We start from the raw sequence: 576716 nt of genomic DNA on the forward strand, positions 1-576716 counted from the left end.
CCCATTCACCTAGGGAAAAAAGTGTCAATAAAAAAAACACACTACACAGGTTTTTAAAGTAATTTATTCCTCTGGGGGGTCTTCTTTCAACTTCGGGGGTCTCTCTGGCCCCTTCTCCCGATGTCCAGTTCTTCTCCGCTCTCTCCGGCCTCTTCTCCCGGTGTCCGGTTATTCTCCCGGTATCCGGTTCTTCTGCCGGGCTCCTCCGCTATCTTCTGCTCTTTTGCCGCTCTCTTGCTAGCGGTGGCCCGGTCTTCTTTGTCGTCTTCTTCCCTCTTCTCTTCTTCCAATGTTGACACAACGCTCTCTCCCGCTGTAATGCTGTGTGAGCGCCTTGCGATGACTTATATAGGCATGGGGCGTGGTCACCGGGTGATGTCATCCGGTGACCACACCCCCTTATGACCTCACAGTCCTGGGGCATGCTGGGGCCTGGTATGCTCCCAGAGGGGAATTCCCTCTCGCGCTGGCTGCAATAGGAAAATGTGTTTTTCCTATTGCAGCCAGCGCGAGATGTACAGTACCCTGTCGCCGAGAACCAGCGCGATGGGATTCTCGCAGCTGCGTACTGTAGTTTGTACAAAAGTCCGATGGTTTTGTGTACACACGATCGGACTTTGCTCCATCGGACTTTTGTTGCCGGAAAGTTTGTGCGTTCGCACAGCCAACAAAAGTCAGATGGAAACAGAAAAAGTTTGTCCGATGGAGCATACACACGGTCGAATGTTGCTCCAAAACAGCTAATTTGCATGTTTGTTGTCAAAAAATCAGATCGTGTGTACGGGCCTTTAGAATGGCCCAGTCAAAGTCCACACCTAAATCCAATTGAGAATCTGTGGCAAGACTTGAAAATTGCTGTTCACAGATGCTCTCCATCCAATCTGACAGAGCTTGAGCTATTTTGCAAAGAAAAATGGGCAAAAATGACACTCTCTAGATGTGCAAAACTGGTAGAGACATACCCAAAATGACTTGCAGCTGTAAATGCAGTGAAAGGTGGTTCTACAAAATATTGACTTAGGAGGGCTGAATACAAATGCACGCCACACTTTTCACTTATTTATTTGTAAAAAAAATGTTGAAAACCATTTATCATTTTCCTTCCACTTCACAATTATGTGCCACTTTGTGTTGGTCTATCACATAAAAACCCAATAAAATACATTTACATTTTTGTTTGTAACATGACAAAATGTGGAAAATTTCAAGGGGTGTGAATACTTTTTCAAGGCACTGTAGATCCCCTGTTGCCAGCAACAATAGACCCCCCCTTTCAACAATACAACGATACCTCGGTTTGCGAGTAACGCAGTATATGAGCGTTTCACAAGATGAGCTATATATTTTTTTAAACCCTGATTTGATTTGCGAGCGCTGTCTCCCAAGACGAGCAGGACTCAAGCCGCTGGTGTATGTATTACCGTAAGTGGCCAGATGTCCGGGGATGCTGGAGAACTCAGAGACGCTCGGAGACACTCTGAGACACTCTCAGCTGGGCGGGGTGGGCGTAACCCGAAAGTGTCAACAGTTCCCAAGTATCTCCGAGCATCTCTGAGCGTCACCAGTGCCCCGCACCTCTGGCCACATACAGTACTGCATACACCAGCAGTAGTTGTGGAACGAATCATCTGAGTTTCCATTATTTCTTATGGGGAAACTCGCTTTGATATACGAGTGCTCTGGATTAGAAGCATGCTTCTGGAACGAATTATGCTCGTATTTCAAGGTATTACTGTAGTTCCCCTCAGCACACCAATAGCCCCCCCCCCCACATCAAAGTACCCCCAAGCAACAATAGATCCACCCCAGCATTGGTAGACCCCCACTGGCAACAATAGATCCCCTAGCAGCCAGCATCAATACACCCTCCAGCAGCCAAAAACAGTAGACCATTCCCTTAACAGTAGATTCCTGGAATGGAACCCCCCTACCCCAGCAACAATAGATCCCCCAGCAGTCAGCATCAATAGACCCTCGAGTAGCCAATAACAATAGACCACTGCCTCAACAGTAGATATCTCCTAGCAGCAATTGGACCCCCCATGCAACAATACATCCTCAAGCAGCCAGCATCAATAGACTCTCCAGCTGGTGCTGGAGGTGCCGGAACTGCGCCCCCCCCCCCCCACATTCCCGCTGAAAAAAAGCCCTGGTGATTAGAGCTGCACGATTAATTGTTAAGAATTGAAATTGCGATTCTTTTCCCTTCCCGGTCTTCAAAACAGCATGTCATGATTTTTTCTAACAAGTGCAGACAGTTCTTACAGCTGCAAAAAAAAAAAATAAAAATCCAGGCAACCTGCCAAGTTTTATCACAACATGGTGGATAAGTAAACAAAGTAACTTTTCTTCTTAGATCAAATTAACCCAAAAATGGAACTTCCGCTTTTCCGGTTCCTCCCCCCCTCCGGTGTCACATTTGGCACCTTTCAGGGGGGAGGGGGGAGCAGATACCTGACTAATACAAATATTTTGCTCCCACTTTCGGGCATAGATACCCAAGCCACCTGTGGGTATCTACACCACTTCCGGCGCCTTCTCCGTCCCCCCCGCTGTCTTCTAGGAGACACACAGGTCCCAGAAGACAGCAGGGACCAGTGGGATAGCGCAGCGTGAGTCACACGTGCACAGTAGGGAACCAGGAAGTGAAGCCGCAAAGCTTCACTTCCTGATTCCCTAACCGAAGATGGCGGAAGCAGCACCCGACAGCCGAGGGATAGTTCAGCTTCGGGTGCCGACATCGCGGGCGCCTGGACAGGTAAGTGTCCTTATTTTAAAAATCAGCAGCTGCAGTATTTGTATCTGCTGACTTTAAAAAAAAATAAAAAATCGGCGGACCTCCGCTTTAAACACTAAACCTTTTTTCTGGCACTTGCTGCTTACAAGTAAAATTACTCAGAATCCCCAAACATTATATATATTTTTAGCAGAGACCCTAGAGAATAAAATGGTGGTTGTTGCAATATTTTATGTCACACTGTATTTGCTCAGCGGTCTTTCATACGCAGTTTAAAAAAAAAAAAAAAAATACACTTTAATGAATTGAAAAAAACTAAACAGTAAAGTTATGCTGCGTACACACGACCGGTTTTCCCGTCGGAATAAACTCTGAAGGTTTTTCCGACGGAGTTCCAATGGAATTCCGCTGAAACTGTCTTGCATACACACGATCACACCAAAGTCAAACCGTCCAGAACGAGGTGATGTACAGCACGTACGACGGGACTAGAAAAAGGAAGTTTAATAGCCAGTAGCCAATAGCTTCTGTCTCGTACTTGCTTCAGAACATGCATCGTTTTTGGTCCGTCGGAACAGCGTACAGATGAGCACTTTTCCGGATAGGAATTGGTTCCGTTGGAAATATTTAGAACATGTTCTCTTTCTAGGTCCATCAGAATTTTCGAAAAAAAAAGTTCGATGAGGCATACACACGATCGAAATATGCGATGAAAAGCTTCCGTCTGACTTTTTTTGTCAGACATTCTGCTCGTGTGTACGCGGCATTAGTCCAGTTTTTTTGTATAATGTGAAAGATGATGTTATGCCGTGAGAATCGTGAGAGAATCGTAATCTTCATTCTAAGAAAAAAAATTGTGATTCCCATTTTAGCCAGAATCGTGCAGCTCTAGGTGATATCTATGTTCAATCTTAAAGGCAGTGTTCTCAGTACCAGCCCTAACTACCCCCAAAGCAATTGCCAGCTGCCCTTTCTTCACTCCTAGATTATTAATAAGGTTGCACAGTAGCTTAGTGATTAGCAGTTCTGCCTTGCAGCACTGCGGTCAGCCCCTATTAACATTGAAACAACTTGCCATGCGATTTGACAGGTAAAATTGCAGGACAAGTTGCAGCCTATTGCCGGAAATCGCAATGTTCAAATTGGTGCAACACCGACTTTGCGGCGCCGCACCTGTGTTTGTGTGGGTGTCCTCCCACACGCCAAAGACACACTGGTATGTTAACCAGTTGCCGAAACGCCGCACGCCGATGTACGTCGGCACAATGGCACGGGCAGGCATAAGGGCTTACCTGTACGTCCCTGCCTGCCTGCGGACAGGGGGGTCTAATCGGACCCCCCCCCCGGTGCCTGTGGCGGTCGGATTAGCGCCAGGACTGATCCGAGCTGAGGGGGAAGCCACTGATTCATGGCCACCCCCTCGCAATCGCTCCAGGCGAATGACAGGCTCCCCCGGCTTCTGTAATGTAAATAGAAGTGGAGGAAGTGATGTCATCGCTCCTCGTGAAGCCGTTTCGCTCCGGCTTCCGAGGAGAGAAGACATCAAGTAAGTTTGCTCCAACACTACACTTCCAGTAGAACACGCAGGCACAATTTTCACCCCCCAATCACCCCCCGATCACCCCCCTGTACCCCCTGTCACAGTGATGCCAATAGCAGTTTTTTTTTATCTGATTATTGCATTGGTGTCATTTGTGACAGTTATAAGTGGTAGGGCAGTTAGTGATAGGCCCCTTTAGGTCTAGGGTACCCCCCTAACCCCCCCTAATAAAGTTTTAACCGCTTGATCACCCCCCGTCACCAGTGTGAGAGAGTACAAACAGTACTACATACACCAGCACCCCCACACCTCTGGCCACATACAGTACTGCATACACTAGCGCCCCTGTCCCTCTGGCCACATACAATACTGCATACACCAGCGCCCTGTCCCTCTGGCCACATACAGTACTGCATACACCAATGCCCCCGCACCTCTGGTCACATACAGTACTGCATACACCAATGCCCCCGCACCTCTGGTCACATACAGTACTGCATACACCAATGCCCCCGCACCTCTGGTCACATACAGTACTGCATACACCAATGCCCCCGCACCTCTGGTCACATACAGTACTGCATACACCAGCGCCCCTGCACCTTTGGCCACATACAGTACTGCATACATCAACGCCCCCGCACCTTTGGCCACATACAGTACTGCATACACCAACGCCCCCGCACCTTTGGCCACATACAGTACTGCATACACCAACGCCCCCGCACCTTTGGCCACATACAGTACTGCATACACCAACGCCCCCGCACCTTTGGCCACATACAGTACTGCATACACCAACGCCCCCGCACCTTTGGCCACATACAGTACTGCATACACCAACGCCCCCGCACCTCTGGTCACATACAGTACTGCATATACCAACGCCCCCCGCACCTCTGGCCACATACAGTACTGCATACACCAATGCCCCCGCACCTCTGGTCACAAACAGTACTACATACACCAGCGCCCCCCCCACCTCTGGCCACATACAGTACTGCATACACTAGTACCCCTGTCCCTCTGGCCACATACAATACTGCATACACCAGCGCCCTGTCCCTCTGGCCACATACAGTACTGCATACACCAATGCCCCCGCACCTCTGGTCACATACAGTACTGCATACACCAATGCCCCCGCACCTCTGGTCACATACAGTACTGCATACACCAGCGCCCCTGCACCTTTGGCCACATACAGTACTGCATACACCAACGCCCCCGCACCTTTGGCCACATACAGTACTGCATACACCAACGCCCCCGCACCTTTGGCCACATACAGTACTGCATACACCAACGCCCCCGCACCTTTGGCCACATACAGTACTGCATACACCAACGCCCCCGCACCTTTGGCCACATACAGTACTGCATACACCAACGCCCCCGCACCTCTGGTCACATACAGTACTGCATATACCAACGCCCCCCGCACCTCTGGCCACATACAGTACTGCATACACCAATGCCCCCGCACCTCTGGTCACAAACAGTACTACATACACCAGCGCCCCCCCCACCTCTGGCCACATACAGTACTGCATACACTAGCGCCCCTGTCCCTCTGGCCACATACAATACTGCATACACCAGCGCCCTGTCCCTCTGGCCACATACAGTACTGCATACACCAATGCCCCCGCACCTCTGGTCACATACAGTACTGCATACACCAGCGCCCCGCACCTCTGGTCACATACAGTACTGCATACACCAGCGCCCTTGCACCTTTGGCCACATACAGTACTGCATACACCAACGCCCCCGCACCTTTGGCCACATACAGTACTGCATACACCAACGCCCCCGCACCTTTGGCCACATACAGTACTGCATACACCAACGCCCCCGCACCTTTGGCCACATACAGTACTGCATACACCAACGCCCCCGCACCTTTGGCCACATACAGTACTGCATACACCAACGCCCCCGCACCTTTGGCCACATACAGTACTGCATACACCAACGCCCCCGCACCTTTGGCCACATACAGTACTGCATACACCAACGCCCCCGCACCTCTGGTCACATACAGTACTGCATACACCAACGCCCCCGCACCTTTGGCCACATACAGTACTGCATACACCAACGCCCCCGCACCTTTGGCCACATACAGTACTGCATACACCAACGCCCCCGCACCTTTGGCCACATACAGTACTGCATACACCAACGCCCCCGCACCTCTGGTCACATACAGTACTGCATATACCAACGCCCCCCGCACCTCTGGCCACATACAGTACTGCATACACCAATGCCCCCGCACCTCTGGTCACAAACAGTACTACATACACCAGCGCCCCCCCCACCTCTGGCCACATACAGTACTGCATACACTAGTACCCCTGTCCCTCTGGCCACATACAATACTGCATACACCAGCGCCCTGTCCCTCTGGCCACATACAGTACTGCATACACCAATGCCCCCGCACCTCTGGTCACATACAGTACTGCATACACCAATGCCCCCGCACCTCTGGTCACATACAGTACTGCATACACCAGCGCCCCTGCACCTTTGGCCACATACAGTACTGCATACACCAACGCCCCCGCACCTTTGGCCACATACAGTACTGCATACACCAACGCCCCCGCACCTTTGGCCACATACAGTACTGCATACACCAACGCCCCCGCACCTTTGGCCACATACAGTACTGCATACACCAACGCCCCCGCACCTTTGGCCACATACAGTACTGCATACACCAACGCCCCCGCACCTCTGGTCACATACAGTACTGCATATACCAACGCCCCCCGCACCTCTGGCCACATACAGTACTGCATACACCAATGCCCCCGCACCTCTGGTCACAAACAGTACTACATACACCAGCGCCCCCCCCACCTCTGGCCACATACAGTACTGCATACACTAGCGCCCCTGTCCCTCTGGCCACATACAATACTGCATACACCAGCGCCCTGTCCCTCTGGCCACATACAGTACTGCATACACCAATGCCCCCGCACCTCTGGTCACATACAGTACTGCATACACCAGCGCCCCGCACCTCTGGTCACATACAGTACTGCATACACCAGCGCCCTTGCACCTTTGGCCACATACAGTACTGCATACACCAACGCCCCCGCACCTTTGGCCACATACAGTACTGCATACACCAACGCCCCCGCACCTTTGGCCACATACAGTACTGCATACACCAACGCCCCCGCACCTTTGGCCACATACAGTACTGCATACACCAACGCCCCCGCACCTTTGGCCACATACAGTACTGCATACACCAACGCCCCCGCACCTTTGGCCACATACAGTACTGCATACACCAACGCCCCCGCACCTTTGGCCACATACAGTACTGCATACACCAACGCCCCCGCACCTTTGGCCACATACAGTACTGCATACACCAACGCCCCCGCACCTCTGGTCACATACAGTACTGCATACACCAGCGCCCCCGCACCTCTGGTCACATACAGTACTGCATACACCAGTGCCTCCGCACCTCTGGTCACATACAGTACTGAATACACCAGCGGCCCTGCACCTCTAGCTACAAACAGTACTGCATACACCAGCGCCCCCGCACCTCTGGTTACATACAGTACTGCATATACCAACGCCCCCCGCACCACTGGTCACATACAGTACTGCATACACCAACGCCCCCGCACCTCTGGTCACATACAGTACTGCATATACCAACGCCCCCGCACCTCTGGTCACATACAGTACTGCAATAGTACCAGCAGTGGTTGTGGAACGAATCATATGAGTTTCCATTATTTCTTATGGGGAAACTTGTTTTGATATATGAGTGCTTTGGATTACAAGCATGTTTCTGGATAGAATTATGCTCATAATCCAAGGTATTACTGTACCTGCAATATGGTCAATTCTTTTTGTTGGCTCAACTATCAGAAAAATATTTCTGACAGCTGTATTTTTTAATGTTGGCTTCCACAAAACAGTGAAATGATGAGGTGCAGCTGGCCAGCCCTTGCCAAGCTAACAGTCATATTTTCTCCCTGTAGTTTATCTCTAATTTGCACGTGTTCTTCTGCAGCCAGCAGATTACATCTCCCTTGATTACTAGTCTATAGCCATCATGTGTGTTACAGCTCCATCCCCAAATATGAACTACACCCAGCACAGCAACTCCAGCCGCTTCTGTATACACACACTCCTCCATATGATGCCCAATACTTGGCAACACGTCACGTGACAGCTGCCTGCCCCTCACGTCACGAACACCCCCTCCTCGTCTCCCGTCCCCTTTGCAGCTTTAGAAGGATGTCCCTCCCCTCCCTGTCTTTGATTGGCTGTGCCGTTTTCACTGGGCATTGCGATTGGTTTCGGTGATGCAGGCTGTTTCTTCTTCTTCCTGTGTTGCTGGTAGCGGCTACTTGATCCTTTCGGGTGAGCTGGGTCCCTGAGCTCGCAGAGCGCGGATGTGACTCTTTGGGGGGTGATTTTCCCCGGTACCGGGCACCTAGGAGGTGAGTGGTGATATATGGGAGGGCACAGTGTTGTATAGGTGTCCCGATCACCCCCATCACCTCTGTACTTGTAGTGTTCTGCCTCATCTATGTGTGCCATTTCTGGTTGGGAAGGTCGCTGCTGATCACCACCTATGAGGGTTAGTACGATCCATATGCCCAGGATGTATTGCATTGCATGGAGCATACTGCTGTCCTTGTGATCGAACAGCAGGTGGACAGTATTCTTCCACTCCATGGCTGGAGCTCTGACATTTCCATTGCAGGCCATGGATTCAGAGGAGGCTCACTGCTAGGGTGGGCCCTTCATCTAATACAGGTGATCAGATGTGATCATGGAGGGGTAGGCCTGATCTGTCAATATGCCTGATCTGTCAATATGTCTGCTCCATCTTTACTGAATGCATGTGCCCACCCCCCCCCCCCCCCACATCTGTCATGTGCATTTAATCATATGCCATCCATCTGTATAGCGTATTCAATATGATGCTTTTATTTATGGCATCTTCTGTCTCTGTAGGAGAGCTTGACGATCTGTTATAGAATCCCTGTTATTGCCTTCCACTGGTTTGGGCAGATTTTACTAAACCCGCAACAGTAAAATCAGTGTGTATATGCAGTAAAACACGCTTGTTATACTCACTGTGGAACCTAAGGGGTTAATCCCCTGCATTATGTAAAAGGGCTGCTTGATCTTGTATGCATAGATCCTCCTCTTCTTGCATTGTCTCCATAACCTATTCAGACAAGTTACTGGAGTCAGGCTGCACATGCTCAGTTTGGTGTGTATTGCTAGAGAATTTTTTATTTTTTCTTGGGAGAGTGCATGTGATTAGCACAGGGCCAATCAGCACTGTCCAGACAGAGGGTCAGGGGTCCCGCATCCTGATAGGACAGCTCAGTGCAGTATGAAAACTCCTCCTACAAGCTTTAACCAGGCACTGATAGAAGTCACAAGACTGCTATATACTGCTGATAAGAATGTATTTAGTAGTTTATATTTACTAAAATGATTGCATTTCTGTGTACTGTAAGAGACCAAAATGCAGGGTCCTGGGTTTAGTAACACTTTAATTGTCTGCTTGTGACCTCAAAAATTGGCATTGCTCTCAGGTATTGCTTAGGCAGCCCATACATGCTTCACCCTTTTTTTTTTTTTTTTTTTTTTTTTTAACAACCAGCGGGTTGGAAACAAAAGACCAGATCCCCCCCCCATCTACACACTCAATGTGGATGGGGGAATCCTCCCGCTATTGTATTCTGGCAGTGGGGCGCTCCACAAAAAAAAAAAAAAGCGTACACGTCCAAAAGCTACTTCCTCTTAACCGCTTGCCGACCAGCCACCGTCATTTTACTGCGGCAGGTCCCGCGAACTGTCGTAGCTATACGTTGGCTCGCGAGATCGGGATAGCAGGCACACACACGCCCGCTGCACAGCAGGGGTGCTGATGCTCGTGGTCGACGGTCGCCATGACTGCTGGCCAGGAATGATCGTGAGCACAAGGGACAGAACACAGAAGTGTGTGTGTGAACACACAAATCCCTGTTCTGAGTGGAGTGACAGATTGTGAGTTCCTATTGGCTAGGAACCACGATCCGTCACTTCCTCTAGTCAGTCCCCTCCCCCTTCAGTTATCACCTCCCAGGGAACACAGTTAACCCCTTGATCGCCCCTAGTGTTAACCCCTTCACTGCCAGTGACCTTTTTATAGTAATCCATGCATTTTTATAGCACTGATCGCTGTATAAATGCCAGTGGTCCCAAAAAATGTGTCAAAATTGTCTGATGTTTCTGCCATAATGTAACGGTCATGATAAAAAATCATAAATCGCCGCCATTGCTAGTAAAAAAAAAAACAAAACAAAAAAAACCTATAAAACTATCCCCTATTTTGTAGACGCTATAACTTTTGCGCAAACCAATCAATATATGCTTATTGCGATTTTGTCTTTTTTTTTTTTTTTTTTTTTTTTTACAAAAATATGGAAAAAAATTGTTTTTTTATATATTTTTGGGGGATATTTATTATAGCAAAAAGTAAAAAACATTACGTATTTTCTCCCTTCGCCTTTCAGGACAGCACCTTGGAGAGAGCGCAGCTCCACCTCTTAGACAGGAAACACTGCATGACAACGTCCCTTTTAAAAAGCAGCTGCTTCCACCATGCCGTCAGTTTTAGTGTTTCCTCCGCCATGGTGGAAGCACTGCTTGGGGAACCAGAGGGGCTGCGCTCTCTCTCCAAGGAGAGGGTTTTGGCAGGACCTCCACGTTTGGGTACTCAGACCAGCCCAGCTCCCTCCCGCACGTGAGGGGGGTGCTCAAGTGTCCCTTCCTTCTCCGGCTCGCAGGAGTAATGGTCTGCCGGAAGTTCAAAATTGTCGCTCTTTTTTTTTTTTTGTTTATAGCGCAAAAAATAAAAATGGCAGAGGTGATCAAATACCGCCAAAAGAAAGCTCTATTTGTGGGGAAAGAAAGGACATCAATTTTGTTTTGGTACAGCGTCGCACGACCGCGCAATTGTCCGTTAAAGTGATGCAGTGCCGAATCGCAAAAAGTGCTCTGGTCAGGAAGGGGGTAAAATCCTCCGGGGCTGAATTGGTTAAAGTGGTTTTGAAGTCTCAAGGCATTCTATGCATTAAGGTGAAAAACCTTCTGTGCTGCAGCTCCCCCAGACCCCCCCCCCTTTTCTTGCCTGAGCCCAATCTGATCCAGCGATGTGCATGAGTGCAGTGGCTCCAGCTGCTGTCTCTCACCTCATTGCACAGATTGATAGCAGGAGGAGCCATTGGCTCCCGCTGGTGTGAATCAAATCCTGTGACACAGGAGCGGAGGGCGGCGCCAAGTCATGCTGTCTGTGTCAATGGATGCAGCAGTGGGACTCAGGAGTGAGCCTGCATGGGTGCCCCCATGGAAAGCAGCTTTCCGTAGGGGCACTCGATGAAGAGGAGGGGCCTGGAGCGCCAGCAGTGACCCCAGAAGAAGAGGATCAGGGCTGCTCTGTGCAAAACCCTTGAACAGAGCAGGTAAGTATAACATATGTTGGTTTTTATAAAAAAAAAAAAAAAATTAAGCTTTAGGCCCCTTTCACACGGGGAAGGTCTGTTTTGATGGGATCGATCCACTGAGCAGGCGGATGACAGGTCTGTCTCCGCTCACTGTGCAGAGACGGACCCGTCAGAGCCCCGCTCTCCTCTATGGGGAGATCAGATGAAAACGGACAGGTGGACCTGATCGGACAGCATGTGTGAAAGGGGCCTTACAAATATTTTAACGTGATATTCTAGAGAGCAGGACCGTATCTCGTACTGCAAGGCATAGCTGCTATGTAACTACAGAGTGGTGTGAATAGCCTACAGTCCATGAGATGGTACATACAACTAAGACCCGGTTCACACTGGTGCGACATACCCCCGACTTTGGGAGCACATGACGTATGACGTGTATAAATTAATGGTTCCCTATGAGAGCCGTCTTAACTGGTCTGACTTTGAAAAAGGTTCCTGCACTACTTTGGTCCGACTTGGGCACGATTTCAACCCATTGATTTGAATGTAAGTTGGATCATCATCTTAACTGATCCGACTTGTTCAATGAGGATCTTGAAGGGGAACCCCCATGGCAAAATGAGGAAAAAAACCCCACATGGGGCCCCCTCCAAAATCCATACTGGACCCTTATCCGAGCATGCAGCCCAGTAAAGGGGGGGGGGAAACAAGCAAGCGCCCCCCCCCTCTCCTGGACTATACCAGGCCACATGCCCTCAACATGGGGGGGTGCTTTGGGGCAGGGGGGGGCTCTGTTGTTCCAGGGTAACTGAACTCTTGTGCATGCGCTGTAGTTATGCCTTCCTACGCAGGACAATCAAGACACCCAAAGACAGGCACTCGGGAGAAGATAGTGGTGCCATGTGCACAGCTTAGTTCATATTTCCGCCATGGTGTTTGTGTGCAGGGATGACTGAACTCCTTTGCATGCATGAGGCTTTGTTATTGCTTGCCAGTCAACCAAGACTCATGCACACCTTAGTTTACATTTCCGGCACGGTCCTTGTGTGCTGGGTTGACTGAACTCCTGTGCGTACATGGGTGTTACGTAAGCCGGTGAAAAGATGGTGGTGCCATATGCACAGCTCAGTTTCCATTTCTGGCATGGTGCCTGTGTGCTGGGATGACTGAACTCCTGCCCTTGTCAGTCAAGATGGCCAAAGACTGGCAGCCCTAAGAAGCTGGGGAGAACATGGCGCCAGAGGCGAGTGGCTTCATGGACATTGGACCGTTGCTGGGGAGGTAAGTATTTGCAGACATTAGTTTTGCTTTAAATGCTTGTTAACTTTAGGGGATGATGGATTATGTACTAAGGTAATGCATACACTACATACAGAAGGCCTGGCTCGTAGTCTTCATTCTAATTCCTCCCAAAGGTTTTCTATCGGGTTGAGGTCAGGACTCTATGCAGGCCAGTCAAGTTCCTCCATCCCAAACTTGCTCATCTATGGACCTTGCTTTGTGCACTGGTCCAAATCATTTGGTAGAGGGGGGGATTATGGTGTGGGGTTGTTTTTCAGGGGTTTGGCTTGGCCCCTTAGTTCCAGTGAAGGGAACTCTTAAGATGTCAGCATACCAAGACATTTTGGACAATTTCATACTCCCAACTCTGTAGGAACAGTTTGGGGATGGTCCCTTCCTGTTCCAATATGACTGCACACCAGTGCACAAAGCAAGGTCCATAAAGACATGGATAAGCGAGTTTGGGGTGGAGGAACTTGACTGGCCTGCACAGAGTCCTGACTGACAACCCCATAGAACACCTTTGGGATGAATTAGAGTGGGGACTGTGAGCCAGGCCTTCTCGTCCAACATCAGTGCCTGACCTCACAAATGTGCTTCTGGAAGAATGGTCAAACATTCCCATAGACACTCCTAAACCTTGTGGACAGCCTTCCCAGAAGAGTTGAAGCTGTTAGAACTGCAAAGGGTGGGCCAACTCAATATTGAACCGTACAGACTAAGACTGGGATGCCATTAAAGTTCATGTAATAGCAAGCGTCCCAATACTTTTGAGAATACAATGTACTTTACTCCATACTTTGACAGACTCCAGAGCTTTCCTCTGCTCTGAATTTTGAGCAGCTCCTCACCCAAACTGCTGCAAGGGTATTATTATTATTATTATTATTATTATTATTATTTTTTTGTGATACCTGGAGTTGGGCTTGAATGTAGCTCCAATATCATATGTTTGTTTTAAATAAAATATTTGCCAATTGTTTAAAGGCAGAGCTTGCATGAAAATACAAAAATGCAAGTCTTCTTGTGTTGCAGCACCACAACACCTCCCCCCCACCCCTTGCTCGTGAATCAAGACAAAACAGTGGGGTGTATTTGTAATCAATTTTGCTTATTGCATGCAAGTTGGGGTAAAATCAACTGTACAGTAATACATTATAGCCACTGGAAGGTGCTGAAAAGAATACTTATTTCCTTTAATACTTGGTGCCATCTAGGGTCCATAATGTGGTATTTTCCCCACTCATGCAGCCTGAGAACATTGTTTTTCCCCATTTGCACAGAACAAATTTATATGCAGTTTTGATAGTTGAGCAGCTATGTACTTTTTTTTGTTTTTTTTTGTTTGTTTTTTTAATAAATAAATCCTTCAGTGAAAGCTAAAAAATTAAAACGGTGGAAGAAAAATGTAAAAAATGAGTGGCCTTACTCTATTGTTTCCACTCTAGGATAGATTGACATCACTTGGCTTTCTAGCAGAATCATCCCAGGATTTGGGATTCTCAGCTTTCCTGTGAACAGCAATGATGGAGTCTTAAAAGATTTGGGATCCTCAGCTTTCCCGTGATGCCACAGGGGTCCCTCCTGTCAGAATTCAGTATCTCAGTGGGAGAGATCCCTGCATCCACATCGATTGTGTTAATGCCGGGATCTGTCAATTTTTTTTTTTTTTCTCGTTCAGCCTTCTGGTTAAACAAAAAAAAAACAAAGTTTTGTACCAAGCTTTAGATATAGGGCTTATTAGCTGGTGTTTTCAAGGGTATGTAATGAGATTGAGGAAGCTTATCTAAAATATATTGCAATGCTTGCTTACAAAAAGTGAAGTGCTTGTTCAATTTCTTCATGGTCTGACTGGTGTCATCAAATGGGTCGCATCCCTTGCTTTTATATTCATCCAGACTTCTTCCAATTGAGAAGAAGAGATGCAGATGGGCTTAGTGCAGACAGTTTGGCTTACTTAACTGGTGCTCAACTTACTGGATATAGGGATCTCCATTGTATCTAAGATCCCCAAAGGGCCATGAATTATGGTCAGTATCTCTTATGCTACAGGTGATGGTGGTCCATGATGCACAGGGCAATCAAAGAAAAGTTGAAGCTATTGTATTTGTATTAAAGGAAAAGTTCCTGCTTTGAAATCTGAATCTTTTAGAATTTTGTCATAAGAATGGTATTATTGATTCGGCTTATTGTTTTTTTAGCAGTAACTCAATTTATAATGTAAGTCATTTTAGGAAGTGCCTCCCCCTTGGAGCTCCTCCACAAAGGCAGGCAGAGAAAGGTGGGGGGTAAAATCAGGTGGTTGAGCCACCAGGGCATGCAGCTGCTCAGGGCTATACACAGACCAAAAATGAAATGGCATGTTACATTTGGGTGGTTCTGCTGCTGGACATGGCTCATTTAAGTTGCGATTCAGTGGGCCAGCATTTTCATAGTTCCAACGGATAAGGAGAAGATGACATATCGACTCAACGCCTTTCAAATGCTGCTTGAAAAATGATCAAAATGCTTTTCGGAGGGGTGAGAAGGGCTGCCATACGTATAAATAAGCCTCTAAAACATCTCCTTCTTTCTTCAGTCTCTACTGACACTAAAATTACTAATGTCAGTCAGTAAGGGAACAGTGTCATCACCATTTCAGATATGTGACATCACATGGGCCTAGCAGTTGGGTGCTAGGCCTGAGCACTGTCTTGCTGCAAAAGAGAGGAAGGGATGGCTGTAGGAGTGCTGGGAAGGTGCATAAAAGGGGCTCTTTACATGCTGGGCTCCATTCACAGAACCAGATTGCATGCGGTTTGTAGGTGTGTGGACACATTTTCCCTAAATCTTGCATGCGATCCTGCAACTGTCAATTCACTGCACCATTTTGCGGTATACACAAAATGCTCAAAACTGCATGAAAAGGGGTTAAATTTAATTCACAGAAGTAAATAATTAATGCATGCAGCAATTTAAGTAGTGGTCCAGGCATGTGGTATTTAAGGAATGCAAAAATATAATGGGCAATTTTTTCAGAAGCCAGCCAAATGGCTTACACATGGGTAGAATGTCGGATGGTTTTTTTTTTTTTTTTTTTTTTTTTTTAACTGTCAAATTTCTCCTGACATTCTGCCCGTGTATACAGGGCTTAAAGTGGTTGTTGAGCCACTCTAACCTGTATACACCATTGGTGTAGCAGACATGTCACCCATACGTTGAAGATCAAAGCTTTATGCTTTTCTATTAGCTACTGGAAAACAAGATTTTATGGTATGTCTAAAAAATCCTGTTAAGATAATGCTGACCAGAAACAGTCACAAATCGTAACCTGCATGGTTATTACAGGTCTAGAAAGAATTTAAAAGGTTTGGGATTTGAAGGATTTGTGTTGTGGTTTTCTTTTTTTTTTTTTTTTTTTTTTTTTTTTTTTTATTAAGGTCAGGATAAAAAAAAAAAAAAAAAGTATACGTTTTTTGGTTCCATTTTCAGTGATTTCTGGGTTCTCTTTTAGGGCTCACACAAGCGCTCCGCCTGAAGGACTCTGCTTTGCTCAGCGGGGGATCGATCCGCTGAGCAGATGGATGATGGGTCCGTCCCTGCTAACTGTGCTGAGACGGACCTGTCGGAGCCCTGCTCTCCTCTGAGGAGATTGGATGAAAACAGACCACTTGTCCGTTTTCACCCAATCCCATCCGATTTGCTCCTCCAGACGGATGGAAAATAGGGTCACAATCCGTTTGGATTTCACAGACAGGAAAAAAAAATTGGATATCAACAGATGTCACCGCTGACATCTGCTGCTCCATAGAGGTGAATGGAGCGTCCGATCAGGTCCACCTGAAAAACTGATAGGCGCTCCTGATCGGAAAGCCTGTGTGAAATGGGCCTTTGTTGAATAAAGCCTGTTAGTAAATTCCAGCTTGAACTACTGAGCTCTGCTAACAGGTGTTGTTTTTCCCTTTCTGTTTAGATGGCTGTTTAAATATGAGACACAATATCTGGGAACCTTTTTGTCCTATGTGCACTCTGTATTCAATGTTTATTTGTAGAACAGTTAAAGTTGCGTCATAGCTTAGAGATCACTGCTTCACTAGCCTGTCTGAGTGCCTGAAACAAAGCAGAGAGTTTTATTGAATCAAGAGGCCCTGAGTTTGTGCCCACTATACACCTCTGCTTGTTGAGTAGATGGCTGTCTCACTTTGTCTCTCAAACTTTGCAAAAAGGTCTGAACAAATTAATGGGGTGGGCAACTACATGGCAAATGAGTATGAGTAATGTAGAAAAATGTAAAATAATGCATTTGTGTGGCAAAAAATATGAATGCAATCTATACACTGGGGGGAGAACCTCTGGGGGAATCAAGGATGGAAAAGAACCTGGGGGTCCTAGTAGATGATAGGCTCAGCAATGGCATGCAATGCCAAGCTGCTGCTAACAAAGCAAACAGAATATTGGCATGCATTAAAAAGGGGATCAACTCCAGAGATAAAACGATAATTCTCCCACTCTAAAAGACTCTGGTTCGGCCGCACCTAGAGTATGCTGTCCAGTTCTGGGCACCAGTCCTCAGGAAGGATGTACTGGAAATGGAGCAAGTACAAAGAAGGGCAACAAAGCTAATAAAGGGTCTGGAGGATATTAGTTATGAGGAAAGATTACAAGCACTGAACTTATTCTCTCTGGAGAAGTGACGCTTGAGAGGGGATATGATTTCAATTTACAAATACCATACTGGTGACCCCACAATAGCGATAATACTTTTTCGTGGAAGGGAGTTTAACAAGACTCGTGGCCACTCATTAAAATTAGAAGAAAAGAGGTTTAACCTTAAAGTACGTAGAGGGTTCTTTACTGTAAGAGCGGCAAGGATGTGGAATTCCCTTCCACAGCCAGTGGTCTCAGCAGGGGGGCATCAATAGTTTAAAAAAACTATTAGATAGGCACCTGAACGACCGCAACATACAGGGATATACAATGTAATAATGACCTATAATCACACATATGGGTTGGACTTGTGTCTTTTTTCAACCTCCCCTACTATGTAACGCCAGAGTGGAAGGTAGACATCCCCATAGAAGTTTATAGGGGTGTAATGCACAGACGCAGCCAGGACAGTGAAGTTTGTAGTGTTGGATGTATACGAACCCGGGAGGCTGCAGCCATTTGCTCAAAGTATGCAACTTTGGGGGGGGGGGGAAGGATAAATACATTTTTGGTCAGGGAATGGGGACAAAAGTGAGGCACTTTTTTAAAATTGCACTTATACTTCCAATTTGCAATTTAATCAAATGATTGCTTAACAACATTCTCTTTGTTCCTCTCAAGACCTTCTGCTCTCTAGCTCCCTCATCACCTCCCATGCTCTCCTCCAGGACTTTTCCAAAGCCTCTCCAATCCTATGGAACTCCTTACCCCAATCTGTCCGCTTATCTCCTACTTTATTAGCTTTTAGACGATCCCTGAAAACCCTTCTCTTCAGAGAAGCCCACCTTACCCACACCTAACAACTGTTTTTTCATTTTCTCCATCAGCTCATCCCCCACAGTTATTACCATTTTTACCACTTGACCCTCCCTTCTAGATTGTAAGCTCTAATGAGCAGGGCCCTCTGATCCCTCCTGTATTGATTTGTATTGTAATTGTACTGTCTTCCCCATGTTGTAAAGCGCTGCGCAAACTGTTGGCGCTATATAAATCCTGTATAATAATAATAATAACATGCAACAATCAGCCTCCTATGGAGTAAGCTACACAACTAATATGTAGTAGTAATCGCCCATGAATTGGGCATTGTATGGTCGTGTTAGTTTGCTGCTACATGCTACTTGTGTAGCTTACTTCATGAGGAGCTGTTTATTTTGCAAGAGCTTGCTACACCTAGTGATTAAAGCGGTTGTAAAGGTTTTTTTTAAAATTCTTATTAAAATAATAAACATAGTTGCCTGCATTGTAAAATGATAATACTCTTCTGGGGTCCCCTGCTGATGCTCTTGGCTCCTCCTGTTCTGTGTGCCACCATAAAAAGCTGCTTCCAGTGGTGGCACACCCGAGGGCTCACTCCTGCATCAGGCTGCGCAGATCCATCTACACACGCAGTGTGGCTCAGCCCCGCCCCCTCCTCCCTCCTCAGGATTTGATTGGAAGCTCCTACTGCTGTCTCTGGGTCCGTGAGGAGAGAGACCAGTGCTGCTTCAGGTGGGCACATCGCTGGATTGAATTATGACTTGGGTAAGTATAAAGGAAAGTGAGGGGGTGATACAACTAGTGGTACATTTTTATTTATTTTTGTCTCAGAGAAACCTGACATTTTAGCAGGGGTGTGTATACTTTTTATATCCTGTGTGTGTGTGTGTGTGTGTGTGTGTGTATGTATGTGTGTATGTATATATATATATATATATATATATATATATATATATATATATATATATATATATATATATATATATATATATATATATATATATATATATATATATATATATATATATATTTCTCCTATTTATCAGCCTATGTGCCCATCTGCAGCTTCAGTGCAGCCTAATTAGTGCCCATCTGCAGAATTGCTTCTCACTGCAGCTTGATCAGTGTCCATCTGCAGCCTTGCCGAAATATAGGCTGCCACTGAGGGGAAGGAAGGGACGAGTACTGCCGAAACAGAGCCGGATCTCCTGTGTACTCGGCTCTGTGTTACGCCCAATCCTGACCCTTGGCCCGGATCCTGTGATGGACATAACACCAGTCCAAAGCCGAGACGTCAATGCTAGGAGATGTCCGGGGGCAGGACTAAGCGTGAATGCGAGCCGAGCCGAGTACACAGGAGATCCGGCTCTATTTCTGCAGCGATCGTGCCCTCCTTCCCTTTGGTGGCAGCCTATGTCGGCGTATAACACGCACGCACGATTTTCCCCCTATTTTCAGAGGGGGAAAAAGTGCGTGTTATACGCCGATAAAGACGGTATTTATATTGTGTGTATCTATCTCACAAAAGTAAGTACACCCCTCACATTTTTGTGAATATTTTATTATATCTTTTCATGTGAGAACACTGAAGAAATTACACTTTGCTACAATGTAAAGTAGTGATTGTACAGCTTGTATAACAGTGTAAATTTGCTGTCCCCTCAAAATAACTCAACACACAGCCATTAATGTCTAAACCGCTGGCAACAAAAAAAGTGAGTACACCCCTAAGTGAAAATGTCTACATTGGGCCCAGTTAGCTAGCTATTTTTCCCTCCCCGGTGTCATGTGACTTGTTAGTGTTACAAGGTCTTGGGTGTGAATGGGGAGCAGGTGTGTTAAATTTGGTGTTATCGCTCTCACTCTCTCATACTGGTCACTTGAAGTTTAACATGGCACCTCATAGCAAAGAACTCTCTGAATGTCTGGAAAAAAAAATTGTCGCTCTACATAAAGATGGGCTAGGCTATAAGATTGCCAAGACCCTGAGACTGAGCTGCAGCATGGTGGCCAAGACCATACAGCGGTTTAACAGGACAGGTTCCATTCAGAACAGGCCTCGCCATGGTCAACCAAAGAACTTGTGCCTGTGCTCAGCGTTATATCCAGAGGTTGTCTTTGGGAAATAGACGTATGAGTGCTGCCAGCATTGCTGCAGAGTTTGAAGGGGTGGTGGTCAGCCTGTCAGTGCTCAGACCTTACGCTGCACACTGCATCAAATTGGTTTGCATGGGTATCATCCCAGAAGGAAGCCTCTTCTAAAGATGATGCACAAGAAAGACTGCAAACTGTTTGTTGAAGACAAGCAGACTAAGGACATGGATTACTGGAACCATGTCCTGTGGTCTGTTTGGGATCAAGATAAACTTATTTGGTTCAGATGGTGTCAAGCCTGTTTGGCGGCAACCAGGTGTGGTGTACAAAGACAAGTGTGTCCTGCCTACAGTCAAGCATGGTGGTGGGAGTGCCCTGGTCTGGGGCTGCATGAGTTCTGCTAACACTGGGGAGCTACAGTTCATTGAGGGAACCATGAATGCCAACATGTGCTGTGACATACTGAAGCAGAGCATGATCCCTTCCCTTCGTAGCCTGGACCGCTGGGCAGTATTCCAACATAATGACCCTAAACACACCTCCAAGATGACCACTGCCTTGCTAAAGAAGCTGAGGTAAAGGTGATGGACTGGCCAAGCATGTCTCCAGACCTAAACCCTATTGAGCATCCTCAAACGGAAGGTGGAGGAGCTCCGTGATGTCATCATGGAGGAGTGGAAGAGGACTCCAGTAGCAACCTGTGAAGCTCTGGTGAACTCCATGCCCAAGAGGGTTAAGGCAGTGATGGAAAATAATGGTGGCCACACAATTTTGACACTTTGGGCCCAATTTGGACCCTTTTCACTTAGGGGTGTACTCACTTTTGCTGCCATCAGTTTAGACATTAATGGCTGTGTGTTGAGGTATTGAGAGGACAGCAAATTTACACTGTTATACAAGCTGTACACTCACTACTTTACATTATAGCAAAGTGTAATTTCTTCAGTGTTGTCACATGAAAAGATATAATAAAATATTTACAAAAATGTGAGGGGTGTAATCACTTTTGTGAGATTGTGTGTGTATATATGTATGTATGTATATATATATATATATATGTATATATGTATGTATGTGTATATATATATATATATATATATATATATATATATATATATATATATATATATATATATATATATATATATATATATATATAATATTTTTTTTTTTTTTTTTTCAGAGGGTGAGGTGCACTTTGGTTGTGGTAACATAAACAATCAAGCCATCCCAAGCGCTTAGATCATAGAAAAAGAAAATCAAGAGGGATTGCTGCACAAAATTTTTTTAATGAAAAAAATAAAAAAATCCAAAATATATAGGCAGTCATAGTTGAATGATCTTGGGCTAGTACAGGGCATGCCTATTGAAGAAGGGCGTGATCTGTACTAGCCCAAAACCATTCTACTATGACTGTGTGTGTATATGGCCCAGGACCACCAGGGAAGCCATCCACACTGGACCACCAGGTATGCCCCCTAGACCTCCAGGGAAATACTAATCAGTGCCCAGGCAGCTGCCAATCAGTGCCCACTCACAATGCCTACCAGTGCCACCAGGGATGCCCATCAGTGCCGCGTATGAGTGCCCATCAGTGCCCGCTCATTGGTGCCGCCTTATCAGTGCCCATCAGTGAAAGAGAGAACTTACTTATTTACAAAATTTTTTAACAGAAACGAAAGCAAAACTTTTCTTTTTTTCTAAATTTTCCGTCCTTTATTTGTTTAGCAAAAAATAAAAACCGCAGAGGTGATCAAATACCACCAAAAGAAAGCTCTGTTTGTGGGAACAAAATGATAAAAATTTAGTTTGGGTACAGTGTTGTATGTCCGTGCAATTGTCATTCAAACTGCGACAGCGCTGAAAGCTGAAAATTGGTCTGGGCAGAAAGGTGTATAAGTGCCCTGTGTTGAAGTGGTTAAACTAATACTTTGATGCACCTTTTGATTGTATTACAGCACTGTCTTTTTGGGTATGAGTCTATCAGCATGGCACATCTTGATTTGGCAATATTTGCCCACTCTTCTTTGCAAAAACACTCCAAATCTGTCAGATTTCGAGGGCGTCTCCTGTTTTGTTAGTCTTTCTCTTCAGTACATATTAGTGAACACCCTGGGCTGTCACAGCTGGTGTGCGAGACCTTATGTGTCTACAATTATATCTGTGTTAATTCACTGCTCATGGCACGGGGTCATGTGCTGGAAAGGCTAATTATGCACATCATTAAAAAGATACTTGTGCTCGTGGACATATCCATTACACTGCTGTGCTCAAAATATTTGTTATTAAAAGTTCTGCCCCTTTTTTTTTTTTTTTTTTAATTTTTTATCTGTAATAAATCATACATGGAAGTGGTTGTTTATGCCCTTTTCTTCTGCACCTTGCTACTGCTCATTGTCTGTGACAAAGGCCGACTTTCTAGGTGAAGTCAGTATTTGCATAATGAAACCAGTACATATTCCCACAGGTTTTATTTTTTCAAAAACAATAAATGTATGGAAAAATACCCTGTGAACCTGCTGGAAATCCAGTGAGCTCGTAACTTCCTTTTATTGAACTGTCAACGCAGTGCTTCTACTGCACTTAAATCTCAATTGGCCTTGTTAGCTCTGCGGGAGTCCTTCCCTGCTGGACTACAGAAAACCTCCCTCATGTTATGGAGAGTGATCGCCGCTGGGGCTGCCCTGCTGCAAAGTAAGCACACGGGGTCACTGCTCGGTATGGATACTAGTCACAAAACGCCTTGCATTTCTCTCAATTAATGCAAGGTTCTCTCTGATTGGATGGGGATTGTGACGTTATTGCCCCGCCTCTCCACCTTGATCAATTAGAAAACGCCTTGGATTCACTGAGAAAAATGCAAGGCGTCCTGTGAATGGTGCCATTGCTGAGTGCCCCCCCTGTGATCACTATGCAGCAAAACAGCCGCTTGGCACAGGAGCAGTAAGTACTACAGTGATTCTCCACTTCCACAGGTATGGCATATACATACTTAAATGAGTCCAAGATAGACTAATGTAACTATGTAAAAAGAATCCATTCCTGGAATTCAGATTTTAACCACTAGCTGACCAGCCGCCGCAGTTATACTGTGGCAGGTTGGCACAGCTGCGCAAATCGCCATAGCTGTACATCGCTCCTTTAAGACATTACAGCAGGCGCGCCGGGTACCCGCGATCACTCGTGACAGAGCGAGAACCGGGATGTGTGTGTGTGTGTGTATATATAAACACACAAATCCCGGTTCTCTCAGAGGAGAAGAGACAGATCGTGTTTTCATACTAAGTATCTCTCTCCTAGATGCTATAATTTTTTTAATTTTCTTTTTTTTTTAAATTTGGATATTTTATTATAGCAAAAATTACAAATTAAAAAAACATTTTGTAGTTTTTGCTATAATAAATATCCCAATTTAAAAATAACAATAAATTGTCGCTCCTTTTTTGTTTATAGTGCAAAAAATAAAAACCGCAGAGGTGATCAATTCCCACCAAAAGAAGGGTACAGCGTGGCACGATCACGCAATTGTCAGTTAAAGCGGCGCAGTACCGAATTGCAAAAAATGGCCTGGTCAGGAATGGGGCAAATCCTTCCGGGGCTGAAGTGGTTAACTATCACAGGGCAACCAATTACATTTCCTAAACTACTCCTTAAATTTTAGGCTGCCAAGGCAGGGGAAGAAGCTGAGCATTATGATGGGAGAGCCCCTAAAGCGGTAGTAAACTCTCCATTGCAACTTTCCTCTATTTAAAGTGGAACTTTAGTCATATTTTCTTTTTTCATCTTTCCAGCTTTTAAATCTTCTGACCTTGTTTCAACTTTGGATAGTAAAACTTTTTTTTTTTTTTTTTTTTTTTCTGCCAGTAAATACCTTATACAGCCCACTTCATTTCTTTTTTGGTAAAAAGCCTAGGCTTATGACATCATACATCTCTCTTTAGCTCACACTCTCGCTGCCCTTCTCTCACTCTGAGTTTGCCAGGGAGGGAGGGGGGGTGAGTCCTAAGAGGGCCAATGAAAGCTGCAGAGCTGGAGGTGTGTCTGTGTAAATCCAGAAAGTGAATAGGCAGCAGCTTCAGCCTCCCACAGTTAGAATGATTGCAGCCAGACTCATTAGAGGGAGATTTCTGCAACATATATGGCAAGTACAGAATCACAGTAAATATAAAAAATGCAAAGTGGTTGGAGGGAAGCTTCAGAATGGCAAAGATATTTTTATTACAAATTATGTGAGCAGACTGCAGTTCCTCTTTAAATTGCTCTGTGACAATATGCATGCTTCTGTTTTTTGTTTTATATTCTGCCTCATCTTTGCCCTTCTCCAGTTATTGAGCAATGTTCTTTCTGATGTCACTTGCGCATGCGCATACCAGTGGCTATTCATGGCTTGATCTGTGTGCCGTCTGTCATTTTCCAGACTGTGCCTCCGATGCCATGGCTTCATTTTCCAGTGTCATTGCATTCCTGCAATCCAGCAAGACTACATCCCCCTTCAATAATAATATTCAGTGTTCATGCATGAGAGCTTGTGCTTTTGTGTACTGGCTACATGGATTTTAAAAATGTGTATGGCTGAGTTTACTACTGCATTAAAAGAATAAATGAAGGCAGTGTGTTAATAAACTTGCCAGCTTATTCTAAAAAGTTGAAAAGTCCGCTCTGGATGAATTGATTGTAAAGATGAGAAACGTTAAAGAAGTAGGATGGATAATAATGAATGGAAGTGAGGGGGCGCTAGTAATCTAGTGATGTGAACACAAGAGCTTCAACAATAACATATAATAGACAAACGCATAAACAATAATAAAGTGTCACATGTTTGGTATTATTATGATTGATTAATAAAGCAGTCCTTTGTGAAGTCCATTAATTATTCAGTGATAGTTTCATAAACATGATGACACCTTCACCATATGGCAGTAAATCTGCAGAATACACCCGATGTGCATGATAAAGATTTCCTACTCGTCAGATGAATATGACCTCTTTTTTTTTTAAAGTGGAGTTCCACCCACTTTTGAGAGGTGGTCTTAAATGAAAGACTACCTCTCCACCCCTCGTTTTTGGCTAGTTAAACAATTTTTCTTTCTTCTAAATGACCTTTTTATGAAGTACAGCCTGTACTTCCTATCCATCCAGTCATATCCACAGGACGTCATATCCTCTTCTTCGGTGAGCCCCCCCCCCCCAATGTCTTCTGGGACCTGTATATCCCAGGAGACAGCCGGCCATTCATAAAGTGCCGCGCGACTCGCGCATGTGCAGTGAAGCCGCAAGGCTCCACTGCCGGTCTCCCTAATTAGAACGGCGGCGCCTGCACCCGAGCGGATGGCCTGGGGGGGGGGGGGGTTGGGGCACCATTGCAGGCTCCCTGGACAGGTAAGTGTCCTCCTTATTAAAAGTCCGCAGCTACAGTGTTTGTAGCTGCTGACTTTAAAAAATATCTGTGTGTGGAACACCGTTTTAATTAAAAAGAAGGTCAAACAGCGCTTTTAGTGGGTATGGTCTTAAGACTTGCTTGAACATCAATGGAGATAACAGGAGATTGTTTATATTCACCTCTCCTCCATGATACCCATCAAAAATAAGAGAAGGAAGGGTCCATAGTATGAAATTGTTTTAATAATTAATAAAAACAAGTAACAGAATGCCTACTTACATTGATATGTGCCTTCCCGGTGTCTTGCCGAATAAGTTCCTTCGGCGGATAGGTTCCCCCCTGTACTGCGCAGGCGCAGCGCCTGCGCAGTACGTACTACTGTCGGCCGCCGGAGATAGCCGAAGCTCAAAAGCTTCAATCAGCTGTACACGGCGCCTGCGCTCTGGGTCCAGGTTCCTTCCCCTCTATCCAAGTGGACCTAGAGGGGGAATCTAAAAGTGCCGAGCGCAGCGAGGCCGTGCCCGAAGCGTGGCGAGCGAAGCGAGCCCGCGAGGGGCCCTCTTACAGGCGCCGTGTACAGCTGATTTTCAGCTGTTCCGCTTCGGCTATTTCCGCCGGCTTCTACTGCGCATGCGCAGTAGAGGGGGGAACTAATCCGCCGAGCGGAACTTTCTCGGCAGAACACCGGCACTGAGGATAGCCCGCATGTATCACCAAGCAGGAACCATCACTGCCTGGCTCGCGCTCATGGGTCGGCATGCGTTCCACTGTTGTGGTTGGGATAAAACCCGAAGTTCGGGACCCGGAAGTAACGTGACCGGTATGCGCCTCAACGTACGTTTTTTGTTTTCACAGTGTCATCAGGAAGCGTTGTTGGATCATGTTTCTTGAGTGTGAATGTGGTTTTCATTTGGGAAAATCGTGCATATTATGATGAACCTTGTTTTAATATGTCTGTCAAACAGCAGGTATGGATGACCTTTTACGGGCTTACAAATTCTAGATGACTCAAGCATGACAAATTATTTTTCATAATTTCTATACAAATGTTAAAATGAGAATTTAACTGTGTGCAGCCAGCTTTAGTTCAGAGCAGGGTGGATTTGATTTAAATCAACTCGATATTAAATCCATAATTTTTAAAGAGCAACTGTTGTCTCTGTCCCGCAGTGGCTCCTCCTCTGACCCGCTGTTGACTCTCCGACAGTCCCATTCACTTTACTGGGACAGCTGGTGATGCAGCGGTGACAAGGTGAGGGACGTGGCGGCAGCAGGTGAGTGGATGCCCACTAACTGGCACTGTCATGATGGATCTGAAATAACAGGTGCTCTTTAAATGCAAGGACTTAGTCTTGCTGGTAGTTACAATCTTTAATATTTGCAAACAAAATGAAGGTTTCCTATTTAAAATAAGCTGTCAGGTTAGTAAATATTCTCTTCTCTTTTATGGCCTGCTGCCATTTCACTCCTCAAGGGAGGAATAAAGCACTTCAAGCTATGTGCAGAAAGATCACAAGATGTATAAGCTGTTTAGAAGGTTTCACTATGATTTTTACTGCTTGTCCTTCCTCCTCCACTTAGAGCGTGGTACAGATGTATTTCTGTTCAAAACAATCATACAGTTTGTAGTGTGCATAGATTTGCAAAACAATTGGATCAAGGAATAGTTCTGAACTTTGTTTTATCTCATGGTTACTGTGAAATTGTGTGAATGCATCAATGCAGTGCATGTTATCTCAGCTTGCAGAGCTTGGATTCATTAAATGAGATTACCAAAAATGTAAAGATTTCATGCTGAATAAACTAAATTTATTAATGTATCTTAAATAGAAAACTATCTTTTAGATAGATTTTTACTCCAAAAGCATTTTATTAAAATTTGATAAATATAAAAAAGCTTTTATTTATTTTTTATATCAACCCTTGTTCAAAGCCTGATTCACTTTTGTTTCCTTTTTTAGGCAGGAACACGTGCAAGCAATATGTCTTCAGAAGCATTCACTCTGGTTGCGCAATCAAGATTTGATTCAAAATGGTTGAAAACAGACCTGCAGGTAGTGTTGTGTTTTTTAATTCTTTTATACTTTATGTTGTTATGTCTTAATAAAAAAAAAAAAAAAAAAAAAAAAAAAAAAAAACCAAAACAAATATATATAATTTTAAATATAAATTTGTGTCATCCTCCGACTGCTGCTCCCCATCTACACATTTGCCAGCAAATTACTGTGTGAATACTATAGCAGCAAAGCATTGACCTTCTGACACAGAAGGTTGATTTACTAAGGCTACTTTCACACTGCGGTGGTGGGGGCGTTGGCTGTAAAGTGCTGTTATAGCGGCACTAATCTCCGCTAGTGGCCGAATAAAGGGTTAAAAGCCCCCCGCTAATCTCTGCTGCTGAATTGCTTTACAGGCGATTCGGTAGCGGTGCCCATTGATTTCAATGGCAGGGGTGGTGGAGGAGCGCTCCTCCACCGCCCCAAAGATGCTGCTTGCAGGACTTTTTCGATCGTCCAAGCGCACTGCCCCAGTGTGAAAACACTCTGGCTTTCACACCGGGACTGCAGGGGAGGCGTTTTACAGGCACTATTTTTAGCCCTTTAGCGCCTCAAAAACGCCTCCAGTGTGAAAGGGGTCTAAAGGTTAATACTGTAGGTGTCTCACTTTGCAAAGTGAAGTTGTACTTTTGCAAAGCTTAAAGAGGAAGTAAACAGCTTTTTTTTTTTTTTTTTTTTTTTTTTTTTTTTTTTTCAATATTTACAGAGAACAAAGGGTCTTCTTTCCTAGCACATAGTAATGTTAGTAACTAACGTTTCGCAAGTACCTTTTCGTTTAATAAACGTAATTCTCTTCCTGGAATCGGCTGCTCCATCATTTGATATCTGACTCCCCTGTGACATCATTTCTGCCCTTCCTCGTCCCCCTCTGCCAGAGTCTCGCACAATCGCGCGCTATTCAAGCCTCTTTTTCAATTACCATTGCTACGGCAACCAAGCTCCTCCATTCCTTGCTATGGACGTCTGTGAGATGCCCTGGTACACGCCCCCTGTGTGACCTCTGCAAGTCACAAGTAGAGAACCAGGAAGCTAGGAAGGGAAATTATCGCAAGCCTTTCTCGCTGTGCCATTCTCGAAGGAAATTACAGACCCGACACTGCTGGTAAGGAAACATCAGACACCGTGTGCCTTGAATCAGACGACTAAATGCGCATGCGCAGGTAACGTAAAAAAAAATTACAGGATGGATTACAAGACTGTAAAAGTAAATCATGTTTCACAGGCAGAGATGAATAGTGCTAGTTAAGTAGATTAGAATGAGCAAAAGTTGTAATGGAGAGTTTACAACCACTTTAATCTGGAATTCTATGGTTTTCTATGGTCCAGCTACAAGATCAGCCCCCTCTGTCAGCTAGCAATGGCTTCAGGGGAGAGGAGGGAGCGCAGACAATGGATGGCCCAGAGTGAGCCTTTGGGTGATGTCACCACTCAATCATTTCAGGTGTTGTCGGAGTGCTCTCTCCTCTCCCCTGTAGCCAAAGCTAGCTGACACAGGGGAGTTCACCTAACCAGATTAGAGCAGGCTGAAAATGGGTAAGTATATGCATCCTTTTTCCTTTCAGGATAGTATAGGTGTTAGAAGGGGTTGGGAGCAGTTTTAGGATTTAGTTTGTGTGTTATCCGGGAATGCTACTTTAAAGTGATTATAAAGTCTTGTTTATTTTTATTGAATAAAAACAAAAACATGTTATACTTACCTGCTCTATGCAGTGGATTTGCACAGGGCAGCCCGGATCCTCTTCTTCTCGGGTCCCTCTTCTGTGCTCCTGGCCCCTCCCTCCTGTAGCGTGGCCCCCACAGCAAGCAGCTTGCTATGGGGGCACCTGAGCCGAGTCACAGCTCCCTGTGTCCATTCAGTCTCTCTCTCACTCACACTCACACTCACACGCACGCACGCACACACACACGGCTCAGGTAAGTATTAGGGGAGCTGAGGGCGACTGCTGCACACAGAAGGCTTTTGACTTTACAACTCCTTTTTAAAGTGGATGTAAACCCACTGCCATAGTGGGTATCTCTAAGGATATACATGCCTCCTGCATTTATCCTTACCTGTCAAATGTCTCCCCTCTGTTATGAGACCCGGAAAACTGCGGGTGGGTCTGTTGTCCGTAGCTTGGTGGGTGGAGTCGTGATGTCAGTAGACTCCCCGCCCACCTCTACACTCCCCTTGTCAACATGCATTTTCTCCTGTGTATTTCTTACACTGAACTTCTGCTATGATCTCTAACATCCAGTCAACACCAAGAAAAGTCACCACATGACTTCAGCATGCCCAATCATGCTGAGGTGTGGAACAGCCAATCCTGGGAGAGCTGGAGAAGAAAGGAGGAGGGGATCTGCAGTACACAGAATGTGTCTCTCTCAGGCTAGTGCATGAGATATGTAAATCACCTCTCACTCACAGCAAGGGGGAGAAAGGGGCTCCTATTTCTCTGTCTGTCCATTTTTATCTCACTGAAAGATAATCGGATTGCTCAGAGCTGTAATAATTCTTTGTAGCAAGACTGGGCACATATGACATGAAATCCTATACTGTACAAGGTGCAAGCCTTAACATTTTTTTTTGCAATTTCACTTTTCAAATAACCAATCATGTGCACGAAAGAAAAGTGCATTCTTGCTTGCACATGATTGGATGATCGACATCACCACATTTCACCTCATTCAATGTGCGATTCGATCAGAGTGATCAGATCCGCAAAACCAATAAATAGCCATAACTTTCCTTCTGCTCAATTTACACCAGATTTGATCTAATCAAACCGAGCTGATTGTCCAGGGAAAAAATATCAATCATTTTGCATTTATCGGAAGCACTTGCATACTGTGTTCATGAATAAGATCAAATTTCAATTGATCCGAGTACATGGATAGGATACAAAGATATGATTGATAACAATCATAAGTTACTATTGTATCTTATCTATGGATCGAAAATCCAATTCCCTGTGTGTATCACATCGATGGAATGGGTTGTCGACTACAGCTTGATTTACTTTCTATCAGAGATTGATTCACAAAGAAATTCATAGTTTACTGAAGAGTATATAGCCACCATTAAGAGCTATGGCTTTTAAAAAATAAAATAAACAATAATACTCTCCTAGATGGCTGCAGCACCAATCCCAGCTGCAGCTGACCCTGCCACCTCTAAGACTGAGAACAGAGCGATCAGACACCACTGATCGCTCAGCTCTCGGTTTTCAGCCTGCAGAGAGCTGGTGACTCGGTCACCAGCTTCTATCTCTGCCCCTCCAGCACTCACTGAGAGCGATGGGCTGTGGAGGGGGTGGGAGTGGGTGGCTCAGGCTCTAATCGGCTCACCGGGAGGCTGAACCAGCTGCTGGGCCAGGCATCTGAAAGTTGATCTTTCCTGAGCCTGGACCGGCTGAGTGACGTCAGCGAACATCGGGGTTTAGCCCACTGTAAGTTGAAAATGGGTCACAGGGGAGCAGTACAAACTGAAATCCTGTGATCCATAGGAGTACAGGCAAAATGGCTTTGGCTATTCTTCTCCTTTTAAAGGTACACTTTTTTAAAGTGGTCTCATAATCCTTGCATAAACACATTTCCTTAAATTAGATTTTTGTTTAGCGGCTTTAATTGGATACATGATTTTTTAGATTTATATCCCCCCCCCCCTTTTTTTTTTCCCTTCAGAACTGGGAACAAAGTCAGCATACACTTCAGTGGTCATGCTGAAGTATGTCACTTCACACTTATTTAAAGTGTGAGTATTTGGTGTGCTTAAATCTTGGCTTTTTTTTTTTTTTTTTTTTTGCTCTGGTCCGAATCACATCCTGACAAATATCCTGTTCTTAGCCAGTGGAAAACCTCCCTGTCACTGTACACATTGCTTCTGAGAAGCCTTTTGTTTCGTTGTAGCTTAGGAACGTCCCATGTTTCCATCCAGTACACTGTCATTAGCAGGGTCCACCCTATGAGTGAACTGGTCTGTCCTTCTTTTGGCCTAGGGGGCCTACAAATGGACTCCTACTTTGTTGTTTTTGTAGCTAGTCACATCCAAAATCGGGATAAGTTTTTGAGAACTGGTGGTGGTAGTGGTAGTAGTAGCTGTTTCCCTTTCTTTCTTTTTCTTTCTTCTTTCTCTTTAAAAGTATGTAAACCCTAACAATGGACTTAATTCCTTTTATACCACTGAAAGTTTCTTATATCTGTTCCATAAGTGCAAAGAAGTGCCCGTGGATCTTCTCCAGAAGTTCAAAGCTGACTTGTGTCCTCTGCATTACATTGTTATCTCGAAAGACCCTTTTTAAAAGTTTTTTTACCTTTTGGACAACAGAATGATTTAGCCTTTTAAGTTAAGTAAAGATCTGAGTGTGGGAGTGGTTTACTACTTTAACAAAAGACATTTGACAGGGCTGACACCACTCAGTCCACCAGAAAAGATTTGAACTGTATTTCAGGCACAATACCAGCTATTTTAATTGGAATAAAACCTAGTGAAATGTATTGCAGAGATATACTGCATATTTTTTTTTAATTGTATGTATTTTTCCTTGACATACACATTTAACACTCCTCTTTCATTGTTTCCAAAGGTATATACATAATCCTAGTGTATATGAGCTAGGGTTCATCTGGCAACCATAAGGGCTCGTTCATACCAGCAGCTGTGTAAGAATGCATACACTTGTGCAGTAGAATCACTGTGGTACCGATACCAGGTTTAACACCCCCCCTCCCCCTTTTTACCTCAAGTGAACTTTATGGACAAAGTAGGTAAAATTAATAGCTGGATAGGCGCACTCCAAAAAAATTATCCATTTATTGTATCCAAATGGATATCAAAGCATCACAAATGGGTACAGACTAACTGTACAGCTGCTGACGTGTTTCACACCAGGCACGGTGCTTTAGTCATAGCAATGACTATGCACCGTGCCTGGTGTGAAACGCGTCAGCGGCTGTACAGTTAGTCTGTACCCATTTTGTGATGTGTTGATATCCATTCTTATACAATAAAGGTGAATTTTTTGGAGTGCGGCTAACTAGCTATTCATTTTTCCTATCAACCCTGTTGCAAACAGAGCCTGCACCGTACTTGATTGTGGAGACAGCTGAATCTAGGAGAGGTAATTACCTGTGAGCGGTGAACTTCCTCATTTTATTGACATAGTAGTGCTATTGGCGGCAGTGTTGCACAGCGCTGCACTAAAAAAAGTAGCATGCCATGCCAGTAGTTGTAGAATGTCTAAATGTATGCTTTACCCATGTTGTATATTTACATCCATGGTAGCAGTCGTATCGCTAACTTTTTTGTGTTAGGTTACACTTTTCCTTCATGGTAGCAGTAATAATAGTAACAGTTTTGCTGTTATGTATTTACACATATGTTTATAGCAATGGTGGTAGTAGTAAACAACTCAGTTGTTAAAAATATATCTGGTGACTTGACATGCTGTTTTCTTTCAAGCTTCCAGATACAGTTTGTCCCAGTAGTTCTGTGATATGTTGAAATGAATTTGTAGACATATACAGTTTCAGGAGCTGAATAGAAATCTACTTGTTTCCCCTGCAACCATCCGGTTTATATCTGGGGAAGCGGGTCTTCTCTAGGGTGCGTTTAACAACAAGCACTTCCTTATACCAGAGATATGTATTTTTATACAAGGTGATTTTTTTTTTTTTTTGACCTAGTGGCAAGTCTTTAAAAATCACTAAACTCTGTTTTTTTTTTTTTTTTTTTTTTAAATATATAATTTTCTTTAAAATACGCTTAAATTTGAAAAAAAATGACCACCTATTGTTCTTGGCCTCCTCCATATTTTTTTTGCTGCAGTGATCAGACTTCCTTATAGAGGGTGGCTACTTGCATTCTCCATGGTCCCACTGTATGTAGGAATGTAGCCACCCTCTTACTCGCTCCCAAGATAAGACTATGGGATTTGAGTTTTAGCTAGACTAAAAAGGCTATTGATGCTCTGTAAAATATTTTGTGCCTGCGGAGGCTGTGTGTAAACAGATTTTGTTTAAAAGAAAAATTTTGGGAGTGAAAAGTGTGTATTGTGCTTAAAGCGGTTGTAAACCTCCAAAAAAAAAAAAAAAACCTGCAAGACAAAGGCATAATGAGCTAGTATGCATCGCATAGATCGCAAGATCCACAGTGGTTCCCAACCTGGGTGTTGGGACCCCCTCAGGTCAAATGAAGATTTGCCAGGGGTCTCCGAATCCTGGGCTGTTCCTGAAGCCCGTGCTGCTCTCCCAGCCTTTTCACGGTTTTCCCTGGAGCCCGTGGCCGCCCACTCAGCCTCTTTGCAGCCGCCCATTCAGTTCACGGCCTGGCGGGGTGGTAGAGACTAGAGGTCAGCTGACTGGTGAGGAATGTGAAGTGGTAGGGGCTGGAGGAGAACCTATCTCCTGATTTCGGCATAGGTGTCACTGCTACAAGACACCACAAAGTCGGAGACACAGTGAGTAACACTACCTTTGATTATAGTTGCCATTAAAAGTCCCCACTACAGTTCTCAGATCAGCAGATGACCTTGATCAAGAGAACCCAAGTTAGCTGATAGAACTCCCCCCAGCATTGCCACTCATCCCATTCCCCCCACCAAGGAGTAAGAGAAGGAATAAAAATAGAGAATACATGGAAGGGAGAGGAAAAGAGGGGGAGGAACAAAAAAAAAGGGAGAACAAGAAAGATGGCTAGAGAGGGATGGGGAATAAAAACAAGAAATTAGGATAGAGAGAGATAAAAGGAAAACAAAGCGAGTGGTACATCCTAAAATGTACCATAAGGGGTTTTAATATTGTACGATTGGAGGGGACTCCAGGAGTGCTAAATTTCCGTGGGTTAGGGGCGCAAATTACTGGTCTTGCCTTGGGTGCTGACAACCCATGCGGGCCGTGGCTTCAGTGCCCATGAAGCGAGGATGTCGGCAGCAGCGTATATAGTAAATATCATCTCCTAAACTGTGCAAGTCTAGGAGATATTTACAGTACCTACAGGTAAGCCTTACTATAGGTTTACCTGTGGGTGCAATTGAAGAGGAAGACTTTACTTCCTCTTTCATGATTATGCTATAGATTTATCCAATTCAAAGGGGTAAAATGAAAGGTGGCACATTTCTTAAGTCATTTTTTTGTTGTCGCTCCAGATGTTTTACCACTTTTTGAGACATCATTACAAATGTGTCCTTATCGTCCCCTTATATACACTATATTGTCAAAAGTATTAGGACGCCTGCTTTACACACACATGAACTTTAATGGCATCCCAGTCTTAGTCCGTAGGGTTCAATATTGAGTTGGCCCACCCTTTGCAGCTATAACCACTTAAACTGTTCTGGGAAGGCTGTCCACAAGATTTAGGAGTGTGGCTATGGGAATGTTTTTTTTACCATTCTTCCAGAAACGCATTTGTGAGGTCAGGCACTGATTTTGAATGAGGGGGCCTGGCTCAGTCTCCGCTCAAATTCATACCAAAGGTGTTCTATTTGCTTGAGGTCTGGACTCTGTGCAGGCCAGTCAAGTTCCTCCACCCCAGACTTGCTCATTCATGTCTTTATAGACCTTGTTTGTGCACTGGTGTGCAGTCATGTTGGAACAGGAAGGGGCCATCCCCAAACTGTTCCCACAAAGTTTGGAGCATGAAATTGTCCAAAATGTCTTGGTATGCTGACGCCTTAAGAGAGTTCCCTTCACTGGAACTCGGGGGGCCAAGCCCAACCCCTAAAAGACAACCCCACATCATAATCCCCCCTCCACCAAATGATTTGGACCAGTGCACAGAGCATGGTCAATAAAGACCTGGATGAGCGAGTTTGGGGTAGAGGAACTTGACTGGTATGCAGAGTCTTGACCTCAACCCGATAGAATGCCTTTGGCATTAATTAGAGCGGAGACTGCGAGCCAGGCCTTCTCGTCCAAAATCAGTGCCTGAACTCACAAATGCTCTTCTGAAAGAATTGTCAAAGATTCCCATAGACACACTCCTAAACCTTCTGGACAGCCTTCCCAGAAGAGTTGAAGCTCTCATAGCTGCAAAAGGTGGGCCAACTCAATACTGAACCCTACGAACTGAGACTGGGATGCCATTAAAGTTTATGTGCGTGTAAAGGCAGGCGTCCAAATACCTTTGACAATATTGTGTATATTGTTGCCTAAAGTGTGTCCCGTGTAGGCTGCCCATTGAGTCATTGGCATGTGATTTATTTTTTTTATATATAATTAGGATGTGATTTCTATATTCAGTTACCTGCCCATCTTGAACACTGATCAATCTTAAGTATATTTGATTAGTATTTCTTAATGGTTGGGATTTCTAGGAGCCACCTGTGGGGCCTTTTAACATGCATTATCGCATTGAGGTAGCACGTTACACAAATATGCAATGCTGTTCACTTTGACCTACAATGCCACTTCAATTTATCTTAGCAAGTGTTCCTACTCTTGGGTACTGACCCTGTGCTGAGGGGGTGCAACAACCACAGCAAAGATAGCTAAAAGTGGTAAACTCTTTTTCACCTATTTCTACTAGCTTATAATAACTTACCTGTAGGTAAAATGAATAGCTCCTAAACATACACCATTTAGGAGATATACCAGTGAGCAGTGACGTCACCAGCACATACGCTCTGAAGAAACGGCATACCATGTCGTTTCATCAGAAGTCTGTGCTGTTAACTTTGACGCATGTGCGGGAGTGACGTCATCGCAGCTGGCCATTCAAGTGGCCACAGCCTGTAAACCCGGAATGAAGACTAGTTGAAGGTGGAAGCCTCTGCAGAGATGACAGCGCAGAAATTATTCTGAAACGTTACTACCACTTGAAATCTCCCTCAGCCATTGGTTGGGGACCACTAATTTTTGTAGCTGTTAACAAGTGTTAATTATTTTTCAGCTTGCATTTACTCGGGATGGTTTCTGCAGTTTGTGGAACGAGATGGTGAAAGATGGGGAAATCGTTTACACGGGAATTGAAAGCGCACAGAGTGGAGACCTGCCATCTAGGAAAGGTAAGTGAATTGACAACTTGATCAGAATTGAGAACTACAGCTGTGGAGGTTGCAAAACATATCTGGTTGCTATGGTTCTCAATCCATTTTTTTATTATTTATTTTATTTTTTTTTACATTTGTGTTTAATAACTAAACTAGAACTATTTTGAAGAACACTATTACCAGACCACAACCCAGTTTAGCACTGTTGCGCTGATTCAGTGTTCTCACAGGGGTTGAGAACTTGAAATCCCACAAGTGCACTCCTGCACTGTACTAGAACACATCCTAATGTGATTTTTGTGTACTCAGCTGTCTCAGGCATTGATCTTCTTCTAGGACAGTGTTTCTCATCTCCAATCCTCAAGGCACCCCAACAGGTCATGTTTTCAGGCTTCCCATTATTTTGCACAGGTGATCTGATCAGTTTCACTGCCTTAGTAATTCCCACAGCGGTTTCAACTGAGGGAAATCCTGAAAACATGACCTGTTGGGGCACCTTGAGGACTGGAGTTGAGAAACACTGTTCTAGGGTAAGACTGTGTGGTGTGTGTGGGGGTTTTTTTTTCCTTTTTTTTTTAAAATGTATTTCTTTGGGGTAGCAGGCTGCGAAATAAACGTACCTTGTATTTTAGTGCAGGATTCACATACTGTATAGTCACAAACTTTTAATAACCCATTCCTGGTTCAGTCCCAGGAAATAGTGACCCACATTCACTGGGTGTTGGGATTCAGTCTCCTTCATGGAATTTTGGAGCGTGTACTAAATTACCTTTGAAAGTAAGAAGGTGGCATTTAGTGGGCCACAACAGAAGCACACAGTGTTAATTGGGGCCCTTTCACACCAGTTGCACTATGCCAACTTGCCCCTTACCGCAGTGCATGGTAATACTTCATTGAAGCTCTGAGGTGCCATTAATTCTGAATGGCACTTAATTCCTCCCGTTTTACCTGCATTACAGCGCAATGCGTGACAATCCACTGCTGTGCATTGTGGTGTCCTGAAAATACAGCACACATGTTTTTTGGTCTGTTGACCAGCAAGTTTAAATGAATGGGCTGCGCTTAAGGAACAAGTGTTAATGCACCACCTCCAATCTGGCTGGTGCGAATAGGCCCAAAGACCTTTTAGGTAAACCAGTAAAGAAATAAAGAACAAAAGATGGAGAAGAGTGTCAGGAAGGTCTTAAAGTGACATTCTCCTTCCTAGTTTTGTTGAAATATGGTATATAAATATACAGATGGGTTTTTTGAGCTGTTTCTTTGTAGTATTTTATGATGCCAAATAATAAAACGTGCTTACAATGATCTCTTCTAGATGAAGTAAATGAAATCCAGGCCAGCTCAAAGAAGGATGATCAGAATGATAAAGAAAAGAAGGAGGAAGAGGACATACCAATACCAAACTATAAGGCCAAAACCATAATGGACAGCTGGGTGTGGGGCAGACAGCCAGGTAATAGGGGGTTATAAAGTGTATGTATATGTGTGTGTATATGTATGTATGTATGTATATATATATATATATATATATATATATATATATATATATATATATATATATATATATATATATATATATATATATATATATATATATATATATATATATATATATGTGTATATGTGACTGATATTGAGAGATATATATATATATATATATATATATATATATATATATATATATATATATATACACCTCTCCCTTTTAGGATGTTACACTCACATGCTACACATGTCTAGCAACCTTGTAGAGCACAAACAAAATGATTGGCTAGCTTGGCCAAAGACAAAGTCGTAACAAAGTCACAATGGAAATCACACTTTTTTTTTTTTTTTTTAAGTTGCACACGTGTGAATAGACACTAAAGCTGATTTGTTGTAAAAGCAAACATTAAATACATGACCAGGGTTTCCCACAGTGCTTTGGGTTAGTTTAAAGCCGAACTTCAGGTTCACTTTCCCCTTAAATAATTTGTTTTGGCCAAGAATTCTATTCTTTTTACTTTTACTAAGTGATTCGGCTGCTGCCAGCGCTGTATAAATTGTATCCAACATCCATCACATACAATATACAGCATTGTGTTCTGGCAGTGGTATAGGGAGCTCCTGTCTGCTGCCAGAACAAAATCGAGCGGGGGCTGTGGAGTGCTTCTCAACTATTCACAAAAAGCCTTGAATTTTTTCAGTAAATACAAGGCTTCCTCCGATTGGCCAAGGTGCAGACAGGCAGATGATGTCACAATCTCTACCCCAGCCAATTGGAGATGGCCTTCTATTTACTGAGACAGGAAGCAAAGAAAAATCTCCGCATACTCTATCCAAAATACAAAAAAAGACTTTGGTTCTTTAATGACTACATACTATGTTAAAAACCTTTTTCTGCTAGAGTTCAGCTCTAGTATCTAAAATCATGCAAACCATAACAAACAGAGAAATAAATACATTTGTTTGGCCCACTCTGTTGAACATGTATTTTTAATATTCTGGTATCGGTCAGCATAAGCTCAACAGGAATTCACACCTCCTTTAGCTGAAGGGTGTTTAGAAAGATGATATTCACGAAGAATAGAAACCCTGCAACTAATCCTGTAATCTCCAAGAACTGGTTTAGTAATCATTTAGTGGGACACGATCAAGACCTAGGAAATGCAATGCCAATCTTTTTGAAGTAGACCTGTATCTTTCATATCAGTCTTTACAATCCCTTTTTTTTTTTTTAACAGTTTTTACATAAGCAGTGGACTGAGAGCTAGTGTATTTTCTTTTCTTTCAGCGAATTGCTTTTCTGGAAGTGTATGAATTTTGTAGTTTATATAGTAAGAAACTTTACAATTAAAGATTTGTCTTTAGGCTTTCTTATTTATTTCTGATTCCTTTCTTTTATATTAAGAAAAACGTAATCCAGTATCTTTTTTAAAAGAAGTGGTTAGTAATGTGGCCATAACCATACAAGAGTATTCTAATGATTGCTTAGTAACATGACAACTATACTATTTATTATAGGCACTTGTATAGTGCCATCAATTTACACAGGACTTTACTTATATTATACATTCACATCAGTCCCTGCCCCTCAAGGAGCTGACAATCTAAGGTCCCTAACTCGCGTTTATTCATACACATACTAGGGCTAATTTAGACAGAAGCCAATTAACCTACCAGCATGTTTTTGGAGTATGGGAGGAAACCGGAGTACCCGGAGGAAACCCACACAGGCACAGGGAGAAAATGCAATCTCCAGGCAGGTAGTGCTGTGGTTGGGATTTGAACCAGTGACCCCAATGCTGCTAGGCATAAGTGCTAACCGCTTAGCCACTGTGCTGATATTCTACTTTATACAGGAATACAGGGGTATTCGAATAATCAGTGCTTAGTAATATAATTATTACATTATTATTATTATTATAAATAATATTATTATTTATTTTATTTTTCTAAACCAACGCTGCATAAAAACGAATGGATGCATTATCCTTAGCACTTTATTATAGGGTAACAGTCAATCTAATATACTCACAAACCAAGTAGACTGATATATATAAACCACAGAATCCAGAAGTCCGCTCTCTGATCGCATGAACACGTTGATCACAATTGCAGCTTAAGCGCTTCGGTGAGCTGGAGCCGCAAAACGCATGGAATTGTAATCTGCATGTTCATGCAATCAGAGAGTGGATGTCTAGATTCTGTGTTTTTATATGCTATCGGTCTACTTGGTTTGTGAGTATAGTATGTTTACTGTTACCCTATAATAAAGTGCTAAGGATAATATGCACCCTCATTCTTGTTTTTGTGCAGCGTTGGATTTTCCCGATCTGAGGAGGGCTGCATCGCTCATCTCTTCCAGTCTACATTGCTCAGTGGTTCTGTTACAGATGGTCTTTATGGCAGGCGTATCTTTTATTTCTGAGCGTTGAAGTGTCAAATTCTCCTTTCTCTTTGTTGGTACAGTAGCAGTGGTGCTGAAAATGATACGCTTTTATATATGTAAAATCTTTATCCCACTAGGAAAAGACTGTTTGCTGTAACTGATTTATACAGTGTTATCTGGAGTTCAGCCTCAGTTTGTTAGTACATTTACATCTGCTAGTACTTTGAACCCCCCCCCCCCCCCTCCTCCCAGATTGACAATGCTGATGTCAAAGGTGCCCCTTTTCTCATTCATCCAGAGTGGTATCTGTATAATACAGGAGATGTGGTACTGGCCTGATTACATGTTGAAAGCAGAGGGAAAAGCCTAAAAAAAACAAAAAAAAAACTTTTGCACCTACCACATCTAATGATTGGCAAGCAGCAATATATTACATTTTTGGTCTTGAGTTTAAGCCAGGGTTTACAATGATGCGATTTGGCATGCCAAATCGGGGGTAATTGCCGGCAATGGCACCGCCCGAATTGGTGCGATGCTGCATCAATTCCCAAAAGTAGTTTCTGTACTACTTTTGGCGAAAACCCGCACAGATGTGTCTGACATCACCCCCGAAGTCGTGACTGACATGCGGGAATGAAATCAGCTGAACTCTCACAATTTAATTTCCGCAGTCAGTGTGAACCAGGACTAATACCGCTTTTAAAGATATGTCCAGCTTGATTATGAAAGCCTAGTTTATATGGAATAACACCTGACCCACTGTCTCATTTATTGGCCTTTTTTTTTTTTTTTTTTTTTTTTTTTTTTTTTTTGAGGAATGTCCCATAAATAAGAGATGAACTTGGGTATGATTTCCTTTTTTCTAAAAGAGGAACCGAATGCCAGTACTAGGTATAAGCTGCTGCTGGTATAGTTTTGACATTTCTATGAAATACTGATAAGCTCTCTAGCAGACATAAGAGAACAGTCATAAGATGTTTATGTAATGGTGTTCAGGGCTAAGGATTTTTTGGCTAAGAATCTACAGCCTTGTTTGACTTCAGATTAATATTTAACATCCTAACTTCCACTTTTGTGCTTCTATCTAGAACTAGGAGTAAACAATCTGGGAGGATGTTTTTTTGTAAAACCTGTGTATATAGAAAATCCTATATACGGTATTTAGAATTCTTTTGTATGTAATCTATTTTTCCTCCCCTTTCCTTTTATTTTTATTTTTTTGTTGCCTTTTTGAGAAATGTTCTGCTTGGGATGCTTTCACATAAATGTATTCATGCTTTAGGTGTAATGCTGTTGTGCTACATGCGCACTGGCTGTTTGGCCAAGCAACATCAAGTTCTGGCATTTTTGAGTGCTCGGGAGGCACAGGTGCAGCACCCAGTCCTCGCTGACAGCAGCCTTTCAAAATCTACAACAGGCTGAAATACATGGCTGCTGTATCTGGGTAGACGCTGTACCTAGGCCATATGCCTTTAACCACTTGCCTACCAGGCCAATTCTGACATTTCTCTCCTACATGTAAAAATCATAATTTTTTTTGCTAGAAAATTACATAGAACCCCAAAACATTATATGTTTTTTTAGCAGAGACCCTAGAGAGTACAATGGCGGTCATTTCAACTTTTTACCTAGCACAGTATTTGCACAGCAATTTTTCGGATGCGTTTGTTTTGGATAAAAAACAGTTTTGGGCTTTAAAAAAAAACAAAACAACAAAGTTAGCCCAATGTTTTTGCATAATGTGAAAGATGAAGTTACGCCGAGTAAATGGATACCCAACATGTCGTGCTTCAAAATTGCACACGCTCATGGAATGGCACCAAACGTCGCTATTTAAAAATCCCCTTAGGCGATGCTCTAAAAATTTTTACTGGTTACATGTTTTGAGTTACAGAGGAGGTCTAAGGCTAGAATTATTGCTCTCACTCTGACGTTCACGGCGACACCTAACATGTGTGATTTGAACCCCGTTTTCATATGTGGGCGGGACTTATGTATGCGTTCGCTTCTGCGTGCGAGCTCACGGGGACAGGGGCACTTTAAAAATTTTTTTTTTTTTATGGTTAATTTTACTTTTTTTTTTTTTTTAGCTTGACACTTTCCCCCCCCCCCCCAAATTTTTTTGATCACTTTTGTTTCTATTACAAGGAATGTAAACATCCCTTGTAAAAGTAATAAGCGTGACAGGTGAGATGTGGGGTCAATAAGACCCCACATCTCACCTCAAGGCTTAGAAGCCTGAAATAAAAAAAACAAAACAAAAAAATGATCACTGCTTCCCAGCTGAAGCGGCGCCGTTTTTTTGAATACAGAGGCCTCCGAACGATCATAGAGACTCCGGCAACCATCTGGTCCGCCGTAAATCTCTATGCTAAACATCCGGGACTGGCGGATCCTGTGACCGACTCACCGATTGTAGTGGTGAGTCGGTACAAGCACCGGAGGGAGGGGGGGGGGTCCCCTCTCGCCTCCCGTAAGAACGATCAAGTGGTGGAACAGCCGCTATGATTGTTCTTATGCTGTGCAGATTCGCCGGCTCTAAAAAAACAATATCTGGATGATGTCTGTAGCTACAGGCATCACTCAGATATCTCTGCTCAAAGCCAAGGATGTCATTTGGGGTACGGCGGGCGGGAAGTGATTAAGGATGTATGCCCTGAGTGTAGGCATAAAATGTCCTGAATGCATGTAACCCTAATTGTGAGTATCGCTCAGCAGTGTCCAGCCACTGTGTATTTCCTTTTGTTAACCTGCTGGTAGCGGGACTAGACATTGCACCTTTTGCATGTACATGGCCTGACAGGATTACATTTTAGCATAAATTACATAACTGTTTGTGGTTTGGTGTTCTTTTAAAAAAAAAAAAAAAAAGTGTGTGTGGTTTTGTTTTATTCTTTTATTTATTTTTTTCCCTAATCATACTTGGCTAGGTGGATGTAGCATCGGTCCGCTGCTGCATCTGTCCCCCGCTGTCTCTACACTGAGAACCGAGTGATCGAACAACGCCGATTGCTCGGGTCTCACGGCTCCCCGAGCAGAGAGCTGCTGCCTTTTAATCAGCAGCTCTCTGCTCTTGCCCCCCCCCCCCCCCCACGTTCCCTGGAGTTCTGAGCTGTGGAGGGGCTGAGCGGCCGTTTCACACTCTCAGCGGCTTGCTCAGAGGCTGAAACGGGTATCGGTCCTGGCGGATCCGGACTTTATTGTTGTGCGATGCGGTGCCTGGACAGATTCCAGTGACGTGCACCAGTTTAGGAGATATTTAGTTGCAGAACTAACTGTGACCTCACGGGTGCATGCACTCTGAAGGAATAGCATACTTGAGCCAGTTCCTTCATGCTGGGTTCACACTGTGCGCGGCTCGCAGCAGGGGGTCTGGTGTGTCCCCATTCATCGTTTCAGGTCCGAATTTGTGGCTGAATTCAGACCTGAAACGAAGTCAAAGACGCACAGGACCCTTTCTGCAGTGCGCTCCACGGCCACCCCGGAGATTTGTGAACGGACTCAATTGAGAGCTGGCCACACTCTCCTTTAATGCGAATTGGCAGCAGAGAAACCTGCATCCAGTTCGCGATAGTGTGAACCCAGCCTACGAGTCCTGTGCCGTGAACAGAAGCTCTCGCGCGCATGCTCGGGAGTGATGTCATTGCGGCTCGTCCAGTCAAAGGACTGGAGTCCACCAATCTGGAAGGAACGCTGGATTAAGAGCCCTGTGAGCGGTTACCCTGTGAGTGATTACAGTGTATGCAGTGCATGCTAGCACTGGTTTAAAAAAAAAAAAAAAAAGAAGAAGCCGGCTGTTTACTACCGCTTTAAGAACGTCAAGTGTGCATGAGGACTTAAATCTGTCTTTTTTCTTTCTGTCCTAGATGTGAGTGAACTGAAGGAATGCCTCCATGTTTTAGTAAAGGAACAGCAAGCGCTTGCAGCACAGACTGCCACCACCACACTCTCTGCCATGAGATTAAAGCAGAGACTGGTTATACTGGAGCGTTACTTTATTGCACTAAACAGAACTGTGTTTCAGGAAAATGTCAAAGTGAAGTGGAAATGTAGCATTATCCCTCCCCCTGCTGCTGAAAAGAAAAGGTACTCTGTCTTTAAGTATATGCATTTAAACTGTGTGTGTGTGTGTGTGTGTTGTGTTTTTTTTAAATGAATACAAAAACGCAAGGTTTGAGATTTATTGCATTTGTATTATGAGACGCATCAAATAATCTTTTGTTCACCTGAACACATGTTGAATCCTTTAGGGCACGAGTAGGCAACCTGGGGCCCTCCAGCTGTTTTTCGAACTACATTTCCCATGAGGCATTGCAAGACTGGCAGTTAAAATTACTCCCAGAGGCATGATGGGACTTGTAGTTCTGCAACAGCTGGCGGGCCCCAGGTTGCCTACCCTTGCTTTAGGGCACACAGGTGTTTTTTGCCCCTACAGTTTAAAAAAACGTGGCTTCTATGGTGCAGAAGGACGGCACAGCCCCATTGTACAGCTTCCTGCCAGCAGCCTGTCAAATTCAGTGACAGACTGGAATATGCAGCGGTTGGACCCTGTTCTGATCAGTACTCGCCCTTAGAGTTCAGGGATGCCAAAATTCCTGTGTTCCAGACATACGTCCCTGAACTCATGCAACTCTAAACGAGAGTACCACTAGGAGCTGCATCCTGCTTTTGCGCATTTTTAATTATTTGTCATTGCTTTTAACGGCTTGCAGACCAGCCACCGTCATTATACTGTGGCAGGTCGGCATAATCCTGTGAGCCATCGTAGCTGTAAGTCGGCTCCTTTTAAGCGGGATAGCAGGCGCGCACCTGCTGCACTGTGGGGTTGCCGATGCTTGTGGCTGACGGTCGCGGGCACGAGAGGCAGAACAGGGATGTGTGTGTGTGTGTGTACACACACACACATCCCTGTTCTGTTCTGTGAGGAATGACAGATCGTGAGTTCCTAATAGCTAGGAACCACGATCTGTCATCCCCTCTAGTCAGTCCCCTCCCCCTACAGTTAGAAACACACACAGGGAACACAGTTAACCCCTTGATTGCCCTCTAGTGTTAACCCCTTCCCTGCTAGTGACATTTTTACAGTAATCAGTGAATTTTTATAGCACTGATCGCTGTATAAATGCCAATGGTCCCAAAAATGTGTCCGCCATAATGTCGCATTCCCGATAATAATAAAAATACTATAAATCTATCCCCTATTTTGTAGACGCTATAACGTTTGCGCAGACCAATCAATATACGCTTATTGCGATTTTTGTACCAAAAAATATGTAGAAGAATACATATCAGCCTAAAGTGAGGAAAAAAATTGCTTTTTTTTTTTTCAAAAAAAAAAAAGGGAATATTTATTATAGCAAAAGGTACAAAATATTGTGTTTTTTTTTTTTTTTTTTTTTTTTTTCAAAATTGTTGCTCTTTTTTGGTTTATAGCGCAAAAAATAAAAACCGCAGAGATGATCAAATACCATCAAAAGAAAGCTCTATTTGTGGGGGAAAAAAAGGACGTTAATTTTGTTTGGGTGCAGCGTCGCACGACCACGCAATTGTCAGTTAAAGCGATGCAGTGCCGTATCGCAAAAAATGGCCCGGTCATTCAGCAATCAAATCTTCCGGGGCTGAAGTGGTTAAAAAGGCTGCTGTCAGCAGGCTGTACACTGTACCTCCCTGCCCATATGCATATGCTCTTAGCCTATACAGCCAAATATTCACATTGCCAATGGCACATCATAAATACTAATGCCACAGACTTAATTAAATAGCCTATGCTCAATTGCAGTAATGATTACAATATAATAGTTGCTGCATTTTAAAATGTGTGTGTATATGTATATGTATATGTGTGTGTGTGTGTGTGTATATATATATATATATATATATATATATATATATATGTGTGTGTATATATTTTACAATTAATGCAACCTAATCGGGCCAGAAAACTATTCTGAGCTTGTAAAATGTTATTAACATTACAGAGCTACAAGAAAGCGGTAAGGGGATTTTATGTGTCCCAAAAACAATTTGTATGTGCTTGCTGTAGAGGATGCTGTTGGCCCTGATCTCTAGTGGCTACATTTCACATAATTCAAATCCTGGCAGAGGATGATGCAAGATCTTTTAACTTGTAGCAGTACACAAAAAGCTATTTTGTTTGTTCACCTAAAATAGAACAAGTTGCAACTGTAGTAATAGGAATGGTGTCACTGTCATTACATACTATAAGTCCTGTACAGTATTTGCTCATGTAACCCCATGAAATCAATTTGGCTGCAATATATGCTAATATATAGGTTGGTTATGGAATAGATAGAAATTATTGAAGTAGTGTGAAGACGAATTGTATTGGGAGATATGCAGTAACCAATCAAATCTCTTGTTTCACTGGTACTGCACGTTGCATGTTAAGACTGCTTTTTATAATTGGACATTGGTAAGCTTTTCTAAATCAAGATATGGGAAGAAATGTTTTGCTATAAACATCCATTTTATAGCTATTTTCTAGTATAAAGACATACATTTTACACAAGATTTACATCTTCTTCTGTTCTAGGTGGCTTCCTGAGTACCGCCAAAAGTTTGTAGTAGGATTGATAGTATTGCATGTGTAATATGTTGTAGCCTGAAATGAAGACACACTGTTGTTTTTTGTTTTATCCAGCTGTATTTACTCAGTGCAACTTAAAACATCCAAGTGAAAGATATAACACCAACATATTAGAAAAAGAAATTCAAAAACACAATTACTGAGTTGGAAAAAGACCCCCCCCCCCCCCCCAAAAAAAAAAGACTTGTAAACTCAATTGGGTGTAGCTAATCACCTTCTCAAAGGCACACAAAGCCATTTGACTTTCAACTGTGATCAGCTGTGGTCATGTTAATTAGCTCAGCATGGAAAGTGTTTTTCCTGGAGCATTTCAGTCCCAGGTAGTGCAACTGAAGCAAACAATCAACTGTGGGTGACAAGGCACTGTTGAAAGATCTTGGGGATAGAGTTGTTGACAGGCACAAGTCAGGAGATGGATACAAAAATATTTCAAGGCTTTATCAATGCCAGAAGCACAGGGAAGTCTATTATTAAGAAGTGGAAGGTATTTGGTATAACACAGGCCCTCCCTGGATCAGGATCTTGTTCCAAACTGGATGAAAGAGCCAGGAGGAAACTGGTCAGAAGCTACCAAGTGGCCTACAAATTCTCCACAAATGTGACTTGTTTGGGAGAGTTGCAAGAAAAAAGCCACTAAAAGGCCACATGCAGTCACGACTGAGCTTTGCAAAAATGCACCTTGAAGATTCTAAGGCCACATGGGGAAAAGGGGTTCTGGTCAGATTAGACTAGAATTTAATTATTTGGCCTCAACACCAAACAATGTCTGGCAGAAATCCAATACAGCTCACCATCCAAATATCACCTTTCCTACAGTAAAGCATGGAGGTGGTAATATCCTGTTATGGGGGTGTTTCTCTGCAGCAGGGACTGGAGCACTTGTCAGGATAGAAGGAAAAAATGGATAGGGCAAAATGCCATCAAATTCTTGAGGAAAATCTGCTGCCCTCTGGGTCATTGGCATGTCGGAAGGTAAACCTTCTTCCCACTGACAACTTTCTGGCAAAGCACACAGGAAAATTACCACACAGTGGTTGAAAGAGAAAAAAGGTGAATGGCGTAGTCAGAGCCCAGACTTAAACCCCACCGAAAATCTGTGAAATGACTTGAAGACTGCAGTCCCCAAAGGTGACCATCAAATTTAACTAAACTTGAGCAGTTCTGCAAAGAAAAGTGAACAAATATTGGAAAGTCTAGATGTGCAAAGTTAGTATAGACATATCCCAGCAGACTAAAGGCTGGAATTAAAGCAAAATGTGGTTCAACAAAATACGGACACAAAGGGGTGATCCCTTTTCCAACTCGGTGATTCTATTTTTGAATTTGTTTTTATTTTTTTCTGACATATTGGTGTTATATCTTTTACTTGCATGGTATAAGTTACATTGAGTAAATATGGCTGGATAAAACAAAAACTGTGTTTTTTTTTCATTTCAGGCTTCAAAGCAACAACATTTAATTAGTTTTAAAGGGGGGTGGTGTGATTCTTTTCTATACCCACTGTACATGAACCAAATATATTGGCTAATTATTTTGCACACGTTTGAGTCGCTGGACTGGAAACTCCTGTTGTTGCTAATTTGTACTTTTAGGATTGAAAATCCTGACCTCCTGTTTGGTTTCCCATCTGTAATCTGCTTTTGTCTCATTATAGATAGAATGTGCATACCCTAAATTCTTTATTCTTTACTTCTAATTTTCTGTTGTCCAGAAGTTTTTATTTGTGTATCATTTTTTGTTATTTTTTTTTTACATTTTATAGTATGGTGATATTTTGCTTTTAGTTGTGTTTTCATGTTAGTCTGGCTGTTTCTGAAATCAGTGGCTTCATCCCTTGCAGTGAGGACAATTCTGAGAATAACTTTCATGTACACAGCTCCCGTCCAGTTGGTCAAGGGGTGGAAGGACTTGCCAGGGTGGGCTCCCGAGCAGCGCTCTCTTTTGCATTTGCGTTCCTTCGCAGAGCCTGGAGATCTGGTAAGGAAATCGCTTTAATGAATGCTATTTTCACATCGAATACCGAATGCATTGTGTTAGAGGGAATATAGGGTGCCTTTTTTTTTTTTTTTTTAATTCCTTTTTGCCTACCCATAATAAAAAATGTATCCAATGATGTTATTTCTCTCTTTACATAAGTAAATAAAAACCTTTTACACATAAATATTAATCTATTGCCTTTTTAGGGATCTGTTATTACAGTGTGCTGGAAAAAAAAAAAACTTAACACTGTGCTCTTCCTCCTTCCTTCCTTTTTTTTTTTTTTTTTTTTTTTAAATATGTTTGATTCTGGGTTCACACTACTGCAAATTGGATACAGGCTTCCCCTCATCCAATTCGCTTGTCAGGAGATTGTGACCGGCTGTCTATGGAGCTGGTTTACACATCTCTCCGGAGCGGCTCCGGTGCGAATTGCACAGGAGTCCTGTGCGTCTTCTGGTCCGAATTCAGCCAAAAATTCGGGCTGATTTCGGACCTGAAACTGTGAACGGGGACGCACCAGACCCCTTGCTGTGAGCCACTCTTTGGAGCATTGTGAACCCAGGCTGAATAAAGCTTTCAGACTAAATAGACTTAATTAATCTGTATGGAGTGACACCGTGTTACCAGCAGCAAGTGTGTAGAGTGCAGCCAAATTCACATGAAATAAAACCTGTCATAAAGTGCACCGCACTTTCATCCAACGATTTTGTGCCAAGTTTTGACTATTTTCCAGAAGCAGTCGCTTTGATACTAGAGTATCATAAGCGCTGCATCAACAATCATTTGCTGTATTAAGTTATCTTATTGTAGCAACTGGGCGAGACAAAGTATAGACTGAAGCAATATAGAATATGCTTACAGATAGAGATGGGCTCAGGCGTGTTTGGGTTCCTAGTCCCAATCCATATCCCCAGTCCACCAGGAAGCCGACACTGTGTACCACTAATCACAGGCAGTGAGACGTTTCCCCATCTGTACAGCTACGGATCAGGCAATGTCTCACTGCCTTTGATTAACGGTGTGCAGTGTCTGATTCCTGGTAGGATTGGGCAGGTGGGTTGGGACTAGGAACCCGAACACGCTTGAGCCCATTCCTACTTACAGACCTCTCTCAGCAGAGAATCCCCCTATGCAAGTAAAGATGTATTTTACTCCTAATAAAATAGGGGTTGATTTACTAAAATGGGCAGAGTGCAAAATCTGGTGCAGCTGTGAATAGTAGCCAATTGACTTCCAATCGAATTGTATAAGCTGAAGGTAAAAGCTGATTGGCTACCATGCACAGCTGCATCAGATTTTGCTTTCTGGTTTTAGTAAATCAACGCTTAAGCCTCATACACATGATTGGATTTTCCAAGGGGAAATGTGTGATGACAGGCTGTTGGCGGAAAATCTGACCGTGTGTATGCTCCATCGGACAATTGTTTGCCAACTTTTCGTGGACAAATGTTGGATGGCAGGTTTATAAATTTTCCGTGGACAAATGTCTGTTGTCGGATTTTCCGAGCGTGTGTACACAAGTCCGTCGGACAAAAGTCCAAAGTACAAACACGCATGCTCGGAAGCTAGGAAGAGCCAGAAGCGGTCGGTCTTGTAAACTAATTTGTAAACTCCATTACTTGTAAACTCCATTACAAACTGTGTTTGTAATGGAGAATTAACATTCGTGACGTGGCAAATTATGAAATCTCGAAATGCAGCGCACAATTCTCTTCTTCTTTAATGGGATAATAATGAAGCTGCTTTGCTGGTGATACTGATGGAGTTATTGCAAACACATTTTCAAAAGGCTTTTTTTTTTTTTTTTTTTCTAGTGATCTGAAGAATATTTTTTATTACGGGTGTTTTTTTTTTTTTTTAATTTTATTTGGGCAAGTTACCACAACACCATTATCCTGTAGTTTTTAACCACTTCAGCCCCGGAAGGATTTACCCCCTTCCTGACCAGAGCACTTTTTACAATTTGGCACTGCGTCGCTTTAACTGCTAATTGCGCGGTCATGCAATGCTGTAACCAAACGAAATTTGCGTCCTTTTCTTCCCACAAATAGAGCTTTCTTTTGATGGTATTTGATCACCTCTGCCGTTTTTATTTTTTGCGCTATACACGGAAAAAGACCGAAAATTTTGAAAAAAAATGATATTTTCTACTTTTTGTTCTAAAAAAAATCCAATAAACTCAATTTTAGTCATACATTTAGGCCAAAATGTATTTGGCCACATGTCTTTGGTAAAAAAAATGTCAATAAGTGTATATTTATTGGTTTGCGCAAAAGTTATAGCGCCTACAAACTAGGGTACATTTTCTGGAATTTACACAGTCTTTAATTTATGACTGCCTATGTCATTTCTTGAGGTGCTAAAATGACAGGGCAGTACAAAACCCCCACAAATGACCCCATTTTGGAAAGTAGACACCCCAAGGAAATTGCTGAGAGGCATGTTGAGCCCATTGAATATTCATTTTTTTTGTCCCAAGTGATTGAATAATGAAAAAAAAAAAACAAAAAAAACAAAATTACAAAAAGTTGTCACTAAATGATATATTGCTCACACAGGCCATGGGCCTATGTGGAATTGCACCCCAAAATACATTTAGCTGCTTCTCCTGAGTATGGGGATACCACATGTGTGGGACTTTTTGGGAGCCTAGCCGCATACGGGGCCCCGAAAACCAATCACTGCCTTCAGGATTTCTAAGGGCGTACATTTTTGATTTTACTCCTCACTACCTATCACAGTTTTGAAGGCCATAAAATGCCCAGATGGCACAAACCCCCCCCAAATGACCCCATTTTGGAAAGTAGACACCCCAAGCTATTTGCTGAGAGGCATGTTGAGTCCATGGAATATTTTATATTTTGACACAAGTTGCGGGAAAGTGACAATTTATTTTATTTTTTTTTTTTTTTTTTGCACAAAGTTGTCACTAAATGATATATTGCTCACACAGGTCATGGGCATATGTGGAATTGGACCCCAAAATACATTTAGCTGCTTCTCCTGAGTATGGGGATACCACATGTGTGGGACTTTTTGGGAGCCTAGCCGCGTACGGGACCCCGAAAACCAATCACCGCCTTCAGGATTTCTAAGGGTGTACATTTTTGATTTCACTCTTCACTGCCTATCACAGTTTCGGAGGCCATGGAATGCCCAGGTGGCACAAAACCCCCCCCAAATGACCCCATTTTGGAAAGTAGACACCCCAAGCTATTTGCTGAGAGGCATGGTGAGTATTTTGCAGCTCTCATTTGTTTTTGAAAATGAAGAAAGACAAAAAAAAAAATTTTTTTTTTCTTTTTTTAATTTTCAAAACTTTGTGACAAAAAGTGAGGTCTGCAAAATACTCACTATACCTCTCAGCAAATAGCTTGGGGTGTCTACTTTCCAAAATGGGGTCATTTGGGGGGGGTTTGTGCCACCTGGGCATTCCATGGCCTCCGAGACTGTGATAGGCAGTGAAGAGTGAAATCAAAAATTTACGCCCTTAGAAAGCCTGAAGGCGGTGCTTGGTTTTCGGGGTCCCATACGTGGCTAGGCTCCCAAAAAGTCTCACACATGTGGTATCCCCGTACTCAGGAGAAGCAACAGAATGTATTTTGGGGTGTAATTTCACATATTCCCATGGCATGTTTGAGCAATATATCATTTAGTGACAACTTTGTGCAAAAAAAAAAAAAAAAAATAATAATTTGTCTCTTTCCCGCAACTTGTGTCACAATATAAAATATTCCATGGACTCGACATGCCTCTCAGCAAATAGCTTGGGGTGTCTACTTTCCAAAATGGGGTCATTTGGGGGGGTTTGAACTGTCCTGGCATTTTATGCACAACATTTAGAAGCTTATGTCACACATCACCCACTCTTCTAACCACTTGAAGACAAAGCCCTTTCTGACACTTTTTGATTACATGAAAAAATTATTTTTTTTTGCAAGAAAATTACTTTGAACCCCCACACATTATATATTTTTTTAAAGCAAATGCCCTACAGATTAAAATGGTGGGTGTTTAATTTTTTTTTTTCACACAGTATTTGCGCAGCGATTTTTCAAACGCATTTTTTGGGGAAAAAACACACTTTTTTACATTTTAATGCACTAAAACACACTATATTGCCCAAATGTTTGATGAAATAAAAAAGATGATCTTAGGCCGAGTACATGGATACCAAACATGACATGCTTTACAACTGTGCACAAACGTGCAGTGACAACAAAATAAATACATTTTTAAAAGCCTTTAAAAGCCTTTACAGGTTACCACTTTAGATTTACAGAGGAGGTCTACTGCTAAAATTACTGCCCTCGATCTGACCGTCGCGGTGATACCTCACATGCATGGTGCAATTGCTGTTTACATTTGACGCCAGACCGACGCTTGCGTTCGCCTTAGCGCGAGAGCAGGGGGGACAGGGGTGCTTTTTTTTTTTTTTTTTTTTTTTTTTTTTTTTTTTTTTCTTTATTATTTTTTTGCTTTTTTATCTTATTTTAAAACTGTTCCTTTCATTTTTTTTTTTTTTAATCATTTTTATTGTTATCTCAGGGAATGTAAATATCCCCTATGATAGCAATAGGTAGTGACAGGTACTCTTTTTTGAAAAAATTGGGGTCTATTAGACCCTAGATTTCTCCTCTGCCCTCAAAGCATCTGACCACACCAAGATCGGTGTGATAAAATGCTTCCCCAATTTCCCAATGGCGCTATTTACATCCGGCGAAATCTAAGTCATAAAATGCTCGTAGCTTCCGGTTTCTTAGGCCATAGAGATGTTTGGAGCCACTCTGGTCTCTGATCAGGTCTATGGTCAGCTGGCTGAATCACCGGCTGCATTCTCAGGTTCCCTGTTGAGACAGGAGAGCCAGAGAAAAACACGGAAGACGGTGGGGGGGGGGGGGGGGGGCATTCTCTCCCACTGCTTGTAAAAGCAGTCTAGAGGCTAATTAGCCGCTAGGATTGCTTCTACATGAAAGCCGACCGCTGGCTGAAAAGAATGATACCAAGATGATACCTAAACCTGCAAGCATCATTCTGGTATAACCACTCAAAGTCGTGAATGCTGTACTCAGACAAAAATATGGTTAACAATAAAGCACAGTAAACGGTAAAGTATAAAAAATTGCAGACCTGAAAAGCAAACATGATAAAACATAATAACAATAAAACATTGCAGAATAGAATACAGTAAAAAAGAGCAGAACAATAGAGAGAATAGAGAGAGAGAGAATAGAGAGAGAACAATAAAACGACAACTATTATTTTTTATTTTATATTTTTGTTTGTGTTTTTTTTTTTTTTCACTTTTTTTGTAACTGTAACTTTTATAACTGTAACCGGTTCCAGGTTCGGGTCTCTCAAAATGCGATGGCATCTTGGGAGACCCTGTGAAAGTGTGTCCTAGTCTGTGCAATGCTGTACCCTACGCTAATACTCAGCTAGTGAATGGTAGCGTTCAAAACATTCACCAATGCAAAGACCAGGATTGTCAGGACAGGAGGGACAATAATAGCGGGTGTCATGCCTATATCCGCGCTTGCTGCAGACACAACATCTTTTTTGGGGGGGTTCGCTGGGTAGGGGTACTCGGGAGGACATAAAAATGCCTCTCATGCAGCCGACTGCATTTGGTTGGGGATGTGAATGGGGGAAGTACGGGCGCTGCAGAAGCGGTAGGTTCCCAATTAGGATTGGCGAATGCAGCAGGAAGGGCATTATGGGCACGACGGGCCTGTGTTTGTCTTTTTGGTGGCAGCCGGACACTACTTGTGCTTGCCACCTCACCAGCTTGAACTTCACTTATGGGACTCGCCACGTCACCAAGTGTTACTGCAGTGCTGGTTTGACTACGACCGGGGTGTACTAGGCCGCTGGCGCTTGCCAGTTCACCAAAACGCTACCAAAAAAACTGTTAACGATCGCAGGGATCAGGCCTGACTCTGCGAACGCTGCAGTTATGCATTTAGTGTTTTGTAAGTGACAGTGATCGATCGATACTGCACTTGGGTGGGCTGGGCTGGGCCGGGCGGAGGGGCAAAACGCAGGTGCTAGCAGGTATCTGGGCTGATCCCGCTAACACTGCGTTTTTGGGAACCCTAAACTGCTGGGGACGCCAGTATAGATCTGATCGGATCAGATATTGATCAGTTCAGATACTATACCACTAAGGGAGGTGTACAGTGCGTGCGTGGGTGTTAGCGCTACTGGCACTAACCTGACGCTGCCTGGGGCTGGTGCTTGCCAGTTCACCAAAACGCTACAAAAAAAACTGTTAGCGATCGCAGGGATCAGGCCTGACTCTGCGAACGCTGCAGTTATGCGTTTAGTGTTTTGTAAGTGACAGTGATCGATCGATACTGCACTTGGGTGGGCTGGGCTGGGCCGGGCGGAGGGGTAAAACGCAGTTGCTAGCAGGTATCTGGGCTGATCCCGCTAACACTGCGTTTGTGGGAACCCTAAACTGCTGGGGACGCTAGTATAGATCTGATCGGATCAGATATTGATGCGTTCAGATACTATACCACTAAGGGAGGTGTACGGTGCGTGGGTGTTAGCGGTACTGGCACTAACCTGACGCTGCCTGGGGCTGGTGCTTGCCATTTCACCAAAATGCTACCAAAAAAACTGTTAGCGATCGCAGGGATCAGGCCTGACTCAGCGAACGCTGCAGTTATGCGTTTAGTGTTTTGTAAGTGACAGTGATCGATCGATACTGCACTTGGGTGGGCTGGGCCGAGCTGGGCGGAGGGGCAAAACGCAGGTGCTAGCAGGTATCTGGGCTGATCCCGCTAACACTGTGTTTTTGGGAACCCTAAACTGCTGGGGACGCCAGTATAGATCTGATCGGATCAGATATTGATGCGATCAGATACTATACCACTAAGGGAGGCGTATGCTGCGTGCGTGGGTGTTAGCGGTACTGGCGCTAATCTGACCCTGCCTGGGGCGACGCATATCACCGCCGGGCGATCAGGGGGCTAAATCTTTATTCGGTAATAAACGGCGGGTTCCCTGACACTATAAAAAATAAACAAACTAACCAGCGTCACCCGTAACGGTTATACAGTGATCAGTGGTGAAAGGGTTAACTAGGGGGCAATCAAGGGGTTAAAACATTTATTAGATAGTATATGGGGGTCCCTGTCGCTATAAAACTCTGACGGCGAACCTAAATATTTACGTCCCTAACTAGCATCACCAGCGACACTAATACAGCGATCAGAAAAATGATCGCTTAGCGACACTGGTGACAGGGGGTGATCAAGGGGTTAAAACTTTATTAGGGGGGGTTAGGGGGGTACCCTAGACCTACAGGGGGCCTAACACTCACTGCCCTGACACTGTAACTGTCACAAACTGACACCAATACAGTAATCAGAAAAAAAAAAAAAAAAAAAAAAAAACTGCTGGTGTCAGTTTGTGACAGGGGGGGGGGGGGGGTGATTGGGGGGGGATCGGGGGGCGATCGGGGGGGGGATCGGGGTGTTTAGTGTGCCTGGCATGTTCTACTGTGTGTGTAGTGTTGGTGCACTTACATTACAGTCTTCTCTCCTCGGCCCGGAACGGAAAATACCGAGCCGAGGAGAGATGACATCATTTCCTCTGCCTCTGTGTACAATACAGAGGCAGGGAAATGATCCCATTGGCTGAGAGCGATCGCGAGGGGGGGGCCACGAATGGATGGCCTCCCCCTCACCTCCGATCGCCGGGGGAGATTTGCCGACCGCCGCAGGCACCGGGGGGGGGTCCGATCGGACCCCCCACCCGCGGGCAGGCAAGGACGTACATATACGTCCTTTTGCCTGCCCGTGCCGCTCTGTCGACGTATATAGTCGTGCGGCGGTCGGCAAGTGGTTAAGATCAAAGATTCAACTATGTTGGTGTCCCTTGTTAATTTTACATTGTGTTTTTTAAAATGTAACTGCCTACACCCAAACTGTCATTTGAAGTAAAACGATTAGCCAAGTATTAGGCCCCGTACACACGGTCGGATTTTCCGACGGAAAATGTGTGATAGGACCTTGTTGTCGGAAATTCCGACCGTGTGTGGGCTCCATCACACATTTTCCATCGGATTTTCCGACACACAAAGTTTGAGAGCAGGATATAAAATTTTCCGACAACAAAATCCGTGGTCGGAAATTCCGATCGTGTGTACACAAATCCGACGGACAAAGTGCCACGCATGCTCAGAATAAAGAGGTGAAAGCTATTGGCCACTGCCGCGTTTATCGTCCCGATACACGTGTTTTACGTCACCGCGTTTAGAACGATCGGATTTTCCGACAACTTTGTGTGACCGTGTGTATGCAAGACAAGTTTGAGCCAACATCCGTCGGAAAAAATCCTAGGATTTTGTTGTCGGAATGTCCAATCAATGTCCGATCGTGTGTACGGGGCATTATTCTCCACATTTTTTTTTATTGTGCATTAAAAAAAGAAAACAAATAAAATTAGACATTCTATCTGCCAATAGAACTTAACCAAAAAGTGCATTCTATGCATCCAAAAATATAGAAAATATACAAAATAAAATCATTATTCAACCAAAAATAATGTCAAAGCAATAACTCCAAGGCCAATAATAAATAACACGTTATCTCCTCCGATTTCGCAACATGTCTGGTTGACGAACGGCCGTTCAGCAATGAACTGAAAAGTGCAAATCAACACTCGCCAAACTTCTACTAACACGAAATTAGCAGAAGGAGCCCAAAGGGTGGCGCTAAAGAGCTGAAAAACAACGTAGTACGTCACTATGTTCGTAATTGTTGGCCAACAATTGTGTGGCCGTGTGTATGCAAGACAAGTTTGGGCCAACGCCCTTCGGACAAAATTCCACGGTTTTGTTGGCCAACAATCCGATCGTGTGTACGAGGCTTAAGTGTGACATCTCCAAAGATGTTTTTTTATTTCGAAAAACAAAATGAAACGGTGAGATGCGTGGATGTTAGCCCATCATCACTGTACTGATCTCAGCCGGACCGCACTGCTCACCATGTGTAATAGTGCATTTATTATTTTTAAAAGGTGAACTTTTCCTTTTTAAAGTGACTGTAGAAATGTTTTGATACTTGGCTTAAAAAGTTAGATCTGAGGTGGAGAGTAGGGTTGCACCGTTTTATTTTGTGCTCAAGTACTCACCGATTATCGATGCCTTTTTGTGGTGCAATTTGAGCCCATACAAAATGAATGGGCTCAAATCGCACTGCAAAGAATTGCATGGAGCCATGCGGGAAACTGCCTGTGATTCGGACAGGAATTTCACCGCATTGTTTAAATCGCATGCGATTCTTTGCAGTGCAGTTTGAGCCCATTCATTTTGTATGGGCTCAAATCACACTGCAAAGATATGGGTTTCAGGTATCGGAGCATTTGGCCGAGTATGACTACTCGTCCAAATGCTTAGTATCGGTATCGGTGCAACCCTAGTGGAGAGCATGGTATGCTGTGAAAGGTTGAGGAGCTTTGCCCATCTTACTATTTTTTTATTTTTCCCCTGCTGGACCTTCTGCCCCCACTTGACCGCACTGAATTTCTGAGGGAGGGAGAGCGAGCTCCATTCTAACTATATCTAGTACAGTAGTACTAGATGTTTCTCTCTTCTTCTTTTTTTTTTTTCTACTAGCTGAGTTGAGCAAAGTGAAAGAGTATATACAGCTGGGGAGGGTGAAAAGTAAAGCATATCGCTAGCCAAAACGTAGTATTTTAACCTCCATTAATTTTTTTTTACTACTGTTGTGCTTTCATTTGGGGTATTTCCTGTTCTAGTGACAACATTGTCGCTAAGATGGGATATGAGGGGAATAATGCAAAAGAGGACAGAGGCAGCTGTAAAAATATATTCTTTTCAGCAAATTTCAGTAAGCCTAGGTTCACGCTGAATGCGGGATTTCAAACCGGCATTTCAGTCCGACTTGGGTGGCGATTTGAGAGACATCTGTGTGGGTTCATGCACAGATGTTCATTGAAAAATGCGCCCCCCCCCCCCCCCCAAGTCACCAAAAGTGGTGCAAGATCTACTTTTGGGGATCGGTGCGGCGCCGCAAAGCCTGCGTTGCGCCGGTTTGGCCGTTGCCTTCAATAGGCTTCGATTTGGCATGTGATTTGACGTGTCAAATCGGCCCGATGTTAACAAGGGCTAAGGCTTGAACTAAAATATTGCCACCAGAACGGAAAGTAAGAGAAAATCATCTCAGGGAGCCCTTAGACCGCAATAATGATCTGTCTAATGTTCTAACCTATATCCCGTATGCCCAGGTTTTTTTCACTTAAACAATGCTTACTCTGTTTGGTTGTAGAGCTTGGTCTCAGCTCTTAGGAGCAATCTTGCATGAAAAAGGATTTTTAGTTCTGTCTACCAAGATATTATGTGTGTGTGTGTGTGTGTGTGTATGTTTATGTGTAAAAACAGTTTATTTAGTCAGCTTTATAATGAGCACAGTGGTGGTTTTTATTTCCAGTGCTCTGGAGTAACATGCCCTGTGATATAATGTTTGATTTATCTACCTATGTTTTCTTGTTTCCGACTTTTTTTTTTTTTTTTCCCCATGTTACCTTTTTGGATGCATGTGGTCATCTCTGCCTGTTATATATATTTTATGGCAGGGATATGCAATTAGTGGACTTCCAGCTGTTGCAGAACTACAAGGCCCATGAGGCATAGCAAGTTTGACAGCCACAAGCATGACACCCAGAGGCATGATGGGACTTGTAGTTTTGCAACAGCTTGCGGTCTGCTAATTGCATATCCCTGTTATATGGTTAGAACCCAAGAATCTCTCATGGCCCTTTCTCCCAGCTGTTTGTATGATACAGTCCAGATTTTATGACCGCTAAAGGGGTGGTTTTCATTATTGCTATAGAGGCAAGACTGAAAGATCAGCTAGCCCAAAGACAATATTTAGTTTTTTGTATGTGCTAGAAGAATAAACAACACAACTGTTTTTTTTTTATTTATTTATTTTTTTATTCACATTTTGGGATTCCAATAGTGATCTCTCTGAACTTCAAATAACAGTTCTGCACACATTCTGTGGCCGTTTTTTATGAAGGATTTCCACTCTCCATCTTTTACTTTTTTATGTCCTTCATGTAGAAAGCAGTAGGAGTAGTGGAAACACCCTTTGGTGGGCATTACCAGTCAAGACTGCAAGGCGAGCAAAATTGGAGCCAGGCACTATGGCAAGGCAATCCCACTCCTGGAGTCTCCAAGAAACACCTTACGTGAAATGGCACGTTGGGTGGGGATTTAAAGAATTTGTGTAAAGCTATTTCCAGAATTTCTTTTAGTGATGTGGTTGTTTGTGTGCAGGTGAGGATGCCGACCTCTGCAGTGAACTGCTACAAGAGTCTTTGGATGCACTGCGAGCGCTGCCTGAAGCAACACTATTTGATGAGAGCACAGTGTCTTCTGTCTGGCTCGAAGTAGTCGAGAGAGCAACCAAATTTTTAAGGTCTGTTACAGGGTGAGTTTGCTGTGAATCTTTTATCTGTAGATCTTGATCTAGCAGGATTTCTGTATTTTCTACTAAGCTATTGCTATAATCCTGACAATTGGCTGCTATATAAATGCATGTAGCACAAAAGCATGGACTAAAATCACAAAACATTTACTCAACAAAGTTTGTGTGTGTGTATATACAGTGTATAAATATGTATGTGTGTGTGTGTGTGTGTGTGTGTGTGTGTGTGTGTGTGTGTGTGTGTGTATATATATATATATATATATATATATATATATATGTATGTGTAATATATATATATATATATATATATATATATATATATATATATATATATATATATATATATATACATACATACATACATACATACATACATACATACATACATACATACATACATACATACATACATACATACAGTGGGGACGGAAAGTATTCAGCCCCTCTTAAATTTTTTCACTCTGTTATATTGCAGCCATTTGCTGAAATCATTTAAGTTCATTTTTTCCCTCATTAATGTACACACAGCACCCAATATTGACAGAAAAACACAGAATTGTTGACATTTTTGCAGATTTATTAAAAAAGAAAAACTGAAATATCACATGGTCCTAAGTATTCAGACCCTTTGCTCTGACACTCCTATATTTAACTCAGGGGCTGTCCATTTCTTCTGATCATCCTTGATATGGTTCTACACCTTCATTTGAGTCCAGCTGTGTTTGATTATACTGATTGGACTTGATTAGGAAAGCCACACACTATATAAGACCTTACAGCTCACAGTGCATGTCAGAGCAAATGAAAATCATGAAGTCAAAGGAACTGCCTGAAGAGCTCAGACAGAATTGTGGCAAGGCACAGATCTGGCCAAGGTTACAAAAAAATTCCTGCTGCACTTAAGGTTCCTAAGAGCACAGTGGCCTCCATAATCCTTAAGAACCCTTCCTAGAGCTGGCCGTCCGTCCAAACTGAGCTATCGGGGGAGAAGAGCCTTGGTGACAGAGGTAAAGAAGAACCCAAAGATCACTGTGGCTGAGCTCCAGAGATGCAGTCGGGGGATGGGAGAAAGTTGTAGAAAGTCAATCATCACTGCAGCCCTCCACCAGTCGGGGCTTTATGGCAGAGTTGCCCGACAGAAGCCTCTCCTATAATATAATAATAATAATATAATATCGTGTGTGTGTGTGTGTGTGTGTGTATGTATATGTGTGTATATATGTGTGTGTATATGTGTGTATATATGTGTGTGTGTATGTATGTATATATGTATATATATATATATATATATATATATATATATATATATATATATATATATATATATATATATATATATATATATATATATATGATAGAGAGAGAGATATCTCTATCATTATTATTTCTGCAAGTACTTGAAGAGTGCGAGATACTGAAATTGTTATCTTTTGTATACAGTGCTCCCAAACCGCCCCAAAGATGCTGATTGCAGGAGTTTTTCTAACTTCTGGCAAGCTCGCCGCCCCAGTGTGAAAGCATTCAGGCTTTCACACTGGGGAGACATGGGAGACGTTTTTCAGGTGCTTTAGAGGCGCTGTTTCTAGCACTAAAACGCCTGAAAAACTCAGTGTAAAAGTAGCCTTTCACTACTTGGGCAGTGACCTTGAGCAAGTATATCTGGCATAGGATGCCTATTATGCTCATGCTGGCTTCAGGCCATTGTCTCATAAAATATTGAAACAAGGATGATGGCTCAGGAGCCGGTGGCATTTCAGAAAGTCAGCAGTGGCAAGTCCATATTCCTATCCTAAGAGCTCGTTCACACGGGTGTTTATGAAAAACGAAGCAATGTTTCTTTCATACTCCTTTTGGCGTTTCTATGGTGTGTTTTCATTGTGTTCTATAAAGCATTGAAAATGCTTTTAAGAATGCTTAATAAATGCCCATGGAAGCGTTGTTTTTCTAGTGTGAAGTGCTTAAAGATCAATGTCATATACTTCTCTTTGACACTTGGCTTGGTCCAACTCGGCTTTGCAGACACAAAAATCTTTGCCACTGACATTGTTCAGTGCCTCTGCTTCTTTCTGGCACTGTCAGTATTGCTGGCTGGCTTGATACTTTTCCTGCACGTAAAAGCAAATGGTGTTACCACACGGCTGCACTGTACAAACGGGAAATGGCTGGAACTACTCTGTCCTAATTCTCTATTTCCCAGTGCATTTGGGGATACAGGAACCTCCACTGCCTCTCCTCCAATGCCCAGTTAACACATTTTAAAATCCTACACTAAGGCTCCATTCACACTAGCGCGTTTTTTGATGTATTTTGCATTTTGCAGAAATGCATGGGAATTTTTTAACATGGGTTCCTATGGAACATGTTCACATCAATGCCTTTTTGTACCTCTGCATTTTTGGAAAGGGTCAGGGACTTTTTTTCATGCAAAATGCAGCGTTTTGCATGTAATACAATTCAATGGACCAGCATCAAAAACGCATGTGCACCGTTTTTGCAGTGTTTTTGATGCGTTTTTTTTTTTTTTTTTTAATTTTTTTTTTTTTTTTTTTTAAACTGTAAAAAAAAAAAAAAAAACGCAAAACGCTACAAAAACGTGGCAAGCATGACAAAAAAAACCTCCAAAAAAGCGTCGATACCTGATTAAAGTGACCTGCTGCTTCATTTTTAACATGACACCACACAACGCTACCACTCCTGTGTGAACAGAACTGCGTGGTGCCGATTTTAATATTCATGGCAGTTGTTGCCGTTATGAGGCTTTTAAAAAATGCTGAATAAATGCCACATAAAAACAGGATATTGGTGCACGTGTGAATTAGCCCTAAGAAATTCTGTTGAAAGTGTTGAAGACTTCTTTTTTTTTTTTTTTTTTTTATTATGATGGAATGGGGAATGCTTAGAATCTGTAAGAAGAATTGATGTTTGTCTTCCCTTACTCATTTTTTGGTACCCAGGACACTAAGTAAGGGAACGTTTCAAGAGCCAGCTCTGAACTTAAACATGGTTTCTGTAGGTGAACTGCAAGTCTGGGAAGAGATTGCAAGCCATCGGGAAGCCCTGTAATTGACTCAGGTTAATTTTCCTCTGACACAACTGTTGAGTTAAACCAGGCCATAGCTGATACAATTTTCTTTCCTTCTACCAGGGGTGGGAGGCAAGAAAATCTCTCAATTCCCCCCACCAACACAGTCAATGTTAGTTACATATAGTACATATAGTAGGTGAGGTCGAAAAAAGACACAAGTCCATCAAGTCCAACCTATGTGTGTGATTATATCTCAGTATTATATTGTATATCCCTGTATGTTGTGGTCGTTCAGGTGCTTATCTAATAGTTTCTTGAAACTATCAATACCCCCCCGCTGAGACCACTGCCTGTGGAAGGGAAGTCCACATCCTTGCCGCTCTTACAGTAAAGAACCCTCTATGTAGTTTAAGGTTAAACCTCTTTTCTTCTAATTTTAATTAGATGGTTTATTAGATGATTAGTGGCCACAAGTCTTGTTAAACTCCCTTCCACTTTTTATCCCTATTTATCCCTATTGTGGGGTCACCAGTACGGCATTTGTAAATTGAAATCATATCCCCTCTCAAGCGTCTCTTCTCCAGAGAGAATAAATTCAGTGCTCGCAACCTTTCCTCATAACTAATATCCTCCAGGCCCTTTATTAGCTTTGTTGCCCTTCTTTGTACTCAATCCATTTCCAGTACATCCTTCCTGAGGACTGGTGCCCAGAACTGGAAGGCATACTCTAGGTGCGGCCGGACCAGAGTCTTATAGAGCGGGAGAATTATTGTTTTATCTCTGGAATTAATCTCCTTTTTTAATGCATTCCCCCAGAATTTTTCTACATTGAACCTCATTTGCCATGTAGTTGCCCACCCCATTAATTTGTTCAGATCTTTTTGCAAGGTTTCCACATCCTGCGGAGAGGTTATTGCCCTGCTTAGCTTAGTATCGTCCACAAATACAGAGATTGAACTGTTTACCCCATCCTCCAGGTTGTTTATGAACAAATTAAACAGTGTTGGTCCCAGCACAGAACCCCACTGCCCACCTCTGACCTTTCTGAGTACTCCCCATTTATCACCACCCTCTGAACTGGCCTTTGAAGCCAGTTTTCAATCCATGTATTCGCCCTATGGTCCATGCCAACTGACCTTATTTTGTACAGTAAATGTTTATGGGGAACTGTGTCAGATGCTTTTGCAAAATCCAGATACACCACGTCTACGGGCCTTCCTTTATCTAGATGGCATCTCTCCTCCTCATAGAAGGTTAATAGGTTGGTTTGGCAAGAACGATTCTTCATGAATCCATGCTGATTACTGCTAATGAGAACAATATCATTACTAAAATCTTGTATATATTCCCTTACCATCCCCTCCAAGAGTTTACATACTATTGATGTTAGGCTAACTGGTCTTTAATTCCCAAGGATGTATTTGGCGCCCTTTTTAAATACTGGTGCTACAATGGCTTTTCTCCAATCAGCTGGTACCATTCCAGTCAGTAGACTGTCAGTAAAAATTAGGAACAATGATCTGGCAATTACTCGACTGAGTTCCCCAAGTACTCTCGGGTGCAAGCCATCTGGTCCCGGTGATTTATTAATGTTAAGTTTCCAGGGTCTAATTTTAATTCTGTCCTCTGTTAACCATGGAGGTGCCTCCTGTGATGTGTCATGAGGATAAACACTGCAGTTTTGGTTACTGAAGCCCCCTGATTCCCTCATAAAGACTGAGGAGAAGAATAAATTCAATACCTTCGCGATCTCCCCATCCTTTGTAACCAAATGTCCTTCCTCATTCTTTATGGGGCCAATATGGTCTGTCATCCCTTTTTTACTGTTTACATACTTAAAGAATTTCTTGGGATTTTTTTTGCTCTCCTCCACTATGTGTCTTTCATGTTCTATCTTAGCCGTCCTTATTGCACCCTTACATTTCTTGGTGCATGCTTTATAAATGTAAAATATGGGGGTTCAGTCAGCGCAAAACAGTATATGTAAATTAATTGAAAAAATGGAAGAAGCTATACACTAAAGGTCAATATATGGAAATCCTTTGAACATATGATAAGCAAATAACAGTGCAGCGCTAATGATACATCAACAAAACAAACAATTTACTCATAAAATTAAAATTTTCAAAAGTCTCCTTTGCTAAAAGAAAAATAGATGAAAAGAGTTGACAGGCAAGTTCTCCTCGGCGGTGATAAGGGTGCTCGTAGACATTCAAATGGTGTATCTTCATCGGTGATTCCTCCACCATCTAGCTAAACTGCTCACCTCAATCACTGGACCCCCTGAGCTAACAGATGGATCAGACAGGCATTCACCACTAGAGTGCTCACAGATGGAAGCTTGACTAGCCAGATGAATAGGATTCAAAATCAAACCACTTTAAACAACCGCACATTGTCACTCCTAAATTCCAACCGTGGTACCATAAAAAAAAAACAATAAAAAGTATATAGTGCACACTGTGGCTAAAAATACTTGTGTTTTTTTTTTTTTTTTTTTTAAACGATGGATACTCACAAATATAGCACTGTAGCCCCAGTGCTGGGATGAATGCAGTGACGTCACTGCAGCCACCTTATCCATTTTATGACGATAATATCCATGTCTGTTGAAACGATTATATGCCATTCATCCCAGCACTGGGGCTACAGTGCTATATTTGTGATTACCCATCTTTTATTTAAAAAAAAAAAAAAAAAAAAAAAAGTAGTTTTAGCCACACAGTGTGCACTTTATACTTTTTTATTAGTGGTACCACGGTTGGAATTTAAGAGTGACAACGTACGGTTGTTTAAAGTGGTTTGATTTTGAATCCTATTCATCTGGCTATTCAAGCTTCCATCTGTGACCACTCTAGTGGTGAATGCCTGTCTGACCCATCTGTTAACTCAGGGGTCCAGTGATTGAGGTGAGAAGTTTGGCTAGATGGTGGAGGAATCACTGATAGACAAACCATTTGAATGTCTATGAGCACCCTTTATCACCGCCGAGGAGAACTTTCCTGTCAACTCTTCATCTATTTTTCTTTTACCAAAGGGGACTTTTGAAAATGTAAATTTGTTTGTTTATTGATGAATCATTAACCCTGCACTGTTATTTGCTTAGCATTCTTTATAAAGTCTGAATGCTGAGGATGATCCCTCAACCTTGTATTTTTTGAAGGCCTTCTCCTTTTGCTTTTATATGCATTTTTACATTGGAGTTAAGCCATCCTGGACTTTTGTTCGCTCTTTTAAATGTATTACCCAATGGGATGCATTGGCTAATGCCCTTATTTAATATGCTCTTAAAGCAAACCCATCTCTCCTCCGTGTTCTTTGTTCCTAAGATTTTATCCCAATTTATGCCTTCTAGCAAGGTTTGTAGTTTAGAGAAGTTGGCTCTTTTGATATTCAGTGTCTTTGTATTTCCCTTATGTTTCCTATTTGTGTGATTTATACTGAAGCCGATTGACCTGTGATCGATGTTACCTAAATTGCCCCGTATATCCATATCTGTGATCAGGTCTGTGTTATTGGTAATCGGTAGATGCAGTAATGCTTTATTTCCAGTTGGTGCATCTACCATCTGACCCATAAAATCGTCCTGCAAGACATTTAGGAACTGGCGAGCCTTAGACGAGTGTGTGGTGCCCTCTGCCCAGTCTGTCTGGATAATTAAAATCCCCCCATTATAACACTTCCCATCCTTGCTGCTAATCAAATTTGTGATGGGAGGTCGGTCTCCCCCCTCCTCCCTCAGGTTAGGGGGCCTATAGCATATTCCCCAGTATTATTTTCCCCATAGCTTCATCCCTTTGGAGCTCCACCCATAAGGATTCCACCTCCTCCCTAGCTCCCTTTTAATGATGTCATCTCTCACATTCACTTGTTGATGGGGGAATGCCCCCCGCTGTGCTTTTGTATTCTACCAGCGAGGGGAGAAGGGGCAAGATGGGGCAGCGCAGGAGGCATTCCCGGCCAGCAGAATACTATGGTTGTGGCTAAAGCTGCTGGCAGTAATCGTATGTAGAAAAATCCGACAGTCTGATTGTACTCAAGTTGATCAATGGATTGACTTTGGTACAATCAACCTGCCCATACATGGGCTGAACCAGCCAAATTTTGATCCATGTATGGCTTGGGATATCAGCCACATAGTGAGTGCATGGGCCAGATGGCCTACACTTGGGTTGTGAGAGATAGCATTAAAAGGTCATTTGTAACCGTATAAAACGAGCAAATATCACACAGTGTGGAAAAATGCGTGAAAAAACTGCGCTAAACCCAATAAACCAAAAATTGAACAGCTGCTGACACACAAACAAACCAAGTCAAATTAAAGTACAAACAAAAAGTGTAGCGCTAGGTAAAAAATATAAGTGATAAATACAAAAACACATGTGCATCAAAGCCGTCTAAATCACATAGACAGAATGGGTGTGATAATGTAAATGTAAATGATGTGTAAATGAACCCCCAAAAAATATAAAGCATAAAGGGGGAAAAAATGTCCCCAAATAAAGTGTCCAATAATGAGGGGACTTTCTCCTCAGTCTTCAACCAAAATGGAAGATATACCAATGAACAGGAAAAGACATTCAGGTAGAAGAATGGATACTCTTACCAGATCTGTTGCACGCACCTACCGTACGGTAGTGTGTCTATAAGGCTTTGGGATACTAAATCCCCAGTGGTGATGCCAAACTGGATAGTCTCCTGTAGCCCACAAACTCCGATCTGTGCGAGGTTGGATGATGGTTGGAACAAAGGTTCCCAAAGCTGTAACAGCCGCTGAACAGGTCCAATAATGAAGGTGGTCCAAGGGTGGTTATCAACACTCCATCATGGGGAAACAAGAAAAAAAGGAGCTTCACATGGCGCAGATCAACCAAGATAGGTTTATTGAAAGGTATAATACCATATAAAAAGTGATCACAAAAATGCATAAAATGGCAATGTGGGAAGCAGGAGGTGCTGGCCCGACGCGTTTTGACTAAAAAGTCTTCCACAGGGGCATAAAATATCACACAGTGATGACATTACCTACATCAAGGTGATGGTGTTTTCTTATACAAATTAAGGATGCATTCCTTTTACAGGGGCATTTCCAATTTTTATTGGTAACCTAGTCTTGATGATATGAACCTGTGCATTATAAAAGTGGTCTTTCGCCAATATATCTTTGAATTGCTATTTTTATTGCAGTGATGTACATGGTGCTCAGAGTCCCAGAGGTGCCGGAAACATTCCACTACAAGACCAGCACTTAGCACTTGCCATTTTACTAGAGCTTGCTGTGCAGAGAGGCACCCTAAGGTCAGTGTTGGATTTTTTGCGTTTCTGTGTGTTTATAACTGTAGTATAACATATTTTGACTTCTACATACTCCACCGTAAGGCCTCATGCACACTGGACATTAAAATAAAGTTATAAAAACGCCAGTAGCTTTGCAGTGAGTTTTTAATCCTTCTTCTTTTTTTTTTTTTTTTTTTTTTTTTTAAACGTTTTTACAATAGCGTTTTTTTAGTGTGGTGGATCAAAAACATTAAACGCTGGTGAGTGACATTTTGAGCGTTTATCGATGTTTATCAGCGTTAGAGCATCTTTACAGCTGAAAAGCGTCTCTCCGAACCCACTAGTGTTGTTTTTTTTTTTTTTTTTTACTGCTCAAAAACGCCACTGCCCAAAACTGCTGATAACAGCCTATGTGTGCATGGACACATAGGAAAACATAATGGAGAGTTTAATGACTGTAGAAAAATGTCTACTGCCAAAAACAGCTGCTGTAAAAATGTCCAGTGTGCATGAGGCCTAAATCTCACGTACGCAGCCCAACACCTACAAGTAATGCTTAAGAAATAAAGCAAGCCTAAAGTTTGATATACTTGCCTAATCCCAGCTTTGTTACTGCATACCGGTACCTCTGGTGGACCTATTGCTCTGATGGTAAGCCAATAGGGAAGGGTTAAGAGATGGATAGAGTCCTCAGCAGAAACCAAGGGAGGGAACACTTGGGCATTCCGAACCCCCTACTGAGAGGTGCTGATGTGTAGACACTTGGAGGTGTCTGTTATGTGCTGATGGTTCTGTATTTAGCAAGTATACATTTTTAGCAATGTAGGATTATGCATAGGTTTTACTTTTTGCAACAGATTATGCATAGGTTTTACTTTTTTACATAAATGCAGCTGAATAAACATTTGCAAAAAGGACCAGCCTTTTTTTTGTGTAGTAAGTGATTTCAAAAGATCAATATTTGTTTAGTAGCTTTTTTTTTTTATTTACCCAACCACATTGTGGCAGTATTCTGGCTTGCTGATAGGCAATTCAGGCTCTGGCCGGAGCATTATAGTATGGCAGTGTGCACGTTGCCTGCTATCTACAATTAGAGATATTCCTGGAGGGAATTCTCTAGCTGACTTAGGACAAGCTGACTTTTTTATACTCTGCTACCAGCTGCATTTATAAATTTTTCCAGCAAATATTACCCCAGGTTTATGTTAATGGATGAGCAAGAACAAGCGGTCTCAATCATTGCAGTGGTTTCCCAGTACATTTAAATATTATTGTAATAATAAGTTAAACTGGCCATACATCTTTTTTCATCCACGGTACACTGCATGGATGAACAAATGTCCTGGATGAATTTCCGTGAAAATACCGATTCGTGCCTGCATCTCATTGGATACAGGTGCACCACTGAGTGCCTGCATCCAACAGCCACTTTTCGAATGGCTTTTTTTCTTCTTCTTTTTTCAAATCGAGGGATGTCTGGCAAGCAGTGCCACACACTTGAGTGAATTTTGTCTGGTTCCTTAGGAACCAGCTAAAATTTGCTGTCTGTATGGCCAGCTTTAGGCATAAAAGTCAAGGTTGGTCTGTTTTTATCAAATATGTCTCTTTCTTTATTGTGTCTCTTGTCTATTTTGTGTTTTGTAGCCAAATGTTATCTGCTGTTATGCTGCTACTTCAGCTCTGGGACAATGGAACAAGGGAGACTGACAATGAGAGGTCAGCCCAGGGAACCAGTGCACCTCTTCTTCCTTTATTACACAGGTTGCAGAGCATTGTGTGCAATAAAGATCTTCATAATATGGAAAAAGAGAATCAGGTCAGTTTTAGTTATTGTTAACCTGACCCCTATCAACAAGAGCACAATATATGAATAGGGGCTGTGTTAATTACAGTATATATATATATATATTGTATAAAATATTTACTCATATAGAGAATGATTTTCTGATCTTCTGAGAACCTCTGTATATTGCATATATATTCCAACAAATACCAATAGCTAATTCTTGCTTGTGTAAAGTTTTGTTTAAGGACTCATGCACACTAGGCTCTTTTGAACACCTTTCTCCTAAAAAGGAGAAAGGCAACGTTAAAAAAAACACCTAAAGCCATGTTTATCAAACACATTTAGGCTGGTTTAACATAGGCAGTCTCCATAATTGGCAGCTGCCTGCTCAGCAGGGGATCTCTCTAAACAATGCTATCGTTGTGCAGTATTTATTTAATAAATAAAAGTGCCCATAAAATTTTAAAAACATGCACTCACATTTGGTGGTGGGCAGTCTCTCGTCACCAATACATACAGCCTTTGCACTCACCACCACTCCCCCTCGCTGTGTTCCAAAAGCTGGAACTGGAAGTGACATCAGGACATGTACTGGATATAACGAACATGTCTACATGTTTCGTCTTCAGGAACCTCTGGATGCCCTTCTATGCTCCGATAGCTAAGATGAAGCTTTCGTCACAATTGACAGTGAGATTTACTTCAGACAGCTCATCTGACTCTGCAAGGTCCAGTACAAGAAGGCAGTAAGGGGAAGCATGGGGCATTGTTACATCAGTTACATCAGTGTTGGCGTTGCTGTAAAAAAATTTAAATTTGGTGCCCCTTTCAAACAGTTGGGAAAAAATTGGGCTTTGGGTGTACTGCAGGGCAAAACACTGCTCAACCTGTAGCTACCCTTCAGTGGATACGAGTGATATGACTAATCTTAATCCAGTTGATTATATATATATATATATATATATATATATATATATATATATATATATATATATATATATATATATATATATATATATATATAATATATATATAATATATATATATATATAAATTTCCCTACAGGTAAACCCCAATAAGGCTTACCTGTAGGTAAAATGAATATCTCCTAAACGTGCGCCTCAACAGGTCAGGTTTTCAGGATTTCCCTCAGATGAAACAGCTGTGGTAATTACTTAAAGCAGTGAAAACTGATCAAATCACCTGTGCAAAATAATGGAGATCCTGAAAACATGACCTGTTGAGGCGCCTTGAGGACTGGAGTTGAGAAACACAGGTTTAGGAGATATTCACCTTGCATGCAGCCGCTGACATCGGCGGTGCATGAGTTCTGAAGGTCCGGTGTATCAAGCCAGAACTTCAGAGCTTCTTGTAAGAAACAAGGGCTCTTGCGTGCATTCGAGGGGGATGATGTCATCGCAGCCCTGGCCACTCACACCACCGGAGCACGCAAACTAGGAAGAAACGCCAGGGGAACATGTTGGCCCCCTTAGCGGTGACCGGGCGCTGCTGCGGGGGCTTTGTTCTAAGGTAAGTATTTCATAATTTGCTAGTATGCGATGCATACTAGCACCATTGCCTTGCAATTTTTTTTTTTTCATTGGTTTACTACCGCTTTAATACATCCACTGTGTCCTATGACAATCTTTAGCAGTGTGCTCATAAAGGAATCAGAAAACTGACATAGTGCAGAATTGTTTAAAAAAAAAAACCTTTTAATAAAAAAAGTAACACCTCACATTTTATAGTGCACTGGCTCTGGTGTACTCAGAATGCATACATAGCACATTCAGGGTGTGCAGCCCACTTAAGGATCACTTGGATGTTCGAGATCATGCAAGATCATGTCAAAAATATCAATCTATTTGACCTGGTCTTACAGTGCTACCGGGTCTAGAGAAAAATGAGGACCTGGTCTAAAAGGATACAATATACCTGATTTTCATATGGCCCTCCAACTTTTTTGTGCTGTGTAAAAATGTTAATCTGCGGGTACTGACAGATTTTTGCACTACCAGGAATTTTTTTTACTGTATAACATGCTATGATCAGCAAGTTCCTAGACTTTCTGCAGAGTCAGAGGATGTCAAATGACTCTCTGGCATTTTTGTGCCCAATTCCCTCCACATCATAATAATAAAAACGCTGATCTGCATTATTGGAAACCAGTGTGTTGTCTAAAGGCAGTCATTTTATGGTATTTTCAACAGTCGCACTGCAAAGTGTCTCTAATTTGTATATGATGCCTGGTAACTAGTTTTGGGTTAGTTGCCCTTTTCTGAAGTAAAATGTGCACTTTTTCTAGTTCCTTTTATGAGTACAAACAATGCACACATATGTGGTATCACCATGCACATCAGGTGTAGGAGTAGCATGAATTTTGGGGTGTTTTTTGGTGGTGGGTCATGGTAATGGCAAGACGTATACAGCTAAATTTTAGGATTAAATGTTTTTTGTTTTTACTTTTGCTTTGATAAAAAAGATTAAAATCAAGAGAAAACTGATAACCTTTATATGTCCTGATAGGGGGGGGGGTCAGAATGACAGCCAGGCAGCTAGCATTTTTTAGAAAGTGGTCAGCAGTTGAAGCCTTCAAATTAATCTAACATCAGATTTCCCACAAGAGTGAGTTTGTCACTTTTTATGCAGATTTTTTTTCTTTTTTGGTATGGTATATGGTGTTGCATGACCGATCCTCATGAGAAAGTATATTTGCTCGTTTTTAAGTTCAGAGTTTTTTGTGACATAAATATAATTTTTTTTTTTCTCTTTTTAGATGCTACCTTGTACACTGAGTCCAAATGAAAACTTTTTGAGGTATCTGATCTTGCCTCAGGACAATGACTTAGCCATAGACTTACGACAAACAGCTGTTGTTATTATGGCACATTTAGACCGATTAGCTACTCCTTGTATGCCTCCACAGTGCAGTTCTCCAACATCTCATAAGGTAAGTTGCCCAAAGTATATCTCTTAATTTTCCTATATTCTTATGGCATTGTTGAAGCAACAGATAGAGGCTGGTGGTCCAGCCTTCACTTTGAGTAGCCTCAGGCACAACCTCAGGAACAAAAGCAGAATGTAAAGTGTGTAACCCACAGCAACTAATCATACTACAAAACTTGTTTCTGTACACATTGCATACTCTACATAAGTAAACATTTCATAAGACCAGTATATTTTTTTAATTCTAGGGTTCTTTACAGGAGGTGATCAGCTGGGGTCTGTTAGGTTGGAAATATTATGCGAATGTGAGTGGCCCTATACAATGTGAAGCTCTCGCTAACCTCGGTGTTACACAGATTGCTTGTGCAGAGAAGTGCTTTCTCATACTCTCCAGAAATGGCAAAGTTTACACTCAAGCTTACAACAATAATACACTGGTATGTTGAAATATTGATATTAAAGATATTTTATTACATTGCATCAGTTGAAGCTTGAATAAGTGCTGGTTCACACTTGTGCGATTTTCCAATGCAACTGGAGTTGCACAGAATTGCATGACAAGGGATATCAAATTAATTTTCATGGTGCTCGTTCACATCATTGTGACTGTACGGTGTAGTTTTGGAAAAGGTTCCTGTGCCCTTTTATTTTTTTTGTATGTATTTATAGTTTTATAGAATATGACAGTGTATAATGCAAGATGTTAGTTTTGAGTTCACAGAATAGCTTGAAATAACTTTCCTTATAGTACTTAAAAATATAAGGTTTTCTTTCTCAGAATCGGGGTATTAGTATAATTTCGTTATAATTTGTGACAATATTATTTATTAATCTCTTTTGTGTAATGATTTCATTGTGTGTTTTTTTTTTTTTGGTTCTAATTTAGTTTCACTTTATTTCTAACTGTGTGATGGTCTTGAACATGAACTGGAATATTATACAGCCCTGTGGATGCTGAGCATACAGCACACCTACCAGAATATCCACCTCTACCTGCTTCCAATAGGACAATTGCCTATTTATTCTCTACTTCAAGGCTACTTTCACACTGGGGCCTCGCCACGTTGGCGGTAAAGCAATGCTCATTTTAGCTGCACTTTTTGCCTGCTAGCAGGGCGCTTTTAACCTCTGCTAGCGACCGAAGAAAGGGTTAAAACCGTTGTGTTGCGAAGCTTCCAAAAAGCTTTTCATCCAATTTGGAAGTGCTGCCCATTCATTTCAATGGGCAGGGGCAGTTTCGGAGTGCTGTATACAGCACTCTGAAACTGCCCCAAGATGCTGCTTGCAGGACTTTTATTCCCGTCCCGCAAGCGTACCGCCCCAGTGTGTAAGCACTCACGCTTTCACACTGGGGTGGCATGGGAGGCAGCTTTCAGGAGCTTTACAGGTGCTATTTTTAGCGCTAAAACGCCTAAAAAACGACTTCAGTGTGAAAATAGCCTAATGAGCACTTCCAGAGTGGTCCTGCAACCTTCTGGGATGTGACCAGTCGAAGGAGGTTGACGGGCCAGGCTTACGTAATTCTTGACTAGGTACCTGTCAGAAAAAGGTACCTGCTCCCAGAGGAAAAAAAAAAAAAAGCACCAATTTTTTTTTTTTACAAAAGGAGGATGAGCAGAACTTCACTTTTAAGTGAAGGCCTGCTTTAACTGTTAGTTTAAAAAGGCTGTTGTATTACATTGATAGCATTTCTCTTTGTAAAACCTGTATCTGAATTTTCCTCTGTTCTTCCCTGTCTGTCTTGCAGGGACCACAGCTTGTGCAGGGTCTTGCTTCCCGGAATATTGTGAAGATTGCTGCTCACTCTGATGGGCAGCATCATTTGGCCTTATCTGCCACTGGTGAACTCTTTTCATGGGGATGTGGTGATGGTGGTAGACTGGGCCATGGAGACACTGTGTAAGAAATACTTGTATTGTACTTGCCAAGTGCTGTATGATGCATGGTTTGTATATTACTACATATCTCAAACCATGTGGTGTTTTTCTAAATTTAATGCATTTAGAAAACTGAATCTTGTATGAAAACATATAAACAGTCAACTTTTAAAAATGTATGTGTGTATGTATATGTGTGTGTATATATGTATGTATATATATATATATATATATATATATATATATATATATATATATATATATTATATAATATAATTTTAGTAATTTTTTTTTTTTGTTTCAGTTCATTAGATGAACCAAAGCTAATCTCTACCCTGTGTGGGAAGCAGACTGGAAAGCAAATAGTTCACATTGCGTGTGGAAGCACTTACAGTGGAGCAATCACTGCTGATGGGGAACTATATACATGGGGACGTGGGAACTACGGAAGGCTGGGGCATGGTATGTATAAAGTGTTGCTGTCAGGTCAGTGATTGTAAACCCTCACCTCATAAAACAATCCATTTTCTTTAAAATAGAAATAAAAGGCAAACCATTAGTGTATATACATATTTAAAAAAATATAATATTATTATATTTTATGTTATTATTTATTTATTTTTTTATACAAGTGATCACATAGCCTCCTGTTCTCAGCTGCTTAATAGCTGGGGGAGGAGAAGCTGGAGTACACTGATCTTCCCAAGGGAGGGAACCTTCCCATGTCAGGACAAGTCTGATCATTGCAGGAGAGCTCAAGTAGAGAACTGGCCATAGTGTGTTCTCCTGCCCAGTGTGGCTAGTTTTTAATAAGAAAGCAGGGGGACTGGCAGGAACCCAGGAATTTCACATAAAAGAAGCAATACAAAGAGAATAGAATACTTTCTCATACAAGTACAGGAGGCACATATCAGGAATATGAAATGTTTGGTTTACAAACACTTTAATTACAGGCTCGTGTAAATTGCACTCACTATGCCATTCAAAATCTTTTCTGTTTTGGTTTGATGTACTGCACAGTTTAGATGTGATCTAATTCTGTAATGGTTTCTGTTTAATTTCCAAAGGGTCTAGTGAAGACCAGACAATACCTATGTTGGTGACAGGACTCAAGGGATTAAAGGTTGTTGATGTGTCCTGTGGAAGTGGAGATGCGCAGACTCTGGCCGTGACAGAAAATGGCAAGTTATATATGTTTTTCAGTTTTTGATTAGCGAAAGAAAAGTCATGATATTTTCAGTATACATCATTATTTAAGGTAACAAATACTTATTAGGATGTTATGTTGCCAGTGATTACTAAGAAGATTGTGTGATGATTGAACTGAGTGGAGATCCAGGAATCCCAAACTTGATAGAACCTTTCTAAAAAGCATGATTGGTATTTTTTTTTACATATAGCAAATATGCAGAAGACCCTATAATTAGTACTAAACATTTACATGAACTGAAGTTTTTTATTTTGGATAGCACAAGGGAGGGTTATAACCTCTGTTAGATTTTTTTTCTTCTTTCTGTGTCCCATTGCAGATATTTCCCTTCACTCCCTGTCCTATAACCAAACAGGAAGTGAGAGGAAATCCCTGCAAATTAAGAGAATTCCTTGGGGACCTCCAGATCACCAGAACTAGTGTCCCCATTGGAAAATTTCCCCTCTCTTACTTTTCTGGGTACAACCCAAACTTTGGCATTTTCTTTTACTTTCAATGATAATGGTAAAAAATTGAGAGGGTGAATCTCCTAAACGGGGGTACAGACCGCGATAAATTAAAAAAAAAAAAAAAAGTTCTACTTTAACTGGAGGATAATTTGAAAGATGGAACTGATGTATAGGGCTTATGCACACTGGGCCAAAAAAACTTTCTACAGGGGTTTGACGTTTTATAAAAAAAAAAAAAAAAAAAAAAAAAAAGAAATATGCACGTATTGGTGTTTACAGGAGTATTGGACTGTATTACAGGCTAAAAACACAACATAACCAGCACGTTCTCGAGAGGAGTTTTTGAGCAGGAAAAAGCTATTTAGGCATGTTTGAGTGTTAATGCATTCCAATGGCCAGAATAAATTAATATTCTGGACAGTGGAATCCATTAAAGCTCAATTGCCTGACCTGTCTAAACGTGTGTGCAATACACGGCTTTTGGTGCGTGCATTTTAAGCTGCTTTTTCCTGCCAGGAGTAAAAGGTGTTCAGAAGAGAAAATCAAACTTCCTGTATGCATGAGGCTTCAAGTGGTTGTAAACCCTACAAACAGCGCTAATGTTGAGCAAGAAATATAAAATCATGTGGCCAACTTCACACGAAAGTCCTTTGAGAGTAGTGCGGAGTTTGGAAAGTGGTTCAGAGTGTTCATAGGTGATACTAAAGCAGAATCTCAGTGTGCACCTTCCACCGGTCAGTTCAATTCCATCATGTGAGAACACACTTCCCCCAGGGGGTTACACTCACCAGAGCTGAAAGATAAGTAAGCCTCCAAGAGAAGAAAATCTCTTAATCAAAAACCGCTACCAGCACCACTCCGGGGGATTCACAGGGGATCAGGGCATCAGACTTGCATCCTTTCTCTGTCTTCTCCCAGCAGATCTCACCAACTTCCATTTGAAGTGTCAGGGTTAGGTGTTAGCATTGTGACAAGCCATCTAAAAAGACATCAACTTCTAAAATAGGATCAGTGGGAGTTAGATGTATCATGTCATTACTTCTTGGTTTAGAGCTTCGGATGTATTTCCTGATTTTATCCACTTTGAGCTTTTGGGACCCCTGAATTGGCATGGAGGTGCATTGGAAGTTTCAGCCATATGAAAATGAATTCATTGCATTTACATCCACTGAGACTTGTCCAGCCCCTCTGTCCTTATAGGCTTTGCTGGAAGTGACAGTTGCAGTAGAGCTATAAAATCTGGTTTCCGAATTTGTTTCTATGTGTTGCATGTAATATATATCTTTTTTTTTTTTTTTTTTCTTAGGTCAAGTCTGGTCTTGGGGTGATGGAGATTATGGAAAATTAGGCAGAGGAGGAAGCGATGGCTGTAAAACACCTAAATTAATAGAGAAACTTCAGGATTTGGACATGGTAAAAGTGCGCTGTGGCAGCCAGTTTTCAGTTGCTATCACCAAAGATGGCCAGGTCTATTCCTGGGGCAAAGGGGACAATCAGAGGCTTGGCCACGGAACAGAAGAACATGTCCGATACCCAAAGATACTTGGTGGCCTACAAGGTAAATGGGAACAGAAAAGTACAAAAATAAAAAACTCTAATTGACTTACTGCGGTCATTCTGCATTATGATAGATTTTGCCTAGTGACCTGCTTCTTGAAGATTCATATTCGCTTTGAAATTACTTTTTAACATTGCTTTTGTGAGCGGTGTCCAAAAAAAGAACTTTCACTACAGTAGTGCCTCAGATTCCTCCTTTCACTCTGTGTAGTTCAAATAAAGCAAGAGGGGAAGAATCTGGTGTAATGTATTCTTTCAGTGATTGTGGGAGTCGTTTTATCTTCCACCAAGATAGTACCACAATAGAAATGCAAACGACAATAGTATGTTAGATTTTCTGCATCTGTTTCTTCTACTTTTTAGTGTTCTGTTCTAATAAACTAGCAAAAACCCGGCATAGCTTTTTCATTATTTTCATTTTCAATATGTGATCTTCAAAGCACTTGTAAACCAAATCCACAGCATCTTCTCCTCTCAAGGCAGGCCATACATGATGCGGTTTTTCTTTATCACAACCTTCAGTTGCCGGTAAGAACACTTGATTTCCACATCAACACATTCAGTCAGTGTTGATGGGGGAGTCCTTCCTGTGGACCTATTGTGTTCTTCCAGAACATGGTGATTATTGCCAGCAGCTGTAGCTGTTGCCAATAATTGCCTGTAAAAATCCCGACATGCTGCTTGTACCCAAGTCGATTGACAGATCAACATGGGTATAATCAGCCTGACCATAGATGGTCTGATTCTTGGCTGGTCCCTGCTGAACCGGCCGAGATTCGAACCACTTATGGCCAGCTTAACTTTTATTTATTTATGTTTTTACAAAAAGAGGTAAAAGGGTGTAAGGAAGAAGTCATAAACTGTCAATTTTTTCATCATGCTAGAAAATCTCTCTTGCTGAAACCGCTGACTTTTTTGCATTTGAGTGCTTGTTGCTGTGATTTTTTAAAAATTTGTAGGATGAATAATTTCTTCTGATACACTTTTTTGGTAAACTGTTTTTCTATCTTTCTTTAGGCAAGAAGGTGGTTGATGTAGCTGTGGGCTCTACACACTGTCTGGCATTAACTGAATCTGGGGAGGTATACAGCTGGGGTAGCAATGATCAGTGTCAGCACTTTGATACATTACGCATCGCAAAACCTGAGCCGTCTGCTCTCCCAGGACTGGATTCCAAACATATAGTTGGAATCGCTTGTGGACCTGCCCAGGTATTAAGCATATTTTACATGTACAAATCTTATTAAGCTGGAAATATATTGGTGTCATGCTTTGGGATGTGAAGAGCAGGCTTCTAGGGGTGGGTGCACAATACTGCATGAGCCATTTGTAACCCTGATACTCTAACCTTTATTTTTTTTTTTCCTTTATTAGTGACAGTTTCAGGTGACTTTTTGTATGCATTCTTTGTTTTATGATTTCTGTATTGTACAGATGTTACTTTTTAATGGGGCTCATGATACTCCTAAGCATGAGTATTTTTTACAGTTATTTTTTGTTTCCATTTATCCATGTTCCTAATAGTTCATTGTTAATACCTAAACATGCAGACAAATGTGAGTCCACTCCACAAATAAAACAAATGTAAAATTTGCATGGTCATGATGAACACTACTCCTATTTCTGATTTTTTTTTTTTTTTTTCAACTTGCTTATTTTTTTAGTATTTATTTTGTTTTAAAACATATATAGCAACTTTATTAGGGGTTATACAACTGAGCTGTCCCGATTTTAAAATGAAAACTACTATGTTTTTGTGTGCAGAGTTTTGCGTGGTCTTCCTGTTCGGAATGGTCCATTGGTCTGCGCGTGCCCTTTGTTGTCGATGTGTGCCCCATGACCTTTGAACAGCTGGATTTACTGTTACGCCAAGTTAGTGAAGGGATGGATGGCAGCTCAGACTGGCCACCTCCACAAGAGAAGGAATGTATGGCTGTAGCAACACTTAATCTGCTTCGATTACAGGTAATGATATACTAGATTAAAAATTGCGAATTGCGTAAAATATTTTTAATAATATTTTGAAAGTTTGCATTCTTTTTCATTTCTCACATTTTTCTAACAATAAATATCTTAATATCCAATATTCATAGCTGGTGATAAGAGGATTAATTAAACCTGTTAGGAATCTAGGAAACAAAGCATTTGATGAAAAGATGTGTGGGGAAGCCACTTTGTGAAAACTGGTATGACTGAATAGTCAGTAGATCCAGAGATACAGGTAGATGAAGCCCTATGCAAATCTGTTAAAGTTGAGCTTGATCCTGACCTCTCAACTCTCCCGTGTTGCTTTCCTCATGGGACGGACAGTTTCACTTTGCTGTAGGGAGGCTGAGGAGGAGCTGAGTCAAATTTGACTTTAACAGGAAAAGTTGAAATTTTCTTACGAATTCAAAGGAACTTTACTCCCGTGTGTCTACCTGTGTTTGCTCCACTGCCACAAGGCTGGGTCCCACAATGCCATCTTTCTCTTTGGCATCATTGGGAGCCTGTTCTCCCTTTAGGTTTCTTGTAGCCAACCCTTGATGTTGTGGCACAAAGATCGCATGTCAGTACTCTGTGTCCCCGCGGCCTACCAGCACATGTGATGGCGATATCTTAGGAAGCCCTTTGGAGCAGAACATGTCATTCTCACCTGGGCTACAATAGAAGCTGTAGGTGAAAAAAGGCAAAATAAAGTAAATTGTGGGAAAAAATAAAAATAAAGGCTGCTGTTTAGATCTGGAAGGGCGGAGGGGGCATTGGGACAAAATTATTCTGTGGAGTGAAGTTCTGCTTTTAAGCTGCTAATAGTTTTCACACTGGGTTTTCACTAAGCATTGTGGTTATGTATTTTTTTTTTTTCCATCATAGTTTTTGTATTGCCAAGGTTTATGAGAGATATACTTTCAATGTTTTGATGTGTGTAGTTGAAAGGTATAAATGCCCACCATGCCTTACCATTACAAGAAAATTGGAGCATGTAAGCAGTTGCCAACATTTTAAACGAACTTCAAAGCAGTTGCACTTTGTTTCATTGCGCAGCACATTTACATATTTGTTCCTGTCCTCTGTTTCTTCCAGTTACATGCTGCCATAAGCCACCAAGTAGATCCAGAATGCCTGGGCCTGGGTCTTGGCAGTATGCTATTGAACAGTCTGAAGCAGACAGTTGTTACATTGGCCAGCAATGCAGGAGTGCTTAACACAGTGCAGTCAGCTGCACAAGCAGTATTGCAGAGCGGATGGTCTGTGCTTCTGCCGACAGCTGAGGAAAGAGCCAGGGCCTTGTCAGCCCTTTTGCCAAATGCAGGTATTTTACATTGTGCTCTTGGGTTTTACATTTCTGTGTACAATTTAACAATTTTCTTTTACATGTCTAAAAATGCTTTTCTATCATTCTGTGCCATACATTTGCATTCCTTATTCACGAACCGTAACATGTAGGACAACCTCAAGGTGTTCTTGTCCTCCTTCCTTCCTTTTTTTTTTTTTTTTTTTTCCTTTTCTTTTCCCCATCTGTTTACAAGAGCTGCATTATTGATCGCTAAAGAATTAAAATGGCGATTACCCCCCCCCCCCCCCCCCATCTTAAAACAGCATTTCCCCTATTCTATGTAACAAGTGCAGAGTTCTCTGCTCGCTTCTGACAGCTAACAAAAAAAAAAAAATCCAGGCAGCCTGCCAAGTTTATCTCAACATCAGAGATAACTATAAACCAAGTAGCATTTGGTTCTTAGATCAAAGGAATAAACTTCAGTCTGTAAATGAGGGCAGTTTAACCACTTAAAGACTAAACCTTTTTCTGACACTGGTTGCTTACAAGTTAAAAATCTGTTATTTTTGCTAGAAAATTACTTGGAACCCCCAAACATTATATATATATATATATATATATATATATATATATATATATATATATATATATATATTGTTAGCAGAGACACTATTGAATAAAATGGCGAATGTTGCAACATTTTATGTCACACTGTATTTGCACAGCGGTCTTTCAAATGCATTTTTTTTTTTAAAAATACACTTTTTAATGAATTAAAAAAAAAACCAAACGAATATAAATGTGGATTGCGCTAACTTCTGTGTATGATACCACTGCTGAAATATACTAAAATAGGATATCTATCCTATGTAGCGTGCTTTTCTGTATCAATTAATACTGTGTCAAAAATATACTGTCCACTTAATGTTTACTAGTGACAAAATAATATTCCAAAAAAACTGTTTAAAGTGCTAGTGCTAAAAAATATAATATGACAAATATTAAAAAATGTGCAATGTGCCAATATTACTTAGTGACCATCAAATATCACATATCAACATGCATATAAACTACTTGCTGCAAAAAATGTCCTCAACATGTGCATAAACACTACAGCCCACTAGATGTCCTCAGTGGGTAATTACTTCTGTGCAATGATGTAGGTGCTACCAAAAGCTATTTAAAAAAATTATTAATCCTAAACAATATGCCAATATTACAAAATATTACATATCAACATGCATATGTACTGCATAGTGCAAAAAAATATATGTCCTTGACATTTGCAGAAACACCACAGTACACTGGATGTCTTCAGTGAGTGATCACTTCTGTGCAATGACGTTCCTTTTCAGTATATTGTGCTCCTAATTCACCACTTATCGTGACTTCACCACCACCTCATGCAATGGCCACTCACCAGATGTAATAAGAATAAACGCCTTTGGTTCATTAAGGGTTACCAACCCGTTTGTGATGGTCCAATAGCAGCCTTTCCAAGCAATGTATTAGTATCTCTTGCTCTGTTCAGTGCTCATAAAGACATATGGATAGCCATCATGGTATAGTATGTCATTTCATTTTACTAAAATAGTTAAAAACATGGTTAAACTCACACGTTATGGTGCCCTTAAGCTGGCACCAAGCAAATCCAGCAGTGTATATGGAGAGCGGTGTCTCAGTTTGTTTCCCCTCTGTTACTGTGTCTTCTCACAGTGGCATGCGATGAGAAAGTGCCCAGCAGCCTCTACGCGTTTCGCAATGTAATTTGCATCGACAGGAAGCTCAGGGAAGCCCATTAGGCTGTTTCTGTCCCCCATGCAGCCTGGCCCATATGTTGCATTGCTGAAATTCTTGCGTCCTGAATTAATTTTAGGACACCGCAGCCGCTGGTGCTTGCTTCTAGAATCACAGGCGCAATTGTGCTTCATGCAGATTGCTGTATTGAAACTCGCCAAAATGAGTGTGGGAAAATATATATATATATTTTTTTTTTAATTCTGTTCCCTAATTAAAGTGTAAATTTTCGTGGTGTGTGTGTGTGTGTGTTTTTTTTTTTTTTTTTTTTAAATAACAAACATGTTATACTTAACTCCTCCATGCAGCTTGTTTTGCACAGGGCAGCCCAGATCTTCCTCTTCTCGGGTCCCTCTTCTCTGCTCTTGGCCCCTCCCTCCTGCTGAGTGCCTTGCTATGGGGGCACCCGAGCCAAGATGCAGCTCCATGTATCCATTCAGACCCAAAGTTGCCATTCGGCCCGCTCCCCCCTCTCTCTCTCCTGATTGGCTAACCAACTTGGAATTTCACAGCGGTTCTGTGCGTCTTTTGCTTCGTTTCGGCTCCCAATTCAGGCCTGATTCGTCCCTGAAATGGAGAACAGGGATGCACCGGACTCCTGATGTCATTTGCATCGCATTTTATAACCAAGTCTTATTAAAAGAGAAGTTCAGGGGGTTTGTTTTTTTTCCCCCAAAATCATACTTGCCTAGGTGAATGCTGCATCTGTCCCCTGCCAACTCCAAGACTGAGGACCGAGCACCGAGCAATCAAAGACCACTGATTGCTCGGTTCTCAGAGCTCCGTGAGCAGAGAGCTGGTGACTGACAGTCACTGCTGTCTGCTCTGCCTGAATTCCAGGAATTCAGCTTCTTTGTAAAGACTGAAAGCATACCATAAGTTTAGTCTGAGGTGCCTGCTGCCTTGTAGACTTATCTCTATTATTCGCTTCTGACAGGTTTATTGTGCTCCAGGAAGATAACTTCCGGAGCTCCGACACTGCTCACTGTAGTCTCAGTTCCTTCAAGAGCAGAGTCGCCGGAACTGGTATGGCCACCCCTCCTCTCGTTTTGCCCTTTCACAGAAGCCTTTGCATTAGGTTAACTCATTCACAAAATACAAAGGCTTCTGCGAATGGGCGCCGGGGGGGTAGGCATAGCTGCTGTGTGTGCTTCTCTCCTCTCACAGCCAGAGTGTGTCCTCCCCGGGAATGCAATAAACCTGTCACATATACTGTAAGAATTATAGATGTGTCCCAGAAGTGACATGCACCTAATTGGAGTTGCCTCATGGTGTGCCTGCACTTTTTGTAAAGTTGCTGAATTCCTGGAATTCATGTGTCCATCTACATGAAAGCTTTTAAGATACATTTCAACTTCTTCCTTTTTTTTTTTTATAAAGTGTAATATTTTAGCTCCAATATTTGAGCATATCTTAAAATAGCAGGCTCTTATGTCCACACAAACAATAAAAAAAGTTTGTCCTCCCCAGTGCAATTTAATTTTCAGCTCTTTCAGACAAAGTTGCAAACTGGCCTGTAAAGAAAGGGGTAAACTTGGTTTCGTTATCTAGTCCAGGTTTTTCTTGTATTTCGTGAATTTTATTAGCACAAAGGTAGCTAAACAGTTCTATTCTGTGAAACATAACTATTAAACCTTCTGTTTTTAGCTTCTGGAAATGAAATGACCATAAGCCCTGGGCGCCGTTTCATGATTGACCTGTTGGTAAGCAGCTTGATGGCCGATGGAGGATTAGAATGCGCACTTAACACGGCAATAACCTCAGAGATTCAGGTGAGACCGAAAACTGCTGGCTTTTAATAGATTTAGTCTGCTGGGTAATTTATTTAGTAGCTCTTCTATAAGGTTTACCCTTAAGTAAACCTAAATACATCATATTATATTTTCAGCACATGGAGAACACCACACTTGGTACGAGAGTTTTTATGCCAAAAAATGAATATCGATAAAAGTGCCATACTGAGCTGTGCCAGGCTATGTAAAATACATCACTGTAAAAGTGTAACTACTTTGGTCCCATTTTCTTTTTTTTTTTTTTTTTCTTCACATTAAACTGCACATTTCAAGGCTTTTAAAATTGGTTAAAACCCTTTAAACCGTGTATGTATTCAGAAAGCGTAGACCCTGGAAAATAAAATTATGGTAGTTGCAATTTCTTACGTAACATGACATTGGTGCAACTTTTTATCAAACCTATATTTTTGGTAAAAAAATTACATTTAAAGTGACTTCAGTAATTTTTTCACCTTTCCATCTATTAAATCTTCTGCCCTTTTTGTTTTAACTTTGGATAGTAAAACATTTTTTTTTTTGTTTGCCAGTAAATGCCTTATGCAGCCCACTTCCTGTTTCTTGTCTGGAAAAAAGCCTAGGCTTATGACATCATGCACAGCTTTCTAACTCTCGTGAGAGTTTGCCAGGAAGGGAGGGGGATGAGAACTACAGAGCTGGTGGTGTGTGTCTGTGTAAATCCAGGAAGTGAATGGGCAGCAGCTTCAGCTGCCCTTAGTTAGAATGTCTGCCGCCAGACTCAGTGGAGGGAGATTTCTGCAGCATATTTGGCAAGTACAGAATCACAGTATATATAAAATAATATGCAAAGTGGTTGGAGGGAAGCTTCAGAATGGCAAAGATGTTTTTATTACAAATTATGTGAGCAGACTGCAGTTCCTCTTTAAGTTCATTTTAGTGTACATAAATGCAATGTATTATCTAATTTTTAGATAACATAAAAAAGATGAGGTTGTGCCAAGTAAATACCCAAAATGTCAAGCCTTAAATTTGTGTGCGCCAGTTAAACAGTGACAAGTTTCTGTACCCAAAATTATACAAAGGTGACACTATAAGCCTCTACTGGTCATCCGTTTACAGTTGACCATAAATAATGGGCCTAGAATTACTGCTCTCACTCCAGCGTCCGCAGCTATATATAACTTGTTTTCTTAAGCAAAGACCTGAATGCGTTGTATGTGGGAGATGGAGGGGCTTTATAGGCGATGACCTATAGATTGTGTCCCATTAGCTGCTTCACCCAAGCAGAGTTGTTGCCAGAGAACGACCATGCTGATCCAGGAAGTGACATTAATGCAGTGGTTGTGGAAGTCACAGTTGGCTTAACACGTGTACAAACACTAAAGGCAACTGTTTCTCTACCGTTTTCCAGTCAGGGCACCCTTTTAAAAGTATTTTCAGTCTTGAGTCACCCCAGTCTATGGCTTGGTTCACATTACTGTGTGTTGGGGAACGCGCGCAAAATCACGCTCATTCCCTACATGCATACGCGTTGCTCTTTGGCAGACGTGTAGGGGTGTCATTAATTCTTAATGGTACCCCCACACACTGCCAAATGCAACGTTTTCTCAGTGTGACGTAATTTTATAAAAATCATTGGGTACTTCTTTCCTTGTTTTTCTGCAGGTAGGGAAGCCTATAGAATAGAAAAGACAGCCCAGCACGCAGCTGCACAGATGTGAGCCAAGGGCTCATTCACATTTGAAGTTGGAAGATGGTAAAACCATGCAGTTGAGCCATGTTTTACCACCTCAACTGCAACAGCCAGGGATGTACATATGCTGTGGCTGCAGCTGGAAGTATACCGCCGGGTGAATGGGGCCACACTGCAACCTTGTGCATTGCAGGCAGTTGCAGCACAGTGATGCTGCATTAAAACAGGAGGTGATATATTGCCTCTTCACTGCCTGTCAAATACCTCTGAAACACGATCTGAGCATAAATTTCTTTTTAGAGGCGTATCAGTCCTAGCTGCTATGAATGAGCCCTAAATAGGCATACATACATTTTACATTTAGTGTTTGTGTGTGTGTGTGTGTGTGTGTGTGTGTGTGTTCATAAGTTTACATACCCTAGCAGAATTTATGATTTCTTGGCCATTTTTCAGAGAATATGAATGACAACACAAAAACTTTTCTTTCACTCATGGTTAGTGTTTGGCTGAAGCCGTTTTATTATCAATCAACTGTGTTTACTCTTTTTAAATCATAATGACAACAGAAACTACCCAAATGATACTGATCAGAAGTTTACGTACCCTGGTGATTTTGGCCTGATAACATGCACACAAGTTGAAACAATCAAAAACTTTGACACAAACTTTGGGTTTGGATGGCTATTAAAGGTAACCATCCTCACCTGTGATCTGTTCGCTTGTTATTAGTGTGTGTATATAAAATGTCAATGAGTTTCTGGACTCCTGACAGACTCTTTCATCCAGTGCTGTACTGACATTTCTGGATTCTGAGTCATGGGGAAAGCAAAAGAATTGCCAAAGGATCTGCGGGAAAAGGAAAAAGTAGTTGAACTGTACAAAACCAGAAAGGGATATAAAAAGATATCCAAGGAATTGAGAATGCCAATCAGCATTACTACGCAAATGCCACAAAATATATCCGCTTACAATATGCCAAACGGCAGAGAGACAAGTCTCAAACCTTCTGGCACAAAGTCATTTGGAGTGATGAGACCAAAATTGAGCCTTTTGGCTTTTTTGGCCACAACCATAAATGCTTCATTTGGAGAGGAGTCAATAAGGCCTATCATGAAAGGTACGGAGGTGAATCTCTGATGTTTTGGGGATGTGTGAGCTACAAAGACACAGGAAATTTGCTCAAAATTGTTGGCAAAATGAATGCAGTATGTTATCAAAAGTTACTGGAGGAACATTTGCATTCATCAGCCAGGAAACTGCGCAAGGGACATAAAGTAAAACCTTGGATTGCGAGCATAATTTGTTCAAGAAACATGCTTGTAATCCAAAGCACTTGTATATCAAAGCGAGTTTCCCCATAAGAAATAATGGAAACTCAGATGTTTCATTCCACAAGCATTTATTCATAAGTCCTTTCATTTTATAGTCCATATAAAAAGATTATAGCAATGTGATAGGTTGTGTAACCATAACATGTCCATCCACAAATGGAAACCTCCACAAGGGGATTAGAAGCAAAATCCAGCAGGAGCTACAGAGTATAAAAGAGAAGAGAGGCGCCTCTAAGTCTAACAATATGGATACATTTAATGAAGGTACAACATTTGGCAACTCATATGGTTGATGATTAAAAGAGGCACAGCTAAGTATGTAGGCTTCCAGGGTAAAGCTGTCTGCAATCGTGACCGGGAAGACTACCCTACAGTAGAGCGATCTGAAAGCGAGGCTTGAACCACTCGTGAAACACAGCATAAAAGGAATGACTTCAGTGGCGGTGAGGAGGACGGTCTATGTGGACATCTTTACCCTGGATGCCTGCATACTTTGATGTGCCTGTTTTATGCATCAATATGTGAGTTTCTAAATGTTTTAACTTCATTAAATGTAACCATATTGTCACATTTAGAGGCACATCGCTTCTCTTTAATTCTCAGTTGTGACATGACACTACTTGTATATCAAGACGTCGCTTGTATATCAAGTCAAAATTTACTGAAAAATTTTGCTTGTCTTGCAAAACTCTCTCAAACCAAGTTACTCTCAAACCATGGTTTTACTGTACTTGAACATTCCAACATGACAATGATCCAAAACACAAGGCCAAGTCGACCTGTCATTGGCTACAGCAAAATAAAGTGAAGGTTCTGGAGTGGCCATCTGTCTCCTGACCTCAATATCATTGAGCCGTTATGGGGAGATCTCAAATGTGCCGTTCATGCAAGACAGCCCAAGAATTTAAAGGAACTGAAGGCTCTTTTTTCCAAGAGGAATGGGCAGCTTTACCATCTGAGAAGATAAAGAGCCTCATCCACAAATACCACAAAATACTTCAAGCTGTCATTGATTTTAAAGGGGGCAATACACGGTATTAAGAACTGGGGTATGTAAACTTCTGACCAGGGTCATTTGAATAGTTTCTGTATGTAAAGACAGTTGATTGATAATAAATGTCTTCAGCCAAACCCTAACCATGAGTGAAAGAAAAGTTTGTGTTATTATTCATATTCTCTGAAAAATGGCCAAGAAATCATAAATTCTGCCAATGTATGTAAACTTATGAGCACAACTGTATAGTGCAACAATTTCAAGTGCGAACGTTTAAATGAAAATGACTTCTTCACATGCTGTGCAAACTTGCATTTATGTAAAGAAGTCCTCTCAAATAAACTGTAAAGTTGCTGTAAAGACAGGTACCTGCCTGTGCAACTAAAGTTGCATCTAAAATCACACTAGTATGAATGGTGCCTAAATGTATATAAAGGCAACACAGGGACTCTTTCACTTGGAAGCATAACGTTTAGTCATACTTCCCAGATATTCTGTTTAAACGCAGGAGTGAGCGTAGCCTTAACCTTCCACTGAATCTTAGTTTTGAAGCATATCTAAACCCGGGAAGAAACACTAATTCTTTTGCAGCTTACTAGTCCTTAGTTGTGGCGATTTACCTAGTTTTTTGTTTTGTTTTGTTTTCAGGCTAAGAACGTTTTTAGCAAATACAGAAAATACCTGTTGATATTATCAGAAATGCAGTTTTGTTAGTTGCTGACACTGTTTTTATTTCCACTGAAGCAAAAGAATTTTCTGTTTTTATACTACTAATCCCCTTACCATGATCTGTAATGGAAATTCACCAAGGCAAGCATGTTTGAAGAGCAGCCTTGGTGGCTTCCATGTATACAGTGGGAGAGTGAGCATAGTCACCTGGGGACGGGAAGTGTGTAATCCGTGGGGTTATTGGGTGAAAATAAAGGGAATTCCAGCATTTCACTAACTACCACCCCTACCTCAGCTGGAATAAAATATCCAGGGCTTCCATGTGAACACATCACATGGAAGGGGTGGGGGGGTAGACATTACTGGTCTCTCTAGGTTTTGATGTTGGCTGACATGGAGTATCATGCTGCAGAGAAAGGAATGCTGGAGGGGTCAACATCCACTGGAGACAGGGGAGTCATGGACTGAGGGGGGGGGATATGTTGCCCATTCACTGGTCCAATCACTTTCTTTGACCATAGTGGCCAACCTTAATGTTACCCCGAAACCCAGCCTCAATTTATTGGGGCCACATTGTAGGTGTCTTTGGGCCACTTCCATGTGTCACTGCCAAAATTTACTCTTCTTATCTTTTTTTATAGGATATTGAAGCAAAGAAAGAAGCCCAGAAAGAAAAGGAAATAGACGAACAAGAAGCTAATGTGTCTTCACTGCACAGGAGCAGTACACCACTAGATAAAGACTTGATAAATACAGGCATCTATGAATCTGCTGGTAAACAGACCTTGCCCTTGGTGCAGCTTATTCAACAGTTATTGAGGTAATGACCATCACAGTTTTTGCCCTAACAGAAATTTCTGAGCCAACCTAATAGAATTTGACTTGATTGGATTCTTTTGTAAGGGGCTATCATGAGTTTGGGTATAGAGGAGATGTCATTGTGTTATATGAAAGCAAAAAAGTAAAAGTGAGACTGGCAACTTGAAGTGTATTTGTGTCACAAAGCCAGTTACCACTGCTTCAGCAAGCCATGTCTTCTAGGAAGCGACCTGGTGGGGACCGCTGCAGCAAAGGGCGCATGTGTTCCATCAGTGGCCCCTATGGAGGCTAAACGGATCTCTGCTGCAATAGCCTCACCTGAAAGACCGGATGACATCGGGCAATCTGAGCCGCTGCGTCTATCGAGCGTTGTGGCTGCTACCAATGCTTCTACCTCAGTTTATTACTAAAGAGGACCTGGCATCAGCTTTGGCTGGTTTAGGAGGCAAGATTGCCGGAATGATTGTTTCTGTCACACAAAGTGGCAGGAAGCGTGACAGGTCCACTTCCCCTATTCCTCCTATATTGGAGCAAGACTGGGTTGACGAGGTAGAAGAGGTAATGGCCGGTCAGGCAGTTTTATATCCAGACAAAGGAATCTCCTTCAAATGATTCAGAGCCTGAAGAGCTCAGATTATATCAGCCTCTCAATCACAAAAGCTTCTCGTCCATTCTCTTGTATAGATGGTTCATACAGCTTTTAAGTTACCTTCAGTGGAGATCCCTGAAACACCTTGTTCCTCCCTGGGTTCATTGGAACCACAGCAGTGTACACAGGTATTTCCTTTCCACCCCCTCTTGAAGCAGGTGGTATATCCAGACTGGGAGCACCCAGACAGGATGATAGGATTTTCTTTCTCGAACATCACGGGACACAGAGCCACAGTAATTACTGATGGGTTATATAGGGTATCACTGGTGATTGGACACTGGTACACCCTATCAGAAAGTTCAACCCCCTATATAATCCCTCCCCTTGCAGGGATACCTCAGTTTTTTAGGCCAGTGTCTTAGGTGATGGACGTGTAAAGATGTCTTGTGCTGAGCTCCAAAGGGAATATCCCATATCCTATACTGGGGCAAGCCAGACGAACTGGATCCATTCAAAGTGTCCTTTCATGGCCGAATTGGATGGTACCCGGGCCTCGTGTCCAAAGAAACAAGGTTTTACCTGTAACGCTTCTCTTTTTAGAGAGCTGGACCCCGCATATTAGAAAATGGTTTTTCTAGCCTAAATTCTAGCCGGGTGCTTTACAGGCCCAGAACTGTGGATCCCCCTATTCGTAGGGGGCCCCAGTCTCTGACGGTTTTTCCAAACGGAGCCCACCGTGAGAGGTGAAGATTGGGTCTGTACAACAGAACCCTGCGGCTGGATAAGGTAAGAGGAGATTCCACAGAATTTTTTAATTCTAGTAGGTTTTCTCCTTTAAGGTAAATGCATGCTATGCCTATTGTGACCACCGGGGGCTGCCAAGAGCACATACCTTCTCATGCTGATGTCGGTCTCAGTGTTCTCACGCTGCACAGCGTCTCAGGCCGGCTCCAGGTAGGATGGGATGGGGGGATTTCTCCTGCACGAATGTTCCCCCCAGGCTAGGGGGGAGGCCACAGGTGTCTGAAAAGCGGTTGTACACCGCTCGAGCGCCGCTGCTGCTATTGCCGCCATTACAGGTCAGGCCCCACCACTACCGGCCTCTCTCCTTCCTCCCCCTCCCCCAGCCTTCCTCCATATTATTTGCGGAGGGTCGGCCAGCGTGGGAAGCGCTCGTTTTTTTGAAATTCGGGGGGGGTAGAGGGGGCCGGGCGTCAGCACAGGTGCTTAGACGCCCACTCAGGCCAGCTGCAGGCTATTTAAAGCACTCTGTACAGGTGCACACAGCCTTTGGAGGGACACAGAGCTGACGGTTGCATGTAAGGTGGGACACAGGCATTCTCCTAGGCAGCATTTACTAAGGTAACACCAGACTGGGCATTTGGTAGCAGGGCTTTTAGCCGGACTACATCGCTCAGCAATCGGTGTTCATTTTGTGATACCTCCACCTTCTTGCTTTGCAATATGGGTAGAAGAGGTTCAAACACCCCAAGAACCAGAGACTCTAGGGGATCTCGGTTGGGTTCTGAGGACCCCCTTTCTGCAGCATCCCCCCCCCCCCCAAGGGGTCAGGGACGGCTAGCCAGAGGGAGCCATTGGGGTCAGGGGCTATACCTGCCTCCGGCACTTCAGCCCCTGCATACATTACACAGGAGGTTTTTTTCTCAACCATTAGTGGTTTAGAGGAGAGATTAATGGCCGTGATTACATCTTCACTCAGTGGAAGAAAACGCACTGAGCCTTCCTCTGTTTCCCAAGACCCTCAGGAAGAGGAGCCCTGGGATAAGGGAGACGAATCCCTTTCAGAGGATCGGGATGGGACGGATGATTCCTCTTCGGAGGAATCAGGTGGAGAGGGACCCTCTGCGACTTCTCAGGAGAAGTTCTTAGTGCAGATCCTTACTGGATTGGTCCGCTCCACATTCAAGTTGCCCGTATCTGAATCAGTTAAAGAACCCTCTTCTTCTTTGGGGTCACTGAAGCCTTCTCAAACAGCACATGCTTTTCCTGTTCATAGTTTACTTGAAAAGCTCATTTATTCTGAGTGGGATCACACAGACAAACGTTTTTTTCAGCGGAAAAAGTTTTCAACACTTTATCCGAAGGAAGAAAAGTTTATTAAAATGTGGGGAATACCGGCCATTGGTGCCACCATTTCTTCCGTAAATAATAGTCTGACTTGTCCTGTAGACAATACTCAGATGCTCAGGGATCCTGTAGATAAAAAGATGGAATCCCTATTGAAAGATGTTTTCTCCTTGGCAGGTTCAGTGGCTCAACCTGCAGTTGCAGCAATTGGAGTCTGTCAATACTTAAGAGACCTTGTTAAGCAGGTTATCAAAGTATTACCTGAACAGCAGGCCCAGGGGCTGGCTAACCTTCCTGCGGCCTTATGTTACGTTGTTGACGCCATCAGATTCTATCGTGCAAACCTCTCGTCTTTCACTGGGGTTGGTGCATATACGTGGAATCCTATGGTTGAAAAATTGGTCAGCCGAAGCACCATGTAAGAAGCTGCTGGCTGGGTTTCCGTTTCGTGGTGCAAGGTTGTTTGGAGAAGACTTGTATGACTATATCAAGAAAATCTCTTGTGGGAAAAGTACTCTTACCTGTCAAGAAGAAGAGTAAGCATCCCTCTTTCAAACGGACTCTTTCCCCAGCGCCAGGGGCTTCAGCCTCCAGGCAGTCTCGATGGCCTCCTCCGTCTAGGTTCAGAAACAAGAGTCAACCCCAGGAACAAAAGAAGTCCTGGGGGAAGAAGCCTACTAGGCAAAACACTAAGACCTCTTCATGAAGGGGTGCCCCCGCTCGCTCTGGCAGGAGGACTCCCAGGACAGATGGGTAATCTCCACAGTAACCTTAGGGTACAAGCTGGAGTTTCAGGAATTTCCCTCTCCTCCGTTCCTCAGATCAAGTGTTCCCAGAGAAGAAGCGGTCGCTCCTTCTAGCGTTAGAGCGACTTTTGTCGCAGGAGGTCATTATGGTTCCCGCAAAGGACCAGGGATTGGGCTTCTATTCCAACCTCTTTACGGTCCAAAAACCAAATGGGGATGTCAGACCCATTCTGGAATTAAGGGATCTGAACCGATTCCTAAGGATTCAGTCCTTCCACATGGAATCAATTCGGACAGTAGTCTCCACCCTGCAGGAAGGAGAATTTCTGGCATCGATAGACATCAGAGATGCATATCTGCATGTGCCCATTTTTCCTGCTCATCAGAAGTTTCTGCACTTCGAGATAGGAGGGCGCCATTTCCAGTTTGTGGCTCTGCCTTTTGGGATAGCCACTGCACCTCGGGTGTTCACAAAGGTATTGGCCCGTCCTCTGGCCAGATTAAGGGCTCAGGGTATAGCTGTCATAGCATACCTAGACGACCTGCTACTGATAGACCGGTCGGTAGCCTCCTTGAACGGAAACTTGAGGACCACAGTCAGGTATCTGGAACACCTAGGTTGGATCCTCAACCTAGAAAAGTCTTTCCTAAAACCAGTAAGAAGACTGGAGTATTTAGGTCTGATCATAGATACAAGCCAGGAGAAAGTATTTCTACCTCAGGCAAAGATCACTGCTTTAAGGGAGCTGATTCTGGCAGTCAGGACCAAGAAGGGTCCTTCTGTTCGCCTTTGTATGAGGCTGCTAGGGAAGATGGTGTCTTCATTCGAAGCAGTTCCTTATGCTCAGTTCCATTCAAGACTACTGCAACACAGTATTCTGTTGGCCTGGAACAAGAAGGTTCAGGCGCTAGACTTTCTGATGCACCTGTCGCATGCGGTGCGTCAGAGCCTCAATTGGTGGCTCATACCCGAAAACCTGCAGAAGGGGAGATCCTTTCTACCGGTTACCTGGACGGTGGTAACAACAGATGCCAGTCTGTCAGGATGGGGAGCAGTTCTGGAACAGTCTGCGGTTCAGGGGGTATGGTCCAAGACAGAGAGGACCTTACCCATCAACATTCTGGAAATCTGTGTGGTTTGTCTAGCCCTAAAGGCCTGGACTATCAGGCTACAGGGTTGCCCGGTCAGGATCCAGTCCGACAATGCCACAGCAGTGGTCTATGTCAATCATCAGGGAGGCACCAGGAGTCGAGCTGCTCAAAAAGAGGTGAACCAGATCTTAGTCTGGGCAGAGAGACATGTGACATGCATATCGGCATTTTTCATTCCAGGGATAGAGAACTGGCAGGCGGACTATTTAAGTCACCAGAATTTACTTCCAGGGGAATGGTCTCTACATCCCAATGTCTTTTGGAACATATGCCAAAGATGGGGGGTCCCAGATGTAGATCTCTTTGCATCCCGATTCAACAATAAGATAGACAGATTTGTGGCAAGAGATCCTCTTGCATGCAGGACGGATGCGTTGGTGATTCCGTGGCATCGGTTCTCACTGATTTATGCATTCCCGCCTATTCTGCTACTGCCGCGACTTCTTCGCAGGATCAGGCAGGAAAGGAAGTCAGTACTTCTGGTGGCCCCCGCTTGGCCCAGAAGGACGTGGTATGCGGAAATTGTAAGGATGACGGTGGGTTCCTTGTGGACACTACCGGTACGCCCAGACCTGTTATCTCAAGGTCCAGTGTTCCATCCAGCCTTACAAACGCTAAATTTGACGGTTTGGCTCTTGAGACCCACGTTCTGAAGAGTCGCGGGATTTCAGGTTCTGTGATATCTACCTTGATCAATGCATGAAAGCCAGCTTCCAGAATGATTTATCATAGAGTCTGGAAAGCTTATGTAGCCTGGTGTGAATCCAGGGGTTGGCATTAGGGGTGCTGAAATTAATCGTTGCATCGATGCATCGCGATTCGGGTGTCCCCGATGCGGCATCGATGCATAAAACCCCGAAAATCGATGTTTGGTGACGTCATTAGTAGCCCCGCCCCTCCCGGGAAAGCGCTCGAGAAAATTTTTAAACCGTCTTTATTTTAATAAATATATTACAAAGGATGGTGTGCCCCCGCTGTATGTGCTTTTTTAAAAAACAATGTCACTTCATACCGAACTTCGCCGGTATACGATCATGTGACGCCCGCCCCGCCCCTCTCCGCTCTTTTCTTCGCTCTCCGCTTCCGCCTCCTGAGTCCTGACGTCAGCGGGGATTTCTCAGTCCCGCCCGCCTCTCTTCTGATACGATAACTATAGTCAGCGGGCGGGACTGAGAATTCCCCGCTGACGTCAGGACTCAGGAGACACGAGAGGGAAGAGGAGAGCGGAGAGGGGCGGGACGGCCGGGAGTCACATGATCGTATACCGGCAAAATTTGGTATGAAGTGACATCGTTTTTTAAAAGCACATACAGCGGGGGCACACCATCCTTTGTAATATATTTATTAAAAGAAAGTAATTGGGGGGGGGGGGGTCAGTGATGGCTGCGTTTGGCGGGCACAGGTGGCTACGTTTGGGCACAGGTGGCTACGTTTGGGCACAGGTGGCTGCATTTGGGCACAGGTGGCTGCGTTTGGCGGGCACAGGTGGCTGCGTTTTGGCACAGGTGGCTGCGTTTTGGCACAGGTGGCTAAGTTTGGTGGGCACAAGTGGCTGCGTTTGGGCACAAGTGGCTGCGTTTGGGCACAAGTGGCTGCGTTTTGGCACAAGTGGCTGCGTTTTGGCACAGGTGGCTGAGTTTGGCGGGCACAAGTGGCTGCGTTTGGGCACAGTGGCTGCGTTTGGGCACAGTGGCTGCGTTTGGGCACAGGTGGCTAAGTTTGGTGGGCACAAGTGGCTGCGTTTGGGCACAAGTGGCTGCGTTTGGGCACAAGTGGCTGCGTTTGGGCACAAGTGGCTGCGTTTGGGCACAAGTGGCTGCGTTTGGGCACAGGTGGCTGCGTTTGGCGGGCACAAGTGGCTGCGTTTGGGCACAGTGGCTGCGTTTGGGCACAGTGGCTGCGTTTGGGCACAGTGGCTGCGTTTGACGGGCACAAGTGGCTGCGTTTGACGGGCACAAGTGGCTGCGTTTGACGGGCACAAGTGGCTGCGTTTGACGGGCACAAGTGGCTGCGTTTGACGGGCACAAGTGGCTGCGTTTGACGGGCACAGATGGCTGCGTTTGACGGGGGAGGTTCAGTATTTTTCAGTTTGTTTGCGCCCCCCAAAAAAATTTTGAGCACCAGCCGCTGCTGGTCAGCACAGAGACAGTACAGGGAACTTCACAGGGCTGTTTGTCATCTGTGGATTCTATCCCTTCTGACCTCCAAGCAGCAGTGTGTGTGAATCTCTGTACCCTGTAGTGCACCGGATTACTGCACTTTTTTAGGGAGTGAGGTTATTTTTAATTCAAAGCGGAGTTCCAGTCAATTTTTTGTTTATTAGAAGTCAGCAGCTACAAAAAAAGTGCATGTTCTGACTTTTAATAAAAAGACACTCACCTGTCCCACAATCCAGCGACGTGGCCACCCAAACCCTCCCTTCTCTCCCCCACCTGTCCACAGCGCTGGCAATACTACTGTGGGCATCCGGCTGTGACAGCTTGCAGCTTCACAGCTTGCAGCTTCACAGCCGGGTGCGCATGTCTCACTGCGCTGTCCTGCATAGCCGGGCAATCTTTTGGGAACTGTGATGTGTCCTAGAAGATTGCAGGGTGGAAGGGCCACCTAGGCGGCCCAAGCGGAAGTGGGAGCTCGTCGGTAATCGTGATGCATCGCGGAATCGAATCGAATCGTTGACCAGATAATCGTAATCGAATCGTGAGACCAGTGAAGATGCGCAGCCCTAGTTGGCATCCCAGAAAATATGTGATAGGTAGAATTCTTGATTTTCTACAATTGGGTTTAGAGATGAAGCTGGCCTTGAGTACCATCAAGGGCCAGGTCTCGGCCTTATCAGTATTATTTCAAGGGCCACTTGCTTCGCATTCTTTGGTCCAAAACTTTATACAGGGGGTGACGCGTCTTAATCCTCCGGTTAGGGCGCCCCTAAACCCCTGGGACTTGAATTTGGTCCTGGCTGTGTTACAGAAACAGCCTTTTGAACCAATAAGTCAGATTCCTTTGGTCTTGTTGACAAGGAAGTTAATTTTTCTGGTAGCTATCTCTTCTGCTAGAAGAGTATCAGAATTAGCAGTCCTTTCCTGTAAGGAGCCTTATTTGATTGTACACAAGGATAGAGTAGTACTGCGCCCTCATCCTAGTTTTTTACCAAAGGTGGTTTCTGATTTTCATTTAAACCAAGACATTGTTCTGCCTTCCTTTTTTCCAGATCCCTGTTCTCTGGAAGAGAGATCACTACATTCGTTGGAGGTAGTAAGAGCAGTCAAGGCCTATCTCGAGGCAACTGCTCAGATTCGCAAAACGGATGTTTTGTTCGTGCTGCCGGAGGGTCCCAATAGAGGACAGGCAGCGTCAAAAGCTACCATTTCTAAATGGATTCGACAGTTGATTATTCAGGCTTACGGTTTGAAACAGAAGATTCCTCCGTTTCAGATCAGGGCACATTCCACAAGGGCTATTGGTGCTTCTTGGGCAGTGCATCACCAGGCCTCTATGGCTCAAATCTGTAAGGCCGCAACCTGGTCTTCAGTCCATACATTCACCAGATTCTATCAGGTGGATGTGAGAAGGCATGAGGATATCGCCTTTGGGCGTAGTGTGCTGCAGGCAGCGGTACAGGGTCCTCAGGTCTGATTGCACCCTACTTGGTCGTGGTTCCCCCCCCCTCAGATAGCATTGCTCTGGGACATCCCATCAATAATTACTGTGGCTTTGTGTCCCGTGATGATCGAGAAAGAAAATAGGATTTTTTAAGACGGCTTACCTGTAAAATCCTTTTCTTTCGATGGACATCACGGGACACAGAGGTCCCGCCCCTCTTTTAATACACTATATTGCTTGGCTACAAAACTGAGGTATCCCTGCAAGGGGAGGGATTATATAGGGGGTTGAACTTTCTGATAGGGTGTACCAGTGTCCAATCACCAGTGATACCCTATATAACCCATCAGTAATTACTGTGGCTCTGTGTCCCATGATGTCCATCGAAAGAAAAGGATTTTACAGGTAAGCTGTCTTAAAAAATCCTATTTTTTATAACGGCTTACCTGCAAAATCCTTTTCTTGGAGTACATCATGGGAAACAGAGCCTTAAGTAATTAATTACTTAATGGGTTATAGCCCACCGTCAGGTGTTAGCACTGGTAAACCCTAATTAAGCAAGTTTACTCCCCTATATAACCCCTCCTCCTTCCAGGAGCACATCAGTTTTTGTAGCAAAGCAATATACTTGTATCCAAAAAAAGAGGGGAGGGACCTCTGTGTCCCATGATGTACTCCAAGAAAAGGATTTTACAGGTAAGCTGTTATAAAAATCCTATTTTCTTTATCGCACATCATGGGACACAGAGCCTTAAGTAATTACCTAATGAGACGTCCCATAGCAATGCCACATGAGGGGTGGGAGAAAACAACCCACAGGGTACACCCAGACTTGAGGATTTATACTGCTGCTTGCAGCACACTGCGCCTGAAGGCGATATCCTCATACCTCCTTACATCCACCTGATAACATTTTGTGAATGTATGCACTGAAGACCAAGTTGCGGCCTTACAGATCTGAGCCATGGAGGCCTGATGACACATTTCCCAAGAAGCACTAACCAACCTGGTAGATTGCGCCTTAACTTAAAACAGGGGAATCTTACCCCTTAAATCATAAGTTTGAATTATCACTTAGCAACAGTGGATTTTGATGCTGCCTGTCCCTTCTTAGGACCCTCCGGCAGAATAAATAAGACATCAGTCTTACGAATCTGAGCAGTTTTCTTTAAATAGATTTTCTCTGCTCTCACCACATCAAGACAGTGTAGTGACTTTTCTTCCCTGGAACATGGTTTTGGAAAAAACAATGGCAGGACAATATCCTGGTTCAGGTGAAAACCTGAAATGACTTTTGGCAAAAAGCCTGGACGAGGGTGTAACACCACTCTGTCCTCATGAAAATTCAAATATGGCTCTTTACAAGAAAGAGCAGCCAATTCTGAAACCCTCCTTGCTGAGGATAAGGCAACCAGAAATATAAACTTCCCTGTCAGAAGGACTAGGGGAATCTGTTGTATTGTTTCAAATGGCTGTTTTTGTAACACAGACAAAACTAAGTTTAAGTCCCAAGGGTTCAAGGGAGGTTTGACGGGTGGATTGAGCCAAGTCACCCCTTGTATAAAGCCCCGGACTAAAGAATGAGTAGTAAGTGCTCTTTGAAATAAGACCGATAAAGCTGAGACTTGGCATTTAATAGTACTTAAGGCCAATTTCATTTCTACCCCTAATTGTAGAAAGGCAAGAATTCTGCCTATGATACATCTCCGAGGGTGCCAACCCTTGGATTCACACCAGGAAACATAAGCCTTTCAGACTCTAGAATATATAGTCGGGAACAGCTGCATTGGCAAGTCTAAATATATAGTTCTGGAAGCTGGCTTCCTAGCATTAATCAGGGTAGAGATAACTGACCTGGAAAGCCCACGTTCCTTTATAATGTGGGTTTCAATAGCCAAGCCATTACATTTAGAGATCGTAAGGAAGGATGGAATATCAGTCCCTGAGAGAGCAGACCTGGCCGTAGTGGGAGGGACCACGGGCCCTCCACTGCCATCTTTACAATTTCTGCGTACCATGACCTTCTGGGCCATGCTGGTGCTACCAGAATTGTTGGCTTTCTTTCCAGCTTGATCCTGCAAAGAAGTCGAGGCAGCAGCTGAATAGGGGGGAATGCATAGATCAGTGAAAACTGATCCCATGGGGTCAATAACGCATCTGTTCCGCATACGAATGGAACCCTTGTTCTGGCCACAAAGTTGACCAACTTCGTGTTGAACCTGGATGCTAGAAGATCCATGTCCGGAGTCCCCCATTTTTGACAAACAGCCCAAAATATGTCGGGGTGAAGAGATCATTCCCCTGGGAATAACTGCTGGGGACTTGAGTAGTTCGTCTGCCAGTTCTCTACTCCCGGAATGAAGATTGCAGAAAGGCATGGAACATACCTTTCTGCCCAAGTTAGAATATGGTTCACCTCTCTCTGCGCTGAGAGACTTTTGGTGCCCCCTTGGTGATTAATATAGGCCACAGCTGTGGCATTGTCGGATTGAATTCTGACAGGACAATCCCGTAACTTGAAAGTCCAGGCCTTTAGAGCCAGGCGTACTGCCCGAATCTCTAGGATATTGATGGCCAAGATTCTTTCTGTTCTTGAACACTGTCCCTGGACAGTTGTCTTTTCTAATACTGCTCCCCAGCCTGAGAGGCTGGTATCTGTGGTTATCACTTTCCAGATGACTGGTCTGAAGGATTTTCCTTTCAGCAGATTCTGGGTTAATAACCACCAAGTGAGGCTTTGGGCCACTCTTGGAGACAGCCGCATTGGCAAGTCTAAAGCTTGAATTGTTTTGTTCCAAGCAGACAGGATACTGTTTTGCAACAGTCTTAAATGGAACTGGACATGCTTCAAATGAAGCTACCCCATGGTTCCTAGCAACCTCATGCAGAGGCGAATGGAGCGATTGCAATTTGACCTGACCCTCTGCCCCAGTTCTCCTATGGAGTTGATTTTTGCCTGAGGCAAGAACACCCTTTCCTGGGCTGTATCTATGATCAGACCCAAGTACTCCAGCCGCCTTAGCGGTATTAAGGAAGATTTCTCTAGGTTGAGAATCCAACCCAAATTTCAGATAGTTGGTTGTAATGCGTACGCTTTACTCCAGACGAGTCGCTGATTGATCTATAAGTAAGAGATCGTCTAGGTACGCTACGATTGTTATGCCCTTTGCCCTTAACCTGGCTAGAGGTGGGGTCAGCACTTTGGGGAACACCCGAGGTGCTGTGGTTAGCCCGAAGGGCAATGCTACAAATTGAAAATGCTGCTGTTCAATCTCGAACCGCAGAAACTTTTGATGAGCAGGAAATATAGGGACATGCAGATATGCATCCCTGATGATTGATGCCAGAAGTTCTACTCCTAAGAGGATAGAAACTACCGACCTGATTGTCTCCATGTGAAAGGAGCGGATCTTCAGGAATTGCTTTTAGCTTTCTTGGATCTAGAATGGGTCTGACATTTCCACTTGACTTTGTTACCATAAAAAGGTTTGAATAAAATCTCAGGCCTTGCTCTTTTGTGGGTATCTGTATGATCACCCGTTGAGATATTAATTGGTCTATTGCCTGAAACAGAGACTGTTTGTTTGTTTTTTCCCTGGATCTTTGGGAATGCTTGACCTCAGGAAGCGAGACGGTGGAAAGTTCCGGAATTCCAGCTTGTACTCCAGCATTACCGTGGAAATGACCCATCTGTCCTGAATTTTCTTTTTCCAGACTTCTGAAAATTGCAGAGGTCTCTCCCCCCCCCCCCCCCACCTTGGTAAGGGGTTTACCTTTTCATGATGAGGCTATAGGATTCTGCTTTGCAGATTTCCTACCCCAGGGCTTCTTTTGAGCCTGGGTCTGACCCTGAGTCCTTCCTCCAGAGTCTGCCGGCGGAGGCCGTCGCCACTGCCTAGAGGCGGAAGCCCCTGGCGCAGGGGAAAGAGTCCGTTTAAATGCAGGGCGTTTTATTTTTTCTTTTGACTGTTAAACAGGTACTTTTCCCAGCAGAAATTGTCTTGATATATTTATCCAAGTCTTCTCCAAATAGTCGCTCCCCATAAAACTGAAACCCAGTTAGGTTTTTACATGGTGTTTCAGCTGACCAATTTTTCAACCACAGGATTCTGCGCATATGTACAAGCATAAGCACGAGGCGGGATGCCTGGTGAATAGAGTCTTTGATAGCATCTATGGCAAAACATAATGCCTTAGGTAGTTCATCCAAATCTTGAGCTAGTTGTGTAGGAAGCTCTCTAAGGGAAGAAGCTACGTTTTCATGAGACTCTGTTAGAGGCAGCATGAAATCTCTGTAAGAGTTTGTATCAGCAATTTTTCAGATTGAGACGCTGAAAATGGTTCATCTACCGTTGTTACCTCAGTAGAAGAATCATCGGTAAGCTCTTCTTGATTGATTGAGGGTAGAACCTCATCGTGTGCCCACTGTTCCCCTTGTAAAGCTGAAGTGGGGGAGACGGACCTAGTATGTTTCCTATCCATTTGAATGGAGGATGCGATTAAAGCCGCTAGTCTTTCTTCCAGACCCTGGAGTGAGGAGATAAGGGTTCCTTCAGTCACGTATGCAGGTGCTGAGATGTGAGAGGCAGCTGCACCGACAATTTGCTGTAATGGCTCACCCTTGCCATGATTGGTAACTCAGGCGAGGAAGACAGCGTGGAACTACAGCTTGAAATCCCAATGCCTGGGGATGAAACCTTTACTCTTTTGGCTTTTGTGGTGTCTTTTTTGGCAGGCATAGTCTTAAGTACAAAAACAGAGGCGCTATACACATTGCACTAAATCGCTAAAAATAGTCAATACTTTTAAAATTGCTATACAGTTAAGCTTAGTGCTGGAAAAGAGTGTCCTTCCTGAATCAGAAATACCAGTTTTGCAACCCATACGTGTCCCACAGTTCGTGTGTCTCTGTGTGCAGGCAGCTTTTTTCCTCCTCATCAACAGAGGAGAGACTGACACAGCTGTATTTATCTGCTATTAGCCTGCCGTTCCTCAGTGGACATTTCACGGCACCTGCGTTAGGCCCCGCCCCCTCCCCAGACCCAATATAAGGGGGGGGGGGGGTTTTCGGCAGAGCCTCCTGCAGTGAGGCACAGACCTGTGTAAAAAAAAAAAAAAATACAGCCGCAGTAACAAACTTTCAGCGGTATAATAGCGGGACCCTCTGTCTCCCCCATGGCGGGGGGGAGGGGGGGTAATGTAAGGGGGGTACAGCGCTGCTCACCCCGTAACTCTCTGGTCTCATAAGGGGAAGAAAAAAAGAATTTTTTTGCAGCTTTTCCTACCATGCAAAAAATCTGCTTCCACACGCTGTACAGCCAGGCACGGAACTGAGCAAACAGTGAAAGACAACCGAGTAAGGTATGTGCATAGACTCTATCTTAGTGGAGATTTTAAGGCATGACAACATTTTTTCCTTCAATGAAAGAAATGTATAGATGTTTTTAAAATCCAAGTCTCTCTTTCCTTACCTTGTCCTCGCCGCAAGATTTTGCTGATTTAACAGAAAATCCAGCTTTCACCCATCACGGCGTGTTACGTTTAACAAACCTTAAAGGACTGGGTCCGTTAAAATGGGGTCCAACTGCCTTGGGCCTTGTATAGCACCCCACATCAGGAAGCTTGAGGTAATGTAACAAGACCTAAGCCCTGGGTTCCTGGGGTCCAGCCCTACTAAGGGAGGCATTACAGGCAAAATCTCGTGCTTCGGATATGAGGTCCCAGGTATCATCCATTTTAGGCCTCAGACACTGGCGAAAAAAACTGATGTGCTTCTGGAAGGAGGAAGGGGTTATATAGGGGAGTAAACTTCCTTAATTAGCGTTTACCAGTGTCAACACCTGACGTTAGGCTATAACCCATTTAGTAATTACTTAAGGCTCTATGTCCCATGATGTACGATAAAGAGATTTGTGCCTCCTACGAGGTTTTCTCTATTATATCCCATGGAAGAAAGCTTTACTAAGAAGTGGTGCCTACCAGTTGTGGATGCAGTGGTTTCCTCCATGAGCAAGACCTTAACTTGTCCAGTGGATGATGCACAGTTCTTTAAGGATCCTGCGGATAAGAAGCTGGCAGCCTTGTTAAAGGCATCCTTCGCCCTGGCAGGTTCCGCCATTCAACCCACAGTAGCAGCAATTGGGGTCTGTCAAGCCTTGAAGGATCAGGCTAGACGACCCAGTAGACCAGAGGATTCTGTTCAGGATGGAGCAGATCTGCCTCAGACTCTTTGCTTTGCTAGAGATGCCCTTAAAAACTCCATGCAGCAGATCTCCTGCATGGCTCTTTTGTCTGTGCACGTAGAATTTTATGGCTAAAAAGCTGGTCAGCAGAGCTTCCTTGTAAGAGGATGCTAGCTGGTTTTCCTTTTTATGGATAATGTTTATTTGGGGATGATCTTGATAAGTACATCCAAAAGATATCTGGATGAAAGAGTTCCCTCCTACCTGTAAAAAGGTAGCTACATGGCCCTCTTTTAAGGTGCCACATGCTAATTCCTCTGGTTTTTCAGGCTCTAGGCAGTTCTGACGGCACCAGGGATCTGCTGCCAAAGGTAAACATTAGGGCCAGGGCCAAAAGAGGGCGTGGGTTCAAAAATACGCTAATACTGGCACCAAACCTTCCTTGTGAAGGGACACCCCCACTCCTGCGGGTGGGGGGAAGGTTGCTGCAGTTTGCAGGATTGTGGGAAATGCTAATTCAGGACAGGTGGGTCATCTCCACCGTGTCTCAGGGGTACAGGCTTGAATTGCACTGTTACCCTCCTCAAAGATTTGTGAAGTCCAGCGTTCCCATGGACCTTTCAAGAAAGGGCTTATTACTCCAAGCACTAGACCGTATTCGGTTCCGAAAGGGGAACAGGGTTTTATTCAAATCTGTTCACGGTTCCAAAGCCAAATGCCGACATAAGACCAATTCTGGATTTAAGAGCACTGAACCATTATCTCTCAGTGCGGCCCTTCCAAATGGAATCCGTCTGCTCTGTCGTAACCTCTCTCCAAGAAGGAGATTTTCTGGCATCCATAGACATCAGGGATGCATACCTGCGCGTGCCAATTTTTCAACCTCATCAAAGGCTTTTGTGCTTTGTCACAGAGGAACAACATTTTCAGTTTGTGGCTCTGCCCGGGTGGGCTCGCAACCGCATCCCGGGTCTTCAGAGATCCTGTTACCATACTGGGTCTTCTAAGATCTCCAGGGATCTTGATTGCAGGCTACTTGGATGATCTCCTACTCAGGGATCAATCACTGCAAGTTTTGATAAGAAACGTGACCTTTGCGGTCCAATTCCTGGAGCATCTTGGATGGATCATAAATTCTGAGAAATCGGGCCTAAAACCGGTTCAAAGTCTGGAATACTTAGGCCTTCTCATGGACACAGTCCAGGCAAGAGTGTTCTTGCCTCCAAGAAGGGTCGAGGCCCTAGAGGATCAGGTTCGGCAGGTAAGCCGAAAGATGCCCATCTGTCCGACTCTGTATGAGTCTTCTGGGAAGGATGACTCGTACAGAGTATGCCCAGCTCCATTCCAGGGGATTGCAGCAGAACATTCTGTCTGCATGGAGCAGGAAGATGGAGGCTTTGGATTCCTTCATGATCATAACCCCAAGGCTCGATTAAGTCTCGTCTGATGGTTAGTAGACCAGCATCTGGTACAGGGAAGGTGTTTTTCTTCCACTGTCATGGAAGGTAGTGAAAACAGATGCCAGTCTTTCCGGCTGTGGTTCAGTCATGGAAAGTTCCACAGTGTAGGGGAAATGGACTCTGAAGGAACAGGGATTGGCCATCAATGTACTAGGGCTGCGGGCAATACACCTTGTGCTGAATTTTTGGACATTAAAGTTACAGGGTCACCCGGTAAGGATGCAAACCAACAATGCCATGGCTGTGGCCTATGTCAACCATCAGGTTGGCACCAAGAGTCGTCTGGCCCACATGGAGGTCAGTCATGTGTTATAGGCAGAAAGGCACGTGTCAGTGCTATCTGCCGTTCACAATCTGGGGGTAGAGAACTGGAAAGCGGACTATCTCAGCCGCCAAAAGATGCATCCAGGAGAATGGTCTCTGCACCCACAGGTGTTTATGCAGATTTGCCAGTGGTGGGGTACACCAGATGTAGACCTGCTGGCATCCAGGTTCAACTGCAAGATTCAGCAGTTTGTATCCAGAGCAAGAGATCCACTTGCGATTGGGATAGATGCTCTGGTAGTTCCCTGGACTCAGTTCTCTTTAATTTATGCATTCCCCCTGATTCCTCTTCTGCTACATCTTTTGCGCAGGATCCGAGAAGAGATGACATCAGTCATTCTGGTAGCTCCGGCCTGGACCAGATTCAGCGGTAACTGGAGGTAGTGAGATTAGCAATAGGCAAGCCTTGGACGCTTCTGCTCTGGCTCGATCTACTGTCACAGGGGCCTATATTGCACCCGAATTTATGCTTGCTGAATTTGACAGCGTGGCTATTGAAGCCAGGGTGCTAGGAGATCGTGGTGTCTTAGGACCAGTGGTAAGTACATTGGTGAATGCCAGGAAGGTTTATCACAGGGTTTGGAAGGCTTACATTGCATGGTGTGAGGACAGAAGTTGGCATCCTCGAAGATATTTGGTAGAGAGAATTTTCTTTTTTCTTCGGTCAGGCTTAGATAAAATATTAGCCTTGACAACAATTAAAGGACAGGTTTCAGCCTTATTGGTTTACTTCCAGAAGCCTTTGGCTTCACATTCCCTGGTCCGGACTTTTCTTCAAGGAGTGACTCACTTATTGCCTTCCATTAAATCACCTCTTGGGATTTAAATTTGGTTTTGTCGGTGCTACAGGAGCAGCCATTTGAACCGATTAACAAAATTCCATTAGTTCTTTTGACGTGGAAGTTGGCTTTTCTTTTTGCAATTACTTCGGCTAGAAGGGTCTCCGTATTGGCAGCCCTTTCCTGTAAGGAGCCGTATTTGATTTTGCACCATGGTGAAGTGGTGCTACGTCCTGTTCCGTCCTATTTGCCTAAGGTAGTTTCTGAATTTCATTTAAATCAGGACATTGTTCTACCTTTTTTTTTTTTTTTTTTTTTTTTTTTTTTTTTTTTTCTTTTTTTTTCTTTCAGCCTGGCTCGCCAGAAGAGAAGCCGTTGCACCTTTTGGATGTGGTGCAGGTGGTCAGAGTCTACCTGGAAAGGTCTGCAAGCATCAGAAGTTCTGATGCGTTTTTTTGTTTTGCCAGAAGGCCCCAAGAGGGGTCAGGTGGCTCTTCTAAGGCATCCATTTCACTTTAGATTCAACAATTAATCACTCAGGCCTATGGCCTCAAAGGTAAAGCTCCTCCCTTTGGGGTTAGAGCTCATTCTACCAGGGGTGTTGGAACCTCTTGGGCTTTTCGCCATCAGGTGTCAGTGGTGCAGATTTGCACGGCTGCCACTTGGTCTTCGGTACATACGTTCACAAGATTTTATCAGGTGGATGTTAAGGGCAGCAGAGGACTCTGCTTTTGGTCATAGTGTCTTGCCGGATGCTGTATAAATCTGATGCTATTTTCATACAGTGTGTCTCCCTCCTCTCAAGGCTATTGCTCTGGCATGTCCCAGGTAGTAATGTATATGGCTGCTCTATGTCCCGTGATTTACGAGAAAGAAAATTGGATTTTTTCTTCATACTTGCCTGTAAATTCCATTTCTTTGAGTACATCACAGGACACTGAGGCCCCTCTCTTATGGGGAGTTCATTGCTTGCTACAAAACTGGAATACTTCCTGTATGTGAGGGGTTATATAGGGGATCACTTCCTGTTTTTGGTTATTCTACCAGTGTCCATTCACCTATAGGTGGTGCATAACCCAGATAATAATGTATATGGCTGCTCTGTGTCCCGTGATGTACAGAAATGGATTTTACAGGTAAGTATGAAGAAAAAGTCCAATTATCAGCATTTTTATCCAGCATATTTTTTTATTTTTTTTTATTTTTTGAGGTTATAAAAACAGCTAGTGCACATTAAGCCTAAATCTAGACGTTTCCCATTTAGTTACCAAACATCTTCAGTCCGTTTTTATTAAACCTCTTCAAACTTTGTTTCCCAGAGAATATACCTTTTTTGGAGTTGTGATTCCTTGTAACATCAAATAGTGCAGATAACAGTACTGTTCAGTTTAACATCAAGCTAAAAATTCTACGCTTTATGATTTTGTCCCTGATTCTATAAAAAAAAAATAATAATAATTCTCAATGCAGAGTTGCAAGTGATTAGTTATTTTTCTTAAAAGAACTCCAGGGAAATTCTACAAAGGGAGTATGATCTATATTGTGTTTTTTTTTTTTTTTTTTTTTTTTTTTTTTAAATCCTGGTCCGTTGAGCGGTAATTTTTTTTCAACAGTAATTCAAACATTTTTGCCTTACCCACTTTAAATTACAAATGTGAGATTCTTAACAAATAATAAGTGTTAGGTTTTTAAATTCTTCACTTGTTTTTTTCCTTCTTGTAACGGTATTACTGGTTTCATGTCCGTAGGAACATTGCTTCTCAAACTATTGCTAAACTCAAAGACATGGCTCGAAGGATCTCATCCAGCTTAGAACAAGAACATTTCAGTAAGGAGAGGTCAGCATCCATGGATCTTCTGCTGCGCTTCCAACGACTGCTTGTTAGCAAACTCTATCCAGGCAGCTCTGTGGACCAAACTACAAACACTCATGGTATATATAACTTTCCTTCTGTTTTCATGATGTGTAGAGTTGAACTTTTATGTGGTATTGATACGGTCTTGTATTCTATCAAATAGCTCCTGAACTGTTAGGTGTCGGCTCATTACTGAAGAAATATATTGCACTCTTGTGCACACACATTGGAGACATCCTTCCTGTCGCAACAAATATTGCTTCCACATCTCACAGACATTTTGCAGAAGTGTCCTGTATTGTGGCAGGAGATCTTACAGGTAACCAGCTGCTTTTTTCCTTTAAAGAAAAAACTATATTGGTTTTGAGACTGTTGTATTTTAATTCTTACATTTTAAACAGTTTTTACAGTCTTTTGTTTTGCAATATTTATTACACATAAGTGGATTCCCAGAGCACTGTGAGTTATCCAAGCGAGCACAAATGCAGCAGCCTTCCCTTTTGGCTGGCTTACACTAAAGCCTAGTACACACGATGAGAAAATCGGAAGAAAAAATACCGCTTTCGAATCGATTGTACGATAATCTTATTGTTAGTACACAGCTTTCGAGAGCCGATCATTATAGTTCATCCTAAATTATCCGAAGGGACAAACCTGAAAATGTTTCTCGTACGATACCAGATCATGCTATTTGCATTTAATCGGTACAGTATCTGTCTGAAAAAATCGGAAGAGCTAGACTACGCATGTTTAGAAACGAAAGAATATATCACAATACAATACAACCCATTACACTACTTACGAAATTGTATTGTCATACGAGAATTTTCGCAAGCTAAGTAACCCCTTCATTTTTGAAATGAGGCTAGCATGCAAAAAAAAGATGATCATTCGTCCGATATTTCACTGAAATTTTGTACTGAGTGGTCTGATAAGGCATACGGCACTGTAATTAGTCATTTTGCTCTGTGTGCTTTTTTTTTTTTTTTTCTTTCATCTTTTAGGCCTCATTCACACGAGGCGGACTCCGTTTCCACGGAGCCCGCCTCGGTCCGCCGGCTCAGCGGGAATCCCTCTGTTGATCTCCGCTGAGCCGGCGGATGACAGGTCCCTCTCTGCTCACTGAGCGAGGAGGGGCTTGTCAGGCGCCGCTGCTGCCTATGGAGGGATCGGATGAAAACGGACAGCATGTCCGTTTTCGTCAGATCTCACCCGATCCGCCAGCGACGGATCCGGACGTAGGGCCATCTGTCTGCTTTTAGTGGATCGGACGGTGTCGAATGTCAGCGGACATGTCTCCGCTGACATCCGTCGCTCCATAGGCTAACATGGAGAGCCTGTTCAGGTCCGCCGTCAAAACTGACAGGCGGACCTGAACGGTCCGATCGTGTAAAAGGGGCCTTAGGCCTCATTCACACCATGGTGCAGAGACGTCAGTTTTTCTGCATGCATTTTGCAAGGGCTCAAAGAAAACAACAGTTCTCTATGTGCCCTGAATTTTTTTTCTGCGCAGGAATCTGCAACATGTATGCACTTTTCTGCATCATGGGGAAATCAACATTGGTTTGAATAGTGTACATAACTGACGCACATGAAAACTTATGTCAGGGTGCACAAAAAACTCACTGAAATGCGCATTAAAACTGATGTCTCCAAGTAAAATCTGCAAGGTTTTCCCATCAGTTTTCATACATGTATGGTGTGACTGAGCCCTACTGATCTACAGTGCATCCGGAAAGTATTCACAGAACTTCACTTTTTCCACAGCCTTATTCTAAAATGGATTCAATTCATTATTTTCCTCAAAATACTACAAACAATACCCCATACTGACAATGTGAAAGAAGTTTGTTTGAAATCTTTGCAACTTTATTAAAAAAAAAAAATCACACATACATAAGTATGCACAGCCTTTGTCATGACACTCAAAATTGAGCTCAGGTGCATCCTGTTTCCACTGATCATCCTTGAGATGTTTCTACAACTTGATTGGAGCCCACCTGTGGTAAATTCAGTTGATATGACATGATTTGGAAAGGCACACACCTGTCTATATAAGGTCCCACAGTTAACAGTGCATGTCAGAGCACAAACCAAGCCATGAAGTCCAAGGAATTGTCTGTAGACCTCAGACAGGATTGTATCAGAGTACAGAAAAATGTCTGCAGCATTGAAGGTCCAAATGAGCACAGTGGCCTCCATCATCCATAAATGAAAGAAGTTTGGAACCACCAGGGCTCTTCCTAGAGCGGGCTGCCTGGCCAAACTGAGCTCAGACTGGGGCGAAGGTTCATCTTCTAACAGGACAACGACCCTAAGCACACAGCCAAGATAACAAAGGAGTGGCTATGGGACAACTCTGTGAATGTTCTTGGGTGGCCCAGCCAGAGCCCAGACTTGAACCAAATTTGAACATCTTAGGAGAGATCTGACAATGGCTGTGGACCAATGCTCCACATCTAACCCGATGGTGCTTGAGAGGTCCTGCAAAGAAGAATGGGAGAAACTGCCCCAAAATAGGTGTGCCGGGTTTGTAGCATCATACTCAAAAAGACTTGGTGCCAAAGGTGCTTCAGCAAAGTATCGAGGAAAGGCTGTGAATGCTTACCGTATTTATTGGCGTATAACACGCACCGGCGTATAACACGCACCGAAATTTAGGAGGGAATTTTAAGGAAAAAAAAAAAACTTTTAGGAGGGAAGTTGAAGGGAAAAAAACTTACATATAAATGCCCATCATTGCAACCTTCTCAGTGCAGCCTTGCCCCAGTGCAGCCTTGTCAGTGCAGCCTTGTCAGTGCAGCCTTGTCAGTGCAGCCTTGCCCCAGTGCAGCCTTCGATCCTCTATCCCTGCCATCCTGGGCTTCAAAATCGCCGACCGCGATTTGAAAATGGCGCCGCCGGCGCCGAAATACACAGAGCCGGTCCTCGGCTCTTCCCAGCGGCTCTCGTTCACTTTCGGCTCCACTCGTAGTCCCGAGCGGAGCTATCCGAACCTAGCCGAGTAGGCGCCATTTTCAAATCGCGGTCGGCGATTTTGAAGATGTGACAGCTCGGGATCGCAGGGGATCGGCGTATAACACGCACCTGCGATTTTCCCCTGATTTTAAGGGGGAAAAAAAGTGCGTGTTATACGCCGATAAATGCGGTATGTATTGTTCCCCCCCCCCCCCCCCTTTTTCTTTTTTTACAAAATTTGCAAAGATTTCAAACCAACTTCTTTCACTTTGTCATTATGCGGTATTGTTTATAGAATGTTCAGGAAAATAATGAATTGAATCCATTTTGGAATGGATAACAAAATGGGGAAAAAGCAAAGCGCTGTGAATACTTTCCTGATGCACTATATGTAAACAGAAGGCCTTTTTTTTTTTTGACAGATAGGTAAATGGAGAATTTTTTGCACGCACGTTGTTGTCATGGAGGAGAAACCAGCAAATGCAGCTGAAATGAATCAAAAACACAAGCGCTGCATTTTTTATGCTTTTCCATTGAAGTCTACGAAAAATGTCCGTGACCCTTTCTCAAAAAATGCACTGGTTAAAATCGCACAGATGTGAACGTGGCCCATAAAAAAAATCATGTTTAAACAGACTGTGGTACGTTTCTGCAAAACTGAGAACGCACTTCAAATGGCATAGGTGTGAACCTACCCTAAAGGAGCCAAAAGATCAATCTGCTGAAAAGAGGGCCAAATATTTATACACCATATTTGCAATATTAAAAAAAAAATATATATAACCTTTTCTATTTTTAATCCTTATTGTTTATAAAAAAGAAATTATGTTTAAATGGCTATAGATTACCTTTAACGAGTGCTGTGTTAAGATAAAATGTAATAATTTTTGTACCAAACTATTAAATATTATTCAGGATTTTTATAGCACCATCAGCTAAAGCAGTGCTTTACAATATCAAGGGATACAGTACAGTCACAATACAAGATGAGAAGGCTTGAAGGGCCCTGCTTGTGAGAACTTACAACCTAAAAGGGAGGGTCAGGCGATCGAAAAAGTAATAAATGAGTGTAGATAAGTTGATAGAAAAAAAAAGTAAAATTTGAATTATTAGCTAGAGGTGGGATACGATTCTCAGAAGACGAGTTTTCAGGTATTGACTTAGTCCGAGTTCACACCTATGCGAATTAGATGTGCGTTTCCCTGCATCTAATTCGCATAGCAGGAGAATGTGACTGGCTCCTTATGGAGACGGTTCACATATCTCCGGGGCGGCTGCGGAGCTCACTGCACAAAAACACTGTGCTTTTTTGGCTCCGTTTCAGGGCCGAATTCAGGCATAGAATCGGCCCTGATTTGTCCCTGAAACGGGGAACAGGGACGCACAGTGCTCTTGTGCGATCCGCAGCCCGTTATAGTGTGAACCCGGGCTTAAAGTGGACAGAGTAGGAGATACCCAGACAGACTGAATTAGGGAGTTCCAGAGGATGGGGCAGGTTATGGAGAAGTCTCGGATGTAACGAGGGAGCTAGATAGCAGGAGGTCTTGGGGAAGATCAAAGAATATGTATATTAAAATAAGCTTGGGGCAGAGTTGTGAGTGGCTTCAGTTGTGGTTGTTGCTATTGTTCGTATTTTGAATTTTATTGGGCATAGGTTACAATTATTACAATTTTTATTGCAAAGTATTGCAGGATGAATTTCACAGTCAAGGCATTAAGGTGGTGGTTGAAAATGGTCCGAAATACACCAGTCCACCAGTTTTCCTGTTTGACTGAGATGTGAAATTTTAGATATTGTCTCCAACATTAACTGAAGATAAAAGTGATCATGTTGGGAGTCATTTGGTTGCTCTGTGACTTTTGGGGCTTGAGCTGATGGGCAAGCTCCTCATGCTTTCATGTGCACTCCGTTTGTATTTTGAGCTGCTACAAGCTATTTTGAAGTTACTTTTGCTTTCCCATAGATGAATTTAAATCGTGTCTGAATACAGCGGGGACAGAAAGTATTCAGACCCCCTTAAGTTTTTCACTCTTTGTTATATTGCAGCCATTTGCTAAAATCATTTAAGTTCATTGTTTTCCTCATTAATGTACACACAGCACCCCATATTGACAGAAAAACACAGAATTGTTGACATTTTTGCAGATTTATTAAAAAAGAAAAACTGAAATATCACATGGTCCTAAGTATTCAGACCCTTTGCTGTGACACTCACATATTTAACTCCAGGTGCTGTCCATTTCTTCTGATCATCCTTGAGATTGTTCTACGCCTTCATTTGAGTCCAGCTGTGTTTGATTATACTGATTGGACTTGATTAGGAAAGCCACACACCTGTCTATATAAGACCTTACAGCTCACAGTGCATGTCAGAGCAAATGAGAATCATGAGGTCAAAGGAACTGCCTGGGGCGCTCAGAGACAGAAATGTGGCAAGGCACAGATCTGGGCAAGGTTACAAAAAAATTTCTGCTGCACTTAAGGTTCCTAAGAGCACAGTGGCCTCCATAATTCTTAAATAGAAGACGTTTGGGACAACAAGAACCCTTCCTAGATAGAGCTAGCCGTCCGGCCAAATTGAGCTATCGGGGGAGAAGATCCTTGGTGAGAGAGGTAAAGAAGAACCCAAAGATCGCTGTGGCTGAGCTTCAGAGATGCAGTAGGGAGATGGGAGAAAGTTGTAGAAAGTCAATCATCACTGCAGCCCTCCACCAGTCAGCGCTTTATGGCAGAGTGGCCCGACGGAAGCCTCTCCTCAGTGCAAGACACATGAAAGCCTGCATGGAGTTTGCTAAAAAAAACACCTGAAAGACTCCAAGATGGTGAGAAATAAGATTCTCTGGTCTGATGAGACCAAGATAGAACTTTTTGGCCTTAATTCTAAGCGGTATGTGTGGAGAAAACCAGGCATTGCTTATCACCTGTCCAATACAGTCCCAACAGTGAAGCATGGTGGTGGCAGCATCATGCCGCTGTGGGGGTGTTTTTCAGCTGCAGGGACAGGACGAATGGTTGCAATCGAGGGAAAGATGAATGCGGCCAAGTACAGGGATATCCTGGACGAAAACCTTCTCCAGAGTGCTCAGGACCTCAGACTGGGCCGAAGGTTTACCTTCCAACAAGACAATGACCCTAAGCACACAGCTAAAATTACGAAGGAGTGGCTTCACAACAACTCCGTGACTGTTCTTGAATGGCCCAGCCAGAGCCCTGACTTAAACCCAATTGAGCATCTCTGGAGAGACCTAAAAATGGCTGTCCACCAACGTTTACCATCCAACCTGACAGAACTGGAGAGGATCTGCAAGGAGGAATGGCAGAGGATTCCCAAATCCATGTGTGAAAAACTTGTTGCATCTTTCCCAAAAAGACTCATGGCTGTATTAGATCAAAAGGGTGCTTCTACTAAATACTGAGCAAAGGGTCTGAATACTTAGGACCATGTGATATTTCAGTTTTTCTTTTTTAATAAAAATGCAAAAATGTCAACAATTCTGTGTTTTTCTGTCTGTATGGGGTGGTGTGTGTACATTAATGAGGAAAAAATGAACTTAAATGATTTTAGCAAATGGCTGCAATATAACAAAGCGTGAAAAAGTTAAGGGGGGTCTGAATACTTTCCGTCCCCACTGTAAATGGCTTTAGGTTGCTTTTATGTGTGAAATTCAGTGGGGATTGATACACAAAATGCTTTGAAAATTGCATACTAATTTTAATTTCATCCTGTAATTCATCCTGTAAAAATTGTTTCTCATTTAACACTTGTCTAGGTGTTCTACTTCCTGAGCTTGTTGTATCTACAATATTGCTGCTGTGTAAGAATGCCTGGCTCATGCAGGAAACCGGTGCTATTCCTCTTCTTGCCAGTCTTCTGGAACCTCTGGATCGATTCAACCATCTTGCCCCAGGCAGAGAAAGAGATGACAATGAGGATTTGTCCTGGCCTGGCATAATGGGTGGGTAACGCTTCATTGACTGATTGTCATAGAAAATGTTAATGTATGCTGAACAGTGGTTACCAAATGTAAATCCAGTTGGTGGAGATTTTTTTCAACTACTATCGGCTGCAGTTACTAAAAGTCAAATGGTCTAAAGAATGTACGAAGTGTAATCACACTATTGGGTTGATTTACTAAAACAGGAGCATGCAAAATCTGATGCAGCTCTGCATAGAAACCAGTCGGCTTCCAGGAGTTTTTTTTTTTTTGTCAACACGTAATTTACTGACGTTAGAAGCTGATTGGCCAACATGCACAGCTGCACCAGATTTTGTCATCTAAATTCTAAAATCCCATAATCAAGGTGTTGTGAACTCAAAAATTCATCAAAGTGCACCAATAAGCGTGTGAATAAATAAAAAAGATATATAAATTAACATACACGTGCAAAAATCAGGGACAAATGTACAGTATATGCACATGTACTGATTCAGTTATCAAATTCATAAAGTCCAAACAAAACTTGGATACATAAAGTCCAAAAATGAAAAGTCCATATCGGGTGTATATGTGCAGTTCATTAATGCTGTGTTTAGACCAACACCTGCTGTGGTACACAAAAATTATTCTAGAGTACTGTCCGCACTCATCTATGTTCACACAGCCCCACGTGACTGCTCCCTGAGCACACAACGTAATCGCCATATAAAAAAAACCAAAATACGATCATTTGAACGCAGTACTAATGTCACATTGTTTAAACGTTCTCCAGCATGATAAAAAATCCTCTCCAGCATATTAAGGGTTAATCCTCATCATCCGGCCCCACCATTATCGCTCACATTTTATAAAGGGCGAAAGACGCGCCAATAGTGTAAGAATGCTTCAAATATATTAATTATCCAAAAGTATTAGGCTGGCAATGCATTTATGCAATTTTCTTTTACAGTTTTTCTTTAGATTTACCAAAGCTTTCAATCAGGCAGGCCCTTGCTTGCACTACATAGTTGAAGGTAATTCTAAAGGAAATTCAAGAAAACAACATTTTTATAATGTATGGCCAGCCTTCGCTTGACACATATTTATTCAGTTGTATAACATTTGGGATCTTTACGGAGATTTATTAGCTCACACATAGCACGGTTACACTTTGTACATTCTCTAGTATATGCTGAACAGAGTTTTACTATTGTATGTGCATTTTGTGTGGTATGATTTCAAATTTAATTTTTTTTTTTTTTTTTTTTACATAAAGGCTCATTTTTTGCTGGCCAGAGCTCAAGGAATAATGAAGAAGTAACCCTGATACGTAAAGCAGATTTGGAAAATCACAATAAGGATGGAGGTTTCTGGACTGTAATAGATGGGAAAGTCTATGACATCGAGGACTTTCAGGCACAGTCACTTCATGCTAATACTATACTAGGTATGAATTACTTTTTAAAGTATGCGTAACTTTGTTTTAGTCATTCATTTGGCAAGTAGCCAGATTTTAGGAGATCTCCATAATCTAAAAACAAATGTGTAAAATTTCACATTTACATGGTGCAGAACTTCTTTATGGTATGAGGACGACCTTTTTAATAAATTATACTAGCCTCTACATGGTATGTTTATCATATAAGCCTATGCAGGTTTCAGTAATGTCTTTTATTGTCTCCGATTTTCCTTTTCACTTAAAGGCTAACCTTAAAAAAAAAAAAAAAAAAAAAAAAAAAAACAAAAACCTATTTTTTGCAAGTAAAAAATATGCATTTATTATTATTATTATTTTTTTTTTTTTATTAGGCGCCTGTAAAGCATTGCACCCCGAATCAGCAGTTCGTGGATACAGTGTCAGGCTCCTGCAGACTGTCAGTGTAGCTTTCCCCTGATGCCTCATATGGCTGGCAGTTACTGAATTACAGAGAGAATCAATGAACTACTAGAGCACCCACCAGCGCCAGTTGTCCTTAATTGAGACGTACCATCAGCTGCAATTGTTGATGGTAGTTGTAGTTCATTCACAGAACTCTGTGAATGAATGATGCAGTCGGGTGGGCAGAGCCCTGCATGGCTGTGCTGTTTTTCGATTGTGATAGCGGGTGTGGGGAGAGGATCCCCATCTGCTGTCACAATGCAGGCTGCAGATATAGTAGCATGTTACACCTTAAATACAAGTGTAAGAACATGTTATGAAAGGTGAACTTATCCTTTTAAGATATTCCTAGACAAAATCTCATCTTGGGCAACATCAGACCACATTGTCTACTTGAATTTATTTGCTTACATCTGCTAGTTTAATTAAGACATTGGAAGCATTAGCCAAGTATGTAAATATTTTATCAGTAAGTGAATTTACAGCTCTCCATTGCTGTAGCACAAGCTGCCATATGGACTGTACCAGAAGGAACATGTAAATGTGATAAAATTGTCTTTAATGCATTCAAATTTGCTAATTCACATTGCATGGGGATAGATACCAAATCTAACCAGACTCTCTGGAGATCTTTTATCTGAGTTTATCTCTGTGGAACAGGCAATTAGTCTCCATTTTTGAAGGGAGATTGTTATTGCTTTTCTTGAGAAAAAACAGTTATGGGTATGTTTTTACAGTCTTCCTTCCTCCATAGCCATAAAATGAGTGAAGTGACCCAAGTGTACTTGTTTACAAAAAGATTGTAAGTGGTCAGATCATGATGGTTCATCAGTGGTTACTTAGAACATGAAAGTTTGTACATTACATCACACGGATATGTATGACTAATTCAGTACTCATAGAACATTTTTTTCATATTCATATTTCATTATTACTATATATTACTGCTGATTTTAGTTTCTATTTTCTTTGTTGTCTGCTAGCTCACTTTGCTTGTGCGGATCCTTTGGTTGCTCTTGAGGCTGCCTTGCAGTTTGATGACACCAGAGAGTCCATGAATGCTTACTGTGTGGGTCACTACATGGAGGTAAGCAAGCCCAACTAATTGCAAATATTGAATTAGTTTTTGACTCCACAGAGACAGATCATATGTTTTGACACTTAAGAGAAGTAAAGGATTTATTTATTTTTCTGTTTCATACTTACAATCGGTCCGATGCTGCATTGGTCCCCCGGTGCCTCTACATGGTTTTCACAGCTCCGTGAGCAGATAGTCAGTCAGTTCTCTGCTCTTCTCCCTCCTCGCTCACTGGAGTGCTGAGCTGTGAAGGGCCAGAGTGGCCATCTCGGGCTCTCATCGGCTTGCCGAGAGGCTGAGCCGGGTGTCAGTCCAGGCACCTGGTGGATCCCGACTCCCATTGTCGAGATGATGCTGTGCCTGGACTGATCTTGGTGATGTCAGCAGAGAGTGGACTTCAGCCCGCTGTCTACTGAAAACTGGTCACAGGAGTGCAAAACGAATTGTACTATGATCCAAAGGGGAAGTACAGCCAAACTAGCTCAGGCTGGACTTCTCCTTTTTTTAAGCTTGCTTTTTTCATCAATGATGTCTTGTGAATTACAACATACAGATGCTTACTGACATGGTAACATGGTATATCTCTGGTGTATGTGATATGATTGAGATGCACTATGTTTCTAGTATACTTTGCACTTTTCTGCTGTTCATAGAATAAATGTGTATTTATATAGTGTGTGTGTGTGTGTGTGTGTGTGTGTATATATTTATAAGATAGATGGAGATATACAGTATATACTGTAGATAGCTGTATACCTGTGTTTGTTGACTTTTCCTTCTGCTAGATATGCTAGATTTTTAGTTGCTTGTTAATAATGTTTCTTTTCAATAATCATTTTTTTTTGTTCTCACAGCCTGATCAGGAAGTAATTACAGCCCCAGATATCAGCAGCCTGTCTTCTCCGCTCATTGACACTGAAAGAACCCTGGGTTTGCTGCTTGGTCTCCATGCATCTTATCTCTCATTAAGTACACCATTATCTCCTGTGGAGGTTGAGTGTGCCAGTAAGCAAGATTTACTGTGTTATATAATACTGTATATGGCTGTGGTGTATAACATGGGACTTAAAGCAGTATTAAACCCAAAAGCAAACATTTTATTATATTGCAGCTTATAATTCTTAGATGTGATGGCTGCATTAGTTTTTTTAAGGGTTTCTTTCATTTAAGTTCATCTGGTGATCTGGCCAGTAAGTTTGTTCTTTTACAACAGAACAAGCTCTCCTGCAAATGTAGCAGTTACAGGGTAGAGACAAACCATTTACCACTGACACTTACAACGATCCGCTTTTATTTATTCATGTAAAATCTTTATTCTAAAAGAACATTTGTTGCTGTAACTGCAGTGTTAGCTGGAGTTTGGCTTCAATTTGTTGGTGTATTTAAATCTAACAATCCCCACCCCCTAGACTGGATGAAGGGGCACAGAGGGAACATTGTCAGAGTGGAAACACTCCGATACCAAAGGTGTAGCTAGATCACCAGGTAAAAATGAGGAGGGGAAAAAAGCCTAAAAAAACAAAAAAAAAAAAAACTAATGGGACCACCACCTCTACTGATTGGTAAGCTTCTATATATGACATTTTTGATTTTGGTTAATACTGCTTTAAGAGTCCATTCCTTTACTCAACCAGTTGTCCTCCAGAGTAATTTTCTCATCTGGTGGGGGCGCAGGGTTGGTATTGAGTTTCTGCAAACAAGGTTCCTTTCTGGCAGTATTTTCTTGAAATCACAAAAAAAACACCAATTATAGTGTGTCTTTATATTCTGTAACGTGTTGCTCCATCAGTTAATCATGGCCATTTGCATGTAATCGCTCATGCAGCAGTCACGTAAGAGTGATCGGCCCTGGACACAAATTGCCTGCGTCCAAGGCCCATTACTTGCATATGATCACTGTATGAGTGAGTGGCTACAATTTAGCTGCGGGAATCGGCAACCCCCCATTGCTTTAATGAGGCTGCCTCCTGTCCGTCATCACCAGGGAACCAGGCATGAATGCATCCTCAGTGTTTTTGTAATTGGTAGTAGTTAATATGACTTTTTTGTATATAATTTACAGCCAGCTTCGAGTCCAGACTTCAAATAAACTTACTAGTAAGAACAAAAGTATCACATTAAGCCATTACGGTTATCGTACCAAAGATGGAGAACAAGTTTTTTAAAAGCTGCTATCAGACATGAACAATTTTAGCGTAACAGCAGGATATGTAATTGGTGTCCAGTGCATTTGCAGGTGTGAATGCACCCTTAAAATCGGTTGATTCTTTGGTGAACTATGATGACATAAAGGGGCACTCCTAATAAATGAGGTGACTTACAGCAAGTAGTATTTAGTAAACTTTACAAAAGGATACTTGCTTTTTAAAGGTGAACACTTTGTAAGGCTCCATAAAGTCACAGTGACTTTGAAAAGGTTCCTCCACTACTTTGATGTGGCTTTCTTGTGACTTGAGTGCCAGAGTGTGTAAATTCGCTTAACTTTTGGAATCACACTAGTGTGAACCGAGCCTAAAAAATGCTAATTGTTTTTTTTTTTTTTCTCATCTAGGGTGGCTTAAATCTTCTATATTTTCTGGGGGCCTTCAAACCAGTCAGATTCATTACAGTTACAATGAGGAAAAAGATGAGGACCATTGCAGCTCCCCAGGAAATACTACACCCAACAAGTCAAAGCTGTATGCCCATCGCCTCTCAATGAGTGCTCATTCCCAGCCTTTTCTGCAGGCCATAGCTGACAATAATACCCAGGACCACAATGTCAAGGTGTGAGCTCTTTGGAGATGTAATTATGGTATATGTTATACTGTTACCTGTGGTCATTTTTCATTGATCCAGGCTATAATTTTTTTTCATTGTTGGGTAGACTTGCATTTAACCACTTCCGGATCGGCTCACACCGATATACGTCAGCACTTTGAAGAGGGATATCGTTGTTATGGCAGCAGCTAGCTACCATAACCCTGGTATCCTCTTCAGTGAGCGGTCAGGTCTCAGATAAAAGTGGTCTCTGTGGCGGATTCGCCGCAAGATCACTTTTATCGGCGACAGGAGAGGGGCCCCTCCACCTCCGGAGCAGTCGGTAGCGGCGGAGGTGATCGGGTCCTCTCCCTGGCTTGGTATGGAGAAGAGTGAGGGGAAGATGGCCCTCACCCGTCTCCATACCATGGCAGAGCGTAAACTACGTCAAAACATCACTTTCGCCCATAGTTCTTAAAGCAACATTTTTTTATTTTATTTTTTTTAAATGACATTTAATTTATTTATTTATTTATTTATTTTTAGTGTAAATATGAAATTTGAGGTCTTTTTGACCCCAGATGTCATATTTAAGAGGTCCTGTCATGCTTTTTTCTATTACAAGGGATGTTTACATTCCTTGTAATAGGAATAAAAGTGACACAATTTTTTTTTTTTAAAGAACAGTGTAAAAATAAAAAAAAAAGGTAAAATATATTTTTTATTTTTTTAAACGCACCCTGTCCAGCTGAGCTTGCGTGCAGAAATGAACGCATACGTGAGCAGCGCCCGCATATGAAAATGGTGTTTAAACCACACATGTGAGGTATTGCCACGATCAGTGGAGCGAGAGCAATAATTCTAGCCCTAGACCTCCTCTTTAACTCAAAACATGGAACCTATGGAATTTTGTAAATGTCGCCTATGGCGATTTTTAAGGGTAAAAGTTTGTCTCCATTCCACGAGCAGGTGCAATTTTGAAGCATGACATGTTGGGTATCAATTTACTCGGTGTAACATTATCTTTCGCAAATCTTACCCCAAAAAAATTGGGCTAACTTTACTGTTGTCTTATTTTTTTTTTAATTCAAAAAATGCGCAAATACGGTGTGACAAAGTATTGCAACGACTGCCATTTTATTCTCTAGAAAAAAAATATATAATATTTATTTTTTTATATAAAAAAATATATAATGTTTGGGAGTTCCAAGTAATTTTATAGCAAAAAAAACCCCGTTTTTAACTTGTAAACACCAAATCTTAGAAAGAAGCTTGGTCCTTAAGTGATTAAATATAATTTGTAATTGGTAGAGCTGATCTTTTATAATATATTTTACAGCTCTGTGTGAAACACTAAAGGTCATATTTATCCACTTCAGCTCCGGAATATTTTGCCACCTTCATGACCAGGCCATTTTTTGCTACTGCTAACTGGTGATTGCACGGTCACGCAATGCTGTACGCAAACAAAATTTATATCATCATTTTATTTTTTTTGGTGGTATTTGATCACCACTGGGTTTTTTTTTTTTTTTTGGGGGGGGGGGGGTATAAACAAAAAAATGCCATACATTTTGAAAAAAAAAAGAACATTTACTTTGTTTAAAACTTATTCAATAAAAAAAGTAAAAATATTCCTCATACATTTAGGCCAAAATGTATTCTGCTACATGTCTTTGGTAAAAAAAAAAATAAAATAAAACAATCCTAAAAAGTGTGTATTGATTGGTTTGCGTGAAAGTTTTATAGTGTCTACAAACTGAGAGTGAACTGACTAACTGCCACTGACATCACCTGTGACCCTAAATAAAAAGTGATCAGTGCTAATAATTTACACTGTACTAATGACACTGGCTGGGAAGGAGTTAACATCTGGGACAATCAAAGAGTTAAATGTGTGCCCAACAATGTTTACGATCTGTAATGTGTGTTGATTTTACTACGCAACGTGCCGGTTTTTATTCCCTGCTCTGCAGGGAAATAAAAACCAGCACATCATCACAATCAGAAGTGAACTTTGTGTTTACATACACAAAGCTCTCCTGTCACTCGCTCTGATGATCGCAGCGTCCCAGCCATAAATTATTGGCCAGGAACTGCTGATCGGCATGTGCTGGAGCCAGTGAGGGCACAGCTGGGCGAGTGCAAGCGCCCCCTACCCAGAAATGCAGAATCGCATGTATACGTGATTCTGCGCAGCCGGGCCCACACTGTAGCAGTAAATCTACAGTGCGCGGGCAGCAAGTGGTTATAGCAGAAAGCACACAGCTTCCTCTGCTGGACACTGAAGTGTTTATTTACACAGTCTATATTTTATAAGCCATTCATGTAGAGTGCAGTTTAGGGTCTATGGTGTCCTTTTAGTACCTGCTTTGCATAAAGAAGATTGGAGGCCAGGGCAAGCCACTGCTTTATAAAGGCAAACATAGTTGTATTGTAATGAGATTCTAAGGTTGGCTATCTGTAGACTAATATAAATGTTGAGCATTAAGAATGGACCTTTTTTTTGAAACTGTACAACAAAAACAGTCTTTTTTTTTTTTTTTTTTTTTTTTTTTTTAACTATATACATACGGCTTACACTGACAAAATAATCAACTGTTATTCTGTTGAGCAATCTTTGTACGCAGTTTACAATTTGTGTCTCAAACTCTAATTGGTGCAAAAGTCCTTCTACAGTATTGCTCACATCATTTTTTTTTTTTTCCCAAATCCCCATCTTGGGTGTTGCAACTCCTGCTGAATCAGAGTTTAGTCATGATTCCCCATATTGTCCTTCAGTATCCTTTTAGGTATCCACATTATAGCTCCAGGGACTCTCCAAGTGATGCCCCCTGCTCCCTCTTCACAGGATATGTTTGACAGCAGCAGGAGCCAATGGCTGAATCTCTTCACTAGAATAATGTTATGAGCAGGTTGTGCTAGAAAGGAAGAATTGCATTATGATTGGAAATTATACTGGTCCACTTTAGTAGCAATGCACTGTCAGCAAGGTTTTACAGCAAATATTTTTTTTTTTTTTTTTTAAGCATGGGAAGCTTGTTTGTATTGCACCTTTTGATATATACAAGTCATAATAGCTGTGCTGTGGTTTTGTGTTTTCAGGATTTTCTGTGTCAGATTGAGCGGTATTGTAAGCAATGCCATCTGACCACTCCAATTACCTTTCCCCCTGAGCATCCAGTGGAAGAAGTCGGCCGTTTGCTACTCTGTTGTCTACTGAAACACGAAGATTTAGGTGTGTAGGAGGAGTATGTTATGATGTAAACAATCGTTTCCAGCCATATTTCAGAGTTTACGTTTAAGCAGATCTGCTGGAAACAATATTCTGTTTTACCTTGTAGGTAATATTGCTCTGTCAATGGTTCATCATGGTGCTTTGAATGTGGATCAGGTCAAACACAAGTCATTGCCAAAATCTGTGGTTGATGTCTGTCGTGTGGTTTACCAAGCCAAGTGTTCGCTCATAAAGGTTAGTGCTACATGTCCAACATCTAGAGTAAAGTACAGTGAGGGGAAAAAGTATTTGATCCCCTGCTGATTTTGTATGTTTGCCCTCTGACAAAGAAATGATCAGTCTTTAATTTTAAAGGTAGATTTATTTTGACAGAGACCGAATAACAAAAATATCCAGAAAAAGGAATTTGAAAAAAGTTTTAAATTAATTTGCATTTTAATGAGTGAAATAAGTATTTATTCCCTATCAATCAGCAAGATTTCTGGCTCCCAGGTGTCATCTATACAGTTAACAAGATGAGATTAGACGCACTCCTTTTAAGAGTGCGCCTAATCTCAGCTCGTTAACCATATGAAAGACATCTGTTCACAGAAGCAATTATTTAGATTCCAATCTCTCCACCATGGCCAAGACAAAAGAGCTGTCCAATGATGTCAGGGACAAGATTGTAGACCTACACAAGGCTGGAATGGGCTACAAGACCATTGGCAAGCAGCTTGGTGGGAGGGTGACAACAGTTGGTGCGATTATTCGCAAGTTGAAGAAACAAAAAATCACTGTCAATCTCCCTCGGTCTGGGGCTCCATGCAAGATCTCACCTCGTGGAGTTTCAGTGATCATGAGAACGGTGAGGAATCGGCCAAGAACTACTTGGGAGAATCTTGTCAATGATCTCAAGGCAGCTGGGACCATAGTCACCAAGAAAACAATTGGTAACACTACAGGACTGAAATCCTGAAGCGCCTGCAAGGTCCCCCTGCTCAAGAAAGCACATGTACAGGCCCGTTTGAAGTTTGCTAATGAACATCTGAATGATTCAGAGGAGAACTGGGTGAAAATGTTGTGGTCAGATGAGACCAAAATCGAGCTCTTTGTTATCAATTGAACTTGCCTTGTTTGGAGGAGGAATGCTGCCTATGACCCCAAGAACACCATCCCCACTGTCAAACATGGAGGTAGAAACATTATGCTTTGGGGATGCATTTCTGCTTAGAAAACAGGACAACTTCACATCAATGGGACGATGGATGGGGCCATGTACTGTCAAATCTTGGGTGAGAACCTTCCCTCAGCCAGGGCATTGAAAATGTGTCGTGGATGTGTATTTCAGGATGACAATGACCCAAAACACACGGCCAAGGCAACAAAGGAGTGGCTCAAGAAGAAGCAGTAATTTTTTCAACTTTTCATCTATTAAATCTTCTGCCCTTGTTTTAACTTTGAATAGTAAAACATTTATTTTCTGCCAGTAAATACCTTATACGGCCCACTTCCTGTTTCTCGTCTGGTAAAAAGCCTAGGCTTATGACATCATGCACAGAGCCCTCTCTCTGTGTCTCTCTCGCTCTATCTATCTATTAATCTATAGATATAGCTATATATATATATATATATATATATATATATATATATATATATATATATATATATATATATATATATATAATCTAAGTGGTTGGAGGGAAGCTTCAGAATGGCAAAGATGTTTTTATTACAAAATATGTGAGCAGACTGCAGTTCCTTTTTAAGGTCCTAGAGTGGCCTAGCCAGTCTCCAGACCTTAATCCCATAGAAAATATGTGGAGGGAGCTGAATGTTCGAGTTACGAATCGTCAGCCTCGAAAACCTTAATGACTTAGAGAGGATCTGCAAAGAGGAGTGCGATAAAATCCCTCATGAGATGTGTGCAAACCTGGTGGCCAACTACAAGAAACGTCTGACTTCTGTAATTGCCAACAAGGGTTTTGCCACCAAGTACAAAGTCATGTTTTGCGAAGGGGTCAAATACTTACTTCACTCATTTCAAATGTGTTTTTTTCTGTATTTTTTTTTTTTTCTTTCTGTCTCACTGTTCAAATAAACGTACCATTAAACTTTATAGACGCCAGTAATTAAGATATGATAGGCCTTGCCTACTCGTTTTTGTGCACTGTGAGTCGAGGAATGCCCAGAGGCTCTGTTATGTAACTTTTCCTTTCCTTTTTGGAAATAAATAAAAAGAATCTTTAAAAAAAAAAATAAATAAATAAAACTTTATAGACCATTTCTTTGTCAGTGGGCAAACGTACAAAATTAGCAGGGGATCAAATACTTTTTTCCCTCACTGTAGGCGTTGAACATTTATATGATGAGGTACATTTTAATGTTTACTCTTAGACACATCAGGAACAAGGACGTTCCTATAAGGAAGTGTGCGCCCCTGTCATAGAACGCCTCAGATTTCTCTTCAACGAACTGCGGCCTGCTGTCTGTAATGACTTGTCTATTGTATCAAAGCTAAAGCTTCTCAGCTCTGTACCTCGCTGGAGGAGAATAGTGCAAAGGATCATTAGAGAAAAGCGAAAAAAGAAAGGTAAATATATAACCAAAAACTTTAGTACTGTATTGTCCTTTTTTAACTTTTTTTTTTTGGCTGGCACTCTTGTTTGTGTTTTGTATATGAATGTACATTTTATTTTTGCTTGCTAGTGCATAAAAAATCTGAATCGGCAGATGTGGATGACACCAAAATTGGTATTGACGAAGGTGAACAAGAAGAGCCTTTTGTAGTACCTTCTAGTCCTGTGGATAAAAAGCCCATAGCAGTTAAGTCGCAGAAAGTAAGTAAATAGATTGTGCTTTTTTCATGTCCCGTTTTATTTTATTTTTCTGTGTACAGGCATACAGTATTTGGCAAACTTCCATATTTTTGAAAAGTGGTTACCAGGTAGTGGCTTATGGCTGTTTTTGAGGTTGTCCTTAAGCTTGGGGCTCATTCACACCACACCACATCTGTTAAGCTGCATTGATCTGCATAGGTCAACACAGACTCAATGCAAGTGCACCTGGAAAACAATTGTTGTTTAGATCCTTTAGATGCCTCCTCACCTATTAGTTGCAAGGTGACCCTTCTCATGCTTATCACTTGTATGAAGGTTCTGAATTTGCGACCTTATCCTTGCGTTTTCATAAAAGGTTTTCCTGAGGCCTAATGCCTCACTCACACCCCCCCCCCCCCCCTCTTCCTTCGACCTTCACCCACACACCAGGACGTTTTACTGTAGCTGCTGACTTTTAATATATAATATGTGTTTCACAGCCTGTTTCCTACTGCACATTTTAGTAATTACCACAGCCGTTTCATCTGAGGGAAATCCTGAAAACATGATCTTTTGGGGCGCCTTGAGGACTGGAGTTGAGAAACTGCTCTAGATAAATAAAAGTAGTATGGTGTATTAGAATTGCTGATCATGGTTTTTCTACAGTGATAATAGAAAACATAGAAAAGATTTCATTTTTTGTTTCTAAACCTACTGCTAGGGTTTTTCTTTTTATGCCACACTAAAACAAAACAAATTCCTTGCCTCATGTTGCTACATGCATAAGAGAGGGCAAACTAGTAAGGTAAGTTAAGTGTTGACCAGATTGCATATTGGTCTCCTCCTCAGTGGACCGGTTCTATAGACTACACAATCTGTCGTGTTTAGCTGTTTATTCTGCTTACTGTAGTCTTGCTCTTTAGCAAACCGTATTGTTTTAAGGTTTACATTTCCTGTGTAGTCACTGATTTGGGGGCTGACAGCCCAAAATAGTCTTCTGTAAATCCTCATTGGTGTTAAGTCCCTTACGTAATCGCTAAGTCGCTCTTTTGAATCCAAACAATGCTGGTTATGCTGTCCCTTCCTTGCTTGGGGACCATTCTTTTCTGTATTTGGAGAAATAGGTGCAGTAGGGATGTTTGCATATTCTGTTGCTTTTTTTTTTTTTTTTTTGTTCATTGAACGGAACAGGAAACTGATGGCTTATGTGCCCTACAAATTTCAAGTTTGAACACAACACAAGTTAGAAAAACTTGTACCACCCCTATGAAATACACCCCTTTTCCAGGCGATGGATCCCTCACCAGTCTTAGATTAGTGCATGTAGCAAGTAGTTGCTATGCACCCAGTGCTCCGCTTTTGTATCTGGTAACCTGGAAAACTATAAAGACAGAAATATGAGAGATGCCTTTGGCTTATTAAATATACAGGTTTCATATCAAGTACACAAAAGGTAGTGAAATCTGGACTCTTAAAATGTTATAGTAAGAAAACATCAAGGGCTGCTATTGCGGACCATCTGTTAAAGCTTAATTGCAGCCAACAGAAAAATCAGTGCAAAGGACATAAATTACAGACAGTAGGATGTCCCTTGTGCCGATTCCTCATCTTTTAGTAATAGTCTTCCTCTGTCCTGCTAAGGAGCCCCTAAGGGTCTGTCACAGCCTCTCGCCAGGAGAGCCTGGCTATGCCTACCCTTTCCTCCCAGCTGTTCCATTCCTAGGAGTTGTACTACAGCATCTATAAACACTATCTGTGGATAGGTTGGTGCCATTTTTCTTTTATTCAAAGAAGCTGTTGTACGGTTATTAATGAATGGAGCAGTTGGTAAGAAAGAACGGGCATAGTTGGGCTTTCTTGATGAGAGCCTGTGACTGGACGGGACATGCAGGACGGGGGACGATTGCTACTAAAAGGAGAAACATCGGCACAATGAACACATCCTACTGAATGTAAGTTATGTCCGTTGTGCTGATTCTTCTGCTCTTTTATTTTGGCTGCACTAAAGCAGCCCATAAATTCGTGTTTTTTTTTCCCAACCAGTGGTTCGATTTCCCCCATCCACACACTCAATCCTACCTGCTGAGCTATTGTATTCTCACAGTGGGAAGACTTCCCCGCTGTCAGAATACACTAAATGCGGGGAAAACCTGACAGGCTGGTTCAGAAGCTGATCGTTAGATTGACTTATGTACAACCAGCCTGCCCAATACATGGATCGATATTTGGCTGGTTCCTGCTGAACTGACAAAGTTTTGATCCATGTATGGCTGGCTTTAGGATTTAACAATAATAATTATCTGACGTTATTTGGCTAAATATTATGATGGTAATATATCAAAACTAGAGCAGCTGTGCATGGCAACCAGTCAGCTTCTTTATTTCATTTTCAAAGCTTAATCGAACAAGCTGAAGTTAGAAGCTGATGGGTTGCCATGCACTGCTGCTCCAAATTGTGGCTGCTATGATTTTGATCAATTTTCCCCTATGTATCACTCATCCAGAACAAGCATATAGATTTCAAGTCAGAAGAAAGTCAGATTTCCTGATGGGAACACATTTTTTTATACATAAACCTAGTAAAGAAAAATAAAAGATGGGATGATGCATTTATGTTCTTGTGGAAAAATGTTCTGAATATACTTTTACTTTTTTTTTCTCCAACAGGATAAATGGCAGCCCATGCTCAGCTCTGTAACAGGTGTCCATAAATACAAATGGCTGAAACATAACGTGCAGGGTACATACCCCCAGTCTGCATTGCTAAGCATTATAGTGGAGTTTGCTCTGAAGGAGGAGCCAGTGGATGTAGAGAAAATGAGGAAGTGTTTACTGAAGCAGGTATAACTCCATACTGCCACCCTCAGTACATTTGTTTTTATATTTGTCTAGATTTTACCTGTATTGGATTTTTTCCTTTCTACATTTCGTGTGATATCTTACGATTTAGCCTACTAACCCTGTATGTGTTACTATAGTAGTGAATAAAAGCTTTCTCTTTGTACAAGTATAAAAGAGGCATTTACTAAGAGCCGCGTGCAGAAGGCAAATGATTCGTCACTGATCTCGCCCCCCCGCCGCCTGACTCTCCTTAGACAGTTGTACTCAAAAGTTTGCTTACCCTGTACTCTTCGCTAGTTCTCTTCCTACTTAGTCAACCACACCTTTAGCATTACTTACAATTCTACTTCCTCCTCTTCTCTTCCTTTCTCTGTTGGGGTCTCTCAAGGTTCTGTTCTTGGACCTCTCCTATTTTCAATCTACACCTCCTCCCTGGGTCAACTGATGGCCTTCCATGGCTTCCAATACCATCTCTATGCTGATGACACAAATCTATTTCTCTACCCCTCAGCTCACTCATTCAGTCTCCTCACGTATCACTAATTTATTATCTGCTTTATCAGTCTGGATGTCACACCACTTCCTCAAACTTAATCTATCCAAAACCGAACGTTTTTCCTTCCCCTGATCTTTGTCAAAATCGATGGCTTAACTATAAGCCCATCCCTGCATGCCAAGTTCCTAGGTGTAATCCTGGACACTGAACCCTCCTTTAAGCCCCACGTCCAATCACTGTCCAAATCTTGTCGCCTCAACCTCCGCAACATCTCCAAAATACGCTCCTTTCTAACTGATGACACAACAAAGCTCTTAATTCACTCCCTGGTTATCTCTCTCCTCGACTACTGCAACTCCCTCCTCATTGGCGTACCTCTACACAGTCTATCCCCTCTTCAATCCATCATGAATGTTGCTGCCAGACTCATCCACCTTACCAATCGCTCTGTCTGCTACTCTTCTCTGTCAATCCCTCCACTGGCTTCCGCTCACCCAACTAATTCAATTCAAATTCAATTCAAAACACTAACAACTACTTACAAAGCCATCCACATCTCTGCCCCCATCTACATCACTGACCTAGTCCCAAAATACCAACCTAATCATTCTCTTTGTTCTTCTCAAGACCTCCTGCTCTCTAGCTCCCTTATCACCTCCTCCCATGCTGGCCTCCAGGACTTTTCCAGAGCCTCTCCAATCCTATGGAACTCCTTACCCCAATCTGTCCGATTTATCTCCTATTACTTTTAGACGATCCCTGAAAACTCTCCTCTTCAGAGAAGCCTACCCTACTCACACCGAAGAGCTTTATTTTAATTTTCTCCATCTGATCATCCCCCACAGCTGCTACCTTTTTGTTCCACTTGACCCTCCCTTTTAGACTGTAAGCTCTAATGAGCAGGGCCCTCTGATCCCTCCTGTATTGATTTGTGTTGTAACTGTACTGTTTGCCCTCATGTTTTAAAGCGCTGCGCAAAATGTTGGCGCTATATATATCTTGTATAATAATAATAATAATTCAAGTTGGATGGAAGTAGGACTGATGTCGCAGGGCAAAGTAGGATGACAGTCGTGTCGTACCAGTGTGAATCCAGCCTAAATCGTAATGATAACCAAAATCTTCTAAATTGCCCTGATCACAAGTTTACATCCTCTAGAATGTTTGGCCTTGATACAGACATCACAAGGTGATGCACAAAGGTTAAAATAGCAAATAAAGGTTAATTTCCCACATCTGTGGCTTTTTAAATTGCAATTCATGTCTGTGTATAAATAGTCAGCGAGTTTGGTAGCTCTCATGTGGATGCACTGAGCAGGCTAGATGCTGAGCCATGGGGAGCAGAAAAGAACTGTCAAAAGACCTGCATAACAAGGTAATGGAACTTTTATAAAGATGAAAAAATATATTCAAAGCCTTGAATATGCCAGTCAGTAATGTTCGATCACTTATTAAGAAGTAGAAAATTTCAGATCTCTTCATACCATGCCAGGGTCCGGGAGACCAAGAAAGATTGAAGCCACAACTGCCAGAAACCTTGTTCGGGATACAGAGAAAAACCCAGGAGAAATACAGTTTGCTCTTGGAAAAAGAGAGTGTGGTTGTTTCAAGGAGCACAATCTAATGATACTTAAACAAAAATGAGCTTCGTGGTTGAGTTGCTAGAAAGAAGCCTTTTACTGCACCAATGCCACAAAAACGCCTGGTTACAGTATGCTTGACAATACCATGACACGCCTCACACTGTGATCTGGTATGACGAGACCAAAATAGAGCTTTATAGTCACAAGCGCTATGTTTGGAGAGGGGTCAACAAGGCCTATAGCGACAAGAATACCATTACCACTGGGAAGCATGGTGATGGCTCACTGATGTTTTGTGATGTGTGGGCGCTAAAGCTACAGGGAATCTTGTGAAAATTGATGGCACGAGGAATGCAGCATGTTATCAGAAAATACTGGCAGACAATTTGCGTTCTACTGCACGAAGGTTGCTCATGAGATGCTCTTAGACTTTCCATCACGACAATGACCCTAAGCACAAGGCCAAGTAGACCCTCTAGTGGTTACAGCAGAAAAAGGTGAGGGTTCTGGAGTGGTCATCAGTCTCCTGACCTTAATATTATCAAACCACTCTGGGGATATCTCAAACTTGCAGTTCATGCAAGACGACCTGAAGGCATTTTACCAAGACGAATGGGCAGCTATACCACCTGCAAGAATTCTGGGCCTCATAGACAACTATTACAAAAGACTGCACGCTGTCATTGATGCTAAAGGGGCAATACACAGTATTAAGAACTAAGGGGATGCAGATTTTCAACAGGGGTCATTTCATTTCTTTACTTGTTGCCATGTTTTGTTTTATGATTGTGCCATTCTGTTATGACCTACAGTTACAGAATAGGAATCCCATGAGAAATAAAAGAAATGTGTTTTGACTGCTCACGCATGTTTTCTTTAAAAATGGTACATCCGGTATATTACCAATTCTCCAAGGGGATACAAACTTTTGAGCACAACTGTATTCCCTGTGAGATGCAAATTTTCACTTTTTGAGTATAAATCCACCAAAAAACGTACATCATTACTTTTTTCTTCTTTTGCCATTCTATTAACAATTGTGTAAAATTTAATTTTAAATGATTTGTTTTATTTGCTCACAGCTGGAGAGAGCAGAGGTTCGTCTAGAAGGAATAGACACCATGTTAAAACTGGCTGCAAAAACCTTTCTTCTTCCATCTGTACAGTATGCAATGTTTTGTGGCTGGCAGAGACTAGTTCCAGAGGGAACCAATCTGAGGTACATTGTCGTTTTCAGACAGTGTTATGTACTGCAGATATTTTGTGTCTTCTAGATTCTAATTGCTTCATATGTTGTAGTGAGCCTCTGACAGACTGCCTGAAGGATGTTGACCTCATTCCACCTTTTAATCGAATGTTACTGGAGGTGACGTATGGCAAACTATATGCTTGGGCCATTCAGAATATCAGAAATATATTGCTTGATGCCTCCAGTAGATTTAAAGAAATTGGTATGTACCTTGGAGGGAGTATGGCTTTTGTTGTAAGGTAATTTTTAGGAAAAAAAAAAAGTTAAACTCCTGTTTTGTCACCTTAGGAGTTCAGCCTGTCCCCCTGCAGGCAATCACCAATGAAAATCCTTCAGGACCAAGTCTAGGGACCATACCACAAGCCAGGTTTATGCTGGTAATGTTAAACATGCTGACTCGGCAACATGGAGCCAATAGCCTTAATCTGCTTCTCAACTCTGGCATGCTGGCCTTGACTCAAACCATCATGCGACTTATTGGTAGGCAATAGTATATCAGATGTTTATGTATAAAAACCTATGTGTTAAACAGCAAAATGCTCTTTATAGCCAGTTAAGTCTTCCATGTGTTAATATTAAATTATTCCAGCCTTTTTCATGGAGGTTTATTTGGCCAGGAGGAATGTTGTGAAAGTATATTGAGTGTTGGGTTCTTTGTGTTAAATGTATAACAAAGTTTTAATGTAAATTAAAATGACATGTATATACGAAATTACTATAAAATGTCATGATGGCATTCTATAAACGAATTACTCAGGTCCGAGTTCTGACAACATTGAAGAAGAATCAAATACATGTATACTGGGAGCATCTGCCACTGTGTTGGAAGAGTCTAGAAAGGAAACTACACCAGTGCAGCTGCCTGCCTCCGGACCTGAGCTAGCTGCCATGATGAAAATTGGAACCAGGGTGATGAGAGGAGTTGACTGGAAGTGGGGAGACCAAGTATGTTTTTCTTTTCATAAACTAGTAGCATTGCTCAAGCTATGGGCTCTTTTATTTGGGTTCATTTAAATTTAGAGTAAACATTTAGGCCCCTTTCTCGCGTGGCGGACTCCGTTTTTGATCAGCAAAGGTTTAGCAGACAGATTTGCTTATCTGAGTAGAGCGGGTGGATGACAGGAAGCTCAGTCACAGCAGGAATCAGTGGGGAAGAGGGCGAGGGAGCACACGCATGCATTTCTGTCTGATGTCTCCCTCCTTTTGCTATATGCATAGCTGACAGGATGTCCTGACTCCAAGCGGTTACTGGTAACAGTGGAGCTCCAGCACACAGCCTGTGCTTGACAGTCTCGGGTGTGCATGTTTCCCTGTGAGACTGTATAGAAGGGAGTGTGTCCATTCCCTACACTCAGGCCTCAGAATACAGTCAGCTCTCTGCTCTGTGCTATGCAGTGTGACATCAGATCCCCACCCGCTGCCTTTGGAAGCTTAGAAATACTGCGTAAATGTAGCACTTTTGAACTGATGTAGCGGAGAGGAGGCTGCAGATAAAAAGATACAATTTATGTAGAAGGAGTTAGTAGTTTCATCTCTGTATGTTACCAGAGGCTGGTCATTTCACTGGGTATATGTAGGGTTTTAAAACCACTTTAATCCTATTGATGGCTGGCCAGGCTGCCTCTGCTACACTGAAATCCCAAGCAGAAGCATTGTTGGCTCTTTTTTGCTGGACTTCAGAACTTCACCTATCCCCACCCCTCTCTGTCTCTGGTAGCATTCATGGTGAATAATTCTGGAGTACTTGAGAGTTTTGAAATACAGTCATGGCCATTTATTTCCCCAACTTTTTTTTCTACATTTAGTAAATGGAACTAACTTGTAAGTGTTTGCTTGCTTTTTAGTCAGTTGTGTTCATAATCTATTAGAGTTCTGTGTTTACTATCCAGCTTTATCGTCTTGATTTTACTTTATTTTTCTCCAAGGATGGCCCACCGCCTGGGCTAGGTCGTGTCATTGGAGAACTTGGAGAAGATGGCTGGATTAGAGTTCAGTGGGATACAGGAAGCACTAATTCATACAGAATGGGCAAAGAAGGAAAGTATGATCTGAAACTGACAGAACCTCCACCTGCTACCCAGCCCATGGCAGATGACTCTGACACTGAAGATGATTCAGGTTAGCCTTTGGTTTATCTGCATGAGCTTTTATTTTGCCTGATCCAGTGTGAGTAGTTTGTTTCATTCATGTTTTCATTGTGCCTTTCAGAAGGAGAGCAGGCAGACAAAAATCTCCATCCTACCTCTATGATGTTGATGAGTACTGTAAACCTTCTACAGAACTTGTGTCTCTCAGCTGGGATCAATGCGGAGGTTATGCAATGTGAAGCAACTAAAACGTTGTGTGGATTACTGCGCATGTTGGTCCAAAGTGGCACCATGGATAAAACCGGTGAGGGAAGATATTTGCAGGGACATAACTAGAAGTGGTTCTAAAGCAGTTTTTTTTACCATAACCATTTGCTTACTGGGCACTTATACCTCCTTCCTGACCAGGCCAATTTTCAGCTTTCAGCACTGTCGCACTTTGACAATTTTGCAGTCATGCAACACTGTACCCATATGAAATGTTTATCATTTTTTTGAGACAGATGGCCCCTTTTTTTTTTTTTTTGGTGATATTTAGTCAGCTCTAGGTTTTTTTATTTTTTGCCAAATGGGAAAAAAAAACCCAAAAATCTTTCTTAGTGTCTCTTAAATTATTTTGCAAATAAGTAATTTTTCTCCTGGACTGATGGCCCTGATTATCTGTGTGCATGTCCCCTCTCAGGATTACCAGTTACCGACAACAGCACTTGAGAGGGAATGCCCATAACCGGCAATTCTGTTTAAACTGTGATAAGCTGTGATTGGACACAGCTGATCATGTGGTAAAGGGCCGCTGTGATTGGCTCTTTACCATGATCTGTGATCAGCTACACAGCGATCACAGCGCGCGAGGGGCATGGTGCCGGGAAGGTGTCCATGGATGCCCTCCTGGAACAACAGAGGTGCGCTGTAGCCGTCTTTCGGCTATGGCGCAGTTAGGAAGTGGTTAAAGTGGTTCTAAGGCCATAAGGTTTTAACTTAATTTATTCTCTGCATTAAGGTAAAAAAAAATGACTGCAGTACTTACTACTTACGTGAGCCTGATCTTGATCCAGCGATGTGCACAAGAGCAGGGAATCTCCAAGCTCTGTCCTTTCTCACTGGGCAGATTGATAGTAGCAGGAGCCATAGGCTCCCACACCTGTCAATCAAATCTTATGAGGGGCCGAGCCCCGCTGTCTGTGTCAATACTCGGGCATGAGCCTGTTTTCTATAGGGGGGCACTCGCTCGGGGGGTTTGTGGCAGAGCCAGGAGCACCGGCAGCAGACCCGAGAAGAGGAGGATCGGGGCTGCTCTGTGCAAAACCACTGCACAGAGCAGATAAATATGACATATTTGTTATCTTACATATAAAAAAAAGAAACCTTTTACAAGCACTTTTAAAGGGTATCCAAATTTTCCTTTACAAAATCGGTCTGGTGTGCAATGAACAATGCACCCAATTGGAGTTCAGCTGCTATCAGTTTATAACAGAAAAAGCTATACAGAATATTTTTTAATGGTGGTTTTATTGTAATTGCATAGTATTTTTTAGTTTGTCAAATGCAATTCCCATTTCATTAGGAACAAATCTAACATTATCCTTTGTCAGAGTCCACCCCCCCCCTCTCCAAATACTATATTATTCCTACTATATAGTAACTATACCTTCCTACCTATAATGTTTTTTGTTTTTTTTTTAAATGACATTATCTTTTTTCAGTGGCCTGTTCAAATAAACTTGTTTATAAAGAGCAAAATAGGAGCTGGTGCACACTGGGATTCATCCGCAGCATTGCTCTCATGCCACAAATGTGCAGTACATTAAGTATGTCACAATGGATATCCTTGTTGATGAAGATTGTGGAGGGACCAGAATCCTTCACTGCTGCCACATTACAAAGACAGGTATTTAGTTTGCTTTATCGTCAGCTAATCTTTTTAGTTTGTTTGTTCTATGTATGTTATATATCTATCTATCCATCTGTCTTTGATCAGTATTTATTTATTTTGCTGTCAAGACTCCTTGGCTCCAAGAGATTGATAGCTTTTAGCTACAATGCTTCAGGTGCCGAAAAAGAATGTCTGTCTTTTTTTTTTTTTTTTTTTTTTACCCCTTCTAATGGTTTTGTTTTTCTTCACTAGGCAAACAGGCATGTTTGCTGCACCACTATTGAGTTTTGGTTTTCTTGCCGGGACATGGATACCATCAGGGGTGCAGGCCCGGCATACATGCTTGGGCTTCTCTCCCCCTGCAGATAAATTGCTCCATAACTGTGCAGAGACAGTTGTCTGAAGAGCAGTTCTGATAGTACAACAGTCACTATATGCAGTTATAAAGAACAAAAAATTTACATCCTTGCCAATGTCATGCTTTTAACCACCAGTAGGTGGCATGCACTTCTGCTGAAACACTTGTTCTGACTTCAGTGGTTTTAGAAGCAGGTTTTAAATTTCACACTTGTGTTATGGAGCTTATCTTCAGCTGGACACCTTTTTATTTAGCCCTGGTTCACACTGAATGTGACTACAAAGTGGTCCGATTTAAACGTGACTTCAGTTCGCCTTACATTGCGATTTCTGACGATTTCAGTGTACTGACTTGGCTGTGTCCAAAAAGTACAGTGTGTGGCATAATTTCAAAAATGAGAAAAATGGTAGCGCCCCCCCCCCCCCCCCTTATCCGAGCATACAGGCCAGGAAAGGAAAGAGACATGAGGGGACCAGACCCTTATCTGAGCATGCAGGCCAGGAAAAGAAGGGACATGAGGGGACCAGACCCTTATCTGAGCATGCAGGCCAGGAAAAGAAAGAGACATGAGGGGACCAGACCCTTATCTGAGCATGCAGGCCAGGAAAGGAAAGGGACATGAGGGGACCAGACCCTTATCTGAGCATGCAGGCCAGGAAAGGAAAGGGGCATGAGGGGATCAGACCCTTATCTGAGCATGCAAGCCAGGAAAGGAAAGGGACATGAGGGGACCAGACCCTTATCCAAGCATGCAGGGCAGGAAAGGAAAGGGGCATGAGGGGACCAGGCCCTTATCTGAGCATGCAGGCCAGGAAAGGAAAGGGACATGAGGGGACCAGACCCTTAACTGAGCATGCAGGCTAGGAACGGGAGGACCCCCTTGTTAAAGGCAGGCCAGGAAAGGGAGGGGACAAGCAAGGGCCCCCCTCATTAACCACACCAGGCCAATTCTCAACATGGGGGGTACTTATATTTATTTTTACACTTTTTTTTGTACCCCATCCTCATTTACATGGGGGGGGGGGGGGTATCTGAGGGCACACTTGTTAAATGCAAGCCAGGGACAGGAGGGCTCCCTTGTTAAATGAAAGCCAGGAAAGGGAGGGGACAAGCGAGGGCTCCCCTCATGAACCACACCAGGCCACATGCCCTCAACTGGGGGGGGGGGGGGTACTTTGGGGTAGGGGAGGATCTTAATCTGGGCGATGACATCACAAGGGGGCGGGGGTCACATTGACGTCATTGGGTGGCCCCTCACCTTAGTTATTTAAGAACTGTCATTTGGCAGGAACCTTCTGCGGGTGCAGAGATTTTTTTTTCGGGCTGGCGGTAGTGGCGTGCTTTGTGATCGATGATGGATCTACACCGGGGGGGACAGTTTTTTTTAAAATGAGTATCAAAAACTGTTTTTTTTTTAATTTAATTTATTTTTACCCTTTTTTACCCCATACTTTACATGGGAGGGGGGAGGGATTTGAGGGGACTTCCATATTCCGATAAGTGGCCTCCCCCCTTAACCATCATAACGTGTGTGTTTCTCATTGGTCATTGCACTTGCATTGCCAGAGGGGGCTGAGGTTATTAGGGTTGAGAGGCAAGCTCCTACGGGGGTATCGCTACACTCCTTTACTTGAAGTCCTTTGGCACTCCCTTCCCTCTGTGGTATTTTCATACTCTAATGCCGTGCACACGGGCGGACTTTCCGACCGGACTGGTCCGACGGACCGAATCCGGCGGACAATCCGACCGTGTGTGGGCTGCATCGGACTTCGGACGGACCATTTCGGTCGGAAATCCAACGGACTTAAATTTGAAACTTGCTTCAAATCTTTACGTCGTAGATCTGCCGGACTCAGTTACTGACGGAAAGCCCGTTCGTCAGTATGCTGGTCCAACGGACCAGATACGACGCGAGGGCAGGGTACTGCATCTCGCTCTCGCTGCAATAGGAAAAACAAATTTTCCTATTGCGGCGAGCGCGGGGCATACCAGGCCCTTAGATCTGGTATGGATTTTTAAGGGGAACCCCCTACACCGAAAAAACGGCGTGGGGTCCCCCCCAAAATCCATACCAGACATCACCCGGTGATGTTGACCATGCCCCCTTAAAACGTCATAGTCCCAGCATGCCCAGGGACTGTGACGTCTTAAAGGGGTGGGGTCACCGCCTATATAAGTCATAGCGGAGCGCTCAGAGAGCATTACAGCAGGAGAGAGCGTCGTGTCAACATTGGAAGAAGAGGGGAGGGAAGAAGGCAGAAGTCCGGGCCACCGCTAGCAAAAGAGCGGCAGAAGATAGCGGAGGAGCCGGCAGAAGAACCGGACGCCGGGAGAAGAGGCCGGAGAGACCCCCCGAAGTCGGAAGAAGACCCCTGGAGCTGTCTAATTACTTTAAAAACCTGTCTAGTGTGTTTTTTTATTGACACTTTTTCCCTAGGTGAATGGGTAGGGATACGATGTACCCCATACTCATTCACCTAGGGTGGTGGGCCGGGATCTGGGGGCCCCCTTATTAAAGCATAGGGGGTTCCCCTTAAAATCCATACCAGACCTAAGGACCTGGTATGCCCCGTGACGGGGCTTGCAAGGTGTCAATCTCGCCGAGATTGACTTCCTTTTCTAGTCCCGTCGTACCCGAGTCACGTTCAAAATGAACGGACTTGTCCGTGTGTGGGCAAGTCCGTTCATTCGGAAAGTCCGCCGTAACTCCGTCGGGAAGGCCGGCGGACCTAGTCTGCCAGAAAGTCCAGTCATGTGTAGGCAAGTGCGTCCGTTCAGAAAGTCCGTCGGAAGTCCGTCGGGAAGACCGTCGGACCTAGTTTCCCAGAAAGTCTGGTCGTGTGTACGCTGCATCAGCTCTACTTTGCTACAAAAATCATGAATGGTGGTTGTGGCCAGGGTAATTCTGTGTTGGTCATTCACTTTAATTGCATTTTTTTTTTTCCCCCAAGTTTTTTTTAGTTATTTATTTATTTTTTTAAAGAAGGCCTTCTATTTTAAAGCTTTCAGTGTCATGCCACAGTATGTGCTCCTGAGCACAATTTCTTTGGTCTCTCTCTAGGCTCTTTTTGCATCATAAAGTGGGAGGAGACCAAGGCTTCCATTGTTTACAATGATCTAAAGAGGATTTTCAAACCCTTTTTTGTTTTTTTTAGTGCTGCTTAAAAAATGAAATGCTATAGTAGTATTACACTTGAGTTAGGAAAAAATGCCATTTGAATCATTTTGAAGAAGATGCATATGTGGAATTCATTATAGTATCTGTTGTAAAATAAAAAAAAAATGAAATACAATACAAGAGCAACAGCCTTTTCATTTTGCCACCTCACTCGTTGACATTGCCATTTACAATGCATGTCCAGCGGTTCCGGGTTTTTTTTTTTTTTTTTTTTTTTTTTTTGTAGATTATAGGAAGTTCTACATAAAATGATAGAATGCTGTATTTTTAATTTGGTAGTGGTCTGCAAACCATGTCATAAGAAATCAAAACGGTTTGAGCCGTCCTTACAAAAAGCTAGGTTTTATTATACTGTATATTGTCTATTTGCATTTCAGGAAATATAAGCGATTGGGAGTTTTTAAACCATCCCCTACTTCCAAAATGAAAAGTTATTGCTTTAGAAATACTTTAAAGATCTATACAACCAAAAAGCAAATCTTTATTATATTGTAGCTTACGAATTATTGGATGTGATGACTGCATTAGTTTTTTCTTTTTTTGTATTTTTTTTTTCCCCCTATATTTTCATCTTGTGATCCAGCCAGTAAGTCTGTTATTTTTGAATAGAAGAAGCTCCCCTGCAAAACGTAGCAGTTAGACGGTTGAGACAAATCATTTACCACTGACATGGGTTCTTACAATTATTCGCTTTTATTCATGTAAACCTTTATCCCAAAAAAGTGATTTGCTGCAACTGCAGTGTTAGCGGGAGTTGGGCTTCAATTTGTTATTGTATTTAAATTGGTTGTAAAGGCTCAAGTTATTATTATTTTTTTTTTTTTTTACCCTCATGAAAAGAAAACTGTGTGCATTGTGTGTATTTTGCTCCAGCATTGCACTGTTTCATTTGGTTGAATACGAAAAAAGTCTATTTTTACTTAAATATTGACTTTTATTATTTATTATCCTTGGTTTCTCTTTGCCACTATTTTAACTTGTTTCTTGTTTTCTAGATACTGGCAGTTCGACTGTTGCAAGCCGTCCTCCCCTCCTGGGACAAAAATGAGAGGTCTGCAGATATGAAACTGCTAGTGGAAAAACTCTTTGGGTTTTTGGGTAGCCTGCTGAGCACATGTTCCTCTGACATCCCTCTTCTGAGAGGTGAGTAGGTAACTTCATTGCAAATTTAATTGTACTGTATGGGCCTTTCACAGTGCCAATAATGCTGTATGATTTTTCTAGAATCCACATTGAGGAGGAGGAAAGCAAGGCCACAAGCCTCCCTTACTGCAACTCACAGCAGTACCCTAGCAGAGGAGATTGTAGCTCTTCTCCGCACTCTTCATTCATTAAATCAGTGGAATGGCCTCATCAACAAATACATTAATGCCCAGCTCACCTCCGTTACCCGTGTTTTTGAGGGCAAGCGTAGTGACATGGTAAGATATGTCTATCTAATGCAGAGAGAGGCTTGTTTGCATGCTTCTAGGAAGCAGGACTGATGCAAATAGTTCTTTTAAAATGTCAGAAATAAAATCTATAGTATCGCATAGATAAAAATATACACATATGGCAGTTTTGGAAATATATTATTGCACTATCCAAGTCATACTTGCTTTTGGAATGCTTCATACTACACAGCATATATTGCAAAAGTTGAAAGCTTTGTGTAACCAAACAATGATTTCAATACTAAAATGAGATCCAGCATTTATATAATTTTCTTCTATTCCATGCTTTCTCATTAATTAAAATAAAGTATGGCAACTTTTATTTTAATTTTATTTTTTATTAGTTTTGGGTAGAGTGGAGATGGATTAGAACCACTGTCAGTTTGTATTACTGTCTGTGTCCCCTTTAGGGAGATTCACCCGCTCTATTATCCTGTTTACCATTATCAATGAAAGTAAAAGAAAATCCCAAATTTTGGGTTGTCCCCAGAAAAGTAATAGAGGGGAAATCTTCCAATGAGGAGACTAGTTCTGGGGACCTGGGGGTTACCTTAATTTTCAGGGATTTCCCCTCACTTACTGTTAGGCTAAATCTCCCCAATGGGACACAGATGGCGAAAAAAAAAAAAAAAAATCTGATGTGGGTTATAAGCCTACCTTGCGCTGTCCAAAATGTCTAGATCCAGCGATGTTGCAGGAGTGTCTCGGCTGCCGAGGACTCCCCTCCTCATTATTGGCTAAGACAGCATCATGGTGCTATGGGTTTTTGCTGCTGTCAATCAAAGTCAGTGAGCGAAAGGGGGCGGGGCAGGGTTGCGAATCTGTGTCTGAATGGACACAGGGAGCTGCGGCTCAGCTCGGTTGCCCCCATAGCAAGCTGAAAAAGGAGGGTAGCCCCTGGAAGTCGCACATCTATAGTATCCTAGAGAGGTGAATGGAGTGGCAACCTCAGCTTGGACACCAACCGGGCCACGCCCCAACGCGTTTCACTCCGCCCCCTGAAGCTTAGTTGCGGGGATAGGGAACTCATTTGTGTGAGGAGTATTTAAGCATCATTGGTAGTCGCTCATTAGGTGTATAGAGGTAGCAGGTGTGTGTGATTCATTGTGATTGGTATTTGTAGATCTGTCAGTGCAATTTAACCTAAAGGGCTACTATCTATGGGATGAACAAAATTTTGAGTGCAAGAAAAGAATATATAAACACTAATACTCCCAAAAGGGCTAATAAGCTAGAAAACAAAAAACTTTATTAATATGTGTATAGGTAAAAATTAAAAGTTTTTTTTTTTTTCTTCATGGTTAAAGCTATGTTTGCTAGAAATGTTTTTCTTGCAAGCATAGCTTTAACCATGAATGATCAAAAAAATAAAAAACACGTTTTCTAGCTTATTAGCTTTTTTGGGAGTATTTAGCGTTTTATATATTCTTTTCTTGCAACCACAATTTTATGCATCGCATAGAGTAGCACTTTAGGTTAAATTGCACAGGTCTACAAATATCAATCACAATGAAACACACACAGGGCCGGTGCTACCACTAGGCAGCCGCCTAGGGCGCACTGCCACCTAGGGCGCAGCCATGGCCAGTGCCACATTCCTCTCCTCTCACCTCCTCATCCCCGGTGGATGTCATACGAACTCTGCTGCCAGGTGGAACCGTGGAAGTAGTAACCTAGTTGGCAGGACTGCGTGGGGACGGTCAGACCAGATACTCCAGCCATGTGCTGCTCGCTGTTTCCAGCAAGGCAGCTCAGGTCAGCTCAATGAGGGGGCAACACGCATCACGGGGGGGGTATAGTCTATACAGGGCAGTTTGTGTGGGAATGGGATGTAGGGTTAAAGGGGGGCAGTGTATACAGGAAGGGGAGTATATGGTTAAAGGGGTGGCATTATGTGCAGGAAGGGGGGCAATGTGTTCAGTTTTTTTTGGTTTTTTTTTTGGTGTGGGGGTGCAAGTAACTGGTCTTGCCTACGGTGCAAAATAGTCTAGCACCGACCCTGATCACACTCACATGCTACCTCAAGGGGGGGGGGTGTCAGAGTGAAACATGTTGGGGAGGTGACTTGTCGGGGCCCAAGCTGAGTTTGCCACTCCATTCACCTCTATAGGATACTTTTAGATGTGCGACTTCCAGGGGCTGCCATCCTTTTTCCTTTGAATTTTCGCAGGAGCCAGGACGGGCTCCATCCCCTGTCAGCACTAGCAGCAGTTGCACTGTCTACATACCCCCTTTCTACAGAGCCTGAGCGGCACCCATACATTTCCCAGCCCATAGCCAGCTGCTTGCTGTGGGGGCACTCAACAGGAGGGAGGGGCCAGAAGCACAGAAGTGGGACCCGAGCAGAGGAGGATCTTGGCTGCTCTGCAAAATTACTGCACAGAGCAGGAAAGTATAACATGTCTCTTTTGTTATTTTTTAACTAAAAAAAAAAAAAAAAAAAGTTACAATCACTTTAAGGTTAAAAAATGTTCCAGTACCTGTATTGCCCCCTCACCTGCCCCTACACTTATAGTCCTCATGCCATCCAGTGCTTTGCCCGTCTGTAGCGACCCTCTCACAGGGGGTCATACTACACTATGAGGTAGACTTGTTCTCTTTAATTTAATGCTGATTTGGGAGAAATTTTGGCTGCCTTATTGCTGGATCCAGGAGTAAACTACTGTAAATTGTTTGATCACTTTTCTGGCGGCACTATAACTGTGCTATTTGACCACTCAGTGAGGTAGTCAAATCCTTATGGTAAGAGGTTGTGTTTTTGGAGTGTTGGTGACAGCGGAGGATTCTCCCTACGTCTCACCTCTTAGTATCGTCCTTATGGATTCAACTATATGGACTTATTTATATGTATTTTGTTTGTTTTATATAAGCACTTTTCCACACTTTTGAGGTGTAGTTTGTGCTATTTTTTTTTCATTAACATTTTATTCATTTATAAAGTGATAGTGCTGCATTTTGTTATTTTATCTTTGAAAATGGCCAGAATTTAGTATCCGGGTTCTGCAATAGAGCTCAATGGGGTTTGCTACTTGAAAAATGAACACCTGCAGATTCACTAAAGTCTGGTACACATCTGCCCGAATTCAACAGAAACTTCCCATGTGCACAGCAGTCTGTCTGACAAAAGCCGGTCTGCGGGGGTTGTTTGTAGCTGGGGTTGAGATCGTGGGTTAGTACAAAGATCTGTCTGTTTATTTTCGTTCACCCCGCTGGGGTTGATTGGATTGAGATTGGGCTCAAGTAGTGAGAGGGACAACAGAAGATTTTTTTTTTTTCAGAAAGCATGAAGGTCAAAAAAAACCTCAAGGCTTTAGAACCCCTTTAACTGATCCAAACAAAGAACTTTATTGTTAGAGTTCATAGTTTCAGATTTGCTGAATTCATAAACCAGACACTGTATATTGTAGCCTAGGTCTACCCTATTTATTGGGAGTCTGTTAAAGGAGGGCTGTATCTTTGCTGTTTATTAGCTGTGCTATGTTGAAAAGGAGTTACATTTTTCCATATGTGCATGACTGTTTGAAAATGGGGACCGCATTAACAGTCTTCTATAGCAGGGGTTATTTACTGAAAATGCACTGTTTGTTATATGATCAATAAAAAAATAATGATAAAAAAATAAAATATTCAGTTACATTACTGCTGATGATTTCTTTTTTTTTTGCCACGGTTATTACTCAGCAGGCTGCATTGGAAGATTACTTTCCTGACTCTGAAAATCCAGAAGTGGGCAGTTTAATGGCAGTGCTGGCTGTTATCGGTGGAATAGACAGCCGATTACGTCTTGGGGGCCAGGTGGTACATGATGAGTTTGGAGAGGGCACAGTAACCAGAATAACACCAAAAGGAAAGATCACCGTCCAGTTTCATGACATGTGCACTAGCCGCGTTTGTCCCTTAAATCAACTTACTCCGGTAGGTTCACTTGCTTAAACATTAAATTTGCATCGTTTTCTCGCCTCCACAAAGTGTTCCAGAAACGTATTTTGTGTTTTTTAGATGCAGGTGTGAAGGACTTTAATATATACTATTTATGTACTACTTTTATACTGCATGCAATTTGCAATGTTCCCTTAATTTTCTTCTTTAATGTTTTTAGCTGCCCGTAGTGCCATTTTGTGTGAACAACTTGCCTTTCACTGATTCGATGCTGTCTGTGTGGGCACAGCTGGTTAACCTGGCAGGATGCAAGCTTGAAAAGTACAGGCTGAAGAAGTCTCTCAGTCAGGGGCTTGCAGGTATAGTCCACTTGACTTCCAGAAATGTATAGGCTTGAATAGCTTGATTGTATAAATCGCAGCATGAGTGAAATCATTACTGAAAATTGTTGCATATTTACCCCCGTTTTACTGGTAGGGGAAAGCCAACTACCTACACTGTCACTTGGTATAAATGTAAAGTGTCTTGATAGACTCTAAGAATAGCAGTGATTATTGCGGTTTGAAAATGATTATCCAGTCAATAAAGGAAGCTCCAGCACATCAGGAAAAGGATTACATTGATTGCTGCCTTCACATGGGAGATATTATCTTTACCTAGCACTGCTGTGTTTTCTGCTGGAAGCAAAAATAGCCAGTGTTTACAGCACTGAAAATGTCTTCAGTCTTAAAGGGCATCTGGCCCAATCCATCCTATTCAAAATTGTTATCCGGTCCAAAAAAAAAGAAAAATATAGAAATCTTTTTCTAAAGCGTTTCTTACTTATTTTTCCTGAATCTGCCTTTAGAAGTTCTGTATGTATCATTGTATTATTAGGTGTAAGATCTTTTAAGTACCCCCTGAGAGATCTCCCATTTTTATTCCAGAACTGTGGTCATAAAATGCAGTAGCTTTGTGTGAGCTTTTAAAAAAAGCTTTGTGTGAGCTGGTCATTGCATCATTGTGCAAGTGTGTGGTTTAGAAAGTTGAGGTCCATAATTGTGGTCAAAAGGAGATAAGAGCACAATCTCCTGCTGTGAAACTATAAAGGATGCAAAATAGTATCCAGTATGCATGTATTTCCATATATGCAAAAGGAAAAAAAATCCTGCGCCAAGTGACAAAAAATTAGTGCTCGCATATACAGTCATGGCCGAAATTGTTGGCACCCCAGAAATTTTTCCAGAAAGTCAAGTATTTCTCACAGTAAAGTATTGCAGTAACACATGTTTTGCTATACACATGTTTATTCCCTTTGTGTGTATTGGAACAAAACAAAAAAAGGTAGGAAAAAAAGCAAATTGGACATAATGTCACACAAAATTCCAAAAATGGGCTAATCAAAATTCTTGGCACCCTTTCAAAATTGTGGATAAATAAGATTGTTTCAAGCATGTCATGCTCCTTTAAACTCACCTGGGGCAAGTAACAGGTGTGGGCAATATAAAAATCACACCTGAAAGCAGATTAAAAGGAGAGAAGTTCACTTATGCTGGCCATACACTATACAGAAAATCGGCCGAACCCATTTTCGAAAAACGAACGTTCGACCGTGACCGCAAACGATCGTGCCATCATATAATGTCCGATAATCTGTTCAGTGGACATGAATAAATAATTTTGTGTTCGTTTTTTTACATATACCTAGTGCAGGCAGTTCGGACGGGAAACACATTAACCTTGCAATTTATCGTACGTTCGGCAGAAATTTTCCAAACATGCCGTTCGTTTTTTTTCCACAAAAACGTCACAAACGATTATCGATTTGTACCCACTAACTTGCCGAAAAACGAACGAAGTGTCCATACGAACGATTTTTCGGCCGATTTTTCGTATAGTGTATGGCCAGCATTAGTCTTTGCATTGTGTGTCTGTGTGTGCCACACCTTAAGCATGGACAACAGAAAGAGGAGAAGAGAACTGTCTGAGGACTTGAGAACCAAAATTGTGGGAAAATTTCAACAATCTCAAGGTTACAAGTCCATCTCCAGAGATCTAGATTTGCCTTTGTCCACAGTGCGCAACATTATCAAGAAGTTTGCAACCCATGGCACTGTAGCTAATCTCTCTGGGCGTGGACGGAAGAGAAAAATTGATGAAGGGTTGCAATGCAGGATAGTCCGGATGATGGATAAGCAGCCCCAAACAAGTTCCAAAGAAATTCAAGCTGTCCTGCAGACTTGGGGAGCATCAGTGTCAGCAGGAACTATTGTCGACATTTAAATGAAATGAAACGCTATGACAGGAGACCCAGGGGGACCCCACTGCTGACACAGAGACATAAAAAAGCAAGACTACAGTTTGCCAAAATGTACTTGAGTAAGCCAAAATCCTTCTGGGAAAACGTCTTGTGGACAGATGAGACCATGATGGAGCTTTTTGGTAAAGCACATCACTCTACTGTTTACCCAAAACGGAATGAGGCCTACAAAGAAAAGAACACAGTACCTACAGTGAAATAATGGTGGAGGTTCATTGATGTTTTGGGCTTGTTTTGCTGTCTCTGGCACTGAGTACCTTGAATGTGTGCAAGGCATCATGAAATCTGAGGATTACCAAAGGATTTTGGGTCGCACTGTAGAGCCCAGTGTCAGAAAGCTTGGTTTGCTTCCGAGATCTTGGCTCTTCCAGCAGGACAATGACCCCAAACATACATCGAAAAGCACCCAGAAATGGATGGCAACAAATCACTGGAGAGTTCTAAAGTGGCCAGCAATGAGTCCAGATCTAAATCCTATTGAACACCTGTGGAGAGATCTTAAAATTGCTGTTGGGAAAAGGCGCCCTTCCAATAAGAGAGACCCAGAGCAATTTGCAAAGAAAGAGTGGTCCAAAATTCCAGGTGAGAGGTGTAAGAAGCTTATTGATGGTTATAGGAAGCGACTGATTTCAGTTATTTTTTTCCAAAGGGCGTGCAACCAAATATTAAGTTAAGGGTGCCAAGAATTTTGACCAGACCATTTTTGGAGTTTTGTGTGACATTATGTCCAATTTGCTTTTTTCCTCCCTTTTTTTGTTTTGTTCCAATACACACAGAGAATAAACATGTGTATAGCAAAACATGTGTTACTGCAATACTTTTCTGTGAGAAATACTTAATTTTCTGGAAACATTTCTGGGGTGCCATCAATTTCGGCCATGAATGTATAGACTGCTGTACTGAAGTCACAATTTAGATACACGATGTGTAAAATATATACTCAATATAACAGTACGCTATCCCTTTTTAAATTAAACATGCATGAATAAATGTGCATAAATAATGAAAAGCAATAATGAATCAGCAATTCGTAATAAATACAAGGTCATTAAAGTGAACCAATTTCATAAAGTGCAATTGCATGAAAAATAAATATTAATAAAGCGCAGTCAGTTCATGAATACATAAATGTGAATCAAATTAACATGCCAAAAATGAACTGAAAAAATGAAGTCCAAATGCATAGAAAAAGTCCAAATGTTTAAAAAGTCTCCACAGATGGCCATTTCTTAACTGTGATACATAGGAGAAAGAGCGCCAAAAGGTTGATAGGCTCTTTACCAAAACAATAGATCCCACATAGAGATCATTCAGCTCCTTGCTGCCCCACAGCACTACATGCTCTGGCCATGGGAAACACACCTTCCAACTCCTGGAAACATGCACTCGGCACAAGAGGTTAAAACACAAAAAAGACCGCCATGGTGTAGTATCCTCAAACGGCTTCCTTTATTCAGCAATAAAACCTACATAGAATGCAAAGACATCTACATAATGGACAAGAACCATCAGTGTCCTACCAGTGCGCATGCTGATGTCCCACCCAACGTGTTTCTCTTGTGATCTTGTCAGAATCAGTGTATATGTCACTTCCTGTGAGCATTTATTTATTCATGAATTGATGGCACTTTTATGAATATTTTTCATTTAATTGAACTTTATGAAATTGGTTCACTTTATTGACCTTTGTGTTTGTTATGAATTGTAGAGAACATTGAAAAAAAAAAGACAGGCAGGGCATACCTGACCTTTAATGGTGCAAAGGGCTAAACATTGTTCAACCCCCAACTGAAGGAAGGAAAGAACACAGTTGTGATTACTTAATACATAATGAGGACCTAGGTTTAAACAACTATACCAGCAAAGCCAGTGACCGAGAAGCAAAATTGGTGATTAGTCCCTGAAATAACAAAAGCTGGTTGATCTGGCGGAGACCACAGAGCTTGAGACCAACAATCCTGAACAGGATTCCGCCCCCAACCAGAAATGCTGACATTCATAGCCCAAGTACCTAAAGCTCGAGTGTCCAGGGGCCAATCAAAGGCCTCCAGGGTATGCAGTGTGACTGACACATTGGTTTCCAAGGTCAGAGGGCCTTCAAATCCAGGATAAGACAGATGCCTCCTTTTTAGTTTTGGGAACTGTAGACCGGTTTGCATAAAAAAATGTAAACCTTTCAGTTAAAGGAATGGGATCAATAAATCCCTGAGCCAACTATCCTTTTAATGGGGGGAAAAAAAAAGTCAATCCAATGTTGCCGAGACATGGGAAGACGTAAAGTACAATACTGGGGTTTGGGGATGGAGACTAAATTATCATGTAACTGGTGGAGGTCACCTCTTCCACCCAAGCATCTATTATGAGAGTTCCCTGATCTCTGCGAAAACTTTAAGATGTTGTTCAGCAAAGCACTCAAAAGTTGATCTACCACAAAGTACTCCTTTAATACTGATCAACTGACCAGCACTTAAACAAGATTGCTCTGTGAGTCTGTAATGACGAAAAAGATACCTATGACAAAAGACGACAAGCATCCAGTACTGGTTGCGCATAAAATGTGATGCGACAGTCTGTTTAATACAATCAACACTTGATTTAGACAAGGTAGAAGAAGTCTGGGGAAATAAACAGAGGGTCATAAAGGTTGAAGGGCCAATTTTCCTAAGGAATAGATGGTAGTAGAAAGCGCTTCCAACTTTTTTTGGTAGTTTTCTTAAAGTGGGACTTTAGTCAGAAAATTAAGTCTTGCTAGATCACTTCGGGCTGGCCCCTTTTGCCAGTATAGCTATGTAAAACATTAAAAATAAGGAGCTATACTGTTTTTAAAATCCAATAATTGTGACCATTGGCAATCCTGGCAATCCAGGAATGTAACTGTTTTTTGAAACCCTTAAAGGAGTTGTAAAGGCAGAAGGTTTTTTATCTTAATGAATTCTGTTCTTTGAAGGAGTAGACGATTTTTTAAAGAAATCCGCTAGAAAGAGAGAAGTGTTTCTTAAATCTTTCAGAGACAAGAAATGTTTTTTCTGAGATTGCTAAACTTTGTAGATAAATCTGTCAAAAACAGATTGAAGAGAAAAACCTTTGCAGTCTATTCAGGCTTATGAGAGCTGAGGCTAAACACCGTAGTAGTAGAAGTAATGGCAGAATACTCCAAATTGTAAAGCAGAACGCACAGCCAAGATTGCGATGACACAAAGGGAGACTGAAAATCATCTGAAGGGGACCCTCTTCCAGGGACAGAAGAGACCTGCCATCAGATGGCGAGTCCTCTAGAATAACTCCTGACAGATCTGGAAATATTAGGCATATTTGTCAGAGGAGATTGTGGGCATTTACCTTTTTGAGCAGGAAGGGCAACAAGTTTCTCCACATAAGACTCTGAATCCTTCCATAACAGAAAAAAAAAAAAATCATCCTTAGTGAAATTAGGAGATGGAAGATTGTTGGATAGGGATGTAGAAGTAACTGCCGACAAAGACCTTTCAGACTTGAGCTTGCTAGAAATGTGAAGTTTGCAAAATCCTTTCTTGTGCTAATGTTTGCTTTGCATACATTGCACAAGGGAAGCGGCCATAGCGCCAGGCATTAGGGTGTCATGCCTCAAAAGAGTGCAGCGTGCCGACCAGCGGGGGTGCCTTCATACGTGCGTCATCAGCAAAGTTCTAACTGCAGTGTAAATGACCGAGAAAGAAGAACAATTTATTTAGATAAAGTCCCTGGCTGTAATGTATATGGATGGGATCTAAAAGCATAATTATGCAGAGAAATTCCCAGAGACTATGTAAACAGCTGGGAACTCTACCAACAAGTGTAACATGCTGTCATTGCTCAATAAATGGGAAAAAAAATGGAAAGAGCATCCAGTAGCTCATACAAAAGTCAGGAAAATGCATTACTGTCCAGAATCCTGCAGAACAGCATACCCAAACACTGACCTAATTTGAAGACTTTTTATGGAAGTAACGCTAAACCTGCTTTCTGCCACATTCTAAATACAGTCTATCCAACCCTGTAAAGCAAAAACTGCTATACTTGCCTATTCTGCAGCTGATCTGGTCTGGCCCCAGAATCAGCTGTCAGCGGCGGCTTCAGTGTGTAGGCGGGTGCAGGAGAGACAGCCGACAACGGAAGCCCCATAGCAAGTCTGATGATGATGTCGTCACTTCCCAGACATTTCACAGCCGTTGTCTGTCCTCTCCTGCACACAGCTTCCGCCGCTGGTAACCGAACCGGATTGGCTGCTGAATAGGTAAGTAAAGCAACTTTTGCTATACGGGGTTAGATAAATTAGGTTCAGAATGTAGCAGAGAGTAGGTTTAAAGTTAGTTTTTGCCTAGACTTACACTTTTTAACATTCGTTATTCAGTTACCCCTGCAGGAATACAAGACCAACGCAGAGAGAATACCAGTATGGAAAACTGGGAAAATTGCTCCAAGTGGATTGGGGAAACTTCCAGGATTTAATATGTCAGATCTGAATCTACCAGTGTGTGTGTGCTGGCTGGCTGGAAAAACTTTAAGAATTTCAATACATCTGTCATAGCTATACCAGCACTGTTGGCCAACTGGAGAGACTTGCAGGACTGCATATGTCCAGTATGAATTCACCAGCACTACCAGTGTTGCTAGCAAAAAATCTTAATTTAGCAGAGAGGAAGGAGACATCCAGTCTCCTGAGGGCAATAACGTTACTGAGAGATGGAGGTTATACCCTTTAAGGGACATACCTTCCGTTTTTATTGCCTAGTTTCTCAATTCTCCTTTAGGTGGCAATTTAACTGTATGTTGCTTGATATCAGAGCTGTGCCCCTCAAAGAGCGATTTGAGAAAGATCTGGATTTGCCCACACCATGTCCCATGGTTTGCTTTCGCCCCAGGCATGCTGGGACTCCCATTTAGCCAGGCAGAAGGTATGTACAGGTTACTTCTGCCTACAGTTGGAGAGTAATTGTTCATTTACGCTTTCCTAAGGACCGCTTTCTGAAAAACTAATTCTAGATGTTTTTCTTAAATCTTATTAGGTGTAAGATTCAAGATCTACTGTTTCTTTGTTTTACAGACCAAGTGGATCTAGACCGCTTGAGGTGTCAACAGCTAAAGCTTTACATATTAAAAGCTGGTTGGGCCCTTCTCTCTCATCAGGACAGATTGAGGCAAATCCTCTCCCAGCCATCAGTACAGGAGACGGGATCAATTCCAGCAGGTATGGCACTTTTACTTTTTTCTAGATTTTCTTTACTATAGAAAAATCCAGGCATTCCAATGACATTTTACAGTATGTGGCTGCTTTTAACATCCATAATCTTGTGGGTCTTTGGAGGAATGTGGAATACAGTGAGAGAAAATGTCTCTTCAGAAAGCTATAGAGTGTTAATGTAGCCAAAACCATGTTTAAAAAATGTTGGTCATGCCCGAAGACTTTCAGTAAGTATTAAAATTTTCTTTTTCTCGTTTAGATGAAGGTGCTGCTGCCTCTCCTGATGTTGGGGACTTGTCTCCAGAGGGTCCACAACCACCAATGATACTACTGCAACAACTCTTGACTGCTGCTACTCAGCCTTCACCAGTTAAAGCAATATTTGACAAGCAAGAGCTGGAGGTAAGTGTTGAAATGTTTTCTACTTTTTATTTGGGTTTCTACGTACTTACAGTAAAAAATGGGAAGTGCCTTTGTGGGGAGTGCTTATGCAGAGTGGATATCTGAGCCTTGCACACAGAAAGCCATGAAGTTCATATTTCTGAGGCTTTGTGGGGCTTGGACTGCTTGACATTACGCTAACTCTTTCCACCTTCTTGCTTAAAGTGATAGCTCTGATCCTCTTCTTCTGGGGTTCCCCGCCGGCGCTTCTGGCTCCTCTTTTTCAGCGAGTGCCCCCATAGGAAGCCACTTTCTATAGGGGCACCTGTGTGGGCTCACTCCTGAGTCCATTGACACAGACCGGGTGGCTCGGCCCTGCCCCCCTTGACTGACGGAAATGGGAGCCAATGGCTCCTGCTGCTTATCAATCTGCCCAGAAAGGAGGGACAGAGCCGGGAGAGCCTCGGCTCCCATGCACAGCGCTGGATTGTGACTGGGCTCAGTTAAGTATAAGGGGGCAGGGGGATTCTGTTACACAGATTTTTTTTTTTTTTTTTTACCTTAATGTGCCTAAGGCTTTAGCACTTTAAGGCTTCATGTACACGGAGCATTTTTACAAGCTTTCCTGAACGATTTAACTTGACAGATGGTAAACGTCCGTTTTGCTCCGTTTACATGCCACGCTTTGCCGCCTTTGCGCCTAGAAGAGTTTAGCCAAAAATGAAAACCACCTGGAAACGAAATGTGGCTAAATGCGAATTAATGCGCTTTAAATGCCTGTAATCTCAGCTTCTGAACGCGTTTTTTTTGCATTCCAAAAAATGCCTCTAAACTCAACTGCCTAGAAACGACTATAAATGACCCTGTGTACATGTACTCATAAGATAACAGAAGGGAGTTCAGGGGCAGCTGAAAAAAACTCCCAACTGCTCCTAAACGTCCGTTTACCAGCAGCAGTGTACATGACGGCTTAGGGGGTGTTTTTTTTAAGACTTTTTTTCCCCTCTGTTTTCGCCTGTTGATCTGGCCAGTAACACACCACCTGTATTAGGGTGCTTATGGTCTGAATGACAGAGCAACAGAGATGCCTTTGGACAGCAGCATTGTCAGCCTGGGGGGAGGGGAGTGTTAGATTCATTAACATGTTTAGATACACTAACAAATTGAAGCCAAACTCCAGCTCACGCTTTATAAGCAGTCCCAGCAACGGCTTTATTCTGGAATTTTGGAATAAAGGTTTTTCATAAATAAAAGCTGATAATTGTAAGCACCCCTGTCAGTGGTAAATGTCTCATTACTGTAAACTGATAAGTCTGGCAGAAAGCTTGTTCTCTTGAAAAACAAGACTTGCAGGCAAGACCACCCAGTGAAAAAAATAAAGAGCCTACAAAAGAAAACGAATGCAGCTACCACATTTTAGAGTTGATGAGCTGCAATCTATTAAATGTTTGCTTTTGGGTTTAATACTACTTTAAGGGTTGGGGTTTGCTCTTGTTGGGGAGGGAGATGCTGATCCCAGAGTTGAGCTTTAACACACTGACCTACAATAAGGTCCAGCTCACACCAGAACGTGGTGCAGGAAACCCACTGCACTTGTATTCTGCAGCGGGTGTCAGTGATAACGATGCCCCAAATGTAGGCCAGAATCGCAGTACTTTTGCCTGCACCGGATTGCATGGTACAGTAGTATCATCCGGTTGCTGTGCGTTTTTTAACCACTTCAGCCCTGGAAGATTTGGCTGCTCAATGACCAGGCCATTTTTTGAGATACGGCACAGCGACGCTTTAACTGACATTTGCACGGTCGTGCGACGTTGCACCCAAACAAAATTGACGTCCTTTTTTCCCACAAATAGAGCTTTTTTTTGGTGGTATTTGATCATCTCTGCGGTTTTTATGTTTTGCTTTATTAAAAAGAAAAAAAAAAACTATTTTGAAAAAACTAAATATTTTGTACTTTTTGCTATAATAAATATCCCCCTTTTTTAAAAAAAAACAAAAAAAAAAAAACACATTTTTTCCTCAGTTTAGGCTGATATGTATTCTTCTACATATTTTTGGAATAAAAATCGCAATAAGTGTATATTGCTCTGTTTGCGCAAAAGTTATAGCGTTTAGGCATTTTTATTATTATTATTATTATTATTATTATTATTGTTATTATTTTATTTTTACTAGTAATGGCAGTGATCAGCGATTTTTATCGGGACTGCAACAGGGCGGACAGATCGGACACTGTTGACATATTTTTTGGGGCCATTGGCATTTATACAGCGATTAGTGCTATAAAAATGCACTGATTACTGTGTAAATGTCACTGGCAGGGAAGGGTTTAACACTAGGGGGCGATCAAGGGGTTAACTGTGTTCCCTAGTGTGTGTTCTAACTGTAGGGGGATGGGAGTGATTGGAGGAAATGTCAGATCGTGCTTCCTAGTAGGAACTCTCGATCTGTCTCTCCTCACAGAACAGGGATTTGTGTGTCATCGCGACCACTGGCCACGTGCATCGGCACCCCCGCAGTGCAGCGGGCGCATGCCTGCTATCCCGCTAAAAGGGAGCGATGTACAGCTATGACGGTTCGTGGGATCGTGCCGACCTGCCGCAGTATAATGATGGCGGCTTGTCGGCAAGCGGTTAAAGTAGTGCCTATAATACTTTTGTGCAGTTGGGTGCAGTTTCAGCCCATTCAAACGAATGGGCTGAAATTGCACTGCACCCAGATTGCATGTGAATTGCACAGGGAACGCACAGCACGTTCCTAAGGGATTTGTGGTGTGAACCGGTCCTAAGTGGTGGACTATTCAGAATTGCAGACTTGTTCTCAGAGGATCTGCATGAAAGCCAGCCATCTAGCCTCTTCTGCTGGTGGGTTTGACAATTGCAGCTTTCATTTTTTTTGTTTTAGCACATGGTTAAAACCTTTTAAAAAAGAAAAATTCTCTTGCTTGAATCTTGATCACCTCCTTTTATGCATTTCTTCCATATCTATGCAGTAACCCAGCGTGAAACTTCTTTCCTCTCTGCAAGAGCTTTGTGTAATGAAAAACAGTCATTACTGCTTCCTGTCCTTTGTGCAGGATTATGGCTGGGTTGCCTGAATCCCTCCCACAGCTTTACTCTCTGCACCGACTATGTCGCTACTATTGGTATATGATAGTTGGGTTTGCATAGACATTGCACACAAAGTGTATCCTTTGTGACTGCTTATGTTAAATTAAAATTTTTGTTCCTGGAATTCATCTTAAAGCGTTACTAAAGGCAATTTTTTTCTCTTTTAAATTAAAATAATAAACATGTTAGAGCAGCCCTGAATCTTCTCTTCTGGGGTTCCCCACCAGCATTCTTGGGCCTTCCACTTCAGTGTTTGCCCCCATAGCTCTTCCCCAAGCTGGGCTCTGTGTGTCCATAGACACACACAGCATGGCTTGGCCCTGCCCTGCTTCCTCCTCACAGAATCTGATTGATAGCAGCAGACGCCAATGGCTCCCACTGATGCCTTCATGTACTGTGAGGAGAGAGAGAGCACTATGCTGCTCTCTCTCACAGCGCTGGATCGAAAGGGGAGCAAGGTAAGGTAGAAAACCTTAAAGTGGTTGTAAACACTGAGTCATGAAATCCGAACAAAGCACATATATCTGTAGTGTTTACTTATCTCTCTCCAAAGCTCTAAGTGTGGTTTCTCTCTGGGGCTTCTTTCCTCTTATCAGCATGAGTAATTTCTGAGAAGTTTTCCCGACACATGAGATACAATTTGTGACAGCGGAGGGAGGTCAGCATGGAGTTTGTCTATTCACAACACAGCTCTGTATCCTTCCTGCACTCCTGTTTGCTGTGTAAAGGGGAGTTGACCCTTTCCTCCAATCAGCTCTCACACACTGTAACTGCAGCTCTTCGCCCCCTCTTCTGTGATATTAACAGATGGAGAAAGATTTTAACACAATTCTGCCCTTTTGAAGGGATGTAAGGAAGAGAAGTCTGCAGATATACAAGTAAAACCTATGTAGGAGGATTTGTTTCATCTCTGTGTATCATCTGAGACTGTTCACCGAACTGGGTATATGAGAGGGTCTACAACTACTTTAAGCTTTTAGAATCACTGTAAACCACTTTTCGTATGTGTTTTGTATGTGCTTTCCTATATATAAACACTTTTATGTAAACTTGGGAGCAGCTCAGTAACACAGTACCTGTTGTCACGAGGTCACTAAATATACATCCCTGATCTAGGCACAAGTGCAACAAGAGAATGACCATAGACTATCGCCCAACCTTTGTTGTACTACACTGGAAAAAGTAGCATGGCTTGTGTATTTTTCAGCATAGCAAGCATGAAGAAATGCCCCAGATTTGCTTCTAACATAACTTTTTATTTTTTATTTTTTTATCAAACAATATATTCAAATCAAACTATACAAAAAAATCCTGTGAGCTCCCCTTTTAGCATACATGTCAGACTGTCCTATTGTATGGTTATGTAAGATGGGTTTTTCATGCAGATTGTGATTTTCTCATTTTTAATGCTTGGCATATATCCTACTCAGCCATTATGTTACTTAATGTTCTGTCTCATCTGTGTGGAATTCACAGGTGCAGTTTCACAGGGTTTGAACAGCAGGTGGTAGACACAAATATGCATAATGTGTTTCCGAGCACGTTTAATTAAGATGAGCTTTTAGATCAAGGGAAGAACTGTTTGAGAGTATTTTTTATTTGCTTAATGTAGGCAGCAGCACTGGCTGTCTGTCAGTACCTAGCGGTGGAATCTACACATCCGTCAACTCCTCTGTTTGAAGACTTCTGCAGTTCAAGTGAGGTCTCCTCTCCTGTCGCAGTGCAGCAGATTTGCCCAGCTAAAGTCAAGAAGCGCAAACAGTCTCCTATCCCGCCGGTCCCAATCGTTGTACAATTGATGGAGATGGGTTTTCAGAGGAAAAACATTGAGTTTGCTCTAAAGTCGCTTTCTGGAGCATCTGGCACTGCGTCGAGCTCCCCAGGTACACAATTTGGTTCAGTCATATCCATTTTCTAGCTAATTACTGATTGCTTATAATGATATGCTATACTGTTAAATATTTGCAGTATATGTTCAGTTGTTTAAAAGGTTTTTTCTGTCTTCTAGGTTAAATAGAAAGTTAAGTTGTACCTATACAGTATAGGGTGATGGGTTATGTAGCTTTTAATTTCCATGCCAAAATTGGTATCCAGTGATAAGTTTAGCTTAGTTTCCTGGTAGCACTTTATGGACACAGACCATGCTGGGGTTAGGCAACAGGAACATGCTTTTCTTCTCATAATATACATAATCAACGTCCGTCTTTCCTGACTCGTCCTGCTGTGAAGCAGGGTCCTACACTTTTTGCCTTCTCTAAGCTATTTTTTTCCTGGAAGATCAAAATCCTTGGTCTAGAGAAACCATGGGTGCTCAACCTATGACCCTCCAGCTGTTGTGGAACTGCAAGTCCCATGAGGCATTTTGTAATGATTAAGCACATTTCTGTTGAAACGCGTCTACCTTGACCACTGCTGGTGTCCTCTGGTGTCATTTTGGATATTTTGATATTCCAATAAACTTTACTTGGAGCCCACGTGAGGTGCAGCCGTTTCTTATTTTGCCCATGAGGCATTGCAAGGCTGACGGGTACAAGCATGGCTACCAAAGGCAGAGGCATGATGGGTCTTGGAGATTCACAACTGCTGGAGGGCCACAGGTTAAACACCTATGGTCTAGAGTCTAGATCCTACTGTCTGTTTCCTTTTTAAAGGACCTTAAACTCATTCAGAGCCTAAAATGACTAATTTTTTTTTTTTTGAAACCATATTAGTTCATACAAAAATGTCATGGCACTATGACATAGGTGTTGCATTCAGCTTTTCTCCTTGGCCAAATAACTATGTACACCTATCCATTACTGCACACGCGTGCCTTTTTAATACATCCTGAATTTTTGTACAATGATACAACAAAGTGCTTGAAACATTTCTCTCGGAGTTGGTCTATGCTGGCTCAATAGGCTCACTATTAAACCACCACCATGAACTTGCTGACACAAGATGGGAAAACCCATTTATTCATTCTCTGCTTGGCCAAATCAGTGCTTACAATATGCATGTTGTAGGAATTAAGATTTGGCATGTTTTTTGCATCTTCAGTTGTCCAGTTTTGGTGGTCCAGTGCCCACTGTAGCCTCATTTCCTGTCCTTACCCTACATGAGCAGGACCTGTTGTGGTTTTCTGCTGCCATATTTGATTTCCTTTCAGGTTCTGTAAAAATGCCTGGAGGTCTGCAGTTTGGGATGCTGCAAGCACCACTTCGGGCATCAAAAATTATTTTACCTGTACCTTTAACTGACAATTACGCAGTCGTGCGACGCTGTACCCCAATAAGATTTATGTCCCCCCCACACACACAAATAGAGCTTTCTTTTGGTGGTATCTGATCACCGCTGTGGTTTTTATTTTTTGCAGTATAAACAAAAAAGTGCGACAATTTTGAGAAAAAAAAACAATATTTTTTTACTTACTGCTATAAAACATCCAATAAAAATGTAAAAAATCTAATTTTGTCATCAATTTAGGCCAATATGTATTCTGCTACATGTTTTTGGTTAAAAAAAAAAATCCCAATAAGTGTATACTGATTGGTTTGCACAAAAGTTATAGCATCTACAAACAATGGGATATTTTTAGGGCATTTTTATTTATTTATTTATTTTTATTGGTAATGGCGGCTATCAGCACTTTTTAGCAGAACTGCAACATTGCGGAGGACAAATCTGATGCCTAACTAACATTTTTGACACTTCTTCGGAAACCAGTGACATTATTACAGTGATCAATGCTAAAAATCTGCACTGTTACTGTACTAATGACACCAGCAGGAAAGGGGTTAACATCAGGGCAATCAAAGGGTTAACTGTGCCTAGCGGGTGCTTGCTAACTGTGGCAGTGATGTTCTGACTGGATAAAGACAGATCGGTGTTCCTGCTTAGCAGGAAAACAAGAGCTCTATTATCTCTCCTGTCAGATCTGACTTATTTACATAGACAGACAGGTCGCCGTTCTGCCTCTGGGGAATGATTGCAGGTGGCCGGCAGGCTTCCCCTGTGTCCAATCAGCACGCGATTGCACCTCCGGTGGCTTGTGTGCCCCCCCCCAGTGTCTATTGCACGAAATTACGTACAGGTATGTTTTGCGCAATAGAGCCGACCTACCCCAGTACAAGTGCGGTAGACAGTCAGCAAGTAGTTAAAAATTTAACCACTTTGCTAAGATGATACATCCATCTAGCTTTCATTAAACATGAGTATGTATACTGTACTAATTTTGTTTGTGTTCTCAGGAGTGGAGGCTTTGGTTGGATGGTTGCTTGATCATCCCGATGTCCAGGTTACAGAGTTGTCCGATTTTGAAACTGCTTCTGAAGAATCCGATGAAGAGGTTGTGGAGGAAGTGGAAGAAATTGAAACTGTGTACCCTGATGTAAGCTTTGTTTCATTGTTCAAATTAGAAAAAAATGCAAACCTTTTTTATTTCCAAAATGCATGTAATGAAATAAAATTAGGTGATAAATAGTTAATGCAAATGCTCTTTAAGTAAAACTAAGGGCAAAACGTTTTTGTTTTGAGTAGTCGTAAGGACCCCTAGGATCTCTCTTCACTTCCTGTCCCATAGACACAGCAGAAAGTAAGGGAAAATTTAAGGGACCACTGTAAAATATGGATTTCACATCACTTTCTGTCTCTGAGACAGTGGTAATTCAGAACAGAGATGAAAAAAAAAACTGACAAGTGCTTTTAACACTTTCAGAATCTATCCAAAAATAAAAGAAATGAGACTTTAAAGGATAAGGTCACCTAAAAAATAATAAATGCACTTTTTTTTGTCAGTAAAAAAAATGTGTATTTATGATTTATTTTTTTCTAAGAAGCTTGCAGAGCATTGCACCCACCATCAGCAGATTATAGGTGCAATACAGGGCTCCTGCAGACTCTTAAGCTAGTTGTCGAGGTATGGACAGGCCACTTCTTGAGAGCAGGAAGAATCAATGAACTACGAAGGTGCTCACCAGCGCCCTCGCAGTTTGTCGAGAGCTGCAAGCTGTCACCCGCACTGGCTGACAGTAATTGTAGTTCATTCATACACAGAAAACGGTGAATGAATGACACGGCTGTGTGGGTGGCACCACAGAATGGGGGAGATTGGTGAAATAATACCCTAAATACGGGTAGAACATGTAACATTTTCCAAAAGGTGAACTTATCCTCTAAAGCAGTGGTCATCAACCCTGTCCTCAGGACCCACTAACAGGCCAGGTTTGCAAGATAACAGGTGATATCATTTGCTGCTCAGGGATTGCAGGATTCTAGTCTGCATCTCCCCAAGGTAATACAAAAAACCTGGCCTGTTAGTGGGCCCTGAGGACAGGGTTGATGACCACTGCTCTAGATCACATGTGTCAAACAAAAGGCCCCCCTGTACCAAATCTGACCTACCAGGCTATTTAATGTAGCCCTCGCACCCCTCCTGCAGGTGCAGAACCCCCTCATCTCCGCCCCCACCTTGTCTATGCAGTTTGGCAGCAGAGAGAAGGTCAGAACTCCTACGCCAAAACCTGCAGCTGACTTCAGCCCCCCTCTAGTCCTCCTCCAGACCCTGCACTGTCTAGTTCCCAGCTCTGCGCCCATCTTTCATCCCAGCAGCAGCACAAGGTAAGGGGTGCACTGTAATGTAAGGGGGGGGGGGAGTGCTCTGGGCATTTAGTCTTACAAGTTCAGCCGGCTCTTTAAGGGCACCCATAATACTCATGCGGCCTGTGATGAAATTGAGTTTGACACTCCTGCTTTAAATTGTGAAACGCCTATTCTTTCTCCTTTTACTTGTCATGTCAAATCTCTCTTGTCCTTACCACTTTTTTACATAAAGTGAAAGCCTAATAGACTATTGATTAGTTGCTATAATGCAAAAATATTATGTGTTCATTTATAAACTGTCCTTTTTATATTAGTAGTATATATGGGTTGTAGGCCTTTCTCACATTAACTATTGGTCTAAGTATGTGCTGCATTTTCCATGGTTGATTGTCCTTTTTTTCTTTTTTTTTGCAGTCAGGAGGTGCTGTGGTGACAGAAAGCCAGACCTACAAGAAAAGAGCTGATTTCCTAAGCAATGACGATTATGCGGTATATGTGAGAGAGAACATACAGGTAATGACTTCCTCCCCCCACCCTCATCATGTTTTGCTGTCCAGGTTTCCTCACCTGGCTGAACACTCCTATTTGTCTTTCTTATTCTTACCTATACCTGAGTGTCAGCAATTCATGTTTGTTAAAGGTTTACATTTTTAGGGTTTTCTGTTTGTATCTTTTAAAGGTTGGGATGATGGTTCGCTGCTGTCGCACATACGAAGAAGTTTGTGAGGGCGATGTCGGTAAAGTCATCAAGCTAGACCGAGATGGGCTGCATGACCTTAATGTTCAGTGTGATTGGCAGCAGAAAGGTGGAACATACTGGGTGCGATATATCAATGTGGAGCTGTTAGGTTAGTTTACCTTCTTTGCCTAATGCACATCTAGTTGTAGCATATGTAGGCTGGCTATAAATAAATATATTCTAAACTGATTATTAATAAATTGACAGGTTTTCCACCTCAGAGCTCCCATTCGCACATTAAAATCGGTGACAAAGTCAGAGTGAAGGCATCAGTTACAACACCCAAATATAAGTGGGGGTCAGTTACTCATAGAAGTGTTGGTGTTGTTAAAGGTAACATTTCTGTTTTCAGTCATGGACTTATACATATACTCGGTTGGGAGTTTTCTAAGGGTTAATTTTTGGGCAGATGGTTGCCTATTTATTTTATTTATTTTTTTTGCCATATTGGCTTTCAATCACTAGCTGTTGGAAATGATACATACCAATAAATTCTTGTGGAGAGAAGAGGCAGGATGCAATAAGACATGGGAGTCTATGGGTAGAAGCGATCTGCCATAGGATCATGCATGCAGCTTTTTTTTTTTTTTTCACCGTTTTTTGGATCTATATCATTTTATTTTGGGGGGAAGTGCAGTAAGCACTTGGGAAAATAGCTGGAACTCGGTTGCTGTATGCCACTGAGGTGCATGCATTGCATTATGAGGTGCATGTGTTCCTTTTCTCCAGTGTGCATCCTGTTTGGCGCCTTCTCTTAGAAAAAAAATGCTTAGTTGTCTGTTGACAGGTTTACCTTTAGTACATCCTACAGCTTCTGAATGACAAGTGCCAAATCCAGTTACTATATGATGCCACAGGCCTCATAAAGTAAGCAAATTAAAAGTTTTACCTCCCTGAATGAGCCAAATCCACCTTTTGTGCCTCATACACTCCCTCTACCAGACACTGCAGCTTGCAATGGGAGGGTTTAGGCAGTACTGTCAATCCAGAAAGCAGTGATCAGGCCAAGATTTAACCAACTGTTGATTGAAAAGCTACATACAGACTTCATCAGTGACAATGCTGACAGCCAGGCCCCCATCGCATCTATTCATTCCACTTTAGTGCAAGCAGGCACAGCCTACATGAATGCCAACAATGCTCTGAATTCAGGAACAGTGCAACACCGTTGCCATACCATACAGTGACCTGCATTGGGTGGACTTCACTGGAAAGCTTAACAAGGTATTTGTGAATACCTTTGGAAATCATGAGTACCTGTATGTGCAAATACACGTAAAAATCGGTGCTCCAAAACGTTTTTTAAATGGGAGGTTTTAATTCTACCTTAATTCTCACTGTAAATTGATGAAATGTAAAATTTGGATTGCGTTGTTTTAGGTTGTCTTGTTTCGAATCATCATTTGTCTTTTGGGACACATGGCTTTTAATTTTTATTTAACCTTTTAGGGTCTGTGTCAACATGTTTAGGGCTTGTGTCGGTGGCATCAGTTTTACATCCATTTGAGGTGCTTCTGAGATCATTCACAATTCATTGACAGGTGGATTTTGACTTGCAGTTGACCATCTCTTGACCTGCGTTTGACTTGCCTCGAGTGGGGTTTGCATTCCCATAGACTTGTCTAGGAATGCCAAACCCATCTCATATGAACAAAAGCCCGTAGACACAGGCCCTTTCCATCAGGCACTGTATTTCATTAATCTTTGTATGTAATACTTCAGATGCATATAAAACATTTATGATGTATTGTTGGGTTATATAAAAAATAAATAAAAAATGTGAGCTTTATCTGTTCTTCTGATTTCTATGCACTGTTTTATATATTTCCCAATAGCCTTTAGTGCGAATGGAAAAGATGTGATTGTGGATTTCCCTCAGCAGTCGCACTGGACAGGATTGTTGTCAGAGATGGAATTGGTCCCCAGCATACATCCTGGAGTCACGTATGTTATAGAAGTGGCTTGTATGTGTTGTGTTTTGTTATATAGTATTTATACTGGAGAAGTATGAAAGCTGCGGTTTGCTGACCTCCCCGTATGCAAATACTGGTTTCCTGGCTTTTCTATTTCACTGACCTTAGGCAAGTATTCAGATTAGGAGCTTTCATTTTTCTCTCAAATCAGTGTGCATTTTCCAGGTCAGTGTCTCTGCAGGTATTGAAGCATAGACAACCTTTTTGATAGGGATATACACCCTTCACTTAACAGTGACCATTTTTAAGGAAATAATATGTTGTATCAATGTAGTATCTTACTTAGTAGCCCATTATACAGTGATGTGACTTCATTCTAGATGACATTTTATGCTTAAAGCTAAACTCCATCATTAAAATAGAATAGCTTTAGCATGTCATTTCAAAAGTGGTGCTTCGATCTTTAAATCTGCAGTTTTTATTAAATTACCTTGTGGTACTTCCGTTATGGTTTACAACGGTCTTCAATTTGTGATCCTGTATTGTCACCCTATCACATGCCCCTGGTGGAGGCTGCAAACATCCATACAAATGCACTTTGCTCAGGCTGGCTTCTTAAAGCGGAGTTCAGCCTGAAAAAAATTCAAAGTCAGCAGCTAAAAACACTGTAGCTGCTGACTTTTAATATAAGGACACTTACCTGTCCAGGGTGCCCGTGATGTCCTCACTTGAAGCCGACCTGTCCCTTGGCTCCGGGTGGAGGCGCCGTCATCTTCAGTAAGGCAATCAGAAAGTGAAGCCTTGCGGCTTCACAGCCTGATTCACTACTGCGCATGTGTAAGTCGTGCTGCTCCGTCTGAGTGGTCCCTGCTGTCTTCTGGGACCTGTGTCTCCCAGAAGACGGGGGGGGGGGGAAACGGCCAGACATGGCGTAGATCGCCGCGCATACTGTGGCGATCTTTCGCCGGAAGTGGGAACAAATACCTGGATTAGACAGGTATCTGCTCCCCCCTCCCCCCTGAAAGGTGCCAAATGTGACACCGAAGGGGGAGGAACTGGATAAGCAGAGGTTCCATTTCTGGGTGCAACTCCGCTGTAATGGTGGCAACAAAGCTACAACCTAGAGAGAGAGATTTGGGCTGGGTTCACACTGTGTGCAGCGCAGCTTTCAGCAGGTGTCCGGTGCGTCCCCGTTCTGTTTCAGGTCCAAAATCGGTCCGAATTTTTGGCTGAATTCAGACCTGAAACGGAACCAAAGACGCACAGGACTCTTCTGCAGTGCGCTCCGCGGCCACCCCAGAGATGTGTGAACCGGCTCCATTGAAAGCCGGTCACACTCTCCTGTCATGCAAATTAGATTCAGGGGAAACCCACATCCAATTCACAATAGTGTGAACCCAGCTTAAGCCCAGGTTCACACTGAGCTGTGGGAATAAAGCTGTGCGAGTTCAGCTGATTTCACTCCCACATGTGAGTCCTGATTTCGGCTGCGATTTCAGACATCTGTATGGGTTTCTGCACAGATGTCAATGGAAATCGCACCCTGAAATTGCTGCCTATTTGACATGCGATTTGACATGTCAAATCACACCAATGTGAACCAGGGCTTAAGCAAGGGACTCTAGACCAGAAGAGGCTGTAAGAGATCAGCAGCACTGAGAAATTGTGAAATCTATACTCTCTAAAAGTAGACCTAAACCATAACTAGATTAATATATTTTGCTTAAACACTGAGTATCTTAATCCACTGCCAAGTTTTTTTTTCTTTTAAAAGACTTTGTTTTTTCATTCTTTTTTACAGCTGTGATGGCTGTCAGATGTTTCCAATTCACGGGCCGCGATTTAAATGTCGCAATTGTGATGACTTTGATTTCTGTGAAACCTGCTTTAAGAATAGGAAGCACAATACAAGGCATACATTTGGAAGAATAAATGAACCAGGTATAGTTTTATACCTTTTTGTGTCAGAATAGCTTATAAAAATGTAACTATATGAATTTTAAGGCTTTTGTATTATATGTGGGCATGTGTTAAGAGTATGTATATGTGGTTGTGTTGAGAAATGTTTAATCAGATTGCTGTTGTAAAGAGTACCTTGGTAAATTTTGCTGCATGCATACAATGACAATAAAGTAGTATCTCATCTTATCTAATATAGGCCAGTCTCCAGTGTTCTGTGGACGTTCAGGAAAGCAACTGAAGCGGCGGCACAGTGGCCAGAGGGGCATGTTGCTAGATGATTGGTCCAGGATTGTGAAAAATCTGAATGTTTCCTCTTCATCAAACCAAGCATCTCGCCTTATTGATGGTAGTGATCAGTGCTGGCAATCATCTGGCTCACAAGGAAAGGCAAGTTTATGGTTTATGAATAAAAAATAAAACCATGTACAACTATTCGGCAAAACATTGCAATCAGAAACCATCCTTTGCTGGTCCTTGTCCGTAAAATAAAATTGGATTTACTGTATTTCTGTGGATTACTGCACTTTGTATTTTTAACCTGTTTATTAAAACATGCTCACTGCAATAAAACCTTCTTAAAGTGTATTTCCACTTTTGCAGCAAAATTAGGATAACACTTCACTTTTATATTTGTTACATGTTCCCCTTTCACATAGTATAACATAAAGATAGTATGCTGCTCACCATTCACCATTTTACATGCTTTCTTTTCGATCACTCCAGCACTGAAAAATCCTACTTTGTTCTCTTTGGTTATAAAGGGGGACTGGAGAGCTTTGTTTGCCTTAATTAACCCTGTCTGTACTGTGCTTATCAGTTGTGAACTAATTTGACCACATGCTGTCCCAACAAAAGGTTACTGATCTAGAAATTTGCCTTCTGCATTGTATGTTAATGAGAGGAAACTCAAGTTGTCCTAAAGCCTGGTACGCATAGGTATTTTTTTCGTTTTTAAGCTAGCGGGTAAGGAGGAGCTGGCTGTACTAACTATGCAATTTACTGTGATCTCCCAGGTGAGCTATTGTGTTCTGACAAGGGGACTGTCACCAACCCCCCTCCCCTGCAAGAACACACTGGTCTTCCAACAGTTTTCTAGCATGCTGCTTTGACAGAAGTCAGACGGTAGTTCGTCTTCTGTTGAGCACACTCCTGTACACAATGGCTGAAAGTCCGCTGGTTTCTGTTGAACCGGACGATATTTGGTCCCTGTGTACCAGCCATTAGCCTTTCTATTGGGGTTTTATTAAATTTGACTGCAAAAGTGGAATATACATTTCTTTCTCGAACATCACGGGACACAGAGCCACAGTAATTACTGATGGGTTATATAGGTATCACTGGTGATTGGACACTGGCACACCCTATCAGGAAGTTCAACCCCCTATATAATCCCTCCCCCTTGCAGGGATACCTCAGTTTTTACGCCAGTGTCTTAGATGATGGACGTGTAAAGATGTCCTGTGCTGAGCTCCAAAGGGAATATCCTAAGATCCTATACTGGGGCAAGCCAGGCGAACCGGATCCATTCAAAGTGTCTTTTCATGGCCGAATTGAATGGTACCCGGGCCTCGTGTCCGAAGAAACGAGGTTTTTCTCTTTTTAGAGAGCTAGACCCCGCAGATCAGAAAATGGCTTTAAACTTCCTAATTTCTGGCGAGGTGCTTTACGGTCCCAGAACTGTTGGATCCCCCTACTGATGGGGGCCCCAGTCTCTGACGGTTTTTTCAAACGGAGCCCACCGTGAGAGGTGAAGATTGGGTCTGTGTAAACAGCACCCTGCGGCTGGATAAGGTAAGAGGAGATTCCACAGAATTTTTGAGTTCTAGTGGCTTTTCTCCTTTAAGGTAAATGTATGCTATGCCTATTGTGACCACCGGGGGCTGCCAAGAGCACAAACCTGCACATGCTGACTCTGTCTCAGGTGTTGTAATCGCTGATTATGTCCCAGCGTCTCAAGCAGGCTGCAAACAGGTAAGGTGAAAGGGGGGATTTCTCATGTTTGAATGTCCCCCCCCAGGCTAGAGAGGGGCCACAGGGGTCTAGAAAGTGGTTATACCACCCGGGCTCTGCGGCCTAATGGCCACCATCTCTGAAGATAGCCATTCAGGCAGATCTTGTTACCAGACTACCTCCCCCCCCCCCCCCCCATCCCCAGCCTTTCTCCAGAAGCATGACAGGAGAGTCGGCAGTGCGGGAAGCGCTCGTTTTTATCAAAACTCGAGGGGGGGGGGGGGGCGGTAGAGGAGGGGGCGGGACGTCAGCACAGAGTGCTTAGACTCCCACTCAGGCCAGCTGCAGGCTATTAAAGGCACTCTGTACAGGTGCACTCAGCCTTCTGAGAGACACAGAGCTGACGGTCGCATGTAAGGTGGGACACAGGCATTCTCCTAGGCAGCATTTACTGAAGTAACACCAGACTGAGCATTGGGTAGCAAGGCTTTTAGCCAGACTACATCGCTCAGCGGGCAGTGTTCATTTGTATACCTCACACCTTGTTGCTTTGCACTATGGGTAGAAGAGGTTCAAGCACCCCAGGAACCAGAGACACTAGGGGATCTCGTTCAGGTTCTGAGGGCCCCCTGTCGGCAGCATCCTCCCCCCCTAAAGATGGGCCAGGGACGGCTAGCCGGGGAGAGCCATCAGGGTCAGGGGCTACACCTGCCTCTGGCACTTCAGCCCCTGTATATATTACACAAGAGGTTTTTTCCTCAACCATTAATGGTCTAGAGGAAAGATTAATGGCCGTGATTACGTCTTCACTCAGTGGAAGAAAACGCACTAGGCTTTCCTCTGTTCCCCAAGACCCTCAGACAGAGGAGCTCTGGGATAAAGGAGATGAATCCCTTTCAGAGGATCGGGATGGGACGGATGATTCCTCTTCGGGGGAATCAGGTGGAGAGGGACCCTCTGCGACTTCCCAAGAGGAGAAAGTCTTAGTGCAGATCCTCACTGGATTGGTCCGTTCCACATTTAAGTTGCCCATACCTGAAACTGCTAAGGAATCCTCTTCTGCTTTGGGGTCACTGAAACCTTTCCAAGCAGCACATGTTTTTCCTGTTCATACTTTACTTGAAAAGCTAATTTATTCTGAGTGGGATCACCCAGACAAACGTTTTTTTCCTCCGAGAAAGTTTGCAACACTTTATCCGATGGAAGAAAAGTTTATTAAAATGTGGGGAATACCGGCTATTGATGCCGCCATTTCCTCCGTAAATAATAGCCTGACTTGTCCTGTAGACAATGCTCAGATGCTCAGGGATCCTGTAGATAAGAGGATGGAATCCCTATTGAAGGATGTTTTCTCCTTAGCAGGATCAGTGGCCCAACCTGCAGTAGCAGCGATTGGAGTCTGTCAATACTTAAGAGACCATGTTAAGCAGGTTATCAAAGTATTACCTGAACAGCAGGCCCAGGGGTTTGCTAACCTTCCAGCGGCCTTATGCTTTGTGGTTGACGCCATTAGAGATTCTATCGTGCAAACCTCCCATCTTTCACTGGGGTTGGTGCATATACGTAGAATCCTATGGTTGAAAAATTGGTCAGCCGAAGCACCATGTAAGAAGCTACTGGCTGGGTTTCCATTTCGTGGTGCAAGGTTGTTTGGAGAGGACTTGGATAACTATATCAAGAGAATCTCTTGTGGGAAAAGCACTCTCTTACCTGTCAAGAAGAAGAGTAAGCGTCCCTCTTTCAAACGGACTCTTTCCCCAGCGCCGGGGGCTTCAGACTCCAGGCAGTCTCGACGGCCGCCTCCGTCGGGGTCCAGAGACAAGAGTCAACCCCAGGGACAAAAGAAGTCCTGGGGAAAGAAGCCTACTAGGCAAAACACTAAGACCTCTGCATGAGGGGGCGCCCCCACTCACTCGAGTGGGGGGAAGACTGCGACAGTTCTCAGAGCTCTGGCACGAGGACTTCCAGGACAGATGGGTAATCTCCACGGTAACCTTAGGGTACAAGCTGGAGTTTCAGGAATTCCCTTCTCCTCGGTTCCTCAGATCAAATGTTCCCAGAGACCCAGAGAAGAAGCAGTCGCTCCTTCTAGCGTTAGAGCGACTTTTGTCACAGGAGGTCATTATGATAGTTCCCGCAAAGGACCAGGGATTGGGCTTCTTTTCCAACCTTTTTACGGTCCAAAAGCCAAATGGGGATGTCAGGCCCATTTTGGACTTAAGGGATCTGAACCGATTCCTAAGGATTCAATCCTTCCGCATGGAATCAATTCGAACAGTAGTTCCCACCCTGCAGGGAGGAGAATTTCTGGCATCAATAGACATCAGAGATGCATATCTGCATGTGCCCATTTTTCCTGCTCATCAGAAGTTTCTGCGCTTCGAGGTAGGAGGGCGCCATTTCCAGTTTGTGGCTCTGCCTTTCGGGATAGCCACTGCACCTCGAGTGTTCACAAAGATCTTGGCTCCTCCTCTGGCCAGATTAAGGGCTCAGGGTATAGCTGTCATAGCATACCTAGACGACCTGCTCTTGATAGACCGGTCGGTAGCCTCTTTGAATGGAAACTTGAGGACCACGGTCAGGTATCTAGACTGAACAACTTAGAAAAGTCTTTCCTAAAACCAGTAAGAAGACTGGAGTATTTAGGTCTGATTATAGATACAAGCCAGGAGAAAATATTTCTACCCCAGGCAAAGATCACTGCTTTGAGAGAGCTGATTCTGATAGTAAGGACCAAGAAGGGTCCCTCAGTCCGCCTTTGTATGAGGCTACTAGGGAAGATGGTGTCTTCATTCGAAGCAGTTCCCTATGCTCAGTTTCACTCAAGAATGCTGCAACACAGTATTCTGTCGACCTGGAACAAGAAGGTTCAGGCATTAGACTTTCCGATGCACCTGTCACATACGGTGCGTCAGAGCCTCAATTGGTGGCTCATACCCGAAAACCTACAGAAGGGGAAATCCTTTCTACCGGTTACCTGGATGGTGGTAACAACAGATGCCAGTCTGTCAGGTTGGGGAGCAGTTCTGGAACAGGCTGCGGTCCAAGGGGTATGGTCCAAGACAGAGAGGACCTTACCCATCAACATTCTGGAGATCTGGGCGATACATCTAGCTCTAAAGGCCTGGACTATCAGGCTACAGGGTTGTCCGGTCAGGATCCAGTCCGACAATGCCACAGCAGTGGCTTATGTCAATCATCAGGGAGGCACCCGGAGCCGAGCTGCTCAAAAAGAGGTGAACCAGATCTTAGTCTGGGCAGAGATGCATGTGCCATGCATATCGGCAGTTTTCATCCCGGGAATAGAGAATTGGCAGGCGGACTATCTAAGTCGCCAGCAGTTACTTCCAGGGGAATGGTCTCTGCATCCCGACGTCTTTTGGGCCATATGCCAAAGATGGGGGGGTTCCAGATGTAGATCTCTTTGCATCCCGATTCAACAAAAAGATAGACAGATTTGTGGCAAGGACAAAAGATCCTCTTGCATGCGGGACGGATGCGTTGGTGATTCCGTGGCATCGGTTCTCACTGATTTACGCATTCCCGCCTATTCTGCTACTACCACGACTCCTTCGCAGGATCAAGCAGGAAAGGAAGTCGGTACTTCTGGTGGCCCCCGCTTGGCCCAGAAGGACTTGGTATGCAGAAATAGTAAGGATGACGGTAGGTTCCCCGTGGACACTACTGGAACGCCCAGACCTGTTATCTCAAGGTCCAGTGTTCCATCCTGCCTTACAAACGCTAAATTTGACGGTTTGGCTATTGAGACTAGGGCCGAAACAACTAATCGATTAATCGACAACTAATCGATTATGAAATTAATCGATTACTATTTTCATAATCGATTAATCGGCCAGTAACATAATGGGGTTAAAAAAAGCTAAAATTAGCCCTTTATAGTACAAAAAGAGCAAATAATCTCTACTGTAAACATTACTTTCACTGTTGCACAGTAAAAAAACGAAGGGCTAATTTTTTTTTTTTTTAACTCCATTATGTTACTAAATGTCTTAGGCCTGGTTCCCACCCATGTGTTTTTTTGGTGCTTTTTGCAGAAATGCACTACAGTTCACTTAACGTTCACATCTATGCTTTTTTTCAGCTGCTGTGTATTTGGAAAGGGTCAAGGACCTTTTTCAATGCAAAACAGTGCTTTTTTGGTTCAATATACTTCAATGGAGAAGCTGCAGAAAAGCATGTAATATTACAGTTCTGTTTGAAAATCTGCAAAACAGTCTAGAACTTTTTTTTTTTTTTTTTTTTTTTAAATAAAAAAATTTGATCTGAGTCTGTTGATATTTACAAGATTCAACCTCTAATAGTATATAGAGTATATCTCCTCTAATAGTATATACAGTATATCTCTTCTGTCTGTTATTCTCAGAGTGGATTAAAGATTTTACTCCCTAACCATATAGTTGGTTATTTTATATTTACCCCTGCGTATAGAGATATTTAGGAATAAATGTCCTTTTTTTAAAACTTTACATATTAACTAAATTATACACCACACTTTTTTGTAAGGTTATTAATCGATTAATCGAAACAATAATCGGCCAACTAATCGATTATGAAAATAATCGTTAGTTGCAGCCCTAATTGAGACCCACGTTCTGAAGAGTCGTGGGCTCTCAGGTCCTGTCATATCTACCTTGATTAATGCAAGGAAGCCAGCTTCCAGGATGATTTATCATAGAGTCTGGAAGGCTTATATAACCTGGTGTGAATCCAGAGGTTGGCATCCCAGGAAATATGTCATAGGTAGAATCCTTGATTTTCTACAGATGGGATTAGAGATGAAGCTGGCCTTGAGTACCATCAAGGGCCAGGTCTCTGCTTTATCAGTATTATTTCAGCGGCCACTTGCTTCGCATTCTTTGGTCCGAAACTTTATGCAGGGGGTGATGCGTCCTAATCCTCCGGTTAAAGAGCCCCTAAACCCCTGGGACTTGAATTTGGTCCTGGCTGTGTTACAGAAACGGCTTTTTGAACCAATAAGTCAGATTCCTTTGGTCTTGTTGACAAGGAAATTAATTTTTCTGGTGGCCATCTCTTCTGCTAGAAGAGTATCAGAATTAGCAGCTCTTTCCTGTAAGGAGCCTTATTTGATTATACACAAGGATAGAGTGGTACTACGCCCTCATCCTAGTTTTTTACCGAAGGTGGTTTCTGATTTTCATTTAAACCAAGACATTGTTCTACCTTCCTTTTTTCCAGATCCCTGTTCTCCGGAAGAGAGATCTCTACATTCGTTGGATGTAGTAAGAGCAGTTAAGGCCTATCTAGGGGCAACTACTCAGATCCGCAAGACGGATGTTTTGTTTGTGCTGCCAGAGGGTCCCAATAGAGGACAGGCAGCGTCAAAAGCTACCATTTCTAAATGGATTCGACAGTTGATCATTCAAGCTTATGGTTTGAAACAGAAGATTCCTCCGTTTCAGATCAGGGCACATTCCACAAGGGCTATTGGTGCTTCTTGGGCAGTGCATCACCGGGCCTCTATGGCTCAAATCTGCAGGGCCGCAACCTGGTCTTCAGTTCATACATTCACCAGATTCTATTAGGTGGATGTGAGAAGGCATGAGGATATCGCCTTTGGGCGTAGTGTGCTGCAGGCAGCGGTACAGGGTCCTCAGGTCTGATTGCACCCTACTTGGTCGTGGTTCCCCCCCCCTCAGGTAGCATTGCTCTGGGACATCCCATCAGTAATTACTGTGGCTCTGTGTCCCGTGATGTTCGAGAAAGAAAATAGGATTTTTTAAAACAGCTTACCTGTAAAATCCTTTTCTTTCGAAGGACATCACGGGACACAGAGGTCCCGCCCCTCTTCTAATACACTATATTGCTTGGCTACAAAACTGAGGTATCCCTGCAAGGGGGAGGGATTATATAGGGGGTTGAACTTCCTGATAGGGTGTGCCAGTGTCCAATCACCAGTGATACCTATATAACCCATCAGTAATTACTGTGGCTCTGTGTCCCGTGATGTCCTTCGAAAGAAAAGGATTTTACAGGTAAGCTGTTTTAAAAAATCCTATTTTTAAAGCTAAATAATATGGTAGCAGAAACTGGGCATGTGATCATTTGTGTGTTTTTTTTTTTTTTTTTTTTTTTTTTTGTTTTTCTCAACAGCACTGGATACGGTTGGAGATTTTCCCGGATGTTCTAGTGCACAGATTGATGATGATCGTCGATCCTGCAGATAGCAGTTACATGCCTTCTCTTGTAGTTGTATCAGGTATGGGAATGTTGGCCAAAATAAAGAATAATTTTTAAGGAAATCCACCTTTTAGAGGGTTTCCCATTTTTGTGGGACTCTTCACAGAATGCTTTAGGGTTACATTTCAGTATCACATTTTGTCAGAAGTTGTTCTGTAGATTGCTTGTCCAAGTGTGTGCTGTGAGTTGCAGCACTTTCTTTGCAACCCCAGCCACATACATTTTATACTAACCGTAAGCGTGCAAAGAAATGTCAGGTATCCAGTACTGCATTGCACATAAAACAAGATGGTCGCCTGGTCGATGCAATCAATAAAATGAGGATCAGCCGGCATTCCTGCTTGATGCACACAGTGATTTTTGTCCAAGTAGCCAAAGTCTGAAACAGAATACCAGTGGCTAGTAAAGGTTGAAGGGACAATCCTGCTAAGCAATAGATGCTATGACAAAAGACTTCCAACTTTTTGTTGGTGGGGTCCTTTAAAGGTCAGAGAGTCAACAAAGATGGTCAATGCCTTAAAGTGTAAGTCCAGTCTAAAACTAAAATCTCTGAATCTACTTGCAGCCACAATCTTATGCCGCGTACACATGAGCGGAATTTCTGTCGGAAAAATCTTGGATGGTTTTTCGGACGGAATCCTGCTCAAGCTTGCCTTGCATACACACACGGTCACACAAAAGTTCTCTGAACTTTCAACAGTCAAGAACGCGGTGACGTACAACACTACGACAAGCTGAGAAAATGAAGTTCAATGCTTTCGAGCATGCGTGATTTTTTGCATGTCCAAATTGCATACAGACAATCGCATTTTCGGTTTGGAACTTTTCCCAACTAAAAAATAGAGAACATGCTTTCAATCTTTTGCTGGCTGGAATTCCGCCAGCAAAAGTCCGATGGAGCATACACACGTTCGCATTTTCCGATCAAAAGCTCTCATCGGAGTTTTGTTGGTGGCATTTCCAATCGTGTGTACGCGGCATAAGACTAACCTATCTAGCCCTGTAAATCAAAAATCACTAGACATACCTTTTCTGAAGCCGATCCAATCACACGCTGAGCTGTCAGCGACGGATTCTCTGTGTAGGCGGGTGCAGAAGAGGCAGCGACAATGGAAGCCCCATAGTAAGTCTGTGGGTGATGTCTCTTCCCAGAAGTTGTCGGCTGTGTCCTGCACAGAGCTTCCGCTGCTCGAAACCGGACTGGATCTGCTTAAGGTATGTATAGCGAGTTTTGCTTTACAGGGTTAGATAGGTTAGTCTTAGATTGTGCCTGCAAGTAGATTTAGAGATTTTAGTCTTAGGCTGGACTTTAATAACATGATATACTGGAAAATCAACCCTTTAAGGTGGAGTAGACCATTTTTTTTTTTCTCACAAAATCTTCTGGAAAGGATAGTGTGTCTTGAATTGTTTTAGTAACCAGGAATTCTCTGTACAGAAATTCTTTATAGATTAATTTGACAAAAATAGTGTGACGAGCAAAAACCTTTGCAGCATGTTCAAGGTTATGTAAGTCTAGACACTGTAGCAGTAGTAACAGCAAAATCACCTATGTTTAAAATGTACCGCACAGCCTCATTTTAAAAAGGGGAGCCTCTTCCCTCCTGGTGCTTTGACACAGAGGGACTAAAAATCATCTGGACTGGCTCCCACCTCCACGGAAAGAAGAGATTCGTTTCTGATAGCCCTAGAATCTTCTAGATCAGTGATTGCGAACCTTGGCACTCCAGATGTTTTGGAACTACATTTTCCATGATGCTCAACTACACTGCAGAGTGCATGGGCATCATGGGAAATGTAGTTCCAAAACATCTGGAGTGCCAAGGTTCACCCTCACTGTTCTAGGTAATCGATAACAGATCTAGAAATATTAAACCTCTCTTTGTCTGAGGCTGCAGGTGAAGAAGATTGTGGGCATTTTAAACCTTTTGTGAGCAGGTGCAGCAACAGCTTTCTCCAGCAGAGACCTAAATCCTTTCATAACAGAAGAAAAATAATCCTTTGTAAAATAGGGAGAAGGAGGAACACCTGATAAGGATGAGCTAAATAAACTTTTCAGCCCTAGACTTGCTAGAAACACAATTTGCACCATCCTTTCCTGCACCAGATTCTGCCTTCCATATATTACAAACACTACCAGGAACAATTTGTCTACAGCCTCAGCATGATTGTCCTTTCGTTTGGAAACACAAATGGGCACAGCAAAAAAGGAAATGGATCTTTCAAGAAGAAACTCTCACTCTCTTCAGGAATAATCAGGGAGCCAAAGGGTTAAACAGAAGAGGCAGAGTGCCAAATGTCATTGCAGGTAGCAGTCTGTAGAAGAATGGGGTCTTTTCTACTGAAAATGCCAGCAATGGACCAAAGCGAGCAGCTGTCATTCCCTCTGAGAGCTGCATCTGCCACCTTACAGCCTGGGGCGCACAGAAAGCAGTGATAGGTGTTTGAAGGGGTGCGTCTAGTAATAGCAGACCATACGCAGGAAGCGACCAGAGTACCAAGCAGTGGGGTGTCAATATATCTAGCATGAATCACCCAGCACTGTTGGCTGACAGGGGAAACTTCCAGAATATCAGTATATCCAGCACGAATCTATCAGTAGCTGATGATGATAGAAATTTTTCCAGTTAAAGTGAAAAATTCAGCAGAGAGGAAGGAGACCTTCATTTTCCTGGGACTCAAACAGTATAACTGGTGAGATTTGAAGTGTGAATGGTTGTACCCTTAAAGGGGCAGGGCAGGCCTTTCTTTTTTTTTGCCTAGTGTCCAATTCTTTTGTAGGAGGCCATATATCCCTATGTTTTATCAGAGCTGTGCCCCTCAAAGGGCGAAATGGCAATGTAGTGTTTTTAATTCTCATTCTGCAGTTTTCAAGTAATGAAAACCTTTTGCTTTATAAAGTACAAAAAACAAAGGTATAGTATCACTTAAATTAAATGTGATCACATCTTCTTTAATCACTTGTTTTTTATTATCTATACATCAGGTTTATGCAAACTTTTTTTGTTTTAGGGGGAAACTCTCTTAATAACCTCATAGAATTAAAGACAATCAACATAAATCCTATAGATATGAGTGTGTTGCTGCTTAGTGACTGTACAGAGGTAAGTGGGTCCTGCAGCTGCATTTTTAACAGTGTTCTTTGTGTTTGAATTTTATGCTAATGTGCTATTTTTTTTTCTCACCCACTTTAGTATCACAGATATATTGAGATTGCTATTAAGCAGTGTCGGAGCTCTGGCATTGACTGTAAAATCCATGAGTTGAGCATTATCGGACAGATCCGAGCAGATGATGAGGATCTAGCAACTGTTCCTTTTCTTGCCTCTGATAATGAAGAAGAGGAGGATGATAAGACTAGCACTGGCAGGTAAGTACTAGAGGAGTTAAAAAAACAAAACAAAAATTTTTTTTTAATAATAATCACAAAATTATCAACTTCTTTGTGGGTGGGGCATATGGTAATAACTGCTCATACTGACACATTTCCTGCTGGATTTGAAGGAATTAAAGTTTTAATGGTATTCTGTATTTGTTGCACGTACACTGCCCATTCCCTTTGAAGTTTTTGGGAGACTTTTAATGTATTGGTTTTATTTTTAAAGTGAGTCTGTTTTGCCCATTGTGATAGCTGATTGAATATTAGAATGCAGTTTAACTTTTATTAATAGTAGATGAACAAGCTGTGTCTGTTTTAGCTTTGTCAGGAAAAAAATAGCGGCTTCAGAATCTGCAGCAACAATCAGAACCAAGGTTTTTGTGTGGGGTTTGAATGACAAGGATCAGCTGGGAGGACTGAAAGGTTCTAAGGTAAGATCTGATGCAGTGTATCGTACTACTAGATTTTAATCTGGTTTAGCTGTTGAGTTGTATCTATATGCTCAGCTTCCGTGTGGGTATTGACAGTGTAGATTGAGGAGGATGTTTGCAGGTCTTCACTTGATACAAACTGGATATTTTAGAGCTTGTGTAGAAAAGCAAAAGCAACACATTTCAGTTTGCATTTGAGATCATGTTAAGATACTTCACAGCTGCTGCTTTTTTTTTTTTTTTTTTAACCTTTAAAAAAAAAACCCAACCTTGGAGTTGATTTAACCACTTCAGCCCCGGAAGGATTTACCCCCTTCCTGACCAGAGCACCTTTTACAATTTGGCACTGCGTCGCTTTAACTGCCAATTGCGCGGTCATGCAATGCTGTATCCAAACGAAATTTGCGCCCTTTTCTTCCCACAAATAGAGCTTTCTTTTGATGGTATTTGATCACCTCTGCCGTTTTTATTTTTTGCGCTATAAACGGAAAAAGACCGAAAATTTTGAAAAAAAAATGATATTTTCTATTTTTGTTATAAAAAAAATCCAATAAACTCAATTTTAGTCATACATTTAGGCCAAAATGTATTCGGCCACATGTCTTTGGTAAAAAAAATGTCAATAAGTGTATATTTATTGGTTTGCGCAAAAGTTATAGCGTCTACAAACTAGGGTACATTTTCTGGAATTTACACAGCTTTTAGTTTATTATTATTATTATTATTATTATTATACAGGATTTATATAGCGCCGACAGTTTACGCAGCGCTTTACAACATTAGGGCAGACAGTACAAGTTCAATACAGGAGGAATCAGAGGGCCCTGCTCGTTAAAGCTTACAATCTAGGAGGGAGGGTCAAGTTATACAAAGGGTAATAGCTGTGGGGGATGAGGTAACGTAGAAAATAGTGCAGTTGTTAGATGGAGGCAGGATAGGCTTCTCTGAAGAGGAAAGTTTTCGGGGATCGCCTAAAAGTGGATAAAGTTGGAGACAGTCTGACAGATTGGGGTAGGGAATTCCAGAGGATGGGCGAGGCTCGGGAGAAGTCCTGGAGGCGGATATGGGAGGAGGTGATGAGGGAGCTAGAGAGCAGGAGGTCTTGGGAGGAACGGAGATGGCGATTAGGTTGGTATTTTGAGACTAGGTTAGTGATTTAGCTGGGGGCAGAGTTGTGGATGGCTTTGTAACTTATTGTTAGTATTTTGAATTTAATTCGTTGGGCGAGTGGTAGCCAATGGAGGGATTGGCAGAGAGGGGTAGCGGACACTGAGCGGTTTGTAAGGTGGATGAGTCTGGCAGCAGCATTCATGATGGACTGAAGGGGGGATAGTCTGTTTAAAGGTAAGCCAATGAGGAGTGAGTTGCAGTAGTCAAGGCGAGAGATAACCAGGGAGTGAATCAGGAGCTTTGTGGTTTCATTGGTTAGAAAGGGACGTAGTTTAGAGATGTTGCGGAGGTTGAGGCGGCAAGCTTTGGAAAGTGATTGGATGTGGGGCTGAAAGGAGAGTTCAGAATCCAGGATAACCCCTAGCACCCTGACATGTGGGGACGGGTGGATGGTTTTGCCATTGCTCTTGACAGAGAAGTCGGGGGAAGAGGAACGTGGGGGAGGAAATATTATAAGCTCGGTTTTGGACAAGTTGAGTTTGAGGAAGTGGTGTGACATCCATACAGATATGTCGGTTAGTAAGTTAGTGATGCGTGAGGAGACTGATGGAGTGAGTTGAGGGGTGGAGAGATAGATTTGTGTGTCATCAGCATAGAAATGATATTGAAAGCCGTGAGAGGCTATCAGCTGACCCAGGGAAGAGGTGTAGATTGAAAATAAAAGAGGTCCAAGAACAGAACCTTGGGGGACCCCGACAGAGAAGGGAAGAGGAGTGGAGGAAGTAGAATTGTAAGTAAGTTTATGACTGCCTATGTCATTTCTTGAGGTGCTAAAATGACAGGGCAGTACAAAACCCCCCCAGATGACCCCATTTTGGAAAGTACACACCCCAAGGAAATTGCTGAGAGGCATGTTGAGCCCATTGAATATTTATTTTTTTTTTGTCCCAAGTGATTGAATAATGACAAAAAAAAAAAAAAAATGTACAAAAAGTTGTCACTAAACGATATATTGCTCACACAGGCCATGGGCATATGTGGAATTGCACCCCAAAATACATTCAGCTGCTTCTCCTGAGTATGGGGATACCACATGTGTGGGACTTTTTGGGAGCCTAGCCGCGTACGGGGCCCCGAAAACCAATCACTGCCTTCAGGATTTCTAAGGGCGTAAATTTTTGATTTCACTCCTCTCTACCTATCACAGTTTTGAAGGCCATAAAATGCCCAGATGGCACAGACGCCGTAGTAATTTGGACCGTCGTGTCTGCATGAAGGGAGGTAAGAACGAAAACATTCTTATTGTCCCTCCACTTCATAGCGAGCAAATTATTACACTGCAAGCAGGCTCTCTCCCCCAGCCTAAGACGGAAATCTACAAGCCGCTGGGGAAAGCCCCGGCGATTAGGTTGCACGGTGCCACATGCTCCAATCTGATGATCAAAAAGGTGGCTAAAAAGTGGCACGCTCGTGTAATAATTGTCCACGTACAAGTGGTACCCCTTTCTGAATAAGGGTGACACCAAGTCCCACACTATCTTGCCAGCGCTTCCTATGAAGTCAGGGCAGTTTGTCGGCTCTACGTGACTATCTTTGCCCTCGTTAACCATAAAACTACATGTATAGCCTGTGGCCCTGTCACAGAGCTTATACATCTTGACCCCGTATCTGGCACGCTTGCTGGGAAGATACTGTTTGAATGACAAGCGGCCAGAAAATTTAATCAGGGACTCATCAACGCAGACAACTTGATGGGGAGTAAACAAGTCTGCAAAACGCTGGTTGAAGTGGTTTACGAGGGGCCGAATTTTGTAGAGCCGATCGTATTCAGGGTCTCCACGAGGACGACAGAGTTCATTGTCGTTGAAGTGCATGAACCGCAAAATCTGCTCGTATCATGCCCTGGCCATGGAAGCAGAGAACACGGGCATATGGTAAATTGGGTCAGTGGACCAATATGACCACAACTCACTCTTTTTATTTATGCCCATGTTGAGGGAAAGGCCCAGAAAGAGCTTAAATTTGGAGACCGTAATTGGTCTCCAATCGCTGGCAAGGGAGGACTGGGGATTAGCGGCGATGTGTTGACCAGCGTATAAATTGCTTTGGTCCACAATAGATCTATAGAGATCTTCGGTGAAAAACAGTGAATAAAAATCCAGTGGCGTAAAATCAACTGTTTCCACCTGAATTCCGGGTTGGCCAGTGAATGGGGGCAGTATGGGTGCTGCAGAAGTGGTGGGTACCCAATTCGGATTGGCGAATGCAGCAGGAAGGGCACTATAGGCACGACGGGCCTGTGTTCGTCTTCTTGGTGGCAGCGGGACACTACTAGTGGTTGCCACCCCACCAGCTTGAACTGCACTTATGGGACTCGCCACGTCACCACGTGATACTGCAGTGCTGGATGTACGACCAGGGTGTACTAGGCCGCTGGTGCTTGCCAGTTCACCAGAAGGAATAGCGGCGCTGGTACTTCTCTGCTCCATACGAGGGACCTGCGGTTCTTGCACTTCAAGGACAGAAGAAGATGATTGGGGTCTGGTACGCCTGACCTTAGCAGGGACCACAACTCTGTCGTCAGAGCTATCTGTCATGGTGCCGCTGTCCTCTACAGGATCGTATTCTGAGCCTGAATCTGACAGATGAGTGACTTCCTCTTCACTATCTATCATGCTCAGAAACGTGTAGGCCTCTTCACTAGTGTACCTTCGATTTGCCATTTTGGGCTCTAAATTTAGTGGTACACTAGTGAGACTCACAGGCAAAAAAGCTCCTGACTGTCAGCGACTGATTCAAAGCGCTACCAAAAAACTGTTAGCGATCGCAGGGATCAGGCCTGACTCTGCGAATGCTGCAGTTATGTGTGCTTAGTGTTTTGTAAGTGACAGTGATCGATCGATAGTGCACTTGGGTGGGCTGGGCTGGGCTGGGCCGAGTGGCAAAACGCAGGTGCTAGCAGGTATCTGGGCGGATCCCACCAACACTGCGTTTTTTTGGGGGACCCTAAACTGCTGGGGAGTATAGATCTGATCGGATCAGATATCGATCTGTTCAGATACTATAGCACTAAGAGAGGTGTATGCTGCGTGCGTGGGTTTTAGCGGTACTGGCGCTCACCTGACGCTGCCTGGGACGATGCAGACCTTATCTGACCCTAAAAACGTAACTTATATCACCGCCGGCGATCAGGGGGTTAAACCTTTATAAGGTAATAAACGGCGGGTGCCCTAAAACTATAATAAACTATAATAAACAAACTAACCAGCGTCACCCGTAACAATTATATGGTGATCACTGGTGAAAGGGTTAACTAGGGGGCAATCAAGGGGTTAAAACCTTTAGTAGGTAGTATATAGGGGTCCCTGTCGCTATAAAACACTGACGGCGAACCTATATACTTACCTCCCTAACTAGCGTCACCTGTGTCACTAATACAGCGATCAGAAAAACGATCGCTTAGTGACACTGGTGACGGGGGGTGATTACGGGGTTAAAACTTTATTAGGGGGGGTTAGGGGTTTACCCTAGACCTAAAGGGGGGTACCCCAGACCTAAAGGGGGCTAACCCTAACTGCCCTAACACTTATAACTGTCAAACTGACACCAATGCAATAATCAGAAAAAAAAAAACTGCTTTTGGTGTCAGTGTGACAGGGGGTACAGGGGGGTGATCAGGGGGTGATGGGGGGGTGACAAGTGTGCCTGCGTGTTCTACTGTTAGTGTAGTGTTGGTGCAAACTTACTTGGATGTCTTCTCTCCTCTGCGCCGGAACGAAAAGTGACATCACTTCCTCCGCTTCTGTTTACATTACAGAAGCCGAGGAAGCCCGTCATTGGCCAGGAGCGATCGCCTCACCTTTGATCGCCCCTGACCTGAATCCGACCGCCACAGGCACCGGGGGGGGGGGGGGGGGGTCCGATCGGACCCCCCACCCGCTGGCAGGCAAGGACGTACCTGTAAGTCCTTTTGCCTGCCCGTGCCATCCTGCCGACGTACATCGTCGTGCGGCGGTCGGCAACTGGTTAATAAAACTGGAGAGTGCAAAATCTGGTGCCGCTTTCCATGAGGAACCAAACCGCTTCCATTATTTTGTCAAAGAATAATTGAACAAGCTGAAGGTAGAAGCTGATTGGCTACCATGCACAGCTGCACCAGATTTAGCACTCCAGTTTTAGCAAATCAACACCTCAAAAAAAAAAAGTTGTTGCCTTTCATGCTGCAAAGCTGTCTATTGCATCTTCGGCCATCTTCCACTGCTGCTGGTTTTCCAGCTGTTGGCCATCATTCAGCCCACCTCCTGGGTTCCCAGACTGTCAGACACAACCCATGGTGGTGTGGCATCCCGTCAACTTCGTCTTACAGGAGAATTGTACAGCAAATATAACTCTCATCACCACGTGAGCATCATACAGGGCTGTACAAAGTTGAAGCAGTGTCGGAAGGACCCTGGTATGTCAAGTAAACCGTCCAAAAAAACTCAAAAGAAGGTACCGATACAAAAAATTATTTACAAATTAACAATGGGGAGGAAAGTACTGCCAACATGCAATGTTGATGTATCAGTGGGCCCTAGCCAGCTTTTCTACTGGTGAAAGTATCCAGTACAAAATTGCTTACCATAATTGGTGTGTGAGTGGGTTTCCAGGACTGGTACGAATCCCCTACACCCATCCATAGAAGGTTTGTAACTCAGTGTGTTTTGTCATATACTAGACAGCTAGTAAGGGTGCAAAATACCAAACAGCTAAATTTGCCTGGATGCAGCAGCTTTTCATCTGATGAGCCTCAACTCAATTTTTCAGTAAAGGCATATAAGGCAACAAGTGGCCACATAGTGAATTTTAGCCAGTTGCTCAGGAACCAGACACAATTTTACAGTCTATGGACAGCTTTAGCCTTATAATCAAGGGAGAAAAGGCTTCTTCATTCCATATCTTTTATTGGGACAGATGTATTTATAAATTAACGTCTTGGGTTATTTAAACAAATACGTTAATACAAGGTATCCTATTGGAAAAGGCTAATAGTTCCACGTTTCTGGTAGATCCATGTCTGGGCAAGTGGAAAACTGTGAAGCCTAAGTCTGGGTTTTCTGTCAGTTTAAATAATTGTTTCTTCTTTACTAAGTGATGCACCTGCTGTGAGCGCTGTATCATACTATAAGTAGCATCAGGCAGGCTGAGTACTTCTCAGCCATTCAGAGGAAGTCTTATATTTTTTAGCAATGAATACAAGGCCTCCTCTGATTGGCTGAGGTGAAAAGGCTGGAGGATGATATCACAAAACATTTCAGCTATGATAAAATAATTATGTGTTTGTTTTTTTTTTTGTTTTTTTTTTTTTTACCTTGCAGATCAAAGTTCCATCCTTTTCAGAGACCCTTTCAGCTCTCAATGTTGTACAGGTTGCTGGTGGATCTAAAAGTCTATTTGCAGGTACAGTTTTTATTGCATTACAGTGCTTCAAGTCTGTTAATAGTTCTGAGCTGACTTTGCTTTCGGGATATACTGTTACACAACTGTATCTCCTACTTGCTGTAGTAAAGAGAAAATGAGCTCTGAAGTCTGTGCCCAAAAAGGCAGGAAAAGGGGGAAAAGACTAGTCATCAGCATTACCTATTATCTCCCAGCAGCTGATTTTGTTTTCTCATTACTGACTTGCTAAGCCTTGTTTTGTCTGTGTGGAGACATCTTGGTAGAGACAGGGCTTTACTTCCCCACATCAGAGCCTCTAGCAAGGATAATGGGGTACTGCTTGGGCAGAGTTAACATTTCTTGATGTTCCTATAATATGGAAAGTTTCCTTACAGGAGAAAAGCAGCAGAAAAAAACGCAATAAAAGCTGCGCTTTTGTATGCACGTTTTGTATGTTTATGCTTGTTCACACATTTGCCCTTTATGCATTCTGTTGGCCAGATTATTTATTCTGGCCATTAGAATGTATTAACCCGAGAATACACATAAACGCACCTAGGGTTGGCATGTTTTATGTGCTTTTTTTTTTTTTCAGCTGAAACGCTCCTCTTCAGAACATGCAAGTGATTTTTTTTCTTTCTGCCTCTAAATGCGCTCCTTCTTCTAAACTCTTGTAAACGCCCATGTGTGCATTGACACAAAGGTTAGGCCAGCCATACCCAGAACCAATTTCTTTTCTGCAACCACAGACAGTGTTGACCGGGGAATCCCTCCCGCCTATCTATTATATTCTCCAGGTGGGGAATCCGTCCCAGCTGGGGGAAGACAGTGATTATTGCTAGAGGCTATACCAGCTGCTAGCGGTAATCGCATGTAACATCCAGCAGGCTTGTTGTACCCAAGCTGATCGATCGATCAACTTTGTAAATTCAGCCTGCCCATACATGGTTCGAATCTCTACCGTTTTCTGCTTCATTGGCCGAGATTCAAACCCGGAGGAACATTTTGCGTCAAACCCCCCCCATTAAACTCAAATCTTTTTAAATAATGCAAAAAGCAGTAATGTGTAGAAAACCCCAGCAGATTTGTCAGTTTGGAGAATTGTCTTGATTTTGATGCTACCATGTAACTTGCACTCCTTTCTCACTCAAAGACTACTTGATATTAAAATGGCTATTTTGTTGTGGGTTTTGGTCTCCTTCATTGACTTGTAACTTTTGCAGGAATTGCGTGGAACGGGATATTGTGGCAGAGATATCCCTCCAATTATGTCTCCAAATATTGTCAAAATCCACTGCTCTCAACTCAATAGCTTGACAAAAATCTTTTTTCCATTGCTGTAATCAATGGTCTGTTATTCTGGCTTCATCTATTTTGCTATTATAACATTTTATATAGAGTTGCGCATGCTTATTTTCTGTTATATTTGCTATTCAGTTACTGCCGAAGGTAAAGTGTATGCATGTGGAGAGGCCACCAATGGAAGATTGGGCTTAGGAATTTCAAGTGGCACTGTGCCCATACCTCGACAGATGACTGCTCTCAGCAATTATGTGGTGAAGAAAGTGGCTGTTCATTCAGGTACGCCTGGTCAAAAGTGTCTATCCTGTTCTCTTAGAGCAGTGATGGAGAACCTTGGCACCCCAGATGTTTTGGCGCTACATTTCCCATGATATTCATGCACTCTGCAGTGTAGTTGAGCATCATGGGAAATGTAGTTCCAAAACATCTGGAGTGCCAAGGTTCGCCATCATTGTCTTAGAGACTCTCATTTTAAAAAAGTGCAGGCGTCTAGAAGTTGCAGGGATCTAGGTGCTCGCAATTTATACCTGTAGCAGTGTTTTTATGTATGAAGATAGGACTATAATGACAGTGCGTGTGCCTCTTTGTAGTCATACACATCCATGTTTCAGGTGGAAGACATGCAATGGCTTTAACTGTGGATGGAAAAATTTTCTCTTGGGGAGAAGGAGATGATGGCAAGCTTGGACATTTCAGTAGGATGTAAGAATATTTTTCTTTTAGTTGTATAAATATGTACCTAAATTCATGACATTTACTGGCACTGACTGATGTTCTTAAGATAAGCTGTTCCCACTTATTCAGGAACTGTGACAAACCTCGTCTGGTGGAAGCACTGAAGAGTAAGCGTATCCGAGACATTGCCTGTGGAAGCTCCCATAGTGCTGCAATCACATCTAGTGGGGAACTGTATACATGGGGATTAGGAGAGTATGGCCGTCTGGGCCATGGTGACAATACAACGCAGCTGAAGCCTAAAATGGTAAGGGTGAAAGTGATTTCTTGCTTAAATGTGTGAAGATTTGATTCTACTAATAGGTGGAAATTCTGTGCCGCTTTTACTCCAGGTTTCCCAAATTAAGCTGGCTATACACAGAGTAATCACTTAAAATAACTAGAGATCCAGATTGTTGTGATTGTGGTACGGAATCTTAATTAAGATCTCAATGTTTTATTTCTCAGTGCCTCCAACCTTACGGTAATTTTTAGAATATCACATTACATACCACAATCCTTTCCTGAGTTTGTTAATTTATGGGGGTTTCTTTCCAAAGTATAAAGATCTCCCAACAAAATTAATAAGTAAATAATTTGACTTTATTAACGAGTATATTTATTTAATTTCATACAGAACTAGATTTTCTGGTGATTGATATTTTACACATACATTATCAAAACATCAACACGACAATGAAACAATATATCTAAATATTACAATTTACTCAGGGGAGCCCAAATTGGTCTGTTGGAAAAATCTGTGCAGTAATTGCGCTTTATATTCAAGAACACAATATCCCTTGTCGCTTGGGCAAACAGTCCTCTGAGTTTCTCTGGTCGGAAGGAATCCAAAGTATGTCTCACAGAGTCAACAGAAATATGTTGCCAATTTGAAATAAATATTAAACCAACAGAGCTGCTAAAATTAAATGGGGCAATGGAACTCTCCCTGGGACCATAGGAATTTAAATGGATATAAGTTTGTCTGAATTCCCCCTAAACACGACTAAAATAATACACGGCCTAGACAATAAATTAATGTCAATACATAAACTATAAAATATAATCCCTACAATTTTGAGAGATGAGATAAATAGGATTTGTATGATCTGTATCTTACCAACAGCTTAAAAGGGGAAGATGTCTGCCAATATCTCAGTACATCGAGTGGTTCCAGTCACAAGGTCCAGCAAGATGAGAAGTGGTCAAATATCAGCAGACTTCTTGATCGTCTAGGGGTGTATCTGGTGTGTGGGTCTGTGATCCCTTCTCTATGGCCCTCACAACCTTTATACCATCTTGGGACAATAAGCTCATAAATGTATCATAAGCTCAGCCCAGAAGGTTTGGCTCATTCTCCATTGGTTGGGGAATTCTGATGATTTACCTGGTAAATTTATGTAATATCATCTTCAGCCACTAGGTGTGTCTGAGGACAGAAAATGTGTTCTAAACTTTTTTGTTAAAAGAAAGAATATGTTTTCTTTTATAATGGGTATTTATCTATATTTTGGGGATATGAATATATGTCTATACTGTTTAGGGACCCCCAGCAATTGGTACAAAATATAATACATTTAGTATAAATTATATTAATTAATATCACACACAATGGATATTTATATGAACAAATGCATGACTCCTGTATAACCTATGCAAACCTATTTGTCTTGAGACAACACATGTAATATGGGTATTTTCATATAGATGCGGTCACGGTTTCTATGTATTTACCACCATGATAGGTATCTAAACACAATTCTTCATTTGTACTATAATAAAATATATATTTCTACTTTTAGGATCACATATATTTACACTGCCACGTGTTTACAGGACTTCAGTGTTTTCTCACAGCGTCTGAAATGAACCTTGAACATTTCAGACACATTTCCATTATTTACTGTTCCGATATTGGTGTCTTATTTGTCCTTTCAGTCATTGTCTGAGGGACAGCTTGAGTCAATATTGAGGTTGACTAAGGATATAAATTCACTCTTTGACATAATATAATGGGTTTATTTATCCACTTCTTTTCTTTAACCACTTGCTTACTGGGTACTTAAACCCCCCTCCTGCCCAGACCAATTTTCAGCTTTCAGCGCTGACACATTTTGAATTACAATTGTGCGGTCATGCTACACTGTACCCAAATGAAACTTTTATCATTTTTTCACACAAATAGAGCTTTCCTTTGGTGGTATTTAATCACAGCTGGGATTTTTATTTTTTGCTAAACAAACAAAAAAGATGGAAAATTTTGAAAAAAAAAATAAAAACAGGTAATTTTTCTCCTTCATTGATATGCGCTGATGAGTCTGCACTGGTGGGCACTCATAGGCACAGATAAGGCGGCACTGATGGGGACAGATAAGGCGGCACTGATGGGGACAGATAAGGCGGCACTGATGGGGACAGATAAGGCGGCACTGATGGGGACAGATAAGGCGGCACTGATGGGGACAGATAAGGCGGCACTGATGGGGACAGATAAGGCGGCACTGATGGGGACAGATAAGGCGGCACTGATGGGGACAGATAAGGCGGCACTGATGGGGACAGATAAGGCGGCACTGATGGGGACAGATAAGGCGGCACTGATAAGATGGCACTGATAAGATGGCACTGATAAGATGGCACTGATAAGGTGGCACTGATGGGTACCACTGATAGGTGGCACTGATGGGTACCACTGATAGGTGGCACTGATGTGCAGCACTGTTGATGAGGCATTGATTGTGGGCACTGATGGGTGGCACTGTGGGCACTGGTAGGCGGAAATGTCTACTGTTTGGTGGCACAGGTGGGCACTGAGGAGCTGGCAGCAGCTCTCCGTGATCGGGACTGATGTCCCTCTCACAGCCGCCGGTGATCGTCCTTCTTTTTTTTTTTTTCCATCACACTGTAAGCGCGAGGAGAAAAATAGCCGATTACCGCCTCTGTTTACATCACATGATCAGCTGTCATTGGCTGACAGCTGATCACCTGGTACGGGGTCGGGATTGACCCCTTACTGCAATCTGTGATCCAGCGAGTCACATAGACTCGCTGATCACAGAGCGCGCCGCACGCACCCTGCAGGAGGCGCGCAGGCCGCTCGGGCACAGGAGGACGTCAATAGACGTACACCCGGCAAAGCAGGTCCGCGCTGTAGCCGTCATTCGGCTATAGCGCGCATCTGAACCAGTTAATTGAATGCTTTGTAACTTGGATTTGGAAACACAAATTTTCCTTGTGAGCTGGTTTTTGGGTAAGATGACCTTAGTGTCCATGTTTATTCAGCTTCAATACAGGGTTCTGTTTCTTGATTTTAGCCTAAGGATTATATAACTTAGTCAACTATTTCTGTTGGGAGGGGAAGTGCTCTTTTGGAGTGCTGACTCAATTTAAAGTCTAAATGAAAAAATATAATAGTTTGATGTGTCTCCGCCATGACAAGATCTTTAAGACCTACTTTGTTGTTTTGCATCATTCAAATGACCATTCAGACAGACACAGTACTCACTTTTGTTGCCAGTGGTTTAGACATTAATAGCTGTGTGTTGAGTTATTTTGAGGGGACAGCAAATTTACACTGTTATACAAGCTGTACACTCACTACTTTACATTGTAGCAAAGTGTCATTTCTTCAGTGTTGTCACATGAAAAGATATAATAAAATATTTACAAAAATGTGAGGGGTGTACTCTTCTGCGATACTGTATATAATGTGTATGTATGGATTTTTTGTTTTTAATATAATCACATAACCTCTGCTTTCATCTGCATAATAGGTTTGATGATGTGAGGGTAGAGACTCCAGAGGGGTGTGTCAGCAGGAGGAGAAACGGCAGTAAACTGATCTTCTCAGCGTTTAGCACGGGAGTGTGCCAGCGCAAGGCTACCCGTTGCAGAACAGGCAGGCTGTGCTCCCAGCACAGCTAGAAAACTGACCATACTGGGATGGATGCACTTCCATACCCAGTGTGGTCAGTTTGAATTAGGAAAGCAGGGGGCCTGGCGGGATCACCAGGTATTTCACACAAAGAAAGCAATACAAAAAGACAGAACACATTTTAACACCGGTACATGGTAAAGCTCCTAGATGCACATCTTTGGCTTGGGTTCTGAAAATGGAAAAAGCTAATCAGCTAAGCCAGCTCTTTAAAAGGGGTTTCCCTAGCAAATTGCAGTGTGGTCCTTTTACAGTTTTTATTCTTTGAAAAGGGGCATTGAATAATATTTTTTAAAGATTTGTAATAAAAATGTTTACAGTTCTTTTATATAAAGATTTTTGCCTATGTTCATTTTTGCTAATGTCCACACCAATGCACATTTAAATTTTAAATATGCTGAATGTAACTACCTGAGGTCCACATGTTAAAGTTCTTGGTGCGTTTTTAGTAGTGAAAATCCTCTTTGGGAAGATGTTTTTGTCTAACTGTTGCTTCCCTTTTCAGGTGAAAGTACTTCTTGGCCATAGGGTCATACAGGTGGCATGTGGAAGCAGAGATGCTCAGACGCTGGCCTTGACAGATGAAGGTATGTTCCTATTTATCATTTATGTTGGCAGAAAAGGCTTGGATACACCGGTAGTAACTCCATCGACATACAACAATCTATAAACGGCCCTATGTACATGTACTGATAAGATAACATAGAGTTCAGGGGCAGCTGAAAAAAAATGCCCAACTGCTCCTAAACGTCCGTTTACCAGCAGCAGTGTACATGAGGCCTAAATATCTCCTAAATCTGCATGGTTTAGGAGATATTTACCATATACGCTTGCGCCGTCATCGGTGCATGCGCACCGAAGAAACAGTTCGCTCGTGCCGTTCCTTCAGCAGCCATGCCGTGACCAGCAGCTCCCACGCGCATGTGCGCGGGTGTGACGTCATCGAGGCTCTTGCCAATCACCGCGCCGGAGCCCGCAAACCCGGAAATAACTCCGGGAGACATGTCGCTGGTCACAGCGTTGTGCGGGGACCGCTGCAACAGCTTCGGTCTAAGGTAAGTATTTCATAACGAGTTAGTATGCGTTGCATACTAGCTCATTATGACTTTGTCTTAGAGGGTGTGGTGATGTTATTTTTTGTTGTTTTTTCAGGTTTACAACCACTTTAAGGACCGGAAAGGATTTGCCCCCTTAATGGCCAGGCCATTTTGTGAGATATGACACTGTGTTACTTTAACTGACAATTGCGCGCTTGTGCTGCGCTGTTCCCAAATAAAATCTCCTTTTTTTTCCCCCACAAATGGAGCTTTCTTTTGGTGGTATTTGATCAAATTTTGTGAAACAAAAAAAAAACGACAATTTTGAAAAAGAAACCATATTTATTACTTTCTGCTATAAAACATACTCAATAAAAAAATGTAAAAATCTAATTTCTTCATTAGCTTAGGCCAATATGTATTTTGCTACATATTATTGTTAAAAAAAAATCCCAATAAGCGCGTATACTGGTTTGCGCAAAAGTTATAGCGTGTACAAAATAAGGGATAGATTTATGGTGTTCTTATTATTATTTTTTTTACTAGTAATGGCGGTGATTATCAATTTTTAGCGGACAGATCGGACACTTTATTACATTGATCAGTGATAAAAAATATGCACTGATCACTGTATATGTGACACTGGCAGGGAATCTGTTAACATCAGGGACGATCAAGAGGTGTGTTTACTAACTGTATGGGGGATGGTCTGACTGGGACAACAGAACAGTCTTCCTGCATAGCTGGAAGACCAGATCCTGTGTCATCCCCTGTCAGAATGGAGATCTTTTTTTTTTTTTTTTTTTTTTTTCTTTTTCTTTGGCAGATCCCCGTTCTGTCTCTGTAGGGAACTATCGTGGGCGGGCGGCAGACCCGCTGATTGCGCGAACCTACGGCGATTCGCTCAGTCGAGCCACCTTGCTGCAGTATAACTGCGGCGGGTGGTCGGGAAGTGGTTAAATTTATTATGTATTCTGTGTCAGTGTTTTGCATCCAGTTTCTTACTGATTTCCTTTATTTCCTTTTAACTTGTGTTTCTTTTTCCAGGATTGGTGTTCTCTTGGGGTGATGGAGACTTTGGGAAGCTAGGCCGTGGAGGCAGTGAGGGATGTAATGTCCCCCAGAATATAGAAAGACTGAATGGACAGGGAGTGTGTCAGATTGAGTGTGGAGCCCAATTTTCCCTCGCGCTGACCAAATCTGGAGTTGTTTGGACATGGTAATGTTTGTCAAAGCTTTGAATGCTATATACCATTCGTGTTTAAAACTGAGAATGAGGTTTTTTACTAATCGATGAGTTTATTCTACTTCTAGAAGGGGCTGCTAAACTGTAAATAGTTGCGGATTCTGGAGGAGAAACTTTTGTTCTTTAGTCATACTTGTGTTCACCAAGTAGAAAATAATAGCTGCACACCAACATCCGTCCAACAGGTTTATTGAAAAACTTCCACCAGGAATATGACAACGAACCAAAGGGTGACAATGTTTCACACATACATTGTGCTTCTTTAAACCAAAAGGAAGACTGACCTACCGAACCTCTAAATAGAGGACACTCCCACCTCACACAGTTGTAGGGATCAGCTCTCTTCATGTCTTGATAAGCAAAACTAGAAACATTCTGAACAACAATGTGAGTGCTTGTGCAATACCAAAGTGACCAAACCTATAAAAGACTGACACCATAAAATAAGTAAATACAAAGATAAATTAAAATAAAAATCTATTTGTATGGAGGAAACCAAAACACATGCATCTAATTGAAGATATAACAGATTGCAAAGAGACGCATGTGATGTATGGTGTTCACCAACCGCCAGCAGAATACAAAAGGAAATAGACATAAATATACTATATGGGGACATGTGAAAACTGCCCTGATAAATATCAGTGGCAGACCTAAATAAAGTAAGGTTGTTTTGAGATTTAAAAAAAGACAAATTTTATCAAACAAATATAATACATCCATTACATGCTCCAGAGCAATACAATTTGTTATACATTCACAATCCTTTGCTCTACGTAGAATACCGAGAGTAGAAAACCAGCATACGCAGTATTATCTACATCATAGAAACAGTAAGCATCACCACGTGACATATGTGCAGAGATTCAAAAGGGATCTACATAGGAACACCCAACCAGGTATCCCACAGCTTTTCAAACTTTTTTGTGCTGCCCCTATGCTGGTAAATATATTTTTCTAGCCTCAAAGTTTTACCCATTTGGTCTATCCACTCCCTCACCATAGGGGGTTCTGTAGATTTTAGCTATTGCCTGCGTAGGGACCTCCGATACCTAACAGACCTTGTTTGGGGTCCTCTCTAATCCGAACCTGGAAAACCCAGTTAATGATACCTATAACCTCCTTCCAGTAAACATGCAATTTGGGACAACGCCATAATAGATGTATTAGATCACCGTGGTCCCTCATGCAACAGGTACATGATGGGTCATCGCGCACTCCCATTCTAGCCAACTTAGTGGGGGTTTAATGAACCCGTAGGAGTATGTGCAGCTGTGACAGAGGTTGGGCAACATTTAAAGAACATTGTGAAACTGCTAGTAATACCTTCTTCTATTGCTCCTCCTCAATATATATTCTGGGGTACATTTTGTTTTATTTACTAAACTGCAATGCTGCCAACCCTTCAGCAACCCCTGTCCCGACCGTAAATTTAAGGAGCTCAGTGGTTGTATCCGCAAGATTCATCACCTGAGCAGGGCCTGGGTTAATCGCTCTGGCTTTATGCTGTAACTAGGAGGCCAAGTATTACAACTATGGATTTGGTAGTGCCAACCCACTCGCGTCCTTGGGTCTCTGGAGCTGTTCTAATCTCAGTCTAGCAGTTGTAGAGTGCCATATGAGGGATCGAAACATAGTTAATAATGCGGAACTGCTTCAACGGGATAACTAGCGGTGAATTATGTAGCACATATAAAATTTGAGGCATAAGAATCATCTTTATAAGGTTGATCCTACCTACTGGTGATATTTTCAATCTGGCCCAGACCTTAATCCTGTCACAACTACTGTTAAGTTAAAGGGTGAAGTTTAGCCTGAGAATAATCCAAAAGGTTTGGAGTAACATGTATCCCCAAATATTTTTTATTTTAATCAAATATTCTTTATTGATAATTTTGTTCCAAAATTCATACACAAAAGATCCGAAAAGCACGTCGTCCTGTAACCTACCCCCACCTTTCCAATATATTTACACTTATTTTCATATCCCATTCACTTCCCTCCTTACCAACTCACACATAAAGCGTTGGTGGAAGTATTTGATATCTCTGGGCTACTGCTGGATATTCTACCCCCCTCTGTCGCAATGGCAGGTATAATTGAAGAAGGCGAGTTTGCCTTGATTATAAGGCCCAACATATGCCCCACTCATTCTCCTTCCCCAAAAGAGCATTGCTTTTGAAATAACCGCTTATTCTCTGCTTTCATCAGGACTATTTTTTTGTATTCTTTTTGTGCCTCTGACCATTCCCTATACCTGTCAGCCGAGGGTAATCCTCCACATACTGTTCTCCTGCTACTTTTAACCTCTCCTCAGCAGAGGTCTCCCTTTCCCTTGTTCGCTTCTTGATCTTTGATATTTGCTGAATCAGTATTCCCGAAGAATTGCCTTCAGTGTGGCCTACTCCACATTCACCTCTATAAACTCAGGGAATTTAAAGTTATTTCTGCTTCTTCCATCAGTTCTATCCAAAAGGGGTTTATTTTCCAATTGCCTCCTCGATATCTTCCCCCCTAATTTTACTGATGGGACTAATGGTGAACGAACCGCTCTCGGTTATAATTTACATTTTCTATTATGTGTAAAGCCTCTTCATTGCACAACGCAAGATCAATTCTAGATAGCATGGAATGTGTCCTGGAGAAGCAGGATTATTGTCATGTCTCTGGGTTCCGCTTCCTCCATATATCCACCAGTCTTGTCTCCCCACAAAAATGGAGGACTGGCCTATTCGATATAGTGCCCAATGGTACCCCTGGCGATCTGTCTACACTTTTGTCCATTGTCATGTTAAAATCACCCACCGCTATAGCAGGTACATTTGGTTTGTCTGAAATAAATTTCATTAGTTTATTCAGAGGCTCTATCCTAAATGGTGGGGGAATATATACATTGGCCAGAACACATGCCTGATGAAGTAAGTTTAAGGCTAAATAATAACTTAATATAACCATATTCTAAACAATTCCCTAAATCTATATAATCACAAACCCCTATCCTACAAATGTATGCGAATAGCCAGAAAACTCCTGGGGGTCCCAAAGAAATTTGAGTGGAGTGACCCTATATGATAAGATAAGTACTACTAATTAGTTATAAAAAATGGCTTACATCCCACTCAAAAATTTAAATGGGGGGAATGTGGGTCTGGAGCAAAAATATCCAGAATACCTCCCTACAACATAAAATATGAAAAATAATCCCCACCTCTCTTAGGAGTGCAGAGCTTTTCAATGACCTGAACCTTCATAGCCGAGATATCACCAACATGAAATTTCCTAATGTCTCGCTACAGTGGTACTTTTGTTTTTCCCAACACTATACACATGTTCATAAAAAAATGGTCCCTCAAACGTCTTGTGGTCCTACCCACATATATTGTATGTGGCACAAATCACATGTAATCAGGTAAACCACATATTTGGTGTTGCAGTTATAGAAAGATAAGGTGCCAAATAGTTTTTGAGTCGCTGTGGCCTGAAAGGTGTTACCCCCCCCCCCCCCCCCCACATTCCATCCCATCCCATCCCTGGATATGGTTACAATATGGGCAATCATGGGCTCCACATTTAAAATTTCCTTTAAAGTGCAGCCAAGTAAACTTGTTTGAGAGGATTGAAAAAGCCTGGTGATAATGACCTGTCGTGGGTGCTCTTCTGGATACTATGTTGATCCTTATGTTCAGTTCCTCAGTTCTTCATTAAATGTTGGAGTAGCACGGTTTTCTGAAAGGATTTTGTTGATTTTATTAACTCCCAATAACTGCTTATTAGTCACCACCTCCTTTTGATAGATTTTGATAGATTTAGATCGGGACAACAGTGTATTCATAATAGTCCAGGCTCACTGTGTTAATGCCCCACGAACCACCTTCTGAAGGCTGCAGTATCAGTGTAACAGTAAAGTAACAGTGTTCAGGTGTTACTACAAAAATAATTCCCTGAGTCACATAGGGAGGTTAACTGTGAATGTACATGTTTTGGGAGCAACACCAGCTTACAGTGTTACTAAACCCAGTACCCTGCATTCACTATATCTGGACTTCCACAGTACACAGAACATGGAAATGCAATTATTTTAGTAAATATAAACTGCTTAATACCTTTTCTCATCAGCAGTTTATAGCAGTCTTGTGATTTCTATTAGTTCCTGGTGAGGCTTGTAAGAGGAGTTTTCATACTGCACTAAGCTGTCCTATGAGGCTGCAGGGCTCCAGACCCTCTGGACATATCTGGACAGTGCTGATTGGCCCTGTGCTGATCACATGCATTCTCCCAAGAAAAAAAAAAACCTCTCTAGCAACACACACCAAACTGAGCATGTGCAGCCTGACTCCAAAGGCTCTGTCTTATCTGGACTTGTCAGGGAGGGGAGGATCTGTGCATACAAGATCGGGCAGACTTTTTACACAATGCAGAGGATTAGCCACTTACTGTAGGCTACACAGTGAGTATAACAAGCATACTTTACTGCATATACAGACTGATTTTACTGTTGTGGGTTTATTAACACGTCAACTTTCCATCCATTAAATCTTCTGACCTTGTTGTTTTAACTTTGGCTACTAAAACATTTTCTTTTCTGCCAGTAAATACCTCATACAGCCCACTTCCTGTTTCTTGTCTGGTAAAAAGCCTAGGCTAATGACATAATGCACAGCGCTCTCTCTCTCTCTCTCTCTCTCTCTCTCTCTCTCTCTCTCTCTCTCTCTCTCTCTCTCTCTCTCTCTCTCATTCTCGAGAGTTTGCCGGGGGGGGGGGGGTCAGTCATAAGAGGGCCAATGAGAGCTGGAGGTGTTTCTCTGTGTATCTGTTTAAATCCAGGAAGTGAACAGGCAGCAGCTTCAGCTGCCCACAGTTAAAATGGTTGCAGCCAGACTCAGTGGAGGGAGATTTCTGCAGCATATTTGGCAGGTACAGAATCGCAGTATATATAAAATAATATGCAAAGTGGTTGGAGGGAAGCTTCAGAATGGCAAAGTTGTTTTTAGAACAAATTATGTGAGCAGACTGCAGTTCCTCTTTAACTGTATGAAATGAGTTGCCAGATGTGCAAATAAAACAGCCTTTTAAATGTAATAGATGGGGAAAAAGGGGTGAAAAAAAATGAATAATCTGCTTGAATAGTATAACACATATCCTGCAGCTCTACATCATGATTTAAATACGACCGTCACAACTGATAGAGATAAAACCATCAAGAGTGGATCCAGCTTGTGCTCTTATATTTACTCTGATGGCCTAAAATCTAATAATAACAAAATGCAGTCACAATGATATCGAATGAACAGTGGTCATCTGTGGTCCAAAATGCAGTCCTCTGAAATCCAAAAGACCGATTGTTTGTCGCCATACAGAGGACTGCATTTTGGGTCACTCTTTTTATTGTGAGTGCATTTTATTACTAATGGATTTTTATCTATTAAATACTGTAACTTTAATGCACCACATTTGTAGGCTTTTGTTGGTTTTATCACAACACCAGCTTAACTATATTTAATTTTGCAAATATTTGTTGCCTAGTACATATAGTAAACTGAAAGACTAAGCATCCATATTTGGGAGTGAGTACTACTTTACCCCAGATTAGTAAATTACTAGTTTAATACTCGTTTATCTTTTGCCTGGTAAGGTTGCTTTACACAAACCAATTGTTTCCTGATTTAACATTGGCTGTGGAGCCAATCAAGCTGTTCACACTGTTCCATAGAAAGCGCTTCCTGCTGAGGAAAGAACTTCTTATCCCCAAGAATGGGGGAAGAGACATGAGCCACTACTCAACATTGGCCAGGTCACATCTGGTGGTCTTGTTACCCATATTCTTGGCAAACAAACTTAACAGCATATATTGACACATTTACCCCTTCCCTCCTGGCGTCCCTTTAATTTAGGCCAAGGGGGCAGAAAGAATAGCCGATCACTTAGCAACTGTTATTGGCTGTCACAGTGGTCACTTGATCAGGACTGGTCTTGCTGGCTATTGATCATTAGCGGAGATCAAGTGTTGTCTTTGACAGCTTGGTCATTGTGCTGGCAGTGCATAGTGAGCGTGCTCTGAGCACAGAAAGCTCTGCCACCCTTGGAAGCATGTGTGCAAGCGTTAAAGCCCAGCTTTTTTGCCGGTGCACATAAGCATTATATGGACAGCAAAAGCTTAATCTTGAGCCTGTCTGAAATATTTCAGATCTCCTGGTAATTGCATAATTACATAGAAGGTGAGGCTGAAAAATGACACAAGTCCATCAAGTCCAACCTATGTGTGATTATATGTCAGTATTACATTGTATATCCCTGTATGTTGCGGTTGTTCAGATGCTTATCTAATAGTTTTTTGAAACTATCGATGCTCCCCGCTGAGACCACCGCCTGTGAAAGGGAATTCCACATCCTTGCTGCTCTTACAGTAAAGAACCCTCTACGTAGTTTAAGGTTAAACTTCTTTTCTTCTAATTTTAATGAGTGGCCATGTGTTTTGTTAAACTCCCTTCCATGAAAAAGTTATAGCTCTATTGTGGGGTCACCAGTATGGTATTTATAAATTGAAATCATATCCCCCCGCTCAAGCGTCTCTTCTCCAGAGAGAATAAGTTCAGTGCTTGTAATCTTTCCTCATAACTAAGATCCTCCAGACCCTTTATTAGCTTTGTTGCCCTTCTTTGTACTCGCTCCATTTCCAGTACATCCTTCCTGAGGACTGGTGCCCAGTACTGGACAATTAGTTTTGCATTGTTGGTGTATCAGGTCCTGGTGTCTGTTATAAATGGGTTACACGTAATTATCCTCCCACCAATAACTTATATATACCAATATGTTGGCTGAATGTGTGTTTGACTGCTGCTGCTATTTTGTGATAGTTGTGTAGTCAAATATATTGGATTGTACATATTCTAAAGTTATGCTGACATTTTAGGGGGAAAGGTGACTACTTCAGGTTAGGTCATGGCACAGATGTCCACGTAAGAAAACCTCAAGTCGTGGAAGGGCTCAGAGGAAAGAAGATTGTTCATGTAGCTGTTGGAGCTCTGCACTGTCTGGCCGTCACTGACACAGGACAGGTAAGGTGGAACAGCCAGTTTTTTACTTGTTCAAATGTTTTAATATAAAAGTTTACACTACGAAACAAAGATGAATGTTGCACGGGAACACTCTGTTCTTTATCATGACTGTTGCAAATAAAGATTTAGAAGACTTGCACATATTTTACAGAACGTAAAGATAACATGATTTGCCATGTATTTTTAATAAATTGTGAACTGTACATACTCATGGGAACCTTTTTATAAAGGTTATGGTAACATTTTAAAAATCTGTATTTTTTTTTTTTTTGTGGTGTCAAAGGGTGAGAGTCCTGTTCTTTACCTTTTTTTTCCCCATCAGAATTTTGGGGATTTCTATCTCTCTACTTCACTTGGACACTCATTTCAGAACTGAACAGGCATTTTCCTCTTGAATATATATCTTTGTAATAGCATTATTAAAGGATTTTTTTGGATCCTTGTCTTTGCAGGTTTACGCATGGGGAGACAATGATCATGGGCAGCAGGGAAATGGAACTACTACTGTTAACAGGAAGCCTACCCTTGTCCATGGCTTAGAGGGGCAGAAAATAACACGTGTGGCTTGTGGGTCCTCTCACAGCGTAGCTTGGACAACCGTGGATGTGGCAACACCATCTGTCCATGAACCTGTTCTTTTCCAAACTGCCAGGGACCCGCTTGGAGCTTCCTATCTTGGTAATGAATTTTGGAGATACGTTCAGGGATTTTCGGGTCTAGAATGTGAATAACCCATCCTGATTTTTCTGAGAACTAGCAAATGATTCATGCAGTGCCTTTTTGCTTTGGTTAAATGCCTAGTCAGGTGTAGTATTATGTCCCAATGGATAGATCTTTTACCTAGATTTGTCCAGCTATTAAGTGTCAAGTAAATTATAAAAAAGTTTGAAGTGGAGATCCTCTTCAATACAAGAGTTTATAAACATTGATTTGTTGGAAAAGGCTTGTTTAATAGACTGTCATTTACTACATTGTGATAACTAAGCTTCCCTGCTGTTCCTCTTTGTAGGTGTGCCTTCAGATCCAGAGTCTTCATCTTCCTCCAGCAATAAAATCAGCGGAGTGAATAACGCTAAGCCGAACCGGCCATCACTTGCAAAGATTCTGCTGTCTATTGATGGCAATCTAGCCAAGCAGCAAGCACTCTCTCACGTTCTGACTGCATTGCAGATTATGTACGCTAGGTAGGAAATATTGCAGTTCAACCGTTTTTTTTTTAGTTTTTTTTTTCCACTGAACAAGTCTTTGGAGAATGTGTATATAAATGTATTTGCATTTAAGTAAGTTTTTATTACTGATCATATGTTCCCACACCCTTTATTTTGCATGGTAATTGTTGCCAGCTGTTCCAATACACCAAAGCAATTGTACCCTAAAGAAATCTGTTGTGGATGCCGTATCTGGGGTTTGGAGAGGAGGATGAGAATTGTAATCACTTAAGCAATTAAATGTTGCTATTGGAGAGAATTAGATTAATGCTTGTTTTAAGAGCAGAATATAGTTAAACCCAACTTTAAACTGTGACTATTATTTGTAGGCATTTGAATGAGTTTTTAGATGTTGCTGTTCATTGTTTTAGATAAGTATGTTTTTATTTAAACTAAACTAAAAGTGCAGTTATTTCTTCTGTTTTGTATATTGTCAGGGTATTCCAATACAATTGCCCCCCCCCCCCCCCCCATATGAGTACTAGGGGCTGCGTTCTGGTTTTGCCATAATCTCTCAGTATTGTAAAAAAAAAAAAAAATTGTGCATTTAAATGAGTACTGTTAAAATTAGGAGCAAAAGGGTTGAACTTTGAACGAAGCACGTGGTTGAAATTAATACAATGGTGGAGATTGAGATATTTAATATTCCGTAAATAACACACCTAATTTCCATATACATACAACTAGGAATACACATTAATCGTGGCGTAAATTCCTAAAACAGTGGCAACTGGTAATAACATGGTTAAAAATGGGTAGCATGATAAAGTTACAGAGTCCACCATATATCACAGTGGACTCTGTGACTTTATCATGCTACCCATATTTAACCATGTTATTACCAGTTACTACTGTTTTAAGAACGACTAATGTGTATTCCTATTTGTATGTATATGGAAATTATATGTGTAATTTTGTTAGTTACAAAATATTAAATATCTCAAGCTCCACCATTGTATTCATTTCAACCACGTGCTTCGTTCAAAATCCTATCCTCTTGCTCCTAATTTTAACAATATCATTGTCAGGGATGGAGGCACATGACCTTACTAAGCCATAGCCTCATTTAAAGTCCTAATGTTTCCCCTCCCCCTTTTCCCCAATTTTTGCTTTGTTATTTAAATGAGTATGGCAGGAATTCCTGTAGAGTAAACTTAAGGACATTGCCAGGGATTCCATTTTTCCTGCATTAAATTGGCTTTGAGATTTAACCTCAGACTCCAGTCATCTGTAGAGATAGCCAGGCACTTACATGAGCAAGGAGGTGTGGAGAATTCTGCACACTTTAGTGGTGCCATGAGTGCTTTGGGTGCATAGGGTCTGTTCATACCACAATGCAGTGCGGGAAACGCTTGTTATGTGCGTGTTTCCCACGCTGTGTTCAAAATGCCTTGAGTGTGCAATTTGCCGTGGGTGTCAATGTAATCCTAACAACACCCCAAACACAGATCACCAGTGCAGTGCCCTTGCCTGCACCGGAGCACATGGTGCAGTGCACTTTTGAAAAGTAGTGCATGCAGTACTTTTGTTGTGATTTCAGCCTAATCAACCTAGTGGGCTGAAAATCGCACCACACGGAGTTGCACAGGAATGTGGACTGCATTCTAATGGAAGTGTGAACTGGCCCTTATGCATGTTCTAGATTTATAATAAATTGGATCTTTTTTAATCCTGTAGTGCAGTCGTGGTAACTGATGTTAGCTGAAAGTATGCCCTGAAAATGATCTATAATCTTCAAACATATTTTGCATAGCTGGTCAGTTTATTGTTAACCACTTGCTGAACGCGCTAGAGCCAAAAGATAGCTACAGTGCAGTCTAGTTCTGGGAGGACGTTCATGGATGTTGTCCCAGAACCCTGCCCCTGGGGGGTGCATCGGGCGCGCTCTAGTTCTGTGTGCTTTGGATACAGCAGATCATAGATCGCGGTAAAGGGCCAATCACAGTGGCTCTTTACCATGTGATCAGCTGTGTCCAATCACAGCTGATCACATGTAAGTAGACTTGCCAGTTTTTGGCAGTCTTTTTTTCTCACATGCTGTGTCTGTGTGAGAAAAGGAGAGCTGATAACCAGCAAGGCTCTGTGACCATCAGTGCAGCCTCATCAGCGCACATCAGTGAAGAAGAAAAATTACTTATTTGCAAAATTGTATAACAAACTATGAAAAAAAAATATTTTCAAAATGTTTGGTCTTTTATTCGTTTGTTTAGCAAAAGAAAAGAAATAAACCAAAAGGAAGCTCTTTATGTCTAAAAAAAAAAAATTAAAATAAAAAATAAAAACATACAAATTTTTTATGTGTACAGTATTGCATGACCACGCAATTGTCATTCAAAGTGCAGCATTACTGAGGGCCGGTTCCCACTAGTGCAATGTCCGACATCACATGTGATTCGCACTGCAGTGCAAATCACATGCGATCTCTGTGAGATGCGATTTCAGCCATACAGATAGTATTTGGGGGTGTCATTAACTTTTAATTGACACTCCCAGCAGTTCGCATAGGGCAGTGTGCTGAAAATTGGCCTGAGCAAGAAGGGGTGAAAGTGCCCAGTATTGAAGTGGTTAAAGCAGAACTTTTTTCTTACTAAAAATTAAAAATCGGCAACTCTGCAAAAGTAAGAATTAAAATCAGCTTTTGCTGCAAACAGACCTGTAGTCCAGAGGAAGTGACTATACTATACGTGTATTCATAATAAAGCACAGAAAGCTTTTGCTTTTATGTTTTCACAGGACCAGGTGGTAACAATTAGACCTAATGATTAACCATTTAGAACTACAGCAGATACCTCTGACTGATCAGTCTCCACAAAGATCTTTACTTCATTTGGGTTGGATTTTTCTGTTAAAAGAATGATTAGAATAATACTAGCAATGAAATCTTTCTAAATGCCTGAATATTTGGTTGTGTAGTATGAGCATTCAGTGCTTTGATGTAAATGGCTGAAAAATAATTTCGCTCTTTATCTTGCATGCATGTTTAACTGCCATCTAGTGTCTATTGCCACCATTAAATAATATAACTGCTCATTTAAATGGAATCTCCAGTGGGCTGATTAACAACAAAGTAACCTTTTGACAAGTTTGGTTACTTTTAAAACCCCCTTGTGAATACTGTTCGCAACGTGAATTTCGAAATGGAGATTTGATTCTTGGAGGCGTATCAGTATAGCGCAGTGGTCATCAACTCCTGTCCTCAGGGCCCACTAACAGGCTAGGTTTGCAAGATAACTGAAATACATCACAGGTGATATCATTTGCTGCTCAGTGATTGCAGTATTCTAAGGCTGGGTTCACACTGGTGCGACACGACAGCCGTCCTACTTTGGATCCGACTTTGCCCTGCGACATGAAGCCGGCATGTGTCCGATTTTCAATGAACGGGGATCCGACTTGGATCCCCGCCAATGCCCGGCACTGTGTTTGGTATGAATCTTTAGGGGGAACTCCGCGCCAAATTTTAAATAAAAAACCGGCATGGGTTCCCCCTCCAGGAGCATACCAGGCCCCCTAAAACGTCACAGTCCCAGCATGCCCAGGGACTGTGACGGCATAAGGGGGCGGGGTCACCGCCTATATAAGTCAGAGCAGAGCGCACAGAGAGCATTCCAGCCGGGGAGAGCGTCGTGTCAACATCGGAAGAAGAGATGAAGAGAAGGAGCGGCGAGACAGCGGCGACAAGACAGCGGCAGCAGACCGGGCCCCTCGCTGGCAATAGAGCTGGAAGAAGATAGCGGCGGGGCCCGGGAGAAGAGGCGGAACACCGGGAGAAGTCGGAAGAAGATACCGGAGCTGCCCAATAAATTAATTTTGAAACCTGTGTACTGTGGTTTTTTTTTATTGACACTTCCCTAGATGAATGGGTAGGGGTACCATGTACCCCATACTCATTCACATAGGGTGGGGGGCCGGGATCTGGGGGCCCCCTTATTAAAGGGGGCTCCTGGATTCCGATAAGCCCTCCGCCCGCAGACCCCGACAACCAACGGCCAGGGTTGTCGGGAAGAGGCCCTTGTCCTCATCAACATGAGGACAAGGTGCTTTGGGGTGGGGGGCCGCAGCGCGCCCCCTCCCCCAAGGCACCAATCCCCCCATGTTGAGGGCATGCGGCCTGGTACGGTTCAGGAGGGGGGGGGGGGGCGCTCGCTCGTCCCCACCCCCATTCCTGTCCGGCCGGGCTGCGTGCTCGGATAAGGGTCTGGTATGGATTGGGGGGGACCCCCACGCCGTTTTTATCGGCGTAGGGGGTTCCCCTCAAGGTCCATACCAGACCCAAGGGCCTGGTATGCTCCTGGAGGGGGAACCCATGCCGGTTTTTTATTTAAAATTTGGCGCGGAGTTCCCCCTCAAGAACATCTGAGCACAAGTCGCGTGCCGAAGTCGGATCATGCAAGACGGCAATCCGACTTTGATCCGACTTCAATGATAGTCAATAGGCTGAAGTAGGATCAAAGTCGGACCAAAGTAGTACAGGGAGCATTTCTAAAGTCGGAACGACTTGTGTCGGACCAGTTAGGACGGCTCCCATAGGGAAACATTAAATTTCACACGTCACACGTCATTGATGTAAATGGCTGAAAAATAATTTGGCTCTTTATCTTGCATGCATGTTTAACTGCCATCTAGTGTCTATTGCCACCATTAAATCATATAACTGCTCATTTAAATGGAATCTCCAGTGGGCTGATTAACAACAAAGTAACCTTTTGACAAGTTTGGTTACTTTTAAAACCCCCTTGTGAATACTGTTCGCAACGTGAATTTCGAAATGGAGATTTGATTCTTGGAGGCGTATCAGTATAGCGCAGTGGTCATCAACTCCTGTCCTCAGGGCCCACTAACAGGCTAGGTTTGCAAGATAACTGAAATACATCACAGGTGATATCATTTGCTGCTCAGTGATTGCAGTATTCTAAGGCTGGGTTCACACTGGTGCGACACGACAGCCGTCCTACTTTGGATCCGACTTTGCCCTGCGACATGAAGCCGGCATGTGTCCGATTTTCAATGAACGGGGATCCGACTTGGATCCCCGCCAATGCCCGGCACTGTGTTTGGTATGAATCTTTAGGGGGAACTCCGCGCCAAATTTTAAATAAAAAACCGGCATGGGTTCCCCCTCCAGGAGCATACCAGGCCCCCTAAAACGTCACAGTCCCAGCATGCCCAGGGACTGTGACGGCATAAGGGGGCGGGGTCACCGCCTATATAAGTCAGAGCAGAGCGCACAGAGAGCATTCCAGCCGGGGAGAGCGTCGTGTCAACATCGGAAGAAGAGATGAAGAGAAGGAGCGGCGAGACAGCGGCGACAAGACAGCGGCAGCAGACCGGGCCCCTCGCTGGCAATAGAGCTGGAAGAAGATAGCGGCGGGGCCCGGGAGAAGAGGCGGAACACCGGGAGAAGTCGGAAGAAGATACCGGAGCTGCCCAATAAATTAATTTTGAAACCTGTGTACTGTGGTTTTTTTTTTATTGACACTTCCCTAGATGAATGGGTAGGGGTACCATGTACCCCATACTCATTCACATAGGGTGGGGGGCCGGGATCTGGGGGCCCCCTTATTAAAGGGGGCTCCTGGATTCCGATAAGCCCTCCGCCCGCAGACCCCGACAACCAACGGCCAGGGTTGTCGGGAAGAGGCCCTTGTCCTCATCAACATGGGGACAAGGTGCTTTGGGGTGGGGGGCCGCAGCGCGCCCCCTCCCCCAAGGCACCAATCCCCCCATGTTGAGGGCATGCGGCCTGGTACGGTTCAGGAGGGGGGGGGGCGCTCGCTCGTCCCCACCCCCATTCCTGTCCGGCCGGGCTGCGTGCTCGGATAAGGGTCTGGTATGGATTGGGGGGGACCCCCACGCCGTTTTTATCGGCGTAGGGGGTTCCCCTCAAGGTCCATACCAGACCCAAGGGCCTGGTATGCTCCTGGAGGGGGAACCCATGCCGGTTTTTTATTTAAAATTTGGCGCGGAGTTCCCCCTCAAGAACATCTGAGCACAAGTCGCGTGCCGAAGTCGGATCATGCAAGACGGCAATCCGACTTTGATCCGACTTCAATGATAGTCAATAGGCTGAAGTAGGATCAAAGTCGGACCAAAGTAGTACAGGGAGCATTTCTAAAGTCGGAACGACTTGTGTCGGACCAGTTAGGACGGCTCCCATAGGGAAACATTAAATTTCACACGTCATGCGACATGAGCTCCCAATGTCGGAGCGTTTGTCGGACCAGTGTGAACCCAGCCTTAGTCTGCATCTCCCCAAGGTAATACAAAAAAACTGGCCTGTTAGTGGTCCCTGAGGACAGGAGTTGAGAACCACTGGTATAGCGAATGATGGCTTTATGTGGTCTCTCGGTTAAATAAATAGACTACTGTTCTGTTGTGCTATGTTTTTTTTTTTTTTTTTTTTCTTTAATGTAATTTTAAGTGTATGCATATTTTATTTTTCTCAACTCCAGGGATGCTGTGGTTGGAGCTTTGATGCCAGCCAGTATGATTGCTCCAGTCGAATGCCCATCCTTGTCCACAACACCTCCTTCTGATTCGTCAGGCACATCTAGTCCTATTAATGGAGACGATGCAGGGCTAGATTTAGAGGACAGATTAAGTCCCAGCCCTTGGCAAGACAGAAGGGGAGAGGTAAAGTTGTGTTTTTTTTTTTTTTTTTTTATAAGTTTGGAGATTTAGCTCTGAATTAGACAAAAAAAATCCTTTTGTCTTGTTTGTTGGAGTAATACAGAAGACCCCTCTTTTATAGTGCCTGTCTACAGAAAATTATTGTGCCCAATTTATCACGGTTTTTGGTTTTTAATTGACTCTGACTGTTTAAAAGACTATCCAAGCCCTTACTTTACACTGTAAATGTTGTTTTGATATTTTTCATTTCTTGGTTTTAGGTAGCCCCAGCTGAAGATGCTGTCACTCCATCCGCTATTACTCCTTCAGCTTCTGCTGCCTCCTCGCGACCGTTTATTCCAGTTACAGATGATCCTGGGGCAGCTAGTATTATTGCAGAAACAATGACTAAAACCAAAGAAGTAAGTGACCGATTACATTATCCATTCAGTGTGAAAGGGTGACCATGATTTGGTCCTACCCTCCCCCTTCCCCGGTCCCCTGTGTTTTCTATCCCAACTTAATACTGAATCACTGTCTTATGTTTAGGATGTGGAAAGCCAGAACAAAGTGCCAGGCCTCGAACCCCAGTGCTTGGATGAATTTACCAGCTTGCTTATCCCTGATGACACAAGAGTCATGGTTGACCTTCTTAAACTGGCTGTCTCTAACAGAGCTGGTGAAAAGGGCAAGGAAGTTCTGTCTGCTGTATTGTCAGGCATGGGAACTGCCTATCCACAGGTCAGTATGACATTGCTGGTTACATATATTCTCTTCTTTACGAAGTTATCTTCAAGCCTGTTTTGCATAATGTGTGCTGGGACTGAGGCATGGTTATACACTCCCTTTCTTTTTTGTCCATTGAGGGACATAGGAATTTTAAGAATTATTAGACAGGTTACGCCATTGCCCATTGGAGAATTGGACAATGGCAGCAAAAAAGGGGATGGCCAGCACAGGATAACTTTGCCCACAATCATCTTGCCATAGTCTTTTGCTAGTGTCCCCAGGAGGGTAGACTGGTTTATTTTAATTTTTTTTTGTTTGGTTTTTTCCCATCTGATTTTTCTCTCAAGTATTACCAGTCGAATAACCAGGCCTTATCTGATGCCAGCTTCTGGTGTTGGGTGCTTCAAGCAGCTGTTTGGGCTGCAGGCAGTCCCCGGTTTTCTGTTATGTTGCCCTATGTTGCTCTCTGTTGGACTGCTTTTGGACATCCTGACAGAATTCTAGAAAAAGTGTCCCTCAATGGACGCTAAGAGGATTTTATGGTAAGTACAAAAATTCAAAAAAGTTTGGTAAAAGTTAAATCTACTTATCTGCATAATTGTTCAGAATCAATGACTCAAAATCTGATTAAATTATTTAATTACAGCTAGGCCATTAGCATATATGCAGAATTCAACAGCAATGACAGTCTTCATTTTTTTTTCATTAGCTTTGCCTTTAAGTAGAACTCTAAACAAACTAGTGGAAACCTGAAAGAGTGGTGTAATGAGTTTTTATTTTTAATTTTTTTTTTTTTTTTTTTTTCAGTATAAGCCTATTATACCTTTTTAGTATTGTCCACATTGTATAGAAAAATAGAGTATATTAAAGGGTATGTAATGCTTGTAGCATAGTAGTGAACTAAACAGATCACTTTTTTTCTTTCCCTTCTGTTTATGTATACATCAGTTTATACATATTTCCTTTTGGGACAGTCTAAATCTTTACCATTTAAAGCTCTGCCGCCTTCCCCGCCTGAATCAGTTTGTTCCTTTTTTCTCAAGTGCACTTGCTGAGGATGATCAATGGAATGCAGCTGTAGGTTATGTTGCTCTATTTTTTAAAGTATGTGACAGAAGGTATAACCTGCCATATGACTTAGTTGGTGTCAGCAATTTCTATTTAAAGGCAAAACTGCTGTATTATGCAGTTATATTGAGGAATCCATGTCTGCTCTGATGATTAATTGTCCACCATATCTCTGGATGACTGGGGAGCAATTGCTTCCGACGCTTTAGAAAAACCCTGACCTATAAAGCATTAGGGGGATGAAACAAGAGAACTAATAAAGGTTTTATTAGCAGAAAATAGTGATGCCTGTCCAGATAAAAGCTGCACAGGTTCCAGCAGAAAACAAGTAGTTCTGCTAAAATGCTGTTTGGATGGAATTGCTATTAAAGATGTACAAGCTAAAGACTGACGACTTGGTGTTTGCCACACACACAGTAATAGTGATTGCTGAGCAGTCTTGGTGAAACAAACAAAAAAAAAAAATATGAATATAAATTACTATCATTTTACTACTTGGTGCAGTTACTTAATAATGGTCTGTAATTTGCTTTTAGGTAGCTGATATGTTACTAGAACTATGTGTGACAGAATTGGAAGATGTGGCCACAGATTCCCAGAGTGGCCGCTTGTCTTCGCAGCCTGTCATAGTGGAAAGTAGCCACCCGTATACTGATGACACCTCCACCAGCGGTACAGTTAAAATACCAGGTAGGTACACAAATATTTTGGGTCTGAGTAGTTGTTTACTAAAAATTCTTTACATTGTTCATCTACATTAGGAATACTTTGTCAAAAGCCTGGGCTATTTGTCCTGTTTTGAATGCAATGACAGTGCTTTCAGCAGGAGAGTGTTTACATAATTGGCTTGCCTATTGAATATGAATGGGCAAAAGGTTCACCTAGCTCCCACACAATAGAAAACCATTCACTAATGCTGTTTTGTACCTTTTTCATGCTGCTAGTTTGTATAGCTATTAATGGGAGATTTTCTGTTCCTGTGTAATTGTGATAAAAACAAAGTACTCTCTGTGGATGTATAGGTGCTGAAGGCCTTAGAGTAGAATTTGATCGCCAGTGTTCGACAGAGCGCCGCCATGACCCACTCACCATAATGGATGGGGCCAACAGGATGGTGTCAGTCAGATCAGGTGATTTGCAGTGGTTTATATTTTGGGTTTCAGCTCAATTTTTTTATGTTGCAGTAGTTGGAGTAATGGGTCCTCTTCATTTCTCACTAAATAGATTAGTTTTATTTTGTATAGATTGCAAAAAGTGCCTTTTTATAATGGTTAAGTTGCATGACGTTTTTTACAGTTTTTTTGGGTTTCAATCTGTATTAATATTTTTGGGCAATTTGCAAAAAAACATGTGCAAATCCTTGTTTGCGGACCATAATAATCATTGTCGTCCTTTTTTTTTTTTTTTTTTTTTTTTTTTTTTTTTTTACGAATAGGAACAGTTTGTTTTCTTATATCTCAAAATGCACAGTGTGTCTGTGAGTGTAAAATAGTTTTATAGTAAAAAGGGTTTATGGTTAACTGGGAAATAGAATGTTTTTGATTTTTAGAGATTGCAAGTACCTTTTTGTGATTTTCATGCATTCCTGGAACTAGAACAATATGGGCTTTATTGTCTGATACTAAAGCAGTCTATGCTGCTTAATAAAAATCAGTCCCCTTTCCACTTCTTTTACTAGCTGTCACTTTCTAGTGTAGATTTGAATCTGGTTAGCCACAACCAAAATGTTTTTTAGACACTTTGTAAGTGCTGTGGGTATAGTATTTTTTTTTTATTAGCCCAGACTTCCTACAGCTGTACATTACCAGATCATATATACAGTAGAGAACTGTGAGCAGCTGACATGATCACATTTGACAGAATCAGTGCAAAAATCTTTCCACGTTGTGGTTTTTTAACCTGATGTATGGCAAAATTGACACTATCTTGATGACAGCTAACAAGGGCTCAAATGTTTTTACAAGAACACATCTCATGACAGGACATATTAACATGTTACATCGTCGGGACATAGTACACCTAGCTTACACCATAAAATGTAGAAAAAACTGTTGATATGCATTATATATGTGCCCTCCAGGCTCAAGTAGTTACTGTGAGAAACAGTAGTTCAGTAGCAGACTTCAGAGTGCATTATTGGTTTTAGCATATTTTTAAATTTTTTTTACTTGTATTATCGCATTCTGCTTGGCAGGTCGTGAGTGGTCTGACTGGTCCAGTGAACTTCGAATTCCTGGAGATGAACTGAAGTGGAAATTCATTAGTGATGGATCAGTCAATGGTTGGGGATGGCGATTCACAGTTTATCCCATCATGCCCGTTGCAGGTAATTTTCTTGTCTTTTTGTTTTTGCACTTCTACCAAATAAAAGTAATAGACAGTGTTAAGAGTGTCCTTTTTTTTTTTTTTCTCTTCTTCTTCTAAAGGTCCCAAAGATCTCCTTTCAGATCGATGCATCCTGTCCTGTCCATCCATGGACCTGGTCACTTGTCTTCTGGATTTCCGGCTAAATTTTGCAGCTAATCGGGGAATTGTTCCTCGTCTAGCTGCATCCCTTGCGGCGTGTGCCCAGCTCAGCGCACTTGGTATGTCCATAAGTACAGTTTATTATTACTTATTAAGGGCATGCCTGGGGTTCAGCAATAACCTAACTGACAAAACACTACCGTAGATTCACAAATAAAATAAATATGCCAAGGTATTTGTAAATCTCTGCCAGAGGGGCAGATGTAACTTGTACTTGCGCCATATTGTTCCTAGACATGAATGATACCGTTGCGTGTGTGGAGACATACAAAGCTGTGAAAATTTCAAAACCTAACCGAATATGGCAAAAGAAGAGTTAACGTGCAAATTGTTTTTTGGGGTCATTTATGCTGCCATGTTGGATGTTGTACTGTAAATATAGGTGTAACTTGGTCCAAAATATGGACTTCTGTGTATTCTTTTCTGCAGCTGCAGGTCACAGGATGTGGGCATTACAGAGGCTAAGGAAGCTTCTTACTACTGAGTTTGGACAGTCTATTAACATCAATAGGCTCCTGGGAGATGGAGACAGTGAGGCACGTGCAATGGTATGTCTTTTTTTTCCTTGCTTTTGTTGTATCCTATAGTACAGGATGTGAAAATACCTGGGAAGTGTTTTTTTTATTTATTTTTAAAGGCCAGTTTTATCTGAACAATATTTCAGTTTTGTTGTTGCAGAGGTTGTAAAAATTTTAAATTCCATGGCTAGTTCCACACATTATACCAGTATGCACTGTCTATTGTGGCTCATTGGTAGCCATCACTTGCATAGATATATCTTCCCTCAAAGCTTGTGGTGCTTAGCCCTATAATTAACCGTATGTATGCGTGTATATGTGTGTATCTTCTTTTTTTTAATAACTTATGGGTACATTTATGCTGGTTATTTGTTTCATGTTTGTTTCTCTTAGAGTTTCACTGGCAGTGCGTTAGCTGCTCTTGTGAAGGGACTGCCTGAAGCTTTACAAAGACAATTTGAATACGAAGACCCAATTGTCAGAGGAGGAAAACAATTACTTCACAGCCCTTTCTTCAAGGTTATGTCCAGCTTTTAACTTTTCTTTCCAATAAATCAGTGGCCTTCAAACTGCAACCCGAGGGCCTTTGCTAGCTTTTATCCAGCCCTTTGGGCACTATGCCTTCTAGTGACACCAACAATGGCGTAAACACAGTCTCACAGCAGACAGTTAAATATGATTAGTCCTAGTTTATTCAGTAATGCATGTAAAAGAACAATCCTGTTGTCCTATAGGAAGGGATATGAGGTAGGAAAAAAAGAAATCAACAGCTTACAGTTTCACAGAAGATCCATGGAGCAACAAGAAACTGACGGCATTGGGGTTTACAAAAGGCCTTCTGCAGCATGGGGGAGCGCCAGTACCCCTGCTGCACTGCGTCCGAATGTGGAACTCGCTCACCAGCGTGTGGGGAAGGGCTGGATGTGCTGGAGGAGAAAGCGAAGATGATTGACCGCAGGAAGGTGGAGACCCGAACTGTAAGCTGCACGTGGCTGGGACGCCAAGTCCACTGGCGTACTGACAGGTGGAAGGGAGAGAGCCGCATTGCTGCAGTGTGGATGACGCTATACGTTCACAGCATCTAAAGCCCAATGGATGTGAATCCCAGCTGCGTGGGAGTGTCCCAAAACGATGTAGACCTCCGAGAGATGGAAAACCAGGGCTGGATGGGCCGATGTGGATGTCAGTCAGCGTTGCTGGGGTTCTAGGGGTGCTGGTCGTTGGAGCACCTCATGGACCTGGGTGACCTGTTAGCTGTGGTGGTTTCCTTGACAACGCGTTTCGTGCATCTATGCTTTTTTAAAGTCAAGGAAATGGGCAACACACACATTTAAATAAGGAATGGGGGAGGAATTTTGCTGGAACAAGGGGGCGGGAAAACAATTTCATACTCAGTGTTAACCCCTTGTTGCTTAGGGAATACACTTTGTAAAATACAAGAAGTTAAAAAATTTACTAATTCATGTAGTCCATTTTTTGGAACATATGTTCCATTTTTTGATACTGTATAAAATCACAAAATGAACTTATCAGTCACAAATAAATATTACATATCGATACCTCCTGTTAAAAATCCAGAACAAATTTATAAAAAAAAAAAACGATTGATTAATAAAAAAAATAATAATAAAAAAATTTGGATAAAAAAACAATCGATTTATAAAAAGCCGGTTGATTTAAAAACAAAAAATTGGTTAAAAAAAAGATCGATTTATAAAAAAAATGATTCATAGAAAAAAAAAAAAGGGCGGCAGGACAGAAATAGGAAAAAAGGGGAGAAGAAAAAGGAAGGGAAAGAAAAGGGAGGGATAGATGGGAAAGGAGGGAGAGAGGGGGTGGGACAGGGAGAAGAAGGGAGGGTTTGGGGGAGGGGGGGGAGAAAAGGAGGGAGGGAAAACAATCCTGTCTGACAACAGGATTGTTCTTTTACATGCATTACTGAATAAACTAGGACTAATCGTGTTCAACTGTCTGCTGTGAGACAGTGTTTACTCTTCAACCCATTGAGCGCTGGTCCGTTTGTTTTGTTGTACACTGTTTATCCATACCCTCCAGCGATGGCTGCTGTCCAGCTGCACTGGGTTCAGATCCCATGTCATTAACCATGCCCTTTCCTCCCCATCCACAGATGGCCATGTTTTAGCGCTAGTGTTACTTGTATATCAATGGCGTACTATTCCTCTCACAGACACCAATGGTGGGTTACTATTCCTCTTGCTGACCACAAACCCTGAGGCTATATTTATTCTTACTGATGTTGGGCCTGGGACATGTTCTACCACCACTTTCCACAGTTTGGCCCCCCTAAAGCCTAAAGGACAGTAAATTGGCCCTTTGAAAAGTTTGGAGACCCTTGCAATAATGGGTATCTTACACAGCTTATTCTTCTTCAAGGAATTGCAGTTCAGAAAGCAGAACATTATAAAAATGTATGGGTCACATGTACTGATATATTTAATGTAAAGATGTAGGTAAATTTGGTTTTGTTGTCACCTAAATTTATACGGAAAAAAAAACCTTAAAGTCTCTTGGGCATCGCTCCTTTTTTTTTTTTTTTTTTATATAAATTGTATTTTCAGGCCCAGCCATGCTTCCATCCACAGATACCAGATAAAAACTTTCATTTGTTGTCACGTAAACTTTGACTAGTGTACACAATGTATATATTGCTTTTTTTTCTGAGAATTTTATGGCTTGCAGACCATTGTTCAATAGAGTCAGGGTGGCATTTTTACTTCATTCGTTCCTGGAAGTGCTTTGATAGGTTGCCCGTGGTGACAAACTGAAAAAATGTGCATGTGTTTTTAAGCCTCGTACACACTACTAGTTTCAGCTCAGGTCAGAGCCGCTGTACTAACCATCAGATGTTAGTACACCGATCTCCCCTGCTTTGCTAACGTGCTTTGACACAATTGGCTGATCGCACTGATCGGGAGCCGGTTGGCAGACCTTTGTTGGTCATGACCTTTTGCCAGAAGCCGATCAAATGACCAGCTTCTGTTGGACTGGCTGAATGTTGTCCGGTTTCTATCGAACCAGCTGATGCTGCCCGACATTTGGCCCATGTGTACTAGACTTAAGAGAGCAAAAAACAAGACTAGTCAACAGTTGTGAAAAAAAGAAAAGATAAATCATTTGTTCATGGAGAAAATAAATACACATAAAACGTCACTGAAATGTTAGAGACACACCACAGGGATTATACTGTTGCTTCTCAATGATTGAGTCAGTATGCTGACTGGATGTTCTAGCCCAGCCTTTCTCAACCTTTTTACCCCAGAGAAATCCTTGAAATAATTTTCAAGTCTTGGGAAACCCTTGCCTAAACCATTTAATTGAAGATTGGTGGCCAGTGTTAATTATGTCCCCCAAACAGTGGTGGATCGAATTCTGCTTTTTATATACAGCTCAATCGACCATTGGTTTCCTTCAGCTGGTTCTGCTAAGTGGTGTTGACTCTGGAATTATGTAAGCACCAACAAATGGGACGGCAATCCTATGCAGCTCAAGGAACCTCTGGAGGGACCCTAGGGTTTCACAGAACCCCGGATGAGCGTGGCTGTTTAAGCCATTCAACACCAAGCAGAGTGTTACTTTTTAAGTTATTCATCAAACTGATATTTTAGTTTGTAAGTGTAAAGTGATAGAGTTTCATTGCTGTCTTGAAGTCTCTAAATGGTTTCAATTTATTTTGGATTATTCATGTTTTTGACTTGCACATTTGTAGGTGTTGGTTGCTCTTGCTTGTGACCTAGAGTTGGATACTCTTCCATGCTGTGCGGAAACTCACAAGTGGGCATGGTTCAGAAGATACTGCATGGCTTCTAGAGTTGCTGTAGCATTAGACAAAAGAACACCACTACCTCGACTCTTCTTGGATGAGGTAAACCACTTTGTATGATTAATGGGAATAAAAATGATGAAAAATGTAATATTTCTCCTTTACCCTTTAAAATTTTGTATCGCTCTGTTAAGGTTGCAAAGAAGATTCGTGAATTAATGGCAGATAATGAAAGCATGAACGCTCTTCATGAGAGTCATGAGATGTTCAGGAGGGAACAAGATGAACAGCTTGTTCAATGGATGAACAGGTTGGTTGTACTGGATGTTCAGAGCGTCTGCAATTATTAATGCTAAATGTAATCACCAGATAACTGAAGACTTTGGCTTTATGGAACAACAATTTCTTTGTAGACGACCCGATGATTGGACATTGTCGGCTGGTGGAAGTGGAACCATCTATGGCTGGGGTCATAACCACAGAGGGCAACTTGGAGGGATTGAAGGTGCTAAAGTCAAGGTGCCAACTCCTTGTGAAGCATTGGCAACACTTAGACCAATCCAGCTGATTGGGGGAGAACAAACATTGTTTGCCGTTACAGCTGATGGGAAGGTAACATTCTGTGTTTTAAAACATTGTGTTGCTGTACCGAGGACTTTGCTTCTTACTGTCTTCCCTTTTGTTTAGCTATACGCTACAGGATATGGGGCTGGTGGAAGGCTGGGCATTGGTGGCACAGAGTCTGTGTCCACACCAACACTGCTGGAATCCATCCAACATGTATTTGTGAAAAAGGTGGCAGTAAATTCTGGTGGCAAACATTGCCTTGCGCTGTCTTCTGAAGGAGAGGTGTATTCATGGGGAGAGGCAGAAGATGGTAAACTGGGCCACGGAAACAGAAGGTACAGTTCAATTGTACATTACAGACATGTACCAACATCCTTCACACGTAAACCACATACAGTACTGCGCAGAAAAGCACCTCCATCTATGAGGTGATTACAAGAGATCAATACATGTTATACTTCTAGTTGGTGCTGGGAATTTGGTTGTCAGAGTAAGTTCTACTTCCCATCGACATTCTGGAACTTCAGTCATCAGGGATTACCCGAAGTTGCACTGCTTAGAGGGGAACAGATCTGACTCTCCTTATGGCAGAACTGCACATTCCAGTCTTGTCTACTGTCCACATCCCAGGCGTGGGAAATTGCCAGGTGGACTTCATCAGTCATCAGCGTCTGGCTCCAGGTGCATGGGCAATCTTTTTTGCCTCAAGTGGGGGGATACCAGATGTGGATCTTCTGGCATCCAGGATTTAAAGCGGTAATAAACCCGAAACCAAAAATATGATGTACTGCAGCTTACCAATCATTTAGATGTAGAGGCTTTTTTTTCGTTGTGTTTTTTTTTTTTTTCCCCTGGTGATCTGGCCAGTAACACACCACCTGTATTATACAGACACCACTGTGGATGAATGAGCTCAGGGGCAGATTTGGACAGCAGCATTGTCAGTCTGGGGAGTGGTGAGTGTTAGATGTAATAGCAGATTTAAAGTGCTTCTAAAGGTACATTTTGTTTATTTTTTTTTTATATACCTTAATGCATTCTCTGCATGAAGGAGAAAAACTTTTAATAATAGCTCTCCCTTGCACCCCTAAATACTTATCTGATCTCGATCCAGCATTGTGCAGCAGCTTTTCTCCCCTCTCCGCTGTCTCGTAAGTTTGGCTGGCAGCAGCAAGATCCAATGGCTCCTGCTGCTGTCAGTCAAATCTTATGAGCAGAGTGGGGGGGTGAGGGCTGAGCCAGGCTGTGTGTCTGTCTGAATAGGTGCAAACAGCCTGGATCAGGATCGAGCACGCATGAATGCCCCCATAAGAATTGGCTTTGAAGCATTCAGCAGGGGGAGCGCCGGTGGAGGACCCCAGAGGAGGAGGAGGATCGGGGCTGCTCTGTGCGGAACCATTGCATCTAGCAGGTAAGTATAACGTGTTTTATTTTAATGAAAAAAAGTAATACAGTAACAAATTGAAGGTGAACTTCAGCTTAATTTTGAATCAGTTACAGCAAACAGTTTTTTCCCTTTGAGATAAAGGTTTTACATAAAAGCTGATCATTTTAAGCACCCCTGTCAGTGGTAAATTGTCTGTCTTATCTCTGTAATTGCAAGAGAGCTTTTCTGTTGAAAAACAGAATTACTGGCTTGTTCACCAGATGAAAATAGAAGAAAGCCTAAAAAAGGAAACAAATGCAGCCATCACATCTAAGACTTTGTAAGCAATACATGTTTGCTTTTGGGTTTAATACTGCTTTAACAAGTTTTTTCAGCATGAGGAATATATTTGTCAGATTTTCTAGGCGGCCATATGCTTTTTTATTAAAGTTTATTTTACCAGGTGCATGTTCAGGCCTTCTAGGATGCCTGTTTCAGATGTTAGGTGCTTCAGGCTGCTTTCTGAGTCATTTGTGACCCATTTAGTTGGCCTGTTAGTGTTTGCTGTGTTACCCACCCCTCCATTGGACTTCTTTTGGAGGTCCAATGGTTAAGACTAAATATCCTGTGTGCTGGACTGTACAACTAGGAAAATTATAATTTTTGACTTCTCTGTAGGATCCTATTCTTGGACTACTACTGTACAGGACCCATATTCCCCTCCCCTCTGTGCTTTGTGATCTCCTAAATGCTTGCTTTAAATTTAAGGGTTGCTTGTAGTGGAAGGGGTTGTATATAAGACCCCTTTCACACTTGGGTGCTTTTCGGGCATTTTAGTGCTAAGAATAGCACATGAAAATCGCCTCTCAAGCCTTTTACACTGGGATGGTGCGTTTGCAGGACGGGAACAAAAGTCCTGCAAGCAGCATCTTTGGGGCAGTAGGGAGCGGTGTATACACCGCTCCTCCACTGCCCCTGCCCATTGAAATGAATGGGCAGCGCTGCCGAAGCGCCTGCAAATCGCTAAGGCATTTCTGCAACACGGGTGCTATTAACCCTTTCTTCGGCTGCTAGCGGCCGAAAAGCGACACTATAACAGAGGTAAAGCGCTGCTAAAACTAGTGACGCTTTACTGCTGACATAGGAAAGAAGAAGCCGCGCTAATAAAGTCCAATTTATTAATAAATTATTGTAGAAAGGAAGATCATCTCTCATATGGCAAGAAAATTGTGGGATAATATTCAGATTCTTCTAATATTAACACCACAGTGAGTTTGTACAATAAGTGTGCCACCACCTTAGGAAAAACTCGCTTACCAGATGGCAAGCAAAACCAGGCATGTGGCTATAGCCCAGCCAAGGCCTTTGCTTGCACAGAAGATTGTGGAGATAGGCTCTGGATGGATGGTAGCATTAATATATCCAAACACCGATGACACCGCTCAATTCAGGACCATAAATTCAGCAACCCACTCAGCTCCTCTGCTGCCACTTCCAGCAACGTCTCCTCTGTTATCACAATAACTATTGGACACGAACTGACACTTTGTGGGAACCAATGACACTAATACAGTGATCTGTGCTAAAAATATGCACTGTCACTGTATTCATGACACTGGCTGGGAAGGGGTTAAACATCTAGGGCGATCAAAGGGTTAACTGTGTGCCTAGCCAGTGTTTTTGTGTACACAGTGTGCTGCTTTCACTGAGGGAAGAGATTGATTCTAGTCCCTGCTTTGTAGAGACACAGGATTGTCCCTTCCCCCCTGTCATAACCAAGATAAGACTTGTTTACATAGGCATATCTCAGTTCTGTGTTTTACGAACGAGAGCTGGGTGCTGGAGAACATCGAGCTCCCAGGACCTGCAGATCGGCTTCTGCTGTTATTGATCACAGCATAAGCGACCCGCCAGCGCCCCCTACAGGTGGAAGTGCAGGATCGTGTGTGTGTGTGTGTGTGTGTGTGTGTGTGTGTGTGTGTGTGTATATATGTGTATATATATATATATATATATATATATATATATATATGCAATCCTGCGCACAGCTGCCACCCTGTAGAAGTAAAAGTGGTTAAGGATCCTGTGCCATTTACTGTACTCCAAGAAAAGGATTTTACAGGTAAGCCAAAATCCTATTTGTTCAGTTTTAGAAAAAGCAGAGAAGGAATAAAACCTCTGTTGGTTTATATTTTGCTTTGTGTCTCTTTGGGTGGATTTCCCTTTTATTTCCTGTCCTGTAGACCTAACAGGAAAGCGGAAAGATTTAATTTGCTTTTTGTTCTGGTGACAACTGTAAAACTTTGGTTTTAGCATTACTGTCTTTCTTCCTTTTTTATTTATTTATTTTTTTTTAACCAGTCTTTCTCACTATGTTCAATATGACAGACAATGTGAATCTACCTAGTAGGGTCACAGATAACAATAAAACCACAATATGAGTTTTTAATCCTTGCCTACTCATATTCAGGTTTTGGCTCCACTACATTTACACCATAGAACCATGGCCACCTTTGCAATCTAAATAAAGCATTCGGTTTAAGTATAAAATGCTATAGCTTTGTGTCTCTGGTTGTGCAAAAGTCTAAGGGCTCTTTCACATGGGGGATCCGTATGTCCGTTTTTCATCCTTCCGTTTTCGGATGAAAAACGGACATACATGTATTCCTATGGAGTGTCGGATGTCAGCGGTGACATGTCCGCTGACATCCGACCCGCTCCGATCCGAGAAGTGTAACGGAGGAAAACCCTACTTTTCCATCCGTTATCGGATCGGGTGACGACGGACTCTACGGTCTGTCATCATCCAATCCCCCATAGGGGAGAGCGGCGCTCTGACAGGTCCATCGCTGCACAGTGTGCAGCGACGGACCTGTCATTTTCGTGCTCAGCGGGGATCGGCGGAGCGATCCCCGCTGAGCAAGCGGGTGTTCGCGGGGCGGATCATCACTGATCCGCCCCGTGTGAAAGAGCCCTTAGTGTATGGTGGTGGGGTGTCATGTCTCTGGAGTCCCAGAGCCATGCTGGAAGTGGTGGATAATTCAGCAACACACCAGCACCTACATAACTGTTTTTTGGTTAGATGTAGCATAATATCTACTTGTATCATTTCTGTTTTTGTTATGCTTATGATTTCTCTTTCATTCACCTGTGGCCTGTAGTTGGCATGTTTTTAGCAAATTGTTGTTTTGCCTTTTCTAGCCCATGTGATCGTCCTCGTGTAATCGAATCTCTTCGAGGAACGGAAGTAATAGATATTGCTGCTGGAGGAGCTCACAGTGCTTGTATAACTGCAGCTGGAGAACTCTATACTTGGGGAAAAGGACGGTATGGGCGGCTGGGTCATGGTGACAGTGAGGATCAGCTGAAACCCAAACTGGTGGGTTTACAGCAGCATCACTTTTTTATGTTTGGTCTTCTAGTTTCTGATAAAGCTTCAAACAGGCTTAATTTTTTTTAAACTGCTATCATGTTTTTCTCTAATCTGTATTTTGTGGGTTCAGGTTATGTGTCCAGATCTCGTATGGACATGCTCCATATTAAAGACTAACTCTAAGTTTTTGTACTGGAATAACAAATATAGGTAACCCAACAGATCTAAATGATAAAAAAAAAAAATAACATATTCAATGCTTACTGTAATACCTCCTTTCTGGTGTTGCTCCCCGCAGACTTGCTGATCTTTGGCCCACTGCTAGTTCTTATCCAGGTTCAGTGACACCTAACCACATTAAACAATTTCTGTGAGTCCAAGCATTCGTGGACACATTCCTTACGGGCCTGGGTTTACAGTACACCTAAGCAGAATGCCGCTCACACATGAATGCTGCACTGTCCAGAAGCAGGGACCACCGCAGGAGGTAAAGGGTAAAGACCTGTGACCTCAGAGGATGTACCAGAAGACTGTAGGAAAAAGGGATTGGTTACTGAATTTAAATAAAATAAAAAAATAATAATGTGCAAGGGGGCTGAGGGATAGGTAAAGGGGTGCGGGGCTGGTTAAAACCCACAGATGGAATTTCTTAGAAGAGACCACAGCGTATGTTTATGTAGCCTTTAGTGGCTGTGCACATTTAATGATAGTTTTATGTTCTTTCCCTGACGCATTTAGATACTTTTTGGTAAATGCCAATATTTTCATATGCAGTATTCCATATTTACCCCATTATAAGAAATGGAAAAATATTAGAATTTTGTTTAGTACTGAAAAAAGGTAGACGATTCATAAAACTTTCTAAATATTTTTTTTTTCTACCCTGACAATTTAATGGGCAGAATAGGCTTGCCTTGCATACATTTATAAGGTTCAATAAGGCTAATTGGCTGCGATGAATTCCCCAGTTTGAAGTGCAAATTGGTAGTTTAACAGAGGTAGGGTTGTATCAATCTTACACCTTCGTGCTGTCATTCACCCAACCATTAGCTTTCAAGCTAGTAATATAAATAGCTTCTTAAATCACTAGGTTGAAATTGGGTGATGTGAGCAAATCATCTAGCAAGTATGGGCCTGACACATTAAATCCTGGCAAATTTTGTTCCTCTTCCTCATTATCTAAAGAGATTTATTTTAGCAAAGGAACAGACACTGACTAAATAGAAGTGATAACAGCTAAACTAAATGTGTATAGACTGTTTAGTGTTATGTAGTGTATTTGTCTGGTTACACATTGAATGAATTGTTTAGGTAAACACTCAGTTTATAATTGATGGTACATTTAAAGGAGTTGTAAAAGTTGAAATTAGGATGGCTAGTTTGGAGTATGTGACATTAGGCCTCCTAGATCAACAAAGGTAAGTCAAAGAATTTGTTTCCATTATTCTCTTTTGGAATATGATTGTGGATTGTATTGCTTAAAGCAATCAGTTCTTCGTTCCAGATCCCTTATATCCTTTAATCACCAGATATTCTTTAATGTCTTTAAAGCCTAACTCTACCTTTTTAATGTCTCTTTAAATCAGCGGTCTTCAAACTGCGGCCCAGGGGCTTGCTTTTTGTTTGCTTTTATCTGGCCCTTGGGACATTATTCCCCCAACTGTCAGCAACAGTGGGTCATAGTTCCTGCCACTAACACCAGCAATGGGGCACTAGTCCTCTCGCTGACACAAACTATGGCACACTATTTTTCCTATTAAAACCAACAATAGTGCTCTGATCCTCCCACTGACATCAGTGATGGGTAGCTATTACTCCCACTGACACCAACGATGAGGCACTATTACTACTATACCATTCATGGGGCATTGTTTAATCCCAGTTACGGCAGGACATTTTCTTCTCCCTTTAACCACAGTACAGCCTACCTAAAGTTTGAAAGACCGTAAACTGGCTTTGTTTAGAAAGTTTGGAGACCCCTGCTTTAAATAGTTAATTTTGGCCAAGCTGGTTTAAACAAATTATTTACTGCACTTGCAGGTGTGCTTGCTGGGCACGCTGTATTATCTGTATGTATGTAGCCTCAGCTACATACCAGTTTCAGCACTGTTCTGGGAGTGGGATGAGGACTTCCATCCCACTCCTGGAACAAATAGTTGAGCTAAGTGGTGCTCAGCCTTTCATAGGGAGCTTTGCCGTTTATGAATGACGGTTGAGGCGGAGATCGTGATATCATCCGCCCACCTCTCCGCCTCAGCCAATCAGAGGATGCTTGACCCAAACAAACTATTTAAGGGACTATCATACCAGGTGTTGAGTTATGATTTAAATATGACATTCGTTTTAATTATATTTTTGATCTATTTTGTTAACCAGGTGGAAGCCTTGCAGGGATATCGTGTAATTGACATTGCTTGTGGCAGTGGAGATGCTCAAACCCTCTGTCTCACTGATGATGATACAGTCTGGTCTTGGGGTGATGGAGACTATGGAAAGCTTGGAAGGGGTGGCAGTGATGGTTGTAAAGTTCCCATGAAGGTAGGTATTTTTTCCACAAATGAACACCAGATATGTTATTAGAATTTATAATGCTGGCATGCATATAATCCCTATTCTGAAAATATTAAACCCCCACATTAACCATTTTTACTAGATTTGACAGCATATATCTGACTGTGGCCTGTGAATCAAATCTGTAAAGGACTTCCCCTGTTGTATTTGCAGCTGTAGCCTGTTTGTATAAGCAATGGGACATGTCTGTGAGAGATGTTTCTTCTATTTTTGGCTATGTACACTGTGTGTAGTAGTAAAGTGAAAGCAGTATGAAAGAAATTTACCTCCCCTAAATCATGTCTTGAGGGTCTTTAGGGCATTGCTGAGAGTGTGTGACAGTCTCGGGCAGGTCAGAGATACTCATCCCGAACAGTTTTACATCTTGAGCTCTAAAGCCTGATGAACATTGGGCATTTAGCCTAGGTGCATGAGGCTCTGGCTGTAGGGTACAGGTACACCGTCCAGCCCCTGATTGTGTGACAACTGCTGCAGCTGGACGAGTGCACTCATCTGTACTTCTGTTGATGACTGGAACCCCAACTGCTTGCGTTCTGGGCATTCGTCCCTGGGTGTATACTGTCCTAAAAGTAGATACCACAAAGTAATGCGGCCAGCGGCAGCAGCTATGAGATTTCCATAGAGTTTTACAGGCTGCCTACAGCAGGGCTGGAGAGTGCGCTTGTGCCCTCCAGACGCTGGCGAAAGCCGGTGCCTAATGCCTAACACAGGTGCGTGAGGTCTAAAAATATTTTGTGCGTAAATGTACCATCCTGAGAAAAAATACATGCCATACTGTGTGTGTGTATGTATATATGCATGTGTGTGTGAAAAAAATTAGATAGACACACAGTCAGGTCCACAAATATTGGGACATTGACACAATTCTAATCTTTTTTGGCTCTATACACCACGACAGTGGATTTGAAATGAAACAAACAAGATGTGCTTTAACTGCAGACTTTCAGCTTTAATTAGAGGGTATATACATCCAAATCAGGTGAACGGTGTAGGAATTACAACAGTTTGTATATGTGCCTCCCACTTTTTAAGGGACCAAAAGTAATGGGACAGATTAACAATCATCCATCAAACTTTCACTTTTTAATACTTGGTTGCAAATCCTTTGCAGTCAATTACAGCCTGAAGTCTGGAACGCATGGACATCACCAGACGCTGGGTTTCATCCCTGGTGATGCTCTGGCAGGCCTCTACCGCAACTGTCTTTAGTTCCTGCTTGTTCTTGGGGCATTTTCCCTTCACTTTTGTCTTCAGCAAGTGAAATGCATGCTCAATCGGATTCAGGTGAGGTGATTGACTTGGCCATTGCATAACATTCCACCTCTTTCCCTTAAAAAAAAAAAACTCTTTGGTTGCTTCCGCAGTATGCTTCGGGTCATTGTCCATCTGCACTGTGAAGCGCCGTCCAATGAGTTCTGAAGAATTTTGCTGAATATGAGCAGATAATATTGCCCGAAACACTTCAGAATTCATCCTGCTGCTTTAGTTAGCAGTCGCATCATCAATAAATACAAGAGAACCAGTTCCATTGGCAGCCATACATGCCCACGCCTTGACACTACCACCACCATGCTTCACTGATGTGGTATGCTTTGGATCTTTCCTTCTCCATACTCCTTCTCTTCCCATCACTCTGATACAAGTTGATCTTGGTCTCATCTGTCCATAGGATGTTGTTCCAGAACTATGAAAGCTTTTTTAGATGTTGTTTGGCAAATGCTAATCTGACCTTCCTGTTTTTGAGGCTCACCAATGGTTTACATCTTGTGGTGAACCCTCTGTATTCACTCTGGTGAAGTCTTTTCTTGATTGTTGACTTTGACACACATACACCTACCTCCTGGAGAGTGTTCTTGATCTGGCCAACTGTTGTGAAGGGTGTTTTCTTCACCAGGGAAAGAATTCTTCGGTCATCCACCACAGTTGTTTTCCGTGGTCTTCCGGGTCTTTTGGTGTTGCTAAGCTCACCGGTGCGTTCTTTCTTTTTAAGGATGTTCCAAACAGTTGATTTGGCCACACCTAATGTTTGTGCTATCTCTCTGGTGGGTTTGTTTTGTTTTTTCAGCCTAATGATGGCTTGCTTCACTGATAGTGACAGTTCTTTGGATCTCATATTAAGAATTGACCGCAACAGATTCCAAATGCAAATAGCACACTTGAAATGAACTCTGGACCTTTTATCTGCTCCTTTTAAATGGGATAATGAGGGAATAACACACACCTGGCCCTGGAACAGTGGAGCAGCCAATTGTCCCATTACTTATGGTCACCTAAAAAGTGGGAGTCACATATACAAACTGTTGTAATTCCTACACCATTCACCTGATTTGGATGTAAATACCCTCAAATTAAAGCTGAAAGTCTGCAGTTAAAGTATATTTATGAACCTGACTATATATGTGTGTGTGTGTGTATAAAAAAAAAAAAATTATATATATATATATATATATATATATATATATATATATATATATATATATATATATATTAGACACAAAACAGGTGCAGAAATTAACCTTTATTTTAACACCATTTATAGATGTATATATTTTGGCAGCTAATCATCTACATATATTTACATTAAATAAAAGCAAAAAAAGATATTCCTGGCACTACCCTGTGCTTTATTAAACTAAATTTGTAAATTTTTTTACAGAAAAAAACAAAAACGCTTGAATAAAATATGTATCAAGGCCTGTGTTGGCCCCTTCTGTCACAGCCCCAGCTGGGACGGGAAGGACCGGCCAATCGCATGAGCTCCTGATCATTAGTAGAGACCAAGAGCTGTCTTTGACAGCTTGGTCACGGTGCTGGGAATGTGCAGTGAACGCACACTCAAGCTCAGAAAGCTCTGCCGCCCATAGATGCATATAGTTGCAATAAAAAGTATGTGAACCCTTTTGGAATGATATACATTTCTGCATAAATTGGTCATAAAAAGTGATCTGATCTTCATCTAAGTCACAACAATAGACAATCACAGTCTGCTTAAACTAATAACACACACATAATTAAATGTTACCATGATTTACTGAACACACCATGTAAACATTCACAGCGCAGGTGGAAAGAGTATGTGAACCCTTGGATTTAATAACTGGTTGAACCTCCTTTGGTATCAATAACTTCAACCAAACGTTTCCTGTAGTTGCAGATCAGATGTGCACATCGGTCAGGAGTAATTCTTGACCATTCCTCTTTACAGAACTGTTTCAGTTCAGCAATAATCTAGAGATGTCTGGTGTGAATCGCTTTCTTGAGGTCATGCCACAACATCTCAATCGGGTTGAGGTCAGGACTCTGACTGGGCCACTCCAGAAGGCGTATTTTCTTCTGTTTAAGCCGTTCTGTTGTTGATTTACTTCTATGCTTTGGGTCGTTGTCCTGTTGCAACACCCATCTTCTGTTGAGCTTCAGCTGGTGGACAGATGGTCTTAAGTTCTCCTGCAAAATGTCTTGATAAACTTGGGAATTAATTTTTCCTTCGATGATGGCAATCTTTCCAGGCTCTGACGCAGCAAAGTAGCCCCAAACCATGATGCCCCCACCACCATACTTCACAGTTGGGATGAGATTTTGATGTTGGTGTGCTGTGCCTGTTTTTCTCCACACATAGTGTTGTGTGTTTCTTCCAAACAACTCAACTTTGGTTTCATCTGTCCACAGAATATTTTGCCAGTACTGTTGTGGAACATCCAGGTGCTCTTGTGCAAACTGTAAACATGCAGCAATGTTTTTTTTTGGACAGCAGTGGCTTCCTCTGTGGTATCCTCCCTTGAAATCCATTCTTGTTTAGTGTTTTACGTATCGCAGATTCGCTAACAGGGATGTTAGCATATGCCAGAGACTTTTGTAAGTCTTGAGCTGACACTCTAGGATTCTTCTTCACCTCATTGAGCAGTCTGCGCTGTGCTCTTGCAGTCATCTTTACGGGACGCCCACTCCTAGGGAGAGTAGCAGCAGTGCTGAACTTTCTCCAGTTATAGACAATTTGTCTTACCATGGACTGATGAACAGCAAGGCTTTTGGAGATACTTTTGTAACCCTTTCCAGCTTTATGCAAGTCAACAATTCTTAATCGTAGGTCTTCTGAGAACTCTTTTGTGTGAGGCATCATTCACATCAGGCAATGCTTCTTGTGAAAATCTAACCCAGAACTGGTGTGTGTTTTTTATAGGGCAGGGCAGCTGTAACCAACACCTCCAATCTCATCTCATTGATTGGACTCCAGTTGGCTGACACCTCACTCCAATTAGCTCTTGGAGATCTTATTAGTCTAGGGGTTCACATACTTTTTCCACCTGCACTGTGAATGTTTACATGGTGTGTTCAATAAAAACCTGGAAAGATTAATGGCCGTGATTACATCTTCACTCAGTGGAAGAAAACGCACTAGGCCCTCCTCTGTTTCCCAAGACCCTCGGGAAGAGGAGCTCTGGGGTAAAGGAGAGGAATCCCTTTCAGAGGATCGGGATGGGACGGTTGATTCCTCTTCGGAGGAATCAGGTGGAGAGGGACCCTCTGCGACTTCCCAGGAGGAGAAAGTCTTAGTGCAGATCCTTACTGGATTGGTCCGCTCCACATTTAAGTTGCCCATATCTGAATCGACTAAAGAACCCTCTTCTTCTTTAGGGTCACTGAAACCTCCTCATATAGCACAGGCTTTTCCTGTTCATAATTTACTTGAAAAGCTTATTTATTCTGAGTGGGATCACCCAGATAAATGTTTTTTTCCGCCGAAAAAGTTTTCCACACTTTATCCAATGAAAGAAAAGTTTATTAAGATGTGGGGAATACCGACCATTGATGCGGCTATTTCCCCAATAGTAGTCTGACTTGTCCTGTAGAAAATGCTCAGATGCTCAGGGATCCTGTGGATAAAAAGATGGAATCCCTATTGAAGGATGTTTTTTCCTTGGCAGGTTCAGTGGCTCAACCTGCAGTAGCAGCGATTGGAGTCTGTCAATACTTAAGAGAGCATGTTAAGCAGGTTATCAAAGTATTACCTGAACAGCAGGCCCAGGGGTTGCCTAACCTTCCTGCGGCCTTATGTTATGTTGTTGACACCATCAGGGATTCTATCGTGCAAACCTCTCGTCTTTCACTGGGGTTGGTGCATATACGTAGAATCCTGTGGCTCAAAAATTGGTCAGCCGAAGCACCATGTAAGAAGCTGCTGGCTGGGTTTCCATTTCAGGGTGCTAGGTGTTTGGAGAGGACTTGGATGACTATATCAAGAGAATCTCTTGTGGGAAAAGTACTCTCTTACCTGTTAGGAAGAAGAGTAAGCGTCCCTCTTTCAAACGGACTCTTTCCCCAGCGCCAGGGGCTTTAGCCTCCAGGCAGTCTCGACGGCCTCCTCCGTCTGGGCCCAGAAACAAGAGTCAACCCCAGGGACAAAAGAAGTCCTGGGGAAGAAGACTACGAGACCAAACACTAAGACCTCTTCATGAAGGGGCGCCCCCGCTCGCTCGAGTGGGGGGGAAGACTGCGACAGTTCTCAGAGCTCTGGCAGGAGGACTTCCAGGACAGATGGGTGATCTCCACAGTAACCTTAGGGTACAAGCTGGAGTTTCAAGCAGTTCCCTCTCCTCGGTTCCTCAGATCAAGTGTCCCCAGAGACCCAGAGAAGAAGCAGTCGCTCCTTCTAGCATTAGAGCGACTTTTGTCGCAGGAGGTCATTATGATGGTTCCGGCAAAGGACCAGGGATTGGGCTTCTATTCCAACCTGTTTACGGTCCAAAAACCAAATGGGGATGTCAGACCCATTTTGGATTCAAGGGATCTGAACCGATTCCTAAGGATTCAATCCTTTAGCATGGAATCAATTCAGACAGTAGTCTCCACTAGAGGTTGACCGATATATCGGCCGGACGATATATCGGCCGATATTTGGTGTTTTTTACTTAATCGGCAGTAGCCGATTGTCCTGATAAAAAAGGCCGATATCGGTGGACTTGCAAATGACTTCTGTAATAGAAGTCAATACAAGTTGCCTGAAAACTTCTGTGAAGCTACTTCTCTTCTCTGGGCAGCCTGCCAAATCTGCTAAAAAGAACCTGAAAGATACAATGTTTACACTTATGAATGAACTGAGCTCTGTGTAGAAGCTCTCAGTTTAACCATTTAAAGACTAAATCTTTTCTGACACTTGTTGCTTACAAGTAAAAATCCTGTATATTCTGCTAGAAAATCACTAAAAACCCCCAAACATTATATATATATATTTTTTTTTTAGCAGAGACCCTAGGGAATAAAATAGCGGTTGTTGCAATATTTTATGTCACACGATATTTGCGCAGCGGTCTTTCAAACTCAATATTTTTTGAAAAAATACACTAAAAAATTTTTTATAAAACTAAGCAGTAAAGTTAGCCCATTTTTTTCATCCAAAAGTTTTGATTACCTGTTTTTGTGTATTTAATATTTAAGATATAGTTTTTTTTTTTTTTTAGTTTTTTTTTTTGTAATCTAAATTCTACATACAAGTGAACTGATTGGAGGTTTGTTTTGTTTAATAAATGTTTAAATGTAAAAAATTTTCTGTATCACTTAAGGTTGCTTTCACACTGGAGCAGGCATGCGTTGACGGTAAAACGCTGCTAGTTTTAGCGGCGCTTTACCGTCATTTTAGCGGCGCTATTCGGCTGCTAGCAGGGCGCTTATAACCCAGCTAGCAGCCGAGGAAGGGGTTAAATGCGCCCCTGAAGCGCCGCTGCCGAAACGCTTTGCAAGCGCTTCGGCAGCGGTGCGCATTCATTTCAATGGGCAGGAGTGGTGGAGGAGTGGTATACACCGCTCCAAAGATGCCGCTTGCAGGACTTTTTTTTAACATCCTGCCAGCGCATCGCCTCAGTGTGAAAGCACTCGGGATATCACACTGAGACTGCAGGGGGGCCATTTTACAGGCGCTATTTTTAGCCCAAAAGCACCTGAAAAATGCCCCAGTGTGAAAGGGGTCTAACTGTTAGATTTTATGAGATGAAGGGAAAAAAAAAAAAAAAAATCGGCCTAATATATCGGCCCAAAAAAATCGGCATCACATATCGGCCATCGGCCACCGCGATTTCTAAATATCGGCATCGGCCAGAGAAAAACCCATATCGGTCGACCTCTAGTCTCCACCCTGCAGGGAGGAGAATTTCTGGCATCAATAGACATCAGAGATGCATATCTGCATGTGCCCATTTTTCCTGCTCATCAGAAGTTTCTGCGCTTCGAGATAGGAGGTCGCCATTTCCAGTTTGTGGCTCTGCCCTTTGGGATAGCCACTGCACCTTGAGTGTTCACGAAGGTCTTGTCTCCTCCTTTGGCCAGATTAAGGGCTCAGGGAATAGCTGTCATAGCATACCTAGATGACCTGCTCCTGATAGACCGGTCGGTAGCCTCCTTGAACGGGAACTTGAGAACCACAGTCAAGTATCTGGAACACCTAGGTTGGATCTTCATCCTAGAAAAATCTTTCCTAAAACCAGTAAGAAGACTGGAGTATTTAGGTCTGACCATAGATACAAGCCAGGAGAAAGTGTTTCTACCTCAGGCAAAGATCGCTGCTTTAAGGGAGCTGATTGACGGTCAGGACCAAGAAGGGTCCTTCTGTCCGCCTCTGTATGAGGCTGCTAGGAAAGATGGTGTCTTCATTCGAAGCAGTGCCTTATGCTCAGTTACATTCAAGACTGCTGCAACACAGTATTCTGTCGGCCTGGAACAAGAAGGTTCAGGCATTAGACTTTCCGATGCACCTGTCGCATGCGGTGCGTTAGAGCCTCAATTGGTGGCTCAGACCCGAAAACCTGCAGAAGGGGAAATACTTTCTGCCAGTTACCTGGACAGTGGTAACAACAGATGCCAGTCTGTTAGGTTGGGGGACAGTTCTGGAACAGTCTGTGGTTCAGGGGGTATGGTCCAAAACAGAGAGGACCTTAACCATCAACATTCTGGAGATCCGTGCAGTATATCTAGCCCTAAAGGCCTGGACTATCAGGCTACAGGGTTGTCCGGTCAGGATCCAGTCTGACAATGCCACAGCAGTGGCTCATGTCAATCATCAGGGAGGCACCAGGAGCCAAGCTGCTCAAAAGGAGGTGAACCGGATCTTTGTCTGGGCAGAGAAGCATGTGCCATGCATATCGGCATTCTGGGGATGGAGAACTGGCAGGCGGACTATTTAAGTCGCCAGCAGTTACTTCCAGGGGAATGGTCTCTACATCCTGATGTCTTTTGGGCCACATGCCAAAGATGGGGGTTTCAGATGTAGATCTCTTTGCATCCCGATTCAACAAAAAAATAAACAGATTTGTGGCAAGAACAAAGGATCCTCTTGCATGCGGGACGGATGCATTGGTGATTCCGTGGCATCGGTTCTCACTGATTTATGCATTCCCGCCTATTTTGCTACTGCCACCACTCCTTCGCAGGATCAGGCAGGAAAGGAAGTCAGTACTTCTGGTGGCCCCCGCTTGGCCCAGAAGGACATGCTATGCGGAAATAAGGATGACGGATGACCTGTTATCTCAAGGTCCAGTGTTCCATCCTGCCTTACAAACGCTAAATTTGACGGTTTGGCTATTGAGACCCACGTTCTGAAGAGTCGTGGGCTTTCAGGTTCTGTGATACCTACCTTGATCAATGCAAGGAAGCCAGCTTCCAGAAGGATTTATCATAGAGTCTGGAAAGCTTATATATCCTGGTGTGAATCCAGGGGTTGGCATCCCAGAAAGATATGTGATAGGTAGAATTCTGGATTTTCTACAATTGGGTTTAGAGATGAAGCTGGCCTTGAGTACCATCAAGGGCCAAATCTTGGCCTTATCAGTATTATTTCAAGGGCCACTTGCTTCGCATTCGTTGGTCCGAAACTTTATACAGGGGGTGACACGTCTTAATCCTCCGGTTAAGGCGCCCCTAAACCCCTGGGACTTGAACTTGGTTCTGTCTGTGTTACAAAAACAGCCTTTTGAACCAATACGTCAGATTCCTTTGACTTGTTGACAAGGAAGTTAATTTTTCTGGTTGCCATATCTTCTGTTAGAAGAGTATCAGAATTAGCAGCCCTTTCCTGTAAGGAGCCTTATTTGATTGTACACAAGGATAGAGTGGTACTGCGCCCTCATCCTAGTTTTTTACCAAAGGTGGTTTCAGATTTTCATTTAAACCAGGACATTGTTCTGCCTTCCTTTTTTCCAGATCCCTGTTCTCTCGTTGGATGTAGTAAGAGCAGTCAGGGCCTATCTGGAGGCAACTGCTCAGATTCGCAAAACGGATGTTTTGTTCGTGCTGCCAGAGGGTCCCAATAGAGGACAGGCAGCGTCAAGAGCTACCATTTCTAAATGGATTCAACAGTTGATTATTTAGGCTTACGGTTTGAAACAGAAGATTCCTCCATTTCAGATTAGGGCACATTCCACAAGGGCTATTGGTGCTTCTTGGGCAGTGCGTCACCGAGCCTCTGTGGCTCAAATCTGCAAGGCCGCAACCTGGTCTTCAGTCCATACATTCACCAGATTCTATCAGGTGGATGTGAGAAGGCATGAGGATATCGCCTTTGGGGGTAGTGTGCTGCAGGCAGCGGTACAGGGTGCTCAGGGCTGATTGCACCCTACTTGGTCGTGGTTCCCCCCCCCCCCCTCAGACAGCATTGCTCTGGGACATCCCATCAGTAATTACTGAGGCTCTGTGTCCCGTGATGTTCGAGAAAGAAAATAGTATTTTTTATAACAGCTTACCTGTAAAATCCTTTTCTTTCGATGGACATCACGGGACACAGAGGTCCCGCCCCTCTTCTAATACACTATATTGCTTGGCTACAAAACTGAGGTATCCCTGCAAGGGGTGGGATTATATAGGGGGTTGAACTTTCTGATAGAGTATGCCAGTGTCCAATCACCAGTGATACCTATATAACCCATCAGTAATTACTGAGGCTCTGTGTCCCGTGATGTCCATCGAAAGAAAAGGATTTTACAGGTAAGCTGTTATAAAAAATCCTATTTTTTATTTTTTTGCAGGTAAGAAAATTGTGTATTTATTTATTTTCTTAGGAGACTGCAGAGCATTGCAAATCACGGATGCAATGTCAGGCTCCTGCAGTCTCCCAGTACAGCTGTCTACCTGTACCGTATCAGGCACACAGTTACTGAAGAGCAGGAAAAATCAATAAACTACAAGGACGCTCACCAGTGACCTCACAGTTCATTGAAACATACAAGCCATCTGCCACAGTGACAGACGGGAATTGTAGTTGACGTGGTTTGTGTGTGGGGCTGCCGCTTTAGTAACATGTTACACCCTGAACATGGTGAACTTACCCTTTATTAGACAACAGTATTCTGGCACTTCTCTGACTTCATACAATGCCTTGAAAAAGTGTTCATACCCCTTGAAATTTGTCCACATTTTATCATGTTACAACCAAAATGTAAATGTATTTTATTGGGTTTTTATGTGATAGACCAACACAAAGTGGCACATATTTGTGAATTGAAAGGAAAATGATAAATGGTTTTTCAAATGTTTTACAAATAAATATCTGAAAAGTGTGGGGTGCATTTGTATTCAGCCCCCTGAGTCAATACTTTTGTAGAACCACCTTTCACTGCAATTACAGCTGCAAGTCTTTTTGTGTATGTCTTTACGAGCTTCGCACATCTAGCGAGTGAAATTTGTGCCCATTCTTTGCAAAAATGCTCAAGCTCTGTCAGATTGGATGGAAAGCGTCTGTGAACAGAAATTTTCAAGTCTTGCCACAGATTCTCAATTGGATTTAGGTCTGGACTTTGACTGGGCCATTCTAACACATGAATATGCTTTGATCTAACCTATTCCATTGTAGCTCTGGCTGTATGTTTAGGGTCATTGTCCTGCTGGAAGGTGAACCTCCGCCCCAGTCTCTAGTCTTTTGCAGACTCCAACAGGTTTTCTTCTAAGATTGCCCTGTATTTGACTCCATCCATTACTCTTACCAGCTTCCCTGTCCCTGCTGAAGAAAAGCATCCCCACAACACGATGCTGCCACAACCTTGTTTCATGGTGGGGATGGTGTGTTTAGGGTGATGTGCAATGTTAATTTTCCGCCACACACAGTGTTTTGCTTTTAGGCCAAAAAGTTCAGTTTTGGTCTCATCTGACCAGAGCCCCTTCTTCCACATGTTTGCTGTGTTCCTCACATGGCTTCTTACAAACTGCAAACGGGACTTCTTATGGCTTTCTTTCAACAATAGCTTTCTTCTTGCCACTCTTCCATAAAGGTCAGATTAGTGGAATGCACGAATAATAGTTGTCCTGTGGACAGATTATTCCACCGGAGCTGTGCATCTCTGCAGCTCCTCCAGAGTTACCATGGGCCTCTTGGCTGCTTCTCTGATTAACACTCTCCTTGCCCGGCCTGCCAGTTTAGGTGGACAGCCATGTCTTGGTAGGTTTGCAGTTGTGCCATACTTTTTTCATTTTGGGATGATGGATTGAACAGTGCTCCATGAGATGTTCAAAGCTTGGGATATTTTTTTTATACCATAACCCTGCTCTAAACTTCCCCACAACTTTATCCCTGACCTGTCTGGTGGGTTCCTTGGCCTTCACAATGCTGTTTGTTCACTAAGGTTCTCTAACAAACCTCTGAGGGCTTCACAGAAGAGCTGTATTTATACTGAGATTAAATTAGACAGGTAGACCCTATTTACTAATTAGGTGACTTCTGAAGGCAATTGGTTCCACTAGATTTTAGTTGGGGGTATTAGAAAAAGGGCGCTGAATACAAATGCATGCCACACTTTTCAGATATTTTATTTGTAAAAAATTTTGAAAACCATTTATCATTTTCCTTCCATTTCACAATTAAGTGCTACTTTGTGTTGGTCTATCACATAAAATCCCAATAAAATACATTTACATTTTGTTGCAACATGACAAAATGTGGAAAATTTCAAGGGGTAGGGATGCTATGGAAAATCTACATAAAAACAGAATGCAGTGATTTGCAAATCTTAAACCCATATTTTATTCACAATAGAAAAAAGAAAACGTATCAAATGTTTAAACTGGGAAAATAAGGTTCTAGGACTACTTCAGTTGACATAAGTGTTCACTTATGGGTATTCCCTTGCCGTGGATTGTCCTCTCCCTGGCTGGTGCAGGTGGCTTTCTTGCATCCAAAAGGTTAATGTTTTACTGTGCGTCATTACACTGTGCAGAGTGTAGGTAAGGGAGTCATCCTGTGTGCTGACTGGCGGGAGTTGCCTATTGCAAATCGCTAGGTTTTAGATCTCGCAAGTTTTCAGTTGCTTACATTGTGGCCTTCCTTCAATGGGGTGTGGACTAACTGATGGCCCTGTGTACCGTGTAGGGTCAGGTTTTTGGCTTGGCCACACTTTCCTTGGTTTATACCTTCATACAGGGAGTAAACCTGGTTGACCACCCACAAAACTTTAGCTGACACAGTGAGATCTGAATTCAGCTTTGTCAGCACTTCAGAAGCTCTTTGAGAACATTTGGGAAATTCCCTTATTTACTCTTTTTGCAAAAGGTGCCCTTTCTGGTGGCAATCACTTTGGCATGGAGAGTATCTTAACTGGCAGCTCTTTCTTGTAAGCAACCATTTTTAGTTTTACACAAGGAAAAGGTGGTCCTTTTTGCCCTCAGTTGTCTTTCTTGCCAATGGTTATGTCAGATTTTCACTTGGGGATATCATCCTCCCACCCCAAGACCATGGCGCTCCATTATATGTATGTGGTTCAGGCTAACGTTTATTTGAATTCTATCATATTGGTTTTAAAGACCGATTCCCTGTTCGTAGTCACAGATGGTCCCCAAAAGGGCAGGCAGCCTTGTCATCTATATCTAGATGGATTTCTCAGACCATAATTCAGGCTTATGCCATTTTGGGTCAAGGACCTCAGTTTCTTTTGACTGCTCATCCTTTCAGGTGTCTGTGCGCGTCCATTCTCCTGTAGACCTCTCTGCGGAGTAACCTGCAGTTGAGATCACTAATGTTTGGTCTAGGACCTGTCCCTAGCCTTTGATGGTGCAAAATCACACCAGTGAGGTAATCACTCTGCTCCCTCCTTCTCTCAGGAAGTTTCATGGTTGGATTGGCAACATTGTGCACTACATTAAAGCTTGACATGTTTCTAGTGCTGCCCATTTTTTTACCAGATTACAGGAGGCTGATATGAAAGGAAAGTTAGACTGGGTTTCTGAACTGTGTTCAAAAATATTTCATTCACATCTAGTGAGGGACACAGGATGTCTTTTACTCCTGGGTTTCCCTGCCCATTACAGGAGGATTGAACACTAGCACAACAAAATAAACAAATAAATAAGAAAACTCTAGGCCAGCCAAGGATAACCCCTTCCAGTATGCCTCGTTTTTTTCTGGTGTCATAGGAGGATGAATGTCTTTCTTCAATTCTGCTGTGTGAAAGATGAACCTATTTTCTTACTCCTTAAAGATATATATATTTTTCTACTTCTTCAATCGAGACTCTTCTCTACATTGCTGCAAGAGCTTGTCTCTTCCATTGGAGCAATCTGGTATGGCCACCCTCAGCTTGTCTTTTGGAGTGTTGTGTCCAAACACAATGACCTTCGGGCACTGGGTTCCATGCCGAGCACTTTCCGGGTCCAGAGCACCACTGCAAATTACCTCAATACTTGCCCTGTGCCTAAAGACTCACTTTGAGTAGGCTGGTTGGGCCGAATTATCTCACTTACATAGTTTACTGGGCACCATCATCATCATCCACTAGGTGGCGTGTTGTGCTCGCAGTCTGTACTTTTGTGCCATACAGCATCAAGGAAGCATCTCCTCACTGCAGCGCTTGCTTGCGAAGAGCCACATGGAACTTAAAACCTTGATCTGTTCCTGCTGCCTGCCTACAGTGTCTTTCGGTCACACCTGACCATCTGACCCTCACCTGCTGCTAGCAGTCTTGGCTTCTTGAGTACCTGTAACCTTGATCCTTATGTTGCCTTACTATCATGCAGTCGCAGCATGTCTGATTCTAGACAGTCCTGCTGTACCAGATGCCCTTAGCTCACACTGTACTAATTTGCAGTGTGCCTACTTTTGGTGTCAACATCTACAGCCCGGAATCCTGTTGCCTTCTGCCCTCAGTCTGTTCAGTCATCAAGAATCCTGTTTAGCTCCATTGGGTGTGGCTGGTTCCTGCCTTTTGGCTGTGCAAGACTCGGTGGCCCAAATCACTCTGGTATTTGCTGACTCTGATTGCAGAGGTCACAAGCACTCACCTGTGCCATCTCCGGTGGATTCTTTATCTGATTGTCCTGCGGTTTTTCCATCTTCTGTGCCATTAGCCACAGAGACTGTCTGAATCTGAGTTGCTTCAGTCTTACTGATCTTCGCTTGAGTCCTAGTCCCCTGCTATTATTCCCAAGTTAGGATATAGTTTTGGTTACTATTGATGCAGTGCATATTACTCTGAAGCACTGAAAGGATCAGCTTGTTGCATCTACCAGTAATGTTTCCAGTTTTAGAGCCCCTAATGTTGCAAAGACTTTCCCATTTGTGTCCATTGTTTCAATTATTTCTGTGTAAAGATTGGAAACTTTCTGACAAGCTGTTTGATTTCCCCAGGCATTTATTTTCCATGTATACTTCAAGGGAGGATTTTGAAAAGTGGTTCATCTCCTGTGGATCCAGCAGTGTCCCCTCTTAAAAAAGCCACTACCATACCAGTAGAGGATGTATCTGTCTTTAAGAACCCAACTGATAAGCACTTGGACGTCCTCTTTAAAAACTCTGCTCTTGCTGGCAGTTGCTGCTCCATCCCATTTCAGCTGTAACTTTACTGTGCCAAACCATGGTCGACTGGTCAAAAATCTCTTAGAAGTAATCGGAATGCTGTGATTCAATGCCTTGCTTCTCCGCTTATCTTTTACATGACTCCTGATGGTAAACATGCGTAGAACACTTTGGTTAAAGTGTGGGACTGTTTTGCATAGCTGTCGAGGGACAACATCTCTCTGAATCTACTCTATATTATCAAGGATGCTACTGTTAGAAAGTGCACCCCTCTTCCATTGTGGAGGGAAAACCTGCAATGTCTTCTACCTGTTCATCTGTTAAACATGCTCTTCTGCACCCTCCATGTCAAGACTATTTCTACTGGAGAAACTTTAGACTTGAGCTCCGAGTCCAGCAGTTGCCCAACTCACCGATTTTAGCACAAGAGTCTTGTGCATGATATTTGCCTCCTTCAAGGCAGTCCCATTTGTCTAGTTTTACTCCAGAATTCTAAAATGCAACTTTCTGTCATTTTGGGACTAGTCAAACAAATCCCTAGACAGTCTGATTTATTTGGCATTGTGACTGGTTGCTCAGGAATCCAGTTCTGGAATAGAGGAAGTCATTTCTTTGTAATTTTTCAGTGGTCCTCACAATGGATGCCCGCCTGTCAGGCTGGGGAGGAGTCTTAGGCACATGTCTGTGCAGGGGATTTGGTTGTCATCACAGTATCACCCTCCCAGTCAACATCCTGGAATTCTATGTAAAATCTCAGGTAAGAAAGTATAACTGCCTTCGCCTGGGCTTCAACCAGGACAAGCCCCCTGGTTTGCATAGATGTGCAGACCATGTGGACATTTTCTTCCCGGTACATTGCTGCCTGGAAGAGCTCTGTCCTATCCTGCACTCTCAGTGGTTGGCTTTATTGATTAGGATTCCTACAGCCTGTGCAACATTCACAATTTCGGTTTGGGGTCACAATATAACCTGACGGTTAAATTATTTCTTTGTCTTTTAATGGTTTCCATTTACAAATCTTTTTTTTTATTGTTTTCTAATGAATGAATAACCGGATGAAATGATAGTTTTGTATGTAAATGGAAGTCAGTTTGCTAGTTGTTTTGATAACTTTTTGTTAGATCTGTTAACTTGAATTCGATATGGTATTTAATTTTTTTTTTTCTTTTTCAGATTGATTCACTGACTGGGCTCGGTGTTACCAAAGTTGAATGTGGCTCTCAGTTCTCTGTGGCGCTCACCAAGTCAGGTGCTGTCTACACGTGGTATGTTGTTTTACTTGTTTTTCATACAGTAATGTATATTTAAAATGTGTGGTACCCATAGCAGCCATTCAGATACCAGCATTTTTCAAAAGCGGGTAATTGCTGTTGTAACGGCTGTCATGACCAAAGAAACAGCCTGCATAGCAGAATGAATATATACAGAGCCTGTTGTGATAATTAAATTTTATGTTGAAAACATGTTTTCTGTTTGTGAATCCATTATTCCTAATACATATACCTTGCTTTACTGGGAAAAATGACTCCATCCGTGTAGTTGGTGCTGTATGTATTTGCTATTGTGACATATTTGCGATTATTTTTAGTAATCCAACCATCTTGATGTTTGCATCCCATTGGAGTTCTTTTGCTTAACATTGTTTATATACAGGGGAAAAGGGGACTACCATCGTCTGGGTCATGGTTCAGATGATCATGTAAGGAGGCCACGCCAAGTTCAGGGTCTTCAGGGGAAGAAAGTTATTGCAATTGCCACAGGGTCATTACACTGTGTGTGCTGCACAGAAGATGGTAAGCTACATTGTTTTCTATGCATGAAAAGCTCTGAAATATATTTTGTTTTCCAATGTATACTAGACTGAGAATGTTTGTTTTTTTTAGAAGTAGTAGCTTCCTCACTATAAAACAAGGCTGTCTGATCCTGAGTTTTATAGCCAATTTCACAGTGGCTATGGCTAGTCTTATTACTTGTTCCCTGAGGATAAAGTCGTTTTTATTGGTGCTTTAGTCTACCAATATTTTGTCAAGGTCTCTCCCTCTGTATAAAATCTCAGTACTGCTTCTAGTAATCCAGCAGGGCTATTCATCTTGTAGTTTTACCATGCTTGCCACTGCAGTTCACATGACTGATTGGAAGCTGGATCTTTGCCTTGATCCAAAAGATATTGGGGGATTGTATGAAAGTGTATAAAGTAATATGAGCCACCCAGGTATTTTATCACCCTTTGTGATGAATAATGCTTTGAGATGCCGTTTGCATGTGTTGCCATCTTCTAGATTAAATTTGTGTTTTTAAAACCCTAAATGTGAAATAAATGAACTGTTTACATAATCCCTATACTGATCTTCACGTATCCTCGCACAGGCCCCTTTTTTTTTGGGATACATTTTAGGCAATACACTTTTAATATTCCCTAGCTTAAAGTACAACCACTAATTAAAGCAGCCAAGACTCCCCCTTTAGATATTAACAGTAGCCAGAGAAGTTGTCAGAAAAGAGAAGCGGTGCAGGGATTTAGGTTTATTTAAAAGGATTGTAAAATCTCATTTTTTTTCCTATAAAAATAACAAACATGTCATACTTGCCTGCTCTGTGCAGTGGATTTCTACAGATGTGTTTTCAAAGTGGTCCTTTATTTTTTTGAGCAGTGTATAATATATACACTGCTCAAAATAAAATAAAGGAACACTTTGAAAACATATCAGATCTCAATGGGGAAAAATATCATTCTGGAAATCTATACTGATATGTACTGGGTAATGTGTTAGGAACGAAAGGATGCCACGGCGTTTGATGGAAATGAAAATATTCAACCTACAGAGGGCTGAATTCAAAGACACCCCGAAAATCAAAGTGAAAAAATGATGCAGCAGGCTAGTCCATTTTGCTGAAATTTCATTGCAGCAACTTAAATTGGTACTCAATAGTTTGTATGTCCCCCACGTGCTTGTATGCATGCCTGACCACGTCAGGGCATGCTCCTAATGAGACGATGGATGTATCTTGGGGTATTTCCTCCCAGCTCTGGACCCAGGGCATCATTGAGCTCCTGAACAGACTGAGGTGCAACATGGCGGCGTTGGATGGACCGAAACATAATGTCCCAGAGGTGTTCTATTGGATTTAGGTCAGGTGAGCATGGGGGCTATTCAGTGGTATCCATTCTTTCATCCCCCAGGAAATTTCTGCATACTCTCGCCACATGAGGCTGGGCATTGTCATTCACCAGGAGGAACCCAGGACCCACTGCACCAGCGTAGGGTATGACATTGGGTCCAAGGATTTCATCTCGATACCTAATGGCAGTCAGGGTGCAATTTTCTAGCCTGTAGAGGTCTGTGCATCCCTCCATGGATATGCCTCCCCAGACCATCACTGACCCACCACCAAACTGGTCATGCTGAACAATGATAAAAGCAGCATAACGTTTTCTACGGCTTCTCCAGATCTTTTCACATCTGTAACATGTGCTCAGGGTGAACCTATTCTCATCTGTGAAAAGCACAGGGCATCAGTGGCGGACCTGCCAATTCTGGTGTTCAATGGCAAATGCCAGTCGAGCTCCATGATGCCGGCCAGTGAGCACAGGGCCCACTAGAGGATGTTGGGCCCTCATGAAGTCTTATTCCTGATTGTTTGGTCAGACATTCACACCAATAGCCTGCTGGAGGTCATTTTGTAGGGCTCTGGTAGTGCTCAACCTGTTCCTCCTTGCACAAAGGAGCAGATACCAGTTCTACTGATGGGTTTATGACCTTCTACGGCCCTGTCCAGCTCTCCTAAAGTAACTGCCTGTCTCCTGGAATCTCTACAACTTTCTGGTAATGGCACATATTGATGTGCCATCCTGGAGGAGTTGGACTTCCTGTGCAACCTCTATAGGGTCCATGTATCGCCTCATGCTACCAGTAGTGACACTGACCCTAGCCAAATGCAAAATTAGTGAAAAACAGTCAGAAAAGAGGAGTAGGGAAAAAAATGGCAGTGGCCTCCACCTGTAAAACCATTTCTGTTTTGGAGTCGTCTCATGGTTGCCTATCTAGTGCACCTGTTAATCAGTTTCAGCTGCTTTGGTGTTAATGAAATTAACAACCCACTCTGCTGCTTAACTGACCTGATCAGTATCCCAGAAGTTTAATTGACTTGATGCTATACTCTGGTTAAGGCCTCATGCACACTGGATGTTTTGGCAGGGGCGCTTTCTAGCTGGAAAACCCCCCCAGAGCTCTGGGGGTTTTGAGAGGAGTTTTTCAGCTGAAAAACTCTCAAACTCAAAAAAAAAAAAAAAAAAAAAACGCAAAAAACAGCTTAAAAATGGCAAAAACGTGGCTATTCAGTGTTTATCAGCGTTTTTGAGCCATAAGATTTTAATGGGAGTATAGGTTTGCTAAAAAAAAAAATCTAAACTGCTGAAAAACTCACTCAACAGCTATCTACAGCTAACGGTACTGTCCTATTTATAACGTCCAGTGTGCATGAGACCTTTAAAAGTGTTCCTTAAATTTTTTTGGAGCAGTGTACATTAATCAGATACCCTCTGGGCTCCCCATTTTTACACAAAGCAATATAGCCAAAAACATTTGACTCAGTATGACAGTCACACAATTCCTCTGGTAATACAGTATAGCTATTATTTCTTTGCGTCTAGAACAACTAACAACTAACCTCCACTTTATTTATACACAGTACACCCAACTAATTTCCTGTAGCGCTTGTTCTAACCACCTTACAGGTCAATATGTTGAGTCCCTATTATTTTTTTTATTTTTATTTTTTTAAAACACACACATTTACTCAAAGTGCCCTTAAACTGGCTATACGCTGCTGAACCCTCCGAATTTTCACCAATGTGTGGCAATTCCTGTTCAACAGGAGTCTATCTTAGTTGATTAGTTTTTGTCAAAGGGACATGTTGTAAAGTTGTAGATCAGCAGCTGCAGCCACTGATCAGTGTATTGCTACAGCAGTGGTAGCCACTGTTTATAATACAAGGTCCTGTCAGGGATGGGAGACTTTCATCCACCTCAACCCCACTGGCTGAGTGAAAAAAAACTAACTACATATAGCCAGCATTATCTCATAGATTAAGAGATATGCACACAGATTTTACATGTATAAATGTGTGCTATTTTTTCAGAATCGTTTATGATGTATCAGGCAAACAAAGTGAACTCAGGGTCTTGAAGGTTTGCCATTTTTTAAAATTATTTTGAGTTGAGCACTACAGAATATCACACCTGTGATTTGGTCTTCTGTTGTTTGACAGACTGCTGGCTAACAAGGTATAACTTCTGGGTTGTTTTTTTTTTTTGTCTGTTCTTTCCCTTCTCATCAGTTTAAGAAATGGTGACAAGGTACTTAAAAGCATAGGTTATTGCTTTAGTCATTTAGTCCATTTACAGCTTCAGTATTATTTTAAAGGTCCCTGTGTTCTTAAAAATGTTTTTCAGTAAATTGCACACTGTGGGCGTAACTCTCCATAATTGCAATCGCAATGCTTTTATCTCTATACATTCTTTGGTGTTCATAATATTATGCTGTATGTTACTTACCCAACATGTACAATTATATTGTGAAATCTCAGCTTACCACATTGGCTGGCTGCTTAATGCATGCTGATGGTTGAGGGGGGGGGGGAATTTATCCTTAAACCAACCTCTTTTTAATCCCCCATCTTAGAGTAGGATGAACAGCGAGTTTTGGTTGGAATACATCGAAAACCATGCTCTACCTCTGAAATTTTTTGTACACCGCCAAAATTATGTCAATGTGCTGCATCAGCCTCACTAGCCTGATTTCTGCTATCAATTCCTGAGTTAATCTGAACAACAGATTAGTAAGATTAGCCACCAATTGTATGGATGACCACTCACCATTACCAAGATTCCCCTGGACATCTGCTTGCTGCTGTGAATGGGCACAGACCCCTGAGATGTTGAGGCCACCTTGTTGCAAATTGCAGGGGTCTGGATGAGCTAGTGACCGATATGCCAGTGATTCTGGCGTCTTCTGGCTCCCTTGATTGCCTAGGTGACTCCTCTTCTGGTCTTTGGCAAGATGGCTGCCATGAGGCGGCTCTTCTTCCCGCAGCTTGGTGCCTGCATGGCTGTGACCGCCCAGCACTTTCAGCGAATCTGTGAGGTGGGGGTGGGTGGTGCCTTCTGCGTGCAGAATTGCCTCCTCTTCGCCGGCACCTCGGCTCCGCCGGAGATGACGCTGATATACTCTGGATCCTCTTCCCAGGGGTCTTCTTCCACTTCCTCCTGCTGCATCAGGATGTCCCAGCTCACCTCTTCTCCAGCCAGTGATCCTTCTTCAGTCCCAGAAAGGGTAGAGGGGAAAGTGCCAGGGAGGCCAGCCCTGGGCTGGAACATCCCAATAAGTACGTCCTGTTGATTGACATTGGGAAAACCAGTCAGGGTCCAGCACTGCTGGAGCTGAGTGACTCCCCTAGCTGCCAAGGGAATAACTCCTCCAGTGAGGGTGGGAGTAGAGCCAAGGGAAAGGAAATTCAGATTCTGGTGGTAGGGGACTCAATTCTTAGAAGGACAGACAGGGCAATCTGTCACAAAGACCTGAAGCACCGAACTGTATGTTGTCTACTGGGTGCTCAGGTTCGGCACATCACGGATCTGGTGGATAGATTACTGGGAGCGGCTGGGGAAGACCCAGCTGTCATGGTGCACTTTGGCACCAATGACAAAGTCAGAGGAAGATGGAGTGTCCTAAAAAACTATTTTATGGACTTAGGCGCTAAATTGGAAAAAAGGACCTCCAAGGTAGTATTCTCAGAAATACTACCGGTACCTCGAGCCACACCAGAAAGGCAGAGGGAGATTAGGGAAGTAATGAAGTGGCTGAGGAGCTGGTGTAGAAAGGAGGGGTTTGGGTTCCTGGAGAACTGGGCCGACTTCTCAGACGTCTTGTTTACCAGCTCTATAGAAGGTGCAGATCTGCTGGGAGTGAAGATGGCCGAAAGTTTGAAGGGGCTTTTAAACTAGGGGAAGGGGGGGTGGAGGTAGAGATAGCCAGTGTGCAACATATTCTAGAGGGTAGTATTGGGGGCATTAGGCTTTAGTGGTAGGTTGACTAAAGCACCTAAGCCCGAGGTAAGCATAGTAACAAGTCCTATTTGCAACCCCAGAGCACACAATAAGGAGATAGTATGCGACCGGTCTTAACTACGTGGCATGTTCACCAATCCCAGGAGTCTGGCGGACAAGATGGGAGAACTAGAGCTACTGTTGTACGAGGAGGATTTAGATTTTGTAGGAGTTACAGAGACTTGATTTGACAGCTCTCATGATTGGCTGGCAACCATTCAAGGGTATTCCCTATATCATAGGGATAGAGAGGGTAAAAAAGGGGGAGGGGTATGCCTGTATATTATAAAGGAAATTTGTAAGTTCTGTATATATTTGTATTCTATTTTGTATGTATTGCACACTGCCCTCACTGTGCACATGGCACTAATAATGTTTTCATTAAATGTTTGCATTCTTTCGAGTACTGATTAGAATTAGCCTGTCTATGTTATGCCCCTTGTTACCATAAAAATAGAATTGTAATATTAATGTGATACCTACGTAATCGTGTGTATAAAAACCTTCATTTGCGTCATAATAAAGCAGAACAGTTATTTGGAAAGATGCAGAGTGTATCTTCTGTGTCTGTTCCCTACTGCAGTAGGAGGAACCACTAATCAATATGAGGATAGGAGTTGCCTTTCTATAAATTTCCATGTCAATCTCAAAAATGATGTACAAGTGAATGTGAGAGATGACATCACCAAGGGAGCAAGGAAGGAGATGGAATCCAAATGGGTAGAGCTCCAAAGGGAGGAAACTAAGGGGAAAGTAATACTGGAAGTAGCGGCAAGAATGGGAAGTATCATTATAATGGGGGATTTTAATTATCCAGGCAGACTGGGTGGAAGGAACTGCGTATTCACCTAAGGCTCGCCAGTTCCTAAATGTTTTGTGGGACAATTTTATGGGTCAGATGGTAAATGCACCAACTAGAAACGAAGCGTTACTAGACCTACTGATTACCAACAATACAGACCTGATTACGGATGTGGAAATACAGGGTAATTTAGGAAACCGTGATCACAGGCGAATTAGTTTTAGTATACATCACACAAATGGGAAAACATAAGGGGAATACAAAGGCAATGAATTTCAAAATGTCCAACTTCCCTAAACAACTATCCTTGCTAGAGGATAATAATTGGGATAAAATCTTAGGAACAAAGAACACGGAGGAAAAATGGGTATGCTTTAAGAGCATATTAAATAGGTGCAATAGCCAGTGCATCCCAAAGGGAAATAAATTTAAAAGGGCTAATAAAAGTCCTGGGCGGCTTAACTCCAGTGTAAAAATGCATATAAAAGCAATGGAGAAGGCCTTCAAAAAATACAAGGCTGAAGGATCATCAGCATTCCAATCTTACAAAGAATGCAACAAGAAATGTAAGGGTACAATCAGGGCGGCTGAGATAGAACACAAAAGGCAATGTTTATCCTCATGACATGTCACAGGAAGCACCCTCATGGCTAACAGAGGACAGAATTAGAAATCGACTTGAAAAACTTAACATTAATAAATCACCAGGACCAGACGGCTTGCATCCGAGGATCCTTAAGGAACCATTGTTCCTAATTTTTACTGACAGTCTACTAGGGCTGAAACAACTAATCGATTAATCGATTATGAAATTAATCGATTAATATTTTCATAATCGATTAATCGGCCAGTAACATAATGGGGTTAAAAAAAACTAAAACAAGCCTTTTATAGTACAAAAAGAGCAAATAATCACTACTGTATATGTTACTTTCACAGTTCTACAGTAAAAAAATGAACCCCTTACAGTAGTGATTATCTGCTTTTTTTTTTTTTTAAGGTCTGTTGGCATGGACCATAGGGTGAGTACATAGATTGAAAACTGGCTACAGGGGCGAGTTCAGAGGGTAGTGATAAATAGGGAGTACTCGGAATGGTCCGGGTGGAAAGTGGGGTCCCCCAGGGTTCTGTCCTGGGACCAATCCTATTTAATTTATTCATAAACTATCTGAAGGATGGGATAAACAGCTTAATCTCTATTTGCAGACGACACTAAGCTAAGCAGGGCAATAACTTATCTGCAGGCTGTGGAAACCTTGCACAAAGATCTGAACAAATAATGGGGTGGGCAACTACATGGCAAATGAGGTTTAATGTAGAAAAATGTAAAATAATGCATTTGGGTTGCAGAAATATGAATGCAATCTACTCACTAGGGGGAGAACCTCTGGGGGAATCTAGGATAGAAAAGGACCTGCGGGTCCTAATGGATGACAGGCGCAGCAATGGCATGCAATGCCAAGCTGCTGCAAGCAAAGCAAACAGAATATTGGCATGCCTTAAAAAGGGGATTAACTCCGGAGATAAAACGATAATTCTCCCACTCTACAGGACTCTGGTCCAGCCACACCTTTAGTATGCTGTCCAGTTCTGGGCACCAGTCCTCAGGAGAGATGTGCTGGAACTGGAGAGAGTCCAGAGAAGAGCAACAAAACTAATAGAGACAGGAGGACCTTGGTTATGAGGAAAGGTTACAAGCACTGAACTTGTTCTCCCTGGAGAGGAGACACTTGAGAAGGGGATATGATTTCAGTGTACAAATACCGCACTGGTGACCCCACTATAGGGATAAAGCTTTTCCGCGAAAATGGAATTTAATAAGACATGCGGCCATTCACTAAAATTAGAAGAAAAGCTGCAGAGAGGGTTCTTTACTGTAAGAGTGGTTAGGATGTGGAATTCTCTTCCACAAACAGTGGTTTCAGTGGGGAGCATCGATACCGTATTTATCGGCGTATAACACGCACTTTTTTCCCCTGAAAATCAGGGGAAAATCGCAGGTGCGTGTTATACGCCGATCCCCTGCGATCCTGAGCTGTCAATTCTTCAAAATCGCCGACCGCGATTTGAAAATGGCGCCGCCGGCGCCGAAATACACAGAGCCGGTCCTCGGCTCTTTCCGGCGGCTCTCGTTCACTTTCGGCTCCACTCGTAGTCCCGAGCGGAGCTATCCGAACCTACTCGGCTAGGTTCGGATAGCTCCGCTCGGGACTACGAGTGGAGCCGAAAGTGAACGAGAGCCGCCGGGAAGAGCCGAGGACCGGCTCTGTGTATTTCGGCGCCATTTTCAAATCGCGGTCGGCGATTTTGAAGCCCAGGTTAGCTGGGATAGAGGTTTGAAGGCTGCACTGGGGCAAGGCTGCACTGGGGATGGCTGCACTGACATGGCTGCACTGACATGGCTGCACTGATGGGCATTTAAATGTAAGTTTTTTTTCCCTTCAACTTCCCTCCTAAAAGTTTTTTTCCCTTAAAATTCCCTCCTAAATTGGGGTGCGTGTTATACGCCGGTGCATGTTATACGCCGATAAATACGGTAATTTAAAAAAACTTTTTAGATAGGCACCTGAATCACCACAACATTCAGGGATATCCAATGTAATACTGACATAAAATCACAGACATAGGATGGACTTGTGTCTTTTTTCAACCTCGCCTACTATGTAACTATATACAGTATCTCACAAAAGTGAGTACACCCCTCACATTTTTGTAAATATTTGTATTATAGCTTTTCATGTGACAACACTGAAGAAATTACACTTTGCTACAATGTAAAGTAGTAAGTGTACAGCTTGTATAACAGTGTAAATTTGTTGTCCCCTCAGAATAACTTAACACGCAGCCATTAATGTCTAAACCACTGGCAACAAAAGTGAGTACACCCCTAAGTGAAAATATCCAAATTGGTCCCAATTAGCCACAAGGTCTCAGGTGTGTTAAATTTGGTGTCATCGCTCTCACTGTCTCATACTGATCACTGGAAGTTCAACATGACAACTCATGGCAAAGAACTCTCTGAGGATCTGAAAAAAAGAATTGTTCTACATAAAGATGGCCTAGGCTATAAGATGATTGCCAAGACCCTGAAACTGAGCTGCAGCACGGAGGCCAAGACCATACAGCGGTTTAACAGGACAGGTTCCACTCAGAACAGGCCTCGCCATAGTCAACCAAAGAAGTTGAATGCACGTGCTTAGCGTCATATCCAGAGGTTGTCTTTGGGAAATGGACGTATGAGCATTGCTGCAGAGGTTAAAGAGGTGGGGGGGTGGGGTCAGCCTGTCGGTGCTCAGACCATACGCCGCACACTGCATCAAATTGCTCTGCATGGCTGTCGTCCCAGAAGAAAGCCTCTTCTAAAGATGATGCACAAGACCGCATTCAAACAGTTTGCTGAAGACAAGAAGATTAAGGACATGGATTACTGGAACCATGTCCTGTGGTCTGATGAGAACAAGATAAACTTACTTGGTTCAGATGGTGTCAAGCGTGTTTGGCAGCAACCAGTTGAGGAGTACAAAGACAAGTGTGTCTTGCCTACAGTCAAGCATGGTTGTGGGAGTGTCATGGTCTGGGGCTGCATTTAGTGCTGCCAACACTGGGGAGCTACAGTTCATTGAGGGAACCATGAATACCAACATGTACTGTGACATACTGAAGCAGAGCATGATCCCCTCCCTTCGTAGACTGGGCCGCAGGGCAGTATTCAAACATAACGACCCCAAACACACCTCCAAGACGAGCACTGCCTTACTAAAGAAGCTGAGGGTAAAGGTGATGGACTGGCCAAGCATGTCTCCAGACCTAAACCCTATTGAGCATCTGTGGGGCATCCTCAAACGGAAGGTGGAGGAACGCAAGGTCTCTAACATCCACTAGCTCCGTGATGTCATCATGGAGGAGTAAAAAAGGACTCCAGTGGCAACCTGTGAAGCTCTGGTGAACTTCATGCCCAAGAGGGTTAAGGCAATGATGGAAAATAATGCCCACACAAAATATTGACCCTTTGGGCCCAATTTGGACATTTTCACTTAGGGGTGTACTCACTTTTGTTGTCAGCGGTTTAGACATTAATGGCTGTGTGTTGTTATTTTGAGGGAACAGCATATTTACACTGTTATACAAGCTGTACACTCACTACTTTTACATTGTAGCAAAGTGTCATTTCTTCAGTGTTGTCACATGAAAAGATATAATAAAATATTTACAAAAATGTGAGGCGTGTACTCACTTTTGTGAGATACAGTGTATGTGTATTATATATGTGTGTATGTATGTGTGTGCTCATAAGTTTACATACTCTGGCAGAATGTATGATTTCTTGGCCATTTTTCAGAGAATATCTATGATAAAACAAAAACTTTTCAAAATCTTGGTTAGTGTTTGGCTGAAGCCATTTATTGATCAACTGTGTTTACTCATTTTTTAAATCATAATGGCAACAGAAACTACCCAAATGACCCTGATCAAAAGTTTATATACCCTGGTGATTTTGGCCTGATAACATGCACACAAGTTGACACAAATGGGTTTGAATTGCTATTAAATTGTAAAACCTCATGGTTTTTCACCTCAATGCATTCTATGCATTGAGGTGAAAAACCTTCTGTGGTGCTGCAGCCCCCCAAACCCACCCCCCTGTTTTAATTACCTGAACGCTTTCTCCGGCCGAGAATGAGCACACCAGCTCTAGCTGTTGTCTCGTGTCCTGATTGGATAGATTGACAGCAGCACAGCCATTGACTCCCGCTGCTGTCAGTCAAATCCAATGACGTGGGGGGTGAAGGAGTTTTCTTTCTGTGTGAATACACGCAAAAGCAGGACTCAAGAGCGCGCCCGCATGAGTGTCCTCCAAGGAGAGCGCTTCTCCAACGTGGACACAATGCGGGGAGGAGCTACCAGCGCCGCCGTGGGGCCACTCTGTGCAAAACTAACTGCACAGTGGAGGTAAGTATGACATGTTTGTTTATTTAAAAAAAAAAAAAAAAGGGTTTACAACCCTTTTGAAGGTAACCATCATAACCTGTTATCTGTGTGCTTGTAATTAGTGTGTGTGTATAAAAGGTCACTAAGTTTCTGGACTCCTGACAGACCCTTGCATCTTTCATCCAGTGCTGTACTGACGTTTCTGGATTCTGAGTCATGGGGAAAGCAAAAGAATTCTCAAAGGATCTGCGAGAAAAGGTAGTTGAACTATATAAAACAGGAAAGGGATATAAAAAGATATCCAAGGAATTGAGAATGCCAATCAACCGTGTTCAAACTATTTAAGAAGTGGAAAATGAGGGGTTCTGTTGAAACCAAACCACGGTCAGGTAGACCAACTATAAGTTCAGCCACAACTTCCAGGATAATTGTTCAAGATGCAAAGAAAAATCCACAAATAACTTCAGGTGAAATACCAGATTCTCTGAAAACGTGTGGTGTGGCTGTTTCAAGATGCACAATAAGGAGGCACTTGAAGAAAGATGGGCTGCATGGTCGAGTCACCAGAAAAAAGTCTCAAACCTTCTGACAGTCATTTGGAGTAATGAGACCAAAATTGAGCTTTTTGGCCACAACCAGATGCTTACAGTACGCCAAACAGCACAGAGACGAGCCTCAAACTTTCTGGCACAAAGTCATTTGGAGTAATGAGACCAAAATTTAGCTTTTTGGCCACAACCAGATGCTTACAATGCGCTAAACAGCACAGAGACGAGCCTCAAACCTTCTGGCACAAAGTCATTTGGAGTGATTAGACCAAAATTGAGCTTTTTGGCCACAACCATAAACGTTTTTTTTGGAGAGGAATCAACAAGGCCTATGATGAAAGGTACACCATTCCTACTGTGAAACACTGAGCTGAATCGCTGCTGATTTAGGGATGTGTGAGCTACAAAGGCACAGGAAATTTGGTCAAAATTGATGGCAAGATGACTGCAGTATGTTATCAAAAATACTGGAGGAACATTTGCATTCATCAGTCAGGAAATTGCGCATGGGACGTACTTGGACATTCCAACACACAAGGCCAAGTCGACCTGTCATTGGCTACAGCAGAATAAAGTGAAGGTTCTGGAGTGGCCATCTCAATCTCCTGACCTCTCTGGGGAGATCTCAAACGTGCAGTTCATGCAAGACAGCCCAAGAATTTTACAGAAACTTTAGGCTTTTTGCCCAGAGCAATGGGCAACTTTACCATCTGAGAAGATCCTCATCCACAAATACCACAAAAGACTTCAAGCTGTCATTGATTTTAAAGGGGGCAGTACACGGTATTAAGAACTGGAGTATGTAAACTTTTGATCAGGGTCATTTGGGTAATTTCTGTTGTTGTTATGATATAAAAAGAGTAAACACAGTTAGTTGATAATAAATGGCTTCAGCCAAACACTAACCATGAGTGAAAAAAGTTTTTATAATCATATTCTCTGAAAAATGGCCAAGAAATCATATTCTGCCAGGGTATGTAAACTTATGAGCACAACTGTGTGTGTGTGTTTATATATGTATGTAATGTGTGTGTGAGATAGATAGAGATATAGAGATATAGATATATATATATATATATATATATATATATATATATATATATATATATATATATATATATATATATATATATATATAGATATAGATAGATATCTATATATATAGATATCTATCTCTTTGCATACACCTTCACCTTGCTATCTGGTTTGCAGGAAATAAGGATGGCACAGGGACTATCTGACCCATCCATTATTTATATAATGGATGGGCCAGATAATCCCTGTGCCATCCTTATTTCCTGCAAACCAAATAGAAGGTGTAGGTGTATATAAAGCTACACATATCCTTTAAATCAAGGTATATGCACACAGATTTTCCATGTATAAATGTGCACTATTTTTTCAGAATTATTTATGATGCATCACGCTAACAAAGTAAATTCAGAGTCAGGTTTGCCAGTTTTATAAATAACTTTGAGTTAGCATTACAGGATATCACACCTGTGACTTGGCCTTCTATTGGGAAAAAAATATGTTTGACAGACAGCTGGCTAACAAGGTATAAATCTTTTTTTTTTTTTCCTCTAACTTGGAATTTTGAAGTAATTTTGGTTGTGTGACATTCTGTGCTGCTGGTATATAAGATCTGTTCGTTCCCTTCTCATCAATTTAAGGAATTGCGACAAGGTACATAAAACCATATGTTATTGGTTTAGTAATTTACCAGGTCCATTTGCAGCTTCAGTATTGTCTTAAAGGTCCATCTGTTCTAAGCAGATGTTCTTCAAATGTGTTTTTAGTAAAATGCGGACTATGGGTGTAACTCTCCATTATTGCAAGCGCAATGCTTTTATTGCAATAGACCCTGTGAGATATGTAATATTCTGTGTGTTCCTTATCCGCCTTTATGTACAGATATACAGTATTGCTTTTTAGATCACTTAAGCAGCCCATAGATTATGCAATTTTCTTTCCTTTCCAGGTGAAAGGAAAGAAAATAGCAGGATTCCCACATCAGCCCAGTCAGTGCTGATGATGGAATACTACCCCCCAAGCCCTATTATGTTCTGCCAACAGTACTGACAACCTTCCCTGCTGGAAGAATACAATGGTTATTGCTGGCTGCTGTAGCCACTGGCAGTGATTGCATGAAATGAATGTAAACTTTTTGTGGGTGAGGGGAGTCCACTTGCCACCATGTTGCACTCTTTGGAACACCGGGTGCATTATGGAAACGCGCACAAAATCATTTATTTTCCTGGACCACATAAGAGGGCATTGCGTTTTGCAGATGTGTACAAGTAACATTAATTTTTAATGGCACCTACATGCACCTAGCCAAACGTGAGCATGTTCGCGCCCTGCCGGAACGCATGCTACTGCAATATTTTTTAAATCGTGCCTGCACTTTTTATGTATGTTTTTCATGTTAAGTCAGCCCTTTAAAATTATTGGACTGCCCTAAAACATGATGCGTGGAAATGCACAAAAAAGTGCGCATGCTGAGACGCACCTCATGGTGTCAACAAGCCCTAAATATGTATGTAAAATAATCTTAAAGGTGGTTTTGGCCTTTAAAGAATCTTGCCATCTCAAGGTATGCATGCCGACTGCATCTAGTGAGTATCGCAATAAATTTATTTGGGTTAGCGACTGCTGATTAGGTTGCACTTTTTGTCATCAATTCTCCAACATTCCCAGCTACAGTGTTTTCATCAGCAGCTACAAAATGTTGAGCATCTGATCGATTCTGGCCAGGCTGATTTTGAATTTAGACGGTTTAAAGCGATTTCAAGAGACAACTTGCTGGACTAACAAATTCATCATTAAGACATTTGATCTTTGAGCCTGGTACTCACAGTAAAGGCACCTTTTCACTTTTGCTATTTTTTTTTTTTTTTACATTAAATAAGTTATAATGAATTGTATTTAAAGAGTCATATTGAGGAGTAATGTGTATTGCAACAATTAATATGTGTAATAAAACTATAGTTTCTGTTATATAGGTGAAGTATACACATGGGGAGATAATGATGAAGGACAGCTTGGTGATGGAACAACAAATGCAATTCAGCGACCTCGCCTTGTGGCTGCCCTTCAGGGCAAAAAAATAAACAGAGTAGCTTGTGGGTCTGCTCACACGCTGGCTTGGTCCACCAGTAAACCTGCTAATGCCGGCAAGCTTCCCACACAGGTAATCAGTTTGCATACAACAGTATATAAAGCATTGGTGTTTTGTGCAAATAGATCATAAATGTTTTCTTTATGGCTTTCTTTTGCATTTATTTTAGAATGGCTTTTTCTACATTTTTTTTTTTTCATTTTTTATGCTATTGGACCTTCCCTTTTTGCATCATAAAATTTAGCCTGTGATTAACAAGTATACCCATATGCTTTCAAAACTGTTGTAAATATGCAAAAATGGCATTTTTACAAAGGACTCACCAGAGTTCTAATGTAGATCTGTTTCTTGTAGTATTTCTTCCTAGACCATTAACACTTAATTGACATCAACCTGTTGCTGGAAATTTACTCAAACGGCAATTGGTACAACCCAAAAAGTGAATAATCGGCATGGGTGCTGTGCGGTCCTAAATTGTCTACACATGCTCTCCCATACATGTTTTAGAAATTCCTTGTCCATATTAACCATGCAGTAGACATAGATCCTACATCCTTTAAATTCCAGCTAAAGTTTCTGATCAGGCTTGGCAGTAGGAATATCTGCATTGGCTGTTGTCACATATTGATTATCACAGAATCTTGTGTAGATTTGCTCTCCTTAGCTGTAGTAGTGGCATGTTTTTATCAAAGGAGGCAAGTAGATTTGGGATGTGTTCAGACATTTCTAGACAGGTGTGATATAGGAGTCAAAGCTAATTATAGCCTTAGAATTAACACAGTAATATATATTTATAGAAGCGTACAGTGCTGCTTGAAAAGTGTTGTGTTTTGTTTTTTTTTTTTTTTTTTGGTTTTTCATTTTGACTTGAGTTTCTATAAAAACTGGTAAGGGCCTTTATTACACATCTGACAGTTTTGTGTCTGTAACAGTGTGTTAAAGCTTTATCCTTTTTACAGGTTCCCATGGAGTATAACCATCTTCAAGAGATTGCAATTCTTGGACTGAGAAATAGATTGCTGTTACTCCATCACATCTCTGAACTGTTTTGTCCATGTATCCCTATGTTTGATTTGGAGGGGCGACTGGAAGAGACTGGGCATGGTCCTTCTGTTGGGTTTGACACTCTCCGTGGAATTCTTATATCACAAGGAAAGGTACAAATATGCCATAATATCTTTAACGCTACAATTGCACCATGGCATGGGACCAATACCATTTACCAGTGATATACATCAGTGGTCATCAACCCTGTCATCAGGGCCCACTAACAGGCCAAGTTTTTTTGTATTACCTTGGGGAGATGCAGACTTAGAATACTGCAATCACTGAGCAGCAAATGATATCACCTGTGATGTATTTCAGTTATCTTGCAAACCTGGCCTGTTAGTGGGCCCTGAGGACAGGGTTGATGACCACTGATTTACATGATCTACCAAATGAAGTAAAGGTAAACTTAGATGAAGCACTGGGGGTTGGGGAGCAGTTAGAAATTTTGGATATTTGATTGGCAAAATATTTAAAAATGTATTATGATTATTTATATAGCACCAGCATATTCTTCAGTTTAGGACAAAGTTTTTGGGAGAGGTCTAGAAAAGTGGTGCTGGGATCGAGATGTTCTAGGTTATCTTTCCGATGAGATGAGTTTTAAAATAGACGTGGTAATAAATATTTTTAGTAAACTTGACCCTGCCTCTTTTGGAGTACCCGATGACCTCTGAAACCTAGAGAGCTTTATTCTACAAAAATTCTATACAAAATATTATTTAAATTCAACCAATGTTTTTATTGATTATGAAGTTTATGCATACAATATTTAATATAAGCAGAAATTATTAAAATATCTCAGATTTTTTATTTACATGTACCCATCTTCAAATCATTTAAAAAAAATCAGCGTTCCCTTTACTGTGTGTACAATATAACTAAAGCCGGTCATACATGATTCGAAAGCTGAACCGGCCGAGGTTCGAACCGGTAATGGAATGGCTGGTTGTACCAAGTTGATCGATCAACTTTGATACAACCAGCCTGCTGGATTTGCTTATGATTATCGCAAGCGGCTGCTATAGCCGCTAGCGATGATCACTGTCTTCTCCCAGCGGGAACGGCTTCCCTGCCGGGAGAGGACCATCGCTGATTTCCCTGTCAGCACTGTCTGTGTTGATGGGGGAATCATGCAAATTTATTTTCTGCAACATGTGGTTGCAGGAAGGGGAATCGTGCAAATTTAGTTTCTTCAACTCGTGGTTGCTGGAAAGAAATTTGCACTATGGCCAGCCTAATGCCGAGTACACACGGTCGGAATTTCCGACAACAAATGTTCGATGGGAGTTTGTTGTCCGAAATTCCGACCATGTGTACGCTCCATAGGACATTTTCCGTCGGAATTTCCGACAAACAAAATTTGAGATCTGGATCTTACATTTTACGACAACAAAATCCGCTGTCGTAAATTCCGATCGTGTGTACACAATTCCGACGCAAAAAATTCCATGTATGCTCGGAATCAAGCAGAAGAGCCGCACTGGCTATTGAACTTCATTTTTCTCGGCTCGTCGTACGTGTTGTATGTCACCACGTTCTTGGCGATCGGAATTTCCGACATTTGTGTGACCGTGTATATGCAAGACAAGTTTGAGCCAACATCCGTTGGAAAAAAAAACATGGATTTTGTTGGAATTTGCGATCGTGTGTAGGGGGGCATTAGAATTCATACTTTAATGACAAGTATGCCAAACACATTATACTTATATACAGTGTTGATGCAAAGCTTGCACAAAATACTTAATCAGTAAGTCAGCTCTTTTGAATGCAAACCTGAAAATAATAACTTCTAAATATGTACCAGTCTATCTGAGTTGTCTTTTATGAGGATGGAGGGGACCAGAGGCTAAACTTGAAGGGGGTTTATTTACTAAATCTGGAGAATGCAAAATCAGGTTCACTTCTGCATTGAAACCAATCGGCTTCTAACCTCAGCTTGTTCACTTAAGCTTTGGTAATAAAACCTGGAAGCTGATTGGTTTCTATGCAGAAGTGAGCCTGATTTTGCACTCTCCAGCTTTAGTAAATAAACCCCTAAGGTTGAGCGAATAAGCCAAACGTATTGGACAATTTTTTTTTGTGGGTATAATGGAAGATGAGACCTTAGTACTTAAAGTGGAGTTCAACCCCCCCAAAAAAAAAATTAATGTACGTTAAAAAAAAAAAAAAAACATTTGGAGAAAATTATTATTTTTTTACTCGCCTCTAAATACCTGTTGCTAGGGGGTCCCTCGTAGTCTGCCTCGTTAAGCGCCTGGGCTCCTGACTTCACTTCCCTCAGAGCAGGAAGGGAGATCAGCTCTCCCCCTCCCTCTAGGCAGTCATCTGGGACACGTCACAGGTCCCAGATGACTGCGCGGCGCAGCTCGCGCATGCACAGTGGGTGCCCGGCTGTGAAGCCACAGTCGGGCACCCACAGTTACAATGACGGTGCCACCGAGCAGAGGGGGAGATGAGCGGGGCTTCGATCACCCGCATCGCTGGACCCTGGGACAGGTAAGTGTCTGATTATTAAAAGTCAGCAGCTGCAGTATTTGTAGCTGCTGACTTTTTTACTTTTTTTTTTTTTTTTAAGCGGAACTCCACTTTAAAGTGAATATGTGCTTTGCCTCTGCAGGCCAAAGCAAAAAAAGTTAACTTTACTGGGGCTCCAGCAGCTACACATACTTGCGTTCCTTTTGTTCCTCCGCAGCTCTTTTTAAGTGCTGGGAGCAAAGAGATTAAAACCTGTTTAAATTTCAAAGATTAACTCTGAGCTTACAAGGGTTTAGGCCTCTTTCCTTGCCTCCATGTTACAGGGCTGGGTGTCTGAGTAGCCAAGCACCACTGCTGCCAAGAGGGAGAAAGGGGGAAGTCGCATTATCCACAGTACCTGGTGTTCCTCTTCACTTAATGCTGTTGATGGGTGTGCTTTGTATTAAAATTAATTAGTCTAAGTGACATCTATAACCAACCAAGTTTGCCAAGATATACTAAGATTAATTGCACATTTGTTATGTTAAAAGAGTTTGTTAAAGGGTAGAGTAAGTTAACAAACTGGATTCATTAGGGGATAAAGTTTTATAGTTGGTAAGGTTGAATAGACACCAGTCTATCCAGTGCAAACTGAGAGGAGAAAAAAAGCATTTAGTGTTTGCCAGTGAGCTTTTGGAACAAGTACAAACTTTAACACAAAGATGTCAAACTTACCAAGTGGCATGTCTTGTAGTAATTGCTTGGCGTTCAGGGAACTATAGAACCTATAAGGTCTTGCAGAAGGTGTTGTATTAGAGGACAATTACTCTGAAATTGAGGAAAGGTTCAAAATATGAAAAGAGACACAAACTGACCTAAGCATTTAGGAAATCATGAGGAACAGTTTTAAAACATCTAAGTCAGTTGCAAAGGAGTAATATTGCTGCAGGAAAATAGGGGTACGATGCAGTAACCAATTAATTAATATTTTCTGCAGGCAGGTACACATTTTGGGTACATTTTAAAATTGTTTTTTTTTTTTTTTTTTAAAGGGGTTAGATAGAAATGTGGCATTTTATGACTTCAACTACATCTTCCGCTGAAGTAAAATGAGAAGTTTGTAAATTATTCTTTGATGTGGTACTACTTAATGGATCACTGATAAATCATAATAGCTTTTAATATATCACAGCCAGAGGAATCCCTTGCAAAAATTAACAGTAAACTCCTATGGAGCAATGTTTCATAAACCATGTTTTAGTTAAATTCATAAATCATTCATACTTTTTTTTTTTTTTTCCTCCCCCACTTGACTTTATTTTAAAAAGCAAAGTAGCCTATTTAAAATTAAATTACTAAACTTCCAAAGTATAGACTTAAAAAGCTCATCTGTTATATAGAAAAGAACTATAATATAGAAGGGAATTAAAGCTATTATAGAGTTAATAGTTCCACACCTGTGTAAAATATAAAGTATGCCAATGATAATAAAATGCACCATAATGTTGTAGATATAGGTCTACATGTTGGAATGGTAAAAAAAGTAAAAGAGTAACGCACATAAGTGGTCAGTCTTCTATGAATTTAGCTTGACTTTGAAATTTCAATTTGCTAGGAAGCTGCATTCCGTAAAGTTGTTCAGGCAACAATGGTACGAGACCGCCAGCATGGTCCAGTGGTTGAATTAAACCGGATACAGGTACGTTTGTGTATTGTCTGTCTGTTTCCTAAGCACTTTAATGTTTTTGTCATTCACATATTTTGTGGTATTGCTGTGCTTGACTTGGCTTTCGAAGACCCACTCCCTGGGCACCCCCCCCCCCCCCCCCCAATAAAAACCCTACCCCACTTTGTTAATCCTCAGTTTTTTGCTAGTGTTTTAAGGTGATGAACCTCTTCCCCCTTCACAGAGAAATCACTGTTAACTATTTTTTTTACATCTTTCTTTATTTTATCTTCGAGTTCTTTAATCAACTCCTCACTGCCTTCTAACTTCACAAATAGAAGCAATGCATCAGGATCGGCACAACCTTGGTAAACCTTGGGCATTATACCCAGGCCCCACGCTGTGAAGATGGCCTATAATGTTGCTTCGAGTGCTAGATCCTGCATGGATACTTATTTTGGCAGTTAGTGCAATGCGTGTATAGCCGCAGGGTGCTATACAGATTTATGGCTGTGATCCATCCATATTGAACCCAGTCCTTGAAGAGCCCTTCCTAATACTTCACACAGACCAGGCTGTCTTGCGCCCAAGACTATCCTTTCTTCCCAAGGTGCTCTCCGTCTTCCACCTCAGTGAGGACCATCCTTATGCCCTTGATGAAAGCATACTAAGGAAATCTCTCTTCATTTCCCAGACATAGAGCCATTTGAAATCTGACCGCTAGAGCTTACGCTCTCAAAGCACAAGTCTCCCGTTGTGCTTTAATGCACCTATTCCACCAGATCAGTGGGAGTATCCTGGGAATTTTGGCACCAGACCTCAGTAGCCCAGCTGTGTAGGGTCACCACCTGGTCTTTTCTTCATGCCTCTTTAGGGTTCTCCCAGCTGGATGTCCAATCTTCTGCAGATGCAGCTTTGGGCCACAAGGTTTTTGCAGCGGCACTTTGAAGTTGCGTCGTCCTGACCCTTCTTGAGCCTGTTGGCACAGTTCTGTTTACCTAGTTGTCCACCCTTCTCATTTATTGCTTGTGGACATCCCATGGTCTGCCTTTGTCCTGTACTATACGATTAATATCAGAGGAATTTTGACTTGCCTGTAAATGCCACATCTTGGAATACAAGCCACAGGCCACCATCCCTTCCATTTCTTGGTTACTCTGCATTGCTTGCTACAAAATGAAGAACTCACTGAGTGGGGTAGGGTTATAGGGGAAGCATCCAGGGTCACATGTTCTTGAATGTTTTACCAGTGTCCAGTTTCCTGAAGTTATGAGCCTATAAGCCAGTATCTATGAATACTTGCCCGTTTCCTGTACTGTACTTCAAGATATGGAAGCCGTATGTTGAAAAATAGCCAGTGCAATAACTTAAGTCTAAATGCTCATAGGCTTACATTATGAGAGCACTGAAGTGTAATTTGTAAATTTGTGCTTCATCGCATTCATGGCTTTATTGTGACTTTTTTTGTTTTATAGCAGACTATTACAGTATATACTTAGGAACTATTCCCTTGTTTCCTTTCAAGTACCGTTCATTGAAAATGACACTGTCAGTTTAAAAAAAAAAGCAGCTAGCATGTTTAAAACACATGCAACTTGAGGTTCCTGCGGGGGCGAGGGTGGTAAGTGATGATTAGGAAGGAACTTTAACTCACTAAATAAGTTAGGGGATTAGTGTCAGATACCGAACTTCAACTGGTACATATGATCTGGGACCTGCTAAAGAACAAAGCAGTTAAAGGCTAAATATAGCAAGGGGACAATACTATTCACTTAAGGAACAACTTGCACATGTAATCTGAAACATGCGGGGTCACCTGCACCCAGGCCGAGCGCCAGGAGAGCTACCTCCCTGACGAAACGGCCCAGATGCCAGCGAGCCCGCCGGAGGGCAGGCCATCCAGGAAGGAGGAAGGCAATCCCCTGCGGGGAGGGGATAGCGACCTGGGGAGGAAAAAAAATAAAACAGTCATTGCAAATATACACTTCAACTTTGGAAAATAACCATGCATAAACAAAGTGTTCCTCCAGGATTGGGCCTGTCATCTGTAAAAATAGATCAAGGAGGGCATTATTAGCCATGGCAGTTTTCAGGCTGGCCGTTGTTTGGGATTCTTACGGGGGGGGAGTCAGGGGGTTGTCCCCGCCTCTTCACAGGAACCCTTTGCCAGCTGGTCGATGGGGGAGGAGGAGGGGGGATGATATCCCAACATGGGAGGTTTGGAATGGGGAGGTTGAGAGTCTCACAAAAGAAACGAATGTCCTCGGGTACTCGACGCATCGCCGTCTTTCCAGTATGTGTAGCCGTCAGGCTGAAGGGGAATCCCCACGGTAGGTGATGACATTATTCTGCAGCGAGTGAAGGAGCGTTTGAAGTAGCCTACGTTTCTGTAAGGTGATCCAGGATAGATCAGGAAAGAGTTGAATTGGAGTGCCATCCACAAGGATGGGTTTAATCACCCGGGCTTTGCGCATGATGTCCTCCTTTAAAGCGAATGAGTGCACTCTGCAGATTACATCTCTAGGTTTGGACGCTTAGTCTTTAGGCATCAAAGCTCATTGGGCCCTGTCCATTTCGATGTGTGTGGAAGCAGGGACACCCAGCAAGTTGTTGAAGATTGTTTGGAGGACCAATCGCAGATACTCTGGACCAGAAGACTCTGGGAGACCCCGAATCCTGATATTGTTGCAGCGGTTGCGATTGTCCAAGTCTTCCAAGTGGCGTTGCATGTCACGGAGCATAAAGTGGTCTTCTGTCTGTTGGGATTGGACTCGATGGACAGTGAGCTTAGTGGCTTGCCAGTCCTCATCTAGATCATCCACCTGAGTGGCCAGCTGATGGAAGTCCGCTTGCAGAGTTTTAATCTCACTACGACAGGCATCTTTGACCTCAGAGATCAGCAGCCTAAAGTCATCTTTGGTGGGTAGTGAGTGTAGTTGTTCCCGCCAGGAGACCGTTCATCCACTGTAAGAATGGATGGTATTCTGGGCAGAGCCTGATGGTGGCCTAGAGCCTGCGAGGGCAAGGCACATGGTTCGAACCATTTCTGGTCCTCCATTTGTATTGGTGGTTCTGGGGGGAGCAGGGGAGGGCAGGAGCTCCGGGTGGACCGCGGTTGAGCAAGTGGTGCTGGATTCGCAGGAGCGAAGCAGTCTCTGTGGCTTTGGTGGGCCTGGGACTGAAGATGGGGTCTGGGTTGCAGGAGATATAGGTCGCAGGCGTGGCAGGGATTGCGAGCGGCCCAATGTGGGGGGGGGGAGTCCCCAATGTTGGAAGGCCGGTGGACTGCCCCGAAGGGAGAGCGAGTCAAGTACAGGGCCATTAGAGGGTGAGGGGACAGGAGAAGGAATCACCCGCGGAGCGTTACCCGACGTCTTGCCAGCAAGATGGCAGCGGTTGTTCCCCATGGTGTGGTGGAGATGGGCCTTGCAGAGTTGGCAGGGTTGATGTGCGTGCGGCGGGTCTGCTGCGGGTTGACATACCGCTCGAGACAGTGTCCGTGGAACCCGCTGTAGCTGTCCACATCGTCCCCAGAGGAGGAGATGGCTGTGTGGCACGCTGCAGTGCCATGATGTCTGTCTCCCGCGTGGCGGATCCCGGGAGCGAGGAGAAGTAGGACTGGATCAGGGGACCTTGTGGATTGTGTCCCGCACCCCTGTTTCTGTGATCTGCTGGCTCGATTTCTGCCCATCGTTGTGAAGCTGTGTCCGTTAGCAGCTTCGCTGGAGCAGGTCTGTGGAGCAGGGAGATCACACGTCCATCGTGCTCAGCATCCGGCCACACCCCGTTGGTCCTTTTCTGTATGCATATGTTTATTATTCAGGTTTTTGTTATTTTTTTTTTTTCATGTCCTTTTGGTTCTTGTTTAAAACTGATCCATTCAATAGAAAGACGATTAAAGCAGTTGTATACCCGCTGACACTTTTTTTTTTTTTTTTATACCCCTGTAAGGCAAAAGGCATAATGAGCTAGTATGCACCGCATCTAACCGGAGCACCTTCTTCCACATGTTTTCTGTGACCCCACATGGCTTCTCACAAACTGCAATCGGGACATCTTCTGGCTTTCTTTAAACAATGGCTTTCTTCTTGCCATTCTTCCATAAAGGCCAGATTTCTGGAGTGCTCGATTAATCGTTGTCCTGTGGACAGATTTTCCCACTTAAGCTGTGGGTCTCTGCAGCTCCTCCAGAGTTATCATGGGCCTCTTGGCTGCTTCTCTGTATAATGCTCGCCTTACCCGGCCTGTCAGTTTAGGTGGACGGCCATGTCTTGGTAGGTTTGCAGCTGTGCCATACTTGAATAGTGCTCTGTGAGATGTTCAAAGCTTGGGATATTTTTTTATAACCTAACCTTGCTTTTAAACTTCACAACTTTATCCCTGACCTGTCTGGTGTGTTCATTGGCCTTCGTGATGCTGTTTGTTCACTAAGGTTCTCTAACAAACCTCCTGAGGGCTTTACAGAACAGCTGTATTTATACTGAGGTTAAATTACACACAGGTGGACTCTATTTACTAATTAGATGACTTCTGAAGGCAATTGGTTCCACTAGATTTCAGTTAGGGGTATCAGAGTAAAGGGGGCTGAATACAAATGCATGCCACACTTTGTAAAAAATGTTGAAAACCATATATTTTAAAATATCATTTACCTTCCACTTCACTATTACCGGTATGTGCCACTCTGTTTTGGTCTATCACTTTAAATCCCAATAAAATACATTTACAAAATTGGTTGTAAAATGACAAAATGTGGAAAATTGGGATATGCATACTTTTGGGCACTGTATATGCATGTTGTGGTGCATGAGTATTAGGGTGCCTTTATGCACCAAATATTAAAAACTTTAAAAAAATCACACACACCTGCACTACAGCACGCAGGTGTGCACTGTGTTGTGTAAAATATTGTGTGTGCGTGGTTTTTTTTTTTTTTGTGTGTTGAGGTGCAATAAGAGTCCATTCAAAATGGGTGAGCTGCCTTACCACAGTGTGCTACAACTCGTGAACCCACATGCATTAATGCATACAAAGGTGTGAAGGGACCCCAAAACAAAAAATGGGCAACATACTATATGGTGACTATGCATTGATCTTTTTTTTGAGCTTTTCTGGTTCCATTATGTATTAAACAATGGATTTAGAGTCATATTATTTTTGACAACTGACTGATCTTGCAAGTGTTCTTTACTTTTGTTTTACTAGGTCAAACGCTCAAGGAGTAAAGGAGGTTTGGCAGGACCAGATGGTACCAAATCTGTCTTTGGCCAGATGTGTGCAAAAATGACTTCTTTTAGTCCTGACAGCCTTCTGCTACCTCATCGCGTCTGGAAGGTCAAATTTGTTGGTAATGACTGTTTGGAAATTTAATTACTAGTAATTTGAAAGCAAAAAGCAGGGGAGGGGAGAGAGAGCGCCACTGTCTAAGTGTAGTAGTAGTGTGAGAATCAATAGAAAAATAAAATGGATGATAACTACTGCACTCACACATGAATAGACAAAGCATATCAATACTTTCTGTAAACACATCACCATATCGCAGCTTCTTAAAGATTTTCTGATGGATATGGAACGACAGGAAAAAGTGCAAGAATGCACCACTCTCAGTGTAGTATTAACAGGACATTAGTAGTATTAAGGACAGTGTGCAAAAATATTAAGAGATGCACTCGCATGATGATTATGGAACACAGGCATTACTTAAGGTATCCAGCAGATGACAACCATTTAGTTGCTCGATACCTGCTGGATACCTTTAATATATATATATATATATATATATATATATATATATATATATATATATATATTTATTATTATTAAATTATTTTAAAACTTTTACTTTTTAAAGGTACGCACAAGAGATGCAGTCTTTGGGGTCATATTTGCTATTGATCATTACTAGTAATTATTTAGTATATAGTTTTAATGTTTCAATAAAGTTCATGGACTGCAAATGATCTGAGGACATATATAGTGGCATACAGTGTATGTATAGTTCAACAAACATTCAAAGCGTATTTGTTTTGTGAGTTGTTTTTTGTCCACAAAATTAAAATTCTGTATTTGTTGTTATGCTACATCTTATTCGATTTGGGAAGCTACAAAGGCTTTCTTCTATGCAGTCTGCATATATTTGTATTGTGATGTTTTCATTGAAACAGTAGTAGTGTGAAACAGATGGAGTGTATTTTACCAGATCTGGCTGATGTCTATAAATTTTTATTTTCTAGGTGAGTCTGTGGATGATTGTGGTGGTGGTTACAGTGAATCCATTGCAGAAATGTGTGAAGAACTTCAGAATGGCCTCACTCCTCTTCTCATTGTGACACCTAATGGACGGGATGAGTCTGGGGCTAATCGAGACTGCTTCCTATTAAATCCAGCAGCCAAGACACCTCTTCACATGAACATGTTTAGATTTTTAGGTAAGTACATTGTTTCATATACCCTGTTTTTTTAATTTTTTTTTTTTTTTTTGTTGTCGCCAGCCATAAATGCCCTAGTGTCATACTCCCAAGAGAAGCAGCAAAGTTGCTCCCCTGATCATGTGACATGTTCAGGTCTGGGAATTGGCTGTTAGACCCAAGCACTATCACATGGAAGAGGTCACATGTCCTCTCTTACCCAGAAGCACCTGGTATTGTCAGCTGCAATGAAGACAGAAGTGACAGAACACTGACAAGATGAGTATCAGAGATTCAGGGAGGGGGGTGCAAAGACATGCACTGTGTCTCTTTAAAGGAACCAGTAAGCCATGTCTCACTTCCATCACAAATCTAAAAAAAATATAGGATTCTTGTAGTTACCTTAAAATACTTTTTCTTCAAGTCCATTGAAGGACATGGGAAGTCTTAAACTTTGGATTACACTTCCACCTACAGGAACCCTGGCAAACAAATAAATATAGGCCGGCCCAGGATATCACCCCTCCTACTACCAGCATATCTAAGTTTTAAAGCAATGTGGTACCAAAAGCATGATAGTAAATGCTGTGGAACTGAGACCTGTGTGTCCCTCAGTTCTTGTCCATTGAATAACAACAGGTTTAAACCTTCGAGATTCCCAAAGCAGTCCAAATGAGGGGTGGGTAACACAGCAAATAACTACAAAACAGCGCCATATAACAGGAACCAAGGACTGTCTGCAGCTCAACGAGCAATCTGAAGAACCTGACACCCAAAACTGGCTTTAAAAGAAGGTGGAAAACATGTGTCATATGTATAGACCAGGAAAGGAGGAAACCTGATTCTTGAGGCAATAAGCTCACACATTGGTCTGTCTGAGCCACCTAAAAATAGAATGAAGAGCTGAAGTACCCTTCCTAGTTGTATTAAAGTTAACAAAAACTGATTTTGTCTTGTGGAAATTGGCAGAGAGAGATACTTAAACCAATAAAACCACATCTAGAGTGCAGAGAGACATTTTCTTCTGGTGAACTGGATATACACTGTCCTGATTAAGGTGAAATTCAAAGACCATGTTGGATAGAAAGTAAATGTCTAGGCCTCAAAACCACCTTACCCCTATGTAGGACCAAAAAGGGTTCCTTGAAGGATAAAGTGACCAACTCAGACACTCATCTAGCTGAAATGACCATACCAGGGAAAACTACCTGATGTGTGTCTGAGCAATAAGAGTGTTGACTCTGATAAGTTGTGAAGTATCAAAAGTATCGAATTCTAGCAGAGGAATGGGGAACTTGGCCACATGGGGAGATCCTAAATCAGTCGTTCAAAGAAGGGAGTGTTCGGACCGCCCTCAGGCAAGGCATAGTCAAACCCGTCCTAAAGAAACCCAACCTCGACCCCAAAGACCCTAACTACCGCAGACCGGTAACAAGCCTTACCACTATATCCACGATTATGGCGAAAGCAGTAGTACAACAGCTACAGCTCCATCTGGACACACAAACTCTTGGACCTACTTCAATCAGGCTTCCGCCCAGGCCATAGCACAGAAACTGCACTTCTCAAAATATGGGACGACGCCCTCGAAGCAGCAGATGACGGAGAATCCTGTCTCCTGGTACTACTGGACCTCAGTGCAGCGTTCGACACAGTGGACCATAATTCCCTACACATCCGCATCACAGATGTAGCAGGTGTCACAGAGGCAGATCTTCCTTGGTTCGCCTCCTTCTTAAAAAATTTGTTCTGACAGTAAAACTAGGAGCCTTCACATCTGAAACGCGTGCAATTTCTTATGGAGTCCCTCAAGGAACACCCTTATCACCTGTGCTCTTCAACATCTACATCCGTCCACTCCTCAATATCAGAAAATCGGACCTATGCTTCCACTCATACGTCGATGACACTCAACTCTACTTTCGCATCACTGGACAAAAAGACCAATACCAAGGACTAGAAAAATGCCTCACACTGATAGATGACTGGATGACCACGAGCTCCCTCAAACTCAATGGATCCAAAACAGAGCTTCTTCTCCTTCAAGCAAACCGAAACACAAAAACTAAGACCCCATGGACACCACCCACCATCCTTGGACAGACAATCTCCGCAAGCACCAAAGCCAAAAGTCTCTGAGTCATCTTTAAATCAGATGTCGTTGGCCGCAAAAATAGGATCAGTAGTCAGCGGATCTCACCATCTTCTCCGCCTGCTACGTGGACTCGTCCCCTTCATTCCAGAAGAGGACAAAGCAGCAGTAGTTGGAACGATAATCAATTCCCGACTCGACTACGCAAACTCCCTCCTACATAGGACTACCTAAATACCAGATTGCATGCCTACAAGTCATCCAAAATACAGCAGCAAGACTAGTAACAGGAAAAAACCCTGGGAATCCATCTCCCCATCCCTGAGGACCCTACACTGGCTAACCGTAAAGGATCGGATCACATTCAAGACCCTCTGCCTCACCCACAAATGCACGCAAGGAAACGCTCCGCAATACCTATGCGAGAAAATAAAACACTACACACCCAATCAAAGTCTCCGATCAACTAACCAAAACCTCCTCCTCATACCCAAGTCCCGCTACAAATCAAAGGGAGAACGAAGATTTGCAGTCCAAGGTGCACGGCTTTGGAACGATGTACCCACTAGCATCCGCATGGAAGAAAACCATCAGGCCTTCAGAAAAAAACTCAAGACCCACCTCTTCTTCTAAGAAGCAGGATAACACAGGACGGATCAAGCTCCTTGAGGCGATTCAGTTCACATTTGTATCGCTATACAAGTCATTCGTTCATCCTTTCCACAAATATTTTGATTAAAGAGTTTTGTAGGCAACGGTCTCTGAAAAAGAAAGGCAAAAGTGGATGTGCCTCTTTAAAGGTATAAACCTTGCAGCAAATAAACTTCTTAGCCCTCAGCATGTTGGAGATGACACTTGCAGATGCCTCTCTCCCGCATCACCTGGGCTTTAACAGCTATGTCATTAAATCCAGGGACTGAGAAGCCAGGTGGTAAATCTGTCTTTAGGACAGGAAAATCCAGACTATCCCATGCCCATGGTATGTTTGAGAGAAGTCTTACTAGTTTGGCATACCACATACTTCTGGGCCAATCCAGGCTATTAAAACCACAAAAATGCCCTCCATCCTTCAAATCTAATGCTTCCGCCAGCAGATCACTGGACCTTGGCCAGTAGATCCCTCTCCTGCATCCAGGTGCTGCTGGCTAAGAAAATCTTCCCTCCAGTTGCCTATGCCAGGAATGTATATGGCACACAGAGATGGAACACGTTGTTCTGCCCAGGATTCACTATACCACCTTTGTCACAGCAAAGACTTCTGGCTCCTCCCTGATGATTGATGTACACCACTGCCGTGGTGTTTGACAGAGTCCAGGGCAGATGACCTGATAGGATGGTCCAGCACTAGAAAGACAGCCAAATCGTCAAATTCCAGGATGTTTATTGGAAGACAAGATTTCTCCAATGTACAAGTCCCTTGAACCGACCGTGTCCCGACATTCATAGTCTGTATCTTCCAAAACATTAGAAAGGAATGATGTCTCCCAAACTAATTAGTCTGTCAAGCGACAGAACTGACTTGTTCCACATTGGCCTATGTCCCCAGCACACATTAATCTTCTACAATAAACACTTGTTCAGCATGTCATACGCCAGGGGTCCCTTTAAGAGTCACTTTACCTGATAAAAAACTCTGGGTGCTTTTGAAACCTTGTGCTTTGCTGTATGGCATACTGATGCACTTCAGTTTGTGTGTTTTAGTGTAGATTAAGATATACTGGAAACGTATTTTTATTTGTTATTTTAATTTTTTAGAGGGTTGGTGTGGCACTATCCACAAGTGCTCCAGAACCCTAAAATTGGGTCTGTACTGGTCTGGGGTGTAATGGAGATATGTCTACAATGACAATGCCACATTGCAGATTTCATGAATGAAATGAGGCAAAACAGACTTTCCTCGAAGGTGGCATCCATCAGACCCAAGACTCTCAAGAGCAGAGAGCCAGACAGATTCTGGACTGGAGGACATAACCCTGGGACTGGAGCGTCTAACATTTCTTCTAATATAAAAGTGCTGGCCTGGGAAGTGTCCAGGAGTTGGTGACAACCTAAGGTTCAAAATGCATCTGAATCTCCAACTTCTGGACAGTCATTGACACGCCTCCAAAGCCCTAATTGTCTGCTAGCTTGAGATTGGGCCATCCAAGTAGCCCACTCTTGGATGGCCCAAGAGTGGGGGGGATCTTGAGAGCATAAGCAGCTAGCTTCTTGGTGAACCTCTTAGAAGCAGAGGACAGGCCGAATGGAAGGGCTACAATCTGGTAGTGCAGGGGCACCACTGCAAAGTGCAGGAAGCCCTGATATGCCAGAAAAATTGGTACATATAAATAAGTATTCTTAATGTCCACCAAGGCATAAAATACCTTTGATCCAATGAAGCAATAACAGATCTTGCCAATTACTTGCAGGTTTTATGGGGAGAAATGTACAGTATGCATTTAAGGCTTTGCAATGCTTAATGGGGCTACTGCCTCTTTTGAGCTTGGGAATGGTGAACAGTTTGGAGTAAAACCCTGTAAAATGTTCTGCAGCAGGGACTGGGAAAATTACCCTTTGTTTCAAAAACCCAGACCATGCAAGTGATTTGAAATCGTCCATGTGTTAATGAGATGCAAGAAGATTGCATTTGAGAAAGTAAAGAGGAGGTAGTGAACTATACTCTAGCTTGTAGCCCTAGGACACCACCACTTGCTCTGATCCGGAATGCAAGATCTCCAAGCATCCATAAAAGCCAGTATATGCCTCCCACCCTATAATGTGGGGGTACACCTTCATGTTGGGAAGGGCTTGTCTGTAAATTTGTATTGCCTGGTCCTGTGTGTAGGAGGAGAGAAAAGCTTTGGGGGTAGGGTTGCCACCTCATCCCTTTAAAACTGAACATGTATTCATTACACAGGTTCTTGCGGCTAATTTAATGCAGATAATCCCAAGTGAGTTTAGTTACCACTTTAATCAGCAACAGAACCTGTGTAATTAACATGTTCGGTTTTAAAGGGATGAGGTGGCAACCCTGTTTGATGGTCTCGGGTGAAGTAAAGTGAAAGGGACACTTCTCTAAGGAGTGGTAGGAGACTCCTTGGCCTGTTGCTTAGGCTTTTTCTGCTGGGGAGGTGAGAAAGCGTATCCTTGGTAGCATCCTATGTAGACACCCAGTGTAGATCCAAATTCAAATAGACTGTGCACTTTGTAAGTGCAGTTGCAGTCTGCAAGCTTAGTTGCACTCATTTTTTCTAGTGCTTTGTAAATGTGGTAAATCTCTGTTGATTTCCATCATCCAATCATGTGCACGCAAAAATGCTTTTTTTCATTTTCCTTGCACCTGATTTAGTACCCTTTACAAAGTGTAGCTGTACCGCATTACGTTTACTAAGAAAATGAGTGCAACTAAACTTGCACAGTCTGTTTGTCTTTAGTAAATCAACCCCGTTGTCTCAATAAGGCCAGGCAGAGTAAAGGCTTTTTGCAGGTGCACTGACAGAAGACCAATGCAAGACTGTAAGCATGAAATTTAGGAAGCCATCACTGTTAAAATTCAATGCCAAAGACATTTGGTCCATGTGATTTATGATCTCTAGATTAATGGCGGCATTACTCTCAACACACTTAGTGTTGCTAAACCCACAACAGTAAAATCAGTCTGTATATGCAGTAAAGCATGCTTGTTATACTCGCTGTGGAACCTAAGGGGTAAATCTGCACATTGTGTAAAACGGCTGTTTAATCCTGTCCTCTCTGATCCTCCCCTTCTTCCACAGTCCCCAATCCATCTCCTGATAATACAGAGCCTTGGGGGCACTCTGCCCATGCTCGTTTGGTGTGTATTGCTAGAGAGATTTTTTTTTTTTTTTTTTATGGGAGGCTGCATGTGATTGGCACAGGACCAAATCCACACTGTCCAGACAGAGGGTCAGGGGTCATGCAGCCTCATAGGACAGTGAGAGGAGAATTAAAACTCCTCCTTCAAACTTTAACCAGTGCTTGGCCAGACGCTGATAGAAGTCACAAGACTGCTATGTACTGCTGAAAAAAGGTATTTAGCCGTTTATATTTACTGAAATAATTGCATTTCCATATTCTGTGTGCCGTGGGACAATATTTCTCAACTCCAATCCTCAAGTACCCCCAACAGGTCATGTTTTTAGGCTTTCCGTTCTTTTGCACAGGTGATTTGATCAGTTTCACTGCCTTAGTAATTACCACAGCCGTTTCATCTGAGGGAAATCCTGAAAACATGACCTGTTGGGGTACTTGAGGACTGGAGTGAAGAAACATTGCTGTGGGAGACAGTGAATGCAGTGTCCTGGGTTTAATAACATTTTAAGGGTCCCAGTCAGCCAAGATCAGGCACAAGAGGACTATTGCCAGATCCAAGTGCTGCAAGGGGGAGCCTGCCAAAAAGAACATGGCCCTAGATCTTCCTTGCTCTTGTCATAGGGTATTTTGAGGACATCCTTAACCAAAATGGTAAGCTCCTTCTTTTTTTTTTTTTTTTTTTTTTTTTTTTTTTAGTAAAACTCTGGGCAGAAAAACTTTTCTCTAAATATATTCCTCAACTGCCACAAAGAATATAAATCCATTTTATGTGCCCCATATACCTTTACAGACCCGAATATTACCTTGTAAAAGGAGAGCAGTAAGGTCATGTCATCACTATGCTGTACATAAGACTGCAGAGAGCAGATATGTAAGTGGAGCCCAGCTGCTTAGCCAACTACAGGCTACTTGCAGAAAACTTCAGAAGAGGATGGAGACAAGAGCAGTCATCCCGCACAAGAAGAGACGGCAGCAGTGAGCATTCCTTATTACAGGCCAAGCAAAGTTTCATGATGGATGACTGCACAAATCTGGAAGTAATACACAAAGCACCATGATTCAAGGAAGAATTTTTGTTCAGCCCAGAGTTCAGCTTTAAGGCGAGAGATAGCGGAATCTACACTTGGAATGGACTATAAAAGGATACAATGCCAACAAGTGTTTTGAAGGAACAAAGACCCTATGACTATCCAATCTTCACATAAAGAGAATAAAAAAAAGGTGTAAAGGGAAGGTTTTAGAGGCCTTTAGGGCCCCGTAGGACTCAAGGCCAGACACAGTACTGGTAGAAGAAACTGGCTGATCGACCTTTTTCACTGTCTGACTTTGCCACATCAATATAGGACTGAAATGGTCTGTTGCAATCTTGGTGTAATAGCAGATGACTGTGACTCCTTAGGGGAAAGCTGCTCAGTCAGCAACTTGAGTGATTCAGTATCAGACAAGGTTTTCACAACTGCAGGCTTGAAAGCAACCAAGTCTGCAGGCAGATAAGCCACTGTATTTTCAGGGCAAGGTGCAGTAGCACTTTTGTGGCCTCTGCGATCAGGGTCCAGGATAAGCTGAGCAGTCTGCGACAGTCCTGCATGGCTGTAGTAAAACCTCCCAGAGAGGGAAGCGGGTCCAGAGAGCACTCTGAGGAGGTGATAGACGCCTGCACTAATGGGTAACCTACTATGTGCACCTGCACTATGAAGGGGCATGCTGCAAGCAGACCCTGACCTGTTAGCGGACACCCAGTGGACACCCAGCATAACTGGACAGTCCTCTGTCTAATATCTGACAAAAGCAGTCATCAGAATACGTTATTAATCCCAAAGGTGAAGTGCATATGTGGCTAGGCCTCAAGTATTCGTGAAATCTGGGCAGCTGTCCAAGAACATTTAAGACTTAAGGATTGTGCAGATGAGGTTTGCCAAGCATTACTGCAGTCGGGCAATAGGAACAGGTCTGGGATTGAAGATTCATGTGGCACTTGTAGCGGGAGCAGCACTGGGGAGATGCTTCCATAAAGTGGACTGGTGAAAAAAAGCCTGCAGGTTTTTGGTGTGTGACACTCCAAGAAACAGAATTCTGACACTAGCAAAAAACTGAAGAATGCCAGTACTAGGAGGGTTTTACCCTGGGTTGGCATACAGTGTGTGTTTTTTTTTGTTTTTTTCTTCTGGGGTCCATTCCTTCTGTAGGTCCAAGGTTTAGGACTTCTTGTGTCTACCAGTGTATTCCAAGATAAGGATTCAACAGCAAATACAAGAATCCTACTTTTTTGACTTTGTGATGGAAGTCAGATGAGATATGGCTTATTTGTCTGTTCAGGACAAAGTGACAGTGTCCTTGCAAAGGGCATGGACTTTTATGATATAAACAAAAATCCTATTATTTTTTTGGATTTGTGATGGAAGTGAACCAAAATACTGTAGTTGGTAGAAACATGCAAATCATGCATTTGTGCCTCTGGGTCTTTAGTGCAGAAGCACTAGTTTACAGCAAAGATAAATTCTAATAAAGAACCACATAATTCCAGCTGCATACAGCTTTTTCAGGCTTGTTTGCCATCATCAGTGCAGTGTAAAGAAACCATTCAGTCTAGTTTTTCTGATCACGTTTTGGTTGGACATTGATCAATTTTATGATTTGCATTAACATTATACAGTTTTACATGCATGTTCGTGATGGGTTGGGTGATTGAGGGCATGGGGAATTGACAGAAACTGGGCTATTTTAATGCTCCTAGTTAACGAATATCCCAAATCCTAGTAAACTTTGATTTTCATGTATGGTGTTGTCAGACTTTGTTTCGTTAGCAATGGATAAACTTTTTCCTTTACTGTGTTCAAGGTAGCATAAAACAAGTTGGAGGAGGCAAACAAACCAAAGTCAAAATCTTTACATTTTAAAGCCTTTTATGATTTTAGTCAGGCCCAATTATTTTGTGTGTGTGTTTTTATTACTGATAGGAGAAAATGTCCTTACAGTGTTACATCAGTTGATTTCCGTTTAGTATAATTCTTCCCAGAGGGATAATCTGTGTTAACAGAGGGAACCTTGTAAAGCTCAGACCTTTTCAGGTCTGCTACTCTGTAGGACATAAGCGAGAGAATGATCTAAAGCAGAATTGTTGTCACTGTTCAGTCTACCTTTCCTTTTCCTCCTCCCTCCTTCCTTCCTTTCCCTCCTCCCTTTTTAGTATTAGTTTATGTTTGAGGATACACTTGTGAGTATCAAACTTTGTACACTACCAGTTTCAGATGACTAACTGCTTACAATGTTTTGTCATGGGAAAATATCTTGAACTGCTTAAACTTGAGTGGCTCATCCAATATTAAATTATGTGTCATTTACATTCTAGGTGTGCTTCTAGGAATTGCCATTCGAACAGGGAGTCCGCTAAGTCTTAATCTGGCTGAACCAGTGTGGAAGCAGCTAGCAGGCATGAATCTGACAATTGCAGACCTCAGTGAGGTAATTCTATACATGTCTGTGAGGGTTCACATTTATCCAGGTCCAGGTCATGGTATATCTAATAGTAGTCACTATTCAACTGGATTTGTTACTTTGAAGCTTATCCAAGAGCAGGATAGGGGGTCGGAATGTGTGTCAGGAAGCCTGCGTAAAAGTTCGTTCCTATGTAGGCTTTCTGACAAACTTGGGTCATACAGCTAGGACAGGTTGGCACTACAACTCCACACAGTTTCTCATCCTGGACAATTGACATTTACAAATTCCATGGTGGTTGGATTAAGGTGTCCTGTGGTGTGAATATAAATGCTGGGGTTTCTTCCTGACACTCTAGGAACTGAAGAAGTGGCTCAATAAGCTACACAACTTCTTCAACATTACAGAACAAGTTCAATTGAATGTGGCTAACTTCTACTAGAAAATTCTATACATCATTACTAGAAGATGAGCTCTTATTTATCCAGTAAAATTTTGCCTTGGAATGCTGATAGGTGCATAGGTGGCAATCTATGACCTGATCCAACAGCCAACTGGACCATGAAGGCTTTCCCTAATTCACAAAAAAGCACTCTTGTCTATGTAAGAATTCAACACTAATGCACAAACCACTGAATGAAATTCGACCTCAACAAGATGAATTTGATGTTTGTTTCTGTGGTGAAATTTTAACTCCTGCCAAAACCTTTTCTCATTTTGGGTAGACTGGGTCTCCATCCCTCCTTCCCCATCAGTGACATAGCTGTAGATTTTTTTAATACTTCCTTGTTCTCATATAAAAGCTGCAGAAGAGGTTGATAGTAAGCAACAAATTTGTGGATGGACTCCTAGCTTAGTTTTATCATTCTCATTGAGGCATCTACCCATGTTTTAAAGTGGTTGTAAACCCTTACAGACCTCTTTTCACTACAGGTAAGCCTATAATAAGGCTTACCTGTAGCTGCTGTGGATATCTCCTAAACCTGCGTGGTTTAGGAGATATCCCCTGTATCAGCATGTGCAGACGTCATCGGCACATGCTCACTGAAGCAACGGAACGTTTGTGCCGTTGCTTCAGCTGATGTGTCGTTACCGGCAGCTCCTATGCGCATGCACGGGAGTGACGTCATCGTGGCTCCAGCCAATCGCAGTGCCAGGGCCTGCAATACCCGGAAATAACTCTGGGAGTCCCCAGCACACTGCTCTGCTCAGAACCGCTGCAGGGGCTTCGATCTAAGGTGAGTATTGCAGTTTTTGTTTTGGTGGTTTACAACCACTTTGAAGTCTTTCTGGCCACTCTTCAGGAATATTTGGCTGATGGGATCTTTTCATTGGCCCTTCAGTTGTATGGTACATACATAATGCTAAAGGTTAAACATTCAAAAGCAAAGTAGAGAACTGCAAAAAAACAAAAAACACAGTTCATTCATAATTTAATTAAACAGTCTTTTACTTGAGTACCGTAAGCAGGATCATAATGACGCTCTGTTAGATACCGTTTACAATATCTGAATGCCATTAAAGGTTAGCAGCAATACCAGTGAACTTTGTTTAATCCCTGAGTTTGTAAATACATGTTTTTGTAAATGATGTTCCCATATTTTAAGGTGGATAAAGACTTTATCCCTGGACTTATGTACATAAGGGACAATGAGGCCACCTCCGAGGAGTTCGAGGCAATGATCCTCCCCTTTACAGTGCCAAGTGCAAGTGGTCAAGATATCCAACTGAGCTCCAAGCACACACATATTACACTTGACAATCGAGCAGAATATGTGAGGCTTGCAATCGGCTACAGGTAGGTATCTTACAATATTCACAAGGACTTTCCTGTGTGTTGAATGTAACAGACAATGGTAAATGATAGACAGTTGAGTTATATGATGGGAAATAGTACAAAGTTTAAACTTTAAAACTGCTTTAAACTGTACACTGCCTCTCACATTCTGCCAATATGAAGATGTCTATTGTATAATATGAACACCAAAGAGCAGAGATTGGGGAGTCCAAAATTTAGTGCAGTCTCCAAGAAAAGTTCAACAATATATATTTATACCAGAATACACATTTAGGTAACCAAGCAGAAAATGGCTCCTTTATCCTGCATAAGAATGCAGTCTATGTTGTACTTGCAAGGAATAGAACATGTAGGAGTTCCAAAGAAGATGATAAGCTCTTGTGGCTGTACAAAATTATTGTACACAAAGGTTCTTTGCCTTAATGAAACTAGACTTTTATCTGCACTCTTTTCAGCAACAGCTTTACCTTCTTAAGACCATAATCACATATCAGTTCCCTCAAAAAGGTTTAATGGTTTTATTTTTTATTTTAGCACAATAGGTAGTGAAAAGTCTTCATAATTATTTCATGCTCCGGTGATCTACTGAACTGCAATTACAGAACCATTTATCTATTTTGCATGCAAATGTTTTGATTTTTTTTTACAGTTCTCCTAGGTGCAAAACATGGAAGCCATAGCTCTGAGCTGAAGGGCTTGGGAGCAAATGGGACTATTGTGAAGCACATCATTGTCTTCTTAAACTGAAAGTGTTCTCCTCATTCTTTCCATCGTTGATTAAAAAAAAAAAAAAGTGCTTTCATTTAATTTCAACTTATTATCTCTGAAATGAAATTAATCTTTTAACTTGTCACTAAGTTGTGCTTGAGGTCTCTGAAATTTACCGTATAAACTCGAGTACAAGCCGACCCCAATATAAGCCGAGGCACCTAATTTTACCTCAAAATACTGTGAAAACTTATTGACTCGAGTATAAGCCTAGAGTGAGAAATGTGCAGCTACTGTAAATGGAAAAGAGGGTCAACAATGCCCATTTGCAGCCTCACTGTGCCCATTTGCAACCATAGGTCCCCCCTGAACTTCAAACTCAAGCGTTAAGGGTTCCTAGATGCCCCCTAGCTGCATCCAAAATTTGGGGTCTCTGGACCCAACGGGTCCCGAAATGACATTGCTGCAGATGGACATAGTTGACCCAATTTGGGGCCCCGTATCTCGGGGCCACTTGGTGCTAGGAACCCCAAGTTTGGCGTGCAAACCCAGTGGAACTAGCACTACAACATATCCAGCTGGGGTTTCTAGCACCAAGTGGCCCTTAGATACGGGGTCCCAAAGTCAGTCCGGAAAATGTCAAGCACTTTTCTGCAGCAGAGAATGACATTTTCCGAACCCACTGGGGTTGCACACCAAATTTGGGGTTCCTAGCACCAAGTGGCCCTATGTCATTCTCTGCTGCAGAAAAGTGCTTGACTCGAGTATAAGCCAAGGGGGGCACTTTCAGCACAAAAAAATGTGCTGAAAAACTCAGCTTATACTCAAGTATATACTGTAAATTGATCTTTTAATATGTCACTTCTGATTGAGATAAAGGGAGATCTATCTATCTATATCTATATCTCACATGTTTTTGTGAATATTTTATTAGATCTATTCATGCGACAACACTGAAGAAATTGTGCTGAGTGTACAGCTTGTATAACAGTGTAAATTTGCTGTCCCCTCAAAATAACTCAACACACAGCAATTAATGTCTAAACCGCTGGCAACAAAAGTCACACAGGGAGGGGTTATATAGGTAGGCAACTTCCTGTTTAGGGTGTGCCAGTGTCCATCACCTGAAGGTGTACTATAACCCACATAGTAATTACTATGGCTTTGTGTCCCGTGATGTACTTTAAAAGAAAAGGATTTTGCAGGTAAGCTGTAAAAATCCTATTATTTTGAGGCGACAGCAAATTCACACTGTTATACAAGCTGTACACTCAATACTTTACATTGTAGCAAAGTGTCATTTCTTCAGTGTTGTCACATGAAAAGATATAATAAAATGCTTTACAAAAATGTGAGGGGTGTACTCACTTTTGTGAGATACTGTATGTGCAACGCTAAAAGGGTGGGCTTTAACTGCACATATCTGGTGCTGGACAGCCAATGTTTCTGTACTGGGAGAAAACTCCTAGCACAGGGACCAAGCTTTAAAAGATAGTTCTTGGTCTGGCGAATGATCTTCCCCTCTAAAAATTCTGAACGCCAGGAGCCGTACTTTACATTGTAGCAAAGTGTAATTTCTTCAGTGTTGAAAAGATATACTAAAATATTTACAAAATGTGAGAGGTGGATTGATGTGAGATACTGTGTAAAATGATATATATGTAATATTAATAAATATATATATATATAAATCTTCCGGTGGGTTACTTCTACTGTTTCTATGATTCATGTGGAGATCAATGTCAGGGTGGCCTCCCAAACTTCCACAAATATTCAGTAGGAAAAAACAAAGGGACACATTCTCCAATGCAATAATCGTATATTGTATTACTTGCTCTCAAGGCATAAAAGGTTACAAATAGCTACTGTACAGTTGCAAGCATTTCATGCTCTTCCTCAGGCTTCATGCACGAAACCTGAGGAAGAGCATGAGATGCTCGCAACTGTACAGTAGCTATTTGCAACCTTTATGCCTTGAGAGCAAGTGATACAATATACGATTATTGCATTGGAGAATGTGTCCCTTTGTGTGTGTGTGTATATATATATATATATATATATATATATATATATATATATATATATATATATATATATAATAATGTGTGTGTGTGTATGTATATATATATATATATATATATATATATTATGATGTGTGTGTGTATATATATATATATACATTATAATGTGTGTGTATGTGTATATATATATATATATATATATATATATATACTTTATTACAGGTGTCAGAATACAATGGCATGCATCGTTTGTGTTGATATGAGGATCTATCCATTTTTATTTCTGTTCAACCTGTTGGCAGAACGAAAAAAAACTGTACATGTATATGGAGCTTTAGAAGCCTATGGAGCTGACTGTTCCTGAATCCTCCTGTCTTCTTGTGGCATCCCTGTTGTCATATACTAAGTGATTTTTGTTCTGGTTCTGGCCTGGTTACGAAATTTGCTCAGTGGTTTGATTGATTTGTCCTGGCAATCCTTTCCTGTCAGACATCCCTCCATTGAAAAAATCGGAGCCAGACAGGAAATTGTGGGCCAAACCGTGCCTTCAGTCAGTCAGATGCAGCCACTGGTTACATCCGCACTGTGTTAGCATGCATTGAGGATTTTTTTCCATTCAGCCTGAACAGAAAAAAAAAAAATCAATATGTATGACAAGATCTCCTGTGTAGGGAACAGTCAGTGAGGGCTCTGTCAAACAAAATGCATCTCTAATTGCGTTAGGGTTTAGGTGGATACTGAAGCATCAGAAATGATCTCTGGAACTTTTCTCTTGCTATATCTGGGACTGGTCCTGAACACGTCTCAAGCCAATGTCTTCATTACCCAGGAAGAACTTTCGATTCTCTGATCTCATTTTCAAGCTCTTTATTCCAGAAGCTGCCCGACTTTCTGCTTCTTCATTAGTCTTGTTTAACTGGACTATTTCCTTTTTTTATAAGCTGAAATCTTTTAGTGTGTTCACATCGGGGTGCTCTGTTTATGATGCATGGTGGTTAGATAATTTTCTTTTAACTTGTAAGAGTGCCATCAGCATCCTAGTAGGCATTTTTCCACATTAGGCATATTGACTAGAAAAAGAGCAGCGGCGCCCTGGCCTTGTGTAAATCAAAGGCCTTTCAGATAGCCCTTTTTACTAAATGTTTTAAGGGCAAACTCTGTTAATCCTTTCCTTGTAGTGTTCTTACAATTTGCAGTGAGTTTCTCTTCATTTGCTGCCAATGCTGTCTGCATCTTTTACCATCTCTTGCTTTTTATCAGACTGCTACACAAACTGATGTTGACAAGTGACATTGGGATAAAAGAGACTATGCATTGGTCCTGGGTAGCGCTTGAGAGCAGATGCATTGTATTAGCACTGTCACTGGATGGAGACAAAAGTACATAATCGCAGTAGACGCATAGAGAGATTGCTGCTTTGTGTATTGCCTCAAGGCATTTTCATTATAGTGTTGATAAGAACAGAACCAAAAAGTTATAGAAATTGTGCATCTGTACAGCATAATGTGGGCCATACTGCATCAGCACCTTTGTTTTATTTAATAAAGCAGTATACAAAATGGATTATGTTGGTTACTGCATTCAGAATGCGTCTGAATACAATAAACCTGTATTCTAGTTGGTTGCTATGGGTTGGTGCACTTTTCCCTTTTTTCCTTTGTCACATTGATAACCCTATAAAAAGAAAATATATTTAGCCTTACCTAGTTTGCTCAGCCCATGTCATTGCTTAGATATTTCATTTACTGGAAATACATTTGTATTTTGCTTTAAAATGAGCTTGTTTAAACATAATATTACACATTTTTCTATTTCAGGTTGCATGAGTTTGATGAACAGGTTGCAGCAGTCCGTGAAGGGATGGCACGTGTTGTTCCTGTGCCGCTTCTCTCTCTCTTTACGGGTTATGAACTTGAAACTATGGTATGCACATTTCTCTCCACGGTTGTATCATAGCTGTGGTACTTATTAAGTTAGTAATTTGAAAACAACACTTTGTTTGCCTATCCCAAGCCAAAGCTAGAGTGTTTCTGGTTGTTTAGCATAAACCATATAAAAAGGTGTTAATGTATTCCACATAGTTGTTTCTGCATGATAAATAGGACATGTTCACACTTAGTCTAGTAGTGTTTTTTGGACATACATCACCGGTTTGATAATGTACCTCTAATGAAGCGTATCCCATTTTCTGCTGGTTAGTGTAACAATCTTCACCCTCAGTGATAACAGATACTCCCCACAGCTGTGATTTTTCAGGGATGAGAGGGTGCGCCTCTCTTCCTCCCTTTCATATACTTTTTGCCTTTCACAGTATTCTTTCTACAGAATGAGTGAAATGAAGAGCGGTCCTGTCATTCATCTACCGTTCCTCCATTTGCAGAATGCGTTGTGTTCTGAGAACATAATACTAGGAGCTTTGTGAATGGTCGACGGGACAGGACAGGGGGCTTTAGTGGGGGGGGGGGGGGGCATGATTCTTTGGAGCCTCTGATCGCTGCAGGGCTGGAGGATCACAGTTGTAGCGTGCATTTGGCATCACTGAGCCCAAGATTATTACACTAATCAGCAGAGCATGGGATAAGCTTCATCAGAGGTACAATGTTAGGCCTGATTCACACCTATGCATTTTTAGTGCATTTTGCAGATTTGCACTACAGAACGTGTTCCATAGGAAACTATGGTAAATGGACTGTAGTGCAAATCTGCAAAATGCAAAAAGCACTAAAAATGCATAGGTGTTGAATCAGGCCTTAGATTGGTGCCGTTTGTCCAAAAAAGTGTTTACTAGACTTCAGCTTTATGCCTTCAGCATCAGACATAAATGACGATGGCAGCTGACCAAACTTCTGTAGCAACTTTGTTGTCCACATAGTGGATAGAATAAAGGGTCTGTCTTTCTGATAAAGATTATGGGGATATTTTGAATAACCAAGTTGTTTAATACCCTTTTAAATGCACAAGACTTACAGATCAGTTAAGTTAAAGTCTCTAAGCGCTGAAACTGGTAAGTGGACATATTTGTGAATTGTTCGGTTAAATTAGGCTCTGTCAGTGGTATGAATGCCATATCTAGTTTTACCCACTTTCAGTGACTGAGGTTTTGGCTAAAGTGGGTAAAGCTTACTGTAGCAGTGGACAGCGCCTTAACTGACAGCTGTCAGACTGTATAAATAGAATATGAATGTGAGAATATGCTTACATAGGACCTTGATAGTATTGTAACATGAATGAGTCACCAAATATCTACAACCCTTTTCTAATCAAATTACCTTTCTTTCTCGAACATCACGGGACACAGAGCCACAGTAATTACTGATGGGTTATATAGGTATCACTGGTGATTGGACACTGGCACACCCTATCAGGAAGTTCAACCCCCTATATAATCCCTCCCCCTTGCAGGGATACCTCAGTTTTTACGCCAGTGTCTTAGGTGATGGACGTGTAAAGATGTCCTGTGCTGAGCTCCAAAGGGAATATCCTAAGATCCTATACTGGGGCAAGCCAGGCGAACCGGATCCATTCAAAGTGTCTTTTCATGGCCGAATTGAATGGTACCCGGGCTGAAGAAACGAGGTTTTACTCGTAATGCTTCTCTTTTTAGAGAGCTGGACCCCGCAGATCAGAAAATGGCTTTAAACTTCCTAATTTCTGGCGAGGTGCTTTACGGTCCCAGAACTGTTGGATCCCCCTACTGATGGGGGCCCCAGTCTCTGACGGTTTTTTCAAACGGAGCCCACCGTGAGAGGTGAAGATTGGGTCTGTGTAAACAGCACCCTGCGGCTGGATAAGGTAAGAGGAGATTCCACAGAATTTTTGAGTTCTAGTGGCTTTTCTCCTTTAGGGTAAATGCATGCTATGCCTATTGTGACCACCGGGGGCTGCCAAGAGCACAAACCTACACATGCTGACTGACTGTCTCAGGTGTTCAGTGCTGATTATGTCCCAGCATCTCAAAGCAGGCTGCAAGCAGGTAAGGTGGAAAGGGGGATTTCTCATGTTTGAATGTTCCCCCTAGGCTAGAGAGGGGCCACAGGGGTCTAGAAAGTGGTTATACCACCCGGGCTCTGCGGCCTAATGGCCACCATCTCTGAAGATAGCCGTTCAGGCAGATTGTTACCAGCCTCCCTCCCTCTCCCCCCCCCCCCCATCCCCAGCCTTTTCTCCAGAAGCATGACAGGAGAGTCAGCAGTGCGGGAAGTGCTCGGTTTTTTCAAAACTCGAGGGGGGGGGGGCGGTAGAGGAGGGGGCGGGACGTCAGCACAGAGTGTTTAGACTCCCACTCAGGCCAGCTGCAGGCTATTAAAGGCACTCTGTACAGGTGCACTCAGCCTTCTGAGAGACACAGAGCTGACGGTCGCATGTAAGGTGGGACACAGGCATTCTCCTAGGCAGCATTTACTGAAGTAACACCAGACTGAGCATTGGGTAGCAAGGCTTTTAGCCAGACTACATCGCTCAGCGGGCAGTGTTCATTTGTATACCTCACACCTTGTTGCTTTGCACTATGGGTAGAAGAGGTTCAAGCACCCCAGGAACCAGAGACACTAGGGGATCTCGTTCAGGTTCTGAGGGCCCCCTGTCGGCAGCATCCTCCCCCCCTAAAGATGGGCCAGGGACGGCTAGCCAGGGAGAGCCATCGGGGTCAGGGGCTACACCTGCTTCTGGCACTTCAGCCCCTGTATATTTTACACAAGAGGTTTTTTCCTCAACCATTAATGGTCTAGAGGAAAGATTAATGGCCGTGATTACGTCTTCACTCAGTGGAAGAAAACGCACTAGGCTTTCCTCTGTTCCCCAAGACCCTCAGACAGAGGAGCTCTGGGATAAAGGAGATGAATCCCTTTCAGAGGATCGGGATGGGATGGATGATTCCTCTTCGGAGGATTCAGGTGGAGAGGGACCCTCTGCGACTTCCCAAGAGGAGAAAGTCTTAGTGCAGATCCTCACTGGATTGGTCCGCTCCACATTTAAGTTGCCCATACCTGAAACTGCTAAAGAATCCTCTTCTGCTTTGGGGTCACTGAAACCTTTCCAAGCAGCACATGCTTTTCCTGTTCATACTTTACTTGAAAAGCTTATTTATTCTGAGTGGGATCACCCAGACAAACGTTTTTTTCCGCCGAGAAAGTTTTCAACACTTTATCCGATGGAAGAAAAGTTTATTAAAATGTGGGGAATACCGGCTATTGATGCCGCCATTTCCTCCGTAAATAATAGCCTGACTTGTCCTGTAGACAATGCTCAGATGCTCAGGGATCCTGTAGATAAAAGGATGGAATCCCTATTGAAGGATGTTTTCTCCTTAGCAGGATCAGTGGCCCAACCTGCAGTAGCAGCGATTGGAGTCTGTCAATACTTAAGAGACCATGTTAAGCAGGTCATCAAAGTATTACCTGAACAGCAGGCCCAGGGGTTTGCTAACCTTCCAGCGGCCTTATGCTTTGTGGTTGATGACCATTAGAGATTCTATCGTGCAAACCTCCCGTCTTTCACTGGGGTTGGTGCATATACGTAGAATCCTATGGTTGAAAAATTGGTCAGCCGAAGCACCATGTAAGAAGCTACTGGCTGGGTTTCCATTTCGTGGTGCAAGGTTGTTTGGAGAGGACTTGGATAACTATATCAAGAGAATCTCTTGTGGGAAAAGCACTCTCTTACCTGTCAAGAAGAAGAGTAAGCGTCCCTCTTTCAAACGGACTCTTTCCCCAGCGCCGGGGGCTTCAGCCTCCAGGCAGTCTCGACGGCCGCCTCCATCGGGGTCCAGAGACAAGAGTCAACCCCAGGGACAAAAGAAGTCCTGGGGAAAGAAGCCTACTAGGCAAAACACTAAGACCTCTGCATGAGTGGGCGCCCCCGCTCACTCGAGTGGGGGGAAGACTGCGACAGTTCTCAGAGCTCTGGCACGAGGACTTCCAGGACAGATGGGTAGTCTCCACGGTAACCTTAGGGTACAAGCTGGAGTTTCAGGAATTCCCTTCTCCTCGGTTCCTCAGATCAAATGTTCCCAGAGACCCAGAGAAGAAGCAGTCGCTCCTTCTAGCGTTAGAGCGACTTTTGTCGCAGGAGGTCATTATGATAGTTCCCGCAAAGGACCAGGGATTGGGCTTCTATTCCAGCCTTTTTACGGTCCAAAAGCCAAATGGGGATGTCAGGCCCATTTTGGACTTAAGGGATCTGAACCGATTCCTAAGGATTCAATCCTTCCGCATGGAATCAATTCGAACAGTAGTTCCCACCCTGCAGGGAGGAGAATTTCTGGCATCAATAGACATCAGAGATGCATATCTGCATGTGCCCATTTTTCCTGCTCATCAGAAGTTTCTGCTCTTCGAGGTAGGAGGGCGCCATTTCCAGTTTGTGGCTCTGCCTTTTGGGATAGCCACTGCACCTCGAGTGTTCACAAAGATCTTGGCTCCTCCTCTGGCCAGATTAAGGGCTCAGGGTATAGCTGTCATAGCATACCTAGACGACCTGCTCTTGATAGACCGGTCGGTAGCCTCTTTGAATGGAAACTTGAGGACCACGGTCAGGTATCTAGAACACCTGGGTTGGATCCTCAACTTAGAAAAGTCTTTCCTAAAACCAGTAAGAAGACTGGAGTATTTAGGTCTGATTATAGATACAAGCCAGGAGAAAATATTTCTACCCCAGGCAAAGATCACTGCTTTGAGAGAGCTGATTCTGACAGTAAGGACCAAGAAGGGTCCCTCAGTCCGCCTTTGTATGAGGCTACTAGGGAAGATGGTGTCTTCATTCGAAGCAGTTCCCTATGCTCAGTTTCACTCAAGAATGCTGGAACAAGAAGGTTCAGGCATTAGACTTTCTGATGCACCTGTCGCATGCGGTGCGTCAGAGCCTCAATTGGTGGCTCATACCCGAAAACCTGCAGAAGGGGAAATCCTTTTCTACCGGTTACCTGGACGGTGGTAACAACAGATGCCAGTCTGTCAGGTTGGGGAGCAGTTCTGGAACAGGCTGCGGTCCAAGGGGTATGGTCCAAGACAGAGAGGACCTTACCCATCAACATTCTGGAGATCCGGGCAATACATCTAGCTCTAAAAGCCTGGACTATCAGGCTACAGGGTTCTCCGGTCAGGATCCAGTCCGACAATGCCACAGCAGTGGCTTATGTCAATCATCAGGGAGGCACCCGGAGCCGAGCTGCTCAAAAAGAGGTGAACCAGATCTTAGTCTGGGCAGAGATGCATGTGGCATGCATATCGGCAGTTTTCATCCCGGGAATAGAGAATTGGCAGGCGGACTATCTAAGTCGCCAGCAGTTACTTCCAGGGGAATGGTCTCTGCATCCCGACGTCTTTTGGGCCATATGCCAAAGATGGGGGGTTCCAGATGTAGATCTCTTTGCATCCCGATTCAACAAAAAGATAGACAGATTTGTGGCAAGGACAAAAGATCCTCTTGCATGCGGGACGGATGCGTTGGTGATTCCGTGGCATCGGTTCTCACTGATTTACGCATTCCCGCCTATTCTGCTACTACCACGACTCCTTCGCAGGATCAGGCAGGAAAGGAAGTCGGTACTTCTGGTGGCCCCCGCTTGGCCCAGAAGGACTTGGTATGCAGAAGTAGTAAGGATGACGGTGGGTTCCCCGTGGACCCTACCGGCACGCCCAGACCTGTTATCTCAGGGTCCAGTGTTCCATCCTGCCTTACAAACGCTAAATTTGACGGTTTGGCTATTGAGACCCACGTTCTGAAGAGTCGTGGGCTCTCAGGTCCTGTCATATCTACCTTGATTAATGCAAGGAAGCCAGCTTCCAGGATGATTTATCATAGAGTCTGGAAGGCTTATATAACCTGGTGTGAATCCAGAGGTTGGCATCCCAGGAAATATGTCATAGGTAGAATCCTTGATTTTCTACAGATGGGATTAGAGATGAAGCTGGCCTTGAGTACCATCAAGGGCCAGGTTTCTGCTTTATCAGTATTATTTCAGCGGCCACTTGCTTCGCATTCTTTGGTCCGAAACTTTATGCAGGGGGTGATGCGTCTTAATCCTCCAGTTAAAGCGCCCCTAAACCCCTGGGACTTGAATTTGGTCCTAGCTGTGTTACAGAAACAGCCTTTTGAACCAATAAGTCAGATTCCTTTGGTCTTGTTGACAAGGAAATTAATTTTTCTGGTGGCCATCTCTTCTGCTAGAAGAGTATCAGAATTAGCAGCTCTTTCCTGTAAGGAGCCTTATTTGATTATACACAAGGATAGAGTGGTACTACGCCCTCATCCTAGTTTTTTACCGAAGGTGGTTTCTGGTTTTCATTTAAACCAAGACATTGTTCTACCTTCCTTTTTTCCAGATCCCTGTTCTCCGGAAGAGAGATCTCTACATTCGTTGGATGTAGTAAGAGCAGTTAAGGCCTCTCTAGGGGCAACTACTCAGATCCGCAAGACGGATGTTTTGTTTGTGCTGCCAGAGGGTCCCAATAGAGGACAGGCAGCGTCAAAAGCTACCATTTCTAAATGGATTCGACAGTTGATCATTCAAGCTTACGGTTTGAAACAGAAGATTCCTCCGTTTCAGATCAGGGCACATTCCACAAGGGCTATTGGTGCTTCTTGGGCAGTGCATCACCGGGCCTCTATGGCTCAAATCTGCAAGGCCGCAACCTGGTCTTCAGTTCATACATTCACCAGATTCTATCAGGTGGATGTGAGAAGGCATGAGGATATCGCCTTTGGGCGTAGTGTGCTGCAGGCAGCGGTACAGGGTCCTCAGGTCTGATTGCACCCTACTTGGTCGTGGTTCCCCCCCCCTCAGGTAGCATTGCTCTGGGACATCCCATCAGTAATTACTGTGGCTCTGTGTCCCGTGATGTTCGAGAAAGAAAATAGGATTTTTTAAAACAGCTTACCTGTAAAATCCTTTTCTTTAGAAGAACATCACGGGACACAGAGGTCCCACCCCTCTTCTAATACACTATATTGCTTGGCTACAAAACTGAGGTATCCCTGCAAGGGGGAGGGATTATATAGGGGGTTGAACTTCCTGATAGGGTGTGCCAGTGTCCAATCACCAGTGATACCTATATAACCCATCAGTAATTACTGTGGCTCTGTGTCCCGTGATGTCCTTCGAAAGAAAAGGATTTTACAGGTAAGCTGTTTTAAAAAATCCTATTTTACGTGCTGAAGTTATCAATTGGGAACTGGTGGAAAGAAAGTTAGTTGTCAGGCTGCAAAATGCATTTGATACATTTGTAACCTGAACTTTTATGGGCAAGTAATCTTGTGTAATATCATAAAAATCTTGTGCTTGACAGTTTTTGGTTCTTTGCATGCCCCCTCCTAAACATTTCTGTGTGTTGCTGTAGTTTGTAGTCTGAAGAAGAAAAATATAGAATAAAAATTCATTGAAATCTTTCCTTTGTTTCTTTAGGTGTGTGGCAGTCCGGATATTCCTCTTCACCTTCTGAAATCGGTAGCCACATACAAGGGTATTGAGCCCACTGCCTCTCTCATTCAGTGGTTTTGGGATGTAATGGAGTCCTTTTCTAACACAGAGCGCTCCCTGTTTCTTCGCTTTGTGTGGGGCAGAACAAGGCTGCCAAGGACGATAGCTGACTTTAGAGGTCGAGACTTTGTCATTCAGGTAATGCTGAATTTGTTTTTGCCTCTTGCACGTTGAAATTCTTTTGCTATTCTTACTTATTTCTTACTGTTAGGTCCATACAAAAAGAAATTACTGCGTTTTGGGTGAACTGTGGCTACTGTAATCGCACATCACCTTGTTAAAACTCTTCAAACCATAAACTATTCTATAACCTACTACTTATAAAGTTTTAATTTTTTGTTTGATTCCTAACTTGACAGTCAAGTTAATTTAATATATAAATATATATATATATATATATATTCTTAAAGAGGACCTTCAGTCATTATTTTAACATTCTATCTATTAAATCTTCTGCCCTTGTTGTTTTTAACTTTGAATAGTAAAACATTTTTTTTTTCTGCCAGTAAATACCTTATACAGCCCACTTCCTGTTTCTTGTCTGGTAAAAAGCTTATTTCAGGGATATGCAATTAGCGGACCTCTAGCTGTTGCAAAACTGCAAGTCCCATCATGCCTCTGCCTCTGGGTGTCATGCTTGTGGCTGTCAGAGTCATGCTATGCCCCATGGTAGTTGTAGTTCTGGAACAGCTGGAGGTCTGCTAATTGCATATCCCTGGCCTAGGGTTATGACCTCATGCACAACTCTCATTCTCATGAGAGTTTGCCAGGAAGGCAGGGGGGATAAGTCATAAGAGGGCCAATGGGAGCTGCAGAGCTGGAGGTGTGCCTTTGTGTGACTGTGTAAATCCAGAAAATGAACATGGTTGCAGCCAGACTCAGTGGAGGGAGATTTCTGCAGCATATTTGGCAAGTACAGACTCACAGTATATATAAAATAATATGTAAAGTGGTTGGAGGGAAGCTTTAGAATGGCAAAGATGTTTTTATTACAAATTATGTGAGCAGACTGCAGTTCCTCTTTAACAAGTATTAAATGGTCTTTAAAGCAAGACTTTAGTAACCTTTGTAGCTGCAGGCACCGTAGAGTAATTCACCCTCAAAGTTAACAAAAGAAGCAGTCACTTTAAAAGTGGTTTTAAAGGCAGAAGGTTTAATATTATTCATTCTATGCATTAAGATAAAAAACCTTCTGTGTGCAGCAGCCCCCCCCTAATGCTTACCTGAGCCCCATCTCGATCCAGCGTTGTTGCATGAGAAACTCGGCTGCCTGGGACTCTCCCTCATTGGATGAGACAACAGCGAAACACCATTGTATCCCACTGCTGTCAGTCAGTGAGCCAATGAGGAGAGGGGGCGGGGCTGGGCCGTTGCTCCGTGTCTGAATATACACAGGGAGCTGTATCCCGTGTTGGCTTGGGTGCCCCCATAGCAAGCTGCTTGCTGTGTGGGCACTCGGCAGGAGGGAGGGTCAGGAGTACCAAAGAGGGACCGGAGAAAAGGAGAATCTGACCTGCTCTGTGCAAAGCCACTGCACAGAGCAGGTAAGTATAACAAAAAAACAAGACTTTATTATATAGTTAAGACAACTCTCTGGGTGGGTATATCTCCCTATGCTTCCATCTCCCAGAGCTTATGCCATATGCTTACATTGGAGATGAGATAGCTGGAACACTGTGCAGTAATTGCAGGAAGGAAAGGGCAGAGTGAGCTGAGGTGCTCCAAGAAAGTGAGTTCCACAGTGCCTGTAGCTACAGAGGTCAGTGATGGCTTGTTTATAAACACTTATTGCTTATTATGAATATGTAAAAACTTGAATATGCATGTTATGGCCTCACGTTCACTTTAAAGTGATCATGTAAAGCTTTGGTTTTTAATAATTGAAAAAAATAAACATGTCATACTTACCTGCTCTGTACAATGGTTTTGCACAGAGCAGCCCCAATCCGCCTCTTTTTGGGTTCCCCGCTGGTCCTTGCGGCTCCCCCCCCGCCAAAACCCCCATGGGAATTCCCTTCCTATGGGGGCGCTCGTACAGGCTTGCTCCGGATCCAGGCTGTTTGTGTCTATTCAGATATACAGTCTGGCTCAGCCCCTCCACCCACTCTCTGCTCACAGATTTTGAATGACAGCGGCAGGAGACAATGGCTTCCACTGCTCTCAGCCAAGCCTGTGAGGCGGGGGAGGGGAGAAGAGCAGCTGCAGACTTGCACAGTGCGATCCAGATCAGGTTTAGGTGAGTATTTGGGGGGGGATGTGCCACCATTAAAAGGTTCTTTACCCTAATGCAGAGAATGCATTAAGGTAAAAAAACCTTTTACACTTACAACCACTTTAAAATGAACTTATCACAATGCAATTCACAGCACTGTGCAGTGTTTACAATGATGGGAGTTAAAATTTGTGAATTGATCGTACTTCCAGAGTTCACTTTGTGAAAAGAGTGTACAAATGTTGATTTTAGGTTTCATCGCGTTTCCTTTCTCGACAGGTTTTAGACAAGTACAATCCTCCAGATCATTTCCTTCCAGAATCATACACGTGCTTCTTTCTGCTGAAGCTTCCTAGATATTCCTGCAAGCAGGTTCTTGAGGAGAAGCTAAAATATGCTATTCACTTCTGTAAATCCATAGACACAGATGACTATGCACGGATTGCACTAACTGGCGAACCAGCAGCAGATGACAGCAGTGATAACTCGGATAATGAAGATGCAGATTCTTTTGCTTCTGACTCTACACAGGACTACCTAACAGGTCACTAAGGGAGTGTAGCCAAAAAAAACTGCCTCTCCTAATGCACTGAGGATTAAGGGAACCAGAAAGCCCAAAGCTTAGCAGTAGACCTTATGAAAATATGAAGAGACTTATCTGAACTTTTACATTGTGAGTAGGTGCCTATTCCTAATTACACTGCACTTCTATTGTGTTTTATTAAACGTGTTGTAAATGTTTATTACAAAAAATAGTGCAGTGTCAAACATATGGGGGCCTCGTGGCCTTTTACACGTGAGTGCAATAGATTTTTTTTTTTTTCTTTTTATTTAGAGTTGTGTTCCTGTGTACGTTTTTGATGGTTGTGGAGAACATGAAAGTATTAATCATTTTCATTTCCCTCTCCTTGCAACCTGCTTATTAAAATGTTTTCAGGAGCGACTAATCAGTATTCCATAGCGTTACATGTAAATTAGACAAAAGAGGGATGTCATTTTCCTAACACTAGTTCTCTTTGTATATTGAAATTCGCACATTATGCATTCAGTGGACAGTCAGTATGTTTCATGAAAAGTGTGTGTATATAACTGAATAGTCCCACTTCATATGCAAACCGTCTCCCTCTGAAATAAAATATGTCACAACTATTGTGCTTTTTTGTAATGTCTGAAATTATTTTATTGGTGGTTTGGTCAAAAATAGGAACTTTGGTGTGTGTGTGTGTGTATATATATAGCATGGCTGGGGGAATAAAATTGATATATCTAATTGAACCTGCCTGAAAACTTTAACATGTATGGCAGGCCTAAAGCCTAGTACACACGGGCCAAATGTCAGGCGGCATCGGATAGAAACCGGCTGACATTCGGCTCGTGTTTACTGCAGTCGGTCTATCAGAAGCCAGCTTCTGTCGAAGGGGCATGACCAAAAAAAAAGTCTGCCGATTGGCTCCCGATCAGCATGCTCAGAGCAATGACTGAGTGTTCTGGTGGGGGGTGCATCTCCCTGTCAGAACATAATAGAACAGCAGGGAAGATCGCTGTACTAATGTTGGGTTGTTGGTACAGTGGCTCCTCCTGAGCTGTCAGGTTTTTTTGTTTTTCATTCAGCCTAACTACTGGTGTGTGTGCTAGGCTTAACGCTTGCTATGCTAATGCAGCAAAGTGACCCCCTTTGTGGTTTAGCTGCCATTCCCAAGATCCTTATTAATGGGTAAGGATCAGGTCTTATATTTGCTCATGGACAAAGTACAGCTACACCATGCACATAAAATCGAAATCTGTCTTGACCCCTTTCTTATCATGTGACCACTGTGACAGTCCATCGCAATGTTTACATGATCGGCAGATTTTTTCTGCCTCCCAGCGTTCAGGGCGTTCAGAATTTTTAGAGGGAGGATCATTCGCAAGACCAAGAACTATCTTTCATAGCTTGGTCCCTGTGCTAGGAGTGCGCACCCAGTACAGAAACATTGGGCGTCCAGCAACAGATATGTGCAGTTAAAGCCCGCCCTTTTAGCGTTGCACATACAGTATCTCACAAAAGTGAGTACACCCCTCACATTTTTGTAAAAAATGTTATCTTTTCATGTGACAACTCTGAAGAGATGACACTTTGCTACAATGTAAAGTAGTGAGTGTACAGCTTGTATAACAGTGTAAATTTGCTGTCCCCTCAAAATAACTCAACACACAGCCATTAATGTCTAAACTGCTGGCAACAAAAGTGAGTACACCCCTAAGTGAAAATGTCCACATTGGGCCCAATTAGCCATTTTCCCTCCCCGGTGTCATGTGATTCATTAGTGTTGCAAGGTCTCAGGTGTGAATTTGGAGCAGGTGTGTAAAATTTGGTGTGATCGCTCTAACTCTCTCATACTGTTCACTGGAGGTTCAACATGGTACCTCATGGCAAAGTACTCTCTCAGGATCTGAATTGCTGCTCTACTTAAAGGGGTTGTAAAGGTTTTTTTTTTTTTTTTAAATAACAAACATGTTATACTTACCTTCACTGTACAGCTCGTTTTGCACAGAGTGGCCCCGAACCTGGTCTTCTGGAGTCCCTCGGCGGCTGTTTCAGCTCAGTTCTTGCGAGCGCGCTCCCGTGATACAGCCGGCGGCTATAGCCACTCGCTGTTTCACTCGGCCCCGCCCCGCCCCCCCCCCCCCCGGCGTGCCGCATCATTGGATGTGATTGACAGCAGCGCGAGCCAATGGCTGCGCTGCTTTCAATCCATCCACTGTAGCCAATCAGCAGCCAGGCTGAGCGGCGAAGAGGATGTCGGGAGTGAGTGCGGGACTTTCGAGGGGTCAGGTAAGTAAAACGGGGGGGCTGAGGGCGGCGGTATTGTCGGAAGTTTTTTCACCTTAATGCATAGAATGCATTAAGGTGAAAAAACGTTTACCTTTACAACCCCTTTAAAGATGGCTTAGGCTATAAAAAGTCTGCCAAGACCCTGAAACTGAGCTGCAGCATGGTGGCCAAGACCATACAGGGGTTTAACAGGACAGGTTCCACTCAGAACAGGGCTCGCAATGGTCAACTAAAGAAGTTGAGTGCATGTACTCAGCGTCATATCCAGAGGTTGTCTTTCTGAAATAGAAGTATGAGTGCTGCCAGCATTGTTGCAGAGGTTGAAGGGGTGGGGGGTCAGCCTGTCAGTGCTCAGACCATACACCACACACTGCATCAAATTGGTCTGCATGGCTGTTGTCCCAGAAGGAAGTCTCTTCTAAAGATGATGCACAAGACAGCCTGCAAACAGTTTGCTGAAGACAAGCAGACTAAGGACACGGATTACTGGAACCGTGTCCTGTGGTCTGATGAGACCAAGATAAACTTATTTGGTTCAGATAGTGTCAAGCGTGTGTGGCAGCAACCAGATGAGCAGTACAAAGACTAGTATGTCTTGCCTACAGTCAAGCATGGTGGTGGGAGTGTCATGGTCTGGGGCTGCATTAGTGCTGCTGGCACTGGGGAGCTACAGTTCATTGAGGGAACCATGAATGCCAACATATACTGTGACATACTGAAGCAGAGCATGATCCCTTCCCTTCAGGGCCTGGGCCACAGGGCAGTATTCCAACATAACAACCCCAAACACACCTCCAAGATGACCACTGCCTTGCTAAAGAAGCTAAGGGTAAAGGTGATGGACTGGCCAACCATGTCTCCAGACCTAAACCCTATTGAGCATCTGTGGGGTATCCTCAAACGGAAGGTGGAGGAATGCAAGGTCTCTTAACATCCACCAGCTCTGTGATGTCATCATGGAGGAGTGGAAGAAGACTCCAGTGGCAACCTGTGAAGCTCTGGTGAACTCCATTCCCAAGAGGTTTAAGACAGTGCTGGAAAATAATGGTGGCCACACAAAATATTAACACTTTGGGCCCAATTTGGACATTTTCACTTAGGGGTGTATTAAATTTTGTTGCCAGCAGTTTAGACATTAATGGCTGTGGGTTGAGTTATTTTGAGGGGACAGCAAATTTACACTGTTATACAAGCTGTACACTCACTACTTTACATTGTAGCAAAGTGTAATTTCTTCAGTGTTGTCACATGAAAAGATATAATAAATTATTTACAAAAATGTGAGGGGTGTACTTACTTTTGGGAGATACTGTATGTGTTAGGCAGCTTATAAATGATTTGATTTTCTTTCCTTCCACCACGGGTCCTGCACCATTTTGGTGTGAATGCAATGCGATTTCAGCCATACAGTTTGTATGGCTAAATTGGCATCGCACAGACATCGTATGTGATGTACGCAGCAATGCGGTGCGAATCACATGCGATGTCTGTGATTGCACAAGTGTGAACCAAGCCTCACTCTTGCCTACACCTTGTTGTAGTACATAATACAATTTTAGGATCTGAAATAGATCACCCATGTCTTTTAATCTGAATCTTTACCCACACACATTTTTGAGGATCAATTATTTAGAAGCAGGGCTTTTTTTCAGGGGGAACTTGGTGGAACTCAGTTCCACCACCTCTGGCTCAGACCCTTTGGTGCCTGCTCACCACAATCGCTTGTAATCACAGAATTCTGGTTTCTGTGTTTACAAGTGACAGCTCTGCACTCTGTATGTAATGCAATCCTGGTATTTAATGCCCCTTTAAGACCCTCCTACTGTTTTCGTGAAATTTTACTGAACACACCCACTATTTGATGTGATTTGGAGGGTGTGTGTAGGGGGAGGGGTTTGTGGAGTCGTGTTTAAGTTCCAGCACCTACTGTTTGAGAAAAAAAGCCCTATTTAGAAGTAAACAAAAATTGCAAAGAAAAGCACAGAACTGTCATTGAACGTTTAAAAATGATACCTCATCAACTTCTCAGCTTCTCGTCTGCTCTCTTTTGTATATTGTGATTAACGGCAGTGCGTGGTTTTTTTTTCTTCATATTTTTCTGTCCGTGCTTTGAGTGCTACTTATGTGGTGAAGTAAAAATAAGCTATAATTAATCTGCAGACTGCCACAATGTACTGCAGAACATTTCAAAGGTTATATTCTAATTGGTGATCCCTGGGAGATTAGAAGGCCTTATGACTAAAAATTGTTGGGGGGGGGGGGGGGGGGAACACATATGCTGCTTTACAGAAGACAGGTTTATTTCAGCTCTTATTTTTAGTGTAGGTAGAAGAAACCGAGAGACTGTGTGTCTTTTAGGCAACAGCCATTTTCATTTCATCTAGTATGCTGTGTGGAACCAATATGATTTCTTAAAGGATAGTAGAAATGTTGAATATTGTATTTTTTGTGGGCGAAGTAAAGGAAGGCAAAAGCACTTTGTATACACTGGATTCTGCACCTAATGTAGACTTTTGCTGACCATCCACCCATATGAGTACCCCTCCCTATTGCCACCAATCTCAAAAATGATCTTCCTCAGGAAGGAGGAAACGCCTGGATAACGGGAAAGGTCAGTGGCGGTGGTGAGCAGAGATTGGAAACCGTGCCTTACGACTCCAACTCCTCACAACCTAAACTATTCTGCACCCAATACTATTGCTCCCTACTATAAGGCTCCCAAAGTTGATTTGACTTTTTTTTTTTGAAAAATGCTTGTTTGCTGTTTTCCCTCAGCTTCAACACATTAAAGCTGAGCTCCAGGCTATATGTTTTTCCATATTCAAATTGTTAATTTAGTACCTTTTATTTTTTTTTATAAGCAAAATCCTCATGTATTTCAATGCAGTCTTCTAGCAAGTAATAAATCCCCACTTGAACCTAATTCATGTTTATTCTCCTTTACATCCCTTTAATAAGACTGGTAGCTGCTGTGCTTGCTCTTTCTCCTGCTACTGGTCTTGTAAAATCCCCTCAGTAGTTCCTACCTAAGTGAGTAAAGACTTGGCAAGAATATGAAATGTTGGATTTACATATTCTTTATATGCCTCTGCCGTACCATATACTTGTATGAAAAAGTACCCTGTTCTCTTCCTGTGTGTGAAATACCTGGTTATCCTGCCAGTCTCTGCTTTCCTGACCACACTAGGCATGAGAGCACAGCATGGTCAGTATTTCTTTTTTTTTTTTTTTTTTACATTTTATTTATTTTAAACATAGGACATGCTCGAGAACATACATAAAAAGAGAAACAAAAACATTAACATGTTTAAACATACTTAAAACATGATTTCATATCATCCAACAGTAAGTTGAATCTATGTCTAAAAATAATTCTTACTCAACCATTAACCTGCCTCCCTTATAGTCTTGAGCCGGTCCCAGTCAATTTTATACCCATATATATTAACAAAAAACAAAACAAGAACAAAAAAAAAAAATCCTTAAGTGACTACTTTAACTATTCAGATTACCAACACAGAGGGTGCTTCCCTCTTCCGAGGCCAGAAAAGTACTCCAAGGGGACCAAGTCTCGGAATATCTCTCCTGTTGGTGTCGTGCAGAGAGAACCAAATCTTCCAATTTACTGATCTTTTTCACTTTACGTAACCACATCTCTATCGTCGGTGGCGACGTCGATCTCCATGTCAAAGGAACACAGGCCTTGGCAGCATCTAAAAGATGACGTATCACAGATTTCTTATACACCTTTTCTGGTAAATGAGACTCGTGGAGAAGGAAAAAGGCCGGGTCTTCTGGTATCCTACAGTTAGAGATAGTCTGAAGAATACATCTGATCTCTGTCCAGAAATTCTTTAATTTAGGGCAATCCCAAAAAATATGCAACATCGTACCTCTATCTGCCTGACATCTCCAGCAAAGGTCTGAAGAGTCGGGGACAAACTTCTTCAGTCTCTCTGGTGTTCTGTACCAACGAGTCAAAATTTTAAAATTGGTCTCCTGAGTTTTCACACAGATAGACGATTCATGTGTAAACCTAAAAATTTGTCGCAACTGTTTTGTACCAAAGTCCTTTCCCAACTCACGTTCCCAATCATGGACGCAGTTCAAAGGGTCAATTTCCCTCGCTGCATTTAATATCTCATAATTCGCTGATAGGGTATGTGATTTCGCTCCCGTCTCTGAACACATCTTCTCAAAACTATTAAGGGGCCTTTCATACTTTCTCGGGGCAGAAAGGGAACTAAGAAAATGGGCAATTTGGAGAGCACTCCAGAATCTTAGTCCAAATAATTCCATCATCTTTATGACTGTCAACCAGGTCCCCCCCTTTTATATAGCTGGAAACTTGTGTACCGCCCATACTTGATAAATGTTTGAAAGCTTTATCCTCAATCCCTGGTGGAAATAGGGGATTCCCCATTATTGGATACAAGGGAGACGTCTCGGGTATTATACCAATAATAGGGAGTATTGCCGATCAGGGGGTGTTTAGTGAGCCGAACACCAGGGGGCTCTTCCTAATAAGACAGGTAAAGAAATTTAGGGAGAATACTCATATTAACAATGTTACAACGTCCTAGCCATGAATGCAAACCTAATTTCCATTTATCCAGTAATATCTTCACTCTTTGAAGCAGTGGGGGGAAAATTTAGCCCAAAAATCTTACCAATATTGGGTACCAACAGCGTGCCCAAATATGTAAGTGCTTTATCTGTCCACTTAAATTTAAAATTTTGTTTGTTGTTCAATTGATGTTTGAGGGCAATTAACCCCCATTGCCTCTGATTTAGTAAAGTTGATACGAAGATGGGAAAGTAAGCTATATTTCTCAAACTCCTTCATTAAATTAGGGATCGTAATCAGGGGATTTGTCAAAGAAAACATCATGTCGTCTGCATAGGCCGAGATCTTGTATTGAGCCTCTCCTATAATTACTCCTGTAATATCTTGATTTAAACGTATAGTGCAGAGAAATGGTTCCAACGACAGGACAAAAAGGAGAGGTGAAAGGGGACATCCCTGGCGTGTCCCATTTGAGATCTGGAAAGCTTCTGATAACACTCCATTTGCCCGAACACGAGCTGTCGGACAGGAATAAACGGCAGCAATCCACTGCAACATTTTATTCCCGAATCCTCCATATCGTAAGACTGATAACATAAAATTCCAATTTACCCTGTCGAAGGCTTTCTCCGCATCTGAGAACACACATTGAATCTGAGAATTATTCACTACATGCAGGAGGTTAAGGACTTTTAATGTGTTATCTTTTGCTTCACGTGTTGGAACGAATCCCACTTGGTCCAGATGTATCATGTTCGGGATATACTGTTGAATTCTATTTGCCAAAATTTTTGTGAAAAGCTTAAAATCTACGTTAAGTAGTGAAATTGGACGATAGCTTCCACGGGAAGTCGGGTCTTTTCCCTCTTTTGGAATTACCGAAATATGGGCTAACATTGTATCTTTTATGAATGTTGCTGATGATCCAAGGGCGTTAAATAGTTTGACCATGTATGGGGCTAATGAGGGGAACAGGGTCTTATAATAATGGGCCGTCAGACCATCGGGGCCCTGAGCATTGTTCAATTTAGTAGCTTTTACTGCTCCCTGAAGTTCTTCCATTGTAATAGGTTTTTCAAAATTATCTCTATCTGCCTCTGCTAACTGGGGCATTAATGACCGTGAAAGATATAGATCTATTTGAGCTTGGGTAGGGGGCTTAGTCTGCAGATTATACAATGTCTTATAATATTCTTGAAATTCCCCAACTATGTCATATGGTTTTGTGACCCTAGATTTATTAGGTGAGACCAGATGTGGTATATAATTCATCTGTTTCTGCTCTCGTAAGTGAAAAATAAACAAAGTGCAGTGTCTACACACATGAATCATCTAATTAGAATAATATATATCACCCTACATCACAGCAGTGTATAGTGGTATATAAAGGAATAAAGTCCATACATAAAAAACTCTAGCGATAACACTGTGCAAACTGTGGCACTGATGAGATCCCGTAGTGATTGTTACATCTGGTGGGCAATCTTCCTGCATACAGATTTACCGGAAATTGCATACACAGCGACTTCAGAGACAAGGTAGACTGTAGGACTGTAGGTCATCGGATGAATGGATGGATTCACCTCTCCCAATACGCTGGTGGCCGAAAGGATGTAGTTCTCACCACGTTACAATGTCATCCACATAAGGGAAAAAAAGGGATTTATCGGTTCATGCACAATGTGGAGATTCCCTTTTTTTCCCTATGTGGATGACATTGTGACGTGGTGAGAACTACATCCTTTCGGCCACCAGCGTATTGGGAGAGGTGAATCCATCCATCCATCCGATGACCTGCAGTCTACCTTGTCTCTGAAGTCGCTGTGTATGCAATTTCCGGTACTGTCCATTGGCACGCCTCACTGAGTTTCCAGTGAACATCCATAGAATCATCTGGATCCACAAGCCCTTATGACACCCCGCCGTACGGAGAGAGTGTCCATCCCTTCTGGTAAGCGCATCCACCTTACTATTTCTATATGAAATCTGTATGCAGGAAGATTACCCACGCTAGGGCAGCTATTGGCTAATGGCTATCAACTTCCTTATTTTAGTCCGGTGTACGTCATCACGTACGAATCCGTCGGACTTTTGTGTGATCGTATGTAGGCAAGTCTGTTCGTTAGAAAGTCCGTCGAAAGTCTGTCGGATGGGCTGTCGGACTTTTGTAGCCGAAAAGTCCGACCGTGTGTACGCGGCATTAGCCTATCTAGGGTCGTGGACAGAGATAGTCGGATGAAGAGCTCCGGGGCTGTCGCTCCTCTTATTAATCAAACATTTTTAAGGACCAGGGCTAACTGAGGAGAGAAAGCAAAAAAAAAAGGCAGAAAGGTGGGGGGGGCAACTTTCTAAATTCCAAATTAGACCCGTCAGCTGACTTTGCTGCCTATCCTATTACATCCCAATTATTTACCAGTCCTGAAAGCATAAATCTAAAAAAAAAAAAAAAGAAAAGACATCCAGAAAAAACACTTATTAATCTACATGTGTATATATAGAAAAATAAAATACAAACAACATCTTTAACTATATTGGTCGAGAAAAAAAAAGATAGGAACTTATATCCTAAACACTTCACTTTATACAGTTCTGTCCATATATATAGAACTCCTAAGAGGAAAGGAAAGAAAATATATAGTATATATATAGTATAATATATAAAATAAAAATTGAGTGACCATTAAATTATAATATTTGTGATAGTAATCATTGTCAGAGGGAGAGAAGGAAGGTAAGAACGAAGGAGAGAGAGAGAAAAAGCAAAGAAATCTAAAATCTTCCTTCTCCTCCCCCTCTACCCCCCCTCCCCTCACAACCCATATGGATTGCCAGTACTGCAACCACAACTAAATGGTGTTATTTAACGTGTTATTGTGTTTTAAACCGTCTCCAAAAAAAAAAAAATAAATAAAGTAAAACTCAGGGCAGTCAATGTGCCCTTTTAATTGTGCTAATTTGATTATCAATCAAGTGTTGCGTGCTACATCACTATACAATCCCAACAAATCTCAAAGAGAAAAAAACGAAAAAAAAAAAACCCCACAACCAAAACAAAAACCCCCAAGAGTCATTTTCCTTCCTTCCCCCTTCCAATGTCTCTTCCCCCCTAAGCCACAAAACCTGGAAGTATGGCCAAAACCAAAAATCCGTATCTGTAATAAGTAGCTATTCTTGTGTTATGTTCATATTTAAGAAAAAAAAAAAAAAAAAAAGGAAACATATTAAATAATATCTTCCTATCACTCTAGATGAAATATTTATTATATCATCTTCATTCATAAACTTAAATTCAATTAGGGTCAATTGATTTCCTCTAGCCTTTACCCCCTACCCTGTTTCCCTGAAAATAAGATCTAGCGTGATTGTCGGTGATGGCTGCAATATAAGCCCTACCCCCCAAATAAACCTTACCCTGTTTCCCCAAAAATAAGCCCTACCCTGAAAATAAGACCTACAAGCACTTTAACTAGGGCTTATTTGGGGGGTAGCATGCAGCCATCACAGACAATCACGCTAGGTCTTATTTTCGGGGAAACGGGGTAGTTTACTTCATCTTAATTCTATCTCATCTACCCCCCTCCCCTTTTTAATGTGTATAATGTTTATTACTAATCCCCTGTAGGCTTTTGAGATCCCCTTCGAGGTAATTGTTGGTTTCTTTGAAAGTCACTCCTCTGTCCTTGTCTGTTCAAGGGGCCTAAGCGCCCCCCCATATGAGGAATATATGTAAGCCAGTTGGGAATCTGAATAGGGGCCACATCTAGAAAAGTGAATAGTCCCGGGAGGTCTTCAGGTGCATAAACGGAAAATGAAGCTGATTCTTTACGGAACCTCACCGCCAGCGGATAAGCCCATCTATAAGTGCACCCCCGTTTTTTTGCTAAATCCAAAATAGGGCGTAGACAAGCTCTACGCTGGAGGGTTGCTCGACATAAGTCTGGTAAAATCCTAATAGGGGTCCCATTGAAATCAATATCCCCCGCCTCCCACGCTGCTCTGAGTATCATCTTTTTCTCTTGGTAACTGTGGACACGGCAGACAACATCTCTAGGTTTCTCTGAGTCTTTTGGTCTAGGACCCATAGCTCTATGAACTCTGTCTAGATCTACTACCTTCTCAGGGGATTTCAAAATTATCTGAAAAATAGCAATGATTGTTGCCTGAAGATCCTCAGTCCCCCCGTGTCTCCGGGAGACCCCAAAGCCGCAGATTGTTTCTGCGGATTCTGTCTTCAAGTTCCTCAGTGTGGAGCTGAAGATGCGCCATCATAGCTGTCTGGGTGGTCAATGTCTTTTCCAGTGTCTCCACTCTTTGTTCGACTAAGGATACCGTTTCCTCCCCCACTTTAGTTCTCTCTGTCAAAGTGTTCATTTCAGATCTTACCGCTTGGATGTCTTGGCGGTGTGTCTCCTCTACTCTCATGATCAGAGCTTCGATATCCTGGCAGGTAGGTAAGGTACTTAACAGCGCTCGGATGCCTTTAATGTCTCCCTCCGAGCCTCCCCCTTCTCTGGGCTGCATACCGTAAGCCGCTTCCGACGGGTTTACGAGGGGAGACACCGGGTCCTCCATCGCAAGATCTGTCGCCGGATCTGTTACGAGAGGCAAGACAGCTGACGCTGCAAGCGCACTCGCACCGTCACTCAGACTTCGACCACGCAATGTCTCTGATACAGCACCAGGAGGGGTACGTAGAGGTATGGTAAAGTATTGCTGAATATCCCCCTGGATAATACGGGGATGCACTCTCTCTTTTGCGGAGCGCGTCTGATATCTGTTGCCTGTGTTCATACCACAATGTCAGCCTCTAGTCCGTGAGCATTATCTGAGCAGACCTACGGGCCCCGGAGCTCTATCAAAACGTGTCTTCACCCGACCATGTCCAGGCCATGGTCAGTATTTCTACCTGTCCTGGGAACTTGGCCTGCTCTTCAATGATCACATTTGTGCTGACAACACACGCAGCCATATACTGGGAAGTTCAGTGTGTTGCTGTTTCTCGTCCCCCAGTTCTCTAAGCTCCTTATGCAGATGAGAACAGATGGTATGTGAATACTTACACAAAAATGAAAAAAAGCTACAATGGAAGCTCGGATTACGTGCTTAATCCGATCTAGGAGAATGCTCATAATCCAAAGTACTCGCATATCAAAGCGCGTTTCCCTATTGAAGTCAATGGAAACGAAAATAATTTGTTCCGCATTTACTTCAATGGCATGCAATACCGCATGCGGCCAGAGGTGGGGGGCGCCGGAGAGAGCCTCAGAAACGTCCGAAAAGGCCCGAGGCCACCTTGGCTGACCTCGGCAAACCTCGGAAAGACTTCGTTCCCGAGATTTGCCGAGGTCAGCCAAGCTGTCCTCGGGCCTTTCCGCGCATTTCTGATCTGCTGTGATCGGCGACTTTCTGTTCTGCTCGGCTCCGGTGCCCCTCCACCTCACGCCAAATGGGGTACTGCACACCGCTTTGGCCTGAATTGTGCTTGTTTTGCGAGACAACACTTGCAAACCGAGTTACAATTTTTAAAAATACAGTGCTCGTATTGCGAAACGCTCGTTAACCGCGTTACTCGCAATCCGAGGTTCCACTCTATTTGCTTTTTTACATAAATACATAAATGGTTTTCCTTTCATTTTTATTTTAAACTGAATGTGTTGGTTTACATACTTTAAGAACATTGGTGCTCGCTGTAGTGGTTGAACCTGGGAATCTGACCTGCTTACTGGCTGAGCCTTGTTTAATGGACAGGAGGAGCATCCTAAATCCCCTCTCACTCCGCCCAAAGCCTGTTGTTACCACATATCCCATAACATTATGGGAATAATTTGTTTACATTGGCCATGCTTAATGTAAGAAGGTGATGTTGGTGCTTCAATACTACCACTTCCAGGTGCATGGGTATAGATGCAGTGTCTGAGTGATTATATCACGGCTTTTATTACTACAGGTTTGTTTTAAAGTATATGTCATCCCCAACAATAAACGAATTTGCTCTTTTTTTTTAGCCACATGACCTCTGGAAGATTTACCCTCCCTTCATGACCAGGCCACTTTTTGCGATACAGCACTGCTTTCTTTTAACTGACAATTGCATGATCGTGCGACACTGTTCCCAAATAAAAATTTGTATTTTTTTTCCCCCACAAATAGTTTTCCTTTGGTGGTATTTGATCACCACTGCATTTTTTTAAATTTTTTTCCGTTTATAAACAAAAATAAAAAAGACAATTTTGAAAAAATGTAATGAAATACATTTTTTTCTTTCTGCTATAAAACATATCCAATAAACGTATTCTTACATGTATCAATTTTTACATCTCTATATTCTCCTGTTCCCTAACCAGCATATATTTGCTAGTTATGATTAATGAGACTTTTTGGTAGTCAATATTATATGGCAGAAAGAGCCTCAGCATTAATTGCCTGGCTGTTTTTAAGTATAAAACTATAATAAAAGAATAATTGGTTCACTTCGTTTCGTATCTTATTTGGTAGGATGCTTGTTGTGGGGTTTTTTTCACTATTACAAGCTCCATTTATTTTAGACTCTGCACATCTTGGCAGCCTTGCAGTGAATAATGGATTATGGTCAGTGGGGTGTGCTAATGTGCACAAACACTGAGTACTGAAGAACATTTTTGGCACAAATTATACAGTGTTTTGATCAAATTAACCAAATTTATTGTCATGCTGATCAAAGGTAGACTGAACTGGTGTTACTATCTGTTTTTTTTTTTAAATGGGCCTTCATTCTGCAGCAGCAGTAACATTGTAGACCTAGGATCAGATGGAAAAGCATGGGCTCAAAAGGAGTAACACTTGATAAGGAAAAGGAGTATAAATGAGGTCAGTCACAATAATAACCATTCTAAATAATGGAATCCATAATCTTGTACCCTAAATTTTTCTTTGTTAGTGCTAAATAGGAGTTTCAGCTTCTTTAAATCAAAGCATACCTCTTGTTAATGGTGAGATGGCAGGTCCCAGCAAAACTGTGAATATAGATGGCGGGGCTTTATGTAGGTGCTCATTTAAAGGAAAACTCCTGTTTTCATGGATGGATGTCTGTGCTTTCAAAACACGTTAGATCTTTTAATATATTCACATATAGCAAGCAACATCGTAAATATAACCTCTTGCCTCTGCATTTTCATTCCCTGTACTTTGAGAGTGGTGATCATGAACCCAGGTCATTGTAATGTATTTCTGTTTAGCCTGCCGGTGTACTGTTAGCAAACAGAACGAAAAAGGCATTTGCCCCACATAAAGCAGGCATACATGATTTTTTTTTTTTTTTCTTTCTGTTCAACCAGCAGGTTGAGTGATTAAAAAAGTAAATAAAAAATGAACTGATTTCCTCATTCACACATTCAGTGGGAATGGGGGAAGTACTCCCCCTGAGCTAATGTATTCTGTCAGCAAGGAGCCTTCTTCGCTGGTAGAATCCAATGATCAGTGCTGCTGGCTATAGCCGGGCACTACTTTGTTCAGAAAAACCCAATAGGCTGGTTGGTTGTACACAAGTCAATTGATTGTACAACCAGCTAGCCCATAGGTGGATCGAAATTCAGCTGGTCCCTACTGAACTGGCAGAATTCTGATCCATGTATGGCCAGCTTAACTGTTTGAGTCATTGTGGTTAATTTACTAAGGCCCCTTTCACACTTATACGACTTGTCCCATGATTTTGTACTGCAAAATCGTATGACAAGTCATTCTCCATGATTTTCAATGACTACCATTCATATTGGCACGACTTTAAGTTGTGCCGACTTCAAAGTAGTCCCTGCACTACTTTGGTCCAACTTCCATGCGAGTTGTACTCCATAGACCTCAATGTTAAACCCTCAAGTAGCATGCAAATAATACCTGAATAATATAGACACGATTTCAGTACGACTTTGTAAGCACAAGCTGTAAGCACAAGCCTCACACCATGTATGTTTTCATTTGTTAATGCCAAAGTTGTGGCAAAGTCGTACAAAGTAGTACTGCTCCCAAATTGCGGCAAAATAGTGGTAAAATCGCGCAACTTTGAAGTCGTATAAGTGTGAAAGGGGCCTAAAGGAGTAGAGGATTTTCACTTAGGGAATCAAAAGTTCACTTCTAAAGCATATATTCACTTTACAAAGTGAATGTTAACCTGTGTTCACTTTTTAAATACCCAATCAAGTGCAAGATAATGTTTGTTCAAACATAATTTGATATTCAAAGTGAATACAGGTTCACCTCATTTACTAGCATTGCCAGTGGACATTCACTTTTCTAGGTAAACCGCTTCTAATGTTTTAGTAAATCAGCTTTGATGTCTATATGATCTGGAGCTTTTGGGCGGCACAGTGGTGTAGTGCTTAGCACTCTCGCCTAGTAAAAAGGGTCGCTGGTTCAAATCCCAACCACGACACTACTTGCCTGCAGTTTGCATGTTCTCCCTGTGCCTGCGTGGGTTTCCTCCAGGTACTCTGGTTTCCTCCCACACTCCAAAGACATGCTGGTAGGTTAATTGGCTTCTGTCCAAAAAAAATGGCCCTAGCATATGAACAAGAGTTGGGGACCTTGGATTGTGGGCTCCTTGAGGGTAGGGACCGATGTGAGTGTGTGATGTATGTGGGGAGCGCTGCGTAAATTGACTGCGCTATATGGGTACCTTAAATAATAATATAATAGATGAGGATGTTAATGAGACACAATGTACAGGGATAGGGATATTTGTAGACTTGTAGACACGCACCCACACTCCACAGGTTGAACTGGATGGACTGGTGTCTTTATTCAACCTTACTAACTTTGTAACTATGAGCTAGAACTGGTATTCTAGAACGAATTTCTGCTACACACTGCCAGAGGTATGGAGCTTCTGCGTAAGTTTAGAAAGTACATATCTCTTGACCAGGCCTGAGGACAAGGTATTCTAATCAGGGATATCTCTACATGTGTATTCATATGTTTTGAATCACATGTAATGGGTGTGAGGGGAGGTTAGCTAAACTTATTGAAAGTCTGCCTGCATGTAGCGAACTGTGATCTTCAAATTCTAATTATGGCTTTTGGCCATAAAGAATTGGGGTTGATATGTTTACAAAGGATCTTTCCACTGGAAAAAATGGATTTACTCCCACGCTTCAAAGACTTGCTGGTAGGATTATTGTCTCTGATCCAAAATGACCCTAGTACAGGGGTCTGCAACCCCCAGCACACATGGCACGCAGCCGCATTTATGATTGCATGCTAGGGAAGCCTGGGGCATCCACTTCTCACATCAGCAAAGCCGGCCATTGGTTGCGGCTGACTACACAGGGGGGAGAACAGCTGGTTCTTTCCCAGCTTATTTCCAGCCCGCCTCTGTTCCCACCCACCTCACTCATTTTGCTGACACTTAACGGGGTTGTAAACCCTCGTGTTTTTTTTACCTTAATGCATCCTATGCCTTAAGGTGAAAAAACTTCTGACACTGACCAGCCCCCCTGTTTTACTCACCTGAGCCCGTTCGTTCCCATGGCGGAGACGTGCTCTCCCTCTCTGCCCCTTGTGATGTGGGGGGCGGGGCCGAGTCCGGTATTCTGTGTCTATGGACGCAAAAGCCGGACTCAGGAGCGCGCCCGCACGGTAACCCCCAGGGAGAGTGTTTCTCCTAGGAGGTTTACCGATGTAGGGGAGGAGCTGATAGCGCCGCCGGGGGCCCCTAGAAGATGTGGATCGGGGCCACTCTGCAAAACTAACTGCACAGTGGACGTAAGTATGAAATGTTTGTTATTTAAAACAAAAAAACAGTGTTTACAACCCCTTTAAGTAGTGTTTGAGTGGTAAGCACGGCCGGATCCCCTCCTCCCATGGAAGCTGTGTCTGCCCGAGTCGGTAAGCTCCCCCTCTCATCCTTGGAGGGCACACAGTCTATTCAGTGGACATGTAGTGGAGCTGCTGCTCCTCACACTGCACACAGCTGAGATCAAATTGTTTTACAAACACATCCTTGATCTGCACAGTGTGACTGTAGCTGGCTGTTGCAGTTCTCATATTGGAAAAGCAGCACACTGCAGATCCAGGTTGTTTTTGTAAAAAAAAACTGACCTCCGCTGTCTGCAGTGTGGGAAGGAGCATCCTCTGCCCTGTTAACCCCCTTCCTATTGCTTGCGGACCCTGTCCTATGTCCTACTGAGCCCTGTACTGTGCCCTGCGGTCCCTGTCCTGTGTCCTACTGACCCATCTTATATCCTACTGACTCCTGTCCTCTACTCAGAGGACCCTATTCTGTGCCCTGCTGACCCGCCCTATGAACTGTAGACACAGTCCTATGCCCTGCTGACCCCATCGTTTTTCCTGCTAACCCCTTTCTCTGCCAAGCAGATCCCATCCTCTTCACTGCTGATACCTGTCCAATGCCCTTACTGACCCCAGCCCTATGTCTTATTGACCCCTGTACACTGCCCTGTTGACAATATCCTCTGCCCTGCTGACCCCTGTTCTATGCCCTGTTGACCTTGTCGTCTGCACTTCTGACCCCATCCTTTGCCTTGCTAACCCCTGCACTACTAGCCCCTGTTGTCCAATCTGTACAGGGGTCAGCAAAGCAGAGAACCAGATCCAGCATATTCCTGCTGGGCTCCTATCCACTGCCCTGTTGGCCGCTATACAATGCCCTATGAACCGCTGACATCATTTGCCCTGCTGACCAATCGGTCCTCTTCCCCCTGAAATTTTTAGTGCACCCCGACATAAGACAGGCTAGGTCCGGTCCTGGAGTTGAGTCAGACACCCCAAGCTGCATGTTCTTGTTTTGGTCTGGTAATTAAGTAGCTATTGGGAACTACTAATTTAGAGGTGCAGGTATTGAAACTGATCCGAGGTGTGAAGGTGCAGAAATGGCAGATGATCTGAGATGTGGTGCAGGAATTGGAGTGATCTAAAGGGTGAAGGTGCATGATTTATAGTGATATGAGGTGTGAAGATGCAGGATTTAGGATGATCAGAAGTGTGAAGGTGTAAGAATTGGGGCTGAACTGAGGTGTGATGGTGCAGGAATTGGGGTGATCTGATATGTGAAGCAGGTATTGGGGCTGATGAGGTGTGATGGTGCAGGAACTGGGGTGATCTGAGGTGTGAATGTGCAGGCAATGGGGTGATCTGAGGTGTGAAGTTGCAGGAAGTGTGGTGGTCTGAGGTGTAAAGGTGCAGGAATTGGGGCTGATCTGAGGTTTGATGGTGCGGAAATTGGGGCTTATCCGAGGAGTGAAGGGGCAGGAAGTGGGGTGATCTGAGGTGTGCATGTGCAGGCAATGGGGTGATCTGAGGTGTGAAGGTGCAGGAATTGGGGCTGATCTGAGCTGTTAAGGTGCAGGAATTTGGGCTGATCTAAGCTGTGAAGGTGCAGAAATTGGGGCTGATCTGAATTTTGATGGTGCAGAAATTGGGGCTGATCTGAGGTGTGAAGATGCAGGAATTGGGGCTGATCTGAGGTATGGAGGTGCAGGAATTGGGCTAATCTGAGGTGTGAAAATGCATGAACTGGGCTGAATTTAGATGTGAAAATGTAAGAATTGGGGCTGATCTGAGGTGTGAAGATGCAGGAATTGGGCTGATCTGAGGTGTGGAGGTGCAGGAATTGGGCTAATCTGATGTGTGGAGGTGTAAAGCACAATATTAATTTCTCACTATTATTCAAGTCGCTTACAGCATTTCCTTAAAAAATAAATTCCTTTTCAGTATTGAGAGTGTGAAGTTGACTTTTTTATGTAGCCAGCACTCTCAATTTCTTTGAAACCTTTTTCGGTGCACTATGCTCAAAAGGTTGCCTACCCCTGTGCTAGTATGTGCATGTATGCATACATGTGTGATAGGGACCTTGGATTGTAAACTCAGTGAGTGCAGGGACTGATGTGAATATATATTATATTAAGCACAGCTTAAATTATCAGCCCTATATTCTGTAAATACTTAGAAGTTTAAGTGGAAAATATACTTAGTAAATCAGCCCCCTTAAATAAAATGAGAATTTGGACCACATTTGTAGTATAGATTGATCTACGATTAAATAGATGAGAAGGACACTTGGGTGGAGTGTCTGTGAATGTGCTAGTATAATAAAGTTTGTTTTATGGAAGTGGTGAGCAGCACTATACTACATGTGTGTGGTTTTTGGGAGGAGCAGACCCCTGAGGAGTGTGCGCCCATGGACCGGAGAGGGGCAGCGACAGTCTTTAGAGACACGCCAATCATGAGGAATATGGATTGCTTGTGATCAATCCTTGTCTACAGTTACAGTGCAGGATGCAGCAAACATGCTGTAAATAGAGCAATGTTGCACGCTCAAAGCATAACGAATACAAATTTAAAATAGAATCTGTTTGCAATTTCGCATCCTGTCCCTTATTATATTAAAAATAAACCGTTTTTAAAATGTACCCTTTAGAAATCACTTTATTGAATTTTTACAAAAGCTATTGTGTAATAATGCTATTTAAAGAATGCCTTTGTGCTTTAATGTGCTGCCAGCCATGATTTTACAGCAGTCATGGCAACCTTTAATAGGATTTCTGAGAATCTTTATCTGCTGCTCCTGTACATGGGTTGCTGCTTTCTCCGACAGTCTGCACAGACTCTAAAGATCTATAGCCAAAGCGGTTTTTGGGGTTTTTTAATGTAATTTTGGAAGTTTATTTTGACACATGCAGAAATAAAATCCTGACAGCTATTCTAACCCCTCCCAATCCTATCCAAAACTATTAAAGAAAAATATTTGGAATTTGCATACGCTTTCAGTTTATATAGCCTATATTGCATCAATTGTAATGTTGATGGCATGTTCTCAGGTTTCTTACACTAGGATGGCATGCATAAGATTCCTGGATATACAGAACCCTAACTAATCATGTGATCGTAAAGACTAAACCGCCTGCTGAGCAACTATTTTGAGAGTTTGTAAATGTGTAGATATTGCAATGAGCCATTCAAGCCCAACAGAAGCAGGCAGGAAAGGATCAAATAACATCTTCTTCATTTTTGCAATGGTGTATGTTTTTTTTTTTTAAATCAAAAAAGGTTTTATTGAACATTCACATATTATCCAACAATGATCGTCACTCGGTTTGCAATTACATAAGATTTGTTATAACAGATTCTGTTCATGTACATACATACAGTGTTTATTTCAACTTGGCTATCCAGCCCACTGCACTTCTCCTGCCAGCAAAAATTCACCTTTTCCCATCTCCACCCCTCCGCCCGCACAGCTTATATTATATATACTATCATATAATCTCCTCGTCATGTTTACAGAGATTGTAGGAGCCTGGACATCACCAGCTCTCTCGGGCTTAGACCTGGCGTGTCCAGCCATTTGGACCAAATTCGTTCAAACCTGGGAGGGCACCCTCTGTGTTGATATATATACTTTTCCCTTATGAGGGTTTGTCCCATGTGTTCCTAGTAGGTGGCCCCACGGACTTCCAACCCATGAGTATAAGTTTCCTGGCCTGGAATAAAGCTCTGGAGAACGCGACCCTGACCAATTCTTCAGGGATCTCATCCTCCAGAACCCCCAGTATACAACACATGGGGTCCAAGGGGACCTTCGTTTGAAATACCTCATTGAGCGTACCCATCACCTCCCTCCAATATCGGTGGAGCTTCTGGCATCTCCACAGGAGGTGAATAAGGTCCCCATCATGCTGACGACAATGGGAATATAGAGGGTCTGCCGTCCTGTCCATTTTAAATCGCTTTTTTGGGGTGTAGTGCACTCTTAACGCTATAAACAATTGGGAAACCATTTGTGCAACGTTAAGGGAGCACGTGGATACAGACTGCAAGGCCTCCTCCCATTGCTCCATTGTAATCTGACCAAGGTCCCTTTCCCAAGCCGACATTGCATTGCACGGGTGTGCTCGCAGGTGCCTTACTAACAACATCTGGTAGCATTGAGATATAATTCCCTTGGTCTCACTACTGGACTGCAACACATGAAACACCGGCGTGGGCGACAATGTCCATCCACCCGCGTCCCCCCTGCGCAAGGATCGCATGTCGCAGCTGAAGGTAGGAATAAAACATGCTATCTGGCAGGTTAAATTTATCCTGCAATTCTGTAAAAGAGAGTAGTTTACCGTTTGCGAATATATGTGGTAGCAGTTTAACCCCGTGTTTACGCCATGTTGGCCCTTGTAGTAATTTATCCAGCTCAGTATAAGAGCGGTTGCCCCATATTGGGCTAAAATCAGTGAAGCCTTGCACCCCCTGAAGCTGTGTGACCTTATTCCAAATTTTTTGTACAAGTGACAATGTTGGGGTCTGTTTGTTGGATTTTGCAAATAGCTGCGCCTCAAGGCCCATGGGAATGGTCTCTGCCCCCGACGCCATCAGCATCAACTGTGCCGACGAGCCTTTTGGTTCTGACGCCATAGAGCCGACCAGCTGTTGCAATTGGGACGCTATATAGTACAACCAGGGGTTGGGAACTGCCAACCCCCCGTTGTCCTTTGATTGCTGCAGCTGCTCCAGCTTAATTCTGGGGTTTTTGTTATTCCATAGTAACCAGCGGAAGAGTGTATTTACTATTCTGAAGATTTTTAGTGGGACCACGACCGGAGTATTATGTAAGAAGTATAGCAACTGCGGCATTAGGATCATTTTAATTAAGTTGGCCTTGCCCGCTAAGGACATCTTCAGGTTGTTCCAGGTATTTATTTTGTCTCGAAAACGAGATAGCAAGGGATAGATAATTAGGGAGCAGTAGTCTTCAATCCTGGGTGCCACTTGTATGCCCAGGTATTTGAAACTAGTGACCAGAGGAATGGGGCAGCTATCTGGGAGTACAACCCTGTGATCTCCGTCCAACAACATCAGGGCCGACTTGGACCAGTTTATGGTTAGCCCGGAATAGTGACCGAACATTTTTATTATAGACATCACCTCCACTAATGAGTGACTCGTGTCCCCTAAAAAGAGTAACCTGTCGTCAGCGTACAACATTATTTTTTCATGTAGATTTCCGTATTGGAACCCCTGTATCTGGGCACTATCTCTTATCAGGGCTGCTAGGGGCTCTATCGCGATCGCAAAGAGCAGAGGGGACAGAGGGCAACCTTGCCTTGTCCCCCTGCCCAGAGCGAAAGCTTGCGAAACCTTGTCCGTCACTCTAATATTGGCCTGAGGGGACGCATACAGCAACTTAACCCACGCTATAAACCGTGCACCAAAACCAAACTTTTCCAGTACTGCCCATAAATATCTCCAGCTAACGCTGTCAAAGGCCTTGTTGGCGTCAAGAGACAACAGTGCCCTTTGACCCCCGTTATCTGCTTGCATTTGCATATTCAGGAACAGTCTCCTAAGATTTGTGGCCGTTGACTTTTGCGGCATAAAGCCTGCCTGATCCTGGTGTATAATGGAGGAGATGATCCCATTGACCCGGAGCGCCAGGACCTTAGCTAAGATCTTCATGTCACTCTGGAGTAACGATATAGGTCTGCAGGAGCCGGGGTCTACCAGATCCTTCCCCTGTTTGAGTAGTAGAATTACGTTGGCTCTTGCCATGGATTCAGGAAGTCTACCCGCATCCAGGCAAGCATTAAAAACCTTTAGCAGTTCAGGGAGTATCTGTTCACCATACTGACTAAACACCTCCATGGGGAGGCCATCCTCTCCCGGTGCCTTACATGTGGGAAAAGAGCAGGCCGCCGTCTGTAGCTCCTCCAAAGTTAAAGGAGCATCGAACTGATTTCGAGCTGCCACCGACAACGAGGGCAGATCGATTTTTGTCATATACACGGTTAGGTCTGCATCCGAGTAAGCATCCCTCGATCTATACAGGTCGCCATAGAAAGATGCCAGCTCGGAAATAATGACCTCCTGCGAATTAACTATTTTCCCATTGGCTGCCCGAATAGCCCCAATGGCTGGTGACTGCTGTTGGGATCGTGTGATTTTAGCAAGTAGACGGCCTGTCTTTTCCCCCTCTTCATAGAACGTCAGTTTCGAGAAAAATCTCTTTCTCTCCGCTGTGGAGGATCTCAGCCGGTCCAGGGAATCCTGGGCCGACATCCACGCCTCCCTGGCGGAGTCGGTAGGGCTGGTGACATAAGTTAGTTCCAGTTGTCGCACCAAGTTCCCCGCCTGTTCTAACAGGACCGAGGAGTTGTGTTTGACCTTTTGTATTTCCTGAATAAAAGTCCCTCTCAAGTGTGCTTTAAAGGTCTCCCATTTCAAGTTAGTTAGTTAGTTAAATGTCGATGCATTTTAAAGAAAGCCTGAATCTGATCGGCTATTCTTTCTTGTGAAGTGAAAAGTTTTAACCAGAAAGCATTTAACTTCCAAGGGGCTCTAGGTAAGTTACTAGGGGGTCGAGTAGTTAACCATATGGCTAATGGGGAGTGGTCCGAGACACCTCGCGGGAAGTATTCTATTTTAGATATACTACCAACCAGGTTTGGGGTACCTATGCATAAATCAATACGAGATAGTGACCCATGGGTCTTAGAGAAACAAGAGAATTGCTTGTTATTTGGATTTCTGTTACGCCACATATCCATCCATCCTACCTCTGTAAGTAGGCGGCTCAGAGCTGTGCCTCGTCCGCCCCCAGGAGGCTGCACAGGAGGGTGTCTGTCTAATTTAGGATCCAGGTAACAATTAAAGTCACCCATTATCAGTACCGGTATATCCGGTTTGTTAACTAAGTATGAGATTAATAGCTGTAAAACCTCTCTGGAGAACGGAGGGGGCACATATACAAAGGCTAATATCAATGTGATTGTGTACAATTTACAGTGCAAAAACACAAACCTTCCAGATATATCTATTAATGAGTCCAGTTCCTGGTACACTAGGTCTTTATGTATCAAAACACTTACTCCATGCGAAAAAGCAGAGTAAGTGGAGTGATAAGCTTTACCTACCCAGGCGTATTGTAAAAAATTGACTGTGTCGCTCTTCAAGTGGTTTTCCTGCAAGCCAATTATGGCCGGGTGAAACTTCCGCAACCCAGCAGAAATCATAGATCTTTTTAATGGGTCATTTACTCCTCGCACGTTCCAGGACACTATAGGTGTATCAGACATTGCGAGAGCTTGAACCATTTCTCATGGGCATGTCCCTGTCCTGTATCATTTGATGTTGCACCCGGAGACTTCCAAGCTGCAGTCTATGTGCAAGCAAAGTGACCAGCCGATTGTGCGGAGCGTGGGGCAGGTCGATGGGGCATAATATGCAGTGGAGAAGCATCAGATTTTTGTAAAAAATAAGTAAACTCAGCTGCCCGGTAAAACAGACCACGTGTTAGATCCATGGATAAAGTAGATCTTGCAAAACAAGTCCCGCTGGCAATACCAAGCGGAGAGGCATCAAAAACTGTGAGGCTCTGTGGGCCCAAACCGTGCCAACAGGGCACAAGAACTCAAGCCATAACAACAGTGGCAACTTGTATTGTGCGGGAGTGAAGCACATTCACAGCCCACCCGGTTGGTTAGACAACAACTGTACCGAGCTCTGAAAGATTTAGTATTCAATCGCTGTCACTTGATGTTAAGGAAACGTCCTCTGTATAAGGAGCAATATCAAAAGTGGATTGTAGGCGCCTTTTATGCATGGAGAAAGTGGGTTGGTTAAGATCAGCCTTCCTCATTTTCACATCTGCGGCGGCGTAGATCTTGTTCATTCTGGTCCAGCCATCCTGCAGCATCCTGTGCATTTTCAAAAAAGTGGTTCTGGTCTCCGGCCGTAACTCTCAGCTTAGCGGGGAACAGCATCGCATACTTGAGTTGCAGTCGTTGTAGCCTTTTTTTTAACGTCAGCAAACTTAGATCTTCTGCGCTGCACTTCAGCTGAGAAGTCAGGATAGAAGGATATTTTGGTACCGTTAAACTGCACAGCCCCCTTTTCTCTGGCTAACCTTAGAACCACTTCACGGTCCCGATAGTTGAGGAGCCTGGCCAGCATCGCTCTGGGGGGATTGCCAGGTGGGAGAGGTCTTGGTGGTACTCGATGCGCCCGTTCCACCGCATACAGGGGCGAGAAGGCCTCTTTGCCAAATATATTCTGTAACCATTCCTCAACGAACACCGTGGGGTCTCTGCCCTCAACCTTCTCTGGTAACCCCACTATGCGGACGTTGTTGCGTCGCAGGCGGTTCTCAATGTCGTCGGTCTTTTCAAAGGCCTGGTGTGCATGCTGTGCGGCCCCCCTCACATCTCTGTTCAAGTGGGGCATCTGGTCTTCTATGTCACTGACTCTCCCCTCCACTGCCGTGGTTCTCTCTCTAATTTTTTGAATGTCCTGACGGCGGAGGGAGACAGTCTCCTTCAGCCCCCCAAACTTTTCCTTAAGGTCATCCACCGAGGCAGTACATCTGTGGACTGCATGGAGTATTTCACTCAGCGTGGGCTGGGGGGTGTCCTCTACCTGCATATCGAACAGGCCTGGCATAGGATCTGGTACAGACTCCATGGTGTCAGTGTCTTCTGGCCTGTCTGTGTCCCCCCTGCCTGCCTGCTCTATGGAAGCTGCAGGAAGCTGTGTGCTGCTCTGTGTGGAGTCTGCTGAGCCCGCTAACTTCTGCGCATAATAAAGCATATCCCTGGTCTGGTCTTTAGTCTTAGGGGGTTTCTGTAACTTACCCCGCTGCTCCGTTTTCTTCTCTTGGCCTCATGGTGTTCTCTGAGGCTGAGATGTCCAGGCACCATCTTGGAAGTATGTAGCGGCCGAGGCCGCTTGTTCTCCGCGGTTCCCTTGGGTCATCATGCCCCAATCTGGTGCTGGTACTGTGACCTGGGATGACAGGGAGGCTGTGGGTACCGGTACCGTGATTTTTGGGCGCCTGGATAAGCGAGGAAAGGATCGGTCCAAGGATCAACAGCGGGAGCTCCTGTGAACAGGTCTGTTCACATGCCGCGCTAGGCCATGCCCCCTGCAATGGTGTATGGTTGATCATAACAGAACTGATATACTCTGAGCAAAAATTGGATTTAAAGTGTAAAGCTTGCCTATATACCGAACGAAATTCTGTAGCAGGGCTGACCAAATTTCAAGCAGTTTGTGGGCTCCCCTGGCTTGACAGAAATTGATTGTTTGATCGACCTTTGTCAAAAGAGATATGTTGGAAAATATTGCATCAGTTAGCAGCTGGCAGATGCTGATCAGTGTATTGCAGGTGCCGCTGTCAGTGGTCAATACTCTGGCAGGGGGAATCTTCCGTCTACCTCGTTTTTGGAATCTGTTACTAACAGTATATTGCCAGCTCTACCAATGCATACTCTACATTTATTGAAGTGAATGTTTTCTTGTAAGTCATATTCCCTTATTGGTTGTGTAGGATGCTACATACAGTGTCTTGCAAAAGTATTCACCCCCCTTGGCATTTTTCGTGTTTTGTTGCCTCACAACCTGGAATTAACATGGATTGTTTGAGGATTTGCATCATTTAATTTACAGAACATTCCCACAACTTTGAAGATGTTTTTTTAACAGAAAAAGTCAATGTGCATAACTATTCACTCCCCTAAAGTCAATACTTTGTAGAGCCACCTTTTGCGGCTATCACAGCTCCAAGTCGCTTTGGATATGTCTCTATGAGCTTGCCACATCTTACCACTGGGATTTTTGCCCATTCCTCCTTGAAAAACTGTTCCAGCTCCTTCAAGGTGGATGGTTTGCACTTGTGAACAGCAATCTTTTAAGTCTGACCACAGATTTGCTATTGGATTGAGGTCTGGGCTTTGACTAGGCTGCTGCCTCTCTGATTAATGCTCTCCTTGCCCAGTCCATGAGTTTTGGTGTGCGGCCGTCTCTGGGCAGGTTTGCTGTTGTGCCATGTTCTTTCTATTTGGTTATGATTGATTTGATGGTGCTCCTAGGGATCAACAAAGATTTGGATATTTTTTTTATAACCTAAACCTGACTTATACTTCTCAACAACATTGTCCCTTGTTTGGAGAGTTCCTTGGTCTTCATGGCAGTGTTTGGTTAGTGGTGTTGCAGCCTCTGGGGCCTTTCAAAAAGGTGTGTATATGTAAGGACAGATCATGTGACACTTAGATTGCACACAGGTGGGCATCATTTCACTAATTATGTGACTTCTGAAGGTAATTGGTTGCACCAGAGCTTTTTATGGGCTTCATAACAAAGGAGGTGAATACATAAGCACATGCCAATTATCATTTTTTTTATTTCTGAAAAATAGTTTTATGTATATATTTTTCTAATTTTACTTCACCAACTTAGACTATTGTGTTCTGATCCATCACATATAATTCAGATTAAAAAAACATTGAACTAAAGGCTGTAATGTAACAAAATAGGTAAAAAGCCAAGGGGGTGAATACTTTTGCAAGGCACTGTAAAAATGCTAACATATTTTGGTTAACTTGTTTGATCCAAGTTCGTGACTACATGAACATTCCATTGTCAAACACAGGTAAGAAGGAACAGGGTACATTAAGGCCGCATTCACACTAGCTAATTTCTAAATGCATGTAATGACTTTTCACTGGTGCCATTAACTCTGTGCGCTTACCTTTTTGTTTAGGTGCGGTCTGTTTAGCTGCATTTAGGGTAGGTTTACACTGATGCTGAGACCTGTCATTTGTATGGAAGAAAAACTCTGCAAGGGCACACAGAAGACAATGGTTTTCTATGTGCTCAGTTCACACTGCAACACAGCTGTCAGCTGCAGGGCAGACGGGTGCAGAAAACGACAACATGGCTGGATTTTCCAGCACATAAAACGCCCAGTAAACCAATACAGCAGGAAGTAAAGAACAAAAAATTGATCACTAGCTGAGGGATTGGTCTGTACAGTGCCAACTTCCTGAAAAAAATGCAGCTAAATGCAATATGTAAAGGGTAACCCCCCCCTAAAAAAAAAGCAAGTAAAAGCATGTGAGTTTTTGTCTGTGTTTTTATAAACACTTGTGTGAACCTGCCCTAAGAGAAAATAGAACTTACTCTGCCTTTGGAACAAATTTGTATGGTCACACTAGAGTGTACTTCATTGCTGGATATGAATAATACCTGAGTTTGTGGGTGGACTGTTTTTAATATCTATAAAACCTGATTATTTACCAAAAGCTGACCATAGGTGGATCAAAACTCAGCCGGTTCAGTGAGGGACCAGCTGAATTTCAACTCATCTATATATTTTCCCGTTCAAGAGGAGTCGATCTATGACAGAGCTGAGGCTGTCAATTACAGTGCCTTGAAAAAGTATTCATACCCCTTGAAATGTTCCATATTTTGTCATGTTACAACCAAAAACGTAAATGTATTTTATGTGATAGACCAACACAAAGTGGCACATAATTGTAAAGGGAAAGGAAAATGATAAATGGTTTTCAAAATGTTTTACAAATATGTGAAAAGTGAGGCGTGCATTTGTATTCAGCCCCCTTTACGCTTATACCCCCAAAAGGACATCTAGTGGAACCAATTGCCTTCAGAAATCACCTAATTAGTAAATAGAGCCACCTGTGTGTAATTTAATCTTAGTATAAATACAGCTGTTTTGTGTAGTCCTCAGAGGTTTGTAAGAGAACCTTAGTGAATAAACAGCATCATGAAGGCCAAGAAACATACCAGACAGGTCAGGGATAAAGTTGTGGAGAAGTTTAAAGCAGGGATAGGTTATAAAAAAATATCCCAAGCTTTGAACATCTCGCAGAGCACTGTTCAATCCATCATCCAAAAATGGAAAGCGTATGGCACAACTGTAAATCTACCATGACGTGGCCGTCCACCTAAACTGACAGACCAGGCAAGGAGAGCATTCATCAGAGAAGCAGCCAAGAGACCCATGGTAACTCTGGAGGAGCTGCAGAGAGTCACAGCTCAGGTGTGAGGATCTGTCCACAGGACAACTATAAAGGCCCGTACACACGGTCAGAAAATCTGAAGTTAAATTTCGTCCGATGAACGATCTGCCGATTTTCTGATCGTTGGTATGCTGCTTTTGACAGACGATTACAAATTTTCGGCAGACAAAAACTAGATGTGCAGGCTCCAAAATTTTTGTCTGACGTGACCACAACGTCTGATTTTCTTTTCATGAGTTCGGTTTTCTGCCGAAAAAAATTCTAAAGAGCAAGACTAGGCATGCTCAGAAATGAAAGAACGCATACAAAACAATTCAATGCATTACATCACTTCTGACGTTAAATATTGTCGCCTGAAAATTTTCTGATGGTTACTACCCTCTTCACTTTCGATTTGAGACTAGCATGGAACAAAAAACGGACGCAAATTCATCCAATAATCTGACCGTGTGTACAAGGCTTTAGTCGTGCACTCCACAAATCTGGCCTTTATGGAAGAGTGGCAAGTAGAAAGCCATTGTTAAAAGAAAGCCATAAGTACCTTTTGCAGTTTGGGAGAAGCCATGTGGGGACACAGCAAACATGTGGAAGAAGGTGCTCTGGTCAAATGAGACCAAAATTGAACTTTTTGACCTAAAAGCAAAATGCTATGTGTGGTGGAAAACTAACACTGCACATCACCCTGAACACACCATCCCCACTGTGAAACATGGTGGTGGCAGCATCATGCTGTGGGAATGCTTTTCTTCAGCAGGGAAGCTGGTCAGAGTTGATGGGAAGATGGATGGAGCCAAATACAGGGCAATCTTAGAAGAAATTCTGTTAGTCTGCAAAAGACTTGAGACCGGCGCGGATGTTCACCTTCCAGCAGGACAACGACCCTAAACATACAGCCAGAGCTACAATGGAATTGTTTAGATCAAAGCATATTCATGTGTTAGAATGGCCCATTTAAAGTCCAGACCTAAATCCAATTGAGAATCTGTGGGAAGACTTGAAAATTGCTGTTCACAGACGCTCTCCATCCAATCTGACAGAGCTTGAGCTATTTTGCAAAGAAAAATGCAAAAATGTCACTCTCTAAATGTGCAAAACTGGTAGAGACATCCCCAAAAAGACTTGCAGGTGTAATTGCAGTGAAAGGAGGTTCTACAAAGTATTGACTCAGGGGAGCTGAATACAAATGTACCCCACACTTTTCAGATATTTATTTGTAAACAATTTTTGAAAAGCATTTATAATTTTTCTCCCACTTCACAATCTGTATGTTGGAATGCCCTCCCCTGTCACTTTTTTCTCTTGGTGTCAGGAAAAAACTTGGCAGAAGTGATTTATGCTGATAGCAGAGGAATGAGGCGGAAGACAGAAATTACACTTAAAGTATAACTAAAGGCACAATTTTTGTTGTTGTTTTTTTAGAGGATTAGAGCACCTGCCAGTTTTTATTGCTGTCTGTGCCCCCAGCGTTAAGGAGATTATCCCTCTATTTTTCCTGTTTACCATTATCAAAGAAAATAAAAGCAAATTCCAAATTTTGGGTTGTCCCTACAAAAGTAATAAAGGAGAAAATTTCCAATGGGGACACTAGTTCTGGTGACCAGGGAGTCCTCAAGGAATTCCCTTAATTTGCAGTGATTTCTTCTCGCTCCCTGTTTGGCTATGAGACAGGAAGTGAAGGGAAATCTCCACAATGGGACACAGATGGTTAAAAAGAAAAAAGAATTGTTAGGGGTCATAACCCTTCCTTACTTAAAAAAAAAAAAAAAAGTTTTGCCTATAGTTCTGCTTTATGGGGTTTTTTTTCTGAAACTGGAGAGTGCAACATCTGGTGCAGCTCTGACAAAAAACCTGGAAGCTAATTGGTTTGCAACACTTAATTGAACCAGCTGAGGTTAGAAGCTGATTGGCTACCATGCACAGCTGCACCAGATTTTGCACTCCTCAGTTTTAGTAAATCAACACTTAGTGCTCTTAACTGAGACAAGTACACACTATAGAGGGATATGCTTTGTTCATATTTAATGTCTGAGGTTTACAATCACTTTATTTTTAATGACACCCAAATGCACTAAGGCAACCCAGCTCCTACGCACATGTGTTGCAGAGCATCACAGTGAAAGTAACGCACTACCGTGGGTGTATGGTGTACTTTGCTAAAAATGGCGTAAGTTCTTTTTTCTTAGACATTTTGGTGCTTTGCTAGCCCAGTCATTTCAATGAGCTGCTTTAATGCAACGCGCCCTAATGTGCAAAGAAAGTGCAATTATGTAATGCACCAGTAGGCAAACATGAAAATAGGCCCTAAAAGTTTAGTCATGAGTTTAATTTGTCATTGTAGAGACTTATCTACCGCAGACAGATATAACCTCTCTTAATTAAATATTTTACATAAGCAGCTGTTGGCATCACTCAAATTTTATGTGACTGCTCAACCAAAATGAAATGCTACTAAATGCTGTGCCAGTTTGTTATGAAATCTGATTTAACGTGTAAAAGCTCAGATAAGGTTTTAATACTGCTGACAACTTAAACATAAATTACCCTAGTGGAAGAGCACTTGTCATACCTGTAGAAATAGACATAATGATTTAAAAACCAAGGAAAGTAAACTCTGTAGTTAAAGTGACAAACTCTGGCTTAAAAAAATAAATTCAAGCATGTATTCTTAAAGTATTACTAAACCCACAACAGTAAAATCAGTGTGTATATGCAGTAAAGCATGCTTGTTATACTCACTCTAGAACCTAAGGGGTTGATCCTCTGCATTGTGTAAAAAGGCTGTTTGATCCTGTCTTCTCTGATCATACCCTTCTTCCACAGTGCCCAATCCATCTCTTGATAAGAAGGAGCCTTTGGAGTCACTCTGCACATGCTCAGTTTGGTGTGTATTGCTATTTTTTTTTCCTCTTGGGAGGATGCATGTAATCAGCACAGGGCTAATCGGCACTGTCCAGACAGAGGGTCAGGGGTCCTGCAGTCTCATAGGACAGTCAAAGGATAATGAAAACTCCTCCAACAAGTTTTAACCAGACACCGATAGAAGTCACAAGACTGCTATATATTGATGATGAAAAAAAATATTTAGCAGTTTATATTTACTAATATAATTGCATTTCCATATTCTGTGTGCTGTGGGAGACCAGATATTGTGAATGCAGGTTCTGGGTTTAGTAACACTTTAACTCAGAAAAGTACCTTCTATTGCTATCAAACTACCAGTTAGTGGGTGGGTATGCTCATTCTCCATGGTCCCACTATATATAGGAACGTAGTCACCCTCTCTTGCTTGCTCCTGAGATGGACTAGGGACTATGCACTATGGGATTTGTAGTGTTTAGGGTAAAAAAAGAGGTTTAGGAGCTCACATAGGACATTCCAAGGAACGAGAAAGAAATATAGGGTAGGGTTAAGTATTGGGGGACAGAGATCCTTACCATAGGTGCCATATAATAAGTTCTGCCACATGAAGGAAAAATGTTCTGTGTCCTTTAGTATACTACTCAAATGTTATACTAAACTAGGTCAAGAACAACTGTAGACTTCTACAGCTTTGAGCAATTGCAATTCAATAGTGCATTCTCGGGTGACTTTTTTTTTTAGAATAATCAAGATCAATAAGTACTCTTGAATCTAAAATTGCTGAATTTTTATATATGCACCATGGGACCCTCTGAAGAACAAACTTGTCTCCCAGATAAAGCCCACCAAGATGTTATAAAATGTATCTATATCCTGTTTATTAAGCGTTATGGGGAAAGTTCTAAAGAGAGATGATCACTTATACATAACCTCTTCACACAACAAACCAAAAACTCTATTCAATTCATTTTTAATATTCAAAACAAACTCACCCATCCATATGTATCTCTGTGTTTTATTTTGCTCAGAAATAACTTTCAACTCTCTCCTTCCTATCTCTTTTTTCCCTCTCTCCCATTATCTCTCTTTCTCAGATCCTATCCTCCTTGCTCTCCCCCTGCCTCAACAGTAAATGTCTAGGGTTTTTAGGTTTGGGATTTTCCACTGTGATTTCAATGGCAACGGTTAACCTGATTTCCCCTAATGTTAGGGGTTTACATACTCCCGGAAAAAGACATAATCTATTCAGAGAACTTAAATGTCCCCAAGGAGACATAGGGGTTGATTTATACCTACGCTCCTAACCATGACCAGGCAAGGCTCCTATCTACAACTCTATCCAAATTGAAAGAATTTGCACATGGATGTATTATTCTTGCAGGGGATTTCAATACCCCTCTAGAACCTAAAATTTACAAATCTCAAGGAACATCCTGCCTTTCCCATAAACGTCCAGCATTTATCCATAAATGTCTCCATGACAAACAGCTCATAGATATACGGCGGGTGATGCACCTGAAGGAAAGGGATTATTCATACTATTCGCATCTTCATCAATCCTATTCTAGGATCGACTACATATTAATTGACCACCATCACTTAGAACTTACTCTTCACTCCAAAATTGAAACCTCGACGATCTCAGACCATGCTCCAATCTGTCTTCCTCACTCCCTCTTAAAGCTAACAATTGGAAATTAAATAATTCCCACTGCACTTTATCCAGACTTGCTGGATAAAGTGCAGATCAGAAATGATCTCTCCCTTTACTTCAGAGAAAATGAGGACCCGGAGATCTCACCTGGTGTGCTCTGGGAGACCCATAAGGCCCATATCCAAGGGAAGCTTATCAAGTTAGATACACGGAAGAAAAGGGAACGTACTCCTCTCCAATCGGTGCTTCTCCAAGAAATTACTGCTCTAGAAAAGAATCAAAAAACTCAACAATCTCCAACACTATTACATTCTTTGACTCTAAAAAGAGAAGAATTAAAAGCCCTTTTCCACTCAGAGCAGAAAAAAACATTTTTGTTTCATTTCCCAACGCATCTATGAGTGGGGAGCCGGGAGACCAACCTAGTCTTTATTTAGCATGATCACTGCAACAGAAAAAATCTGCCTCATTTATAGCTAAAATGAAGACATCCTTGGATTCTCTTGTGAAAGAATTTGCTCCTTTTATCAACTCTATCACAAAACAACTGAGGATAGGACTGCACGTCAGGCTTTGATTCCAGAGCATCTTACACAAGCACACTTACCTAAACTTTCTTTTTCTTCTCTTAAAGCAATAGAATGTGAGATTATCACCTCTAAAATGTGCTCAGTGCTCAAATCCATGACCAACGGTAAGGCTCCGGGTCCAGATGGCCTAACTATAGCATATTAACATGTGTTTCAGGACAAGTTGCTACTCCGTCTAACAGCATACACTAATACTATCTGCTTTACGACCAGAAACACTTCAAGGGCATATTATGATTCTCCCCAAACCTGGGAAAGATCCCGTCTTTGTAGGAGCTATAGGCTGATTTCCCTTTTTAAATGTAGACGCAAAGTTGTACGCTAAGGTCCTTGCAACCAGACTTTTTCCCCTGATACCTCAATGGGTCTCTCGAGACCAAACAGGTTTCATCCCTTGTAGAGAAGCTTGCGACAACTCTTTACACACCCTATCCCTAATATCAAACGTGCGTGGATCTTCCCAGTTCACCCTTCCACTCTTCACTAATGCTGAAAAAGTTTTTGATAGGGTGGACTGGGAATATCTAATGTCGACCTTATATTTTCTAGGCATAGGCGCTAACATGCTAAGCAGGATCTTGACGCTTTATAACTCCCCCACAGTCCAACAGAGGCTTTGTAAGGCCTTAGGCAAAACTTAGATATGAGGCTCCACTGATGCCCATCAGCTACTCAGCAGGCCTTCCCAGATTGAGATTCTTGTGCGTTGGATGGAAGGGGTGACATGCATGGACACAACATCACTCCTCGTTGGCTGGTGGGCAGAGCTCCAGAAGTCTTAGGTTATGCGAGAGGTGAGTGTGACAGGGCTCTTAACGCTGCCTGAGCACAGCAGCATTAAGGTCCCCTATCCCTCAAAACTGGGGTAATCCATGTTGCGCTACCCCTGAAGGAGCCGCTTGGTAATTTTGGGGTCCCTGTTCTGTGCCTCCACCCCAAAAGCACCCTCAGCCCCTCTGACACACCTGGTTGATTACAGACACACGTAGCAACACCAGCGTATAGTATCTTTCACCTTACTGTAGGATATAAGCAATATACAAATACACACCTGCTTAGTGGTAGACACTATTTGACTATAATTAAGAACTTGCATAATGACAAATAAAGTGCAGCTCACTGAGCAGAGTAGAACTGCCCTCAGGTAATAAAGGTAAACAAATATATCTATATAAGCAGCTCTATATCAATAGCAGAAAAACAATACGAGAATAGGTAAGTCAATATTTAGCAACACAACTGTACTCTAAGCGTGTCTAAAGGATTAACAGTTTTCTATTGGTTTTTGAGGGCACTCAAAGAAATGAGAAGATGGGGTTCCCCTTTAAAAGGCAACAACAAACTTGGCCCTGCGCAGGGCCGGTGCAAGGATTTTTGTCTACTTGGCTCCGATCCAGGAAGTGACGTCATACATGACACTGCCCGGTCTGTGAACGGGAGGGAAGCTGAGTGGATGGAGGTCTGCTGAGCTCCCGTTGCCCTTCCCAGTGCCACCTAGCATGACAGCACCGGTTCTGCAGGTGGGACAGTGGTGCCCAGTGAACATGGGGGAGCACATCCCGGCAGTGGCGGAAGTGATAGGAGGCTTTACAGCCACTTGTAATACTTTCACATGAAAGGCGACAGTCGGCTTTACTAAAGTACACACACTTCCAGCTGCTATACTGGCCGGGAGTGTGTAAAAAAAACACGTGCATCACTGTAAAAATCTGAATCCCCAGCAAGTGGCTAGGGATTCAGATTTTACCGCCCTCCTATCCTGGCGCCCTAAGCCACCTTATGGTAGTGCCGGCCAAAGCCCTGGGGCTGCTACAGTTGTAGAGCAGTCTTTAGTCCTAAATCTTCATCTATAATCGTTGGTGCACATTGCAGCTGCGAATAGGGCCTGCAGGCAGTATTAGGGCCAAAGAATAACAAGGTGGGCAGTTCCTATGGATGGCAGTAGATAATGGCTGACTGGCCCTCTCACCAGACCTGGGGATACAGCAACAATGAGGACAAACAAATCAGGAATTAGCTCACTCTGGGTTGCCTGTGGTGTCTCCGCTGGGTAGCACCCAGATCTGTATTCTGGAATTGACTGTTTCTTTCTTCAACAGGGATGGTGCTAGGTTGTGTGGCTTTCCCTCTGGTGGTGCAGTGCAGCTGGTTCTCTCTCTCTGATGGAGTCCTATCAGTACAATCCTCTCCCTCTGGAGTCCTGGGTGCACTTCCCCAAAAGCTTTCCCAGGCTCCTGGCTCTCTTTCCCTCCTCTTCAGCTGGGCATGCTGGGGGCAGCAGTTTCTTTCTTTAGGGTTGCAATGTCCAGTCCTCAGAACTACATGTCACAGGATCCTCCTCTCTGCTTCTTTTTGAGTGTTGTTTTCCCATGGTCAATAAGGAGGAGGGGAAGAAAGTAAACCAGCGCCACTCCCAAGTACAGCGGCGAGAGGAGGAGGAGAGGGAGGGGGAAAAGAAGAGCCAGCAGCGGCTCTCTCTCCACACAGAGACACAGCTGCTCTGATCTCCTGCTGTTCTGCTCCCTCCCACTGACAGGAGGCGGGAGGGGGAATGGGCAAGAAACACAGAGAGTCCTCAAGTCTTTCAGTGGCAGCTCGAGCAGGGGGGTGAAGGAGGTCTCCTTTTCGGACCTGCTCCTGTCATTTGTGGGGAGAGCAAGTGGGAGGGGGATCCGCGGCACCCGGCACTAAATGCATTAGGTAAATTAGGCGGCCGCGGGGCCTAAGACGACTGCCTAATTAAAGAGCTGCTTCTGCAGCCCAACTTCACATTAACGGTACTCTAAGTGGTACCAGACAGGGATGCCCCCTTTCCCCAATTTTATTCGCCCTTTATTTAGAACCCTTTCTTGCGACGGTACGTCACAATACTAATATACATGGAATCCAGGTTGGGGCTTATGAACATAAATACGCGGCTTATGCTGATGACATATTGTCCAACAGCCCAATGTTACTTTACCTGATCTCATGTCGGCTTTTGAGACCTTTGGGTTCCTCTCCAACTTCAAAATCAACTTATCTACGTCTGAAATCTTAAATATTTCTGTACCACATAAAACTGCTTCTCTCCTGAAACCCTCCTACCCCTTCTCCTGGCAGCCCCATAAACGAAAGTACTTAGGAATTTTTTTCACACCCAACCCAGCATTACTGTTACGTGAAAATTACATCCCCTTGTTAAATTTGATACGCCAAGACCTCCATAAATGGAACCAGTTGGCTCATTCATGGTTGGGAAGAATTAACGTTGTGAAGATGAACATTTTACCCAGACTGCTGTTTTTATTTCAAAAGGTTCCCTACAAGGTTCCTCCGGGTTTATTTACAGTGCTGACGTCTTCTGGCACTGTAAACATCCCTGCATCTCACAAATCCAACTTTTCAAACTAAAATCCAAAGGAGGGTTAGCTATCCCTGATTTCAAAAACTATTTCTTAGCAATTATCTTGAATAGGATATCGGACTGGAAACATCATAGAGAGTCCAAGCTATGGGTGCAACTGGAACATGACCTCAGTGGTGCGGAGTTGTTCCCACAGCTCTGTATCCCTAGGAACTTCCGCATCCTGTCTACAAGTACCTCACCTCTAACCAGGTCTACCATCACAATTTGGGACTTTCTCTGTAAATCAAATAAATGGCTCCAGAACTCACCTTTGATGCACTTGACAGGTCACTCATTCTTCCCACCAGGGGAGCTAGAGCCACAGTTCTGCACTTGGATCTCCCAAATACTTATTCTTTTTCACCATGTCATATCTCTCAGTGGACTCCTTCCAATAACCTCTCTACTGAAATCTACCAGGGTTGCTGCTATGGAACAATGGAGATACCAACAACTTGTTATATTTGTCAAGTCCCTACCGAAACCACTGCGCACAATCGCAGACCTAACTGGCCTACACACAAGGCTACACACAACCTCCGCAGAAAATAATTTCTTTACTTTACAAAGCCTTACTATCGCTGAAGCCCAGATCCTTACCTACCTTCCTGACAAGCTGGGAAAAGGATCTACAACATCCTTTAACATATAACCAATGTTCCATAGTTCTCCAACTGACTCACTTCCTCCATTTCTTCTTAAGGTACAGAGTTTTTCCAGATGCCTCTGCTCTTTGTTGGAGAGGTTGTGGTGCGGTAGCCACACATGCACATATTTGGTGGCAGTGCTCACTTATTCGCCCATATTGGTCATCTGTTTTATACTGGATCAAAGTGATACAAGGTTCATCAGTTGTTAATTATCCATGAGTTGTGTTGTTTAATGGTACGGGCGAATCAGTAGGCCGTTATAAGAAGTCCATTACCCCACAACTTCTAAAATGCAGCAAAATCGCTGGAAACAGACCAACATCCAGACATTATGACAATGGCTGCAAGTTGCATCATATTTATCATATGGAAGATCTTATATATGAAGTTAGTGATCAGGCCTCTACTTCACATAAGATATGGGCCTGCTGGTTCGCCTTTACATTCTCCTCTGCATATGCAGATATTATGTTACAATCTGAGTAATCACTTTCATTTTTAACACAGCATACCTATTTCTGGTCATTTCTGTATGAGGTAGACTTCCCCTCCCCCCTCCCCTCCCACTACGCTCTATCTTCATATAGTCCTATACCTTTCTCTCTTCCCCCTCTTATTTTCTACCTTAATTTCTTCCTCCTTGGTATAGGCCCTGGGCCTCCTTTTTGAAGTGCACTGTTCATTGACTACTGATTGGTTAATGGTCTATACCAAAACTCATTTGGTTTAGTTAAGCCTAAGTGTTGGATACGCCTAACACTTCTGAACATTGTATATTTCACAGTGTAGTTCGAATTATATTGTTGTAATATATTTCTCAATAAAAATGTATTGAACAAAAAAGAAATAACTTTCAAAAACACCCCCTAGCATTTATGGCCATAGCCATCATGAGTAAGGGCAGATGATTCATGTAGCATTTACTTCCTGGAATCCATTTGCCCTTAGATTAGGCATGCAGGTAGGAGAGTGTGCTTCTCCTCCTCCTCTCCTATAGACTCTTGGGATATATGACATCATTTGCCTAGGCCAGAAATCAGGAAGCGACTAAAGAACTGTAAAACCAAGTTTAAGATAAGTAAATATAATATACGTTCCTATCTATTTACTAATGCTAGCAGTATAAGGATTCAAAATAGTCAATGTTGATTGAAAGAGTGAAGTTCCACTTTAAGTGCAGCCCTGATGGGAGATACATATTTATTCATAGCTCCCAACTGCCCCTCATTTGGGATTTGATCCCTCCTGCAGCCTCCATTGTCCCTCTTTTTAGTGTGATGTGTACATCTCCATACAAAATGTACTACTGTACTACCAAATGTGTTATGATGCACTAAACTTATCCAACCTATACCGTATATTACTGCATTTTCCAGGGTCTATGCACACTGGGCTTAAAAAACGCTGCTTCTACAGGAGTTTTGCATTTTTTGTCTTCAGGCTGTATACGCAGCTCAGTGTGATCCTAGGTGTCCATGCACATTAAGGTGTTTTGAGGCATATTTCAAGAGGAGACTTAAGAGGCAGGAAAACACAAGTGCATTTTTTGAGAGGCAGAAAAAAAACACTAAATGCTCATAAACGTGGTGTTTGGGATCGGTCTGCGTTTTCAATTGTACATTGATTATAGTAAAAAATTAGCAGAGGGGGAATGTTGTGGGAAAAAAAAAAATTATAAAAGCAAATGCTCATAAACTCTCCTAAACTCTTGTGCAATATGAGCTACTATCAGCATTTTTTTGCAGCTTTTTCTGCCATAGGTTCTGACATTTTTTCTGCTCCTAGTGTGCATAATCCCTTATGAAAGCCCAAATAAAGGAGAAATAGAAGGGGAAAAAATCAGTTCACCCTGTGTGGTGCAGATTCCCCCTGCTGATATTTCACCAAAGCCCCCCAATGGGGCTCCTAAAAAAAGTAAAAAATAATAAAATAATAATAATTTAAAAAAAAAACTACTGACACTGTCAACTGCCCTACTAACACCGTCCATGTTTTAATACATTTGGGGTGAACATTATGCAATAGGCTATGCACACCTATGGTTCCTCTATCATTTCAGAAGGTTGGAAGGTATGATTTATGTAGTTCCAAAGCATATCCACTAATCTAAAGGGTATATTATGGATGTTTCCAGACCTGATTTTAGTGTGTGCTGTATTTGGGCGCATATGAATGTGAATAAGATGCTTAAACGTAATATGTTTTAGGATCCATCCAGGATCACCATGGAACATAGAGGAACTTCACATTGTAAATCCTGCAGGGCATTTGACTATTACATATCTGGGTGTTTTATAAATTGTTGGAGTACATTTTCTATGACAGTTTGCCAGGGAATTGAGTAAGGAAGTGTTTGATGATACTGGCCCAAGTTCTGATGCCTACCTGCATGTCAGACGAGTTCAGCATAGACTAAAAGCAAAGTAGAAATTACTCTTCAAAATATCTAATTTTTCGGTTTCAGTATGGAGTACTTTATGAATATGACAGACCAGTTGGCATAAATGCTGCTTGCTCATTGAACTCATAGAACAGATGGCAAAGGTGAACGGAATTTTTGACTACATGCGTTATTTATACTTCATGTAAAATTAAAAGGCCTTGCAGGTGCCAATTAAAGCAAATACATTGGCATATTCTGCATTTCACATTGAAACGATACATTGCCACATTTTTTTGCAGCTGTGAGAATATTCACCTGCAGTTATATTGGATAATTAGGCTTGGAGGTAAAGTAGCATTTCTATAAAGAATCTTCAACAGGAGTGAATTAACACAGTCCGTTGAGTTATTTTGTCATATCTTATATTACTTCAGTTGCTGGAGGATCCTCAACAAAATGAGAATTTCACTTGCTAGAAATTCAGTGTCTTTGTTACTCTAGGCCTGTCTCTTCGTTTATTAAACAATTGCCTTTTGAAAACCAGGCGATCAATTTAAGAAATATGTTTTTTGCCCTGTCCCAAAACCTCTGGTAAACTGCAAAATAAAAAAAAGTGCTTTAAAGGGAACGTTTGAGGATAGAAATGTGGGAGTTACAACTGCGCTCTGATACGTTAAGGTGCAAGGAACCGTAGGCAGCACCAAATCTATTGACACATTTAAAAAATACCAATAACCGGAAAGCTACAATTTTACTGTCAATAAATGGGATTTAGCACTTTATTGGTTAATCTTAAAATTAAATAATATTAGCTCAGTAATGCAGATCCAGATCAGAAATAGAACATCAAAATAAACAATGTCCCCTCCTCTCAATAAAGCATTGTGATATAAGGGAAGGAAAGGTGAGGTGCTTGTTCCTTTAGTGATCTAGCCCAGAGCGACTGCTATCAGAGAAGTTCATATGCAGTGCCTTGAAAAAGTATTCATACCTCTTGAAATTTTCCACATTTTGTCATGTTACAACAAAAACATATATGTATTTTATTGGGATTTTATGTGATAGACCAACTCAAAGTGGCACATAATTGTCAAGTGGAAGGAAAATTATAAATGGTTTTCAAAATTTTGTACAAATAAATACCTGAAAAGTGTGGCGTGCATTTGTACTCAGCGTTTTTTACTCTGATACTTCTAACTAAAATCTAGTGGGACCAATTGCATTCAGAAGTCACTTAATTAGTAAATAGAGTCCACCTGTGTGTAATATGATCTCAGTATAAATACTGCTGTTCTTTGAAGCCCTCAGAGGTTTGTTAGAGAACCGTAGTGAACAAACAGCATCATGAAGGTCAAGGAACACACCAGACAGGTCTGGAATAAAGTTGTGGAGAAGTTTTAAGCAGTGTTAGGTTAAAAAAATAAATATCCCAAGCTTTGAACATCTCATGGAACACTCTTGAATCCATCATCTGAAAATGGAAAGAGTGTGGCACAACTGCATACCTACCAAGACATGGCCGTCCACCAAAACTGACAAGCCGGGCATGGAGAGCATTAATCAGAGAAGCAACCAAGAGGCCCATGGTAACTTTGGAGGAGCTGTTGAAAGAAAGCCATAAGAAGTCCATTTTGCAGTTTGCGAGAAGCCATGTGGGGGACACAGCAAACATGTGGAAGAAGGTGTTCTGGTCAAGTGAGACCAAAACTGAACTTTGGCCTAAAAGCAAAATGCTATGTGTGGCGGAAACTAACACTGCCCATCACCCTGAACACACCATCCCCACCACGAAACATGGTGGTGGCAGCATCATGTTGTGGGGATGCTTTTCTTTAGCGGGGACAGGGAAGCTGGTCAGAGTTGACGGGAAGATGGATGGAGCCAAATACAGGGCAAACTTAGAAGAAAACCTGTTAGAGTCTGCAAAATACTTGAGACTGGGGTGGAGGTTCACCTTCCAGCAGGACAACGACCCTAAACATACAGCCAGAGCTACAATGGAATGGTTTGGATCAAAGTATATTCATGTGTTAGAATGGCCCAGTCAAAGTCCAGACCTAAATCCAATTGAGAATCTGTTGCAAGACTTGAAAATTGCATTCAATCTGACAGAGCTTGAGCTATTTTGCAAAGATGTAATTCTCTTGATATGAAAAGCTGGTAGAGACATCCCCAAAAAGCCTTGCAGCTGTAATTGCAGCAAAAGGTGGTTCTACAAAGTATTGACTAAGGGGGGGCTGAATAAAAATGCACGCCGCACTTTCCACATATTTATTTGTAGACAAATTTTGAAAACCATTTATCATTTTCCTTCCACTTCACAATTATGTGCCACTTTGTGTTGGTCTATCACATAAAATCCCAATAAAATACATTTACGTTTTTGGATGTAACATGACAAAATGTGGAAAATTTCAAGGGGTATGAATACTTTTTCAAGGCACTGTACATACCCTTAAAGTTTAAACATGAGGAATAACTGTCATGGCACTTACCCTTCAATGGCCATACTGCAATGGACATAGTGAATAATAATCTTAATAATAAGTTATACAGTACTATAAATGGCAGTACCAATGAGGAGCAAAACTTTGTATATGAGCTAATGTCCATAATAAAACCCAATAGGTATAAATGGGCCCTTTACCACTTCAAGTCCGGACGCTTTCACTCCCTTCCAGTTCAGGCCAAATTTAAGCTTTCAGCGCTGTCACATTTTGAGTGCCAATTACTCAAGCATGCAGCACTGTACCCAAATGAAATTGTTATACATTTTTTGAGACCGATAGAGAATACATTTTTGCCAATAAAAAATCTTTCGTCATTAAATTAGGCCAAAATGTATTCTACATTTTTCAGTAACCCAAAACAGTGTATATTATTTAGTCTGTGTGAAAGTTATAGAGTCTACAAACTATGGTATGACGTATGGTGGTGGTCAGGATGCTGGTATGGGTTATGGCCGTGATCAGGATGCTGGTATGGCATATGGTGGTGATCAAAATGCTGGTATAGTGTATGGAGTGATCAGGATGTTGGTATAGGTTATGGAGGTGATCAGGATGCTGGTATGGTGTGTGGCGGTGATCAGGGCGCTGATATGGTGTATGGCGGTGATCGGGACGTTGGTATGGTCTATTGCGTTGTTACTATGAGCACTGGTGATACTGGGGCAGGTGACAGGGGCTGGCTGCACTATTTATTTGTATCATACTGGGGGCAGTGATCAGGGACACTGAGGCTATGTCTGACAGGCTGCTGTACACTCACGGGCTGCAGCAGCGGTTCTCTGTGCTCTCACAGCTGATTTGTGTGACAGCAGAGAGAACCAATGTTTACATACGGTTTTCATTGAGTACTATGTGTTTGCTGTGATTGGACACAGCAATCACATGGTATAAGACCATATGATCCCCTAAACACAGCAGTAATGTGATCCGCTGTGTCATTTCTTGGGTCACCTGCTGGTGGCACTTGTTGTATGTAGAACCAAAGGGTGTAGTTTTGATGACCACCAGCGGGTGTCTACCAGCAGATGGACAATATAGGTAATTAGGCTGCACCTGATAGGACTTCTGGGGGTATATAAACCTGCCTTGCACCAAGTTCCAGTACTTCAGTATTTTCCCTGCAAGCCATGTCCCTGCCTGAGTCTGATCCTGAAAATCAAAAATTTACGCCCTTAGAAACCCTGAAGGCGGTGATTGGTTTTTGGGGTCCCGTATGCGGCTAGGCTCCCAAAAAGTCTCACACATGTGGTATCCCCGTACTCAGGAGAAGCAACAGAATGTATTTTGGGGTGCAATTTCACATGTTCCCATGGCATGTTTGAGCAATATATCATTTAGTGACAACTTTGTGAAAAAAAAAACAAAAACAAAATTTGTCTTTTTCCCGCAACTTGTGTCACAATATAAAATATTCCATGGACTCGACATGCCTCTCAGCAAATAGCTTGTGGTGTCTTCTTTCCAAAATGGGGTCATTTGGGGGGGTTTTGAATTGTCCTGGCATTTTATGCACAAGATTTAGAAGCTTATGTCACACATCACCAACTCTTCTAACCACTTGAAGACAAAGCCCTTTCCGACACTATTTGTTTACATGAAAAAAAAAATTTTTTGCAAGAAAATTACTTTGAACCCCCAAACATTATATATTTTTTTTAAAGCAAATGCCCTACAGATTAAAATGGTGTGTGTTTAATTTTTTTTTTCACACAGTATTTGCGCAGCGATTTTTCAAACGCATTTTTTGGGTAAAAAAACACACTTTTTAAAATTTTAATGCACTAAAACACACTATATTGCCCAAATGTTTGATGAGATAAAAAAGATGATCTTAGGCCGAGTACATGGATACCAAACATGACATACTTTAAAATTGCTCACAAACGTGCAGTGGCGACAAACTACATACATTTTTTTTTTTTAATTGACAATTTTTATTATTTTTTCCACAGAGAAAAAAGAAATAACAAATACAGCATTATAGCATTGGGTATAGGGATAGAAAGAGATCGTAGTGTCACATTTAAATTTGGCACACGGTCACCCAAACATTGGGCGGTTAAGCCTATCAATATAAACAGTTAGTGATGAAACGGAGTGGTTTTACTAGATTGTTATACATCTCATACAGTGTATCCATTAGTACCCTTTACATGTATATATAACTTCACAAAAAGAAAAAAAAGAAGGAAAAGAGTAGAGAAAGAAGGAAAAAAAAGAAAAAAAAAAAAAGGGGGGGGGGGTATAGCCACCCATCTCCAGACCCGGGGGCAGGTCCGCGGGGGACGGGTCATAAATACATAAATGACACATATCATTAGGTCGCAGGAGTCTCAAACAGAACCCAGGGTTCCCAAATACGGTTATGCTTCTCAAGAGTATCATTTAATGAGGCCGTAAGATATTCCATTCTCTTAACATCCCTAATCCTGGAGTGTAGCTCAGTCAATGAGGGAGTCTCTCTTTTTTCCATTTTAGAGCCACCAGACAGCGTGCTGCAGTAAGCACATGAGCTAAAAGTTTTTTGGATGCTTTTGAGAAGGTGGTAGGTGGAAGGCCTAAGAGAAAAATCCTCGGACCAAGGAACATCCTGTATCAAAGATGGACTGGAGTAGGGATTGTACCATACCCCAGTAGGGGATGATTAGAGGGCAGGTCCAATAGACATGAAATAATGTTCCCCTATCCTTATAACATCTCCAACAGCGAGAATCAGCTGTGGGGTATATGGAGTGGAGCAGGTCAGGGGTCTGATACCAATGGAATAGAATTTTGTATTGATTCTCTTTATAAAGCGTGCATATGGAGCTTTTAGTAGCCTGGTTCCATATGAATTGCCAGGTCTTTAAGGGTAAGTCTGTACCCAATGCCTGCTCCCACTTAGCCATATATGGATGTCGCGGGCCATCTGGTGAGAAATCAGTGACCAGTATTTGATAGGAGCGGGAAATCATGCCCTTAGGGGACGAACCCTCTAAACATAGCTTTTCAAAGTCTGTCAGGGGAGAAAATCTTAAATTCGACCTCAGTGATTGTGTATAATGGCGTATTTGTAGGTAACTGAAGAAGGCCTGCTTGGGAATATCAAAAGTCTTTTGCCGTTCTTGGAAGGATCGTAGCATTCTAGTTTTAGGGTCAATTAATTGTCCATAACGAAATATGGTCTTATTCATCCAGAAATGGGACATCTGTGAGGTTAAGCTGTCGAGGATATTGGGTGTAAATAGAAATGAAGTGACTGGGGAAGACGTGGTGGTGAGCGGGTATTTCAATTTGGCCCGTCGCCATAATGTACGTAAGAGAGCCATTGGTCCTAGCAATTGTACGCTGCCTGGAGGTATATCAGAGCTCCAAAGCATGGAGTTTGGGTGTATGGGGGCTAGCCATAACTTTTCTATCTGTGTCCACCGATTGTAGGCATGTAGGGTGCACCAGGAAGCTATAGGTCTTCTACATACATTTTTAAAAGCCTTTAAAGCCTTTACAGGTTAACACTTTAGATTTACAGAGGAGGTCTACTGTTAAAATTACTGCCCTCGATCTGACCTTCGCGGTGATACCTCACATGCATGGTGCAATTGCTGTTTACATTTGACGCCAGACAAACGCTTGTGTTCGCCTTCGTGTGAGAGCAGGGGGGGACATGGGTCCTTTTTTTTTTCTTTATTATTTTTTTGCTTTTTTTATCTTATTTTTAAACTGTTCCTTTCATTTTTTTTTCATCATTTTTATTGTTATGTCAGGGAATGTAAATATCCCCTATGATAGCAATAGGTAGTGACAGGTACTCTTTTTTGAAAAAAATGGGGTCTATTAGACCCTAGATCTCTCCTCTGCCCTCAAAGCATCTGACCACACCAAGATCGGTGTGATAAAATGCTTTCCCAATTTCCCAATGACGCTGTTTACATCTGGCGAAATCTGAGTCATGAAATGCTCGTAGCTTCCGGTTTCTTAGGCCATAGAGATGATTGGAGCCATTCTGGTCTCTGATCAGCTCTATGGTCAGCTGGCGGAATCACCGGCTGCATTCTCAGGTTCCCTGTTGGGACAGGAGAGCCAGAGAAAATCATGGAAGATGGTGGGAGGGGGGACATTCCCTCCCACCTCTTGTAAAAGCAGTCTAGAGGCTAATTAGCCACTAGGATTGCTTTTACATGAAAGCCGACTGCTGGCTGAAAAGAATGATACCAAGATGATACCTAAACCTGCAGGCATTATTCTGGTACAACCACTCAAAGTCCAGCAACATACCAGTACATTGCTGGTTCTTGTTGGGCATATATTGTAATCTTTTTTTTTCATGCAGCCTGTGGGCTGAACGAAAAAAAGAGATTGATCGGTGGGTATGCCCACCATTAGAATACCTCCCTTCATGGGCATACAAGCACCATTTATATATGCCGAAGCATGGGGGCATCCTCCCGCAAAAGGTAAGAGCAAATGGCTCCTCCGCCCCTGCTGCCTCCATGCTTCGGCATATATCACCTCCACTGGAGTCACGGCTTTATATATCGTGGGAGCAAACGCTGTTGCTGTCAAGATAAATAAATCCGCGCTGCAGCTGAATGGCGTACCTGAAAACAAAAAAATGGTTAACAATAAAACACAGTAAACAGTAAAGTATAAAAAATTGCATACCTGAAAAGCAAACATGATAAAACATAATAAGAATAAAACATTGCAGAATAGAATACAGTAAAAAACAGCAGAACAATAGAGAGAGAGAATATAGAGAGAGAGAGAACAATAAAACAACAACTATTTTTGGATTTTTTATTTCATATTTTTTTTTTTTTTTACTATAACTTTTATAACTGTAACTGGTTCCAGGTTTGGGTCTCTCAAAATGTGATGGCATCTTGGGAGACTAGTGAAAGTGCGCCTAGTCTGTGCAATGCTGTACCCTACGCTAATACTCAACTAGTGTATGGTAGCGTTCAAAACATTCACCAATGCAAAGACCAGGATTGTCAGGACAGGAGGGACAATAATAGCGGGTGTCACGCCTATATCCGCGCTTGCTGCAGACACAGGGTTTTTTGGGGGGGTTTGTTGGGTAGGGTACTCGGGAGGACATAAAGAAAATGCCTCTCATGCGGCCGACTGCATTTGGTTGGGGATGTGAATGGGGGAATTACGGGTGCTGCAGAAGTGGTGGGTTCCCAATTAGGATTGACGAATGCAGCAGGAAGGGCATTATGGGCATGACGGGCCTGTGTTTGTCTTCTTCTTGGTGGCAGCGGGACACTACTTGTGCTTGCCACCTCACCAGCTTGAACTGCATTTATGGAACTCCTCACGTCACCGAGTGTTACTGCAGTGCTGGTTTGACTACGACCGGGGTGTACTAGGCCGCTGGTGCTTGCCAGTTCACCAAAACGCTACCAAAAAAACTGTTAGCGATCGCAGGGATCAGGCCTGACTCTGCGAACGCTGCAGTTATGCGTTTAGTGTTTTGTAAGTGACAGTGATCGATCGATACTGCATTTGGGTGGGCTGGGCTGGGCTGGGCCGGGCCGGGCCGGGCGGAGGGGCAAAACGCAGATGCTAGCAGGTATCTGGGCTGATCCCGCTAACACTGTGTTTTTGGGAACCCTAAACTGCTGGGGACGCTAGTATAGATCTGATCGGATCAGATATTGATCCGTTCAGATACTATACCACTAAGGGAGGTGTATGATGCGTGTGTGGGTGTTAGCGCTACTGGCACTAACCTGACACTGCCTGGGGCGACGCAGACCCTATCTGACCCTAAAATCTAACTTATATCACCGCCGTGCGATCAGGGGGCTAAACCTTTATTAGGTAATAAAGGGCGGGTGCCCTGACACTATAAAAAATAAACTAACCAGCGTCACCCGTAACAGTTTTACGGTGATCACTGGTAAAAGGGTTAACTAGGGGGCAATCAAGGGGTTAAAACCTTCATTAGGTAGTATATGGGGGTCCCTGACGCTATAAAAAGCTGACAGCGAAGCTATATATTTACCTCCCTAACTATCATATCAGAAAAACGATCGCTTAGTGACACTGGCGACGGGGGGTGATCACGGGGTTAAAACTTTATTAGGGGGGTTAGGGGGGTACCCTAGACCTAAAGGGGGCTAACACTAACTGCCCTACCACACTAACTGTCACAAACTTGCACCAATGCAGTAATCAGAAAAAAAAACTGCTTGGTGTCACTGTGACGGGGGGGGGGGGTTATTAGGGGGTAATCAGGGGTGATGGGGGGTGTAAAGTATGCCTGGTGTGTTTTACTGTGATGTGTTGTGCACTCACTCAGATATTTTCTCTCCTCGGCGCCGGAACGGAGGCGATGACATCACTTCCTCTGCTGCTGTTCACTATACAGCAGCAGAGGAAGATTCTCATTCGTTGGGAGCAATCGTGAGGGGGTGGCCACGAATCAGTGGTCTCCCCCTCAGCCCGGATCGCTCCCCTAACAAAGCTGACCGCCTCGGGCACCAGGTGGGCGCGATGCGTCCCCTGCCCACGGGAGGCAGATCCCGTACCAGGTACGTGATTTTGAATGCCCGTGCCATTCTGCCGCAGTATATCTGCGTTAGGCAGTCGGCAAGTGGTTAAGGTGCAGCCAACTGATCTGATCACCCCTGCTGGATACCTGCATTTGGTATCCCTGACACTGACTTACAGGTACTTTAACCCGCATTGGCGCTGCTTCCCGCCCATCATTTATAGGCTGTGGGTGGATGGGAAGTGGTTAAAAGTGGACCTAAACCTAAAATGCAAACACTAGATTAAACAGGGCGCTGAATTCAAATTATCTAAGGGACACTGAAATTGTCAATGAGCACACTGGCTTCATTTTAGCAGCACTCCACAAAACAGAGACCACCCTCGGGAAAAAGGGAATGGACCTAGAGTCAAGAATTCACACACATACAGTCCAATGAGAGAGCCAAACAAATATCCAGAGTCCAAGGTAATTTAATGATAAAATTGATTCGCAGCAAATATAGCCAATGCATTTCAGGCCAAACACACTCCCCTTCATCAAGGCTTAAGAATTCTGGCGATGCTTAAATAGACTCAGATAAGCAAATAATACCGCTCTGGGATTTACTGCTTGGAAAGTTTCAGGAGGGCAGATTACACCAGTGTTGATGAATGCAGCAAAGGCTAGACCTAAGGAACAGGGTGGAAAATAGTGGCCCTAAAGCTCTATCACTTGCATGGTAGAAAAGATCTACATAGAACAGTTGTCTTTTGGTTTTAGTGCACACTACTATACTTCTTTTTTATGTTTGTGCTAGAACCTATAAATCTTTGGGGAACAAGTACTCGCGTGAAACATCTAATGTGCAGGTAAATAAGAAAAAATGGCTCTCATGTGAATGGTGTAGGGTCTGGCCTATGCTATATGATGGAATTTAAAATAAAATCTGCTCATTCTTTCTGTAACTGTTGCTTCTAACATGTTCTTGTGTATGGAACAAGCTCCCCCGCCCTCCTATATTCTTACTACATTTTCAAACACATTAACTAAATAATACATTGATGATACTGTATTGGGGAGGGGAATTGTAATCATACAGTATTAAGTAAATCCATGTTGTTAGAATAATGCAATGATCTATAGGAGATGTATGGTGCTTGTGTCTAAGGCCTCATGTTCACTGAAGTTGTCATACCCCTAAACATCTCTCTACGTTAGCCTATGTGTCCATGCACACATACAGTAGGCTTTTCCAGGAAGGGGCATGTAGGGGCAGAGATCTGAACGCACCAAAATTGTGTTCAGGAGAGGAATGTTTGTTCAGAAAAAACACCCAATTGGCCTTAATGCATCGAAATGTGTCTAAATGTTAGGCACTTTTAGGTGAGGCGACCTGCAAGTCGTGCCGCCCCTGTGTGAACCGGGGCTTAAGTCTCATTTTCCCCAGAAGATGAAGAAGTATTTGCAAAATGTGACAGCTGTTGCACATTGATGGCTTCTGATTTCCCATTACAAATAAAGAAAAAAAAAAAAAAACAACCTGCTGCCTCATGCAAAACAAGACTCATCTGTGACTAAATTAATTTAAGGAAATACTTCACTTACAGAAATAGACTAAAATAAATTGCCAATCAGTCTTTTTTGTGGAATCAAATCTCAGCACGCGATTAGGTTTAAAGGAAATAACTATTCTGAATTGCTTCCACAAGTCAGGCACTGCAAGTCTGATTGATATACTGACTTTAAATGAGGGTTTAGAAGGTTGGCCGAACACATTTTTTCCTGCGTTGCTAAGCTTCCTTTACATTTCTAGTGGGTTTTAGGAGGTGAAATGTGAACACAAGAATGTTTCAAGTCTCCTGTCTGCCATGACATCGCAGAAGTTTAAAATGAGTTCCAAGAAGCAGGTAATGAGCTGGCACAGAAAGCAATTTCTCCCATACACTAATAATTATCAAGGGAACAAAATCAGTAATGCATAGAAAATGGTAATGTTGGGTTAAAACACAATTTTTACGAATCAAAGAAAGACACTTGTAAACAAGGATTTGATGTGGATTGGAATTTGGTCACTGCAGCAAATACAAAAAACTTGTATTATTGTGCTTCTGATCTATGAGCATATAACTATGAGCATATAATAACGCACTGCAGCATAGGAAGTTATAGTAACTAGTTGAGTGAGCACATCATCAGTATTGTCTCGCTATAGCAGTTAAGGAGGATTTAACATGACATTCAACTGCTTGCTCTTTCCTCTGGTTTATGCTAAAGAGAGATAATATAAGAAATATGTAGGGCTAACGCTGATATTTGTCAAACTGTTTTAAGCCACAGCAGAAAATCCATAAAATGGAGAGAGTAGTGTGGCATCAATTTTTTTTGAAAGTCATTGACAGCTCTGTCCTGAGGTTGAACCTCAGCTACTGTGAGTGTTTACAGATGGCAGCAAGTACCTACAGGTATGTAAGTAAGCAGCACCATAAGCGTTTGCAGCCTTATGCATTGGGGTGTGCACCCCAAAGCTCAAACACACATGCGTGTATATATATATATTTATACTATATTACTAAAAGTATTGGGACGCCTGCCTTTACACACACATGAACTTTAATGGTAGGCTGTCAGGGAGTATCGGCTTACCCTTACGGGTAAGCCCATACACCGACAGTGTACATGAGACCTGCATGGCATCAGTGATCTGCTGATCGCTGGTGCAATGCTTTCCAGGCTTCTGCAACAAAAAATAATAAATGCACATTTTTTTATTGATGGGCACACTGGCAGCAATTGATAGGCACAGTGTCAGCAATTGATGGGCACACTGGCAGCAATTGATGGGCACAATAGTGGCAGCTGATAAGCACACTGGCAGCAATTGATGGGCACAGTAGCGGCAATTGGTGGGCACAGTGTCAGCAAATGATGGGCACACTGGCAGCAATTGATGGGCACACTGGCGGCAATTGATGGGCACACTGGCAGCAATTGATGGGCACAGCGGCGGCAATTGATGGACACAGTGGCAGCAAATGATGGGTACAATAGCTGCGTTTGATGGCACAGTGGCAGCAATTTATGAGTACAGTGGCTGTGTTTGATAGGCACAGTGGCTGCAACTAATGTTTTTTTTTTTTCGGTTTGTTTGCGCCCCCCCAAAAAATGTTGAGCACTGGCCGCCACTGCTCCAATGCGGGCTGACGTACAAGTACGTTAACCCACATTTGACACTGCTTCCCGTCCGCCATATATTGGGGCTGTGGGCATATGGGAAGTGGTTAATATATACTTGGGATTTATTTTTTTATACCAAAGACATGTAGTATATATATATATATATATATATATATATATATACACACTTTTTTGCTGACAAGCCAGGGTTCATAAAGTTTTGAATTGTATTATATGTAATATTATATTATATATAATACAATCCAAAACTATATGAACCCTAGCTTGTCAGCAAAAAAGTATGTAATTATATATTTTCAGTGGGGACGGAAAGTATTCAGACCCCCTTATTGTTCACTTTTTTCAATTTTTCACTCTTTGTTCTATTGCGGCCATTTGCTAAAATCATTTAAGTTCATTTTTTTCCTCATTAATGTACACACAGCACCCCATATTAACAGGAAAACACTGAATTGTTGACATTTTTTGCAGATTTATTAAAAAAGAAAAACTGAAATATCACATGGTCCTAAGTATTCAGACCCTTTGCTATGATACTCATATATTTAACTCAGGTGCTGTCCATTTCTTCTGATGATCCTTGAGATGGTTCTACACCTTCATTTGAGTCCAGTTGTGTTTGATTATACTGATTGGACTTGATTAGGAAAGCCACACACCTGTCTATATAAGACCTTACAGCTCACAGTGCATGTCAGAGCAAATGAGAATCATGAGGTCAAAGGAACTGCCTGAAGAGCTCAGAGACATAATTATGGCAAGAGATCTGGCCAAGGTTACAAAAAAAATTCTGCTACACTTAAGGTTCTTAAGAGCACAGTGGCCTCCATAATCCTTAAATGGATGATGTTTGGGACGACCAGAAACCTTCCTAGATCTGGCCGTCCAGCCAAACTGAGCTATCGAGGGAGAAGAGCCTTGGTGAGAGGGGTAAAGAAGAACCCAAAGATCACTGTGGCTGAGCTCCAGAGATGCAGTCCGGAGATGGAAGAAAGTTGTAGAAAATCAACCATCACTGCAGGCCTCCACTAGTCGGGGCTTTATGGCAGAGTGGCCCGACGGAAGCCTCTCCTCAGTGCAAGCAGAGGCGGCTCTCTAATTAGGCAGATTAGGCACTCGCCTAAGGCCTCGCGCTCCAAGGGGCCTCACGGCCGCCTAACCTGCCTAACGTGTGTGTAGCAGAGGAGGGAATGTCCCCCGGTTGGTCTCCCCACGGCCGTTCTTAAAGGGGTACTCGTAGTGCCTGCAACTAGCTTTCCCTGGGCCAGGGGCGGACTGGCCGCCTGAGCACGGCCCGGAGTCCCAGGAGCAGTGGATGGGTCTGGGTACTGCCCTCCCCCAGCTCCTCCTCTTTTGCCGCGCTCCACGGATCTCTGCCATGTGCAGAGCACAGATAATGGCCGCAGCTGCAGTGGCCAAAGAGGAACTCCCTGATCTCCTCTCCAGGATGGACGTCACCTGCCAGAGCTGGCGCCGCTGCCTGGTACAGTCATCGAGGAGTCAGTGAGTCCGCAAGAGCATCAAGGTATTGCATGACACTCAGTCCTGCTCCCCGACAATGACAGTGACACAGCATCCCAAGCAAAGGTGCCACTGCCCCGAAAATTACCGCTGCCAGCTGCCTGTGACCTCACACACACAGAGCACTGACGATATTTATGCTATCTGGCATATGATGTCATCTCCATCCTCATCATCCCCCTGTGCCTGACATCCCACCACCTGTCACCATCTTCTCCATCCTCTTCATCTCCCTGTGCCTGGCATCCCACATTCCCACCGCCTGTCACCATCATCTCCATCCTCATCATCCCCCTGTGCCTAGCATCCCACATCCCCACCATCTCCATCCTCATCATCCCCCTGTGCCTGGCATCCCACATCCCCACCGCCTGTCACCATCATCTCCATCCTCATCATCCCCCTGTGCCTGGCATCCCACATCCCCACCATCTCCATCCTCATCATCCCCCTGTGCCTGGCATCCCACATGCCCACCGCCTGTCACCATCATCTCCATCCTCATCATCCCCCTGTGCCTGGCATTCCACATCCCCATTATCTCCATCCTTATCATCCCCCTGTTCCTGGCATCCCACCGCCTGTCACCATCATCTCCATCCTCATCATCCCCCTGTGCCTGGCATCCCACATCCCCACCGCCTGTCACCATCATCTCCATCCCCATCATCCCCCTGTGCCTGGCATCCCACATCTCCACCGCCTGTCACCATCATCTCCATCCTCATCATCCCCCTGTGCCTGGAATCCCACCGCCTGTCAACATCATCTCCATCCTCATCATCCCACCACCTGTCACCATCTTCTCCATCCTCATCATCCCCCTGTGCCTGGCATCCCACCGCCTGTCACCATCTTCTCCATCCTCATCCTCCCCCTGTGCCTGGCATCCCACCGCCTGTCACCATCTTCTCCATCCTCATCTTCCCACTGTGCCTGGCATCCCACCACCCCACCGCCTGTCACCATCATCTCCCTGTGCCTGGCATCCCACCTGTCACCATCATCTCCATCCTCATCATCTCCCTGTGCCTGGCATCCCACATCCCCAACCCCTGTCACCATCATCTCCATCCTCATCATCCCCCCTGTGCCTGGCATCCCACATCCCCACCGCCTGTCACCATCATCTCCATCCTCATCATCCCCCTGTGCCTGGCATCCCACATCCCCACCGCCTGTCACCATCATCTCCATCCTCATCATCCTCCTGTGCCTGGCATCCCACATCCCCACCGCCTGTCACCATCATCTCCATCCCCATCATCCCCCTGTGCTTGGCATCCTACATCTCCACCGCCTGTCACCATCATCTCCATCCTCATCATCCCCCTGTGCCTGGAATCCCACCACCTGTCAACATCACCTCCATCCTCATCATCCCACCACCTGTCACCATCATCTCCATCCTCATCATTCCCCCTTTGCCTGGCATCCCACCACCCCACCGCCTGTCACCATCATCTCCCTGTGCCTGGCATCCCACCTGTCACCATCATCTCCATCCTCATCATCTCCCTGTGCCTGGCATCCCACATCCCCAACCCCTGTCACCATAATCTCCATCCTCATCATCCCCCTGTGCCTGGCATCCCACATCCCCACCGCCTGTCACCATCATCTCCATCCTCATCATCCCCCTGTGCCTGGCATCCCACATCCCCACCGCCTGTCACCATCATCTCCATCCTCATCATCCTCCTGTGCCTGGCATCCCACATCCCCACTGCCTGTCACCATCATCTCCATCCCCATCATCCCCCTGTGCCTGGCATCCTACATCTCCACCGCCTGTCACCATCATCTCCATCCTCATCATCCCCCTGTGCCTGGAATCCCACCACCTGTCAACATCATCTCCATCCTCATCATCCCACCACCTGTCACCATTTTCTCCATCCTCATCATCCCCCTGTGCCTGGCATCCCACCGCCTGTCACCATCTTCTCCATCCTCATCCTCCCCCTGTGCCTGGCATCCCACCACCTGTCACCATCTTCTCCATCCTCATCTTCCCACTGTGCCTGGCATCCCACCGCCTGTCACCATCTTCTCCATCCTCATCATCTCCCTGTGCCTGGCATCCCACCGCCTGTCACCATAATCTCCATCCTCATCATCCCCCTGTGCCTGGCATCCCACTGCCTGTCACTATAATCTCCATCCTCATCATCCCCCTGTGCCTGGCATCCCACTGCCTGTCACCATCATCCCCATCCTCATCATCCCCCTGTGCCTGGCATCCCACTGCCTGTCACCATCATCTCCATCCTCATCATCCCCCCTGTGCCTGGCATCCCACCGCCTGTCACCATCATCTCCATCCTCATCATTCCCCCTGTGCCTGGCATCCCACCACCCCACCGCCTGTCACCATCATCTCCCTGTGCCTGGCATCCCACCTGTCACCATCATCTCCATCCTCATCATAATCCCCCTGTGCCTGGCATCCTACCACCCCCTGTAATTAACATTCCCATCATCACCCTGTACCCCACCTCTAGCATCCTACCACCCTACCCCCATCATCATCCTTATCTTCATCCCCTCTGTACTCCACTGCCAGCTTCCTACAACTCCACTCACTGTCATCATCCCCCTCTGCTGACATCCTACCACCCCACTCATTGTCATTTACATCCCCATCATCCCTCTCTATCCCACCTTTGGCATCCTACCACCCTGCCTCCAGTTATTATCATCCTCACCCCTCCTGTACCCCACCTCTGGCATCTTATCACCTTACCCCCAATTATTATAGGGGAGATACGATCTCTGCCTTTCACACCAATGCTGCCACCATCACCCCAAACTGCATCCAACCAACTGTACCCTTGCATCACACACCACAATACTGCCCTGCAACCCAGTGAGAGGTAATGATGTGCTGTAACCTCTAGCAGCCAATCTGTAAGCAGTAATAATGTGCAGTAACCTCTAGCAACCAACCAGTAAGTGGTAATAATCTGTAGTAACCTCTAGCAACCAATGAGTGAGCGGTAATGAGGTGCAGTAACCTCTAGCAACCAATCCATGAGTGGTAATATTGTGCAGTAACCTCTAGCAACCAATCAGTGAGCGTGTAATATATATATGTTTAATGATATTTGATTAAAGAGTAATTGGTTAGAGAAAAGACACTGTGAATTCATAGTTCATAGGATTTAAGGCTCTTACTATATGTAATTCATACAATTAATTTCTGTTGCTTGAATTATTTTTCCCATTTTGGGCATGAGTGGGGCCTTATGTCTAAGATTTGCCTAAGGCCTCACAAAGCTTAGAGCCGCCTCTGAGTGCAAGACATGTGAAAGCCTGCATGGAGTTTGCTAAAAAACACCTGAAGGACTCCAAGATGGTGAGAAATAAGATTCTTCAGTCTGATGAGACCAAGATAGAACTTTTTGGCCTTAATTCTAAGCAGTATGTGTGGAGAAAACCAGGCACTGCTCATTACCTGTCCAATACAGTCCCAACAGTGAAGCATGCTGGTGGCAGCATCATGCTGTGGCGGGTGTTTTTCAGCTGTGGCGGGTGTTTTTCAGCTGTGGGGACAGGACGACTGGTTGCAATCGAGGGAAAGATGAATGCGGCCAAGTACAGGGATATCCTGGACGAAAACCTTCTCCAGAGTGCTCAGGACCTCAGACTGGGCCGAAGGTTTACCTTCCAACAAGAAAATGACCCTAAGCATACAGCTAAAATAACGAAGGAGTGGCTTCACAACCACTCTGTGACTGTTCTTGAATGGCCCAGCCAGAGCCCTGACTTAAACCCAATTGAGCATCTCTGGAGAGACCTAAAAATGGCTGTCCACCAGCACCCCACTACCTGATCCTACTCCTGCTTCTCTGCTTCCCATAAGACTGCCTCCTGGATAGACCTGGCATTTGCCAATCCGCTACTGCTGGCACATGTGCTAGAGGCGAAGTATCTACCCAGGTTGTCGGACCATAGCTCCCTGGTTGTAACATTCCACACCCCTGTCTCCCGTAGCGCAGCTTTATGGAGGCTGGGTTCGGAGTGGATCTCCCACCCTGACATATGGATGAAATGCCAACACTACTGAGTGAGTTCTGCAAGCAGAACATGGGGTCCTCCTCTCCAGACATCACTTGGGACGCCTTTAAGGCCTAAACTAGGGGACAATATATTTTCTCCATTGCAGCCATCAGGAAGAAACAGACATTAGAGACTCAGTCCTTGCAACAGTCGGTGGTAGATTGTACAAACACATATAACTCAGATCCTACCCCGAGTCACTTTGATCTTCTGGCAGCTGCCCAAAGAGAACTAAATCTTCACCTGGCAGAAATCACTAAGCTAGAAACATATATAAATAAGCAACGATTCTTTGAGCAAGGTGACAGAAATGGCCGACTTTTAGCCATGCTGGCCCAACATGAGCAACCACTCACACTCATTTCCACAATAACCACTCTGGAGGGGGAGACGGTAACAACCCTATCAGGCATACTAAAAGAATTTAATAAAATCTATGAAACTCTCTATGCCTCTGGTCTGCCCTCAGACTTTCGGCCCGAGGAGCTACAATATCTGTTAGATGCTTTGGCTCTCGACTAGCTGTCAGACACAGAGCGAGAGATATTGGTGCAACCTTTGACCGCTTTAGAGCTACTAAACGCAGTTCAGATGGGCTGCCAATTGATTTCTACAAAACAAATGGGGAGATGCTGGCACCGCAGTTGGCATCATTATATACGGAATGCCTTGCGGAGGGGAAATTACCAAAATCCATGTACCATGCTCATCTGACCTTAATATACAAACCTCAGAAAAATCCTACTTCCTTTTCATCCTACAGACCCATTGCATTACTAAACAACGATTTCAAAATTTTAACAAAACTCCTTGCCATTAGGTTATACCCCATGTTACCATCTGTAATAGACCCTTACCAAACAGGTTTTATGCATGGCAGAGCCACAGATGTCAACCTTCATAGACTCTTTACAATTATCTATGCCCAGCACATCAATGAAGGATCTCGAACCGTTGCCTCATTAGACATTGAAAAGGCTTTTGACACTGTGGCGTGGCCCTTTTTATGGGAGACATTGCGTAGAATGGGGTTCCCTTTGCTTTTCATGAAATGGCTTCAGGTGATATACAGATGCCCTACCTCCTCGTTGCGCCTGGGGGGTGCACTATCTGATCCCTTCGGGCTCTCCAGGGGAACAAGGCAGGGCTGCCCTCTCTCCCCGGCATTATTTGCCCTTGCCATTGAACCGGTGGCGGAGGAGCTGCGCACTACCCCACATTTTAAGGGTCTGCGGACTGGTCTGCTGGAGGAGAGGGTGGCCCTGTATGCTGATGACATGCTACTTTTTCTAGTTGACAGTACAAAACACCTTTGCCAAAGTCACTGAGTTAAGGGAAAACTTGGTCCAAATCTTTACTATTCCCCATAGACCAGTGCGCAAGGACGAGCTCCCCTCCGGATGTCCTCCTTCAGTACTTTGGTGTCATTGTGTCCTCTAGAGCCACAGAGTTCATTCCTCCTCAACTTAGACCCAGTTATATTAGACGTAAAGACCAAACTCAAGTCATGGGGAAAATTGCCATTGTCATTATGGGGCCGAGTTAACCTTCTCAAAATGAAAGTCATCCCCAAGCTCACATACCCTTTTAGACATTCCCCGCAATGGATTCCCAAATCCTTCTTTAAAAAGCTTAATCAGATCTTTTCCTTCTTTCTATGGGGCCTCCTCCCGCCAAGATATAAGCTGAGCACCCTGATGAGACCAAAAACACAGGGGGGTATGGCATTCCCAGATTGTTATGAATACTATCTTGCCGCACAGTTGGTAACGGTGACATGGTGGCTAGATCCAGACAAATCTAATTCAGCTACAGTCCTGGAGGCGATGACTGGGATGATGTGTGAGATTTCCCCTTTAGCTCCCTGGTTTCACTAAGAGACAGACTTGTGCAGTTTAAAATAGTGCATAGAGCACTTCACACCATACAGACTCCATAAAATGAAGCCCGAGCACTCTGCAGAATGCTGGAGGTGTAACACCTCCCCGGGAGATTTTACACATATTTTCTGGGCCTGCCCTAAGATTTAGCGATATTGGACAGAGGTGCTAGATGTGATTAATCTGGTTGCCTCGGTCACAGTAACGATGAAGATGGAAGTGTGTCTCTTGGGGCTGATAGAAACAATAATACCAACTGTTGCGAAAAGAACGTTGATTGGGTTACTGCTTTTTTATGCCTGGAAGAACATCGCTATGCATTGGAAAAAGCCTACGATTCCTTCTTTGGCTCAATGGAAATGTCTCATAAACGAGAGCCTTCCACTTTACAAAGATACATATATATACACCGAGGTTCCCCCTGAAATATGAAAAAATTTGGTGGGTGTGGCTTGCTGAACCTACTACGGCTTGAAGACCGAGAGAAGAAGTTACCAAATAAGGTGTACATGTAAACATATATTCATATGTGACTGAATGTGTAAACAGAGGAAGTATGCCTGAACAGGTAATGGCTGACTCCGAAAATATAATAAGCCATTAGTAATAATAGCTAGCTAGCAGCATGCCAGGTAAGCATACATGGAGACATAAACGGTCTAACAACATGTTAACCTTGCAGATAATTGTTAAGCACTCAAAGATTGATATTTATGTATGATTTTTTGCTATCTTTTGTTTGTTTTTTGTTTGGAAATACAATAAAAAATATTTTCAAAAAAAAGAAATGGCAGTAAAAACTTGGCTGTGCCAGTAAATTTTGGGTATCGTGTCAGTAAATCTGACATCTGGTAGGTTGGCAACACTGGTGGGGGGTAGTTGTGGCGGTATATGATAACATTACAACACAAATAATACATTTGCTGCAATGTCATAGAAGCAAGTCATTTCAGATCAATGGAGCGCAACAAACCTCTATTCAATTTATAAACAGCTTGATATAAAGCAGAATGTGAACATTGATGTAGCATAGCCCTGCCTGGTGAGGCATTTAAGATCATAATCAAGATAATGGTATTTTACATGTACTATTAGGACACTATCAATATGAATTGATAAAAAAACCCCCAGCAAACCATGATCCAATTTGCTATAGCAGGTAGGGACAAGAGTGTCAAATGCCCCCCCTGGCAGGGCTGGTGCTACCTATAGGCAAGTGTGCATATCAATCGGTGACACCGCGCTGCATGTCCCAGGGCCTGGAGTCACATACACAACATAGAGTGTGTGTCAGGAGTGATGGTGTTTGCGGCCCCTGAGCTGGGGGGAGGCAGCGCGGCCAGTAGCTGGAAATACAAAGCTCTCTCGCAGCTGCATGTTACCTTTCACATGCCGCAGACAGCGTCTGCTAATGCTCAGCCCAACCAGATCACGAATGATTTATCTCCTCTCCTCCTCCTCGGCTCGGACTGCCTGCTGTGTGTGCTCTGCCTAGACATGTGTATGGGGGTGTAAATAATATGGGTGTAATCTGTGTGTATGGTGGGTGTAATGTATCTGTGTGTAATCTGTGTGTATGGGGGTGTAATGTATCTGGGTGTAATCTGTGTGTTTTGGGATTGAATGTATCTGTGTGTATGGGGGTGTAATGTATCTGTGTGTAATGTGTGTGCATGTGGGGTGTAATGTGTGTGTGTATGGGGGTGTAAGGTATCCGGGTGTAATCTGTGTGTATTGGGATGTAATGTATATGGGTGTTTTCTGTGTGTATTGGGATGTAATGTATCTGGGTGTATGGGGTGTAATGTATATGTACCTTGCCCGCAATCTCTGACCGTCTCCTGTACTTGTCCGCAGTCTCTGACCATCTCCTGTACTTGTCCGCAGTCTCTGACCATCTCCTGTACTATGTCTGCAGTCTCTGACCATCTCCTGTACTTGTCCGCAGTCTCTGACCATCTCCTGTACTTTGTCTGCAGTCTCTGACCATCTCTTGTACTATGTCTGCAGTCTCTGACCATCTCCTGTACTAAATCCACATTTTCTGACCATCTCCTGTACTTGTCCGCAGTCTCTCACCATCTCCTGTACTTGTCCGCAGTCTCTGACCATCTCCTGTACTTTGTCTGCAGTCTCTGACCATCTCTTGTACTATGTCTGCAGTCTCTGACCATCTCCTGTACTATAACAAGCCGTTCCTTTGGTGTATCTCATCAAGGTGGAAAGGTGAAAGATGTAAGGACACTTCCCAGCCACCGGTAGTCCCAATGAGAATAGTTGCGGGAGAGTAGTAATGGATGTACTCCTACCAAACTTGTTGGACCTCCTATGTAGCGAGGTCATACGAGCTTGCAGATATAACCCTCTGCAGGGACAGATGGATATCTATGTCCTGGTCCCGCTCGCGAGCACCACCCACTCAAAAATGTTATCTCTGCTTCAGCGACAGGAGGGAGACTCGTTCCTCAGAGGTTCCATGGATAAAAAGAAAGAAGGGGAAAAACTCCGATAGTGTAATAATAATTGTGAGGAGTTTATTGCTTTGAATGACCATAGGTCTCTATACAAATGTCAAGAGTAAAAAAATTTTAAATGTTTAAAAACGCCGGCATAAACAAAGGCTGAACGCCCGTGCAAACATAGGATGCGTGATGGCAAGCACTGCGAGGCCACGCCCTACATGTTTCGTCACACGTGACGTCTTCTACAGGTGCCCCTGTCCTGTCGCTGAAGCAGAGATAACATCTTTGAGTGGGTGGTGCTCGCGAGCGGGACCAGGACATAAATATCCATCTGTCCCTGCAGAGGGTTATATCTGAAAGCTCGTATGACCTCGCTACATAGGAGGTCCAACAAGTTTGGTAAGAGTACATCCATTACTACTCTCCCGCAACTATTCTCATTGGGACTACCGGTGGCTGGGAAGTGTCCTTACATCTTTCACCTTTCCACCTTGATGAGATACACCAAAGGAACGGCTTGCCCTTCTCACATACCTTCCCTTGTAATTTCATCTTTTACGAACTGAATGGGGCGTTTTCCAAGCGGTTTGGATTTCGAATGCACCTTTGAACTTTCTCACTCTTTTCTACATATATGTTTCTCCATAGAGATGTATCATTACTTGCAATTTGTTATTTTGTTGCACTGTGGTTTATTTTGGGATATACTACAGCCTCTGGTATGTTCTTAAGTAACTTTTCAGTCGCAGATTTGTTTCACCATATATGATATATTTATGCTAGCGCACAATTTTAGTTCATATATGATCCTTACACTTTATTGATATTTGAAGTTTTTTGTTGCAGCTGCACTTTGCATTTCAAACGTTTTATTTTATTCACGGCTTTTGCTCATTAGCGCGGGTTTTCCTTATAAAGTTATATTATGTACACCTAGGAAAGAATCCAGGCCTTTTTTCAAGCAATCTACTGAGCTGGCCAGAACCACCTCTGTAGGGAGTCTATTCCACATTTTCACAGCTCTTACTGTGAGGAAACCTTTCCATTATTGGAGATGAAATCTCTTCCTCTAGATGTAAAATAAAATGCCCCCTTGTCCTCTGTGATGACCTTAAAGTGAATAACTCAACACCAAGTTCACTATATGGACCCCTTATGTATTTGTACATGTTGATCATATCCCCCCTTAATCTCCTCTTATCAAGAGAATAAATTCAGTTGCTCTAATCTTTCCTCATAGCTGAGCTCCTCCATGCCTCTTATCAGTTTGGTTGCCCTTCTCTGCACTTTCTACAGTTCCCTGATATCCTATTTGAGAACTGGTGCCCAAAACTGAACTGCATATTCAAGATGAGGTCTTACTAATGATTTGTACATGGGCAAAATTATATCTCTCTCTCTGGAGTCCATACCTCTCTTAATACAAGAAAGGACTTTGCTCGCTTTGGAAACCGCAGCTTGGCATTGCATGTTGTTATTGAGCTTATGATCTACTAAAACCCCCAGATCCTTTTCCACTATAGATCCCCCCAATTGTGCTCCCCCTAAACATGTTATTAAACATGTTATTCTGTAAAAAAAAACAAAAAAAAAACAAGAAATGAACTGGAATTTAAAAGTTCATTTTTTTGCACCAAAATGGAACAAACATGCCGGACCCCGGTCTAATGTTGTTTTGTAAAATGAGGGTTTTTTAAAAGTCGGGCAATCAAAAAACTAAAGATTTCAAACAAATGTGTCACTTTATGTCTTGAGAGAAAAGTGTACCCTGGAGTTAACTAAGCCAGGAATAAAAGAACAAGGCCCAGATTTTCGATTTCACAAGAGGTACATCAGAATTAGGAGTTTGAGAAACAATTGACTTGCTTAAACAGAACATGCAGGGCTGGATTTACCATTAGACATAGTGGGCAGCTTTTCCCTGTATAGTTATCAGTCACTTATTTTTCCCACATTATGAGTAGAAATACACTTATATAAACTTTATTTGTGCATTTTAACAATATACCAAGCTGGATTAGTCCCAGTAGAGAAATAATCTTGGTAAAAAGATGATCCTAGCAGAGGGGGTAACTTTGTGTGCCACAGATTGTATGTCTATAGTCCACATCCAAAAAGTCGGAAGGATTGTGAGGCCCCACTTTCACAATACTTTGACCCTGAGTGCATGCCAAATACCAAATAAATATTGTAATACACAACAGTGAAAAGACAAATCTAGAATGTTGGTCATCAAGTCCATTTTAAAGAAAAAGTAATGTATGAAACTGGCAAATGAAAATAAATGTTTGTCGGCAAAGAACACAGACATTGGTCAGTGAAAGAAGAAAAAAGTGTTTTATTGACAGATAAAGAATTGAGGTGTTTCAGTCAAGACAAAGAACACATGTGAGATATAGAACAAATAAAAATGATGTTGGAGGAGTTTCTGGTGCCTTCTGTAAAGCACGGTTGAGTACATGTAATAAGGGGCTGCTTTAGTTTTGGTTAGGTGGGAGATTTTCATAGAGTACATAGAATAATGACTGGTGCATATTTCATCATATAAGAGGACAGTGATCTGAAACATATTTCTGTAAGAGTATAGTATTTTCCAAATTCTTATTTTGCATTTCTGTGATCTTGTAGAGAGATTTAGTAAGTTTAGCTGCGTGTTTGCTGGTGTTCTCTAAGCATGAGTAAATTATCACTGTAACTTGCTGTGTCTGCTTTCTCCAGCAGGGTGTGCTTCAGATAACATTCTATGTAAAGGTAGGGTTTTTAATTCCTCTGCAATGGGCAGGCTTAGGAAGCCTGCTATTAAAGTGGTTTACAATAAAGCCGTGCACCGATGTCTACAGCGCATGCGCCGATGTCTAGGGCACATGCGCACTTTAGATCGTGCCATTTCTAAAGGGGTCATGTCGTGACTCGCGGCTCCCACACGGAGTGATGTCACGCGACTCCGGCCTGTCACAGAGTCGGAGTTTGTGGCCCTGGAAGGAAGAGGAGTGAAGATAGACGCTCGCTGCTAGTGGGGACAGCGGTGACATCGCAGGCTTCGGTTTCAGGTAAGTGACACATAGTGACTACTTTGCGGTGCATAGTAGCCCATTATGCTTTACCTTTGCAGGGAAATAAAGAGGAAGTAAAACCCATCAGAGTTTACTTCCTCTTTAATGTTGGGAGAGATAATAAAGATCTGAGGTACCTGTGCCATCTGCCTTGCCCTTAGGGCCTAGGAATATGGAAAACTGCAAAGATCTCCCCTACTGGGAAAACCCCTTAAACAATACTGGATGCCGTGGGGTGCTGATTTTGGACCTAGAAGAAGCACTGTGGTGGTCAGTGACTGACTGGGTTGGAAAGCAACACAGGAAACAGGAAACTTTCCCTGCTGTCCTGCCTAGAATACTATGAATGAAATACCACTTAAACCCCATTTGTCATGGAGCCAATGCAACAATCAAGGGTCAGCCAGTGTAGCCCTGTAAGTGAGGGACCCAGAAATTTAGAAAGTCATACAAAAGATCAAGCATTGTGTTTTAAAAGAGAATTATGTTTTTTGTTTATTTTCAGAATCATACTTACCTAAGCATCTGTCCCCTGCTTGCTTTAAGACTGAGAACCAAGCGATCAAACACCACTGATCACTCTGTTCTCAGAGCTCCGTGAGCAGAGAGCTGGTGACTGTCAGTCACCACTGTCTGCTCTGCTCCCTCCTCGCTCACTGGTGCATTGTGCTGTGGAGGGGCGGGAGCAGGCGGCTCAGGCTCTCAGTGTCTCACTGAGAGGCTGAGCCAGGTGCCGGTCCAGGCATGTGGGCAGATCCCGACTACATTGTCGTGATCTTGCCCCAGTCTGGACCGCTCTGTGTCATCAGCCGACAGTGGGTTCCAGCCAGCTGTCTGCCGAAAAGGGGCCACAGGAGTGCAGAACGAACTGCACTCCTGTGATCCACAGGAGAAGTACAGCCAAACGGGCTTTGGCTGTGCTTCTCCTTTAAATAGGACGCTCAGGTCTGTGACCCTTCCACCTTCCTATTTTGCTACACACTACTGCAATAAGATCTTTAAAAATAAAAAAAAGTGACTGTCACCCATCTTTCTAACCATCCATAGACAAAAACTACACCCAGAGAGAAATGTACCTGAGACAAGTATTGCCAAATAAGTGGGCCTAAGACATTTGCAATGTATTCACAAGTGAACTGAAGGTCATTATTTAGCTTTATCTACTGAGGGTCAATAAAATGGCATTTCCTGAAAAAACTGGGAATGTGGAGTGCTGTAGTATCTGATGGACTGACCAGCACAATCACTAGATGTCAACCCTACAGAGCTAAGATGTCAAAGATCTGCAAAGATGTAATTGCTACAAATGAAGGATTCTCCAATGAATGTAAAGAGAGGTAGACAACTTTAACCTTGGCAACATGTTATTTGGTCAGATAACACTGAACCTGATATACTGAGTGCTGATGACATTGATTTTTTATCTTGAGACCTTAAGGGGAGTGGTCATCAACCATGTCCTCAGGGCCCACTAACAGGCCAGGTTTGCAAGATAACTGAAATACATCACAGGTGATATCATTTGCTGCTCAGTGATTGCAGTATTCTAGTCTGCATCTCCCCAAGGTAATACATAAAACCTGGCCTGTTAGTGGGCCCTGAGGACAGGGTTGATGACCACTGCCTTAAGGAATACTTTATATCAGAGATACCCAACTAGGGTTGCCATATCATCCCTTTAATCCAGGACATATATTAATTACACAGGTTCTGAGGCTGATTTAATGCAGATAAGGCCCCTTTCACACGATCGGACCGTTCAGGTCCGCCTGTCAGTTTTGACGGCGGACCTGAACGGGCGCTCCATGTTAGCCTATGGAGCAACGGATGTCAGACGGACGGAAAATGGACACGCTGTCCGTTTTCATCCGATCCCTCCATAGGCAGCAGCGGTGCCTGACAAGCCCCTCCCCGCTCAGTGAGCAGAGAGGGACCTGTCATCCGCCGGCTCAGCGGAGATCAACGGAGAGAGAGTGGACCGAGAGGGGTTCCGTGGAAGCGGAGTCTGCCTCGTGTGAATGAGGGCTAAGGCACCAAGTGAGTTTAATTACCACCTTAATCAGCCACAGAACCTGTGTAATTAATGTGTGTCCTGGATTAAAGGGATGATGTGGCAACCCTATACCCAACCTTTTTGGTACCAGGGACAACACGTGCCAGCAACTACTACACTAGTATCTGTCAGATAAACCTTGCAGCCGGCTTGTGTTTCTGTGCCAGACAGAAAAAAAGATGCTGGTATTCTGATAATTAAAGGCAAGTCATTTCACTAACCTTTTTTAACATTTATGTATTTTTGTGCTTCTCTAAGGTTGTTTTTTACACTTGCAAAGCATAAGGTAATTGTGCTGTTAGGTAATTTTGACAAGGATGGAGCCATATGCTATTTATAGCAACACTAAGTAAGGGGATGCAAAAGGATGGTGATAATATCTGCAAGAGCATTTCGCCCCAGGATCCCTTTGAATTAGTTTGATTATCAAGAGAATAAATCTCCTGCTTGTCGGAGCAGTTGAGGCGTATTTTGAAATAGTGTATATATGGATGATAAAAGACTGATTTCCATTAGGTTCACCTTCCTCACAACTTTGGTAAAGAAGAAGACAACACCTCCTCTGTAGATAATACAAATCAATTCTCTGGATCAGAGTATTGCTCTCTTAGACATTGCTACTTTATATAATAAAACTACTTCAAATAATAAAGCATTCTACAGATTATAAACTTGATATAAAGAACCCTAGCTAAACTGGTGGAAATGCTTTTTCCATTCACTACTGAAGCCCCCTTTTAGTATAGTTCTTGGGATAAAATGATCATAAGTCATATTTTTATACTGGCTTTGGATATTTGTTTCCTGAACTGCCTAAGTTTTAATGTATTAATTTAGTTGTCAGACGATGAACCCTATGTACTTTGTGCAATGTGATGACCAAACATTCTAGAACATTCTAGATGTGGCCTTACAATTGATTTATAGAAAAATGCTGAAATTTTGTTTTCATTTGCAGCTTCCACTTGCCTATGGGTGGTGCTGTTAATCATGTATACATTGCTGCTCTATTTTTTTTTTAGCCACTCTGCCTATCCCTTCTCTCTGCTTTCCCAGTCAAAGTAGGTTTTGTATTATATGAACTCATCCTCAGCAAAGAGGTATGAGCAAGCAGAGCCGCTGCTGTGTAGCAGAGGGTATCACTTCTGTCAGAGTACTGGAAGTATAGTGATAGCTGGACTCCCGGTGCTCAGTAAAAATGTAAATTGTAAATAAAATTTTAAAGTCCATGAGGTAGCATAGATCTCCTTGGACTTAACCTCTATAAACTAGCATATTTTTAAAAGTGCTGTGTTTCATGAATTCTGCTTTAGCTCAATGTAAACTTTGCTTTGTTTACAGTCAGTCTTCTGCAGGCTTCACACTACAATGTAGGGATCAGTATGTTTGTAGACTAGGACTGAGGACATGAAAGTCATCAGAGATCGATCTAATAATATATTTATTATAATTATATAGGATGAAGAAATGGGCAGAAGCTCCCGCCTTTTGCTATTTGTGATCTATTTCTTCATTTATCGTTTAGGCCCCCTGTTATTAATCAAACAGATGGGTATAGTACATACCTTTGTTGTTGTTTTTGATCCTGACCTATAATTGAGTTGCCTTCTGTATGCCATAAGATGCAGAATGCAAACAGAAAAAATGCAAATAAAGCAATGTTTACACTGGTCTGGTGCTAAAAGGTTTTATTTGCAAAGGTGTTTAGTGACCATGGATAGATATACAGTATACAGTATATACACAAAGTGAACGTGTTGTAGATGTTATCCTTTAAATACGTGTACTGTTTTATTTTTGTGTGTAACAAATATCTTCAAAATAGTTGTTTTTTGCAGTGCATTTTTCAGATGGATCTAGATGGGCAGCTGAGCTACGTGAGCCGAGCTCTATGGAAACAGATTGTAAATGCACTTGTGACATGTTTGACAAAGGCTATAACCTTAATTCAGTAAGATAGATGAGATTTAACTCCATTCATTATTTTATCCCATACTAATTTTCCTCTAAAACTGTCCAATTCAGTGAAATATCACGTAGGTATGGAAAAATTATTTTGTTTTATGAAACAAAATTTAACGGTTGAAAGACTTTTTTTCCTATAAGTCATTATTTTGCCTAACAAAGTGTTATCTTATAACCACGTCAAACAGCTACTTTTCCTGCTTCCTCACTGAATCCACAGTTATCTCTAGCCTGAGGATATTCATTTAAGGAGCCATAACATGTATGGTAATCCTTGTAAATTGGCTTATACATACAAAATACCAAACAACTGTTCAAACACTGTGCATGTAGTAATCCTTCATAAAATGAAAAAAAAAATGAATTGATAAAAAATATTGTATTGTTAAGAATAATCCGTAGTATGTTGTATAGTTTTTTGTTGAACCTATTGTGAGAAATGAAAGACATCTAAAGATGTCTTTCAAACTTCAAATGCATACAATTTTTTTAATGCTTACCCCACAACAGAAAAATCCATGCCTTGTTGAAAAATTTAAAGTGAACCTACAGTGCCTTGAAAAAGTATTCATACCGCTTGAAATTTTCCACATTTTGTCATGTTACAACCAAAAACGTAAATGTATTTTATTGGGATTTTATGTGATAGACCAACACAAAGTGGCACATAATTGTGAAGTGGAAGGAAAATGATAAATGTTTTTCAAAATTTTTTTACAAATAAATATCTGAAAAGTGTGGCATGCATTTGTATTCAGCCCCCCGAGTCAATACTTTGTAGAACCATCTTTTGCTGCAATTACAGCTGTAAGTCTTTTTGGGGATGTCTGCACCAGCTTTGCACATCAAGAGAATTACATTTTTGCACATTCTTTTTCAAACTCTAGGGTTTTCTTCTAAGATTGCCCTGTATTTGGCTCCATCCATCTTCCCATCAACTCAGACCAGCTGCCCTGTCCCTGCTGAAGAAAAGCATCCCCACAACATAATGCTGCCACCACCATGTTTCACCATGATGGAGATGGTGTGTTCAGGGTGATGTGCAGTGTTAGTTTTCCGCGACACATAGCATTTTACTTTTAGACCAAAAAGTTCAATTTTGGTCTCATTTGACCAGAGCACCTTCTTCCACATGTTTGCTGTGTCCCCCACATGGCTTCTCGCAAACTGCAAACGGGACTTCTTATGGCTTTCTTTCAACAGTAGCTTTCTTTTTGCCACTCTTCCATAAAGGCCAGATTTGTGGAGTGCATGACTAATAGTTGTCCTGTGGACAGACTCTCCCACCTAGGGCCGAAACTAGGGGGGGCACCTGCCTGGGTGTTGCATTGGGAGGAGCGCCGCGGCTCCCTCCTCCTTCCCCTGGACTGTCAAAATGTCCACTGTTTTCCCCGTTCAGCCGCTGCCAGCTCCTGCTCACTACGGCCACTTCTAACACAGAAGCCTGGCTTCTGTATTTAGAAGTGACAGCGCTCCTCTCTGTGCAGCTGCAATAAAACCCGCTCCTCCCTCCTCCTCTCCACGATCCCCAGGTGCAGTAATATACCAAAAGGGGAGAGGTGCGGGCGCCAATGCCACCACTATTGCCCGGCACTCCTCCCCTGGCACCCAGGCTTTACTGGTGTGTTCTTCGATAGAACACCGGTACCTGCCACAGCCACATCATCTCTCATCTCCTGCGCCGCTCTGTGTAACAAAGCAACAGAGCCGAGGAAGCTTCCACAACGCTCATTCCTCGGCTCTACCATCTCTTGTGAGTCGTGAAAGACCAGGAAGGTGAAGTACTTTCCTGCCTGCATCAAGTCACGCTGCATCTGAGGTCTGTGTTGATGGGAAATTTGAGGGGGTATTGAAAAAATGATAGTGCCATTGATACAGGTGGGGGAGGGGGCGGGGGGTTGTGATGGCAGGGGAATGGGGGGTCAGGGGGGTTGTGATGGCAGGGGAATGGGTGGGCGGGGGGTTGTGATGGCAGGGGAATAGGATTACACTAGATGGAGGGATGTCAATCCTGTAAAATCTGGGCATGGGAGAACTCTGTAGTAGGGGAGGCGGGAGATTTTTTGGGAAAAGTGGGAGTCATTTTTGGTTTAAGGTGGTGCACCACCGAACCCACCACTCTGTACACAGCGCACCCCCAAACCCTGCACTCTTTGCATAGCGCACCCCTGAACCCTGCACTCTGTACCTAGCGCACCCCTGAGTTCTGTACATAGCCCACCCCTAAGCTCTGTATGTAGTGCACCCTCAAACCCTGCACTCTTTGCGTAGCGCACTCCTGAACCCTGCATCCTGTACATAGCGCTCCGCTGAATCCACCACTCTGTACACAGCGCAACCCTGAACCCTGCACCCTGTATGTAGCGCACCCCTGAGCTTTGTATGTAGCGCACCCCTGAACCCTGCACTCTGTACATAGCGCATGCCTGAACCCTACACTCTGTACGTAGCGCACCCCTGAGCTCTGTATGTAGCGCACTCCTGCACTCTGTACGTAGCACACCTCTGCACTCCTGAACCCTGCATTCTTTACGTAGCGCACCCCTGAACCCTACACTCTGAACGTAGTGCACCCCTGAACCCTGCACCCTGTACGTAGTGCACCCCTGAACCCTGCACCTGTACATAGCGCACCCCTGAACCCTGCACCCTGTACGTAGTGCACCCCTGAACCCTGTAAAAAGCACATTCCTGAACTCTGCATTCTTTACGTAGCACACTCCTGGTATTTATTGTCCCTTTAAGACCCTCCATTTGGCCAAACCCACCATTTACTGCAGCAAGCTCTCCAGCTCCCCCACATGGGGAAACGTTCCTGGACCTACTCTCTGACTAAAAAAAGCCATATACCAGGACCAGGAGAAGAGGGGCCCAGACTGTAGCCACTTTTAAGGTAGGCTAAATTCATATTTTTACAGTGACATTTGTTTTAATAAGATAAGCATATTTTATGGGTACAAGAATTTTTTTGTTTTATTTAACTATGCCCCTTTAAGCCCCTCCCACTGTTAATGCTATTGGACCACACCCACTGTTCACTGTGGCACGCTACGCACCCAAAGGCATCCCAGGTCTTTTACAATCCTATAGTGTTCCTATAGTTTCAAGCCTCACCTCTGCAGCAGATTAGGAAGGGTGTCACTGGGAAGGAAAAGAGCATACAGCAGCAAGCCTTGGTTCACTTCTTCTTCCAGTGGTGGCCCTCTTAATCTTCTTAAGGCTGGGTTCACACTGTAGCACGAAGCGGCTCACAGCAGGGGGTCCAGGGGATCTCCATTCACCATTTCAGGTCCAATTTCAGTCAATTTTTGGCTGAATTCCCTGAGGACTGAGGACCCCTGTGCAATTCGCACCAGAGCCGCTCCGGAGATGTGTAAATTGCCTTTCAATGGTCTCCTGACATGCAAATTGGATGTGGGGAAACCCGCATCCAAGTTGCAATAGTGTGAACCCAGCCTTAGAAGTGAAGTTTGAAATTGTTCAAACCTCATATGTGTTGATTGTGTAGGGCTTCTCTCGCGGGTGGGGGGTGCCAAACTGAGTCTTTGCCCTGGGTGAAGGAATGTCTAGCTTTGCCACTGCTCCCACCTGAGCTGTGGATGTCTGCAGCTCCTCCAAAGTTAGCATAGGCCTCTTGGTTGCTTCTCTGATCAATGCTCTACATGCCTGTCAGTTTAGATGGACGGCCATGTCTTGGTAGGATTGCAGTTGTGCCATACTCTTTTAGTTTTCGGATGATGGATTAAACAGTGCTCCGTGCTATGTTTAAAGCTTTGGATATTTTTATATAACCTAACCCTGCTTAAAACTTCTCCACAACTTTATCCATGAACTGTCTGGTGTGTTTCTTGGCATTCACAATGCTGTTTGTTCACTAAGGTTCTCTAACAAACCTCTGAGGGCTTCACAGAACAGTTGCATTTATACTGAGATTAAATTACACACAGGTGGACTCTATTTACTCATTAGGTGACTTCTGAAGGCAATTGGTTCCACTCGATTTGAGTTAGGGGTATCAAAGTGAAGGGGGCTAAATACAAATGCACGCCACACTTTTCAGGTATTTATTTGTACAAAATTTTGAAAAAACATTTATCAGATTCCTTCCACTTCACAATTATGTGCAACTTTGTGTTGGTCAATCACATCAAATCCCACAAAAATACATTTACGTTTTTTGTTGTAACATGACAAAATGTGGAAAATTTTAAGGGGCATGAATACTTTTTCAAGGCACTGTATATTTCACCTACCAGGAAGATCAAGTTATTCACTTTGCAGGAGCACTATAAGCATCATCATAACAACACACTTTCTATGGTATACGTAAAAGAACAAAGGGGACTAAATAAGATAAGATTATTGACAAGGTTTACATCCCCTTTACATTTACTAAAAAATATTTTATTTTGATCTGCCCCATGGAGCCTGAAGGAACAGCCAGTACTTTTGGGTAAGCTCCTTGCTAGACCCAAATCCTGTCATGTGGGATTGGGTATAGTGCATAACCTATTTTTGACTTTCTCAGAAATTCACAACACAAATTCTGTCTAATTTATGGTGAATTGGCTGAAATTCAAGCCATACGCGTCTCTGTCGGAAGCTCCCAAATTGACATACAGTATCTCACAAAAGTGAGTACACCCCTCACATTTTTGTAAATATTTAATTATATCTTTTCATGTGACAACACTGAAGAAATGACACTTTGCTACAATGTAAAGTAGTGAGTGTACAGCTTGTATAACAGTGTAAATTTGCTGTCCCTTCAAAACAACTCAACACACAGCTATTAATGTCTAAACCGCTGGCAACAAAAGTCAGTATGCCCCTAAGTGAAAATGTCCAAATTGGGCCCAATTAGCCATTTTCCCTCCCCGGTGTCATGTGACTCATTAGTGTTACAAGGTCTCAGGTGTGAATGGGGAGCAGGTGTGTTAAATTTGGCGTTATCGCTCTCACGCTCTCATACTGGTAACTGGAAGTTTAACATGGTACCTCATGGCAAAGAACGCTCTGAGGATCTGAAAAAAAGAATTGTTGCTCTACATAAAGATGGCCTAGGCTATAAGAAGAGTGCCAAGACTCTGAAACTGAGCTTCAGCACGGTGGCCAAGACCATATAGCAGTTTAACAGGACAGGTTCCACTCCGAACAGGCCCCACCATGGTCAACCAAAGAAGTTGAGTGCACCTGCTCAGCTTCATATCAAGAGGTTGTCTTTGGGAAATAGACATATGAATGCGGCCAGCATTGCTGCAGAGGTTGAAGGGGTGGGGGGTCAGCCTGTCAGTGATCAGACCATACGCTGCACACTGCATCAAATTGGTCTGCATGGCTGTAATCCCAGAAGGAAGCCTCTTCTAAAGATGATGCACAAGAAAGCCCGCAAACAGTTTGCTGAAGACAAGCAGACTAAGGACATGGATTACTGGAACCATGTCCTGTGGTCTGGTGAGACCAAGATAAACTTATTTGGTTCAGATGGTGTCAAGTGTGTGTGGCGGCAACCAGGTGAAGAGTATAAAGACAAGTGTGTCTTGCCTACAGTCAAGCATTGTGGTGGAGGTGTCATGGTCTGGGGCTGCACGAGCGCTGCCAGCACTGGGGAGCTACAGTTCATTGAGGGAACCATGAATGCCAACATGTACTGTGACATACTGAAGCAAAGCATAATCCCCTCCCTTCAGGGACTGGGACACAGGGCAGTATTTCAACATGATAACGACCCCAAACACACCTCCAAGATGACCACTGCCTTGCTAAAGAAGCTGACGGTAAAGGTGGTGGATTGGCCAAGCATGTCTCCAGACCTAAACTCTATTGAGCATCTGTGGGGCATCCACAAACATAAGGTGGAGGAGCGCAAGGTCTCTAATCTCCACCAGCTCTGTGATCTCATCGTGGAGGAGTGGAAGAAGACTCCAGTGGCAACTTGTGAAGCGCTGGTGAACTCCATGCCCAAGAGGGTTAAGGCAGTGATGGAAAATAATGGTGGCCACACAAAATATTGACACTTTGGGCCCAATTTGGACATTTTCACTTAGGGGTGTACTCACTTTTGTTGCCAGCGGTTTAGACATTAATGGCTGTGTGTTGAGTTATTTTGAAGGGACGGCAAATTTACACTGTTATCCAAGCTTTACACTCACTATTTTACATTGTAGCAAAGTGTAATTTCTTCAGTGTTGTCACATGAAAAGATATAATAACATATTTACAAAAATGTGAGGGGTGTATGCACTTTTGTGAGATACTGTAAGTTGATTATTCCACCGATTTTTGTCAAAGGAAACAATTGGAAAATTACTGAATTCAACAAGATGCAGGCATTGTTCAGGTAATCTGCCAGCCGCTGGAGACAGCTGTCTAAATACAATAGCCAGCAGGGAAAATTTTGTAGGAATCAATATGTTGTAGACTAGGACTGAGGACATGAAAGTCATCAGAGATCGATCTAATAATATATTTATTTGTAGCGCTGGTAGATCTATGATCTACCATCTGATAGGTAAATTTAGTGAATTGCTCGTTAGGGGGAGTTAGATTTGCCTCTGTTCCAGCTTGGCTGACGTTGCGTGTGGTTCCACACTGAGCCGGTGGGTGTCACTGTTACCATTGGCTGGTGTTGGAAGGGCAATGTGTCGAAGCGTATGAGTGCTCTTCTCTCCCGGAGACAACTCGGTGGAGGTGGTCCTCCGAGTTGCATTCTGGGAGAGGGCCATGTTTTCGTTTTCGTTTTACAGCCACCTGCTGGCCCTTCTGGCCGACAGGTATGTGTTAGAGTGCTATCTCGCGGTCCTCCGTTCCGGAGGCCTGCGGAGCATGGATGGGCCCAGAAGTCTGTCTGGGGCCTACCACAGCAGTCGAATAATGGTCCTGAGCTGTCTATCCAGAGTGAAGAAGCTGGACAACTGAGAAGATTCCAGGGGAGAACCCGTCATGGAAGGATCATGCAGAGTGCTGGTCTGGAGAGGGGCCTGGTGACTTGGTTGGAGGATGCATCCTAAAGTAGTTCTACAGCATAGTACTGCCGGGTTGGCTTAGAGGTCCAAGTACTGTGTCTGACGTTCACCGCTAAACCAATACATCCTGTGGCAGAGGATTGTACGGGTTTATTTCAATCAAGTCTGTGGCAGAGACTTTTGTTCGTGCTACGTACTGGCTGCTAGGCAAGTGAGAGAGGCCTATCCAGGCGGGCAAAGATTGTGTCTAATAAGGGGATTGCATCTGATTACAATATTCAACTTTAAAGGACGTTCTCAAGAATCCTAAAGAAAGGTATTTGAGCTTCCCTGCAGTTTCCCTCCTGCCTCTTTCCTGCTACTTCCTCCGTTACATGGTTCAATAAAGCATTGAAAACGTACTCAAGTGTTGGTGCTTTTATCGTCCAGAGGTAAACTCAACGAAACCCTAGACCCGATGCCAGTGAAACAGAGGTGTCGAGAATGAAGGTAACAGGCCCGCTTAAACCAGCAGCTCCACCGAGAGTTAGTGCTACATATTATAATTATATAGGATGAAGAAATGGGCAGAAGCTCCTATCTTTTGCTATTTGTGATCTATTTCTTCATTTATCATTTAGCCCCCCTCATATTAATCAAACATATGGGTATAGTACATACCTTTGTTGTTGTTTTTGGTCCTGACTTTTAATTGAGTTGCCTTCTGTATGCCATACGATGCAGAATGCAAACAGACAAAAATGCAAATAAAGCAATGTTTACACTGGTCTGGTGCTAAGAGGTTTTATTTGCAAAGGTGTTTAGTGACCATGGATAGATATACAGCATACAGTATATACACAAGTGAACGTGTTGTAGATGTTATCCTTTAAATACGTGTACTGTTTTATTTTTGTGTGTAACAAATATCTTCAAAATAATTGTTTTTTGCAGTGCATTTTTCAGATGGATCTAGATGGGCAGCTGAGCTACGTGAGCCGAGCTCTATGGAAACAGATTGTAAATGCACTTGTGACATGTTTGACAAAGGCTATAACCTTAATTCAGTAAGATAGATGAGATTTAACTCCATTCATTATTTTATCCCATACTAATTTTCCTCTAAAACTGTCCAATTCAGTGAAATATCATGTAGGTGTGGAAAAATTATTTTGTTTTATGAAAAAAAATTTAACGGTTGAAAGCCTTTTTTTTCCTATAAGTCATTATTTTGCCTAACAAAGTGTTATCTTATAACCACGTCAAACAGCTACTTTTCCTGCTTCCTCACTGAATCCACAGTTATCTCTAGCCTGAGGATATTCACTTAAGGAGCCATAACATGTATGATCCTTGTAAATTGGCTTATACATACAAAATACCAAACAACTGTTCAAACACTGTGCATGTAGTAACTATAATTCTTCATGAAATGAAAAAAAAAAAACATGAATTGAAAAAAACTATTGTATTGTTATGAATAATTCGTAGTATACTATATAGTTTTTATTGAACCAATTGTGAGAAATACACAATAGGTTCATGGGGTAAGCATACAATTTTTTTAATGCTTACCCCACAACAGAAACATCCATGCCTTGTTGAAAAATGTAAAGTGAAGTGAACCTAAAGTGCCTTAAAAAGTATTCATACCACTTGAAATTTTCCACATTTTGTCATGTTACAGCCAAAAACGTAAATGTATTTTATTGGGATTTTATGTGATAGACCAACACAAAGTGGCACATAATTATGAAGTGGAAGGAAAATGATAAATGGTTTTCAAAATTTGTTTACAAATAAATAACTGAAAAGTGTGGCGTGCATTTGTATTCAGCCCCCCTGTTCTGTCCATCAGATGTTTTATAATGATTATTTGTACCTGTGTTGTTAAATTTACATGCAAAATGTGTCATTTACTTAAGACAATCATATGTGGTGTGCAGGCTCCATCTAGCGTTCAATTTTGGTATTGCTGCAGTTCTGTTTATCTGTTTATTTGTATGTGTAGTTGAGGAAGTTGTCAGCAAGCAGGGAATTCTGGGTAGAATCTTAACAGGAAGTCAACCATCCACGATTCTTTTCAACACATTGAAGGAAGCAACACATGTATTTCTCAATCTATCGCCATCACCCCTTAGAGAACTTAAAAATTTCAGCTGGCTTATTCTAATAAAACTGAGATAAAAAAAAATATGGTATCTACAGTTATTGGGATAAGAAGTTTTAACTAGCTGTCTCAGAGACAGAACAGTGACATTTTTAAGCTGACCTCTGAAGGGAAGATAAGCCGACTTCGGAAGTCTGTACAGCCTGGGGCTACGCAGTACCCATAAAGTCAGAAGCCTGCCTGCGGCAGGCAAAGCTAGCAGTCACGCTACACAGAGACGCACTCTGTCAAGCAGCATCGACACTAGAACGGTCTCTATACAGCAAGACAGCTTCTTCCCCGCAGCCATGTCTCAGAGTGGGACATCTTCTTACAAAACATGTTCACGAGCAAGCTCATCTAAGTCATCTGTTGCAAATGCAGCAGCTATCGCCCGTTCAAAAGCCGAAGCAGCAAAAGCCAGGGCTGCATTCGCAGACCAAGAGTTGCAGATGAAAAAAAAAAAAACCCACCTTGATGCAGAAAAGGGGAGACAGGAACAAGAGAGAGAGAAGGAAAGAGTACTCTTGGAGCAAGAGAGCGAGAAGGAAAGAATACACCTGGAGGAAGAGCTATCCCAGCAGGAAGCATCTCTGAAATTGCAGCAAGCTATCTTAGAAGCTAACATGGAGAAACTGGCAGTGGAACGAGACGCTGCCGCCACCATTGCAGAAGCAGAAGCTTTAGAAGCAGCCGTCTAGGATGAACCAAGACTAGGCAGCAGCATACCGGGTCTAGAAGAGGACCAACAAGATTCTTCGCACCGCACGTCAGATTATGTCTACCAGCACTGTGACCCAAGCAGCATCCCACAACAAGAAATTAAATATGACGTCAATGAGTCACATCAAATAAAGCAGTAACAATATGACCTGGGACCACAGTGCTACAAGCAGAGTTCCAGACTTTCCTGTCCCAACCAAACCTTCTACTCCACAAGGTACCCAGCCTTCATACAAGAATCAAACACCAGTCTTCACTCCAAAGGTGTATGCAAAGAGCCGGTACGAACTGCCAACCTTATGTAAGTTTGAACCCAGCGTGCCTAAAGAAGAGACTTTTACCAGGTATGCTTTTACACCGCACCACAAAACATCAGCAGCCTACCCCAATGCCAATCAGGCTACTGTAGACTTTAAAGAGAGCAGTGCAGCGCTGGACAAGTGTCACAAGTGAAAAATTGTGTTTAAAAATAAAATTTAAATAAAAATTAAACAATAATAATGAATAACAGCCAATAATGGTGACTGATGAAAGAATCATTCAATCCAAAATCTATAGGTGATAAAGAAAGCAAATACAATGAATGCAAATATAGTGAAAAAAAAGTTCATAAATATGATGTGAGTGAAGTCCAAAGGTTATTCAATGCGGAATTCTGGATCAATAATCCTCCGCTAGTGCTGCCCGCCACCTGGTGATAAAGTAATGAAGGCTTACCAGAAAGCCTGCGACCGCCCTTATTCAGGGGGGTCAAAACAGGCTTAGTAGAGAGAGATATGAAGTGAACTTCAAGGGATGTCCCATAAGAGGCTCTGTAGGGAATCTTGCCAACCTCCTTCCTGGGCGACTACTCAGCAACAGCAGGGCGCCAATTCGGAAGATGTAGTCCCAAGGACGCTTCCTGTGTGGTGATCAGTGTTTGTTCCCAGAGAGACCAGGCGGAGATAAACCACATATCCCAAAAAGAAACAAAAAAAAAAAGGGGGGGACTCCAATAGTGCAAATAAACAAAGACTGCGTTTATTAAATAAAATACAGATAAGTAAAAAGATGAAGCATAAAAACCCAGCAGGGACAGCATATAAACTCCTCTGCTGTTTAAAACGGAATCGTGCATGCGCGATGTGTGCTAGCATTGTGCCCCTATGGCTGTTTCGTCACAACTGACGTCATCAGGGGTACGCAACCGCGCACGTGCATGCGCCTTATAAATCCGAACAGTGCGCTGTGAAGCGCCACCATTGGTTAGCCAAAAACAGGGCTAATGCTTAAATGGTAGCACAGACACATAGTAATTAGTTAATAAAACCTGGAGGTGAGGCGCCCATTCAATTAACTTGAAAAAGGTGCTCTTCTACCTTTTGAAGAAATGACCAAGAGATGTACATGAATAGACTGTAGTGCAACCAATGCCATCTAGTGGCGAAATTGAATACTGCCCAAAGTATACAGATTAATGAATAAATAATACCTTTAAAATATGTAGTAAAGATACAAATAAAGAACATAACAGTAACATAAAAGATAATGGGTGTAGACAAAAAAGCCAATAGGTTAATGACCCACTAGCCAAAGAAAAACCATTGTAACAGTGGCGGTGGACTTGGCCAATATGAGGTCAACATTAACACTAGGAATAGATTTTCCCCCTTGCGAGATGCCATTAATGAAAGCGCATCTGGCTTGAGTGGAAACCCCAATACCCCTGCCCCCCCCATAATCAGCACATAGGAGATAATCGTTATAGATTTTCAGCTGGCCAGCAGGGGAAGAAACAAGCGAAATGGAGACGCAAGAGAGGGTGCAGAGGGGGGAGGAAGCTTCACCCCAAAAAGGAGGAGACTATAGACGTAAATGGTATTATAAATCTGAGCACCAAAGAACTTTCAAAAGAAGAACTTTTCACTCTCAATAAAGGTTTGAAGTTTGTTCCACCTCGGAATCTCAACAAATTCCAAACGTTTATAGATGTGCAGAAATACACGCGCAAACTTAATATTAAAAGGTACATTTTAAGCAACCCTTCCATGCAACTAAGTAGGGAAGCTTCTGTGGTCGTGCATTCAGGGCTGTCTAATGCCTCGCTCTTCAACCCCCTGGCATTTCAGCACCGTATATTACCATCTTTCAAGATCTAGTGTTGAATGACTTGGCTAACTTGAACACGAGATCAGTACAACCTCAACATAACATCAGGGTTGGTTTGGAGGCTTTGTGTAATAGGAAGGACATCATCATACGCCCCGCCGACAAAGGCGGCGCTATTGTTATTTTGGATTATTTTGGATAAAGACTCCTATACCAACGAAATGCTAAGGATTCTTTCTGACACAGATACGTATTCCCCTTTATTGTCAGACCCAACTGAATGCTCTGATTGATAAGGGATACAATTTGGGGATTCTAAACAAATAAGAGAAGGAACATCTGGTCCCTCTATCCCCCCGTCTGCCGGTGATGTATATTTTGCCAAAAGTCCACAAGACTTTGATTAATCCTCCAGGAAGGCCCATCATCAGTGGTATAGATTCTTTAACTTCACGTGTAGGAAAATATATTGACTTTTTTCTACAACCACTGGTGATGGGCACCCCCTCTTTCCTTAAGGACACTAAACATGTCCTTAACATATTAAGTGAAATAGGGTGGAAGGCCACATACATGCTGGTGACACCTGATGTCGCATCACTCTATACGTCAATATTTCATACTCTGGGACATGATGCAGTACGACATTTCCTCTATCGAGACTCCAGTATCCCCACCACGCAATGTAACTTTGTGATGGAGCTACTGGACTTCTCGATGGAACATAACCATTTCTGGTATGGTGGTACACATTATCTACAAACTAAGGGAGTGGCCATGGGAGCCAAATTCGCTCCCAGCATGGCCAACCTCTTCATGGCCAAGTGGGAGGAAGATGTGGTCTTATGTGTTAGACCACCCCAGCTGGTCATGTGGAGAAGATTGTCCGCTGTCCGCTGTCCCCAAGGGTCAATTTCTGCGTCTAAGACGGAATTGCTCTGATCTAAACGAATTCTATGAGGAGGCCTCAACCCTGAAATCCAGATTTTTGAATAAAGGTTATGACGCAGCAGCCCTGGATTCCCTAATCACAGAGGCAGAGTAAAGATCATAAGGACCTATTATGTGTAGAAATTCAAAACCAAAAAGGTATATACTGCGCTATCCTATAAAGTATTCAATAAGCAAAAAAAAAAAAAAAACCTGTGTCTGTGAAGACAAGAAATAATTAATGCTGCTGCAACCATAAATGTGAGACAACCTCCACTTCAAAATACTGTACAAAGAAAGGCTGCGCTGCTGTTGATTAAGTGAGTGTGATCATGGACCATTTATATGACCATAACATGTGCACCCATGTGTGATAAAAAACAATTCACGATATTAAAAAGGGAATAATAATTGCTGGGACAAACATTAAACTTAATTACCACCAATTTGGAACAAATATGATTAATCTATATCAATGAACAGTCAGATATCCAGTATGTTATGCAACGTCCATACATAAACGTTCCTTTGCTGTAAATGTCTTTCACCAGTAAAAAAGAAAGATTATAAAATGAAACGCCACTCTTCTGATGATGTGAAGCATGCAATGTTGTCACCCTGCAGATTGTGATGATAGGGAAATTCCTCCACCAAAAAAACGATCTGCCCCTTACCAGATTTTTTGATCGCTTGTTAAGGAGATCGTAAGTGCAGGTGGCTATATCCCCCAGCCACTGGGTCTCTGTCAGAAGTATGGCTCCAAGGGTCACCTTTCAAGGGGTCCACTAGATGACATACTGGCACTCATATCCCAAGGATAGATATAAAAGAAAGAGCTCCATAGCGTAATCCTCCTCTACTGCCACTTCCAGCAATGTCTTCTCTCTACTTCCTCCCGACTCCTTGATTCCTGCCACCATCGCTCTTGGCTGTCCGCTGTCCCCAAGGGTCAATTTCTGCGTCTAAGACGGAATTGCTCTGATCTAAACGAATTCTATGAGGAGGCCTCAACCCTGAAATCCAGATTTTTGAATAAAGGTTATGACGCAGCAGCCCTGGATTCCCTAATCACAGAGGCAGAATAAAGATCATAAGGACCTATTATGTGTAGAACCCCCTCAGGCTGTTAACAGAGAGGATTTTGGATTAGCCTTCCTCACAACTTACTCCAGTCAACATTGGGCCATCAAAAGAATTATTAAAAAACACTGGCCAGTCATAAAGAATGATCGGGTTCTCGGACCCCTACTGTCCGATAAGCCCCGTGTTCTATTCAGGGGAGCTACTAATTTCAGACACATATTGGCACCCAACATTCCAGTTCCACCCACACGCCCAACCATTTTTGGTGACTTAAAAGGTTTTTCTCACTGTAGGAGATGTAAGGTTTGTAAGGTGAATGCGTTACATGACAGGAGATTGACAGAGTTTACATCCAGTGGTACATGTGTCACAGATTCCATCAAATCACTCATCACATGTACCACAAAATGCATTGTATACCTCCTTAGGTGTCCATGTGGGCTGGAGTATGTGGGACGAACTGTCAGGACATTGCAAGTCAGGTTGGGAGAGCACATCACCAACATAAAGCAAGGCTTTGACAAGCATAGCGTCTCTAGACACTATGATCTCGTGCATAATAGGGACCCTAAGGGCACCATTTTTATTGGCATAGAGAAATACGTTCCCCATTGGCGTGGCAGTAATGACAGGAGAACCATCTCTAGATCCGAAACAAACTGGATCTATAAGCTTGGCTCTCATGCCCCTAATGGCCTGAATATAGAGTGGGACATCAAAAGGTAGAAGAGCACCTTTTTCAAGTTAATTGAATGGGTGCCTCACCTCCAGTTTTTATTAACTATTTACTATGTATCTGTGCTACCAATCAAGCATCAGCCCTGTTTCTGGCTAACCAATGGTGGCGCTTCACAGCGCACTGTTCGGATTTATAAGGCGCATGCGCGTGCGTGGTTGCGTACCCCTGATGACATCAGTTGTGACGTAATTTCCCTAAGGTCACAGCGCTAGCATGCATTGCGCATGCGCAATTCCGTTTTAAACAGCAGAGGAGTTTACATGCTGTCCCTGCTGGGTTTTTATGCTTCATCTTTTTACTTATCTGTATTTTATTTAATAAACGCAGTCTTGGTTTATTTGCACTATTATAGTCCCCCCCCTTTTTTTTTTTGGGATACGTGGTTCATCTCTGCCTGGTCTCTCTGGGAACAAACACTGATCACCCCACAGGAAGCGTCCTTGGGACTACATCTTCCGAATTGGCGCTCTGCTGTTGCTTAGTAGTCGCCCAGGAAGGAGGTTGGCAAGATTCCCTACAGAGTTTCTTATGGGACATCCCTTGAAGTTCACCTCATATCTCTCTCTACTAAGCCTGTTTTGACCCCCCTGAAAAAGGGCGGTCGCAGGCTTTCTGGTAAGCCTTCATTACTTTATCACCAGGTGGTGGGCAGCACTGGCGGTGGATTATTGATCCAGAATTCCGCATTGAATAACCTTTGGACTTCACTCACATCATATTTATGAACTTTTTTTTCACTATATTTGCATTCATTGTATTTGCTTTCTTTATCACCTATGGACTTTGGATTGAATGATTCTTTCATCAGTCACCATTATTAGCTGTTATTCATTATTATTGTTTAACCCCTTCACGGTTACTTTATTATACATTTTTTTTTCATAGTTATATTTTTTGAGCACCTAGCGCAATTCTTTTTTCTTTATCTACTGTAGACTTTGCCAAGTTCCTGGCCAAAAGAGAGTTAGTTACCCAAGGACTTGTCAAATTCAGTGATCGCCCCTAACATTACAGGGCGTGGCAATCCGCTTTCCAGAGTGTCATTCAAGGTCTAGTTCTATCCTGCAGGGAACAGATAGAACTCCTCGTAAAGTGGCTTGGCAATGATTCTGCTGAACATGCCAAAAGGATCAGAGACATTAATATAAACCACCCTGAGATAGGCCTTACAAACATCTGGAACAGACTGGATAGATGTTATGGCTCACCAGAGGCTATAGAGAGTACACTGTTTAAAAGGATAGAAGACTTCCCAAAAATACCTAACAGAGGTTTACCAAAGCCTCAGAGAATTCAGTGACCTGTGTATGGAGTTACAAGTTGCTAAAGCAGAAGGAGACTTACTTGGCCTTTCCTATCTTGACTCTGCAAGAGGTATTAACTCCTTAGCACAAAAACTTCCTTATGAGTTACACGAAAGATGTATTACTCATGGCTGTAACTACAAACGAAAACCCAATGTGCCTTTTCAACCCTTTAGTGAGTTTGTGGACTTTGTAGACAAACAAGCAGGAATGAAAGATGACCCCAGTTTCATTTTTCCAATGTCTTATACCACTTCTTCTGGCCCTAAACAACTCAGAGCTCCAGTAGCAGTGCACAAAACTAACATTTCTTCCCACAGATTTGCAGAGTCTCAGCCAGAGGATTAAGACAGCGACCCTACTAAGTTCTGCCCTCTACATAAGATGCCACATCCTCTTCTGAAATGCAGAGCCTTCAGGACAAAGACCATCCAGGATCGCAAAGCTTTTCTCAAAGAGAACAACATCTGTTACAAGTGCTGCTCTTCATCCACACATTTCGTCAAGGATTGTAAGGATTGTCAGTGTCAAATATACAGAATGTGACAGCACAGAGCATAACACAGCTCTACACCCACGGCCTACTCCAAGAACTTTCCCACCTGTTCATAGGGACAAGGAGCAAGGCGGGGAGACCAAAGACTCTAGTACAGACGCCATAGCAATCACTTCACAGTACACTGAAGTCTGCAAAGGAAGTACAGGTGGCAGATCCTGCTCTAAAATCTGTCTCGTGAGAGTTTATACAAAAGGATTCAGGGACAAAGCAGTCAAGCTCTACGTCATCTTTAATGATCAGAGTAACAAGTCACTAGCTAGATCTATGTTTTTTGACATTCTAAACCTTAAAGGCCCCAGCAGCCCTTACTCCCTTAGGACTTGTGCAGGTACAGTGGAAACGGCGGGGAGAAGAGCTGACGGCCTACAAATTGAATCTATGGATGGTAAGACATGCCTACCCTTACCGACCATAATAGACTGCAACCAGATGCCAGACAACAGATCAGAGATTCCCACACCAGATGCAGCAGCTCACCAGACTCACTTGAATCACATAACACATCTCATACCAGAACTAGATGATCAGGCTCAGATAATCTTACTCCTAGGGAGGGATATCTTGCAAGTCCACAAAGTAAGAAAACTGATCAACGGTCCTAAAAATGCCCCATATGCCCAAAAACTGGATCTCGGGTGGGTCATTATAGGTGATGTTTGCCTGAGAGGTGCACACAAACCTGTGTCTGTTAATAACCTGCTCACTAGTACCCTCGAGAATGGTCGTCCTTCTCTTTTCCAACCCTGTCAAAATCACATCCTCATAAAGGAGCTACCACACAACAACCCTGTACCTCTTCCCTTCCTAAGTCCCCTCTGTGACAGTAATACCTATGACAACGACCAAAGCGACATAGGAAGCACAGTGTTCAAGAGAACAAAGGAGGATAACCAGGTAGCAATGTCCATTGAGGATAGGCTCTTCTTAGAAGTTATGGAAAGGAGTATGGAGAAAGATGGGACTAATAGCTGGGTTGCACCTCTTCCCTTTAGACCACAAAGACGACGTTTGCATAACAACAGAGAACTAGCATATAAACATTTTACTTCCCTAAGACACAATCTTCAAAGGAAACCAGAGATGAAACAACATTTATTTTCCTTCATGGAGAAAATATTCCAGAATGGTCATGCTGAGATAGCCCCAAACCTCAAAGACTCAGAGGAATGCTGGTACTTACCTATATTTGGGGTCTATCACCCTAAGAAGCCAGGGCAGATTAGAGTTGTGTTCGATTCCAGCGCCAAACATGAGGGTGTCTCCCTAAATGATGTCCTCCTCTCTGGCCCTGACCTTAACAACAGACTATTAGGAGTACTTCTTCGCTTTCGCAAGGATTCAGTCGCATTCATGGCAGAAATACAGCAAATGTTCTATTGCTTTCTTGTTAAAGAAGAACACCGTAACTTTCTGAGGTTTCTCTGGTTTAGGGGCAACAACCCCTCTGGAGACATCACAGAATACCGCATGAGGGTGCACATATATGGCAACAGTCCTTCCCCTGCAGTTGCTATATATGGCCTCAGACATTCTGCTAGAGTGGGAGAGTCAGAGTATGGGTCAGATGTCAGACAGTTTGTGGACAAGGATTTCTATGTAGACGATTGCTTGAAATCACTACCCACAAATGAAGCCGCAATCGGTCTCCTCAAAAGAACTCAGGCACTGCTTACTTGTTCCAACTTAAGACTCCACAAGATTGCTTCCAACAGTAGAGAGGTTTTAGAAGCCTTTCCTGTCCAAGATCGTTCTAACGAGTTAAAGGACTTAGATCTAGGCACAGACTCACTTCCCATGCAACGCAGTCTTGGTTTGCTTTGGGACTTAAGATCTGACACGTTTACTTTCCAAGTAAACACAGAAGAAAAACCCTTTACCCGTAGAGGTGTCCTGTCTACCATTAACAGCCTGTATGATCCCTTAGGTTTTGCAGCACCTGTCACCATCCAGGGTAAAGCACTACTGAGAGATTTAACTTGTGAGTCGCTAGATTGGGACCACCCTCTCCCCACCGACAAGAAGAACCTATGGCTAGAGTGGAAGGACTCACTAACAGCTCTATCCAACCTTAAAATTCCACAACCATATGCTCCTCTGTCATCTGCTGACGTTCAGATGCAAAGACTTTGTGTGTTTTCGGATGCTTCTGTTAAAGCAATTGCTGCTGTAGCTTACCTGAAAACCATAGACACTAGAGGACAATGTCCCATAGGGTTTGTAATGGGGAAAGCAAAACTTGCACCACTTCCCAAACACACCATAAGCAGGCTGGAACTTTGTACTGCAGTATTGGCTACAGAGCTAGCTGAGCTAATTACAACAGAGACAAACCTAGAAATTCAAAAGACTGAGTTCTACACAAACAGTAAAGTAGTTCTGGGTTACATCCATAATGAAACAAGGCGTTTCTACGTCTATGTCAATAACAGAGTGTTGAGGATAAGGAGATCCACCCGCCCAGAGCAATGGCATTTTGTGCCTACAGACTGTAATCCTACAGACATAGCTACCAGATCTGTAGCGGCCAGCCGTCTTGAAAGTACTTTGTGGTTCACAGGCCCCACCTTTCTACGCAATCTAGACTGTAACGCTAAGGACCTCTCCACATTTGATCTAATAGATGCAAATAAAGATCAGGAAATTTGCCCTCAGGTTTCTACCGCAGTCACAATAACTTCTTGTAACCAGTAGAAAACACACCGTTTCAGCACCTCACCACCTGGAGGTCACTAGTTAGAGCTATCACTTGCTTAATCCACATAGCTCAGTCCTACAAAAAAAACCCATCAACTCATGACAATTGCAGAGGTTGGCACCACTGTAGGAAAGTCTACTCAGCAACTAACCTAGAACTATCTAAAAATTGGTTAATATCTGTTGTACAGCGAGAAGTCTTTGCCAAAGAGATTGATTGTATTCTCAACCAGAAACCTGTTCCTAAAGACAGTGTTTTAAAATAACTTGATCCAATTCTTGATGAAAATGGCATGTTGAGAGTAGGAGGTTGTTTAAAAGAAGGCAAGTTAGAGTTCTTAGAGAAACATCCTTTAGTGATCCCTGGTCACCATCATATTGCCTACTTACTCATTCAACACTACCATGACCAAACTAAACACCAGGGTCGACTGTTTACTGAAGGAGCCTTACGGGCTGCTTGACTGCGGATAGTCGGAGCCAAGAGATGTGTGAGTAAGGTCCTCTTCAACTTCGCGGAATGTCACAGACACAAAAGATGGCCAATTTACCATCTGACAGACTTAGCATGGATCCGCCTTTCACTAATGTTGGACTTGATGTTTTTGGTCCCTGGTCTGTCGCCACACGGTACACAAAAAGGGGGCACTCAAACAGTAAACGCTGGGCAGTCATATTCGTCTGCATGTCCATCCGAGCTGTCCACATCGAAGTGATTGAGTCAAGGGACACTTCAAGTTTCATTAATGCTCTTAGACGTTGCAATCAGAGGCCCAGTGAAACTCATTCACTCTGACAGAGGGTCTAACTTTGTAGGAGCAGTAAAAGAACTTCAAATTCCCTCTAACTTGGATGTTCTCAGAGTAGAAAGATACTTGAGTGAACAAGACTGCACGTGGATCTTCAACCCACCTCACTCTTCTCACATGGGAGGTGTTTGGGAGAGGATGATAGGCATAGCCCGCAGAATCCTTGACTCTATCTTCCTACAAGTAAGACCTGCAAGCTTTACTCACGAATGTTTAGTAACATATATGGCAGAGGTTACAGCTATCATTAACGCCAGACCTTTGACATCCATTTCAAGTGACTCTAAGGATCCAGTGGTCCTCACACCTGCCATGTTACTCACACAAAAGGCTAGTCTTACCGGTGCTCCAGCTGGAGAGTTTTGTGAGAAGGACCTTTACAAACGTCAATGGAGACAAGTACAAACCCTTGCCAATACCTTCCGGAACTGGTGGAGGGAACAATATATATCTACTCTACAAGTAAGGAGAAAGTGGCACACTGAAAAGCCTAATCTTAAGCCTGGTGATGTTGTGCTCATGAAAGATTGCCAGACACTAAGGGATATGTGGCCTTTAGGTCTGATCACCAAAGTACTACCAAGCAAGGATAATCATGTCCGTAAGGTCGAGGTTAAGATCTTTAAACAGGGGAAGCCGAGCAAGATGGAAGCCTGATCTCCCTGCTCTCTGAGCCCGCAGCGAGAAAGGCAATCTTGGGGGCGATTAACCGCAATTTTATGGGCAAATCACGGACCACCCGCTCCTCCAAATACAGGGGATCACCGAATCCCCCTCCGGGTGCCTCCACAGACCTCCGCTCCTACTTCACCCAGCCGGACGCATCTCGGAACGAGGAGGCCAATATGGCGCCGGTCACTTCCGCGCCTCACCACCGGAGCTCCTCTCAGGCTCCACAGCCCGCCCCGGACCGACTACAACATGCGGGGGACCCTCCACTGGAGAAGGCGACCTCCCAGGAGAGCATCCCTCACATCACAGCGGTGAGTCCTTCTCCACATGCCGGCGTCCAGACGGCACAAACACACGGGCCGCCATCAGCCACGCTCCCTATCTCCGCCCCGCCATACACGCAATGCTCCGCAGCATTCCCGAGGCTGCTGCGAGCGACTTCTGACCCCCAGATCCAGAGCCAAGACCCTGCATCCCCACCCTCCTCAGACCTCTCCCAGGACTATCCACCACTGCCTAGGCCTGCAGGCCCCTCTGCCAGAGCGCATCAGCTCCCTCAGGGAACACAGGACAGTTCCTGGAACATCACGGTCACATCCCCCCCACCTAAAGCGCAGAGGTTATCTCGCTCCAGAGACTCTAGCACATCCAGACACCACCCTTCCTCCATGCCTTCATATGCACAGAAGGCAGGAGCCCTGACCTTACTCCCAACAGGGGCTAGCCCCCCCCACCAGCGACAGGCTGAAACCTGGTCAGACCCATGGGACTCCCCAGCAACCGGAACGCAATCAAACAGAGAAGAGGGAATCACACACTCCAACGCCACTCCACCTGGCAGACCGCCACCCAATCAATGTTATGGTACCACAGGGGATCCACCTTTACACCCTCAGTGGCAAGCATACCTACAAGCCATCCCCACAAAGGAAGATTTCAGACAACTCATTGAAGATGTGAAATCCACCTGCCGCACAGAAATCCAAGTACTCCAAACGGGGCTCAAACACCTGGCAGACAGGATGGAAATGGCTGAAGAAGAGATACAAGAAACCAAACTGGCGGTCCATAGGACACAACTCCAGGGAGCTGACCACAGAGAAATGTTGAGAGATATGCAAAGACATGTGGAAGACCTGGACAATCGAGGACGTCGCAACAACATACGAGTAAGAGGTATCCCGGAAGCGGAGGGACCCGAGGACCTCCAAACAATCCTACAATCTGTCTTTAATAATCTAATCGGGGAGCCACCTAACAAACACATTGAATTGGACAGAGCTCACAGAGCGCTTCGCCCTAAAGGCGCCACCGCTAAACCGAGAGATATCATTTGTAGAGTCAGCTCCTACCCCATCAAGGAAGAAATCATGAAACGGGCCCGCCTGGCTCGTAGAGTGACTTTTGATGATGTTCAGATACAACTGTACCCAGACCTCTCCTGGATCACCCTGCAAAAACGCAGACTTCTCCAGCCGCTATTACAGTTACTGCAGAAAGAGAACATCACCTATCGCTGGGGTTTCCCCTTCAGCCTCACGGCAAAACACCAGGGCAAATCCGCGGTAATGAGGTATCCAGAAGATCTGCGCACCTTTTGTAACATTCTTGAAATCCCGGCACCAAAACTACCGGACTGGGACATTGTAGCAACTCCGCCACCACCGCCTACAGTCTGGCAGAAAGTGCCTCCCTCCAACCGGTCCCGGGACTCTGACCCGCAACGCAAGCCCACCAAGCAAAAGAACCGCTGAGATGCAACCACTGTGACTCTTTATATCTGCAGAACCTAAGCTTCTAGGCTTAATATATACCCCCAGTTAGACTGCAGTTTACTTTAGTTTGTTTTAAGCAACTTCAGCTTAGGACCCCCCAGGATTGCCCCCCCATGCTGAAATCCACTTTACCATCTAGGGCTAAACTCAGATGAGCTCCGGAGAGATTGGTACAAACCCAGTTCACTACCACTCCCCCCCCCTGATAGTTAGATAGATATCAGTGCAGGGTCGTAGACTATGTGCTGTAGAATAATTGTTTTTGGCTGGCTACGGGCTCCCAGGTGCCCCTTCCCACTCCTCCTTCTTGGGGTGGGGGGGTTCAGGGGAATCCGTCCAGACCTCGGCCCGTTGGCCTCTATAGGATTATTAGGAATGTATGCTCTCTATGTTCCTTACTCACTAACAGTGTTTTTCTCTCTCCCTCTACCTATTCTCCTTCCTTTTCTCCCCAGCCATCACCTAACCTACCCAGCAACCACCGTGCAGGGTCCTGGTCTCCTCCCGGAGAGTGCCTGCCCCAAGCCCCAGTCTGGACTGCAGATGCATCAACACCAGGTGAGCACCTACTCACACATCCCCACACACCACCATGGCTAAGATACTCTCATTAAACGTACATGGATTAAACTCCAATAAAAAAAGACATCTGGCACTGAGGGAATTCAGGCAATCAGGGGCCGATATTATTATGGTCCAGGAGACCCATTATGATAAGGGGGGCTCCTTCGCATTCGCCTCCAGACACTACTCTCAGATCTATATGGCTTCGGGCATCCATAAAAGGGCAGGAGTAGCCATACTTATTAAGAGGGGGGCCCCCTTCACTTGCGTGACCCAGCATTGCGACCCACATGGCCACTTCATAATTTTACAGGGACAATGGCAGTCACAGGACATCACCCTATGCACCTTGTATGCCCCGAATGTCAAACAGCACAGTTTTCTGTCCAAGGTGTATACCCGCCTCTTTAAAACAACACCCACGGTTCTGGTAATAGGAGGCGACTTCAACCTTACCCACTCATCCCACACAGATCGCCAGACGGTGGGCCCCCAAACAACCTCACCCAGAGTACTCAGAGACTCGAGACTATTCAGACAAATCTCCAGACGATATGCGCTCTTTGATGCGTGGAGGGCTCTCCGTCCAGGCGATCGACAATACACGTTCTATTCAGCCCCTCATCGCACCCACTCCAGGATAGACTACTTTTTTGTTAATAACTACACTCTACAGCTCACCCACACGGCTCAAATTCTCCCGATCTCATGGTCTGACCATGCCCCTATCTTACTCACCATAGACCTTGGCACTACCTTCCGTAGGCCGTATAATTGGAAGCTCAACACCTTCCTCCTCCAGCATGCGCCCTCCCTGACGGAATTAAATTCCACTCTACGACTATATTTCAAAGAGAATAATAACCAGGAGGTCTCCACTACCACGCTGTGGGAAGCCCATAAGGCAGTCCTCCGAGGCAAATGTATAACGCTCTCCACAGCGCTAAAAAAAGACGCCCTAACTGCAAAAGTGAAAGCGGAAAAAGAACTTAGAGTATTAGAACACAAGCTCCAGACAAACCCCACAATACCTTTACTCAAAAAAATAACTAACCTTCGTATGACTCTTAGAGACCTAGCCTTAGGTCAGGTAGAGAGGGCCTTGACCAGATTAAAACAAATGTTTTACGACAAAGGTAACAAGGCCCACTCTCTCCTAGCCAACAAACTCCGTGAACGTACCCACATGCTATCCCCGAATCAGATTAAAAACAAGGGGGGCCAGATGTTATCCCACCCAGTGGACATCGCCCGAACTTTTGCAGAATTTTACAAAGACCTATACAACAGTCCCGACATACCCAGTAACCCTCCCTCTCCAGACCTGACTCAAAAGATGCGACAATATTTAGAGCATAGTGGAATCCCGCATCTCCACACATCTGACCTCCTATCGCTTAATGCACAGATAACAGAAGAGGAAATAGAACTGACTGTCAAAAACTTACCAAACCATAAAGCCCCTGGCCCAGATGGCTTTCCTTATGAATATTATAAGGCATTTCTCCCTCAGCTACTTCCCTATATGTGCAAACTGTATAACACCTTCCTCCACGACACCCCCGTCCCAGTAGACATGCAGCGATCCTTCATCACCCTAATTCCCAAACCAGACAAAGACCCGTCCCTCTGCGCCAATTACAGACCCATTGCACTCCTGAACTCAGATCTGAAAATTTTCACCAAACTTCTATCCAATCGCCTAAATATGATCCTTCCGTCGCTGGTCCACAAGGACCAGGTGGGGTTTGTCCCACTACGACAAGCAAGTGATAACACCAGAAAGGTGATTGATCTGGTGGAGGTGGCGGACAGGGAGGGATCCGCCGCTATGCTGCTAAGCCTTGACGCCGAAAAGGCATTTGATCGATTGGGGTGGCCCTTCCTGTTCGCCACACTGACCCACATGGGCTTTCGCGGACCTTTTATGCGAGCGATCAGGCACCTTTACTCCAACCCCACCTCACAGGTCAGAACCCCCTTTGCACTCTCCACACCCTTCTCGGTCACGAACGGCACCAGACAGGGGTGTCCACTGTCGCCCCTACTATTTGCACTGTGCGTGGAACCTTTGGCCGCCTCGATCCGGAACAATCCGGATATACGGGGGATAATGGTCAGGGATAGGGAATTCAAAATCTCTCTATTTGCCGATGACATTATTCTTACACTAACCCATCCTCATCTCACCCTCCCGGTTCTACATAGGGAACTAGACAATTTCAGAGCTCTCTCAGGCTATAAAATTAATGCATTAAAATCGGAGGCCCTGCCTATACATATCCCTGAAGCTGAACTTGCACTCTTAAAAGCCAACTTCCATTACAACTGGAAAACGACAGCTCTGAGGTACCTAGGGACCTATATCACCCCCACATATGCCACCCTATACCAAGAAAACTTTCCTCCCCTCTTCCACTCTGTCAGAACATTACTGACACAGTGGAAAAAGCATCATATCTCCCTTTTGGGCCGTATAGCTTCTATTAAGATGACTATCCTCCCAAAGCTCCTGTATCTTTTCCAAACCCTTCCTGTCCCCATACCACTTAAACACTTAAAAAAGCTCCAGTCGGAACTACTCCAATTTGTCTGGAACTATAAAAGGCATAGAATACCGAGGACGGTAATGCTGGCGTCGCGCAGGGAGGGAGGACTAGCTTTCCCCGATATTATTAAATACTACCAGGCTGCGCAATTAAGAGCGATAGCCTCATGGTTCACTCAAAAATCATTTAATAAATGGACTGAAATCGAAAAGCTTTGGTTAGCTCCAATACACCCGAACAACCTTCTATGGAGTGCGGAGGCGGAGGTGCCCCCCGGGCGGATGCTGGGCCCCATGTCATTGTTACGACGAACTTGGCGTGCACTGGCCCGACCTCACAAATTGTCCTCAGAGAGATCACCACTGACCTCCTTTATCTGCAATCCCAAAGTGCCAGATAGCCTCACACACCAGATGTCTTACCCTTGGTCCTCAAGAAACTTATTTCATTTTGGAAGTATAGTGGAACCTAGAACTCGTAAATTACTATCTTTTTCAGAATTACAAACAAAATACGACCTACCAAAACAAGCATTCTACGGATATTTACAAATTAGGCACTACGCATTGACTATAACCCCGACCCTGCAGTTCTCTCCACCGTCCCCCTTTGAATCTATAATACTAGAGGGGAATGCACAGAAAGGGGTCATTTCGGGAATTTATAAGATCCTAAACGCCATCTCCCTAGAGGAGCAGGGAAAACACTCATACATGCAGAGATGGGAGAAAATCCTCAAAGAAGAACTACCTCTAGCACAATGGCAGGTGATCTGGAATCAAACAGCAAAAAGTTCAATGTGCACCCTTTATAGGGAAAATGCATACAAAATCTTGTTCTTCTGGTATATGACCCCAGATGTACTCCATGCAATTTTCCCTGCTACCTCAGACCGGTGTTGGCGCTGTCAGGGAGCAAGGGGTACCCTCATACATATCTACTGGGAGTGCCCACTGATTGCCCCCTTTTGGGACAAAGTTCAGCATCTATTGTCCCACCTTTTGGAACTGCAGGTCCAAGCTTCTCCAAAATTCTTTTTACTAGGCCTATCACCACTTAAACTCCGCACACCATATAAAAAACTAGTAAGGCATATACTCACAGCGGCCAGATGTCTAGTAGCCCTAAACTGGAAACGCTGTGCCCCACCCTCTTCTGAAGATCTGTACTCCAGAATTAAAGACGTTGAACTGATGGAGAGAATGACGGCTAGATTGCAGGACAGGCTGGAGGCACACAATGAGGTGTGGGAGCTGTGGCATCTCCGGGAGGACCCACCATGACCAGGTACCAACCCTACTTAGATGGCTTACCTTATACTTTCCACCCTCTCTCTCTCTTTCCCTCTTCCTTCCAATCTATTTGTTTCTCTACAACGCAGTTATTATAGATTTGAATTTTCATAAGCATTATTTTACATTAATGTAATTGAATTAACATTCTTTACTCACAAAAGGAATAGCCAGCAGTTAAACAATGAGATATCTTTGAAACTTAATATGATCTCAAAATCCCTTTATCATAAGTATATGTTTGATTGTGGATAAGATATGTTGAATAATATCTACAGTTTTCCATGCTCCTTTATTCTGTATTGCAACCAAGAATGAAACAATAATAAAAACTGTTATTTGGAAAAAAAAAAAAAGATCTTTAAACAGAATGAGGTTAAAGTATTCTTGAGACCAGTGATCAAACTTATTCTGTTGCTCTCTACGGAGGACTCTGTTAGTGACATCACTTGATGTCAGGCGGGGAGTGTTCTGTCCACCAGATGTTTTATACTGATTATTTGTACCTGTGTTGTTAAATTTACATGCAAAATGTGTAATTTACTTAAGACACTCATGTGTGGTGTGCAGGCTCCATCTAGCGTTCCTTTTTGGTATTGCTGCAGTTCTGTTTATCTGTTTATTTGTATGTGTAGTTGAGGAAGTTGTCAGCAAGCAGGGAATTCTGGGTAGAATCTTAACAGGAAGTCAACCATCCACCATTCTTTTCAACACATTGAAGGAAGCAACACATGTATTTCTCAATCTATCGCCATCACCCCTTAGAGAACTTAAAAATTTCACCTGGCTTGTTCTAATAAAACTGAGATAAAAAAAAAAAATGGTATCTACAGTTATTGTGATAAGAAGGTTTAGCTAGCTGTCCCAGAGACAGAACACCTCCTGAGTCAATACTTTGTAGAACCACCTTTTGCTGCAATTACTGCTGTAAGTCTTTTTGGGGATGTCTCTACCAGCTTTGCACATCAGGAGAATTACATTTTTGCACATTCTTTTTCAGACTCTAATGCCGCGTACACACGAGCGGACTTTCCGGCAGACTTGGTCCGGCGGACCGGCCTCCGTTGGACAATTAGATCGTGTGTGGACTCCAGCTGACTTTTTTTACACAAAAGTCCGATGGACCTAGAAATAAAACGTTTCAAATCTTTCCGACGGACTCGAGTCCGGTCGAAAAACCTGCTCGTCTGTATGCTAGTCCGACGGACTAAATCTGACGCTAGGGCAGCTATTGGCTACTGGCTATCAACTTCCTTATTTTAGTCTGGTCGTACGTCATCACGTACGAATCCGTCGGACTTTGGTGTGATCGTGTGTGTCCAAATCCGTTTGTTTGAAAGTCTGGCGGACCTACGCTGCAAAGTCCGTCGGAAAGACTGTCGGACCTAGTCCGTCGAAAAGCCCGCTTGTGTGTACTGTTTACTGTTTTCTTGTAAGATTGCCCTGTATTTGGCTCCCTCCATCTTCCCATCAACTCTGACCAGCTTTCCTGTCCCTGCTGAAGAAAAGCATCCCCACAAATAAATGCTGCCATCACCATGTTGTGGGGATGGCGAGTTCACGGTGATGTGCAGTGTTAGTTTTCCGCCACACATAGCGTTTTGCTTTTAGGCCAAAAAGCTTAATTTTGGTCTCATTTGACCAGAGCACCTTCTTCCACATGTTTGCTGTGTCCCCCACATGGTTTCTCGCAAACTGCAAACAGGCTTATTATGGCTTTCTTTCAACGATAGCTTTCTTCTTGCCACTCTTCCATAAAGGCCAGATTTGTGGAGTGCACGATTAATAGTTGTCCTGTGGACAGACTCTCCCACCCAGGGCCGAAACTAGGGGGGGCAGGGGGGCACCTGCCCCGGGCGCTGCATTGGGAGGGGCACCGCGGCTCCCTCCTCCTCCTTCCCCCCGGGCTGTCAAAATGTCCGCTGTTCTCCCCATTCAGCCGCTGCCAGCTCCTGCTCACTACTGCCACTTCTAACGCAGAAGTCTGGCTTCTGTATTTAGAAGGGACAGCACTCCTCTCTGTGCAGCTGCAATAAAACCCACTCCTCCCCCCTCCTCTCCACGGTTCCCCGGTGCAGTAATGTATTGTGTACCAGAAGGGGAGGGGTGTGGGTGCCAATGCCACAACTACTCCCTGGCGCCTGGCACCCAGGCTTTACCAGTGTTCTTCGATAGAACACTAGCACCTGCCGTGGCCACATCATCTCTCATCTCCCGTGCCGCTCTGTGTAACAGAGCTGAGGAAGCTTCCACAACGCTCCTTCCTCGGCTCTACCATCTCTTGCGAGTCGTGATAGACCAGGAGGATGAAGTACTTTCCTGCCTGCATCAAGCCACGCTTCATTTGAGGTCTGTGATGATGGGAAATTTGAGGGGGGTATTGAAAAAATGATAGGGCCATTGATACAGGTGGGGGAGGGGGCGAGGGTTTTGATGGCAGGGGAATGGGGGGGCAGGGGGGTTGTGATGGCAGGGGAATATGATTACACTAGATGGAGGGATGTCAATCCTGTCAAGGATGGGAATGGGAGAACTCTGTAGTAGAGGAGGGGGGGGAGATTTTTTGGGAAAAGTGGGAGTCATTTTTGGTTTAAGGTGGTGCACCGCTGAACCCACCACTCTGTACACAGCGCACCCCCAAACCCTGCACTCTTTGCATAGCGCACCCCTGAACCCTGCACTCTGTACCTAGCGCACCCCTGCGCATTGCACTCTGTACCTAGTGCACCCCTGAGTTCTGTACATAGCGCACCCCTAAGCTCTGCACGTAGCGCAACCTCAAACCCTGCACTCTTTGTGTAGCGCACCCCTGAACCCTGCACCCTGTACGTAGCACACCCCTGAACCCTGCATCCTGTACATAGCGCACCCCTGAACCCTGCACAAAGCACATTCCTGAACTGTGCACTCTTTACATAGCACACTCCTGGTATTTATTGTCCTTTAAAACCCTCCATTTGGCCAAACCAACCATTTGCTACAGCAAGCTCTCCAGCTCCCCCACATGGGGAAAAGGGGTGTGTGTTTAAGTTCCTGGACCTATTCTCTGTCTAAAAAAGCCATAAAGCCATATATATATATATATATATATATATATATATATATATTTATCGGCGTATAACACGCACTTTTTTCCCCATAAAATCAGGGGAAAATTGCGGGTGCGTGTTATACGCTGATCCCCGCCGATCCCCGCCGATCCCTCGCTGACTGTGAGTGGAGGAGCGAGCGCCGCCGACATACATACATAGCCAAGTGTACTCGGCTAGGTTCCACTAGCTCCGCTCACAGTCACGCCCAGTCCCGCCCTATGATGGACACTCGGCTATGTATGTATATCGGCGGCGCTCGGCTCCGCTCCCACAGGACTACGAGAGGAGCCGAAAGCAGCTGAGAGCCGTCGAGAGACATAGGACCGGCTCTGTGTCTCTCAGCGGAGCCATATTTAAAAACTACAGTGACACTGACAAGTCTGCAGTTTCACTTGGCAAGGCTGCAAATGACACTAAAAGGCTGCAGATGACACAGAAATGCTGCAAATGACACTGAAAGGCTGCAGATGACACTACAAGGCTGCAAATGACACTGAAGGGCTGCAGATGACACTACAAGGCTGCAAATGACACTGACAAGGCTGCAGATGGACACTGATAAGGCTGCATTGATGTAAATGTAAGTTTTTTACTTAAAAAGCTTTTTTTCTTAAAATTCCCTCCTAAACTTGGGGTGCGTGTTATACGGTATATATATATATATATATATATACACACACAAACACACACACACGTGTTTGAGCTTTGGGGTGCACACCCTAATGCAATTGGCTGCGCGCACCTATGCACACTGCATCCGGGAGAAGAGGGGCCCAGACTGTAGCCATGGGGTGATGGAGAGGGCAGTTAGCAAATTGCACTTTCACCTGTGTAGATAAAAATCCTTGCACCAACCCTGCTGCCCAGTGCAGGGCCTGCAGTCCACTTTTAAGGTTGGCTAAATTCATATTTTTACAGTGGCATTTGTTTTATTAAGTTAAGCATATTTTATGGGTATAATAATTTTTTGGTTTTATTTAACTATGCCCCTTTAAGCCCCTCCCACTGTTAACTCTATTGGACCACACCCATTGTTCACTGTAGCACGCTACACACCCAAAGGCATCCCAGGTCTTTTAAAAGCCTTGGCTCACTTCTTCTTCCAGTGGTGGCTCTCCTAATCTGCTTAAGGCTGGGTTCACACCATAGCATGGAGCAGCTCACAGCAGGGGATCTAGAGCATCTCCATTCACCATTTTAGATCCGATTTCAGTCAATTTTTGGCTGAATTCGGACCTGAAACTGACTAATAGACGCACAGGACTCCTGTGCAATTCACACCAGAGCCGCTCTGGAGATGTGTAAACTGGCTCTCAATGGTCCCCTGACATGCAAATTGGATGTGGAGAACCCAGCCTTAGAAGTGAAGCTTGAAATTGTCAAACCTCATATGTGGTGATTGTGTAAGCCTTCTCTCGCGGGTGGGGGGTGCCAAACCGAGTCTTTGCCCCAGGTGAAGGAATGTTTAGCTTCGCCACTGCTCCAACTTAAACTGTGGATCTCTGCAGCTCCTCCAGAATTACCATGGGCCTCTTGGCTGCTTCTCTGATTAATGCTCTCCATGCCTGGTCTGTCAGTTTAGGTGGACGCAAGGCCGTAGATAATTTTTTTTTCCTGGGGAGGGTTCAGGTCTTTCAAATTTAAAGGCATCATTTACACTTTTATGTTGGGGGAAGTACGGTAAAAATGTGTGACAGCAGAGTGGGGCCATGAGGCTTTGCAATGCAGCGCAGCAAAAATGATCCCCATTCAACTGAATAGAACGCAATGCACGCAGTTGTGGTGCGGTAGTGTTCTCACTAGTACAGCAAGCTCCTCCTAAGCTTCCTAGTTTTTTTTTCATTTAGCCCACTGGGTTGAACTAAAAAAAAAACTTATGTGAACCAGGCTTTAGATCTCATTCATATTCTAAATGCCCATGGAATGGCAAATATACCATGAATACCTACAGACAGGATCCCAGCTTTTCTTTTTTTTTGTCAGCTGCTCAGCCTGTTCATCTGAGTGATAGGCTGAAACGAGATTGGAACATCAGCAGGTATTTGCAGTATGCTTGCTGCACCATGGTCATGTAGGATGTATGAATGAGACCCAACACTGGATTTGAGCTAACCTTACATTAAAAGTTGAGCAGGTGCAGGGGACAACATATTATGGTAGGCAGCACATTCAGTGATTTATTTAAACCTTAAAAAACTGTGTCCTAAGAAATTTTATAAAATGTTTTAAGAGATGAAAAAAAAAAAATATTTTGCACTGCCTACCACAGGATGGTGCCCTTTGCACCTGGTCAATATGGTTGGTTTTTATTCAGTCTTAATGTAGTAAACCCAGCTTTTGAACTTGTACCTACAAGTAAGCCTATAATAACGCTTACCTGTAGGTACAGTGAATATCTCCTAAACTTGTGGTGTTAAGGAGATATTCACATGGAAAGCAGCCGGTGATGTCACTGGTGCATGCGCTCTGAAGGGACGACATACTGCTTGGTTGCACTTCTCCTGGGGAGGAGTGCAGTTCTTTCTGCACTTTTGTGACCCATTTTTAGCGGACAGCCAGCTATAGCCCGCTGTCAGCTGACATCACTCAGCAGGTCCAGGCTGTGGAAAGATCCTAACTTTAAAGTCAGCAGCTCGCTCAGCCTCTCAGTGAGCCGCAGAGAACCTGAGCCAGTCACTCCTGTGCCCTCCACAGCCTAGCATTCCAGTGAGCTTGGGGGGGCAGAGCCAGGGACTGACAGTCACCACTCTTTGCTCACTGAAGGCTGAGAACTGAGTGATCAGTGGTCTTTAATCTCTCTGTTGTTGGTCTTAGAAGCAGCTGGGGACAGATGAAACATTGGATAGATGCTTCATCCACCTAGGTAAGTATAATTTAAAAAAAACCCATCTATTTTAAAGGAAAAAAAAAACCCTCTCCCTCCTAAGAACCCTCCCTCCCCAAGCAAATATTCCCACTGTAAAATATCTCACTCCCTCAAATATACCCCCAAAAATTAAAATGTCTCTAAACCGACCCCCAAAGCAAAAATATCTCCCTCAGTCAACACCCTCTACCCCAGCAAAGATTCCTAATTTTGAAGAAAATCTCCCTTCATCCAATCAAACTCCCTCCCAGAAGCAAATCCCTGCCATTAACCACCCCCTGTAAACTTCTGAACAAGAAACTCCCCCCTTCACTAAAAGCAAACCCACCCCCTTTCCTTAACCCCCCACCAAAAGAAACTCCTCCAGGCTGGAATTCTCACTTCCTCCTTCCTAAAACAGAAAATTCATGCCTCCCTACTTACCAGACCTCAGATTCAGCACAGGAAAAAGGAGTAGGAAAACTCCTGCATCCCCAGTCTTCCTTAGGCTGTGTGATATGTTACCTCCAGGAGGAGTCTAGGAGTTCCCTCAACTGTGCACTGTCAATTGCCGGCATCTTAGACCTTGCAGTAATTTCATGCTTTTCATGGGGACCTCTTATTAAACTGAGGGGATGGGGCACAATAGAAGGGGGGCTGGCTGCTGCACTCCGAAACTCTGATTGCTTCTACTGTGCTGATGCTATGGCTAAACAGCAGGGACACTGTCTGGGCATTTTGCGAGGATGTTCTGGGGGGTGGGGGGTTTGAACACCCCTGACCCCCCTCTTATCTATGCCCCTGGGTGCACGGCCATGTCTTGGTAGGTTTGTAGTTGTGCCATACTCTTTATTATTCTGATGATGGATTAAACAATGCTCCATGAGATGTTAAAAGCTTTGGATATTTTTTTTATAACCTAACCCTGCTTAAAACTTTTACACAAATTTATCCCTGACCTGTCTGGTGTGTTCCTTGGCCTTCACGATGCTGCTTTTTTTTTCACTAAGGTTCTCTAACAAACCTCCAAGGGCTTCACAGAACAGCTGTATTTATATTGAGATTAAATTACACACAGGTGGACTCTATTTACTCATTAGGTGACTTCTGAAGGCAATTGGTTCAACTAGATTTGCGTTAGGGGTATCATAGTGAAGGGGGCTGAATACAAATGCACGCCACACTTTTCAGGTATTTATTTGTACACCATTTATCATATTCCTTCCACTTCACAATTATGTGCCACTTTGTGTTGGTCCATCATATAAAATCCCCAAAAAAATACATTTACGTTTTTGTTGTAACATGACAAAATGTGGAAAATTTCAAGGGTTATGAATACTTTTTTAAGGCACTGTATATTTCACCTACCAGGAAGATCAAGTTATTCACTTTGCAGGAGCACTGTAAGCATCATCATAACAACACACTTTTTATGGTATATGTAACAGAACAAAGGGGACCAAATAAGATAAGATTATTGGCAAGGTTTACATCCCTTTACATTTCCTAAAAAAATTTTTATTTTGATCTGCCCCATGGAGCCTGAAGGAATAGCCAGTGCTTTTGTGTAAGCTCGTTGCTAGACCCAAATCTTGTCATGTGGGATTGGGTATAGAGTGCATAGCCTATTTATGACTTTCTCAGAAATTCACAACACAAATTCTGTCTAATTTATGGTGAATTGGCTGAAATTCAAGCCCTACGTGTCCCTGTCGGCAGCTCCCAAATTGACATAAGTTGATTATTCCAATGTTTTTTGTCAAAGGAAACAATTGGAAAATTGCTGAATCTAACAAGATGCAGGCATTGTTCAGGTAATCTGACAGCCACTGGAGACAGCTGTCAAATCACAATAGCAAGCAGGGAAGAATCTGCCATGTGTGTATGGCCAGCTTAAAGTAGAAAGGGAAAGTAAAAATACTTGATCTTCTACTCCCACAGAGTCCCTCCACACTGCTGGTGGGGGAGTGGAGATCGGTTAAGTAAAACTGCTTTTCAAACAACAAGCATTTAACCCAGAATTTTAAATGTGAACCTTTCTTCATACAGTGGGGACGGAAAGTATTCAGACCCCCTTAAATGTTTCACTCTTTGTTATATTGCAACCATTTGCTAAAATCATTTAAGTTCATTTTTTTCCTCATTAATGTACACACAGCACCCCATATTGACAGAAAAACACAGAATTGTTGACATTTTTGCAGATTTATTAAAAAAGAAAAACTGAAATATCACATGGTCCTAAGAATTCAGACCCTTTGCTCAGTATTTAGTAGAAGCACCTTTTTGATCTAATACAGCCATGAGTTTTTTTGGGAAAGATGCAACAAGTTTTTCACACCTGGATTTGGGGATCCTCTGCCATTCCTCCTTGCAGATCCTCTCCAGTTCTGTCAAGTTGGATGGTAAACGTTGGTGGACCATTTTCAGGGTTTAAGTCAGGGCTCTGGCTGGGCCATTCAAGAACAGTCACGGAGTTGTTGTGAAGCCACTCCTTCTTTATTTTAGCTGTGTGCTTAGGGTCATTGTCTTGTTGGAAGGTAAATCTTCGGCCCAGTCTGAGGTCCTAAGCACTCTGGAGAAGGTTTTCGTCCAGGATATCCTTGTACTTGGCCGCATTCATCTTTCCCTCAATTGCAACTAGTCGTCCTGTCCCTGCAGCTGAAAAACACCCCCACAGCATGATGCTGCCACCACCATGCTTCACTGTTGGGACTGTATTGGACAGGTGATAAGCAGTGCCTTGTTTTTTCCACACATACCGCTTAGAATTAAGGCCAAAAGTTCTATCTTGGTCTCATCAGACCAGAGAATCTTATTTCTCACCATCTTGGAGTCCTTCAGATGTTTTTTTTTAGAAAACTCCATGCGGGCTTTCATGTGTCTTGCACTGAGGAGAGGCTTCCGTCCGGCCACTCTGCCATAAAGCCCCGACTGGTGGAGGGATGCAGTGATGGTTGATTTTCTACAACTTTCTCCCATCTCCCGAATGCATCTCTGGAGCTCAGCCACAGTGATCTTTGGGTTTTTCTTTACCTCTCTCACCAAGGCTCTTCTCCCCCGATAGCTCAGTTTGGCCAGACGGCCAGCTCTAGGAAGGGTTCTGGTCGTCCCAAATGTCTTCCATTTAAGGATTATGGAGGCCACTGTGCTCTTAGGAACCTTAAGTGAATTTTTTTGTAACCTTGGCCAGATCTGTGCCTTGCCACAATTCTGTCTCTGCTCTCTTGAGGCAGTTCCTTTGACCTCATGATTCTCATTTGCTCTGACATGCACTGTGAGCTGTAAGGTCTTATATAGACAGGTGTGTGGCTTTCCTAATCAAGTCCAATCAGTATAATCAAAGACAGCTGGACTCAAATGAAGGTGTAGAACCATCTCAAGGATGATCAGAGGAAATGGACAGCACCCGAGTTAAATATATGAGTGTCATAGCAAAGGGTCTGAATACTTAGAACCATGTGATATTTCAGTTTTTCTTTTTTAATGAATCTTCAAAAATTTCAACAATTCTGTGTTTTTCTGTCAATATGGGGTGCTGTGTGTACATTAATGAGAAAAAAAAAATGGATTGAAATGATTTTAGCAAATGGCTGCAATATAACAAAGAGTGAAAAATTAAAGGTGTCTGAATAGTTTCCGTCACCACTGTATGTTGCACTCCACATCCAAATGAAACAATATAGGTAGTAGAAAAACTTTAGTACAAACAATAGCCAACATGTACTATCTATTGTAAATCCTCTATACAATAATCTATCTATTTATTTGTATAGTGCATGTTAGAAATTGTTATACATTTATGTACAGTGTACAAGTGTTCACAATCTGTATAACGTAGTACCTGCCAAAATGGATAGATCATCCAGATCCACTAGTGTTTGCATCATTCATCAAAGCTGTTTAGACACAAGGAATATGGGTCGGTTCACACTGGGACGACTTGGGATCCGACTTGTACGCCCTCAAGTCGCCCCAAGTCGCCCCAGAAAGAGATTCACATTTAAGTGAATGGGAGCGTCTTAATAGACACTACTGAAGTCGCTCCGACTTCAGAGCGTATTCCCTGTACTACTTGGATCCGACTTGGTAGGCGACCTGTACCATAGAAATCAATGGAAGTCGCCTCCAAGTCGGATCTCTCTCTCAAAGTCAAGCGACTTTGCAGGGAAAACCCCTACCTCCCAGAGAGCTGATTGTCCTGTGATTGGCCACAGCCAAAGTCGCCTGTCCTTGAAGTCGCGTTGTAATTTGCTAAAGTCGTGCCGAAGTCGCGTTGAAGCCGCGTTGAAGTCACCGTGCAAAGTCACGTTAAAGTCGTGTTGCCCCTGTGTGAATCGAGCCTAACTGTTGCATGTAAACTGGTTGCTGATATAAAAGATACATTTTTAAATATTCATGACCTTTAGCAGAACACAAGAGGGCACTGAATGCTTTTCTATGTTGCAGCTTACCAGATGACTGTTTTGATTTTAATTTTTCAGATTTTTTCCTCCCCTTTTTTAACCTGGTAAATATGCAGATAGCACTGCCTATCCCCTCATACCTACCCTTTTTTCCTCACTGTATCAACATAGCAAGCCTTGGCTCTCACACAGACTGGACTTCCAACATTTCTACCTTTTCACCTCTCTATAAATAAATGTAGCCACTTCTATGGATTAGTAAGCTGTAAATATACTCCATTTTTGTTTTTGGGGTTAGGTATGCTTTAAGTAAAACCATACTAAGTAAAACACGGATGCTTAAATTGCTAACCTCGTGTTAGAACACTACTATGTGCAGTGCTCAGCATAAATGAGTACACCCCTTTTGAAAAGTAAGATTTTAATCAATATCTCAATGAACACAAGAACAATTTCCAAAATTTTGACAAAACTGAGTTTTATAGAATATTTGTTTAGATCATGACATGTACGTAAGGTTAACAATATAACTTGGATTACAAAATCTTCAGTCTTACTCAAACAAGTTGATGCAAAAATGAATACACTCCACAACAAAAACTACAACATCTAGTATTTTGTATGACCTCCATGATTTGTAAGGACAGCACCAAGTCTTCTAGGCATGGAATAAACACGTTGGTGACATATTGCAACATCGATCTTTTTCCATTCTTCAAGAACAACCTCTTTTAGAGCCTAGATGCTGGATGGAGAGTAATGCTAAACTTGTCTCTTCAGAATTCCCCATAGGTGTTCGACTGGGTTCAGATCAGGAGAAACAAAGGAAATAGAAAGGACATAAAAGTAGTTCAAAAAGTATAAAGAGGAAATAGTGCAGCCAGCGGTTTCTCCTTGAAAAAAACTTTATTGATCAGTATATAATGTTATTGATCAGTATATAGAAAAAATAGAAAAAGTATAATCACAGTTAATAGGCAATAGACAATAATTAAAAGTCGACAACGTTGTCATACATAAAAGACATGCCCAGGTGTACAGCCACATCCAAAGCCAAGCATACTGTAATACCACACAAATGTGGGGTACTGACTATGCCAGTTCAAGGGTGAAAAACAGAGTGTGTGGGGTCTGAAGGAGTCCCAGGTAACTGGCGTGGTGTCAGCCCTTAGACAGCCGTACAACTCACAGTGGACATCTGAGCTTCTTAATTCCCCAAATAGACTAGATCAGCTTAGCAGGGAACTTTATGTCACAGCATACACTGATGTTCCTGCAATTGTCAGATATAGTGCATGGAAAGTGTGGGAAGCAGCTAAGATGAACCAGATCTAGCGGCTATGAACCCATAATGCAAATCACAGGTGTAAGTATCAGGCAGTCCTGTGTGGTGTAAGTGACAGTTTATTGGTCTGGCCTATGGCAGTCTATGTTTGTGCATGTAAACACATGCAAATCCTGGTGGATGGAGGCTAAATATCCACTAAAACATGCAAATCCTGGTGGATTGAGGCTAAACTCATACAGTGCCATTATTGGAGGGACACTGCCTCCAGGTGCGGCAGGTGTCCTGACTGGGTTCACGCTGGCAATGTTTGTGACCACCAAATCACATCAGTCTGACAAGTGAATAAGTGGCACGATTCCCCGCTGGGGATAACTGTAATGTCCTTATCCCTCCACTGGAGGCTCCGACATCTCTCCTGTAATGTCTTTATCCCTCCACTGGAGGCTTCCGACATTTCTCCTGTAATGTCTTTATCCCTCCACTGGAGGCTCCGACATTTCTCCTGTAATGTCTTTATCCCTCCACTGGAGGATCCGACATTTCTCCTGTAATGTCTTTATCCCTCCACTGGAGGCTCCGACATTTCTCCTGCAATATTCTTATCTTTCTACTGGGAGCTCTGATATCTCCACAAACTCCGTCGCAGATTGATGACGTCACAACGACATCACCAGACTCCGCCTCTTGTCCCTACTTAAACAGCCAACGTCATTTTCTTGACGTTTGTGCTAAGAACCTGATGCCAGGTAAAGAGCTCCAAATGAAGACTGCCGTCATCTCTCTCTATTGGGCCGGTCAGAGCCCCGACTATCATCTCTCTTTTGGGCCGGTCAGACCCCCGACTATCATCTCTCTTTTGGCCCGGACAGAGCCCCGACTACCATCTCTCTTTTGGGTGGGTCAGAGCCTCGACTATCATCTCACTTTTGGACGGGATAGAGCCCCGTCTTCCACCTCACTTTTGGGCCAGACAGAGCCCCTCCAACTTCCACTTGTTGGGCTGGACAGAGCCCCTTCCTCTCTAGTAGTCAGAGACTCTCCTCTGCCCTACCCACAGTCTACTTACTTTACCCCAAGAAAACCTTACCTGTTCCTTTTCACATAGGAGACCAGTACATCTCTCAAGAAGCCACTGGGCGACCCCATCTCCAGGAATCCACTCACTGCAAGTATCTTTACGTTTCCTATAAACTTTATCCCTGTGTAGTGCTACTAAGCTTAAGTTGCCTCTGAAGCTCCCCGTCGTGGCTGTGTATTACCACTCTAAATAAAACCGATTGTATTTCCAAACTTATCTGAGTCTTCCTACCTGATAGCTGTTAAGGTTAAAGTTAACTGTTAAGAATATAGTATTCATAGACTTCTGAAGCTGTGATCCACACAATCCAACATAGTTCACTGCCTGAAGCATTACAATAACTCACGGTTCCTGGAGCAGCCAGGTGGGTGCAAACACTCGGTCCGTGCACTCCCCTATATATGGGATCGACCTTCCAGCAACATTGTTTCCCAGAGTTAAAAGGTGCGGAAGTGTGAACCTCGGGTCAGTGTGGTAGCTTCAGTGGGAGCCTCGGGTCAGTGCGGTAGTCTCGATCGGAGCCTCGGGTCAGTGTGGTAGCCTCAATGTGAGCCTCGAGTCAGTGTGGTAGCCTCAGTGTCTGGATCACAGGTTGCTGCATTAGCATGTGCTTCTCAGTAAAGTGGTGGTGCTGAGCGGCGAGATGTCATCAGCCGCAAAGGATAGTCATGTCCTCTGGGACAATCAGACCTATGCATTTTGCCATTTACCAGTGAGATCCGGATGCTCTGATTTTATCTCAACTACTAAGTTCAGATCAGGAAACATACTTGCCCATTGAATCACTTTCACCTTGTTCTTCTTCAGAAATTCAACAGTGGCTTTAAATGTGTTTTTTGGATCATTGTCATGTTGGGAAAGTGTATGACGACCAAGGGCACAAAGTGATGGTAGCATCTTCTCTTTCAATTTGGAGCAGTACGTCTGTGAAGTCATAATACCTTCAATGAAATGCAGCTCCCTGACACCAGCAGCACTCATGCATCCCCACAGAAGGACACTGCCACCACCACTGTAGGCACCATACTTTTTTCTTTGTACTCCTCACCTTTACGACGCCTTACAGTTTTGAAGCCATCAGTTCCAACATTACATAGTTACATAGTTACATAGTAGGTGAGGTTGAAAAAAGACACATGTCCATCAAGTCCAACCTATGTGTGTGATTATGTGTCAGTATTACATTATATATCCCTGTATGTTGTGGTCATTCAGGTGCTTATCTAATAGTTTCTTGAAGCTATCAATGCTCCCCGCTGAGACCACCGCCTGTGGAAGGGAATTCCACATCCTTGCCGCTCTTACAGTAAAGAACCCTCTATGTAGTTTAAGGTTAAACCTCTTTTCTTCTAATTTTAATGAGTGGCCATGAGTCTTGTTAAACTCTCTTCTGCGAAAAAGTTTTATCCCTATTGTGGGGTCACCAGTGCGGTATTTGTATATTGAAATCATATCCCCTCTCAAGCGTCTCTTCTCCAGAGAGAATAAGTTCAGTGCTCGCAACCTTTCCTCATAACTAAGATCCTCTAGACCCTTTATTAGCTTTGTTGCCCTTCTTTGTACTCGCTCCATTTCCAGTACATCCTTCCTGAGGTGGGAGAATTATTGTTTTATCTCTGGAGTTGATCCCCTTTTTAATGCATGCCAATATTCTGTTTGCTTTGTTAGCAGCAGCTTGGCATTGCATGCCATTGCTGAGCCTATCATCTACTAGGACCCCCAGGTCCTTTTCCATCCTAGATTCCCCCCAGAGGTTCTCCCCCCAGTGTATAGATTGCATTCATATTTTTGGCACCCAAATGCATTATTTTACATTTTTCTACATTGAACCTCATTTGCCATGTAGTTGCCCACCCCATTAATTTGTTCAGGTCTTTTTGCAAGGTTTCCACATCCTGCGGAGAAGTTATTGCCCTGCTTAGCTTAGTATCGTTTGCAAATACAGAGATTGAACTGTTTATCCCATCCTCCAGATCGTTTATGAACAAATTAAATAGGATTGGTCCCAGCATAGAACCCTGGGGAACCCCACTACCCACCCCTGACCATTCTGAGTACTCCCCATTTATCACCACCCTCTGAACTCACCTTTGTAGCCAGTTTTTTTTTTTTTTTTTTCCTTGTCAAAAGAAGTTTATTGAGTATACAATGTTATAAAGATACATAAAGTAAGTTTACAAGGATCTATAAAGTAAGCTCATTGTTTTACAGTAGGGTTTATATAGGTAAATATCATGAAATTTCAAATATTAAACATTGGGTTCACGTAAACCTAAATTAAAGATATATATCATTTCCTTAGTTACTTTTGTAGGTATTTAAATGATTTATACCTACTATACATATTGTTTACAAGTAGAGTGTATATAGGTCAAATAAATTCTGATAATGAGCTTTAATCGTAAGGTGGAGAAAGAAGAAAAAGGGTTGAAAGGTAGAGGTATGGTCCACAAGGTTGTCCCGCTCGTCAGTTTATTATTCTTTTTAGTTCTCTTTGAAGCCTTAGAATGGGTGTCTCTGTAAGTCATTTAATCTGTTACCATGGCAACAGGACAGAGTCATTGAAGTTTGACTGGAACTGTTGTTTTATCCAAGGATGCCAAAGTTTTTCAAATTTTGGAATTTGATTTTGATCGATGGCTACCATCTTAGCATGGGACATTGTATTATTCATTCTGTGAATTGTTTCTGCTAGTACCAATGTAGGAGATTTCCATGCCTTGGCCACTGTTTGTTTTGCAGCCGTTATTAGTTGGATCATAAGTTTGAATTGAGAGAGTGTTAACCATTCCGGTTTTAGATTAAGTAAAGTTAAATATGGATCTGGTTGTATTATTTTTTTAAATATTTTAGATGCAATCACGAAGACTTCCTTCCAGAAGGTTTGGATTACTGGGCATGTCCACCATATGTGTAAATATGTGCCTATTTCTGGGCATCCTCGAAAACAAAGAGCTGAGGTATTAGGTGAATATTTTGCCACTCTAGCGGGTACAAGGTACCAGCGAGTTAGGACTTTATAATTTGTCTCCAGTGCTAAGATGTTGGGTGAAGATGACTTAGATGTGAGCCATATGTTAGACCAGTCCGTGTCTTCTAAAGTTCGTCCCAGGTCCTCCTCCCACCTCTGAACGTAAGAGGGTCTATTAAGATTTGCTACTCCATATAATTGATTATAAAGTGATGAAATTGTACCTTTAGCAAATGGATCTTTTGTACAGATTGATTCAAAAATGGATAATTGGGATAATGGTGTATCCCCCTTTAGGAATGGTGTATAGAAATTTTTGATTTGGAGATATCTAAATATCTCAGAGTTTGGTAGATCATATTTTTCTCTAAGCGATGGGAATGAAAGGAATGATTTAGATGCTATGAAGTCATTTAGTGTCTGAATGCCTGATGTTGTCCAAGCTTTAAAAGAATTTGGGTAGATCCATGCCGGATAAAAGGCCGGATTTCTGATAAAAGAAAGGAGAGGATTGTGTGGAGATTGTAACTGATATTTGGTTTTTAGTTTATCCCAGAGAGATAAGAAGTGTTTAGTTATGGGATTATGAATTTTAAAGCGGTCTTTAGGATCAAGCCATAATAAATTTGATATTAATAGAGGGTCATTTTCTGAAGCCTCTATAAATACCCATAATGGGATTTCCTGTTTTGCATGGTATTTGGACAGACTGGCCAAATGTGCTGCTCTGTAGTAGTTAGTAAAATTAGGGTATCCCAGGCCTCCTTTATTTTTGGGAAGATGTAGTGTGTGTATAGGTATACGTGGTTTAGAAGAGCCCCATATAAACGAAGTTGCTCTTTTTTGTACTATTCTCAAAAAATAGGAAGGAATTGGAATAGGGAGGACTCTGAATAGATAAAGCAATTTGGGTAGAATAGTCATTTTGATTGCATTAATCTTCCCTATCCAGGATAAAGGAAGTTGCGACCATTGTTTTATTAGATTTGTGATCTGTCTTAATACAGGAGGATAATTGGTTGAGAATAAGTCAGAATGAGATGCTGTTAAATGAATTCCAAGATATGGGATTGATTTTTCTGCCCATGTGAATGGGAGTGCAGCCCTAGCCGGGATCAATTCCATGTTTGTGAGTGAAATATTAAGCACTAGGCATTTCTTAGGATTAATCATAATAGGGCTGCAAACCCATCAAGAGCTGGTATTAAGTTAGGACCAGAGACCTGTGGTGATGATAGAAAAAGTAATATATCGTCTGCAAATATACATAATTTGTGTGTAATACCTCCTACTTCAATGCCAGTTATAGTTTGGTTTGTTCTGATGTATTGGGCCATGGGTTTGAGTATAAGGGCAAATAATAAGGGAGATAATGGGCAACCCTGTCGGGTACCTCTTTCGATATTAAAGGCTTCAGATTTGTATCCAGCATATTTTATATAGGCTTTGGGTTTATTATATAATGCTTTGATCCATGTTAAAAAGTGGGGTCCAAAACCCCATTTTTGTAATGAATATTGCATATATTGCCAGGATACTGTGTCAAATGCCCTCTTAATATCGAGAGATAGAAAACATAAAGGGATTTTCCGTTTTTTAGCAATATGTGCCAATAACACTGCCCTGCGTATATTATCGCCTGCCTGTCTATTTGGCATGAAGCCTACTTGATCTCTATGTATTAATTTTCCTATAATGCTATTGAGACGTTTTGCTATTATTTTTGCTAATAATTTAATATCGAGGTTTAACAGAGAGATAGGCCGATAATTCACACAGGAAGTATCATCAGAAAGGGGTTTTGGGATCATACAAACAATTGCCATTAGTGTTTCTTGCCGAAAAGAATGTCCATCTAGAAGTTTGTTAAAAGTTTCAGTGAGAATGGGAGAGAGTATTTCTGAGAATGTTTTATAGTATAAAGCCGAGTAGCCGTCTGGGCCTGGTCTTTTGTTAAGTTTTAGGTCTTTTATGGCGTTAGCAACTTCATCTATAGTTATAGGCTCATCCAAACTGCTTTTTTGATTCTGAGATAACTCAGGTAAGGTTATTTTTGAGAAGAAGGATTCAGCCTCTGTAGGATTAAATTCATTGTTTGTCTTGTATAAAGTTGCGAGATGTGAGTGAAATTTATGGACTATTTTAACTGGATTACAAGTGTAAACATTTTTTGATAATTTCAAACGTATTGGTTTGAAAGATTTGTTCGTTGAATTTAATGCCCGAGCCAAATATGTACCTGGTTTGTTTGTATTCATGTAGAAATTGTGTTTGGAGCGTTTGAGGGATTTATCAACTGACTCAGTGAGAAATAGATCGTATTCCAATCTAGATTTTTCCAGATGAGATTTTGTACTCTGAGATGGATTATCTTGAAATGATATGTAGGCTGCATTAAAATTGAGTTCTAGTTTTTTTGCTAGATTTTTGCGTTCCCGTTTAAATAGTGCCATTTGTCTTTGTATTGTACCACGCAAGACAGGCTTATGAGCTTCCCACAGTGTTATTGGGGAGATGTCTGTTGTATTATTAATTGATATGTATTCCTTTAAAGCTTGTTCAATGGCCATCTGATGTAGTGGGTGTTTGAGCATTATGTCCGGTAAGTACCACGTTGGGTCATGCGCTTTTGGTATGGCTGAGGCTATAGTAGTGTATACTGCATTATGGTCAGACCACGGAATCGGAATTATATCTGATGCAATAATTTCTGGTATCATTCCTATTGTTAGAAAAATATGATCTATTCTGGTGAAGGTTTGATGAGGGTGCGAGAAATAAGTGAATTTCTTTTTCATTGGGTTACTTTCTCTCCACGAATCTACCAGATTGTATTTGGAAAGAAGTTGAGAAAAAGGTAATCTAGAGGTTATTTTGGATGGTGTAAAAGGTGATTTATCTAGAAATGGGAGGAGGACCTGGTTCGAATCCCCACACATTATCACTGTTCCTATTTTGTGTGTATTAATCACTTGTAATATATGTGAGAGGAATGGTGTAGGTTGTTTGTTAGGAGCGTAGTAGGAAATCACAGTGATTGCTGTATCCATTATATAACCCATGAGTATCAGGTATCTACCTTCTGGGTCTTTAATTTCTGATGATAAGGTGAATGGTGTGGATCGGTGAAATGCAATTAGAGTTCCCCTTTGCTTGGTACAGGCAGAAGCCGTGTAAATTTGTTGATAAAAAGGAGAAATATATTTTGGAGTAGAATCTTTGGTGAAGTGTGTTTCTTGGAGGCATACTATGTGAGCCTTCTTGTTATGGAAAGTACGGAAGGCTTTGGTCCTTTTTTGAGGGACATTTATTCCCTGAACATTCAGGGAAAGTATATTCAGTGGTGCCATGGCAATAGATCAAATAGTTTTGACTTACTTTTTGTTATGCAGAGCTGACTGCGCAGATCAACCTGTGTGGACTGAAGAGATGAATAGATAGAAAAGAAACCAGTGAATTCTGGAGTAAAGAGTAAACAAAAAACATATGAGATTAGATGATACATTGTATAAATTATTTTTTGCAAGTAATCACAATTTACCCGTGAAAGAGAATAAATATCTCTCTCAGGGGAATAAGTGCCTTCGTCACACTCCCACATAATATGGTTGGGAGAATGAGGAGGGCTAATGGGGGTACACGGATCTTCCGCTTACAGGAGAGAAGTGCTATGTCAAAAGACATCAAAATGATGTTTCATTAATTGGAGTGCAGAATATAGTTTTTGTTGAAATTATTTATTCCAGGGTGGTTGTATATGGTTAGTCTTGCCCTAGGCTAAATAATTCAGTTAGAAAGGTACTGTTAATAACTTTGGTATTGATGAAGATAGTTTGAATTATTTTGGGATTTTAACCCTTTTAGAGTAAACAATTACATATTTTATTCATACGTAACTGTTTAGATATGTTAGAATAAACAAAAACATAATTCTAGGAACTAGTTAGGTAATAATATATTTGTTTTAAGAAAAGAAAGAAAAAGCTTCCATTACTTCTGGATTATTGAACATATTTGTCCTAAAAAGTAATAAATCTATTGTTATTACCTGATAATATATAACTGAACAAGAATTTCCTTATTTCACTTATATATTCTAAGGCTATATGAATCAGAAGTAATAAGAAATATAACTTGAATGTAACATGATCCCACACAGTGTGTGACTATCAGAATGCAGTTACATTCAGTTATAAATATAGGTTTTTTATAGAGAACCATCTCTTAGTATAATAAATGAAGAGATATCAGGAATTAGGATGTCAGTCCATTGAATCTTCTTGGTCCATGGATGATGTGGCATAACGGCCTCTTTTGTGAGAATGATGATTCCCATTTTGTTCTGAAATTTTCTGGGTGCTGCCTGAAGGTGAAGATGATGCCATTCTTCTGCGTGTGGGAGTGTTGCTGCTTGTGGGTTCTGTCAGATTTAATTTTAAAAGGGTTTGTTGTAGTTCATCTGCTGATCTGCTTCTGTAAATTGTACCTTGGTAGTTAAATCTGACTGAAAAGGGGAAGCCCCATTGATACATAATGTTGTGGCGTTGCAGTTCCATTAGTTGGGGTTTCATGGATCGTCTTTTAGTAATAGTAAGTTGGGATAGGTCAGCAAAAATTTGATAATTGTGTCCTTGAAAATTAAGTTCCTTTTTTTCTCTTGCAGCAATTAGTATTTGTTCTTTCGTTCTGTAATAATGAAATTTTGTGATTATATCACGTGGGGGTCCATCTTTCTTTTTGGCTGTGAGGGCTCTGTGTACTCTGTCCAGTTCTAAACGTTCAATAGGGATATCTGGCTTTAGTTCTTGTAATAGAGCAGTAATAGTAGATTGCAGGTCTGTCACAGTTTCAGGTATTCCCCTTATGCGTAAGTTTGAACGTCTGGCTCTATTTTCGTAATCTTCGAGCTTAGTTTGAAGTATTAAATTCTCTTTTTTTGATTGTTCCAATTCTGTTATATTTTCTTGGGTTGTAATTTCAATTTCATCCATTTTTATTTCTAAGGCTGCGGTGCGGTTTCCCAGCTCTCTTATTTCTTTGGTTAGGCTTTTTGTTATTTGGTCTGAGGTTTGTTTTAAAGCCTTATGAAGCATCTTTTCAAATTGTAATAATATTACTGGGGATACTGAGGAGGCTTGTGGAGAAGTTTGTGAGAGGATTTGTTCTGTATCTGACTCAAATGGAGAGTCTTGCTGTGACATTTTCTGTCTGTGAGAGCGCCCTGATGCTGTATCTTGTGAGGTGACTGGAGCTGCTTCAGCTGCAGTGAGTGCCTGTGAGCTCTTTGTGAGGTGATTTTTATTTCTGCCACGGTTTCCTCCCAGTATCATATTTCCTGCCCAAACTTTCACAGTTTGTTCCCTGGGGCAAAAAGGTTCAAATGGATACCTTTTGAGCCTGCAGGCTCCGCTTTGTCCTTCTCTTCTCTCCTCAGCGGTGTGGAGCTCTAACAATGCATGTCTGCTCTGCTAGGCTCCGCCTCCTGCCCCTCTGTAGCCAGTTTTCAATCCATGTACTCACCCTATGGTCCATGCCAACGGACCTTATTTTGTACAGTAAACGCTTATGGGGAACTGTGTCAAATGCTTTTGCAAAATCCAGATACACCACGTCTACGGGCCTTCCTTTATCTAGATGGCAACTCACCTCCTCATAGAAGGCTAATAGATTGGTTTGGCAAGAACGATTCTTCATGAATCCATGCAGATTACTGCTAATGATACAGTTCTTATTACTAAAATCTTGTATATAGTCCCTTATCATCCCCTCCAAGAGTTTACATACTATTGATGTTAGGCTGACTGGTCTGTAATTCCCAGGGATGTATTTTGGGCCCTTTTTAAATATTGGTGCTACATTGGCTTTTCTCCAATCAGCTGGTACCATTCCAGTCAGTAGACTATCTGTAAAATTAGGAACAATGGTCTGGCAATCACTTGACTGAGTTCCCTAAGTACCCTCGGATGCAAGCCATCTGGTCCCGGTGATTTATTAACATTTATCTTGGTCTCATCACTCCAGAGTACAGAGTCCCAGTAGTCGTCTTCTTTTAAACATGACCCTGGAAAATTCTAGTCAGGCTTTTTTGTGCATAGGATTTAGGAGACCTTCCTTCGTGGAGGACACCCATGCATGCCATTCCTCTGCAGTGTACATTGTATTGTGTCACAGGAAACAATCACCCCAGTGTGGCTTTCTACTTCTTAATCTAACTGCAGTGAACCTACATGGTGATTTCCTTTAACCCTTCTCATCAGAAGACGCTCCTGTTAGGTGTCAACTTCCATGGACGGCCTGGACTTCTTTGTGAGATGGTTGCAGTTCCTTCTTTGTTAAATTTTTGTATCACTTTTGTTACCATATTCTGACTGATAAGTAAATCTTTGCTGCTCTTCTTGTAGCCTTCACCTTTCTTATATAAGGGGTTTTCTTTGTTAAGTAACACCCTTTTATAATCAACTGTCTGCTGAACAAATGTTTAATAAATAATTAGACTCACCTGTAGTTGAATTCTTGTTAATTAGGATTTTATTGTCTAAAATTTAGCTTTGCTCCTTTCATTGGGGTGTATTCATTTTTGAAACATGGTCTTGAATGAATTTGTTAGGAAAAAAACTTTTTTTGTGTGTGCAAATTAACAAATCTTGGTTGCAATCAATGGCCTGCATTTGTGAGAGTATTTTGTAGTACTGGAACAGGAAAAAGTTTGACCGCACTCACAGGTTTGACGCAAAAGTGAAAACTTTATTGAAGATAAAAATCATCAGACAACGTCAGATTATGACTAAGCGAATTCCAATTCGTGAAACGCTTTAATCTCTGCCAGGTCTCCATTGATGTCATGGTGTCTACGATGTTGTCTGATGATTTTTATCTTCAATAAAGTCTTCACTTTTGCTTCAAACCTGTGAGTGCGGTCAAACCTTTCCCTGTTCCAGTGGCTCCTATCCAGATTGCAGACTGGACCTGCACCGTGAGGTTGAAGTGAGGGATTGCTCTCACCTGGAGTGGCTTGGCTTTGCTTTCTACTAGACAGTATTTTGTAGTATGTACAGTGTCCCGTAGAAAATGTTAATTCCAGTGGCAGCTGGTGAAGTTTTAGGATGGGGAGCCCAGACCCCGCCCTTCCTTTTTGACCCCTTCCGATTCTCATAAGCCCCACCCCTTATAGAATCCACCCGCTCCGTCCCCTGTATTCCACTTGCTTCCACCCATATGCTGCATACACATGATCGGATTTTCTGACAACAAATATTCGATGGGAGCTTGTTGTCGGAAATTCCGACCGTGTGTAGGCTCCATCGGACATTTTTTGTCGGAATTTCCGACAACAAAAATTTGAGAGCTGGTTCTCGAATTTTCCGACAACAAAATCCGTTGTCAGAAATTCTGAGCGTGTGTACACAATTCCGACGCACAAAATTCCATGCATGCTCTGAATCAGGCACGAGATGGAAGTGCTCAGTCTGGGAAAACTAGCGTTCGTAATGGAGATAGCACAATCGTCACGCTGCACATTTTTGAATCTTTTAATGCAGTGCATTCTCTTTTTCTTTAGAATGCTAGAAAAATGAAGTTGTTTTGCTGCTGATATTCACACAGAGTTCTCACAAACTGATTTCTTTATTATTTCTTGTGATCTCATGAATAATATTTTTTTTTTTTTTTGTCAGATTTCCATAATAATGTTTTGAATTTCTTTTTATAGTGATTTTTTTTAATTTTTTGATTAGGATCACCTTTTTGTTATTTTTATTTTTTTTACAGTGATCTACTTTTTTTATCAAGATCTCCTGTTTTTTTTTGTTTTTTTTCTACTGATCTCCATAATTTTTACTTTTGTTTTGTGTGTCAAGTTACCACAACACCATTATTATCTTGTATTTTTTAACCTCAAGGAGTTTGGTGTTGGTGTCCCTTGTTAATTTGACATTGTCTTTTTGAATTGTACCTGCCTACTCACAAACAAACTGTCCTTTTTGAAGTAAAACACATAGCCAAGTATTTGTGAACAAAAAATAGCCATTTATTATGGGTCATAATGAAATAAAGAGGAAGGCAACGCTGGATAAACTTGAGAAATTGGCAAAGCCTTTGTACCACAGGGCACACATCAACTATTTTTCAGCCAAAATTGGTAGCAGAAGGAGTCCATATAATAGTGAGCACAATCCGGTCCAGGACTCCAAGATATCAGGAACAGCAGCAGATGACATATATGTCCCCAGGCTGTGGTCATACAACAGCCTGCATCTTTTGCCAGACCAGACTGAACCCAGGCCATCACTCTCTTGTCTTCCTTACACGCTTGCTTCCAGGCTGTGGCTCTGGTGTTGGAGTTGTGGCAGGAGGTGGAGGAGGAGGAAGATGGTAGAACTCACAAACCTGGCTTTGGCTTGTGAGTTCGCCCCTTAACCCCTTATTTAGCGCTTGTAAGCTAACTTCCTCACAGAGAAGGCGTTGGACCTCCTCCATTTCCGGCACTTTGCAGGCTGCCATGCAGGCATAGTCCTCTTGAATATTGGGGGGGTTCTGAGGGCCGCAGTAGACTTCCGAAATAGCTCAAGTGCAGCCTCCTCCAGGTTACTCCTCTTCCTGGGCCTTTTTTTTGGAAGGCGGAGGGGAGGGACCTGGGATTTGGGCAGGCTACTGGGCCCGGCCACCTCCTGGCTGCCACTTACCCCGCCACCTCCTGGCTGCCACTTTCCATGGCCTCCTCCTGGCTGAGACTTTCCTGTGTATGAAAAAGGGACATAGTTTTAATTTTTGGTTCATCAATCACACACAATTTTTAGCTCATGACTGTTGCAAATTGAATGTTAACAAATAGAAAAGACTATCATTCTGACCCCAGAATTTTTCATTCTTGTCCTAATCATTTGTGGCCACTACTGTCTATTGATCTGTAAAACACTTTGTTAAATCAGAAATTAGTGATCAATATTAACATCTAGTTAACATCATTATTTTTGGATAAGAAATATGTTGAACAATTCTTTACCTGGCTCAAGCTAGGCTCATCCACATCTTCCTGGCTGGAAGGCCCAGGTTGGAGGTCGGAAGCCTCAGCTGGGGTGGAAGGAAGCGTTGAAGGAAGACTGGAGAGTGCTGGCCTGGGTTCCCTCTGGTCTGCCAGAAAATGCAATCTGTCATAGTACCACAGCCTGGGGACATAAATATCAGCTGCTGATGCTTCTGATCTCATGGAATCCTGGACCTTCTTGCACTCCCTATTATATGTGCACCAATCGTGGCCTTCAAATAGTTGATGTTTGCCGTGGGGATCTGCGGCTTCACGATTTCCAACAATTGATCCAGCATGATCCATGATCCAAATGATCCAGCGCTGCCTGCCTCTTTCTTTTATTATTATAAAAGGGGTGGTTTACCTGCCACAGACAGGGCAGCTTCCTGTACATATCAATGAATATGGGGATAAAGTCCTGATCATTCAATAGATCCATTTTCTCTGCAAGACACAACACAAGACAAACCCTAATGTCAGGCTAAACTCTCCTAATCTTGTCCCAATATAGGCCTCAATCTATAAGCAGTATAAGCCCAAGTTAAAATTGTTCCTTCGTTATCACAATCAGCGCTTCCTCTACTCCTTCCTCCGCTCACAGATCATACATATGACACACACGTGTTACGCTTTATATACACTGCGCATGCATGAAACTCCGCCCGCCCCCGGACCTTCCATCTAGTATATTCCCTGCCCCTTGTCTTTTGGCGCAGTGGGAGAGCACATGGTGGAGAGACAACAGGTGCATGAAGACAGCAGCAGCAACGACAAAAGCCTGGAGCCACGAACATCCCAATCCCGGAGGATATTTAAAGCCTCAAAAATGGCCTTTGTAGAGATGGTGGAGACGGTGGACATCTTCAAGAGGGCCGACTATGAGCATGGACCATACCCAAACCCAAATGTGAGAAAGGCCAAAATCATGACTAAATTTGTAAAAAGTCTGCCGAAGAATTTTGGTGTACGGCGATCCAAGGATTAACTGAGGAAACGATGCTCAGACCTCAAATTGAGGGAGCAGGATCAGTACAGAAGAATCAAGAGAGTGTTGCAAAAAATAAGTATTTTGTCATGTGTTCCTATTCTTATTACATTTGTGCTGCTCCATGTGCTTTTCTTTACTGTTGTACAGTTTAAAATGGCAAGTTTCAGGTTCGTGGGCACGGTAATCGTTCGTAGTAAATATCGTTCGTTCACCCACTAATACGATGTTTTTTTGCAGTTGCAGGTTAACTACATTTTGTCAAGCCTATTTGTCTTAAAAGAAGTTTAGTACATTGTTTTCTAGATGGGTTTGTAACTAGAATGAAATTCAAACTTGATTCAGTGTAAGGAAAGGACACTCAGCAGCTGTTTACACATCTGGACGCAGGAGCACTAGTGTTGGACACCAGAACAAACTTTTTAGGGTGTCCCACACAGGTGCTCCAGTGGATACTAGGGGTCTCTACACGTGTGATACTTTAACAAAAAAGGTAAGTATTCCAGCTTTGTAAAGGGAAAAAAATCATGTCTTCTGCTTTGAACTCTGCCAAAACAGACAATTGTACACTTCTAAACAATGTTTCATATTCCTATTTCTTGCCTCAAATATCTGTGTGCTAAGTATACCTTTATTTTATTCACATAGGAGAGAAAAGACTCAGGACGTCTGAGGTCACCAGGGACCCCCAACCTCCTAAAGAAGGGGAAATCCAAAGACAACAACCAGAGGATGTGGAGGAAGGTTTATGAAGTGGGCGAAATACAGGTGAGTGTCTGAGACCACAGCTTCAGGTAATAGATGGATGCCTGCATATTTATAATACATGGTATTTTTTTTTAGGTGATGTGGATGTTTTTGAAGAAGAAACACATTTCACAAGTGCAAGTGCACAAGTCCTCATCGGGGAGATCATGGTGTGCAATCAGGATTTACAGAAGATCAAGGAAGACATCAATGATGTTGAAAAAAGACTCAAAAACATAATTGATGTTTTAGGCAGAATTGAAAACACACCAACATTTATCAAATTCTTTCTATTTTTCTAACTTTTCTCCAAAATTTTGAAAGCCACATTTTGAAGATGCACACAGTGTGTCAACATGTGCTTTCTGCCATCACATGATATCAATGTACGTGTTTTGGGGGTGCAACCCCTTCCTCGCAACTCAAGTAGATGAGAGGAAGGGGTTGCACCCCCCAAACACGTCCATTGATCCCTCATGATGGGAGCTAGCACATGTTGACATTAGGCATGGGATCAGGAGGGAAATCCCCATTTTGACTCTCAATTTGTGTGCATCTTCAAAATTTGGCTTTCACAGGAGTGACTTCACCCCATCTGATGAAGGCAATATCAACACAGTAGTGCAAAGTGGATTTTCCTTTAGTAAATAACACCCACAGTGCTTTATAATTTGCATCAATCAGGCCATTTTCATAACTCCAAAAAATACATTTATGGTGCAGAAATTGATGAATATTTTAAGCATTAATGCATTACATACATTAACAACAAAAACAAGGTGTGTGTGTGTGTGTAGCAGACTCACAATATAATAGTTAGCTGAAGAAGAGCTTGTCACCTCATGTATCAAAGAAATTACATTTGCACTATTGCAGAAAATGGGCAAAAAAAAGCACATTGGATAATCTAGGAGACAGCTAAAAGAAACACAAGCAGTAAATCAAAGGGAAATATTATTTCATTTTAAAATACAAATTTATTTAAAAAAGGTTTGTTAAACATTTTCTGGCCGTCCGTAGAACTCGGTCTGGGCAATGACTCCACCACCTGACATCCAGCCATTCTTCCCCACTTCCACATAAAGAAAATCATATGTCGCCGACACCACCGCCAACATCACAATACTATTAAACCCCTTGTAGTTGTAATAGTATGACCCCGAGTTGGGGGGTGGGACTATGTGGACATGTTTCCCATCTATTGCCCCTCCGCAGTTGGGAAAGTCCCCCCGCCGGGCAAATTGGGAAGCCACAGTCTGCCATTCCTGTGGCGTTGAAGGAAACTGTGGAGTGAAACAAGATAAAAATTAGGACTTTTGCACATATTATTTGAAAGAGTATTTAAAGAAAAAAATCTAAGGTCCACTTATCAGATTCCTCACCCCCTCTGATGGCTCATTGTAAAAATTTTAGGGGGGGGGAGATGTTTTGGACAGGTAACCCTCTCCACTTCATTGAGAGCTGAATGCATAAATGATGTGTGTTTCTTTGGCCAGCCCCTCTTGCTTACACTATTGCCAGCCCACTGGACAGGTAAGAAGTGTCATAATCCAAAAATATGAATACACACTGTCCAAATTGAAGCATATTTTTACATTCTGCAATTACCTATCAAGATAATAGGAGAACAAAACTTTAAACAGTACCATTTGAAAGTATTCAGGCAGGCCCCTTCACTGTATGCTTTAGTGAATTCTTCCATAAATCTGAACACAAAATAGGTAAGTATAGTGTGTATGGGTTTGGCAAAGTCAGCAGATAGAGGATTGGTATTGGTTTACTCAACAGTTGGGGGGAGGGAGGGTTCCAAATGATTCTGTGACAAAAAAAGCCTCTTGCACTCTGCCTGAATTTAAGGACACAAATAACATTTAAACACATTTTAGGGGGTGTTTAGGGTAAAGCAGTACTATGGAGCTGACAAAATACATTGTTAAGTGACTAGGCTAGGTGTGTATGGGCCCAGTATAGCATGCAGGGGAGGTTAGTGAAGGCAAATATGCATGAAGGACAAAAAAGGAGCATTAAAAACTTCCAGCATGCATGAGGACAAAGAAGACATTCACAGCATATTGTGTGTTAGGAGTACTACCGCGTTGTCCTCCGACCGAGAGGACCACGTTGCTGCAGCGTGTGGGTGGGCCCAGAAGCCTGTCTGGGGCCTACCACAGCCGCGGGGGAATGGTCCTGTGCTGTCTGTCCTGTGGGAAGAAGCTGGACAACTGAGAAGATCCCAGGGGAGGACCCATCATGGAAGAATCATGCAGAGTGCTGGTCTGAAGAGGGGCCTGGTGACTCAGTTGGAGGACGTATCCTAAAGTTAACCTACCGCATAGTACTGCCGGGTCAGCTTAAAGGTTCTAGTGCTGTGTTTGCTATTCATCGTAAACCATCACATCCTGTGGCAGAGGATCGTATGGGTTTCTATTCCATTCAAGTCTGTGGCAGAGACTTTTGTTCGTGCTGCGTGACGGTTGCTAGATTAGTGAGAGAAACCTATCCGGGCGGGCAAAGATTTAACTCTAAAGGAGAGTACATTCATCTACAAGATTCCAATTAATAATACTACATCAAGAAAAGGTATTTGAACTTCCCTGCAACTCTTCTTCTACCTCTTTCCTGCTACTTCCTTCAGTTACATCTTTATTAAAGCATTGGAAAAGATACTCAAGTGTCTGGTGTCTACACTGTCTGGGACTAAATTCAACGGGACCCTAGACCCGGTTCTGGTGAAATTGAGGTAACAAGGGTGATGGCAACAGCCCACTTTAAACCAGCAGCTCCACCGTGAGTTAGTGCTACATGTGGGGGACGTCATCCGGGATTGTTAGCCGTCAACCTCCCGCAACCCTGAGAAGTATTTCACCGGGAGTTTATGTTAAAAGAGGTTTCTGGACTTTGTCACTTTTTCCAGGAAAAGAAGGGCTTAAACTGCAGGACTTTATTTCTGACTGCGTAGGCTATGGCTGAGAAGTAAAAGCCCGGGAGCTATGTGATCAGAAGAACAAGTGGGAGGAGCTTAACCTACTTGTTACCGCGTGGGACGCGCGTGTGTGTGTGTTGGCGCCAAAGGAGAAGAGAGGCCTCGTGATCGTGTTGAGAGGATCAGAGTACAGCCATGTCTTCTTTTCCATTGGTAGTGTCGATTGTGGGGCCTAAGATGTTCCCTACAAGTACCGCTGCGGGTGCTATGCTGACCGGAACTCTGCTGACAGATACCGGCATTCGTTTGAAGCCGCAGGGGAGGTTTGTGTTATACACTGTTGGAGATATCGAAGGGCTGGGCGTGCTTTGCCACAAGTGTGAAGGACTGGCCATACATCTCCGTCCATTTGTCCGATGTTTGCAGTGTGGAGAATGTTTGTTCACGGTGGAGCAACCTACCATGTCGCCCCGTGCTTATTGTGTGGATTGGGCTACAGGAATTGCCACAGTGGAAACTCTGCCATTGCTGCTGGAGAGCAACAGGCTGTGATCTCGTCTGCTACCGTGAGTGCTTCCGAGGAAGATGTTGCTGTTAACGCTTCCTCAGCGGACATCACCTCTATGTCTGCGTCTACTACACCTATCCCCGTTGCACCTGTTCCAAGGAAGGTGGGATATGTGAAGGCTTCCCGCGGCCGTGGTCAAGGCCTACCCCAGAGACTACCCAAACCGGAGCCGGAGAAATACATGGATCCGGAGAAGTCCACGTCAGGAATGGGTGAGAGTTCAAAGGGGAACATATCTGGGACTCTTTGTAAATATTTGCCAGCCGAAGAGTTGAGAGACTCGGAGATAGATTCTATGTCGGATCTCTCCGGTGATGATGATGTGTTTGAGACAATGTCACAGGAACTGTTGTGGGCCCAGGGTGAAGATGTTGCTTCTGCCTTAACTTTCTCAGAGTGGACAGCCCTGAATTCTGGGAAAACATCACCTTGTGTGGAGCCGCACAGTACTACCAAAGAGACATTGTCTAAAGTTGCTAGTTTGCTTTCGACACCCGTCGGATCTATGGTGAGTAAATCACCAAATTCTTGTGTGCCTCCTGGTTTGGGGAAAAATAGACCTTTGCCTAAACTTGACCATTTACAGAGAGTGCTCACCAAGCGAGTTGATACAGAATATGGTCTGGAATTTCCTTATGTTACTCAGGACATTCTGCAGGAAATTGAGGCCAACCGGGTACCGTGGTGGTACCGTGAAGCTGTTTGGGACTATTTGTCTGTGCCAAAACCTTTCCAGAGAGCTGGGTGTTCTGTTGCCATAGATGAACGCTTCAATGGATGTTTTCTACATTGGAACTATGGTCGGCACATCTATGCTGACAAAGTGGTCATTTGCAGACCCGGAAAAGATGATGTTGTGTACTTTATCACTACCGTGGATAAACTAGGAAAGAAACTGACATTACCAGATCCTCAGTTTTATTGGTGATTATGAAAAGGAACTTTGGGGTGTGTAGTTAGAAAGTGTTAGTATCTAGAGATCTTCGTGGTCAAGAGCTAATATTCACCTCAGCGTTTTCAAATCCAAAGATTCTTCGCTAGCTGGACTTTCTCTATTGAAAGAATGTAATCCACTCAGAGATAGGGATGGACTTTCCAAGTTACTTTAGTTTGTTTCCATTAAAAGGAAAATATGTGGGAAGAGTGTCATTCTTCTGCTGGAATGAGGCTTTGCTCCTAAACTGTTTAGTGATGATACTGTACATATCTAGAGTGTGTTTAACTTTGTTTTTTTTTCAGGAACAATTGGATCTCCTATCAAGCTGTTAGGCTTTTCAGCTAGATAGATAGTGGGGTTTGTGACAGTCTAATGTGATTTCTTTTGCAGATGTGAACATGTTGTTGTATAAATGTTGAAACTAATATTTCTATACTGTCTTTTCTTCTTCCTTATCCAAGTTCTAAGTTCAAATACCTACTCTCAGGCTTGGGAGTTATTTTTACAGATGTTGAGGACAACGTCTATTCTAGTATGTAGCGCTGGTAGATTTTCATCTACCGCTTATAGGTAAATTTAGTGGGTTATCTGTTTTACACATAGTCAGATTTAGCCTTTGTTCCAGTTTGGCTATGTTGCATGTAGTTTCACACTGTGGCTGTGGGTGTCGTTGTCGCCATGGGTCAGTGTTGGAAAGGCAACGCGCTGAAGCATATGGGTGCTCTTCTGTCCCGGAGATAACTCGGTGGAGGTGGTCCTCCGAGTTGCATTCTGGGAGAGAGTATTTATGGGACAGACGCCATCTTTTAGGAGTTTTTTCGTTCCACCTGCTGGCTCTTCTGGCCGACAGGTATGTGTTAAGAGTATTACCATGTGGTCCTCCGACCGAGAGGACCACATTGCTGCAGCGTGTGGGTGGGCCCAGAAGCCTGTCTGGGGCCTACCACAGCCGTGGGGGAATGGTCCTGTGCTGTCTGTCCTGCGGGAAGAAGCTGGTCAACTGAGAAGATCCCAGGGGAGGACCCGCAATGAAAGGATCATGCAGAGTGCTGGTCTGAAGAGGGGCCTGGTGACTCAGTTGGAGGACGTATCCTAAATTTAAACCTACTGCATAGTACTGCCGGGTCGGCTTAAAGGTTCTAGTGCTGTGTTTGCTATTCATCATAAACCATTACATCCTGTGGCAGAGGATCATACGGGTTTCTATTCCATTCAAGTCTGTGGCAGAGACTTTTGTTCGTGCTGCGTGCCGGTTGCTAGGTTAGTGAGAGAAACCTATCCGGGCGGGCAAAGATTTAACTCTAAAGGAGAGTACATTCATCTACAAGATTCCAATTAATAATACTACATCAAGAAAAGGTATTTGAACTTCCCTGCAACTCTTCTTCTACCTCTTTCCTGCTACTTCCTTCAGTTACATCTTTATTAAAGCATTGGAAAAGATACTCAAGTGTCTGGTGTCTACACTGTCTGGGACTAAACTCAATGGGACCCTAGACCCAGTTCTGGTGAAATTGAGGTAACAAGGGTGACGGCAACAGCCCGCTTTAAACCAGCAGCTCCACCGTGAGTTAGTGCTACACCTACAAAGACTTTACAAGGACATTCACATAACCAGTTGCCTGGCTGAAGGGAAAAGGATGGTGGGAATTGGTTTTAGGAACCGGGACATAGATTATGAAAGCCTTGTGGATGTTATCTTTCAACATGGTTTATTCAGGCATTGCTGCCATTTTTCGAAAAAGGTGTAGGGAGATTCAGTTACAGTAAGGGTTTGCTTTCTAAGGGTCCAGTTCACAGCGCAATGTGTGCATTGAGCACAGGTAAATGCAAGTGTGGCAACATGCTTTGGCATGCTACATTGTGATGCATTACATTGCATTTCAACATGGACTTTTCTCCCCACTTCCTGGAACATGTAAAGGGTCAATGGCAAAATTTGCACTGACCTGCTGTTTTTCATGTATGATGATGCACAAAAAATAGGGCACATTTTACACTACAAACCAGCATCCAACAGTCAGCCCCCCCGCTCGCGGCTCTGATCCCCCCCCGGTTCTGACAGCCCCCCTCGCAGGTCATCCAGCACTTACCGCCAGTCCTGAGTCCACCAGAGCAGCAGTGGCGGTGGGGATGTCCGTCCTCGTGTCTCCTTCCTCTGTACCACCTCTTCCTAAGTGCAAGGCATCCAATAGGATGCCCTGGTGCTTTGGCCAATCGGGAAACAGGTCTGAGGACCGACCTGCCTCCCTGATTGGCGGGGAGGAGCATTAGTGTGAAAATAGTCAAAATGAATTCGCTATCATCACACAATTGGGTGGGATCAGGGTGCACTTTCTGCGCCCCGAGCCCACCCTATTTTGAAGCCTATTAGAGTCTCTGGCAGGTGCTTCAAAAAGTACCACCCCCTCCCGCCCCACCATAGGAATCCATGAAAGGGGGGGCGGGCGCATGGATTGAGGGGGCAGTGCCTATGCGTCCACAATGCACGGGCCGCCCCTGGTTGATTCTGAAAGGAAAGTAAAGTTTTCCTGACAAATCTGTTGGGGTGTACTCATTTATGCTGAGCACTGTATATAACGCTGGTAGAATTCTAATTGCCTAGCTTTCTTTGGCTTCAATACCTTCTTAGAAACATTTGTGGAAAATTCATGAGGATTAAGGCCCGTATACAAGATATGAAAATCGGATGGAAAAATTTGTACGACGAGCTGTCTGACGATTTTCGGATCGTTAGTACGGTGCTTTCGACAGCTCATTTAGCTTTTTCGTTAGACAAAAGCTGGATGTGCAGACTATAAAATTTATGTCGGATGTGAACTCAACGTCCGAGTTTCATTTCATTAGTATGGTTTTCGGATGCTCAGAAATGAAAGAATACATATAACACATTACGTCACTTTTGACGTTGTATTCTGTCATACGAAAATTTTCGTATTGTGAGTAACCTCTTCACTTTCGACATGAGACTAGCATGCCACAAAAAATGGACGTTCTGTTGTCTGAAAATCTAAGTGCGTGTACGATGCTTTATTAAGTCAAAGCTTGTGATCTGAATACTAACTCTTGGTCAGTGCCTCAAAAATACTGAAACCAATGACTGGTATGGCAGAAAGACAATTAGCATTTCCAGGAGAAGTCAGCAATAAGATTCCATATTCTATCAGCATGTTTCCTTTGGGATCTATAAAGGATTCTTAGGTATAATGCAGAGAGTGTCAATCAATAAAGTCTACAGTAAAGTGCTGCGTAAATTGATGGCGCTATATAAGTACCTTAAATAATAATAATATACCAAGACAAGAGAAAACTCCCCTAGTGGTGGACTTTAAAGGCACATGTGCCTTTAAAGTCCACCACTAGGGGAATTTTCTCTTGTCTTGGTATATTTGAATTTTGGATGTGGCACAACCTTGCAGTTTACTGTCGATCCACAAACCTTTCGTTGTAAATAATAATAATAATACGGTAAAATAAAGAATTTCTAACAGGGCCAGATCTAGGAAGTTGCTTGGGAAAGCTGTGCCTCCCAAGGAAGAGTAACACTTGTTTTAGGCAATTGAGAGGCCAGGGTGCAGCACACAGCCAGCCAAATCATTGATCCTAGATGATTTAGAATAGGATGGAAGTCCTGCTCTGGTATTAAGGGGGGATTTTGATGTGTTGGGGATTCTGATGTGAAGGGGACTGACTGTAGTCTGATGTGAGGGGGGAGGGGGGCTGCCCCATGTGTCACCAAGGAGAGCGTGATATCATGATATGCTACAGATGTCAGTGTTCTTCAGCCCAATAAATACAAATTGGACCTTGGATCCTCATGATTTTGCATACTTTTAAAGTGTGCTGTGATGGAAAAAAATGTTTAGAAGCACAGGCCTAATACATGCATTTTTTGTCGCAGCCATGTAGAGACGCTGAGCACTAGCGTTCCCTGGTGTTACTTCTGTGACGTGACTCATGGTACTGATGCGTGCAGAGTGAACAGGGAATATTGGTTCCCTGTATCTCTGTCACACTGTGTGACATACTGTCAGTGACTCACACACAGCCAGTGCCAGTGGGGATTGCTGGAGAGACAGAAAAATAGGGAGAGATAGTTTGAGTAGATAAAATGAGCGTATGTTGACAGTATAACCCTCTGACTTTTTTTTTTTTTACTACACCACCAGTTCAAAAAGACTAGATCGGGCACTGATTCATAATAATTTAGTCAGTGACAGCAGCTAGAGCCTACATTTCACAATCCAAAAGGTACAGAGGCGAACTGCAGGACTTTTAAGAGAGGCATGTACATACAGTAAAAAGTGACTAAGAATTTTATTACTAAGAATAATAAGTGGGTAATCAATCAAATATTTTTTTTTAACAGTCCCACCTCTAAAGCAGAACTTCAACAAATCCTAAAGTAAAAAAAAAAAAAAAGAGTAGAAACATACACTGTAATATAGGAATGAAGACAATACCGTTAAGCTTACAATGCTGTCTTTATCAACACCTATCTAGTTTCGCAAGGGAGCTGGCAATACTGACATTATACATAGAGGCCGATCACTATGAGCTAGGGATTTTCTGAAAATGTTTGCACTCAATACATTATAACTGAGATATCTTTGTAACACATTGTAACGCCCATTACCAGCATCTGCAGTGATCATACTAATCTTGTCTCAGGATACCTTTGATTTTATCAGTCCATTACACACTTTGTTCAATAGTACTAAGCCCTGATGAAGGGAGATCCTTTGAACCCCCAGCTATGTTGGATTTTTCTGATATAAGTGCAGCCCCAGACACCTCCAGTGGGCCACACAATAGGGCCCCTTCAAGCCCTAAATTTTTGGTCCTGCTGTATTTTTTGCACACTGAAAAAGCTGTAATACAATAACCCCCATTACTGGTGGCAATGAGTGCAATAATAACCCCCAGAATTGATTCAGTGAATGTAAAAATTAGCCCCCACCATTGGTGTCAGTGTACGTAATAATAATCCCCAACACTGGTGTCAGTGAACACATTAATAATCACAAATGTCAATATTATTAACCCCTCAACATTGTTGGCCCCTGGCAGTAAAATTTGACCCTCCCGCATTGTTAGCCACTGGCAATGAAAGGCAACCCCCCCTAGTCCCTCCCTGCTTTGGTGGTCATGGCAGTGAAATTGAACTCCTCCGTATTGGTGATCATGGCAGTGAAAGTAACCCCCCCATTAGTGGTCATGGAAATGAAATTTAACCCCTATTCCCCTCATTGTTCATAACTTACCTATCACATGCTCCCACGCTCCAAAAGCCACAAGTGTTAAGCACCAGGGCTCTATTCGATTCATTATTTATTTACCAGGTCTCCAGAATGACTAGAGCGCATGAACAAGATTTTATGCTTAAAAGCTTGATCTGCTGAACCTGCTTTTTTTCTGCACTTTGACAGTGAATGACTGTTTGGGGAATTTTTTGATACATTAGTCAAGGAAGTCACTGGGGGGAAAGGCTATAAAAGAAGCCTAAATCTCCTACTCCCAAGGCACTACTTTTGCTCTGTAAAGGGGCCCTTTTGCTCTTCCCAGGTGTAAACTTCAAAACCAAGTCTTAGTACTTAATTTTATTGAAAAAGACCTGGTTCACTAAGCCCACCAAACCTATCCGGGAGCCCTCCTCACATTGTAAGGAAGTCTGTTTGCCTTTTGCACAGGCCTGGATCTGAAACATCGTGGATCTCTGGATCCAATTTATCATTTCAATGGGGTATAAATTTAATTATTATCTCTGCCCGCTCCTTGCTGACTACTCTCCACTCTGCATTAGCTTAAAAACAAGATTTACTGGCCACTTTGAAACAGCTTCTGCCACAAGGGGTGGTTGTACCAGTTCCTTCAGGGGAAAGGCTTTGAGGTTTTTAATTAAACCTATTCATATTCCCTGAACCAAATCGAGGCATTCACCCAATATAGGATCTGTGATTGCTTCTCTCAGACAAGAGGAATTTCTAGCATGGGTATACCTATCTATATACCCCTATCTTTTCTCCACACAAACACTTTCTACACTTTCATGTGGGAGACCAACACTGCTAATTTGTAGCAGTATCATTGGGGTTCTCCTCTGCTCCCAAAGTGTTCACAAAAGTGCTTGCTCTACTTCTTGCTCTTCTTAGGACCCAGGGCATCAAGGTCACAGGATACTTGGACAACCTTCTACTGAAGGACTTGCCACAACATTGGTAACCAATGTCCAAAACACCATTCAGTTCTTTCAAACCTTCACCTGGTAAATCAACTTTCCAAAGTCTGCTCTCCAATCCTAACACCATTTGGAGTACTTGGGTCTAATCTTGGCCTAAGCTAGAATCTTCCTGCCTCCGGAAAAGATAGCTTCTTTTTTAGGTCCCACTTGTGGACCCTGAGATCCAAAAGGCACTGCTCAGTTCACTTCCGCATTATAGCACTGGGCCTAATGTTTGCCACTTTTGAGATAGTCTCCTTTGCCCAGTTTCACTCCAGTAGTCTCAACATTTTCACCTCATGGAACAAACAGATCCACTCCCTGGACGTTCTACTTATCTATCCAGGCACACAATTCTCTCCCTGGCATGGTGGATCTCCAGCCCTGTACTGGAGTCAGGAAAGCCATTCTTTCCCATGTCCTGGACGGTGGTGACAACCGATGTCAGCCTGGTCTTCAGTAGAGTTGAGAACCATTAGATTTTCTTTACAGCATTTATACCCCCCCTCCCCCTTTCTGCAAGGCCACCCAGTCAGGCTGTATTTAGACAAAGCCACAGCTTTGGCCTGCATAAACCATTAGGGGGACACCAAAAGTGGGCAAGAAAAGAATTTGATCTGCTTTCTGCATTTATTGCTTAGTGCATATTAAAAATGTGTAGTTCTAGTAAACACGTATTGTCTTTTTAGTGTAGTACATATATCTGTAGTTTAATTCTTAGTTTAGTAAGTTCAAAGGGTTTTTGTTTTGCCAAGGTTTCTTTAAGCTGCCATTGATGAATTGCTTTTTCTTTGATCAGGCAGCAGGCTGATCAAAAAAAGAATGGATTCCCCTATTTACACATTAGAGGTGGATGGAGGAATCCTACCACTGCGCTGTTGTATTATGCCCCGTACACACGGTCAGACTTTGTTCGGACATTCCGACAACAAAATCCTAGGATTTTCTCCTACAGATGTTGGCTCAAACTTGTCTTGCATACACACGGTCACACAAAGTTGTCGGAAAATCCGATCGTTCTAAACACGGTGACGTAAAACACGTACGTCGGGACTATAAACGGGGCAGTGGCCAATAGCTTTCATCTCTTTATTTATTCTGAGCATGCGTGGCACTTTGTGCATCGGATTTGTGTACACACGATCGGAATTTCCGACAACGGATTTTGTTGTCGGAAAATTGTATATCCTGCTCTCAAACTTTGTGTGTCGGAAAATCCGATGGAAAATGTGTGATGGAGCCCACACACGGTCGGAATTTCCAACAACAAGGTCCTATCACACATTTTCCGTCGGAAAATCCGACCGTGTGTACGGGGCATTACACTGTGTAATATAATGATCTGTGCTGAAGCCAATCAAAGGGAAAATTTCCAACATTCTTGTTCAGTTAGAAAGATTGTGGCAGAATGATCTCTTTAATATGAAGTGCTGCCAGGCCCTCATTGCCATGTTTTCGGTTTGCCAACAAAAATTCTCTAGAACTTGGAGGGATTTGAAAGGATCTAACAATTCTGGAAGAACAAGTGTAGTATTTCTAGTTTCTCACAAAATGTTGGAATATCATCCAGATCATGGAGAGTTGAGGCAATTAAACTGAAAGGCAATCCCCGTCTGTATTGTATATTCTGTTGTTTCAATATTTCTAGAACTGACTTCAAGCATGGAGGGCTCTGTGAAGTCAACCTATGTGGATTGCTGTGTTAGGCATACCTCAGAGTGCAGACTGGAGATTGTGATCACTTGTTGCTTCTAGAAGGCTGCAAATTCATAGATTGTTGAGTTGAGCATGGTTCTTCTGGTTTTCTAAATTAGGTGAGAGGTTCTGTCTAATGCTAAGGAAGTTATTGCGACAAAACCAGTTGAAGACGGATACACGTGTGACATCAGACGTTGGTAATGAGTCCGGAGGTATTGGAATATGCTCAAAGTGGTGGTGAGTTGAACTGTTGAAGTTTTTTTTTTTTTTTTTTTTTTTTATAAAAGCGCTTTACAATTTTACCCTATGGTGATTTTCTGTATTTAACACATAGTGAAGGAAGGAGTACTGAGACTTAAATATAATATGTGGAAATGAAGAAGGTCAGAGGAGAAGAGTGGCAAGCAATGTTCTAATCTGTTGACTTAGCATTTTATTACCTATTTAGAGATAAAAGGTCATGTATATCTGGTGAGTGTTCTGGATCTCAAACACTGTTTGCCATAAAGGTGGATTGTGTAAGGAATAAGAGGGATTGGCACTGTGTGATACATCTTGGGAAGAGTAGTTTCACGTTTGGAAAGGAACAAAACTGACTAAAGGAATGCTTTGACTATATATTTTATGGACTTTAAAAAATATTTTTGTAGGATTAAACATACTTTATGGCTGTGAGGATTAATCACTTATATCCCTGTGAATTCTTTAAATATTTTTGGCAGATTTTTATTATTATTTTTATTAGTATCAGTTATATGTACGCTACACATTTTGTAAACTAGTTCTGGTTTAATTATATGTCTATTGATTGAAACTTTTTGAATTCCTCAAAAGTAGCTGAATGAGATTCCAGATCTTCCAGTCAATTCCAGATCTTCTTGCTGCGTTATCAGATGTCCAAGGTCACCTCTCATTGCAGTAATGTTCTTATTTTCCTTGTCAAAAGAAGTTTATTGAGTATACAATATTATAAAGATACATAAAGTAAGTTTACAAGGATCTATAAAGTAAGCTCATTGTTTTACAGTAGGGTTTATATAGGTAAATATAATGAAATTTCAAATATTAAACATTGGGTTCACGTAAACCTAAATTAAAGATATATATCATTTCCTTAGTTACTTTTGTAGGTATTTAAATGATTTATACCTACTATACATATTGTTTACAAGTAGAGTGTATATAGGTCAAATAAATTCTGATAATGAGCTTTAATCGTAAGGTGGAGAAAAGGAAAGAGAAAGAAGAAAAAGGGTTGAAAGGTAGAGGTATGGTCCACAAGGTTGTCCCGCTCGTCAGTTTATTATTCTTTTTAGTTCTCTTTGAAGCCTTAGAATGGGTGTCTCTGTAAGTCATTTAATCTGTTACCATGGCAACAGGACAGAGTCATTGAAGTTTGACTGGAACTGTTGTTTTATCCAAGGATGCCAAAGTTTTTCAAATTTTGGAATTTGATTTTGATCGATGGCTACCATCTTAGCATGGGACATTGTATTATTCATTCTGTGAATTGTTTCTGCTAGTACCAATGTAGGAGATTTCCATGCCTTGGCCACTGTTTGTTTTACAGCCGTTATTAGTTGGATCATAAGTTTGAATTGAGAGAGTGTTAACCATTCCGGTTTTAGATTAAGTAAAGTTAAATATGGATCTGGTTGTATTATTTTTTTAAATATTTTAGATGCAATCACGAAGACTTCCTTCCAGAAGGTTTGGATTACTGGGCACGTCCACCATATGTGTAAATATGTGCCTATTTCTGGGCATCCTCGAAAACAAAGAGCTGAGGTATTAGGTGAATATTTTGCCACTCTAGCGGGTACAAGGTACCAGCGAGTTAGGACTTTATAATTTGTCTCCAGTGCTAAGATGTTGGGTGAAGATGACTTAGATGTGAGCCATATGTTAGACCAGTCCGTGTCTTCTAAAGTTCGTCCCAGGTCCTCCTCCCACCTCTGAACGTAAGAGGGTCTATTAAGATTTGCTACTCCATATAATTGATTATAAAGTGATGAAATTGTACCTTTAGCAAATGGATCTTTTGTACAGATTGATTCAAAAATGGATAATTGGGATAATGGTGTATCCCCCTTTAGGAATGGTGTATAGAAATTTTTGATTTGGAAATATCTAAATATCTCAGAGTTTGGTAGATCATATTTTTCTCTAAGCGATGGGAATGAAAGGAATGATTTAGATGCTATGAAGTCATTTAGTGTCTGAATGCCTGATGTTGTCCAAGCTTTAAAAGAATTTGGGTAGATCCATGCCGGATAAAAGGAATGTTCTTATTTTCAATAATTCTTCAAAATGAGAAAACATAGCTGCAAAGAGGGTGAGAAGGATGATTGGGGATATCTGAATCATTGTCTTCAGAAGCATCCAAACTCAGTGCTGGACTTCTAATGCTGCGTACACATGAGCGGACTTTCCGAAAGCAAAGGTCTGATGGAACGATTCCAGCGGACATTCCGATCATGTGTGGGCTTCATCGGACCTTCATCGGACCTTTTCTGTCGAAAATTCCGATGGACCTAGAAATAGAACATGTTTCAAATCTTTCCGATGGACTCGAATCCTATTGAAAAAAACGTCCGTCTGTATGATAGTCCGATGGACCAAAAACAACGCAAGGGCAGCTATTGGCTACTGGCTATTGAACTCCCTTTTCTAGTCCGGTCGTACGTCATCACGTTCGAAACGATTGGACTTTGGTGGGATTGTGTGTAGGCAAGTCTGTTTCGTTGGAACTCCATTGGAACTCTGTCGAAAAGTCCTTCGGGGTTCAGTTCGACGAGAAGTCTGCTCGTGTGTACGCGGCATAAGACACAGATGTGGGAGTTTCTGGAGCACATTTGACCTGGTGCTGACATTTGCAGTTTTGGTAACAGACTTGTTACCCAAAGGCAAATATTTTTTTATAGGGCTGCTAGTGTGCAAGTCTACTCCTCCTATGTTTTTCTGCCCTCTCTTGCCCATTGTCAAGAACAATAAAGTAGGATAGTTAGGCATTTAGTGTAGAGAGACATTTAAGCAACTTTCATCAAGAGGAGTTCATTGGACCTTAGTTACCGTACTTTATTTAGCAATTTAATGACCAAGAGGAGTCCCTGTAGAGAGAGTCTGTGTAGAACACTGGTAGAAGGCTTAACTGTACTTTTGCAGTTTAAGATAGGGTATTCTTTATATATTACCCAATGGCCACTTTAGTGTTGTTTAAAACTATATAAGAACATGCAGCACCACTGCTTTATTAAATTATTAAATGCTCACTTATTCCAGTGGTTCACAGTACAGGGATTTTCAGGATTACATGCAAAGTAAGTGAGGTACAAGACGGCATATGGAGTAAGTGATGTACAGGATGGCAAACAGAGTTAGTGATGTTTAAGATGAGAAAAGAGTAAGTGATGTATGGGAAGGTGTACAGAGTAAGTTATGTATAGGATGGCACACGGGGCAAGTAAAGTACAGGATGATGTACAAAGTAAGTGCTATACAAAAAAACATACATAGTAAGTGATGTACAGGCCAACCTACAATAGAACAGCCATAATAAAAATAGTGTTTGTGTTTTGTAAAATATAACATAACAATTTTTTCGTAGATTTAGTGCCCTAGGAGGCCTATAGAAGTCAATGGCAGTGCATCAAAATGCATTGTGAGTACTTAGGTATTTATATAGCACCAACAAATTATGCAGCACTTTACATATTGTACATTCACATTAGCCCCTGCCCTCACAGAGGTTACAATCTAAGATCCCTATTCCACTTGCACACTGAAACAAATTAGGAAAGGAGCCAATTAACCTACCAGCCAGACCAATGTGTCTTAACTGGGGTTAAAACTGGGAACCTTAGTGCTACAATACACCACAAGTGCTATCCCCTGTGTTGCCCATGTACCATGCATTTTGATGTAGCCACAACTATTTCCCGGAACCACACACCAATATAGTGATTCACAAAACAAATGATGCCAAAATGGCTTCAGATGGCTCTCCACCCATCAGGAAAGCCCCTCTAACATGTTTGTTTATTGTTAGTGACCCAGCACCCAGCCTTTGAACTGGCTATCTATGAGAAGCATGTCATTGGGGCTGCTTTTGAATCAGTTAATTCTATTTTTTTGACGTGTTGGTAACAAGCCTTGGTCAATGGCTGTTAACCCAACCCACTACAAATATTACATTCAAAACTGCATTGAAAACATGTGTTAAACTTCATGTTAACGTACAAAGAAAATGCACATTGGCACATGATAAAACACTACAAAAAGCACACCCAAGGGCCCATTTCCTTCTTTGGAGTGCATTTACATTCATTTTGTCACTTACTGATGCATGTTTTACTGCAAAGAGGAAGTCTAAACAGGCCCTAAATTAAATGATGGTAATTTTTTTATGTAAGACACTGTTCAGTGCATTTTTTAGCTCAATGTCTCTGGGTCTGTTCTACTAATTTAGATTTTTTTGCGAAGCTGGGCTTTCACTAGAACTGTAACGGCTTGTAACGCCCTGTACACACGGTCGGATTTTCCGACGGAAAAGTGCGATCGGATTGTGTTGTCGGAAATTCCAATCGTGTGTGGGCTCCATCTGACTTTTTCCGTCTGAATTTCCGACACACAAAGTTTGAGAGCAGGATATAAAATTTTCCGACAACAAAATCCGATCGGTTAAATTCCGATCGTGTGTACACAAATCGGACGCACAAAGTGCCACGCATGCTCAGAATAAATTAAGAGACGAAAGCTATTGGCTACTGCCCCGCGTTCAAAATGATCAGATTTTCCGACAACTTTGTGCGACCATGTGTATGCAAGACAAGTTTGAGCCAACATCCGTCAGAAAAAATCCATGGATTTTGTTGTCGGAATGTCCGATAAATGTCCGATCGTGTGTACAGGGCATAAGAGTTCGATACCGTTGTGACATATGGAGAATAAAATAATAAAACCAGAAAGCATAGGTATAGTTTGTATTTTGAGAATACAGAGCCCTTTTCTTTCTATGTGAAGAAACTTCTCTTTTAGCCTTCTGGTCAAGTGATTGTTCATTGTTATGTCATCTGACACAGCATAAGAGTTTGCAGACTCCCAGCACATGATTGCAGCCTGCTACATCTTGCTTGATGAGCCTTCCAAATTGCCTGCCAGGTATGATGCTTGTGAGTCTAACTTATCAGCCTTCGTCTCTATGGGCATCACATGAAATGAGATAAATGAAAGAATGAGTTGTGTGATACATTTTTTCCATTCTTTTTACTGTAAGCTTGAACTTATAAAAAGAAACCCTTGAGCAAATTAAATTCTTGGTACAAATAGTTCCCAACAGCAAACAGTTAATTACATATCTGTGACGTTAGTTTTGGTGCAGTTTAATACTGGAATGACTGGGAGATTTTATCATGAAAATAAAATGCTGTTCTTTTTCAACTTATTCTAGGATTGCAGCTACTGTATCACATTATGTCAAATGTCATGAGTTATGTGCAAGTTTTCATCATTGAATAATATGCACAGGGACAGGAAGGATCCCCTGGTGCATACTTGGCAAGTATTACTCCAAGGCCTAAGTTAAAAAGGTGCATTAGGCCATGCTATATTACAGTACAGTAAAAAAGTATGCTATATTTAGAATATGGCAGGCAATATCATCGTGGCCTGCCTGCTGGTTTTCCTCATTTGCTTTCCCTTCTCCTTTGAGGTAACACTCATTGGCCAGGTAGGTGTTGTAGGAAATTTCAAAGTAGAATAACTACTTAATCTGTACTCGTGCTTTAATGGATACAAGCATAACTGAAATGTTGCTGCTTGAGGCAATCTGTCTCTATTTTTAAAAGTTGAACACTGCCATTCCTGCAAAGCAAGCACTTACTCACCTGTAACATTGCCTGCGCCAATGAACTCTTCTTTGAAGAGATTATGTTGCTCAAAGATCTTTAGCGCCCGGAAAACTTCCAGGTGTATTGGATGTTTGGTACCCCACTGATCTCTGTAGTTTATTCCATTGGTCTCTGTGTCCTGCAGTGAACAGCAGATGGAACAACATAGCACAGCTGGGGAAACTGACATCTCCACGCTGGAGGTATCTAATGTGGCAATCTGCACGCCAATACTTATATACAGTAATATATAATTGCTGCCTTTTTATCCTTTGCATTTCTTAATTTTCTTTTCCTTCTTGTTCTTCTCACAGTGGCCATTTTCAGATGAATTCATCTACTTTTTGCTTCCATCAGAATAAGAAAACATGAATGTTTATTGGTTGCTATATGTTCCTTAATTGTACACATAGGGGTTGATTTACTAAAGGGAAATAGACTGTGCAGTTGCTCCACAGCTTAGTAAATGAGCAGAAGCTTTGCTGACTACCATCCAATCACGTACAAGCAAAAATACATTTTTCTTTTATTTTCCTTGCATGTGATTGGGTATTCTTTGCAAAGTGAAGCTTTACCTCATTTACTAAGCTCTGGAGCAACTTCACTTTGAAAAGTGCACAGTCTGTTTGCCTTTAGTATATCAACCCCATACTCTCTGCCTGTAATGCCGCGTACACACGGCCGGACTTCCCGACAGAAAAAGTCCGATGGAAGTTTTCGGTCGGACATTCTGACCGTGTGTATGCCCCATTGTACTTTTTCTGTCGGCATTTCCGATGGACTCAGATATAGAACATGTTCTAAATCTTTCCGTTGGAAATGCCGATGGGGTTTAGCCCGTTGGCAAGGCCGGCCGTGTGTACGCGGCATAAGAGGCTTATTTGAAGAGGCAATATGCAAAGTGTAGATTTCCACAGCAGGTTCAGATGGAGTGTTGCCAGAGCTGTGTTTACCATAGTTGCACCCTTAGGAAGCAGGGTTAAAGGGGCAACACCAACCTTAACATTTACAAACCATTACTCCTTAGCTATTTTGTTTCGCATCCATGGTAAAATTCATCAACAAACTTGTAGGGGAGGGGGGGCAGGGGAGGTTGGAAGTCATCAAAAGACTGTACAACAGAAGAAACATTAAACCATCTCTGCTCTTTTCTAGAGCAAAAAAGCAGCCCTACATCTCAAGCAGACCTCATACTCTCTCCAATGGGACATTCTAGCACTAACAGAGCTTGCATCATTTAGGTGTCCCTGGGATAGCAGGATGTCCAAATATGGCCCTGGCTATTGCCCAATACTTACTAACTACTTACTAACTATTTCCCAATATACCATGGTTTTCACTGCCTTATTAGTTCATTCTGGAAGTGTCATTTGGTTAAAGAAAACCTGTTATAATAAAAATGTAAAGGTATTTATTGCAAATGCAAATTCCTGGGCTGTCATGCTGACCCTCTTACTTTGATACTTTGAGTCACTGACCCAGAATATGCATACAAATATAGAATTCTGATTTATCTCTCACGTTCTTGATCTGCATAACTGCTCTGGAAGAGTGTATCTGCAAATATTAAAGTGGTTGTATACCCGCATAGAAATAAAAAAAAACACAAACCTGTAGGGCAAAGGCATAATGAACTAGTATGCAGAGCATACTAGCTCATTATGAAATACTTACCTTAGAATGAAGCGCCGGCATCTGATCCCAGTCCACGCTGAGGGAGCTGACATTTTGCCCTTGGCGTTTCTTCCGGGGCTGCGAGTGGCCGGAGCCGCGATTACGTCACTCCTGCGCATGCACGCAGGAGTCTTCTTCCCAGCAAGGTCCGGCAGCATCTGCTGGACCTTCAGCCAGGCCTTCACAGTGCATGCACCGCTAGCGTCAGCGGCTGCATGCAAAGTGAATATCTCCTAATCCGTACAACCGTACAGGTTTAGGGGATATTCATTTTACCTACAGGTAAGCCTTATTATAGGTTTACACACACACATCCCTGTTCTGGCTCTCTTGCTTGCGATCGCACATGGCCAACGTACATCGAGCCTGCTGGCCACGCGCATTGGATCCTCCGCCGTACAGCGGGCACACACACGCCTGCTATAACTGTTTAAAGGGCCGACGTATGGCTATGGCGATTTGCACAGGAGAGCCGACCTGCCACAGTAGAATGAGGGTAAAGTGGGTAAAGGGTAACTCCACTTTCATGGGGAAAAAAATTGCGACACTAATCATGTTGTAATTGAATGTTATTAAAGATTACCTTTCCTTTTCAATCTGCAGCCACAGTCATTTTCTGAGAATGCAATATAGCTACCTGGAGTTGTTCTGTACATAGAATGTGTACTGACTACTCCCCAGAAACATCATTTCCTGTTGTGTGATTGGATCACCAATTTTCCCAGAAGTCTGCCTAAGATACAAGTCAGATTTCAGGCATACCTGCAAGAAAAATGTCATTTTTGAAAAGATACTTTCAATAGGAGCACGTCTAAAGGGATGCAGGCCCAGCCGATTTCCTCATTAGTGCTCTGCAACTGCACACCTGACAGTTAATTATAAAACCACTCCCATTAGAGCCACTTAGTACAGAGGCACAGACAAACACACATGGATAACTTCAGAATAACAAAAGGTAGGAATCTGCAACAAAGGTTGTTATAATTCTTGCAATGTACATAGATCACCCAGAGGGGAATGTTTTTTTCTCAACAAAAGTGGAGTTACGCTTTAGTAATTCCTTTTGAATGTTCAAGTTGCAGGGCTGTCGTATATACAGTATCTCACAAGAGTGAGTACACCCCTCACATTTTTGTAAGTATTTTATTATATCTTTTCATGTGACAACACTGAAAAAAAATAACTCAACACACAGCCATTAATGTTTAAACTGTTGGCAACAAAAGTGAGTACACCCTTAAGTGAAAATGTACAAATTGGGCCCAAATAACCATTTTCCCATGGATTAGTGGAACCATGTCCTGTGGTCTGATGAGACCAAGATAAACTTATTTGGTTCAGATGGTGTCAAGCGTGTGTGGCGGCAACCAGGTGAGGAGTGCAAAGACAACTGTGTCTTGCCTACAGTCAAGCATGGTGGTGGGAGTGTCATGGTCTGGGGCTGCATGAGTGCTGCTGGCACTGGGGAGCTACAGTTCATTGAGGGAACGATAAATGCCAACATGTGCTGTGACATACTGAAGCAGAGCATGATCCCCTCCCTTCAGAGACTGGGCCACAGGGCAGTATTCCAACATTCAAACACATCTCCAAGAGAACCACTGCCTTGCTAAAGAAGCTGAGGGTAAAGGTGATGGACTGCCCAAGCATGTCTCCAGACCTAAACCCTATTGAGCATCTGTGGGGTATCCTCAAACGGATGGTGGAGGAGCGCAAAGTCTCTAACATCCACCTGCTCCGTGATGTCGTCATGGAGGAGTGGAAGAAGACTTCAGTGGCAACCTGTGAATCTCTGGTGAACTCCATGCCCAAGAGGGTTAAGGCAGTGCTGGAAAATAATGGTGGCCACAAAAAATATTCACACTTTGGGCCCAATTTGGACATTTTCACTTAGGGGTGTACTCACTTTTGTTGCCAGTGGTTTAGACATTAATGGCTGTGTGTTAAGTTATTTTGAGAGGACAGCAAATTTACACTGTTATACAAGCTGTACACTCACTACTTTACATTGTAGAAAAGTGTAATTTCTTCAGTGTTGTCACATGAAAAGATAAAATAAAATATTTACAAAAAATGTGAGGGGTGTACTCACTTTTGTCAGATACTGTATATATTACTGTACATTCCAAATGTGCTGTGATAAATTTGTGCAAGCTGTTTGCTTCGACTTCAGTGAGCCATCACCAGGACAAAAGTACACACCATCTGCTTACCAAAAAATCTGACCTCTTAAACATGCACTTGTCATCTGCCAGATATTTGCAGCCACTTCACTCAAAAAGTGACAATGCATGTATAGTAACTTTCTCCCAAGAGCGGCCTTTCACCACTACGCCTGGTCCCGTACCAACCACAGGCAACCCCATATATGCAAAGAATAAAGCGCGCTCTAGTGCAATACCAGGACATACTGCACTGCTTTAATAAAATAATGTACTTACTCAAACTTTACAAGGATAAATCAACATATTGTTTACTTGTCCTGGTATTGCACTATAGTGTGCTTTATTCTTTGCATTTACAGGGTTGCCTGTGGTTGGTACCGGACCAAGCTACTGTAGTGTTGCTTTTTCAGCAAAGTGGTTGTAAATATCCAGCAAACGACAAGTTTAAGAGGTCAAATATTTTGGTAAGCAAATGGTATGTGCTTTGTCTTGGTGGTGGTACACTGAAGTTGGTGCAAACAGCTTGCAGTGGATCTGCACAAATTTATCACAGCACAGTTTTATTGGATTTTTTTGTGTAAAATTTATGTGTTATGCTTATTATTTATTGTATTAGCACTTTGGAATGTACATATGTTAATTATTATTCATATCTATCACACTATAGCACGTTATTGTGGTACACACTTATGCAGACAGGAGAAAGGCTCCTGTAAATTTCCCTCCTTCACCACTGTTCTGTTTTGCATATACACAGTTCCAAAGCTGGACAGTTATTAGACAGCTGAGCTCCACCTGACTCGGGCAGTGTGGCGTGTACTGGTGGGTGCATGTGGCATGCATTGTGCTTGCTGCCTGTTTCCACTAGTATGAAAAAGAGAGGGAGGGGGAGGAAGGACCAACAGCCTGTCTGAGCTTCAGCCAGCCTGCAGTGTCCTACAGACCACCTTCCCACAGTGCCCTACAGCCCACCCTCCCACAGTGCCCTACAGCCCGCCTTCCCACAGTGCCCTACAACCCGCCTTCCCACAGTGCCCTACAGCCCACCCTCCCACAGTGCCCTACAGCCCGCCTTCCCACAGTGCCCTACAGCCCGCCTTCCCACAGTGCCCTGCAATCCACCTTCCCACAGTGCCCTAGAGCCCACCCTCCAACAGTGCCCTAAAGCCCACCCTCCCACAGTGCCCTACAGCCCACCCTCCCACAGTGCCCTACAGCCCACCTTCCCACAGTGCCCTACAGCCCACCCTCCCACAGTGCCCTACAGCCCACCCTCCCACAGTGCCCTACAGCCCGCCTTCCCACAGTGCCCTACAGCCCACCCTCCCACAGTGCCCTACAGCCCGCCTTCCCACAGTGCCCTACAGCCCGCCTTCCCACAGTGCCCTACAGCCCACCTTCCCACAGTGCCCTACAGCCCACCCTCCCACAGTGCCCTACAGCCCGCCTTCCCACAGTGCCCTGCAGCCCGCCTTCCCACAGTGCCCTGCAGCCCACCCTCCCACAGTGCCCTACAGCCCGCCTTCCCACAGTGCCCTGCAGCCTGCCTTCCCACAGTGCCCTACAGCCTGCCTTCCCACAGTGCCCTGCAGTCCACCTTCCCACAGTGCCCTGCAGCCCGCCTTCCCACAGTGCCCTGCAGCCCGCCTTCCCAAAGTGCCCTACAGCCCACCCTCCCACAGTGCCCTACAGTCCACCCTCCCACAGTGCCCTACAGACCGCCTTCCCACAGTGCCCTACAGACCGCTTTCCCAGAGTGCCCTGCAGCCAGCCTTTCCACAGTGCCCTGCAGCCCACCCTCCCACAGTGCCCTGCAGCCCACCCTCCCACAGTGCCCTACAGCCCGCCTTCCCACAGTGCCCTACAGCCCGCCTTCCCACAGTGCCCTGCAGCCTGCCTTCCCACAGTGCCCTACAGCCTGCCTTCCCACAGTGCCCTGCAGTCCACCTTCCCACAGTGCCCTGCAGCCCGCCTTCCCACAGTGCCCTGCAGCCCGCCTTCCCAAAGTGCCCTACAGCCCACCCTCCCACAGTGCCCTACAGTCCACCCTCCCACAGTGCCCTACAGACCGCCTTCCCACAGTGCCCTACATACCGCTTTCCCAGAGTGCCCTACAAGCCTGCCTTCCCGCAGTGCCCTAGTCTGCCTTCCCACAGTGCCCTACAGTCTGCCTTCCCACAGTGCCCTACAGCCCGCTTTCCCAGAGTGCCCTACAAGCCTGCCTTCCCACAGTGCCCTGCAGCCTGCCTTCCCACAGTGCCCTGCAGTCCACCTTCCCACAGTGCCCTACAGCCCACCCTCCCACAGTGCCCTACAGCCCACCTTCCCACAGTGCCCTATAGCCCGTCTTCCCACAGTGCCCTACAGCCCACCCTCCCACAGTGCCCTACAGCCCGCCTTCCCACAGTGCCCTACAGCCCGCTTTCCCAGAGTGCCCTACAAGCCTGCCTTCCCGCAGTGCCCTAGTCTGCCTTCCCACAGTGCCCTACAGTCTGCCTTCCCACAGTGCCCTACAGCCCGCTTTCCCAGAGTGCCCTACAAGCCTGCCTTCCCACAGTGCCCTATAGCCCACCCTCTCACAGTGCCCTACAGCCCGCCTTCCCACATTGCCCTATAGTCCGCCTTCCCACAGTGCCCTACAGCCCACCCTCTCACAGTGCCCTACAGCCCACCTTCCTACAGTGCCCTACAACCCGCCTTCCCACAGTGCCCTACAAGCCCTCCTTCCCACAGTGCCCTACAAGCCCTCCTTCCCACAGTGCCTTACAAGCCCTCCTTCCCACAGTGCCCTACAAGCCCTCCTTCCCACAGTGCCCTACAAGCCCTCCTTCCTACAGTGCCCTACAACCCGCCTTCCCACAGTGCCCTACAAGCCCTCCTTCCCACAGTGCCCTACAAGCCCTCCTTCCCACAGTGCCCTACAAGCTCTCCTTCCCACAGTGCCCTACAGCCCGCTTTCCCAGAGTGCCCTACAAGCCTGCCTTCCCACAGTGCCCTATAGCCCACCCTCTCACAGTGCCCTACAGCCCGCCTTCCCACATTGCCCTATAGTCCGCCTTCCCACAGTGCCCTACAGCCCACCCTCTCACAGTGCCCTACAGCCCGCCTTCCTACAGTGCCCTACAACCCGCCTTCCCACAGTGCCCTACAAGCCCTCCTTCCCACAGTGCCCTACAAGCCTTCCTTCCCACAGTGCCCTACAAGCTCTCCTTCCCACAGTGCCCTACAAGCCCTCCTTCCCACAGTGCCCTACAAGCCCCCCTTCCCACAGTGCCCTACAAGCCTTCCTTCCCACAGTGCCCTACAAGCCTTCCTTCCCACAGTGCCCTACAGCTTGCCTTCCCCTGTTGCAGAGTGTGATTGCTAGGTGCAGCGGAGTCAATTCAGATCAGACGTTGTGGAGTAACAGGAACTGACTTCTTTATTGGAACATAACTGGCAAGAAGTACACAGATGTCACCTCACATGGTAAGAAGAACAGGAAAAAGAAACCAACAAGTACAACACTATACACAGGAAATACAACATATCATAGAAAACTGCACAGCACAGCATACCACTGAGCATTAGCGACATCTAGTGTCCTGTTTGAGAACTGCAGTTAATAAGCTAAGCTGAAATCTGTTGTATCTCCAACACCCACAGTGCCCTACAGCCCGCATGCATAGAATGGACTGTGGGAATGATGGGAAGGGGGGCACCAAAATGCACCTTCGCCTAAGTAGACAAAAATCCTTGCACTGGCCCTGGTTGAGACACATGCTGGGGGAGGATTTAAGAAGAATTATAGTTTGAAGGGAATAATGGGAACATCCAGATTGCAGTGTACATTGTGGTACACACTGGAATAGGGACTATAGGCTTGCTCCTAAATTTACCTGCTAGGTATAGTTGCCTTGGCCAATTGTTAGGGATCAATTAATTTCACCCTAAGTTTGGAATTGCTGCACTTCTCTCTTCTGCCCTCTGGGTGGCCGGGTACCTAGCAACATTAGATAAGACAAGGGGAAAGCAAGGACAGATTAGGAGTATATGTGGTATCTCAGCCAATGGGCAGGGATTTTCTTAAATCCCTTGGCCTGCTGGGAGAACCTATATATTTGGGTGGAGTCAGGTGATCAAGGTTCTGTGCCACCTGGACGGCTGTCTGGGTGGACGTGTGTTCTACTGTCCCGGGCTGCTTGGCCGGAGTTTGGCCTATCCCGGGAACATCTGGCTGCTGGGCTGTCTGAGGGCCTATCCAGAAGCAAGAGAGCAGCATAGGGTTGGGATTGCGGCTTGCAGTCCAACCAGAAGGGATGGTTCTGCCAGCCGGAGAACCTGTTGTGGCCCAGCCAGCGGAGGTGACGTTTGCAGAGCAGCTTTGTGTGCCAAGCCAGGGACCAAGCAGGCCAGTGGGGTGCGCTTGAGAAGTATCTAGAGTGCCGAGCTAGGGACCCAGCAGGGAAGCAGGGGTGATGCTTGAGGAAGATACTTAGGGTGATGATTAGAAGAGCTCAGGAGATCCAGTGGCAGTGGATCAGTCAGTCTAGTAAGAGAGGCTATGAGTTCAGTGGAGTGAAGATCTATAAGGAGTGAAAGTAAAGAAGTTTGTTACAACTTGTGTTAGAAACTGTTATAAGACTTTTGCCATAGAAGACAGCAAGCCTACACATGCAGATGTGGTGCTTGGCTGGGTGCCTTTCCCTGCATGGCTGTCTACCTATAGAAGTCTCAGAGTCTGCCAATTAGCATTGCAACTACTTAAGGGTGCCCTGGCCCTAAACCCTCTCTCCCACAGTTCTGTTCAAGAGAAAATACATTTCTTTGCATTCAAGAATTGTCTGGTGCCCATGAATCCACCTTGCATTACACCCACCATGCCTTGTAACCCACTTCTTCACACTGAAGAATGTCAGCTATCCCTAACTCTGGAGGTCCTCATTAGACTAAAGGAGACCTGGGACCTTGCTACGTAATAATTTATGATATCCCCTGGATACCTACAGCAGTCATAGCTGAGATAAGCTTGTAGATATCTATGAATGTTAAATGAGTGCCCTGTGTGTGTTTTGGAACACAGAGGGTTGATTTCCTAAAACTGGAGAGTGCAAAATCTGGAGCAGCTGTGCATGGTAGTCAATCAGCTTCTAACTTCAGTTTGTTCAGTTAAGCTTTGTCGAAAAAAAAATGAAAGCTGATTGGTCTCTATGTAGAGCTGCACCAGATTTTGCACACTCCAGTTTTAGTAAATCAACCCCAATATGTAGAAGCCCTGTGTTTTCTCCCTGCTGTCCTCCACCAGATCAGAGAGTCTGAAGGGTTATGTGTCCCAGAGGGTTATGGGTGTACAGGATCCATTTTGCTAATAGCTCTGTCTTCCTGAAGAAACTAACTTTAAAATGCATTGAAGAAATAATACCACCCCTATTTCACCTACTCAAGCTAATCATATATACATACATGTTATAGTAATTTGATAGTACACATACAGTATCTTTGGCTTATGTTGGGTGTAGGTATAGGAGGTATAGGCACAACCTAGGGGTGTTGTCCAGAGGTATATGTCCCTGTGACCACTCTGGGATCCCACAGAAGCGTTACCCAGGCGGAGTGCATACACCATTCAGCTCCGGAGTGACGCGACCCACCACCTGCGACACTTCCGGTTGCGCACTTCCGCCTGGTAATACACATAGCACCGTAACGCGCCTCCATGGCTGCGTCACTTCAAGTGCAAGGCCGGATTATGTCCCCCTCCTCGACATCCATCTTGATGTTTTCCCCTCTCTGCCTGTGGGCAGTAGGGTGAGACCCACCATGCTGCCCTTGGGATGGATGGTATATCCTGCAGGTGGATCTCATATGGGGAATGTATCGTTGGCTTGGTCCACACCCCACACTGGCATCTTCGGTGGGAATATGAGACTGCTCCAGCACCTCCCGATCCTTAAGGCCATTTTGGACCTGTGATCCATGCATCAGGAGCGGCCCCAGGGATTCCTCTGCCCTCCCCTTGCAATGAGATGGACACCCCTATAAAAACCTCCACCTGTGGCTGATGGAATATGGCCGACCATCCATACAGGAATACAGGTGAAGATAACCTGTCTGTCCAAAGAGCTTGGAGCTCAGGTAAGGAACCTTTTATATAACGTTGCGAAGCTAAGATTAGTGCATGGACATCTTCCGTGTGCTGCCTTTAGTGGTTGCATTTCCTTCCCTTATTCCTCCTTTTTTCTCACATCTACTTTAATGCCTATAGTTTTTTGAATAGCCTATTATTAATCTTTATATAGATCCATCTGATGCCCGTACACATGATCGGACATTGATCGGACATTCTGACAACAAAATCCATGGATTTTTTCCGACGGATGTTGGCTCAAACTTGTTTTGCATACACACGGTCACACAAAGTTGTCGGAATTTCCGAACGCCAAGAACGCGTTCACGTACACCACGTATGACGTGACTATAAAAGGGCAGTTCAGAACCAAGCGCAGCACCCTTTGGGCTCCTTTTTCTAATCTCGTGTTAGTTAAAGTTTGGTGAGAGACGATTCGCGCTTTTTCAGACTCGTGGCTTTCAGATTGTTTTCTGCTGTTCAGTTTGTGCTTGTGGGTTTGTATCTGGTCTTCGGTATGTGCAGTGAGTTCGTATTTGATTATTCAGTGCGTTCTTGTCCGCTCGTTGCTGTTTTTCAGGTCGCTCTTCACAGGCCTTGCTGTTCTTCAGTGCGTTCTGTTACTTCATTCGTTTTCTAGCCATGTTGCGTATACGTACTCCTCGTAGAGTTCGTGCTGTGCAGGAGCTTGGTGTTGGGGTCCTTACTTTGACACAAGCCCAGTCCATGAACAGGGTGGGGAGGAGTTCATGGACCAAGAATTGGTTGCTCCAGCGTGACCAGTTCTGTCATATGCCTTTGCTCTGTGAGATCCGTGAGAATAATCCTGATGATTTCAGGAACTTTCTCAGGATGACGGACCCCGTTTTTCACCGTTTGTTGGCTTTGCTGACCCCTTATATCAGCAGGCAGGATACCTGCATGAGGCAAGCCATCACTCCGCAGCAGAGGCTAGTCGCCACTGCTGCGATACTTGGCGACAGGGAGAAGCCTGCAGGACCTCAAGTTCTCGACAGGCATCTCCCCCCAGGCTCTGGGGATCATTATCCCAGAGACCTGTTCTGCCATCATCCAGGTCCTGCAGAAGGAGTATATGAAGGTAAGATTTTTATCCTTTAACATCACATTTTATTGTATTTAATGTTTGCTAAATATATTGTATTTCTTTCCTCATTCCCTAATTTCCATGATTGTAATATTCAGTGAATGTCCCCTTTGTATGGAAGAGCCCTGGGGCCATCATAAAAAAAAATACAGAATTATGAGTTTGAAAAAAAAAATTGTTTTTTTTTTTTTTTTTACAGAATTCTGAGTTTGAAAGTCAGAATTCTGAGTTTGAAAGTCAGAATTCTGAGATTCAAAGTCAGAATTCTGACTTTGAAACTCAGAATTCTGAGATTCAAAGTCAGAATCGTGAGTTTAAAAAAAAAAAAAAAAAATTCTACAGAATTCTGAGATTGAAAGTCAGAATTCTGAGATTGACAGTCAGAATTCTGAGATTAAGCCTGGGTTCACACATGTGCGGTGCGAATTGAAGCTCAGGTTTCACTGGGAAGATAAAAATCTGCTGTTCAAAGTTTTCACTGCGTTGTAGCTGCGGATCTGTGAGCAGGGAGAGGAGGAAGGAGGGGGCGGGGAGAGGGGGAGGTGTAGTGAGGAGAAGGAGAAAATCCTTGTTCAGAACGCAATGCATCTGCGAATCAGATGCATTCCCATAGGAGATAATAGGCTTGTAGTTCGCACCGCAATGCCCAAAAAACACACAAGTTTTTTGTGCAATGCGCAGTGCGAATGCAACGCACATATGTGAACCAGATACATTCAAATGAATGTATTTTAAAATGTCCTGCGAATTGGATGCGGTGTAAGCCGCATCTAATTCGCATAGGTGTGAACAGGGGCTAAAAGTCAGAATTCTGAGTTTCAAAGTCAGAATTCTGAGATTCAAAGTCAGAATTCTGAGTTTCAAAGTCAGAATTCTGAAATTAAAAGTCAGAATTCTGAGTTTCAAAGTCAGAATTCTGAGATTCAAAGTCAGAATTCTGAGTTTAAAAGTCAGAATTCTGAGATTTAAAGTCAGAATTCTGAGATTCAAAGTCAGAATTCTGAGATTCAAAGTCAGAATTCCGAGTTTCAAAGTCAGAATTCTGAGAATCAAAGTCAGAATTCTGAGTTTCAAAGTCAGAATTCTGAGTTTATAAATATACCCTGTTTCCCCGAAAATAAGACCTAGCGTGATTGTCGGTGATGGTTGCAATATAAGCCCTACCCCCAAATAAGCCCTAGTTAAACCTTGTTGGTCTTATTTTCAGGGTAGGGCTTATTTGGGGGGTAGGGCTTATATTGCAGCCATCACTGACAATCACGATAGGTCTTATTTTCGGGGAAACAGGGTAGTAGTCTCTATTAGGAAGATTTTAGGACCAATGAGCAATAAGGTAGTAACACCCACAGATCATCATTCGGCAGACATACATGTCTTCTGCTCTATATATGAATATGTAAATCTATCTTAGTTACAGCACGCAGTATAGGGAAGCAGGCAGTGCTGTGTTCTCTGGTTCCTCTACTGTATTAATTAGTTCCTCGGTTTGCTGTCTTATCCTTCTTCTCTGTCATCTGCTCCAACATAAAGAGCCATGCTGAAAATGTGTACAGTATTGTGTGTGAGTGGAAGGGGGGGGGGGGGGGGCACAGCTTCCATAGATAGCAGAACACAATGGCCAGCACAGCTCTGTACCCCAACTTGTAGGACACATTGTACTATTGCCCCTACATGAGGGAATTGTGAATGGCTAGAAGGTGGCAGGACAATGTGTGTCTATGGTCATAACAGATTAATCATCATAGCAATTAATTGTATGTGCTGATAAGGTGTTTCACACACAATTTATCTCATATTAAACATAAAAAAGAATGATTAAGAGTTCTTAAGTGATAGTCTGGTGGTTAGATTAACAGGCTTATAGTGTTGAAGGTTGTGGGTTCTAATCCAGTTCAGAACACAATCACTAGTAATATAGTGATTTTATATTAAACATATTTTAAAATATGAGTTGGTGAGGGCTTACATTGTATTCTATTGATATATCCAAATTGATTTCAAGGATTATTAACAAAGACATATTGATAATATTGTTGTATAAGCTGACTACTATAAATTAGAGAGTAGGGATTTTTTTTTACAAATCTGTGTATATATTAGGATAATTGTGGTGATATGGGGCCAATTCTCAATTTCAGGAGATTGTCCCTGGAAGCTGCATGATAACCATCATGTCTCACAACTCAGCCCTGGGCTCTGCACTATAAGGTAATCTGTGTGTACTACAATGTACACGCCCATACCTTCACTGATTGGCTGCACTTTATCCCCACTGACACCGATGCAGCACCATTTTCCTCTTAGCTACACCGTTGACACAGAAATTTTTTCCATCCAATGACACCACCGATGCAGGGTCATTTCTCCCATCCAATGACACCACCAATGCAGGGTCATTTTTTCCATCCAATGACACCACCTATGCAGGGTCATTTTTCCTATCCAATGACACCACCGATGCAGGGTCATTTTTTCCATCCAATGACACCACCTATGCAGTGTCATTTTTTCCATCCAGTGACACCACCGATGCAGGGTCATTTTTTCCATCCAGTGACACCACCGATGCAGGGTCATTTTTTCCATCCAGTGACACCACTGATGCAGGGTCATTTTTCCCATCCAATGACACAACCGATGCAGGGTCATTTTTCCCATCCAATGACACCACCAATGCAGGGTCATATTTTCCATCCAGTGACACCACCGATGCAGACAGCAAATCGAGGAACTAATTATACAATACTTAATAATTATACTACATAATACAGTAGAGGAACCAGAGAACCCAGCACTGCCTGCTTCCCTATACTGCGTGCTAAGATAGATTTATATATTCATATGCAGAGCAGAAGACATGTATGTCTGCAGAATGATGATCTGTGGGTGTTACTACCTTATTGCTCATTGATCCTAAAATCTTTCTAATAGAGACTACTATAGTTATAAACTCAGAATTCTGACTTTGAAACTCAGAATTCTGACTTTGAATCTAAGAATTCTGAGTTTGAAACTCAGAATTCTGACTTTGAATCTCAGAATTCTGACTTTTAATCTTAGAATTCTGACTTTTAATCTCAGAATTCTAACTTTGAAACTCAGAATTCTGACTTTGAAACTCAGAATTCTGACTTTGAAACTCAGAATTCTGACTTAATCTCAGAATTCTGACTTTTAATCTCAGAATTCTGACTTTGAAACTCAGAATTCTGACTTTGAATCTCAGAATTCTGACTTTTAATCTCAGAATTCTGACTTTGAAACTCAGAATTCTGACTTTTAATCTCAGAATTCTGACTTTTAATCTCACAATTTTTTTTTTCAAACTCATAATTCTGTATTTTTTTTTACGATGGCTCCAGGGCTCTTCCATACCTTTGTCCTCATGCATGCTGGATTTTTATGTATTTTTTTTTGTCCTTCATACATATTTGCCTTCACTTACCTCCCCAGCATGCTATCCTGGCCCTATATTCACCTCATGTAATCACTTAACAAGGTATTTTGTCAGCTCCATAGTAGTGCTTTACTCTAAATACTACCTTAAATGTTTAAAATTGTGATTTGTGCTTTAAATTCTGGCAGAGTGCCAGAGGCTTTTTTTGTGTGTCCCAAAATCATTTGGAACCCTCCTCCCCCCAACTGTTAACTCTGCTTATACCAATCATCTATCTGCTGACTTTGCCAAACCCATACACACTATACCCACCTCTTTTGTGGTCATATATATGGATGGATTCCCTAAAGCATGTAGTGCAAGGGCCTGCCAGAATACTTTCAAATGGTAATGTTCAAAGTTTTTGTATGCTATTATTATCTTGATAGGTAATATCAGAATGAAAAAATTTGCTAAAATGTGTACAGTGTGTATTTATCTCTTTGTATTATGACACTTCTTACCTGTCCAGTGGGCTGCCAATAGTGTAAAGTAAGGAGGGGCTGACCAAAGTAAGACACATTATTTAGGCATTAATCTCTCAATGAAGTGGAGAGGGTTACCTGTCCAAAACATCTCCCCCCCATAAAATTTTACAAATGGCCCATGGGGGGGGGGGGGGGGGATCTGATAGGTGGTCCTTATACCTTTGTCTTTAAATACTCCCTAAAATAAATGTTATACTCATAGGTGTGCGCAGCCTATTGCATTAGGGTGTGCACCCTTGAGCTCAAACACACATGCGAATGTGGGTGTCTACATATATATGACCCCGGCACATTGAGCTCCCTTCCGGCACAGTGAAAGAAAAGAGCATAAACACTTCTCTTATGGCAGAGATGGTAAGAGGGAGATCTTTCCCCTATTTCTGCTGCTACACAGAGTGATAACACTAATGTGCACGGGGTGATTACCCTGTGTGCACGCCTATGGTTATACTGATGTTGGCCAAGAATGTTTGTGTCTAATCTGCTTTCCATGTTTATGTGCAAAATGATTAATTTATTTTTCTGGTTTTACTCCACAGTTTCCTTCCAACCCACAGGAATGGCAGACTGTGGCCTCCCACTTTGCCCAGCGGTGGGACTTTCCTAACTGCGGAGAGGCAATTGATGGGAAACACGTCCACATCGTCCCACCACCCAACTCGGGGTCATACTATTACAACTATAAGGGGTTCAATAGTATTGTGATGTTGGCGGTGGTGTCGGCTACTTATGGGTTCCTGTATGTGGACGTGGGGAAGAATGGCTGGATGTCAGATGGTGGAGTCATCGTCCAGACGGAGTTCTACAGGCGTCTCCAGAATGGCAGCTTGTACTTGCCACCTCCAGAAGACAATGTGGAAGGACTCCCATTCGTCTTCGTTGTGGATGAAGCATTTGCGATAGGGGGGACCATCTTATGCGGCCATTCCCTATGAGGACCCTCACCCCGGACCAGAGGGTTTTTAATTACAGGCTGGCCAGAGCCAGAAGAGTGGTGGAGAACACGTTTGGAATCATGGCCAGCCGGTTCCGCCTATTTCTTACACCCATACATATGGCGCAGTATAAACTCAATCATATCATCCTGGCTTGCTGTGTTCTCCACAACTTTTTAAGGAGAAATTCTGCAAACTATGCTGGCTCAGTTGGGCCTGAATCTGGAATTCATGTAAATAAACCAACCCTGACGACCCTTGAAGCTGGCCATCCTAGCATGCCCCCCCCTGAGTGCCTGCGAGGTCTGTCTAACATACCTTGAATACTTTGTGGGTAGTGGGGCCATCAATATGCCAGACAATGTGTGAGACATTTTTTAAATAAAAAAACTAATTTTAACTACTAAAATATTTGCTGATATTTACTGCTTGTGTTTCTTTTAGCTGACCCTGACTGAAATTTGGGTAGTGCTGAAAATGGCTTGATTGTGTAACATTAGAAAGCATTGTTGGGTGTTATTTACTAAAGGCAAAGACATTTTGCACTACAAGTGCACTTCAGACTGCACTGAAACTGCACTTGTTGTGCAAAGTGGATTTGCCCTTAGGAAATAACCCCCATTGTCACAGAAAACCACAATTTTACCACAACAAAAGTTTTGGAGCATTGGAACAATAATCCACACATTCTTGATTATCAATCTTTTTAATACAAGCACAATCACATGTGCATTTACAAAAGGTTTTTAAAACAAACCAACATGTTTGTTGTATAACAATTTTTTGGGTCACATTAATAAAAGTAGAAATGTCCATTTAAGGTAAAACAGGCATGTTTAAAACCAACAAGAAATACATAAATCTGGAACTTACAAAGTTCAACTTTTATAGAAATTGAAGGCAATATCAGACATGAGTATTTATAAACTGTGTTTGATATTGCATTCAGATGGGGTGAAGTCACCCCTGGAAAAGCCAAATTTTGAAGATGCAGACAAATTGCCGAATGTCAACATGTGTTAGCTGCCATCAGGGGGGATCAAGGGACATGTTTTGGGGGTGCAACCCCTTCCTCTCAGCTACTTTATTACTGAGGAAGGGGTTGCACCCCCAAATAGCCTACATTGATCTCCCGTGATGGCAGATAGCACATGTTGACACACTGTGTGCATCTTCAAAATTTGGCTTTTCTATAATATGTCAAAAAATGTGAAAAATGTTTAGATTCAAAAAAGTACAAACAATTAAGGGATTTCCAGGTGTTTTAAACTGTCCCTAAAACATCAATGATTTTCCTAATTTTGTTTTGATCATCATTGATGTTTTTCTGGATGTTTTCCAAGTCCCTATTACACCCCATGATCTCCCCGATCAGGATCTGTGCACTTTCACTGGTGAAATGACCTAGATCCACAACATTACGATCACCTAAAAATATAGAAACAAAAACACCATGTATTATAAATATGCAGGCAACCATCTCTTACCTGAGCCTGTGGTTGCAGACACTCAGCTGTTGTGGTGACAATTTCCACCATGTCTCCTTCCTCCTCCTCCTCCTCCTCCTCCTCCTCCTGTTGGCTTTGGGGGATTTCCACTTGTTCCCGAGGTGGGGGGGGTCTGTTGTCTCCTCGGATGAGTGGTGTCCTCTGAGTCTTTTCCAAAAAAACTCCAAAAAGTCCAAAAAAATAGGTATACTTAGCACACAGATATTTGATGGCAGAAATAGAAATATGAAACATTGCTTGGAAGTGGGGTACAATTGTCTATTTTGGCAGATTTCAAAGATGAAGAAATATTGTTTTCCTTTGTCAAGCTTGAATACTTACCTGTTTTGTACAAGCTTCACAGATGGAGACACCCCTATAGTATACACTGGAGAACCTGTGTAGGCCCCCTAATAAAAAGGGTGTTCTGGTGTCCCACACTAGTGCTCCAGCATCCAGATGTGTAAACAGCTGCTGAGTTTCCTCTCCTTACACAGAATCTAGTTTGCATTACATTCTAGTTACCAACCCATCTAGACACCAAAATTATTTTAAGAGAAGTAGGCTATCAAAAATGTATTCAAATGCATATGGCCAAAACATGGTGTTTTCTATGCTGAACGAACAATGTGCCCATGAACATGAAAGTTGCCATTTTAAACTACAACAGTAAAGAAAAGCACATGGAGCAGCACGAACGTTATAAAAGTAAAGAATAGGAACACAGGACAACTACTTACTTTTTTGCAGCACTCTCCTGATCCTTCTGTACTGCTCATGCTCCCTTAATTTGAGGTCAGACCACCGCTTCTTTCGATCGTCGTACCCCAAAATTCCGGTGCAGACTCTTGACTAGTTTCGCCATTATCTTGGCCTTTCTGACATTGGGGTTGGGGTAAGGTCCATACTTCCCGTCATAGTCGGCCCTCTTCAGGATGTCAACCATCTCCAACATCTCCCCAAAGGATATATTTGAGGCCTTAAATCGTCTCCTCCTGGATCCAGACGTTTCAGGCTCTGGGCTTTCCTCCTCCTCCTCCTCGTTGCTGTAATTAGCAGGCACCTGCTGTGTCTCCGCCATGTGCTCTTCCCCACTGCGCCGAACGAGAAGGGGCGGGGAATAGACTAGAAAGAACGTCAGGGGTGGGCGAAGTTTCATGCATGCGCAGTGTATATAAAGCGTATCATGCGTGCGTAGTACGTACGATCTGTGAGCGGAGGAAGGAGTATCGGAGGCACCGATCGTGATAACGAAGGTAAGATTTAAACTTGGACCTATACTGCTTCTAGATTGAGGTCTACATTGTGACAAGATTAGGAGACTATAGCCTGACATTAGGGTTTGTCTTGTGTATTGCAGATAAAATGGATGGCTTCAATGACCACAACTTCCTCCCCCTGTTCATAGACAAGTACAGGGAGCTGCCCTGTCTGTGGCAGATCAAACACCCCCAATACAACAATAAACAAAAGAGGCAGGCAGCGCTGGAGAAACTGCTTGAGTTGATGAAGCCTTTGGTCCCCACGGCAACCATCCCCTATTTAAAAGCCAAAATTGGTGACCTGAGGAGCACTTATCCTAGGGAGCCCAAGAAGGTCACGGATTCCCAGAGATCAGGAGCTGCAGCAGATGACGTTTGTGTCCCCAGGCTGTGGTACTATGAGAGACTGCGATTTCTGTCAGACCAGACTGAAGTCAGGGAATTCCTCTCCACTCTTCCTTCCACTCTTCCTTCCACCCTATCTTCCACCCCAGCTGAGACTTTCGATGTCCAACCTGAGACATCCAGCCAGGAAGAAGTGGAGGAGCCCAGCTAGAGCCAGGTATAGCATTCTTCTACAGATTTCTGGTCAATAAATAAATTATGTTTACTAGATTTTATTAGTGATCACTAATTGCTGATTTAATAAAGTGTTTTACATATCAATAGACAGCAGTGGGCAAAAAAAATTGGGACAAGAATGAAAAATGCTGAGCTCAGAATGATAGTCTGTTATATTTGTTTTTTTTTTAACAGAAAATTTTTATTAAACAAATCAGCATTACAATACAAGATAAGTTAGTACATTCAATGCAGAAAGGATAATGACAGTAAGATCTACCTTTAACCTATAGTCTCTGTTTATCAAATATTCCAGTTGTGCAGTTGTCCAAAATATCACTTAATAGTACACCTTATTGCATTATAGTATTGTAATTATACCATCTTAGATACTAACATGTAAGTAACCTTTATTCAGTCCAGCCCAGCAGGAAAAAGGGGGGGGGGAGGGGGAGGGGAAGAGAGGGAAGGGGGAGGGGAGGGGGGGAGAGAGAGGGGGCAAGAGGGGACGAGCACAAGGAGAATAGGCATGTGATACATGATATCCTCCAATGTGTTTCACGGCATGATTATGGGGAAGGGGGTTCAGAGACCCCAGAGGGGTCCACTCAAGAGGACCAGATTTTATCGAACTTCCCTGGGCATTGCCTATTTTCATATGTCATTCTATACAGGGGAAGTGCCATGTTCACCGACCTTTTCCACAAGACCAGAGTAGGAGGCTCTGCTAATTTCCACCTCAGTAAAATTTCACGCCTAGCACAATATAATGCGAAGGTAAGACACAGTTTACTATATCTGCCTCCCTCAACATCCTCCAAATGACTGAGCAGTAATATCTGAGGATCGACAGGTACATCAAAACCTATGACATTGGTCAGTGTGGAGGCCACTGCTGACCAAAAGGGTCTGAGTTTGGGACAGGACCAGGCCATGTGCCAGAAGGTGCCCACCTCCTGTCTGCATCTCTGACAATTGGGATCTCTTTGATTGTAAATGCGCGGCAGTCTCTGTGGGGTGAAGTACGCTCTGTGTAAGAACTTAAATTGTATGACCCTATCTTTTGCCACGATCATAGAAGGAATGTAGGAGATTAAACACTCCTTCCATTCCTCCTCGTCCAAGGAAGGAATATCAACCCTACACTTTTCCCATGTTTTAGTTAATTTGGTGTCATACTCTACTGTGAGGTATAGATATAATGTGGAAAGTGGCTTCCCCATCACACTGGAAATCAAGAGCCGTTCAATGGAGTCTGGTTCCAAAATAAGGGGGGCAGGGAACTGAGCTTCAAAGGCGTGCTTTAGCTGCCAGTACCTGGATTGGAAGGAGGGAGGGATAGCAAATGCTTGCCTCAGGGCCTGAAAGGTCATAATGCAAAAGTGTGAACAAGATATGGTGAAAAATACTCCTGCGCTAGTGAGATCGTTTGCTGTAAAACAAAGGTAGTATTGTAGTCAGAGATAGGACTGGGGGAGATGATGGAGCGTGTCCCGCTGCCTTAGCTGACCAGGGGTGGTCTGGAAAGGACTGTTTAGTAGGAAGTGGGTGGAAGGCGCGTGATCAGACGCTTACATCAAGAAATGTATGGTTTATTTATGTAAAAGAATACAGACATATAGTCATATAGATATAAAATCATACAAATACTACATAATATTAAAAAAAAAAAAAGGAAAAACAGGTAACAAAATAAGTACTAGGAAGTTAAAATTGGGGTGTGCCCATATTGAGGCAGGTATTTAAGAAAGGCTGACGCGTTTCGAGGAAAACCTCTTCATCAGAGCCAGGAGAACTGGAGCACAGTCTGTATGGGCCGGTAGGCCGACATGTGTACATGGGGAGAGGTGGTGTTGCTAGTAGGAGGATGTGTCCTGTGATGGACAATTGATTATTCCAAGTTCCATACCCAGGTGTTCTAGATGGGGTATAAATAAGAACAATATATACCGTACACTACAGACTGGAGACGTAAGATAAGTTAAGATTACATTGGAAAATGCATTCATAAAATGATAAAAAGTATATAATAAAAAAATATATTAGAAATAAAAATTACCATATCAGTACAAAAAATTAATGATAGGTAGTGGGATTTTGAAGCACAGAGCATGAGATTGTAGTCTAAATACATACAAATAAAAGAATCTACGCATACATAAGTGTACACATACATACTCGTGTACACATACATGCACATACTTACACGTGCATAATACAAACGCATGTAAATGCATAAAAAAAAAAAAAAAAATATCTCTCAATGTGTCTCAGTGCACTTTTTACTTCATTTACCATCGCCCCCTTTCCCCCCCCCTCTCATATGCATATATGTTTTTTTTTTTTTTTTATGCATTTACATGCGTTTGTATTATGCACGTGTAAGTATGTGCATGTATGTGTACACGAGTATGTGTGTGTACACTTATGTAGATTCTTTTATTTGTATGTATTTAGACTACAATCTCATGCTCTGTGCTTCAAAATCCCACTACCTATCATTAATTTTTTGTACTGATATGGTAATTTTTATTTCTAATATATTTTTTTATTATATACTTTTTATCATTTTATGAATGCATTTTCCAATGTTAACTTATCTTACGTCTCCAGTCTGTAGTGTACGGTATATATTGTTCTTATTTATACCCCATCTAGAACACCTGGGTATGGAACTTGGAATAATCAATTGTCCATCACAGGACACATCCTCCTACTAGCAACACCACCTCTCCCCATGTACACATGTCGGCCTACCGGCCCATACAGACTGTGCTCCAGTTCTCCTGGCTCTGATGAAGAGGTTTTCCTCGAAACGCGTCAGCCTTTCTTAAATACCTGCCTCAATATGGGCACACCCCAATTTTAACTTCCTAGTACTTATTTTGTTACCTGTTTTTCCTTTTTTTTTTTTAATATTATGTAGTATTTGTATGATTTTATATCTATATGACTATATGTCTGTATTCTTTTACATATATAAACCATACATTTCTTGATGTAAGCGTCTGATCACGCGCCTTCCACCCACTTCCTACTAAACAGTCCTGAAAGGTCATAAGCCTACCGTCCTGAATTATATGCTTTAATGTAAGAATACCCTTTTTTGCCCATAGGGAGGGGTCTGGTATACTGTGGAAATGAGGGAGCATAGGGTTACCCCATAGGGGCATATGAGGTGAGATATGATTAGGTTTCCTGTATATCTTCCTAGCGTCCTGCCAGACCCTTACGGTGGTTTGCATCGGAGTTGTCATGGACGAGCTAGCCCTAAGTCCACGAAACGAGAGATTACTCAGAACAGCATAGGAACCCAGAATGGCTGCTTCCAGAGTGACCGCTGGATTTTGTATGGGCTGGGAGAACCACCACCGAATCATGACAAGAACAGCTGCCCAATAATAAATTTGAAAATTCGGTAGTGCCAGACCTGCTTCCGAAAGTGAGAGATATAGGATCTGTTTGGCCACCCTGGGTGGCCTCCCGGCCCAGACAAAGTGTATCAGCAGACTCTCCAACCTTCGGAAAAAAGCCCTAGGGATGTGTATGGGTGTGTTATGGAAAAAATATAAATATTTGGGAAGGTAAATCATTTTTAGCAGATTTACTCTGCCTACCGGAGTTAGTGGAAGGGAATGCCAAGCAGCGCACTTAGTCATTAACTGTGTCATGAGTGGCCGCAAATTGTTGTCCATGTAGTCCTGGACTTTACCACTAATTTTAATCCCCAGGTACTTGAAGTCATCAACCCATTTAAGCTGCGAGTGTGGAATCCTAGGAGTCGAGGGGTGGAGCGGGAACAGGACCGACTTGTCCCAATTGATACGGATCCCTGAGTACCCGCCGAATCGGTTAATCAGGCTTAATGCAGTCTGTAAAGAGGACGACGCATCCGCTAAATAGAGCAGAGCGTCGTCCGCGTACAGTGATATCTTCTCCTCAATTGGGCCCACCTGAAGCTCCTTTACGCCAGGGTCAGCCCTCAGCAATATAGCCAGGGGCTCCATTGCCAGAGCAAATAAACCTTGTCTTGTGCCCCAAAATAATTTAAACTTCTCTGATAGGCATCCGTTGGTGCGTATTCTGGCGGAAGGGTCATGGTACAGCATGCGGAGCCACTTCGTGAAGCCCGGGCCGAACCCGAATCGCGCAAGCACTTCCCATAAGTAGCCCCACTCGACGGAGTCAAAAGCCTTCTCCGCGTCGAGTGAGGCCACCGTTCCCTTGGTCGTCTCGTCTGCCCTATCTATGTGAGTGTGAAGGCGTCTAATATTAATGTCAGTACCTCTCCCGGGCATAAAACCTGTTTGATCCCTGTGGATCAGGGCAGTAATGACCAAGTTGAGCCTATTGGCCAATACTTTTGCCAGTACTTTTGCATCCACATTCAGGAGGGATATGGGGCGATACGAAGAGCATAATGTAGGGTCTATCCCTGGCTTGGGGATCACCACTATGATCGCTTCACTCATTGTATCCGGAAGTTTCTCAAGGCGCGTCGATGCCGAGAAGAGGCCCTGAAGTTTATCAACTAATTCTGTAGCATATTGTTTGTAAAACTCCACAGGGATGCCATCAGGTCCCGGTGTTTTCCCCTTTTCGATTTAAGTGCCTGGAGTATCTCTAAGGTTGTAATTGGGGCGTCAAGCTTATCTCGATACGTTACTGTAAGGGTTGGGATATCAATGTCATCTAGGTATGCTACCAGATCCTCTCCTCTATAGTCTGCCCTAGACGTGTAAAGAGATTAGTAAAATTCCGCAAAACAGTGATTAATCTCTTTCGGTGTGTGAACTATCTGTCCCGAGGGATCCCTGATGTGGGAAATGCTCATCGCCCCCACCTGTTCCCTGGAGAGCCAGGCCAGCAATCGACCCGCCCTCTCCCCCTGTTCAAATATCCGTTGGGATTGAGCTAATTTTTTTCTGGGTAAGAGAGGTACGAAGGCAAACCACCTCCTTCGTCATGAGTTGTAGTTGTGAATAGTGTATAGGGTCTCGGGTACAAACAAAAAGAACCTCTGCACTACTCGCCTCCCTCTCAGCCTTTACCAAGTCAGCTTTGCGCTCTCTGCGAACTCTGGCTATGATGGTCTGTTAGTGTGCCCTCGTCGTGGCCTTAAAGGCATTCCACACAACTGTGGGGTCAGCCGAGCCCACATTTACCTCCCAGAAGCCAAGCAACTCTGTTCTAAATTGGGAGTCCACAGCAGTGTCTGAAATCCAAAACCTAGAGAGCCTCCATATCTTGTCTACAGAGCCCAGGGAAAGGTCTAATGACAACAACAAAGGCGCGTGATCAGAGATTCCTCTAGGCAATATTCGTATGTCCGTGACCCGTGGGAGGACCGGGCCTCCCGCGAAGACCAAGTATATTCAGGAAAACGTTCTATGGGAGGCTGAGTGACAGGTGTATGCCCTGGTCTGGGGGTGTCACCACCTCCAAACATCAGTCAAGCCATAAGTATCCGCCCACTCAGTCAACCCAGGGCAATGATGTCCCGCAGATGTTAGTCTATCAAAATCAGGGACCAGATTAAAATCCCCCAGTATGACATTGTTGTCAGATGCAAAGTCGGCCATCTTGCTGGTGATCTGATTGAGCACCAACAAGGAAGCCTGAGGGGGCAAGTATAAGCCCACAATGGTCCACGTTAGAGAGTATATTTTGGCATGAATGATAACATATCGACCCTCGGGGTCCAGGGCCAAATCCAGGAGCCGAAAAGGAAGAGATTTCAGTATCAGGATAGTAACACCCCTGGAGAAGCTGGAGTGCGTAGAGTGGTAGTGGTAGCCCACCCATGTTTTTTTAAGGGCCAGAACCCTACTTCCTATTAGGTGCGTTTCTTGGAGCACACATATATGTGGGTTATAAGCTTTAATAAATTGGAACACCAGGGAACGCTTGACTGGGGAGTTCAGTCCCCTGGTGTTCCAGGAGATGATGTTAAGGGAGGACATGGTTACTAAGAGTGATAAAAATGTTAGGATCAGTGTAGGTCACGGCTCCTGAACTGGACCCCCGGACCCAGAACAGACACATCTGGATACAGTGCAATGCTGATAAGTCAATTATTTTAGTGCAATTGTAAAACAAAAACCAAACCAAACTAAAAACAGTCCAATATCTAACGTGAATTAAACTAGCCCCAATAGGGGAACATTCCCCACCCCCTCCAAACCGAGGCGGGTTTCAATCCCAAACCGATTCAGCTCACCGGCTGCAACAGGGGGTCCGTGGAAGAGGCGAGCCTAACCCCCCGAGACTTCACGCGGGGGGTAAGCAGCAGTTCAAGCGGCATTCCAAATGTGAGATCTCCGCTAGTAGACTGTAACAGGCTGTGAGGTACTAAATGTCAAACGGAGGTAAGTAAAGCAACTTGCAACCCCACAGTAAAGTTGATCCATCATAATATAATATATATAATATATAAAAGGATACACAGAACAAAAAGAGGAAAAACTTCAGCGCTCCCCAAGGGGGCAAGCAAATGAAAAGAAGCTTCATAACTCAACTGTCTCCTGACCATGTTCTTTGGCAGGGGCATTAACGTATCCTCCTGATGGGGGATAGTCATTTACCCTCCTCAAATCCACACGTACCATGGGATTGAACTGGGCACAACCTGTGCAACAAAGGTAAATCATCCATGGAGCAGATTATATGGTAACTCAAACCTGGGCCCAGGTTGTTGTGAGTAAACATTGAAGAGGTTACACGGCACATATCGGTCAAGTGCTCAGCGGATCTGCGGTAGCGAGTCCAGCCAGGCAGAGGCCTCTCTAGGTGTGCTGAAGAATCGAGTTGTCTCGCCGTCTTGGACTCTCAGGCGAGCAGGGAAGAGTACGCTGTAGCGAATGCTGCGTGCTCTCAATGGAGCTTTAACTTGGTCGAAAGACTTCCTGAGTTTCTGGGTCTCCACCGAGGAATCAGGAAAAATCATCAACTTAGTGTTCTGGAATCTGAGGTCCCCAACATTTCTGGAGGCTCGGAGAACTTCATCCCTGTCTCTGAAGTTGAGGAGACGGAGAATAAATGTGCGGGGAGGGGATCCAGGAGGTCCCGGCCTAGGCGGGATACGGTGCGCCCTCTCAACTGTGTAGTAGGGCGACCAACGGGCCTCGGGTAGCAGGTCACGCAACAAGCCCTCTATGAAGAAGGTAGGATTGTTCCCCTCCGCCCCCTCTGGTAGACCTATAATCCAAAGATTGTTTCTGTTCTCCGCGTCTTCGGCTCTGTATTCCTGGGCTTTCACCTTGGTTTGAAGCGTACGGAGTGTTGCTCCATGTTCCGCCATGGTGTCTTCCGTACTCAGTCTTTGCTGTTATATTTGTTTACATTCAATTTGCAACAGTCATGAGGTGAAAATTGTGTGTGATTGATGAAGAAAAAACTAAAACTATGTCCCTTTTTCATACACAGGAAGACCTCAGCCAGGAGGAAGAGGCTGTGGAATGTGGTACACAGGAGGAGGCGGGGGGTTAGTGGCAGCCAGGAGGAGGCGGGGCTAAGTGGCAGCCAGGAGAAGGCCGGGCCCAGTAGGAGCCTGACAGAATCGCAGGTCCCGCCCCTCCGCCTTCCAAACAAAAGACCCAGGAAGGGGAGTAACGTGCAGGATTCAGCACTCGGGCTGATTCAGGAGGCTTCTGCGTCCCTCAGAGCCTTCTCCACTTGCGAAGAGGCCTTTGCCTCCATGGCTCCCACCAAACTGCAGGACATACAGGAGGGTCATGTGTGAGGGCCTTCTTTATAAAACCCTAACTAAGGGGGTGAGGGGCAAAATCACACCCAATACCCACCTGTGTGAGTTGGACCATCCTCCTCCTCCTCCTGCCACAACACCACCACCACAGACACAGTGTGGAAGGAAGTGTGGAAGGAAGACCAGAGAGTGATGACCTGGGTTCAGTCTGGTTTGACAAAAGATGCAGGCTCTTGTATGACCACAGCCTGGGGACAATACATGTCATCTGCTGCTGTTCGTGATCTCTTGGACTTCTGGACCAGACTGTACTTCCTTATATATGGACTCCTCAGGCCACCAATTTTGCAGTAAAATAATTGATGTGTGCCCTGGGGGCCAAGGGCTTCGCCAATTTCTGCTGTTTCTCCAGCGTTGCCTCCCTCTTTGTTTGGTTCTGAGCCCTTAATAAAGGATTTTTTGTTTCAATTATACTTGCCTATGTGTGTTTTCCTTCAAAAAGGGCAGTTTGTTTGTGAGGAGGCAGGTACATTTCAAAAACACAATGTGAAATTAACAAGAGACACCAACACCAAGCAATCTCCTTGAGATTAATAAATAATACAAGATAATAATGGTGTTGTGGTAACTTGACACACAAAACACACACCAAACTATTCTGGAGTAAAAAATAAATAAATAAAAGATCAGGCTTGAAAAAAATACTAACCAAAAAAAATAAATAAATAACATTTTTGAGTCAGATGTGACAAATACAAATATTATATTGATGAAATCAACAGAAATAATAAAGAATGACGTTTGTGAGAAGTCTGTGTGAATATGAGCAGCAAAAAAACGACATTCTTCGAGCATTATAAAGAAGAACAGAGTGCGCTGCATTAAACAATTTAAAACATTGCAGCTTGACGAAAGTGCTATATCCATTCCGAACTCTAATTTTACCGCATACGTGGCACTTTGTGCGTCGGAATTGGCCACACGCGGTCGGAATTGACGCAATCGGATTTTGTTGTCGGAAAATTTTATAGCCTGCTCTCAAACATTGTGTGTCGGAAAATCCGATGGAAAAAGTCCAATGGAGCCCACACACGGTCGGAATTTCTGACAACGAGCTCCGATCGCACATTTTCCGTCGGAAAGTCCGACCATGTGTACGGGGCATGAGGCTCCACTAATTTTGAAACAACCAGCAAAATTTTCCAAGTGTTTTTTCCCCCCACTTTTTCATCTTTCTTCCCCCATGGTTTGGGGTGCTTGTTAAACACTTACGATTCTTAACCAGTTCTGTCTTCAATTTTTTTAAAAACAAACTATCTGTATGTTTAGAATAAAGACGTGCACATTTTTAATTTTCATTGGTTTTTGTATTCATTAGACCCTACAAGGTACCTGTAAAATCCCACCCGATTCTGTTCTAACAGAGGTCTAAATACGTTTTGGAACACAGAGTGTTTCTGTAAATAATGTATTGCACAATAAAAGTATTTTTACATATTGAATAATAAAAGGTATTATTTTAACTGATTGTTTGTTCTGTTATTGAACCCTGAAAGTCAAATATCTATTTCTAGTACAAATAAAAGTGCAGCACCGGATAATAAACCAATAGTTTACCAAGTGAACATAAAATATATGCTTACACTAAAGTGAAATATGTATCATAATCAAAAATATCCAGTGAAAGAAATATCCAGTGAAAAAAATAGTCCATACATACAGTAAATTAATGTGTTAAAGAAAAATTGTGCATAACAAAACACATAACGTGACAACAAAAAAGTTCATAAGTGAAGGTATCCCAATGAAAAAATTCCAATACAGGACCCTGGGTCTATGTTCTCCACCGCTTGTGCTGCCCGTCACCTTCCAATAGATAATGGAGGCTTACCAGAAAGCCTGCGACCGCCCTTCTCAGGGGGGTCAAAACAGGCTTAGTAGAAACAGCAGGGACACTGTTAAGGACTCCTAGGTGACCCGCTGGAATCAGTAAGGAGTAACTTCCATAGCACACTTCCAGGAGATAAGTACTGCGCACCAATGGATGACCGAAGGGGCAGGAGCGCACCAATGGATGACCGAAGGGACAGGAGCTGCGCACCAATGGATGGCCACATTAGTGATGATATCAGTGCCTGAGCATGTTCAGATCACCATCCTGGAAAAGCTCTAGCCAGGAAACACAGAGGCCGCATCACTATATATTTCTATTTTCATGACACAACAAAAGTTAATGAAATGCAGAAGAACATGAATGGGCTGTTCAGGTTACTGGCAACCTCCACCAAATACATCTTCCATGACAGGCCCAGTAATCAGCTGAACTGACTTAGAATATGTATCTGGCCAGTATAGTGAGGTTGGAGGAGGTCAAATGTATTTGTCCACATGACAGATTGCCTTTAGCACCTCTTGTTAGACAAAGCTTAACCTTAAGACACTTTGATTATTCTTCACAACCAGCAATTTATGCTAGTTCCATGAAATTACTTTATTATTCATTCTTTCTTTTATAAACCCTTCCTCCCCACAGAAAAGTGCTCAGCGTTATGAGGTTACGTGTGTAGGCAGTAGACATAAAAAAATAATGAGTGGTGTCACATTTTTGGCGGCGATGAATGCTCAAACCTGCAGCAATTTTAATTATATTTGAGTAGCCAATCTCGAGGCAGTGACAAAGGTTAATTTATAAACATCACTGCAATGCAGTTACAATTTGCCTTCTACAGTAACTCATTTGATTTTCTGAAATCCTGTGTTTTTCTCTAAATGTGAACACTTGAATAAACTTTGATTGTTTTGCTCAGTGATCCTAATACATTTCTTCCATTTAGGTGATGACCATTGATCGATCGCTCAGTATATCTTAAAAAGAAAAATAAGAAACTAAACAGAACAGGAAGCAGTGTGCTGTGAAATGGTAACATTCTATCTCTGAAATTGTCTGCAATTTGTAGGAACCATTACTTACATACAGTTTTGTCATATCGTGGCTGCTTTTGTCTCAAGAACAAATAAAGCATATCTGAATAGGATTTTTTATAACTGGGGATTTACTGGTATATAAAACACTGAACAAAAGAAAAGGCAAACACGTATGTGCCATGTTGTGCCAGTGCACCCTGGAAAGTAAAAGCAAACATACAGTTTTATAAAACCACAAGATTTATACAGGTTTTTAGTATTTTTATTTTATTATTATGTTCTAATTTGCATTTTAGGAAAAATGTATTACTATTTATCTGCTTTATCAATAACGCATTTTTTTTAAATTGGTGCATTAAATGAGGAGTGGAAGGAAGCATCAGAGGCTCACAAAGTAATCTCTCCTAAAATGTCAGATAAACATACACATACACACTGGAAATATTCTGCACAGAGCATACCTGGTGCTAGTATTAATATCTAAATATGAGCTCTTCCATAACCCTCTATGCCCAAAGTGTCAGGGAATCAATAGGTACTCTCTGGTGTATGTTATTGGATTGTCCAACAATTTAGACCTTTTGGAAACAGATGTTTCAGTTCATACACAATATGATTGGGGTCAACAGCCACTCTTGGCCCCAAACTATGTTCTTTAAGTATAGTGGGAAATCTAGAACTGAAAAGATATAAATACATTTTCAGGAAACATTATTTATGACTTGAAAGGCGCTACCCCCAACAACAGCACAGTGACATAAATGCCAACATCCTCTATAAGAAATGTCTATACAGAGCCTTGAAAAAGTATTCATACCCCTTGAAATTGTCCACATTTTGTCGTGTTACAACCAAAAACATGAATGTATTTTTTGGGGATTTTATGTGATAGACCAACACAAAGTGGCACACAATTGTGAAGTTGTTTACAAATAAATATCTGAAAACTGTGCCGTGCATTTGTATTCAGCCCCCTTTACTCTGATACCCCTAACTAAAATCTAGTAGAACCAACTGCCTTCAGAAGTCACCTAATTAGTAAATAGAACCCACCTGTGTGTAACTTAATCTCAGTATATATACATAAATAAAGACAATGGCTGTTCTGTGAAGCCCTCAGAGTTTTGTTAGAGAAGCTGTCAGAAACCATGAACCAGACCGAGACAGAAGTACAGTTAAATCACACTTGTTTATTAATAAAAATAAAGAGGTAAATAGAGTAAGCGTAGTCAAAGCATAGCCAGAGTCCAGTAACCAGATGGGGTAGTCAGCCAAGCTAGAGTTCAGTAACCAGATCGGGTAATCAGCCAGGCCAGAAGTCAGGGATCCAAGTGGAGGAACAGCAAGCAGGATAAGGAGTCAGAAGGGATGTTAGCAAGCCAGTCTTTAAACAGGAACACAGGAGATGGTTTCTTGTGATGTGACCAAGGAGAAGGCAGGAAAGAAGTGAGCTAGATGTCTTTAAGTAAGCGAGACTGACAAACAGAACCACAACAGCTGGTTAACTGTGGAGAGAGCTGGCAATTAGCCGACAGCTGAGCGGCCAGCTCAGAGAAGGAAGGGCTGAGCCAGCCCTGACAGAAGCTTAGTCAACAAACAGCATAATGAAGGCCAAGAAACACACCAGACAGATGAGGCATAAAGTTTAAAGCAGGGTTAGCTTATCAAAAAATATCTTAAGCTTTGAACATCTCACGGAGCACTGTTCAATCCATCATCCAAAAATGGAAAGCGTATGGCACAACTGCAAACCTACTAAGACATGGCCGTTCACCTAAACTGACAGGCCGGGCAAGGAGAGCATTAATCAGAGAAGCAGCCAAGAGGCCCACGGTAACTCTAGAGGAGCTGCAGAGATCCACAGCTCAGGTGGGAGAATCTGTCCACAAGACAACTATTAGTCATGCACTCCACAACACTGGCCTTTATGGAAGAGTGTCAAGAAGTCCTGTTTGCAGTTTGCGAGAAGCCATGTGGGGAACACAGCAAACAGGTGGCAGAAGGTGCTCTCGTCAGATGAGACCAAAATTGAACTTTTTGGCCTAAAAGCAAAATGCTATGTGTGGCAGAAAACTAAGACTGCACATCACACTGAACACACCATCCTCACCGTGAAACATGGTGGTGGCAGCATCATGTTGTGAAGGTACTTTTCATCAGCAGGGACAGGGAGGCTTGTCAGAGTTGATGGGAAGATGGATGGAGCCAAATACAGGGCAATCTTAGAAGAAAACCTGTTAGAGTCTGCAAAAGACTTGAGACTAGGGTGGAGGTTCACCTTCCAGCAGGACAGCATACAGCCAGAGCTACAATGGAATGGTTTAGATCAAAGCATATTCATGTGTTAGAATGGCTCAAAGTACAGACCTAAATCCAATTGAGAATCTGTGGCAGGACTTGAAAATTGCTGTCAACAGATGCTCCTCATCCAATCTGACAGATCTTGAGCTATTTTGCAAAGAAGAATAGGCAAAAATGTCACTCTCTAAATGTGCAAAGCTAATAGAGACATCCCCAAAAAGACTTGCAGCTGTAATTGCAGTGAAAGGTGGTTCTACAAAGTATTGATTCAGGGGGCTGAACATAAATGCACACCACACTTTTCAGATATTTATTTATAAAAAAATCGAAAAAATGTATCATTTTCCTTCCACTTCACAATTATGTGCCACTTTGTGTTGGTCTCTCACATAAAATACCAATAAAATACGTTTATGATTTTGGTTGTAACATGACAAAATGTAGAAAAAAATTTCAAGGGGTGTGAACACTTTTTCAAGGCACTGTATATTCATAGGGGCTGTCCAACTAAGTTTCAAAATAATTGGGAGGGATGGTTAGATCTGGAGCCTTCCTATATGGAGAAGAGGTAATGCCCAATTCACAGTTTCCTCATCAATTTACTCTACTTCACCTGCCAACGTCTTGGTATGGGGTGCCTGTACCCTATCCACATAGAGAAAGACAGCAATGGTCTTTGGTGATGGACTGTGTGTAACTACATAGACATGTCATTTTTGTGTTAATTTTCTTTCTCCCTAATTTTTTACTTATTGTTGGTTTTATCAGTCTTGTTTAGAGCTCCAGTTGGTATTACTGTACAGCTGAAATGTATCTTTTTGAGATTAATGTTTTGTAACATCTTTTAACAGAATGAATGTTTATTGAGATAATAGCACATTACACTTGTAAATAATAACATAGGTAAAATACATGGTACTTGATTAGACATCATCACAGTTTAGGTGAGCATTAGGGGAAGACAAGGTATATTACACAGGTGACAGGTCATTTGTAAACTCACTCTGTGTCACGGTTCTGCAACAAACATCGGGCAGTCTATATGGCACAGAACTCCAGAGAATAGGAGTATCCTAAACCACCTTATCATTCAAGATTACCCATAGGTAGAAAGGCAGGGGGATGGGGGGGGGGAGGGGGGCGGAAGAGGAAGGGGGGGAGGGATGGGGAACTGCGACCCAAAAGGATCATGGCCGTACGGGAAACTCAGGAGGAGGAGAAGGGGGGAGGGGAGGGAGGGAACGAGGAAGGAATTGGGGACCACCACCCATATGCCACAACAGAAGCTGTGAGGGACAACCAAAACCCTAGAGAGAGGGCCCAGATTTGGTAGAGTAGCACAGGCTCCCAGTTCAACACACAATGATCCAGTAGAAAATTATACAATAATGCGCCTAGCCTCTGTCCACAAAGCCCAGATTTTATCAAATTTCTGTGGACAGTTATGCCCCATATAGGTAAGCTTATATAAAGGTAGCACACTGTTTACCAGGGCTTTCCAAGCCGAGGGCGTAGGGGGGTCAGGGAGCTTCCACTTGGATAAAATAACCTTCCTGGCATAGTAAGCAGAATGAAATACGAACAACTTACTATGTGGTAGCCAGATTGTCAGTAATACCCAGAAGGAATACTAGTGGATCCATGTCCAGGTGAAGCCCGGCGACCTTGTTAATGTCATCTACCACTGCCTGCCAATAGGCCTGGAGGAGAGAGCACAACTGCACCATGTGAATAAAGGTCCCCACTGACTGCCTGCACTTCAGACATGTGTCTCCCGTCCCCGGGTAGATAATGGCCAGCCTATGGGTAGTATAGTACACCCAGTGTAAGAACTTGAGTTGTACAAAGCGATCCCTGGCAGATATCATAAGTGAGATGCATTGTTGCAGCCCCTTGGTCCAGTCCTCCTCCGTCAAGGCAGGAACATCTCGCTGCCACATGTTAAACAGTCTAAGCATTTTGGAGGTGTCTCTGCAGGTGAGTCTAAGATAGATGGAGGACAACGTTCGACCAATATCATTAGCCGTGAGGAGGGACTATACCAAGTGGGCAGCTAGGATAACCCCATTAGGGAGTTGTGCCCGGGCAGCATGTCTGAGCTGCAGGTATCTGAAGAACATCCACGGAGGAAATTTAAATTTACGTTTCATCTCCACAAACGAGAGAAGACGTCCCTCAGGTAGGATATGGCAATGTTTTGTAACATCTTAATGTCGAGATTCTTGTTTATGGATGGGCCATTATTAGTCTGTACAATTTGCAATTGATATCTTAGGGTATTAAATATCCTAATATCCTTTCTATATTGTATGTTTATATAACAGCAATAAACATTTTGTTCTAATCAGTGTTAATATTGACAGCAAATTTCTGTTTAGTTTTATTCTTAGTCTTTTAACTAAAATGCCATTTTAGTTTTAGTCCCATTTTAGTCATCTGCAATTGTTTTAGTTTTAGTCGTATTTAGTCGACTAAAATCTCCAGTACATTTCAGTTGACGAAAATGTCCTACATTTTAGTTGACTAAACTAATTTTAGTCGTCTAAAATCGAATCGGTTTAGTTAAATTGTGATGCATTATTTAAGCATTTCTGGTATTAAGGTTTGAACAAACACACTACCACAGATTTAGCCACTTTGGATGGTCTGAGGAGGCCTGTAATGTACACAGTGCTCTGGACAGTGGTCTGAGTTGGCCTGTAATGCTGCACAGTGCTCTGGATGGGGTCTGAGGAGGCCTGTAATGCTGCACAGTGCTCTGGACAGTGGTCTGAGTTGGCCTGTAATGCTGCACAGTGCTCTGGATGGGGTCTGAGGAGACCTGTAATGCTGCACAGTGCTCTGGAAAGTGGTCTGAGGAGGCCTGTAGTGCTGCACAGTGCTCCGGACAGTGGTCTGAGGAAGCCTGTAATGCTGCACAGTGCTCTGGACATCTGGACAGTGGCTGTAATGCTACACAGATCCAGCTCTGGATGGTGGTCTGAGGGGAGGCCTGTAATGCATAGTGCTCTGGGATGGTGGTTTGACTCTGAAAGGCCTGTAATGCTGCAGTGCTGGATGGTGGTCTCAAGTCTGAGGGATGACTTGTAATGCACAGTGCTTTGGATGCCAGTGTTGAGAGGAGGCTTGTAAAGCTCAAACAGTACTTTGCATGGACGCGGTCTGAGGGGAAGCCTGTAATTGTACACACTCATAGTGCTCTCTGCTCTGGACGGTTTTGTCGGGATTGGGACTCTCGTCGGGAGGCCTGTAATGCACAGTGCTGATCTGGACAGTCGTCCGAGGACTCGGAGGCCTGTAATGCTGGCTGCACAGTACTGCTAACTGCTGCTAAGTGAAGCACGCTATGGACTCAAATCGCTTGCTTGCTGGGAGAGGAAGCAGGCGGAGCTAAATGGAAACCAGGAGTTCACAAGGGTAAACATCCCTGCCTCACATATTTTTGTTTATGTTTCATTAACGAAACATAATTGATTTCCGTCATAGTTTTAGTCAGTAGACGAAAATGTGGTGTACTTTCGTCACTGTAAAAAGGCTGCTGATGAAAATTTTGACGAAAATGTTTTTGTTGACTAAATTAACACTGGTTTTAATCCAAATTAGTGTAATTTAAAACTTCTTAATGTATAATATTTGTATATTATGACAGTGTGAGGCCCTGCCACTGTGAAAATGGGTGTAAAAAGGACACGTTTCGCACAAATGCAAAGTGCGGCACTCCAGGATATCAGTCTTGAGAGAGGAAAATGTTTTTTACAGCTCCGGTTTTTGGTATTCTCAGACTGAGTTCGGGAGTTTGGAGATTTTAAAATGCTTTGGGAGGGAAGAAATCTCCAACCTAATGTCTGGGTCTTACTGTAGACCAGCAGGTTTGTGTGTCCAAGTACACACAGTCCTCATGATAAAGAATCTGGGGATAGCTTAGGGCTATCTTCAGGAGGCGTGTACTTCATCCAGGAGACAGGCATAGTCCCATCAGGGGACAGATGAGGGCTTCTGTTACGATAGGTGCTCCATTCAGGAGACAGCAGACTGGGCCTGTGCAGCAGGGTGCTTCAACTACAAGCTGAGTGAGCCAGGAGATACCAAAGAGCCAGGAGAGCTAGGTGAGATGATCAGAGGGACCAGTAAAAAAAGCAGTGGTGCTGCTGAAGAGGGGTGGTTTGGCATTATTTTTTTGTTACTCGTTTTGATGGTGAAAACCCCTGAATGGGCAAATTTTCTGTTGAATTTTTTAATTTTGTGTTTAATAAAAGTGGGCAGGAAAGCCCTAAAATGAAATTTGGACAGGCAGAATGTCACTAAAATGGCTATTAGCACCGAGCTAATAATCCTCTAAGATCACAATATACAGTATTTCCTTGTTTTTTGTGTCTAGCACTCAAGGACAAAAAAGTGTATGCTTTTTAGTTAGGTAAACATGAATTATCGCAATTATGAATTGTATATGATCTGCAGCCAGCAAGAGGTGGAATTGAGTTAGGCCGGCTATACACATTTCGATCAGCAGGAACCAGCCAAGATTCGAACCATTAATGGGCAGCCTGAAAGTACCAAGTTGATCGATCAATCAGCGTGGGTACAGCAAGCCTGCCAGATTCACTAAAGCCGCTAGCGATAATCACTGTCTTCTCCGGGACAGCTTCCCCCCGCCAGTAGCAAACATTTGCTGATTCCCTTGTTAGCATTGTCTGTGTTAATTGGGGGAATTGTGCAAATTTCTTTGCACCATGTATGAGCAGCCTTAGGTCTCCACCACCTTTGCTGAGTATTTTTACCACTTTAATGTGATTTGATCTGTTGCTGGGAACTCACACACAGTTGAGTGCTGCAGCAACCCCACCCTTATGGCCCATATGACATTTCTTTTAGTTATCAAATTATATATTGTTAAACGGTTATTGTTAAAAGAAAATGATACATGTAATTAAAACATGTAAAAGATCAATTCATACATTTGTAAACCAAAAACGAAAATTGACTAAAAACATGGCTTGCTTATCCCTTTACCCTTCAGCTAATGTGAGGAAAAAGTTTTATTACATTTTCAGATCTATTTAAATTAATTAAGAAATTAATCTGTCACTGATTTCACAAAATAGGCTGAAAAATGATTGGTTTCTGTAAATTACTGCACTTTCATTATCATTGCCATTTGTAATGTCTTACTATATATGCCTGTGTAAAAATACTTTCAAAAACAGCAATAAAAGTAAAATTCCCATCATGGCAGCATACATATGGGGTTGTGACTCCGCCCCCACAACCTGATAGAACTGGTTAACTATAAATCAAAGACAGACCCGGCTCACAGCATTCTCCTTTTTTTCCTCACCTGATCAAGACTGGAGTTGCGAGGTATCCCTTACCGCTTGTCGCCCCAGCCAGGTTCAGCCTCTCCTGGGTGGAAGTCCTTCCTGTACAGCCTCTAAACAAAGCTATATGGTTGGAGCCCCATTCTGGTGGTCTGGGGGGCATATTTCAGCCTCTCCTGGGCAGAAGTCCTTCCTGTACAGCCTCTAAATGAGCTAGATGGTTGGAGCCCCATTCTGGTGGTGCAGGCTTCTCAAAAAAAGCTTTAAACAAGCTTTGACGTAAGTGACAGCGTTTCCTTTTGGTTTCCATATGCTTTTTACTTCTTTTCTCTGTGTTATGGACGTTTGCCATTTCCAAATGGCTGCAGCAGTGCAAGTACACTCTGAGCATGAGAGGCAGGAAGTGATTGCGGCCTCTGTGTTTCCCGGTTAGAGCTTTTCCAGGATGGTGATCTGATAATGTTCAGGCACTGATATCATCGCTAATGGCAAATGTGAGTTCTAAATGGTTTTATGGCATCTTTGGGCAACAAATTGTGGATCTCTCTACTCATGCATGCTGGATGCTTATGTGGTCATTGTTTGCAGGTATGTTTTCCCTTTTTATGGCATTCATCTGTGTTTTTCCTATCTCCTTCTAAATGTTGCTCTAGGTTCATTGTGCTCTTTATGCCCTTCACTTGGGCTTTTCCTATTCCCTTTTCTATGCTTGCTCTGGGATCACTGTGTTGGGCTCAGTTTCCACTAGTGCGACTTGTCACTGCAAATTCGCATGACAAGCCATACCCCATGATTTCCAATGAGTACCGTTCATATCTGTGTTCATAGACCTTAAGAATACACAGGCATTGCTTCAAGTCGCATCAAATTGCAGCAAAATCTTGTGACTTTCAGGTCGCATTAGTGGAGACTTAGCTTATGCTGTTTTTTTCATTTTAGTCTGCTGCTTTGCTCTGTTTCTATGGGAAACGCCGTACAGCCAGACCACCCATTGCTTTTAAGGTATAGGGATTAGGTAAGTAGTGAAGATTGAGAAAAAGAGAGCCAATATCTATAGTCCTGTAAGGACTAAAAGATGGAGGGAGCCTTCTGACGGTCAAGACAAAGTCACCATCTAAGAACAGACATCGAGGCAATGTTGATTAAACTCATCATCTCACCCCTCATTATCATTGCTCCCCGTTTACAAACATCACAAGTTACCAGCCCTAATAGTCGCTGCATTTGTGGTGGAAGATCATTTGCCTGCCAAGCTAGTATGTCAAATCTGCCTGGAGCAAGCACTATACAGCCCTGCAAGGACCTCAAGGTGAAGAGATCCTGCTAAAAGCCAGAACAGCCACCGTTCAAAGCGCAGACATACAGGCAACATTGATCAATGTCATCTTCTCACCTCTCATTTTGTTTGCTCCCCGTTTACAAACACCACAGATTACCAGTCCTAATGGTTGCTGTATTTGTGGTGGAAAGTCATCGCTTGACAAGCTACAGTGCATAAATTGCCTAGCACTTCCAACCAGAACCAGTTCATTCTAGATACCTAACATTACGGAACTCAGATCATTTTAGAGATGATTACTGTGCTTACCTGCACACATCAGTTTTGTAGTTGCTATACAAATTCCAGAAAATCAATATTTTATGTGTATGATGTAATAAGTGTTTGCTTTTTATAAATACTATAGCTAAGCTTTATGTGTAAAGCTATGCCAATTATTATTATTTTTTTTACAATCAGGAGTGCTTTATTGAAAATAATAACTTACAGTACAAAACAAGCAAAAGTTATGTATAAACTTACAATGTCATGCGGATCATATATATATCTTCAGGTAATCTCTTCCTCACATAATAACAATCATACAGTATCCAATGTGAGTACATAAGCTATGCCAATTATTACCATTTTGTTGCAAAAGTTATTTTCTTGTGAGGATCTAATAACTAATGGATGGGTGACATGCTTATTTGTTGTCTTGTGAGTTTGATTCTTAAAGGTATTTGCTGATCTTGTTCCGGGTCAGTGAATCAGAAAGCAATATCACTACTGGGTCAGCATAAAAGACTGGAAACCAACAATTATCTTGAGTTATAGGTGATTAAAAAGTTATTAGGCAACATTTAAAGAGGAACTGCAGTCTGCTCACATAATTTGTAACAAAAACATCATTCTGAAGCTTCTCTCAAACCACTTTGCATATTATTTTATATATACTGTAATTCTGTAAATTTTTGTTTATTACAAATCTTACAAACATAATAAAAACATATTTACATATATACAAAATAAATAAAAAAAAATATATAAGCAAAAATAGCTTACATCAGCATATAAAAAACATAAAGAAAACGAAATATACCAACCTAAACAAAGCCATAACCTCCACCTAAAACACCCTCAGGATAAGAAACCATTACACATTGAACCCAAACATGTAGCCTTTTTTCAAAAATACAATCTTATATAAAAATCTAGGGGACGTGAAAGGACAGAAAGAAAGCCGCACACACAGAGACTGACAAACAGCAGCTACGGTGACCTGACATTCCAAAATCCCGATGTGTCTCAAAGGCCCCGTACAACCACTCCGCATAACTCAAGCAGGAAAGGAAAGGGATACCCAGAGCCCCACCCACCCTCTTGTAGACTTCTATATTGAAGGGGCACTGAAGCAAGAAGTGGTCCATTGTCTCCTCCACGCCACCACATTCCACTCTTGGACAACCACGGTTCTCCACAGAGCGATGCTAGAGTCTGCCATGAAATGAGCGCCAGGCCAAATCCCGAAACTTTAAAGGGATTCTCTCTAGATTGAGCAAACGCAGACCCTCCCTCATAACAGGGCCTGGGCAATCCCTCAAGGCCAGTGGCTTGCTAAAGGCAGATTCAACAACCCTCCTCTCCAGGTCTTTTCTAGGAAGAGACTTAATTTCCTTGGCCGTCACTGATCACTGTCGAAACATTTTCAGGCACAGGGCAACATAGGCCGAGAGCTCACCATGTCGGACCCTCAGGCTTTTCACTGGCCCACCATTCTCCCAGCTTCCTAAACCAGGACTGAAAAATGCCAACCCACCCTGGCGGTTCCTCTGCCAGCATGCTAGCAAAATTATGTTTCAAAAATATCAGAGGAAAAAAAAAACACCGGGTTGACCATACCTAGGTCACCCATCCGCCTAGGAAGGTAGGTTACATATCTCTTAACGAGATTCAGTTTGCCCCCATAACAGTTGGAAGAAATAGCTGTAGATTCTCACATAGAGAGACACTGGCAAAACACAGACAAAGCTGACATACAGAAATACTGGGATCAGGTAAGTTTTATTTAGGTCAACCCTTTCCCTGTAAGAGAGTTTCCAGTCCTTCCAGGTGGCAACCTTGGCATCGGCATCTACATATACTGTGATTCTGTACTTGCCAAATATGCTGCAGAAATCTCCCTCCCCTGAGTCTGGTTGCAGCCATTCTAACTGTGGGCAGCTGAAGCTGCTGCCTGTTCACTTTCTGGATTTACACAGACACACAGTCAAAAGATGAAAAAATGACCAAAGTTCTGCTTTAAATTTAAAGCTAGGTTCCAAGTGAATATTTAAGAAAAAATTAAAGCAGCTCTGTAATCATTCATAATTTTTTTGTTTTTTAAAACCCAGCTAGAGCATGTGACTAAATTTGACTTGATTTCAGTCTCTTGCAATACAACAGCAGTACTCAGACTGGGATAGGGTGGGGTCAGACTGGGAGCCAGGTGTGCTACATGCAAATGTGCCGACAAGGAACATGGAGCAGAGAGCAGAATAAGTAGTGTGGTGATGTCTACTTTTTTACTGTTCATTTAGAAGCCTGAGTGGAGAAAGGAAATCACTGTACTCCTTAGCTATAAGTGGTGTCATTCACCTAGTAGTGTGAGGGGGTTGTATACTTTTCAGGAATGAATGGACAAGAATACAAATCGTTAGAATGGTAAACAGCTCCTACTCAAAGCGGAGGTAAGCTCGTTGATTTAACAGTTTCAGAAATGTAACTGTCACATTGGTTGTGTTCTCAACCAAACTGTCCAATGGCTGGTGTCATAACTGATCACATGTGCAGCATCATGGCAGTTGAAGGTTAAACAGAGGCCAAGATGGCAGCTTCCTTGGCTGAAAACGATAGGAGGGTTTACTTCCAATATAAGCATTTTATCTGTGTTTAAGCTGTTTGCTTTAAATTAAAGTGAAAGAAAAGCCTAACTACCACTATTCTTAAAAATGTTCAATCTTCCCTCCTCCTACCTATCCTGCATAGCCTGCATAGGTGTGCATATCCTATTGCATTAGAGTGTGCACATCCAAAGCTCAACACACATGCCTTTTTCTGCATTGGACAGTGAATAAATGGGAAGTGCTCTGTGCTGAGTGGCTTTCTGTTAATTCACAAACTGAAGGATAGTAAACATAGTTTACTATCCTTCAGCCATGAATGGACACAGTTAGCGAGTATGTTCACTGTGTTCATTTAGAAAAGGAAGAGGCCAGTAAATTACACATTTACTAGCCTGTTCTCCATCCTGAAACATACCCTGCAGCAGCCGGGGGGGAGGAAACCAGCAGCACTGTGGGGTGGGGGGACAACAAGCGGGGGAACCTGGGCAAGGGGGAATCGGCACCACACGTAGTGATTAGGGTGTGCCTACACCTGGCACACCCCCTGTGCACGGCTATGATACCCTGTGTAAAAAATATCTGTGTACTTAGCCATTTTTAATCCTACAGTGGCTGGGCCATGGGGATCTATGGGTGATGTCACAGAATTCACAACCCTTTTTTAGAACTCCTTACAGGATCACATGACAAAAACGGATTGAAAATAGGTAAGCATACACATCTTTTTTATACAGGTTAGACAGGATAGGTAAGAGGTGTATATTGGTATATTCAGCCCTGGTGAAAACAAGTCTACAGAAGCCTCTTGATATGGACAGTAATGTGAATGTGGAAATGCCTGGGCCTTAAACTCACAGTGTTTCAGCATTGGAGGCAACTGTAGGAGGAGAACAATGGCTTGGGGATAAAATTAGTGGGTTTTGTTTCAGAGTAGAGCACAGCAATTAGTTGCATGTGGTGTACGCGTGTGGCTAATAGCATGACAGGAAGTTAGTAGAGCTTTTGAGGAGTTGAGTCACCAACTGCCGATGTTACAGAAAAGCTCTTCCATTATAGAGGCAGGGCATCTTTTTTTTTACTTTCCTAAGTAATATAGTATCCTAGCTGAAGGGGAGCAGGCTGCTAGAGCTTAGCCTAAAAGTAGGTGATGGCTTCCTTGAATTAGCAGGAGTGTTCTTGGGCAGAGCCAGATTACCAACAAGACAACCTGGACAGGAGACCATGTCTGGTGGATGTCTAGGGGGTTCAGCTACAAGCTTCATTTTCCTTCAATTGTAACTCCACTTTTGTTGAGAAAAAAACATTCCCTCCTGGGTGATCTATGCACAATGCAAGGATTATTACAACCTTTGTATTACAACGTTGTGAATATTACAGCGTGTGCAGATTGAAAAGGAAAGGTCATTTTCAATAACATTCAATTATAATATGACTTGTGTCGCAATTGTATATGCTATATTATTTTTTCTTTATGTGCTATTTTTTTCCCCACGAAAGTGGAGTCACCCTTTCAGTAAACCAAAGGGATAGTGTAGTGGTGCAAAGCTTTGTACCCGCCTGTCACTTCTTAAAGGAGATAATGCTTATAAATGGTTGGTGTTGGATGGGGATATGCCAGTACCAGCAATGCAAATGGGGTTTATTGCTATCTTTATTAATGTGAAAACAAAAGATGGGCTCCAAAGCTGCTACCTTGCCTAGGGCACCAATCTGCCTTAACCCGCTTTTGTTCCTGGGTACAAAGCTGGGTTCAGACCAAGGTCTGTGTAAAGGCAAGCATTGGTACAGTATATCAAAATAGACAATAATGCAGCAGAGCAATACACCACCAAACAGCTGATAATATAATTGGCTGTCACCCCTACTATTTCTCATTATTTTCTCAATTAGCAACAAGTTCTATCACATGGGAACTATTATATTCTCTGTGCATAACTACAAAGATTGTTGTGGTTACAGTTATATTTCAGACAAGCAGCTCCTTGAGCTGACAAAATATTACTTGTGTAAAAAGCCTTTGTTCTTGTTACAAAAATGCATGCTACTACGGTTGCCACAGTTGTTACAAAAGAAAAAGAAGAGTGTGTTCTTGTAACAGAAAAATGCGTGTTACCATTGTGACAGAAAATGTAATATAATGTCAGCTGGAACAGTTACTGTTGAGTACAGCAGAGCTAAAACTCATAAGAGAATATAAAAGAATTCATTTCAATTAAATCTATAGTATTTTTTTTTCTAAAGCAAAATACCTTTTTTTTTTATACCTTTTAGCTTCTGTTATAAAATCTAAAATGAAAAAAAAACTTTACTTTTTTTTGCTTTTAATTAAGTAACCATGAAATGTTGAATATTTAATATAAAACACTTGCAGACAGCAGGTGGAACTTAATAAAAGGTCTGTCCTCTGTGAAGTCTCTTCCTTTAAGGCAACTACTTGTTGTAATAAACAGCTAAAAGGAAAATTTACAAAAATATGTGGTTTATTTAAACCAGCATTAAACCTGAAAACAGAAGAGTGATATATCACTATTTACCAATCCTTAGATGTGGTGGCTGCAGCATTCGTTTTGTTTTTTTCCAATGGCCAGTTCACACCATAGAAATGCAGTCCGGATGTACTCCGGATGCTTTTCTGCATGCACATTTTTTGACGCGTTCTGGTGCATTTTTCCCCCTGTCAGAAAGGTGCGTCAAGTGGTTAGAAGAGTGGGTGATGTGTGGCATAAGCTTCTAATGTTGGGCATAATATGCCAGGACAGTTCAACCCCCCCTCCCCAAATGACCCAATTTTGGAAAGTAGACGCCCCAAGCTATTTGCTGAGAGGCATGTTGAGTCCATGGAATATTTTATATTTTGCCACAAGTTTCGGGAAAATTACATGTTTTAAATTTTTTTTTACACAAAGTTGTCACTAAATTATATATTGCTCACACATACCATGTGTATATGTGAAATTACACTCCAAAATACATTTTGCTGCTTCTTCTGAGTATGGGGATGCAACATGTGTGAGACTTTTTGGCAGTCTAGCCGTGTACAGGACCCTGAAAACCAATTTTGATCAGTGTGTGGCCATCTCTGACATATTTTGAAATGATCGACTTCTATCAAACAGGAATGTTAAAAAACGTTGTCGGTCAGCTGCTGCAGCCACTGGTCACTGTATTCTGACAGTGGAGAGTCCCACTGTCAGAATACAATGTCATGGTGGGGAAAATCCTGGTAGGTTAATTGGATCCTGTCTAAATTGGCCCTAGTATGTATGAATGTGAGTTAGGGACCTTAGATTGTAAGCTCCTTGAGGGTGTAGGGACTGATGTGAATGTACAATGTATATGTAAAGCGCTGCGTAAATTGATGGCGCTATATAAGTATCTAAAATAAATAAATAAAATAATAAAATAAATAAATTTCGCTTCTTTGGGTAGGTGGGGGAGTCTGTTCGTTTTTTTTTTTTTAGGTGAATAAAAATAAAAAAAATGAATCATCTATGGCTGACTTAAGACATGAAGTGTGTTACTGGGCAGATCACCAGGTGAACATTAAAATAAAAAAAGCCTAAAAATGAATGCAGCCACCGCATTGGTAAGCTGCAATATCTTTGCTTTGGGGTTTAATACCGCTCTAAATAATGGGTAAAGGAAAGAGGAAATATCACCCATAGCATTTCCAGCACCTATGTTACTAAATATATTAGAAAAAGGAATCTATAACTTGATAGACTAATATTGTAATAGTGTCAGCTCAGAGGAGCCATTCACTTTTTAAGGCTCCTCTCATGATCTCAGTGCTGCATATGCAGTTTGCTTGGTCTACCCAGTCAATCCCTGCCTCCAGCTTTCCCACTGCTTGTGATAGATCATGTTCAGTTGAGATTGCATATAATGTAAATTTGTGCTATTGATATTTTTTACAAATTTCTATCCAACTGATGCATTTTCTGTGCCCCAATACTATTAGGCTTTCCGTTCTGGTTTCCTCCACACCAGATTTCTACATGCTTGATGTAGTGTTACTGTTCCCTTAATAGTCTCAGGCATCCTCAGAGGGCTTTGGCATGCATCCAACTTCAAATTTAAGGGCAATTTGTTACAATCTCGAGTGTAGCCACATCCTGTGGGCATAACGCATAAGGTGGAGAGCAGCTCATTACTTCATTACGCCATCTGGAAGAGACTTGAAGCCACTGTTATAGTACCTGAGTAGAGGATGACTGCTATGTAATTGCTTTTAAAGCTGTATACTAATTTTTATGTATAGTATACTGTATGCCTTTGTTTTAATAAAATTTCAAAACAGAGAGCACTAGAAGTGTCTTTTCTTTGTCTGTGCTGGAGGGGGGAGGAGGAAGAGAGTCTTCTTTTCCAAAAAGACATCGGGCAGCCTGGTTGGAAATCCCTGGAAGTGATGGAAATTAGTTATACAACAGGCATACTTTAGACCTCTTATAACATGGAGGTCTATGGAGAGGTGAGCATATACAGTATCTCACAAAAGTGAGTAGACCCTTCACATTTTTGCAAATATTTTATTATATCTTTTCATGTGACAACACTGAAGAAATTACACTTTGCTACAATGTAAAGTAGTGAGTGTACAGCTTGTATAACAGTGTAGATTTGCTGTCCCCTCAAGATAACTCAACACACAGCCATTAATGTCTAAACCACTGGCAACAAAAGTGAGTACACCCCTAAGTGAAAATGTCAAAATTGGGCCCAATTAGCCATTTTCCCTCCCCGGTGTCATGTGACTCATTAGTATTATAAGGTCTCAGGTGTGAATGGGGAGCAGGTGTGTTAAATTTGGTGTTATCGCTCTCACTCTCTCATTCTGGTAACTGGAAGTTCAACATGACACCTCATGGCAAAGAACTCTCTTAGGATCTGAAAAAAAGAATTGTTGCACTACATGAAGATGGCCTAGGCTATAAGAAGATTGCCAAGACCCTGAAACTGAGCTGCAGCATGGTGGCCAAGACCATACAGCGGTTTAACAGGACAGGTTCTACTCAGAACAGTCCTCGCCATGGTCCACCAAAGAGGTTGAGTGCACGTGCTCAACATCATATCCAGAGGTTGTCTTTGGGAAATAGACGTATGAGTGCTGCCAGCATTGCTGCAGAGGTTGAAGGGATGGGGGTCAGCCTGTCAGTGCTCAGACCATACATGACACTGCATCAAATTGGTCTACCTGGCTGTTGTCCCAGATGGAAGCCCCTTCTAAAGATGATGCACAAGAAAGCCCGCAAACAGTTTGCTGAAGACAAGCAGACTAAGGACATGGATTATTGGAACCATGTCCTGTGGTCTTATGAGACCAAGATAAACTTATTTGGTTCAGATGGTGTCAAGTGTGTGTGGCGGCAACCAGGTGAGGAGTACAAAGACAAGTGTGTGCTGCCTACAGTCAAGCATGGTGGTGGGAGTGTCATGGTCTGGGGCTGCATGAGTGCTGCCGGCACTGGAGAGCTACAGTTCATTGAGGGAACCATGAATGCCTACATGTACTGTGACATACTGAAGCAGAGCATGATCCCCTCCCTTTGGAGACTGGGCCACAGGGCAGCATTCCAACATGATAATGACCCCAAACACACCTCCAAGACGACCACTGCCTTACTAAAGAAGCTGAGGGTAAAGGTGATGGACTGGCCAAGCATTTTCTCCAGAACTAAACCCTATTGAGCATCTGTGGGGGATCCTGAAACGGAAGGTGGAGGAACGCAAGGTCTCTAACATCCTCCAGCTCTGTGATGTCGTCATGGAAGAGTGGAAGAGGACTCCAGTGGGAACCTGTGAAGCTCTAGTGAACTCCATGCCCAAGAGGGTTAAGGCAGTGCTTGAAAATAATGGTGGCCGCACAAAAAAATTGACACTTTGGGCCTATTGGACATTTTCAATTAGGGGTGTACTCACTTTTGTTGCCAGCGGTTTAGACATTAATGGCTGTGTGTTGAGTTATTTTGAGGGGACAGCAAATTTACACTGTTATACAAGCTGTATACTCACTACTTTACATTGTATGTAGCAAAGTGTAATTTCTTCAGTGTTAGATTGGGGTAGATGGCGCTCCCTACAGATGGTTAATGTTAAAACGTGGACAGGTAAGAAAGAGGGGCCTGAGTGCGGCACCGCCAGTAGGTGTACCACACCTATACTCAATGTATATAATCCCACCTCCAAAAAATACCTGTGTTTCAAATATAGCTGTGTCTGTAATCTGTCATTGGGTGATATGTTAACATCCCCTGCAATATATATAGTCCCAACTTCAGTTATAATCCTGTGATATACATTAGCATGCTATGTGCCATAAAAGTGTAACTCTAAGTGGCCTTACAACAATTTCCAACCTCTTAGAGTAACTCAAATTGTCTAAACGTGATCCGTGCCAGGTATCCCAGTGATTTATGGAGCACACTCTGCGCAGAAGCCTTATAGTGATTCCCCTAGTGGTTCCCTGGTAGTAATGCCTCCAACTACCAGAATATGGGGCCTGATACCAATATTAAAAATACAATCATTAAATTATTAAACACAAACATAAATATATCACCGTGTGCAAGTAGCAACTTAAATAAAACCACACTGTGTGGACAAGCTATGTGTCCGTAAAAAGCATAAGAAAAAGTTCAAGTTCACATATACATGTGCATATAACAGCCATGTGATGTGCATTTAATACTCTTCAAAAGATGTAACAAATGTTCAATTGGTGACTTGAGTGCTCGCAATATCCTCTGGTGACTTTGTGCTCCCCCTCAAAGGTCCCCACTCACCAGATCCACTCACCCCAAAGGGGCAATGTGCGTATGGTTGTAACCGCTGCGATCACTTCACCACCGTGGTTAATAGGATTCGAAGGATGAGCCTCTATCTTCAGATAGCTTAGAGCCTGATCATTAATGAGTCCCTCATAGGAGAAAAAAGATGTGGTCTCCCATAGTGTAGTATGATGAATTTATTAAAAAACATTAAGCAGATAAAAAATAGATAAAAGAAAAAAGTCCAGCGGCAAAAACTTTCAAATAGGCACTCCAAATGCCATAAACTGCAGTGTGTATATAGATATGGTAGGCTCCTAAGTAAAGTCGAGCCTCTGGACAAACAACAAGCATTAGACACAGGCTGGAGACAGTAGCGATGCTCTGCGCTCCACCAGTCCGTAACCAGGAAGTGACGTAGCGTGCGTGGCATCGTCGTACGCGTTTCGTCATCGACGTCCTCAGCGACGGTGCCAGCACGCCACGCACAACATCATTTAATGGGAGAGTAGCCATGTCTGTCCCACCCCCCAGTGAAGGGGCAGCCAATCACAATAATGCACCAAGGCGGAGCATCGAGCCCGTAGCTCCTAAAACAATGTCCATAATGTTTATACTTGGATAGTATATAACATATGGTGAGTTAAGTGACTTTGATTGGACGCCATGTCACACTCTCTTTTCAATACACAAAATATACATTTATTGGTGTAAACAGCCAAGTAATTCTAAGATGTTGCAGGCTGTTGTAAACAGCAACCCGTAAGCTAAATTCCACCTATAGGTGACTCCTGTAACTGCAGGACATAGTATACCAGATATTACCTAGTAAACCTCATCATATGGATATAGGGATACGTAAAACTTACCGGTACGTGATATAGGCCTAATATAACAGCATACCCATTGTACCTCTTAGGGAGGAGACATTAAATTATATATCGTGAATGTATGTGCATAGTGTGTATATATGTACAAACATGTAAGCGTCTGTACTCCATCACTCTATGCACATGTATATGTGAACTTGAACTTTTTCTTATACTTTTTACGGACGCATAGCTTGTCCACACAGTGTGGTTTTATTTAAGTTGCTACTTGCACACGGTGATATATTTATGTTTGTGTTTAATAATTTAATGATTGTATTTTTAATATTGGTATCAGGCCCCATATTCTGGTAGTTGGAGGCATTACTACCAGGCAACCACTAGGGGAATCACTATAAGGCTTCTGCGCAGAGTGTGCTCCATAAATCACTGGGATACCTGGCACGGATCACGTTTAGACAATTTAAGTTACTCTAAGAGGTTGGAAATTGTTGTAAGGCCACTTAGAGTTACACTTTTAAGGCACATAGCATGCTAATGTATATCACAGGATTATAACTGAAGTTGGGACTAAATATATTGCAGGGGATGTTAACCTATCACCCAATGACAGATCACAGACACAGCTATATTTGAAACACAGGTATTTTTTGGAGGTGGGATTATATACATTGAGTATAGGTGCGGTACACCTACTGGCGGTGCAGCACTCAGGCCCCTCTTTCTTACCTGTCCACGTTTTAACATTAACCATCTGTAGGGAGCGCCATCTACCCCAATCTATTGTTTGTGTTTGCCTGGAAACCCCCTAGGGGAGCTCCATTAGGGGAGGCAACAGACCTATTTGCTGTCCTAAGCGCAGTCATATATATATATATATATATATATTTTTGTATGCCATTTCTTCAGTGTTGTCACATGAAAAGATAGAATACAATATTTACAAAAATGTTAGGGGTGTACACACTTTTGTGAGATACTGTATGTGTTAGTGTCAAAGCATGTGGCGTAATGTAATTGGAAGAGAGTTTTCTGGGATTCATAAGCACCATTGTTATTATTCTTTAGTGTCGCAAGTGGCCATGAAGAATTTTGTGTGGAAGTTATTTCACTGTTTTACTTTATTTTAGCGGTATTTATTCATGAATCTTTCATGTCACGTATATCAATTGGATGTATCTTTTTATTAGGTAGACTCATTTTAGTGCTGCACAATATTATAGGTTTAACAAACAGAAACTGACATTTTACACGTATTGGAAACATTATGGGTATCATTTGTGGCTTTGTGTGAATGCTGAAACATTCACAAAGCACATTTTTAAAAAATAGAACCCAAATGCATTCCTAAATTTTCATCCTTTCAGTCACTTTTTTTGTTAGAAAATCGGATGAAAAACGGATTCTGACTTCAGTTTATACATCCGCTGGGTACATCCATTTTTACATCCATTCTCTAACACATTTCTAATTTTTGAAACGTTTGAAATTCCATTCGGTCAAAAAATAATCTACCAATCTGAATTATATTGGAAGAATAGCTGGTTGCTAAGGAGCAGGCCAGCAAGCTGGCTGCAGCGTCCTGAACAACTGATGAGTCATCAGCTGACAGCGGGGTTCCCCACTGACAGATGAATGGAAAAAAAAAAACATTGCTGGCAATCAAAAAATCATTAAAAAAAAACAGTGTGCGGGCCCCCCTCAATTCATACCAGGCCCTTCAGGTCTGGTGCAGATTTTAAGGGGAACCCCACACCAAAGTAAAAAAATAAATGGCGTAGGACCCCCCCCACCCGAATTCCATTCGGTGAAAAAATAATCTACCAATCTGAATTATATTGGAAGAATAGCTGGTTGCTAAGGAGCAGGCCAGCAAGCTGGCTGCAGCGTCCTGAACAACTGATGAGTCATCAGCTGACAGCGGGGTTCCCCACTAACAGATGAATGGAAAAAAAAAACATTGCTGGCAATCAAAAAATCATAAAAAAAAACAGTGTGCGGGGCCCCTCAATTCATACCAGGCCCTTCAGGTCTGGTGCAGATTTTAAGGGGAACCCCACACCAAAATAAAAAAATAAATGGCGTAGGGTCCCCCCCACAATTCATACCAGACCCTTTTCCCAAGCATGCAGTCCGGCAGAGCCCCCTCACCCACCCGAAAGCACCCCCTATGTTGAGGGCATGTATGGTTCAGGAGGGGGAGGGCGCTCGCTCGCCCCCCCTTTCCTGGCCTGCATTCTCAGATAGGGGTCTGGTATAGATTTTTGGGGGGACCCCATGCCATTTTTTTTTTACATTTTGCCGTAGGGTTCCCCTTAAAATCATACCAGATCCAAAGGGCCTGGTATGGATGGGGGAGGGGCATGCAGTTTTTCCCCAAACTTTTTAATTGCTGGCAATTGTTTTTACATTCAGCTGTCAGTGGTGAACCCCAATAACAGCTGATGAGTTATCAATTTTAGGATGCTGGCGAGTGCCAGCTCTTAACAACCGATGCAAAAACTGATAAAAATGATGGATTGTTTGTCCGTTGACATCAATTTAGGCCTGCTTCTGTTTTTTTAACAGAATAAAAATAGGTTTTTATTCCGTGTCAACAACTGATGTTAAGAAAGGTGGATGTCAGCGGCTGTCAACGGATGATCATCTGCTAACATCCGCTTGCCAGTAGAAATACAGAAATACATGGGCGTCCTTTTTTCCTCTCTCAATGGACGGAGGCAAAATGGACAAGCGGATACAATTATGGAAGAACAATCTTACAACATATGAAGTCAAAAATTACTTTATGGCACAGACTACAAAATACCTCCAAATATGCACTCATGATACACTTACTTTATTATTGGCTTTTAGGTTTTATGTCTACTTTTTAAACTGAGAAATAGATATCAAGCATTTTATAGCATAATCACTTTATCTTGGGAATAATGTTGAAGTACAGACAATAGTGTTCTGAGAATCTTAATGAAATCGGGATTCTTGGAATACTCAGTGGCATTGAAACCTATACATATTTTTCAGTGCTGATAAGGTCAGAAGAGCATTTTACTTTAAGGTCAATGGTTTAACATTAAGCATACCAGCTCCCTCTTAACTATGGATTTTTCAATCTGAAGGCCTGCTTTTATAAAAATACACTATTCATTTCAGTTTAGGCACATATGAAATATTTTATTACTTAACACTCATTGGTGCTATAAATGAATATGCTGTTTTTAGGTTCAATTAGAGGGATTCGTTTTTGCAAATTTAGGGACATATTTTACAGTAGATGCCAAATTGTAGCACAGAAAATTTTACGAAAATTTTTTTCTATGGCTTTAAAGGAAACCTTTAGAGAGTGAAAATGGTAGATGCTATTGTTGACCTCTCCTTTTGAAAATATCGAAGGGGAGGAGTACAATCTTCCACACAGTGTTTAAACCCGTGTATCACAAAATTTATTATCATACTTGCCAGGTGTATTTTGCATGGTGTGAATCTTTATGAGTACATTTTTTCCACTGTTGCCTATCTCTTGGCTTTTCAATAGCATTAGCAACTTGGCATGTCAGCGCAATTGTCAGTTAAAGCAACACAGTGCCGCATCGCAAAAAGTGCTCTGGTCAGGAAGGTAGTAAATCCTTTCGAGGCTGAAGTGGTTAAATCTACAGACATTTACTTCACTTGTCCTCATCCATGTTTCCAAACGTATCCATTGCTTCTGCCTTACTTCCTGGTCAGACTTTAGATCATAACACAGGAAGGAGTTAACCAGCTGACCTCATTAACACACACCCTGCATCATCCACCCTCCTACCTATGACCCATTCCCAGCTGCACTTTTTTAAATGAAATGCAATCAGTGATCACCCTTCTCACTAAATACACAATATACAATCAGATTGAATAGTGTGTGGCCATCTTTATACAAGTACAAAGAAAGGAGTGGACAGAAACACTCAGCTGTCAAGCCACGTTCACATCTCTGCATAGCAGGAACTCACATTTCCACATGCGATTTTTGTTTTTTTTAGTGAGGGGAGGGAGGCATTTTGGAGCATTTTCACTCATCACACATAGGGCAGCCCATCCACCTGAATGGACTGCCCTGCACACAGCAATCGCCCCAAAGAAGCTTCATAACTTTTTTTAAAGTGGAGCTTGGTGCATTTTTTACTGGGATTTTTTGTGCAGCGCATTTCTGAAATGCAAGGAAATGCACAGATGTGAATGGAGCCTCACTGTTCTTGTGTTAAGGCACCAATTTCACTTTCAGGGCCCATTCACATCTAGCATAGTGGGAGGGCACATTTTTTGGCTCGTTTTGCCTTTGACACGCATAGGGCAGCCTGTTGATTTCAATTGGCTGCACTACATATGGCTTATTATGGGACATTTTGGCGTTTTGTGGGTTGCATGTTTTTTACTATGCATTTTGCAGCATTTGCCACCCATTTTTTCACATGGCAAAATGTGTGTTTTCTTCTGTGTTTGGTGTGCCATTAACAATTGGCATTGAAAGCGCAACTAGTAATTTTAGGTGTATAAAGGTGGCCATACACTATACAATCTAATTGTATATTTAGTGAGAAGGGTAATCACTGATTGATTGCATTTCATTTAAAAAACGTGCACCTGGGAATGGGTGGGTAGGTAGGAGGGTGGATGATGATCCCAAAGCTACCTGAGCTACGTTTGATGTGAAATTGGGAGTTTTGGCCTCATAGACATGAATAGGAAAACCGGTAAAAATCATTTTTGCAGGGTTTTTAGGCTCATTTTGGCTATTTTTAGCCTATTAGAATTGGTCACTTACCCTTACTGCTTTCCATTGTATAAAACACAAATGCTTGAAGCTTGAATATGCATGTTAACAGTTGAAATATACTCCTAATACACTTCTTTAGATGTGCAAAAAAAAAAAAAGGTACAGATACTCTCAAATAAAATGCCTGAAAATCACTCAGCTCAGGTGTGAATACAGCCCAACTGTAAGATTTATTATTCTATGTAAAAGGTAATGTTTTGGTAATGTTTAACCACTTCAGCCAGGAAGGATTTACCCCCTTCCTGACCAAGCCCTTTTTTGCGATTCGGCAATGCATTGCTTTAACTGACAATTGCGCGGTCGTGCAACGTTGTACCTAAACAAAATTGACGTCCCTTTTTTCCCACAAATAGAGCTTTATTTTGGTGGTAGTTGATCACCTCTGCGTTTTTTTTTTTTTGCGCTATAAACAAAAAAAGAGTGCCAATTTTGAAAAAAAAGCAATATTTTTCACTTTTTGCTATAATAAATATCCCAAAATACATAAAAAAACAATTTTTTTCCTCAGTTTAGGCCGGTATGTATTCTTCATATTTTTGGTAAAAAAAAAATCACAATAAGCGTATATTCATTTTGCGCAAAAGCTATCGTGTCTACAAAATAGGGGATAGATTTATGTCATTTTTATTATTCATTTTTTAAAATTAGTAATGGCAGCAATCTGCAATTTTCATTGTGACTGCGATATTGCGGAGGACAGATCAGACACTTCTGACACTATTTTGGGACCATTGACATCTATACAGCGATCAGTGCTATAAAAATGCACTGATTACTGTATAAATGTCACTGGCAGGGAAGGGGTTAAACACTAGGGGGCAATCAAGGGGTTAAGTGTGTTCCCTCAGCGTGTTCTAACTGTAGGGGTGATGGGCTCACTAGAACATGACAGAGATCACTGCTCCTGATCACTGGGAGCAGTAGATCCCTGTCATGTTGCTAGGCAGAACAGGGAAATGCCTTGTTTACATAGGCATCTCCCCGTTCTGCCTCTCCGTGCCACGATCGCCCTCCACCGGCGGACATTGAGTCCGAGGAAGCCGACGATGATGGAGTGACGTACAGGTACATCGTTTTGCGCACCTGTGCCACTTTGCCGACATATATTGGCGTGAGCCGGTCAGCAAGTTGTTAATAAATGGCAAGTTCTGCTCATAAAAGCATGCTAATTGGTTAGGTAGCTGACAGGATATTTTTTTTTCAGATTTGTGTCTAATTCACAGAATATAACGGAACACTTTTTCAAATATTTTTTTAAACTCTATTGTAAGGGGACAATAAAAACTGTTATTTCAATGCACTTTAATCTTACAAACCAAATCTGTGTACTGAGAAATTTGAGGGATGCAATTGCTCTAGCTCCTTCTGTAAACATGGTTGTTTTCTAAAATCAAGATGAATAGCCAGCAACTCGTCATCCAAAGCTAATATATTTGTTATTGCAGGTGGAGTACAGTTGTACAAAGGCTTATGCGTTCCAGCCTTATGGCTATGATTAAGACTTTGTAGCTGAAATGCCTAAGCCTTTGTACAACTGTACTCCATCTGCAATAATAAACATATTTGCTTTGGATGATGAGTTACCTACTATTTACCTTGATTTCATGTTGCATAGGAAGACACCATTAGCCAGAGCGCCGAATACTAAACTTTTCTCAAAGAGACAGGGTGGGCATTGTCCTTCTTTTTTGTTTGTACAGTTGTTAGACTGTGTCCTCAGTAGTTACTTTTATTAAAGGAATTGTGTGCTTTTAAATGTTTTAATTAGGTATTAGTGTAGTTATATTCCCTGTTAGGAATATAACTGAGGATGTGCTTAACCACTTACCCATCGGGCCATAGCCGAATGACGGCTACAGCGCGGTCTGATAATTCTGGGAGGGCGTACAATGACGTCCTCCCAGAATCACGCTCCCCGCGCGGCCCCTGCGTCACGGATTGGGGTAAAGGGCCACTTACAGTGTATTGTGTATATATATATATGCATCCCAGGTGTTGTGTGTATATATATATATATATATATATATATATATATACACTGTGTTCAGTTTAGCTAGATCTGTTCCTGTTATCTTCCTACTGACAGTTCTCATCTAAAGCTACAAGTTAGTGTAGTGCGTCCTCCTCACAGTGTTCAGCTAAAGCTACAAGTTAGTGTAGTGCGTCCTCCTCACAGTGTTCAGCTAAAGCTACAGGTTAGTTTAGTGTGACCTCTGCACAGTGTTCATCTAAAGCTACAAGTTAGTGTAGTGCGTCCTCCTCACAGTGTTCAGCTAAAGCTACAAGTTAGTGTAGTGTGTCCTCTGAACAGTGTTCATCTAAAGCTACAAGTTAGTGTAGTGCGTCCTCCTCACAGTGTTCAGCTAAAGCTACAAGTTAGTGTAGTGCGTCCTCTTCACAGTGTTCAGCTAAAGCTACAGGTTAGTTTAGTGTGACCTCTGCACAGTGTTCAGCTAAAGCTACAAGTTAGTGTAGTGCATCCTCCTCACAGTGTTCAGCTAAAGCTACAAGTTAGTGTAGTGCGTCCTCCTCACAGTGTTCAGCTAAAACTACAAGTTAGTGTAGTGCGACCTCTGCACAGTGTTCAGCTAAAGCTACAAGTTATTTTAGTGCGACCTCTGCACAGTGTTCGGCTAAAGCTACAAGTTAGTGTAGTGCGTACTCTGAACAGTGTTCAGCTAAAACTACAAGTTAGTGTAGTGCGACCTCTGCACAGTGTTCAGCTAAAGCTACAAGTTAGTGTAGTGCGTCCCCTAAACAGCGTTCAGCTAAAGCTACAAGTTAGTGTAGTGCGTCCTCTGAACAGTGTTCATCTAAAGCTACAAGTTAGTGTAGTGCGTCCTCCTCACAGTGTTCAGCTAAAACTGCAAGCTAGTGTAGTGCGACCTCTGCACAGTGTTCAGCTAAAACTACAAGTTAGTGTAGTGCGTCCTCTGAACAGTGTTCATCTAAAGCTACAAGTTATTTTAGTGCGACCTCTGCACAGTGTTCAGCTAAAACTACAAGCTAGTGTAGTGCGACCTCTGCACAGTGTTCAGCTAAAGCTACAAGTTAGTGTAGTGCGTCCTCCTCACAGTGTTCAGCTAAAGCTACAAGTTATTTTAGTGCGACCTCTGCACAGTGTTCAGCTAAAGCTACAAGTTAGTGTAGTGCGTGCTCTGAACAGTGTTCAGCTAAAACTACAAATTAGTGTAGTGCGACCTCTGCACAGTGTTCAGCTAAAGCTACAAGTTAGTGTAGTGCGTCCTCTGAACAGTGCTCATCTAAAGCTACAAGTTAGTGTAGTGCGTCCTCCTCACAGTGTTCAGCTAAAGCTACAAGTTAGTGTAGTGCGTCCTCCTCACAGTGTTCAGCTAAAGCTACAGGTTAGTTTAGTGTGACCTCTGCACAGTGTTCAGCTAAAGCTACAAGTTAGTGTAGTGTGTCCTCTGAACAGTGTTCATCTAAAGCTACAAGTTAGTGTAGTGCATCCTCCTCACAGTGTTCAGCTAAAGCTACAAGTTAGTGTAGTGCATCCTCCTCACAGTGTTCAGCTAAAGCTACAGGTTAGTTTAGTGTGACCTCTGCACAGTGTTCAGCTAAAGCTACAAGTTAGTGTAGTGCATCCTCCTCACAGTGTTCAGCTAAAGCTACAAGTTAGTGTAGTGCGTCCTCCTCACAGTGTTCAGCTAAAACTACAAGTTAGTATAGTGCGACCTCTGCACAGTGTTCAGCTAAAGCTACAAGTTATTTTAGTGCGACCTCTGCACAGTGTTCAGCTAAAGCTACAAGTTAGTGTAGTGCGTGCTCTGAACAGTGTTCAGCTAAAACTACAAGTTAGTGTAGTGCGACCTCTGCACAGTGTTCAGCTAAAGCTACAAGTTAGTGTAGTGCGTCTTCTGAACAGTGTTCAGCTAAAGCTACAAGTTAGTGTAGTGCGTCCTCTGAACAGTGTTCATATAAAGCTACAAGTTAGTGTAGTGCGTCCTCCTCACAGTGTTCAGCTAAAACTACAAGTTAGTGTAGTGCGACCTCTGCACAGTGTTCAGCTAAAGCTACAAGTTAGTGTAGTGCGTCCTCTGAACAGTGTTCAGCTAAAGCTACAAGTTAGTGTAGTGCGACCTCTGCAAAGTGTTCAGCTAAAGCTACAAGTTAGTGTAGTGCGTCCTCTGAACAGTGTTCAGCTAAAGCTACAAGTTAGTGTAGTGCGACCTTTGCACAGTGTTCAGCTAAAGCTACCTGTAGAAGGTTGGTGGTGTTTTCCTGATCCTATCACTACCGCAGGCAGCTAAATTATTTACACGTTAGTGTAGTGCGATGTCTGCACTATTCAGCTACAGCTACCTGTAGAAGATTGGTGGTGTTTTCCTGATCCTATTACTATCGCAGGCAGCTAAAGTATTTATACGTTAGTGTAGTGCGACCTCTGCACAATGTTCAGCTAAAGCTACCTGTAGAAGGTTGGTGGTGTTTTCCTGATCCTATCATTACCGCAGGCAGCTAAAGTATTTACACGTTAGTGTAGTGCAACCTCTGCACAGTGTTCAGCTAAAGCTACCTGTAGAAGGTTGATGGTGTTTTTCTGATCCTATCACTACCGCAGGCAGCTAAAGTATTTACACGTTAGTGTAGTGTGACCTCTGCACTGTTCAGCTAAAGTTACCTGTAGAAGGTTGCAATTAGGAAATGGTAGATACTTGTGCGCAAACTAAAAAAATAAAAAACGAGGTATAAGAATAGTAGCTGCCAACATAAAAAGTGTTCACACACCAATCAAAGACAAATAGGGCAATAAAATATGTGGCGCTTAACTACATCATAAAAGCACTAAAAAACTAAATATGTAAAACTCTCAACCATACCTGGAAGATCCAAGACAAGGGACTCCAAGTAATAATTATGTCTAAGCAATTAATCTTCCACTAAATTGTGCAACCAAAGGTCACGAAAAACCAGTATTTCATCAAAAAATGAATCACTTTCAAGCTGAGGTGAAGCCTCTAAATGATAATTTAACAAAGAGAAATGTAGCCAATCAGTAAATGTTTCTCAATACTGCTGGATAACAGGGGAAACATAATAATAAAAAAAATAAATACACATGTGTAGCGAGAACAACCCAGAAAAAAAAAAAATAAACATAACAGGTCAATCATCATCTAGAAAAATGTGTCAAAATAACCAAATCCACCCATAGTGCAACATAGATAATAAAAATGTTCAAAATACACTGCTCCAACAATGATGTATCAAAATAAATAATGAGAGAAAAACTGTTGCTTCAAAGGTAAGTAAATGCAAATAAAAAACAGTGCAGCATCAATACGGTCTGAAAATAAATAATACAGATAGGTGAAACAAGTGAAGCACAGCAATGAGTGCAGCATCAATTAGAGCTTAATTAGAAAAAAACATAACCTGACAAGCAACTCTTCAAACAGGTGTGTATAACATTATAATGTGAATAAAGATAATTAACAATTAATAGTCCCAAAAGGTCTCATACATTAACAGATCCCCATCGTGACAATATAATGGTGTCAAAAAAATTTTCCTCCAGGATTGACCAGTGAAAAATATAGGTGAAAAACAAGTGATGGTTCCCCCAGCCTCTCACCTCACGGCTGAATGACAACAGCCCAGCAAACTAATAAAGATGACCCAGGCAGCTTCCCGATCTCCCTGATGACAGATCCCCCAAGGGTCTCCAGGTTTCTGCTTCCAGATGACTCAAGTAAACTCAGCTCAAAAAATAAAGAGGGAAGGACTCCATAGTGTAATAAGGTTATAAACAATTTTATTACAGCCTTTACCCACTTACATAATAAAACTCAACAGCAAACGAAAAAATGTTCAGCTGTTCACTGCTCACCAATCCCGGCCGTGATCGGGAAGCCGAGTGCAGCCAACGACCCGCCTCTCTCCTCCCTACCGATCCGGTTAGCTCAGTGAGAGCTAACCGGATCGGTACATAGATTTAGAGGCTCAGAGGCAGGCAAAGTTACATCGTTTAGAAGTTGCCAATATCAAAGATGGCGGTGGAAGTAGCACAGTAAGGGCAAAAGGGAGAAAGTCTTGGGGGTCATTGTGTGCCTAGTGAGAGCTAACCGGATTGGTACATAGATTTAGAGGCTCAGAGGCAGGCAAAGTTACATCGTTTAGAAGTTGCCCTAATTAAAGATGAAGGCGGAAGTAGCACAGTAAGGACAAAAGAGAGAAAGGGACGGAGTTCCCGTATGAGGCTAGCGTGTATAGGACTAAAGGTTGTCGCCCCATTACTGGTCTTACGCTGGTACCCCGCCATCTGGAAGGATTTAACCCCTGCACCACGAGAAAGGGCTGCCATGCCTAATATTTGTCTATGCTGTTACCCCATTACCCGCAGGTAAGGGGCCACTACTTACAAATGTGTGTTGTGTTGCACGAAGAGGAAAACATCACTGTGCTATATTTGTTCCAGTCACCTCACTCCTCTCAAGAGGACTACTATATGTGCACTTTTATCTTTGGACATTCTTAGTCATTTGTCAAAAATATTTTGCTTGTTTGCACTAGTCACTTTATTTTTCTGTTTGTTTGATGTGTGCTTGGTCTGCACATTATCTACATGATTTTTATTGTATTTAAAAATTGGGGTTGTTTATTGCACTTATATTCACTTCTACTACCCTGCACATGTTGTTGGTCAAACAGAGTATTGGTAACTGTAAGCGCAATTACACAAGTCCATATATAACAGGAGATATAAAGGGCTGAGCAACTTAGTCCATAGGGGACAGGCTGGAAGTTCAAGGGTTAAGTGGTAACCGGTAATGTAATGGTTAAAGTAGGCTGGTAGGCTAGGCGGCTGCTGTCCTCAGAGAGCTGGCTCTGTGATGGATGAGAGAGGGGTAGAGAAGGAAGCGCCACCTGAGTGTAGTATTAACAAATGATGTTTAATGACACCAGGTAAAAACACACTTACAGGATAAAAACATATAAAAGGCTCATCTGTATAGGTATGTGGTCCTCGGTGTTCCCTCTGATCCTGTGGTGGTGACGCTGCAGGGATGCTGGGCTGCAGAAGGTGGATTACCAGCCGGGAGCTCCTTCTGTGGCCATCAGGAAGAGACTAGGGGCCGGCGTGGAGCACACGTGGAGCGTGCATGACATCACAGGTCGTCTGTCTGCTTCCAGGTTCGGTATCCAGGGGAGGGATTGTCCAGGGAGGAGGGCTAGCAGGGAGGTTGAGAGAAGGCTACGCTCTCGGAGCCACTGCTCCTTCAATAGGCCTGTTGTTGGTCACATGTGGATTTATGTGGTATATCACGAGTTTGTGCTGTATACTAGTATGTTAGCATAAGCACAGTCACTTTATAGTATTTTAGGACATTTTGATCAGTAGATATTAGCACTGCCACTTTGGTTTTACATTTTCACATTTTTATGTATTATTTTCCGGATTGGATTAGCGCAGCACCATATTTTTTATTTATTTGCCATTAACTAATAGGGGCAGGGTGTACCCTATCCAGTGTAGGCAGTTTTTCCAGTTTATATATATTTTTTTTCCTCTTCCACACATGGTAGCGCAGGAATAACTACTTGTTTGCACAACTGTGAGGACTTACAGTGTTGTGGCACCAGCACCAACACCACCACCAAAGGCCCAATTTTTCAGCCCCTGTTCAACAGGGGCATGTAATTACAATTCTTGATCTAATATTTCACAGCAGGGCCTGTTCCAGCGCCCACTAAGAGTAACTGTGAGGACTTACAGTGTTGTGGCACCAGCACCACCACCACCATCACCAAAGGCCCAATTTTTCTGGCCCTGTTCAACAGGGGCATGTAATTACAATTCTTGATCTAATATTTCACAGCAGGGCCCGGTGAGGGCTTACAGTGTTGAGGCCACAACAACACCTAAGGCCCAAATTTCTGCTGAGTATATAGGGCAGGCCCCTACTTTCAAACATCCAACTTACAAACGACTCCTACTTGCAAACGGAAGGAGACAACAGGAAGTGAGATGGAATCTACCCCTAGGAAGGGAAATTCTCTCCTGTAAGAGTTAATATGGGAAAAACTTTTCTCCTTTCCACTGATGCTTTATCACCAATCCTTGTTTCACTAAAAACCCCAAATTTTCAAAAAACATTTGTCATTGGGACAAAAAGTGAGGTGAAATCTTCTGAAGAGGAGCACAGACAGCAAAACAAATGTCACAAGGGTGATAACCCTTCCCTATGTTTTACAAAAAGCTTAAAAACAGAATTTTTGGCTGGAGCTACACTTTAAAAATGTACCAGTTCAAAATTACAAACAGATTCTACTTAACAACAAACCTACAGTCCCTGTCTTGTTTGCACCGCCTGTATACTGCTGTTCAGAGTATAAAGGGCCTGGGGGCCCCACGCCTTCCTTTTTTTAATTTGGGTGCGGGTTTCCCCTTAATATCCATACAAGACCCAAAGGGCCTGGTAATGGACTGGGGGGTACCCATGCCGTTTGTCTCACTGATTTTCATCCATATTGCCAGGATCCGACATTAGATTAAAGCCGCAAGCAGTTTTAAATGACTTTTTTTCCTTTAAAAATGTCATTTTGTGCAGGGACTGTTCTAAGCATGGGAAACATGCCCACTTTACAGGCATACTATAGACACCCCCCAGGTATGATATTTAAAGGAATATTTCACTTTTTTTTTTTTTTTACTTTAAGCATCATTAAAATCACTTTTTCCGAAAAAACGGCCGTTTTTAAAAGTTTTTTTTTGCATTGATACATGTCCCCTGGGGCAGGACCCGGGTCCCCAAACCCTTTTTAGGACAATACTATGCAAATTAGCCTTTAAAATTAGCACTTTTGATTTCGAACGTTCAAGTCCCATAGATGTCAATGTGGTTCTAACGTTCGTGCGAATTTTCGGTCCGTTCGCAGGTTCTGGTGCGAACCGAACCGGGGGGAGTGTTCGGCTCAACCCTAGTCCTGGTGCTCCAGGGACAAAATTGTGATTGGTTGTCAGGAAATTATATGTGTAATTTATGTCCCTAGAATGCCTGACGGTGCTTCCTGCATGTTGGGCCTCTGTATGTGGCCAGGCTGTGAAAAAGTCTCACACATGTGTTATCGCCATACTCAGCAGGAGTAGCAGAATGTGTTTTGGGGTATAGTTGCAAGTATGCATATGCCATGTGAGAGAAATAACCTGTAAATATGACAATTTTGTGAAAAAAAAAATAAAAAGAATATATCTTCATTTTGCAAATAATTGTGGGGAAAAATTAAAATGTGAAAAAACTCACCATGCCTCTTACTAAATACATTGGAATGTCTACTTTCCAAAAAGGGGTCATTTCCAGGATATCTGTACTTTCCTGGCTTGTAGGTGTGTCAAGAAATGAGATAGGCGGTCAGTACATCAGGTGTGATCAATTTTCAATGATTGGCACCATAGCCTGTAGACTCTATAACTTTCACGAAGACCAAATAATATACACTGAACAGAAATGAAGAAAAATGCATTTTTTGTTTTTACAACATTTTTTATCTTTTTTTATTTATATCGCAAAAAATAAAATATCCAGTGGTGATTAAATACCACCAAAAGAAAGCTCTATTTGTATGAAAAAAAGGACAAAAAATTCATATGGGTACAGTGTTGCATGAGTATTTGTCATTCAAAGTGTGACAGCACTGAAAGCTGAAAATTGGCCCGGTCAGGAAGAGGGTTAAGTGCACAGTGGGCATGTGGTTAATGCAGGCCATGCTCTGATTCTCAGGGTCTTTACTGCTCATTTGTGCATTTCAGGACATGTGCATGAGGAAGCAAACATGACTGGCTCTGGTGTTGGCACTAATCACCCTATTTAAATCTCAGTGCTACCTGGGAAAGTTGCTGAGTGGTCATCAGCTTTTTCTTGTAACCTGGCCTGTGCTTCTGTTCTCCTGTGTTTAACATGGTTTGCCTCCTTGAACTTGAATCTCTTGCTGCCTAATGTGATTTGTAACCTGACTTTGTCTTCTGCCTGTTGTCATGGTACCTTTGCTGCCTATCTGATCTTGCACCTTGGCCTGAACTTTTGCTTCCTTTCTGCTTTCTGAATTGGTATCTCGGCTGTCCATCTGTTGCTGATCACCTATGCTGCTCAGTACATAAAGGTGTCACAGCACAATAGTTGGAAATCTCTATATTAGTTGGCTAAATGTCCCAGTGTTACTGGTGACACAGGTTCCTTTTAAAGTTATTTGCACTGGAACTGAAAAGTAGCGTAGAGCTATTCCCACAGGGGCCGCTGGTTTTAATTGGTTCTCCCCCAAACAGTACAGATGCCACCATCCACCCAAGCAATTGTGCATTAACTCTGATTCAAATAAACGGTCTTTTAGAATTTATTGCTTGTAGAACTTGTAGAGCAATTTGAGCATGGGATACTTTCTAATGGCTTGCAACCAGTGGCGGTGCATCCATTAAGGGCACACGGACACTGCCCCTTCTCTTCAGCCACCCCTCAATGTAGATGGATAGATTCATGCATTGCATGAATCTATCCATGGCCGCCGCCGCCACCCCCTATTCAGGTGTCCGGCCCCTTTTTGGACACCGGGGGGTGTTGAATTACAGTGCCGGGGGGTGTTTTCGAAGCACCTGATTAGAGCCATAGGCTCTAATAGGCTTCAAAAAAGGTGCACTCGAGCGCAAAGCATTGCGTTCGCAGTCCACCCACGTGTGTTAGAAAAGCGAATGAATATTTACTTTTCTAACACTGCACCACCTCTCCATCAATCAGGTAGCGTGGTTCTGATGCCTGTCACCTGATTAGCTGAAAGGACAGACGCTGCAATTGGACGCCTATCAGAAGGAGGGGAGGAGACGCATAGAGGACACAGGAGCCACTGCCTGCCCCGCTGCAAGGTCCCACAGCTTGCCTCACTCGCCACTGAGATAGGGTAAGTGCCGGACAGACGGCGAGCAGGCGGGGGGGATCACAGTGGCAAATTTTGATGGGCAAAGTGGCAGCATTTGATGGGGCACAGTGGCAGCATTTGATGGGGCACAGTGGCAGAATTTGATGGGCACAGTGGCGGCATTTGATGGGCACAGTGGTGGCATTTGATGGGCACAGTGGCTGCAATTGATGTCACGGTGGCTGCATTTGATAGGCACAGTGGCTGAGTTTGATGGGCACAGTGACTGCGTTTGGGTACAGTGGCTGTGTTTGATGGCACAGTGGCTGCAGTTTATGGGCACAGTGGCTGCGTTTGATGGGCACAGTGGCTGCATTTGATGGCACAGAGGCAGCATTTGATGGCACAGTAGCGGCAATCGATGGCACACTGGCTGCGTTTGGCACCGTGGCAGCAATTGATGGGCACAGTGGCTGCGTTTGATGGGCACAGTGGCTGCATTTGATGGGCATAGTGGCTGCATTTGATGGGTACAATGGCTGCGTTTGATGGGTAAAATTGCTGCGTTTGATGGCACAGTGGCGGCATTTAATGGCCCAGTGGCTGCGATTGATGGGCACAGTGGCTGCATTTGATGGGCACAGTGAGTCTGCAATTGATTTTTTTTTTTTTTTAGAATTTTTCAGTTTGTTTGAGCCCCCAAAGATTTTTAGCACCAGCCGCCACTGCTTGCAACATCAATGAGAGCATAGTCTAAACCCTCATAGCTGGGGACCATGGGATATCTTAAACCCTCACAGTTGAGGACCATGAGGCAAGCCTCTTTGGCACCTGGTTACCCTGCTTAATTACACAGCTTTAGGTAACCAGTGCAACTTCAAGCACACTGCACAGTACAGCAAAGCATCCTTCACAGAGCTCACAGTCCAGAGTCCTGTTGAGGACAGGGTAATGGCCAGTATCTGAGACCCCATTAGAGAAGTTTCAGTCAGAACAACATCTGGCACTTATATCGAAAAAGCACATAGTCACCAAGAATCAGTACAGGGTCATTACTTACATGTACCCAGGACAGCTGCTGCCTTCAAGCTTCCTATAGACACCTCCCAGTGAGTGAGAAAAATCCTTCACAAGACCAGATTCCTTTGGTGAAGTCCTGCAGCTATTTCCAGGTCCCTTCTAGGTCTCCTACTCCGAGACCTCAGAGAACAGCAGCATAATCCAAGGCTTGCCTCAAAGGGGCAAGCCTTGGATTGAACTGGATAGACTTGTGTCTTTTTTCAACCTGACTAACTATGTAACTATGTAACAGCCTCTGCTAAGGCTGAAAAACAATCTCTCTATAGCTTCAGACTATTTATCAGTGAAAGCAATCAAACTCCCTGCCTGTGAAACTCTAAACAAACCAGACCAAGCAATCACTGCTTCCTTGATTACAGAAGAAGCCAAAAACTAAACTTACCTAGTAGCCTAGCTAGGAGGGGGCTACAGTAGCATAAGAGTGTTAAAGCAGATCTTCACCCTCAATTTGATGTTGCCTCCTCTCCACCCCTCCTTCCATCTGCTGTGCAAATAGGGCTTTTTAAAAACTTTTTTTTAAATAAAAAAGCTCTGGCCTACCCTCCATGCTTGTCACTCATTTATGTGAATAATGTGTGCTTTGCCCACTGTGCCTTCCCCTCCTGGGATATGTACATCACATATTCCCGGGGGCATAGTCTTCCATTGAGAGGGGGAAGTTGGTGATGCAGGACCGAGCGGGGGGCAGAAGAGAATCTCAGCAGGACAATGGTGGATCTGCTGGGCAAGTGAGTAGCTTAACTGTGCATGACCCACAACCCGGTAAGCAGGACCTAAAGTTCCAACGTTTTAGTTAATGTCAGTGTATTTAATAATTAAGTGGCCTGAATTTCAGGCTCCTGGGGCAGTTTAAAAGACTATTTCTCAGCAAGGGTGCTGTGGCTCCCTGAGATGCTCTCTGGATTCCCCCAGGGTGACGCTAGCACAGGACTCAGTTTGCTATAGTGCGGGCGGGCTGGCTGCCAGCATCATAACAACCAGTGAAGTTCTAGGGCTAGGACACATTGGGGGTTTACGAAAGGCAAATCCACTTAGCACTACAAGTGCACTTGAAAGTGCCCTGAAAGTGCACTTTCAAGTGCAGTCGCTGTAGATCTGAGGGGGATATGCAAGGAAAATAAAAAAACAGCATTTTTGCTTGCACATAATTGGATGATAAAAATCAGCAGTGCTTCCCCTCAGATCTACAGTGATCTACAGCGACTGCACTACAAGTGCACTTTCAAGTGCACTTGCAGTGCAAAGTGGATTTCCCTTTAGTAAATCAACCCCATTATGTCATTTGTTGCTATGGTGATGGTGCCTGGCTTGTCCAGCAACCCATAACTCTGATCTAGATGGGGGGACTCTATAGTGCTGGGGAGTGTTTGATGTGATGGGGGGCTCTGATGTGTTTGGTGGGCTCTTACTTGAAGAGGTGACTCTGATGTGAAGGGAGAACATTGATGTGATGGGGGACCTCTAAACTGATGGGGGATCTCCCATGTAGAGGGGGGGATAAGATTTGATAGGGGTACCTCTGGTGTGAAGGAGGTCTTCTGATGTGTAGTTAATTTCATCAAGGTTGTATGCATTGTACCAGGCTCAGGTTTCCTATTGATCCGGTAAGCAACATTTGTGTTTTTTTACATTTAAGACTGGGGGGGGCTTGAGATTGTGCATTCTTTTTAAGGATGTTGCATCTGAAAAAATGTTGAGAAATGCTGGTTTAGAAGATTTATTAAGGTACAATATATGGAGACACCTCCGGGTACATGTATTAACTCTATGTTGTCATTTTTTTGCACAGATTTGTTTACAAAGTGAATGAACAAAAAGTAGCTTTACTGCCATAATGTTTACCCCAAAACATGGCTTCCCTTTTCATACTTCATCATCTTAAAAAAAAAAAGAATAACAGGGAATACGAAGTTTACAATTATCATTACAACAGGAAACCTCTAAATTCCATAAAAAAATAATGCAGAATAAAATATGGAAACAGAGTGCTAGTAGCAATGTTCTGAATTGGTTCTATATATGGGATTGACGTCCTTCACATTTCCATGGTGACCCAACACTTTTGAAGGCTTTAATTATCTTCTTGTAAACTCTTTCATGATAAGACTGCTTGTGATCTCTTCTATCCACAGGGAAATTGTATGTGAAAGCAAGTGAAATATGTAACATTCATTTGTCTTTTAGACAATAGATAATGTGCATACTGGAAACGAGATTGGATATTTCCAAGGAACATAATTGCATTGATGAGATGCTTGTTTGTTTGTTGGTCTCTTTCAAGTGATTTTGCTTCTTTGAAAAGGACAGAAATATGTTTTTCTGAAGTTACTTTCACTTATTGTTACTTGTTTCCCTTCTGCATCACAGATCCTGTAGGCTGCACATTACCAGAATTATAATTTCTTTACATAGAGTGTTCAGAGGCTTGCATAAATCAATAGATTCTATTAGGCCGGTGCTAATTGACATTTTTACAGCTGTGTTTACTGTTTGGATGAAGACACTATGTTGTTTAGCGGATGATTTGTCTGGCAAGCTCTGTGGACATACACCAAGTTCTGTTTTACGTAACAGGTAGAATTCGAGAGGCTGCCATTGCCGACCTCTCCTTTTAAATTTGCTAATAGTCTGACTGTAATGTTGGTCCAATGATTTCAATACATTTTGATTCACTGAGGCAGAGCATATAGCAATGTAGAAGGCAATAGGAGGAATTACTGAAAGTTGCGGGGGATCCAGGAAATCGATGCTCCCGGATGTGTTGACAGAAAAGGTAGATATGTACTCTTTTCATTTACAGGTATGTCTTTTCTTGCAAACATTACTATATTGACAGGGTTGCTTTAAGAAGTGATAACCTGTGTAATAATACTAATAATAATTAGTGAATTGACCCCAAGAACTGGTATAGACAGCTATGGAAAGAAAGTACTTGAAAATGACATTTAGTGTATTTAATGGTCACAATTCTCATTACTAGGCATTTTCGTTGCTATAAAGGTATGAAGTGAATTAAAAGCTATCATAGCAAGAAAAGCATTTCCTACACTGTATTCAAATGCAAGTTAAAGGACTCTTAAATACATTCCTAGCAGCAGCTGCAATCCATCCAATCCATCTATATATAGATGTGTACCATCAAATGCTGACCTGAATGCATTCTGTGTTCTCTTCAGTATTCCATTCTACATTTGTGATGTCAATTTCCTTCCATTTCTAAAGTCATTCTCCTTTTTGTAGCCTGGCCCATCTAACAGTTGCCATGACAATGCTCGAAACTGTCATACACTATACAAATGGAACATTCATAATGAAAACCTCTTATTGTGACACAAGCGCTAACCTTTTTTATTGACTTGTTAAATTGCAAATGCTGCCTTCACCTGCATACAAATGGGATAAGAAAGGAATGATTTCCTGTATGCTAATTCCCACAGTAATGTTTTCTGGGTTTGTTATTTTACTATTTGTTCCTTATTCTCTCGCTTCTTCCTGAACCTCAGTTGACACCGATTCACAGTGAACTTTGGATCAAGCTTCTGTAGCAGTTGAAGAAAGACAGTATTACCTGCCCTCTGCATTTCTAAACATGAATCACTCAAACACTTTATAGAATTAATAGATACTAAGAATGTAATCTATCTGAAAGATAAGTGACAGCATACAGGCAACATTGCTGTACTTATTCTCCTGTTTTCAAATACTTTGTCATCTTTCAGAAAGTTTGAACCTGCAGTGTTTCTGGTTTTAATCTTTTGTTCATGAATCCAAAAGAGCTGCTTGCTTAGACGTTTGCAGGGCTCATCTACCCAAACGTGATAATTCAGTTTAAAGTGAATCTAAGGTTTTACTCATGTAGATTTACTTGGTGGGAGAGTAGCCGGAGACTATCTTTACCTTTTCATCATTCATCGCTGAATGACTCATTATTGGGTGGCAGTCTGTCAGGTGATGTCACGTGATGGGCGCCGGTCACAGCTGTTGTTTATGTGAGTTGTAGTCCACGGCGGCAGCTGCGTGCCCAAGCTTCCTGCTCCCGCAGGGTGGAGTCAGTCTGAGGAGAGCAGCGCAGCCAGCCTACCGCGTGCTACAACTTCCATCGTTGCAGTCCGAATCCAGGATATTTTGCCTGCCCCAGTGCCTCTGCTTGGCTGGACACTGTGTAAAAACACCACGTGACGTGGCTGGCCTGGGCGCGCCACTGCTGGCTGGTGGTACAGTAACAGTACTGTGGAGTAGATGTGACCCCCGGCCAGGAGCAACATCATCATCCACCCCCCAGGACTGGAGGAAGCCGTGGAGAAGGAGGAAGAGAGAACCTGTCCTGCTGCTGCTGAGCACTGAGTCTGCCAAGCAAGCTGAGGTGAGAGACCCTGACACCCCACACAGGATCAATTATCCCATCGATCTGCCCCCCATACACCTCATTTACCTTGCCCATGGCCTGGGAATCCTGCTGGGAGCTGCCTATGGCCTACAGGCCAGCAGGACCCACATGCCATGGTCGGCTCCCAGCAGGACCCACAGACCATGGCCAGCGGGACCCATAGGCTTTTGTCCGCTCCCAGCAGGACCCACAGGTCAGTGGCCATCTCCCAGCAGGACCCACAGGTCCCCAGCCAGCTCCCAGCAGGACTGTGTCCTCAATCTCCTTTCTCTGTCTCTAAAGTGAGACATCAGAGGTCTGTTTAGACCCCTGATATTTAACAAAAGCCCCCCCCAACAGGGCTACTAAAAAAATGTAAAAATAATAATAAATTTAAATAATAATACTAATAACCCCTCTCCAAGGTATTCCAAATACTTTTTTGAATTACCCTCTCAATATGTAAATAAGGGTCTGAAATAACTCTTCGGCCACTTGGAGTATCTTGGCACACAGTGACAGCAGCAGGTGGTGGTGGTGGTGGGGGGGGGGGGGGGGGGGGGCAGGTCAACTTTTTCACCAGGGCCCACATGCTTCAAGCTATGCCTCTGCTTAAAAGTATATACTTTGAACTCCCATAGTTGATTAACAGTTGGCAGTTTCTAACCTAACCTTCTTTTACACTAATAAAACTACACCATTGTGTTATAAAAATCAAGTCTTTATTAAATACCGATAAAAATAATGATTTGTATGCTGGGGCACTACACATGTCATCCTTTGTTATCTCACATTATACCCCACAAGTCAGTCATAAATGGCACAACCATGATTAATTGAGGTGAATGAAATCCTATTATTAGTTCAGGAGCAGGGACCCCAACTCCACTTCATGCAACACCTCCAGGAGCACTAGTGTTTGGAAGTGCATGCTGCCCAAAAGCACTTGGCTGGTGTTGTACAAGGACAATGTAAAAATGTTAGGACCTTCTTTAAATGTTTTCATCGTGCAGTACCATAAAATACTGCCCTGAATGCTAATATCAGCACTTTAAGAGGGACAACACTGCATTCATGAACATACCAGGCTACATGCCTCTGTGCTGAGCTGGTATTTTTGGAGATGAGCTGCACATCAGAAAAATTAATCATGCAATATATATATATATATATATATATATATATATATATATATATACAGTGGGGATGGAAAGTATTCAGACCCCCTTAAATTTTTCACTCTTTGTTATATTGCAGCCATTTGCTAAAATCATTTAAGTTAATTTTTTTCCTCATTAATGTACACACAGCACCCCATATTGACAGAAAAACACAGACTTGTTGATATTTTTGCAGATTTATTAAAAAAGAAAAACTGAAATATCACATGGTCCTAAGTATTCAGACCCTTTGCTGTGACATTCATATATTTAACTCAGGTGCTGTCTAGTTCTTCCGATCATCCTTGAGATGGTTCTACACCTTCATTTGAGTCCAGCTGTGTTTGATTATACTGATTGGACTTGATTAGGAAAGCCACACACCTGTCTGTATAAGACCTTACAGCTCACAGTGCATGTCAGAGCAAATGAGACTCATGAAGTCAAATGAACTGCCTGAAGAGCTCAGAGACAGAATTGTGGCAAGGCACAGATCTGGCCAAGGTTACAAAAAATTTCTGCTGCACTTAAGGTTCCTAAGAGCACAGTGGCCTCCATAATCCTTAAATGGAAGACGCTTGGGACGACCAGAACCCTTCCTAGAGCTGGCCGTCCAGCCAAACTGAGCTATCGGGGGAGCAGAGCCTTGGTGAGAGAGGTAAAGAAGAACCCAAAGATCACTGTGGCTGAGCTCCAGAGATGCAGTCGGGAGATGGGAGAAAGTTGTAGAAAGTCAACCATCACTGCAGCCCTCCACCAGTCGGGGCTTTATGGCAGACTGGTCCGACGGAAGCCTCTCCTCAGTGCAAGACACATGAAAGCCCGCATGGAGTTTGCTAAAAAAACACCTGAAGGACTCCAAGATGGTGAGAAATAAGATTCTTTGGTCTGATGAGACCAAGATAGAACTTTTTGGCCTTAATTCTAAGCGGTATGTGTGGAGAAAACCAGGCACTGCTCATCACCTGTTCAATACAGTCCCAACAGTGAAGCATGGTGATGGCAGCTGCAGGGACAGGACGACTGTTTGCAATCAAGGGAAAGATGATTGCGGCCAAGTACAGGGATATCCTGGATGAAAACCTTTTCCAGAGTGCTCAGGACCTGAGACTGGGCTGAAGATTTACCTTCCAACAAGACAATGACCCTAAGCACACAGCTAAAATAACAAAGGAGTGGCTTCACAACAACTCCGTGACTGTTCTTGAATGGCCCAGCCAGAGCCCTGACTTAAACCCAATTGAGCATCTCTGGAGAGACCTAAAAGTGGCTGTCCACCAATGTTTACCATCCAACTTGACAAAACTGGAGAGGATCTGCAAGGAGGAATGGCAGAGGATCCCCAAATCCAGGTGTGAAAAACTTGTTGCATCTTTCCCAAAAAGACTCATGGCTGTATTAGATCAAAAAGGTGCTTCTACTAAATACTGAGCAAAGGGTCTGAATACTTAGGACCATGTGATATTTCAGTTTTTCTTTTTTAATAAATCTGCAAAAATGTCAACAATTCTGTGTTTTATTGTCAATATGGGGTGCTGTGTGTACATTAATAAGGAAAAAAATTAACTTAAATGATTTTAGCAAATGGCTGCAATATAACAAAGAGTGAAAATTTAAGGGGTCTGAATACTTTCCGTCCCCACTGTATATATATATAAAATACCAGCAGATCAGCAGATTGGTGATATTTATTAAATGCCACCTGTTACATAATGGTCCATTTCAGGTTAAATCTTCAACCCGAAGATCAATTTAAGCTTCTTGAATTGTTATCTTTTATTACATGAAAGCCAAACTCCAGCTTTTTTTATGCCCCCTGCCCTACACCACATTACTGATAATGGTCCTAGTATCTTTTTTGATGATCTCCTATGCATACCTTAAATCCTGTAGTCTTTAGGCCAGTCACATAACATCATGAATCATTCCTCTTTTCGTCTGGCACTAGTGATGGGCAGTCCTTACACCTGGACAAAGCAATGTTCGTGTAATGATGTGTGAGCAGTGTTCTTTCAAGGTGTACCCAGTGGGTATGCCCATGACAATCTGGACTGACAGGAAGTGGGATGAATAATTCTGAATAATTTTGTGCATCATTCAACCTAGAAGAAGACTGGTGTTGGATTGCAGAGATTGCAGAGCTGTAAGTTTGCAACAACCCCAAAGCTCAAAAACACATGCCTTTCTCTGCAGCCTTAGCTGCACTGGACAGTGAATGAATGGGAAGTGTTCTGTGCTGAGTGGCTTCCTGTTCACTCACAAACTGAAGCATAGTAAACACAGTTTACTATGCTTCAGTTATTATTATTATACAGGATTTATATAGCGTCAACAGTTTGCGCAGCGCTTTACAACATGGGGGCAGACAGTTACAATACAATTCAACACAGGAGGAATCAGAGGGCCCTGCTTGTTAGAGCTTACAATCTAGAAGACTATAAATGGACACAGTGAGGGAGTGTGTTCACTGTGTTCATTTAGAGAAAAAGGGGGCTGGTAAAATACATATTTACTAGCCCCTTCCCCCACTCTCCATCCTGAAACATTCAGCAGCCGGGGGGGGGGTATGGGGGGGAGACAGAAGCCAGCAGCACTGCGGGGCGGGGAGGCCAAAAAGGAGGGGAGCCCAGGCAGTAGGGGGAATTGGCACTGCACATAGTGATTGTGGTGTGCCCAGTCACACCTGACACACCCCCATGCACACGCCTATGCTAATGGGTATTTAATTTTTTATTAAAATAAAAGGTGGAGCTGGGCTTTAAGGTCTCAGAAACCCTTCCACTAAAAGGTAGAAGTGAAATATGGATGCTCATAGTACCAAAGTGTGGCTAAACAGTTAAGGAATAAAGGAGAAGACTTGTAGACAGTGGTCATTATCGCTGACTGAAACAATGATTTTCTTTAGTAGTTATTTTGCTATTTTAACAATTTCCAATGTAGATCACATTGGGTATTATTTAACCCAATTTATTCTAAAATATGTTTGTGGCAAAATTCTCCAATTATGACCTTGGGAACACAAAATGCACATAGCTTAAATCAGAATGTGGACATCTGTTCCATTATTCACATTATTAATGCTCAATGCTTAACCACTTAACTGTAACAAGTATCTTGTAGCTGCACCAACATATTTAAATGCAGAGATTCACATGTGTTTGCTTTAATAGACCAGAAATATAGATTGCTACTTACTGAAGCAGTAACTGCCATAGATTTAACCACTTTCCTCATAGATGGGAAACAGAGAAATATGCAAAAAAAAAAAAAAAAGCAAATTCATTTTTTCTGCATTAGGACAACCAGTATCCACTTTACGGCTATATCTAATGAAAACAAATCAAAGCAATGTTATATACTGTATTTCTATCAGTGGCAAGCTAAATTGCTCAATGCCTATGAAGTGAGAACTGATGTGTGTTAATTGGTAATGGGGGCCATGATGTGACACATGTGATCCTGGAGTCTCCAAACTATAAATCTGTAGGAATTAGAGATGTCATTCCTGAAATTCCTAGTGGTATAATGTCTTTTCAGATTCCAGTGCAGTAAGTTCAAGTAATGTCACTCACAGAACCTTTAATGTAATCCAGGAAAATAGCAATACAGCTGTGCTGAAGCCAGAAAGTCCACTCAATTACATAAATGATATATTTTAATCATCTTTTCAGTGGCACAGTAAGTAGGCAAATTAGAATTCTTCTGTATGGGATGGAACTACAGCCTCTTGCCCTTTATGAAACCTCATTCTATGGAGACTTTTTTCTCCTTTCTGTGTAAATCTTCCTGTAGACTAAGATAGCAGGCATATGAACATTTAATTCATGTCTTCAGAAACCCCTGTCATATCTACAAAAATGTATGTTCATAAATAATTTAAATAATTAATTGTAGTTTTATATTTCTTTCCCTAAGAAAAATGACCAAATCTAGGCAAATGCAACATTGAAGGTTATGAGTGCTAAGGCAAAACCCATGGATAGCAATGATCAAACTGTTTTTCAAATGACAGATGTGATAACAAATAGCAATGCAGTTGTATACATATACATCAGGATTTAAGCACTCTTTCACATTTTACCTATAAACTATACAGTATATTATAAAACAAGTGCAGGGGTTTGATGCATTACACAATATCAATAACTGCTAGTTTGGCAATATGAAGGACTTCTAAATACCCCCTTAAACCAGGGAGGGGGTGACCAGTTCACCTGGAGGGGGGTGGCACAGCTCTCTCTTACTCACTCCCCTTCCTGAGCATTATGGGTGCTGAAGAGTCTGGTGCCCCGGAAAGGGACATTGGTATAAACATAGGAGGGGGGTTGCATACCATGCTCAACACTTCTTTGCTATAGGGATACCATTTAATACACAAGAATACAATGTGCACATTGTATAGTGGTAAACAATAAGTCAATTGGATTTAGACATATATTAAGATTATCTGGTTGTCGTTATAACATAAATCAAGGAACTGTCGTATTCTCAACCGTAATATCGAAAAATTAATTATTACATGAGTGACCCTCTCCCGGGAACCCCATTGGGAACTTTTTTGTTACCTGGGGGAGTGACACTCCGTGCGGACAATCTCTAACAAAGAAAGTATGCAGATCTGAAAGCAGTAACAATAGCAAGTAATAGTATCAAGTAGTAACTCTAACAACTTGTTGCTTGTCAAGGGGAAAAAGAACATCAGGTTATTGGGAATTAAAGAAGTGATGCAACCCCAGACCACAGCTCCCACTGCTCCCATTTTTTCCTTTCTTTGTGTAAGAGGCCTATACTAGAGGCCATCATCAGTTCAAAGCTATAGTGGAGATTCACCGTGTCTATAGTGTGTTCAAAAGATGGGGGTTTATCAGTTTTCCATAACCTCGCAATACTTAATCTCACGGCCAGTAAAATATGGGTCACTATATGTCTGTATGGCGGGAGAACTGATTCAATATTGAGGTTCAGGATAGCTAGATCAGGTGTTGGATGCAAGTCTTGGTGTAGAACGTCTAAGAGTATTTGAAAAATTGTGTTCCAGTACTTCTGTAAAGGTGGGCAGGACCAAAAGATGTGGAGTAAGTCACCCTTGGCTGAGCTGCAGCGCCAGCACTGATCACATGTAGAGGGGTTAAATTTAGTAAGTCTGGAGAGGGTTAGATACCATCTAAGGTGCAGTTTTTGGGTGGTTTCCCTGAGCATTTTGTAGATTTGTATATTGACTTCTGCCATTGGTGTTCTGTGTAGGTCTGACCTAAGTCGTGTTCCCAGTGTATATGGGGGGGTTTCTTGGTAAATTGCAGCTTGTGGTGCATGATGTTATAAAATAGGGATATTCCTTTTTGTTTGGGGGTGGAGGCCGTTAGATATTCCCATGCTTTGGGATGCACTGTGTATACACGGAGGTGGGAGTCTCTAAGGCAATGTGTGACACGCATGTATGTGAAGAGGTCTGTGTGAGGCAAGTTGAACTCTTGTTGAAGGAGGGTGAAGGGTTTGGGTTTGTTGTTTTGTAGAACATCTTGGATGGTGTGGATACCTTTTTTGGGCCATTGGTTCAAATATAAGTCTGGTGAGAGGTGGTGAAGAGATTCTATAGGGATAGGAATGGGAGGTGTATTAGGTAAGTCATAGCTGTTTTGTATTAGTTTTCTCCATGCTGCGATCGACGCCACCATGGTGGGAGATGTTGCCGACGTCATTTTTGGACCCCAGGGTGAGCTCATTACCCAAGATTTCAGATTTGGATGAAGTAGAGTTGAGTGTTCTATTGAGCTCCAGAGCTTGCTAGGGTTTGTTTGGAACCACTCAGTGAACTGGTCCAGTATCGCCGCTGTGTGATAGTCTTCGAAGTCTATTGTCCCTGAGCCTCCCGCTGATCTATGGTATCTGAGTGATGAGTGTGCACATCTAGGTTTGGCACCATGCCAGATGGCTTTGTTAAGCATGGATTGTAGTGAATTGAAGTAGTATTTAGGCAAGGGTATGGGGAGAGTTCTGAACAGGTAGCGAATTTGAGGTAGGTGGAGCATTTTGAATGCTGCGAGTCTTCCAGACCAGGAAAGGTTGTGTTTGGTTATGACCAAACTTTAATTTGGCAAGGAGAGGCTTGAAATTGGCTGTAAATAGGTGTTTGGCTGATTTTGTGAGGTGGACTCCCAAATATGAGATGCTATGGTCAGCCCAGGCAAAGGGGAATTGGGCCTGTAGCAAGTTTCTAGTGGTAGCGTCTAGCTTGTCTAAGACATGTGACTTAGTTACGTTAAGTTTGTAGTATGATATGCGTCCAAACCAGTCTAGTAGTTTTTGGGCTTCAGGGAGGGAGGAGGTCAGGTTGGTGAGTAGTAGTATGACGTCGTCAGCAAAGACACTGATTTTATGTGATATTTTGCCTATCGTTAGACCTGTGATTAGGGGGTTTGAGCGTATATGTTCCGCTAGTGGTTCCATCAACATGTTGAAAATCAACGGGGACAATGGGCATCCCTGGTGAGTGCCATTAGTTATGTGGAATGGATGTGAAAGCATGTCTGCAGAGTATACTTTCGCTGATGGGACAGTATACAAAGCCATTATAGCGTTGTAAATGAGGTCCTTAAAGCTGAGTTTAGTCAATACTGCTCTTAGGTAGGACCAGTGGAATCTATTGAACACCTTCTCTGCATCCAAAGAGAGGAGCAGAGAAGGCGTTCCACTAGACTCAATATGGTGTATTAGGTTTACCATCCGTCTCGTGGCATCAGGGGCTTGTCTGCCCTTAATGAACCCTGATTGGTCGGTGTGGATGAGATCAGGCATAACAGCCATCAGGCGTCTGGCAATCGTTTTGGCATAAATTTTTACGTCAAGATTTAGTAAGGAGATAGGGTGGAAATTTTGGGGGGAGGTAGGAGCTTTACCTGGTTTCGGGATGGTAATTATAAGAGCATTAAGTGATTCGTCATTGAACTTTGAAGTGGAGGCAGCAATGTTGAAAAATTCCATCAGATGGGGTAGTAAGTGGCTGGAAATTTTTTTATAGTTTTCCCGCGTTAGACCATCTGATCCAGGGGCTTTGCCCGAGGGCAAGGATGATATCGTGTCTAGGATTTCCCGGTCCGAAAATGATTCATTAAGGGAGGAAAGTTGAGAGTCAGACAGCGTTGGTAGTTTAATTTGTTGGAGAAAATTATTAATGTCAGTAGGGGATGGTTGGTAAGTAGTATGATCATGTTTTATGTTGTACAGTTTGCTATAGTATTCACTAAAAGCGTTCGCAATGTCCTGGGGGTTAGTCAGTGTGTCATTGGATTGGGGTTAGAATAGAATTAGGATTTTGGATTTGATCCTCTGTCCCTTGAGGCATTGCGCCAGTCTCTTACCCACTTTGTTGGATGTGGAGTATGAGTTAGCCTTAAGCTTGCGCTGAATAAGTTCATAGGAATGGAGAAGAAGCGATCCCAGGTCTCGTTGTAGGGTCAGTAGTTGGGCCTGGATGTTTGGGTCTGGAATGGTCTTATGTTGGGTTTCAAGAGTCGCGATTTGAGAAGTAAGGGTGTCTATTTGCTGCGTCCTCTTTCTTCTACAAATGGAACTCATTTGCATTATAGTACCTCTAATAACAGCTTTGTGCGCGTTCCACACCGTCATGGGGTCCCCCACTGATCCTTTATTTAAATCAAAATATTCGTGGATGTGTTTTTCTATGTCTAACGAGTAGCTGGGGTGTTGCAGAATATAATTATTCGCACGCTAGATGAACGTATTCCGCTGGGGTGTAGTGTCATTAATAGAGATAGATATTGGGGCGTGGTCCGACCACGTCACGGTGTGGATTACAGATGCGCTAATGTTTTGTAGTAACCATTTGTCTGTGAGGAACAAATCAATTCTGGAATATGATTTGTGGTGGGGGGAGAAATAAGTGTAGTCCTTTTCAGACCCGTGCTAGCATCTCCACACGTCAAAGACATCATGTGACGTGAGGAGCTGCCTCAGGGGGGATTCTCTTTGTTTCGCTGGAGAAGTAGAGTCCATGTGGATATCAGGAACCGTGTTGAAATCTCCGCAGATTATCAAGTGTCCCTTACAGACTGCTCGTGCCTTGGTTAAAGCTTTTCTCAGAAAGCTTATCTGACGAGTGTTAGGAGCGTAGATATTCATTAAGGTATAAGTAACTTTGTTGAGGGTGAACGTCAAAATGAGATACCAACCATTGGGGTCGGGGATTTGTTGTAGTAGTTGGAAGTCTAGATCATGTTTTATAGCAATGAGAACTCCTCTTTTCTTGGAATTGTAGGTGGCATGGTATATTTGGGGGTACTTGCTGTTGTAGCAGAGGGCTGTTGCCGTGGGGAGCAGGTGAGTCTCCTGGACACAGAAGATATCACAGTCCATTTTAGCTGCTGTGTGTCAAAGGGAATGGCATTTTGCCGGGTGGTTTAGGCCCTTGGCATTGAGGGACACAATTGCCTCGTTTCCACTGAGCGGATCGGTTCGGGTCGGTACAGTTTGAATGGCCTAGAATGGTCCGGTCTATTCTGGTGAGCGTTTCCACTGCATGTGGGACCACAAGGGGCCATACAGGGTTTAGAAAAAATGCCTCAGCATAGCACAGCAGAGGGTTTTCTGTCAGCCAATCAGTGGAATGTAGCGTAGCTCCGCCCTAACCGAACCGTTCCATTTTCTATGGCCCCGCATCTGAAGCAGGACCCTTAATGGAACGGTTCGGTTCGGTTGTATGGGCCGCTATCATAATGGAAACACCCAAAATAGCGTACCGTACCGAACCAAACCGATCCACTCAGTGGAAACAAGGCAAATGTTACACGGCATGGCCGGAGGCTAGGGGATGGAGTGAATTAAGGGTAGAAGTATCACTTACAGTTTGTTGCTTGTAGTATGTGGAGAGTAGGTGTGTCTTTCACTGATGAGATTGATGGTCGCACGTTCGGTTTTATGTTGTGGAAGATCTGGATTAAGAGCCGTGGGAGGAAGTTGGGGGGAAGCAACAAGTCAAAAGGCTGAAAAAACAAGCAATGAGAGCAAGAACTTATAGTAGGTTTACCGTTATACTGCAATCTTGCTGGGACATGAGCATCTCTTTTAGGGTAGTATCTATTACTGGCTGGCCAGAGGTGGGAAAGGATGCCATAGAGTTGTGCAGGGCCTGGTTGGATTGGAAAGGATTGAAGGCCTGGGCCTGGGCTGTGTTCCTGTCATGAGGAGATTGCGGATGTGGTGCATCCATCCACATCCAAGCCTTAGCTGGGCTGGAAGTAAGGGGATCAGAGCCTGGGTCATGGGTAGGGGATAGAGGCAGTGGAGCTGTGCCCATTTCATTGTGGATGTCGTCTGGGAGGTCTGTGTAAGCCTCTCGTGGCTCCGTCAGGCCGCCGGCACCATCTCGGAAGTCACTGACCTTGTCCTGTGCAAACATGGACGTGGTGAGTTTCCTGAGGCCGCGTTCTCCCATCCGCTTGCGGGACATTGTCAGTCATCAGTCGACATTGTCAGTCGGCACCCGGGGAAGGTGTGAGGTGATTTTGGGGTGAATCCCCCCGTTCTGTCGGGTCTGATGTGCTCCGGTATTCTCCCTCGCTGTGGAGCTGTAATCTCAGGCAGCCATCTTCTGAGGGGGGCAATTTTTAAATGTATTTTTTATTTATACAGTTTTACTTTATGTAGCTATAAACAAAGTGGGACTTGATGCCCATTCACCAACTGTTGCATTTGCCTGGTCTAGAATTATCCTATTGCAAATAGGATGATGGTGATTGTGCATGTCAGGTCAATGATGTTGGGCTGACATTCGTCACTTATTCATTTTTCAACCTTTACTTAGCCAACTGTATATTCTGTACTTTCAAATATAGAGTATGGCTGTGAATGTTAAAAACCCTGTCTAAGTAAAACATTTTGTAAATTCTATGATAATACAAAGCAATGATGACTTCCTGTTTGTCTTTCATTGCAAAAGTTTTATGTTTGCCACAGGTGTCTTGTTTTTGTGATAAACTCTGTCTCAGTTACCTTTTATTATATGCATTAAAGTATAACTGAAGGCAAAACTTTTTTTTTTTTTTTAGTTTTGGATAGAATGCAGAGCGATTAGAACAGCTGTCAGTTTTTATTGCTGTCTGTGCCGCCATTGAGGAGATACACCCTCTCTATTAGTCCTATTTCCCAATATCATTGAAAGTGAAAGTAAAAGAAAATCCCCAAATTTGGGTTGTCCCCAGAAATGTAATAGAGGGGAAACTTTCCAATGGGGACACTAGGTCTGGTGACCTGAGGTCCCCAAGGAATTCCCTTAACTATAAGCCCATCCCCACATGCCAAGGTTCTAGGTGTAGTCCTGGACTCTGACTCACCTTCAAGCAACACATCCAATCACTGTCCAAATCCTGCCGCCTCAACCTCCACAACATCTCCAAAATATGCCCCTTTCTAACCAATGACACAACAAAGCTCTTAATTCACTCGCTGGTCATCTTTTGTCTCGACTACTGCAACTCCCTTCTCATTGGCTTACCTCTACATAGTCTATCACCTCTCCAATCCATCATGAATGCTGCTGCCAGACTCATCCACCTTACTAATCGCTCTGTGTCTGCCACTCCTCTCTGTCAATCCCTCCACTGGCTTCCGCTCAGCCAAAGAATTATATTCAAAATACTAACAACTACGTACAAAGCCATCCACAATTTCGCCCCCAGCTACATCGCTAGCTTAGTCTCTAATTACCAACCTACTTGTTCTCTTCGTTCCTCGCAAGACCTCCTGCTCTCTAGCTCCCTCATCACCTCATCCCATGCTTGCCTCCAGGACTTTTCCAAAGCCTCTCCAATCCTATGGAATGCCCTACCCCAATCTGTCCGCTTATCTCCTACTTTATTAGCTTTTAGACGATCCCTGAAAACCCTTCTCTTCAGAGAAGCCTACCCTACCCACACCTAACAACTGTATTTTCATTTTCTCCATCAGCTCACCCCCCACAGTTATTACCTTTTGTTTCCACTTGACCCTCCCTTCTAGATTGTAAGCTCTAATGAGCAGGGCCCTCTGATCCCTCCTGTATTGATTTGTATTGTAAGTGTACTGTCTGCCCTCATGTTCTAAAGTGCTGCGCAAACTGTGGGAGCTATATATATAAATACTGTATAATAATAATCATTAGCATGGATTTCCTCTCACTTCCAGTTTTGGCAATTGGACAGAAAGTGAAGGGAAATCTCAGCAATGGGACACAAATGGTGAAAAAATATCTGACAGGGGTTATAACCCTCCCTTACTTTATCCAAAATAAAAATAAAAGTTTTGCCTATAGTTCTACTTTAAGCCATGGTCCAAATACATAATAAATATTGCTTTAACAAACTGAATTCTGATGTACCATACCTGGTTGCTTTTTAGTCTCTGTGTAGTGTTGGCTGGGAAATATACATAATTATTATACTAGCAACTTCAACCAGTTTTATAATATAGAATCACACTGTACCTATCTTCCTTAGTCTAGTTACAAAAAATGACAGGATAACATGTTGCAAATAAAGAGGACCAATATTCAAATGTTAGCATTCCTGCTGAGATGGATACATAAAAAGCAATGAAAGGGGGCTGAATACATTTACTGGGAAAAGAAAGCTGCTTTCGGTTCCATGCGGTGCTAGCCACGTTTGGAGGTCTGGTCTCTAGCTCACATGACTTCTGCTTAAAATCAGGATCAGAGTTAAGAATGGCAAATTCTTCCCTTTGCAGAGACAAAGTTCCTTGGGCACAAGACGGGGCAAGCACTGAAAGAAGCCTTGAATGGGAGAATTAAATTTGTCAGCCCTTTTATTACTCTTTAGTCATCCCATTAAAATGTTTATTATCTTGTCAACATTTTGAGTACACATCTTTTAATAAAACATTGGAAAAAAACATCAAAGTTATGCAGAAGATTTGTTTGAAGCTAGCAACTTCTGTGTCTTTATCAGTCTTTTGTCTGAGATTACACTAATGGATGAATAATTATTTACTTCTGTATTCACATTATAATATATTGTTTACATGTAATCTTTATACAGTGATGTGCTACAAATGTGGGACATTTAACATCTGTGTAACTGACTTTTTAAAAAAAGTTTTAAAGAGCAAATTATAGGTTGAGGTGGTGCAGAAATAATGACATATCATTAAACAGTGATTATCTAGACAAGCTTCATGTGGATGATATGCATGTAACCCCACATCTGTCACTGCAATGACAAGAATGATGACAGAAAGGTTATGAAAAACAAAACAATATATGCTTATTAGGTAGAACATGTAATTGTATGCTTGTGTCCTAAAATGTAAATGAAAAAAACATGGGTTGTTTAACCACTTGAGTACCAGTCTGTATTACCTATTTTTTGCCATTTTTCAGTTTTCAGTGTTGTGATAATTTGACTTACAATTTCTCCATTCTGCCAAACTGTATCCAAATTATTGTTATATTATTTTTTGAAATACATATTTATGTTGGTATTCAATAATCACTTTTTTTTCTTTAACCACTTGCTTACTGGGCACTTTAACCCCCTTCCTGTCCAGGCCAATTTTGAGCTTTTAGCACTCTCACACTTTGAATGACAATTGCGCGGTCATGCAACACTATATCCAAATTAAATTTGTATCATTTTTTTCACACAAATAGAGTTTTTTTTGGTGGTATTTAATTACTGCTGGGTTTTTTCTATTTTGAAAAAAAAAAAAAACGAAAAAAGGCCAAAAATTTTGAAAAAACAAAAGTTTCATAGTTTGTTATAAAATTTTGAAAGAATTTTGATAGATGGCACTGATGGGTACTGATGGGTGGCACTGATAGGCACTGGTAGGTGACACTGATAGGCAGCACTGATAGGTGGCACTGGTGATGAGGCACTGATGGACACTGATTGGCAGCACTTATGGGCAATGATAGGTGGCACTGGTGGGCATTGATAAGTAGCACTGGTGGGCACTGATAGGCAGCACTTATATGCACTGGTAGGTGGCACTGGTGGGCACTGGCAAGTGGCACTGGTGGGCACTGGCAAATGACACAGGTGGGCACAGCATAGCAGCAGTGGCTCTCCGTGACCGGGACTGATGTCCCTTTGACAGAAGCCACTAATCTGCTTTTTTTTCTTCTCACGCTGTTACCATGAGGGAAAAAAAAGCCTATTACGATCTTCTGTTTACATCACGTGATCAGCTGTCATTGGCTGACAGCTGATCACGTGGTAAGAAGCCGGAATCGGCCCCTTACTCTGATCTGTGATTAGCCAAGTCTCATTTACTCACTGATCACAGAGCGCGCAGAGTGCGCCCCGCAAGGGGCACGCAGGCGGCGCATTCTCGGGAGGACTTAAAAAGACAGGAGGTGGTTAAAACAGAAAAGAGACCAAACATTTTTCTGTTAAAATTAAAATTGCCAGAATAGTATGGAAACCCCCAAAATGACCTTTTTTTTGGAAAGTAGAAAGCCTAAAGTGATCTAATTTTTTGATGAAACATGCCAGTATCGAGAGGGTAAGCACAATGCTTGAGAATAATGCATTAGATATATTAGTGTACTGGTCATACACAGAGGAAGGAGGAAGTGAAGGGGTTAATGTACTTGTGGCATACAGTGTCAAGAAGGAGATGAAGGGGTAATGTCCACATTTGCAGGTTAAGGTTAGTATACAGGTCCCATAGAGACAGCATGGAAACAGTATGTGTAGAAGAGAAGGGAGCATTAAAGGGTTTAAAAAAAAATCCCTGTGTCACTGAAACAGAATGAATAAAGGTGCAGTTAATCCATTCATGACCAATCACAGCAATTACATGGTACCCCAGCCTCTTCGCTTGGCTCAGTGTAGGTTCTTTGTGTTCCGAGCCCTCTAATCACAGCTTGGTGCACAGAATTTACTGGGCAGATCGACCACCTGACGGCTATTTATCCAATGCTGTTTATAAATGACACTGGCCTTATAAATGAATCAGGCCTTACGGTTTCAGGAAATCAAAATTCACAAAAGTGTTGTTTTCCCAGCTGACCTTCGAAATGGTTCCTTATCAACACCAAGGCGTTCAGCTACACAAGCAGCAGGAGGGGTAAGTATTTACATTCTTTTTGCAGGCAAGTCTTTTGAATCAGTTTAATTTTTGCAAGAAGATCACTTGAAGTAGTTGCATGTTTATTTGCAAATGTCTTTGGCAGACTATATACAGGGAAACAGGGCAGCTGATAGAAATCACAGGGCCCCGTGCAGCCTACCTGATGTAACCCCCTTCAACCCCACCCCTGGTCCCTCCTTCAGCCCCACCCCAGACCCTGCCTTGAAATAAAGTGCAAGTTTGTCTTCAAGTTATATCTATCTTTCTCCAGCCATAAGTTTGATTATCCAAAAGAACTACTGTGATGATACAAGAGATGGTCAGAGACTGCAGACATGATGGTCATAGACTGCAGACATGATACATGAGATCAATCCAGCCTCACTGTGCCCATCACCAGCCTCATCAGTGCCATCGATGCAGCCTCACTGTGCCATCAATGCAGCCTCACTGTGCCATCAATGCAGCCTCACTGTGCCCATCTGCAGTCTCGTCAGTGCCATCAATGCAGCCTCACTGTGCCATCTGCAGCCTCACTGTGCCCATCTGCAGCCTCATCAGTGCCCTCAATGCAGCCTCACTATGCCCATCTGAAGCCTCATCAGTGCCATCAATGCAGCTTTATCAGTGCCATCAATGCAGCCTCACTGTGCCATCTGCAGCCTCACTGTGCCCAACTGCAGCCTCACTGTGCCCATCTGCAGCCTCACTGTGCCCATCTGTAGCCTCACTGTGCCCATCTGCAGTCTCACTGTGCCCATCTGTAGCCTCACTGTGCCACCTGCAGCCTCACTGTGCCCATCTGCAGTCTCACTGTGCCCATCTGCAACTCACTGTGCCATCAATGCAGCCTCACTGTGCCATCAATGCAGCCTCACTGTGCCCATCTGCAGTCTCACTGTGCCCATCTGTAGCCTCACTGTGCCACCTGCAGCCTCACTGTGCCCATCTGCAGTCTCACTGTGCCCATCTGCAACTCACTGTGCCATCAATGCAGCCTCACTGTGCCCATCTGCAGTCTCGTCAGTGTCATCAATGCAGCCTCACTGTGCCATCTGCAGCCTCACTGTGCCCATCTGCAGCCTCATCAGTGCCCTCAATGCAGCCTCACTATGCCCATCTGCAGCCTCATTAGTGCTATCAATGCAGCTTTATCAGTGCCATCAATGCAGCCTCACTGTGCCATCTGCAGCCTCACTGTGCCCATCTGCAGCCTCACTGTGCCCATCTGCAGCCTCACTGTGCCCATCTGCAACTTCACTGTGCCCAACTGCAACCTCACTGTGCCCATCTGCAGCCTCACTGTGCCCATCTGCAGCCTTGTCAGCACCCTGATTGTACAGAGCGGGAATCTCCCACTGTGTCATAGAGCTGGGTTCTGAGCTGTTCGGCGGCCATCCACTCACTGTAACAAAGTCAAGCCTCCTAGACCGTGATAGACGGAACACTGATCCAATTTCCCTGCATTGGATCAGTGTTCTGTCTATCACAGTTTAGGATGCAAGGCTTTGTTACAGTGAGTAGAAGGCTGCCGAACAGTTCAGACTCCAGCTCCATGACACAGCGGGAGATTCCCCATGAATGAGTGGAGAGAGATAAATCACTCCACCAGGGAAGGCTGGCCAGGACTTGAGCCAGCACTGACATGCGGTCGGCCATGGAGGTGACCTTCCACCCAAAACACAAGAAATAGTCCCTCCCACACACCCACAAGAACATCAACAGAGGAACCCAGAAAGTAAAAAAAAAGCCCTCAAATAAGTCGGTGCAAAGGGGGGCGGACTGAGCGCTGCTGGCCAGGCTCGGTACAACAGGGCCAGTTGTACTGGCTTATCAGCAGCCCTGCAGGGAACAAATGAAATAGGTTTACAGATTGCTGAACGCTGTAAGCTGCCACTTCAGATTTAGTCAGCTGTAGGCTTGTTAACTTATTGTTAGAGGGTGTAAGAATTTGTTGTCTTTTGTTCCTGAACATGCAGGATGAATGGTCAACTTACCCAAAAAAGTGATCATTTCGTTATAGGATGAAACATTGAGTGCAGGGTCAGGATATACCCTGGCATCCTAAATGTATTTAATTCTCCAAAAATTAGCTCTCCTGTTAAATACATTCTGAATTTTCACATTTTAGGTGTTCTAGACTACCTTTTGTGTGTTCCACCATCTTCTGTTTGATATTTCTGCTTATTAAAATGATGAAAAACACAGAATTGGATGCCCTCACAACGGCCACAGCCGTTACACAGGCCTAAGAACTCTGTAGCAGAGATCTCAACAACAGACATATAGGATACTCATACTAAGTTAGTTTAACTCTCCAATAAATACAGAAATATAATTTTTGTGTGCACTAACCATTTAACCCTTTTACCATTAAATCTTTATTAAAGACTTTTTAAACCACATTTTCAGGGTGTCTTCTTGCCTGGTCTAACTAGAATGAACAACTCTGAAGATAATTCCTGACAGAATTGGCGTAATATGTTGCAAATGAATGGAGGATAGGCGGATGAATGAAAGGTCTGAATTCTCCACTCAATGATGGAAGCTATAGTACAGCTTCTATGAATGAAGGTGGAAGGCAGAAAGGACGGGTATAGTCGGCACTCTTGAGGAGTGTGTATGAGGGGTCCCTCATACACACTCCTTGATTACTTCTGCCTTACTTCCTGGTGAGACTTTAGGTCATGATACAGGAAGGAGTTGACCAGCTGATCTCATTAGCACACACCAGGCATCATCTACCCTCATCTGGTTAACTCCTTCCTGTGTCATGACTTAAAGTCTGACCAGGAAGTAAGACAGAAGCAACAGAGCAGTGTGTTTAAACAGCTATGAAGAGAGTGAGTGCTTTCCGCAGCTTTAATGGAAAGCTGCAGGGATTAATACAAGCTAAGGGATCTGTCATAGGCCCTCATGTGACTTCATATTTTGTGAAAACAGTAGCCAGTAGCAGAAGAGACACTTATGCACTGATTGTACTGTAAGTACCAACCTTTGTGCTGATTTAATAAAAAATAATTTTCACTTAATTTAGGCTCTAACAGAATGCTGGGCTACATTAGCAGCTAGTGGTTTGGGACATTTGTTGAGCCACAACGATAAAGAAATCACCAATAGAAATACATGACAGCCCTTATCTAAATATCATAAGGCTATCACTTCCCCTCCCCCCCACAAAAATGCTTTCGGTGCAATACTCCAATCCTGTCGTTTTCCCTGACGGGATACTTGGCACTCCGCCCACTATGGTGATGATGTCACAGTTTAACCCTGCTTGATGCATTATGTCCAGAATGGATTTCCTCAGAGCAAAAACAAGACGATAGGCTTGGAGCATTGCAGTGAGAGCATTGCAAGTCATTCTCGATGGATGTATTTCAAAGCATAGTATTTTAGCTCGACACGTGAGTGAATTTTTTCAACAGCATTTAATATTCTTATTTTATTATATGGAGAGCACTAGATGTTCCTTCTTTTTATGTTGAGGATCGCATTATTATATATTTCCTGGGAGGAGATGATGTTGTTTTTGAGTGTGAAAATATTTTAAAGACACTGATTATTGGTAGACAATTGCAAGGACACATGCACTATTATTTTGATCTTATTTTCCCGATCATGTGACCGAACCAGAGCACCCTCAGAATAGATAAGTATAAGCAGCTTCCTTTTACAGGGTAGTTAGAATAGGATTTAGAAAAAAAAAAGGTGAGAGCACTTTTTGGCTTAGTTAGACCAATCTTTAACTTCCACTTTCAAGTGATTGTAAAGGTAAACATTTAAAAAAATGAAAATAACATGTTTATACTTACCTGCTCTGTGCAATGGAATTGCACAGAGCCGCCATGAGCCTCCTCTTCTCAGGTCCCCCGCCAGTGCCCCTGGCCCCTCCTCTCTGTCCAGTGCCCCCATGGAAAGCAGCTTGCCATGGGGGCACTCCTGTGTGCTTGCTCCCGTGCTCTGCTGCTGCGTCCATTGACCCAGACAGTGGAACTCGGCCCCACCCCCCCTGCTCCCTCATCACTGGATTTGATTGAAAGCACTGGGATCCAATAGCTCCTGGTACCCCAGCAAAGCCAGTGAGACCCTGAAGTGAGGTGAGAGAAGAGCTGCAAACGTGCATGGCGCTGGATCTAATGACAGCTCAGGTGAGTAAAAGGGGGGTGAGGGGATGCTAATACTTAAAAAAAATTTACATTAAAGGCTAAGTTCAACTTTGTTCACCATTTTTTTTTTAAATTCCAGCTCCCCTATGTACCAATATAGCATGAATGTACTTATTTTGCAAAAATAAAACAGCTTTCCATTAACTCTACACAGGCTTACCTCACTCTCTTCATAGCTGTTTAACCCCTTCCTGACTGCCGCATGCCGATGTACAGCAGAATGACACATGTGCGCAAAGGGGCGTACCCGTATGTCCGTTCATAAGCACGGGCTAGCGGGCGCGCGACACGGGAGCGTGCCCACGGGTCCTGCGGATTCGATGTCCGCTGGTGGCCCGCAATTGCGATGAGGAGAGGCAGAACGGGGAAATGTAAACAAGGCATTTCCCTGTTCTGCCTGCCTAGTGACCTGTCATCGGGAGCAGTGATCTCTGTCATGTCCTAGGTAGCCCATCCCCCCTACAGTTAGAACACGCTGAGGGAACACATTTAACCCCTTGATTGCCCCCTAGTGTTTAACCCCTTCCCTGCCAGTGACATTTACACAGTAATCAGTGGCTATTTTTAGCTCTGATCGCTGTATAAATGTCAATGGTCCCAAAATAGTGTAAAAAGTGTCCGATCTCTCTGCTGCAATGTTGCAGTCCCAATAAAAATCGCAGATCACCGCCTTTACTAGTAAAAAAAAATGTTACAATAAAAATGCCATGAATCTATCCCCTATTTTGTAGATGCTATAACTTTTGCGCAAACTAATCAATGTACACTTATGATTTTTTTTACCAAAAATATGTAGGAGAATACATATCGGCCTAAACTAAGAAAGAAATATGTTTTTTTATATATTTTTGGGGGATATTTATTATAGCAAAAACTAAAAAATATTGCTTTTTATCCAAAATTGGCGCTCTTTTTTTGTTTATAGTGCAAAAAATAAAAACCTCAGAGGTGATCAAATACCACCAAAAGAAAGCTCTATTTGTTGGAAAAAAAGGACGTCAATATTGTTTGGCACAATTGTCAGTTAAAGCGATGCAGTGCCGAATAGCAAAAAATGCTCTGGTCAGGAAGGGAGTAAAATCTTCCGGGGCTAAGGTGGTTAAACACACTGCTCAATTACTTCTGCCTTACTTCCTGGTCAGACTTTAGGTCTAGTCACAGGAAGGAGTTGACCAGATGAGGGTAGATGATGCAGGGTGTATGCTAATGAGATCAGCTGGTTAACTCCTTCTTGTATCATGAGCTAAAGTCTGACCATGTAGTAAGGCAGAAGTAATTGAGCAGTGTGTTTAAACAGCTATAAAGTGAGTGAGGCAAGCCTGTGTAGAATTAATGGAAAGCTGTTTTTTTTTTTTGCAAAAGAAGTACATTAATGCTATAATGGTACATAGGGGAGCTGGAATTTAGAAGAAAAAAAAAAGTGAACTTATCCTTTAATGGAAAGAACAAATTAAGGTGAAAAATGTTTAGGCTTTAGAACCACTATAAGTTTGTTATAACACAGTATTTTGAAAATGTTTTGGATGTGGATTTTTCATGAGGATGTGTGCACTGAACAATCACATATGTATATTTTGTATAGCAAACAGAGATAATTTTTTTATGTATTATTTTCTTTTACACATTTTAGTAGAGTGCTGCACTATTTTTAATTTAAACTTGTATTTAGTTGTGGATATATGAGAAACACATATAAGTCCTAGCCGGTTCTAGATACTCAGGTGTATATTAGCTGCATGGGGATATAATATAACTTTTAACAAGCACAGCCAGAAAACTGACCACGCTGGAATGGATATGCTTCTATGCCTTGGCCTGGTCAGTTTGAAATAGGAAAGCAGGGGGACTGGATGGATCACCAGGTGTTTCACACAATGGAAGAAATACAAAGAGAACAGGAGACTTTTTAACACAAGTACATGGTGTGCATGGTAGCCAATCAGCTGCTAACCGCTTGTTCAATTAAGCTTTGGGAAAAAACGCTTGAAGCTGTAGTTCTATGGAGATCTGCACCAGATTTTGCACTGTACAGCTTTAGTAAATCCACCTCTGTAAGACTTGAACGCTGTTTGTTTTAGTTTATACATAATGTATTTAGATCAGGGGTCTCCAAACTTTCTGAACAATGGGCCAGTAAAATACAGCATTAGTTATTTTATGAAGTCATGCAGTATTTTAGTAGTGAAAACAATACTAAATTAATGGCGGTAAATTAATACCAGGCAGCAGCCGGAGTATTTATGAACATTAATTAATAGGCGTTGTTAAGGAGTGGGCGGCCGCCTGTGTCCTTAACAACTACTAAACATCATGGTTGTTAAGGAGTGGGCGGCTGCCGTGTTCTTCACAACCGATGAGTCATAAACTGACAGCTGAATGTAAAAAAATTAATTGCTGGTAATAAAAAAATCTGAAAAAAAAAACTGCGTGGGGTCCCCCCCAATGCACAACAGACTCTTTGGGTCTGGTATGAATTTTGGGGGGAACCACACACCAAAATTAAAAAAGAAACATGGCGTGGGGTCCACCCCAAAATTCATACCAGACCCTTATCTGAGCATGCAGCCCAGCAGGTCAGGAAAGGGAGTTGCTGAGCGAGCCCCCCTGAACCATACCAGGCCAGATGACCTCAACATGGGGGGGTGCATTTGGGCAGGGGGGGCTCTGCCACCTCACTGTAATTATATGAACATACAATCAATAAACACAGGCTGGAGGGGCGTAAAACATGCTATGATTAGCAGAACATTCCCCTAGATAGCCCACACCATGCTTTTGCACAAAAGGACTAGAATCTCCTGCTGCTGATGTTACCCTGCAGAAAGGCTGGGAAAGAGCTTTTTTTAATTAAGTTAAATACAATGCCATCGTTCATATAGATAAAGAGAAGGGATAATGTAATTAAACAGTGTGTGTTTAGTATAAGATCAAGCCCTCCCTTTATTATTCTGGATATTTTGTTTTATATTTGTGAATTTCAATTTTCTTTATAGTATTTTGATCTACCAAAAAAGTCCTGCGCTAGGGTTCATAATACAGTAATACCTCGGATTGCGAGTAACGCGGTTAACGAGCATTTAGAAATACGAGCCAGTATTTTTAGAAAACCCTGACTCGCAAAACGAGCAGGATTCAAGCCTCTGTGTTGTGCAGTACTGCATTTGGCCAGAGGTGTGGGGCGCTGGTGATACTTGGAGCCGCTTGGATGCACTCGGAGCCACTCGGAAACATTTGGTTCCCGAGTGTTTCCGAGCCTCTCCGAGTGTTTCCGAGTGCATCCGAGTGGCTCTGAGTTGTTTCCGAGTGTCTCCAGCGCCCCCCCCACCTCTGGCCACATGCAGTACTGCATACAATAGAAGTCACTGTGGAACTACTTATCTGAGTTTCCATTGACTTCTATAGGGAAATTCACTTTCAAGTGAGTGCTTTGGATTACAAGCATTCTTCTGGTAAGAAATATGCTTGTAATCCAAGGTACCACTGTACTGTATATTCATAATGTATTTATATACATTTATAAAAATATTGTATGTGTACTATATATCTTCTGATGTTTGGGTACTGACTTTTTTACAGCATTTAGGGTTGTTATATGGTAAGCAGTACAGTTTAGCATATAATAAATTAAATAAAGATTTGGATCCTGCAGGATCCTGCATTTTAATGACAATTCTATTTAGGGTCTAAAAACATAATTATTGTTGTCTTAACAGCTCCCCCATTGCTACATAACGTAAAAAAACATGTCATGATTGCTAATAGGTATGCTTTTGTGTTGTGATAAAGAATTTGATTGAAGTGTTAGATGAAAATAAAATTACTGAACCAGCAGCTTGATTTAATTAGCAATTAATGAGCAAAAACATGACATTTAATTATATCTAGCTAGTAAAAATGGGTATGTGACCTGCTGAGAATTCATTTTAACACCCCAGTTGCATTGCAAAGTGGAATTCCACTTGACCTCTCTCATCCTTTGAAGGTACCTGCTGAATGATTCCATCTCCCTACATTCTCTCTAAATTGATTAAACTATCTAAAAAGTTCTGTCTTTGAACATAAGGCACTAAAAAGTGTTCAGTTGCTGTCCTACAGTGGCCTACTGACAAATGCAATATGATGTCTCAGTTATATAAGATGACCCTTTGGAATTGATTTACTAAAGGCAATTAGGCTGCTCACTTTGCAAGGGAAATTTCCCTTTGCAAGAGAATATTCACATAGTTTAGTAAATGGGGTGAAGCGCTGCCGACTTCCATTTTCCAATGCAAGCAAAGCAAAAATAATTTTTTTCATTTTACTTGCATGCGATTAGGTATTCTTTGCATGTGAATTTTCACCACATTCACTAAGCTAAGGGAAAAATTCCATTGCGATGTGAAAATTACAAAGTGAAAAACCTATTTGCCTTTGACAAAGTAGGATAGAAGTTTATTTTGTGCATAGGTCTTGGCAAGAAACTTTTTTCCCTTTGCCATATATCTTCACTAACGTTAAGGCCTGAGGGTGTTCTTCATTTTAACTTTTTGCAAGCAATCTCATCCACAGTTCTGTTAGAACAACCTCAGGGAAGGATATGAACTATATGAACTTGTGTTTTCATTGTGTTTGTATCACATTACAGTCCCCTCTGAAATGTTGCAGATTATGGGGCACAAGGATCTCTTAAAGCGGTTGTATTGCCCGCTTTCACATTTTTACCTGCAGGTAAGCCTATAATAAGGCTTACCTGTAGGAAAAATTAATATCTCCTAAACCTGTACGGTTTAGGAGCTATTCACCTTGCATCCAGCCGCTGACAGCAGCGGCGCATGCGCTTTGAAGGTCCGGTGGATGCTGAAAAATCAGAGCTCCTTGCTGGAAAAAAGGGTCCCGCGCGCATGCGTGGGAGTGATGTCATCGCGACTCTGGCCACTCAGATTGCCGGACTTGCAAACCTGGAAGAAACGCAGAGGGAACATGTCAGCTTCCTCAACGGTGACCAGGAGGTGATGTCGGCGCTTCGTTCTACGGTAAGTATTTCATAATGAGCTAGTATGCGATGCATACTAGCTCATTATGCCTTTGTCTTACAGGTTTTTTTTTTGTGGGTATACAACCGCTTTAATAAGGAAACCTTTCAAATAAATCTGTCACACATCTGGGCAATTTAGACTGAAATGATCAGCTTGATCTGATGAGCTTAAAATCTTTGTCAATCTCAACTTTTCCTGTAAATGTAGAACACACTATTTGCATCTCAAGTCTCCATGTTGGTCAGTGGACTCCACTGGTTACATTTAGGCTGGGTTCACACATCCAATTCGCATGTTAGGAGATTGTGACCGACTCTCAATGGAACTGGTTCACGCATCTTCGACTGACTCCGGTGCAAATTCCACAGGAGTCCTGTGCGTCTTCTGGTCTGTTTCAGGTCCGAATTCAGCCAAAAATTCGGGCTGAAATTGGTCCTGAAACGGTGAATAGGGATGCACCAGACCCCTGCTCTGAGCTGCTCCCTACTGTGGTGTGAACCCAGCCTAAATAACCAACAAAGAGGCTGGGGAGGTGGAAGGAAATGTAGGCACATTCAAAGTTTCTACATGAAGAATTGAGATTTGCATATAATTTCACCTACCTATATCACTGGATTTGCTGATCATTTCATGTGGTTTTCACTAAAGCTAATTTTAGTTTATGCATTTCTTCATCATATGTTAAGCTAGAACTGCTTGGGCTTGACAGGTTTACCTTAACTTCTATTTTGTAATTGTATAATTATAAACCTTTTTGTTACAAATTTTAGCACAATGCTTTCAGCTAATTAAAAACAAATGATTTGGCTAAGAGTTACTGAGAGCCACTGTACCAAGCTGACCAATGATTCCATGTGTGGAAAATGCCCTGCGTGTTTTATGGATCAAGTACGTGACTGTATTTGACCTATGTACTGTTGATCACTGTTGTCATTCTTTCATTTATGCATGTCATTTTCAGCTTGAGCTATTGAATTCTGTAAACAACAGACCTTTGTAAACAAAACAGATAAGGGCTGCCTGGAAAACCTCTGAGTAGGAACAAGAGCTTCACTTGCTAGCTGCATAAACACGTATAAAATATGCATATTCGTATATGAACAATATAAATTTACATTTTAATATTTAGTCTTCACAAATTAAATAAAAATTATACTTTTAAATATCATATCTTAACACCTTGTCGACCAGTGACATACCCGTATGTCACTAGACTTCAAGTGGTTATAGCAGGATGATGACTGTAACTCCAGGGATCACCCTGGTACCATTTTTTAGAGCTGTCAGCTGGCTCTCTTGTGAATGCAATTTCATTGCTTTTACAATTTGATTGCTTTTACAAGTATTGGGAGGGGACATCCCCCCCTCCCGCCACTTTCCGCAGCTTCATTGGGCTGTTCCGTCCTACTTGGACACCAGATCAACCAGCGGGCTAATCATAGAGGCAAACAAAGACCAGAATGGCTTTGATCATCTCTATGATATAGGAACCCTGAAGCGATGAGCCATTTTTAAAAATGAAAACATTTTATCACACCGATCTTGGTGTGATCAAATGCTTTTAAGGGCAGAGGAGGGATCTGGGGTCTTATAGACCCCAGATCTCTTCATAAAGAGTACCTGCCACATGCCTATTGTTGTCACAAGTGATGTTTGCATTCCTTGTGACAGCAATAAAAAAAAAGTAAAGCGACAGTGTAAAAATTAAAAAAAAATTGTAAAACTTAAAAAAAAAGTTTTAAAGTGCCCCTAGCCCCTCCCCCATGCTCACACACAAAGGCGAAAGCACCCGCTGGTCCTGCACACGTGCAAACAGTGGTCATCTCAAACTTATGAAGCATCACCAAGAATATTGCTTTTGGATATGATTTTTTTGGTTCTTTTTTTAATATCAAAACTAAGACATTGATGATCACTAGAACCCACATTTTCTCCAAACGCAACATCACACAATCAATCCACATTTGTGAGTACTATAACTAGAATATAATCTCCTAGGGTTAGGCCTTTTAATAACTGTTTCAAAGAAACTCCATTCAGTGCCTCCATTATTTCTCTTCTCCTACTTATAAACACAGTTTAAGCATTCCAGTTATTGTCATGCAAGTGGAAGTCACCCATATGTATCTGAATTAATGTTACACTGACATACTAAATTAATTTCTATTTGCAAATATTTTGAATAATAGCCTGCACTGTCCACCAAGATGCGGCAATGTTCAGCGCTTCTAAAGCCCCGTACACAAGATTGGAAATCACGTCAGGAAAAGTCCGATGAGAGCTTTTAGTCGGATATTCCGACCGTGTGTATGCTCCATTGGACTTTTGCTGGCGGAATTCCCGTCAGCAAAAGATTGAGAGCAGGTTATCAATTTTTCGGTCGGAAAAAGTTCTGATCGTCTGAAGCAATTCCGACACGCAAAATTCCTACGCATGCTCGGAAACAATTCGACGCATGCTCGGAAGCATTGAACTTCATTTTATCGGCTCATCATAGTGTTGTATGCCATTGCGTTCTTGACGGTCGAAAGTTCAGATAACTTTTGTGTGACCGTATGTATGCAAGCCAAGCTTGAGTGGAATTCATAAATGAAGCTGAATATAATTATATAATTTAATTAACTCTAAATTGTGGTCTAGCAAAAGATCACTGTGTTGTACATAGTCAAACTTATAATACATGCTGCCATTGCATTGCAAGTTATGAACAAAGGTTGGTAGTCAGTTTTGGGGGCTTTTATTTAAATTTCCAACACTAATTATTTTATTTATGTATTCCATCAAGTTAAATATTTCAAAACATGACTAACTTTTACAGCTCCAACCTAATATGTCCGAAAAATGAACAAATCACATCAGTTCTTCTTGCAAAAAAAATACAGTCTTATTTTCCTAGATTGTAAGCTCTGACGAGCAGGGCTCTCTAATTCCCCCCTGTATTGAATTGTATTGTAATTGTACTGTCTGCCCTAATGTTGTAAAGCGCTGCATAAACTGTCGGCGCTATATAAATCCTGTATAATGTTAATAATAATTTTCCAATAACACAATTACACATGCACTAAGGGTAGTTTGGGTGAAAGCTATTACATCTACTAATATGCTTTTGGGTTGCAGGAGGAAACCAGAGCACCCAGAGAAAGTCCGGTCGTGTATACGCTGCATAACTTTAACTATATAACTTTGTGGTATGGTGTGCAAGAGCACAGGCAAGTGATTAGCACTCTTGCAATTCTGGGTGTGGGCTTTGAACACCGCCAAGGAGACTATATGAATGTATGTATGTGTGAGAAATCTCTGGGTGCTCTGGTTTCTTCCTGCAACCCAAAAGCATATTTGTAGATGTAATAGCTTTCACCCTTAGTGCATGTGTAATTGTGTTATTGGAATATTATTATTTTTATACAGGATTTATATGGCGCCGACAGTTTATGCAGCGCTTTACAACATTAGGGCAGACAGTACAATTACAATACAATTCAAAACAGGGGGGAATCAGAGAGCCCTGCTCGTCAGAGCTTACAACCTAGGAGAATAAGACTGTATGTTTTTTTGCAAGAAGGACTGATGTGATTTGTTCATTTTTCGGACATATTAGGTTGGAGCTGTAAAAGTTAGTCATGTTTTGAAATATTTAACTTGATGGAATACATAAATAAAATAATTAGTGTTGGAAATTTAAATAAAAGCCCCCAAAACTGATTACCAACCTTTGTTAATAACTTGCAATGCAATGGTAGCATGTATTATAAGTGATTTCCTCACTGTTTGACTATGTACAACACAGTGATCTTTTGCTAGACCACAATTTAGAGTTAATTAAATTATATTCAGCTTCATTTATGTTTCTATGAACACCATTTGAGTTAAGAAGTTAAAATAAATTGTACAACATGGAGCACTTTATTGTTTCTTTCGAAACAATGGCAGTAAGTAATCCTGTAGCTGACAGCCAAAAATGAAATTTCTCCAAAAATTAATTGAAATTAATCTTGCAGTGTTCATGATTGGCTTCGTACTGTATGTTCGGAGTAAATTATCAATTAATGTGGAATCACTCACTGCTGGATTATATTAAAATTCTTCCAACATCTTTGACAAGATGACTTGCTAAAAATTCAAATGAACAGTTACAGTTCAATTCATTTTAGGAAACATATAATTCATGAGAACTGTTTAATTATCATATCTGAAGCATAGTGAGCTGCCGTTTAGCTGTCTTAGGAGAAAAAAATATTCTTTGTGATTACTATTCACTTCCATAGTATTGTTTAAATGATGCTGATGTGGGGACAGGGAATAACTATAATAACTTGCAAAATCTAGGTTATTCAGTTCTAAACACAAAAGAATAGGATGTTCTTTGTTTTATCTAGTAGAATACATTGCTTAAAACTGAACTCAGGGCAGAAATGTTATGCTGTTATGCAGGTGTTCCCATACATTTCTTTGTGTTTTACAGTCCCCTTGGAAGTCAGAAATCCAGCCATCTTTATTCTGCGAGTAGCCCTCTGTCCCCTCATATCCTGTTCATAAGACCAGTGGCCTCTGTGCCATCTATCCCTCTGGCCACCGGTCTTGCACACTCTCCCCTGTAGTTCTCAGTAAACTAAGTGGTGAGGTGATTACATCATCACTTGCTGCAGAGGGTGGTCATGATGCTTTCAAACTCCTGGTCTGATCTGTCCACTATACAGCATAGGCCAATAGGTCATTTATCACATACACATATTCACTAAGGGTCAGAAGAACACCACTAATTTTCTTCAGGTAGCTTTAGGTGCACACTGTGCAGAGGACACAGTACACTAATTGTAAATACTGTAGCTGTCTGCCTGTGGTATTAATAGGAGCAGAACAACAGCAATTGTCTCCAGGCAGCTTTAGGTGCACACTGTGCAGAGGACGCACTACACTAACTGTAAATGCTCTAGCTGCCTGCCTGTGGTATTAATAGGATCAGAAGAACACCACTAATTTTCTTCAGGTAGCTTTAGGTGCACACTGTGCAGAGGACGCACTACACTAACTGTAAATACTGTAGCTGCCTGCCTGTGTTATTAATAGGATCAGAAGAACACCACTAATTTTCTTCAGGTAGCTTTAGGTGCACACGATGCAGGGGATGCACTACACTAAATTGTAAATACTACAGCTGCCTGCGGTACTGTACTAATAGGATCAGAAGAACACCACTAATTTTCTTCAGATAGCTTTAAGTGCACACTGTGCAGAGGACACACTACACTAACTTGTAAATACTACAGCTGCCTGTGGTACTGTACTAATAGGATCAGAAGAACACCACTAATTTTCTTCAGGTAGCTTTAGTTGCACACTGTGCAGAGGACGCACTACACTAACTTGTGAATACTGCAGCTGCCTGCGGTACTGTACTAATAGGATCAGAAGAACACCACTAATTTTCTTCGGATAGCTTTAAGTGCACACTGTGCAGAGGACACACTACACTAACTTGTAAATACTACAGCTGCCTGTGGTACTGTACTAAAAGGATCAGAAGAACACCACTAATTTTCTTCATGTAGCTTTAGTTGCACACTGTGCAGAGGACGCACTACACTAACTTGTGAATACTGCAGCTGCCTGCGGTACTGTACTAATAAGATCAGAAGAACACCACTAATTTTGTTTAGGTAGCTTTAGGTGCACACTGTGCAGAGGACACAGTGCACTAACTGTAAATACTGTAGCTGCCTGCCTGTGGTATTAATCGGAGCAGAACAACAGCAATTGTCTCCAGGTAGCTTTAGGTGCACACTGTGCAGAGGACGCACTACACTAACTGTAAATGCTGTAGCTGCCTTCCTGTGGCATTAATAGGATCAGAAGAACACCACTAATTTTCTTCAGGTAGCTTTAGGTGCACACTGTGCAGAGGACACAGTACACTAACTGTAAATACTGTAGCTGCCTGCCTGTGGTATTAATAGGAGCAGAACAACAGCAATTGTCTCCAGGTAGCTTTAGGTGCACACTGTGCAGAGGACACACTAAACTAACTTGTAAATACTGCAGCTGCCTGCGGTACTGTACTAATAGGATCAGAAGAACACCACTAATTTTCTTCAGGTAGCTTTAGGTGCACACTGTGCAGAGGACGCACTACACTAACTTGTAAATACTGCAGCTACCTGCGGTACTGTACTAATAGGATCAGAAGAACACCACTAATTTTCTTCAGGTAGCTTTAGGTGCACACTGTGCAGAGGACGCACTACACTAACTTGTAAATACTACAGCTGCCTGTGGTACTGTACTAATAGGATCAAAAGAACACCACTAATTTTCTACAGGTAGCTTTAGGTGCACAATGTGCAGAGGAAGCACTACACTAACTTGTAAATACTGCAGCTGCCTGCGGTACTGTACTAATAGGATCAGAAGAACACCACTAATTTTCTTCAGGTAGCTTTAGGTGCACACTGTGCAGAGGACGCACTACACTAACTTGTAAATACTACAGCTGCCTGCGGTACTGTACTAATAGGATCAGAAGAACACTAATTTTCTTCAGGTAGCTTTAGGTGCACACTGTGCAGAGGACACACTACACTAACCGTAAATACTGTTGCTAATAGGACTAATAGGATCAGAAGAACACCAGCAATTTTCTTCAGGTAGCTGTAAATACTGTAAAAACACCTGCCTGCCTGTCAGTAGTAGGAAGAGAATAACAGGAACAGATCTAGCTAAACTGAATACAGTGTGTGTATATATATATATATATATATATATATATATATATACACACAACACCTAGGATGTATATATATATATATACAATACACTGTAAGTGCAGCTAACTGACTCGCCTGCCTACTCTATCTAACTTAAATCAAATTACACTGTCTCTCTATCTATCTCTCTCTCAACGCCGGAACACACTACACAGGGCCGCCGCACAGGCGGCCTTATATAGTGTGGGGAGTGTACTAAACCCCCTGAGCCATAATTGGCCAAAGCCACCCGGTTTGGCCAATTATCGCTCTCTGTACAGACGGTCAAGCATGCGGGTCATAGTGCATGCTTGGCCAATCATCAGCCAGCAATGCACTGCGATGCCGCAGTGAATTGTGGGCTGTGACGCGCCACTCGAATTTGGCGCGAACGGCCCATATCGTTTAGAATTCGGCGAACGACCGAACAGGCAATGTTCGAGTCGAACATGCGTTCGATTCGAACGCGAAGCTCATCCCTAGTGGTGACAAACACAAACAGGAAAATATATCACCACTTCAGAGATCCCTCCTTCTGGAGCCCAGGGATAGAGAAAATTCTGCGTAAAGAGATGATGTCACTGATTTTTAAAACTGAGTTTTGTACACAACATCTGATTTTAATCCAAATAAATTTAGCAGTTTTGTTTTACTAACTACACAGGGCAAATTTTACCACTATCCCAGAGTTATTCTTTAACCCCTTAACAATGCGCCATAGCCGAATGACGGCTACAACGTGGCTCGTTAACTCTGGTAGGGCATATTTTGATGTCCTTCCAGAATCTTGCTCCCGAGCGCCCCCTGAAGCGCCTCCGGGAATATCCGTGACCGCCGGGTCTTCCTGATCACAGTAAAGGGCCAGTGACCCTTTACCACATGAACGCTTGGTCAAATGACGGAGCGATCACTTGTAAACAAGCCGACGCATGCTCTGATTCATGCTCAGTCATACTCAGCCATACTCATTTATGCTCAGCCATATCATCCATCCCAAGCCATACTCATTCATGCTCAGTCATCCCCATCCATACTCATTCATGCTCAGCCATCCCATCCATTTCTGGCCATACTCATTCATGCTCAGTCATCCCCATCCAAACGCAGCCACCCTGATTCATGCTCAGTCATCCCCATCCATATTCAGCCATCTTGCTTCATGCTCAGTCATCCCCATCCATACTCAGCCACCCTGATTCATGCTCAGTTATCCTCAGCCATCCTGATTCATGCTCAGTCATCTCCATCCATACTCAGCCATCCTGATTCATGCTCAGTCATCCCCATCCATACTCAGCCATTCTGATTCATGCTCAGTCATCCCCATGCATACTCAGCCACCCTGATGCATGCTCAGTCATCCCCATCCATACTCAGCCATACTCATTCATGCTCAGTCATCCCCATCCATACTCAGACATCCTGATTAATGCTCAGTCATCCCCATCCATACTCAGCCATACTCATTCATGCTCAGTCATCCCCAGCCATGCTCAGTCATCCCCATCCATACTCAGCCATCCCCATCCATGCTCAGCCATACTCAGTCCTCCTCATTCATGCTCAGTCATCCCCATGCATACTCAGCCATCCTTATCCATCCCCACCCACGGCTCATCCATCCCCATTCATGGCTCATCCATCCCCATCCATGACTCATTCATGCTCATCCATGGCTCATCCATCCCCATCCATGGCTCATTCATGTTCATCCATCCCTATCCACAGCTCATCCATCCCCATCCACGGCTCATCCATCCCCATCCACGGCTCATCCATCCCCATTCATGGCTCATCCATCCCCATCCATGACTCATTCATGCTCATCCATGGCTCATCCATCCCCATCCATGGCTCATCCATCCCCATCCATGGCTCATTCATGTTCATCCATCCCTATCCACAGCTCATCCATCCCCATCCACGGCTCATCCATCCCCATCCACGGCTCATCCATCCACATTCATGGATCGCCATCCCCATCCATGCTCAGCCATCCCCATCCACGGCTCATCGATCCCCATTCATGGCTCATTTATGCCTCATTCATGCTCATCCATGCTATATCAGTTCTCATCTATGCCACATCCATGCCACTACAGTGCCCATCAGTGCCACTACATCAGTGCCTCACAAAAGTGTAATAGGTAGTCAAATTAGATTTGAAATCTATGCCCCTAGAACACCTGATGGTGCTCCCTGCATGTTGGGCCTCTGTATGTGGCCAGGCTGTGAAAAGTCTCACACATGTGAGAGTAGGAGAATCTATTTTGGGGTGTAATTTTTGGTATGTACATGCTATGTGTTAGAAATATTGTATAAATGGACAACTTTGTGTAAAAAAGAGGGTTTTCATTTTCTTTCCACATTTTCCAAAAACTTGTGGAAAAAAATGTTCAAAAGACCCATTATGCCTCATAGATTATACGCTGGGGTGTTTTCTTTCCAAAATGGGGTAATGTTTTGGGCGTTTCCATTGTCCTGCTGCTCCAAGGCCTTTAAAAATGCAAGAGGTAGTCAAGAAATTAAATGTGTATTTTATGTCCCTAGAACGCCTAATAGTGCTCCCTGCATGGTGGGCCTCTGTATGTGACCATGCTGTATAAAAGTCTCACACATGTGTTATCACCATACTCAGGAAAAGGAGTAGAATGTGTTTCGGTGTGTATTTTGTAGTATGCATATGCTGTGTGTGAGAATTAACCTGTTAATATGACAATTTTTTGAAAAAAAAGAAAAAAGAAAAAAAGATCTTCATTTTGCAAAGAATTGTGGGAAAAAATTACAACTTCAAAAAACTCACCATGCCTCTTAATAAATACCTTGGAGTTTCTACTTTCTAAAAGGGGTCATTTGGGGGGTATTTGTACTGTCCTGGCTTGTTAGGGTCTCAAGAAATGAGATGAGGCCGTCAGTATTTCAGGCGTGATCAATTTTCAGTGATTGTCACCATAGCTTGTAGACTCTATAACTTTCACAAAGAGCAAATAATATACACTGAGTTGGGTTATTTTTTACCAAAGATACGTAGCAGTATAAATTTTGGCCAAAATTTATGAAGAAAAATTACTAATTTGCTAAATTTTATAACAGAAACTTAGAAAAATTCATTTTTTTTACAGAATTTTCGGTCTTTTTTAATTTATAGTGCAAAAAATAAAAAAACCCAGCGGTGATTAAATACCACCAAAAGAAAGCTCAATTTGTGTGAAAAAAAGAACAAAAATTTCATATGGGTACAATGTTGCATGACTGAGTAATTGTCAATCAAAATGTCAGAGCGCTGAAAGCTGAAAATTGGTCTGGTTAGGAAGGGGGTTTAAGTGCCCAGTGGGTAAGTGGTTAAGTTAACAAAAACTATTTATTGATGCATTAGTTCTTTCAGACTGTAAGAAAATGATTTACATTTTTCTACATCTCTCCTTGTCTGCTTCATGCACAGGCTGAACCTGGCCTCCCGGTTAAGTGCGGTTATCTCCGGTCAGTCCTGGCACTTATAAAACACAAATAAAAGTTTTTTTATTCAATCTGCAGGCTCACCTCAGATCTCTCTATATATGTTAACATCGTAAATGGAGGCATCACCTGTTGAGGCTATTTTATGACAATCATGTGGGTAACTGTCAGAGTGTGGTGGGCTCTGTCAAACAGTACCTGCAACTATTAGGCTGCATTCACTGCTTGGCTGAGAATTATCTGCCGGGCTCCTTTGATTTAGCTGAATATCACATTCCTCCTTTCTGCACAGAAAAGTACAGTCTCATATTCCTACAACACAATTACACATGCACTAGGGGTAGTCTTGGTGAAAGATAGTGGCATGCTTCTGGCTTACAGGAGGAAACCAGAGCATCCAGAGAATGCTCACACATACTCCATACAGAAAATCCCTTTGTCTTTATTTAAACTGTGTCAGGGCACTGTACACAACAGAGGTGCTCGAAGATCGTGCATCCTTGCCAGTACCTTGCATGGCCGCAGGACTGTATACAGGGTCATGCACGGATGCGCACTGGAACGCGCATGCACACTGGCGCAGTTCTGTACATCCCCAGCCTAGTTTGGTGTCAAACGGCTTTTATAAGGAATCCAGTCAGTCTTTGCAGTTGCTGGTTGATCTTTAGCTCCTCCAGTGCATTGTTCATGTGATTCCCTTGCGTCTGTGATTTCCTGTTACCGACTCGGCTTGTCCTGAATCTATCTTCTGCCTGCCTCCTGACCTGACCCTGGCTTGATTAACAGGTCTTCTCTTCCCGCTCTCCTGTTTGTGACCCCAGCTATCCTCCTGACTATGCTTGCTCTGAATCTCACCTTGCACCTGACCTTGGCTTTGAACCAACTTCTCTCCTGTTTTCTGTGCTACCAAAGACCTGCTACTTCTCACGGGCACCACCTGTTTGCAGACACCACTCCTTGGTGTTCCTCTGACAAGCATCCTAGTCAGAACATCTCTGCAACATTCCAGCAGTGACCCGTGCTACAATGCGACTGACTCCTCCTGTTCCATCTTCAGGGGAGTCTGGAACTTAGTTGCAAAGGAAGCCCTCTCTCCATTTGCCTCCAGCACCAGGTACGTGATAACTGATGTTTTGGGGGAGGTGAGGGGATTTTTAAAACAGCTTACCATCATATGCAAATCATTCAGATTTAGATGAAATCACAAGAAATGTATGTAGGTAATAACAAAGGTGATCATTTAGCCTCCTTATCTATGGGCTGCTTCTGTCATTTAGTTTTCTCTCTCAAGCCATTCCTACTCACATGGCCTGCTATGTAATATAGTAAATAGTTCAAGAATCACTGTGAAAATTATTCTGTTCAAAGGTTACTAATCAAGAGATAACAAACGTGCAGTTATTGAAAAGTATTCATTAATGCAGTCATAGGTTTTCAATCAGAATGCAAAGTCATTATGGCCAACAAGGGTTCTTCCCCTTTACTCCTTTGAAAAGGTAATTATCACTTCATACTAAAAGAAAAACAAAAATAAAAAGCTGGGAGCCTGATAGATGGTGAATGGATGAGGGTACCACCATTAGATAATGGCAGCACAAAGACAAAAAAAATAAAAATAAAATAAAAATGTATACACATCCAAAGCTATCTCCTCATATTGTATTTAATAAAGATGTAAAACAGCATAACAGGATATAGCTCTCCAAAAAGTCCCCCCTGGTTCCCAATCCATTGCCCCCCCTCCTGACACAAAACATCAAAACCCATACCTGTCCCTCCCTCCCCTCCAAACCCATGTGCCAAAGATGGAGCTATCGAGAGCCTCCCCTCAGAGCTGGGACCAGGAGACTGGGAGGCCATCATACCTGTGTTATTCTTGGACTGGCATATCTGGCTGCAGGTGTACTTATCAGGGGCACCATCTTGGGGGGTACTGGTTACAGTCCCCTGGTCCCAGCTCTGTGGGGGAGGCTCTTGATAGCCCCATCTTTGGCACACAGGTTTGGAGGGGAGGCAGGGACAAGTATGGGTTTTATTGTTCTGTGTCGGGGGGGGGGGTACTGGATTGGGAACCGTGAGGGATGGGGGAGGGGGGACTTTTTGGAGAGCTATATTGTGTTATGCTGTTTTACATCTTTAATAAATACAGTATGAGGAGATGCCTTTGGGTGTGTATAGATTTTTTTTTCTCTTTGTGGTAATTATCACTTCACCAGTCACAAATTGTAAACTACATACAAATATTGTCCAAGTCATTTAGAAAAGTGGTGGTGCAATCAGAATTTTCATGGGAAGAGTTCTCACGACCCTCATCTTTCTCAGTGAAAGATCTACCTGTCTATAAGAAGCCTAGATGCACAGGAATATATGCAGCACACAGAGAAGCCAAGTGAACAGCTTGTGGCGGTATAATATTTTGAATGACTTATCTATATAATGGATTATTAGGTGACAGTTGTAGGAAGGGGATCAATAAGTATTCACTGGCCTTACGCTTGATCTATTACTTGGTCTGAAAGAAGATCATTTTTACTACCCACACCTCTTAAATGTTTCTGCTGAAGTTTATTGTATTTATCTTCTGTCAGTCAGAGGATTAAGACAATGATGAAAATTTAGTGACAACATTCTTTAAGTTTGTCAAAACCATGAAAATGCAGATACATCCAATGCTTTGGAAACCCTTGGAGCTACAAAAATAATTCATTATCTCTCTCGTACATATAGTGGCCTGCTATGTAATATAGATTTAAAAAGTTCAAGCATCACTGTGAAAATTGTGCTGCTCAAAAGTTAATAATCAAGAGATAACAAACATGTGAAAACATTGAAAAGTGTTCATTGATGAAGACATTGATGAAGACATACGTTTTCAGTCACATTGCAAAGTCATCATGACCAATGAGGGTTTATCCTACTCTGTTGAAAAGGTAATTATCACTTCACCAGTCACATCTTGTAAACTACAACCAAATTTTGTCCAAGTCATTTAGAAAAATTGTGGTGCAATCAGAATTTTAATGGGAAGATCGCTCATGACCCTCATCTTTCTCAATGAAAGATCTACCTGTCTATAAGCAGCCTAGATGCACAGAAATATATGCAGCACACAGAGAAGCCAAATGAACAGCCTGTAGCAGTACTATATTTTGCGTGACTTGACTATGTAATGATTGATTAGGTGACTGTGTAGGAAAGGAATCAATAAGTATTCGTTGGCCTTACTCTTGGTTTATTACTTGGTCCGAAAGCAGATAATTTCTACTACCCACACCTCTTAAATGGTTCTGCTGAAGTTTCTTTTATTTATCTTCTTTCAGTCAGAGGATTAGGGCAGTTATGTAAATTTAGTGACAACATTCTTCAAATTTGTCAAAACCATGAAAATGCAGATACATCCAATTCTTTGGAAACCCTTGGAGCTACAAAAATAGACAATGAGAAATTCGTCTGAATATAAAATGTAGTTATCTTTTTAAAATCTCATTATATGGTCTTCTTTCTTTGCTCTTTAGGCTTAAGTGTAATCTTGTGCTTCCCTTTCCTGCATTCATCTTTGCCAACTCCTCAGGTAAATCTATATTTATTTGTGCTGTGTTGCTCTTGTGTCCCAAGCAGTAAGAGAAACATCATTCTTAACGATTTAGACAAAGCAATAATTTATTTTATCTGCTGTGTGAGTTAATATCCTGTGCTGTGTTGCTGAGATGATAGCATCTTAAAAATGCAATCAATAAGCCATGAGCGACTTAAGACAGGTTTGGTAAGGGTTATATATTCACTGTAGCTTCTCTTTCTTCATTCAATCAGAAGATTCTGAGAATGTATATGCTATTTTTAAACTATTACATTTCTGACAGTCTATGAAAAAGAGATTTTTTTTTTCTTTTGCTACATTTGTATTTTGAAGGTACAGCTCTCCACAGGTATATTCACAGCCTATTGAGTTATGATTTCCATTCTCATCTAAATGAAACAAATATCTCGGATGTGAAAATGTCAGTAACTAGATTTTCTTGGGAACCTTTAGTAATTGGGAACTTTGATGACAGGCATTATTGATATGGGCATTTATTCAATTCACATTGGGAATAAATAGATTCATCAATAACAATATCAAAGCAATGTAGGACAAAAAAGTTAGAATGCTAAATCCACATACTTTATATACATTTGTTTTAGTGTGATTACTACATTTGAGTGAAACTCCAAATATTCTGAAAATTTCCTCCAAGTTAATGATTTACATTGGGTTTTTAAAACTTTATTGCAGATCTTTACCTAGTTCTGGGAGAAGTGTGTGTGTATGTGTGTGTTGGGGGAGGGGTATTGAGGGGTGACTATGAAAGGCACTGTCGCTTTGTTGTGAATGGCAAAGTAACAGTTTCTCTTTAAAGGGGAACTCTACTTTAGTGGGAAAAAAAGTAGAAAATAAAGAAAAAATAATATAATATATACAATTGCGACACGAGTCATATTGTAATTGAATGTTATCAAAAATCACCTTTCCTTTTTCAATTTGCAGCTGCTGTAATTTTCTGTAAATGCAATGCAATATGGCTACCTGGAGTTGTTCTGTACACAGAGGGTGTACTGAACACACCTCAGAAGCATAATTTGTGTGATTGGCTCACCAATTTTCCCAGAAGTCTGTCTAAGATACAAGTCAGATTTCAGGCATCCCCTGCAACAAAAAATGTAATTTTTGGTGAGATACTTTCAATAGGGAACACGTCTAAAGGGATGCAGACCCAGCAGATTTCCTCATTAGTGCTGTGCAGGTGCACAGCTGATAGATAATTATGAATCCACTCCAATTAGATCCACTCCGCACGGAGGCACAGAGGAACAAGCAGGGACTTTCCGTCAGACTGGAATTCCTCGTTGCTCCATCAATGCGAGAAAAGCAGTCACTGTGGGGCCAATTAAAGAATGGTGTTTTGCCTGGTGTTGCACCTTAGGGCCTGCCCACAGAGCTCCATCCAATTTGGAGTGAGAATTACAAGTCTACGATACGGGACAAGTATGTGGCAGTGTAATAATGGATAGGATCTTGGAAGTCTATACCTCCTTTGCACTTAGACCCCATACACATTATTAGGTATTCTGCAGATTTTTGTCTTCAGATTTACCAAAACAATATATGAGGTCAAACCTTAAGAGTTTCAGTTTGTATGTGTAGCGGTGTAGTTGCCACTAGTAACAAACATCCACCAATTCACCCCATATATCACTTGCAGAGACAATGAACAGTCCTTTGCTGGTTTTGTTTTTGTTTATTGGGGGGTACAACTTGGTTGGGAAAAGGGGTATATGGGATGCCCATAGAATAGTTTACTTTGTCATCATATTTGTAGATTTCACATATTAGCACATAGTGCATATTTAACTGCTATGACATTTCTCCTGCATCACCATGCAGACTATTACTCCTCCTCTGCTTAACTCCTGCAAACCATTGTTTCCAAGACTTGCTCACCATTACTGTGTAAGGATGAGGACATCACTCTTGACTGTGTTAAGGCCCATACACACGATAGGACTTTTTGACAACAAACATGCAAATTAGCTGTTTTAAGGCAACATCCTACCGTGTGTACGCTCCATCGGACAAACTTTTTCTGTTTTCATTGGACAAATGTTGGCTGTGCAAACAGACAAACTTTCTGGCAACAAAAGTCCTATAGTGCAAAATCCTATTGTGTGTACACAAGTCCATAGGACTTTAGTCCAAAGTACAAACACGCATGCTCAGAACCAATGCAAAAGATCAGACAACAATACAGAAGTTGACCAAAGGATGGCGGTAAAGAGCTGAAAAACCACTTGATTTGGTGAAAGTTGGCTGAAAAAGTCCTGCCGTGTGTATGCTTAATTAGTTTATGGCCAACGCCCTTTGTACAAAAATCCACAGGAAAGTTTGTACAAAGTCCTATCGTGTGTATGAGGCTTAAGGGTGATGTTCCCAGAAATCCTCTCCTCCTGCACAAACTTATCCTGTAGTTTCCAATGTACTATACATGCCACATCTGCTTCTGTAAGCAAGAAGGACCCACTCTGAATAGATCCCTAAGCTGGCTCTGTTTGCTCACTGCTACTAGGCCAGAGGCCTGCAGCACCTCTCCCCGGAGGCCTAGTAGGTTAAAAGCACATGTTGGATGGTGGACTACTGTTCCCAGCTAGCCCTGCTTGCAAATCCTGTGCCCTCAGGCTACATCGATTTGACACATATCCCCACAGTCTCTCCTCTGATCGAGGACTCCTCATCATTGACCATGTAATGATGAGGACTTTGCTAATGACCGTGTAAAAGCAAAGTTCCCTCACAGACTTCCTGGCACATCCAGCCCTCCACTGTGGTACACTCACCGACCTTTCTCTGCCCTGAGTCCTTGATGGAGAACTTGACTGGACCATAGGTTTCCGACAGCTTCACCTGCCCCTCTGCTCCAGGAGTTCCTTATCGTTCACCATGTAACGATAAGTACATCGTCAATGACCGTGTAAAGGCGAGGTTCCCTCAGAGTTCTCATTGGATGTCCTCCTGCGATCGGCGCACCCCCCCAGATGGGGGTGCCCTCCTGCTGCTGTCTAGTATTCCTTCCTCCACTTTAGTCAGCCGACAGCTCTCCCCAGTGGCCTGTTACCTCAGCTTATATAGCTTTAGGAGTCAACAGTTTTTAAGTTGCTTTCACACTGGGGCGTCGGCGGTAAAGCGCCAATATTTTTAGCGGCGCTTTACCATCATATTTGCGGAGGTTTTCAGAAAAACTGTTAAAACAGCCTGCAAAGTGCCACTGCAGCAGCGCTTTGCCGTCAGTTCGGTGGCGCTGCCCATTTATTTCAATGGGCAGGGGCACTTTAGGAGCGGTGTATACACTGCTCACTCACCACTCCAAAGATGCTGCTTTCAGGAGTTTTTTTTAACGCCCTGCCAGCGCATCGCCTCAGTGTGAAAGCACTCGGACTTTCACACTGAGACTGCAGGGGAGCCATTTTTCAGGCGATTTACAGGCGCTATTTTTAGCCCAAAAGCACCTGAAAAACGCCTCAGTTTGAAAGGAGGTTTAGCAATTCAAAAAAGGTGTAGGTTGAGTAACTTTGAGTGATCCTACACTGCATCTCTCGTATTGAGAATCAAAGAAAGGGGGTTTTGTAGGGGATTATAATGGTGCCATATATAAACAGCTACAGATATTTCTTAAAAAGTATACATTTTATTACAAAAATGCTTTACAAGAAGATAGGGTACATAAAAGAAATAAAAGAGTTTTTTTTGACTGATACTGGTCATGGTATCCCATTTATATGAGATGGTTACTGGTGCATATCACGTCCCTACATGTTTCGCCAACATTGGTTTCCTCAGGGGGTTGTATGGTCACTAGTATAAACATTGGCTCTAGTAATGATAAATACATAAACAAAAATCAGTGGTCAAGTAAGAAAACAAAACAGAATACACAAAATAGATTGTGTGTCATGGTTTAAAGCCCTCCCAGCCTATAAGTCCCAACCAACTTACAAGGGGAGCCTGATGGGGTGCACACACCTGGGCCAGTCCATAATACGTGGCAGAGGGGTTCTGTGTGGCCACAGGGGGCATACAAGGACCAGGCTGTGTCAGAGATTGCAAACAAAAACAGTTTTTAGAAAATTAATGTAATTGGACATAACATTGTCTAATGTAGAGGGCTAACATACTTACTAAAATACTTACATAAACTCTGCTTATGAAAGGGTATGGGTACAGGGGCGCCAATAATTAAATTTGCAAGTTAAGAATGTGCATCCAACAAAGGGTTATCCACTATGAAACTAGGAAATGAAAAGCAGATCGAATAAACTAAGGACTATGGATCGATTAAAAACCGAAGTAATATAAATGAGGTTGAGTTGTGAATGGGTAATCAATAAAAAAGAGAAAGGCGTCACTGACCGAGTGTGGATGTGTGTAAACCACTGCGCGTGCACCAGAAGAGGCCATGTCATTTACTACAAAAACCAGAATGCCGAGCAGCAGGCATACGCTGTCACATGGTGCATAACATGTCATATGACGCAGATGGGAATACAGGCGGAGAGTAGACAGAGCTGCCCTCCGCAGTGTAAACCAATAGGCAAAAAGGGTGGGGCTAAACGGGAGAAAAAAGTTAAAGTTGGCCAGATAATCACATACGGTGAAGTACACAGCAGTTTTAAACGGGCGTCTGTCCCACAGGAGGACCAAAGCCTGGGGCGTTCATGCAGTTACACAAACTAAACCCTCCCGAGGCCAATGTGGGCAACCAGGGTGGAGCCCAAAAAGGGTCACCAAGGCAGAAGGAAAGGCAGGGAGACAGGCCAGTGACAAAAAGTGATTGCCCCAAACCAGTTTACCAACTGGTGGGTGCTAATCCTGTCATCTAAAACCACGACACACGATAATAAATACAGTGTTATATAACAACAGAATTCTGTTAGAACATGCCAGTGAACATATAGAATATAGCGTTAAGAAAACATTTTTAAACTTAAGTGTATATAGTACAATGAATATACAGAAGGATTTATATACAACCTAAAACGTACGCAATATAAATGGGTATAGTAGCATCACTTAACTAAGCCTGTGGATGGTAAATGGCCTAAGGGGTTGTAAGCTGTAGGGGAGGAGAAAAGGGAGAGGCTAATGATTCGGAAACAACGCAAGGTCCAAGAACCACAACATAATTCAGGTTGAACGTACATAGTGTACAAAGGCAATTGCATTATTAAAGAAATGCTTTAAAACAAATATATTCGTTCAATGTCTTGTGGCATCCAAGTTATGGATCCAACAAGTTTCCAATTGTAATAACATGCAATCAATGCCTCCGCCCCTTACATGTGAAGGTACATGTTCAAGGGCGGTAAATGTAACCATGTTGGGATCAAAATCATGTTGAAGCCCAACATGTCTGCTGATAGCAGTAGTCATAAGATGCTTGGAAATGGGGTTAATGTGGTCCTTTATGCGCTTAAAAAATGAGCACTTAGTTTTGCCCATGTAAAAGCATCCGCACAGACATTTGGCTAGATATACCACACCGATTGTGTGGCAAGTAACTCTGTGTTTAATCGCATGAGTTAAACCATTTGGTAAAATAATTTCCTGACCATTGGAAATAGAGCAACATATATCACATTTTCTACATGCAAAAGTGCCAGTTTGAGATGTATGGTTTCGGGCCTCAGTAGAATGATGGCTTTTGACCAAATGATCCCTAAGTGAAGGTGCACATCAATAGATAATCTCGGGATATGGTTTAATGAATTTGTAGTTACATCCGCCATCAATAAAGACAAAAAGATTAGCAATGGTAGCTAAAGTAACCAGAAGAATGGCAGTCTCTACTCGCTATCACAGCAGGAGGTGAGAAGCAGAGGGCTAGGCAGGGTAAGTCATAAGGAGAGGATAGGTATTACCTTAAAAGGACAGCAGCGATGGACCTTGGTGATGTCGTTAGGTATAGCAGGAGAGGTGGGAATTTGAATAAAGTTTTATGATGTCACTACTGTGCTGCCGCCTCAAGCCTTTAAAACGATGACTGTGGGACATGGACATTGTTGACTGGTCTTCAGCTTCCTGCTCCCTGTTCCTGTGTTTGCATCTGCTTCTGATCACCTGTTATCGACCCAGCTTGCCCTTGGTTACCTCTTGTCTTGCTCCCCGCTCTGACCTCAGATTGTTCACGTATCTTATCTTTTGTCCTGTCCTGTGTGTGACCCTGGCTTGCCTAATAATGAGTCTGATACCCATTCGGCTGACCACTGCCTTACTGACCTCTGCTGCCGTCCTCGACTACGCCTTCTGCTGTGCCCTGTCTGCTGTGATCCACCTTGTTGCCTATCTGCTGTGCCCAGCCTGCAGTACCTACCTACAGTACTCACCTGTTGCTCCAGCCTGCAGTACTTACCTACTGGATCCAGCCTGCTGCACTTACCATTGCAACCTGCTTCCTGCTATGTGCAGTATGCACCATCATCAGCTCGCCTGGGTCCTACTGAACACCTCATCTGGTATCCACTTGCAGAGAGATCTCCTCACCACCATCCCTCATCTTTGGAACAGCTGGCAATACCTGCTTCTTTGGGCTTCCTTTTCCCTGTTACCACCTTCAGGGACACCGAGCACTCAGACGCAAGGAGAGCCCTCTCAGCATTTTCGGCTTCAGGGCCAGGTACATGACAGAATGCTTGCTTCACTGCTAAAATACCATGCTGTATTTATCAGTGCTGGAAAAAGATAATTATTTTCCATATCATTACTGCACCTGTCTTTCTTGGGATTTTAAAAATACTTACTCATTCACTCTTGTTCTTCAGTCTGCTTCTTGGAATTCTGTGTGTTGTGTTTTATTACTTCTTTGCAATTTTTTTTTATAACATATTGCTTTTAACAGAATATTGCAGTCCACTGTAAATATAACTGTATAGTTATATAACTAAGTTCTGAAAGACTCTCGGCACTTACTGTTGGATTGCAATAAGGGCTATATTGATCACAAGGTCATCATAGATGTATTTTCCTGGTGAAAACCTTTTAGAAGACCTTTTACTGCATGCAACATGCTTTCATGCAATTGATCTGTAGTCATCTGATGGTTCTGTGCACAGAATTCAGGATGATTTTGCTACATCTTTCCTGGTTTCTTTTTGCTACATTTAAAACATCTTCAGAAGAAAAATATTGCTCCAGTTGATTATCTAACAGCCCTTTGAACCAAAATATTCACTAGCATCAGACTCTTGAATAATGGAACATTTATGAGAATTCTGCTACATTTTCAAAACTTTTGACTCTGTTTCACAAATTGATTTTTGCTACACAATGATGCTTCTTTCTTTTAGCCCCCCGTTCACATCTGGCAAAATCTCCAAACTATCAACAGCTCTAAAATGAAAGCACTGCACATGCCTTCAAATGCCTTTTAAAGAACTCCTGGTGTCTTTAACATGATCTGGAAAATTGACACTCTCCTGCAGTGTGGGAGACTGACCCACCATATCGCTGCATCTTCCTTTAGAGATTTGCCATGATGGGTATACTTAAAGTGTTACTAAACCCAGGACACTGCATTCACTATAAGAACACGAAAATGCAATTATTTTAGTAAATATAAACTGCTAAATTCTTTTTAACAGCAGCAGTATATGGCAGTCTTGTGGTTTCTATCAGTTCCTGGTGAAGCTTGTAGGAGGAGTTGCACTGAGCTGTCCTATGAGGCTGCAGGGCTCCTGACCCTCTGTCTGGACATGTCTGGACAGTGCTGATTGGCCCAGTGCTAATCACATGCATTCTCCCAAAAAAAAAAAAAAAAAAACCTCTATAGCAATACACACCAAACTGAGCATGGGCAGCCTGACTCCAAAGGCTTTGTGTTATCTGGACTTCTCCAGGGGGACAGTGCAAAGAGGGGAGGATCTGTGCATACAAGATTAAGCAGCCTTTTTACACAATGCAGAGGATTAACCCCTTATGTTCCACAGTGAGTATAACAATCATGCTTTGCTGCATACACACACTGATTTTACTGTTGTGGGTTTAGTAAAACTTTAACGGCCAAACGGAAGATGTGGTATGTGAAAAAGCACAGGACAACCCACAACAGTGCAGGGAAGTGACAGGATTTGAATAGTAGAGCAGCTCAGGATTCTTGAGAATTTTTAAAGCATGTTGCATTTATCATTTTTTTCTAGTTACTATAAATGAAGCTTAGTTTCTTGGTGCAAAAAAAACAATATTTGTTCTCTGTGTGAATAGAAAGTCTTGTAAAATCCACCTGGTTGAACACTTTATTAGTATGATATAAAACACAACCAACACATTTAAGGTGATCGGGGCACCTCCCTTTTCAAGGTAATATTGGGAAAAGGACAGATTAAAAATATAAGTGAGTAAATGCATCTGCACACATTTTAATGGAAAATGTATACTGTATTAAAGCCAAAAGCAAACATTGTGAAGATTACAGAAGTAGAAACATAATTTCTGGGAACATACAGAACAGTGATATAACAAAGATTGTAGGCAATAAGTGCAGAGATTGCATTATATTCTGTAAATGCACAATAGATCCAATAGATATGCACCGGTTAGTATGTGATTAGCATCAATATTATAGATTAAAGAGAGGTTAGGAACTAATAGTAACAAATAGGCAATTTAATAGGGATGGGCGAACGGTTCGGCCAGAGCATGAGTTCGGGCCGAACATTGGCTGTTCGCATGTTCGCCATACATCCATATTATCGGGGCGTTCAACTGTTTGTTTAGCCTCACGAACGACCACTGCGCCGCCGCACAGCCCTGATTGGCTGAAGTAATGAAAGCTTTGCACAATCAGGGCACAGAGCACGGTCAGAGTCATAATTGGAAGCTGTCATGATGACTCTATCCAATCATGGCTCATTGCTCTTAGTCACGCCCCACACTATAAAAGTAATCGTTCAATAGCGACCATTTTTAGTGTGATATCGGCGTGGGGAGAGGTAGAACAGGGCTCTGTTCAGTGCTATTATACAGTTAGTGTGCTATAGTGTGCTATTCTGATTCTATTGTCAGTGTAGAATATTAGTTTAGTGGGAATCTAGTGATAGTTCAGTGTGAGTGTAGTACCGCCATTCATCTTTACATTAGTGTGAATGTAGGGATAGTCCCGTCAGTGTGAGTATAGTGTGACCATCATTCATCTTTACAGTAGTGTGAATGTAGTGATAGTTGGTAAGTGTAGTGTGACCACCATTCATCTTTACATTAGTGTGAATGTAGGGATAGTTCAGTCAGAGTGAGTGTAGTGACCGTTTAACACAGTATATTTCATTGCCTTACTGCAAGTTTAACACCATATATTTTAGTGGGTTACGTGCCATTTAATGCAGTAGATTTCTGTGTGTTAGTGCACACTTAACATAGTATATTTTAGTGGATTACGTGCCGTTTAACGGAGTACATTTCTGCACGCTTAATGCAGTATATTTAAGTGCGTTACTGCAAGTTTAACACCGTATATTTCAGTGCATTACCTTCTGTTTAATGCAGTATAGTTCAGTGCGTTACTGCAAGTTTAACACCGTATATTGCAGTGTGTTACCTTTCCTTTAACACAGTACAGTTCAGTGCCTTACTGCACGTTTAACGCAGCATATTGTGGTGTGTTACCTTCCGTTTAACTCAGTATAGCTCAGTACGTTACTGCAAGTTTATTGCCGTATATTTCAGTTTGTTATCTTCCATTTAATGCAGTATAGTTCAGTGCATTACTGCAAGTTTAACACCATATATTTCAGTGCATTATCTTTTGTTTAACGCATTTCTGTGTGTTACTGCATGTTTGACGCAGTATATTGCAGTGCGTCAGTGCAGTTTTACTGCAGTATATTATAGTGTATCAGTGGGGTGTGTCTGTGTAGTGAGTACTCAAGTTAAAGTGCACCAAACACCACTTTTCATTGATTAAAGTACATCCACCTCTATATTACATTTTGTTAATAAACACCTCCCCATTATGTCTGGGAGGACAACAAGGAGAGGCAGACGTTCCCATGGCACTGTGAGGGGGCCAGCAGCGTATGTGTCCACAGGCAAAGGTGGACATGGTCATTCCTCAGGGAGGCATCATTTTCTCTGTTTAGTGATGTTGCCTGTGCTATCCAGCTACAGCATGCAGAGGGGGTAGTAGACTGGCTTACTAAAACATTCTCATCCTCCTCATCCTCTGTCACCCAAACAGAGACTACTGCACAGTCCCCTGCAGCTGCCAGAGTGGCAAAACCTGCCTCCTTGTCCACAGTTAGTCCTGCCAAAGACCCAGCATCAGGCATGGATGAGTCAGCTGAGTTATTTGAACATGGCGTCAGTCACTTGCTCGATGATGCACAGCCATTACTTGATTTAGATGTTTGTTCTGATTTTGAGGTTGAGAAAGGCAGAAACATGAGCCTACATAGAGGGGAGAACACTGGTACACAAATTGGCAGTCATGTTCCTCCAGCCGCAGCATATTGCCAAATTGTCTCCAGTGGTAATGAGGATGGAGGAGATGATGATGAGGTCACTGACACAACATGGGTGCCAGATAGAGCAGACGAGGAATAAATAACGTGATCAATCCAAAAAACAAAATGAATAAAGTGCTTGTGCAAAAATCCTTAGTGATGAATGTGACATCAAGTTACCAAAACACCATTATCCTGTAGTTTTTAAGATCAAAGATACAACTATGTTGGTGTCCCTTGTCAATTTTACATTGTATTTGTTAAAATATAACTGCCTACTCCCAAATAGTTTGGAGTAAAACACATAGCCAAGTATTATTCTCCACAATTTTTTATTGTGCATTAAAAAAAAGAAAACAAATACAATTAGACATGCTATCTGCCAATAGAACTTAACCAAAAAGTGCATTCTATGCATCCAAAAATATAGAAAATATAACAAATCAAATCATTATTCAACCCAAAAAATAATGTCAAAGCAATAACAAAGACCAATAATAAATAACACGTTATCTCCTCTGATTCCACAACATGTCTGGTTGACGAACGGGCTGTTCAGAAAGTAACCGAAAAGCATGAAATGAAAAGCGCAAACTGAAAAGCACTAAATGAAAAACGCGAAAAAGAAAAGCACGAATCAACACTCACCAGACTTCTAATAACACGAAATTAGCAGAAGGAGCCCAAAGGGTGGCGCTAAAGAGCTGAAAAACCACATACTACGTCTAGTATGCCACTACATTCGTAATTGTTGGCCAACATTTGTGTGACTGTGTGTATGCAAGACAAGTTTGAGCCAACGCCCTTCAGACAAAATTCCACGGTTTTGTTGGCGGAAAGTCTGATCATGTGTACGAGGCATTAGTCCCTGCTGCAACAAAAAAAGACAACAAAAAAAACCCTACAAAAACACAAAATGAAAAATAATTAAAACGAAGAAAACCCTTAAAAATTTTAAAAAGTACAATAAACCCATAAAAATAGATAATTTTTTATTTTTTTATTTACACAACTATTAAAAAGCAAAAAGTATATGGACTTTTGGTGAATCATATGTTTTCCTACATTTTCTTCCCAGTGGAGGCTAAACATCTGGACAAGAACGTCTTTGTGGTGGCGGTCAGCAGATGGGTATCATGCTGCATCGTAAAAAGATAAGTACTACATGAATTTTTAAAAGAATTTTGGTGTATTTTATGCTGATCTGCTTTCCTTTCTTCCGTTTAGGGACAGTGGAGGCCCAACATCTGTTCGGTTCTTTTTTAGTTTAGCCCAAGGACTGCACGAAAAAAAAGAACATTACATGTAAGACCAACATTAGAAGAGTGGGTAGATGTGTGGCGTAAGCTCCTAATGTTAGGTATAAAATGCCAGGAGTTTAAATACTCTCTCAAATTACCCCTTTTTGGAAAGTAAGCACACCAATTGGTCAGCTGTAAGGGGAGGAGGTCGGATTTTTTAAAACTATCTTGCAAAGCAGAAAAAGGAGCGTGATTGGCCAGTTGCAAGGGGAGGAGGCCAGATTTTTATTTATTTTTTTTAACATCTTGCAAAACAGAAAAAAGAGCGTGATTGACTGGCTGCAGGGGGAGGAGGACGCCGGATTTATAAATTTTTTTATTTAACATCTTGCAAAACAGAAAAAGGATCGTGACTGGCTGGCTGTAAGGGGAGGAGGAGGCCAGATTTTTTTTTTTATGAAACAACTTGCAAAACAGAAAAAGGAGCATAATTGGCCGTCCGTAAGGGGAGGAGGAGGCCGTATTTTTTTTTCTTTTAAACAACTTGCAAAACAGAAAAAGGAGCGTGATTGGCTGGCTGTAAGGGGAGGAGACCAGATTTTTTTTTGTTAAACAACTTGCAAAACAGAAAAAGAAGCATTATTGGCCTTCCATAAGGGGAGGAGGAGGCCTGATTTCTTTTTTAAACAACTTGCAAAACAGAAAAAGGAGCATGATTGGCGGCTTGTAAGGGGAGGACGAGGCCAGAGAGTGTAATTGGCTGGCTGCACGGGGAGGAGAAGGCCAGAAAAAGAAATGTGATAATCCATACATATCTACCAGTTAATGTCCCTGTAATCTATTTTTCTGCACCCATTGTAGCATCCACTGTGAGCTCCTTTTCCCTCTCACTTGTTTTTGAAAAGAGCAGTGAACGTTATTTGTGGTCATGTGCACTGCTTGAACTCTACTAGCCCATCTCAGTGTTGAGAAAGAGAGGGAGGCTATGCTGTTTTTTACAGTGGGACCTTGGAGAATGAACATAGCCACCCTCTACCAGGATGTCAGCTCACAGGAGAATAGAAATTAAAAAGGAATTTGGAGATTTAGAGGAGAATGAGAGCAGTAACAAGTACTTTTTGGGGTTAAGAATACATACATGAATAGAATATATTTTTTTACACCAAAGTTTAGTGGCACTTTAATATCTTGCAAAAAAAGTGTGATTGGCCGGCTATAAGCGGAGGAGGGAGGAGGAGGACAGTTTTTTAGTTAAACAACTTGCAAAATAGAAAGAGGAGCATGATTGGCTGGCTGGGGAGGAGGAGGTCGGATTTTTTATTTTTTTTTACACTAAAATACTATCCTTATTTTTGAGAAATAATCCATACACATCCACTCCTTAATGGCCCTGTAATCTATTTTTTATGAAATTCTTTCTTACTGTGTTTTTCCTGCCTCTTTGTAACATCCTTTGTGAGCTCCCAAACATTTCCCTTTACCCATCACTTCTGTTTGTTTGAAATTAGTTGTGGTCATACGCACGCGCTCTATGTACACTACTAGCCCATAACCCATAGCCCATCTCAGTTGTGAGAAAAAGAAGAGCAACTATGCTCTCACTTACAGCGGGACCATGGAAAACTAAAATGGCCACCCCCATATAGGAAGTCATATAACAGCAGCAAAGAAAAACAAAAGGAATTTGGAATTTTGAAGGAGGCTGACAGCAGTTTTTTGCGTTAAGAATAAATACTTGAATAGAATATATTTTTTTTTACACCAAAGTTTCCTGCACTACTTTTTTGAGATTTCATTGCGACTTGTATAGACTTCTGTTAAATGAAGTCGCATGCCGCAATGAAATCAGAGGTTCAAATCGCACCGATATGCAGCTTTGAAATTGCGCTGAAGTAGTGCATTTTCAAAGCCGCACCAGTGTGAACCAGGGCTTAGAGTCACTTTAAAGTGCTTCTAAAGGCTGAAGGTTTTTTACCTTCATGCATTCTATGCATGAAGGTAAAAAGCCTTCTGTGTGCAGCAGCCCCCACTAATAATTACCTGAGCTCCCTCTCTATCCAGCGATGTGCACAAGAGCATCAGCTCTTGGGGACTCTCCCTCCTCATTGGCTGAGACAGTCAATCACAGCCGGACAGCCAATGAGGAGAGAGAGGGGACAGTCACAGAGCAGTGGCTCGTGAGCGCATCTGCTTGGGTCCCCTCATAGCAAGCTGTTTACTCTAGGGGCCAGGAGCATAGGCAGGGGACCCAAGAAGAGGAGGATTGGGGCATACACAGGTCCAGAAAGACCCTTTACAGGGGGGCAGAACACATTACATGGAAGTAAGGTACTTTACATGGGAACAGGACACATTACATGGAAGTGAGGTACTTTACATGGGAGCAAGGCACATTACATGTAAGCAGGGCTTTTTTTCAGCGGGAACGCAGGGGAACGCATTTCCGGCACCTCCAGCACTAAATGTATGTAATAGCATGGGGTGTGGGGTGTGCTGGAGGGTCTATTGATATTGGCTGCTGGGGGGTCTATTGTCACTGGTGAGGATCTGATTTTGTGTGAGGGTCTATTGTTGCTGATGGGAAATCTATTGTTGCTGGGGGGGGGTCTTATGTTGCTGTAAGGGATCTAATGTTGAGGGAGAGGTCTATTTTTACTGGCTGCTGGAGGATGCATTGATGCTGGCTGCTGGGAGATCTGTTGTTGCTGCTGGGGGGGGGGGCTTCTAATGATTGTTGGGGTGGAGTCCATTGTTGCTGGGGGAGTCTATTGTTGTGTGGGGATCTATTGCTGGGCTTCTATTGTTTCTGGCTGCAAGGGATCTATTGTACTGCTTTTCTTTTTATCATTAATATGTTCCATACAAATGATTTAGCACCACAAAATGATACTTGGTTCAGTATTCTCTAAAAGGGGCAGTACTGGTAGTTGGGTAGGGGGCACTTTACATGGGGGCCGGAGCACTTTACAAGGGGGAAGGGCACATTATATGGGGGTAGGGCACATCAGAAGAGAGCAGGGCACATTAGATGAGAGCAGGGTACTTTACATGGTAGCAGGGCACGTTACATGAGAACAGGGCACAATACATGAGATTAGGGCACATTACATGATAGCATGGCACTTTACATGAGAGCAGGGCACATTCTTTTGAAAGTAGGGCACATTGCATAAGAGCAGGGTATTTTACACGAGAGCAGGGTACCTTACATGGGAGAAGGGTACTTTAAAGGGGGGCAAGGCACATTACTTGGGGACAGGGCACATTATATAAGAGCAGGGCACATTACATGAGAGCAAGCAAGGCACATTGCAAGGGAGCTGGGCAGTTTACATGGTGGCAGGGCACATTACATGAGAGCAGGGTGCATTATATGAAAGCAGGGAACATTACATGAGAGCAGGAAACATTACATGAATGCAGGATACTTTACATAGGGGCAGGGCCCATTATATGAAAGCAGGGCATATTACATGAGAGCAGGGACCATTACATAAGCACAAGACACATTACATGATAGCAGGTCACTTTATATAGGGGCAAGCACATTATATGAGCACTGGGCACATTACATGGGGGTAGGGCACTTTACATGGGGGCAGGGCACATTGGAAGAAAGTAGGATACATTACATGGAAGTAGGGCACATTATAAGATAGCAGGGAATATTACATGGGGCAGGGCACTAATACTGAGGGTTATTATTCCAGGCACTGACACCAATGCTCAGCACCAGTGCAGCATAGATAGAGAGCACAGGGTGTTATCAGCTCACAATATAGCTGGTAGAATTAACAGATATTTTTTGCACTCATCGAACAAAACACTTTTTATGGTATAGTTAAATGACAAAATAGATCAAATAATAACTTCTTTGTTAGGGTTTATATACACTTTTTTTTAACATAAAGTTTATTAAAGTTTCAATACAAAAAAACAAAGACAGTGGTGCATTCTCTTCAGTCAGGTATTGATCACCATAAACAGAGCAAAATAATATCAACAAAAGATGCTTTTATCAGAAAACAGTATTGTAATTATGCTTAACATGGACCAGGAGTACAAGAGAAGGGGGAACTCAGCTCACTGTAAAGGGAGAGGGCAAGCACTCCAGAAAAAGGACAAGGCGCAAACACAATAAAAGGACAGAAGATAGTAGAAACGGCTAGGGCGTAACTCCCCAGTGGGCTCCTGTGCAGTATACTCATATTTCATGGATCAACCAGGGTACAGGGTTCTAAACCCTACTCTAGAGTCAGCTGCCTCTCACGGACCCACATCGCCCAAAGATTGTCAAACTTTTTCGGGTAGTTACGTCCCATATACATCAGTTGTATAGGGGTAGGGCTGAGTTCACAAAGGTTTTCAATTGATGGACTGTCAGGGGAAGAGGCTTAGTCCATTGAAGAAGGATTACTTTCCTAGCATAGAAAGCTGCATAAAATACAAATAATTTTTTAGATTGAGGGGCTTCTCACGTATCACAAATACCAAGTAGTAGCAGTATCAGATCGCAGGGGACTCGTAATTTACCTATTTGATTGAAGGCATTAACGACTCCTCTCCAAAAGACCTGTAGTTGTGGGCAAGACCACACAACATGAAAGAAGAAGCTGACTGATCTTCTATCGGGAAAAGTCTAGCCAACCGCTCTGGAGAGTTGTATACCCGGTTCAAAAACTTGAGTTGAGTAAATCTATCTCCCGCAGAGATCATCAGGGGGATATATTGTTGGAGACCCTCTCCCCAGTCATCATCGGCTAGCGCAGGTATATGCGCCTGCCATGCCGAGAATAGCTGAAAGACCTTAGAGGTATCAAGCCCCTCCAAGGCAGAGTAGAGAGCGGAGAGGGGTTAAGTCTCCCCCAGCACTCTCAGTAGGCTTTCGATATCATTGAGCCTGAAAAGCTTGGTGCAGTTGTAGGTATCTGAATAGCATGCAATTAGGTAGACCCTGTTCACATTTGAGATTGTCAAAATTGAGCAATCTACCATAAGATACAATATCTGCCAGAGTTTTAATTTCAAAGTGGGACCATAGCACAGGATCTGGAATAGACTAGAAATGAGGCAGCCATGGGTTGCCCCACAGTGGGGTATATGGAGACCAACTATTAGAATTTTCTACCTTTCAACATCCAACATCCCATACCCTAAGAGTAGTTTGCACCTAGGAAATAATGTTAGGATGATAGGTCCTCGGTGGATCAAGCTCCACAGTTCGGAGTAGGAGCCAAGCAATGCCGCCTCCAACGTGGAAGCGGGATTGGCCGGGTCCTCCGAAAGCCACCACCAGGACTGCAGCCCAATAATATTTAATAAAGCAGGGCAAAGCAAAACCCCTAGGGAGGTAGGTAATTGCAAAGTGGCTTTTGCTATTCTAGGGGTGCTACCGCTCCAGATGAAGGAAATGATTATACTATCCAGCTTATTGAAAAAAAGTGTTCGGTATACAGACCGGGGTCTGCTTAAAAAGATAGATACATTTAGGTAGGACTGACATTTTAATAAGGTTGACCCATCCAACTATGGTAAGGGGTAACGTTCTCCAAGCAGCGCATCTTTGAGTCAGAAGGGAGATCACCGGAATCAAATTAGGAGGAATAAATTGCGAAAGGTTCCTATGAATTACAACTCACAAATATCTAAACTGTGAGACTCTCTGTAGCGGGGTATTCATTGGCAGTGAGGTATCTATAGGGTGGAGTGATAATAAAACAGATTTTCCCCAGTTGATACAGATACCAGAATATCAACCGAAGGTATCAATAATCGACAGGGCCGCCAACAATGAGCTGGTTTTGTTCCTTAGATATAGAGGAGTATCCTCAGCATAGAGGGGGATGTTTTCCTGTACGGGCCCTATAGTTATACCATCGACATCTGATGAGGTTCACAAGAGAATAGCCATTGGCTCAATAGTTAATGCAAAGAGGGCTGGCGACAGAGGGCAACCCTGTCTGGTTCCCCTTTGAAGATAGAAGGGTGGGGAAAGAGTCCACCCAGTACCCACTCTAGCCCACGGAGATCTGTATAGGGCCTGCACCCAGGAGATGAATTTAGGGCCAAAGTCAAAATGACGCAGGACCTCCCAAAGGTAATTCCATTGCACCACACCAAATCAAATGCTTTTTCAGCATCAAGGGAAGCCACTGCGTCAAACTGGGTGAGAAAATCAGTGGAGGCTAGAACTGTATACAGTCTCCGAAGGTTAATATCCGTCCCCTTGCCTGGCATGAACCCCATTTGGTCCTCATAGATCAGGGTAATAAAAACCTTGTTAAGCCTCCTAACTAGAACCTTGGTAAGTATCTTAGCATCAACATTGAGCAAGGATATAGGGCGGTATGAGGCGTATACCTCTGGGTCCTTACCCGGCTTAGGGACCACCACAATAATTGCCTCAGCCATAGAAGCTGGGAGAGTACCCTCCTTTAAAGCCTGACTTATCATACCATGTAGCTTAGGTCACAACTGTTCCCCATATTGCTTATAAAATTCCGGTGGGAGGCCGTCCACCCCTAGGGCCTGCTGCACCTAGGGCCTGCTGCACCTCCCCAAGAGTAATAGGGATCTCTAGATTGTCATGAGCCGAGGTGGTGAGAGTAGGAAAGGCTATCTGGCCAAGGAAGGAGTCCAGCTCTTCCCCTGAGTAGGTTGCCCTGGAGGAGTACAGAGTGCTATAAAAAGAGGCAACGTGGGCATTAATATCCATTGGGTCAACCACAAGTACCCCATTGTCATCCTTTATATGAGCGATACTGGCTACGGGCTGCTGTTCCTTAGACCAGTGTTTCTCAACCCTGTCCTCAAGTACCCCCAACAGGCCATGTTTACAGGTTTTTCTTTATCTTGCACAGGTGCTTTAAATCAGAGTCAATGGCTTGGTATTTTGGACAGCTATTTTATCTAAAAGAAATTTCCAAAACATAGCCTGTTGGGGGTACTTGAGGATAGGGTTGAGAACCACTGCCTTAGATAACCAGGTTAAAAGCTGTCCAGTTTTCTCCCCTTCTCAAAGATGCGCTGTGTTTGTGCCAATTGCTGCTTCTTTGCTTTTGCCACCGAGAGAAGCATCACCTCTCGGTAAGCCGCCTGCATATCAAGATAAGTAACCGGGTTCTTGGAAAAGACATATTGGGAAGAGTCTTTGCTTTGGTCTCAGCCTCTTCAATAGTGATAGCAGCATCTCGATGGGCTCGGGAAGTAGAGGACTGATAACAGCCCCTAATATATGCTTTAAAGGCATCCTATACATTATTAGAGGAGGCAGAGCCAGCATTTACTGAAGAAAATTCAGATATGAGCTTGGATATTTCACATTCTATCATAGCGTCAGAGATCCAGTAGCAAGGAAATCGCCACAGTCTCTCAGAAGGTGGTGTCATAGTTTGCAAGCAGCAAAACAAAGGTGCATGATCTGATATGCTTCGTGGAAGTAAACCCCCACTAACATAGAACAGGTCTATATGGAATAGCGTGTTATAGGAATTAGAGTGGCAGGTAAGAGCACGCTCAGTAGGGTGCTTCCACCTCCAGACATCTGTCAGGCCATAGAGAGATGCCTATCAGGACAGAGCAGAGTCCGTAGCTACCCCAGAAGCCAGCTTATCTAGAGACAGGTTCGGAAGCATATTAAAGTCTCCAGAAATAATGATATTATCGGTTGCAAATTCAGAGAGAAGAGAGGTCAAACATTTTAACAAGGAGACTGTAGCAGGTCGAGGTGTATATAATCCTAGAATCAGCATTTCAAGTGCATCAGTAACCACATGTAATAACACATACCTGCCCTTCCGGGTCAATTTTGACATCTAACAGGTCATAGGCTAGGGACTTGTGGATCAATATTTTGACCCCTCGGGCATACCCAGAGTAAGTGGCGTGATGGTAGTGCCCTACCCATGACTTTTTAGGCTTAGTACCTTACTACTCACCAGGTGGGTCTCCTGTAGTATACATACATGAGGATTATGCTTTTAAAGGTAAGTCATAACCAAGGATCACTTGACTTAGTCATTGAGACCCCTGACATTCCAGGAGAATGTATTCTACGTACATTAGCATGTTTCTGAGTCTGAAACCTATTTTTACAATCTATACATGCTTAAACTGTTACTAAACCCAGAACCCTGGATTCACTATATTTGGTCTCCCACAGTACTCAGAACATGGTAATGCAATACTTTTAGTCTTATGACTTCTAGAAGTGTCTGGTTAAAGATTGTAGGAGGAGATTTCATACTGCTCTCACTGTCCTATAAGGCTGCAGGACCCCTGACTCTCTGTCTGGACAGTGCTGATTGGCCCTGTGCTGATCACATGCACTCTCCCCAAAGATAATTTGGGGATACTGGAAGAAGGTAAGGATCAGAGAAGAAAGGATCAAACAGCCTTTTTACACAATGCAGAGGATTAATTCCTTAGGTTCCACGGTGAGTATAACACGCATGCTTTACTACATATACTGATTTTACTGTTGTGGGTTTAGTAACACTTTTGGGGGACCACTCCATGGACCCTCCATGAGTCGAGTCTCCACAGATTTTCTCACCTCTGACAAAGTCTAGACCTACCTCACATGTGAAATGTTAACTGTAAATAAACTGTAATGCAAAGGCTTTGTAATTTACTGCTTCTGACAAGCAGCTATAATGTTATTCTATTGACAGCAACATATGCAATGCAATAAAAAGCAAAGCAAATGCTACTAAAACTGCTAATCTACACTACTTTAATACCCTTTTATATCACTTTCCCAGTGCATCCAAGGCAGATCCTACAACAGACATGCACATACCCTAATATTGGATCCTAAAACCCATATGCACAGGGTCCTTAATCTTGGCCCAATGCTAATAAAGGTTTGCTATTATAGGGGTAGTCTTGATGAGGACAGTTAATGTAAAGGGACATTCTGATGGGAAACCTGATGTAAGGGGGTGCTCCTTTAGGAACCCTGATGTAAAGGGAACTCTGATGAGGACTCCTGACTTAAGGAGGGTCTTTGATAGGGACACCTGATATGGGGCACAGGTTCTGTTTCATCATTCTAATCTAATGACAGTCTACTAGCACTCCCTGTTCACTCCAGCACCGCCTCAGCACTACCTGTCAGCCGTTACTTCCGAGTTGTGACTTGTGGTATAGAAGCCTCCCGCGTATACAGGGGATACTGGTTCCATGCATCTCTGTCACACTATTGACATTACACCCCCTGACTTTTTTTTACTGCACCCCAGATCAGATAGGCTAGATCTAGTCCTGGCTGTCATGTTGTTTTCTCACATTTTGAATTCACACTTTGGCCTGGCCACCGCAAAAGACAAATAACCCCTGTAAAGGAGAGGTGGTACAGTCCACCTTCAGCTGCTGTCAGCCAGGGCATGGCTATGCCCACCAAAGAGACAGCAAAAAAAGGGTGAGTAAGTAGTTATAAAGACTTTGTCACTCTCTTGCATGGTTGGCATGATACTCAGAGGCCTGGTGTTTTACAATCACTGGAATGAGTTTTCCAGAACTTGGTGCCAGGACATGGGGTGGGTTCACAGGGCCATGAGATTTCGTTTAAATGACAGTCTCATGGAAACCATGACAGCTGGGAGGCATGATGTTTGTCTTAGGTCCAGGTGACTCAAGATGTATGAAAGTCATTAGATCAGCAAAACACCTATGCAACTAGCATTTCCAAATGGAGAGATCATCAATGGCATCCTTATTATCTCTCTCTATGCAAGTTTTCCTTTTAGCAATTGTGAGATAAGATATCATATGTGCCAAGAGTGCGTTGCTTTTTGGTAAGTTAGCCAACTAAAAATTTGGATTGTGTGAATGAGCAGTAGAGTGCAACCATTGTTCAGCAGGAAGCAGAGCCTGAAAATGTAATGATTAAATATGGAGACCCCCATATACAAATATATTTAAAACAAAACGCAGAGACAAAGTTCTTTAAAACAATAAATAACAGGTATAGCAATCTGAATGGGTAATCCATCAATTCATGAATCTGCATATAGTAAGGCAAAAAGGAAGGTTAACCAGTCAGAAATACCCCCCCGAGTGGTTTCCCCAGATCACTGATTGGGGCCTAACCCATCATGATGAGGCTACTATACTTTATTACATCTTATAATATTTAGCAGGCATTTATTGTTATAAGAAGGGTGCAGTTTGTATGTGTTCTTATTTTTACATGGTCAAGTCTTTTTTTAAATGTATATGTAAATATTTTGGACATTAAAAAAAACAATATATACATATTTTGTGGATTAATATTTGGCAGTCATAATTTAGGGATGATTTCTCTCTTTTTTTTCTTTCTTTTCTTAATTTTGGGAATCAAGTCTAAGGCAGGTTTTTAGTTTGTGATTTTTCTTCCCAATATATGCATACACACCTGCTGTATGTGTGGTGCTTTGCAGTGCAATTCATTGTTCCATTATTTATATTAATATTTATAACTGCATTACTGACATGAATCTGTTTTGTTAAAATTAGCGTCAGAAATATGGATAAAAAAAAAGTTTTGTTTCTTTGCTTCAGAAAGTTTCCACCAGTACATGTGACTTGTTCAGCAGGAGAGGTCTCAGAGTGCCCTCTCTTTCATCCTCACGGATGGATTGGTCTTAAAGCTGTTACGACACCCTCGAGGATAATCTTTGCCTTTGGTCCATCTGCTTTTCTGGCAAGATTATGTCCGCTGAAAAACATATATAGTGGAATGCTTTCCCACTGACTTACAGACTGATTGTAGTTGTTAAGGAAGGATGATGCTCACTTCACTGAGCACTTAAAGCGGAACTTCACTCTCTCAATCAACATTGACTATTTTTAATCCTTATGCTGCTAGCATTAGTAAATAGATAGGAAAGCATATCATATTTACTTGTTTTAGACTTTTTTTTTTTTTTTATATATTTCTTCAGTTACTTCCTGGTTTCCAGGCCTAGTCAAATGATGTCATACATCCCAGGAGTCTTCCGAAGGGGAGGAAGGGTTTTCTTAGCTAAGCATACCCTCCTGTCTGCATGACTTATCTAAGGGCAGATGGACACCAGTAAGTAAATGCTACATGAATCATCTGATTATACTCAAGATGGCCATGGCTAGAAATGCAAGGTGTATGTTTTTCAAACTGATTTCTTAGCAAAATAAAACATTGAGACATGGATTGATGGGTGAGTTGGCTTTGAAAATTCCATCTTGCTTGAGGTGATTGTAGATGTATTAGCGCACTTGTGACAGAAACAATAGAGTACTGTCTCTGATACTTTTTTTATTTGCACTAACACAATTTTTCAGAACAAACTTTTGGGGTGTGCCCCCTTCATCAAAGTCCAAGCAGTACTCATGGACCTTGATGAAGGGGGCACATCCTGAAAGCTTGTCCTGAAAAATTGCATGTGAGTGAATGTAAAAAAATAAGAATCAAGGACAGTATTCTGTCATTTTTTTGAAAATTAAAAAATGAATTAAATAGCATATTTGGTTTATGGTGCTTGGATGCAGCATAGTTCCACTTTAACTGCTTTTATAATGCATTCCTACTGAATCACTCCAATAACAATCATCAATACATTACTTTACATAAAATACATAGATGCACACGTTTAATGCAAACTAATTGAATACAATTACGTTTTTGTTTTTTTTTGCATGTGTGGCCCAAAAAATTGAGCACACCTCTGCAAAACATTTCCCTTGTGTTTTTATTTTTTAAAAACACTGCAAGTACAGAAATATACCTGCTGATCCTGGCAGATATCCAGTGAAATTCTAGCTCTCTTTTTGACAACTGCATTGAAGTCTCAGCCCTTCCCAGTTCTTCCTTGCTTAACTGTAGAAAGAACTTCCCTATATGTGATAGAGATGAAGAGCCGGCAGCACTGTTTAGGATTTCAGTGCACAAGAGACCCATGTGTTGTCAGATTAGACAGGAAGTTTAGAGCACACAGAGTTTCTGGGAGATGAACAGGTAATTTACTGTACTTGCAGGTATTTTTTTTAAGTGATAAAACATGGATATTCGATAAGTTTTTTTGTTCTCTCCCAGACAACTACTTTAAAATGACACTAAATTATATCTTTATTTTCCATAAATAATCCATGCACATCTACTGCCTAATGACTCTGTCATCTTTTTTTCATGAAATAATATCTTGCTGAGCATTCCTGCCTCCTTGTAATGTCCTCTGTGAGCTCCTGAAGCTCTCCTTTTTCTCCTCACTTCTGTTTGTTTGAAAGAAGCAGTGAACATTACTTATGGTCAAGTGCACTGCTCTACTACATCCCATAGTCTCTAGTTCATCTTGGGAGTGAACAAGAGAGTGTGGCTACATACACCTTCTGCCTTTACAATCACTTTAACCACCTCTTTCCCAACCACTGCATATAAATGTTTGGGCGGGATAAGATTCAATTTTGAAGGACGTACCCATACATCCTTCTGCTCGTGCACCTTGTACGTGCCCCGTAGGGCATGCAGCAGCAAGCTCTCTAAGCTGCTGTGACTTTTGGACACAGTAGATCATAGATCAGGCTACAGGGCAGCCCTATGATTGCAGCCTCTAAGCTGTTCCATCTCACAGCAGTTGGCTGTGAGAGGGAAAAATTGGTTTACTACAGTTATCAGGACTGTAATAAGCAGTCAGAGTTAATTGAAAAAAATGTTCCCCGGCCACCTGAGCAGTACAGTATCACCGTGCAGCCAGCCACAGTGTCCGCAATCACCACCACACCAGTCCCAGTGTCATCATTAGGCCTCATTAACATGTGTGGTGTTCTCTGAAGAATAATCCATTCTCAGATTACTCTGCAGACAGCATTTGACTGATGGTAAAGAGACGTTGTATCACCTCCCTACCACCTTCTTTAACCCCTTGGACCCTGCACAAGCGCCCTTATACACTTGGATGGGCTGCGATTGGTGGCTGATATGCCCGCCAAAAGTGACAGGGGGGTAATACCTGCCATGGCTGCAAAGCAAAGTCTTTTCAGCCATGGCATGTGTTCACCCCAAGCTGCTGCCTCTGAAGCTAAAGGAGGTAGCAGTAGGGGGTTGTAAAACCGCGGCTGAACTGTGAGGTTTTACTGCCCCCCACCAAGCCTCATGTGTGAAGGAGTCCTAATAGTTTACCCAGTCACATAATCTTTGATCACCGCCACACCAGTCACAGTTTTGCCACACTAGTGTAGCTAGACACAGTGTTAATGATCAGCAGACCAGTGCAGCCAACAACCGCGTTCCTTATCATTGCCACAGCAGTTGCAATGTCATCTGAATGACCCTAGAATGCCTGAATGTGTTCTGTGGATTTTGGGCCTCTCTGTGTGGTTAGGCTTTAAAAAAGTCTCACATGTGGTATCACCATATTCCAGATGAGCAACAGAATGTGCTTTGGGCTGTAAATATACCTATGCTATCTGTTAGAAATATCCTAATAATTGACAACTTTCTGTACATAAAAAAAAAAAATCACTTTCATTTTACATTTTTCAAAAACCTGTGACAAAAAAAGAAGCCTTCAAAGGACTCACAATACCTTGGGATTTTTGCTTTCCAAAATGTGGTCATTTTGTTGGTGTTTCCACTGTCCTGGTGCTCTAGGGCATCCAAAAATATGATAGGAAGTCAGGAAATTATATTTGTAATTTATGCCCCATGAACACCTGAAGGTGCTTCTTGGATTTTGGGTCTCTCTGTGTCGCTAGGCTGATGTGAATAGGTAAGGATCACAACTGGAATGACCAAAAAAAAATATGAATGGTAAATCGATCATATATTAATATATAGTCCATAAATTAGTCCATGAAATATTCGATTGGCACCTGGAGGCTGCACCCTTAGAGCGAAGCAGTGGTCTCTACATGCAAGCATATATATATGCTTGTATGCATGTATTTGTATATACATAATTTTTAAATTAATTTTTAATATATCTCTTAACATTTTTTTCTCTTATATAATATATATATATTTTTATCCATTATTGTTTTTAGTTTGTATGTGTTCAATAGACTGATTATTATAACCCATTTATCGGTGTAATAGTAAACACATTTACACTTGTTTTCATATTCATTGCAAAATTCTGCTCACTTGGTGATTGATAGGTCTGCTAACCTATCATATTCCTTTTTCTATCCTTCCTTTCTTTATAAGACTGACACAAATGCGTAAGTCTATTAGGGTCTGAAGAAGAAGCAGTAGTGTTGAAATCCATTACCGCCCTCTTCCCGTCTGGACGGCAATCATCTGTTCCTATGACGTCACATCCGGCCCGGAGTCATCTTGCGGTTTATGCTGGTCACAGCCGTGATCAGTGGCTTCCTGGTTCTTGGCTTCTGGTTCCACCACACATATCATCTGTGCTCAAGGCTGCTGCGGCCACAGGGATGATCCGGATAGACTCCAGGACTGGCGATTAGAAGTACACATGTCTTCATGATTCATGAATCTTGAGAGTTGCTCATTTGCTTTTAATATTAATCCTCCGATTTATTACTTATTTAGTCTGCCGCCTCTCTGTCACTGCTCTCTGTGTGGTTAGACCAATGTTTCTCAACCTTTTTTCTTTTTTTTTGTTGCAAATTCTTTATTTAAAGTATTCAGCATCCACAGAGCAGTAAATCAAATTTTAAGGATACATGTGTGAAGTGACCCAAGAAATGTCCTGAACCATCAGGAAATACAGCATCCATTATAGTTAACAAAAAGTGCAGGGGCACCTTGTGAAGAGAATGTGCTTTGGGGTTGCTCAATCTGTGGCCATAGTTTGAATTCAGCGTTTCTACACCAATCAATGTCTCCATATGGGCTTCTCAACCTTTTTACAGTCAAGGCAACCTTTAAAATTATGTATAGTCTTGTGGCACCCCATTACAAAATGTAAAAAACTAAATGAATAGTTTTACATGTCGCAGCAGCATCCATACATAAGGGCCATGCCCGACCATGAGATGATTAATTCCTCCACCTTTGCACTAACTAGTGTTCACCTGATACTAACTAGTGTTCCAGCATTTCTCTTCTCCCTCACTCTGCTAAAGTGACCCCAGTGCTGACAGAGAAGTGCAAATAAGGATGCTGTGCATGTGCTTGATGTCCTCCTTATCAACCAATTTTGTCATTAGTTGTTAGGATGCCAGTGGCTGGTCTGCACAGTGCCCCAGATTGTAATGCTGCATAATAAAAACCTGTGGCTTTGTGTAACAAAAAAGAATGCTTGATTCTCCCGATGGCTTGTTGACAATATTTTGGCTTTTTGCCAATGTACCCCTGAAGAACCCAGAAGGCACCCCATGAAAAAACCTTGGAGTGTTTGGTTTCCAAAATGTGATAATTTTCTGGTTGCTTCTTCTGGCCTGGAACATCAGGGACTCAAGAAATATAATCGGTCGCCAGGAAATTAGATGTGTATTTTATGCTCCTTGAACGCCTAACGGTGCTCCTTGGTTTATGGGTCCCTCTGTATGTCTCGGCTGTGAAAAAGTCTCATACATGGTATCAGCATACTTGGGAGGAGTTTTTTTATCACCAGGAACATGTTGCAGAATAAATTGTGTCCTAAATTTATAAAGAAAGATCATTTGTTTGCAAAGTTTTAGAACAGAAACTAAGAAAAATGATTTTTTTTTTTCACAATAGTTGGTCTTTTATATAACAAAAAATAATTACCATTCAAAGTGTGAAAAATGGCCTGGGCAGGAAAGGAGTGAAACAATCTGGTCTTCAAATTGTTAAAAAAAAGAATATTGTTTTTATTATACAGTACTACTGTATTTACCATGACACAGTTGATTTAAAATACTAGATCAAAGGGTAAGAATATTTTAGCCATAGCAACCAGCTATGGCTGTTCATTACCTAACATACATTACAGAAATAACCACAGGAATACGAAATTGATTGCAGTAGATAACACCTTTCAAATTTTCTGCACTTCTATTAAATCTGTCCTGGCATTACTCATTTTATAATGGATAATGTAAGGGTTAGATAAAGTAGATTCCTATGATAAAGCAAAAGACTGTTTGCACAGTTTCTTAATTGATAAGAAGTTAGTTCTTTTTTGTATGTTCATGGTTTTATGACAGATAACTGTCACAGCTCTTTCATTCCAACGATCATGCTCTGTAACATGTAATATATTCCTGTGCAAAAATAATGAGCTGTGTAGACCTGTGTTTTCTGCCTTTTACTGAGAGTTATATACTTCTACTGGGTATAAGAGTCTTGTTATAGTACAGCTGTAGCAGCAAAGTGAATGCTGCCACAATATAAATGATGCAACAGGAGTATGCTACAAGACAAAAATACTGTTTTATTGCAGTAAGCCTAGTCTAGATGTGCAACTCTTGTTTCCAATAACTAGCTAAGTTCTTATTCAACAGATTCTAACACACTTCTACAACTCTCTTCAAGCTAACATAAGCCAACATGCCAGAAAAACAAATTCATCTTTTTCTCAGCTGGCTATTGCAGAGATCTCTTCATACCTGAATTATTGAGAGGAGATAAACATTGCTGAACTGCTGACTCTGGGAGCAGAAAAAGGCAAGATACAGACAGAAGTCAGGATAGTGCAGAATTAGTACTGTTTTAGTAATTCTAAGGATGTTGGATTGTGCTTAAATGCATAGTACACAAATTATCTGGGTTGCAAGAATTAACAAGCCCCAACTTTTTCAGTGGTGCTTAGTTTAAAGCGTAATGACGGTAAAGTCCAGTAACACATAACTACTTTACTAATCAGATTTCAATGTATTGCTGTCAAATACAGTGGGGCAAAAAAGTATTTAGTCAGGCACCAATTGTGCAAGTTCTCCCACTTAAAAAGATGAGAGAGGCCTGTAACTGTCATCATAGGTATACCTCCAACTATGAGAGACAAAATGTGGAAACAAATCCAGACAATCACATTGTCTGATTTTTAAAAGAATTTATTTGCAAATTATGGTGGAAAATAAGTAATTGGTCTCCTACAAACAAGCAAGATTTCTGGCTCTCACAGACCTGTATCTTCTTCTTTAAGAGGTTCCTCTGTCCTCCACTCATTACCTGTATTAATGGCACCTGTTTGAACTTGTTATCAGTATAAAAGACACCTGTCCACAACCTCAAACAGTCACACTCCAAACTCCACTATCGTGAAGACCAAAGAGCTGTCGAAGGACACCAGAAACAAAATTGTAGACCTGCAACAGGCTGGGAAGATTGAATATGCAATAGGCAAGCAGCTTGGTGTGAAGAAATCAAATGTGGGAGCAATAATTAGAAAATGGAAGACATACAAGACCACTGATAATCTCCCTCGATCTGGGGCGCCACGCAAAATCTCACCCCGTGGGGTCAAAATGATCACAAGAACGGTGAGCAAAAATCCCAGAACCACACGGGGGGACCTAATGAATGACCTGCAGAGAGCTGGGACCAACGTAACAAAGGCTACCATCAGTAACACACTACGCCGCCAGGGACTCAGATTCTGCAGTGCCAGATATATCCCCCTGCTTAAGCCAGTACATGTCCGGGCCCGTCTGAGGTTTGCTAGAGAGCATTTGGATGATCCAGAAGAGGACTGGGAGAATGTCATATGGTCAGATGAAACCAAAGTAGAACTGTTTGGTAGAAACACAACTCGTCGTGTTTGGAGGAGAGAGAATGCTGAGTTGCAACCAAAGAACACCATACCTACTGTGAAGCATGGGGGTGGCAACATCATGCTTTGGGGCTGTTTCTCTGCAAAGGGAACAGGACGACTGATCCGTGTACATGAAAGAATGAATGGAGTCATGTTTCGTGAGATTTTGAGTGCAAACCTCCTCCCATCAGCAAGGGCATTGAAGATGAAACGTGGCTGGGTCTTTCAGCACGACAATGATCCCAAACACACCGCCTGGACAATGAAGGAGTGGCTTCGTAAGAAGCATTTCAAGGTCCTGGAGTAGCCTAGCCAGTCTCCAGATCTCAACCCCATAGAAAACCTTTGGAGGGAGTTGAAAGTCCGTGTTGTCCAGCGACAGCCCCAAAACATCACTGCTCTAGAGGAGATCTGCATGGAGGAATGGCCCAACATACCAGCAACAATGTGTGACAACCTTGTGAAGACTTACAGAAAACGTTTGACCTCTGTCATTGCCAACAAAGGATATATAACATAGTATTGAGATGAACTTTTGATATTGACCAAATACTTATTTTCCACCATAATTTGAAAATAAATTCTTTCCAAATCAGACAATGTGATTGTCTGGATTTGTTTCCACATTTTGTCTCTCATAGTTGAGGTATACCTATGATGACAATTACAGGCCTCTCTCATCTTTTTAAGTGGGAGAACTTGCACAATTGGTGGCTGACTAAATACTTTTTTGCCCCACTGTATATGTAAAATATTTTTGATTGGTTGATATGGATAACTGCACTTTTGGATATTTTAGAAAGTATGCCCATCTACAAAGGTTTTAAGCAATGGTGTTGAATAACTGGAGGAAAGGGGCAGTTCAATATCAAACAACAGTTTGAAAAGTGTATATTAACTGTGTTTATTTTAAATATTAAAGCGGACCTACATTGCATCTGAAGGATGTACCCATACATCCTCCTGCTCCTGCACCTTGTGCGTGCCCCGTAGGGCATGCAGCAGCAAGCTCTCTAAACTGCTGTCACTTTTGGACACAGTAGATCACAGATCAGGGTACAGGACAGCCCTATGTTTGCAGCCTCTAAGCTGTTCCATCTCACAGCAATTAGCTGTGAAAGCGAACAATTGGTTTACTACAGTCATCAGGACTGTAATAAGCAGTCAGAGTTAATTGAAAAAAATGTTCCCCGGCCACCTGAGCAGTACAGGATCACCATGCAGCCAGCCACAGTGTCCACAATCACCACCACACCAGTCCCAGTGTCATCATTAGGCCTCATTAACATGTGTGGTGCTCTATGAAGAGTAATACATTCTCACATTAGTCTGCAGAGAGCATTTGACTGGTGGTAAAGAGACATTGTATCACCTCCCTACCACCTTCTTTAACCCCTTGGACCCTGCACAAGTGCCCTTATTCAATTGGATGGGTTGCGATTGGTGGCTGCTATGCGCGCCAAAAGTGACAGGGGTGTAATACCTGCCATGGCTGCAAATCATTTGCAGCCATGGCATGTGTTCACCCCAACCTGATGCCTCTGAAGCTAAAGGGGGTAGCAGTTGGGGGTTGTAAAACCGCGGCTGAACTATGAGGTTTTACTGCCCCCCACCCAACCTCATGCGTGAAGGAGCCATAATAGTCTAGCCAGTCACAGAGTCTTTGATCACCGCCACACCAGTCACAGTTTTGCCACACTAGCCCGACCGTGTGTGGGCTTCATCGGACCTGCAGTGGACTTTTTTGGTCGAAAATCAGACGGACTTTAGATTTGGAACATGTTTCAAATCTTTCCGACGAACTTGAGTCCGGACGAAAAATCCGCTCATCTGTATGCTAGTCCGACGGATGAAAACTGACGCTAGGGCAGCTATTGACTACTGGCTATCAACTTCCTTATTTTAGTCCGGTCTTACGTCATCACGTACGAATCCGTCGAACTTTGGTGTGATTGTGTGTTCGAAAGTCCGTCGAAAGTCCGTCGGAAAGACCGTCGGACCTTTGATGCCAAAAAG

At 42.7% G+C, this 576716-nt stretch overlaps 1 protein-coding gene across 7 annotated transcripts; it reads left to right on the top strand.

Moving 5' to 3' along the window:
• The first annotated feature begins 8597 nt into the window (after window positions 1-8597).
• Window positions 8598-296582, top strand: HERC2 (HECT and RLD domain containing E3 ubiquitin protein ligase 2). Of its 7 annotated transcripts, none has more exons than XM_073614619.1 (93): window positions 8598-8773; window positions 27941-28033; window positions 36906-37020; window positions 38321-38458; window positions 44743-44962; window positions 49324-49460; window positions 60778-60931; window positions 69144-69254; window positions 70878-71049; window positions 73796-73969; window positions 74214-74402; window positions 75713-75864; window positions 76147-76304; window positions 76910-77023; window positions 78808-79059; window positions 80076-80269; window positions 80823-81023; window positions 82122-82350; window positions 85759-85883; window positions 91191-91369; window positions 110040-110224; window positions 110311-110466; window positions 116877-117062; window positions 118300-118470; window positions 119886-119989; window positions 120835-120985; window positions 122532-122746; window positions 125825-125957; window positions 126064-126191; window positions 128334-128529; window positions 128646-128776; window positions 131423-131596; window positions 134758-134894; window positions 134975-135126; window positions 135213-135404; window positions 135682-135869; window positions 136850-137042; window positions 137133-137315; window positions 138715-138899; window positions 143416-143563; window positions 143645-143841; window positions 147535-147768; window positions 147953-148091; window positions 155094-155237; window positions 155491-155633; window positions 160338-160608; window positions 162955-163094; window positions 164720-164818; window positions 164985-165153; window positions 165252-165377; window positions 166880-166988; window positions 168759-168898; window positions 169116-169306; window positions 177002-177107; window positions 180101-180192; window positions 180283-180458; window positions 180787-180898; window positions 187366-187447; window positions 188864-189007; window positions 189340-189430; window positions 189533-189710; window positions 193885-193966; window positions 195464-195635; window positions 202573-202717; window positions 203170-203395; window positions 203727-203901; window positions 210378-210558; window positions 210816-210956; window positions 211084-211275; window positions 212868-213021; window positions 213354-213461; window positions 214526-214657; window positions 214758-214916; window positions 215287-215405; window positions 215769-215894; window positions 219103-219258; window positions 219351-219466; window positions 219570-219768; window positions 219844-220058; window positions 224291-224468; window positions 226839-227000; window positions 242965-243056; window positions 243445-243584; window positions 258182-258369; window positions 259257-259454; window positions 263417-263500; window positions 268673-268814; window positions 269701-269895; window positions 279129-279241; window positions 280822-281012; window positions 285559-285664; window positions 293142-293354; window positions 295708-296582. In XM_073614619.1, the coding sequence occupies exons 2-93, from the start codon at window positions 27962-27964 to the stop codon at window positions 295978-295980; spliced, it is 14550 nt and encodes a 4849-aa protein (XP_073470720.1). In that variant the 5' UTR covers window positions 8598-8773; window positions 27941-27961; the 3' UTR covers window positions 295981-296582. The 7 variants fall into 7 exon arrangements, with proteins under 7 accessions (XP_073470720.1, XP_073470721.1, XP_073470724.1 ...); XM_073614620.1 differs by having other exon boundaries at window positions 147538-147768; XM_073614623.1 differs by having other exon boundaries at window positions 74226-74402.
• The last annotated feature ends 280134 nt before the right edge of the window (window positions 296583-576716 follow it).

This window comes from Aquarana catesbeiana, linkage group LG02, assembly GCF_042186555.1.
Source record: "Aquarana catesbeiana isolate 2022-GZ linkage group LG02, ASM4218655v1, whole genome shotgun sequence".
In the NCBI taxonomy this organism is placed as follows: domain Eukaryota; kingdom Metazoa; phylum Chordata; class Amphibia; order Anura; family Ranidae; genus Aquarana; species Aquarana catesbeiana.

What these genes read in the sequence shown, in the direction of transcription:
- HERC2 (XM_073614619.1), top strand. Translation starts at nt 27,962, where the DNA reads ATGTCTTCAGAAGCATTCACTCTGGTTGCGCAATCAAGATTTGATTCA. An exon ending in CATCTGGCTCACAAGGAAAG is followed by an intron (nt 169,307 to 177,001) that starts GCAAGTTTATGG and finishes TTTTCTCAACAG; the next exon opens with CACTGGATACGGTTGGAGAT. An exon ending in GAAAGTGGCTGTTCATTCAG is followed by an intron (nt 189,008 to 189,339) that starts GTACGCCTGGTC and finishes TCCATGTTTCAG; the next exon opens with GTGGAAGACATGCAATGGCT.